Raw genomic sequence first — 569,820 nt, 5'->3', positions numbered from 1 at the left:
GCGTGAGACAGAGAGACACGTATGTCCTCACATCTATCTGCACATTATGTTCTCTCTTTCCTGTTATCTGTTAGTGTTCAGACAGACCAGTGGACATGGAGAGCTGTGTTTCTCTCTGTCAGAGCCTGCTCTAACACGAGGGAGGGAGGGAGGGAGGGGTGTGTGTGTGTATGTAAGAGAGAGAGAGAGAGAGAGAGAGAGAGAGAGAGAGAGGGAGAGAGGGAGATTTTGTGTGTGTGTGTGTTTGAGTGCTCTCCAGCTGAGCATTGGCTCAGGAAACAAGAATGTTAGGCCTCTGCTGTGCCCTCCATAGTTCATCAGTCCGGTGGAAGGATAGAGGGAGGAGAGGAGGAAAAGAGGTTGGGGAGGTTAAAGTGGGAGTAGAGAAGAGTAAGGAGAGATTACAGACTGAAAAAGTCTTTTGAATTTAAGAACGTTATTTCTTTATGAACTTGGAATGGGTCTGTGACTGTGGGCTGATAGAAATCCAATAGCCTCAAAGGAATAGTTCAACATTTTGGAAAACAGCTTATTGTAACCATAGTAAGAAGCCCCTAAACCCCTTAGTTGTTACTCTAAACTTAGAAAATCACTATGTGTCTAAACCTAACTAAACCTTCATTGTGGTGTGACATCATAAAACAGATTTATTTATTTATTTATTTTGCAATAATTTGTAACAGATTTGGAAGGCATAAACAAGTGATGTCATAGTAGCATCAGGTCAGACCACAGTTGTCTTCTTAGAGGGTATGGACATGAGGGGTCCCACCAGATAACTACGCTGCAGTTGGCCTCCACGTGTTTTGTAACTGTTCCACTATAAATGCATCATGACTTTCTGCATGCTGGTGCCCTTTTCACTTTTTTGCCCCTGGCCCTCAGACAGACTGAGTCCGCAACTGCTATAGTATTTACCATATTTTCCACAGTAATTCTGTTTACATTTTTTCATGCGATGTATCTTGTGGTGAACTATGGACACAAAGAAAGGCCATAAGTATCTTACAAGCAACTCCAATTAAAAAAAATCTGAATATGTAACGTTGGAATTTGAATATAACTAAACCGATATCACCGACACATTCCACTGTGAAAATCTATCTGAATACAGTTTATATGAAATTTGAATTTCACCCTTTGAAATTCCCAGACAGGTAAATTGTAAGATTCTACAGTTTGTTTCTTTTTTATAGTCTTCACGTATTCAGCTGGAAAATTCAACTGTTTAACTTGGATATTAATTATTATATTAATTATTAATTTACAATTAAATATCCAAGTTACTTAGTTGTTTAATGTAATTAAACAGTCATCTTCCAATCTGAAAATTCAATTTAAAAAAAAATCAAAAAGATGAAATCAAATCATTTCAATTCAGATGCCAAAATTCAAGATGTCACATGACTGAAGGACAAATTTTCATGTTTTTTTTTTCTTAAAAAAGTCTTGAATTGTGATGTCTGAATGTAAACAAACCAGTCCGAGAAACTTTGGGAAAACGACAACGGAAATACAAGCAACTTCATTTAAGTTTATGACAACTGGACACTTAAATTTCTGTCTGATTTTGTGAACCATAAAAATAGATTTTGAAATGACTTTGTTGAAATGTTGTTGAAAACATTTCAGTGTTATGAATTCATATTTATCTAAAATTTAATATTATCCAGTAGTAATTACAGTTAGAAAGTTGGTTTGCCTCTAAAACTAAATTTATTTAACATTGTCTTTAGTGGTATTTACCTTCCTGCAGAGCTGGGCTTTCTGTTTCCAGTCTTTATGCTAATCTAAGCTAACCAGTTGTTAGCGTCATATTTACTGCATGAGTGGTATTGATCTTAGCAAGGAAGTGAATAAGAATAAGAATATTTCCCCAAATTAGTTATTTTTTTCAATAAATGTTATGGTGTCCTGTGTTGTTGTTTTTTTTTTTTTAAATGATGTTAACATTCCTGTAAGGTATTTCTTACAGGAGATGATTAGTGGAGGAGGCAAAGAGACAGAGAAAGAGAGAGAGAGAGGATGAAGAAAGAGGTGCAGGAGAGGGTAAGGTATCTAGCTGATTGCTAAAAACACTATAAAAGCTGTAGCTATCAACTTGTCCCATGAACCACAGTTCAGTTTTCTGCAGAGAGATGAGTCATTAACCAGAGCCGGATGTTTGTTGTTGTGGTTGTGAGCTTGTCCAGTTGGTCAGTGACATCATCTGCATGTAGCCTGTTGAACTTGAATCACCAGAGGCATAAGTGTGAGGGCTAAAGCAGAGCAGAAGACAGATAAAGCGGAACAAATATTAAATTGTTGTGACAATTTCCATGCACGCCACCACTGCACCCATATAACATTCACTACAATTGTTACACAGATGAGACTCAGTTCAATATCCCAAACCCTTACGCCTACATATTGAACGTCAGCTGATTAACATACACTAGTTACTTTAGTATAGTCACTGTTTATGCTCCTGTCATGAACCACCTGCTGACCATTTGTAGTACCCTACTTCCACTCTGTACTACCTCACAGAACCATATTTTATTTCATTTTATTATTATGTTACTGGTTTTTATGTTTTATGTATGCACCAATCACTAAGGCAAATTCCTAGTAATGTCAAACCTCTTCACTTACATGGCAAAGAGTTTGGTCTAGACCTGCTCAAATTGGAAAGTGTCATGAGATAACTTTTGTTGTGAATTGGCGCTATATAAATAAACTGAATTAAATTGAATTGAATAAACACAATTCTGATTTTGATATTAAAAACACAGGCATACTAACACAAACAACACAAAAAAGGTTTCATATGCAGTAAACAGCATACAGCTTTTAGTTTGCTGCCCTTTCTGATTCTTAATTTTGAAAGACAGTTTAAGAAAGTAAACTTTGAAGAAATGGTAACTAAAATGTACCTAATAGCACTCTTCCAGTCTGACTGAATACACAAAGTGCTTTACAACACAAGCCTACATTAGCCCATTCATGCACACACTCACACACTGGTGGCAGAGGATACCATGCAAGGTACCAGCTCATCAGGGTCAATAACCATCCACGAGAACATTCACATACCAATGGAAGAGCCTCCAGAGCCACAGCTGCTCCTCTTAGAGAGACCCCACAGTGCTGCTGTAGAAAAGACCTGCCATTATATCGGCTTTGTTTTTGTTTTGTTTTTTACATCTGTAGACGCCATAGATGCCTATTAATCCAGTTTAATATATCCCTATACGACATCACTTGACAAAGAACGTGAGTATTCATGATAAAAGTATAGACTTAAACATGAACTAAAACAACAAAATATGAATAAAGCACGCATTTTTGGTTCCTCCTGCAGGTTCTGGAGTGTCTTAAGATGCTTTGAGCCTCCTACAAGTGACTACAAAACACTCGTTAATCTAGAATCATATATATTCATTCACATATCTTCTTACTACATAATAATATTAAACTACATAATAGGCTGTCATAAACAATATTGCATGATATGTTCTATATATCTGCAACTCTTGACATGTTAAGTTCGGTATCAGTGGAATTTAGGCCTGTTACAGTTTGAATGACTTATTTTGCAGTGACTAATGACCATCTGAGCCCAAAGCAAAAATAAAATGCTGCCCTATGATATTTCCTATTTCTATGATTGATTTGACAGAGATGCCTAAATTTTGCACTATTAACACTATTAAATAAGCAATAATATACAATTTAATGGGATACTTGTAGTACCTTGAATTTCCCTCGGGATCAATAAAGTATCTATCTATCTAGTACAAAGCATATGTGTCCTCCACTTTTGGGAGAAAAGTCCACAGAGACTTTGAGATGAGAGTCCCAGTCAGTCCAAGTTCAGATGCAGTGATCCTAACAGGCAACATCACATGACTGCAGAGGAATCAAATCCTTAAGGCAAAGTGAACAGGCATTAGTAAAGCGTTTTCAAATACAAAAAGGAAAGGTAGAAGTAAAAGTAAAAGTTGATATGTACACTACTGAAGAGAACTGATTTTTATTTGTCCTTGCCCACTTAAATAAAAAAGGGCAATATCAGAGTGTGTGTTTTGGATTGTTTTAATGTTCAAACAGAGTGGGAGAGTCAGGACCCAGCTGACAGCCTCATAACAAGGCTGCTCTGTTAGCCAGTTAAGGAGCTAAAGTGGTAAATTGTTTAACTGGAAGTTACAGGGGGATGTCTGTCCAAAGTGGTCCTCATACATTTACTGTCTGCCTCTTGTTCTCCTTCACACACACACATACGATTGAGCTAAATTTAAATATTCGTGCCGATACGGACCAACTGTAGACTAACTGCATTAAGTCACTGCCAGCGTGACTGCACACGGACACGAGGCTCGAGCACTTACATTAGGCCCATAAACAGCACATTAAAACCCACTTGCAGGTAAAACTGCCACTTTTAAACAAATATCCTCTGTCTCTTTACTTGCATTCCTTGCTCTCTCCTTCCCCCATCTGACTTTGACTCAAAGGCGCTCAGACATGCACATAAAGTGGTTCCCATATGACAAAGTGGAATAAATATATGGGAAAATGTTACTCATTAAATGGAAGTGGACTCCATATTTAGACATGTGAAATACAGAGTGTTTTTTAGGTCCTGCTGAGGCAGGGGAACAGCACAGAAGCACAGCACTTTAAGAAAAGAGGCATGAGGGATGGCCACAAAGTAGATGTGACCAAAATGAGGTGACAGTGAGCTAGAGCATAATGATGACAGTAACTCTCAAAGACTGCTAACACTTTCTTCATAAGTCACCTTTTATTCAAAATACTTAGTTACCTAAATTGTAACCATGTTTTTGAGTAATGCTTCATTACCACTATTAACAATTTTTGGGTTGCCAGGTTGTTGACCAGTTAATTGGACTAATTGATTAATTATGTGAATTTATTAACATTTGCCAAAAACTGTAGCCTTGATGGATTAAAAATCCTTTATTACTGAGTTGCTCACACTTATAAGCCTCATATAGCTGGTTTATTAGAAAGTGTCAAATATAAGTATGCTATTCATTTTCCGAGTTGTTTTCTGATTTCTAATTTGCAAACCAAGATGGCTGTAAAGAGCATCAACTGTAAATGAAAGCCATGGTTTTGCATGTATTTAGTGCTTTTGTCTTTTTTGTGTCCAATTTAATGAACCATATACACAATACTGTCTTACTGCTGTCTAAAGGCATATAGCTATAGTCTTGTAACACGTGAAATACACCTAATGTGTTGTTTTTTCAGCCGGTGCTGTTTGTATCTGGTCGATGTTGCTATAACAACAGTGGCTGAATAATGTTACAAATGAGCTGTTTTGCGTCATGGCAAATAGAATGCATCCAGTAACGAATGTTATGTCACTCCTTGTCAAGAGTCATGGCATAAAGGTACAATTAGAATGCAGCATTATTGCCAGATTTCCAACATTTATGACCAGCTCATATCTGTAACATGCCAAAGAATCTTTACACAACCTGGCAAGCAAAAGGCTCTTCTCGTTAATGTCTCAAAACTGTACTAAACTATAAAGAATTAGTATAGAATTTACAAACCATTAATGAAGCCATTTCTTACAGCTTATAAACATTAACATTTAAAAATTTAAACCTTTTATAATGGAATCAAGCTTATACTGAATCATAACGTGTCAGACATTAGCTAAACTAGCTTAGAGATATGACTCATTAAGCTAGTTTGCGTAACCATGTTAGTGATGCAGGAAATGTCTCCATTGTCTCATACTAAGAGTGCTTTCATGACTGTCAAGAAGATGCCTGGCTAGCACAAATAGCCTGTGTCACACAGAGTGATGTTAGCCATTGTTATCTTACTTTGCCACTGGAAGACACCCAAGTCAACAAATAGTGATTGAGAGGATGATAGGATGCCCACCTGATGTCTCCATAGTCATCTCTGTACTCACACACTCCACCATTTTCTCTGTTAAGACAGGTCAAGAAATTATTCATACGTGGAAATGTTTCTGATTCCAAAGCTATTGTAGTCTAACCATTGATAATGGCAGGATTTCTGAGGGGTCATTACAGTCAGATGAAACTGCCTATCAAGCCAATCGGATCAACCATTGTAGTTTAACCTAAACAGATACAATGTAAGCATAAGGGAAGCATTCAAACAAGGTCATCATTAAGCATGAACACTGGTCATTTTAAATACAATTTACATTTTTCATCATCATGCTGCACAATCACCAAGACAGCAAACGCAGGCTCATTGTCATTACAGTTCAAAGCACCACTTAAAATCCCCAGCACCTGCACATACACTCCTTCAATCTAGTTAATGTGTGATATTAGCTCTTGCCATAAGCATAGTAAACTATATTGTGAGGATTTGAAGTCATAAAATACACACAGGGCTGAGCATAATAATCATACTGACTCATGGAGCAGACTCTGTGATGTCTGTGAGTCACACACATTTGGGATTTCAGAACTTCATGAATAATGAGATGTTTGCAAGTGTGTGTGTTTGTTAGATGTGTACATGAGTACAACATGTGGGAGCGTGGATTAGTGTACTGTATGCAATGGGAAACGTACATCTCTTTCAGTGGTCTCCTTCTGAGAAAGCCAGTGTGCTGTGGTTGAAAGTGTGTTGTGTGTGTGTGTTTTCTGTGTGTTCCCACACTATACAGCCTTGACAGTAATGAGGCTAAATGTTATATGGTAGTCTGTTACTTAAACAAGTCTGGAGATTAAATCATTGTAGTCTCATGCCAAGCATGTGTGTAAGTATATTGTGTAGGTGTGTGTGTGTGTGTGTGTGTTTATGTGTGTGTATCTGTCTGTGTGCTGGCTACAGTTAAACCAGCTGGCCAAAGCTGAAGGCAAAGTGAGCTGACTAAACAGAAAACAACTACGTAACTTCATCTGGTCTGAACCACACATACACACTCATACCTACACTCATGGGACTGTGCATCATCTGGTCTCCCCTCCTCTCTGATCTCTCTCTGTCTAAGCCCACATACTTGAATTTTTTTGTGCATGTGATGAGAATCAAGAGATGTGGTCAAGGTAACTTCTGCTACTTTTAAAATACAACAAAGCACATTGAGTCTGAGCCAAAGAAATACCAAGCCCAAATCACACCTAAGCCCTTATCAGGCTATTCCAGTTCCCATTCCCACCAGTTGTTTGTTAGAGGAATAACATGATGAAATTGATATTGCAAGTGCATGCGGCAGAGGGTGATTTGTAGACATTCAGTCATCCCCTGGGTTGATGGAGTGGTGAGAGCTCTATCCAGAGGCAAAAAACCCCCTCCTGCCTTTTGGTAAGGTGACAAAGAAAGAAGTGTGTGTGTCGCCTAGGCAACTACATTTGGAGTTTCATCATTCAATCTTGTGTTGTGTACATGCAATACAATGAATTGTCCCTTTACCTTAACAGTATAGATGCAGTGATTTGAGGTTGGCTGTCAAAGTAAATAAAGCTTCTGACTGTCCAAACCTTTTGGTGATCCCTGTAGTCCTAAGAGGTAAACCCTATCCATGTGTTCTGGACATGAAGACAGATGCCCTGGGGGACATTTTAACTACTTTGGTAACTCAACATCTACCTCTCTCACTCTTTTCACCCCCTCTCTAGCCATATTAAGAAAATCACTCGGATTGGAGGAGAGCAGGGCTGACAAATCGAGAGAGAGAGAGAGAGAGAGAAACCTGGACCTCTTCCCAGATCTTCAGTTCCTGTTGGGTAATGACTACATGGGGCAGATGCAGGATGAGTGTATGTTTGTGTGTGTGTTCTTGTAATCACCACAAGCACACTTTTGCGAGTGAGTTACAGTAAAAGTGGAAAATCTGTTCATGAGGAGCCACTCTATCAGGATCTTTTGAACATGTGTGTGTGCGTTCCAAGTGGATATTGTAATTAGACAGGAGTGTTTAGCGTTAAGACAACACATTCATAGTCTTTAAAAGGAGACCTGACTGAAGTGAATGAATCAGACGACAGGAATCTGTTGCTAGTAGCTATTGGCCAATTTGCAATAGACATACACACACGCACACACACACACAAATCACACACACAACAGCCCACTCAACACTAAGATACAAACTGAAAAGAGATGGAAGTCCGGTTCTGAAGAGGGTGGGCTCTCTGCCTATATTCTTCTTTATAAAGCGTCTTAATCTCCTCTACCCGTCTGTTAATATATGTTGAGGACATTTAACAACCTGAGAATGCACATACACAAGTACATTTAAACACTCTGTCGCCCGTCTCCATCTACAAACACAGCCTTTTAAGGTAAGCTCTCCCATCCTTTCTCTCTCTCTTTCTCTGTCTGTCTTTGCCTCTTCTTACTAACTCAGTGTGTCTCTTACAGCCTGCCTGTACACCCCCACTCTCAAACCTCCAACACCACCCCTTCGTCATGTTCTTCCCTTCTTATTTTTTCTGTTTGGCTCGTTCCCCAAGCAAGCACTGCTGGATTCCCTCATGACCAGAGTGGCTCTCTTGGGTCTTCTGCTCTCTCGAACTCATCTAAACCGAGAGGAGACATGAGAACAGCGGCGAACAGGCCAAACAGAGTGAGTGAAGAAAAGAGCAAACAAACAGAGGCTTGCAGCAACGCAGAGACATGGGTTCACGGATATCAGAGTTTTTCTCTTGAGTCGGGGTACAAATGGTGTTGTGGGCTGATTTTTCGCAGGGGTGACCACATGAGAAGGGTAGCAACATGCTCTCATTATGTTGGATTGTGGGGATGGCATTTCTTAAATTTTGGTCAGGGGCTGAAAAACATCAATGTTTGTAGTTTGGTGGCTTCTACATTTGTGTGTGTGTGTGGTACAAAGATGGAGACATGGGCTCCAGTGGTTTTGTCCATATAAGGGGGGAGGAATGTGAAGAGAGTGCAGCTATGAATGACTGATCTCCCTCTCTCCCTCTCCCTCCCTGCCTTCGTCCATCTGCCCCCTTTTTCTTCCCCTGAATCTAGTTTTTATGTCTGTTAAGTTTGCCTATACACACACATACATATCCATGGGGTCATCCTTGTATAAACACACGCACACACACCTCCGGGTCAGAGAGTAGTGTTTCAGAGATCCCAGTGACATCATCATGGCTTTTTACTCACTGACTTGTCAGTTAGGTGTGAATGACTGAATGAATGTGTGTGTGTTTGTGTTTAAGTACATTTGTGTATGTGTGAGAGGCTTCTCTTGCTAATCCAGGTGACACTATGTGAACTTTTTGCATTACATCACCGCTGCATAAAAACACAGGTAGCACACACACACACACACACACTCTGTGAGTCATCCCCGTTGACCTGCAGCCTGATAACATGATGAAACACAAGATGACAGCTGTCCTCCTCACCTGCATCTGGACTGGATTCACTGGGAACAGATGTTAAAGGAAAGAATAATGATGTCAGACGAACATGATGCCTTGTGTGTGTGTGTGTGTGTGTGGTGTCTGAGTGTATGTGTGCATGTCACTACAAGATGCACGGAAAAGAATGTGAGTGTGTTATAGTGGTGGGGGCTGAAATAAGAAACCATTTTTGTTAGAGAAAAAGAAGGCTGAGAGGAGGGGAGGGGGTCTAAAAAATGTATTTAGCCTGTTTTCTGGTTGACCCGTACAATCTGTCTCTTTGGCTTGACACCTCAGCCCATCCTTCCTCATCCTCTCCTTGTTTTCTTTTCTGTTCCTTGTGCCTCTCTTCAGTAATCCTTTTAGCCATTGTTGGTCTGACCTTTGGTTAGTGCACCACTTTGGCCCAGACTAAAATATCTAAGCTCTTGGATAGATCACTATGAAATGACATATATGGTCACCTGAACATGAATCCTCCCAGAGATCTCCCGACTTTTCCTCTACTGTCACCAGGAGGTTTGTGTTTTGAGTGAGAAGTCAACAACTACTGGATGTATTACCATGATAAACATTCTGACATTCATGCTACCCTCATGATTTGTAATACATTTGGTTTAACTTTTGGTAAACGTTGGTTTATAACTAAATACCTGCGAAACTGACCACATACCCATCAGCTCCAGTTGTTTTTATGTGTTTAGTGCTGCTTAAGAATGTTAGCATGTTAACACACTGAGCTAAGATGTAAATCAGCATGTCAGGATTGTAATTGTTAGCATGATAGCACAGTGAGTTTTTAATTTAAAGCTTTACCTTTACAACTTGCTACCACACAAGAGAGAAATTAAGAATGTGTAGAATTACAGGTGACTATGTCCATATGGTTTTGTTTTTGTTTTGATTGATTTTTTTGGCAGAAAAGTGTTGACGGGGCTATGGTGGGGGGGCTAGGATGAAGTCCATTGTGTGATGAGAGAAAAAATTTCCAGTGTCAATCATTTTTTTTGTTTTGACTGACATTGGTACATCAGCGAACTTACTGCTATGAGGGTTGACTACAACGAACAACAAACATACAAAACGTATAGTTTGGTAAAACTCATCGGGTGCCTGGCCGATCTGCTGGAATGGACTTTTCTGCTGAACAAAACTCATCCTACTCCATTTTCTTGGTTAACAAGGTGACTGGTGACGAGTCCTTCTTCATCTAAATTATGATTAGTTTCCTAAAAACAACAACAACAACAACAACAACAATGGCAATCTGAAAAAGATGCTGGGTGTATTGGGAATGATTAAAGAATGCAGGCACAACTTCTGGATAATAAAACTGAATGGGCACAAGAGTGCTGGAGTGAGACATAATGAAAGTGAGCAGGAAAGAAATGACCTGTATAGTATTACATTAATATTGTAAATGTTTAGCTTACAAGATTAATACTGTATTCCCAACCTTTGTTTCTGATGTGCCCACAGTTCTGTCAGGTACATGAAGTATCCCTGATTCAACACCACATATGTCCTAAATGTCTTCATTTGAACTGAATTGATTTTAAACAGGATGCTATTTTTTCATACATTTGAAGTGTAAACTTTGGTCAAGTTTGCATTCCCTGTACTACCACCTGGGAGTGGTAGGTGGATATATAGGCCTACACACAAATTAGGTGAGCTTCTTGCTAATCTTTATACCTTCCTCTGCAACCCGAGTACCTCCTGGGGTACACTGTTATATATTACCGAAAACTAAGGGTGAACGAGTACACCTCTAAATGTATCTGTATCTGTTTGGGCGAGGCTTAACACAGACGTGGATGGGACTGATCCAAAGTTGTTAATTTAAGCCTCAAATTGATGTGAGTTGATCAGAAGTTGATGTATTCATTATCTACTAGAAAACTATTTACAGAACAGTCTCAGGCTTCAGGTCAATGTTTTTGATCACAAGAGTTACAGAACTACACAGAGAGTAAACTTCAGTCAGCTACCTACTGAGGATATTAGTTCATTAAAGTACAGACAATGACAATAATAAGATTACTTGTAAAAAGTGCAGCTCTGTAGCTCATTCTAGATCAGTACTTGCTCAATACTATTGTATACATTGTCTGTCTCTGTCATTCTTCTCTCTCTTTCTCTCTCGATTTTCTTTTTTTTTTCAATTCAAAGACACTATTGAAATGCACAAATATATGTAAAATACACAAACAGCAATATTAGCAATAATATAACATGACCTAATACACAATGTATCACCAAATCTCTCTCTCTCTCTCTCTCTCTCACACACACACACACACACACATCTCGATTCAGCCAGACTGATCAGAAGGCTGTTCCCGCATGAACTGCATGACATCATATGATCTCATTACTGAAGCAGCTGAGCCTGACACACAAACCTGCAGAGGCACGACCTGAGAGAGACAGACAGACAGACAGAGACAGGGAGATCAAAGTACTGCAGTATTACCTGATTTACTATACAGTGCTTAATTATATATAATTTACATATTTATACATTGTAGGTAATTTAGTGTCATTTTCCTTAGTGTTTTTGATTCCCCTGGATTCTGTTTAATGTCTTTTGTTTTTGTTTTTTATGTTTTTACCTTATTCCGACTTTTGCTTTGGCAACACATGAATATGCTTTCATGCCAATAAAACCAAATAGAAACTGGGAGTTTCAACAGAATTCAAGGGAACTTGTTGGGTACTGAGACACATGTCCTACAGTATCTACAGTCTACTTCAAACACTGCTCAGTTAAAACAAAAGAACACCCAGGCAGATTTATTTTTTCCTTCATTTCTTTTACTGATTGTTTCATGTTTATTGCAGTTGCAATCAGTCAGGTGGACCGCCATGATGGTGGCTGATATGAGAAGCCGCAGGAGTGAAGTCATATGCAAGGGGAAAAAAAAAGAAAGAACAAATTACAAGGAAGATGGTTAGGAAGAATGAATCAGATTTGTTTATGTTTCCCTTGGCCACAGTGCATGGCAACACCTACTTTTCACTTCTTGACGAACAGTATGGACATCAAATTCAGCCCATTCAGCAAAAAATAGCCTTTGTTGCTCAATCTGACACATACTGCAGCTCCAACAGAGAAAACTGTGTGCCATTCTTCATACTCCACACTTATGACTTGGTGATCATCTAGTTCTGTGCTTCCCCTGCTTGTGAGTGAATATAAATATGTGACTAAAGATATTATGCTCTTGTTTCATTAGGGGACAGCATGGTGTGTTGGTTTTAAGTTGAACTCAGCCTTTACATGTGAACTTGATTACACACAGACGACATGTACCTCCCAAACACATTTCCGTTTTCAGAGTAACACACAGGGTGTTTGCCACCACACCCTCATACACTGGTCACCGAATTGTTTGGTGTCTGTGTGCACTTGTATGTGTGTGTGGTTTTGTGTGTGTGTGTGTGTGTGAGAGAGAGAGAGAGAGAGAGAGGGTGTGGTTGGCAGCATGACTAATTCAATGCATTTCTGCATTTAGGTGGTATGACTCAGTGAGTTTCAAACTCTTTTCAAAGACCCCTAAACTGACACACATCAGACCACCTATTTGATATGATTTCCTCGAGTCCCCTAATCTGATAAGAATTTTTGCTTTTACATGTTTTACTAAAGAGGTGCATGAAACCCATGACATTCTGTCTTTGTGTTACTTATCAACGGAATTATAATGAAAATAAACTATCATTTTTACTTATTTTACTTATTATGCAGCTACTTTATTTCTGTTGTAATATGTGTGTGTGTGTATTTGGTTCGCAAATGGATATTGCTCTTGCTGTGGGGACATGATGGAAACATGACCTTGTGTGTGTGTGTCATTGGTCACCAGAAACAGGCACATACCATTTTTGGTCCTTGCTCTTTCCCGTCGTCACACCATTATCCTTGCCCTTCAGAGGGATTTAGCTCAGACACAGCAAAGTCTGGAGGGGAGGGGAGTCCACCACAACAGAAGGCCCAGATGAAGTAGAGCGGCAATGCAGAGCTGATAGCTGACCTCCACCTGAGGCTGCACAGGAATCCCAGTCAAAGTTCAGAGGTCCCAACACACCCATATTGTGTTTGAGTCACTCACCAAGGAGTGGACACATACTGCCACTTCCTAATCAGTGCTGTGGTGCATTGACTGTGTTTGCAAAAGGATTATTTCTTTATTTGTAGACACCATGAATTTATTCATGCTGTTCCGTCTCCAGCAGTCTGTGCCTGATGCTGACTGTAAGTTAACAATGGGCAAATGTAAGTTTGAGAGCCTAAACAACAGGTTCTTACACAAAATAAATTCAAAAAGATGTGACAATCAGTGATTCCTAAACTAATAAGACAGGAAAAAATAATCCTCACAGATCCTCCAGGGTCTCTGAGATGCTCAACAAGTCATGTCGAGCGATGCCTCAGCCTCTCAGACTGAACAGATCAGAATGAGGTCAGGATTCCTTACATTCCCCACTTAGAAAGAACATTTGTTCTGCATTATCAAGACTTTACATATGAGCTCATTGTTCCTTTTTTAGGAATTAGCTAAGTAGGGCACAGAGAAGCAGGGACTTCATATAACTATGGTACAACGCTGCCCCCTTATGTCCATTAGTGCATTAGGAATGCACTTGGAATCTGCACTGATGTCAAAACAATTCAAACAAGATCATATGGATGAAGAAAAACAGTTCCACAGTTAGTGGGTTGTGTTCAAAGTAGAATTTTATTCACTTTTATCACATGCCACAAACAGATTCAGTGAGTGTGACAAGCTTCATATTATCTTCACATAAACCATGGATTATATAAATACATATGGGCACCCAACTAAACTAAAGGTAAATCAGTTACATTGGCAATACTTCCAGATGAAATGCTGCAAAACAGCTTGAATGGAACAAAAGAAAAAAAAAAAAACAGAATGTAGTGCAGAAGGAGAAAAAGAAGCAGCTCCTGTTTCAGCATCCGTCATTTATATCATTTATATTCTGAGCTACGTATTTGTATTACTATAAGAGTTTTGGTAGTAACATATCTAACACTGTTTCAATTTGCATCATATTATTCATATCAATGTTTACATTACATTAATTCTTTTATATAATAATAATGAATTATAGCTGTAGAGCTGTTATTCATACCTATATACATGAACACTCGTTGAGCACTTTATTAGGAACACCTGTACTGACACACAATAACAGACAACAATAGAGAGCAGCCAATTAATCAAATGTGCATGTTTTTGGTATTGTGGGAGGAAGCCAGAGTACCTGAAGAAAACCCACACAGGCACAGGGAGAACATGCAAACTCTAAAGAGACCAGGTTTCGACCTGCAACCCTCTTGCTGTGAGGCAACAGTGCTAACCAATGCATCACCATGCTGCCCCACCCCATCTCTTCATTATTAAAAATGATAATAATGATAATTTTCAGCAATTACATTCTTCATCTTCCTATCCGTTGTTGCTGTGATTCACCATTAGCAATGTATCTCCAGTGCTTATTTATACGGTGAATCATTATGCAGCACAAGACAAAAGCAAAGTGTCCAATGAGGGAATGTGGAGGATGAGTTCAGCAGTCGTGTCATGCAGGCTCAGCTCACAGCCCTGTGGGGCTTCAGTACACAAACTGCATACCAATATGATGTCTTGTGAACTTGGAATATTCAGCACATGGACTCTTCTGACTATTTGCTGCTTTTCTCCTGCACCTGAACCCACCTGGGGTTTCATGTGCACCACCCACATGATCCAGCCTGTTTGCTGTCAGTCAAAGCAAACATTTGTCCCTTCCTGTTGCAGTTCAGGACTGAGAGTCTCCGTCCTCAGTTCCAGCTGATTGTTCTTTATGACAGATAAAGTTTTCAGTCTGTCTGATGTTCAGGTCCCCCTGTGAGCTCTGTGTGGCCCCCACAGGAGATCACGTTTAGCACGACAGATTGCAAGAAAAGAACAAAAAAAACTCCTACCTCTCTTATCTAAGAAGAGACTTATTAATTAAATACAGTCAGTGGCAACATTCAGTAAACCTGGTGTATGTAGACAAATAACTTCTCTGTACTGTAAAAATGTATATTACTTAGCAAACCCTATCTCCCACAAACAGCTTTACCTTCATTTTCCAAGTAAAAAAACAAACCAAACAGCCTGAAAAACAAAGGTCCAGGAATGATGATTGGTCCATTGAAGCTTAAAGCTGGCCAATCAGCAGCATCGCCTGGCTACACAGGTGGATCCACTCTAGGAGCTTCCACCTGTGGAACACAAGAGAGAACAGGAGGAGACACACACATGCGCACATGTACACACACACACACACACACACACACACACACACACACACGTGCACGCACGATTATAACATGAATATAACTGGATTGTAGACAACATTTCCTCTGCAGTGTCCAAAACAGTCTGCATGTTTACACATGAACTGTTGCATCCTGAGGAGAGGAAAATATTGAGCTGAAACAGCAACACTTTGCACATAAACACACCACAGAACGCTGCTCAGCTGGACAGCTGATGGACATTTTAATGAAGGACACACTGCTGTCTTACCTGCTGCTGTCACTATGGCTGTCGAACCATCACCACTGATTCAGCAGCATGCACAGGTTCCTTTTTGAGAAAAATTCATAATGAGTGACATCATCTTATTAATTAGAAAAATCACTTGTAGCTCCTTCTGTACATGCAGTGAAACAGACTTGTTAGTAACAACAGCAGAGTGTGAGACTCACCTCACTCTGTTTTCTTGCTTTTTCTTTTTCTATAATAAAACATTATTGATGAAAAACACCAGAATCAGTAACTTCATGAGTTGAAAGATGATATTATCCATCAAAAACATTTTCATATTTTTATTGTGTAAACATGAATCATACCTTCACTGCTTTTCCTCTTTCTGATACGCCACCATGCAACTGCTGCAGCTGCAGCTGCTATAAGAAATACAGACACAACGCCGACCACAAGTCCTCTGCTGACTGGACTTTGCTCTCCACATTCAGCATCAGTTGAAACAGTCCCTGCTTTTATCAGCTGAAGATGCACTGATTCACATCTGGAAGGACAGAGGGACATTTTTTACAGGAACATCTGGAGGACACCTTGAACTCCCTGCTGATGTCACAATTGAGCCATCTGATGTGAAGCTTCACTTACTGTGTGTGTGGCTGACAGGATGGAAATGTTCCATCAGAATATGTTCCCTCACTGCAGTCAGAGCACTCAGTGTCTCTTAATGCTGTTCCTGTGCAAATGACAAATATTGAAACGTCCTGTCAGTGGATTTAAAAAACATTGATTTGTTTCCAGTCCCAAGTTGTCATATTTGAGGAACAAATCCTGTTGATATTCTCTGAGGTCTGATGAGGTGTTGTAGTGCAGCTCAGCACTCACAGCCTGATGGGACTTTGATTCACACCAGATTCCTGAACAAACTGAACACTAAAATGATCCAACTGTCATTAGCTTCACTGCTTCATGCACATGTTGAAAAAACAAAATGAATGCTAACCTGCTGGTACCAGTTAAGAAGCAGATTGTCAAGAAACTGTCAGTGTCCTGCACTAGAAGACATCTACAGCTGTAGGCCTCTGTCATTGTGAGTGTCCCTTCAGCTCATCCTGCTGCCAGTCTTTTTGTTTTCCTTCACACAGGAAGAAGCTGCTGCTCCATGAAATGCTCCACTACTCGTTTTGGAGAGTTTCTTTGTGTTCACACTGTGCACAGCCACAATGTGCAGTTGTGTACACTTGTCTGTTGTCTGTTCTGTGTGCTCTGTGCAATCTGGCATGTGGACTCTTGTGCTTGTGTGCAACACACATGGAAAACACATGACTGAGTGTTTCTGTGGTTCCAGCAACTTCAACACACTGAATCACATCAACATCAGGAGTCACAACCTTAAGTTAATTTTTCTTTAATATGACTGAAGGTCCTCATATCCTCATCCTTTGGACCTCGTGGATCGAGTAGCTTGTGAAAAATGGGCTGAGTTGGATTAAGTGGGCTAAAGTCATCACATCAGATCGATCTATTGTGTCTTGGCTTTCTTTGTCCTCATACCTGCTGCCCACATTGACACCCTGCAGCACATGCTGTTTAGAACAGCTGCAACACAGTGATCCACAGGTCACACAGGTGAACAACTGCAGTGATATCCCACCAATCAAAGAAGCTTTAAACCAGTGTATTTCCCTTTCACATATTCCAGTCAGCCTAGCATATTACATTGTAGAGTCGTGTCACCTTCATGATCCAAGTGACAACACGCAGTTGCAAAATAGTGAGAGGATGACAGAAACAGACTTGTGTCTGTAGTGTAATATTTCTATGATAATTCAGTGGTGGCTGTGCTGCTGGAAAAACACCAGGACAAAGTGAGCTCCATGACAACAGAGTTAAGGCAACCAGAATCCAAAGCACTGGGTCACCCCCTGTTAGAAATGAACACATCCCTGACTGAATACAGCCAGTGTAAAAACCAAGATGGAGCGTATTATCCAGGAAATTATCTTTCTACACAGGTTTTCTTCTAGCACCTAACACTATTAAAATGATGTTTCTGTTCCTTTGGCTGCACTGCACAATGGAACTTATCGGGTTCAGTGGTTTAACTCCGTGCAGTCAGCTGGTCTTTCATCACTCCATCTCTGACAGCTACAGGCTGACTGCCTGCCACTTCTGACTGACTTTTTCTTTTATTTTGAGGCTTCATTTCTGCTGTCTGGTGGTCAGACGTCTCTGCTTCCAGCCTGGATGATCAAGTAATCATTACAGCTGTTCCCCTGTTTGGTGTTCTGATTTGAAACTCAAACTATGCCATGGATCATCTTAAAGTCAGCACAAGCAAACTAACCTCTCTGACTGATGTACTGTCCTGGCTGACAGCTTGAGTGTTTCTCTGCTGCCTTACAGCCCTCCTCTGCAGAGTTTGTGCAGTAGAATCCCTCCAGTGGCTCACACACAGCATCTGATGTTGCTGTACATGAAGTTTTTAATTTCAAACCAGAAGCTGTCAACACAGAGAGGAGACAAGGATATGAGCTATGAGTCTTATGTTCTGTTTGTTTATCTACATGAGAGCAACATGTTATTATTTGCTGATGTAAAGACCATCTTTAGTTTGTAGAACATCTTTAGCAGAGGTGACAGACTTGCTGTTGTTTATGAATCTGAATATGCATGAATGACTGGTCCAGTATGATTTTATAAAGTGGAGAATAAATCCAGCTGGACAAACCACCCAGTGGACATTTGATTTCATTGTGGCAGGAAAAAGGAGACATGAGGTCAGCGCTGTCATCACTGCAAGTCCCACTGACAAAAACCTGCCAACTGCTGTTTAAAAACTGAGGAAAACACAGAGTTTAGCAAAGCCTTAGCTGGGGTTTCAGTAATGCACAGTCACCTTATCAACATGAGAACCAGACTTCAGTTTGATCAGTTCTTAGACAGCCCTGCCAGGGGGACTTGCAGCAACAAGCCGACTCAGCGTCTTTAAATCTAAGCTTTAAGGTCACAGGTTTCCATTGACAGTCAGGAAATATTCACAAAAATCTACCTGCATCACAGCTTGCACATGTGTAACATTGTGGAAGACCAGTAGGATGACTCATGAAGGTTCCCTCAGTGCAACGCAGACAGGAAGTACTTTTAAACTCAGTGCAGTGTGTTTTAACTCGAAATCCTGTTGAAATAAAAATATTTCTTGACATATAATATTTCTAATGAAGTGAAAACAACTTTTTGCTTCAACTTATCATTATGAAATACACATTGATTGCAGCGTAACAGAAAGAGAAAATGACACCATCCACAGTTACAGTGGCCTCCTATTAGCTTCACTTTCATCATGCTGTTCTGTTCTGTATCTGCTGCTTTCTGTTTTACTGTGGAAATAAAACTCCAGTGACATGGAGTCCTATGAAGGTGCATTTCACTTGTGAACACAAACAGCACCAACCATGGAAGTATGACTGAGTCCACTGACCTCCACCCAGTTGGTTCTGGAGTTTAACAAGGACTCCATATGTCACTACACAAGTGAAAAACCTCTTCAATATTCAACTGGATCTTACCAGGGAGACACATGGAACAGCATTCAGTCCCCATCTGATACTCTAATGGACGACATGTGAGGGAGTGTCCTCTGAAGACATTCATCACAAGTATCTGTGGACAGCAGACAACGTTTATGTTGCAGGTGAGTTACAGCATGAAGTCACAGTGTGTGGACTGGCAGATAAAATGCACAGAGATGAAATCTAAGCTACACTCATGTGATGTGGTCTCACCTCAGAGTGACAGTTGAGTCTGCATATGTTACCATGGAGACACACCAGAATAAACCACATGTGGAACATATTTTCCACTAAATCCCACAAATACACAAATAAATTATTTTTGTACTTATTCTTTATCTTCTTGAATTTCCCTCGGGATCAATAAAGTATCTATCTATCTATTCATTTTAAAACAGCTTTGAAATGTGCTTTCACAGGTGCTGGTGGACGCTGCCTGTTTTCAAACTAGAAGCATCTGATTTATGAAATGATGCCAAACAAACAAAGGCTTCCTGTGACAACAAATTATTTTACCATCAGCACTGCTGCAGCTCTGACAGATGTTCTTCTGCACGTCATTTTACACGACAGTCTTCAAGGGCTGAAGACATCATCCGCTGAGGTTTGGGATGAGCTGACGAGTAAAATCCACAACAAGGACGCCCTCTGGAAACCTGAAGAAAACACATCCATGTGGTGATTCCACTAATTGCCAAGGAAACAGCTTATTAAACCTGGTTAGCACAGCCAGATTTGTCACTTTAAGCTTTAAACTTTAAAACATTAACAGGTGCAGAAGTGCTTTAAAACACCTGAGCTTCTGTGTCAAGAACAGCTGAGAGAAATTCTTCACACAAACTTCTTCTGAATTGTAAAGTGTAATTCCCAGGACGTGTGCTGTTGGTGTTGGGGTCTCCAGGCTCTCCTGGTGTTTCTCCTTTGTCTCCTTGATGCCAGTTTCTAGTACTGACCTAAAGCCCTCACCTCTCCATTCACTCAGTGTTTCTGGTTGGAGAGTGATTTTCTATTCTGATCAGCACATCATCAACACATTTGCTGCTCTAAAGACAAATGATTACATGAGGAATAAGTCGACTCACCTTGCAGCTTCGGAACATCGACGTACAGGTTTTTAGTACTTCGTCATTGGCTCTGATAATAATTCACATTCAAACGGATCGTCACAGACTGAAAATGTTCGCTCATAAACAACTGACTTCCGCCTGGGGAGGCGAAATCGAAAGCAAAGTATCACGTAGCGCCTCCCCGTTTGTTCTTATCCAACTTCTGTCGTGTAAGCAAACATTTTTATTCTCCATGAACTCTTCAGTTGTCATCGCGCTGTCATCATGACAATCAGCCCTCAACATGTTATTTGTTATAACATGTGCACATCACTTTCCCTCCTAACTGTAAGACAACACTTAATGTGAATCGCCCATTTAACAAGCAGTATAGTGGCCCTTTGTCACTATCCGCGCACGCTGGTCTACCTACGCGTGCCAGTGTAGGTGCATTCAGGTGCATATGCATAACACAGCCAATGTCCAAACACTACTGATTGTATTCCAGGTTTATTAGGCTTACATACAGTCAACTCAAAGGTATCACTTTAACCATAACACTTAAATCTGACCTGTGAAGTTATACACCAGGGCACGGTCAAAAACCGTGCACCACTACGCTGATTAACCCACCTCCCTATATAGACTCAAACCATGGCCTAAAATAGATACTGCCACCTACTGGCAGAATTGTATACAACACTTGTGAACACAGAAAATAACCAATTTGGCTCCTACAAGCAGTTCAGTTTCCTTTCCAGTTCTGTTCCTTTCCCCAATCCGCCCATCCCCCTCTCTGTGTATTTTTAAATGAATCCTTTCTCTCTTTGCCATTAAACTTCCTGCATTCCACTGCAGAATAATCAGGTCCTCTTTTCCTTTTATGGTCACAGTTGGTGGGCAGTCGTGGATCAGCGGTTAGGGTGTCGTACCTAACCCCCACTGCTCCCCGGGCGCTGCACGTGGTCGCCCACTGCCCCGGGTTTGCTGTGTGTGTGTGCACGTCACTTGGGTGGGTTAAATGCAGAGCATGAATTTTGTTGGAGTGAGTTCCCTCCAATGACAAAATATGTCACTTTCATCATCTCAAAGTTTCTCTGTGCTTTTGTTGGACTTGATTGGAACAATTGATTCCACAGTCAATGAACAAAATGAGCTCATCCACCATCAGTGCTGCGTTAGGTTTCTCTGTCTGATCACCTCATTTCACAGATTGGTTCACTCCTCCGGTCTCTTCCCTTTGTGCTTGTACCCTCTTCACTGCCTCTGCATAGCTTCTGTTGGAAACTCAACTTTACTTGTTCAACTTCCTGACTTCCTGTGCAGACCGCTGCTATATGCCGTCCCTCTGCTGTCTGTAGCATGAAGGACCTCACTGGAAGCTCATGCGTCCCATTTGAACTTTCTCTCCAAGTAAACACTCCTGAAAGTCCAGAAGCACAGACAGGCTTTCAGCTTTTTAGCCATTAACTGCTTTTTGCAGCATCTTTATTCTACTCACATCTCCACACATAAGAAAACCATGTTTGAGTCTCTCCAAGCTTTCATCCACAGGTGTACATGTCACCACACACGTCACTCTTCTCTCACCTGGAATCCTTCTTTCACTGAACATTTTCCATCCTTCCAATATGCAGCACTTCATGTTTCTGTTCTTCTGTTTTCCATGTGACCAGCAAGTGAACATCTCTCAGAGTCTCAGCCATTTCCACCTCTGCAGTCGTCTCTTCAGCTCTCTAGATAACACTATCAGACTCACACTGACATGTTCCATCTTCCTTTCTGAATGTTAGTATTATTTGAAATTATTTAAATTCTAATTCTGTCAGATGTCAGCATGTGTGTGTATGACACCTTTGGCCACAGTGACATCTGAAAAGCTGCAATCTTTATTCCCCTCTGCTGATCACTTCACACACTCACTGCAGTCTAGTTAGTTTCAACATTTATCTGCTGTTACTAAAACAGAAATGATTCTTATGATGAGATGTTTCATTTGTGCTCACAACAATTTCATGACAAAAATACAAACCAACAAAATTCTAATAAAACTCATGTATGAAAACATATCAGTGGGCCACACTGCTGCACTGGCTGACGTGTCACCTCAATCCCACAAACACACACTCTTGTTTACACTCAGAAACCAAACTGTTCTCGTTTCTATTCTGACTCGACCCACACACACCATCCTGCAGCCCAGGGTTGCAGGGTAATAATGTAATGTGGTAAACCGCAAGGTCTCATCAGTTTCAGTACCGTCAGTTAAAAAAATGCAGTGCACATATGTAGGAGATATGGATTAAATATGAAACAGAATTTATTTAATGTCGTGTGTGGTTGAATTTTCAGTTTTACTTTTGTAGTACAATATGTTTTATTTTTGGAGACGCTCAATAAAGTTTGTGAACGTGACGTCCGCACAAGAGACCTGGTCCCTAAGAAGAACACGACTTCCCCAGATCGGAAGTATTTCGGGTTCCAAGCCAACGAGAAGTGAGAGGCGGCAAATACGGACTAGGGAAATACGGATTGTAAATTGTGCAATAAAAAGGTGACCATGAACACATCAGTGTCAACGCCTCCAGCTGATACCGATGCAGGACCAGCAGCAACTGGATCAACACACTGTTATACGCAGCCGACGGTACAAAGTACAAACCTGTACTGATGCACTGACAACATACTAAACGTCCTTTAAGGACATGGTAAAAGTCCTGCATGCCCAGAACGAGCTGCCTGGACGGAAATATGTCTCACAAACAGCCGTCCCACATTTCTATTTCTATTCATATAGGCTGTGTCACATAAAATAAGTGCCGTCAACTGACTCCCGTGCGTAACATCTAAAATAAATACTACAAGGCTGCGCTCTTTTAACATGAATATGAAGGCACTCTTCTCAGATAAAAACTATTTGCAAACAAAAAACACATCTGGACTGACTCACCATTTTAATCACGCGGCGTGCTGCCAACTTGAAATAATAAAGTCCGTTCGCTCTATGCGTTTGAAACAGCCTGTATATGTAATAAAACTATATTAACAAAGTGACAAAGATCAGGGTAGATTTCGCTGAAGTCTCTAATGAGAAATTCGCTGTTGAGAAGTTCAAGCCTCCATAATCACAGAGAAGCGATGGCGTCTTGTTGCGCACTTGTGGCATCCATGAGCGGGGCTGCAGCTGCAGCCGACTTGTCCTCACTTGTAATTTCTTTGCTTCAAAATTCAAATTGTACTTGCAGGGAATATTTTCACCAGACATTTTGAAAATGTCAGCAGATTGTAACGGAAACCCGGGTCACGGGACCGCGGTAAAATGTGGAGGAGGTTTGGATACCGCCCAACTCTGCTGCAGCCACAAATACTAAGCAGAGCCTCAACATGAATTAATGTGAAAATAGTCCCCAACAAATGCCTGATTTCCTCCTGTTGAGGAAATAAAGAAATGAGTATATATTTCGAACATTAAACAATCCTGACCTGGATACTCTGAATTATCCAGACCAGGAGAAGAATATGTATTTTTGCACGATTCCTTTCGAAATGTGTTTGCTGTTGCAAATTAGTTGCATAAAAACACAGACAGGACTACAGGTAGCAGCTTCCATCACAACTAAAACTGTATCTTGTGTGATTGTGTGCTCATCCTGACATCAAGTTATTCTTAAGCTCAGCACAGACAACTGTGTTCAGTCAGAAGCTGCACCATCTGTCATGTGAATTGTTAGTTACAAGATACTGATGCAACTGACGATTAAGGAAGTTTTAGCTTATTAATTCCTATGTCTAAAAAGTTATTTGTTAAACTGGGGCCTAAAGCAGACAGCTTTCATGAATGAGGAATAAAGCCAGTCTGGAAACAACGTGGTGAGTCTGATCTCTATCTGCTACATGTGAAACAAACAAAAAGGAAACACATCATTAAAAGGTTTCAGTCTTTGGTTAGATATTAAGCATTTGTGTCCAAAACAGAAGCAGAACTGAGAGTCACCACCAATGAAGCCACTGAGGATCACTTGTACAAACGGGAGCAAACGATCATAAGACCAAACTGGTGAGACAAGAATGAAAGTCAGTTCAGGACAAAACAAGAAACACACACACACACACACACACACACACACACACACACACTGTGCTGTCCTCACACTACGTGACTACGTGAAGTTAGACAGCCAGCGAACAAACTAAAAAAGGTCTCCAAACAAGGTTTGCGTTTCTTGATTTTACTGAAGAAAGTTTAGTATTTTTTTCTTGTAACTGAAATATACAGAACGAGATAAATAAATTCCTAGCTAACACACAGTCCACACTTAATGATGAGCCGTTTGCATTACATTACATTCTAACAACCAAAATACTTCTAACTCGTGTCCAAGTGCTGTCCGAACACATCAGTACTCACAAAGACGAACGTTTCCCCAAAGGACAAGCGCTTTCAGCCACATTCAGCACGTCAAAGATCCACGGAAAGAGCGCTCACTCGTTCCTGTTGCTCCTGTTTCTCCTGGCTTCCTGTTCTTACACAAAACAACAAAGAGCATTTGTGCTAGAGATATCTCACTCTGATCAGACTTCAAACCAAAACAGTCAATAAATTAATAATTCGTTAATAAATTTTAGCATAGATTTATTAACGAATAACTTATCCATAAACTTATTTATGTAACTTATTTCCATCATGAACTACTTACTGCTTTTGACCAAAACGCATCACACACACACACACTGTCAGATACTTGCATCAACACATGCAGCTGAGATTTGAGCAGTAAAACACTTTTTTAATCTCTCATGAGCTCTTTGAGAGACCAAATCAAGCTTTTTATTCCATTTACGCTCCTTTTGCACTGATTCAGTTTTATTCATCTCATTTCCGTGACAATTATTTTTCTTTTCTCTCCTGGTTTGCCAACAGTTGAAGCAGCATTCACAGCACTCATCTTGCATGTACAGAAAAACCAATGCAAAGCCAGCAACATCAAGAGCCACAAGCGACATCATAACTTCATAACAAGTCCCGCGCTGCGCAGCAAACCGCACACTCGCCGGTGTCGCGGCAGTCCAAACACCGCATCAAATCAGCGACAATCAACGCACCGAGACAACACGCACGTTTCCACACGACAGCAGCCAGTTCAAAGTGTTTCCGACAAACCAGCATAACAGCAGCACTAAACAGGTTACATACCGCTGATCACCATGCGATGTTGCCCGGCTGATGCGCTGCCAGTGTGGGATCAATCATTCAATCTCCATTCATTTGCTCCGCGGCTTGTCGAGTCCCTCAAACTCAAGTTGTCTCGATCTTTGCTGACAGTATAGAGCGACTATTCCAAACAAAGCAAAAATGGGCTAAATAGAGGAAAACTTTACCTGCTGGACGCGCTGGCCTATCAAGAAAAAGAAATCGTTCCAAAAGATGTGTTACGTTTCGCAGCTTTATTGCGAATAAAAACAAACAGTGAAACGATTTCCCAGTTTAAAAAACAATGTTTCACAACATCTTCAATCGTGGCATAAGCGATATGAAAGGCGACGACCAGCAAAGGCAGGACTTCGCACTTCACCCCCTCAGTTCATTCAAAAAGAAAAAGAAAACGCCAGGTGAAGAGCAGTTTACATTACTTCTACCTGCTGACATCACCCACCACGTGACAAAAGTGGAATGGGAGCCAGAGCCTTTAGTTTTCAAACTCCCTTCCTATGGAATCATCTTTCGGTCTGGGAGGCAGACACCCTCTCTATGTTCTATGAGAGCAGACTTAAAACCTTCCTTTATGATCAAGCTTACAGTTAGGGCAGGCTTAAGCTGGCCTCTAGTTATGCTGCTATTTGGGTTCTGATCCAAGGTTTCTGCCTTCTAAAATGCAGCTTTTCCCACTGTTACCAAGCACTTGTTCATGGGGGTTTTGTTGGGTGTCTAAAAATCAGATTAAAGAGTTTGGTCTAGACCTGCTCTGACTGGAAAGAGTCATAAGACAACTGTTGTTGTGATTTGGCACTACAGAAATAAACTGAATTGAACTGAATTGAATTAATCCTAACCCTGACCTCCACCTTGGCAAGTCATTTTTAATAATAATTATTGGATGTGTCGCATCGTGTTCCGGCTTACCCACGCACGTGTAGTTGACTTCCTGCATTCATCCCGCTCCACACTCCCTGCACTGTGATTGGGTAACAGTGTGGGTCTGTGGCTCCAGCCAGGCTTCACCTCCACCCGGTGCAGGTTAGGCTTCATCCACAGACTGCATCATTTGTAAAGTGCGGTGTAACGCGGTGCTGAAAAGTGTCCTGCTGGGGTTTGTCAGGTCACAGAAGACTCTTTCTCTTCTCTTTGTCATCTCCTGCTGATGTCGTCTAATCTGTAACGTGATGCGCTGCCTGCCAACGTTGCTTTTTCTGTCCTGGTTCGTGATGATCGTCCTTTTCCCGTTTTGTTTCTAATGGACATGACAAACTTTCCGGCTCACACCTCCTCTGCATCACATATTACACCCGCAATGCCCAGCTGATGCGCTGCGCTCCTGGGGTTTACACATCCACCCACACAGCGAGTTGACAGGTAGTGACGTGAGGAAATTATCAGGTGGCATGTGAAGTGAAGTGAGTGGCCAGACTAGAACCACATGTCTGCTGTAGATCCTCCCCCCTCCCTCCCTCCCTCGCTGGAGTTTCCCCACCAACAGACTCCTTCGAGGTGAAGTGAGTTTCCTGGAAGTGAAAGGACCAGCAGCAGTCTGTGTATGCATGTCGAGTGTTAACTTGTGTTTTCGTCGATTATTAGTGAAATATTCATTTCTTCTTTATGTATTACATCAAGCCTGTATTGCAGCCACCTGTAGATATCCCTTTGCCGACACAGTAAAGCATTTCTACAAGTGAACACTGTGTACAGTTTTTGCATGCTCATTCATTTCAATTTGTCACAAAGTGGACTGACTCACTACAATACAACTTTAATTCCAATAAAGTCGGGACACCATGTAAAAACAAAATAGGATTTGCTAATCCTTTTTGACCTATGTCCTATTGAAAATACCATTAAGACATGTATTCAATGTTACATCTCATTTATTTTATTGATTTTTGTTATATGCTTATTGTGAATTTGATGGCAGCAACACGTTTGAAAAAGGTTGAGGACGTCCCTGCTTATTCCAGCAAGGTGAGGTGTGAAGCCACATTCTGCACATTAAAACATGAGGTTTTGTTGTGACAGCTTCAGCAGTTAGTGTCCTCAGTTTCCAGACACTCACTGAGTGTTCAAAGAAAAGCTGATGGAACACAGCGGTAAACATGAGCCTCTAACAGCTTGTTGAAACGTGTTGCTGCCATCAAATTCAGGGGCAAATATCCAAATGAAAGAGGAGTGTAAATGTGCAGAGGAGGTGTTGTATGATGGACAGCGATGATGTGAAGACGTTGAAGGAGATCTCCGCTGACGCCGTCTTGATTGTATAAGAAGTTTGTCACATAAAGCTCAGCATCAACACATGCATGTGAGTGGATCCAGGCCAAATGAAGACCACACTGCTGAAACGTCTCCAATCCCTTGCTGATAGGTTAATTGTTTATATAAACAGAAGAGAAGGATACATCTGGACGTTGACCAATGACCTTTCCAAAACACCAAGAGAGGTGGGAGAAAGACCGTCTTCCTCTTTCCCGTATACCTTTGGAGCTGGAGTCATATTCACTGAGGAGTCCCAGGAAGACATCAACCATGTTAATCTCCAGATACTACAGAGGAGGTGTGAAGGGTGCTGTTAAATATCAGCTTGTGTGTGTATGACACCTTTGGTCACAGTCACACCTGAGAAGCTGCCATCTTGATTCCCCTCTGCTCACTGCTGATCACTTCACACACTCACTGCAGTCCAGTCAGTTTCAAATGTGCTGTGTGTTGCTTTCACAGGTCACATGACTAATTGTCCAATCAGCATCTGCACATGTCTGTACATGCATCATTAGATTCTTTGGCATGTCATGTCATGTCAACATTTATCTCTTATCTGTTATTTATCCCACACACACCATCCGCCAGGCACAAACACTAAGTCAAGCCCAAACATGAATTCATCTGAAAATAGTCCCCAACAAAGGCCTGATTTCCTCCTGTCTGAGCAACATTTGCTCAAACTTGACTGCTAACAACGAAACTGTTTCAGCCAATAATGATTTGATGTTTCTTATCAAGGACTGAAGCCATCACATGACTGCAGAAATCCCCTTGGTTTGAACAGATCTCAGTTTGCTTTCACTTTTACTTCATTGTGCTCGCAGTGAAGCCATGTTTTTGTTCCTTGATGTTATCTCTGATCAGACAAACACCAGAAATGAAAATGGTCCTGGATATTTCTAGTGAAATTTAACCCATAAACAACACATTCTAAATTAGGCCTGAATTTTATTTTTGATTGTGATTTTACGGAGTGGGAGAGTCAGAATAAGACAGTGAACAAACAACAGACTAAAAGAGGAAGAAGAAAGAGGATCGTGGGGTTGAAAATAGAACTAAAAGAAGATCCACAAGCTTCGTGGTTTGGCCTGTTGTTATTAGAGTTCCCTTTCTTGTTCTAAAAATCTTCACTAAAAAGAAACTCAGCAGGTTGTTTAGGACAAATTTAATATTGAATACATTCCAAACATTTCAGTTTTTATTTACACAGTGCACAGCTTGTATGTAAGGCAACAACATGTAACAACAGTGGGAACCGCCTCACCAATGATTTGATCAATTGTTGCATCATTAGTAATTCATGGTTCCAAATCTTTTTCCACTTCCTCACTTTGTACTGTTGAATTACTGAATGTGTTCCTTTAGCTTCATCATTGGTGCCTTTGAACTACTTTATTAATTGAGGTTATTTCCACTGTTTGCTGCACAGACTTTGATAAGACTGCAGATGTCGCTCAGTATTGTGCAGCACATGACGGCCGCCTGTTCCTCTTTACCTCACATCACTTTGAGAACGTTAATAAAATGCTGTTGTTCCCCACAGTGGAAGGAACAAATGAGCTGCAGTTTGTGCTCACAACGATTCATCAACATCTGTTCCAGAGGTGCTGATCTGTCTGTCTTTTCTCAGCTGTGAAATGTCCCAGAGACTACAGCCGGACTTGAAGCAGCCTATGAATTTCTCCATTTGCACCATTCAAACACAGCATTGCATTAAAGATTTTCTGGCACGAGCTCATCATCTGCCGTGCTGCTGGTGTTGCAGCATTTCTCCTACACAACAGAGCAGATGGAGACTTGATTAAAAATACTTAAAAAACAAGCCAAAAATGATCTGAACTGGCTCAATACGGCTCGTCCAATGTAATCCAAGTCTCTGGAAGCCTCCAGATCACACACTGATTGGGAGATGTTATCTACACTACATGTACATGCATTAGTTTGTCAGCAGGCTGACGCTTTTAACTTAGTCACTACAGTGAAGATTGTGGCTTAAAGAAAGAGTGTAAATAACATCTTCTTTGCTCAGTTTAGGTTTTCTGAGCTTCCTTAGGCTTGGATTCTACTGGACAAGCTGTATGGAGTCATTTTCTGTGTTTTACTTTATTTACTTTTTAACATTTTAAACCAGTCCTCAGCTTCTTCAGTTTATTAGGAGGATGTTGTTTTGCTGTGAAGCTCCACAAAAGTTTTGGAAACTAAGAAACCTGACTTTTCTCTCACAGAGACACAGGGAGACCAACTGTTGTGCAATGTGGTGAATTACATCCCAGTAAATATCAACAATTGTGTATTTTCTTTCTGACCCTGAGCCCAATGTCAGGAGGAATTCCTCTGATGCAAACTGGACTCCACTTGTTGGGGAGTAATGAAGCTCTCATCAGTTTGTGAGGTAAGCTGTCCTCAGACTGACAAGACAAAAATCCATGCAGGTTTCTCTTTGAACTAGCATGTTAACATTTGGACGACCAGATGGCTGAGAAGAAACAAAGAAAAGAACTTTGACTGAAAGTTTGACTTCATTTGAAATGTTTGAATATTAGACAGTTTTAGTTTGGTTTGTCAAATTCTTTTTACACACACACACACACACACACACACAGCCCAGGGTTACCTGCTCCTCTGTGAGTCTGTATTCCATTTGGAAGTTAAATAGACACTGTAATGTTGGTAATTAAAGTAGACAAGAGAAATGGTTAATTAACTAACTATTCTGAAGAAAACGTGCATGTAATTTCTTCTTTGGTTTTAGTTTAAAGTATGAGCTACCTCAAGTATGAACACAAAGTACAAGTACTGATGAATTGTGCCTATGAGCAGTAGCGGTTTTAGGCACGCGCGAACCGGGCAGCCGCCCGGGGGGGCATTATTTTCATGGCACAAGGGGGGGGCGGCACGAGCGCCGCTCCATGTTTTTCTATTAACTGTGATATCACTGTGTAGGGAGGAGCTAAACACCAAGCAGAAGGTGTGGTGACTGACAGGAGATGACACACAGAGACGTGTGGGCTGGAGAAGATGATCGCTCGGCTCTTATGTACTCACTTACTCCTGCAGCAGAACAGCTGTGGTGTGTGTTCAACAAGAGGTGATGGAAACAAGGTCAGAGAGCAAACACTATGTGACTTCAGGCTGTTAGGGTTTAGTTTAACATTTGGTTGTTGTTTGTTTGTTATGCAGTTTACACAATTTACAATTAAAATTATGCCAGACAAAGGCGTTCAAATCTGTTAAATTTGATTTTTTTTCAGACAAACTTCACTCGTATTTCAGTTCTTTCATTATTTGTATGCATATTTCTGCCTGAGCCTCCAACTTGAGTTTATTTTTGTTTCTGTCGCAAATTATGAAAATGACTGCAAAATAATAATAAGAAGAATAACACATTAAACGACAGCACAGAAAGAAAATAGATGGAACAAAAGGGACTTGTCGACTGACCCTCACACCGTCATATGAATTTGGGTTTTTTCAGTAACACTTTTAACAGAAGGGAAGGAGTGGGAGCCACTCACTGTATAATTTATCAGCCACATAGAGTTGTCTATATTTTTGCCATATACATTTCTCTATATTTATGTTATTCTTATCTGTTTTCTATATTTAGCTAACAGTTTATTGTTTATTTTTTGTTTGTTTGCAAACTGCCCTGTGAGCTGCTTTGTTACTTTATAAGCTGCTGAATATCCAATTTCCCTGAGGGAGTCACCCCACAGGGATTAATAAAGTGAAGTCTAAGTCCAAGTGTAGACAATGACTGACTGACAACAGAACGTTTCCACGACAACGGAATGGTTGTATTTCCATCTTCTTACATCCTGTTACTTTCTTATTTTAACGGTGGGGAGAAACTCAATGAATCAGAATCAGAATTGTATTTATTGCCATAAGTGAAAAGATTTCACATTACTAGCAATTTGTCTTAGTGATTGGTGCATACATAAAACATCAGAACAACATATAATAACAGAATAAAATAAAATTATAGTTCTGGAGAAGTACAGAGTGAGAAGTAGTGCAAATAAGTGAGGTAAACAGTGCAAATGGTCAGCAGGTGGATGTTGACATGAGCACAGATCAGTTCCTGTACTGAAGTAATTAAAGAGCAGAGCAGTATGTCAATCAGCTGCTGTTCAACAGACCAACAGCAGAGGGGGAGAAGCTGTTCCTGTGGTGTGAGGTTACCTCCTGCCTGAAGGGAGTTTCTCAAAGAGTCCTTGTATGGGGTGAGAAGGGTCAGCTGTGATCCGACCTGCACGCCTCAGAGTCCTGGAGGTGTACAGGTCTCTGAGAGATGGAAGGCTGCAGCCGATCACCTTCTCAGCAGACCTCACAGCACGCTGCAGTCTGTGCTTGTCCCTGGCTGTGGCCCCAGCGTACCACACGGTGATGAAGGAGGTGAGGATGGACTCAATGATGGCCGTGTAGAACTGAACCATCATCTTGACGGGCACCTTGAGTTTCCTCAGCTGCCGCAGGAACAACATCTGCTGGACACATTTGATGAGGGAGCTGATGGTCCCACATGAGGTCCTGGGTGATGGTGGTACCCAGAAAGCGAAAGGAGTCCACCGTGGGGATGGGGGTGTCTGTCAGGGTGAGGAGGAGCGATGGAGCTGGCACTTTCCGAAAGTCAATGATCATCTTCACTGGAGACTGGAACTATGGTGGAGGATTTGAAGCAGACTGGCACATAGCATGACTCCAGAGAGGTGTTGAAAATGTCTGAACACTGGAGTCAGCTCATCCACACAGTGTCTCAGGGTGGAGGGGGACACAAAGTCTGGTCCAGGAGCCTTGACAATGTTACAGGAAGACAGCGCCACCTACTGTGCCGAAGTGCACCTCCCACAATGGAGAGGGAATTTCTATGTGATACTCAGAGCTGATCACTTCACTGACGCATACAGTATGAAGACAAATAAATACATAAAACACAGACATCACTACAGTCAGTGGTTAACATCATGCAGCGCTAATGTCATCCTTTCTGTTGTGTGAAAAATTCCAAATCACAGCTTCACAAAACCTGTTGCTGGACAGTTCATCAAAGGTCACAGTCAGTTAAATATGGACTAAGATTTTAACAGATGCAAAAGAAAATCATAGAGATCAGCTTCTGACGGAGCAGTAAAAACGACCAGAGACAGAGACAGAGACATACCCACACTGTGATTAGGAGACAGTGGGACAGGGGAGGCCATTCCACACACTGAGTAACAGCTGAGTTCACAAACAATTAAAGTTCAACCATGTGTGGACTAAACATTATGTGCCAGAGACATGTGGACGTATTTTGGTGCATTTTATAAATGCATTGACTTAAAAATAAGATTATCCCCCACTGATCTCACAAAATTCAGGTAATTCAGGTGTTGCCACAACAGCAGGAACAGAAATGAATTTGAATTTGAGAGACTAAGACAATGAAAAAATACATTTATATCATCATGCAGTACAAGACAAAAGCAAAGTGTCCAATGAGGGAATGTGGAGGATGAGTTCAGCAGTCGTGTCATGCAGGCTCAGCTCACAGCCCTGTGGGGCTTCAGTACACAAACTGCATACCAATATGATGTCTTGTGAACTTGGAATATTCAGCACATGGACTCTTTTGCTGCTTTTCTCCTGCACCTGAACTCACCTGGGGTTTCATGTGCACCATCCACATGATCCAGTCTGTTGGCCATCAGTCAAAGCAAACATTTGTCCCTTCCTGTTGCAGTTCAGGACTGAGAGTCTCCGTCCTCAGTTCCAGCTGATTGTTCTTTATGACAGATAAAGTTTTCAGTCTGTCTGATGTTCAGGTCCCCCTGTGAGCTCTGTGTGGCCCCCACAGGAGATCACGTACAGCAACATGAAGATGACCTACTGGAATTCATCACAGAAACACTCTGACTGAGACTTTCCTCCTCAGGGATCTGCTGGATGAGGAGCCTGGAGCTGTCACACAGTGACAACACAACATGTGTGTGAGATGATGATCCACTGCAGACCAGCAGTTCTGTACAGGAAACTCTGGGCTGATTTCATTTCTGTGCACTGCAAAGACAATGTCCCATCATGATTATAACATGAATATAACTGGATTGTAGACAACATTTCCTCTGCAGTGTCCAAAACAGTCTGCATGTTTACACATGAACTGTTGCATCCTGAGGAGAGGAAAATATTGAGCTGAAACAGCAACACTTTGCACATAAACACACCACAGAACGCTGCTCAGCTGGACAGCTGATGGACATTTTAATGAAGGACACACTGCTGTCTTACCTGCTGCTGTCACTATGGCTGTTGAATCATCACCACTGATTCAGCAGCATGCACAGGTTCCTTTTTGAGAAAAATTCATAATGAGTGACATCATCTTATTAATTAGAAAAATCACTTGTAGCTCCTTCTGTACATGCAGTGAAACAGACTTGTTAGTAACAACAGCAGAGTGAGAGACTCACCTCACTGTTGTCTTGCTTTTTCTTCTTCCTGTAATAAAACATTATTGATGAAAAAGACCAGAATTAATGACTTCATGATGTGAAAGATAATATTATCCATCAAAAACATTTTCATATTTTTATTGTGTAAACGTGAATCATACCAGTGTACACCACCATGCAACTGCTGCAACTGCTATAAGACATACAGACACACCAACGACGACCACAAGTCCTCTGCTGTCTGGACTTTGCTCTCCACATTCAGCATCAGTTGAAACAGTCCCTGCTTTTATCAGCTGAAGATGCACTGATTCACATCTGAAAGGACAGAGGGACATTTTTTACAGGAACATCTGGAGGACACCTTGAACTCCCTGCTGATGTCACAATTGAGCCCTCTGATGTGAAGCTTCACTTACTGTGTGTGTGGCTGACAGGATGGAAATGTTCCATCAGAATATGTTCCCTCACTGCAGTCAGAGCACTCAGTGTCTCTTAATGCTGTTCCTGTGCAAATGACAAATATTGAAACGTCCTGTCAGTGGATTTAAAAAACATTGATTTGTTTCCAGTCCCAAGTTGTCATATTTGAGGAACAAATCCTGTTGATATTCTCTGAGGTCTGATGAGGTGTTGTAGTGCAGCTCAGCACTCACAGCCTGATGGGACTTTGATTCACACCAGATTCCTGAACAAACTGAACACTAAAATGATCCAACTGTCATTAGCTTCACTGCTTCATGCACATGTTGAAAAAATAAAATGAATGCTAACCTGCTGGTACCAGTTAAGAAGCAGATTGTCAAGAAACTGTCAGCGTCCTGCACTAGAAGACATCTACAGCTGTAGGCCTCTGTCATTGTCAGTGTCCCTTCAGCTCATCCTGCTGCCAGTCTTTTTGTTTTCCTTCACACAGGAAGAAGCTGCTGCTCCATGAAATGCTCCACTACTCGTTTTGGAGAGTTTCTTTGTGTTCACACTGTGCACAGCCACAATGTGCAGTTAAATCAAGTCGTAATCCTTTCTTTACTGAGCTCTGCTGTGTTATTTCTATGATAATTCAGTGGTGGCTGTGCTGCTGGAAAAACACCAGGACAAAGTGAGCTCCATGACAACACAGAGTTATGGTAACCTGTGACTTTTCCTTTTATTTTGAGGCTTCATTTCTGCTATCTGGTGGTCAGACGTCACTGCTTCCAGTCTGGATGATCAAGTAATCATTACAGCTGTTTCCCTGTTTGGTGTTCTGATTTGAAACTCAAACTATGTCATGGATCATCTTAAAGTCAGCACAAGCAAACTAACCTCTCTGACTGATGTACTGTCCTGGCTGACAGCTTGAGTGTTTCTCTGCTGCCTTACAGCCCTCCTCTGCAGAGTCCATGCAGTAGAATCCCTCCAGTGGCTCACACACAGCATCTGATGTTGCTGTACATGAAGTTTTTAATTTCAAACCAGAAGCTGCCAACACAGAGAGGAGACAAGGATATGAGCTATGAGTCTTATGTTCTGTTTGTTTATCTACATGAGAGCAACATGTTATTATTTTCTGATGTAAAGACCATCTTAGTTTTTAGTCCTTGTTATGAAATGTACAAAAATGTACCTGCATCACAGTTTGTACATGTGAAACACTGTGACAGGTCAGTAGGATGATTCATGAAGGTTCCCTCAGTGCAGCGCTGACAGGAAGGGGGTCTAAACTCAGTGCAGTGAGTTTTAACTCGACTTCCTGTTGAAAAAAAATTCCTTGACATATAATATTTCTAGTAAGTGGAAACAGAGTTTTCACTTAAACTTCATCATTATGAATTGTTGAAGCCAATACACTGATTTGTGTTTTATCAATACCATATCATATTATTATAATAATATGAATAATTTATAATCATGCTGCCACTTATCACATCATGATGATATACTGTTGATGTTGACATGATATGATGGAAATGCAATGATGATGTCAGAGGGGCGTCAACTATATATTTGGACGTCACCTGAGGACAGGTGTGGTGTTTTTTTGTGGCTAGAAAGCGGAAGGGCAAACAATTTTCAACCGCATTTCGCAATGAAGCAAGTTTTCTGTTTATTATGAGTTCTTATTTATTTTTGCTGATTAATAAGAAGGGGCGGCACGGTGGTGTAGTGGTTAGCACTGTCGCCTCATAGCAAGAGAGTTCCAGGTTCGAATCCCGGTCTGGGTGGAGCTTACATGTTCTCCCTGTGCATGCGTGGGTTTTCTCCTGGTACTCCAGCTTCCTCCCACAATACCAGAAACATGCATGTTAGGTTAATTAAAAAACTTTCATCATTCTGTTCTGTATCTTCTGCTTTCTATTTTACTGTGGAAATAAAACTCCAGTGACATGGAGTCCTATGAAGGTGCATTTCACTTGCGAACACAAACAGCACCAACCATGGAAGTATGACTGAGTCCACTGACCTCCACCCAGTTGGTTCTGGAGTTTAACAAAGACTCCATCTGTCACTACACAAGTGAAAAACCTCTTCAATATTCAACTGGATCTTACCAGGGAGACACTTGGGACAGCATCTATTCCCCATCTGATACTCTAATCGACGACATGTGAGGGAGTGTCCTCTGAAGACATTCACCACAAGTATCTGTGGACAGCAGACAAAGTTTATGTTGCAGGCGAGTTACAGCATGAAGTCACATGGAGTCACATGGAGTCACATTGAGTCAGGGTGGTGAAGTTAGTGTGTGGACTGGCAGATAAAATGCACAGAGATGAAATCTAAGCTACACTCATGTGATGTGGTCTCACCTCAGAGTTGTCAACAGTTGAGCCTGCATATGTTACCATGGAGACACACCAGAATAAACCATATGTGGAACATAATTTAAACTAAATCCCACAAATACTCTTTATTTTTGTATTTATTCTGTGATGACCCCTCCACACCTCTAGCTGTGCTGTGGTTCCTCTTTATGTTCTGTCTTGCAGGGGTCGTCCTTAGCTGATGAGCTGCACCTGGGCCCGGTGCAGTGCCTTGAAAAGGCCTCTGGGCCTCAGTCTCTCACGCGTTTTCTTCCTTGGTTCACACACACCATGTGACTGCTGCAGTGTTGCAGGCTTTTTGTTTTGTTTTCTTATTTGGTTTTGCCCCCCCTGGATGGATGGATATTTGGTTTTGCATCCATACACTCACACATCACCATGCACACTGCATGGTGTGCACCTACACTACTGATACTGACACTGATTACTGTTATTATTATTTGGCGATTTGTGATATTCCTTAATAAATTTAGTTTATTTGGAGTTATCCTCGTCTCTGCTCCCGTTCTTGGTTGCAGCCTTTGAGTCGGGTTCTAACAATTCATTTTAAAACAGCTTTGAAATGCGACTTCACAGAGCTGATGAACAGAAAAACACTTTATTTGATTTTCTTGATGCTAAAATGTTTGTAGCTGTGTCTTTGAGTAAGAGAGACAGAATCATCAAGGAAAAAAGTAAAAAATGTTGATGAGGAGCATCTGATTTATGAAATGATGCCAAACAAACAAAGGCTTCCTGTGACAACAAATTATTTTACCATCAGCACTGCTGCAGCTCTGACTGATGTTCTTCTGCACGTCATTTTACACGACAGTCTTCAAGGGCTGAAGACATCATCAGCTGAGGTTTGGGATGAGTTGACGAGTAAAATCCACAACAAGGACGCCCTCTGGAAACCTGAAGAAAACACATCCATGTGGTGATTCCACTAACTGCCAAGGAAACAGCTTATTAAACCTGGTTAGCACAGCCAGATTTGTCACTTTAAGCTTTAAACTTTAAAACATTAACAGTACAGAATTGTAAAGTGTAATTCCCAGGACGTGTGCTGTTGGTGTTGGGGTCTCCAGGCTCTCCTGGTGTTTCTCCTTTGTCTCCTTGATGCCAGTTTCTAGTACTGACCTAAAGCCCTCACCTCTCCATTCACTCAGTGTTTCTGGTTGGAGAGTGATTTTCTATTCTGATCACCACATCATCAACACATTTGCTGATGAAGATTGCTGTGCTTCTTGGAGGTGGCAGCATCTTTGAATATGTGCCAGTCTGTGCTCTCAAAACAGTCAGGTAGACCTGTGGGAGCTTCATCTGTCCGCTCTGTTTGTTCTAATGGTTTGACTCTTTTCATCAGCTGGCAGGAAGCAGGCAGGAGAAACAGGGAAATGCAGCCTGGTGGACCAAAATCAGAGTGGAGAGGACTTTGAACCTGCCACAAATGTGTGGATAAACACAGTGTGGGCTGTTTCTGTCCTGCTGAGGATGTGAACATATTCCTGAAGATGAGGTGAAACTGTTCTGAGATCTGTTTTACGAAAGTAACCAAATAAAATACAAATATACATAATAACAAAAGATCTGAGCATTTATTCAGTCAAAGTAAAGTCCCACCACAAGTTCTGTTTAGTCAAGTTTTAGGAACTGAAACTAAGAAACGTTCACATGATCTCTGATATGATGAGCAAATGAGTGCATTCTGATATGTGCTGTGATGTGGACTGAAAAGACAAAGTGTCTCAGCAGGAGGACAGTCGGAGATAAAAGCCAACACCCAGCAGGGTTCAGAGTCCATCACCACAGTGACTGAGCCACAGGTCACGTTGGCTCTCTTTACGGAACACAAAACACACAGTTTCCCTCATCTCAGACTGAACAAAGTTTCACTCTTTCTGAAATGGGGCCCTGGAGCCAAACTGTCACTGCTGCTGTTCTAAGAACCAATGGGAAAAGTTATTCATCTGTTTGATTTATTTAACCCATTTTAACCAGTTTGGTCCAACTGAGACCAACAACCTCTTGTTCAAGAAGAAGGCAGCACACAAAAAGTGACAAACAACACAAGAAACAAGGAAACACAGAAGATAAACATCAAAGCATAGAATTACTTTAAATACATAAACACATGGACAAGTACGAGCTGAATTAATCATCAGTTGGACTCATAAAAACTTACAATATCAGGCAGAAAACCAAATCCGTCAGTTTCTGATGTTTTTAGAAATCTTCTCCTAACGACGCACAGCACTTCAGATCTCTTTCCTGATCCGTTTCGTGTACTTTTAACAAACAAAAGCTGTTCAACACCTGAACGCAGCCGTTTGCTTTGCTTTCATTGCTCTAAAGCCCCGTCTGCTCTGTCTGGTCAAACCAGTTCGCACTTACAAACTGCGGAGAGGCGAATGGAACTTCTGTGTTGATGTGAAGTCGATTTATCCCATGAGATCAATGCAGGCAGACTGTCTCACATGTGAATCTAAATGTATCGATTTAACACAAATACGACTTTCAAGAAGTCACTTTGTGCTTTAAAGCTGAGTGAACCCATAACTCACAGCGTCTGGATCACATATTAACTCAACTCAAAGGGCTTCCGTAATATTTAAACACACACACACACACAGCTGGCCTCAGTGTGATATGTTTAACATGCTGACCTCTAAAGACAAATGATTACATGAGGAATAAGTCGACTCACCTTGCTGTTTCGGAACATCGACGTACAGGTTTTTAGTACTTCGTCATTGGCTCTGATAATAATTCACATTCAAACGGATCGTCACAGACTGAAAATGTTCGCTCTTAAACAACTGACTTCCGCCTGGGGAGGCGAAATCGAAAGCAAAGTATCACGTAGCGCCTCCCCGTTTGTTCTTATACAACTTCTGTCGTGTAAGCTAACATTTTTATTCTCCATGAACTCTTCAGCTGCCATCGCGCTGTCATCATGACAATCAGCCCTCAACATGTTATTTGTTATAACATGTGCACATCACTTTCCCTCCTAACTGTAAGACAACACTTAATGTGTATCGTCCACTTAACAAGCAGTTCAGTTTCCGTTCCAGTTCTGTTCCTTTCCCCAATCCGCCCATCCCCCTCTCTGTGTGTTTTTATCTCTTTGCCATTAAACTTCCTGCATTCCACTGCAGAATAATCAGGTCCTCTTTTCCTTTTATGGTCTCAGTTATCTCAAAGTTTCTCTGTGCTTTTGTTGGACTTGATTGGAACAATTGATTCCACAGTCAATGAACAAAATGAGCTCATCCACCATCAGTGCTGCGTTAGGTTTCTCTGTCTGATCACCTCATTTCACAGATTGGTTCACTCCTCCGGTCTCTTCCCTTTGTGCTTGTACCCTCTTCACTGCCTCTGCATAGCTTCTGTTGGAAACTCAACTTTACTTGTTCAACTTCCTGACTTCCTGTGCAGACCGCTGCTATATGCCCGTCCCTCTGCTGTCTGTAGCATGAAGGACCTCAATGGAAGCTCATGCGTCCCATTTGAACTTTCTCTCCAAGTAAACACTCCTGAAAGTCCAGAAGCACAGACAGGCTTTCAGCTTTTTAGCCATTAACTGCTTTTTGCAGTATCTTTATTCCACTCACATCTCCACACATAAGAAAACCATGTTTGAGTCTCTCCAAGCTTTCATCCACAGGTGTACATGTCACCACACACGTCACTCTTCTCTCACCTGGAATCCTTCTTTCACTGAACATTTTCCATCCTTCCAATATGCAGCACTTCATGTTTCTGTTCTTCTGTTTTCCATGTGACCAGCAAGTGAACATCTCTCAGAGTCTCAGCCATTTCCACCTCTGCAGTCGTCTCTTCAGCTCTCTAGATAACACTATCAGACTCACACTGACATGTTCCATCTTCCTTTCTGAATGTTAGTATTATTTGAAATTATTTAATCTAATTCAGTTAAATGTCAGCATGTGTGTGTATGACACCTTTGGCCACAGTGACATCTGAAAAGCCGCCATCTTTATTCCCCTCTGCTGATCACTTCACACACTCACTGCAGTCTAGTTAGTTTCAACATTTATCTGCTGTTACTAAAACAGAAATGATTCTTATGATGAGATGTTTCATTTGTGCTCACAACAATTTCATGACAACAATACAAAGCAACAAAATTCTAATAAAACTCATGTATGAAAACATATCAGTGGGCCACACTGCTGCACTGGCTGACGTGTCACCTCAATCCCACAAACACACACTCTTGTTTAGACTCAGAAACCAAACTGTTCTCGTTTCTATTCTGACTCGACCCCACACACACCATCCTGCAGCCCAGGGTTGCAGGGTAATAATGTAATGTGGTAAACCGCGAGGTCTCATCAGTTTCAGTACCGTCAGTTAAAAAATGCAGTGCACTTATGTGGGAGATATGAATTAAATATTAAACGGAATTTATTTAATGCCGTGTGTGGTTGAATTTTTAGTTTTACTTTGGTAGTACAATATGTTTTATTTTTGGAGACGTTCAATAAAGTTTGTGAACGCAGCCGACGGTAATGGGGGCCCTCGGAGTACAAAGTACAAACCTGTACTGACGCACTGACAACATACTAAACGTCCTTTAAGGACATGGTAAAAGTCCTGGATGCCCAGAACGAGCTACCTGGACGGAAATATGTCTCACAAACAGCCGTCCCACATTTCTATTTCTATTCATATAGGCTGTGTCACATAAAATAAGTGCCGTCAACTGACTCCCGTGCGTAACATCTAAAATAAATACTACAAGGCTGCGCTCTTTTAACATGAATATGAAGGAACTCTTCTCAGATAAAAACTATTTGCAAACAAAAAACACATCTGGACTGACTCACCATTTTAATCACGCGGCGTGCTGCCAACTTGAAATAATAAAGTCCGTTCGCTATATGCGTTTGAAATAGCCTGTATATGTAATAAAACTATATTAACAAAGTGACAAAGATCAGGGTAGATTTCGCTGAAGTCTCTAATGAGAAATCCGCTGTTGAGAAGTTCAAGCCTCCATAATCACAGAGAAGCGATGGCGTCTTGTTGCGCACTTGTGGCATCCATGAGCGGGGCTGCAGCTGCAGCCGACTTGTCCTCACTTGTAATTTCTTTGCTTCAAAATTCAAATTGTACTTGCAGGGAATATTTTCACCAGACATTTTGAAAATGTCAGCAGATTGTAACGGAAACCCGGGTCACGGTACCGCGGTAGAATGTGGAGGAGGTTTGGATACCGCCCAACTCTGCTGCAGCCACAAATACTAAGCAGAGCCTCAACATGAATTAATGTGAAAATAGTCCCCAACAAATGCCTGATTTCCTCCTTCCTGGAAATAAAGAAATGAGTATATATTTCGAACATTAAACAATCCTGACCTGGATACTCTGAATTATCCACAGACCAGGAGAAGAATATGCATTTTTGCACGATTCCTTTCGAAATGTATTTGCTGTTGCAAATTAGTTGCATAAAAACACAGACAGGACTACAGGTAGCAGCTTCCATCACAACTAAAACTGTATCTTATACTTGTTGACTAAGTAAGTCTTATCAGCCAAATAAATGCAAACATATACTGCAGCCAAACAGTCTCTGGCAGTGCTGGAATATTAGATGTGATGTTTTGGACTAATACGACTGCTGCATTACTGTGGGTTCAGGTCAGGTTGTTGTGTCGGGTTTCTCCAAGCCCTTTCATTCATAATGGCTGCTTCTGCTGGAAATGCTGACACTGAACCCAAACAGTGACTGAGACACTTCATGGAGCTGAGAGGAAAACACAACAGCCAGTAATTCATCACTACGAGGAACATATTTCACAGTAAACAAAGTCATCCAAGCAACAGCAAGTTGATGTGATTAATTCCCTCCCAACACGTAGTTCAAAGCTCTTCCTCTGTGTCAACATCTGAGCTCAGACTGAGCAGAAAAAGCACAGCAACATTTGTGTCGTGTGTGCTAATCCTGACATCAAGTCATTCTTAAGCTCAGCACAGACAACTGTGTTCAGTCAGAAGCTGCACCATCTGTCATGTGAATTGTTAGTTACAAGATACTGATGCAACTGACGATTAAGGAAGTTTTAGCTTATTAATTCCTATGTCTAAAAAGTTATTTGTTACATTGGGGCCTAAAGCAGACAGCTTTCATGAATGAGGAATAAAGCCAGTCTGGAAACAATGTGGTGAGTCTGATCTCTATCTGCGACATGTGAAACAAACAAAAAGAAAAGACATCATTAAAAGGTTTCAGTCTTTGGTTAGATATTAAGCATTTGTGTCCAAAACAGAAGCAGAACTGAGTCACCACCAATGAAGCCACTGAGGATCACTTGTACAAACGGTGAGGTGAGACAAGAATGAAAGTCAGTTGAGGACAAAACAACAAACACACACACACACACACACACACACACACACACACACACACACACACACACACACACACACACACACACACACACACACACACACACACACTGTGCTGTCCTCACACTACGTGACTACGTGAAGTTAGACAGTCAGCGAACAAACTAAAAAAGGTCTCCAAACAAGGTTTGCGTTTCTTGATTTTACTGAAGAAAGTTTAGTATTTTTTTCTTGTAACTGAAATATACAGAACGAGATAAATAAATTCCTAGCTAACACACAGTCCACACTTAATGATGAGCCGTTTGCATTACATTACATTCTAACAGCGCTGCGCAGCAAACCGCACACTCGCCGGTGTCGCGGCAGTCCAAACACCGCATCAAATCAGCGACAATCAACGCACCGAGACAACACGCACGTTTCCACGCGGCAGCAGCCAGTTCAAAGTGTTTCCGACAAACCAGCATAACAGCAGAACTAAACAGGTTACATACCGCTGATCACCATGCGATGTTGCCCGGCTGATGCGCTGCCAGTGTGGGATCAATCATTCAATCTCCATTCATTTGCTCCGCGGCTTGTCGAGTCCCTCAAACTCAAGTTGTCTCGATCTTTGCTGACAGTATGGAGCGACTGTTCCAAACAAAGCAAAAATGGGCTAAATAGGGGAAAACTTTACCTGCTGGACGCGCTGGCCTATCAAGAAAAAGAAATCGTTCCAAAAGATGTGTTACGTTTCGCAGCTTTATTGCGAGTAAAAACAAACAGTGAAACGATTTCCCAGTTTAAAAAACAATGTTTCACAACATCTTCAATCGTGGCATAAGCGATATGAAAGGCGACGACCAGCAAAGGCAGGACTTCGCACTTCACCCCCTCAGTTCATTCAAAAAGAAAAAGAAAACGCCAGGTGAAGAACAGTTTAAATTACTACTACCTGCTGACATCACCCACCACGTGACTCACATCCCCGTATGTGACCATGAACGAAACACCACAGAGGCTACAAATAACATTAGCTGGCACCTCATCTCACATGCAAAGCCATAAGTGGTCAAGTGCCACCTTATCTAAAGAGCTCATAGAACCTTATTATCCTACTAGAACTCTACGCTTCCAGCATGCAGGGTTATTTGTGGTTCCTGGAGTCAGCAAAAGTAGAACAGGAGCCAGAGCCTTTAGTTTTCAAACTCCCTTCCCATGGAATCATCTTTCGGTCTGGGAGGCAGACACCCTCTCTATGTTCTATGAGAGCAGACTTAAAACCTTCCTTTATGATCAAGCTTACAGTTAGGGCAGGCTTAAGCTGGCCTCTAGTTATGCTGCTATTTGGGTTCTGATCCAAGGTTTCTGCCTTCTAAAATGCCGCTTTTCCCACTGTTACCAAGCACTTGTTCATGGGGGTTTTGTTGGGTGTCTAAAAATCAGATTAAAGAGTTTGGTCTAGACCTGCTCTGACTGGAAAGAGTCATAAGACAACTGTTGTTGTGATTTGGCACTACAGAAATAAACTGAATTGAGCTGAATTGAATTAATCCTAACCCTGACCTCCACCTTGGCAAGTCATTTTTAATAATAATTATTATTACTAATAATAATATTTAATGATGTACGATGTGGGGCATTTTGTATCCATCCAGTCTGTGTATGCATGTTGAGTATTAACTTGTGTTTTAGTCGATTATTAGTCAAACATTCATTTCTTCTTTATGTATTACATCAAGCCTGTATTGCAGCCACCTGTAGATATCCCCACAGTAAAGCATTTCTACAGGTGAACACTGTGTACAGTTTTTGCATGCTCATTCATTTCAGTTTGTCACAAACTGGACTGACTCACTACAATACAACTTTAATTCCAATAAAGTTGGGACACCATGTAAAAACAAAATAGGATTTGCTAATCCTTTTTGACACAGGCCTGTGTTCAATTGAAAATACCATTAAGACATGTATTTAATGTTACACTTCATTCATTTTATTGATTTTTGTTCATATATGCTTATTGTGAATTTGATGGCAGCAACACGTTTCAAAAAGATTGAGGACGTCCCTGCTTATTCCAGCAAGGTGAGGTGTGAAGCCACATTCTGCACATTAAAACATGAGGTTTTGTTGTGACAGCTTCAGCAGTTAGTGTCCTCAGTTTCCAGACACTCACTGAGTGTTCAAAGAAAAGCTGATGGAACACAGCGGTAAACATGAGCCTCTAACAGCTTGTTGAAACGTGTTGCTGCCATCAAATTCAGGGGCAAATATCCAAATGAAAGAGGAGTGTAAATGTGCAGAGGAGGTGTTGTATGATGGACAGCGATGATGTGAAGATGTTGAAGGAGATCTCCGCTGACGCCGTCTTGATTGTATAAGAAGTTTGTCACAAAAAGCTCAGCATCAACACACGCATGTGAGTGGATCCAGGCCAAATGAAGATCACACTGCTGAAACGTCTCCAATCCCTTGCTGATAGGTTAATTGTTTATATAAAAAGAAGAGAAGGATACATCTGGACGTTGACCAATGACCTTTCCAAAACACCAAGCGAGGTGGGAGAAAGACCATCTTCCTCTTTCCCATATACCTTTGGAGCTGGAGTCATATTCACTGAGGAGTCCCAGGAAAAACATCAATCATACTAGTCTGCAAAATCCAGGAAGACATCAATCATATTAATCTCCAGATACTACAGAGGAGGTGTGAAGGATGATGTTAAATGTCAGCTTGTGTGTGTATGACACCTTTGGTCACAGTCACACCTGAGAAGCTGCCATCTTTATTCCCCTCTGCTCACTGCTGATCACTTCACACACTCACTGCAGTCCAGTCAGTTTCAAATGTGCTGTGTGTTGCTTTCACAGGTCACATGACTAATTGTCCAATCAGCATCTGCACATGTTTGTACATGCATCATTAGATTATTTGGCTTATTTGTCATGTAACATATTTGATAAGTCAACATTTATCTCTTATCTGTTATTTATCCCAGGATAATAATCATTATTATAATAACGATAACGTCCTTCATATGAAACATCAAATAATGATTTGATGTTTCTTATCAAGGACTGAAGCCATCACATGACTGCATGACTCAGTTTGCTTTCACTTTTACTTCATTGTGCTCGCAGTGCAGCCATGTTTTTGTTCCTTGATGTTATCTCTGAAAAGACAAACACCAGAAATGAAAATAAGATAAGATAAGATGAACTTTATTGATCCCGCAGTGGGGAAATTCACTTGTTGTGGCAGCTCACAAGAACACAAGAAGAGTGCAAAAAGTGTGCATAAACAGTTACAAAAAAATATAGAGGTGAAATAAATGGTCCTGGACATTTCTAGTGAAATTTAACCCATAAACAAATTTAATTTTGATTGTGATTTTACGGAGTGGGAGAGTCAGAATAAGACAGTGAACAAACAACAGACTCAAAGAGGAAGAAGAAAGAGGATCGTGGGGTTGAAAATAGAACTAAAAGAAGATCCACAAGCCACAAGTTCCCTTTCTTGTTCTAAAAAATCTTCACTAGAAAGAAACTCAGCAGGTTGTTTAGGACAAATTTAATATTGAATACATTCCAAACATTTCAGTTTTTGTTCACACAGTGCACAGCTTGTATGTAAGGCAACAACATGTAACAACAGTGGGAACCACCTCACCAATGATTTGATAAATTGTTCCATCATTAGTAATTCATGGTTCCAAATCTTTTTCCACTTCCTCACTTTGTACTGTTGAATTACTGAATGTGTTCCTTTAGCTTCATCATTGGTGCCTTTGAACTACTTTATTAATTGAGGTTATTTCCACTGTTTGCTGCACAGACTTTGATAAGACTGCAGATGTCGCTCAGTATTGTGCAGCACATGACGGCCGCCTGTTCCTCTTTACCTCACATCACTTTGAGAACGTTAATAAAATGCTGTTGTTCCCCACAGTGGAAGGAACAAATGAGCTGCAGTTTGTGCTCACAACGATTCATCAACATCTGTTCCAGAGGTGCTGATCTGTCTGTCTTTTCTCAGCTGTGAAATGTCCCAGAGACTACAGCCGGACTTGAAGCAGCCTATGAATTTCTCCATTTGCACCATTCAAACACAGTATTGCATTAAAGATTTTCTGGCACAAGCTCATCATCTGCCGTGCTGCTGGTGTTGCAGCATTTCTCCTACACAACTAAGGAGATGGAGACTTGATTATAAATACTTAAAAAACAAGCCAAAAATGATCTGAACTGGCTCAATACGGTTCGTCCAATGTAATCCAAGTCTCTGGACGCCTCGAGATCACACACTGATTGGGAGATGTTATCTACACTACTATGTACATGCATTAGTTTGTCAGCATGCTGACGCTTTTAACTTAGTCACTACAGTGAAGATTGTGGCTTAAAGAAAGAGTGTAAATAACATCTTTTTTGCTCAGTTTAGGTTTTCTGAGCTTCTTTAGGCTTGGATTCTACTGGACAAGCTGTATGGAGTCATTTTCTGTGTTTTACTTTATTTACTTTTTAACATTTTAAACCAGTCCTCAGCTTCTTCAGTTTATTAGGAGGATGTTGTTTTGCTGTGAAGCTCCACAAAAGTTTTGTTAACTAAGAAACCTGACTTTTCTCTCACAGAGACACAGGGAGACCAACTGTTGTGCAATGTGGTGAATTACATCCCAGTAAATATCAACAGTTGTGTATTTTCTTTCTGACCCTGAGCCCAATGTCAGGAGGAATTCCTCTGATGCAAACTGGACTCCACTTGTTGGGGAGTAATGAAGCTCTCATCAGTTTGTGAGGTAAGCTGTCCTCAGACTGACAAGACAAAAATCCATGCAGGTTTCTCTTTGAACTAGCATGTTAACATTTGGACGACCAGATGGCTGAGAAGAAACAAAGAAAAGAACTTTGACTGAAAGCTTTTCTGATTCGCAGTCTCCTCTGTTCCAGTGAAAGCCAAGCAAGTGCCACCACTGAAGGAGTGTGTGACTTCCTTCAGCAGGACCTCCACCGGGTAATGGTCGCTCACCTCAAGTGCCTGAACGGAAACCACAGAAGAAACAGTTTAGCAGCTTCAGCACATTTCTGTGCAACAGAGTTTTGGTTTCATTTGAAATGTTTGAATATTTCACAGTTTCAGTTCGGTTTGTCAAATTCTTTTTACACACACACACACACACACACACAGCCTGCTGGTTACCTGCTCCTCTGTGAGTCTGTATTCCATTTGGAAGTTAAATGGTAAGACACTGTAATGTTGGTAATTAAAGTAGACAAGAGAAATGGTTAATTAATTAACTATTCTGAAGAAAATTTTCTTCTTTGGTTTTAGTTTAAAGTATGAGCTATCTCAAGTATGAAGTATGATGAATTGTCCCCATGAGTGATTTTACTCTAAAATTATGCACAAGGTCTTCAGAGAAAATGAGTCTTAACAACAAGTCCCACGAGGGACTGGGACAGCAGGTGAGAGCATGTGGTCTGAAACACAGGCGAGTCCAAAATGAGCGAGCTCCAAAACACTAACAGAGGAGTCCAACAGAGACACACAGGAACACACTTCTCCAGGAGAGCAGGTCCTTTAAGGAGGAAGTCAGGAAGACCATGACTGGACTGCATGGGTAACAGGTGTGCAGGAAAGTGGATCACTGGAGGAGGTGACAGCCCAGCTCCAGAAAAAGATATGAAAACTTGTACTAAACTCTTAGGACCTTGCAAAATCCGGTAGCTTGATCCAAATAATTTTCTGGTTCTGAATTTTTGAGTTTTGGCTTTCAGAACTAAACTTGTAATCTTTGTGATTCTTTGTGCAATCGCAGCCTCAACTCACTATTTTTCACTGGACTGACTTTCCTCTGGGTCTCTCCCAAATTGAACGGGTGGGGGAATCCACTGTATAAAATGGATAAAGTCAGTCAAACCTTGACTTTCTTCCATATAATGCACATTTCATTCATAATATTATAAATACAGGCCTATAATTTTTGTTTTTCTGAATTATGTGAAACGGCCAAATAAAAATAGGTAATACAAAACAATTATGTGGTCACCAAGGTGAATTGGTATAGTCAGCTCCTGGTCGTGAGTGAGCGTTGGGAAATTTGTTGATTGTCAAGTGCCGAGTAAACGCAGAGATGGACAGAAAAACGTCAAAGCCATCAGGTGCTCAATTTAGGAAAAAAACAGAAGAAGGAGAGGAGAAACGAGCAAAAGATGAAGGTTTGCTATGTTCTCTCTGTAGGATTACAGTATCCATGTCATGAATGAAGGGCTGATGTTAATTGGTGGTATATGTTTGTTAGCCTTCTTGCTATGCTTATACAACAGTAATTCGTCTTAACAAACATCATATCTAATTTCAGCTTTGCAACAAAACTTTGGGGCAAAATAGTCAGCCACCAATTGTGCAAGTTCTCCCACTTTAAAAGATGAGAGAGGCCTGTAATTTTCATCATAGGTATACTTCAACTATGAGAGACAGAATGGGGGAAAGAATCCAGGAAATCACATTGTAAGATTTTTAATGAGTTAACTGGTAAATTCCTCAGTAAAATAAGTATTTGGTCACCTACAAACAAGCAAGATTTTTGGCTCTCACAGACCTGTAATTTCTTCTTTAAGAGGCTCCTCTGTCTTCCACTCGTTACCTGTGTTAATGGTACCTGTTTGAACTCGTTATCAGTATAAAAGACACCTGTCCACAACCTCAAATAGTCACACTCCAAACTCCATTATGGCCAAGACCAAGGAGCTGTCAAAGGACACCAGAAACAAAATTGTAGACCTGCACCAGGCTAGGAAGACTGAATCTGCAATAGGTAAGCAGCTTGGTGTGAAGAAATGAACTGTGGGAGCAATTATTAGAAAATGGAAGATATACAAGACCACTGATAATCTCCCTCGAACTGGGACTCCACGCAAGATCTCACCCCGTGGGGTCAAAATGATCACAAGAACGGTGAGCAAAAATCCCAGAACCACACGGGGGGACCTAGTGAATGACCTGCAGAGAGCTGGGACCAAAGAGGCTACCATCGGTAACTCATTACAACGTCAGGGACTCAAATCCTGCAGTGCCAGACGTGTCCCCCTGCTTAAGCCAGTACATGTCCAGACCTGTCTGAAGTTTACTACAGAGTATTTGGATGATCCAGAAGAGGATTGGGAGAATGTTGGATGAAACCAAAATAGAACTTTTTGGTAAAAACTCAACTTGTCGTGTTTGGAGGAGAAAGAATGCTGAGTTGCATCCAAAGAACACCATACCTACTGTGAAGCATGGGGGTGGAAGCATCATGCTTTGGGGCTGTTTTTCTCCAAAGGATGACTGATCCATGTAAAGGAAAGAATGAATGAATGAATCAGCAAGGGCATTGAAGATGAAACGTGGCTGGGTCTTTCAGCATGACAATGATCCCAAACACACCGCTCGGGCGATGAAGGAGTGGCTTCGTAAGCATTTCAAGGTCCTGGAGTGGCTTAGCCAGTCTCCAGATCTCAACCCCATAGAAAATCTTTGGAGGGAGTCGAAAGTCCGTGTTGCCCAGCGACAGCCCCAAAACATCACTGCTCTAGAGGAGATCTGCGTGGAGGAATAGACCAAAACACCAGCAACAGTGTGTGAAAACCTCATTAAGACTTACAGAAAATGTTTGACCTCTGTCATTGCCAACAAAGGGTATATAACAAAGTATTGAGATGAACTTTTGTTATTGACCAAATACTTATTTTCCACCATAATTTGTAAATAAATTCTTTAAAAATCAGACAGTGTGATTTTTCTGGATTTTTTTTTCCCTCATTCTGTCTCTCATAGATGAAGACATCTGGGCAACTGCAATTTAATGTAATTTGAATATTTCTGAGTGGGCCTATGTGTTATGTTCCGCTGCTATGTGCTTTGAGTAATGTGCCAGTATGCTGATAGAAATGCCCGAACCCCCACGGAGCCTCACTGCTGAGGATGAGCCTCTGTCAACTGACCCTGCTAGCTGGCCCTCACCTCTGACTGACAGGATTCAGACTGAGCTGGTTCGAAGAGGACCGAGTAAGTGACCTGACTTTGTGTTTTCTGTTCTCAGTGCAATAGTGTGATGATTAGATTTTCTTTAGTGTGTTAGTTGTGTGATGAAGGATTTGTGCAATTTAGAATATTTATTCTATGTTATTTGTATATTATTCTTAATGTTTTATATTATTGTGTTTTACATATCTGATTGTATATATTGTTGTCACATTTATGTATATAGAGTGATTTTTTTTAAGTTCTGATAACTTAAATAACTATGAATAACTGGACTCTCTTAAGTATGATTTTCAAATGTTCTATTTAAGGATTTGTTGACTTGAGAAATATCTGTTTCACTTATATTGTTAGAATAAAACATGGCTGGCAAGATTTTGTGCTATTTGTGCGCGCAGGGGGGCAAAATTAATAACTGTGTGTACGCCCTGGTTACACCATTTGTGTTTGTACTGAACTGCATTTTCAATGCCTCATGTCTTTGTTTCACATTAAGGGGAAGTCTTTGGGCGGGTCTGAGTCGCACCCAATCAATCAGAGTGGTCGTTGCGATTTGTCGCTGAGGTTGAAAAGTTGTACCTTCAAGACACCTCGGACAGCACTCCCCAGACGTTGTTTCATATTCATTAGGACGACAGCACAACCCAGACATCGTGAAGACCACAGACATAATAAAGAGTAGATGCTGCATCGACCGCTACTGCCTATTGGCGCTGACGAGCCGTGGGGCCGCCGTCTTGGACCGGTCACCCGCTCGCTGCCCGCTCCACTCAGTGTAATCTGTTTGGCAGGCGCAGTGGAGTGTCAGCGCATTTAATCAATCATAACTCATATATATATATATATATATATATATATATATATATATATATTTCACTGATTTTCATGAGGTTTACATGTAGCTATGATACAGGGCACAGGAAGAGAGAATAAAAACGTAGATTCTCAAGTTAAACACAACAAATTGACACCCCTTGCCCAAAAACGTATTTACACATGCACAAAGTTGTTAATTAAAATTTTAATTTTTTTAATCATGAAAAGTTTGTTGTTGTTTTTTTTTTTATTTTCCCTCCAATCCCCCAAAAGACTCTTGTGGTATTTGCCCTCTTTTCTCTTGCCATGGTGTTCTTCTCTCGTTCCAGACTTTCCACTCTTGCTAAGACTTCATTGAGTCTGGCCTTATGAGAGGCAGACAAGGCATAGCCATGATCCTGGTAGAAAGAAGGATGGACGTGGTTTGATCGTCTCACTTTACACACATCAATTTGACACCACTAGAGTATGACCCACATTCTTTCTTATACTCATCACCTGTCAAAGCCACTGCCAGCACTGTGTGTGTGTGCCAGGAATGCATATTCAACAAGTCTTCAATTGTGTGTATAGTGGCCATTTGTCACTATCCGCGCACACTGGTTGTTTAACTGGCTTGTACGCATGCCAGTGTAGGTGTATGCCGGTGCAAATGGATAACACAGCCAATGTCCAAAACACTGCTGATTGTACTCCAGGTTTATTTAGTCTACATACAGTCAACTCAAAGATACTCGCTTTAAACATAACGTATCATTCTGACCTGAGAAGTTACACCATGGCACGGTCAAAAACCGTGTGGATTCCCCAGCGTGCACCACTACGCTGATTAACCCACCTCCCTATATAGACTCAAACCATGGCCTAAAATAGATACTGCCACCTACTGGCAGAAATGCATACACTTGTGACACTTGTGAACATAGAAAATAACCAATTTGACTCCTACAGTGTGTGTATAGGTTTATTTGTGAGTGTGTTTAATATGAGTGCTAGCAAATAAGTGAGATTTCAGTATGTCCAGGACCATTAAGATATGATTTTTAAAACAGAAATACTCACATCATTAGGCTGAGGTTGTGGGTGTGAGGTTGAAGTTATTGGGGCCTCCTGAGAGGCTCGGCTGGAGGTAGTCCTGCCCTTTTCCCACTAAAATGAAGAAGCATAATACTTGAAAAGTAATATGATTGATAATAGAATATTTACATTTGTGAATGCTAATAGTCTTATGATGATACACCTACTAGATGAATCGGGAAGCTGAAGATAGATGGAGTGTGTGCACGTCACTTGGGTGGGTTAAATGCAGAGAATGTTTGCAAACTAGTCTACAGTCAGATGTTGTGTTGTCTGATTTTGCTGGTGAACATAAATACAGTACAGTAATATTCTATTCACAAAGTACAACCAATAATGTCCAATCGTACTTGTGAAAAGTAATCCCCCGAGCCCTGTTTTAAATAGTCCACCGATTTGGACGGCAATTCGCCGCACAGTGCTCAGGCATATTGCTGCTGTGATAGTTTATGGTAGAATGCCGCATTTCTCGTGCTCTTTATTATGTCTATGGTGAAGACTGCGACGAACCCTGTCAAAGAAAACATTTACATCATCATCGACCGACCAGGCCAAGCTGAGCCGAGGAGCGTTGGTTGTATTGCCGTGTTCTTTAGTGAGGTGCGGATCGATACTGAAATATCGATACCTTCCATACCAGATCTTTATGCTCTAAAATCGATTCTCAAATCAAAATATCGATACTCAATCAATTCAATCAGTCATTTGAGGTAATGTATACGATTAACAGAAACACAGTGGAAAGTAAATAAATTATTGAGATGTAAATGACAAGCGGATGGAACTGGGTAAGTGCGTAATGCGTCAATCAGTCTGTAGACGCAATGGCAGAGCGTTAATGGCGTCGTGTCTGGAGATATTTGAGCTTCACAAACAGCCAAGACGGGGTTTGTGATGTTTGTGGAAAACGGTTAAGAGTTGTGGCAACATAACAAACCTTGTGATACACCTCAGGTTGAACCACAACACAGAACGCGAGACATTTATAACGGGATTCTGATTATGACAGAAAAGGAGAGCAGAGTCAGGTGCTGCTGCTCGGGCAAGACAGACGTCTCTCGTGGAGTCCTTCGGTGCTGCAGGCAGGAAGTATCCAGATACAGAGGGAGAACATGTGGCGCTTGAAGCGGCGCGAAGCGCTGTTGCTGTTGGAATTGTTCAAATGAATAAATATGGTCATGAAATAAGTAACAAAAAGAATGCATGATTCAGCAAATAGCTGAGTTCAGCTTGGAGTAATAACATGTCTATCACTGACATGACCTCACAGAGGCAAAAAAGCCTACCGTACATTTGTTCAGGTTAGGTTTCCTAAAGAACTGATCATTTGAAGTCAATGACATAGACCAGGTGTCATTAAATTATACAGATCATCTTCGATAAAACCAAGGTGAACTTTGAGAAACATTTACTAGAAAAGATGGATAAAAAACATTTTGTCTACAACATATCTAATAGCCTATTACTTACAATGTGTATGATTGTGTCCTCTGGTTTTTCTGTTGTTGTATTAGCTCAGCTATATTGTGAATGAAGCTGCTACGTCAGTATACTTCCGAGTTTAAAATAAATAAAAAGTGGACTAAACATGACGTGCCAGAGACATGTGGATTGTATTCTGGTGCATTTTATAAATGCACTGACTGCTTGCCATGTTGTCATACTTAAAATTAAGAGAATCCTCCAATGATCTCACCAAAAGGAAATTCAGGTGTTGTAAAGAAACTAAGACAATGAAAAAATACATTTATATCATCATGCAGTACAAAACAAAAGCAAAGTGTCCAATGAGGGAATGTGGAGGATGAGTTCAGCAGTCGTGTCATGCAGGCTCAGCTCACAGCCCTGTGGGGCTTCAGTACACAAACTGCATACCAATATGATGTCTTGTGAACTTGGAATATTCAGCACATGGACTCTTCTGACTATTTGCTGCTTTTCTCCTGCACCTGAACTCACCTGGGGTTTCATGTGCACCACCCACATGATCCAGTCTGTTGGCCATCAGTCAAAGCAAACATTTGTCCCTTCCTGTTGCAGTTCAGGACTGAGAGTCTCCGTCCTCAGTTCCAGCTGATTGTTCTTTATGACAGATAAAGTTTTCAGTCTGTCTGATGTTCAGGTCCCCCTGTGAGCTCTGTGTGGCCCCCACAGGAGATCACGTACAGCAACATGAAGATGACCTACTGGAATTCATCACAGAAACACTCTGACTGAGACTTTCCTCCTCAGGGATCTGCTGGATGAGGAGCCTGGAGCTGTCACACAGTGACAACACAACATGTGTGTGAGATGATGATCCACTGCAGACCAGCAGTTCTGTACAGGAAACTCTGGGCTGAGTTCATTTCTGTGCACTGCAAAGACAATGTCCCATCATGATTATAACATGAATATAACTGGATTGTAGACAACATTTCCTCTGCAGTGTCCAAAACAGTCTGCATGTTTACACATGAACTGTTGCATCCTGAGGAGAGGAAAATATTGAGCTGAAACAGCAACACTTTGCACATAAACACACCACAGAACGCTGCTCAGCTGGACAGCTGATGGACATTTTAATGAAGGACACACTGCTGTCTTACCTGCTGCTGTTACTATGGCTGTCGAACCATCAGCACTGATTCAGCTGCAACTCATGCACAGGTTCCTTTTTGAGAAAAATTCATAATGAGTGACATCATCTTATTAATTAGAAAAATCACTTGTAGCTCCTTCTGTACATGCAGTGAAACAGACTTGTTAGTAACAACAGCAGAGTGTGAGACTCACCTCACTGTTGTCTTGCTTTTGTTTTTGTAATAAAACATTATCGATGAAAAACACAAGAATCAATAACTTCATGATGTGAAAGATAATATTATCCATCAAAAACATTTTCATATTTTTATTGTGTAAACATGAATCATACCTTCACTGCTTTTCCTCTTTCTGATACGCCACCATGCAACTGCTGCAGCTGCAGCTGCTATAAGAAATACAAGCACACTAACACCGACCACAAGTCCTGTGCTGTCTGAACTTTGCTCTCCACATTCAGCATCAGTTGAAACAGTCCCTGCTTTTATCAGCTGACGATGCACTGATTCACATCTGGAAGGACAGAGGGACATTTTTTACAGGAACATCTGGAGACACCTTGAACTCCCTGCTGATGTCACAATTGAGCCATCTGATGTGAAGCTTCACTTACTGTGTGTGTGGCTGACAGGATGGAAATGTTCCATCAGAATATGTTCCCTCACTGCAGTCAGAGCACTCAGTGTCTCTTAATGCTGTTCCTGTGCAAATGACAAATATTGAAACGTCCTGTCAGTGGATTTAAAAAACATTGATTTGTTTCCAGTCCCAAGTTGTCATATTTGAGGAACAAATCCTGTTGATATTCTCTGAGGTCTGATGAGGTGTTGTAGTGCAGCTCAGCACTCACAGCCTGATGGGACTTTGATTCACACCAGATTCCTGAACAAACTGAACACTAAAATGATCCAACTGTCATTAGCTTCACTGCTTCATGCACATGTTGAAAAAATAAAATGAATGCTAACCTGCTGGTACCAGTTAAGAAGCAGATTGTCAAGAAACTGTCAGTGTCCTGCACTAGAAGACATCTACAGCTGTAGGCCTCTGTCATTGTCAGTGTCCCTTCAGCTCATCCTGCTGCCAGTCTTTTTGTTTTCCTTCACACAGGAAGAAGCTGCTGCTCCATGAAATGCTCCACTACTCGTTTTGGAGAGTTTCTTTGTGTTCACACTGTGCACAGCCACAATGTGCAGTTAAATCAAGTCGCAGTCCTTTCTTTGCTGAGCTCTGCTGTGTTTTGTCCCCTCAAATGAAACACCTGCTCAGGACTCACAGGTTTTTAACACAAGTATGATTATTATAACAAGTATGATTGAAAAAGTTACAGTTGTTGCCAATCAGTATGCTAAAAAGCGAACTCCCTGATGACAGTGAATAACTTCATAACAGACCATAACTACACTTGTCTGTTGTCTGTTCTGTGTGCTCTGTGCAGGCTGGCATGTGGACTCTTGTGCTCGTGTGCAACACACATGGAAAACACATGACTGAGTGTTTCTGTGGTTCCAGCAACTTCAACACACTGAGTCACATCAACATCAAGAGTTGCAACCTTGCAGTTATTTTTTCTTTAATATGACTGAAGGAAGTTAGACATGGAAACATCATATTTTTGAAGCAGGACCTTTGGACCTCGTGGATCGAGTAGCTTGTGGAAAAGGGCCTGTGTTGGACTAAGTGGGCTAAAGTCATCACATCAGATCGATCTATTGTGTCTTGGCTTTCTTTGTCCTCATACCTGCTGCCCACACTGACACCCTGCAGCACATGCTGTTTAGAACAGCTGCAACACAGTGATCCACAGGTCACACAGGTGAACAACTGCAGTGATTTCCCACCAATCAAAGAAGCTTTAAACTAGTGTATTTCCCTTTCACATGTTCCAGTCAGCCTAGCATATTACATTGTAGAGTCGTGTCACCTTCATGATCCAAGTGACAACACGCAGTTGCAAAATAGTGAGAGGATGACAGAAACAGACTTGTGTCTGCAGTGTAATATTTCTATGATAATTCAGTGTTGGCTGTGCTGCTGGAAAAACACCAGGACAAAGTGAGCTCCATGACAACAGAGTTAAGGCAACCAGAACCCAAAGCACTGGGTCACCCCCTGTTAGAAATGAACACATCCCTGACTGAATAGAGCCAGTGTAAAAACCAAGATGGAGCGTATTATCCAGGAAATTATCTTTCTACACAGGTTTTCTTCTAGCACCTCACACTATTAAAATGATGCTTCTGTTCCTTTGGCTGCACTGCACATTGGAACTTATCGGGTTCAGTGGTTTAACTCTGTGCAGTCAGCTGGTCTTTCATCATTCCATCTCTGACAGCTACAGGCTGACTGCCTGCCACTTCTGACTGACTTTTTCTTTTATTTTGGGCCTTCATTTCTGCTATCTGGTGGTCAGACGTCTCTGCTTCCAGCCTGGATGATCAAGTAATCATTACAGCTGTTTCCCTGTTTGGTGTTCTGATTTGAAACTCAAACTATGCCATGGATCATCTTAAAGTCAGCACAAGCAAACTAACCTCTCTGACTGATGTACTGTCCTGGCTGACAGCTTGAGTGTTTCTCTGCTGCCTGACAGCCCTCCTCTGCAGAGTCCATGCAGTAGAATCCCTCCAGTGGCTCACACACAGCATCTGATGTTGCTGTACATGAAGTTTTTAATTTCAAACCAGAAGCTGTCAACACAGAGAGGAGACAAGGATATGAGCTATGAGTCTTATGTTCTGTTTGTTTATCTACATGAGAGCAACATGTTATTATTTTCTGATGTAAAGACCATCTTTAGTTTGTAGAACATCTTTAGCAAAGGTGACAGACTTGCTGTTGTTTATGAATCTGAATATGCATGAATGACTGGTCCAGTATGATTTTATAAAGTGGAGAATAAATCCAGCTGGACAAACCACCCAGTGGACATTTGAGTTCATTGTGGCAGGAAAAAGGAGACATGAGGTCAGCGCTGTCATCACTGCAAGTCCCACTGACAACAACCTGCCAACTGCTGTTTAAAAACTGAGGAAAACACAGAGTTTAGCAAAGCCTTAGCTGGGCTTTCAGTAATGCACAGTCACCTTATCAACATGAGAACCAGACTTCAGTTTGATCAGTTCTTAGACAGCCCTGCCAGGGGGACTTGCAGCAACAAGCTGACTCAGCGTCTTTAAATCTAAGCTTTAAGGTCACAGGTTTCTATTGACAGTCAGGAAATATTCACAAAAATCTACCTGCATCACAGCTTGTACATGGGAAACACTGTAGAAGACCAGTATGATGATTCATGAAGGTTCCCTCAGTGCAACGCAGACAGGAAGTACTTTTGAATTCTGTGCAGTGTGTGGCAACTCGAAATCCTGTTGAAATAAAAATATTTCTTGACATATAATATTTCTAATGAAGTGAAAGCAACTTTTTTCTTCAACTTATGATTATGAAATACACATTGATTGCAGCGTAACAGAAAGAGAAAATGACACCATCCACAGTTACAGTGGCCTCCTATTAGCTTCACTTTCATCATGCTGTTCTGTTCTGTATCTGCTGCTTTCTATTTTACTGTGGAAATAAAACTCCAGTGACATGGAGTCCTATGAAGGTGCATTTCACTTGTGAACACAAACAGCACCAACCATGGAAGTATGACTGAGTCCACTGACCTCCACCCAGTTGGTTCTGGAGTTTAACAAAGACTCCATCTGTCACTACACAAGTGAAAAACATCTTCAATATTCAACTGGATCTTACCAGGGAGACACATGGGACAGCATTCAGTCCCCATCTGATACTCTAATGGACGACATGTGAGGGAGCGTCCTCTGAAGACATTCATCACAAGTATCTGTGGACAGTAAACAAAGTTTATGTTGCAGGTGAGCTACAGCATGAAGTCACAGTGTGTGGACTGGCAGATAAAATGCACAGAGATGAAATCTAAGCTACACTCATGTGATGTGGTCTCACCTCAGAGTTGTCAACAGTTGAGTCTGCATATGTTACCATGGAGACACACCAGAATAAACCACATGTGGAACATATTTTCCACTAAATCCCACAAATACACAAATAAATTACTTTTGTACTTATTCTTTATCTTCTTGAATTTCCCTCAGGATCAATAAAGTATCCATCTATCTATTCATTTTAAAACAGCTTCGAAATGTGCTTTCACAGGTGCTGGTGGACGCTGCCTGTTTTCAAACTAGAAGCATCTGATTTATGAAATGATGCCAAACAAACAAAGGCTTCCTGTGACAACAAATTATTTTACCATCAGCACTGCTGCAGCTCTGACAGATGTTCTTCTGCACGTCATTTTACACGACAGTCTTCAAGGGCTGAAGACATCATCCGCTGAGGTTTGGGATGAGCTGACGAGTAAAATCCAGAACAAGGACGCCCTCTGGAAACCTGAAGAAAACACATCCATGTGGTGATTCCACTAACTGCCAAGGAAACAGCTTATTAAACCTGGTTAGCACAGCCAGATTTGTCACTTTAAGCTTTAAACTTTAAAACATTAACAGGTGCACAAGTGCTTTAAAACACCTGAGCTTCTGTCAAGAACAGCTGAGAGAAATTCTTCACACAAACTTCTTCTGAATTGTAAAGTGTAATTCCCAGGACGTGTGCTGTTGGTGTTGGGGTCTCCAGGCTCTCCTGGTGTTTCTCCTTTGTCTCCTTGATGCCAGTTTCTAGTACTGACCAAAAGCCCTCACCTGCCTAAACCTGCCAGAAATGTCTGCATAAACACAGTGTGGGCTGTTTCTGTCCTGCTGGGGATGTGAACATATTCCTGAAGATGAGGTGAAACTGTTCTGAGATCTGTTTTACTAAAGTAATCAAATAAAATACAAATATACATAATAACAAAAGATCTGAGCATTTATTCAGTCAAAGTAAAGTCACTTTAAGTTCTGTTTAGTCAGGTTTGAGGAACTGAAAGCTAAGAAACGTTCACATGATCTCTGATATGATGAGCAAATGAGTGCATTCTGATATGTGCTGTGATGTGGACTGAAAAGACAAAGTGCCTCAGCAGGAGGACAGTCGGAGATAAAAGCCAACACCCAGCAGGGTTCAGAGTCCATCACCACAGTGACTGAGCCACAGGTCACGTTGGCTCTCTTTACGGAACACAAAACACACAGTTTCCCTCATCTCAGACTGAACAAACTCTGAGTTTCACTCTTTCTGAAATGAGGCCCTGGAGCCAAGCTGCCACTGCTGCTGCTCTAAGAATCAATGGGAAAAAGTTATTCATCTGTTTGATTTATTTAACCCATTTTAACCAGTTTGGTCCCACTGAGACCAACAATCTCTTGTTCAAGAAGAAGGCAGCACACAAAAAGTGACAAACAACACAAGAAACAAGGAAACACAGAAGATAAACACCAAAGCATAGAATTACTTTAAATACATAAACACATGGACAAGTACGAGCTGAATTAATCATCAGTTGGACTTGAAATCTTTTTCCCGATCTGTTTCGTGTACTTTGAACAAACCAAAACAGTCAAACACCTGAAAGCAGTCATTTTCTCTCCCTTGGCTCTAATGCGCTGGAAGAGCCCCTCCTGCTCTGTCTGGTCAAACCAGTTCCCACTTGCAAACTGAGTGGAGGCGAATGGAATTTCGGTGTTGATGTGAAGTCGATTTATTCATGAGATCAATGCAGGCAGACTGTCTCACATGTGAATCTAAATGTATCGATTTAACACAAATACGACTTTCAAGAAGTCACTTTGTGCTTTAAAGCTGAGTGAACCCATAACTCACAGCGTCTGGATCACATATTAACTCAACTCAAAGGGCTTTGTAAGAGCCAGTAAGAGTTAATTCATTTGTAATAATAAGTTAGTTAAAAAGGTTAAAATATAGTTAAAGTAATTTCATAAGAATTCATAATTATTGAGTTTTTCAAAATGCATAATTTAGTAACGTTTGAACTTATAAAAACCTTTTATGTATTTTCGGCTTCCGACAATATTACGTCATTTGCCACTGCTTGCACGTAAGGTGAAATTGCAGCTAGAGACGTCGGAAGCAACACCCGAGCCATATCGAGTCTAATGTATGTGTATTCTTTGTGTTTTTTAAGTAAACCTTCAAAAAGAAGATTCGGTTTCACTCGCTTTTTTCAATTACTGGTTGCTAGACTGGCAGCAAAAGTGGTACAAGAGGACTCTACAGGCTTCAGTAATATTTAAACACACACACACACACACACACAACTGGCCTCAGTGTGATATGTTTAACATGCTGACCTCTAAAGACAAATGATTACATGAGGAATAAGTCGACTCACCTTGCTGTTTCGGAACATCGACGTACAGGTTTTTAGTACTTCGTCATTGGCTCTGATAATAATTCAAATTCAAACGGATCGTCACAGACTGAAAATGTTCGCTCGTAAACAACTGACCTCCGCCTCCCCCGTTTGTTCTTATACAACTTGTACTGGTCCCCGTAATTTTCGTGGCAATGATCTTCAACTGCTGGTTAAGTTTATGGGTTTTTATTTTGTCACTCAAACTTGGTACATTGAACGTTGCATAAACTAAAACCACCGTAAGAGTTTGTGCCTCATTACGGGTCAGAAACTGAAAACATTAGCTCAGGTTGCACTATGTGACTATTTCTTATGAGCGCTGTAGCCTTACGGTAAGATTCCTGTAGCATGCGCAGTAGACCGACATCAAGCCTGTCAAAATAAAAGCTCCTCTTTCAACAGTGCATAGAAAGACATATGATTCCTCTGTACATTAACCAAAGTTACTGCTAATAAGAAAACATTAATGCTGTAACTGTTTGAGACAGTGTTTTATAAGTTAATGAAATGGTTTAAAAAGGTTAATAAATAAGTATGAGTTCATAAACAATTTAGAGTATTAAAATTGTGAGAGTAAAGAGACCGGAAGAGTTCCAATGTGATTTTATTTTGAAATGTACAGACATGATTTGTTGTATGAGGAATTGTGGGTAGAAGGAGAGCCCGCGCTTTGAGAAAAGAGAGTCTGGATATGGCAGCGCATGGTCAGAAAACACAAAAAGGTGACTACACTATGTTCTAGAGGCGCACACGGTAAATATACTTTTGTTTGCCTGTGTATTATTTTGGTTATTTCCACTTGGACTGTATTTTTGTTTGTTAGTTTGAGCGGCATTAGCCTCATTTGGACTTTTATGTTTCAGTTTTCACGGTGTCTCAAGATTGTTTGTCGTCGGAGGAGAATGAGGAGAAAATAAAAAAGATGAATCTTGACATCAGTATGATTCGTGGCCTTTTTCAAGAACGAGTGTAGCTACAGTGAAAACGTAACGCTAACACGGCCAAGAGACATAGAGACGAGAGCTGCAAATGTCCGACACGCGCCGGAAGCAAGACCGCTAGAGCGACGTGTGGCCGGAACGTCCAGGAGCCGACGAGAGAGAGAGAGGACGGCATCGTCAACCACCGCGGAACATCGCGACTTCATCACGGCTCGCTGGAGAGAGAGAGAGAGAGGACGGCATCGTCAAACACCGGAGCACGGCTTGCTGTAAGGGAGAGGACGGGATCGTCGACCAGCAGGTGCTACGGCTCTTCGTATATCCTTACCTGGTTTCAGCTGGTATGGTCTCCAGCCTCAGGCAGACGAGAGCAGCTCTGCAATAATCATTTGATTTGAGAGTATCAACCTGAAAGTGTATAGATATTTTAAAGGTTGAAAGAGACTATTAAGCAACAGATGTTTGAGTGAACTGCTAAATGTTTCTGTTTAATATTATATGAATGTTCTGTGTATTTTGACTTAAGAGTTCAACATTTCTGTTTCATTGCTATGTCAGTCCACAGCGAAAATTCACAATGTGGGGGTCTTAGTGAACATGTTGAGTCCCTTGAAGCAGAGTTAGCTAGATTAAATGAACGGTTAAAATCTCAGATTGATGAGGCTGAAATAGACAGACTAAAGACACTTATTGATGATATCAATGCTAAAATACAAATTCAAAGGGTATCAGTAACAGAGCCAACCTCCAATGTTGAACCCCGTAAATCCTCGCGAGAGAGAAAGTTAACTCCCAAAATGCTGGAGCTAAAACAACAAGAGATCGCTCAAAAGGAGAATAAGTTTGTTATTTTATATGACAAATGGAAGGAGCAAATTAGAGCTGCACGCTCCTCACTCAAAAATGAGTGCTCTGACAAGGATTTGTGTTGTATGATGGATGATGTAGAAGGGCTAGAGGCTCAAGTGAAGGATGCATACGAGAATGTCCGAGCACAGTCTCTGCCTTCCACTGATATCAGACGTAAAATGGATTCATGCACAGCAGTAACTGCAGATGTGATGGTGCTACTGAAAGTGCGGATGAGTGAAGTGGGGCAAGATGACTTCAACGCTAAGGCAGAAAATGCAAGATTGCGCATGATGCTCGACAGAGAGTACGCACAGTTGATATTTAGTGCCTCAGTCCTCGAAGCTTCCATTTGTAGTCGCCAGTCGAGATGCTCATCAGAACAGCAAAGTATCACAGTAAAAAGAGCGGACTGTGCCGCACAACTTGCAGCCAAAAAGGCAGAGATTGAAATGGATGAGGCAATTGCTGCACAAAGGCAAGAACTGAAAAGACTGGAAGATCAGCGAGACCTTCAAGTAATAGCTGCTAAAATGAAAGCTTACTCTGAAGCAGGCTCGGATGAGGTCCCTGGAGTGGGTGTGAGTCACTGTCCTCCTGTGTCTAACAAAATTGAAAGGATAAGAGAGGAACCATTGCATCAAAACAATGAACAATCTAACAACGTAAGCAAAAACATTTCTTTAGCTCAAGCAATACATGACGCAATGGCACTCACCAGACTTCCAGCACCCGAGCCCTCGGTCTTCTCAGGAGACTCAAGTTCATAGAGTGGAGCACCAGTTTCAAAGCACTCATAGAAAGTAGATGCACAAATCCAGCTGACAGATTGTTCTACCTTCAGAAGTACATCAACGGCGAAGCACGGTCAGTGCTGGAAGGAAGCTTCTACAGGAAGGATGAAGAAGCATACAACCAAGCATGGGAGGCATTGAATGCTCGCTATGGCCATCCCTTTGTAATCCAGTGTGCATATAGAGAAAAACTGAATAACTGGCCAAAGATAAGTTCGAGAGACTCTGTTAAACTCAGACAGTACAGTGACTTCCTGACTGCTTGCAGCAATGCCATGCCACACATTAAAGGTCTTCAGGTATTGAATGATTGTGAAGAAAATCAGAGGATGCTACAAAAACTCCCCGATTGGGTGACATCACGCTGGAATCGACATGTAACAAAACAGCTGCAAGAAACACATGAATATCCCAGTTTCGAAGAGTTTGCCAAGTTTTTGGCTCATGAGGCAGATGTGGCATGTAACCCTGTAACATCCCTGTATGCCTTGAAATCATCTGAAGAAAGGCCTTCCAGAGACATGAAGCGGCCAAAGGCCAATGTATTCATTACAAATACAAAGGAATCAGAAAAATCCAACACAGTGATGAAAACACAAGGCTCTGTGGAGAACAGCACAAGAGAGACAAATGACTCAAAGAGGTTAAACATGCCATTCAGTTCTCCCAGTCCAGTTAAATGCATGTACTGTAAGGAAAGTCACTCCATTCACAAATGCCAGGCACTCACCAATAAGTCACCAGAAGAAAAGAAAAGATTCATACTGGACAGAAATCTGTGTTTTGGTTGTCTTAAGAAAGGACACAATTCAAGGGACTGCAGAAACAAGGCAACCTGTGGCATATGCAAAAAACAGCATCCAACACCGTTGCATGAGCACCGCAGCACTTCTTCAGACGCGTCTCCCCATGCTGTTGTGCAAGCAGAAGAGAAGTCATCTTCACTCTCTTGCTCCATAGACAAAGGTGATGGTGGGAGCACATCCATGATAGTGCCTGTGTGGCTCTCATCAGTCACAACTCCTGAAACAGAGACATTGGTGTATGCTTTGTTAGATACGCAGAGTAGCACTACCTTTGTAGACAAAGAGGTGTGTGAGAAGATGGGGACAGGGTTAGAGCCGGTCAAGCTAAAACTTACCACTATGATGGGAAAAGATTCCATTGTTCAGAGTGACAGGGTTAGTGGTCTTAGAGTCAGAGGGTTTGCTTTAAATAGCTTTGTTAACTTGCCACCTGCATACACCAGAGACTTCATCCCACTTGAACGCACACACATTCCTACACCTGCAACAGCAAAAGGGTGGAAGCACCTGAGTGCTATAGCACACGAAATACCAGAGTTGTTAGACTGTGAAGTTGGACTCTTAATAGGCTATGACTGTTGTAGGGCACTAGCACCACGACATGTTATTACAGGTGGTGATGAAGAGCCATATGCCATTAAGACTGACTTGGGTTGGAGTATTGTTGGAAGTTCACCAAAGACTGCTAAGTCCACAGAGGTAACAGGTCTTTGCCATCGTGTGTCCGTCAAAGAGCTTCCATCATTAACACCAGCTGCTGTTCTCAGAGTCCTTGAATCTGATTTCAGAGACACAAATTATGGAGATAAGACCATATCACAAGATGATATTCAGTTCATGCAGATCATGAACCAGACAATACAGCAGAACTCAGATGGTCACCTGGAAATGCCTCTTCCTTTCAAAACACGTCCACACCTACCAGAAAACAAGCACCTGGCTCTGGTGAGACTGAAGCACCTGAAAGTGAAACTTGAGAGGAATCCCAAATTCAAGGAGGATTATATTAGATTCATGGCAGGTGTCATTGAAGGTGGAGAAGCAGAGAAGGCGGAAGGCTTACCCCCGGATGGAAATGTGTGGTATATACCACATCATGGTGTCTATCACCCAAGAAAACCTGAGAAGATTAGAGTTGTATTTGATTGTTCTGCTAAATATGAGGGTACAGCTCTAAATGATCACTTACTGACAGGACCTGATCTCACAAATGGTTTGTCAGGGGTTCTCTGTAGATTCCGCAAACATCCAGTTGCTATCATTTGTGATGTAGAGAAAATGTTTCATAGATTTCATGTAAGAAGAGAAGACAGAAATTACTTGCGGTTTCTTTGGTGGGAACAGGGGGATACCAACTCAGAGCCAAAAGAATATCGCATGAAGGTTCACCTCTTTGGAGCAGCGTCCTCCCCTGGCTGCGCCAATTATGGGATGAAGTTCCTAGCAAATGAAAATGAAAGGGAGTATCCATCTGCGGCCAACTTCATAAAGAAAAATTTTTATGTTGATGATGGCCTCATCAGTGTGGAGACGGCAGGGAAGGCCCTCCAACTAGTGAAAGAGACACAGGCTGTGTGTGCAAAGGGGAAACTGCATCTCCACAAGTTCGTCTCCAACGACAGAGAAGTCTTGGAGTCAATTCCGGACTGTGAACGAGCCAGTGGAGTTCATGATGTGAATCTCAGCCATGGAGACTTTCCTGTCCAGACTGTGTTGGGAGTGAAATGGAATGTGGACAGTGACACTTTCTCTTACAGTGTATCCCTAGAGAAAAAACCAGCAACGCGGAGAGGAATTCTTTCAACTGTAGCCTCTGTGTTCGACCCCCTTGGCTTCCTTGCTCCTTTTCTCCTATTGGGAAAGAAAGTGCTACAAGAAATGTGTAAAAGGGGCATAGCATGGGATGAACCACTGCCCAAAGACTTAGAGCCACAGTGGAAAAATTGGCTGAATGATCTGGAGAACCTGCAAAAGCTTCACATCCCAAGATGCTTTGCTCCTGAATCTTTGGGAAACGTTCAGAGAGTCGAGTTGCATCACTTTTCAGATGCAAGTAGCCATGGATATGGTCAATGTTCATACATCCGAGTGGTGAGTGAGGACAAAGTTCATTGTTCTTTGATCATAGGCAAGGCCAGAGTCGCTCCCACAAAGGTTGTAACCATACCAAGACTTGAGTTAACAGCTGCTGTGGTCTCAGCAGCAGTCAGTAGCATGTTAAAAGAGGAGCTGGAACTCAAAATTGATCAGGAATACTTTTGGACTGACTCCAAGATAGTTCTAGGCTACATTGCCAATGAAGCCCGTAGGTTTCACGTTTTTGTCGCGAACAGAGTACAGAGAATCAGAGACTCAACAGATCCAGCCCAGTGGTACTATATTGATACTGACCAAAATCCGGCTGATCATGCCTCCAGAGGCCTCAAAGTGGCAGACTTGATCAACTCCAATTGGTTTACTGGGCCAAAATTCCTCTGGGAGAGAGAAATTGCCACACCAAAAACAAATCCTGAGCTTATGGTAGGAGATCCTGAGATAAAAACGACACAAGCACTGCAAATCAGTGCTGTCAAGGAAGAGAACTTCCTAGACAGATTCAAAAGATTCTCTAAGTGGCATACTGCATTGAATGTTGTAGCTCGAATCCTACGGCTAGCACAAAAGGACAAATTACCAGAGCTCATAACAGTTGAAGAAAGGAGAAAGGCTAGTTTAGTGCTTGTGAGATTAGCACAGAGAGATGCCTTCAAAGAGGAGATACAGAAGCTTAGGCAGGGAAAATTGTCACATAATAATCAGTTGTTTCAGCTTGATCCAGTGCTGCAGGAGGGTGTCCTCAGGGTGGGAGGGAGATTAAAGGCAGCTTCCTTACCTCTTCATCAGAAACACCCAGCCATCTTACCAAAAGATGGTGTCGTCACACGCCTGATCCTGGACTACTGTCATGAAAGAACTCAGCATCAAGGCAGAGGTCAAACCCTCAATGAACTGAGAGCAAATGGCTACTGGATTCATGGTGGCAGTAAAGTTGTGGCAAATCAAATCAAACAGTGTGTCCCATGCAGAAGAGCTCGCAGGCCTACAGAAACACAAAAAATGGCTGACCTACCTGTGAACCGTATTGACCCCTCACCACCGTTCTCATTCTGTGGGATGGACTGCTTTGGACCCTTTCCAACTAAGCAGGGTCGGAAGGAAAGTAAGAGATACGGTCTGATATTCACTTGTTTATCATCAAGAGCCGTTCACATTGAAATGCTTGAGGATCTAACAACGGATGCATTCATAAATGCTTTGCGATGTTTTGTAGCTATCCGAGGACCTGTAAGAGAGATCAGATCAGATCAGGGAACAAATTTTGCAGGGGCTAGAAATGAACTCTCAAAAACTCTAAAAGAAATGGACAAAGATAGAGTGGCTGCTTACTTAGCAGAGAAACAGTGTGACCTTGTCATGAATGTACCTGATGCTAGTCACATGGGAGGTGTATGGGAACGACAGATTAGGACAGTGAGAAGTGTCATGACATGGGCCCTCTCAAAGAGTGTTGGGAGGTTGGATGATGCATCCTTGAGAACATTTTTCTATGAAGCCATGTCAATAATAAACAGTCGCCCACTCACTAATGACAGCATCAGTGATCCCAAAGGTGAAGAACCACTTACACCAAACCACTTGCTCACTATGAAGACCTCTGTCCCTCTGCCGCCTCCAGGAAAATTTGAGGCAGAAGATCTGTACGCTAAGAAAAGGTGGCGCAGAGTGCAATATTTGTCTGAACAATTCTGGTGTAGGTGGAAGAAAGAATATTTAGCAAACATCACTCTAAGGCAAAAGTGGCATTCTCCACGACGCAATGTTAAGATTGGAGATGTTGTCATTCTCAGAGAAGAGGGATCTCCTCGCAATGAATGGAGATTGGGAAGAGTGTTAAATGTTTGTACAGATGATGATGGTCTGGTGCGTAAAGCCACTATACAAATAGGTAACAAAAAACTAGGAAAGGAAGGTCAAAGGCTCACTAATCCATCCATCATTGAGCGTCCTATTCATAAACTTGTTGTGTTAGTGGAACGTAACTAAAGGTTTTTCCATAGTTACCAAAACATGTAATATGTACTGAGAGATACAAAACCATTCTCGATCTCAGAGTTCCTTCCTCATACTTGTTTTATATATTGTTTGAGAAATTACTTGATTTATTCGAGGTTAAAGGTCATCATAAATCATAGTAATTGGTGGGAGTGTAACTGTTTGAGACAGTGTTTTATAAGTTAATGAAATGGTTTAAAAAGGTTAATAAATAAGTATGAGTTCATAAACAATTTAGAGTATTAAAAATGTGAGAGTAAAGAGACCGGAAGAGTTCCAATGTGATTTTATTTTGAAATGTACAGACATGATTTGTTGTATGAGGAATTGTGGGTAGAAGGAGAGCCCGCGCTTTGAGAAAAGAGAGTCTGGATATGGCAGCGCATGGTCAGAAAACACAAAAAGGTGACTACACTATGTTCTAGAGGCGCACACGGTAAATATACTTTTGTTTGCCTGTGTATTATTTTGGTTATTTCCACTTGGACTGTATTTTTGTTTGTTAGTTTGAGCGGCATTAGCCTCATTTGGACTTTTATGTTTCAGTTTTCACGGTGTCTCAAGATTGTTTGTCGTCGGAGGAGAATGAGGAGAAAATAAAAAAGATGAATCTTGACATCAGTATGATTCGTGGCCTTTTTCAAGAACGAGTGTAGCTACAAATGCAGTATCAAAAATAGAATGCATATCAGCCTTTATATTAATAAGAAAATTCACCTAAAATAATGAACCTTTTGTGGGGTCATTTACACAACTTCTGTCGTGTAAGCAAACATTTTTATTCTCCATGAACTCTTCAGCTGCCATCGTGCTGTCATCATGACAATCAGCCCTCAACATGTTATTTGTTATAACATGTGCACATCACTTTCCCTCCTAACTGTAAGACAACACTTAATGTGTATCGTCCACTTAACAAGCAGTTCAGTTTCCGTTCCGGTTCTGTTCCTTTCCCCAATCCGCCCATTCCCCTCTCTGTGTGTTTTTATCTCTTTGTCATTAAACTTCCTGCATCCCACTGCAGAATAATCAGGTCCTCTTTTCCTTTTATGGTCTCAGTTATCTCAAAGTTTCTCTGTGCTTTTGTTGGACTTGATTGGAACAATTGATTCCACAGTCAATGAACAAAATGAGCTCATCCACCATCAGTGCTGCGTTAGGTTTCTCTGTCTGATCACCTCATTTCACAGATTGGTTCACTCCTCCGGTCTCTTCCCTTTGTGCTTGTACCCTCTTCACTGCCTCTGCATAGCTTCTGTTGGAAACTCAACTTTACTTGTTCAACTTCCTGACTTCCTGTGCAGACCGCTGCTATATGCCCGTCCCTCTGCTGTCTGTAGCATGAAGGACCTCACTGGAAGCTCATGCGTCCCATTTGAACTTTCTCTCCAAGTAAACACTCCTGAAAGTCCAGAAGCACAGACAGGCTTTCAGCTTTTTAGCCACTAACTGCTTTTTGCAGTATCTTTATTCTACTCACATCTCCACACATAAGAAAACCATGTTTGAGTCTCTCCAAGCTTTCATCCACAGGTGTACATGTCACCACACACGTCACTCTTCTCTCACCTGGAATCCTTCTTTCACTGAACATTTTCCATCCTTCCAATATGCAGCACTTCATGTTTCTGTTCTTCTGTTTTCCATGTGACCAGCAAGTGAACATCTCTCAGAGTCTCAGCCATTTCCACCTCTGCAGTCGTCTCTTCAGCTCTCTAGATAACACTATCAGACTCACACTGACATGTTCCATCTTCCTTTCTGAATGTCAGTATTATTTGAAATTATTTAATCTAATTCAGTTAAATGTCAGCATGTCTGTGTATGACACCTTTGGCCACAGTCACATCTGAAAAGCCGCCATCTTTATTCCCCTCTGCTGATCACTTCACACACTCACTGCAGTCTAGTTAGTTTCAACATTTATCTGCTGTTACTAAAACAGAAATGATTCTTATGATGAGATGTTTCATTTGTGCTCACAACAATTTCATGACAAAAATACAAACCAACAAAATTCTAATAAAACTCATGTATGAAAACATATCAGTGGGCCACACTGCTGCACTGGCTGACGTGTCACCTCAATCCCACAAACACACACTCTTGTTTAGACTCAGAAACCAAACTGTTCTCGTTTCTATTCTGACTCGACCCACACACACCATCCTGCAGCCCAGGGTTGCAGGGTAATAATGTAATGTGGTAAACCGCAAGGTCTTATGTAGGAGATATGGATTAAATATTAAACATAATTTATTTAATGTCGTGTGTGGTTGAATTTTCAGTTTTACTTTTGTAGTACAATATGTTTTATTTTTGGAGACGTTCAATAAAGTTTGTGAACGTGACGTCCTGACGTGACAGCGCAGAGAAGAGAGAGAGAGAGAGAGAGAGAGAGAGAGAGAAAGACGGCTGGTCGCACAAGAGACCTGGTCCCTAAGAAGAACACGACTTCCCCAGAAGGATTGTAAATTGTGCAATAAAAAGGTGACCATGAACACATCAGTGTCAACGCCTCCAGCTGATACCGATGCAGGACCAACAGCAACTGGATCAACAGACTGTTGCAGCCGACGGTACAAAGTACAAACCTGTACTGATGCACTGACAAGATACTAAACGTCCTTTAAGGACATGGTAAAAGTCCTGGATGCCCAGAACGAGCTACCTGGACGGAAATATGTCTCACAAACAGCCGTCCCACATTTCTATTTCTATTTCTATTTACACAGGCTGTGTCACATAAAATAAGTGCCGTCAACTGACTCCCGTGCGTAACATCTAAAATAAATACTACAAGGCTGCGCTCTTTTAACATGAATATGAAGGCACTCTTCTCAGATAAAAACTATTTGCAAACAAAAAACACATCTGGACTGACTCACCATTTTAATCACGCGGCGTGCTGCCAACTTGAAATAATAAAGTCCGTTCGCTCTATGCGTTTGAAATAGCCTGTATATGTAATAAAACTATATTAACAAAGTGACAAAGATCAGGGTAGATTTCGCTGAAGTCTCTAATGAGAAATTCGCTGTTGAGAAGTTCAAGCCTCCATAATCACAGAGAAGCGATGGCGTCTTGTTGCGCACTTGTGGCATCCATGAGCGGGGCTGCAGCTGCAGCCGACTTGTCCTCACTTGTAATTTCTTTGCTTCAAAATTCAAATTGTACTTGCAGGGAATATTTTCACCAGACATTTTGAAAATGTCAGCAGATTGTAACGGAAACCCGGGTCACGGTACCGCGGTAGAATGTGGAGGAGGTTTGGATACCGCCCAACTCTGCTGCAGCCACAAATACTAAGCAGAGCCTCAACATGAATTAATGTGAAAATAGTCCCCAACAAATGCCTGATTTCCTCCTTCCTGGAAATAAAGAAATGAGTATATATTTCGAACATTAAACAATCCTGACCTGGATACTCTGAATTATCCAGACCAGGAGAAGAATATGCATTTTTGCACGATTCCTTTCGAAATGTGTTTGCTGTTGCAAATTAGTTTCATAAAAACACAGACAGGACTACAGGTAGCAGCTTCCATCACAACTAAAACTGTATCTTATACTTGTTGACTAAGTAAGTCTTATCAGCCAAATAAATGCAAACATATACTGCAGCCAAACAGTCTCTGGCAGTGCTGGAATATTAGATGTGATTTTTTGGACTAATACGACTGCTGCATTACTGTGGGTTCAGGTCAGGTTGTTGTGTCGGGTTTCTCCAAGCCCTTTCATTCATAATGGCTGCTTCTGCTGGAAATGCTGACACTGAACCCAAACAGTGACTGAGACACTTCATGGAGCTGAGAGGAAAACACAACAGCCAGTAATTCATCACTACGAGGAACATATTTCACAGTAAACAAAGTCATCCAAGCAACAGCTGGTTGATGTGATTAATTCCCTCCCAACACGTAGTTCAAAGCTCTTCCTCTGTGTCAACATCTGAGCTCAGACTGAGCAGAAAAAGCACAGCAACATTTGTGTCGTGTGTGCTAATCCTGACATCAAGTCATTCTTAAGCTCAGCACAGACAACTGTGTTCAGTCAGAAGCTGCACCATCTGTCATGTGAATTGTTAGTTACAAGATACTGATGCAACTGACGATTAAGGAAGTTTTAGCTTATTAATTCCTATGTCTAAAAAGTTATTTGTTACATTGGGGCCTAAAGCAGACAGATTTCATGAATGAGGAATAAAGCCAGTCTGGAAACAACGTGGTGAGTCTGATCTCTATCTGCTACATGTGAAACAAACAAAAAGAAAAGACATCATTAAAAGGTTTCAGTCTTTGGTTAGATATTAAGCATTTGTGTCCAAAACAGAAGCAGAACTGAGAGTCACCACCAATGAAGCCACTGAGGATCACTTGTACAAACGGTGAGGTGAGACAAGAATGAAAGTCAGTTGAGGACAAAACAACAAACACACACACACACACACACACACACACACACACACACACTGTGCTGTCCTCACACCACGTGACTACGTGAAGTTAGACAGCCAGCGAACAAACTAAAAAAGGTCTCCAAACAAGGTTTGCGTTTCTTGATTTTACTGAAGAAAGTTTAGTATTTTTTCTTGTAACTGAAATATACAGAACGAGAAAAATAAATTCCTAGCTAACACACAGTCCACACTTAATGATGAGCCGTTTGCATTACATTACATTCTAACAGCGCTGCGCAGCAAACCGCACACTCGCCGGTGTCGCGGCAGTCCAAACACCGCATCAAATCAGCGACAATCAACGCACCGAGACACAGACACCGAGCTGTAACTGCTGCTGCTCTAAGAATCAATGGGAAAAGTTATTCATCTGTTTGATTTATTTAACCCATTTTAACCAGTTTGGTCCCACTGAGACCAACAACCTCTTGTTCAAGAAGAAGACAGCACACAAAAAGTGACAAACAACACAAGAAACAAGGAAACACAGAAGATAAACACCAAAGTATAGAATTACTTTAAATACATAAACACATGGACAAGTACGAGCTGAATTAATCATCAGTTGGAATCATAAAAACTTACAATATCAGACAGAAAACCAAATCCGTCAGTTTCTGATGTTTTTAGAAATCTTCTCCTAACGACGGCGCACAGCACTTCAGATCTCTTTCCCGATCCATTTCGTGTACTTTGAACAAACAAAAGCTGTTCAACACCTGAACGGAGTCATTTTCTTTCGCTTTCATTGCTCTAAAGCCCCGCCTGCTTTGTCTGGTCAAACCAGTTCCCACTTACAAACCGCGTAGAGGCGAATGGAATTTCTGTGTTGATGTGAAGCCGATTTATTCATGAGATCAATGCAGGCAGACTGTCTCACATGTGAATCTAAATGTATCGATTTAACACAAATACGACTTTCAAGAAGTCACTTTGTGCTTTAAAGCTGAGTGAACCCATAACTCACAGCGTCTGGATCACATATTAACTCAACTCAAAGGGCTTCCGTAATATTTAAACACACACACACACACACACACACACACAGCTGGCCTCAGTGTGATATGTTTAACATGCTGACCTCTAAAGACAAATGATTACATGAGGAATAAGTCGACTCACCTTGCTGTTTCTGAACGTCGACGCAGACGACGTACAGGTTTTTAGTACTTCGTCATTGGCTCTGATAATATTTCAAATTCAAACGGATCGTCACAGACTGAAAATGTTCGCTCATAAACAACTGACTTCCGCCTCCCCCGTTTGTTCTTATACAACTTCTGTCGTGTAAGCAAACATTTTTATTCTCCATGAACTCTTCAGTTCGCGCTGTCATCATGACAATCAGCCCTCAACATGTTATTTGTTATAACATGTGCACATCACTTTCCCTCCTAACTGTAAGACAACACTTAATGTGTATCGTCCACTTAACAAGCGGTTCAGGTTCCGTTCCAGTTCTGTTCCTTTCCCCAATCCGCCCATCCCCCTCTCTGTGTGTTTTTATCTCTTTGCCATTAAACTTCCTGCATCCCACTGCAGAATAATCAGGTCATCTTTTCCTTTTATGGTCTCAGTTATCTCAAAGTTTCTCTGTGCTTTTGTTGGACTTGATTGGAACAATTGATTCCACAGTCAATGAACAAAATGAGCTCATCCACCATCAGTGCTGCGTTAGGTTTCTCTGTCTGATCACCTCATTTCACAGATTGGTTCACTCCTCCGGTCTCTTCCCTTTGTGCTTGTACCCTCTTCACTGCCTCTGCATAGCTTCTGTTGGAAACTCAACTTTACTTGTTCAACTTCCTGACTTCCTGTGCAGACCGCTGCTATATGCCCGTCCCTCTGCTGTCTGTAGCATGAAGGACCTCACTGGAAGCTCATGCGTCCCATTTGAACTTTCTCTCCAAGTAAACACTCCTGAAAGTCCAGAAGCACAGACAGGCTTTCAGCTTTTTAGCCACTAACTGCTTTTTGCAGTATCTTTATTCTACTCACATCTCCACACATAAGAAAACCATGTTTGAGTCTCTCCAAGCTTTCATCCACAGGTGTACATGTCACCACACACGTCACTCTTCTCTCACCTGGAATCCTTCTTTCACTGAACATTTTCCATCCTTCCAATATGCAGCACTTCATGTTTCTGTTCTTCTGTTTTCCATGTTACTCTGACATGTTCCATCTTCCTTTCTGAATGTTAGTATTATTTGAAATTATTTAATCTAATTCTGTTAAATGTCAGCATGTGTGTGTATGACACCTTTGGCCACAGTCACATCTGAAAAGCCGCCATCTTTATTCCCCTCTGCTGATCACTTCACACACTCACTGCAGTCTAGTTAGTTTCAACATTTATCTGCTGTTACTAAAACAGAAATGATTCTTATGATGAGATGTTTCATTTGTGCTCACAACAATTTCATGAAAAAATACAAATCAACAAAATTCTAATAAAACTCATGTATGAAAACATATCAGTGGGCCACACTGCTGCACTGGCTGACGTGTCACCTCAATCCCACAAACACACACTCTTGTTTAGACTCAGAAACCAAACTGTTCTCGTTTCTATTCTGACTCGACCCACACACACCATCCTGGTGTTGCAGGGTAATAATGTAATGTGGTAAACCGCAAGGTCTTATCAGTTTCAATACCGTCAGTTAAAAAAATGCAGTGCACTTATGTAGGAGATATGGATTAAATATTAAACAGAATTTATTTAATGCCGTGTGTGGTTGAATTTTCAGTTTTACTTTGGTAGTACAATATGTTTTATTTTTCAATAAAAATAATAATAAAAACAATAAAGTTTGTGAAAATTATTCATCTGTTTGATTTATTTAACCCATTTTAACCAGTTTGGTCCCACTGAGACCAACAATCTCTTGTTCAAGAAGAAGGCAGCACACAAAAAGTGACAAACAACACATGAAACAAGGAAACACAGAAGATAAACACCAAAGTAGGCTTGGGCGATTTTTCGATTTCGATTTTAAGCGCGATTTATAATTAATACGATTAGAAATTAAGACACATTCGATAACATTCGATAGCGCACACCTTCACAAAAAAAATCTCCAACGTTTTCACAGGCACGCGAGTAGCCAATCATAACTAAACATTGACGCACGTAGCCCATCAGTTTTTGAAGAGAGCCACCACGTCACTCACATTAGGTTGTGTGTACAAACATACACACACGGCCCGCTGTGGTGGCTAACAGAACACAAGCATCTCATCAAAGTTTGCGGCAAAGATTCTATAGCGTAGTGGTTGCAGCCACTACGGCGTGTCTCCAACCAAACAGGCAAGACTGTATAAAAATGAGCGAAAACTCGGCTGGGCAGAGTTCTGCACAGCATTTAAGCCTCAGTTCTTCCCAGGAGGAAATCGTTGAGAAGAAGGGTCAGAAGGGCTCGGCTGTCTGGAGGTACTTTGGCTATTTGAAGCCGGATAAACAACAGAGCAAAGTCCTGTGTAAAATGTGTAGAAGTCACGTCCCTACTAAAACAGGAAACACCAGCAACTTATTTCAGCATTTAAAACAATATCACCCATTAGAGCACACAGAGTGCTGCCAGGTCGGTAAAGCCCCCTCGACCAGCAATAAGAGGAAGGCTGATCAACAAACCATACAGTCCGCTCTTTCCAGCGCCATGGTGTATGAAAAATCATCGAAACGACACAAAGACATCACACATGTCATCACACAATTCGTCGCAAAAGGCATGCAGCCAATTTGCACTGTCGAAACAGCCGGGTTTAAAAATCTAATGAAAGTGATCGACCCTCGTTATCAACTCCCAGGCCGCAAGCACTTCTCGCAGACAGCAATCCCAAATCTGTATGCGGAGTACAGAGAGATGGTTGAAAGGGACCTGCAAGCCGTGGCTTACTTCGCTACCACATCGGACATGTGGTCAAGTCGAACGTCCGAACCATACATGAGCCTCACTGCCCACTATATTGACCAAGACTGGACTTTGAAGAGCAAATGTCTTCAAACGGCATACTTTCCCGAAGACCATACTGCTGAAGCAATTGCGTCAGGACTGACAGAATCGCTTGCTACATGGGGGCGAGATGAATGCAAACAAGTGTGCATTAGCACAGATAGTGGTGCAAATATAGTGAAAGCTACCTCCCTCAACAACTGGACTCGCCTGCAGTGTTTTGGCCATCGACTTCACTCAGCTGTTGGTAAGTTGAATAACAGAATTGCAAACCTTAATTTCCTGTTAATATAAATATGAAAAAAAAGTTAATATATTTTTTAATTGTTTTTAAGCAATAATAACGTTTTACAATGTGTACTCGTCATAATGTCTATTTGGTCACCCTTAAAACAATGCTTTAGGCTATATATTTCTCATATTATGTGGCCACCTCAAACGTTTGAGGGTTAGATTTATGTTCATGTCTTATTATTTATTATTATTATTATTATTATTATTATTATTATTTTTTAAAGACTTTTGAATAGGCTAGGCAGTCCATCATGTACAGTATTCTGTATTATAACTAATCATTCTGGTTTCTTATTCTGCTTTTCCCCAGAGAGAGCCGGAAGGAACAAGAAAGTGGAGCGTGCTGTGGGCGTGTGCAAGAAGGCAGTGGCCGCCTTCAGCTTTTCATGGAAGAAGAAGAGAGATCTGGCTGTTGCTCAGGAGGAGCTCCATCTACCCCAGCACAAGTTAGTGACAGAGTCACCCACCAGGTGGGGCTCACGCCAGAAGATGGTGGAGAGGATGCTTGAGCAGCATAAAGCTGTCACTCAGGTTTTGGGTGCAGACAAAAAGACAAGACATCATGCAGGAACATGGCAGGACATAGATGTCCTGGAATCTATGCATGGGGCCTTGAATCCACTACTGGAATTCACTGATTCTCTCTCCAGTGAAAATTATGTGAGTGTGTCCTACCTTAAGCCAATGCTGCAACTTTTCACTTTTTTTGTTTTTGAAAGCTGCTAGAATTTGCACCAAAGTATATTTTTTATTTAAAATATGGCCGAGCCGAGGGCCTAGTTATTTCATCTTACAAAAGAATGTACAACCATTTTGTAAGCCATTTCTGTTCATTTTTAGGCTTTGGACACCACTGTTCATTTGAAATGTTCTTTTTCAAACAGAACATTAAAAAAGAATGAAAAAATAGTGATTTCATGTATATCGTTTTATATATCGTTATCGAACATTTTGAACAAAAAAAATCGTATTATCATTTTTTCTAATATCGCCCAGCCCTATCCCAGACTTGAGTCAGTGAGCATGGGATGTTTTTCTTTTAATTGTTTAGAAACATATTGACCTTAACGATTTGAGTTTATACAGAAAAAAATGTATTTATTTTTGTTTATGCAAAACACAAATAAATGTTTACTTACCTGCTGTTTTCCTGCCCTGCAGTAAATTCTTGTAACAAGAAAGCTTAATGGCAAATTAAAATACGTTTCGTCCAGGTAATTAGTAAATATAAATTAATTCCACCTAAATAGTTAGTAAATGTAGTAAATCACTTTTTTGCAGATATTTGGTAAATCTAACTTACTTTTGTTCAGATACCTAGTAAATAAAAGAAATTGCCATAATATTAGTAAATCCAAAGTATTTCAGCTGATAATTTCATTATTTTGTTTTTTGTTTTGTTTAAATGAACTTAAATCAATAGATTTGTAGTACATAAAATCTATTCAATTATATTAAGGATCACTTTCTTGCCATAATTTTTTTTAAGCAGCCAATGGTCAAACTTTTTTGAGTGTGTGGAAGGTGGGACAGGGTGAAGAAGATGAGACCAGAACAGAAGGAACCCAGACGTGATGAACAGCTCCAGGATCAGAGAAGACATGAGTGAAGCGACATGGACATGGATGACATGGAAGAACATGGTGCACTGATAATCTAAATGCTACAGTGGCTTCAATATGTTGTTAGTGATGTGAACAGTAACAAAGTTAACCAAAAGGAATAAAAATGGCTTTAATGATACTGTGCTTTTTCCATTCAGTATCTAGTTTATAGCCGTGTAAAGAAATGTGCTTATTTATCACAGAATTAATGGTAAGGGTATATCTGTGTGTATAACTAATGAAAGTTAGCCTCATGGAGTAAAATGACTTTTAAAGATATTATAATATATACAGTAATATTGTTGCCATGATTTTTGTCAGATTGAATGCAAGTTTGATTTGCTTTTGTTCTTCTGGGCTTTCAGGGAAACTCTACGATCTCAAGTGATAAGAAGGACCCCAGAGGAGCCACAGAATGAGAAACAAGATGAGGAAAAGCCCCAGGACACAACAAAGAAGAGGAAACAGGCCGGGGAAGAGCAACAAGATGAAGGAAGATGAATGGAAGAGCACAGTGAGACATAAAAGTAGTGTAAGTGTATTGTGTTGTTTTTAGTTGTGGACAGTGTGACAAAGGAGAACCCAAGTGTTAAAATGTCTCTGTAGATGCAACATGTTTTGATTTGTGACAGTCAACAAATAGGAAGTGAGCATGAGTTTTTCCTTGTTTGAGGTGGCTATAAAGAAGGTTAAGTAAGGTAAGCATAGCATCTTACGCCACCCTCATGCCCCTGTAGGCAAACACCAGGGGTCCTATTGGGCTTTCATTTTATTAATGAGAATAGACTTAATAATTATCTCAAAACATTTCATCAGCTGGCATGTGAAAGCAACCGGTCCAAAGTCGTTTATCTCTTTGCAACGATAAGGACCGCAGTGTTGTTTTCCCTAAGGCATTAGGTACCCTCTGTAAATTCAGAGGGCTCTGAAATATGTGGTGTGTGATGTTACAAAGTTGGCTGTCACATGACCTTAGAATTCTCCCACTAACACAACAGTCTGATGAGAGGTTTCTTGTGACAGTCATCTATTGAAAACCATGTAACTCCATGTTTCAGTAACTGTAATTTCACGTCATGCACACTCACACTCACACTCACACTTAGTGGAAAGCCCTCTGCTCTAAAAACATGAAATCTGTGAGTAAAAACATTTAAGACTTACTCAATATGAACTGCCAACTTACGTAACCATTTAATGTAGCATTGATGGAAGAATCTATGCTTCATTAGTAAATAAATGTTTATCTCTGTGGCTTTGGCTGACGAGGTTTGACAGTGTTTACTGAAACTCTGCTTCATACAATTTTACACATTCACAACCATGTGAGTGGTCGGCTAATGTGTAGCTCATCTGGAACATTTTAGAAGTTCTCTGCTTTGTTCAAGGACATCACAAGCTTAGTATCATAAAACATTTGTGCTTCTAGTCCTGCTCTCTGATTTTGTATTAATGATTATTGTCAGTGCTTCAGAACAATAGTCACTTCTCTTAGGGCTTAAAAGAGCTGCATGATTCCCTTACAGTTTCGTAACAAGGAAATAAAATTCAACATTGGAAAACATTTCAGTAAAATTAAAATCAGAAACACACTGAATTAAAAAATTCACAGTATTTATTATTTATCTTTTTTTTCCTAGAATGAACTGACTCAATTTCTTAACTGACTTGACTTCTGAGTCGAGATGCAGCGAGTTGGTGGCAACTTCCGATGTGCAGATCTGTGAGGAGCATCCCAAACCCACCAGCACAGAAGAAGTGAATGGAAACAACAGCATCCCCTGTGCTGGTCGGGCCCGATCTGTCTGGACAGGTGTAGAGGGTGGGGTCAGGGGTTGCTGTATAGAACAGAAATAGGACAGAATATGAGAATTTTCTAACTACTCAACTACTTATTTTTACAATCACAGTTCCAAAATGATTGGGACACTGTGCAAAACAAAACAGAATGTGATCATTTGTTAATCCTTTTTGACATATATTCAGTTGAAAACAGCACAAAGGCAATACAACCGCACCACCCTCCAGATGGTCCTGCAGTAATCCCTGTCATCTGGTCCATATCTTTGTGCTTGTGGAAATCCAAGGCTTGCACTTCTTCAGCATCTGTGGAAACAAAAAAAAAAGAAAAAACGGAAACTACAAAAACAAAACAACAAAAAAACAAAAAAACAACAAAAATTATTAAATTAATTGGAAAAATTGCAGGAGAATTTCACTGACATTTTTCTGCATTTTTTACTTACCTCTAAGCGTAACCATCAATACCTCAGGAATACAAAAGATCAAAACAGTGATTAAAATAAATAATCAATTTTCTAAGATTCACTGGAGACTTTCACTTCAGTTCAATGTAATTCAATTCAATTTTATTTAAACTCTGGCGTAGCTTGGGAAGCTGGCGGACCCAGCCCTGGAACTGTGAGCTGCGGTCCATCAGCCGAAGCATGGAGCCCTGGCGTAGCTTGGGGTGCTGGCGGACCCAGCCCTGGAACTGTGGGCTGCGGGCCCTTAGCTGGAACGTGGAACTCTGCCGTTGCTTGGGAAGCTGGCGGACCCAGCCCTGGAACTGTGAGCTGCGGCCCCTCAGCTGGAACGTGGGACTCTGGTGTAGCTTGGGAAGCTGGCGGACCCAGCCCTGGAACTGTGAGCTGCGGCCCCTCAGCTGGAACGTGGAGCCCTGGCGTAGCGTGGGGTGCTGGCGGACCCAGCCCTGGAACAATGGGCTGCTGCCCCTCAGCTGGAACGTGGGACTCTGCCGTTGCTTGGGAAGCTGGCGGACCCAGCCCTGGAACTGTGAGCTGCGGCCCCTCAGCTGGAACGTGGGACTCTGGTGTAGCTTGGGAAGCTGGCGGACCCAGCCCTGGAACTGTGAGCTGCGGTCCATCAGCCGAAGCATGGAGCCCTGGCGTAGCGTGGGGTGCTGGCGGACCCAGCCCTGGAACAGTGGGCTGCGGTCCATCAGCCGACGCATAGAGCCCTGGCGTAGCCTGGGGTGCTGGCGAACCCAGACCTGGAACAGTGGGCTGCGGTCCATCAGCCGAAGCATGGAGCCCTGGCGTAGCGTGGGGTGCTGGCGGACCCAGCCCTGGAACTGTGGGCTGCGGGCCCTCAGCTGGAACGTGGAACTCCGCCGTTGCTTGGGAAGCTGGGGGACCCAGCCCTGGAACTGTGAGCTGCGGCCCCTCAGCTGGAACGTGGGACTCTGGTGTAGCTTGGGAAGCTGGCGGACCCAGCCCTGGAACAGTGGGCTGCGGCCCCTCAGCTGGAACGTGGAACTCTGCCGTTTCTTGGGAAGCTGCTGGACCCAGCCCTGGAACTGTGAGCTGCGGCCCCTAAGCTGGAACGTGGGACTCTGGCGTGGCCTTGGGAGCTGGCGGACCCAGCCCCTGAACTGTGAGCTGCGGCCCCTCAGCTGGAACGTGGGACTCTGGTGTAGCGTGGGAAGCTGGCGGACCCAGCCCTGGAACTGTGAGCTGCGGCCCCTCAGCTGGAACGTGGAGCCCTGGCGTAGCGTGGGGTGCTGGCGGACCCAGCCCTGGAACAGTGGGCTGCGGTCCATCAGCCGAAGCATGGAGCCCTGGCGTAGCGTGAGGTGCTGGCGGACCCAGCCCTGTAACAATGGGCTGCGGCACTTCAGCTGGAACGTGGAACTCTGCCGTTGCTTGGGAAGCTGCTGGACCCAGCCCTGGAACTGTGAGCTGCGGCCCCTCAGCTGGAACGTGGAACTCTGCCGTTTCTTGGGAAGCTGCTGGACCCAGCCCTGGAACTGTGAGCTGCGGCCCCTAAGCTGGAACGTGGGACTCTGGCGTGGCCTTGGGAGCTGGCGGACCCAGCCCCTGAACTGTGAGCTGCGGCCCCTCAGCTGGAACGTGGGACTCTGGTGTAGCTTGGGAAGCTGGCGGACCCAGCCCTGGAACTGTGAGCTGCGGCCCCTCAGCTGGAACGTGAAACTCTGGTGTAGCTTGGGAAGCTGGCGGACCCAGCCCTGGAACTGTGAGCTGCGGTCCATCAGCCGAAGCATGGAGCCCTGGCGTAGCTTGGGGTGCTGGCGGACCCAGACCTGGAACAGTGGGCTGCGGGCCCTCAGCTGGAACGTGGAACTCCGCCGTTGCTTGGGAAGCTGGCGGACCCAGCCCTGGAACTGTGAGCTGCGGCCCCTCAGCTGGAACGTGGGACTCTGGTGTAGCTTGGGAAGCTGGCGGACCCAGCCCTGGAACAGTGGGCTGCGGCCCCTCAGCTGGAACGTGGAACTCTGCCGTTTCTTGGGAAGCTGCTGGACCCAGCCCTGGAACTGTGAGCTGCGGCCCCTAAGCTGGAACGTGGGACTCTGGCGTGGCCTTGGGAGCTGGCGGACCCAGCCCCTGAACTGTGAGCTGCGGCCCCTCAGCTGGAACGTGGGACTCTGGTGTAGCTTGGGAAGCTGGCGGACCCAGCCCTGGAACTGTGAGCTGCGGCCCCTCAGCTGGAACGTGGAGCCCTGGCGTAGCGTGGGGTGCTGGCGGACCCAGCCCTGGAACAGTGGGCTGCGGTCCATCAGCCGAAGCATGGAGCCCTGGCGTAGCGTGAGGTGCTGGCGGACCCAGCCCTGTAACAATGGGCTGCGGCCCTTCAGCTCGAACGTGGAACTCTGCCGTTGCTTGGGAAGCTGCTGGACCCAGCCCTGGAACTGTGAGCTGCGGCCCCTCAGCTGGAACGTGAAACTCTGGTGTAGCTTGGGAAGCTGGCGGACCCAGCCCTGGAACTGTGAGCTGCGGTCCATCAGCCGAAGCATGGAGCCCTGGCGTAGCTTGGGGTGCTGGCGGACCCAGACCTGGAACAGTGGGCTGCGGGCCCTCAGCTGGAACGTGGAACTCCGCCGTTGCTTGGGAAGCTGGCGGACCCAGCCCTGGAACTGTGAGCTGCGGCCCCTCAGCTGGAACGTGGGACTCTGGTGTAGCTTGGGAAGCTGGCGGACCCAGCCCTGGAACAGTGGGCTGCGGCCCCTCAGCTGGAACGTGGAACTCTGCCGTTTCTTGGGAAGCTGCTGGACCCAGCCCTGGAACTGTGAGCTGCGGCCCCTAAGCTGGAACGTGGGACTCTGGCGTGGCCTTGGGAGCTGGCGGACCCAGCCCCTGAACTGTGAGCTGCGGCCCCTCAGCTGGAACGTGGGACTCTGGTGTAGCTTGGGAAGCTGGCGGACCCAGCCCTGGAACTGTGAGCTGCGGCCCCTCAGCTGGAACGTGGAGCCCTGGCGTAGCGTGGGGTGCTGGCGGACCCAGCCCTGGAACAGTGGGCTGCAGTCCATCAGCCGAAGCATGGAGCCCTGGCGTAGCGTGAGGTGCTGGCGGACCCAGCCCTGTAACAATGGGCTGCGGCCCTTCAGCTCGAACGTGGAACTCTGCCGTTGCTTGGGAAGCTGCTGGACCCAGCCCTGGAACTGTGAGCTGCGGCCCCTCAGCTGGAACGTGAAACTCTGGTGTAGCTTGGGAGCTGGCGGACCCAGCCCTGGAACTGTGAGCTGCGGTCCATCAGCCGAAGCATGGAGCCCTGGCGTAGCTTGGGGTGCTGGCGGACCCAGACCTGGAACAGTGGGCTGCGGTCTATCAGCCGAAGCATGGAGCCCTGGCGTAGCGTGGGGTGCTGCTGGACCCAGCCCTGGAACTGTGAGCTGCGGTCCATCAGCCGAAGCATGGAGCCCTGGCGTAGCGGGAGGTGCTGGCGGACCCAGCCCTGGAACAATGGGATGCGACCCTTCAGCTGGAACGTGGAACTCTGCCGTTGCTTGGGAAGCTGCTGGACCCAGCCCTGGAACTGTGAGCTGCGGCCCCTCAGCTGGAACGTGGAACTCTGGCGTGGCCTTGGGAGCTGGCGGACCCAGCCCTAGAACTGTGAGCTGCGGCCCCTCAGCTGGAACGTGGGACTCTGGTGTAGCTTGGGAAGTTGGCGGACCCAGCCCTGGAACTGTGAGCTGCGGTCCATCAGCCGAAGCATGGAGCCCTGGCGTAGCTTGGGGTGCTGGCGGACCCAGCCCTGGAACTGTGGGCTGCGGGCCCTTAGCTGGAACGTGGAACTCTGCCGTTGCTTGGGAAGCTGGCGGACCCAACCCTGGAACTGTGAGCTGCGGCCCCTCAGCTGGAACGTGGGACTCTGGTGTAGCTTGGGAAGCTGGCGGACCCAGCCCTGGAACTGTGAGCTGCGGCCCCTCAGCTGGAACGTGGAGCCCTGGCGTAGCGTGGGGTGCTGGCGGACCCAGCCCTGGAACAATGGGCTGCTGCCCCTCAGCTGGAACGTGGGACTCTGCCGTTGCTTGGGAAGCTGGCGGACCCAGCCCTGGAACTGTGAGCTGCGGCCCCTCAGCTGGAACGTGGGACTCTGGTGTAGCTTGGGAAGCTGGCGGACCCAGCCCTGGAACTGTGAGCTGCGGTCCATCAGCCGAAGCATGGAGCCCTGGCGTAGCGTGGGGTGCTGGCGGACCCAGCCCTGGAACTGTGAGCTGCGGCCCCTCAGCTCGAACGTGGAACTCTGCCGTTGCTTGGGAAGCTGCTGGACCCAGCCCTGGAACTGTGAGCTGCGGCCCCTCAGCTGGAACGTGAAACTCTGGTGTAGCTTGGGAGCTGGCGGACCCAGCCCTGGAACTGTGAGCTGCGGTCCATCAGCCGAAGCATGGAGCCCTGGCGTAGCTTGGGGTGCTGGCGGACCCAGACCTGGAACAGTGGGCTGCGGTCTATCAGCCGAAGCATGGAGCCCTGGCGTAGCGTGGGGTGCTGCTGGACCCAGCCCTGGAACTGTGAGCTGCGGTCCATCAGCCGAAGCATGGAGCCCTGGCGTAGCGGGAGGTGCTGGCGGACCCAGCCCTGGAACAATGGGCTGCGACCCTTCAGCTGGAACGTGGAACTCTGCCGTTGCTTGGGAAGCTGCTGGACCCAGCCCTGGAACTGTGAGCTGCGGCCCCTCAGCTGGAACGTGGAACTCTGGCGTGGCCTTGGGAGCTGGCGGACCCAAACCCTGGAACTGTGAGCTGCGGCCCCTCAGCTGGAACGTGGGACTCTGGTGTAGCTTGGGAAGCTGGCGGACCCAGCCCTGGAACTGTGAGCTGCGGTCCATCACCCGAAGCATGGAGCCCTAGCGTAGCGTGGGGTGCTGGCGGACCCAGCCCTGGAACAGTGGGCTGCGGTCCATCAGCCGAAGCATGGAGCCCTGGCGTAGCGTGGGGTGCTGGCGGACCCAGCCCTGGAACTGTGAGCTGCTGCCCCTCAGCTGGAACGTGGGACTCTGGTGTAGCTTGGGAAGCTGGCGGACCCAGCCCTGGAACTGTGAGCTGCGGCCCCTCAGCTGGAACGTGGGACTCTGGCGTGGCCTTGGGAGCTGGCGGACCCAGCCCCTGAACTGTGAGCTGCGGCCCGTCAGCTGGAACGTGGGACTCTGGTGTAGCTTGGGAAGCTGGCGGACCCAGCCCTGGAACTGTGAGCTGCGGCCCCTCAGCTGGAACGTGGAGCCCTGGCGTAGCGTGGGGTGCTGGCGGACCCAGCCCTGGAACAGTGGGCTGCGGTCCATCAGCCGAAGCATGGAGCCCTGGCGTAGCGTGAGGTCCTGGCGGACCCAGCCCTGTAACAATGGGCTGCGGCCCTTCAGCTGGAACGTGGAACTCCGCCATTGCTTGGTAAGCTACTGGACCCAGCCCTGGAACTGTGAGCTGCGGCCCCTAAGCTGGAACGTGGAACTTTGGTGTAGCTTGGGAAGCTGGCGGACCCAGCCCTGGAACTGTGAGCTGCGGTCCATCAGCCGAAGCATGGAGCCCTGGCGTAGCTTGGGGTGCTGGCGGACCCAGACCTGGAACAGTGGGCTGCGGTCCATCAGCCGAAGCATGGAGCCCTGGCGTAGCGTGGGGTGCTGGCGGACCCAGCCCTGGAACAGTGGGCTGCGGTCCATCAGCTGGAACGTGGAACTCTGCCGTTGCTTGGTAAGCTGCTGGACCCAGCCCTGGAACTGTGAGCTGCGGCCCCTCAGCTGGAACGTGGAACTCTGGTGTAGCTTGGGAAGCTGGCGGACCCAGCCCTGGAACTGTGAGCTGCGGTCCATCAGCCGAAGCATGGAGCCCTGCCGTTGCTTGGGAAGCTGGCGGACCCAGCCCTAGAACTGTGAGCTGCGGCCCCTCAGCTGGAACGTGGGACTCTGGTGTAGCTTGGGAAGTTGGCGGACCCAGCCCTGGAACTGTGAGCTGCGGTCCATCAGCCGAAGCATGGAGCCCTGGCGTAGCTTGGGGTGCTGGCGGACCCAGCCCTGGAACTGTGGGCTGCGGCCCCTCAGCTGGAACGTGGAACTCTCCCGTTGCTTGGGAAGCTGCTGGACCCAGCCCTGGAACTGTGAGCTACGGCCCCCCAGCTGGAACGTGGAACTCTGGCGTGGCCTTGGGAGCTGGCGGACCCAAACCCTGGAACTGTGAGCTGCGGCCCCTCAGCTGGAACGTGGGACTCTGGTGTAGCTTGGGAAGCTGGCGGACCCAGCCCTTTGACGGTGAGCTGCGGCCCCTCAGCTGGAACGTGGGACTCTGGCGTAGCCTTGGGAGCTGGCGGACCCAGCCCTGAAAACCTCCGCGTCGGCAGGTGGCCTGGTCCGCGGAGCAGGGACAGGAACGAAGACCTCCGCGGCGGCAGGCGGCTTAGTCCGCGGAGCAGGAACAGGAACGAAGACCTCCGCGGCAGCAGGCGGCCTGGTCCGCGGAGCTGGGACAGGAACGCGGATCTCCGCGGCGGCCGGCGGCTTAGTCCGCGGAGCAGGAACAGGAACTTTGACCTCCGCGGCGGCAGGCGGCCTGGTCCGCGGAGCTGGGACAGGAACGCGGATCTCCGCGGCGGCCGGCGGCTTAGTCCGCGGAGCAGGAACAGGAACTTTGACCTCCGCGGCGGCAGGCGGCCTGGTCCGCGGAGCAGGGACAGGAATGAAGATCTCCGCGGCGGCAGGCGGATCGGTCCGCGGAGCAGGTACAGGAACGAAGACCTCTGCGGCGGCAGGCAGCTCAGTCTGCGGAGTCTGCACCGGCTGTGGGGAGCCTGTCGCTGGGTGCAGGCCTCCCCTGGACCTCAAGCGGTACATGTGCACCTTCCAGAGGTGGCCCAGACTGGGAGGGGGCCTGATTGCCAGTCTAGTGCCCCAAAACGGAGACTCTGTGGGGTTCATTGTTGGTCAGTGCGTTCTGTCATGAATAGTCGGCGTCGCTGACGCAGAAATTTACTGAACCCCGATGCAGAGTCAAAAGGAGCAGCCGAGGTGGAGTTCCAAAAACAATGGTCTTTTATTAAACAAAGCCAAACTCGAAAAACAAACTTACTGTGGCAAAAAACTCCTGGGCTAACATGGCATGGCATGGCATAACAAGGTAAAACAAAAGTTCCAGGCATGGCATGGGAAAAATGCAGATCCTGGCATGGCATGGGGGAAAAAAGCAGACGCACTGACAATGGTGACTGGGAAGACAAGGACTAAATAGACAAGACAACGAGACACAGGTGACACACATCAGGAGGGAGAAAGCAATCAGGAAAACTAAAGCAAAGCTACATGAAAACAGGACACACAGGGGAAGAGACACTTTCAAAATAAAACAGGACATGACAAAAACCTTGAACATAATACATGGAAGCACTAGACAAACATGGAACATGGCACATGGACAGAAATCAAAAGACAAAGCATAACCAAAAAACACCAGGCATGACACCTTTTAACAGGCAGAAACCTCGAGCAGAACCAGACTCAGTGTGGGCGGCCTTCTGCTGCGACCGCCTGGGACTGAGAGAGGAGAGACAGGGAGGACAGAGAGAAAAGTGCAGAGCAGGAGCAGCAGGATCCAGGCAGCGCCATGGAGAGGGTTCTGGATCCAGCAGCACTGTCAGTGCAGTAGGCAGGGTCGTATAGGGCTCAGGATCCAGCAGCAGTACCAGGCCTCAGTTGGGCAGGGTAGAAGATTGTGGATCCAGCAAATGGTAAGTGAAATTCAGACTTGCAGGAGACATTTCATTGATGTTTAACTTACCTGTGTCTCCTACGACCATCTACATCTTACCTCTAGAGGAAACAACTGCAAGCTGAGTTGAAAATGAAATAAACAATCCTTATATATTATATATCAAAGCTTTGATGCAAATCGTTACCATTCCTGCCAGACACATTCAATTCAATTCAGTTCAGTTCAATTCAGTTCAATTTTATTTAAAGAGGCAATTCATAACAGAGTTATCTCAAGGCATTTTACAGGTGTGTATACAACACATTCAAAAATAAAAGAAAAAAAAAGAGAAACAGAGAAAAACATGTCCCAGGGCAAAACCCCACACTGAGTAAGCTTTTGGCGACAGTGGCGAGGAAAAACTTCCTTTTAACAGGCAGAAACCTCGAGCAGAACCAGACTCAGTGTGGACGGCCTTCTGCTGCGACCGCCTGGGAGGGAGAGAAGAGAGACAGGGAGGACAGAGAGAACCTTGCAGAGCAGGAGCAGCAGGATCCAGGCAGGGCCATGGAGAGGGTTCTGGATCCAGCAGCAGAGAAACAGAGAGAAACAGGTCCCAGGGCAAAACTCCACACTGACTAAGCATTTGGCGCCGAAGCAGAAGAGGAGCAAACAGGGCAGCCTGTTAGCTAAGCTAAAGGCTAACACCGGGAGACCACCGATCCCGTCCCTGTTCCTGTCCAGTGTTCGTTCTTTGGACAACAAGATGGACCTACTTCGACTGAGGCTGGGGGTTTCACGTGAGATGAGGAACTGTGCATTGCTTTGTCTGACAGAAACATGGCTGAACGAGAACATGCCAGACCCAGCCTTCCAGATCGACGGCCGGCTTCTCTTCCGAGCGGACCATAACAAGCTGGCGGGGAAAGCCCGTCTATGTTAATAAAGGTTGGTGTACAAACTGCATTAAAGTCAACAGCCACTGCTCCGAGGCGATAGTGCATATGTTTGTGAAATGCCGGCCACACTATCTGCCTTGGGGGTTTACGGCGGTGTTTGTTATGGTCGTTTACATCGCGCCAGGTGCTAATGCAAGTGAAGCGCTACGGGAGCTACACAACAACATCAGCTCGCTCCAGAACAAGCCCCTCAGCGTGGCCCCAACAGAAGTGAGGAGGATCCTCCAGAGGATAAACTCACAAAGCTGCAGGTCCCAATAACATCCCTGGGCAGGTGCCGAGGGGCTGTGCACATCAGCTCACAGAGGTGCTGACGGACATCTTCAACACCTCTCTCCAACAGGCGGCGGTCCCCAAATGCCTGAAGGCCGCCACGATCATCCCCATTCCCAAGACCTCCACAGTGACGAGCCTGAATGGCTATCGGCCAGTAGCACTCACTCCGATAGTCATGAAGTGCTTTGAGAGACTGGTCATGGCCCGCATTAAAGACTGCATTGATGTCACTGTGGACCCACACCAGTACGCATACAGGAAGAACCAATCCACAGAGGATGCCGTATCTTCTGGGGTTCACACAGCTCTCACCCACCTAGAGAATAAGGACTTTTATGTCCCTCTGCTCTTCGTGGACTTTACATCAGCTGTCCACACAATCATTCCACAGACACTGATCCACAAACTCAGTACTCTCGGACTGAGCTCCACCCTCTGCAATTGGGTCCTGGACTTCCTGACGGACAGGCCGCAGTCCGTAAAGATCCACGACATCTCCTCCCCCCCATCACCCTCAGCACTGGCTCTCCTCAGGGCTGTGTGCTGAGCCACCTCCCGTTCACCCTGCTCACACACGACTGCTCAGTGCAACATCCGAGCTGCCTGATCGTGAAATTTGTGGATGACACAGCTGTGGTTGGACAAGTCCAACTGTCCGACGAGTCCAACTACAGGCATGAGGTGGGACACCTGGAGGGTTGGTGCAGAGAAAACAACCTCTGCATCAATGTGAAGAAGACCAAGGAGATGATCGTGGACTTCAGAAGGGGCAGACATCCCCCCCTTCCTCCCCTGTACATCAGAGGGACAGCGGTGGAAGATTGTGGATCCAGCAAATGGTACGTGAAATTCAGACTTGCAGGAGACATTTCATTGATGTTTAACTGTGTCTCCTATGACCATCTACATCTTACCTCTAGTGGAAACACCTGCAAGCTGAGTTGAAAATGTTCTTAACACACAAAACCTGATGATAGCAATAATAATAATAATAATACCAACAATAACAATGACAATAACAATAATAACATTATAGAAGGAGATTTGCCCTTATGCGCTGCGCGCTTTTACGCAAGGCTCTTTCCACGTCTCGCGTGCGCAACAGAAATGTGAAATAACAGGGAAAATATAGAATGGAGAAGGACTATCAGACATGAATCTCAGGGAAAACGTGATCGATCTGTCACTGCTTCAAACAATCGACTGGCAAAGGCATGTATTCTTTTGCATCCACTAAGTGAATCATGGCTACACTGGCTAATAAATGAAGCGCAACCAACAACGGAGCTTCTGTAAAATAAGAGCAATGAGCTCTGAACAGACCATACCAGTACTTCACAACTCTTTATAGTCACAGGCCCAATGAACGATGAATGAATAAATGAACGATGTGTGACTGTTTGTGGACCGATCTAAGCTGATGAGTACTGTCAACACACAACTTGTGGTAATTTGATCAGCGCGCGCCATGCGTCGGGGATGCAGCCGTCTCAGTTACGCATCGTGATATGCAGCTGATGAAATGTGACTATAAAGAGTTGTGAAGTACTAGTATGGTCTGTTCAGAGCTCATTGCTCTTATTTTACAGAAGCTCCGTTGTTGGTTGCGCTTGATTTATTAGCCAGTGTAGCCATGTTTCACTTAGTGGATGCAAAAGAATACATACCTTTGCCAGTCGATTGTTTGAACCAGTGACAGATCGATCACATTTTCCCTGAGATTCATGTCTGATAGTGCTTCTCCATTCCATATTTTTCCTGTCATGTCACATTTCTGTTGCGCACGCGAGACGTGGAAAGAGCCTTGCGTAAAAGCGCGCAGCGCATATGGACAAATCTCCTTCTATAATGTTATTATTATTGTTATGCTGAGAGCATATTCAAAGCAGTTGGTTTGTGGACAAGATTACTCAAATGTTCTTAACACACAAAACATGATGATAACAATAATAATAATAACATTACAGAAAGAGATTAGGAGATTTGTCCTTATGCGCTGCGCCACGTCTCGCGTGCGCAACAGAAATGTGAAACAACAGGGAAAATATGGAATGGAGAAGGACTATCAGACATGAATCTCAGGGAAAATGTTATCGATCTGTCACTGGTTGAAACAATCGACTGGCAAAGGCATGTATTCTTTTGCATCCACTAAGTGAAACATGGCAACACTGGCTAATAAATGAAGCGCAACCAACAACGGAGCTTCCGTAAAATAAGAGCAATGAGCTCTGAACAGACCATGCTAGTACTTCACAACTCTTTATAGTCACATTTCATCAGCTGCATATCACGATGCGTGACTGAGACGGCTGCATCCCGAACGCATGGCGCGCACATGCTGTCCCATACAGCTGACAAATAGCTCTGTCGCGCCTCCAAAATAAAACACCAAACTAACGGCAAGAGAGGTTTTCAGTGTTATTATGCAAACACCAATATGCCCTGTACAAGTTGTGTGTTGACAGTACTCAGCAGCTTAGATTGGTGCACAAACAGTCACACATCGTTCATTTGTCAGCTCCAATAAAACTCTGAACAACGCTGAGCTCTTTGTTTGCAAACTTTTTGCAAACTTTTAAAGGACAAAATGTTTCGGTATCAGCTCCTCAAGTCAAGTCAGGGCTCAATAATCAGAACAAACAAGTACACAGAAAGAAGGTGCAGTGGTTTGATAACACCCGCAGATGATGGTTCCATCGTCTCCATGGAGACCAAGCATAACACATTTTCTATTTAGCATTTTATGAATTTCAGCCCAGTCGCCATTTTTTTTCACTACTTTTCATGCAAAACTTTGAACAATTTGCTGACATCAAAGCAAAATCAGTGTTTTCAGTTCACCACACTACTTATTAACACATTCCACACATTTCCCGCGGGATTTCAGCGATTCTGTCTATTAAATTAACATTTTACACCAAGAAATCATCGAGTCACCAAATGTATGCCTTTCCAACAGCCCTGTGATATGACGTCATTCAGCTACCTCCACACTCAAAACCTTTCACTGATGTCTCGTACTGCTAAAGCTTTAAAGGGCTTCAAGATTTCACAGCGAATCCGTCACAAATAAAACGCTCAAATAAATTTTTCTTATCTGCAGTGTCGTCGTCCATCTCAAGGGCGACTTCCATCCGAAAAGGTCCCTCGTTGAGTGGTTTGCTGAAGGCCATTTCAAGCTCCTCAATTTCCCTCAGTGATTCAGTAATCCGATAGTTTTGTTTTCCAGCAAGTTTCCCAAAAGATATTTCCCAGCGCTTTAATTCTCCAAAAGAGATCACTTCCACAGCTCAGGTTTGCCAGAGATGAGCTCCTGCCACAGTCCAAGTGAAAATGACGAGAATCAGAATCTTCTGCGGCCTTTTATATGAGCTGGTGCGTCGTTCTGTTTGGAATTTTCTGACAGACGTGTTCGCGAATTGTATTTACATCTTTTCTTATATTTGTGAAATGTATTTTTGTTTCCTTTATGCTTGCATTTTTCCCCCCCACTAATTTATTTTCAACCATTTGGCTTTCTTTCTTTCTTGCAGAGCTGCAAGGTAGCAACATGAAGACCATTAGTTATGTTCTTGCTGTAATTACATTGTAAATCTCATACAACCAGTTAAGTTGTGCAACTACCACAAATCTGAATTATTACTGAAAACACAGTTTAGGGAGAAACTGCTCAAAGAGATTAAATAGACCAGCAGATGATATGAATTGTCCAACTGATGCTACAGGTTGATGTACGGCGCCTCATGTCAAATGCCTCTTTTTTTTCCCCTGGAAATCAAAATGCTACCATATAATAAGTGTGAGGTTCTCAGCCACTAACTTATTTCTTTTTGATTGAAGTGCCTCTACATCATCAACACTTCTGTTGTGCCTCCAAACGGCAGCTCACGGTTGTGAATGTGACCCAGCCAGCCACTGCTTCCTTTGTGGAGTTCTGATTTCTTGATTTATCAAAACAAGACAGACACAGCATTGAGAAGCTTTATAACCCATGTCTGTATCAGCTCGATGCTGTGATAATGCTGAGAGCATATTCAAGGCAGTTGGTTTGTGGCTAAGAGTTTCTCAAATGTTCCTAACACAGGAAACATTACAAAACATGATGATGATAATAATAATAACATTATAGAAGGAGATTCGTCCTTATGCGCTGCGCGCTTTTACGCAAGGCTCTTTCCACGTCTCGCGTGCGCAACAGAAATGTTAAACAACAGGGAAAATATGGAATGGAGAAGGACTATCAGACATGAATCTCAGGGAAAATGTGATCGATCTGTCACTGGTTCAAACAATCGACTGGCAAAGGCATGTATTATTTTGCATCCACTAAGTGAATCATGGCAACACTGGCTAATAAATGAAGCGCAACCAACAACGGAGCTTCTGTAAAATAAGAGCAATGAGCTCTGAACAGACCATGCTAGTACTTCACAACTCTTTATAGTCACATTTCATCAGCTGCATATCACGATGCGTAACTGAGACGGCTGCATCCCCGACGCATGGCGCGCGCTGATCAAATTACCACAAGTTGTGTGTTGACAGTACTCATCAGCTTAGATCGGTCCACAAACACTCACACATCGTTCATTTGTCAACTCCAATACAATTCTGAACAACACTTTGAGGAATCGCTCAAAATAAGTTTGTAAACTTTCAAACGGCTAAATGTTTCGGTATCAGCTCCGGATACAAATCAAGTCAAGGCTCAATAATCAGAACAAACAAGTACACAGAAAGTGATTATGATATGACATGACTGAAAACATAATACAAGCCTGTTTACTGGTGTATTTACACACATACAAAATAACGAAATCTTCTTACAGCATTGAGAAGCTTTATAACCCATGTCTGTATCAGCTCAATGCTGTTATAATGCTGAGAGCATATTCAAGGCAGTATGGTTGGTGGCTAAGAGTTTCTCAAATGTTCTTAACACACAAAACATGATGATAACAATAATAATAATAATAACACCAACAATAACAATAACAATAATAACATTATAGAAAGAGATTAGGAGATTTGTCCTTATGCGCTGCGCGCTTTTACGCAAGGCTCTTTCCACGTCTCGCATGCGCAACAGAAATGTGACATAACAGGGAAAATATGGAATGGAGAAGGACCAGCAGACATGAATCTAAAAATGAACGATGAATGAATAAATGAACGATGTGTGACTGTTTGTGGACCGATCTAAGCTGATGAGTACTGTCAACACACAACTTGTGGTAATTTGATCAGCGCGCGCCATGCGTCGGGGATGCAGCCGTCTCAGTTACGCATCGTGATATGCAGCTGATGAAATGTGACTATAAAGAGTTGTGAAGTACTAGCATGGTCTGTTCAGAGCTCATTGCTCTTATTTTACAGAAGCTCCGTTGTTGGTTGCGCTTCATTTATTAGCCAGTGTAGCCATGATTCACTTAGTGGATGCAAAAGAATACATGCCTTTGCCAGTCGATTGTTTGAACCAGTGACAGATCGATCACATTTTCCCTGAGATTCATGTCTGATAGTGCTTCTCCATTCCATATTTTTCCTGTCATGTCACATTTCTGTTGCGCACGCGAGACGTGGAAAGAGCCTTGCGTAAAAGCGCGCAGCGCATAAGGACGAATCTCCTAATCTCCTTCTATAATGTTAGTATTATTATTGTTATCATCATGTTTTGTGTGTTAAGAACATTTGAGAAACTCTTAGCCACAAACCAACTGCCTTGAATATGCTCTCAGCATCATAACAGCATTGAGGTGATACAGACAGGGGTTATAAAGCTTCTCAATGCTGTAAGAAGATTTCGTCATTTTGTATGTGTGTAAATACATCAGTAAAACAGGCTTGTTTTATGTTTTCAATCATATTTAGTATTCAAACAGAAAATTGTTGATTTTAATTTGACCCAGTGACCTAATCTCTATACTTGTCAATATAACTGTACTTAATGTTTTAATGTCTTTATATTTTTCATTCTTGTGAATAAGTTTCTTCCAAGTTCATGAACAGTTAGGATTTTTTTCCAGGTGATTAAGTACAGTAAATAATGGTAACTATTAAGTGGGACATAAATACAGCATCAAATTATTCTCATCCTGTTCATAGTAATGAAGAACTGCATAGTCTTTGATATTACTGTTAAAAGGACCTGTCATGTGTCATGAGATTCGTGTCTGCTAGTGCTTCTCCATTCCATATTTTCCCTGTTATTTCACATTTCTGTTGTGCACGCGTGACGTGGAAAGAGCCTTGCGTATAAGCGCGCAGCGCATAAGGACGAATCTCCTTCTATAATGTTATTATTATTGTTATGCTGAGAGCATATTCAAAGCAGTTGGTTTGTGGACAAGATTTCCCAAATGTTCTTAACACACAAAACATGATGATAACAATAATAATAATACCAACAATAACAATAACAATAATAACATTATAGAAAGAGATTGGGAGATTTATCCTTATGCGCTGCGCGCTTTTACGCAAGGCTCTTTCCACGTCTCGCGTGCGCAACAGAAATGTGAAATAACAGGGAAAATATGGAATGGAGAAGCACTAGCAGACATGAATCTCATGACACATGACAGGCCCTTTCAACAGTAATATCAAAGACTATGCAGTTCTTCATTACTATGAACAGGATGAGAATAATTTGATGCTGTATTTATGTCCCACTTAATAGTTACCATTATTTACTGTACTTAATCACCTGGAAAAAAAATCCTAACTGTTCATGAACTTGGAAGAAACTTATTCACAAGAATGACATTTTTTACAACATTAAGTACAGTTATATGATTATGATAATGATATGATTGAAAACATAATACAAGCCTGCTTACTGATGTATTCGCACACATACAAAATGACGAAATCTTCTTACAGCATTGAGAAGCTTTATAACCCATGTCTGTATCAGCTCGATGCTGTTATGATGCTGAGAGCATATTCAAGGCAGTTGGTTTGTGGCTAAGAGTTTCTCAAATGTTCCTAACACAGGAAACATTACAAAACATGATGATGATAATAACAATAACAATAATAACATTATAGAAGGAGATTTGTCCTTATGCGCTGCGCGCTTTTACGCAAGGCTCTTTCTACGTCTCGCGTGCGCAACAGAAATGTGAAACAACAGGGAAAATATGGAATGGAGAAGGACTATCAGACATGAATCTCAGGGAAAATGTTATCGATCTGTCACTGCTTCAAACAATCGACTGGCAAAGGCATGTATTCTTTTGCATCCACTAAGTGAATCATGGCAACACTGGCTAATAAATGAAGCGCAACCAACAACGGAGCTTCTGTAAAATAAGAGCAATGAGCTCTGAACAGACCATGCTAGTACTTCACAACTCTTTATAGTCACATTTCATCAGCTGCATATCACGATGCGTGACTGAGACGGCTGCATCCCGAACGCATGGCGCGCACATGCTGTCCCATACAGCTGACAAATAGCGCTGTCGCGCCTCCAAAATAAAACACCAAACTAACGACAAAAGAGGTTTTCAGTGTTATTATGCAAACACCAATATGCCCTGTACAAGTTGTGTGTTGAAAGTACTCAGCAGCTTAGATTGGTGCACAAACAGTCACACATCGTTCATTTGTCAGCTCCAATAAAACTCTGAACAACGCTGAGCTCTTTGTGAATTTTGAGGAATCGCTGAAAATAAGTTTGCAAACTTTTAAAGGACAAAATGTTTCGGTATCAGCTCCACAAGTCAAGTCAGGGCTCAATAATCAGAACAAACAAGTACACAGAAAGAAGGTGCAGTGGTTTGATAACACCCGCAGATGATGGTTCCATCGTCTCCATGGAGACCAAGCATAACACATTTTCTATTTAGCATTTTATGAATTTCAGCCCAGTCGCCATTTTTTTTCACTACTTTTCATGCAAAACTTTGAACAATTTGCTGACATCAAAGCAAAATCAGTGTTTTCAGTTCACCACACTACTTATTAACACATTCCACACATTTCCCGCGGGATTTCAGCGATTCTGTCTATTAAATTAATTTTTACACCAAAAAATCTTCGAGTCACCAAATGTATGCCTTTCCAACAGCCCTGTGATATGACGTCATTCAGCTACCTCCACACTCAAAACCTTTCACTGATGTCTCGTACTGCTAAAGCTTTAAAGGGCTTCAAGATTTCACAGCGAATCCGTCACAAATAAAACGCTCAAATAAAATTTTCTTATCTGCAGTGTCGTCGTCCATCTCAAGGGCGACTTCCATCCGAAAAGGTCCCTCGTTGAGTGGTTTGCTGAAGGCCATTTCAAGCTCCTCAATTTCCCTCAGTGATTCAGTAATCCGATAGTTTTGTTTTCCAGCAAGTTTCCCAAAAGATATTTCCCAGCGCTTTAATTCTCCAAAAGAGATCACTTCCACAGCTCAGGTTTGCCAGAGATGAGCTCCTGCCACAGTCCAAGTGAAAATGACGAGAATCAGAATCTTCTGCGGCTTTTTATATGAGCTGGTGCGTCGTTCTGTTTGGAATTTTCTGACAGACGTGTTCGCGAATTGTATTTACATCTTTTCTTATATTTGTGAAATATATTTTTGTTTCCTTTATGCTTGCATTTCCCCCCCCCCCCCCCCACTAATTTATTTTCAACCATTTGGCTTTCTTTCTTTCTTGCAGAGCTGCAAGGTAGCAACATGAAGACCATTAGTTATGTTCTTGCTGTAATTACATTGTAAATCTCATACAACCAGTTAAGTTGTGCAACTACCACAAATCTGAATTATTACTGAAAACACAGTTTAGGGAGAAACTGCTCAAAGAGATTAAATAGACCAGCAGATGATATGAATTGTCCAACTTTTATGTCTACATTATTAGTTCTCTCTCTCTCTCTCTCTCTCTTTCTGGCTTTCTCTCCTTCAGAAGATGAAAAATGTTCACAACCCCCATGCCACAATTTTTATCAACTATGAATAGTGACAGCTGAAGCAACTCATACAAAAGGAATCATTTGAGAAAGAGAGTTTGGCATGATAGCATCACCCATCCTGTGACAGTGAACGGCGCTTCTGCCATATAAATGTAGCAGTGTATCGTGGTAGTTGGCGTGACTCCTGGGCTTTTAAACACACACATGTGGCATATGGCCCCTGGTCCCGAGGTGGAGCTGCACATCAGCTTACCTTCTGACTCAACAACTAATGAAACCCTACAGGGATGATGATTTGTGCCATTATCTAAGGACTGGATCCATCTTCATGCTCTTTTTCATTTCATTTTCTTTTGTGAGAGTGTGTGCAGGATGCTACAGGTTGATGTACGGCGCCTCATGTCAAATGCCTCTTTTTTTTTTTCCCTGGAAATCAAAATGCTACCACATAATAAGTGTGAGGTTCTCAGTCACTAACTTATTACTTTTTGATTGAAGTGCCTCTACATCATCAACACTTCTGTTGTGCCTCCAAGCGGCAGCTCACGGTTGTGAATGTGACCCAGCCAGCCACTGCTTCCTTTGTGGAGTTCTGATTTCTTGATTTATCAAAACAAGACAGACACAAGAATATAATTCAAATTTTATTTGTCTTGCTTTTTCTTATTAACTTAATGTGTTGTTGCTGCTGCTTCCCCAGCTCTTGTATTTGCGACCAAATTTGACCCGTGCATGTGATCATTTTTTTGTTTTTTTTCTCAAATCTTAATTTTAATTAATCTTAATCTAAATCTTAACTCTTCTTAATTTTTCCTTCAGCCTCCTCCACCTTGCATGAACTGGTACGCATCATGGAATGATGGTCTTTTGTCCATGTGCACTTAAAAATTTAATAAAGTTAAAAAAGTTAATAATAAGACATAATAAATTTATGTCAATAGTAAGAGTTTACCTTCACTATGTCCTGCAGCTTTTACTTGCTCCATTATGTTAATAACATAATTGTCATCTGGGAAAACGGATATAATTTTACAATTGCCATCCACATTTATAATGACATTAAAGTATCTTGCTTTTTTAACTCACCTGTTGTCAGTCTTGGGCAGCACAGCGGTGCTCACGGTGGTAGCACTGGCACCTCAAAGGGTTCCAGGTTCGAATCCCGGTCTGGGCCCTTCTGTGTGGAGTTTGCATGTTCTCCCTGTGCCTGCGTGAGTTTTCTCCCAGGACTCCAGCTTCCTGCCACAATACCAAAAACATGCACATTAGGTTAAGTGGCTACTCTGCGTTGCCCCTAGGTGTGAGTGTGTGTGGTTGTCTGTCTTTGTGTGTCAGCCCTGCGATTGACTGGACTCTGTGCTCACTCTCTCACTCTTTGTCATCTTTCAAGATAACTATAACTTGATCCATTTTTTGATTCTATAAACCAGGTTCTGCTTAGGCCTTATATACACACATCCATCCATCCATCCATTTTCTACACCGCTTATCCGTCAGGGTCGCGGGGGAGCTGGAGCCTATCCCAGATGACTACGGGAGAGAGGCGGGGTTCACCCTGGACTGGTCGCCAGTCAATCGCAGGGCCAACACACAAAGACAGACAACCACACACTCTCACACTCACACCTAGGGGCAATTTAGAGTAGCCAATTAACCTAATGTGCATGTTTTTGGTATTGTGGGAGTAAGCCGGAGTACCCGGAGAAAACCCACGCAGGCACAGGGAGAACATGCAAACTCCACATAGAAGGGCCCAGACCGGGATTCGAACCTGGAACCCTCTTGCTATGAGGCAACAGTGCTAACCACTGCACCACCGTGCCGCCCTATACACACACATGTATTGCAAAAAAATTGAGCAGGGAGTGTGTTCACTCATTAGAGATGACAACAGATTGTGCTCATCACAGATTGCTTTTCTGTATGTATATGCTTTTCTGCAATTGTCCAAAAATAACAGATGCATTTGTCAGAACTGAACTTTGACTGAGGGTGAATCATTTTTCTTGAGCCAAAAAATAATCAGTACTTTGCACAGATATTCTACTGCACTGATCATCTTGATGGGAATGTGAGATGTGAGATATTGGACGAAATATGTTATAGTGATGAGTAATGAATTAATGACACTTTTTAAGACAAGATAAGATAAGATTTTCTTTATTGTCTGGCAATGGGGAAATTCACAAAAATGTAAATAATTAAGAGAAAGTGAACAACTGAATCAGCAGTGCAGATGTTCTTGCAGCTGCCTACATAGTCTACATTCAGGAAGGACAAGCAACAATCAGAACTGCAAGACAGTTTCCTTCAGTGTGAGACATAATCTAATTGATTCCCAAACAGGAATAGGTTTAGATCACATCAGAGAGTAATAACATATAGTGTTATTACAGTAATTGAGGAAATGTTTTTTGTTGACATTGTGTGAGGGATGTGTTAATTCATGATGCTATTTTTCACACTTACGTCAGCATGTGGTGTGTGACATTAGGACATCATACACACAAAACACATTTGTTTATATAGACTTTTTATTGCTCTTACCTGATTTGTCTCTTTAAGTTGCATCGGGATGGGAGATGTTTATACACAGTCTGTGATTTTTACATTGATTATCTGCTTGAGAATTTCAGTAGTGTTTTACTCTGAGCATACTGATTTGTGAAGGCTGTTTCACATTTGACTGCATGTACCGGAACTCTTCAAAGTCGACCTTGTGACTGAAATGTTTCTTGCTCATATTTTGCTGTTTCAAGGGGTTTCAGGTGGGAATACTCAGTGGCAGATTCTCCTCATAAACAAGGACACAATAGAAAGAGTGGTTCAAGAACAAATGCTTGTTGAATGTCAACAAGGCCAAAAGAGATGGTGATCGATTTCAGGAGGAAGAGGACGCCTTCACAGCCACACTACGGATCGGGGGGGGGAGGTGGAGGACTACAGATACCTGGGAGTGGTGATCGGTAATAGACTGGACTGGACTTCTAAGACCGAGGCTGTGTACAAGAAGGGGATGAGCAGACTCTATTTCCTGAGGAAGCTGAGATCCTTCAACGTGTGCAGCAAGATGTTGGAGATCTTCTACCAGTCTGTTGTTGTCAGCGCCATTTTCTTTGCTGTGGTGTGTTGGGGCAGCAGCATCAGAGCCAACGACACTAACAGACTTGATAAAATCATCAAGGAGGCTGGCTCTGTACTCGGTCTCAGGCTGGAGTCTTTTGAGACCGTGGTGGAGAGGAGGATGCTGTGTTATCCTGTGTTAAACTGTTATCCATCATGGACAATGAACAGCACCTTCTCCACCACACAGTAGACAGACAGCGGAGCACCTTCTCCCACAGGCTGCTACAGCTCTGCTGTCGAAGGGACAGATACAGGAAATCTTTCCTGCCACATGCCATCACACTACAATAACAGCTAAACTCTGGTCATAACGTACAGTCACTATGCACTTTATATGTTTTACTCACTTACCTTACATTCTACTGGCACCTTACACTCTACCTCTACATTATTTTGCACTACATTACACTGTTTACTGTTGTATATATACGTTTTATATTGCCTTGTATATATATTTTATATATGCCACTTTTTATTTTGCTATTTTTAACATTTTGTTTAGCTTGTGTATTGCTGCTGCTGCACTGCAATTTCCCAGCCTGGGATCAATAAAGTATATCTATCTATCTATTCTCTAAGAAAGAAAATGCTAACTTTTTTTTATTCTAGGAGATTTGCATTATAAAGATAAATTCTGGCCTTTAGAATGGTAAGCTCATACTGGGCCTTTGTTGAGCTTTTCTGTCTCAAAAACTTTTTTTTCTTCAAATTTGTCCTTCAAAATTGTCCTCTCCGAAAGTTAATCCAAAGTTTAGGTGTATCTCTTGAGGTATAATGGCTGAAAATCAAATTCTACAGCCTGTTTTGTGCATATTTTCTAATATTTTGGAGATTAATTTACTTTAGTTTCTCGATCCTGTCAAGTTAAAAGAAGAGCCAAAATTAGAAAAGGTCCCTGAGGCTGGAAAAAAAAGGAAAATGTATCCAGATGAAGCCTGTGAATATTCTCATTGATCCAGGTCATGGTTATCTCAAGGAAATTCAATCGAATGCAACTGGACTTAGTTATTTGTCTTTGAAGACGTTTCACTGGGTTGGACTAGTCCCAGCCTAGTCAAGCGAGCATGAACTGATGAAGCCTCCTGGATGAGAGGTGAAACGTCTTCAAAGACAAATAACTAAGTCCAGTTGCATTCGATTGAATTTCCTTGAGATATCCAGATGAAGGTTTTGGAAAAACGACCGCCTGTGGATGGTACTGGTATTAACCAGCAGATGTCGCCACCACACAACTATACTGTGTTGGGAGTCTTATTCAGTCAGAGTCCCTGATGAGGCTCTTGGGAGTAACTTGCGGGGGAAACAAGCATTTTCCTTAGGTCTATAATATCCAGAAGTGTCAACATCAAAAACAGTTAGATCTAAATATCAGATAAAGTAAACTAAACAGGGGTCTCTTTATGTGATTATTGGAGAGTCTAAAAATGAAAACTCTCCCTAATTTAAATTATTTATCAAAGGATTTATCTCTATTTATTAAATTTGTATTATTATTTGTATTACATAAACAGCCACATCACTCTGTAAAGTTGGTAGGAGTAAAGAAAGATAATAAATTCTATGATAGGAGATGTTATGTACCGCGTTCAACGAGAGCTTTACTTTGAAGCGCTCTTCCCAGCAGTAACTCAACTGTGAATTTCTCTGTCACCACCTGCAGCTCGCCGCCTACAACAGGTGAGGACGCTCCTTTCCATATAAACTTATTTATCCAGGAAAAGCTAACTGAAATGACCTCAGCGTGTACGCGTAACGCTTTGTATAAATGGAAAGACTCGTGTTCTTGGACTTTTGAGTGTCTGGGAGTTAAACATCTTGACAGTTGAGAACATTGTATCAATGATTGAGACTGACAGGTTAGCTAGCTACCGAGGAGAGGCTGCGAGTATGGAGGATTTACACGGCGAGTAGCAGCGGACATACCTTAATAAACGTATCCAAATATACAGCCTAGCTGCCCGAATTTAAAACGGCTCTGTCCTCAGCTGCCGGCTGAGTTTCGCTGGTAATCCCATGGTTGTTGCCAGTACTTTACGGTAAGGTATCCCGGCGCTGTCATTTTATTATATTTTAAGCAAACGGTGAACATGTATAACAACTTTAAACGAATCTTCAATGCTTTCTTGAAAATTCGGGATATACGTAAACCACCGCAGTAAACCTTATTTAAGTAATATGTCAACATTTAGCAACTGTTTCATCCCTCACGTTATCACCCCTCAGTGCGTTTTGGTGGATAAGTATCATATGAACAACAGGCGAGTCAGTTGAGGTGTTACTTTTACGATGTTCCTACATATTTATTTATATGATGTCTGCCGAATTTACAAGCAGCAGTTGTGATTTATGGAAGGTCTTTAAACTTCGCATAATAAATACTACAAAGACGTCAGCAAACTTTCCTTAGTGAAGCGCCCAGTTCAGAAATGACTTTTGTTGCTAGAAGCAGTTTAAGCACAACGTAGTTATGAACTGTGATATAGTTTCCTGTGTGGTATAGTGTCAATGTTTGAAGGGTTATTTTTCGATGTGGAAATTATGTGTTTAAGGTTTATTATTTTAGGTTTATTACCTGATTAATATTTCTGAAATATGTGTTTTTATATTAGCTTTTATTTTGGTAAAGGTGAACGATAATCTGATAGCCTGCCTCGGTGGTCGTACGTCGCTGGGGTAAATCACGCTAGTTAGTCATCTGATTTAACGCAGTGTTTCTGTTTTTTGCTCGTTGTAGTTCTGGGAGGTGATAAGTGACGAACATGGCATCGACCCGACCGGGACATATCACGGAGACAGTGACCTGCAGCTGGAACGAATCAACGTCTATTACAACGAGGCAGCAGGTTAGCCTTAATATCACTTTGCTGAAGATTCCGAGCTACACAGTTAGGTTATCTAGCTAATTTCTAATGGCGCCAGAGTAATTCGGCACCAGTCGGAAAACTTGTTAGTACCCTAGCTATCCAGCAGGGGGCCCTTATCCCACTGCAAGACTCTTAGAAATGAGTCTTGAAGTCAGTCCACCCTTCCTCGCTACCGTCGCCCTGTTTCCGTGACACAACAAACCTCCGGCTAACGGAAATGTCCCAAACAAATATCCAGTTAGTTTAACTTACGGTAATATTGTATAACCCATATAAGCGACTAACTTTGTTTTTGTAATTGAAATAAGTAAGAAGAAAAGAAGATATTGTATTGTCATTAAATGATATGTAACAGGAGAGCTATACGAGGCATTAGAGTTTACAGTGGTCGTTTGTGACCAAAGATCAAATTCATACATCACTTTTGTATGGAGCTTTGTATGGAACCCCATATAGATATAACCCCAATAAGAAGTAGTCACTGCTGCTTATAAAAAAACAATGGCCAAAATGGCCATGATTTTTTTGCTTTGTTCACTCAGCAATTCAAAAGTATGTCGTATGTATAAGAAAAAGGAGGAAGATGAGCAGGTTATTGTTTGAGTAATTGTTTAAGCAACTGTGTTTTCATTTCCAGGCGGGAAGTATGTCCCTCGTGCAGTGCTGGTGGACTTGGAGCCAGGCACAATGGACTCCGTGAGATCTTTCGACCGGACAGCTTTGTCTTTGGTGCGAATTTTAAATGCGATCATAAGATGTGTGTTTTAAATTGGGTTGATGAAATTGCATTGCTGTGAATAAGCATCTAGAGTCAGCCTTATTTTAAAGTTGAATATCCAAAAAGCGAGGTACTGGTGGTAGTATTGGAGCCAGTCTCTTTCAGTGCTTTCACTGCTCTCTGCAAGGAAATTGTCTTTGACTTTGCATGTATGATGAAGTCATGTCAAGTAGATGTGGATCCAGGTGGTTTTAATTTCTGCGTTTGCATGTTACACAGGCCGGAGCGGAGCAGGTAACAACTGGGCTAAAGGCCACTACACCGAGGGAGCTGAGCTGATGGACTCAGTCCTGGATGTGGTGAGAAAAGAGGCAGAGAGCTGCGACTGCCTCCAGGGCTTCCTGCTCACACACTCCCTGGGAGGAGGCACCGGCTCTGGCATGGGCACGCTGCTCATCGGCAAAATCCGAGAGGAGTACCCAGACCGCATCATGAACACGTTCAGCGTGGTGCCTTCACCCAAGGTTTGCTTAATACACAAGAATATTTTATTGTTAAATATTTGTCCCTACACTTGGTTCTCTGGGCTTCATTGCTGTTTTCTGTTCCTCCCGTCGTCTGCGCTTTCCCTCCGCTCTCCCGCTCCAGGTGTCGGACACAGTGGTGGAGCCATACAATGCTACTCTCTCCGTCCACCAGCTGGTGGAGAATACAGATGAGACCTTCTGCATTGATAACGAGGCCCTGTATGACATCTGCTTTCGCACACTGAAGCTCACCACGCCCACCTATGGTGACCTCAACCACCTGGTCTCAGCCACCATGAGCGGGGTGACTACCTGCCTGCGGTTCCCTGGCCAGCTCAATGCTGATTTGAGGAAACTAGCTGTTAACATGGTGCCCTTTCCCAGGCTGCACTTCTTCATTCCAGGGTTTTCCCGCTTGACCAACCGCGGCAGCCAGCAGTACAGGTAGCCTGATTTGTTTAAACTATCATTCGTCAAGTTTTACTTCGATGCATTTGAAATAAATCCTGACTCAAGTGTCTGTCTTTTTTTTTAGGGCATTGACGGTTCCAGAACTCACCCAGCAGATGTTCGACGCCAAGAACATGATGGCAGCTTGCGACCCACGGCACGGGCGTTACCTTACAGCCGCCGCCATCTTCAGAGGCCGCGTGTCCATGAAGGAGGTGGACGAGCAGATGCTGAACGTGCAGAACAAAAACAGCAGCTACTTTGTGGATTGGATCCCCAACAACGTGAAGACAGCTGTCTGTGACATCCCTCCCTGCGGCCTCAAGATGGCTTCCACCTTCATTGGCAACAGCACAGCCATTCAAGAGCTGTTCAGGCGCATCTCTGAGCAGTTCACCGCCATGTTCCGCCGCAAGGCCTTCCTCCACTGGTGAGTAAAAGAAGAGTGCCGTCGGGACAGCGGTGTGAAGTCCACGTATTTCTGCTGGACTGGCACAACACCAAACGTTTAGCCACGAGAGTTTGGCTTGTTTGTCAAAACGCATGCAATGAAATAAAGATGTGTTTCAGGTACACGGGCGAGGGCATGGATGAGATGGAGTTCACAGAGGCTGAGAGCAACATGAACGACCTACCCCTTCCTCTGGCAGACACCACCTCCACTTTTAAGACTAAACTAAAAATCTTTCTGTTTAGTAAAGCGTATAGTTAGCACCAAATAAAGTGTGTAGGGCTGGTAGGCATAGTTTCACTCACCACATGATATATAGCCACAGGTAGAATAGGTCTGACTAACTGTTAATCTTTAAATCTCTATCATAGCTAAGCTGCTATAGGCCTATGCTGCCGGGGGACACAAACATGATCCACTAAGCAGTTTCCCCTCCTCCTTTTCCTCTTCTATCCTCTCCCCTCGTCAGATTAACATGCAGTTCATTATTTTATGTCACTAACTGTGTGTCCAGTTCTCCTCGTAGTCTTGTGTCTCTCCCTCCCTTTCTCTCTCTCTCTCTCTGTATCTTTCTGCAGGTATCTCTCCATCCAGATCTTCAAGTTGAACTGTAGCCGGCTCTATGACCAACCCAATGTGTATTGTTGACATCTGCCTGTCATTCTTCTGTGTACCGACTATCGGCGGGGTGGTTCTCCCTACGGGCCGAAATCGAACTGATAGGATAGTGATTCTCAACATCACAGAAAAAAAGAATACATGAATGTTACAGCAGTTCATTATAATTTTCATTACTATAATTTTCTTATAACTTGTGAAATGTTAAAATCATATTGAGGTGGTAGCAAAAAGTGAAACTAAACAGTTGAGATTTTGTTTTACTTATCTTTTTAGTAATGTCATTTCTCATGTTGTTAATTGCTTTCCTGCCTGTACAGCATCCATTGCACGTCTGCCCGTCCTGGGTGAGGGATCCCTCCTCTGTTGCTCACCCTGAGGTTTCTTCCATTTTTTCCTGTTAAAGGTTTTTCTGGGAGTTTTTCCTTAGTCGATGTGAGGGTCGAAGGGCAGAGGATGTTGCTGATGTTATGTTAAGCCCTTTGAGACAAACTGCTTGTAAAAATGGGCTATACAAATAAAGTTGACTTGACTTGACTTGACTTGACAACCTCCATGCTGTTTTATGGATTCCCACAGCACAAGAGCTAAAACCAGATATTGACACACTAATCAAAGGAAAACGGTGTCAGACATCTGGCCAGAAAACATATAGGTAAGAGTTTTTAAAAACCATATTAAAATATATAGTAATAAAATGTATTCCAACCAAGAATAAGCATAGTTAAACTCAGTGCAATTTAATGAGTGTGCTTGCATTTTGTTTTGTGTTTGTTGTTTTCAGAACATGATCAGTGGATGAGGATGGAGGAGAGGCCAGGGGATCCACTTGGTGTGTTCAAGGACAGGCAGTATCCTCATCACTTTTAACTCATTGAACTGAGACAACCCTTATTTTGTTATTTTCAGTTTATTACATATAGGCTACTGCTTTATGTAGCAATGTATTTGCTGTTTACAGGTTTATGTGTTCATGCAGACAAATGTTTACTCCTGCAAGACTGTGTGCAACCATTTATTTTTGTAAAATGTTACATGTTATATATGTTCTTAGCAGCTCACTATTGTTGGTTGTATGTTATTATGACCCTCTCAACTGTGTCAAAAAGTTTTAATCATCAATGCGATAAAAAGAAACCAACACAATTACAAAAAAGAACAACAACTATAGAAGCCGGAGTGGGCCCAGGCAGCGCTCAAAAAAATGGACAAAGGTGGAGGGGCGCTTCAGTCACGCCAGCCGTCGGACACAGAAACAAGAGAGGAGACAAAACCCACATAGAGCAAAAACAGCAGCGTGGACCCAGAGAGGGGTGGCTGACTATAGGCGACAGTTTACCATGGTCACCGTGTCACCAAAACGACCGCCCCATGCACACACGAGCAACGGAAGACTCGCAGAATGCGTTACCTGAGTGAAGAGGATTGTGCACCCACAACAGCCACGCCAAACAATCACAGTGGTCACGCCAGGCAGGTGGCCACTGGAAGGAAGCGGAGGAAGAGGAAGAGGCAAGTGTATCTGCACCTCTCTATATATACAGGGGCGCATTGTATTGCCCCTCAATCAGGGCGCTCAGTGTGTTGACACAGTGCCATATAGTAGCAGGGAGAGAGATGACCTGTCATTGGTCGTCAGCTAACTGGCCAGTTAAGAACGACTCAGCCCTCCACTCTACTCAGATGGCCCTTTTGTACAGTTCAGATGATGTATGACACTTTGGATATGGAAAACTTTTTGCAACTCTCGTGAGTGGCCTACAAACTCATGGAAACTCATGGTAAAAATAAAGAAATATGAATGAAATAATAAAAATAGAAATAAAATTAATAATAATGATAATTTACATTGACATCACACATACAAGTGACTCTACATTCTAACATGCGTATTGGAACACCAGCCAGTTCTTTTCATCAAAGGACATTCCGGGTTCTGTTTGTCAGAACACGTGCCTTTGAGCCCTGGCAGAAGTCAGACACGCTTGTTGGAGCAACATCCACTTGTTACTTGACGTCATCAGATTTGAAATTTCTGAAATATCATCATGGCTAGCAAGTCTAAACCCTTAAACGGCACTAAGAACGAATCGCTCATGGAAAACTTGAAGAGAAAAGTCAGAGAAGGTGGAGATGAACCTTCAAAGACAAAGAGGAGAAGACTTAACTACAACCAGACTGAGAAGGAATTAGCATCCTCATCTGCGGACACTGGCAATGGTAAGCGAATCCTGTGAAGTTAGTATTCAACATCATAAGTTAAATGTCAAACCTGAACAAACAAAACAAAACCTACATTCACAGAGAAAGACCATGAGACCAGAGTGAAAAATGATTTTTAATGTCTCAGCTTTAGAGGGTTTTGATGTGGCTATTTTCAGTTTGGAAGGGAGCAGGCCAACTGTTTTGCCTTTGCCTCAGGAGTCTTTATGCTAACCTAACAACAGCTCAAGCACGCGTTGGGATGTGTATTTCCTGAAATGACGAAATATTTCTTTAACTAAGAGGAGAAAATCAGTTTGTTATTTTGGAAGTCACTGAATGACAAAGATGGACTTATTTTCTCCATCAGTGGCTGGTCATTAACCTGGTGGTCCTCTTTTTCTCTTGTCATTTGAAGAGAGCAGCAGCACACAGTCCAATAGGTGCAGTACAACAGTGGAGGATGTGAGCAAGAGGACTGGAAAGAGGAAGGCTGCCGCTGATGAAGAAGAACCCTGCACGAAGAGATGGAAGGGCCGGCCAGCCGTGAAGGATTTGATCAATGCCCGAAGAGGTAAGTAGTAATTAACACGGGCTTTGACTTCATGTTAATGTGCAACACAAAACAGTCACATTGATGGTCACATGATGCCCTGATTTGGAAACAGAGTGTAATGTTATGTACAGGTGTTTTTGAGTTTTTGCCCCAGCCTTTTGTAGCCCCTATACCAGCATGTTTGAACTGTGCTCCTGGCATCAAATTCATCATAAACATGCATGTACAAAAGTCACTGCTCATAAATATATAGTTTTCAAACTGTTTTCAGTGGAGAATATGCCAGAAAGGATGAGCAGGTTGTCACATTTAGTTTCCTTTGTTCCACACAGCGGCCCATCTTTTTCAGAATCAGGGTAGAAAGGATTGATTTTAGAGCTTTTTTAATGTGTAATTGATGCTCCTGGCAACTGCGCTTAAACAAAACACGTGTTTGTCTGTTTAGCTGAATTTGAGGCCAAATACCAGCAGGAGAATCATCTCGGCGAAGGAGGCTGTGGATGTGTGTTTGCCGGCTACCGCAAAGAAGATCATTTACCTGTGAGTATGATACACACATTGTGAAACATACACTTACACACATTCACTCATACACACATTCACTCATACACACACTCACTCATATCCACACACACAGTCTGGTCAGGAAGTGCTAACCAAAGTGCTCTTTGTGTCTTGTAGGTTGCCATCAAACACATAACAAAAGACAAAGTGTTGTGCAAAGAGGTAAGTGAGCAACACCAAACAGGACGCTGCACTCAGCCCAGTGAATGTGTGTTTGATGAATCACCCTTTTCTGTAAACCTGTGGAGCTTCTCCTTCTCTTACACTGTTTTTGCTTCAATGTTTCAGGGACGAAATGGGAAAGAACTCTCAGCTGAGGTGGCTGTGATGTTAAAACTCCAAGCTGGAAGAACTGGATTAATGGAGGAATCAGCACCCGTGTCCCTCCTGGACTGGTACGATCTGGACCAGGAGCTGATCCTGGTGCTGGAGAGACCAATGCCCTGTATGGACCTTTTAAATTACATCAGGACAAACAGAGACCGCTTACAGGAGGACAACGCAAAGGTAAGCTGCTCGAGCGTGTATGTGTGTGTGTGTGTGTGTGTGTGTGTGTGTGTTTCAAACAGGAACTTAATGACTTGTGACTTACCTGTAACATACTGTAACATATAGCTATTGCCACAGGTTCTCCTTATGTTTCTTATTAGCACCTCTTTCATCATAGTTCTCTGTGCCACAAGTGGACTGTGCTGCCCATTTGTCTTGCTATCTAAAAGCATGTCACCTTTTCCATCATGTCTATAGAAAACATTCCATAATTAAAAATTATGACCGTCTCTGATGAACATTTTTTGGGTTTCTGTGCGTTTGAAATATGGCTGATGAAAAGTTTTGTCCTGCTGTTGTTGTCAGCTTTGAATCACAGCAGTTAAGCCAAAGTTAACCCAAACCCCACAGCCATGACACAAACTGTTGAACCTCCTCACAGTCCGTCTCCCCACTCCGATCCCTCACTTTTCTATTCGTGTCCCTCTCTTCCAGATCATACTTAAACAGTTGGTTGATGCAGCAAAAGAACTGGAGGATAAGCGCATCTTTCATCGGGATATCAAGCCGGAAAACATCCTGATTGAGACCAGCTCAGATGTGCCGCGTGTTCGCGTCATTGACTTTGGACTGAGCTGTTTCTTCAAGAAAAAATCAGTTTACCGTGTCTTCTATGGTAAGCCATCTGGCTTTTTCTTCTGCCTCTCACTAATTTACCTGCCTGTGACTTTAATGTTTAAAGAAAGCCACTTTTCATCCTCAATTATTATCACTTGTGTGTATTGTAGGTACCCCCCAACACGTCCCTCCGGAGTGGTACAGTCATTATGCCTACAGGCCCGGCCCCACCACAGTGTGGCAGATGGGAGTGGTCTTATATGAGCTGCTCCACAGAACAGTCCGATTCGATACCGCAAGTTTCCTCAGACATGAGCTGCCGATCAGCGATGAGCTGTCCAGAGGTAAGAAAAACGCACTCATATGCAAACACAGAGCTGTTCATTTCAATTCACCTTCTGAGGAATCACTGTGGCTGTCAGCTCCAACTTTCTCATCTTTCTTTCCCTCCAGATTGCCAGGATTTCTTACAGAAGTGTTTGAACACGTCCCATGTACTGCGACCTTCCCTGAAGGAGCTCCAGCTTCACCCATGGCTCAGATAAACCGACACTACACTCACACACATGCTGAGTTCACACCAATACAATACAAGAACTATTTCTGTTCTCGTTTTTTACAGAAGCGGGAAAGCTTGGACCAGTTCACCTGGACCATCCGCCACGCTTCTACGGGTTTTCTTTCCTCGTCTTCTTAGAGAGCTTGGGTCAGGAGCTGCTTATGATTTGTGCTTATGACGAAAGCCATATCACATCATAAGGAAAAAAATGGATACTAATCTATGAACTGGCTATTTTGTGATAATAAACTTGAATAATAATAAAAAAGAAACAACTTATGACTGTTACAGTTTCTGAGACTGATTGCAGGAGAATAATCTTCTCAGATAAAACAGGGTTGTCTAAATGAATGGACAAGACCTAAAATGATGAAGTGTGCTCTCTGCTTATGACTTTACATCGCTCTATGCTTCACTCATGTTGGCATGATGAATAAATTTTTTTAAAATGTTTTTTAAAACCCACAGCATCATATTTACTTACTTTCTTCCTATTTCCAAATTGCTATCACAGACCCTGCATACCAATGGTATATAAGACAGCTGACATTGTGTTCTTTAAAGACCACCCTGCAGCCGTTGAAAGTGAGCAGTCTGATGAAGTACAGAATATTTCTGTCTTCTATAAAATGTCCATATATAGCAGGGAAATCCATGGGCCAACCACACTGCACCATTACATGCAAAATGCTGAAGCTAATACATGCAGACACTGCTGAGAACAGCCTTCAATCCTGAGGTGTCTTTCTCTCATGACTTGGATGAGTTCTCCGTTTTCTGCCAATCCCTGTCTTGCACAAGTCGCAACACACAAGCAAAAGAAAATTTCTTGGTGCAAAGGAAAGCAGCTGTTCACAACTCTCATTTAATGATGCCTCCACAACAAGGTCCCAGTCACTCATGCTTGAAAAGGATAAGTGATTAGAGGCTTTTTATGGGCAGTAACAAGGCTGTTTAGGGATTTTAAGTAATCATTAAGTAATTACAAATTTTAATAGTTATTTGTGACTATTTTTCTGCTGGTGCTCACTGCAAACTTTTTAACAAATATGGTATCTAAATGAAAAGTAACTTTCAGCATTTTCATACGCATTCTCTTCAATCCAAGATGGATGTAATTTACTCCTTTTCCTGACCTGTTTCACTATCAAACCTAACGAAAAAAAGTTGGACTCATGAATATAATCTCACTCAAAAATGAATTGTTGTTGTAATAGCTCAGTTGTTTTGAGTGCCTTAAAATTTTGGAGCAGTTTAAGTATTGATGGAATAGTTCCAGCTCATTCCAGTGACCCATTTTCTTGGAGCTGACTTTATATCATTGCAAAAAAAATGTTTATCTCAGTTTATAAACCACCATGAGGTGAACAAGTAATCTAATGAAAGCATGTAAACATTTGTTTTTATGATCTACCAAAGTATAATGATTTGTTGTTGATTACATAAACACAAACTTATTCAGATACTCACGAAGAACATCATTCACCAGTGATAGAAACACAGCAGGAGCATTAGTGAGACCAAAAGGCATAACCATATATTCATAATGTCCCATTGGTGTATTAAATGCCATCTTCCGCTCATCCCCCTCTCTGATGTGGACCAAATGATAGGCGTTGCGTAAATCCAAAGAGGTAAATACCTTGGACCCCTGGAGGAGCTGAAACCCAGAGGCAATGAGTGGCTCCAGCAGGTGATGAAGAAGGCCTGATGATCCCAGCCGTGAGGGAAGCTCCTATGTAGTCCTCCATGGCCTGACATTCTGGTCCAGACAGAGAGTACAGACGCCCACGAGGGGGCGAGGTACCAGGGAGTAAATCTATGGCACAGTCATAAGGACGGTGAGGAGGAAGTGAAGTAGCCTTAGCTTTACTGAATACCTGCTTAAGGTCCAGGTAGCAGGGTGGAACAGAGGACAGATCATGAAACTCCTTGTCGTCGACCCCCTTGGGTGAGGTGGATGTTCCCTGCAGGGTGGCAACAGAGGAGCCCACCAGGCACTGCGTCTTACAGTTACTCCCCCACGACGGAACTTTGCTGGAGGACCAGTCCATATGAGGATTGTGCAGAACTAACCAGGGATAGCCCAGGACAAGAGGGTGTTTAGGTGAGTGTAACTGGAGAAGTGTAGTGAGTGACCAAATACATCACATGGCCGTCTAGAGCGGAGGCAGGCAGGGAGGAATCTAGAGGAACAAAAGAGAGGTTTAACCTTCCTCTGGTGTTAGGGTCGGCACCGACCCGTTTTTAGGTTTTAAATGCATAAAAGTACTACATAAATTTGTTGATTGCATCAAGGCTTTTTGACTTTGTCAGGAATCTCTATTTCAACAAAATAAAATAAAAAAATTTTTTTTTACTAAATTATAAAATGCTCTGGTGAAAATTATGACCTTTGTGTTGTTAGGGTCAGTTTTGACCCAGTTATAATATAAGATTATAAAACAATAATAAGTGCCAAAACTGAAATCATAAACACACTATCAGCCAACAGCCCACAGCCAGCTCCTTCTCCAACCACTTGAACTTCAATTAAAGGCTTCTCTTTTTGCTTGTTTGACAAAATAAATAAAGATAGACGGGAACTTCTCAGGAGGAAACTCACCATGGTGGGCACAGTAAAAAAAAAAAAATCAGAATCAGAATCAGAATCAGAATTCCTTTATTAATCCCTGGAGGGAAATTCTTGCAAAAAACCTGAGCTGCACCCTGAAATGTTGCAGGTGAAGGACAGGGCTCCACCTTCCTCAAAATTTGTTTTTACAGACACCACCACTGCTGTTTCATACTGTTCAAAAAAACGACAGATGTGATACTGATGTCCACTCTTCACAAAGATGCAGCTGTGTCATCAGGAAGTGACAAAAAGCCCATAATCATTCTGGACCATAAAAACAAAGGAGGAGTGGACAACCTGGACAAGCTAACTGCCACCTACACTGAAGTGCCAGTGAATGACCAGGCGATGGCCTATGGTTGTGTTTTACAACATCCTCGATGTGTCTGCATTGTACATCGATTTGTGTTGTGGACCCACATTCACCAAGGGTGGAACTCAACCAAAAAAAACAAGCAGAGAATGTTTCTTGAGGAGCTTGGAAGTTCCCTTGTCAAGGCACACATTGAGCGAAGCCTTGGTCAGACAGCTGCAGAGCACACCAAGCACCCCGTCCATGGCCACAGCAACACGAAGAGCATCAGCGCCAGCATCCTCCTCAGCCAGCCCCGCCTCAACATCAACCACAACAGCCACAACCCCAGAGAGACCACCTGATTATAAAGAAAAAGGTGTCAGGTCTGCCCCAGCAATAAGGACAGAAAGACAAACACATTGTGCTTCACCTGCAAAAAATATCTCTGCAAAGAACACTGAAAGTGTCACTTTTTGCCACACATGATTGATTTGCTTGAATGGTTGTTGTTTGTTTGACCTTGCAAATCTACATTTTGTATTAGTACTAGTTCTGCTTTTCATTTTGTATTTGTATTAAAGTAATATTTTTTGGGGAAAAAAAGACTTGTGTTTTGCCTTTTTCTTGAAGTAAATATATACGGGTCGAAATTGACTCGTAACACCATGGATGTTAGTTATAGTTAATAATATTAAAATTATTATTACTATTATTTTAACAATTAAGAGATGTGTTCTAATCCCCCTCAGTAATAGTCAGGTAACATAAAACTTTTTATTTATTTATATAATTTTCTTGAGTTTCATTTTTTCATTTTTTTTATATTGGAAACGAGGGGTATGCTGTGAAAAGAAAGGCCCAGGGGGCCACAAGAAAAATATTAAAACCAATCTTTTCATGGATAAGGAAGCCTAACAAGGTAACCAAGAGGTAAGAAACAAATGGGATGATAAATAATTGTTATTAGTGTATTGTATGGCTGATTTAAGACACGGGTCTAAACCGACCCGCTAACACAAGGGAAGGTAACAGAAAGCTAACACAAGAGGAAGGTTAATTGCTTTGCCAAACTAATGTCCATGAGACTAGCATCAGCACCAGAGTCAATGAGGGCAGAGAGAGGAAGAGACAGAGATTCAGAGGAGAGTGTCACCTGTGAGAACTGCCGGCAAGATCTGTTCTTACTGGAGGAGGTACAAACCCGCACAGGAACCCAACGGGGAGAACTGCTGCAGCGTATAGGGCAATTAACCAGGAAACCGGGATGCATTGGCCCTCATTCCTCCTCGTTCCTCAGGAGAGAGCTGAGTGCTTCCAACCAGCATGGGTTCCTCTGACTCCCTCCTGGCGTCAGTAGAAGGTGGGGAAGCAGGAGCAGGAGAATGCCTAGGCGAAGACCCCCGGAACGGACAGGAGACAGGTTGTGAATCAGATGGGAAACCCGTTCACGCTCCCGCAATCTCCTGTTGATCTTGGCCGCCAGAGAAACTAGAGCATCGAGCTCCGAGGGCAGGTTCAGTGGGGTTAAGTAATCCCTTATACGCTCAGAAAGCCCACTGAAAAAGGCATCGACCAGTGCAGGTTGATTCCACCCACTATCAGCTAGTGTCCTGAAATCGATCGCGTAATCCATAACACTATGCCGTCCCTGCCGCATGGCGCCTCTCGACCAGGAGCTATAGTCTGAAAAATCTGGGTTAGAGTTCCCACAAAAAGAGGTAGAACGGCGGGTTCCACTCAGTTGTGGCCCAGGCATTAGCTCGACTAGACATGAATGAAATCATATCAGCTGTCTTGCTACGGTCAGAGGGGAAGGCTGCGGCGTGAAACTCAAAATGAAGCTCACATTGGGTGATAAATTGTTTACAATCACCGGACTCACCAGAGAACTTCTCAGGACTAGACAACCACATTCGAGACATTTCAAGAATTTCCCTCCAGGGATTAATAAAGGAATTCTGAATAGTGTCAGAATGACTAGCAGGGGCGACAGCGCCCTCACTGGGAGGTTGAATGGAGCCCCCTTGCAGCTGATTGATCCTCAAACTGCTGAGTTGGGAAGCAAACATGGAGAGCGCAGCCTCTTGATGTTTGCTGGAGTCAACTGATTCCTGCCTCAGAGATGCCATCTGCTCTCACAACGATGCAGACAAAAAACAATGGGAAGGGCAGGTCTATAAATACACACCAGGGAAGGGCCAACGCACATGTGTCAAACTCAGGTCCCGCGGGCCACATCCAGCCTGGCGTATAATTATATCCGGCCCGCGAGCTCATTTCACATAGATCTATTATTATTGTTACCAATGGCTCACCAATATAACACACAAACTCCAAGTCCCATAATGCAGCGCAACTAATATTGGCTACCTGGGAACATTCCTGTGTCAATCAAGTCGAACTCTGTTGCCGTATACAACCGAGACTGTTGATTTTGTTGGCCTAGCTTGCTCTTTTCTGATTACTTTCAGCACAACAACAACGTCTCTACATGTGCAATTAACGCACTGCTCCCTCCTGTCGGAAAGCGGTCACAACACGCTCATCTGTGCCGCCCGGGTCTCGAAAGGTTGATGTATGTTGAGTGGGAAAACCACAATGCATTGTGGGCTTTTCGGGGGAACTGAAAAAGTGTGCTTACGTCGGCTGCAGGCATGATGCTGTTCTTGTGTCCTGTTGTTTTGTTTCAACAAGTTAAAACATGGTGCAAACATGCTGTGTCGTTAACTGCCACAATCGTTCGGGTGAGTGTTTTTTTCTCAATTCCTGTGTGCACGCAAACCCCAGGACCTCGGATCTGTGAGCTCACTGTCAACACAATCACTCTACACATGTTGGTGTGTTCACGGCATTTTCAGACTGGTGTTGGTGGTATTTTTCTGAAAATAAAATGATTGGCTGTTTATCTTCCTCTGCTTATTTCTGTTTATCCTTAACATGTCATTGATACGTCAGGCACAGGAAAACCTCCTCTCCTGTTACTTGCTCATATGGTGACAAACACCAGGCCTGCACTTTACAAAGAAAGTTAATAAAACTATGCCTGATGGTGATAATAAATTGTAAATTGTCTTGCCAATCTTTTCAGTTATTTTCAAGATTTTTTGGAGTGTTCGTATTTCTAACTTTTTTATTTTTATTTTATTTTTATTTATATTTTATTATATATACATACATATTTATTAATTTATTTTATTTATTTTGGAATGATATTCCTGTCTGTTTTTGTATTCTGTATGTTTAAAAATGTGTTCAAAGTGTTCACTTCAGATCAGCCCACGATCTAAAGTGCGTTTTGAGTTTGGGCCCCCTGTGCAACTGAGTTTGACACCCCTGGGCTAACGAGACACAGGTGAAAACAATAGACAATCAAATGAAAGTAAAAACACCAACAACAAACACAAACAGGAAATGAAGTAATCCTAAAAAATAAAACAGGAAGTCAGACAGTGGGAGACCTGACATGCTGGGCGGCACGGTGGTGCAGTGGTTAGCTGTCACCTAATAGCAAGAGGGTACCAGGTTCGAATCCCGGTCTGGGCCCCCCTGTGCGGGGTTTGCATGTTCTCCCTGTGCCTGCGTGGGTTTTCTCCGGGTTCTCCTGCTTCCTCCCACAATACCAAAAACATTCACATTAGGTTAAGATAAGATAAGATAAGATGAACTTTATTGATCCCGCAGTGGGGAAATTCACTTGTTGTGGCAGCTCATAAGGACAGAAGAGGAGTGCAAAAAGCAAAGAGTGTGCAAAAACAGTTACAAAAGAGTGTAGAGGTAAAAATAAATTAACAATTTACACGGTAAGTAAAAACAGTACACTATAAAGCTACATACAAGTCCTCGTAAGGGAAGAAAGAGGACTAGACCATAGAATTATACAGTCTAACAGCAGCGGGAATGAAAGCAAAACTCAACGTTGTTAAAGCTGTTAAACTTAAAACCTTTAACGAAATTCTTCAAACCCATCACTGATTGAACACACACATGCAACATGCAGTGAAACACACAGGAGCAGTGGGCTGCCATTTCAGGCACCCGGGGAGCAAATTGGAGGACGACTCGGCCTCTAGGCTGCCCCCACTGGGGCATAAGGTATGAAGACAAATATATCTAAAATGTGGACATTGCTACAGTCAGTGCTTAACATTGTGCTGCGTTAATGTCATTCTTTATGTTGTGTGAAATATTCCAAATCACAGCTTCACAAAACCTGTTGCTGGACAGTTCATCAAAGGTCACAGTCAGTTAAATATGGACTAAGATTTTAACAGATGCAACAGAGGAGCTAACTGGATCAGCTTCTGACGGAGCAGTAAAAACGACCAGAGACAGAGACAGAGACACACCCACACTGTGTGATTAGGAGACAGTGGGACAGGGGAGGCCAATCCACACACTGAGTAACAGCTGAGTTCACAAACAATTAAAGTTCAACCATGTGTGGACTAAACATTATGTGCCAGAGACATGTGGACGTATTTTGGTGCATTTTATAAATGCACTGACTTAAGCAGCGTATGGTGCTCACTGCTTGCCATGTTGTCATAATTAAAGTAATATAAGAGAATCCGCCGCTGATCTCACAAAAGGGAAATTTAGGTGTTGTAAAGAAACTAAGACAATAAAAAAATACATTTATATCCATTTTCATGATGTCATTATGCAGCACAAGACAAAAGCAAAGTGTCCAATGAGGGAATGTGGAGGATGAGTTCAGCAGTCGTGTCATGCAGGCTCAGCTCACAGCCCTGTGGGGCTCCAGTACACAAACTGCATACCAATATGATGTCTTGTGAACTTGGAATATTCAGCACATGGACTCTTCTGACTATTTGCTGCTTTTCTCCTGCACCTGAACTCACCTGGGGTTTCATGTGCACCACCCACATGATCCAGCCTGTTTGCTGTCAGTCAAAGCAGACATTTGTCCCTTCCTGTTGCAGTTCAGGACTGAGCGTCTCCGTCCTCAGTTCCAGCTGATTGTTCTTTATGACAGATGTTCCACCCCCATTGAGGCAGAGCCTAGAGGTTATCAGAGGCTGCAACACAACAACCAAATAACTTAATGGAGCCAAGGTGGTGGAGAAAATAAGTTTTATTTTTAAAGCAAACTAAATTCAACAGGAATTGAAACCAAAAAGAATGTGGAGGAGAAAAGAGAACTGTGTGGTTGTGCCAAAATAATCAAAAACAGTACAATAAAACTAAGCCTGACTGCTCACTGCTGATTGTGGACTCAAACACAGAGAAGGTAGGTAATGGAGCTGACTTTATCATTCAAAATCAACTGGGTTATACCTCATACAGTGTGTCAACAAACAATAGGCTATGAAATTACCTGAAGCACACCTTCAACTTGAAGGCGCACAGCTATGAAAATGATTAATCTCAGAAGAGAGAAAACAAAAGAGCTATGAAAAGTTACAAATGAAAACACAATAATCTCTAGAACTAAGGATCCCCACTCCAACAGGAGGCAAATAACTGAAAGGAAGGCAAAATCTACAAGGAACAAAAAACAAACAAAAAAAAAAAAAGAGGAGAGGAGGAACCATCAACTAAATGAATCTAAGAAGGAACTAATAATCACTCCTACGGATAAAAAAGAAATCAAATGAATAAATCCTAAACTAAGAAACTTACAACACAAAATCACTCTGATGCAGAGGCAAAGAAGAAAGAAGCTCAAGGCAAAAATCAAGGCTGTGGCAAAGACAAAACACACACAAGACAAGGAGGACACAGACCATTAGAACACATGGAGGTAAAGGTGAACAGGTGGACACGATCGGGGGAGACAATCAGACAGGAGACACATGAGGAAGGGCAAGTGACCTGAAACAAGATGAGACTTACTTTTCAAAATAAAACAGGAAATGACAAGACATAAACCCAAAACAAGACCTCACCACAGTTTGACAGAATGCAAGAAAAGAACAAAAAAAACTCCTACCTCTCTTATCTAAGAAGAGACTTAATTAATTAAATACAGTCAGTGGCAACATCCAGTAAACCTGGTGTATGTAGACAAATAACTTCTCTGTGCTGTAAAAATGTATATTACTTAGCAAACCCTATCTCCCACTAAACAGCTTTACCTTCATTTGCCAAGTAAAAAAACAAACCAAACAGCCTGAAAAACAAAGGTCCAGGAAGAGCATACAGCTGTGAAGCCGTTTATATAAAGAGGCCCCCGAATGATGATTGGTCCATTGAAGCTTAAAGCTGGCCAATCAGCAGCATCGCCTGGCTACACAGGTGGATCCACTCTAGGAGCTTCCACCTGGGGAACACAAGAGAGAACAGGAGAAGACACACGCATGCGCACATGTACACACACACACACACACACACACGTGCATGGACGATTATAACATGAATATAACTGGATTGTAGACAACATTTCCTCTGCAGTGTCCAAAACAGTCTGCATGTTTACACATGAACTGTTGCATCCTGAGGAGAGGAAAATATTGAGCTGAAACAGCAACACTTTGCACATAAACACACCACAGAACGCTGCTCAGCTGGACAGCTGATGGACATTTTAATGAAGGACACACTGCTGTCTTACCTGCTGCTGTCACTATGGCTGTCGAACCATCAGCACTGATTCAGCTGCACGTGTTCTTTCTTTGAGAAAAATTCATAATGAGTGACATCATCTTATTAATTAGAAAAATCACTTGTAGCTCCTTCTGTACATGCAGTGAAACAGACTTGTTAGTAACAACAGCAGAGTGTGAGACTCACTTCTCTGTGTTCTTGCTTTTATTTTGTCTGTAATAAAACATTATCGATGACACCATAATTGATAACTTCATGATGTGAAAGATAATATTATCCATCAAAAACATTTTCATATTTTTATTGTGTAAACGTGAATCATACCTTCACTGCTTTTCCTCTTTCTGATACACCACCATGCAACTGCTGTAGCTGCTGCAGCTGCTATAAGACCTACAACCACACCAACGACGACCACAAGTCCTGTGTTGTCTGGACTTTGCTCTCCACATTCAGCATCAGTTGAAACAGTCCCTGCTTTTATCAGCTGACGATGCTCTGATTCACATCTGGAAGGACAGAGGGACATTTTTTACAGGAACATCTGGAGACACCTTGAACTCCCTGCTGATGTCACAATTGAGCCATCTGATGTGAAGCTTCACTTACTGTGTGTGTGGCTGACAGGATGGAAATGTTCCATCAGAATATGTTCCCTCACTGCAGTCAGAGCACTCAGTGTCTCTTAATGCTGTTCCTGTGCAAATGACAAATATTGAAACGTCCTGTCAGTGGATTTAAAAAACATTGATTTGTTTCCAGTCCCAAGTTGTCATATTTGAGGAACAAATCCTGTTGATATTCTCTGAGGTCTGATGAGGTGTTGTAGTGCAGCTCAGCACTCACAGCCTGATGGGACTTTGATTCACACCAGATTCCTGAACAAACTGAACACTAAAATGATCCAACTGTCATTAGCTTCACTGCTTCATGCACATGTTGAAAAAATAAAATGAATGCTAACCTGCTGCTACCAGTTAAGAAGCAGATTGTCAAGAAACTGTCAGCGTCCTGCACTAGAAGACATCTACAGCTGTAGGCCTCTGTCATTGTCAGTGTCCCTTCAGCTCATCCTGCTGCCAGTCTTTTTGTTTTCCTTCACACAGGAAGAAGCTGCTGCTCCATGAAATGCTCCACTACTCGTTTTGGAGAGTTTCTTTGTGTTCACACTGTGCACAGCCACAATGTGCAGTTAAATCAAGTCGTAATCCTTTCTTTCCTGAGCTCTGCTGTGTTATTTCTATGATAATTCAGTGGTGGCTGTGCTGCTGGAAAAACACCAGGACAAAGTGAGCTCCATGACAACACAGAGTTATGGTAACCTGTGACTTTTCCTTTTATTTTGAGGCTTCATTTCTGCTATCTGGTGGTCAGACGTCTCTGCTTCCAGCCTGGATGATCAAGTAATCATTACAGCTGTTTCCCTGTTTGGTGTTCTGATTTGAAAGTCAAACTATGCCATGGATCATCTTAAAGTCAGCACAAGCAAACTAACCTCTCTGACTGATGTACTGTCCTGGCTGACAGCTTGAGTGTTTCTCTGCTGCCTTACAGCCCTCCTCTGCAGAGTCCATGCAGTAGAATCCCTCCAGTGGCTCACACACAGCATCTGATGTTGCTGTACATGAAGTTTTTAATTTCAAACCAGAAGCTGTCAACACAGAGAGGAGACAAGGATATGAGCTATGAGTCTTATGTTCTGTTTGTTTATCTACATGAGAGCAACATGTTATTATTTTCTGATGTGAACACCATCTTAGTTTTTAGGACATCTTTAGCAAAGAGTTTCCGCCTCGCTAAAGATGTCCTTGTTGTGAAATATTCACAAAAATCTACCTGCATCACAGCTTGTACATGTAAAACATTTCACATGGCCAGTAGGATGATTCATGAAGGTTCCCTCAGTGCAACTCTGACAGGAAGTTGTTGAAGCCTCAGTGCAGTGAGTTTTAACTCGATTTCCTGTTGAAAAGACATATTTCTTGGCATATAATATTTCTAATAAAGTGAAAACAACGTTTTGCTGAAACTTATCATTATCTACACAAGTGAAAAACATCTTCAATATTCAACTGGATCTTACCAGGGGGACACATGGGACAGCATTCAGTCCCAATCTGATACTCTAATCGACGACATGTGAGGGAGTGTCCTCTGAAGACATTCATCACAAGTATCTGTGGACAGTAAACAAAGTTTATGTTGCAGGTGAGTTACAGCATGAAGTCACATGGAGTCACATGGAGTCACATGGAGTCAGGGTGGTGAAGTTAGTGTGTAGACTGGCAGATAAAATGCACAGAGATGAAATCTAAGCTACACTCATGTGATGTGGTCTCACCTCAGAGTTGCTGACAGTTGAGTCTGCATATGTTACCATGGAGACACACCAGCATTAACCACATGTGGAACATATTTTCCACAAAATCCCACAAATACTCTTTATTTATGTATTTATTCATTTTAAAACAGCTTTGAAATGCGCCTTCACAGGTGCTGGTGGACGCTGCCTGTTTTCAAACCATTAAATCACAGCCACGACCCCCATCATCCTACCACAGTAAGGAAACTGTCCTCCTGTGTTCCACCTTCCCACCAGCATGTGATCAGCTCTATATTAACTTTTACAACATCTACTCTCTTCTCTACAGAGTTTTAAGGCTGGACGGCTGTTCATCTCTCAGCAGAGCTGATGAAGCCCCTCTAACGAACAGAAAAACACTTTATTTGATTTTCTTGACGCTAAAATGTTTGTAGACGTGTCTTTGAGTAAGACAGACAGAATCATCAAGGAAAAAAGTTTACAAAGAAATAAATGTTGGTGAGGAGCATCTGATTTATGAAATGATGCCAAACAAACAAAGGCTTCCTGTGACAACAAATTATTTTACCATCAGCACAGCTGCAGCTCTGACAGATGTTCTTCTGCACGTCATTTTACACGGAGATTTGGGATTGGCTGACAAATAAAATCCAGAACAAGGACGCCCTCTGGAAACCTGAAGAAAACACATCCATGTGGTGATTCCACTAACTGCCAAGGAAACAGCTTGTTAAACCTGGTTAGCACAGCCAGATTTGTCACTTTAAGCTTTAAACTTTAAAACATTAACAGAGTGATTTTCTATTCTGATCACCACATCATCAACACATTTGCTGATGAAGATTGCTGTGCTTCTTGGAGGCGCCAGCATCTTTGAATATGTGCCAGTCTGTGCTCTCAAAACAGTCAGGTAGACAAGAAGGCTCTCTGCACTTTTAAGCTTAGTGAACCCATAATTCACAACATCATATTAGCTCAACTAAAAGGGCTTCAGTACCATTTAAACACACACACACACAGCTGGCCTCAGTGTGATATGTTTAACATGCTGACCTCTAAAGAGAAATGATTACATGAGGAATAAGTCGACTCACCTTGCTGGTTTCGGAACATCGACGCAGATGAAGCACAGGGTTTTAGTAGTTTGTCATTGGCTCTGATAATCTTTAAAAATCAAAAAGATCGTCATAAAATGAAAGTATTTGATGAATCAACGTGACGTTCATCACATTCGTTGCTCATAATCCTGAAACAACTGAACACCTTAAACTGAAAATGAAAGCAAAACGTGACGTAGCTCCTCCCCTTGCTTGTTGTTCTGATGTTTTTACAACCACACAAAGTCTACTGCTGCTTTAAGCCAGGTTCCTTGAAGGTACATGATGGGTTTTTTTTAAATGAATCCATCAGTGACATCTGAAAAGCTTTTTGGTAATCTGAAAAGCTGCCATCTTTATTCTCCTCTGCTGATCACTTCACACACTCACTGCAGTCTAGTTAGTTTCAACATTTATCTGCTGTTACTAAAACAGAAATGATTCTTATGATGAGATGTTTCATTTGTGCTCACAACAATTTCATGACAAAAATACAAACCAACAAAATTCTAATAAAACTCATGTATGAAAACATATCAGTGGGCCACACTGCTGCACTGGCTGACGTGTCACCTCAATCCCAAACACACACTCTTGTTTAGACTCAGAAACCAAACTGTTTCAGTCAATAATGATTTGATGTTTCATATCAGAGACTGAAGCCATCACATGACTGCAGAAATCCCCTTGGTTTGAAAATAGCTCTCAGTTTGCTTTCACTTTTTCTTCATTGTTTTTGTTCCTTGATGTTATCTCTGATCAGACACACACCAGAAATGAAAATGGTCCTGGACATTTTAGTAAAGTGTAAAGTAGAACAAGGGGAACATGTTGCTGTCAGGAGAAGGCACAGCATCCTGCTCTGGTTAAATCTGTCCACTGTGGATGTGCTATCCCCAACCTGGATGAGTAACCACCATCAATGAGTGTATTAGTGTGACGATTAGAACATTAAACAAAAAGTATCCTGTTCATATAATACTTTGCTCAAAGGTAACTGAGTCTGCTCATTGCACTCACTCAGTTTAGGGATCAGCTTGACTTCCAGTGGTGCTTTGTTGTCACTGTAGTGTCACTAATTAAACAGTCTGATCCTTCATTAGCTACAGCAGGCTGGTTACACTTTTTGCTTTGTTGCTATGGTAACTACGGCTGAGCTGACTCGTCTGCGTGAGGGTTTGGATCTGTAGCCAATGTAGCATAGCTGATGTAGTGCACCTCTGCTAGTCCATCAAGTTGTGTTTCAGAAGACATTAAATACTGTGATCACTATGATTCATGTGAAAAGTAGACTGTGGAGACCTTCAAGATCATCAAACCCCTAATCAAGAGACCTGATCTGCACTGTTTTCTCCGCATGGCTGTGAAACAAAGATTCATCATCCAGAGGCATCTCTCACAGAGACACAGGGAGACCAACTGTTGTGCAATATGGTGAATTACATCCCAGTAAATATCAACAGTTGTGTATTTTCTTTCTGACCCTGAGCCCAATGTCAGGAGCAATTCCTCTGATGCAAACTGGACTCCACTTGTTGTTCTTTGTGCAATCGCAGCCTCAACTCACTATTTTTCACTGGACTGACTTTCCTCTGGGTATCTCCCAAATTGAACGGGTGGGGGAATCCACTGTATAAAATGGATAAAGTCAGTCAAACCTTGACTTTCTTCCATATAACGCACATTTCATTCATAATATTATAAATACAGGCCTATAATTTTTGTTTTTCTGAATTATGTGAAACGGCCAAATAAAAATAGGTAATACAAAACAATTATGTGGTCACCAAGGTGAATTGGTATAGTCAGCTAATGGTCGTGAGTGAGCGTTGGGAAATTTGTTGATTGTGGAGTGCCGAGTAAACGCAGAGATGGACAGAAAAACGTCAAAGCCATCAGGTGCTCAATTTAGGAAAAAAACAGAAGAAGGAGAGGAGAAACGAGCAAAAGATGAAGGTTTGCTATGTTCTCTCTGTAGGATTACAGTATCCATGTCATGAATGAAGGGCTGATGTTAATTGGTGGTATATGTTTGTTAGCCTTCTTACTGTGCTTATACAACAGTAATTCGTCTTAACAAACATCATATCTAATTTCAGCTTTGCAACAAAACTGTGGGGCAAAATAGTCAGCCACCAATTGTGCAAGTTCTCCCACTTTAAAAGATGAGAGAGGCCTGTAATTTTCATCATAGGTATACTTCAACTATGAGAGACAGAATGGGGGGAAAGAATCCAGGAAATCACATTGTAAGATTTTTAATGAGTTAACTGGTAAATTCTTCAGTAAAATAAGTATTTGGTCACCTACAAACAAGAAAGATTTTTGGCTCTCACAGACCTGTAACTTCTTCTTTAAGAGGCTCCTCTGTCTTCCACTCGTTACCTGTGTTAATGGTACCTGTTTGAACTCGTTATCAGTATAAAAGACACCTGTCCACAACCTCAAATAGTCACACTCCAAACTCCATTATGGCCAAGACCAAGGAGCTGTCAAAGGACACCAGAAACAAAATTGTAGACCTGCACCAGGCTAGGAAGACTGAATCTGCAATAGGTAAGCAGCTTGGTGTGAAGAAATGAACTGTGGGAGCAATTATTAGAAAATGGAAGATATACAAGACCACTGATAATCTCCCTCGAACTGGGACTCCACGCAAGATCTCACCCCGTGGGGTCAAAATGATCACAAGAACGGTGAGCAAAAATCCCAGAACCACATGGGGGGACCTAGTGAATGACCTGCAGAGAGCTGGGACCAAAGAGGCTACCATCGGTAACTCATTACAACGTCAGGGACTCAAATCCTGCAGTGCCAGACGTGTCCCCCTGCTTAAGCCAGTACATGTCCAGACCTGTCTGAAGTTTACTACAGAGTATTTGGATGATCCAGAAGAGGATTGGGAGAATGTTGGATGAAACCAAAATAGAACTTTTTGGTAAAAACTCAACTTGTTTGGAGGAGAAAAGAATGCTGAGTTGCATCCAAAGAACACCATACCTACTGTGAAGCATGGGGGTGGAAGCATCATGCTTTGGGGCTGTTTTTCTCCAAAGGGACCAGGATGACTGATCCATGTAAAGGAAAGAATGAATGAATGAATCAGCAAGGGCATTGAAGATGAAACGTGGCTGGGTCTTTCAGCATGACAATGATCCCAAACACACCGCTCGGGCGATGAAGGAGTGGCTTCGTAAGCATTTCAAGGTCCTGGAGTGGCTTAGCCAGTCTCCAGATCTCAACCCCATAGAAAATCTTTGGAGGGAGTTGAAAGTCCGTGTTGCCCAGCGACAGCCCCAAAACATCACTGCTCTAGAGGAGATCTGCGTGGAGGAATAGACCAAAACACCAGCAACAGTGTGTGAAAACCTCATTAAGACTTACAGAAAATGTTTGACCTCTGTCATTGCCAGCAAAGGGTATATAACAAAGTATTGAGATGAACTTTTGTTATTGACCAAATACTTATTTTCCACCATAATTTGTAAATAAATTCTTTAAAAATCAGACAGTGTGATTTTTCTGGATTTTTTTTTTCCTCATTCTGTCTCTCATAGTTGAAGACATCTGGACAACTGCAATTTAATGTAATTTTAATATTTCTGAGTGGGCCTATGTGTTATGTTCCGCTGCTATGTGCTTTGAGTAATGTGCCAGTATGCTGATAGAAATGCCCGAACCCCCACGGAGCCTCACTGCTGAGGATGAGCCTCTGTCAACTGACCCTGCTAGCTGGCCCTCACCTCTGACTGACAGGATTCAGACTGAACTGGTTCGAAGAGGACCGAGTAAGTGACCTGACTTTGTGTTTTCTGTTCTCAGTGCAATAGTGTGATGATTAGATTTTCTTTAGTGTGTTAGTTGTGTGATGAAGGATTTGTGCAATTTAGAATATTTATTCTATGTTATTTGTATATTATTCTTAATGTTTTATATTATTGTGTTTTACATATCTGATTGTATATATTGTTGTCACATTTATGTATATAGAGTGATTTTTTTTTAAGTTCTGATAACTTAAATAACTATGAATAACTGTTCTATTTAAGGATTTGTTGACTTGAGAAATATCTGTTTCACTTATATTGTTAGAATAAAACATGGCTGGCAAGATTTTGTGCTATTCGTGCGCGCAGGGGGGGGCAAAATTAATAACTGTGTGTACGCCCTGGTTACACCATTTGTGTTTGTACTGAACTGCATTTTCAATGCCTCATGTCTTTGTTTCACATTAAGGGGAAGTCTTTGGGCGGGTCTGAGTCGCACCCAATCAATCAGAGTGGTCGTTGCGATTTGTCGCTGAGGTTGAAAAGTTGTACCTTCAAGACACCTCGGACAGCACTCCCCAGACGTTGTTTCATATTCATTAGGACGACAGCACAACCCAGACATCGTGAAGACCACAGACATAATAAAGAGTAGATGCTGCATCGACCGCTACTGCCTATTGGCGCTGACGAGCCGTGGGGCCGCCGTCTTGGACCGGTCACCCGCTCGCTGCCCGCTCCACTCAGTGTAATCTGTTTGGCAGGCGCAGTGGAGTGTCAGCGCATTTAATCAATCATAACTCATATATATATATATATATATATATATATATATATATATATTTCACTGATTTTCATGAGGTTTACATGTAGCTATGATACAGGGCACAGGAAGAGAGAATAAAAACGTAGATTCTCAAGTTAAACACAACAAATTGACACCCCTTGCCCAAAAACGTATTTACACATGCACAAAGTTGTTAATTAAAATTTTAATTTTTTTAATCATGAAAAGTTTGTTGTTGTTTTTTTTTTTATTTTCCCTCCAATCCCCCAAAAGACTCTTGTGGTATTTGCCCTCTTTTCTCTTGCCATGGTGTTCTTCTCTCGTTCCAGACTTTCCACTCTTGCTAAGACTTCATTGAGTCTGGCCTTATGAGAGGCAGACAAGGCATAGCCATGATCCTGGTAGAAAGAAGGATGGACGTGGTTTGATCGTCTCACTTTACACACATCAATTTGACACCACTAGAGTATGACCCACATTCTTTCTTATACTCATCACCTGTCAAAGCCACTGCCAGCACTGTGTGTGTGTGCCAGGAATGCATATTCAACAAGTCTTCAATTGTGTGTATAGTGGCCATTTGTCACTATCCGCGCACACTGGTTGTTTAACTGGCTTGTACGCATGCCAGTGTAGGTGTATGCCGGTGCAAATGGATAACACAGCCAATGTCCAAAACACTGCTGATTGTACTCCAGGTTTATTTAGTCTACATACAGTCAACTCAAAGATACTCGCTTTAAACATAACGTATCATTCTGACCTGAGAAGTTACACCATGGCACGGTCAAAAACCGTGTGGATTCCCCAGCGTGCACCACTACGCTGATTAACCCACCTCCCTATATAGACTCAAACCATGGCCTAAAATAGATACTGCCACCTACTGGCAGAAATGCATACACTTGTGACACTTGTGAACATAGAAAATAACCAATTTGACTCCTACAGTGTGTGTATAGGTTTATTTGTGAGTGTGTTTAATATGAGTGCTAGCAAATAAGTGAGATTTCAGTATGTCCAGGACCATTAAGATATGATTTTTAAAACAGAAATACTCACATCATTAGGCTGAGGTTGTGGGTGTGAGGTTGAAGTTATTGGGGCCTCCTGAGAGGCTCGGCTGGAGGTAGTCCTGCCCTTTTCCCACTAAAATGAAGAAGCATAATACTTGAAAAGTAATATGATTGATAATAGAATATTTACATTTGTGAATGCTAATAGTCTTATGATGATACACCTACTAGATGAATCGGGAAGCTGAAGATAGATGGAGTGTGTGCACGTCACTTGGGTGGGTTAAATGCAGAGAATGTTTGCAAACTAGTCTACAGTCAGATGTTGTGTTGTCTGATTTTGCTGGTGAACATAAATACAGTACAGTAATATTCTATTCACAAAGTACAACCAATAATGTCCAATCGTACTTGTGAAAAGTAATCCCCCGAGCCCTGTTTTAAATAGTCCACCGATTTGGACGGCAATTCGCCGCACAGTGCTCAGGCATATTGCTGCTGTGATAGTTTATGGTAGAATGCCGCATTTCTCGTGCTCTTTATTATGTCTATGGTGAAGACTGCGACGAACCCTGTCAAAGAAAACATTTACATCATCATCGACCGACCAGGCCAAGCTGAGCCGAGGAGCGTTGGTTGTATTGCCGTGTTCTTTAGTGAGGTGCGGATCGATACTGAAATATCGATACCTTCCATACCAGATCTTTATGCTCTAAAATCGATTCTCAAATCAAAATATCGATACTCAATCAATTCAATCAGTCATTTGAGGTAATGTATACGATTAACAGAAACACAGTGGAAAGTAAATAAATTATTGAGATGTAAATGACAAGCGGATGGAACTGGGTAAGTGCGTAATGCGTCAATCAGTCTGTAGACGCAATGGCAGAGCGTTAATGGCGTCGTGTCTGGAGATATTTGAGCTTCACAAACAGCCAAGACGGGGTTTGTGATGTTTGTGGAAAACGGTTAAGAGTTGTGGCAACATAACAAACCTTGTGATACACCTCAGGTTGAACCACAACACAGAACGCGAGACATTTATAACGGGATTCTGATTATGACAGAAAAGGAGAGCAGAGTCAGGTGCTGCTGCTCGGGCAAGACAGACGTCTCTCGTGGAGTCCTTCGGTGCTGCAGGCAGGAAGTATCCAGATACAGAGGGAGAACATGTGGCGCTTGAAGCGGCGCGAAGCGCTGTTGCTGTTGGAATTGTTCAAATGAATAAATATGGTTATGAAATAATTAACGAAATGAATGCATGATTCAGCAAAAAGCTGAGTTCAGCTTGGAGTAATAACATGTCTATCACTGACATGACCTCACAGAGGCAAAAAAGCCTAAATTTGTTCAGGTTAGGTTTCCTAAAGAACTGATCATTTGAAGTCGATTACATAGACCAGGTGTCATTAAATTATACAGATCATCTGCGATAAAACCAAGGTGAACTTTGAGAAACATTTACTAGAAAGGATGGATAAAAAACATTTTGTCTACAACATATCTAATAGCCTATTACTTACAATGTGTATGATTGTGTCCCCTGGTTTTTCTGTTGTTGTATTAGCTCAGCTATATTGTGAATGAAGCTGCTACTTCAATATACTTCCGAGTTTAAAATAAATAAAAAGTGGACTAAACATGATGTGCCAGAGACATGTGGACTGTATTCTGGTGCATTTTATAAATGCACTGACTGCTTGCCATGTTGTCATACTTAAAATTAAGAGAATCCTCCACTGGTCTCACAAAAGGGAAATTCAGGTGTTGTAAAGAAACTAAGACAATGAAAAAATACATTTATATCATCATGCAGCACAAGACAAAAGCAAAGTGTCCAATGAGGGAATGTGGAGGATGAGTTCAGCAGTCGTGTCATGCAGGCTCAGCTCACAGCCCTGTGGGGCTTCAGTACACAAACTGCATACCAATATGATGTCTTGTGAACTTGGAATATTCAGCACATGGACTCTTCTGACTATTTGCTGCTTTTCTCCTGCACCTGAACCCACCTGGGGTTTCATGTGCACCACCCACATGATCCAGTCTGTTTGCTGTCAGTCAAAGCAAACATTTGTCCCTTCCTGTTGCAGTTCAGGACTGAGAGTCTCCGTCCTCAGTTCCAGCTGATTGTTCTTTATCGCAGATAAAGTTTTCAGTCTGTCTGATGTTCAGGTCCCCCTGTGAGCTCTGTGTGGCCCCCACAGGAGATCACGTACAGCAACATGAAGATGACCTACTGGAATTCATCACAGAAACACTCTGACTGAGACTTTCCTCCTCAGGGATCTGCTGGATGAGGAGCCTGGAGCTGTCACACAGTGACAACACAACATGTGTGTGAGATGATGATCCACTGCAGACCAGCAGTTCTGTGCAGGAAACTCTGGGCTGATTTCATTTCCGTGCACTGCAAAGACAATGTCCCATCATGATTATAACATGAATATAACTGGATTGTAGACAACATTTCCTCTGCAGTGTCCAAAACAGTCTGCATGTTTACACATGAACTGTTGCATCCTGAGGAGAGGAAAATATTGAGCTGAAACAGCAACACTTTGCACATAAACACACCACAGAACGCTGCTCAGCTGGACAGCTGATGGACATTTTAATGAAGGACACACTGCTGTCTTACCTGCTGCTGTCACTATGGCTGTCGAATCATCACCCCTGATTCAGCTGGATACACAGGTTCCTTTTTGAGAAAAATTCATCATGAGTGACATCATCTTATTAATTAGAAAAATCACTTGTAGCTCCTTTTGTACATGCAGTGAAACAGACTTGTTAGTAACAACAGCAGAGTGTGAGACTCACTTCTCTGTGTTCTTGCTTTGCTTTTTTTCTGTAAAAAAACATTATCAATGAAAAACACCAAAATTAATACCTTCATGATGTGAAAGATGATATTATACATCAAAAACATTTTCATATTTTTATTGTGCAAACATGAACCATACCTGTGTTTTGACTTGTTTTCCTCTCTCTGGAACACAACAACTACTACTACAGCTATTCCAAGATAGAAAAGCACACTAACACCGACCACAAGTCCTCTGCTGTCTGAACTTTGCTCTCCACATTCAGCATCAGTTGAAACAGTCCCTGCTTTTATCAGCTGAAGATGCACTGATTCACATCTGGAAGGACAGAGGGACATTTTTTACAGGAACATCTGGAGACACCTTGAACTCCCTGCTGATGTCACAATTGAGCCATCTGATGTGAAGCTTCACTTACTGTGTGTGTGGCTGACAGGATGGAAATGTTCCATCAGAATATGTTCCCTCACTGCAGTCAGAGCACTCAGTGTCTCTTAATGCTGTTCCTGTGCAAACGACAAATATTGAAACGTCCTGTCAGTGGATTTAAAAAACATTGATTTGTTTCCAGTCCCAAGTTGTCATATTTGAGGAACAAATCCTGTTGATATTCTCTGAGGTCTGATGAGGTGTTGTAGTGCAGCTCAGCACTCACAGCCTGATGGGACTTTGATTCACACCAGATTCCTGAACAAACTGAACACTAAAATGATCCAACTGTCATTAGCTTCACTGCTTCATGCACATGTTGAAAAAACAAAATGAATGCTAACCTGCTGGTACCAGTTAAGAAGCAGATTGTCAAGAAACTGTCAGTGTCCTGCACTAGAAGACATCTACAGCTGTAGGCCTCTGTCATTGTCAGTGTCCCTTCAGCTCATCCTGCTGCCAGTCTTTTTGTTTTCCTTTTTTATTTATTTCGGTTGATTTTTTAATATATACTTCCTGCTATCTGGTGGTCAGACGTCACTGCTTCCAGCCTGGATGATCAAGTAATCATTACAGCTGTTTCCCTGTTTGGTGTTCTGATTTGAAAGTCAAACTATGCCATGGATCATCTTAAAGTCAGCACAAGCAAACTAACCTCTCTGACTGATGTACTGTCCTGGCTGACAGCTTGAGTGTTTCTCTGCTGCCTTACAGCCCTCCTCTGCAGAGTCCATGCAGTAGAATCCCTCCAGTGGCTCACACACAGCATCTGATGTTGCTGTACATGAAGTTTTTAATTTCAAACCAGAAGCTGTCAACACAGAGAGGAGACAAGGATATGAGCTATGAGTCTTATGTTCTGTTTGTTTATCTACATGAGAGCAACATGTTATTATTTACTGATGTAAAGACCATCTTAGTTTTTAGTCCTTGTTATGAAATATTCACAAAAATGTACCTGCATCACAGTTTGTACATGTGAAACACTGTGACAGGTCAGTAGGATGATTCATGAAGGTTCCCTCAGTGCAGCGCTGACAGGAAGGGGGTCTAAACTCAGTGCAGTGAGTTTTAACTCGACTTCCTGTTGAAAAAAAATTCCTTGACATATAATATTTCTAGTAAGTGGAAATAGAGTTTTCACTTAAAATTCATCATTATGAATTGTTGAAGCCAATACACTGATTTGTGTTTTATCTATACCATATCATATTATTATAATAATATGAATAATTTATAATCATGCTGCCACTTATCACATCATGATGACATACTTTTGATTATGTTGACATATGATGGAAATGCAATGATGATGATGTCAGAGGGGCGTCAACTATATATTTGGACGTCACCTGAGGACAGGTGTGGTGTTTTTTTGTGGCTAGAAAGCGGAAGGGCAAACAATTTTCAACCGCATTTCGCAATGAAGCAAGTTTTCTGTTTATTATGAGTTCTTATTTATTTTTGCTGATTAATAAGAAGGGACAGCACAGTGGTGTAGTGGTTAGCACTGTCGCCTAGGTTCGAATCCTAGCCTAGGTTCCAGGTTTGAATCCCGGTCTGGGTGGGGTTTACATGTTCTCCCTGTGCCTGCGTGGGTTTTCTCCTGGTACTCCAGCTTCCTCCCACAATACCAAAAACATGCACATTAGGTTAATTAAAAAACTTTCATCATTCTGTTCTGTATCTTCTGCTTTCTGTTTTACTGTGGAAATAAAACTCCAGTGACACGGAGTCCTACAAAGATGCATTTCACTTGTGAACACAAACAGCACCAACCATGGAAGTATGACTGAGTCCACTGACCTCCACCCAGTTGGTTCTGGAGTTTAACAAAGACTCCATCTGTCACTACACATGTGAAAAACCTCTTCAATATTCAACTGGATCTTACCAGGGAGACACATGGAACAGCATTCAGTCCCCATCTGATACTCTAATCGACGACATGTGAGGGAGTGTCCTCTGAAGACATTCATCACAAGTATCTGTGGACAGTAAACAAAGTTTATGTTGCAGGTGAGCAGCATGGAGTCACATGGAGTCAGGGTGGTGAAGTTAGTGTGTGGACTGGCAGATAAAATGCACAGAGATGAAATCTAAGCTACACTCGTGATGTGGTTTCACCTCACAGTTGTCGACAGTTGAGTCTGCATATGTTACCATGGAGACACACCAGAATAAACCATATGTGGAACATAATTTAAACTAAATCCTACAAATACTCTTTATTTTTGTATTTATTCTGTGATGACCCCTCCACACCTCTAGCTGTGCTGTGGTTCCTCTTTATGTTCTGTCTTGCAGGGGTTGTCCTTAGCTGATGAGCTGCACCTGGGCCCGGTGCAGTGCCTTGAAAAGGCCTCTGGGCCTCAGTCTCTCATGCGTTTTCTTCCTTGGTTCACACGTGCCAAGTGACTGCTGCAGTGTTGCAGGCTTTTTGTTTTGTTTTCTTATTTGGTTTTGCCCCCGCGACCCTGACGGATAAGCGGTATAGAAAATGGATGGATGGATATTTGGTTTTGCATCCATACACTCACACATCACTATGCACGCCTACACTACTGATACTGACACTGATTACTGTTATTATTATTTGGCGATTTGTGATATTCCTTAATAAATTTAGTTTATTTGGAGTTATCCTCGTCTCTGCTCCCGTTCTTGGTTGCAGCCTTTGAGTCGGGTTCTAACAATTCATTTTAAAACAGCTTTGAAATGCGACTTCATAGAGCTGATGAACAGAAAAACACTTTATTTGATTTTCTTGATGCTAAAATGTTTGTAGCTGTGTCTTTGAGTAAGAGAGACAGAATCATCAAGGGAAAAAAGTAAAAAATGTTGATGAGGAGCATCTGATTTATGAAATGATGTCTTCAAGGGCTGAAGACATCATCAGCCGAGGTTTGGGATGAGCTGACGAGTAAAATCCAGAACAAGGACGCCCTCTGGAAACCTGAAGAAAACACATCCATGTGGTGATTCCACTAACTGCCAAGGAAACAGCTTATTAAACCTGGTTAGCACAGCCGGATTTGTCACTTTAAGCTTTAAACTTTAAAACATTAACAGGTGCAGAAGTGCTTTAAAACACCTGAGCTTCTGTGTCAAGAACAGCTGAGAGAAATTCTTCACACAAACTTCTTCTGAATTGTAAAGTGTAATTCCCAGGACGTGTGCTGTTGGTGTTGGGGTCTCCAGGCTCTCCTGGTGTTTCTCCTTTGTCTCCTTGATGCCAGTTTCTAGTACTGACCTAAAGCCCTCACCTCTCCATTCACTCAGTGTTTCTGATTGGAGAGTGATTTTCTATTCTGATCACCACATCATCAACACATTTGCTGATGAAGATTGCTGTGCTTCTTGGAGGTGGCAGCATCTTTGAATATGTGCCAGTCTGTGCTCTCAAAACAGTCAGGTAGACCTGTGGGAGCTTCATCTGTCCGCTCTGTTTGTTCTAATGGTTTGACTCTTTTCATCAGCTGGCAGGAAGCAGGCAGGAGAAACAGGGAAATGCAGCCTGGTGGACCAACATCAGGGTGGAGAGGGCTTTGAACCTGCCACAAATGTCTGGATAAACACAGTGTGGGCAGTTTCTGTCCTGCTGGGGATGTGAACATATTCCTGAAGATGAGGTGAAACTGTTCTGACATCTGTTTTACTAAAGTAACCAAATAAAATACAAATATACATAATAACAAAAGATCTGAGCATTTATTCAGTCAAAATAAAGTCGTGTGACACAAGTTCTCTTTAGTCAGGTTTGAGGAAGTGAAAGCTAAGAGAGGTTCACATGAGCAAATGAGTGCATTCTGATATGTGCTGTGATGTGGACTGAAAAGACAAAGTGCCTCAGCAGGAGGACAGTCGGAGATAAAAGCCAACACCCAGCAGGGTTCAGAGTCCATCACCACAGTGACTGAGCCACAGGTCACGTTGGCTCTCTTTACGGAACACAAAACACACAGTTTCCCTCATCTCAGACTGAACAAACTCAGAGTTTCACTCTTTCTGAAATGAGGCCCTGGAGCCAAGCTGTCACTGCTGCTGTTCCAAGAATCAATGGGGAAAAGTTATTCATCTGTTTGATTTATTTAACCCATTTTAACCAGTTTGGTCCCACTGAGACCAACAATCTCTTGTTCAAGAAGAAGGCAGCACACAAAAAGTGACAAACAACACATGAAACAAGGAAACACAGAAGATAAACACCAAAGTAGGCTTGGGCGATTTTTCGATTTCGATTTTAAGCGCGATTTATAATTAATACGATTAGAAATTAAGACACATTCGATAACATTCGATAACGCACGCCTTCACAAAAAAAATCTCCAACGTTTTCACAGGCACGCGAGTAGCCAATCATAACTAAACATTGACGCACGTAGCCAATCAGTTTTTGAAGAGAGCCACCACGTCACTCACATTAGGTTGTGTGTACAAACATACACACACGGCCCGCTGTGGTGGCTAACAGAACACAAGCATCTCATCAAAGTTTGCGGCAAAGATTCTATAGCGTAGTGGTTGCAGCCACTACGGCGTGTCTCCAACCAAACAGGCAAGACTGTATAAAAATGAGCGAAAACTCGGCTGGGCAGAGTTCTGCACAGCATTTAAGCCTCAGTTCTTCCCAGGAGGAAATCGTTGAGAAGAAGGGTCAGAAGGGCTCGGCTGTCTGGAGGTACTTTGGCTATTTGAAACCGGATAAACAACAGAGCAAAGTCCTGTGTAAAATGTGTAGAAGTCACGTCCCTACTAAAACAGGAAACACCAGCAACTTATTTCAGCATTTAAAACAATATCACCCATTAGAGCACACAGAGTGCTGCCAGGTCGGTAAAGCCCCCTCGACCAGCAATAAGAGGAAGGCTGATCAACAAACCATACAGTCCGCTCTTTCCAGCGCCATGGTGTATGAAAAATCATCGAAACGACACAAAGACATCACACATGTCATCACACAATTCGTCGCAAAAGGCATGCAGCCAATTTGCACTGTCGAAACAGCCGGGTTTAAAAATCTAATGAAAGTGATCGACCCTCGTTATCAACTCCCAGGCCGCAAGCACTTCTCGCAGACAGCAATCCCAAATCTGTATGCGGAGTGCAGAGAGATGGTTGAAAGGGACCTGCAAGCCGTGGCTTACTTCGCTACCACATCGGACATGTGGTCAAGTCGAACGTCCGAACCATACATGAGCCTCACTGCCCACTATATTGACCAAGACTGGACTTTGTAGAGCAAATGTCTTCAAACGGCATACTTTCCCGAAGACCATACTGCTGAAGCAATTGCGTCAGGACTGACAGAATCGCTTGCTACATGGGGGCGAGATGAATGCAAACAAGTGTGCATTAGCACAGATAGTGGTGCAAATATAGTGAAAGCTACCTCCCTCAACAACTGGACTCGCCTGCAGTGTTTTGGCCATCGACTTCACTCAGCTGTTGGTAAGTTGAATAACAGAATTGCAAACCTTAATTTCCTGTTAATATAAATATGAAAAAAAAGTTAATATATTTTTTAATTGTTTTTAAGCAATAATAACGTTTTACAATGTGTACTCGTCATAATGTCTATTTGGTCACCCTTAAAACAATGCTTTAGGCTATATATTTCTCATATTATGTGGCCACCTCAAACGTTTGAGGGTTAGATTTATGTTCATGTCTTATTATTTATTATTATTATTATTATTATTTTTTAAAGACTTTTGAATAGGCTAGGCAGTCCATCATGTACAGTATTCTGTATTATAACTAATCATTCTGGTTTCTTATTCTGCTTTTCCCCAGAGAGAGCCGGAAGGAACAAGAAAGTGGAGCGTGCTGTGGGCGTGTGCAAGAAGGCAGTGGCCGCCTTCAGCTTTTCATGGAAGAAGAAGAGAGATCTGGCTGTTGCTCAGGAGGAGCTCCATCTACCCCAGCACAAGTTAGTGACAGAGTCACCCACCAGGTGGGGCTCACGCCAGAAGATGGTGGAGAGGATGCTTGAGCAGCATAAAGCTGTCACTCAGGTTTTGGGTGCAGACAAAAAGACAAGACATCATGCAGGAACATGGCAGGACATAGATGTCCTGGAATCTATGCATGGGGCCTTGAATCCACTACTGGAATTCACTGATTCTCTCTCCAGTGAAAATTATGTGAGTGTGTCCTACCTTAAGCCAATGCTGCAACTTTTCACTTTTTTTGTTTTTGAAAGCTGCTAGAATTTGCACCAAAGTATATTTTTTATTTAAAATATGGCCGAGCCGAGGGCCTAGTTATTTCATCTTACAAAAGAATGTACAACCATTTTGTAAGCCATTTCTGTTCATTTTTAGGCTTTGGACACCACTGTTCATTTGAAATGTTCTTTTTCAAACAGAACATTAAAAAAGAATGAAAAAATAGTGATTTCATGTATATCGTTTTATATATCGTTATCGAACATTTTGAACAAAAAAAAACGTATTATCATTTTTTCTAATATCGCCCAGCCCTATCCCAGACTTGAGTCAGTGAGCATGGGATGTTTTTCTTTTAATTGTTTAGAAACATATTGACCTTAACGATTTCAGTTTATACAAAAAAATGTATTTATTTTTGTTTATGCAAAACACAAATAAATGTTTACTTACCTGCTGTTTTCCTGCCCTGCAGTAAATTCTTGTAACACGAAAGCTTAATGGCAAATTAAAATACGTTTCGTCCAGGTAATTAGTAAATATAAATTAATTCCACCTAAATAGTTAGTAAATGTAGTAAATCACTTTTTTGCAGATATTTGGTAAATCTAACTTACTTTTGTTCAGATATCTAGTAAATAAAAAAAAAATGCCATAATATTAGTAAATCCAAAGTATTTCAGCTGATAATTTCATTATTTTGTACTTAAGTGTTTTGTTTAAATGAACTTAAATCAATAGATTTGTAGTACATAAAATCTATTCAATTATATTAAGGATCACTTTCTTGCCATAATTTTTTTTAAGCAGCCAATGGTCAAACTTTTTTGAGTGTGTGGAAGGTGGGACAGGGTGAAGAAGATGAGACCAGAACAGAAGGAACCCAGACGTGATGAACAGCTCCAGGATCAGAGAAGACATGAGTGAAGCGACATGGACATGGATGACAAGAACATGGTGCACTGATAATCTAAATGCTACAGTGGCTTCAATATGTTTTTAGTGATGTGAACAGTAACAAAGTTAACCAAAAGGAATAAAAATGGCTTTAATGATACTGTGCTTTTTCCATTCAGTATCTAGTTTATAGCCGTGTAAAGAAATGTGCTTATTTATCACAGAATTAATGGTAAGGGTATATCTGTGTGTATAACTAATGAAAGTTAGCCTCATGGAGTAAAATGACTTTTAAAGATATTATAATATATACAGTAATATTGTTGCCATGATTTTTGTCAGATTGAATGCAAGTTTGATTTGCTTTTGTTCTTCTGGGCTTTCAGGGAAACTCTACGATCTCAAGTGATAAGAAGGACCCCAGAGGAGCCACAGAATGAGAAACAAGATGAGGAAAAGCCCCAGGACACAACAAAGAAGAGGAAACAGGCCGGGGAAGAGCAACAAGATGAAGGAAGATGAATGGAAGAGCACAGTGAAACATAAAAGTAGTGTAAGTGTATTGTGTTGTTTTTATTTGTGGACAGTGTGACAAAGGAGAACCCGAGTGTTAAAATGTCTCTGTAGATGCAACATGTTTTGATTTGTAACAGTCAACAAATAGGAAGTGAGCATGAGTTTTTCCTTGTTTGAGGTGGCTATAAAGAAGGTTAAGTAAGGTAAGCATAGCATCTTACGCCACCCTCATGCCCCTGTAGGCAAACACCAGGGGTCCTATTGGGCTTTCATTTTATTAATGAGAATAGACTTAATAATTATCTCAAAACATTTCATCAGCTGGCATGTAAAAGCAACCGGTCCAAAGTCGTTTATCTCTTTGCAACGATAAGGACCGCAGTGTTGTTTTCCCTAAGGCATTAGGTACCCTCTGTAAATTCAGAGGGCTCTGAAATATGTGGTGTGTGATGTTACAAAGTTGGCTGTCACATGACCTTAGAATTCTCCCACTAACACAACAGTCTGATGAGAGGTTTCTTGTGACAGTCATCTATTGAAAACCATGTAACTCCATGTTTCAGTAACTGTAATTTCACGTCATGCACACTCATGACTGACTCTCAGCCTGAGTCTGACACACACATATACACGCACCTTTTTACATTATGGTGTCATGAAGATACATGACTTTTCGTCAGCTTTCAAGGAGCACTGTGGAGAGACTCATTATGTCCTACACTGAAGTAAAGCAGTGTAAGACACTCTCACCTGTCTCTTCTTAGTGGAAAGCCCTCTGCTCTAAAAACATGAAATCTGTGAGTAAAAACATTTAAGACTTACTCAATATGAACTGCCAACTTACGTAACCATTTAATGTAGCATTGATGGAAGAATCTATGCTTCATTAGTAAATAAATGTTTATCTCTGTGGCTTTGGCTGACGAGGTTTGACAGTGTTTACTGAAACTCTGCTTCATACAATTTTACACATTCACAACCATGTGAGTGGTCGGCTAATGTGTAGCTCATCTGGAACATTTTAGAAGTTCTCTGCTGTGTTCAAGGACATCACAAGCTTAGTATCATAAAACATTTGTGCTTCTAGTCCTGCTCTCTGATTTTGTATTAATGATTATTGTCAGTGCTTCAGAACAATAGTCACTTCTCTTAGGGCTTAAAAGAGCTGCATGATTCCCTTACAGTTTCGTAACAAGGAAATAAAATTCAACATTGGAAAACATTTCAGTAAAATTAAAATCAGAAACACACTGAATTAAAAAATTCACAGTATTTATTATTTATCTTTTTTTTCCTAGAATGAACTGACTCAATTTCTTAACTGACTTGACTTCTGAGTCGAGATGCAGTGAGTTGGTGGCAACTTCCGATGTGCAGATCTGTGAGGAGCATCCCAAACCCACCAGCACAGAAGAAGTGAATGGAAACAACAGCATCCCCTGTGCTGGTCGGGCCCGATCTGTCTGGACAGGTGTAGAGGGTGGGGTCAGGGGTTGCTGTATAGAACAGAAATAGGACAGAATATGAGAATTTTCTAACTACTCAACTACTTATTTTTACAATCACAGTTCCAAAATGATTGGGACACTGTGCAAAACAAAACAGAATGTGATCATTTGTTAATCCTTTTTGACATATATTCAGTTGAAAACAGCACAAAGGCAATACAACCGCACCACCCTCCAGATGGTCCTGCAGTAATCCCTGTCATCTGGTCCATATCTTTGTGCTTGTGGAAATCCAAGGCTTGCACTTCTCAGGTCAGCATCTGTGGAAACAAAAAAAAAAAGAAAAAACGGAAACTACAAAAACAAAACAACAAAAAAACAAAACAACAACAAAAATTATTAAATTAATTGGAAAAATTGCAGGAGAATTTCACTGACATTTTTCTGCATTTTTTACTTACCTCTAAGCGTAACCATCAATACCTCAGGAATACAAAAGATCAAAACAGTGATTAAAATAAATAATCAATTTTCTAAGATTCACTGGAGACTTTCACTTCAGTTCAATGTAATTCAATTCAATTTTATTTAAACTCTGGCGTAGCTTGGGAAGCTGGCGGACCCAGCCCTGGAACTGTGAGCTGCGGTCCATCACCCGAAGCATGGAGCCCTGGCGTAGCGTGGGGTGCTGGCGGACCCAGCCCTGGAACTGTGAGCTGCGGTCCATCAGCCGAAGCATGGAGCCCTGGCGTAGCGTGGTGTGCTGGCGGACCCAGCCCTGGAACAGTGGGCTGCGTTCCATCAGCCGAAGCATGGAGCCCTGGCGTAGCGTGGGGTGCTGGCGGACCCAGCCCTGGAACTGTGGGCTGCGGGCCCTCAGCTGGAACGTGGAACTCCGCCGTTGCTTGGGAAGCTGGCGGACCCAGCCCTGGAACTGTGAGCTGCGGCCCCTCAGCTGGAACGTGGGACTCTGGTGTAGCTTGGGAAGCTGGCGGACCCAGCCCTGGAACAGTGGGCTGCGGCCCCTCAGCTGGAACGTGGAACTCTGCCGTTTCTTGGGAAGCTGCTGGACCCAGCCCTGGAACTGTGAGCTGCGGCCCCTAAGCTGGAACGTGGGACTCTGGCGTGGCCTTGGGAGCTGGCGGACCCAGCCCCTGAACTGTGAGCTGCGGCCCCTCAGCTGGAACGTGGGACTCTGGTGTAGCTTGGGAAGCTGGCGGACCCAGCCCTGGAACTGTGAGCTGCGGCCCCTCAGCTGGAACGTGGAGCCCTGGCGTAGCGTGGGGTGCTGGCGGACCCAGCCCTGGAACAGTGGGCTGCGGTCCATCAGCCGAAGCATGGAGCCCTGGCGTAGCGTGAGGTGCTGGCGGACCCAGCCCTGGAACTGTGAGCTGCGGCCCCTCAGCTGGAACGTGAAACTCTGGTGTAGCTTGGGAGCTGGCGGACCCAGCCCTGGAACTGTGAGCTGCGGTCCATCAGCCGAAGCATGGAGCCCTGGCGTAGCTTGGGGTGCTGGCGGACCCAGACCTGGAACAGTGGGCTGCGGTCTATCAGCCGAAGCATGGAGCCCTGGCGTAGCGTGGGGTGCTGCTGGACCCAGCCCTGGAACTGTGAGCTGCGGTCCATCAGCCGAAGCATGGAGCCCTGGCGTAGCGTGGGGTGCTGGCGGACCCAGCCCTGGAACAGTGGGCTGTGGTCCATCAGCCGAAGCATGGAGCCCTGGCGTAGCGGGAGGTGCTGGCGGACCCAGCCCTGGAACAATGGGCTGCGACCCTTCAGCTGGAACGTGGAACTCTGCCGTTGCTTGGGAAGCTGCTGGACCCAGCCCTGGAACTGTGAGCTGCGGCCCCTCAGCTGGAACGTGGAACTCTGGCGTGGCCTTGGGAGCTGGCGGACCCAGCCCTAGAACTGTGAGCTGCGGCCCCTCCGCTGGAACGTGGGACTCTGGTGTAGCTTGGGAAGCTGGCGGACCCAGCCCTGGAACTGTGAGCTGCGGTCCATCAGCCGAAGCATGGAGCCCTGGCGTAGCGTTGGGTGCTGGCGGACCCAGCCCTGGAACAGTGGGCTGCGGTCCATCAGCCGAAGCATAGAGCCCTGGCGTAGCCTGGGGTGCTGGCGAACCCAGACCTGGAACAGTGGGCTGTGGTCCATCAGCCGAAGCATGGAGCCCTGGCGTAGCGTGGGGTGCTGGCGGACCCAGCCCTGGAACTGTGGGCTGCGGGCCCTCAGCTGGAACGTGGAACTCCGCCGTTGCTTGGGAAGCTGGCGGACCCAGCCCTGGAACTGTGAGCTGCGGCCCCTCAGCTGGAACGTGGGACTCTGGTGTAGCTTGGGAAGTTGGCGGACCCAGCCCTGGAACAGTGGGCTGCGGCCCCTCAGCTGGAACGTGGAACTCTGCCGTTTCTTGGGAAGCTGCTGGACCCAGCCCTGGAACTGTGAGCTGCGGCCCCTAAGCTGGAACGTCGGACTCTGGCGTGGCCTTGGGAGCTGGCGGACCCAGCCCCTGAACTGTGAGCTGCGGCCCCTCAGCTGGAACGTGGGACTCTGGTGTAGCGTGGGAAGCTGGCGGACCCAGCCCTGGAACTGTGAGCTGCGGCCCCTCAGCTGGAACGTGGAGCCCTGGCGTAGCGTGGGGTGCTGGCGGACCCAGCCCTGGAACAGTGGGCTGCGGTCCATCAGCCGAAGCATGGAGCCCTGGCGTAGCGTGAGGTGCTGGCGGACCCAGCCCTGTAACAATGGGCTGCGGCCCTTCAGCTGGAACGTGGAACTCTGCCGTTGCTTGGGAAGCTGCTGGACCCAGCCCTGGAACTGTGAGCTGCGGCCCCTCAGCTGGAACGTGGAACTCTGGTGTAGCTTGGGAAGCTGGCGGACCCAGCCCTGGAACTGTGAGCTGCGGTCCATCAGCCGAAGCATGCCTGGGGTGCTGGCGGACCCAGACCTGGAACAGTGGGCTGCGGTCCATCAGCCGAAGCATGGAGCCCTGGCGTAGCGTGGGGTGCTGGCGGACCCAGCCCTGGAACAGTGGGCTGCGGTCCATCAGCCGAAGCATGGAGCCCTGGCGTAGCGTGGGGTGCTGGCGGACCCAGCCCTGGAACTGTGAGCTGCGGCCCCTCAGCTGGAACGTGGGACTCTGGCGTGGCCTTGGGAGCTGGCGGACCCAGCCCCTGAACTGTGAGCTGCGGCCCCTCAGCTGGAACGTGGGACTCTGGTGTAGCTTGGGAAGCTGGCGGACCCAGCCCTGGAACTGTGAGCTGCGGCCCCTCAGCTGGAACGTGGAGCCCTGGCGTAGCGTGGGGTGCTGGCGGACCCAGCCCTGGAACAGTGTGCTGCGGTCCATCAGCCGAAGCATGGAGCCCTGGCGTAGCGTGAGGTGCTGGCGGACCCAGCCCTGTAACAATGGGCTGCGGCCCTTCAGCTGGAACGTGGAACTCTGCCGTTGCTTGGGAAGCTGCTGGACCCAGCCCTGGAACTGTGAGCTGCGGCCTCTCAGCTGGAACGTGGAACTCTGGTGTAGCTTGGGAAGCTGGCGGACCCAGCCCTGGAACTGTGAGCTGCGGTCCATCAGCCGAAGCATGGAGCCCTGGCGTAGCTTGGGGTGCTGGCGGACCCAGACCTGGAACAATGGGCTGCGGTCTATCAGCCGAAGCATGGAGCCCTGGCGTAGCGTGGGGTGCTGGCGGACCCAGCCCTGGAACAGTGGGCTGCGGTCCATCAGCCGAAGCATGGAGCCCTGGCGTAGCGTGGGGTGCTGGCGGACCCAGCCCTGGAACTGTGGGCTGCGGGCCCTCAGCTGGAACGTGGAACTCTGCCGTTGCTTGGGAAGCTGCCGGACCCAGCCCTGGAACTGTGAGCTGCGGCCCCTCAGCCGGAACGTGGAACTCTGGCGTAGCTTGGGAAGCTGGCGGACCCAGCCCTGGAACTGTGAGCTGCGGTCCATCAGCCGAAGCATGGAGCCCTGGCGTAGCTTGGGGTGCTGGCGGACCCAGACCTGGAACAGTGGGCTGCGGTCCATCAGCCGAAGCATGGAGCCCTGGCGTAGCGTGGGGTGCTGGCGGACCCAGCCCTGGAACAGTGGGCTGCGGTCCATCAGCCGAAGCATGGAGCCCTGGCGTAGCGTGAGGTGCTGGCGGACCCAGCCCTGTAACAATGGGCTGCGGCCCTTCAGCTGGAACGTGGAACTCTGCCGTTGCTTGGGAAGCTGCTGGACCCAGCCCTGGAACTGTGAGCTGCGGCCTCTCAGCTGGAACGTGGAACTCTGGTGTAGCTTGGGAAGCTGGCGGACCCAGCCCTGGAACTGTGAGCTGCGGTCCATCAGCCGAAGCATGGAGCCCTGGCGTAGCTTGGGGTGCTGGCGGACCCAGACCTGGAACAGTGAGCTGCGGCCCCTCAGCTGGAACGTGGAACTCTGGTGTAGCTTGGGAAGCTGGCGGACCCAGCCCTGGAACTGTGAGCTGCGGTCCATCAGCCGAAGCATGCCTGGGGTGCTGGCGGACCCAGACCTGGAACAGTGGGCTGCGGTCCATCAGCCGAAGCATGGAGCCCTGGCGTAGCGTGGGGTGCTGGCGGACCCAGCCCTGGAACAGTGGGCTGCGGTCCATCAGCCGAAACATGGAGCCCTGGCGTAGCGTGGGGTGCTGGCGGACCCAGCCCTGGAACTGTGGGCTGCGGGCCCTCAGCTGGAACGTGGAACTCTACCGTTGCTTGGGAAGCTGCCGGACCCAGCCCTGGAACTGTGAGCTGCGGCCCCTCAGCTGGAACGTGGGACTCTGGTGTAGCTTGGGAAGCTGGCGGACCCAGCCCTGGAACTGTGAGCTGCGGTCCATCACCCGAAGCATGGAGCCCTGGCGTAGCCTGGGGTGCTGGCGGACCCAGACCTGGAACAGTGGGCTGCGGCCCCTCAGCTGGAACGTGGAACTCTGCCGTTTCTTGGGAAGGTGCTGGACCCAGCCCTGGAACTGTGAGCTGCGGCCCCTCAGCTGGAACGTGGGACTCTGGCGTGGCCTTGGGAGCTGGCGGACCCAGCCCCTGAACTGTGAGCTGCGGCCCCTCAGCTGGAACGTGGGACTCTGGTGTAGCTTGGGAAGCTGGCGGACCCAGCCCTGGAACTGTGAGCTGCGGCCCCTCAGCTGGAACGTGGAGCCCTGGCGTAGCGTGGGGTGCTGGCGGACCCAGCCCTGGAACAGTGGGCTGCGGTCCATCAGCCGAAGCATGGAGCCCTGGCGTAGCGTGAGGTGCTGGCGGACCCAGCCCTGTAACAATGGGCTGCGGCCCTTCAGCTGGAACGTGGAACTCTGCCGTTGCTTGGGAAGCTGCTGGACCCAGCCCTGGAACTGTGAGCTGCGGCCCCTCAGCTGGAACGTGGTACTCTGGTGTAGCTTGGGAAGCTGGCGGACCCAGCCCTGGAACTGTGAGCTGCGGTCCATCAGCCGAAGCATGCCTGGGGTGCTGGCGGACCCAGACCTGGAACAGTGGGCTGCGGTCCATCAGCCGAAGCATGGAGCCCTGGCGTAGCGTGGGGTGCTGGCGGACCCAGCCCTGGAACAGTGGGCTGCGGTCCATCAGCCGAAGCATGGAGCCCTGGCGTAGCGTGGGGTGCTGGCGGACCCAGCCCTGGAACTGTGAGCTGCGGCCCCTCAGCTGGAACGTGGGACTCTGGCGTGGCCTTGGGAGCTGGCGGACCCAGCCCCTGAACTGTGAGCTGCGGCCCCTCAGCTGGAACGTGGGACTCTGGTGTAGCTTGGGAAGCTGGCGGACCCAGCCCTGGAACTGTGAGCTGCGGCCCCTCAGCTGGAACGTGGAGCCCTGGCGTAGCGTGGGGTGCTGGCGGACCCAGCCCTGGAACAGTGGGCTGCGGTCCATCAGCCGAAGCATGGAGCCCTGGCGTAGCGTGAGGTGCTGGCGGACCCAGCCCTGTAACAATGGGCTGCGGCCCTTCAGCTGGAACGTGGAACTCTGCCGTTGCTTGGGAAGCTGCTGGACCCAGCCCTGGAACTGTGAGCTGCGGCCTCTCAGCTGGAACGTGGAACTCTGGTGTAGCTTGGGAAGCTGGCGGACCCAGCCCTGGAACTGTGAGCTGCGGTCCATCAGCCGAAGCATGGAGCCCTGGCGTAGCTTGGGGTGCTGGCGGACCCAGACCTGGAACAATGGGCTGCGGTCTATCAGCCGAAGCATGGAGCCCTGGCGTAGCGTGGGGTGCTGGCGGACCCAGCCCTGGAACAGTGGGCTGCGGTCCATCAGCCGAAGCATGGAGCCCTGGCGTAGCGTGGGGTGCTGGCGGACCCAGCCCTGGAACTGTGGGCTGCGGGCCCTCAGCTGGAACGTGGAACTCTGCCGTTGCTTGGGAAGCTGCCGGACCCAGCCCTGGAACTGTGAGCTGCGGCCCCTCAGCCGGAACGTGGAACTCTGGCGTAGCTTGGGAAGCTGGCGGACCCAGCCCTGGAACTGTGAGCTGCGGTCCATCAGCCGAAGCATGGAGCCCTGGCGTAGCTTGGGGTGCTGGCGGACCCAGCCCTGGAACAGTGGGCTGCGGTCCATCAGCCGAAGCATGGAGCCCTGGCGTAGCGTGGGGTGCTGGCGGACCCAGCCCTGGAACAGTGGGCTGCGGTCCATCAGCCGAAGCATGGAGCCCTGGCGTAGCGTGAGGTGCTGGCGGACCCAGCCCTGTAACAATGGGCTGCGGCCCTTCAGCTGGAACGTGGAACTCTGCCGTTGCTTGGGAAGCTGCTGGACCCAGCCCTGGAACTGTGAGCTGCGGCCTCTCAGCTGGAACGTGGAACTCTGGTGTAGCTTGGGAAGCTGGCGGACCCAGCCCTGGAACTGTGAGCTGCGGTCCATCAGCCGAAGCATGGAGCCCTGGCGTAGCTTGGGGTGCTGGCGGACCCAGACCTGGAACAGTGAGCTGCGGCCCCTCAGCTGGAACGTGGAACTCTGGTGTAGCTTGGGAAGCTGGCGGACCCAGCCCTGGAACTGTGAGCTGCGGTCCATCAGCCGAAGCATGCCTGGGGTGCTGGCGGACCCAGACCTGGAACAGTGGGCTGCGGTCCATCAGCCGAAGCATGGAGCCCTGGCGTAGCGTGGGGTGCTGGCGGACCCAGCCCTGGAACAGTGGGCTGCGGTCCATCAGCCGAAACATGGAGCCCTGGCGTAGCGTGGGGTGCTGGCGGACCCAGCCCTGGAACTGTGGGCTGCGGGCCCTCAGCTGGAACGTGGAACTCTACCGTTGCTTGGGAAGCTGCCGGACCCAGCCCTGGAACTGTGAGCTGCGGCCCCTCAGCTGGAACGTGGGACTCTGGTGTAGCTTGGGAAGCTGGCGGACCCAGCCCTGGAACTGTGAGCTGCGGTCCATCACCCGAAGCATGGAGCCCTGGCGTAGCCTGGGGTGCTGGCGGACCCAGACCTGGAACAGTGGGCTGCGGCCCCTCAGCTGGAACGTGGAACTCTGCCGTTTCTTGGGAAGGTGCTGGACCCAGCCCTGGAACTGTGAGCTGCGGCCCCTCAGCTGGAACGTGGGACTCTGGCGTGGCCTTGGGAGCTGGCGGACCCAGCCCCTGAACTGTGAGCTGCGGCCCCTCAGCTGGAACGTGGGACTCTGGTGTAGCTTGGGAAGCTGGCGGACCCAGCCCTGGAACTGTGAGCTGCGGCCCCTCAGCTGGAACGTGGAGCCCTGGCGTAGCGTGGGGTGCTGGCGGACCCAGCCCTGGAACAGTGGGCTGCGGTCCATCAGCCGAAGCATGGAGCCCTGGCGTAGCGTGAGGTGCTGGCGGACCCAGCCCTGTAACAATGGGCTGCGGCCCTTCAGCTGGAACGTGGAACTCTGCCGTTGCTTGGGAAGCTGCTGGACCCAGCCCTGGAACTGTGAGCTGCGGCCTCTCAGCTGGAACGTGGAACTCTGGTGTAGCTTGGGAAGCTGGCGGACCCAGCCCTGGAACTGTGAGCTGCGGTCCATCAGCCGAAGCATGGAGCCCTGGCGTAGCTTGGGGTGCTGGCGGACCCAGACCTGGAACAATGGGCTGCGGTCCATCAGCCGAAGCATGGAGCCCTGGCGTAGCGTGGGGTGCTGGCGGACCCAGCCCTGGAACAGTGGGCTGCGGTCCATCAGCCGAAGCATGGAGCCCTGGCGTAGCGTGGGGTGCTGGCGGACCCAGCCCTGGAACTGTGGGCTGCGGGCCCTCAGCTGGAACGTGGAACTCTGCCGTTGCTTGGGAAGCTGCCGGACCCAGCCCTGGAACTGTGAGCTGCGGCCCCTCAGCTGGAACGTGGAACTCTGGTGTAGCTTGGGAAGCTGGCGGACCCAGCCCTGGAACTGTGAGCTGCGGTCCATCAGCCGAAGCATGGAGCCCTGGCGTAGCTTGGGGTGCTGGCGGACCCAGACCTGGAACAGTGGGCTGCGGTCCATCAGCCGAAGCATGGAGCCCTGGCGTAGCGTGGGGTGCTGGCGGACCCAGCCCTGGAACAGTGGGCTGCGGTCCATCAGCCGAAGCATGGAGCCCTGGCGTAGCGTGAGGTGCTGGCGGACCCAGCCCTGTAACAATGGGCTGCGGCCCTTCAGCTGGAACGTGGAACTCTGCCGTTGCTTGGGAAGCTGCTGGACCCAGCCCTGGAACTGTGAGCTGCGGCCTCTCAGCTGGAACGTGGAACTCTGGTGTAGCTTGGGAAGCTGGCGGACCCAGCCCTGGAACTGTGAGCTGCGGTCCATCAGCCGAAGCATGGAGCCCTGGCGTAGCTTGGGGTGCTGGCGGACCCAGACCTGGAACAGTGGGCTGCGGTCCATCAGCCGAAGCATGGAGCCCTGGCGTAGCGTGGGGTGCTGGCGGACCCAGCCCTGGAACAGTGGGCTGCGGTCCATCAGCCGAAGCATGGAGCCCTGGCGTAGCGTGGGGTGCTGGCGGACCCAGCCCTGGAACTGTGGGCTGCGGGCCCTCAGCTGGAACGTGGAACTCTGCCGTTGCTTGGGAAGCTGCCGGACCCAGCCCTGGAACTGTGAGCTGCGGCCCCTCAGCTGGAACGTGGAACTCTACCGTTGCTTGGGAAGCTGCCGGACCCAGCCCTGGAACTGTGAGCTGCGGCCCCTCAGCTGGAACGTGGGACTCTGGTGTAGCTTGGGAAGCTGGCGGACCCAGCCCTGGAACTGTGAGCTGCGGTCCATCACCCGAAGCATGGAGCCCTGGCGTAGCCTGGGGTGCTGGCGGACCCAGACCTGGAACAGTGGGCTGCGGCCCCTCAGCTGGAACGTGGAACTCTGCCGTTTCTTGGGAAGGTGCTGGACCCAGCCCTGGAACTGTGAGCTGCGGCCCCTCAGCTGGAACGTGGGACTCTGGCGTGGCCTTGGGAGCTGGCGGACCCAGCCCCTGAACTGTGAGCTGCGGCGCCTCAGCTGGAACGTGGGACTCTGGTGTAGCTTGGGAAGCTGGCGGACCCAGCCCTGGAACTGTGAGCTGCGGCCCCTCAGCTGGAACGTGGAGCCCTGGCGTAGCGTGGGGTGCTGGCGGACCCAGCCCTGGAACAGTGGGCTGCGGTCCATCAGCCGAAGCATGGAGCCCTGGCGTAGCGTGAGGTGCTGGCGGACCCAGCCCTGTAACAATGGGCTGCGGCCCTTCAGCTGGAACGTGGAACTCTCCCGTTGCTTGGGAAGCTGCTGGACCCAGCCCTGGAACTGTGAGCTGCGGCCTCTCAGCTGGAACGAGGAACTCTGGTGTAGCTTGGGAAGCTGGCGGACCCAGCCCTAGAACTGTGAGCTGCGGTCCATCAGCCGAAGCATGGAGCCCTGGCGTAGCTTGGGGTGCTGGCGGACCCAGACCTGGAACAGTGGGCTGCGGTCCATCAGCCGAAGCATGGAGCCCTGGCGTAGCGTGGGGTGCTGGCGGACCCAGCCCTGGAACAGTGGGCTGCGGTCCATCAGCCGAAGCATGGAGCCCTGGCGTAGCGTGGGGTGCTGGCGGACCCAGCCCTGGAACTGTGGGCTGCGGGCCCTCAGCTGGAACGTGGAACTCTACCGTTGCTTGGGAAGCTGGCGGACCCAGCCCTGGAACTGTGAGCTGCGGCCCCTCAGCTGGAACGTGGGACTCTGGTGTAGCTTGGGAAGCTGGCGGACCCAGCCCTGGAACTGTGAGCTACGGTCCATCACCCGAAGCATGGAGCCCTGGCGTAGCCTGGGGTGCTGGCGGACCCAGACCTGGAACAGTGGGCTGCGGCCCCTCAGCTGGAACGTGGAACTCTGCCGTTTCTTGGGAAGGTGCTGGACCCAGCCCTGGAACTGTGAGCTGCGGCCCCTCAGCTGGAACGTGGGACTCTGGCGTGGCCTTGGGAGCTGGCGGACCCAGCCCCTGAACTGTGAGCTGCGGCGCCTCAGCTGGAACGTGGGACTCTGGTGTAGCTTGGGAAGCTGGCGGACCCAGCCCTGGAACTGTGAGCTGCGGCCCCTCAGCTGGAACGTGGAGCCCTGGCGTAGCGTGGGGTGCTGGCGGACCCAGCCCTGGAACAGTGGGCTGCGGTCCATCAGCCGAAGCATGGAGCCCTGGCGTAGCGTGAGGTGCTGGCGGACCCAGCCCTGTAACAATGGGCTGCGGCCCTTCAGCTGGAACGTGGAACTCTGCCGTTGCTTGGGAAGCTGCTGGACCCAGCCCTGGAACTGTGAGCTGCGGCCTCTCAGCTGGAACGTGGAACTCTGGTGTAGCTTGGGAAGCTGGCGGACCCAGCCCTGGAACTGTGAGCTGCGGTCCATCAGCCGAAGCATGGAGCCCTGGCGTAGCTTGGGGTGCTGGCGGACCCAGACCTGGAACAGTGGGCTGCGGTCTATCAGCCGAAGCATGGAGCCCTGGCGTAGCGTGGGGTGCTGGCGGACCCAGCCCTGGAACAGTGGGCTGCGGTCCATCAGCCGAAGCATGGAGCCCTGGCGTAGCGTGGGGTGCTGGCGGACCCAGCCCTGGAACTGTGGGCTGCGGGCCCTCAGCTGGAACGTGGAACTCTGCCGTTGCTTGGGAAGCTGCCGGACCCAGCCCTGGAACTGTGAGCTGCGGCCCCTCAGCTGGAACGTGGAACTCTGGTGTAGCTTGGGAAGCTGGCGGACCCAGCCCTGGAACTGTGAGCTGCGGTCCATCAGCCGAAGCATGGAGCCCTGGCGTAGCTTGGGGTGCTGGCGGACCCAGCCCTGGAACTGTGGGCTGCGGTCCATCACCCGAAGCATGGAGCCCTGGCGTAGCGTGGGGTGCTGGCGGACCCAGACCTGGAACCGTGGGCTGCGGTCCATCACCCGAAGCATGGAGCTCTGGCGTAGCGTGGGGTGCTGGCGGACCCAGACCTGGAACAGTGGGCTGCGGTCCATCACCCGAAGCATGGAGCCCTGGCGTAGCGTGGGGTGCTGGCGGACCCAGCCCTGGAACAGTGAGCTGCGGTCCATCGCCCGAAGCATGGAGCCCTGGCGTAGCGTGGGGTGCTGGCGGACCCAGCCCTGGAACAGTGAGCTGCGGTCCATCGCCCGAAGCATGGAGCCCTGGCGTAGCGTCGGGTGCTGACGGACCCAGCCCTGGAACTGTGGGCTGCGGGCCCTCAGCTGGAACGTGGAACTCTGCCGTTGCTTGGGAAGCTGGCGGACCCAGCCCTGGAACTGTGAGCTGCGGCCCCTCAGCTGGAACGTGGGACTCTGGTGTAGCTTGGGAAGCTGGCGGACCCAGCCCTGGAACTGTGAGCTGCGGCCCCTCAGCTGGAACGTGGAGCCCTGGCGTAGCGTGGGGTGCTGGCGGACCCAGCCCTGGAACAATGGGCTGCTGCCCCTCAGCTGGAACGTGGGACTCTGCTGTTGTTTGGGAAGCTGCTGGACCCAGCCCTGGAACTGTGAGCTGCGGTCCATCAGCTGGAACGTGGAACTCTGGCGTGGCCTTGGGAGCTGGCGGACCCAGCCCTGGAACTGTGAGCTGCGGCCCCTCAGCTGGAACGTGGGACTCTGGCGTGGCCTTGGGAAGCTGGCGGACCCAGCCCTGGAACTGTGGGCTGCGGTCCATCAGCCGAAGGATGGAGCCCTGGCGTAGCGTGGGGTGCTGGCGGACCCATACCTGGAACAGTGGGCTGGGGTCCATCAGCCGAAGCATGGAGCCCTGGCGTAGCCTGGGGTGCTGGCGGACCTAGCCCTGTAACAGTGGGCTGCGGTCCATCAGCCTAAGCATGGAGCCCTGGCGTAGCGTGAGGTGCTGGCGGACCCAGCCCTGGAACAATGGGCTGCGGCCCTTCAGCTGGAACGTGGTACTCTGCCGTTGCTTGGTAAGCTGCTGGACCCAGCCCTGGAACTGTGAGCTGCGGCCCCTCAGCTCGAACGTGGAACTCTGGTGTAGCTTGGGAAGCTGGCGGACCCAGCCCTGGAACTGTGAGCTGCTGCCCCTCAGCGGGAACGTGGGACTCTGGTGTAGCTTGGGAAGCTGGCGGACCCAGCCCTGGAACTGTGAGCTGCGGTCCATCACCCGAAGCATGGTGTCCTGGCGTAGCGTGGGGTGCTGGCGGACCCAGACCTGGAACAGTGGGCTGCGGTCCATCAGCCGAAGCATGGAGCCCTGGCGTAGCGTGGGTTGCTGGCGGACCCAGCCCTGGAACTGTGGGCTGCGGCCCCTCAGCTGGAACGTGGAACTCTGCCGTTTCTTGGGAAGCTGCTGGACCCAGCCCTGGAACAATGGGCTGCGGCCCTTCAGCTGGAACGTGGAACTCTGCCGTTGCTTGGTAAGCTGCTGGACCCAGCCCTGGAACTGTGAGCTGCGGCCCCTAAGCTGGAACGTGGAACTTTGGTGTAGCTTGGGAAGCTGGCGGACCCAGCCCTGGAACTGTGAGCTGCGGTCCATCAGCCGAAGCGTGGAGCCCTGGCGTAGCTTGGGGTGCTGGCGGACCCAGACCTGGAACAGTGGGCTGCGGTCCATCAGCCGAAGCATGGAGCCCTGGCGTAGCGTGGGGTGCTGGCGGACCCAGCCCTGGAACAGTGGGCTGCGGTCCATCAGCTGGAACGTGGAACTCTGCCGTTGCTTGGTAAGCTGCTGGACCCAGCCCTGGAACTGTGAGCTGCGGCCCCTCAGCTGGAACGTGGAACTCTGGTGTAGCTTGGGAAGCTGGCGGACCCAGCCCTGGAACTGTGAGCTGCGGTCCATCAGCCGAAGCATGGAGCCCTGCCGTTGCTTGGGAAGCTGGCGGACCCAGCCCTAGAACTGTGAGCTGCGGCCCCTCAGCTGGAACGTGGGACTCTGGTGTAGCTTGGGAAGTTGGCGGACCCAGCCCTGGAACTGTGAGCTGCGGTCCATCAGCCGAAGCATGGAGCCCTGGCGTAGCTTGGGGTGCTGGCGGACCCAGCCCTGGAACTGTGGGCTGCGGCCCCTCAGCTGGAACGTGGAACTCTCCCGTTGCTTGGGAAGCTGCTGGACCCAGCCCTGGAACTGTGAGCTACGGCCCCCCAGCTGGAACGTGGAACTCTGGCGTGGCCTTGGGAGCTGGCGGACCCAAACCCTGGAACTGTGAGCTGCGGCCCCTCAGCTGGAACGTGGGACTCTGGTGTAGCTTGGGAAGCTGGCGGACCCAGCCCTTTGACGGTGAGCTGCGGCCCCTCAGCTGGAACGTGGGACTCTGGCGTAGCCTTGGGAGCTGGCGGACCCAGCCCTGAAAACCTCCGCGTCGGCAGGTGGCCTGGTCCGCGGAGCAGGGACAGGAACGAAGACCTCCACGGCGGCAGGCGGCTTAGTCCGCGGAGCAGGAACAGGAACGAAGACCTCCGCGGCAGCAGGCGGCCTGGTCCGCGGAGCAGGGACAGGAACGTGGATCTCCGCGGCGGCCGGCGGTTTAGTCCGCGGAGTCTGCACCGGCTGTGGGGAGCCTGTCGCTGGGTGCAGGCCTCCCCTGGACCTCAAGCGGTACATGTGCACCTTCCAGAGGTGGCCCAGACTGGGAGGGGGCCTGATTGCCAGTCTAGTGCCCCAAAACGGAGACTCTGCGGGGTTCATTGTTGGTCAGTGCGTTCTGTCACGAATAGTCGGCGTCGCTGACGCAGAAATTTACTGAACCCCGATGCAGAGTCAAAAGGAGCAGCCGAGGTGGAGTTCCAAAAACAATGGTCTTTTATTAAACAAAGCCAAACTCGAAAAACAAACTTACTGTGGCAAAAAACTCCTGGGCTAACATGGCATGGCATGGCATAACAAGGTAAAACAGGCATGGCATGGGAAAAATGCAGATCCTGGCATGGCATGGGGGAAAAAAGCAGACGCACTGACAATGGTGACTGGGAAGACAAGGACTAAATAGACAAGACAACGAGACACAGGTGACACACATCAGGAGGGAAAAAGCAATCAGGAAAACTAAAGCAAAGCTACATGAAAACAGGACACACAGGGGAAGAGACACTTTCAAAATAAAACAGGACATGACAAAAACCTTGAACATAATACATGGAAGCACTAGACAAACATGGAACATGGCACATGGACAGAAATCAAAAGACAAAGCATAACCAAAAAACACCAGGCATGACACCTTTTAACAGGCAGAAACCTCGAGCAGAACCAGACTCAGTGTGGGCGGCCTTCTGCTGCGACCGCCTGGGACTGAGAGAGGAGAGACAGGGAGGACAGAGAGAAAAGTGCAGAGCAGGAGCAGCAGGATCCAGGCAGCGCCATGGAGAGGGTTCTGGATCCAGCAGCACTGTCAGTGCAGTAGGCAGGGTCGTATAGGGCTCAGGATCCAGCAGCAGTACCAGGCCTCAGTTGGGCAGGGTAGAAGATTGTGGATCCAGCAAATGGTAAGTGAAATTCAGACTTGCAGGAGACATTTCATTGATGTTTAACTTACCTGTGTCTCCTACGACCATCTACATCTTACCTCTAGTGGAAACACCTGCAAGCTGAGTTGAAAATGAAATAAACAATCCTTATATATTATATATCAAAGCTTTGATGCAAATCGTTACCATTCCTGCCAGACACATTCAATTCAATTCAGTTCAGTTCAATTCAGTTCAATTTTATTTAAAGAGGCAATTCATAACAGAGTTATCTCAAGGCATTTTACAGGTGTGTATACAACACATTCAAAAATAAAAGAAAAAAAAAGAGAAACAGAGAAAAACATGTCCCAGGGCAAAACCCCACACTGAGTAAGCATTTGGCGACAGTGGCGAGGAAAAACTTCCTTTTAACAGGCAGAAACCTCGAGCAGAACCAGACTCAGTGTGGACGGCCTTCTGCTGCGACCGCCTGGGAGGGAGAGAAGAGAGACAGGGAGGACAGAGAGAACCTTGCAGAGCAGGAGCAGCAGGATCCAGGCAGGGCCATGGAGAGGGTTCTGGATCCAGCAGCAGAGAAACAGAGAGAAACAGGTCCCAGGGCAAAACTCCACACTGACTAAGCATTTGGCGCCGAAGCAGAAGAGGAGCAAACAGGGCAGCCTGTTAGCTAAGCTAAAGGCTAACACCGGGAGACCACCGATCCCGTCCCTGTTCCTGTCCAGTGTTCGTTCTTTGGACAACAAGATGGACCTACTTCGACTGAGGCTGGGGGTTTCACGTGAGATGAGGAACTGTGCATTGCTTTGTCTGACAGAAACATGGCTGAACGAGAACATGCCAGACCCAGCCTTCCAGATCGACGGCCGGCTTCTCTTCCGAGCGGACCATAACAAGCTGGCGGGGAAAGCCCGTCTATGTTAATAAAGGTTGGTGTACAAACTGCATTAAAGTCAACAGCCACTGCTCCGAGGCGATAGTGCATATGTTTGTGAAATGCCGGCCACACTATCTGCCTTGGGGGTTTACGGCGGTGTTTGTTATGGTCGTTTACATCACGGCAGGTGCTAATGCAAGTGAAGCGCTACGGGAGCTACACAACAACATCAGCTCGCTCCAGAACAAGCCCCTCAGCGTGGCCCCAACAGAAGTGAGGAGGATCCTCCAGAGGATAAACTCACAAAGCTGCAGGTCCCAATAACATCCCTGGGCGGGTGCCGAGGGGCTGTGCACATCAGCTCACAGAGGTGCTGACGGACATCTTCAACACCTCTCTCCAACAGGCGGCGGTCCCCAAATGCCTGAAGGCCGCCACGATCATCCCCATTCCCAAGACCTCCACAGTGACGAGCCTGAATGGCTATCGGCCAGTAGCACTCACTCCGATAGTCACGAAGTGCTTTGAGAGACTGGTCATGGCCCGCATTAAAGACTGCATTGATGTCACTGTGGACCCACACCAGTACGCATACAGGAAGAACCAATCCACAGAGGATGCTGTATCTTCTGGGGTTCACACAGCTCTCACCCACCTAGAGAATAAGGACTTTTATGTCCCTCTGCTCTTCGTGGACTTTACATCAGCTGTCCACACAATCATTCCACAGACACTGATCCACAAACTCAGTACTCTCGGACTGAGCTCCACCCTCTGCAATTGGGTCCTGGACTTCCTGACGGACATGCCGCAGTCCGTAAAGATCCACGACATCTCCTCCCCCCCATCACCCTCAGCACTGGCTCTCCTCAGGGCTGTGTGCTGAGCCACCTCCCGTTCACCCTGCTCACACACGACTGCTCAGTGCAACATCCGAGCTGCCTGATCGTGAAATTTGTGGATGACACAGCTGTGGTTGGACGAGTCCAACTGTCCGACGAGTCCAACTACAGGCATGAGGTGGGACACCTGGAGGGTTGGTGCAGAGAAAACAACCTCTGCATCAATGTGAAGAAGACCAAGGAGATGATCGTGGACTTCAGAAGGGGCAGACATCCCCCCCTTCCTCCCCTGTACATCAGAGTCAAGTCAAGTCAAGTCAACTTTATTTGTATAGCCCATTTTTACAAGCAGTTTGTCTCAAAGGGCTTAGAGGGACAGAGGGACAGCGGTGGAAGATTGTGGATCCAGCAAATGGTAAGTGAAATTCAGACTTGCAGGAGACATTTCATTGATGTTTAACTGTGTCTCCTATGACCATCTACATCTTACCTCTAGTGGAAACACCTGCAAGCTGAGTTGAAAATGTTCTTAACACACAAAACCTGATGATAGCAATAATAATAATAATAATACCAACAATAACAATGACAATAACAATAATAACATTATAGAAGGAGATTTGCCCTTATGCGCTGCGCGCTTTTACGCAAGGCTCTTTCCACGTCTCGCGTGCGCAACAGAAATGTGAAATAACAGGGAAAATATAGAATGGAGAAGGACTATCAGACATGAATCTCAGGGAAAACGTGATCGATCTGTCACTGCTTCAAACAATCGACTGGCAAAGGCATGTATTCTTTTGCATCCACTAAGTGAATCATGGCTACACTGGCTAATAAATGAAGCGCAACCAACAACGGAGCTTCTGTAAAATAAGAGCAATGAGCTCTGAACAGACCATGCTAGTACTTCACAACTCTTTATAGTCACAGGCCCAATGAACGATGAATGAATAAATGAACGATGTGTGACTGTTTGTGGACCGATCTAAGCTGATGAGTACTGTCAACACACAACTTGTGGTAATTTGATCAGCGCGCGCCATGCGTCGGGGATGCAGCCGTCTCAGTCACGCATCGTGATATGCAGCTGATGAAATGTGACTATAAAGAGTTGTGAAGTACTAGCATGGTCTGTTCAGAGCTCACTGTTCTTATTTTACAGAAGCTCCGTTGTTGGTTGCGCTTCATTTATTAGCCAGTGTAGCCATGATTCACTTAGTGGATGCAAAAGAATACATGCCTTTGCCAGTCGATTGTTTGAACCAGTGACAGATCGATCACATTTTCGCTGAGATTCATGTCTGATAGTGCTTCTCCATTCCATATTTTCCCTGTCATGTCACATTTCTGTTGCGCACGCGAGACGTGGAAAGAGCCTTGCGTAAAAGCGCGCAGCGCATATGGACAAATCTCCTTCTATAATGTTATTATTATTGTTATGCTGAGAGCATATTCAAAGCAGTTGGTTTGTGGACAAGATTACTCAAATGTTCTTAACACACAAAACATGATGATAACAATAATAATAATAACATTACAGAAAGAGATTAGGAGATTTGTCCTTATGCGCTGCGCCACGTCTCGCGTGCGCAACAGAAATGTGAAACAACAGGGAAAATATGGAATGGAGAAGCACTATCAGACATGAATCTCAGGGAAAATGTTATCGATCTGTCACTGGTTGAAACAATCGACTGGCAAAGGCATGTATTCTTTTGCATCCACTAAGTGAATCATGCTGAAGCGCAACCAACAACGGAGCTTCCGTAAAATAAGAGCAATGAGCTCTGAACAGACCATGCTAGTACTTCACAACTCTTTATAGTCACATTTCATCAGCTGCATATCACGATGCGTGACTGAGACGGCTGCATCCCGAACGCATGGCGCGCACATGCTGTCCCATACAGCTGACAAATAGCTCTGTCGCGCCTCCAAAATAAAACACCAAACTAACGGCAAAAGAGGTTTTCAGTGTTATTATGCAAACACCAATATGCCCTGTACAAGTTGTGTGTTGACAGTACTCATCAGCTTAGATTGGTGCACAAACAGTCACACATCGTTCATTTGTCAGCTCCAATAAAACTCTGAACAACGCTGAGCTCTTTGTGAATTTTGAGGAATCGCTGAAAATAAGTTTGCAAACTTTTAAAGGACAAAATGTTTCGGTATCAGCTCCTCAAGTCAAGTCAGGGCTCAATAATCAGAACAAACAAGTACACAGAAAGAAGGTGCAGTGGTTTGATAACACCCGCAGATGATGGTTCCATCGTCTCCATGGAGACCAAGCATAAGACATTTTCTATTTAGCATTTTATGAATTTCAGCCCAGTCGCCATTTTTTTTCACTACTTTTCATGCAAAACTTTGAACAATTTGCTGACATCAAAGCAAAATCAGTGTTTTCAGTTCACCACACTACTTATTAACACATTCCACACATTTCCCGCGGGATTTCAGCGATTCTGTCTATTAAATTAACATTTTACACCAAGAAATCATCGAGTCACCAAATGTATGCCTTTCCAACAGCCCTGTGATATGACGTCATTCAGCTACCTCCACACTCAAAACCTTTCACTGATGTCTCGTACTGCTAAAGCTTTAAAGGGCTTCAAGATTTCACAGCGAATCCGTCACAAATAAAACGCTCAAATAAATTTTTCTTATCTGCAGTGTCGTCGTCCATCTCAAGGGCGACTTCCATCCGAAAAGGTTCCTCGTTGAGTGGTTTGCTGAAGGCCATTTCAAGCTCCTCAATTTCCCTCAGTGATTCAGTAATCCGATAGTTTTGTTTTCCAGCAAGTTTCCCAAAAGATATTTCCCAGCGCTTTAATTCTCCAAAAGAGATCACTTCCACAGCTCAGGTTTGCCAGAGATGAGCTCCTGCCACAGTCCAAGTGAAAATGACGAGAATCAGAATCTTCTGCGGCCTTTTATATGAGCTGGTGCGTCGTTCTGTTTGGAATTTTCTGACAGACGTGTTCGCGAATTGTATTTACATCTTTTCTTATATTTGTGAAATGTATTTTTGTTTCCTTTATGCTTGCATTTTTCCCCCCCACTAATTTATTTTCAACCATTTGGCTTTCTTTCTTTCTTGCAGAGCTGCAAGGTAGCAACATGAAGACCATTAGTTATGTTCTTGCTGTAATTACATTGTAAATCTCATACAACCAGTTAAGTTGTGCAACTACCACAAATCTGAATTATTACTGAAAACACAGTTTAGGGAGAAACTGCTCAAAGAGATTAAATAGACCAGCAGATGATATGAATTGTCCAACTGATGCTACAGGTTGATGTACGGCGCCTCATGTCAAATGCCTCTTTTTTTTTCCCTGGAAATCAAAATGCTACCATATAATAAGTGTGAGGTTCTCAGCCACTAACTTATTTCTTTTTGATTGAAGTGCCTCTACATCATCAACACTTCTGTTGTGCCTCCAAACGGCAGCTCACGGTTGTGAATGTGACCCAGCCAGCCACTGCTTCCTTTGTGGAGTTCTGATTTCTTGATTTATCAAAACAAGACAGACACAGCATTGAGAAGCTTTATAACCCATGTCTGTATCAGCTCGATGCTGTGATAATGCTGAGAGCATATTCAAGGCAGTTGGTTTGTGCCTAAGAGTTTCTCAAATGTTCCTAACACAGGAAACATTACAAAACATGATGATGATAATAATAATAACATTATAGAAGGAGATTCGTCCTTATGCGCTGCGCGCTTTTACGCAAGGCTCTTTCCACGTCTCGCGTGCGCAACAGAAATGTTAAACAACAGGGAAAATATGGAATGGAGAAGGACTATCAGACATGAATCTCAGGGAAAATGTGATCGATCTGTCACTGCTTCAAACAATCGACTGGCAAAGGCATGTATTATTTTGCATCCACTAAGTGAATCATGGCAACACTGGCTAATAAATGAAGCGCAACCAACAACGGAGCTTCTGTAAAATAAGAGCAATGAGCTCTGAACAGACCATGCTAGTACTTCACAACTCTTTATAGTCACATTTCATCAGCTGCATATCACGATGCGTAACTGAGACGGCTGCATCCCCGACGCATGGCGCGCACTGATCAAATTACCACAAGTTGTGTGTTGACAGTACTCATCAGCTTAGATCGGTCCACAAACACTCACACATCGTTCATTTGTCAACTCCAATACAATTCTGAACAACACTTTGAGGAATCGCTCAAAATAAGTTTGTAAACTTTCAAACGGCTAAATGTTTCGGTATCAGCTCCGGATACAAATCAAGTCAAGGCTCAATAATCAGAACAAACAAGTACACAGAAAGTGATTATGATATGACATGACTGAAAACATAATACAAGCCTGTTTACTGGTGTATTTACACACATACAAAATAACGAAATCTTCTTACAGCATTGAGAAGCTTTATAACCCATGTCTGTATCAGCTCAATGCTGTTATAATGCTGAGAGCATATTCAAGGCAGTATGGTCGGTGGCTAAGAGTTTCTCAAATGTTCTTAACACACAAAACATGATGATAACAATAATAATAATAATAACACCAACAATAACAATAACAATAATAACATTATAGAAAGAGATTAGGAGATTTGTCCTTATGCGCTGCGCGATTTTACGCAAGGCTCTTTCCACGTCTCGCATGCGCAACAGAAATGTGACATAACAGGGAAAATATGGAATGGGGAAGCACTATCAGACATGAATCTAAAAATGAACGATGAATGAATAAATGAACGATGTGTGACTGTTTGTGGACCGATCTAAGCTGATGAGTACTGTCAACACACAACTTGTGGTAATTTGATCAGCGCGCGCCATGCGTCGGGGATGCAGCCGTCTCAGTTACGCATCGTGATATGCAGCTGATGAAATGTGACTATAAAGAGTTGTGAAGTACTAGCATGGTCTGTTCAGAGCTCATTGCTCTTATTTTACAGAAGCTCCGTTGTTGGTTGCGCTTCATTTATTAGCCAGTGTAGCCATGATTCACTTAGTGGATGCAAAAGAATACATGCCTTTGCCAGTCGATTGTTTGAAGCAGTGACAGATCGATCACGTTTTCCCTGAGATTCATGTCTGATAGTCCTTCTCCATTCCATATTTTCCCTGTTATGTCACATTTCTGTTGCGCACGCGAGACGTGGAAAGAGCCTTGCGTAAAAGCGCGCAGCGCATAAGGACGAATCTCCTAATCTCCTTCTATAATGTTAGTATTATTATTGTTATCATCATGTTTTGTGTGTTAAGAACATTTGAGAAACTCTTAGCCACAAACCAACTGCTTTGAATATGCTCTCAGCATCATAACAGCATTGAGGTGATACAGACAGGGGTTATAAAGCTTCTCAATGCTGTAAGAAGATTTCGTCATTTTGTATGTGTGTAAATACATCAGTAAAACAGGCTTGTTTTATGTTTTCAATCATATTTAGTATTCAAACAGAAAATTGTTGATTTTAATTTGACCCAGTGACCTAATCTCTATACTTGTCAATATAACTGTACTTAATGTTTTAATGTCTTTATATTTTTCATTCTTGTGAATAAGTTTCTTCCAAGTTCATGAACAGTTAGGATTTTTTTCCAGGTGATTAAGTACAGTAAATAATGGTAACTATTAAGTGGGACATAAATACAGCATCAAATTATTCTCATCCTGTTCATAGTAATGAAGAACTGCATAGTCTTTGATATTACTGTTAAAAGGACCTGTCATGTGTCATGAGATTCATGTCTGCTAGTGCTTCTCCATTCCATATTTTCCCTGTTATTTCACATTTCTGTTGTGCACGCGTGACGTGGAAAGAGCCTTGCGTATAAGCGCGCAGCGCATAAGGACGAATCTCCTTCTATAATGTTATTATTATTGTTATGCTGAGAGCATATTCAAAGCAGTTGGTTTGTGGACAAGATTTCCCAAATGTTCTTAACACACAAAACATGATGATAACAATAATAATAATACCAACAATAACAATAACAATAATAACATTATAGAAAGAGATTGGGAGATTTATCCTTATGCGCTGCGCGCTTTTACGCAAGGCTCTTTCCACGTCTCGCGTGCGCAACAGAAATGTGAAATAACAGGGAAAATATGGAATGGAGAAGGACTATCAGACACGAATCTCATGACACATGACAGGCCCTTTCAACAGTAATATCAAAGACTATGCAGTTCTTCATTACTATGAACAGGATGAGAATAATTTGATGCTGTATTTATGTCCCACTTAATAGTTACCATTATTTACTGTACTTAATCACCTGGAAAAAAATCCTAACTGTTCATGAACTTGGAAGAAACTTATTCACAAGAATGACATTTTTTACAACATTAAGTACAGTTATATGATTATGATAATGATATGATTGAAAACATAATACAAGCCTGCTTACTGATGTATTCACACACATACAAAATGACGAAATCTTCTTACAGCATTGAGAAGCTTTATAACCCATGTCTGTATCAGCCCGATGCTGTGATAATGCTGAGAGCATATTCAAGGCAGTTGGTTTGTGGCTAAGAGTTTCTCAAATGTTCCTAACACAGGAAACATTACAAAACATGATGATGATAATAACAATAGCAATAATAACATTATAGAAGGAGATTTGTCCTTATGCGCTGCGCGCTTTTACGCAAGGCTCTTTCCACGTCTCGCGTGCGCAACAGAAATGTGAAACAACAGGGAAAATATGAAATGGAGAAGGACTATCAGACATGAATCTCAGGGAAAATGTTATCGATCTGTCACTGGTTGAAACAATCGACTGGCAAAGGCATGTATTCTTTTGCATCCACTAAGTGAATCATGGCTACACTGGCTAATAAATGAAGCGCAACCAACAACGGAGCTTCTGTAAAATAAGAGCAATGAGCTCTGAACAGACCATACTAGTACTTCACAACTCTTTATAGTCACATTTCATCAGCTGCATATCACGATGCGTGACTGAGACGGCTGCATCCCGGACGCATGGCGCGCACATGCTGTCCCATACAGCTGACAAATAGCTCTCCAAAATAAAACACCAAACTAACGGCAAGAGAGGTTTTCAGTGTTATTATGCAAACACCAATATGCCCTGTACAAGTTGTGTGTTGAAAGTACTCAGCAGCTTAGATTGGTGCACAAACAGTCACACATCGTTCATTTGTCAGCTCCAATAAAACTCTGAACAACGCTGAGCTCTTTGTGAATTTTGAGGAATCGCTGAAAATAAGTTTGCAAACTTTTAAAGGACAAAATGTTTCGGTATCAGCTCCTCAAGTCAAGTCAGGGCTCAATAATCAGAACAAACAAGTACACAGAAAGAAGGTGCAGTGGTTTGATAACACCCGCAGATGATGGTTCCATCGTCTCCATGGAGACCAAGCATAAGACATTTTCTATTTAGCATTTTATGAATTTCAGCCCAGTCGCCATTTTTTTTCACTACTTTTCATGCAAAACTTTGAACAATTTGCTGACATCAAAGCAAAATCAGTGTTTTCAGTTCACCACACTACTTATTAACACATTCCACACATTTCCCGCGGGATTTCAGCGATTCTGTCTATTAAATTAACATTTTACACCAAGAAATCATCGAGTCACCAAATGTATGCCTTTCCAACAGCCCTGTGATATGACGTCATTCAGCTACCTCCACACTCAAAACCTTTCACTGATGTCTCGTACTGCTAAAGCTTTAAAGGGCTTCAAGATTTCACAGCGAATCCGTCACAAATAAAACGCTCAAATAAAATTTTCTTATCTGCAGTGTCGTCGTCCATCTCAAGGGCGACTTCCATCCGAAAAGGTCCCTCGTTGAGTGGTTTGCTGAAGGCCATTTCAAGCTCCTCAATTTCCCTCAGTGATTCAGTAATCCGATAGTTTTGTTTTCCAGCAAGTTTCCCAAAAGATATTTCCCAGCGCTTTAATTCTCCAAAAGAGATCACTTCCACAGCAGGTTTGCCAGAGATGAGCTCCTGCCACAGTCCAAGTGAAAATGACGAGAATCAGAATCTTCTGCGGCCTTTTATATGAGCTGGTGCGTCGTTCTGTTTGGAATTTTCTGACAGACGTGTTCGCGAATTGTATTTACATCTTTTCTTATATTTGTGAAATATATTTTTGTTTCCTTTATGCTTGCATTTTTTCCCCCCCACTAATTTATTTTCAACCATTTGGCTTTCTTTCTTTCTTGCAGAGCTGCAAGGTAGCAACATGAAGACCATTAGTTATGTTCTTGCTGTAATTACATTGTAAATCTCATACAACCAGTTAAGTTGCGCAACTACCACAAATCTGAATTATTACTGAAAACACAGTTTAGGGAGAAACTGCTCAAAGAGATTAAATAGACCAGCAGATGATATGAATTGTCCAACTTTTATGTCTACATTATTAGTTCTCTCTCTCTCTCTCTTTCTGGCTTTCTCTCCTTCAGAAGATGAAAAATGTTCACAACCCCCATGCCACAATTTTTATCAACTATGAATAGTGACAGCTGAAGCAACTCATGAAGAATCATTTGAGAAAGAGAGTTTGGCATGATAGCATCACCCATCCTGTGACAGTGAACGACGCTTCTGCCATATAAATGTAGCAGTGTATCGTGGTAGTTGGCGTGACTCCTGGGCTTTTAAACACACAGATGTGGCATATGGCCCCTGGTCCCGAGGTGGAGCTGCACATCAGCTTACCTTCTGACTCAACAACTAATGAAACCCTACAGGGATGATGATTTGTGCCATTATCTAAGGACTGGATCCATCTTCATGCTCTTTTTCATTTCATTTTCTTTTGTGAGAGTGTGTGCAGGATGCTACAGGTTGATGTACGGCGCCTCATGTCAAATGCCTCTTTTTTTTTCCCCTGGAAATCAAAATGCTACCACATAATAAGTGTGAGGTTCTCAGTCACTAACTTATTACTTTTTGATTGAAGTGCCTCTACATCATCAACACTTCTGTTGTGCCTCCAAGCGGCAGCTCACGGTTGTGAATGTGACCCAGCCAGCCACTGCTTCCTTTGTGGAGTTCTGATTTCTTGATTTATCAAAACAAGACAGACTCAAGAATATAATTCAAATTTTATTTGTCTTGCTTTTTCTTATTAACTTAATGTGTTGTTGCTGCTGCTTCCCCAGCTCTTGTATTTGCGACCAAATTTGACCCGTGCATGTGATCATTTTTTTGTTTTTTTTCTCAAATCTTAATTTTAATTAATCTTAATCTAAATCTTAACTCTTCTTAATTTTTCCTTCAGCCTCCTCCACCTTGCATGAACTGGTACGCATCATGGAATGATGGTCTTTTGTCCATGTGCACTTAAAAATTTAATAAAGTTAAAAAAGTTAATAATAAGACATAATAAATTTATGTCAATAGTAAGAGATTACCTTCACTATGTCCTGCAGCTTTTACTTGCTCCATTATGTTAATAACATAATTGTCATCTGGGAAAACGGATATAATTTTACAATTGCCATCCACATTTATAATGACATTAAAGTATCTTGCTTTTTTAACTCACCTGTTGTCAGTCTTGGGCAGCACAGCGGTGCTCACGGTGGTAGCACTGGCACCTCAAAGGGTTCCAGGTTCGAATCCCGGTCTGGGCCCTTTTGTGTGGAGTTTGCATGTTCTCCCTGTGCCTGCGTGGGTTTTCTCCCAGGACTCCAGCTTCCTGCCACAATACCAAAAACATGCACATTAGGTTAAGAGGCTACTCTGCGTTGCCTCTAGGTGTGAGTGTGTGTGGTTGTCTGTCTTTGTGTGTCATCCCTGCGATTGACTGGACTCTGTGCTCACTCTCAATTTTTATGGCATCTTTGTCATCTTTCAAGATAACTATAACTTGATCCATTTTTTGATTCTATAAACCAGGTTCTGCTTAGGCCTTATATACACACATCCATCCATCCATCCATCCATCCATTTTCTACACCGCTTATCCGTCAGGGTCGCGGGGGAGCTGGAGCCTATCCCAGCTGACTACGGGCGAGAGGCGGGGTTCACCCTGGACTGGTCGCCAGTCAATCGCAGGGCCAACACACAAAGACAGACAACCACACACTCTCACACTCACACCTAGGGGCAATTTAGAGTAGCCAATTAACCTAATGTGCATGTTTTTGGTATTGTGGGAGGAAGCCGGAGAACCCGGAGAAAACCCACGCAGGCACAGGGAGAACATGCAAACTCCACATAGAAGGGCCCAGACCGGGATTCGAACCTGGAACCCTCTTGCTATGAGGCGACAGTGCTAACCCCTGCACCACCGTGCCGCCCTATACACACACATGTATTGCAAAAAAATTGAGCAGGGAGTGTGTTCACTCATTAGAGATGACAACAGATTGTGCTCATCACAGATTGCTTTTCTGTATGTATATGCTTTTCTGCAATTGTCCAAAAATAACAGATGCATTTGTCAGAATTGAACTTTGACTGAGGGTGAATCATTTTTCTTGAGCCAAAAAATAATCAGTACTTTGCACAGATATTCTACTGCACTGATCACCTTGATGGGAATGTGAGATGTGAGATATTGGACGAAATATGTTATAGTGATGAGTAATTAATTAATGACACTTTTTAAGACAAGATAAGATAAGATTTTCTTTATTGTCCGGCAATGGGGAAAATCACAAAAATTTAAATAATTAAGAGAAAGTGAAGAACTGAATCAGCAGTGCAGATGTTCTTGCAGCTGCCTACATAGTCTACATTCAGGAAGGACAAGCAACAATCAGAACTGCAAGACAGTTTCCTTCAGTGTGAGACATAATCTAATTGATTCCCAAACAGGAATAGGTTTAGATCACATCAGAGAGTAATAACATATAGTGTTATTACAGTAATTGAGGAAATGTTTTTTGTTGACATTGTGTGAGGGATGTGTTAATTCATGATGCTATTTTTCACACTTACGTCAGCATGTGGTGTGTGACATTAGGACATCATACACACAAAACACATTTGTTTATATAGACTTTTTATTGCTCTTACCTGATTTGTCTCTTTAAGTTGCATCGGGATGGGAGATGTTTATACACAGTCTGTGATTTTTACATTGATTATCTGCTTGAGAATTTCAGTAGTGTTTTACTCTGAGCATACTGATTTGTGAAGGCTGTTTCACATTTGACCGCATGTACCGGAACTCTTCAAAGTCGACCTTGTGAGTGAAATGTTTCTTGCTCATATTTTGCTGTTTCAGGGGGTTTCAGGTGGGAATACTCAGTGGCAGATTCTCCTCATAAACAAGGACACAATAGAAAGAGTGGTTCAAGAACAAATGCTTGTTGAATGTCAACAAGGCCAAAAGAGATGGTGATCGATTTCAGGAGGAAGAGGACGCCTTCACAGCCACACTACGGATCGGGGGGGGGGAGGTGGAGGACTACAGATACCTGGGAGTGGTGATCGGTAATAGACTGGACTGGACTTCTAAGACCGAGGCTGTGTACAAGAAGGGGATGAGCAGACTCTATTTCCTGAGGAAGCTGAGATCCTTCAACGTGTGCAGCAAGATGTTGGAGATCTTCTACCAGTCTGTTGTTGTCAGCGCCATTTTCTTTGCTGTGGTGTGTTGGGGCAGCAGCATCAGAGCCAACGACACTAACAGACTTGATAAAATCATCAAGAAGGCTGGCTCTGTACTCGGTCTCAGGCTGGAGTCTTTTGAGACCGTGGTGGAGAGGAGGATGCTGAACAAACTGTTATCCATCATGGACAATGAACAGCACCTTCTCCACCACACAGTAGACAGACAGCGGAGCACCTTCTCCCACAGGCTGCTACAGCTCCGCTGTCGAAGGGACAGATACAGGAAATCTTTCCTGCCACATGCCATCACACTGTACAATAACAGCTAAACTCTGGTCATAACATACAGTCACTATGCACTTTATATGTTTTACTCACTTACCTTACATTCTACTGGCACCTTACACTCTACCTCTACATTATTTTGCACTACATTACACTGTTTACTGTTGTATATATACGTTTTATATTGCCTTGTATATATATTTTATATATGCCACTTTTTATTTTGCTATTTTTAACATTTTGTTTAGCTTGTGTATTGCTGCTGCTGCACTGCAATTTCCCAGCCTGGGATCAATAAAGTATATCTATCTATCTATTCTCTAAGAAAGAAAATGCTAACTTTTTTTTATTCTAGGAGATTTGCATTATAAAGATAAATTCTGGCCTTTAGAATGGTAAGCTCATACTGGGCCTTTGTTGAGCTTTTCTGTCTCAAAAACTTTTTTTTCTTCAAATTTGTCCTTCAAAATTGTCCTCTCCGAAAGTTAATCTAAAGTTTAGGTGTATCTCTTGAGGTATAATGGCTGAAAATCAAATTCCACAGCCTGATTTGTGCATATTTTCTAATATTTTGGAGATTAATTTACTTTAGTTTATCTCAAGGAAATTCAATCGAATGCAACTGGACTTAGTTATTTGTCTTTGAAGACGTTTCACTGGGTTGGACTAGTCCCAGCCTAGTCAAGCGAGCATGAACTGATGAAGCCTCCTGGATGAGAGGTGAAACGTCTTCAAAGACAAATAACTAAGTCCAGTTGCATTCGATTGAATTTCCTTGAGATATCCAGATGAAGGTTTTGGAAAAACGACCGCCTGTGGATGGTACTGGTATTAACCAGCAGATGTCGCCACCACACAACTATACTGTGTTGGGAGTCTTATTCAGTCAGAGTCCCTGATGAGGCTCTTGGGAGTAACTTGCGGGGGAAACAAGCATTTTCCTTAGGTCTATAATATCCAGAAGTGTCAACATCAAAAACAGTTAGATCTAAATATCAGATAAAGTAAACTAAACAGGGGTCTCTTTATGTGATTGTTGGAGAGTCTAAAAATGAAAACTCTCCCTAATTTAAATTATTTATCAAAGGATTTATCTCTATTTATTAAATTTGTATTATTATTTGTATTACATAAACAGCCACATCACTCTGTAAAGTTGGTAGGAGTAAAGAAAGATAATAAATTCTATGATAGGAGATGTTATGTACCGCGTTCAGCGAGAGCTTTACTTTGAAGCGCTCTTCCCAGCAGTAACTCAACTGTGAATTTCTCTGTCACCACCTGCAGCTCGCCGCCTACAACAGGTGAGGACGCTCCTTTCCATATAAACTTATTTATCCAGGAAAAGCTAACTGAAATGACCTCAGCGTGTACGCGTAACGCTTTGTATAAATGGAAAGACTCGTGTTCTTGGGCTTTTGAGTGTCTGGGAGTTAAACATCTTGACAGTTGAGAACATTGTATCAATGATTGAGACTGACAGGTTAGCTAGCTACCGAGGAGAGGCTGCGAGTATGGAGGATTTACACGGCGAGTAGCAGCGGACATACCTTAATAAACGTATCCAAATATACAGCCTAGCTGCCCGAATTTAAAACGGCTCTGTCCTCAGCTGCCGGCTGAGTTTCGCTGGTAATCCCATGGTTGTTGCCAGTACTTTACGGTAAGGTATCCCGGCGCTGTCATTTTATTATATTTTAAGCAAACGGTGAACATGTATAACAACTTTAAACGAATCTTCAATGCTTTCTTGAAAATTCGGGATATACGTAAACCACCGCAGTAAACCTTATTTAAGTAATATGTCAACATTTAGCAACTGTTTCATCCCTCACGTTATCACCCCTCAGTGCGTTTTGGTGGATAAGTATCATATGAACAACAGGCGAATCAGTTGAGGTGTTACTTTTACGATGTTCCTACATATTTATTTATATGATGTCTGCCGAATTTACAAGCAGCAGTTGTGATTTATGGAAGGTCTTTAAACTTCGCATAATAAATACTACAAAGACGTCAGCAAACTTTCCTTAGTGAAGCGCCCAGTTCAGAAATGACTTTTGTTGCTAGAAGCAGTTTAAGCACAACGTAGTTATGAACTGTGATGTAGTTTCCTGTGTGGTATAGTGTCAATGTTTGAAGGGTTATGTTTTGATGTGGAAATTATGTGTTTAAGGTTTATTATTTTAGGTTAGCTTTTATTTTGGTAAAGGTGAACGATAATCTGATAGCCTGCCTCGGTGGTCGTACGTCGCTGGGGTAAATCACGCTAGTTAGTCATCTGATTTAACGCAGTGTTTCTGTTTTTTGCTCGTTGTAGTTCTGGGAGGTGATAAGTGACGAACATGGCATCGACCCGACCGGGACATATCACGGAGACAGTGACCTGCAGCTGGAACGAATCAACGTCTATTACAACGAGGCAGCAGGTTAGCCTTAATATCACTTTGCTGAAGATTCCGAGCTACACAGTTAGGTTATCTAGCTAATTTCTAATGGCGCCAGAGTAATTCGGCACCAGTCGGAAAACTTGTTAGTACCCTAGCTATCCAGCAGGGGGCCCTTATCCCACTGCAAGACTCTTAGAAATGAGTCTTGAAGTCAGTCCACCCTTCCTCGCTACCGTCGCCCTGTTTCCGTGACACAACAAACCTCCGGCTAACGGAAATGTCCCAAACAAATATCCAGTTAGTTTAACTTACGGTAATATTGTATAACCCATATAAGCGACTAGAAGAAAAGAAGACATTGTATTGTCATTAAATGATATGTAACAGGAGAGCTATACGAGGCATTAGAGTTTACAGTGGTCGTTTGTGACCAAAGATCAAATTCATACATCACTTTTGTATGGAGCTTTGTATGGAACCCCATATAGATATAACCCCAATAAGAAGTAGTCACTGCTGCTTATAAAAAAACAATGGCCAAAATGGCCATGATTTTTTTGCTTTGTTCACTCAGCAATTCAAAAGTATGTCGTATGTATAAGAAAAAGGAGAAAGATGAGCAGGTTATTGTTTGAGTAATTGTTTAAGCAACTGTGTTTTCATTTCCAGGCGGGAAGTATGTCCCTCGTGCAGTGCTGGTGGACTTGGAGCCAGGCACAATGGACTCCGTGAGATCTGGTCCCTTTGGACAAGTCTTTCGACCGGACAGCTTTGTCTTTGGTGCGAATTTTAAATGCGATCATAAGATGTGTGTTTTAAATTGGGTTGATGAAATTGCATTGCTGTGAATAAGCATCTAGAGTCAGCCTTATTTTAAAGTTGAATATCCAAAAAGCGAGGTACTGGTGGTAGTATTGGAGCCAGTCTCTTTCAGTGCTTTCACTGCTCTCTGCAAGGAAATTGTCTTTGACTTTGCATGTATGATGAAGTCATGTCAAGTAGATGTGGATCCAGGTGGTTTTAATTTCTGCGTTTGCATGTTACACAGGCCAGAGCGGAGCAGGTAACAACTGGGCTAAAGGCCACTACACCGAGGGAGCTGAGCTGATGGACTCAGTCCTGGATGTGGTGAGAAAAGAGGCAGAGAGCTGCGACTGCCTCCAGGGCTTCCAGCTCACACACTCCCTGGGAGGAGGCACCGGCTCTGGCATGGGCACGCTGCTCATCGGCAAAATCCGAGAGGAGTACCCAGACCGCATCATGAACACGTTCAGCGTGGTGCCTTCACCCAAGGTTCGCTTAATACACAAGAATATTTTATTGTTAAATATTTGTCCCTACACTTGGTTCTCTGGGCTTCATTGCTGTTTTCTGTTCCTCCCGTCGTCTGCGCTTTCCCTCCGCTCTCCCGCTCCAGGTGTCGGACACAGTGGTGGAGCCATACAATGCTACCCTCTCCGTCCACCAGCTGGTGGAGAATACAGATGAGACCTTCTGCATTGACAACGAGGCCCTGTATGACATCTGCTTTCGCACACTGAAGCTCACCACGCCCACCTATGGTGACCTCAACCACCTGGTCTCAGCCACCATGAGCGGGGTGACTACCTGCCTGCGGTTCCCTGGCCAGCTCAATGCTGATTTGAGGAAACTGGCTGTTAACATGGTGCCCTTTCCCAGGCTGCACTTCTTCATTCCAGGGTTTTCCCGCTTGACCAGCCGCGGCAGCCAGCAGTACAGGTAGCCTGATTTGTTTAAACTATCATTCGTCAAGTTTTACTTCGATGCATTTGAAATAAATCCTGACTCAAGTGTCTGTCTTTTTTTTTAGGGCATTGACGGTTCCAGAACTCACCCAGCAGATGTTCGACGCCAAGAACATGATGGCAGCTTGCGACCCACGGCACGGGCGTTACCTTACAGCCGCCGCCATCTTCAGAGGCCGCGTGTCCATGAAGGAGGTGGACGAGCAGATGCTGAACGTGCAGAACAAAAACAGCAGCTACTTTGTGGATTGGATCCCCAACAACGTGAAGACAGCTGTCTGTGACATCCCTCCCTGCGGCCTCAAGATGGCTTCCACCTTCATTGGCAACAGCACAGCCATTCAAGAGCTGTTCAGGCGCATCTCTGAGCAGTTCACCGCCATGTTCCGCCGCAAGGCCTTCCTCCACTGGTGAGTAAAAGAAGAGTGCCGTCGGGACAGCGGTGTGAAGTCCACGTATTTCTGCTGGACTGGCACAACACCAAACGTTTAGCCACGAGAGTTTGGCTTGTTTGTCAAAACGCATGCAATGAAATAAAGATGTGTTTCAGGTACACGGGCGAGGGCATGGATGAGATGGAGTTCACAGAGGCTGAGAGCAACATGAACGACCTACCCCTTCCTCTGGCAGACACCACCTCCACTTTTAAGACTAAACTTAAAACCTTTCTGTTTAGTAAAGCATATAGTTAGCACCAAATAAAGTGTGTAGGGCTGGTAGGCATAGTTTCACTCACCTCATGATATATAGCCACAGGTAGAATAGGTCTGACTAACTGTTAATCTTTAAATCTCTATCATAGCTAAGCTGCTATAGGCCTATGCTGCCGGGGGACACAAACATGATCCACTAAGCAGTTTCCCCTCCTCCTTTTCCTCTTCTATCCTCTCCCCTCGTCAGATTAACATGCAGTTCATTATTTTATGTCACTAACTGTGTGTCCAGTGCTCCTCGTAGTCTTGTGTCTCTCCCTCCCTTTCTCTCTCTCTCTCTCTGTATCTTTCTGCAGGTATCTCTCCATCCAGATCTTCAAGTTGAACTGTAGCCGGCTCTATGACCAACCCAATGTGTATTGTTGACATCTGCCTGTCATTCTTCTGTGTACCGACTATCGGCGGGGTGGTTCTCCCTACGGGCCGAAATCGAACTGATAGGATAGTGATTCTCAACATCACAGAAAAAAAGAATACATGAATGTTACAGCAGTTCATTATAATTTTCATCACTATAATTTTCTTATAACTTGTGAAATGTTAAAATCATATTGAGGTGGTAGCAAAAAGTGAAACTAAACAGTTGAGATTTTGTTTTACTTATCTTTTTAGTAATGTCATTTCTCATGTTGTTAATTGCTTTCCTGCCTGTACAGCATCCATTGCACGTCTGCCCGTCCTGGGTGAGGGATCCCTCCTCTGTTGCTCACCCTGAGGTTTCTTCCATTTTTTCCTGTTAAAGGTTTTTCTGGGAGTTTTTCCTTAGTCGATGTGAGGGTCGAAGGGCAGAGGATGTTGCTGATGTGATGTTAAGCCCTTTGAGACAAAATGCTTGTAAAAATGGGCTATACAAATAAAGTTGACTTGACTTGACTTGACTTGACAACCTCCATGCTGTTTTATGGATTCCCACAGCACAAGAGCTAAAACCAGATATTGACACACTAATCAAAGGAAAACGGTGTCAGACATCTGGCCAGAAAACATATAGGTAAGAGTTTTTAAAAACCATATTAAAATATATAGTAATAAAATGTATTCCAACCAAGAATAAGCATAGTTAAACTCAGTGCAATTTAATGAGTGTGCTTGCATTTTGTTTTGTGTTTGTTGTTTTCAGAACATGATCAGTGGATGAGGATGGAGGAGAGGCCAGGGGATCCACTTGGTGTGTTCAAGGACAGGCAGTATCCTCATCACTTTTAACTCATTGAACTGAGACAACCCTTATTTTGTTATTTTCAGTTTATTACATATAGGCTACTGCTTTATGTAGCAATGTATTTGCTGTTTACAGGTTTATGTGTTCATGCAGACAAATGTTTACTCCTGCAAGACTGTGCAACCATTTATTTTTGTAAAATGTTACATGTTATATATGTTCTTAGCAGCTCACTATTGTTGGTTGTATGTTATTATGACCCTCTCAACTGTGTCAAAAAGTTTTAATCATCAATGCGATAAAAAGAAACCAACACAATTACAAAAAAGAACAACAACTATAGAAGCCGGAGTGGGCCCAGGCAGCGCTCAAAAAAATGGACAAAGGTGGAGGGGCGCTTCAGTCACGCCAGCCGTCGGACACAGAAACAAGAGAGGAGACAAAACCCACATAGAGCAAAAACAGCAGCGTGGACCCAGAGAGGGGTGGCTGACTATAGGCGACAGTTTACCATGGTCACCGTGTCACCAAAACGACCGCCCCATGCACACACGAGCAACGGAAGACTCGCAGAATGCGTTACCTGAGTGAAGAGGATTGTGCACCCACAACAGCCACGCCAAACAATCACAGTGGTCACGCCAGGCAGGTGGCCACTGGAAGGAAGCGGAGGAAGAGGAAGAGGCAAGTGTATCTGCACCTCTCTATATATACAGGGGCGCATTGTATTGCCCCTCAATCAGGGCGCTCAGTGTGTTGACACAGTGCCATATAGTAGCAGGGAGAGATGACCTGTCATTGGTCGTCAGCTAACTGGCCAGTTAAGAACGACTCAGCCCTCCACTCTACTCAGATGGCCCTTTTGTACAGTTCAGATGATGTATGACACTTTGGATATGGAAAACTTTTTGCAACTCTCGTGAGTGGCCTACAAACTCATGGAAACTCATGGTAAAAATAAAGAAATATGAATGAAATAATAAAAATAGAAATAAAATTAATAATAATGATAATTTACATTGACATCTCACATACAAGTGACTCTACATTCTAACATGCGTATTGGAACACCAGCCAGTTCTTTTCATCAAAGGACATTCCGGGTTCTGTTTGTCAGAACACGTGCCTTTGAGCCCTGGCAGAAGTCAGACACGCTTGTTGGAGCAACATCCACTTGTTACTTGACGTCATCAGATTTGAAATTTCTGAAATATCATCATGGCTAGCAAGTCTAAACCCTTAAACGGCACTAAGAACGAATCGCTCATGGAAAACTTGAAGAGAAAAGTCAGAGAAGGTGGAGATGAACCTTCAAAGACAAAGAGGAGAAGACTTAACTACAACCAGACTGAGAAGGAATTAGCATCCTCATCTGCGGACACTGGCAATGGTAAGCGAATCATGTGAAGTTAGTATTCAACATCATAAGTTAAATGTCAAACCTGAACAAACAAAACAAAACCTACATTCACAGAGAAAGACCATGAGACCAGAGTGAAAAATGATTTTTAATGTCTCAGCTTTAGAGGGTTTTGATGTGGCTATTTTCAGTTTGGAAGGGAGCAGGCCAACTGTTTTGCCTTTGCCTCAGGAGTCTTTATGCTAACCTGACAACAGCTCAAGCACGCGTTGGGATGTGTATTTCCTGAAATGACGAAATATTTCTTTAACTAAGAGGAGAAAATCAGTTTGTTATTCTGGAAGTCACTGAATGACAAAGATGGACTTATTTTCTCCATCAGTGGCTGGTCATTAACCTGGTGGTCCTCTTTTTCTCTTGTCATTTGAAGAGAGCAGCAGCACACAGTCCAATAGGTGCAGTACAAAAGTGGAGGATGTGAGCAAGAGGACTGGAAAGAGGAAGGCTGCCGCTGATGAAGAAGAACCCTGCACGAAGAGATGGAAGGGGCGGCCAGCCGTGAAGGATTTGATCAATGCCCGAAGAGGTAAGTAGTAATTAACACGGGCTTTGACTTCATGTTAATGTGCAACACAAAACAGTCACATTAATGGTCACATGATGCCCTGATTTGGAAACAGAGTGTAATGTTATGTACAGGTGTTTTTGAGTTTTTGCCCCAGCCTTTTGTAGCCCCTATACCAGCATGTTTGAACTGTGCTCCTGGCATCAAATTCATTATAAACATGCATGTACAAAAGTCACTGCTCATAAATATATAGTTTTCAAACTGTTTTCAGTGGAGTATATGCCAGAAAGGATGAGCAGGTTGTCACATTTAGTTTCCTTTGTTCCACACAGCGGCCCATCTTTTTCAGAATCAGGGTAGAAAGGATTGATTTTAGAGCTTTTTTAATGTGTAATTGATGCTCCTGGCAACTGCGCTTAAACAAAACACGTGTTTGTCTGTTTAGCTGAATTTGAGGCCAAATACCAGCAGGAGAATCATCTCGGCGAAGGAGGCTGTGGATGTGTGTTTGCCGGCTACCGCAAAGAAGATCATTTACCTGTGAGTATGATACACACATTGTGAAACATACACTTACACACATTCACTCATACACACACTCACTCATATGCACACACAGTCTGGTCAGGAAGTGCTAACCAAAGTGCTCTTTGTGTCTTGTAGGTTGCCATCAAACACATAACAAAAGACAAAGTGTTGTGCAAAGAGGTAAGTGAGCAACACCAAACAGGACGCTGCACTCAGCCCAGTGAATGTGTGTTTGATGAATCACGCTTTTCTGTAAACCTGTGGAGCTTCTCCTTCTCTTACACTGTTTTTGCTTCAATGTTTCAGGGACGAAATGGGAAAGAACTCTCAGCTGAGGTGGCTGTGATGTTAAAACTCCAAGCTGGAAGAACTGGATTAATGGGGGAATCAGCACCCGTGTCCCTCCTGGACTGGTACGATCTGGACCAGGAGCTGATCCTGGTGCTGGAGAGACCAATGCCCTGTATGGACCTTTTAAATTACATCAGGACAAACAGAGACCGCTTACAGGAGGACAAGGCAAAGGTAAGCTGCTCGAGCGTGTGTGTGTGTGTGTGTGTGTGTGTGTGTGTGTGTGTGTGTGTGTGTGTGTTTCAAACAGGAACTTAATGACTTGTGACTTACCTGTAACATACTGTAACATATAGCTATTGCCACAGGTTCTCTTATTAGCACCTCTTTCATCATAGTTCTCTGTGCCACAAGTGGACTGTGCTGCCCATTTGTCTTGCTATCTAAAAGCATGTCACCTTTTCCATCATGTCTATAGAAAACATTCCATAATTAAAAATTATGACCGTCTCTGATGAACATTTTTTGGGTGTCTGTGGGTTTGAAATATGGCTGATGAAAAGTTTTGTCCTGCTGTTGTTGTCAGCTTTGAATCACAGCAGTTAAGCCAAAGTTAACCCAAACCCCACAGCCATGACACAAACTGTTGAACCTCCTCACAGTCCGTCTCCCCACTCCGATCCCTCACTTTTCTATTCGTGTCCCTCTCTTCCAGATCATACTTAAACAGTTGGTTGATGCAGCAAAAGAACTGGAGGATAAGCGCATCTTTCATCGGGATGTCAAGCCGGAAAACATCCTGATTGAGACCAGCTCAGATGTGCCACGTGTTCGTGTCATTGACTTTGGACTGAGCTGTTTCTTCAAGAAAAAATCAGTTTACCGTGTCTTCTATGGTAAGCCATCTGGCTTTTTCTTCTGCCTCTCACTAATTTACCTGCCTGTGACTTTAATGTTTAAAGAAAGCCACTTTTCATCCTCAATTATTATCACTTGTGTGTATTGTAGGTACCCCCCAACACGTCCCTCCGGAGTGGTACAGTCATTATGCCTACAGGCCCGGCCCCACCACAGTGTGGCAGATGGGAGTGGTCTTATATGAGCTGCTCCACAGAACAGTCCGATTCGATACCGCAAGTTTCCTCAGACATGAGCTGCCGATCAGCGATGAGCTGTCCAGAGGTAAGAAAAACGCACTCATATGCAAACACAGAGCTGTTCATTTCAATTCACCTTCTGAGGAATCACTGTGGCTGTCAGCTCCAACTTTCTCATCTTTCTTTCCCTCCAGATTGCCAGGATTTCTTACAGAAGTGTTTGAACACCTCCCATGTACTGCGACCTTCCCTGAAGGAGCTCCAGCTTCACCCATGGCTCAGATAAACCGACACTACACTCACACACATGCTGAGTTCACACCAATACAGTACACGCAATACAAGAACTATTTCTGTTCTCGTTTTTTACAGAAGCGGGAAAGCTTGGACCAGTTCACCTGGACCATCCGCCACGCTTCTACGGGTTTTCTTTCCTCATCTTCTTAGAGAGCTTGGGTCGGGTCAGGAGCTGCTTATGATTTGTGCTTATGACGAAAGCCATATCACATCATAAGGAAAAAAATGGATACTAATCTATGAACTGGCTATTTTGTGATAATAAACTCGAATAATAATAAAAAAGAAACAACTTATGACTGTTACAGTTTCTGAGACTGATTGCAGGAGAATAATCTTCTCAGATAAAACAGGGTTGTCTAAATGAATGGACAAGACCTAAAATGATGAAGTGTGCTCTCTGCTTATGACTTTACATCGCTCTATGCTTCACTCATGTTGACATGATGAATAAAATTATTTAAAATGTTTGTTAAAACCCACAGCATCATATTCACTTACTTTCTTCCTATTTCCAAATTGCTATCACAGACCCTGCATACCAATGGTATATAAGACAGCTGACATTGTGTTCTTTAAAGACCACCCTGCAGCCGTTGAAAGTGAGCAGTCTGATGAAGTACAGTATATTTCTGTCTTCTATAAAATGTCCATATATAGCAGGGAAATCCATGGGCCAACCACACTGCACCATTACATGCAAAATGCTGAAGCTAATACATGCAGACACTGCTGAGAACAGCCTTCAATCCTGAGGTGTCTTTCTCTCATGACTTGGATGAGTTCTCCGTTTTCTGCCAATCCCTGTCTTGCACAAGTCGCAATACACAAGCAAAAGAAAATTTCTTGGTGCAAAGGAAAGCAGCTGTTCACAACTCTCATTTAATGATGCCTCCACAACAAGGGCCCAGTCACTCATGCTTGAAAAGGAAAGGTGATTAGAGGCTTTTTATGGGCAGTAACAAGGCTGTTTAGGGATTTTAAGTAATCATTAAGTAATTACAAATTTTAATAGTTATTTGTGACTATTTTTCTGCTGGTGCTCACTGCAAACTTTTTAACAAATATGGTATCTAAATGAAAAGTAACTTTCAGCATTTTCATACGCATTCTCTTCAATCCAAGATGGATGTAATTTACTCCTTTTCCTGACCTGTTTCACTATCAAACCTAACGAAAAAAAGTTGGACTCATGAATATAATCTCACTCAAAAATGAATTGTTGTTGTAATAGCTCAGTTGTTTTGAGTGCCTTAAAATTTTGGAGCAGTTTAAGTATTGATGGAATAGTTCCAGCTCATTCCAGTGACCCATTTTCTTGGAGCTGACTTTATATCATTGCAAAAAAATGTTTATCTCAGTTTATAAACCACCATGAGGTGAACAAGTAATCTAATGAAAGCATGTAAACATTTGTTTTTATGATCTACCAAAGTATAATGATTTGTTGTTGATTACATAAACACAAACTTATTCAGATACTCACGAAGAACATCATTCACCAGTGATTGAAACACAGCAGGAGCATTAGTGAGACCAAAAGGCATAACCATATATTCATAATGTCCGATCGGTGTATTAAATGCCATCTTCCACTCATCCCCCTCTCTGATGTGGACCAAATGATAGGCGTTGCGTAAATCCAAAGAGGTAAATATCTTGGACCCCTGGAGAAGCTCAAACCCAGAGGCAATGAGTGGGAGAGGATACCTGTTCTTTACTGTGATCTCGTTAAGACCCCGATAATCGATGCAGGGTCGAAGAGTCTTATCCTTCTTCCCCACAAAGAAAAATACGGCTCCAGCAGGTGATGAAGAAGGCCTGATGATCCCAGCCGTGAGGGAAGCTCCTATGTAGTCCTCCATGGCCTGACATTCTGGTCCAGACAGAGAGTACAGACGCCCACGAGGGGGCGAGGTACCAGGGAGTAAATCTATGGCACAGTCATAAGGACGGTGAGGAGGAAGTGAAGTAGCCTTAGCTTTACTGAATACCTGCTTAAGGTCCAGGTAGCAGGGTGGAACAGAGGACAGATCATGAAACTCCTTGTCGTCGACCCCCTTGGGTGAGGTGGATGGTCCCTGCAGGGTGGCAACAGAGGAGCCCACCAGGCACTGCGTCTTACAGTTACTCCCCCACGACAGAACTTTGCTGGAGGACCAGTCCATATGAGGATTGTGCAGAACTAACCAGGGATAGCCCAGGACAAGAGGGTGTTTAGGTGAGTGTAACTGGAGAAGTGTAGTGAGTGACCAAATACATCACATGGCCGTCTAGAGGGGAGGCAGGCAGGGAGGAATCAAGAGGAACAAAAGAGAGGTTTAATTGCTTTGCCAAACTAATGTCCATGAGACTAGCATCAACACCAGAGTCAATGAGGGCAGAGAGTGGAAGAGACAGAAATTCAGAGGAGAGTGTCACCTGTGAGAACTGCCGGCAAGATCTGTTCTTACTGGAGGAGGTACAAACCCGCACAGGAACCCAACGGGGAGAACTGCTGCAGCGTATAGGGCAATTAACCAGGAAACCGGGATGCATTGGCCCTCATTCCTCCTCGTTCCTCAGGAGAGAGCTGAGTGCTTCCAACCAGCATGGGTTCCTCTGACTCCCTCCTGGCGTCAGTAGAAGGTGGGGAAGCAGGAGCAGGAGAATGCCTAGGCGAAGACCCCCGGAACGGACAGGAGACAGGTTGTGAATCAGATGGGAAACCCGTTCACGCTCCCGCAATCTCCTGTCGATCTTGGCCGCCAGAGAAACTAGAGCATCGAGCTCCGAGGGCAGGTACAGTGGGGTTAAGTAATCCCTTATACGCTCAGAAAGCCCACTGAAAAAGGCATCGACCAGTGCAGGTTGATTCCACCCACTATCAGCTAGTGTGCTGAAATCGATCGCGTAATCCATAACACTACGCATGGCGCCTCTCGACCAGGAGCTATAGTCTGAAAAATCTGGGTTAGAGTTTCCACAAAAAGAGGCAGAACAGCGGGTTCCACTCAGTCGTGGCCCAGGCATTAGCTGAATCAGACATGAATGAAATCATATAAGCTATCTTGCTACGGTCAGAGGGGAAGGCTGCGGCGTGAAACTCAAAATGAAGCTCACATTGGGTGATAAATTGTTTACAATCACCGGACTCACCAGAGAACTTCTCAGGACTAGACAACCACATTCGAGTAGTGTCAGAATGACTAGCAGGGTCCACAGCGCCCTCACTGGGAGGTTGAATGGAGCCCCCTTGCAGCTGATCGATCCTCAAACTGCTGAGTTGGGAAGCAAACATGGAGAGCGCAGCCTCTTGATGTTTGCTGGAGTCAACTGATTCCTGCCTCAGAGATGCCATCTGCTCTCACAACGATGCAGACAAAAAACAATGGGAAGGGCAGGTCTATAAATACACACCAGGGAAGGGCCAACGCACATGTGTCAAACTCAGGTCCCGCGGGCCACATCCAGCCTGGTGTATAATTATATCCGGGACGCGAGCTCATTTCACATAGATCTATTATTATTGTTACCAATGGCTCACCAATATAACACACAAACTCCAAGTCCCATAATGCAGCGCAACTGCCGCCTTGCCTTAATATTGGCTACCTGGGAACATTCCTGTGTCAATCAAGTCGAACTCTGTTGCCGTATACAACAGAGACTGTTGATTTTGTCGGACTAGCTTGCTCTTTTATGATTACTTTCAGCACAACATCTACATGTGCAATTAACGCACTGCTCCCTCCTGTCGGAAAGCGGTCACGACACGCTCATCTGTGCCGCCCGAAAGGTTGATGTATGTTGAGTGGGAAAACCACAATGCATTGTGGGCTTTTCGGGGGAACTGAAAAAGTGTGCTTACGCCGGCTGCAGGCATGATGCTGTTCTTGTGTCCTGTTGTTTTGTTTCAACCAGTTAAAACATGGTGCAAACATGCTGTGTCGTTAACTGCCACAATCGTTCGGGTGAGTGTTTTTTTCTCAATTCCTGTGTGCACGCAAACCCCAGGACCTCGGATCTGTGAGCTCACTGTCAACACAATCACCCTACACATGTTGGTGTGTTCACGGCATTTTCAGACTGGTGTTGGTGGTATTTTTCTGAAAATAAAATGATTGGCTGTTTATCTTCCTCTGCTTATTTCTGTTTATCCTTAACATGTCATTGATACGTCAGGCACAGGAAAACCTCCTCTCCTGTTACTTGCTCATATGGTGACAAACACCAGGCCTGCACTTTACAAAGAAAGTTAATAAAACCCTGCCTGATGGTGATAATAAATTGTAAATTGTCTTGCGAATCTTTTCAGTTATTTTCAAGATTTTTTGGAGTGTTCGTATTTCTAACTTTTTTATTTTTATTTTATTTTTATTTATATTTTATTATATATAAATACATATTTATTAATTAATTTTATTTATTTTGGAATGATATTCCTGTCTGTTTTTGTATTCTGTATGTTTAAAAACGTGTTCAAAGTGTTCACTTCAGATCAGCCCGCGATCTAAAGTGCGTTTTGAGTTTGGGCCCCCTGTGCAACTGAGTTTGACACCCCTGGGCTAACGAGACACAGGTGAAAACAATAGACAATCAAATGAAAGTAAAAACACCAACAACAAACACAAACAGGAAATGAAGTAATCCTAAAAACTAAAACTGGAAGTCAGACAGTGGGAGACCTGACATGCTGGGCAGCACGGTGGTGCAGTGGTTAGCTGTCACCTCATAGCAAGAGGGTACCAGGTTCGAATCCCGGTCTGGGCCCCCCTGTGCGGGGTTTGCATGTTCTCCCTGTGCCTGCGTGGGTTTTCTCCGGGTTCTTCTGCTTCCTCCCACAATCCCAAAAACATTCACATTAGGATAAGATAAGATGAATTTTATTGATCCCGCAGTGGGGAAATTCACTTGTTGTGGCAGCTCACAAGGACAGAAGAGGAGTGCAAAAAGCAAAGAGTGTGCAAAAACAGTTACAAAAGAGTGTAGAGGTAAAAATAAATTAACAATTTACACGGTAAGTAAAAACAGTACACTATAAAGCTACATACAAGTCCTCGTAAGGGAAGAAAGAGGACTACACCATAGAATTATACAGTCTAACAGCAGCGGGAATGAAAGTAAAACTCAACGTTGTTAAAGCTGTTAAACTTAAAACCTTTAACGAAATTCTTCAAACCCATCACTGATTGAACACACACATGCAACATGCAGTGAAACACACAGGAGCAGTGGGCTGCCATTTCAGGCACCCGGAGAGCAAATTGGAGGACGACTCGGCCTCTAGGCTGCCCCCACTGGGGCATAAGGTATGAAGACAAATATATCTAAAATGTGGACATTGCTACAGTCAGTGCTTAACATTGTGCTGCGTTAATGTCATTCTTTATGTTGTGTGAAATATTCCAAATCACAGCTTCACAAAACCTGTTGCTGGACAGTTCATCAAAGGTCACAGTCAGTTAAATATGGACTAAGATTTTAACAGATGCAACAGAGGAGCTAACTGGATCAGCTTCTGACGGAGCAGTAAAAACGACCAGAGACAGAGACAGAGACACACCCACACTGTGTGATTAGGAGACAGTGGGACAGGGGAGGCCATTCCACACACTGAGTAACAGCTGAGTTCACAAACAATTAAAGTTCAACCATGTGTGGACTAAACATTATGTGTCAGAGACATGTGGACGTATTTTGGTGCATTTTATAAATGCACTGACTTAAGCAGCGTATGGTGCTCACTGCTTGCCATGTTGTCATAATTAAAGTAATATAAGAGAATCCTCCACTGATCTCACAAAAGGGAAATTTAGGTGTTGTAAAGAAACTAAGACAATAAAAAAATACATTTATATCCATTTTCATGATGTCATTATGCAGCACAAGACAAAAGCAAAGTGTCCAATGAGGGAATGTGGAGGATGAGTTCAGCAGTCGTGTCATGCAGGCTCAGCTCACAGCCCTGTGGGGCTTCAGTACACAAACTGCATACCAATATGATGTCTTGTGAACTTGGAATATTCAGCACATGGACTCTTCTGACTATTTGCTGCTTTTCTCCTGCACCTGAACCCAGTAGGGGTTTCATGTGCACCATCCAGATGATCCAGCCTGTTTGCTGTCAGTCAAAGCAGACATTTGACCCTTCCTATTGCAGTTCAGGACTGAGCGTCTCCGTCCTCAGTTCCAGCTGATTGTTCTTTATGACAGATGTTCCACCCCCATTGAGGCAGAGCCTAGAGGTTATCAGAGGCTGCAACACAACAACCAAATAACTTAATGGAGCCAAGGTGGTGGAGAAAATAAGTTTTATTTTTAAAGCAAACTAAATTCAACAGGAATTGAAACCAAAAAGAATGTGGAGGAGAAATGAGAACTGTGTGGTTGTGCCAAAATAATCAAAAACAGTACAATAAAACTAAGCCTGACTGCTCACTGCTGATTGTGGACTCAAACACAGAGAAGGTAGGTAATGGAGCTGACTTTATCATTCAAAATCAACTGGGTTATACCTCATACAGTGTGTCAACAAACAATAGGCTATGAAATTACCTGAAGCACACCTTCAACTTGAAGGCGCACAGCTATGAAAATGATTAATCTCAGAAGAGAGAAAACAAAAGAGCTATGAAAAGTTACAAATGAAAACACAATAATCTCTAGAACTAAGGATCCCCACTCCAACAGGAGGCAAATAACTGAAAGGAAGGCAAAATCTACAAGGAACAAAAAACAAACAAAAAAAAGAGGAGAGGAGGAACCATCAACTAAATGAATCTAAGAAGGAACTTATAATCACTCCTACAGATAAAAAAGAAATCAAATGAATAAATCCTAAACTAAGAAACTTACAACACAAAATCACTCTGATGCAGAGGCAAAAAAGAAAGAAGCTCAAGGCAAAAATCAAAGACAAAACACACTGGCACAAGACAAGGAGGACACAGACCATTAGAACACATGGAGGTAAAGGGGAACAGGTGGACACGATCGGGGGAGACAATCAGACAGGAGACACATGAGGAAGGGCAAGTGACCTGAAACAAGATGAGACTTACTTTTCAAAATAAAACAGGAAATGACGAGACATAAACCCAAAAACAAGACCTCACCACAGTTTGACAGATTGCAAGAAAAGAACAAAAAAAACTCCTACCTCTCTTATCTAAGAAGAGACTTAATTAATTAAATACAGTCAGTGGCAACATTCAGTAAACCTGGTGTATGTAGACAAATAACTTCTCTGTGCTGTAAAAATGTATATTACTTAGTAAACCCTATCTCCCACCACACAGCTTTACCTTCATTTGCCAAGTAAAAAAACAAACCAAACAGCCTGAAAAACAAAGGTCCAGGAAGAGCATACAGCTGTGAAGCCGTTTATATAAAGAGGCGAATGATGATTGGTCCATTGAAGCTTAAAGCTGGCCAATCAGCAGCATCGCCTGGCTACACAGGTGGATCCACTCTAGGAGCTTCCACCTGTGGAACACAAGAGAGAACAGGAGGAGACACACACACACACACACACACACACACACACACACACACACACACACACACACGTGCACGCACGATTATAACATGAATGTCACTGGATTGTAGACAACATTTCCTCTGCAGTGTCCAAAACAGTCTGCATGTTTACACATGAACTGTTGCATCCTGAGGAGAGGAAAATATTGAGCTGAAACAGCAACACTTTGCACATAAACACACCACAGAACGCTGCTCAGCTGGACAGCTGATGGACATTTTAATGAAGGACACACTGCTGTCTTACCTGCTGCTGTTACTATGGCTGTCGAATCATCACCCCTGATTCAGCTGCGCGTGTTCCTTTTTGAGAAAAATTCATGAGTGACATCATCTTATTAATTAGAAAAATCACTTGTGGCTCCTTCTGTACATGCAGTGAAACAGACTTGTTAGTAACAACAGCAGAGTGTGAGACTCACTTCTCTGTGTTCTTGCTTTTATTTTTGTAATAAAACATTACTGATGAAATCACAATCCACAATCCACACAAACCACAATCAATAACTTCATGAGGTGAAAGATGATATTATTATCAAAAACATTTTCATATTTTTATTGTGTAAACATGAATCATACCTGTGACTTGAAATGTTTTCCTCTTTCTGATACGCCACCATGCAACTGCTGCAGCTGCTGCAGCTGCTATAAGACATACAGTCACACTAACGCCGACCACAAGTCCTGTGTTGTCTGGACTTTGCTCTCCACATTCAGCATCAGTTGAAACAGTCCCTGCTTTTATCAGCTGACGATGCTCTGATTCACATCTGGAAGGACAGAGGGACATTTTTTACAGGAACATCTGGAGACACCTTGAACTCCCTGCTGATGTCACAATTGAGCCATCTGATGTGAAGCTTCACTTACTGTGTGTGTGGCTGACAGGATGGAAATGTTCCATCAGAATATGTTCCCTCACTGCAGTCAGAGCACTCAGTGTCTCTTAATGCTGTTCCTGTGCAAACGACAAATATTGAAACGTCCTGTCAGTGGATTTAAAAAACATTGATTTGTTTCCAGTCCCAAGTTGTCATATTTGAGGAACAAATCCTGTTGATATTCTCTGAGGTCTGATGAGGTGTTGTAGTGCAGCTCAGCACTCACAGCCTGATGGGACTTTGATTCACACCAGATTCCTGAACAAACTGAACACTAAAATGATCCAACTGTCATTAGCTTCACTGCTTCATGCACATGTTGAAAAAATAAAATGAATGCTAACCTGCTGGTACCAGTTAAGAAGCAGATTGTCAAGAAACTGTCAGCGTCCTGCACTAGAAGACATCTACAGCTGTAGGCCTCTGTCATTGTCAGTGTCCCTTCAGCTCATCCTGCTGCCAGTCTTTTTGTTTTCCTTCACACAGGAAGAAGCTGCTGCTCCATGAAATGCTCCACTACTCGTTTTGGAGAGTTTCTTTGTGTTCACACTGTGCACAGCCACAATGTGCAGTTAAATCAAGTCGTAATCCTTTCTTTACTGAGCTCTGCTGTGTTATTTCTATGATAATTCAGTGGTGGCTGTGCTGCTGGAAAAACACCAGGACAAAGTGAGCTCCATGACAACACAGAGTTATGGTAACCTGTGACTTTTCCTTTTATTTTGAGGCTTCATTTCTGCTATCTGGTGGTCAGACGTCACTGCTTCCAGTCTGGATGATCAAGTAATCATTACAGCTGTTTCCCTGTTTGGTGTTCTGATTTGAAAGTCAAACTATGCCATGGATCATCTTAAAGTCAGCACAAGCAAACTAACCTCTCTGACTGATGTACTGTCCTGGCCGACAGCTTGAGTGTTTCTCTGCTGCCTTACAGCCCTCCTCTGCAGAGTCCATGCAGTAGAATCCCTCCAGTGGCTCACACACAGCATCTGATGTTGCTGTACATGAAGTTTTTAATTTCAAACCAGAAGCTGTCAACACAGAGAGGAGACAAGGATATGAGCTATGAGTCTTATGTTCTGTTTGTTTATCTACATGAGAGCAACATGTTATTATTTTCTGATGTAAAGACCATCTTTAGTTTGTAGAACATCTTTAGCAAAGAGTTTCCGCCTCGCTAAAGATGTCCTTGTTATGAAATATTCACAAAAATCTACCTGCATCACAGCTTGTACATGTAAAACATTTCACATGGCCAGTAGGATGATTCATGAAGGTTCCCTCAGTGCAACTCTGACAGGAAGTTGTTGAAGCCTCAGTGCAGTGAGTTTTAACTCGACTTCCTGTTGAAAAGACATATTTCTTGGCATATAATATTTCTAATAAAGTGAAAACAACTTTTTGCTGAAACTTATCATTATCTACACAAGTGAAAAACCTCTTCAATATTCAACTGGATCTTACCAGGAGGACACATGGAACAGCATTCAGTCCCTATCTGATACTCTGATTGACGACATGTGAGGGAGTGTCCTCTGAAGACATTCACCACAAGTATCTGTGGACAGTAAAGAAAGTTTATGTTGCAGGTGAGTCACAGCATGAAGTCACATGACATCACATGGAGTCACATGAAGTCACATGGAGTCACATGGAGTCACATGGAGTCAGGGTGGTGAAGTTAGTGTGTGGACTGGCAGATAAAATGCACAGAGATGAAATCTAAGCTACACTCATGTGATGTGGTCTCACCTCAGAGTTGTCGACAGTTGAGTCTGCATATGTTACCATGGAGACACACCAGCATTAACCACATGTGGAACATATTTTCCACAAAATCCCACAAATACTCTTTATTTTTGTATTAATTCATTTTAAAACAGCTTTGAAATGCGCCTTCACAGATGTTGGTGGACGCTGCCTGTTTTCAAACCATTAAATCACAGCCACGACCCCCATCATCCTACCACAGTAAGGAAACTGTCCTCCTGTGTTCCACCTTCCCACCAGCATGTGATCAGCTCTATATTAACTTTTACAACATCTACTCTCTTCTCTACAGAGTTTTAAGGCTGGACGGCTGTTCATCTCTCAGCAGAGCTGATGAAGCCCCTCTAACGAACAGAAAAACACTTTATTTGATTTTCTTGACGCTAAAATGTTTGTAGACGTGTCTTTGAGTAAGACAGACAGAATCATCAAGGAAAAAAGTTTACAAAGAAATAAATGTTGGTGAGGAGCATCTGATTTATGAAATGATGCCAAACAAACAAAGGCTTCCTGTGACAACAAATTATTTTACCATCAGCACTGCTGCAGCTCTGACAGATGTTCTTCTGCACGTCATTTTACACGGAGATTTGGGATTGGCTGACAAATAAAATCCAGAACAAGGACGCCCTCTGGAAACCTGAAGAAAACACATCCATGTGGTGATTCCACTAACTGCCAAGGAAACAGCTTATTAAACCTGGTTAGCACAGCCAGATTTGTCACTTTAAGCTTTAAACTTTAAAACATTAACAGGTGCAGAGTGATTTTCTATTCTGATCACCACATCATCAACACATTTGCTGATGAAGATTGCTGTGCTTCTTGGAGGCGGCAGCATCTTTGAATATGTGCCAGTCTGTGCTCTCAAAACAGTCAGGTAGACAAGAAGGCTCTCTGCACTTTTAAGCTTAGTGAACCCATAATTCACAACATCATATTAGCTCAACTAAAAGGGCTTCAGTAATATTTAAACACACACGCACACACACAGCTGGCCTCAGTGTGATATGTTTAACATGCTGACCTCTAAAGAGAAATGATTACATGAGGAATAAGTCGACTCACCTTGCTGGTTTCGGAACATCGACGCAGATGAAGCACAGGGTTTTAGTAGTTTGTCATTGGCTCTGATAATCTTTAAAAATCAAAAAGATCGTCATAAAATGAAAGTATTTGATGAATCAACGTGACGTTCATCACATTCGTTGCTCATAATCCTGAAACAACTGAACACCTTAAACTGAAAATGAAAGCAAAACGCGACGTAGCGCCTCCCCTTGCTTGTTGTTCTGATGTTTTTACAACCGCACAAAGTCTACTGCTGCTTTAAGCCAGGTTCCTTGAAGGTATATGATGAGGGGTTTCTTTTAATGAATCCTATATCTCTTGGCCATTCCATTCTGCATTCCACTGCAGAATAAGTTTGAGACATGTGTGCCTTCCTGTGCAGACCGCTGCTATATGCCCGTCCCTCTGCTGTCTGTAGCATGAAGGACCTCACTGGAAGCTCATGCGTCCCATTTGAACTTTCTCTCCAAGTAAACACTCCTGAAAGTCCAGAAGCACAGACAGGCTTTCTCCCTTAAGTAGGTGATGTACTTCCTTAGAAGTATTTTAAATGCTCGAAAGACATCCAAACAAACATCAACTTACTGTGGCCAGTCATGTTTTCCGAGGTGAAACACATTTACCTCGGAAGTCGGAATTTCCGACCCATATCTTTCCAAGTTCCGAGTGTAATTGAATGCAGCAGAAGCAGCAGTGTTTTCTCAGCCACACCAGAAGTAGTTCTGCACTGTCGAATGCATCTGTTTTTCAGAGCTTTTAAAAAGCGCAGTGCTGCTTCTGCCTGTATTGATAGTAGTAGCAATGATGCTGCTGCTAGTACATCAGAGACAGCAGCTAGCATAACCACTGCTTTAGCATCAGCAAGCACTGCTTCTCCTGTACCTTCCCCAACAAGTGCTGCCCCACAGCAGCCTGCTCAGCTACCTAATGACTTAAATGGCAGTGCACCCTCTAAGCCAATACTGGGTAGTTACCCAAAGCATGCATTTGGTACAGCATTAAGATCATTTAATCCTGCCTGGTACCGCACATGACCATGGCAAAGCAGGAGCTTAGTCTTCAGGTGGGACACCCAAGTTGGACAGGTCTGGAGGTAGAGGCCTGACAAAGTGCAGTCCACTTCTCCAGGTTGGGGTTGGACACATAGCTAACAACCCAATTCAATGAAGAAAACACTGTTACTATAAGCACAGGGGGGAAAAGTGCTGGAGCATGATGTGTACGCATGCTGCCCCCTTCACATTTCTGAGTGCCCCCTCATATGTGCCTGCCTAGAACCGTACATGTCACCACACACGTCACTCTTCTCTCACCTGGAATCCTTCTTTCACTGAACATTTTCCATCCTTCCAATATGCAGCACTTCATGTTTCTGTTCTTCTGTTTTCCATGTGACCAGCAAGTGAACATCTCTCAGAGTCTCAGCCATTTCTACCTCTGCAGTCGTCTCTTCAGCTCTCTAGATAACACTATCAGACTCACACTGACATGTTCCATCTTCCTTTCTGAATGTCAGTATTATGTTAAATTATTTAAATTCTCTATTTAAAGTCTCTCTCATTGTGCTGACCTACATTATCTTATCACTTCCCCTTCCTTGTCATCTACCACCACAAACTGAAATAAAGCCACATTCTGCACATTCTGCACATGAGGACATTCTGCACATTTGTTGTGACAGCTTCAGCAGTTAGTGTCCTCAGTTTCCAGACACTCACTGAGTGTTCAAAGAAAAGCTGATGGAACACAGCGGTAAACATGAGCCTCTAACAGCTTGTTGAAACGTGTTGCTGCCATCAAATTTAGAATGAGGGTCTATTTACAACAATAAGAATGTTTAGCAATTCAATATAACTGATGTTAGTAAATTACATTTTACTTATGTTTTACACATCACCTCAGCCAGCGCTGTAACAGTCAGTGGGTTTAAGTACAATCAAGACTCACCTCTTTCAAGAAGAGCAGGAAATTGTGGTGCATTGAAGAAGCAAATGTGAAAATGAAAGAGGAGTGTAAATGTGTGAAGGATGATGTTAAACGTCAGCATGTGTGTGTATGACACCTTTGGCCACAGTCACATCTGAAAAGCCGCCATCTTTATTCCCCTCTGCTGATCACTTCACACACTCACTGCAGTCTAGTTAGTTTCAACATTTATCTGTTGTTACTAAAACAGAAATGATTCTTATGATGAGATGTTTCATTTGTGCTCACAACAATTTCATGAAAAAATACAAACCAACAAAATTCTAATAAAACTCATGTATGAAAACATATCAGTGGGCCACACTGCTGCACTGGCTGACGTGTCATCTCAATCCCACAAACACACACTCTTGTTTAGACTCAGAAACCAAACTGTTCTTGTTTCTATTCTGACTCGATCCCACACACACCATCCTGCAGAAACACACACTAAGTCGAGCCCCATCTGAAAATAGTCTGAACATTAAACAAAAAGTATCATGTTCATACAATACAGCAGTGTTAGATTATGTTTATATATTAACTACATAGTACAAAATTAGAATAGTAAACAGTATATAGTTTGTACAGTCATATAAAATGGCACACGTTCCATTTCAACACTTTTACGTCCATTTTGTCTGAGTAACAGAACTAATGACATGAAAACGAGGACAAACAGTCTGATTTATACGACTTTTACAGATCTGAGAGCTTTCTTTCCTCTCAGCAGCGGTGCAGTTGCCGTGCCACACAGTGATGCAGGTGCAGAGGACGCTCTCCACCGTACAGTGGTAGAAGCTCCTCAGGACTGAGCTCCCAAGCCCAGCTTGCCGCAGCTTCCTGAGGAAGTAGAGATGTTGGTGAGCCTTCCTGACCAGCCAGGAAGTGTTGGTGTTCCAGGTGAGGTCCTCGGTTAGGTGTACACCAAGGTACCTGTAGCTGGAGACCACTTCCACAGCTACTTCTCCGATGTGCAGGGGAGGGGTGGGGCACCTGTCCTTCCTGAAGTCCACCACCATCTCTTTGGTCTTCGTCACATTGATGCAGAGGTTGTTTTCTCTGCACCACTGCACCAGGTGTTCCACCTCCTCTCTTTATTCCGACTCATCGTTGCTGTGTCATCTGCAAACTTCACTACATGACAGCTGGGATTCCTCGCTGAGCAGTCATACGTCAGCAGAGTGAACAGGCGGGGGCTCAGCACACAGCCCTGGGGGAAGTCCAGGACCCAGGTCCCAAGTGTGTGACTCAGACCCAGGGTGGAGAGTTTCTGTACCAGGGTCTGTGGGATGATGGTGTTAAAAGCAGAGGAGAAGTCCAGGAAGAGCAGGCGGAGGTAGGAGTTTCTGCTCTCCAGATGGGTGAGGGCTGTGTGGACCACTGATGAGATGGCGTCATCCGTGGAGCGGGTTTTCCTGTAGACGTACTGGTGGGGGTCCATGGAGTCTCTGATGTGTGCCATGACCAGCCTCTCAAAGCACTTCATGACTACCGGGGTCAGAGCTATGGGTTGGTAGTCATTCAGGCCTGTCACTGTGGAGCACTTTGGCATAGGGACAATAGTGGCAGTCTTTAGGCAGGTGGGGATGGATGCCAGTGACAGTGAGGTTTTAAAGATGTCTGTGAGCACCTCAGACAGCTGGTGTGCGCAGTCCCTCAGTACACACCCTGGGATGTTGTCTGGGCCAGCAGCTTTGCGGGGGTTAATACCTTTGAGGGTCTTCCTCACATCCGCTGTGGACACACAGAGGAGCGTGTCACCGGGTAGTGGTGTAAGTCTGGTGCAGGGGGGGGTGTCAGGATCCTCAAAGCGAGCGCAGAACCTGTTGAGTTTGTCCTCCAGGGAAGGGTCCCTTGGGCATTGTGCATCTCTGATGTTATAGTCCGTGATGCACTTTATGTCCTCCCACATGCTCCGGGGGTCGCTGGAGGTGAGGTGCCCCTGTATTTTGCGAGCATATCCTGGTCTGAGCTGAATTGGCATGTTCTCCCTGTGCCTGCGTGGCTTTTCTCCAGGTACTCCGGCTTCCTCCCACAATCCCAAAAACATGCGCATTAGGTTAATTGACTACTCTGCATTGCCCCTAGGTGTGAGTGTGTGTGGTTGTCTTTGTGTGTCAGTGGTATTGAAAATGTATGGATGGAATACACAGAGAGAAGGGAGGAGGGACAGAATAGGGAGAACAAAAAGAAAACAGTGCAAAATCCTTATCCTAGCAATTGATTACTGGAGTCATGTGTATAATTGTCTGTGTTTGACTACTTTTGATTTTACCTTACTTTATATTTCAGCTTAAAAATGGTTTAGCTTGCATTGATTGGTGTCATTTTTTTCAGCACAACCTCACAAGTGTGACTTTACTGTTAATTTTTCATTTTGACATACTGTATTAACACACTGGACCTAAAATCACACAAAAAATATAAAATCGGAGTGGGAAAAAGTTTCTACTTTTATTTTTTACTGTGAAAACCACAAACATGTTTAACAAACCATTTTTATAAATTAGAATGCAAATTGAGGCAGCCGTGGCCTAGAGGTTGGAGAAGCGGCTTGTGATCGGAAGGTCTCTGGTTCAATTCCCCCACTGGACAGGCAGGAAAAATTTGAGAGTGGTGGAGTGATAATGTCCCCAACCGCCATTAGCCGGCTGATGTGCCCTTGAGCAAGGCACTTAACCCCCAGTATATGCTCCCTGGGCGCTTGATGCTGCCCACTGCTCCTGTGTGTGTGCTCCTGTGGGGGACGTCACAGGCCTGACATTTCCAGGGTGTGTCACTCCTTCTGTTGTCCACCTGGAGGCAGCGTTTATACTTTATCCTTCCTTTGGTTCCTTTTTGGCCAGCATTTGTTTCTGTGACAATGACAACAGGGATGTGGTCAGCTCTCCTGCGCCGGGGAACACCCATCTTTGTCCATGCAACAAAGCTGACACACCAGCTCCATCATGAAGTCTTTGTGTGCCATGGGCTGCACCTTCTTGACACTGCTCATCTCACGGTGCAGGATGAAGGCATTTGTTATGTCCAGGAAGTGCAGTAATATGGTCTTCTACCAGCAAGCAGTTTTTCTGTGGATGAGCTGGTCTGACAGGTCAACCATATTCTTATTGTAGGACAGAGAATGTCTCTCACAGCCCAGCATCCATCTCCATCATTCACCCCTCTTGGCACTGTCTCACCTGGAGCACACAGACACCTCCCGTGTCCCATCTCACAGATTCTCTTCCGCATTGTTTGGTGAGAACATTTGCCCTCCCTCTGGAGCATCCTTTTCTGCTCCTCCTGTAGGTGACACATGCTCCAAACTTCATGCTGGCCAGGTCCATGAACAGTTTGGGACTCATGTGCAGTCATAGACTTGCTGTGTATATGTTGAATCTGATGGTGTAGTCATGGCTTGACTCAACCAACAGAAAAAGTTTCATCCCTAATTTAGTTGGCTTGTCCTTCATGTATTGTGTCATGCCAGTTTTTGCCTTAGTTGCCACCATCCTTTCATCCACAGCCAGCTCCCTCCTCGGATGGTGATAAGGCCCTCTAGTTCTCTCTTTCCTCTTTCAAAACAAAAGAACAAGTGACGACAGTGTTCAGGAAAAAGCATCGGTCTTACTTGACATATTAACAAAATTTCAAAACTTGTATATAATTTGAAGTCCTCACTTTTGACACAAATTAAAAAAGAGACTTGGCGAGGCTGCGTCTTGCAGCTACGTCATCTGAAATTGGTCACGTGACAAAGACGCGCCGACACATCCCTCGACTTTGTGTTTCTGTTTTCCAGCAAGGTAAACCTAATTTTAACTGCACTATACTCTTGGTTCTCTGTGGTTTAATCAACAGGAACGGATCATATTTTATGATGATTTTATGATATCTTTAAACCCTCTTTCATATCTATTTCTGTGTCTGCTGTTTTTCACTGAAGACTTTTTAACATTTCACATTTGGAGTGTTATTAATATAAGAGCTACACTGACAGTGGTTTCATGCTGTAATATTTCACTTCTTTTTGCAATTTAACAAGGAATCAAACAATCAGTCTATATTTTGTAGCATGAAACAAACAGCCGAGCATCAAGTCGACGTGATCGATGGTAGATGTCCCTCTGTAGGCCCGGAAGGTATCGTTAAAAACTACACTTCCCATAGTTCATGTGAAACCTGTGGACAGTCATAAAATAATTTTTTGGACAGTATGCTTCACTAACCGTTCAATATTGACCCTTTTATGACACAAGTAATGCATTCTGAAAGAAAAATAATACGCTAATGAATATAATATTTATTTATTTCCGACAATCCTCGTCCATATGACGAAGCGGAAGTTACCTCAGCTTCCTTTCCTCCATTAGGTGAGTGCGTGGTGGCGGCGCTTTTTCTGTGGCTCTCCATAAAATAGACGGATTTAAAGTTCTTTTTCAAATATCGAAGCCCAGCTTTTATGAAGTAACACGTTATTATTATCTCTTAATTTACAGATTGCAACCATGGGCCGCCGACCAGCCCGCTGGTAAGTTTTCTTCTACATCGATTCAGAACAGGGTACCTTTAGCCCAGTCAGAAGAAAATGGCAGCCGCTACGCTTCGCACCATGTGCACCGTGCTGGCATGCCGACAGGCCTTCTTTCGGGTTGTTGTTTGACTGTACTGTGAGAACACAATCCTGTGTCCGTTATATAATGTGTCAGACAGTTAATGTTTGCCTTTATCGGGAATGTCATAATGGCATTTCAGTGATACGAAACGTTGGTTTGTTGAAAGCGACTTGAGCTAACGCCAGCTAACACAGTAGCATACAAATCCCACACTTAGCCACTTTTCAGATTTACACATGACGATATGTCACACAAAATTCACATTACTAACCCCTCATAACATTTCAGAATTGGTTTTTAAGTAAATGAATTGAAGTGTGTAGTATTACGTTGCTAAAGTGCTTGCGAGCCTGTAGCCAGTCAAAGCTCGCTGAAGACCAGCGTCTGCAGTTTTCACATTGCAGAGCCGAAAGGAGTAACTCTGCGATGACTGGACAGTGATATTGACATTATAGACCTTTAACAGTTTGAAAATTGATTTTCTACCACCATCATTGTTATTTAGCCACGAGGTTGTCAATATTCTGTTTGTCTTGTGTGAAAGCTGCAAGAAGAGCAAACGCAGTGATGGATGCGTCATACTAAAAGCATGAAGGCTTTTTATTAGTTAGTTTTAACTTTTTAACTCGTTAAGCCACACCGTTTCCCTGGTTAACTTGTTCCTTCATAACTCTGAATGCACACTCCGTGGTTTATTGTGACTCAGTCACATATACACTGTCCCGCCGATGTAAATACTTCCCAGAAAGCCGAATGTGGATGCATTTACATACATGTGGTATTCAAAACTGTTGTTACCACTTGTTTTTTAAAAACCTCATGTTTCCTTAGATGTCGCTACATTTGTAATCCAATTATACCTTTAGTAGGAATGGATGGGTTTGGGCCACAGACAGTAGGATCTGTTATTGGAAAGTGCACTTAATAATAGAAAATATGTATTCTTATAGCAGTAGTGGAAGTATCTCAGTGACTCTGTTTCTCCTACAGCTACCGCTACTGCAAGAACAAGCCCTACCCCAAGTCCCGCTTCTGCAGGGGTGTGCCTGGTAAGCTGTTTCCATACTTTGCTCAGTATCAGTGTTGTTTTGGAAATGTGGGAAGTCAGCTTGAGTGGTCAGTTTAACTGAAAATAACTTGTCTGAACCGCTGCCTTTTGGGGCTTTAGAGTTAGTGCACAGGGTCTTCAAAGTAATTGTAGGTCACTGTAGTCTGCAACTGATCGTTCTGCAGCTTATTAAGCCGACCAGTTCTGCTTCCCGTGTGGTTCTGGTGTGCAAAGGCTGCAGACAGTGACTCTTTGGTTGTGTATGTCCTCAGCTGTGAAGTGCTGAGTGCTTTAAGGGACCACTGAGACAAGAATATTTTTTGTTTGAATGACCATCATCCTTTGTATCACATTAGTTACAGTGATATGAATGTCTCTGATTCAGGTAGTAATTGTTGTTAAAATTGCGAGTTACTAGGGCTGTACAATTTTATCGATTCTCCAATATATATATTGATTTTTTGTTTACCCAGAAAGTATCTTGTTTTGTTTGTTTGTTCCGTCTCGAGCTCATGTATCAGTCTGGCCGACTAATCGGTCTTTCACTAGTAACCAGTGTGTTACTTTTTGAGGGACAACTCATCAATGGTTAATTTTCTTCCCTATTTTTCATCGCATGTAGATCCCAAGATCAGGATCTTCGACTTGGGCAGGAAGAAGGCCAAGGTAGATGAGTTCCCCCTCTGCGGCCACATGGTCTCTGATGAGTACGAGCAGCTGTCCTCAGAAGGTGAGGAGCCATTAACAGACGCTTAGATGTCCATTTAACCTGTCACCTGTTATTGGGGGCACTGAAATCTCCCTTTACCTTCTTACAGGATCTTTAGTTGTACATGCCATGTCCCTGTACTTGAATAGATGTGTTTGGAATGAAGAATGTGTGGTAAATGCAGGCACTGCAGACTTCTGTATAGGACTTTCTGTGAGCATGTGTTCATTTACTTTTGGGTGAAATGTCAAACAATTAATTCCCATTTTAAGACAACTAAAGAGGAAGACAACAATTGACTTGGATGCAAATGTTATTTTGAGCTTATTAACCTTTCCCCTCCCACCCCACTCTCTAGCTCTGGAGGCTGCACGTATCTGTGCTAACAAGTACATGGTGAAGACCTGCGGTAAGGATGGTTTCCACATCCGCATGCGTCTGCACCCCTTCCACGTCATCCGCATCAACAAAATGTTGTCCTGTGCTGGAGCTGATAGGTGAGAATCTTGTGTTTATGTGTGCATAGATGGTTGTTATAGGCTTTGATGAGCACAATCAAAATTATCTTTCCACAGGTACTAGTGAGCAGTCAAGATATGGTTTAGAGTAGCTCTATCTGTTTCTGTTCTATACACCGTTTGCGAAGGTGATTTGGATACATCTTACACATTGTATAGTTTTCATCATGTCCCCCCGGTCTTCATTTGTGGTTCTCAGGCTCCAGACTGGAATGCGTGGTGCTTTTGGTAAACCCCAGGGCACTGTGGCCCGTGTGCACATTGGGCAGGTGATCATGTCTGTTCGTACCAAGGCCCAGAACAAGGAGCATGTGGTTGAAGCTCTGCGCAGAGCCAAGTTCAAGTTCCCTGGACGCCAGAAGGTGAATGAGTACATCTCCTGTCTTGACATGGGGATACATTTTTTTTTTTTGTGTAGTCACTTTTGTTGAGCAGTTATCATGGCACAGCTCTGTAGCTAAATAAACCAGCTGGTCTCGCTGAAGTGTGGCTCTATTGTGCAAAGGCTGCAGACTGCGACTCTTTGGTTGGGTTTGTCCTCCGGGTGTGCGGAGTGCTTTAAGGGGACCTTTGAGATGGATTATCGAGACCCTTTCAATGGCTTTTTCTGTGTTAATTTATCCACTTTGTCCTACAAATTTATTGTGAACTTGAGTTGACATCTGTCATTGTTCTCACCTACAGATTCATATTTCCAAGAAGTATGGCTTCACAAAGTTCAATGCCTGCGACTTTGATGACATGATGGCTGAGAAGCGTCTGATTCCAGATGGCTGTGGGGTGAAGTACATCCCCAGCAGAGGGCCCCTGTCACGCTGGAAGGCTCTGCACGCCAACTAGAGATGTTAAAGGCTTTGTGTGGACACAGCCTACCAATAAAAATGGGTTTGATTACAAAAGTGTTGATGGCTTTGAATTATTTCACAGCACTTGTACATTTGGCAGCTGCATCTTAACATGATTTGACGTACTGATAAAGCTTGATCCTGGAAGTCAAGTGAATTTTATAGACCGATATCACAAATAACAAATTTGCCTTCAGTGGCTGTAGAATCAGTACAGCATACAGCACCCCCTGTCCTTAGAATGGCAAATGAAGTAAGAGAAATTTATGCAAGGGAAGATCTTGGGGCTGGAAAAACAAGTTGTGAATCATGTTTTTGTAGTATGTAAGCTTTTATCAGAAGTCGATGCATAAACATCAAATCTCAGTTCAATTTAATCTGCCTAACTCCTTTTTTGTCTTCTCTGTCAAGCAGATGGTTTGCACTTACTAAGTAAAGCGTAAACGTTCAATTGAATTTATAAGGTTATACTGATGTTATGTGAGTAATATTGAAATGTCAGGAATTGTGAGGATTTGAACTGAAGGCATCTTGGACAGACATAGTTCTACACTATATGGACAAATGTAATGGGACATCTGACTGTATGGGGACTTTCACATTCTCAGTAACCATACTAATAATGGAGAGGGTGTCTCTTTGCTTAAAACAGATTCAGTTCTTTGTGGCACAGGTTTCACTAGATGTTGGAAACCTTCCTTTGAGCTTCTGGGATGCACGTAGTTAGCAACAATATTCAAACAGGCTGTGGCCTTCAAACAATGAGTGGTTGGTGTTAACAGGCCCAAAGTGTTTGGCCCAAATTTGTGTGTGCCAAATTCTGATGCTACAATCACTATGCCTCAACGGAAATCAAGACTCATCAAACCAGATGACATTTTGTCTTCTGTCCAGTTTTGGTGAGCCTGTGGACAGACTGCAGCCTCAGCTTTCTGTTCTTCTGCTGACAGAGTGGTTTACAGAAACTCAAACTAGTCTGCCGCATACTGGATGTTTTTTGTTTTTGGCAAATGAAGACTGGTGTGTGTGGAAAATCCCAGGAGATCAACAGTTCAAAAAATACCAGCCTGCCTGGCACCAATAATCATGTGTAAAGGACGACAGCACTCAGGTGGGACTCGCTCCGTATCCAATTTTATGCTGATGCAAAAATGTAAGAAAATCACAATATAAACGCTGCAACTGCATGGATCATAATCTGTACATGGAGAGTAAAAGAAAGTTAATATTACAAAACATATATATAAAATGACAACGAGTAGCACTTTGCACTGACAATCTCAGCAGTTCATTCAACGTGATCAGAAAAGTTACCCGAAAATAAAGTTAGTATTTGTACAAGAAATTGTTTGAAACTCGGTAATTACATAGTAGTAATCCTCATAACCGCACTACAAATCATAAATCTTGGTATGCACAACTTTACAACATCTAAAATACAAATAGGACTAACAGCTTCACTACGCTGCACCTACTTCCAGCAGCAAAAGTTCTTGTGCCGTGTGCAGTGAAATCTTGCTATGCAGCTGCAGAATTTCACCACCAGGGGGTTCCCTGGGTGGATGGATGGATGGATAGATAGATAGATAGATATTTATTTGATCCAGAGGGAAATTCAAGCATCCAGTAGCCCATTACAGCAGTGTAGGTTAGTCAAAAGTAAGCAAACAACCAAACAAGGCCTAACTGTTAGTGGGGAAAAATAGACTAAACATACTAAATAAACTAACATGCTACATAATGTGAAGGAAGCATGCAGCACCATACTGGATAGGAAGGATAGAATAGGAAGAAGGCTGCCTTCAGGAAGGGGGACAGGGAGGAAATGAGGAGAGCGCAGACTGAGGTGAGGGACAAGACCAAGGACGGCAAGGAGCAGTATAGGAAAGCTGGAGAGCAAACTGGCCCAAAACAACACCAGGGAGGTGTGGAATGGGATGAGAAGCATCACTGGTCAAGGAACAAAGACTGCGGCAGTGATGGGAAGTCACCAACAAGAGGACAACAAGTTAAACCTGTTCTTCAACGGGTTTGATGTTGTGGACACTTCCCACCTGTCACCCACACCTCCAAAACCTCTCCGGGAGTCATCACACCTCCTTGACTACTCCCCCACCCCTCCTCAGCACCATGGACCTCAGCCTCAACCCCTCCCACTTAACACCCCTCCCCATTGTCTTTTCCTAACAGGTCGGAGCCTCCAATCACCATCAACAGGGATGTTGTGAGGATGGAGCTCAGCCACCGACATCCAAGCAAGTCTGCAGACCCGGACGACGCCATCATCTACCTGCTGCACAGAGCCTACACGCACCTGGACAGGGCAGGCAGCACTGTAAGAGTCATGTTCTTCGACGTTTCCAGTGCTTTTAACACCATAAGACCTGCTCTACTTTGCAGTAAGCTCCTGGACATGCAGGTAAATGACTCCCTGGTCACCTGGATTGGGGACTACCTTACTGGCCAGCCACAGTACGTGAGGCTGCAGAACACCACCTCGGACACCATACTGAGCAGCACAGGACCGCCTTAGGGGACAGTCCTCTCGCCCTATCTGTTCACACTATACACCTCAGATTCCAGGTACAGCTCACAATCCTGCCACCTGCAGAAGTCTTTGGATGACTCTGCCATTGTGGGCTGCATCACAGGTGACCAGGAAGCTGAATACCGAGGTGTGTTGGACAGCTTCGTGGAGTGGTGTGGACAGAACCACTTGCAGCTCAACATAGGGAAAACTAAAGAGCTGCGAGTGGACTTCAGGAAGATGAGTACCCATCCATCCTCAACAACAAGTCACACCCCCTGCAGGCCACACTGGAACCCTACCGCAACACCTTCAGTCGTAGACTGAGACCGCCGAGGTGCTCCACCGAATGCCACAGGAAGTCCTTCCTCCCTGTGGCTAACAAACTCTTCAACTCATCCCCTTTCTCCACATAGGACAATAACAATTTATCCTGCACTACAATAAACACTTTAAGATTGTATCTGCACCTTATTTATTGCCATTATTTATCTATCTATATCTCATATATATACTCTGGTATTATTTTATAATATTCTTTTGTATGCGTCTTTGTATTGCAACCCTGGCACAACAATTTCCTGCGGGATTAATAAAGCTCTTATCTTATCTTATCTTATCTTATCTTATTTTATCTTATCTTAATAAGTAGGGGCGTATGTGTGTTCCAAATAAAGTGCTCAATGAGGTGAGTGTAGATAAAAACACTTATGGACCTTTCTTTGTGCACTGAGGCCAGTCACAGTTGGAAACATTGCATCGTCCAATATGATCGGACAAATGAGCAAATCCTAGTAAATATTTCAATTCATGTTATTTCTATAGCACCAATTCACAGCAAAAATTTTCTCATGACACTTTCCAATTTGAGCAGGTCTAGACCAAACCTTTTAATTAAATCAAATTAAATTAATGCCATTACTACTGTTTAGTCATAATCTATTTTAATTTTATTACTACTCTGCTGCTGCTACCATTATTATTGTTACTAATATTGCTATCATAATCACCATAGTACCTTCTGTATACTTCATTGTCATTATCATTATCTACAGTTCCGATACTTCTGGTATTATTACTGCTGCTATGCATCTCTGCTTGTGTGCTCCTTCTCTCACGCCCCACCCCCCTCTCCCTCTCTCTCTCTCTCTCTCTCTCTCTCTCTCTCTCTCTCAACCCAACCGGTCAAGGCAGATGGCCGCCCATCTTGAGCCGGGGTCTGCTCCGAGGTTTCTGCCTTCTAAAAGGCAGTTTTTCCTCGCCACTGTCGCCAAGTGCTTGCTCAAGGGGGAATGTTGGGCTCTCTCTATTTCACAATTTAATTAAAGAGTTTGGTTTAGACCTGCTCTAATTGTAAAGTGTCATGAGATAACTTTTGTTGTGAATTGGGACTATATAAATTAACTGAACTGAATTGAATTGAATTGAATATGATCACACCTGACCTGAAGAAAATTCATATGTAACATGCATTGTGATGCTTCCGCATAGCACACAGGAAAGTCAGCAATGAGCACCCAATAGTGGAGTTAGTGTATTTTGTTGAGTGTTGATTGCTGTCTCCCCCTTTGTCAGCAGCCAGGCAGAAGTCTATTGTTGAAGTATGCAGAAAAGCCTGTCAGGTTTGTAGAGAGTTATTTTTGAAAAGTTGAGAGTTGAATACAATTTAAGAACCAGTCATCCTTTATCCCCAGTTTAGCAGAGATGTCTTCACATTATTAATGTGATCTATGTGACAGGAATGCAATACTGGATTTCTTGCCACAGACCCATAAACTGAATCCCCTTAAAATCATTGTCAAAATTGGTGGTGTATTAGAAAGCATTAGCAATATCTTTATTTTTCACCATGTCACCACACAAGTCAGCGAGGCGGTTTATTGAAGCTTTATTTCTGATGTGAACAACAAATAAAGTGCCCTGAATAATTAGTAACCTTATTAACAGTAGGACCTCCTCAAAGGACAGATGAGGTGTGGTCTAGGTCTGCTGTGATGTCAAAGGGTGCAGCAGATCAGAGAAGCAGATAACCAGTGCATACAGTGTATGTGTCATTCACCATCAGTCTTCACTATGTATGAAAGCAAACTGCATTGGCACATTCAGCTGGTGGCTGCTGGCGTCCAGCTTGGGAATTCTCTCTTCTTGACAGCTCTGCCGATGGTATTAAAGGAACGATGCATCAACTCTACCAGAGACTCTCTAAACACCACATCAACGAACAGCTGGCAGAGCACCGTGTCCAGCTTCTACATGATTTACAGGTTGATGTGCCAGCTGATCCCCATTCTCCCAGGCCTCTTTCTGGCTTGGTTGGGGGACAGGGGCTGGAGGAAAACCCCGATTGTGGTGCCGCTAATAGGCTTCATGCTGGCCAGACTTGTGATGCTGTTGACTCTGACGCTGGATTGGCCAATGGAGGTCTTGTTTTTGGAGGGAACCATCACAGGATTATGTGGCGGCTTCACTGTATTCTGGAGTGGCACCATGACACTGTTATCTCTGAGTTCTGCTCAACAAGACCGGTCAAGACACATAATGACGGCTGAACTGACCAATGGGATCGCAGGTGTAGTGGGCTGTGTGGCATCTGGACATTTGTTTGGTCTCACGGCTGCTGGTTCGAGACCAGGAGTCATGACAGTGGTGGTGTGTTTACTGCTCTATGGCTTCTGTTTGCTCTACAGCCTTTTCTTTCTACGGGTGAGTGTCTCTCTGTGTTGTAAGTCTTAAATTCTAGTTCAACAATTTATTCATTTCAAGTTTATGTTGATATATTCATTCACTCATTTCGAATTGATCTTGATATAAAACGGGGTGACAGGCCAGGTTGTTCTCAGTTGAACAGTTTTTGTGATATCTTGTAAACAAAGAAAGAAATACATTAAAGACAGAACCTCAGGATAAAGCAAAACCCTGGATGGACGAAAAACAACTGAAGAGTGAAAGTATTACACTGTACCTTATATTCTGTATTCCCATGTAGATACAGGCATCCGGCGATTTTAAATACCAGAAGGAGCTCAGTTACAAAACGTCATCTAAGCGGGTGCTGAACATTGTGCTGCTGTGGCTGGCAGGAGTCCTTTACAGTGCTGCGGTTTCTGCAGCTAAAAACGTCCTGGTCTTATTCCAGTTGATGGAGCCTCTCCACTGGAGTGTCACACAGGTGAGAAAATAGTACAAATATTTCTCTTTCATCAGTGGTTTGTTATATAACAGATAAATTGAAATTTTAATGGACATTTTTTTAGGTTTTCCTATCTTTATTTAAATTTGTGACCTGTTATTCATGCGTCATAGTACAATGGTACCTGGCTAAGTCATGAGTTAATTAGCGCATCACATACTATGAACTACATGCTTAATACGTGTTGCTGAATCTAATCTAAAATCTAAGCCTTATTGTTAACAAAAATGAACATGAATGAGTTTAATACTGAGCTTGATGATGGGAGTGAAAGTAACATAATTAGTATCTTGCAGCTGGCACACTGATTGGATCCAGGCCGACCTGGTTATAATTCTGACCCATGTGATCTTTCCAGGTGGGCTATGGGGATGCCTCTGGCTTCCTGGTTACCCTGGCAAGTTTCCTGAGTGCCATGGTCATGTCAAGGTGGCTCAGTGATCTCATTTTGATTACCATTGGCATGCTGTCCTACACAGTGGGAATATTCCTCATGGCTTTTGTCACCACCACATACATGTTCTACATCGGTAAGACCATGGCATTTATTGGTTTCCACTGAGAAAGTTAGTAACTGTTAAATAAACCCCACCCTGAAACCAGGCTTCGTCTTCTTAAAAGCTCAAACATGATACTTCATGAAGTTTTCTGCCTATAAATAAGTATTTACCTTTTTGGACATTAATACAAGTTTAGCAGCCAAAGAGCCAGATATTTTTCTCATGAACCAGCGCAGGCCACAGTTAAAAGACTTAGTTCACCAGTGGACACAAACACTCCAAAAGGAATGACAGTGATGCTCAGTTCCCGCTGGAAATTGTTCCAGCACCTGGGAACTGTTGTGCTGCCCCCAAATTTCCAAAATAATAAGGTCCAGAAAGATGCAAATACCTTTTGTAATTTTCTGTGGAGTTCAGCTGCATTGTAACTTCACATCATTTCTATGTTCTAAAAGCGTGTTTTGTAAAAATGTATAGGTACTCTAAGACATAACTCTTTACTGTTTATGCTCTTCAGCCCGTATCCTGACATTGTTCTCCCTGATACCCACGCCGATCATCCGATCCCTACTGTCCCAGCAGGTGCACAGGTCTTGGTATGGTAAGCACACATCAATTCCTTTTCATCATTAGTCAGTATTATAGTATTGCTGTACCACAGGTTCACAAGCTGATATCTTGGCATTCCCACACAGCTCTTTGAATTTGTCTATATAAAATTATTCTCTGGCAACATCCAGAATGTCAAATTTTGTCCAGTGTCCACCCAAGTCTCTTTTGCATATAGCAGCCTGAAACAGGCTTTTCTAAGCTCCAGAGTGCAGAGATAAGTGCTATTATTTCTTCCTCCAGGTATCGTCCTGACCTCCTTGCAGCTGTCTCTGAAATTACCCAGTGTGCTCTGCATCCCACTCTACACCCAGATCTACCAGCACACTTTGACCTGGTTTCCTGGCTTTGTCTTCATCATATCCAGCATCATCACCACTGTGGCAATGATACCCATAAGGTACAAACAGGCTAACCTATCAGTACTATCAGAATTTACATGAAATATACAGAACTTCACATACACACACTGCAGCACTGATGACCTTAATGTGATATCACTGAACCTGTTGCTGCCTTTCTTGTCCTCCCCCATGCCCATCTACCTTTGCAGAATACTTGATAGTGAACTGGCTTTAAGGTGCTTCTACCAGCGGGCCCATGAAGACAAGGAGGCTGATAAAGACGGCCTCTTAGCCCTGACAACTGACTACAGTGATGACACTCATTTTGATAAGTAGTTCAAAGTGTCATGTCCTGTTTCCTGTACTGTATTTATGCTTAGTAAGGTAACTTCAAGTTTAGCTTCGGATCTTCAGTTTCACAACAGTGTTTTGCTTCTTACTGGGCTACATCACCAGTTTCAAACCCGTCCTGGATGAGGGATCCCTCCTCTGTTGCTCACCCTGAGGTTTCTTCCATTTTTTCCTGTTAAAGGTTTTTCTGGGAGTTTTTCCTTAGTCGATGTGAGGGTCAAAGGGCAGAGGATGTTGCTGATGTTATGTTAATCCCTTTGAGACAAACTGCTTGTAAAAATGGGCTATACAAATAAAGTTGTCTTGTCTGTCTTGTCTGTCTTGTCTTGTAGCTTATGCCTCACACTTAAAGGTAACTGTGAGATAGCAGGTCATAACATATGTATGCTGTGGGGGATTAGGAACAGAGACTGACTGGAGCACTAAAGCCTTGTACTTAGTACCTTTGTACTTTATTTGGAGTGCAGGCCTCAGGAGTTCCCAGACAGCAAGTAAGTCTGCTTCTGTCTGTCATTGTTTTTCACATATCTGAGATTAGCTAAGATAATGATCATTTCAGCAGACCCCTGTGAGATATGGCCTGAACTGTAGTTTACATTGTTCAAAAAAAAAAAATAAAATACTGTATCTATTCAAGTTAGCATACTAACCATCTAATCCTGACCGATCATCTTATTTCCACTTCTTCTTCCACTGGAGGCAATAGTCCAACAGCCCCTGCAGTTTCAGCTTGTAGATGCATGTGAGCAACAAGTTTCAGAAGCTCTATTAGAGTTTAGTCTCATAAGTAAACAAAAGAAAATCACAAAATGTCTCAGTTTAAGTTCCTCTCTTTTACTGAACTGAGACAAACTTAATTGCATTGTTAACTCAACGAAAAACACATTTTGTTCAAATAAGACAGAAGCAAAAATAAAACTTACCAAAACTGTCGCGATGTGTCTTCCCACATTCACCTCTGGTTTGTTTGTAACAAGTCCTCAGTTCAGAGTACAGGTCATAAAGCCCTCTGAGGCACCATGGGTTGTGATTTTAGGTTATACAAATGACACTGACTTGACTTGTGGCATTCAGATAAAGTTGTGTTATTGTTATTACAGCAGTATGGGTATTGAGTGAATTGGGAATGTAGATAGGAATGTCATCAATTGGTAATAAAACCTCTTCATTACAAAAGAAAATAATAAAGCGATTTTCATGTTTCATCCATCCATCTTTTGTTTTATTTTAAATTTCAGTTCACTTACCCCAGCTTCACTTCAGTGTGAAAGTATTGCATTAATGGCATTTTCCTCCTTTCTTCCTCTCTGTGATGGAAAACTTTATGGTTTTGAAACAAACCAATGCAGCTGATTGCAATGTTGTTAGAAGAGGATGTCGTTGTTATGGTTTGGCTTAGTATGTTTTCTGTTGTGCTTTTCCTATTGTGCTCTCTCTGTTCCCTTTGCAGAGCCTGGGTGTGGCAGGGGGTGTGGCTGGCTCCTCCTGTAGGCAGCTGAGGCACACCTGAGATCTATCAGCCTATTCCCTCCTCTTTATAAACCCAGCCTTCACTCCTGCTTGCTGTCAGATTATTCTGTGCTCTGCCTCTGCATGCTGTTCACCTGTGTTACCTGAATAGAGATTCTCCTGTGTTATGCGGCCAAACATTTCCCCCTGCCAGCCAGCTCCCTGCCTCCACTGTCTGGTTTTGTTCCAGATTTGGTTTGTAGAGTGATTAAAAGAACCTTCTGTTCCCACTCACCAGTGTGTACATCTCTGCTTTGGGGTCCTAGTCTTAAAAGAACCTAACAGGAGTGTCACTCTTTCACTCTTAGCTATGGTGCTCGCCTGTGGTGCCTTACCGACGGAGACAATGTGATGCAGTGCCGTTTAGGCCACCCACTTACTCAAGAGAATATTGAATATTTCCTCGGGATTTAACCCCACCCAGCAAATTACATGCACGGAACACACAGGAGCAGTGAGCTGCCATGTCAGGCGCCCGGGGGAACAGTTAGGGGGTTAGGTGCCTTGCTCAAGGGCACGTCAGCTATTAATAATGGAAAGGGGTGAGTGATTAGATTTAGTCATTGTGTTAGTGTTGTGGCTGATCGGCGCATGTCAGGACGTAACGAGCTGTTCAGTCGCTCTTGTTGACTGGTATAATCAATTAGTATTAAAACTATGACTACTTACAGCATGAGGCTAAACGGACTTATTGCGAAGAATCCATTCTGCTCCGGTGATTGCATCGGCAGTTTTCTATTTTGGCTGTGAAAACAGACATGACTCTCTGGGCGTTGTAAGCAGATCACATGTGACAACGGCTTAAAAATAAACCAAACATGTTAATAAACAAAACTCTCGGGCCAGCAAAGTTTATGCTGTCGCGTGCGCCTCTAGAGAAGCCCCGCCCACAGGAAGCACACACACACCGAAACAGCTCGGATCGAGCTCTGGTCTGTGGAAGAGTTGGCTCGAAACAAAACCAAGCCGGGAAGTGCCGACAGATAACAAACAGGTAAGCTGCTGTTGCTTCCGCTTGACTTATCTTTCTGTTTTAAAGAGTCAGTCAAGGAACAAGGTCTTAGTGGGGATTGGGACTCGTAACCTGAGACGTCTGTGTGTCGAGTGAGTGTGACGGAGACAGGAGACAGGAGAGAGAAGTGCAACTAGCAGCTGCTGGAGAGGCCATAACAAGCTGAATATCACATTTTGTTGGTCCCGGATAACCTGAGCGGGGTTTCATGTGAGGACTGCTGGGGACGGGAGGCTTAGTGTCTGGCTGTGTGGGGTACAAATGAGTCAGTCTCCTGTCTATGTGTGTGTTTGTGTGGTTATGACACTTGTGGTAAGGGTGGTCGTAATGAATAAATAGTAACAGCAGTAAAGTTTGAAACAATTCTGTGTTTTATTGTTTATATCTCTTGCAAAATGGAAAAAGAATCATAAAGACTTTGGTGACTGGTTTTTGATTATTGAGGAAAGTCATTGATCGTTTTCCAGGCTGTCAGATACTGACAAAACAAACAGCAAAACAGCTTTAGCTTGAGTTTCCCAGAGTCCAGCTGCAGGTCATAAACATCATGGATACGTGTACGGGTGTGTGTGAGAGTGTTTGGGTCAGGCCCGTGTTTGTCCTCAGCTGTTTTGTCCCAGACATACAAACCACTGTCGTCATTTCTGCACATTGGTTGCTGTCTCTTGCAGCTCTTTGCCATGAGGTCCTCTTCCATCCTCCTGTTCTCCTTCCTGATGGGAGTGTGTGATGTTCGAGGGGCTTCAGATTTTAGAATTTGTGCCTTCAACCTTCATCACTTTGGAGAGTCCAAGACCAAGAAGAGCAACGTCATGCATACTCTCACCAGGGTAAGACAAAGACAGTCGGATTAGGCTGAGAAACTTTGATATTTGACCTGTCTCAAAGATCATCAGGCATTTTTTTATTTACTACTGTGTACTTATTTAGTATGTGTGGGATACTAATAATATTTCATATTTAATGAAATAAATACTACATACAAATAAAATACTCTCTGGGTGCCTGTGTCAGGACAAATAAAGAAACTCTGAAATATATTCCACTATTAGTGTAGTTGTAGAGCACCTATACGTTAATTATAGTCTTGTTACTGTGTAACAGTTCAGGAAAAAATGGTAACTGTGGACTAGTCGATTTGTAATCTCTTCTACAGTTATGATACCTTCTGAAAAATACCATAAGTTCTGGAATCCTGTATTGTTAATATAACAGTGCACGTTATTGTTGTTGTTGCAGAACCAAACATTAGGCCAAGCCTGGGAAGAAGGGTTGGGCTTTATAGCTGTAGCCAAGTTTCAAATGAACTTTTTGACTCACCAGCCAAGTTGCCCTGTAGATGGAAAAAAATCCACTGGCGAACCATGATGTATGCAACACAGCATAATGTATGCTTGGCCAGTGGCCGGGTTTATGACAGCCACCAGGGGGCAATCAAGATGTCTTGGCTTCCCTTTTGGGGTGCTCTCATTTTAAAGATCCATCTGTCGTTGAAAACTGATATTAAAGAATTGACCCCTTTTCACTGTAGTTCTAAAGTAAATTTTGGGTTTGTAGCATTACTTATTCATGCAGACGGACTCTGAAGTGACGCTGAAACAGAGCTTGTGTCCTGGACACACACTTCATCAGCACTGAAGTTCTATTCTAAATCATGAACATATGTCTGTGGATGAGACTCGCTATACAAGGCCAAGGATTGAAGTTCAAAATGGTTTGTGCAGATTAAGGTCGGGATACGGTGAGGTTAGAGTTGGGGTAAAATCATTTCTTTTCATTTATGAGTGGAGGCTGAGCGAAGGCAAAATATTCCATACAAAGCCTGACTAAAGATAGTTGTACTAGCTCTGGGTACTCACCATGGATGTATTGTAAGAACCAGATCTGCTCGTTAGTGTTTCTCCAGCTGACCCCGGACGTAGTAGTAATTGGAAGTTGTGAAGTTGTAGTAATTGGTTGTAGTTCAGGTCCTCACTAGAAAAAACACGGCTAACATACCCAAAATGCAACATTCACTTCAGCGTGTTAAAACTCACCTTTTCGTTGCTGTGATGTGTGTTTCAGATCATCACTCGCTGTGACGTGTGCTTGCTTCAGGAAGTGAGAGACAGTAAACAAAAAGCTTTACCTCAGCTGGTTGACCACCTGAACAGGTGACTGATCACTGACTTTCAAACCCCCCCACACACACACACACACACAGCCACAGTAAGATCATACGATGGCACACACCCGTGAGTACAATGCAGAACAGCTGTCATTCATAACCACTCCTTACACAGACACACATGACTCGCCCAAACAGCAGGAACAGCTGAATCTGCTCTCCTCTCTGTGTCCCCTTCATATGCAGGTATGACACTGAACATGTGTATGATGCTGTGGCCAGTGAGAGACTGGGCAGGTCCGACTCATACCAGGAGCAGTATGTCTTTGTCTACAGGTGAGCTGAACCAAACACACTCTTATACACTTGTTGCAACTTGCTGCATCAAAATAATAAGAGTTGTCAGGCTGTAATATGTTTGTTTGAATGTGTGCAGGACTGGAACAGTGACAGTCACCGGCCAGTATCAGTATCCAGATAATCGACCCGGAGATGTTGATGCTTTCGCCAGAGAGCCTTTTGTTGTCCGCTTCAAAGCACCAAACACAGGTCAGTTTTCTGACATGCCTCTAAAACGATGAAAAGCATGATTATGTTGAAGCATATGAACACACTTCCCTCCCTCTCTCTCAAACCCTCATCTTTGTCTTCAGTTATAAAGGAGTTTGTCCTCATACCACAGCACACCACTCCAGCCAACACCACTAAGGAGCTCGATGCCCTGTATGATGTTTTGCAAGATGTGAAGAGGATGTGGAAAACTGAGGTAAAGTTCGCTCGCGTTAACAGAACAGTTAAACAATTTTAAAATGTTATGGTTCAAAGTTCAGTCCATTGAGATACCATCAGTGTTGGTGTGTGTGTGTGTGTGTATTTGTGCAGGATGTGATGCTTCTCGGAGATTTCAATGCTGACTGCGGCTACCTTGCCAAGAAGAACAGGAAGAATGTCCGACTGATTACAGAGAAGAGCTTTTTTTGGCTCATTCCAGATAAGACTGACACGACTGTGCGATCGAGCACCTCCTGCACCTACGACAGGTGAACTCACCACTCCTGGTGGGCCCCAGGGGGCCAGGTCCCTAAGTGCCTGAGTGCCCCAGGATTTTCACTAAAGGCCATAATATGTTCAGTGGCACAATTACATCACATTACACGATTAATTTACCATTTCTCTTGTCTGCTTTAATTACCAACATTACAGCGTCTTGCTGCTGATGCTTTCCAAAGGCAGTGGGTGCATTTCAGATGTTTTAAAGATAAATCATCTTACCAGTAACAAGACATTGTACCTTCAAAAGCTACACAGGACAAAAAAAACAGTGCCAGCTGAAAGCTCATCAGACAGGAGGTTCAAAATGAGCCCCTAACACTCATTGGGCAGATAACCAGTCATCATTTGGATAATAGGGCCACTCGGGGTGGCCAATCAGATTTCAGGGGTGGTCAGCATCATCCCAGGCTCCTCCTTCTGGACACACCTGTGGTCTAGGGCTGCAACTAATGATTAGTTTCATTATCAGTTCATCTACATAGTATTTTTATGATTGGTTGTTTAGTCTCTGAAATGTCAACAATGCTCATCACAGTTTCCCAGAGCCCAAAGTCATGTGTTGAAATTTCTTTTGTCCAACCAAGAAACCCAAAGAGTTTTTCATTCACCATCATGAATGACAAAAAAAAAGCAGCAAATTCTTACACTGAAGAAGCTGACGGGAACAATCAGTCAATTATCAGAATAGTTGCTGACTAATCTTTTCTTTGCACCTTTTTTGTCCTGTATCACAAGTGGCTACAGACCATATACCTCCTCTATCACGTCACATGTCGAATTTCACCAAAGTTTAACTCATAGTGAAAATCTCTTGTGAGAACGCCACTGAAATGATGTCGTTCTAAATGCTGGTTTGACTCTTTATCTATATAACATGCCTTTATGCTTCAAATGAGGAAAGTAATCAGTACTATGATCTGTCTGTTCTGGTCCAACAGGATTGTTGTGCATGGGGAAAGATTTGCCCGAGCAATTGTGCCATTTTCAGCCAAACCATTTAACTTCCAAATGGAATACAGACTCAGAGAGGAGGAGGTAACCAACGGGCTGTGTGTGTGTGTGTATGTGTGTGTGTGCGTAAAAAGAATTTGACAAACCGAACTGAAACTGTGAAATATTCAAACATTTCAAATGAAGCCAAAACTCTGTTGCACAGAAATGTGCTGAAGCTGCTAAACTGTTTCTTCTGTGGTTTCCGTTCAGGCACTTGAGGTGAGCGACCATTACCCGGTGGAGGTCCTGCTGAAGGAAGTCACACACTCCTTCAGTGGTGGCACTTGCTTGGCTTTCACTGGAACAGAGGAGACTGCGAATCAGAAAAGCTTTCAGTCAAAGTTCTTTTCTTTGTTTCTTCTCAGCCATCTGGTCGTCCAAATGTTAACATGCTAGTTCAAAGAGAAACCTGCATGGATTTTTGTCTTGTCAGTCTGAGGACAGCTTACCTCACAAACTGATGAGAGCTTCATTACTCCCCAACAAGTGGAGTCCAGTTTGCATCAGAGGAATTCCTCCTGACATTGGGCTCAGGGTCAGAAAGAAAATACACAACTGTTGATATTTACTGGGATGTAATTCACCACATTGCACAACAGTTGGTCTCCCTGTGTCTCTGTGAGAGAAAAGTCAGGTTTCTTAGTTTCCAAAACTTTTGTGGAGCTTCACAGCAGAACAACATCCTCCTAATAAACTGAAGAAGCTGAGGACTGGTTTAAAATGTTAAAAAGTAAATAAAGTAAAACACAGAAAATGACTCCATACAGCTTGTCCAGTAGAATCCAAGCCTAAAGAAGCTCAGAAAACCTAAACTGAGCAAAAAAGATGTTATTTACACTCTTTTTTAAGCCACAATCTTCACTGTAGTGACTAAGTTAAAAGCGTCAGCATGCTGACAAACTAATGCATGTACATGTAGTGTAGATAACATCTCCCAATCAGTGTGTGATCTCGAGGCGTCCAGAGACTTGGATTACAGTGGACGAACCATATTGAGCCAGTTCAGATCATTTTTGGCTTGTTTTTTAAGTATTTATAATCAAGTCTCCATCTGCTCTGTTGTTTAGGAGAAATGCTGCAACACCAGCAGCACAGCAGATGATGAGCTCGTGCCAGAAAATCTTTAATGCAATACTGTGTTTGAATGGTGCAAATGGAGAAATTCATAGGCTGCTTCAAGTCCGGCTGTAGTCTCTGGGACATTTCACAGCTGAGAAAAGACAGACAGATCAGCACCTCTGGAACAGATGTTGATGAATCGTTGTGAGCACAAACTGCAGCTCATTTGTTCCTTCCACTGTGGGGAACAACAGCATTTTATTAACGTTCTCAAAGTGATGTGAGGTAAAGAGGAACAGGCGGCCGTCATGTGCTGCACAATACTGAGCGACATCTGCAGTCTGCAGCAAACAGTGGAAATAACCTCAATTAATAAAGTAGTTCAAAGGCACCAATGATGAAGCTAAAGGAACACATTCAGTAATTCAACAGTACAAAGTGAGGAAGTGGAAAAAGATTTGGAACCATGAATTACTAATGATGGAACAATTGATCAAATCATTGGTGAGGTGGTTCCCACTGTTGTTACATGTTGTTGCCTTACATACAAGCTGTGCACTGTGTAAACAAAAACTGAAATGTTTGGAATGTATTCAATATTAAATTTGTCATAAACAACCTGCTGAGTTTCTCTTTAGTGAAGATTTTTTAGAACAAGAAAGGGAACTCTAATAACAACAGGCCAAACCACGAAGCTTGTGGATCTTCTTTTAGTTCTATTTTCAACCCCACAATCCTCTTTCTTCTTCCTCTTTGAGTCTGTTGTTTGTTCACTGTCTTATTCTGACTCTCCCACTCCGTAAAATCACAATCAAAATTAAAATTCAGGTCTAATTTAGAATGTGTTGTTTATGAGTTAAATTTCACTAGAAATGTCCAGGACCATTTTCATTTCTGGTGTGTGTCTGATCAGAGATAACATCAAGGAACAAAAACATGGCTGCACTGTGAGCACAATGAAGAAAAAGTGAAAGCAAACTGAGTCATGCAGTCATGTCACTATGGAACCATCTTCCGGTTTCGGTCCGGGAGGCAGACACCCTCTCTATATTTAAGAGTAGACTAAAAACTTTCCTCTTTGATAAAGCTTATAGTTAGGGCTGGCCTAGGCCGGCCCCTAGTTATGCTGCTATAGGCTTAGACTGCCGGGGGCCCTCCCATGACCCACTGAGCTCTTTCTTCCTCTCCCTCTCCTTCTGCACACATTCATGTCCCATTAATGCATATTACTAACTGAACTTCTTCCCTGGAGTCCCTGTGCTTTCTTATCCCGCAGATTCCTAGCGATCATGACTGGACCTCCTTGCTGTCGTCCTGCTCAAAACCTACTGCAATTACTACTGTTTAGTCCTAATCTGATTTAAATCTGTTAAGACTCAGTACAGCTACTACCATTATTGTTACTACTATTGTTATCAAAATCACCATAATACCTTCTGTATACTTCATTGTCATTATCATTATCTACATTTCGATACTTCTGGTATTATTACTGCTGCTATGCATCTCTGCTTGTGTGCTCCTTCTCTCACACCCCACCCCCTTTCCCTCTCTCCCTTGCTCTCTCTCTCTCTCTCTCTCTCTCAACCCAACCGGTCAAGGCAGATGGCCGCCCATCTTGAGCCGGGGTCTGCTCCGAGGTTTCTGCCTTCTAAAAGACAGTTTTTCCTCGCCACTGTCGCCAAGTGCTTGCTCAAGGGGGAATGTTGGGCTCTCTCTATTTCACAATTTAATTAAAGAGTTTGGTCTGGACCTGCTCTAATTGGAAAGTGTCATGAGATAACTTTTGTTGTGAATTGGCACTATATAAATAAACTGAATTGAATTGAATTGAATTGATGGCTTCAGTTTCTGATATGAAACATCAAATCATTATTGGATGAAACAGTTTAGTTGTTAGCAGTCAAGTTTGAGCAAATGTTGCTCAAACAGGAGGAAATCAGGCCTTTGTTGGGGACTATTTTCAGATGAATTCATGTTTGGGCTCCACTTAATGTTTGTGCCTGCAGGATGGTGTGTGTGGGATAAACAACAGATAAGAGATAAATGTTGACATGACAAATAAGCCAAATAATCTAATGATGCATGTACAAACACGTGCAGATGCTGATTGGACAATTAGTCATGTGACCTGTGAAAGCAACACACAGCACATTTGAAACTGACTGGACTGCTGTGAGTGTGTGAAGTGATCAGCAGTGAGCAGAGGGGAATAAAAATGGCAGCTTCTCAGGTGTGACTGTGACCAAAGGTGTCATACACACACATGCTGATATTTAACAGCACCCTTCACACCTCCTCTGTAGTATCTGGAGATTAATATGATTGATGTCTTCCTAGGACTCCTCAGTGAATATGACTCCAGCTCCAAAGGTATACGGGAAAGAGGAAGATTGAAAGAGGAAGATACTGCCGTTTTTCACACCCTTCTCCCACCCCATCCACAACACTCAACCTCTGTGCCATACCTGACACCTCCCCCTCCCCCCTCAACTCAGACCTCCTACCAGCACTGAAGGTCAATGTGGAGGAGGTGCATCAGCTCTTCCAGAGGCAGAAGACCAGGAAGGCTCCAGGACCTGATGGAGTGTCCCCCTCCTGCCTGAGAATCTGCGCTGACCAGCTGGCACCCATCTTCACCCAGATCTTCAACAGGTCTCTGGAGCTGTGTGAAGTACTCTCCTGCTTCAAACGTTCCACCATCATCCCAGTCCCCAAAAAACTCACCATCACAGGGTTGAATGACTACAGACCCGTCGCCCTGACGTCTGTGGTCATGAAATCCTTTGAGAGGCTGGTGCTGAACCACCTGAAGTTCATCACAGGCCCCCGGCTTGACCCCCTGCAGTTTGCCTACCGGGCAAACCAGTCGGTGGATGACGCAGTCAACATGGGACTGCACTTCATCCTCCATCACCTTGACACCCCAGAGACATATGCCAGGATCCTGTTTGTGGACTTCAGCTCTGCATTCAACACCATCATCCCAGAAATCCTCCGCCAGAATCTCTCACAGCTCACAGTGCCGACCTCCACCTCTCAGTGGATCTACAACTTCCTCACTGACAGGAGGCAGCAGGTGAGGCTGGGGAGCATCACCTCCAGCACCAGAACCATCAGTACCGACGCCCCCCAGGGGTGTGTTCTTTCCCCGCTGCTCTTCTCCCTATACACTAACGACTGCTCCTCAGGGGACCCGTCCGTTAAACTACTTAAGTTTGCGGACGACACAACATTTCGAAAGGAATCGTGCAAAAATGCATATTCTTCTCCTGGTCTGTGGATAATTCAGAGTATCCAGGTCAGGATCGTTTAATGTTCGAAATATATACTCATTTCTTTATTTCCAGGAAGGAGGAAATCAGGCATTTGTTGGGGACTATTTTCACATTAATTCATGTTGAGGCTCTGCTTAGTATTTGTGGCAGCAGCAGAGTTGGGCGGTATCCAAACCTCCTCCACATTTTACCGCGGTACCGTGACCCGGGTTTCCGTTACAATCTGCTGACATTTTCAAAATGTCTGGTGAAAATATTCCCTGCAAGTACAATTTGAATTTTGAAGCAAAGAAATTACAAGTGAGGACAAGTCGGCTGCAGCTGCAGTCCCGCTCATGGATGCCACAAGTGCGCAACAAGACGCCATCGCTTCTCTGTGATTATGGAGGCTTGAACTTCTCAGCAGCGAATTTCTCATTAGAGACTTCAGCGAAATCTACCCTGATCTTTGTCGCTTTGTTAATATAGTTTTATTACATATACAGACTGTTTCAAACGCATAGAGCGAACGGACTTTATTATTTCAAGTTGGCAGCACGCCGCGTGATTAAAATGGTGAGTCAGTCCAGATGGGTTTTTTGTTTGCAAATAGTTTTTATCTGAGAAGAGTTCCTTCATATTCATGTTAAAAGAGCGCAGCCTTGTAGTATTTATTTTAGATGTTACGCACGGGAGTCAGTTGACGGCACTTATTTTATTACACACAGCCTATATGAATAGAAATATAAATAGAAATGTGGGACGGCTGTTTGTGAGACATATTTCCGTCCAGCTCGTACTGAGCATCCAGGACTTTTACCATGTCCTTAAAGGACGTTTAGTATGTTGTCAGTGCATCAGTACAGGTTTGTACTTTGTACCGTCGGCTGCAACAGTCTGTTGATCCAGTTGCTGTTGGTCCTGCATCGGTATCAGCTGGAGGCGTTGACACTGATGTGTTCATGGTCACCTTTTTATTGCACAATTTACAATCCGTATTTCCCTAGTCCGTATTTGCCGCCTCTCACTTCTCGTTGGCTTGGAACCCGAAATACTTCCGATCTGGGGAAGTCGTGTTCTTCTTAGGGACCAGGTCTCTTGTGCGACCAGCCATCTCTCTCTCTCTCTCTCTCTCTCTCTCTCTCTCTCTCTCTCTCTCTCTCTCTTCTCTGCGCTGTGACGTAAGGACGTCACGTTCACAAACTTTATTGAACGTCTCCAAAAATAAAACATATTGTACTACAAAAATAAAACTGAAAATTCACCCACACACGGCATTAAATAAATTCTGTTTAATATTTAATCCACATCTCCTACGTAAGTGCACTGCATTTTTTTAACTGACGGTACTGAAACTGATGAGACCTCGCGGTTTACCACATTACATTATTACCCTGCAACCCTGGGCTGCAGGATGGTGTGTGTGGGATCGAGTCAGAATAGAAACGAGAACAGTTTGGTTTCTGAGTCTAAACAAGAGTGTGTGTTTGTGGGATTGAGGTGACACGTCAGCCAGTGCAGCAGTGTGGCCCACTGATATGTTTTCATACATGAGTTTTATTAGAATTTTGTTGGTTTGTATTTTTGTCATGAAATTGTTGTGAGCACAAATGAAACATCTCATCATAAGAATCATTTCTGTTTTAGTAACAGCAGATAAATGTTAAAACTAACTAGACTGCAGTGAGTGTGTGAAGTGATCAGCAGAGGGGAATAAAGATGGCGGCTTTTCAGATGTGACTGTGGCCAAAGGTGTCATACACACACATGCTGACATTTAACAGAATTAGGATTTAAATAATTTAACATAATACTGACATTCAGAAAGGAAGATGGAACATGTCAGTGTGAGTCTGATAGTGTTATCTAGAGAGCTGAAGAGACGACTGCAGAGGTGGAAATGACTGAGACTCTGAGAGATGTTCACTTGCTGGTCACATGGAAAACAGAAGAACAGAAACATGAAGTGCTGCATATTGGAAGGATGGAAAATGTTCAGTGAAAGAAGGATTCCAGGTGAGAGAAGAGTGACGTGTGTGGTGACATGTACACCTGTGGATGAAAGCTTGGAGAGACTCAAACATGGTTTTCTTATGTGTGGAGATGTGAGTAGAATAAAGATACTGCAAAAAGCAGTTAGTGGCTAAAAAGCTGAAAGCCTGTCTGTGCTTCTGGACTTTCAGGAGTGTTTACTTGGAGAGAAAGTTCAAATGGGACGCATGAGCTTCCAGTGAGGTCCTTCATGCTACAGACAGCAGAGGGACGGGCATATAGCAGCGGTCTGCACAGGAAGGCACACATGTCTCACATGTGGACGTGACTGTGGAGTTGAGGACTGCAGAGGTCGTGCAGGACAAACGTTGTCATGGTGGAGGCCAGCACAGAGGAACGTGTGCTGGTTGTGAAGTCAGGAAGTTGAACAAGTAAAGTTGAGTTTCCAACAGAAGCTATGCAGAGGCAGTGAAGAGGGTACAAGCACAAAGGGAAGAGACCGGAGGAGTGAACCAATCTGTGAAATGAGGTGATCAGACAGAGAAACCTAACGCAGCACTGATGGTGGATGAGCTCATTTTGTTCATTGACTGTGGAATCAATTGTTCCAATCAAGTCCAACAAAAGCACAGAGAAACTTTGAGATAACTGAGACCATAAAAGGAAAAGAGGACCTGATTATTCTGCGGTGGAATGCAGTTTAATGGCAAAGAGATAAAAACACACAGAGAGGGGGGTGGGCGGATTGGGGAAAAGAACAGAACCGGAACGGAACCTGAACCGCTTGTTAAGTGGACGATACACATTAAGTGTTGTCTTACAGTTAGGAGGGAAAGTGATGTGCACATGTTATAACAAATAACATGTTGAGGGCTGATTGTCATGATGACAGCGCGAACTGAAGAGTTCATGGAGAATAAAAATGTTTGCTTACACGACAGAAGTTGGATAAGAACAAACGGGGGAGGCGGAGGTCAGTTGTTTATGAGCGAACATTTTCAGTCTGTGACGATCCGTTTGAATTTGAATTATTATCAGAGCCAATGACGAAGTACTAAAAACCTGTACGTCGATGTTCAGAAACAGCAAGGTGAGTCGACTTATTCCTCATGTAATCATTTGTCTTTAGAGGTCAGCATGTTAAACATATCACACTGAGGCCAGCTGTGTGTGTGTGTGTGTGTGTGTTTAAATATTACGGAAGCCCTTTGAGTTGAGTTAATATGTGATCCAGACGCTGTGAGTTATGGGTTCACTCAGCTTTAAAGCACAAAGTGACTTCTTGAAAGTCGTATTTGTGTTAAATCGATACGTTTAGATTCACATGTGAGACAGTCTGCCTGCATTGATCTCATGAATAAATCGACTTCACATCAACACCGAAATTCCATTCGCCTCCACGCGGTTTGTAAGTGGGAACTGGTTTGACCAGACAGACGGGGCTTTAGAGCAATGAAAGCGAAAGAAAATGACTCCGTTCAGGTGTTGAACAGCTTTTGTTTGTTCAAAGTACACGAAATGGATCAGGAAAGAGATTTGAAGTGCTGTGCGTCGTTAGGAGAAGATTTCTAAAAACATCAGAAACTGATGGATTTGGTTTTCTGCCTGATATTGTAAGTTTTTATGAGTCCAACTGATGATTAATTCAGCTCGTACTTGTCCATGTGTTTATGTATTTAAAGTAATTCTATACTTTGGTGTTTATCTTCTGTGTTTCCTTGTTTCTTGTGTTGTTTGTCACTTTTTGTGTGCTGCCTTCTTCTTGAACAAGAGACTGTTGGTCTCAGTGGGACCAAACTGGTTAAAATGGGTTAAATAAATCAAACAGATGAATAATTTTTTCCCATTGATTCTTAGAGCAGCAGCAGTGACAGCTTGGCTCCAGGGCCTCATTTCAGAAAGAGTGAAACTCTGAGTTTGTTCAGTCTGAGATGAGGGAAACTGTGTGTTTTGTGTTCCGTAAAGAGAGCCAACGTGACCTGTGGCTCAGTCACTGTGGTGATGGACTCTGAACCCTGCTGGGTGTTGGCTTTTATCTCCGACTGTCCTCCTGCTGAGGCACTTTGTCTTTTCAGTCCACATCACAGCACATATCAGAATGCACTCATTTGCTCATCATATCAGAGATCATGTGAACGTTTCTTAGCTTTCAGTTCCTCAACCCTGACTAAACAGAACTTAAAATGACTTTATTTTGACTGAATAAATGCTCAAATCTTTTGTTATTATGTATATTTGTATTTTATTTGGTTATTTTAGTAAAACAGATCTCAGAACAGTTTCACCTCATCTTCAGGAATATGTTCACATCCCCAGCAGGACAGAAACAGCCCACACTGTGTTTATCCACACATTTGTGGCAGGTTTAGGCAGGTGAGGGCTTTAGGTCAGTACTAGAAACTGGCATCAAGGAGACAAAGGAGAAACACCAGGAGAGCCTGGAGACCCCAACACCAACAGCACACGTCCTGGGAATTACACTTTACAATTCAGAAGAAGTTTGTGTGAAGAATTTCTCTCAGCTGTTCTTGACACAGAAGCTCAGGTGTTTTAAAGCACTTCTGCACCTGTTAATGTTTTAAAGTTTAAAGCTTAAAGTGACAAATCTGGCTGTGCTAACCAGGTTTAATAAGCTGTTTCCTTGGCAGTTAGTGGAATCACCACATGGATGTGTTTTCTTCAGGTTTCCAGAGGGCGTCCTTGTTCTGGATTTTACTCGTCAGCTCATCCCAAACCTCGGCTGATGATGTCTTCAGCCCTTGAAGACTGTCGTGTAAAATGACGTGCAGAAGAACATCAGTCAGAGCTGCAGCTGTGCTGATGGTAAAATAATTTGTTGTCACAGGAAGCCTTTGTTTGTTTGGCATCATTTCATAAATCAGATGCTTCTAGTTTGAAAACAGGCAGCGTCCACCAGCACCTGTGAAAGCACATTTCAAAGCTGTTTTAAAATGAATTAATACAAAAATAAAGAGTATTTGTGGGATTTTGTGGAAAATATGTTCCACATGTGGTTAATGCTGGTGTGTCTCCATGGTAACATATGCAGACTCAACTGTTGACAACTCTGAGGTGAGATCACATCACATGAGTGTAGCTTAGATTTCATCTCTGTGCATTTTATCTGCCAGTCCACACACTAACTTCACCACCCTGACTCCATGTGACTCCATGTGACTCCATGTGACTTCATGCTGTAACTCACCTGCAACATAAACTTTGTTTACTGTCCACAGATACTTGTGATGAATGTCTTCAGAGGACACTCCCTCACATGTCGTCGATTAGAGTATCAGATGGGGAATAGATGCTGTCCCATGTGTCCCCTTGGTAAGATCCAGTTGAATATTGAAGAGGTTTTTCACTTGTGTAGTGACAGATGGAGTCTTTGTTAAACTCCAGAACCAACTGGGTGGAGGTCAGTGGACTCAGTCATACTTCCCTGGTTGGTGCTGTTTGTGTTCGCAAGTGAAATGCACCTTCATAGGACTCCATGTCACTGGAGTTTTATTTCCACAGTAAAATAAAGCAGAAGATACAGAACAGAACAGCATGATGAAAGTGGAGCTAATAGGAGGCCACTGGAGCTGTGGATGGAGTCATTTTCTCTTTCTGTTACGCTGCAATCAATGTGTATTTCAAAGTCTCATTTCAAAATGGATTAAATTAAATTTCTCCCTCAAAATTCTGCACATAATGACAAGGTGAAACAAGTCCACTTGAATTTTTTGCAAATTTATTAAAGATGAAGAACAAAAAAATGTAGCATGTATATATGTATATAAATATTCACACCCTTTGCCATGACACTCAAAACTGAGCTCAGGTGCATCCTGCTTTCATTGATCATCCTTCAGAGGTTCCTACAACTTGAGTTGAGTCCAGCTGTGGTAAAGGGGCAGCCGTGGCCTAGAGGTTGGAGAAGCGGCTTGTGATCGGAGGTTGGTGGGTTTGATTCCCCCACCGATTCCCGGGTACAAAAAATTTGGCAGCCCGCTTCTCCTGTGTGTGTTTGTGTGTGTTCACTGCATGTAATTTGCTGGGTGTTGCATGTGTACTCAACCAAGGATGGGTTAAATGCAGAGGAATTCACACCCTGTGATCGATTTCGGTAGAGGAAAACTTCAGTGTGTGTGAACTGTTTGACAAGCCTCATGTCTGGAGGAAACCAGGCACTGCTCATCACCTGGACAATACCATTCCTCCTGTGAAGCATGGTGGTGGTAGCATCATGCTGTGGGGATGTTCTGCAGCAGCAGGAACTGGGAGACTAGTGAGGGTTGAGGGAAAGATGACTGCAGCAATGTACAGAGACATCCTTACTGACAACCTGCTCCAGAGTGCACTGGACCTCAGACTGGGGCGAAGGTTATCTTCCAACAGGGCAACGACCCTGTAGACCCTGACCCAACGAACATACAGCCAACATCACAAAGGACAGGACAACTCTGTGAATGTTGAGTGCCAGCCAGAGCCCAGACTTGAGCCCTACTGAGCATCTCTGGAGAGATCTGAAAATGGCTTTCCAGTGACACTCCCCATCCAACCTGATGGAGCTTGAGAGGTTCTGCATTGACGAGTGGAAGAAACTGCCCAAAAATAAATGTGCCAAACTTATAGGATCACACTCAAAAAGACTCGAGGCTGTAAATGCTGCCAAAGGGGCTTCAACAAAGTGTTGATCACAGGGTGTGAATACTTATGTACATGTTATAATTTGGTTACTTTATTTTTAATAAATTTGCAAAAAATTCAAGAAAACTTGTTTCACTTTGTCATTTTGGGGTATTTTGTGTAGAATTTTGAGGGGGAAAAATGAATTTAATCAATTTTGGAAGAAGAATGTAACATAACAAAATGTGCAAACAGCGAAGTGGTGTGAATGCTTTCCGGTTGCATTGTAAGTTTAAACAATACGTCGTTTTCACTTCATTAGGAATTTTTTATGTCAAGAAATATATATATTTTTTTCAACAGGATTTCGAGTTGACACATACTGCACTGAGTACAGAAGTACTTCCTGTCTGCGTTGCACTGAGGGAACCTTCATGAATCATCATACTGACCTTCCACAATGTTACACATGTACAAGCTGTGATGCAGGTAGATTTTTGTGAATATTTCCTGACTGTCAATAGAAACCTGTGACCTTAAAGCTTAGATTTAAAGACGCTGAGTCGGCTTGTTGCTGCAAGTCCCCCTGGCAGGGCTGTCTAAGAACTGATCAAACTGAAGTCTGGTTCTCATGTTGATAAGGTGACTGTGCATTACTGAAACCCCAGCTAAGGCTTTGCTAAACTCTGTGTTTTCCTCAGTTTTTAAACAGCAGTTGGCAGGTTGTTGTCAGTGGGACTTGCAGTGATGACAGCGCTGACCTCATGTCTCCTTTTTCCTGCCACAGTGAAATCAAATGTCCACTGGGTGGTTTGTCCAGCTGGATTTATTCTCCACTTTATAAAATCACACTGGACCAGTCATTCATGCATATTCAGATTCATAAACAACAGCAAGTCTGTCACCTTTGCTAAAGACGTTCTACAAACTAAAGATGGTCTTTACATCAGTAAATAATAACATGTTGCTCTCATGTAGATAAACAAACAGAACATAAGACTCATAGCTCATATCCTTGTCTCCTCTCTGTGTTGGCAGCTTCTGGTTTGAAATTAAAAACTTCATGTACAGCAACATCAGATGCTGTGTGTGAGCCACTGGAGGGATTCTACTGCATGGACTCTGCAGAGGAGGGCTGTAAGGCAGCAGAGAAACACTCAAGCTGTCAGCCAGGACAGTACATCAGTCAGAGAGGTTAGTTTGTTTGTGCTGACTTTAAGATGATCCATGGCATAGTTTGACTTTCAAATCAGAACACCAAACAGGGAAACAGCTGTAATGATTACTTGATCATCCAGGCTGGAAGCAGTGACGTCTGACCACCAGATAGCAGAAATGAAGCCTCAAAATAAAAGAAAAAGTCAGTCAGAAGTGACAGGCAGTCAGCCTGTAGCTGTCAGAGATGGAATGATGAAAGACCAGATGACTGCACAGAGTTAAACCACTGAACCCGATAAGTTCCAATGTGCAGTGCAGCCAAAGGAACAGAAGCATCATTTTAATAGTGTGAGGTGCTAGAAGAAAACCTGTGTAGAAGGATAATTTCCCGAATAATATGCTCCATCTTGGTTTTTACACTGGCTCTATTCAGTTAGGGATGTGTTCATTTCTAACAGGTGGGTGACCCAGTGGTTTGGGTTCTGGTTGCCTTAACTCTGTGTTGTCATGGAGCTCACTTTGTCCTGGTGTTTTTCCAGCAGCACAACCACCACTGAATTATCATAGAAATATTACAGTAACACTACAGACACAAGTCTGTTTCTGTCATCCTCTCACTATTTTGCAACTGCGTGTTGTCACTTGGATCATGAAGGTGACACGACTCTACAATGTAATATGCTAGGCTGACTGGAATATGTGAAAGGGAAATACACTGGTTTAAAGCTTCTTTGATTGGTGGGATATCACTGCAGTTGTTCACCTGTGTTGCCCTGCGATTGACTGGCGACCAGTCCAGGGTGTACCCCGCCTCTCGCCCGTAGTCAGCTGGGATAGGCTCCAGCTCCCCCGCGACCCTGACTTCACCCTGCTTCAAAAATATTATGTTTCCATGTCTAACTTCCTTCAGTCATATTAAAGAAAAATTAACTTAAGGTTGTGACTCCTGATGTTGATGTGACTCAGTGTGTTGAAGTTGCTGGAACCACAGAGACACTCAGTCATGTGTTTTCCATGTGTGTTGCACACGAGCACAAGAGTCCACATGCCAGCCTGCACATAGCACACAGAACAGACAACAGACAAGTGTAGTTATGGTCTGTTATGAAGTTGTTCACTGTCATCAGGGAGTTCGCTTTTTAGCATACTGATTGGCAACAACACTTGTAATAATAATCATACTTGTGTTAAAAACCTGTGAGTCCTGAGCAGGTATTTTATTTGAGGGGACAAAACACAGCAGAGCTCAACAAAGAAAGGATTATGATTAGATTTACAAAACGAGTAGTGGAGCATTTCATGGAGCAGCAGCTTCTTCCTGTGTGAAGGAAAACAAAAAGACTGGCAGCAGGATGAGCTGAAGGGACACTGACAATGACAGAGGCCTACAGCTGTAGATGTCTTCTAGTGCAGGACACTGACAGTTTCTTGACAATCTGCTTCTTAACTGGTACCAGCAGGTTAGCATTCATTTTATTTTTTCAACATGTGCATGAAGCAGTGAAGCTAATGACAGTTGGATCATTTTAGTGTTCAGTTTGTTCAGGAATCTGGTGTGAATCAAAGTCCCATCAGGCTGTGAGTGCTGAGCTGCACTACAACACCTCATCAGACCTCAGAGAATATCAACAGGATTTGTTCCTCAAATATGACAACTTGGGACTGGAAACAAATCAATGTTTTTTAAATCCACTGACAGGACGTTTCAATATTTGTCATTTGCACAGGAACAGCATTAAGAGACACTGAGTGCTCTGACTGCAGTGAGGGAACATATTCTGATGGAACATTTCCATCCTGTCAGCCACACACACAGTAAGTGAAGCTTCACATCAGATGGCTCAATTGTGACATCAGCAGGGAGTTCAAGGTGTCTCCAGATGTTCCTGTAAAAAATGTCCCTCTGTCCTTCCAGATGTGAATCAGAGCATCGTCAGCTGATAAAAGCAGGGACTGTTTCAACTGATGCTGAATGTGGAGAGCAAAGTTCAGTCAGCAGAGGATTTGTGGCCAGCGTTAGTGTGCTTGTATTTCTTATAGCAGCTGCAGCAGTTGCAGCAGTTGCATGGTATGGTTCATGTTTACACAATAAAAATATGAAAATGTTTTTGATGGATAATATTGTCTTTCACATCATGAAGTTATTAATTCTGGTCTTTTTCATCAATAATATTTTATTACAGGAAGAAGAAAAAGCAACACAGAGAAGTGAGTCTCACTCTCTGCTGTTGTTACTAACAAGTCTGTTTCACTGCATGTCCAGAAGGAGCTACAAGTGATTTTTCTAATTAATAAGATGATGTCACTCATGAATTTTTCTCAAAAAAGGAACACGCGCAGCTGAATCAGTGGTGATGATTCAACAGCCATTGTAACAGCAGCAGGTAAGACAGCAGTGTGTCCTTCATTAAAGTGTCCATCAGCTGTCCAGCTGAGCAGCGTTCTGTGGTGTGTTTATGTGCAAAGTGTTGCTGTTTCAGCTCAATATTTTCCTCTCCTTAGGATGCAACAGTTCATGTGTAAACATGCAGACTGTTTTGGACACTGCAGAGGAAATGTTGTCTACAATCCAGTTATATTCTTGTTATAATCATGATGGGACATTGTCTTTGCAGTGCACAGAAATGAATCCAGCAGATCCCTGAGGAGGAAAGTCTCAGTCAGAGTGTTTCTGTGATGAATTCCAGTAGGTCATCTTCATGTTGCTGTACGTGATCTCCTGTGGGGGCCACACAGAGCTCACAGGGGGACCTGAACATCAGACAGACTGAAAACTTTAACTAAAAAAAGCCCAGGTGAGTTCAGGTGCAGGAGAAAAGCAGCAAATAGTCAGAAGAGTCCATGTGCTGAATATTCCAAGTTCACAAGACATCATATTGGTATGCAGTTTGTGTACTGAAGCCCCACAGGGCTGTGAGCTGACACATGACACATAATGTTTAGTCCACACATGGTTGAACTTTAATTGTTTGTGAACTCAGCTGTTACTCAGTGTGTGGAATGGCCTCCCCTGTCCCACTGTCTCCTAATCACACAGTGTGGGTATGTCTCTGTCTCTGTCTCTGGTCGTTTTTACTGCTCCGTCAGAAGCTGATCCAGTTAGCTCCTCTGTTGTATCTTTTAAAATCTTAGTCCATATTTAACTGACTGTGACCTTTGATGAACTGTCCAGCAACAGGTTTTGTGAAGCTGTGATTTGGAATATTTCACACAACAGAAAGGATGACATTAGCGCTGCATGATGTTAACCACTGACTGTAGTGATGTCTGTGTTTTATGTATTTATTTGTCTTCATATCGTATGCGTCAGTGGAGTGATCAGCTCTGAGTATCACATAGAAATTCCCTCTCCATTGCGGGAGGTGCACTTTGGCACAGTAGATGGCGCTGTCTTCCTGTAACGTTGTCAAAGCTCCTAGACCAGAGGGTGTGTCCCCCTCCACCCTGAGACACTGTGTGGACGAGCTGACTCCAGTGTTCAGACATTTTCAACACCTCTCTGGAGTCATGCCATGTGCCAGTCTGCTTCAAAGCCTCCACCATAGTTCCAGTCTCCAGTGGAGATGATCATTGACTTTTGGAAAGTGCCAGCTCCCAGGGTGTGGGAGCTGACCATCAGCTCCCTCATCAAAAGTGTCCAGCAGATGTTCTTCCTGCGGCAGCTGAGGAAACTCAAGATGCCCGTCAAGATGATGGTTCAGTTCTACACGGCCATCATTGAGTCCATCCTCACCTCCTCCATCACCGTGTGGTTTCTGGGGCCACTGCCAGGGACAAGCACAGACTGCAGCGTGCTGTGAGGTCTGCTGAGAAGGTGATCGGCCGCAGCCTTCCATCTCTCAGAGACCTGTACACCTCCAGGACTCTGAGGCGTGCAGGTCGGATCACAGCTGACCCTTAATTACTTCAGTACAGGAACTGATCTGTGCTCATGTCAACATCCACCTGCTGACCATTTGCACTGTTTACCTCACTTACTTGCACTACTTCTCACTCTGTACTTCTCCAGAACACTAATGTTATTTTATTCTATTATTATATGTTACTTGTTCTGATGTTTTATGTATGCACCAATCACTAAGACAAATTGCTAGTAATGTGAAATCTTTTCACTTATGGCAATAAATACAATTCTGATTCTGATTCATTGAGTTTCTCCCCACCGTTAAAATAAGAAAGTAACAGGATGTAAGAAGATGGAAATACAACCATTACGTTGTCATGGAAACGTTCTGTTGTCAGTCAGTCATTGTCTAGACTTGGACTTAGACTTCACTTTATTAATCCCTGTGGGGTGACTCCCTCAGGGAAATTGGATATTCAGCAGCTTATAAAGTAACGAAGCAGCTCAAGTAAATAAAGTAAAACACAGAAAATGACTCCATACAGCTTGTCCAGTAGAATCCAAGTCTAAGGAAGCTCAGAAAACCTAAACTGAGCAAAGAAGATGTTATTTACACTCTTTTTTAAGCCACAATCTTCACTGTAGTGACTAAGTTAAAAGCGTCAGCATGCTGACAAACTAATGCATGTACATGTAGTGTAGATAACATCTCCCAATCAGTGTGTGATCTGGAGGCTTCCAGAGACTTGGATTACAGTGGACGAACCATATTGAGCCAGTTCAGATCATTTTTGGCTTGTTTTTTAAGTATTTTTAATCAAGTCTCCATCTGCTCTGTTGTGTAGGAGAAATGCTGCAACACCAGCAGCACGGCAGATGATGAGCTCGTGCCAGAAAATCTTTAATGCAATACTGTGTTTGAATGGTGCAAATGGAGAAATTCATAGGCTGCTTCAAGTCCGGCTGTAGTCTCTGGGACATTTCACAGCTGAGAAAAGACAGACAGATCAGCACCTCTGGAACAGATGTTGATGAATCGTTGTGAGCACAAACTGCAGCTCATTTGTTCCTTCCACTGTGGGGAACAACAGCATTTTATTAACGTTCTCAAAGTGATGTGAGGTAAAGAGGAACAGGCGGCCGTCGTGTGCTGCACAATACTGAGCGACATCTGCAGTCTTATCAAAGTCTGTGCAGCAAACAGTGGAAATAACCTCAATTAATAAAGTAGTTCAAAGGCACCAATGATGAAGCTAAAGGAACACATTCTTACTGAATGTGTTCAACAGTACAAAGTGAGGAAGTGGAAAAAGATTTGGAACCATGAATTACTAATGATGGAACAATTGATCAAATCATTGGTGAGGCGGTTCCCACTGTTGTTACATGTTGTTGCCTTACATACAAGCTGTGCACTGTGTAAATAAAAACTGAAATGTTTGGAATGTATTCAATATTAAATTTGTCATAAACAACATGCTGAGTTTCTCTTTAGTGAAGATTTTTTAGAACAAGAAAGGGAACTCTAATAACAACAGGCCAAACCACGAAGCTTGTGGATCTTCTTTTAGTTCTATTTTCAACCCCACGATCCTCTTTCTTCTTCCTCTTTGAGTCTGTTGTTTGTTCACTGTCTTATTCTGACTCTCCCACTCTGTAAAATCACAATCAAAATTAAAATTAAAATTCAGGTCTAATTTAGAATGTGTTGTTTATGGGTTAAATTTCACTAGAAAAGTCCAGGAACATTTTCATTTCTGGTGTTTGTCTGATCAGAGATAACATCAAGGAAGAAAAACATGGCTGCACTGCGATCACAATGAAGTAAAAGTGAAAGCAAAGCAAACTGAGATCTGTTTTCAAACCAAGGGGATTTCTGCAGTCATGTGATGGCTTCAGTCCCTGATAAGAAACATCAAATCATTATTGGCTGAAAAAGTTTTGTTGTTAGCAGTCAAGTTAGAGCAAATGTTGCTCAAACAGGAGGAAATCAGGCCTTTGTTGGGGACTATTTTCAGATGAATTCATGTTTGGGCTCCACTTGATGTCTTCCTGGATTTTGCAGACTAGTACGATTGATGTCTTCCTGGTTGTTACGATTGATGTCTACTCCTCAGTGAATATGACTCCAGCTCCAAAGGTATACGGGAAGAGGGAAGTCCTGAATTAGCCTTTGAAGATCCATCCATCAGGGTCGCGGGGGAGCTGGAGCCTATCCCAGCTGAATACAGGCGAGAGGCGGGGTTCACCCTGGACTGGTCGCCAGTCAGTCACAGGGCCAACACACAAAGACAGATAACCACACACTCTCACACTCACACCTAGGGGCAATTTAGAGTAGCCAATTAACCTAATGTGCATGTTTTTGGTATTGTGGGAGGAAGCCGGAGTACCCGGAGAAAACCCACGCAGGGAGAACATGCAAACTCCACATAGAAGGGCCCAGACCGGGATTCGAACCTGGAACCCTCTTTTGCTATGAGGCGACAGTGCTAACCACTGCACCACCGTGCCGCCCGCCTTTGAAGATGTTGTGAAACATTGTTTTTTAAACTGGGAAATCGTTTCACTGTTTGTTTTTATTCGCAATAAAGCTGCAAAACGTAACACATCTTTTGGAACGATTTCTTTTTCTTGATAGGCCAGCGCGTCCAGCAGGTAAAGTTTCCCCCTATTTAGCCCATTTTTGCTTTGTTTGGAATAGTCGCCCCATACTGTCAGCAAAGATCGAGACAACTTGAGTTTGAGGGACTCGACAAGCCGCGGAGCAAATGAATGGAGATTGAATGATTGATCCCACACTGGCAGCGCATCAGCCGGGCAACATCGCATGGTGATCAGCGGTATGTAACCTGTTTAGTTCTGCTGTTATGCTGGTTTGTCGGAAACACTTTGAACTGGCTGCTGTCGTGTGGAAGCGTGCGTGTTGTCTCGGTGCGTTGATTGTCGCTGATTTGATGCGGTGTTTGGACTGCCGCGACACCGGCGAGTGTGCGGTTTGCTGCGCAGCGCGGGACTTGTTATGAAGTTATGATGTCGCTTGTGGCTCTTGATGTTGCTGGCTTTGCATTGGTTTTTCTGTACATGCAAGATGAGTGCTGTGAATGCTGCTTCAACTGTTGGCAAACCAGGAGAGAAAAGAAAAATAATTGTCACGGAAATGAGATGAATCAAACTGAATCAGTGCAAAAGGAGCGTAAATGAAATAAAAGGCTTGATTTGGTCTCTCAAAGAGCTCATGAGAGATTAAAAAAGTGTTTTACTGCTCAAATCTCAGCTGCATGTGTTGATGCAAGTATCTGACAGTGTGTGTGTGTGTGTGTGATGCGTTTTGGTCAAAGGCAGCATGTAGTTCATGATGGAAATAAGTTACATAAATAAGTTTATGAATAAGTTATTCGTTAATAAATTTATGCTAAAAACATTCAGGCTGTTTTGGTTTGAAGTCTGATCAGAGTGAGATATCTCTAGCACAAATGCTCTTTGTTGTTTTGTGTAACAACAGGAAGCCAGGAGAAACAGGAACGAGTGAGCGCTCTTTCCGTGGATCTTTGACGTGCTGAATGTGGCTGAAAGCGCTTGTCCTTTGGGGAAACGTTCGTCTTTGTGAGTACTGATGTGTTCGGACAGCACTTGGACACGAGTTAGAAGTATTTTGTTTGTTAGAATGTAATGTAATGCAAACGGCTCATCATTAAGTGTGGACTGTGTGTTAGCTAGGAATTTATTTTTCTCGTTCTGTATATTTCAGTTACAAGAAAAAAATACTGAACTTTCTTCAGTAAAATCAAGAAACGCAAACCTTGTTTGGAGACCTTTTTTAGTTTGTTCGCTGGCTGTCTAACTTCACGTAGTCACGTAGTGTGAGGACAGCACAGTGTGTGTGTGTGTGTGTGTGTGTGTGTGTGTGTGTGTGTGTTTGTTTTTTGTCCTCAGCTGACTTTCATTCTTGTCTCACCAGTTTGGTCTTATGATCGTTTGTACAAGTGATCCTCAGTGGCTTCATTGGTGGTGACTCAGTTCTGCTTCTGTTTTGGACACAAATGCTTAATATCTAACCAAAGACTGAAACCTTTTAATGATGTGTTTCCTTTTTGTTTGTTTCACATGTAGCAGATAGAGATCAGACTCACCACGTTGTTTCCAGACTGGCTTTATTCCTCATTCATGAAAGCTGTCTGCTTTAGGCCCCAGTTTAACAAATAACTTTTTAGACATAGGAATTAATAAGCTAAAACTTCCTTAATCGTCAGTTGCATCAGTATCTTGTAACTAACAATTCACATGACAGATGGTGCAGCTTCTGACTGAACACAGTTGTCTGTGCTGAGCTTAAGAATGACTTGATGTCAGGATTAGCACACACGACACAAATGTTGCTGTGCTTTTTCTGCTCAGTCTGAGCTCAGATGTTGACACAGAGGAAGAGCTTTGAACTACGTGTTGGGAGGGAATTAATCACATCAACCAGCTGTTGCTTGGATGGCTTTGTTTACTGTGAAATATGTTCCTCGTAGTGATGAATTACTGGCTGTTGTGTTTTCCTCTCAGCTCCATGAAGTGTCTCAGTCTCTGTTTGGGTTCAGTGTCAGCATTTCCAGCAGAAGCAGCCATTATGAATGAAAGGGCTTGGAGAAACCCGACACAACAACCTGACCTGAACCCACAGTAATGCAGCAGTCGTATTAGTCCAAAACATCACATCTAATATTCCAGCACTGCCAGAGACTGTTTGGCTGCAGTATATGTTTGCATTTATTTGGCTGATAAGACTTACTTAGTCAAGAAGTATAAGATACAGTTTTAGTTGTGATGGAAGCTGCTACCTGTAGTCCTGTCTGTGTTTTTATGCAACTAATTTGCAACAGCAAACACATTTCGAAAGGAATCGTGCAAAAATGCATATTCTTCTCCTGGTCTGTGGATAATTCAGAGTATCCAGGTCAGGATTGTTTAATGTTCGAAATATATACTCATTTCTTTATTTCCTCAACAGGAGGAAATCAGGCATTTGTTGGGGACTATTTTCACATTAATTCATGTTGAGGCTCTGCTTAGTATTTGTGGCAGCAGCAGAGTTGGGCGGTATCCAAACCTCCTCCACATTTTACCGCGGTACCATGACCCGGGTTTCCGTTACAATCTGTTGGTATTTTAATCCCCTGATCAAAATGTCTGGTGAAAATATTCCCTACAAGCACAATTTGAATTTTGAAGCAAAGAAACTACAAGTGAGGACAAGTCGGCTGCAGCTGCAGCCCCGCTCATGGATGCCACAAGTGCGCAACAAGACGCCATCGCTTCTCTGTGATTATGGAGGCTTGAACTTCTCAACAGCGGATTTCTCATTAGAGACTTCAGCGAAATCTACCCTGATCTTTGTCACTTTGTTAATATAGTTTTATTACATATACAGGCTATTTCAAACGCATAGAGCGAACGGACTTTATTATTTCAAGTTGGCAGCACGCCGCGTGATTAAAATGGTGAGTCAGTCCAGATGTGTTTTTTGTTTGCAAGTAGTTTTTATCTGAGAAGAGTTCCTTTATATTCATGTTAAAAGAGCGCAGCCTTGTAGTATTTATTTTAGATGTTACGCACGGGAGTCAGTTGACGGCACTTATTTTATTACACACAGCCTGTGTAAATATAAATAGAAATATGGGACGGCTGTTTGTGAGACATATTTCCGTCCAGGCAGCTCGTTCTGGGCATCCAGGACTTTTACCATGTCCTTAAAGGACGTTTAGTATGTTGTCAGTGCATCAGTACAGGTTTGTACTTTGTACTCCGAGGGCCCCCATTACCGTCGGCTGCGTTCACAAACTTTATTGAACGTCTCCAAACATATTGTACTACAAAAGTAAAACTGAAAATTCAACCACACACGGCATTAAATAAATTCTGTTTAATATTCAATCCATATCTCCTACATAAGTGCACTGCATTTTTTAACTGACGGTACTGAAACTGATAAGACCTCGCGGTTTACCACATTACATTATTACCCTGCAACCCTGGGCTGCAGGATGGTGTGTGTGGGTCGAGTCAGAATAGAAACGAGAACAGTTTGGTTTCTGAGTCTAAACAAGAGTGTGTGTTTGGGATTGAGGTGACACGTCAGCCAGTGCAGCAGTGTGGCCCACTGATATGTTTTCATACATGAGTTTTATTAGAATTTTGTTGCTTTGTATTTTTGTCATGAAATTGTTGTGAGCACAAATGAAACATCTCATCATAAGAATCATTTCTGTTTTAGTAACAGCAGATAAATGTTGAAACTAACTAGACTGCAGTGAGTGTGTGAAGTGATCAGCAGAGGAGAATAAAGATGGCGGCTTTTCAGATGTGACTGTGGCCAAAGGTGTCATACACACACATGCTGACATTTAACATCATCCTTCACACATTTACACTCCTCTTTCATTTGTACATTTGCTGCTTCAGTGCACCACAGTTTCCTGCACTTCTTGAAAGACGTGAGTCTTGATTGTACTTAAACCCACTGACTGTTACAGCGCTGGCTGAGGTGATGTGTAAAACAAAAGTAAAATGTAATTTACTAACATCAGTTATATTGAATTGCTAAACATTCTTATTGTTGCAAATAGACCCTCATTCTGAATTTGATGGCAGCAACACGTTTCAACAAGCTGTTAGAGGCTCATGTTTACCGCTGTGTTCCATCAGCTTTTCTTTGAACACTCAGTGAGTGTCTGGAAACTGAGGACACTAACTGCTGAAGCTGTCACAACAAATGTGCAGAATGTCCTCATGTGCAGAATGTGCAGAATGTGGCTTTATTTCAGTTTGTGGTGGTAGATGACAAGGAAGGGGAAGTGATAAGTAGGTCAGCACAATGAGAGAGACTTTAAATAGACAAGAGAATTTAAATAATTTAACATAATACTAACATTCAGAAAGGAAGATGGAACATGTCAGTGTGAGTCTGATAGTGTTATCTAGAGAGCTGAAGAGACGACTGCAGAGGTGGAAATGGCTGAGACTCTGAGAGATGTTCACTTGCTGGTCACATGGAAAACAGAAGAACAGAAACATGAAGTGCTGCATATTGGAAGGATGGAAAATGTTCAGTGAAAGAAGGATTCCAGGTGAGAGAAGAGTGACGTGTGTGGTGACATGTACACCTGTGGATGAAAGCTTGGAGAGACTCAAACATGGTTTTCTTATGTGTGGAGATGTGAGTAGAATAAAGATACTGCAAAAAGCAGTTAATGGCTAAAAAGCTGAAAGCCTGTCTGTGCTTCTGGACTTTCAGGAGTGTTTACTTGGAGAGAAAGTTTAAATGGGACGCATGAGCTTCCAGTGAGGTCCTTCATGCTACAGACAGCAGAGGGACGGGCATATAGCAGCGCTCTGCACAGGAAGTCAGGAAGTTGAACAAGTAAAGTTGAGTTTCCAACAGAAGCTATGCAGAGGCAGTGAAGAGGGTACAAGCACAAAGGGAAGAGACCGGAGGAGTGAACCAATCTGTGAAATGAGGTGATCAGACAGAGAAACCTAACGCAGCACTGATGGTGGATGAGCTCATTTTGTTCATTGACTGTGGAATCAATTGTTCCAATCAAGTCCAACAAAAGCACAGAGAAACTTTGAGATGATGAAGATGATGAAAGATGATGAAAGTGACATATTTTGTCATTGGAGGGAACTCACTCCAACAAAATTCGTGCTCTGCATTTCACCCACCCAAGTGACGTGCACACACACACAGCAAACCCGGGGCAGCGGGCGACCACGTGCAGCGCCCGGGGAGCAGTGGGGGTTAGGTACCTTGCTCAAGGGTACCTCAGCCATGGACACCGACACGGTGAATCGAACCAGCGATCCACCGGTTACGGGTCCGACACCCTAACCCCTGATCCACGACTGCCCACCAACTGTGACCATAAAAGGAAAAGAGGACCTGATTATTCTGCAGTGGAATGCAGGAAGTTTAATGGCAAAGAGATAAAAACACACAGAGAGGGGGATGGGCGGATTGGGGAAAGGAACAGAACTGGAATGGAACCTGAACTGCTTGTAAAATGGGCGATACATATTAAGTCTTGTCTTACAGTTAGGAGGGAAAGTGATGTGCACATGTTATAACAAATAACATGTTGAGGGCTGATTGTCATGATGACAGCGCGATGGCAGCTGAAGAGTTCATGGAGAATAAAAATGTTAGCTTACACGACAGAAGTTGTATAAGAACAAACGGGGAGGCGCTACGTGATACTTTGCTTTCGATTTCGCCTCCCCAGGCGGAAGTCAGTTGTTTAAGAGCGAACATTTTCAGTCTGACGATCCGTTTGAATTTGAATTATTATCAGAGCCAATGACGAAGTACTAAAAACCTGTACGTCGATGTTCAGAAACAGCAAGTTGAGTCGACTTATTCCTCATGTAATCATTTGTCTTTAGAGGTCAGCATGTGAAACATATCACACCGAGGCCAGCTGTGTGTGTGTGTGTGTGTGTGTGTGTGTGTGTGTGTGTGTGTGTTTAAATATTACGGAAGCCCTTTGAGTTGAGTTAATATGTGATCCAGACGCTGTGAGTTATGGGTTCACTCAGCTTTAAAGCACAAAGTGACTTCTTGAAAGTCGTATTTGTGTTAAATCGATACATTTAGATTCACATGTGAGACAGTCTGCCTGCATTGATCTCATGAATAAATCGGCTTCACATCAACACCGAAATTCCATTCGCCTCCACGCGGTTTGTAAGTGGGAACTGGTTTGATCAGACAGAGCAGGCGGGGCTTTAGAGCAATGAAAGCGAAAGAAAATGACTCCGTTCAGGCGTTGAACAGCTTTTGTTTGTTCAAAGTACACGAAATGGATCGTGAAAGAGATCTGAAATGCTCTGCGCCGTCGTTAGGAGAAGATTTCTAAAAACATCAGAGACTGACGGATTTGGTTTTCTGCCTGATATTGTAAGTTTTTATGAGTCCAACTGATGATTAATTCAGCTCGTACTTGTCCATGTGTTTATGTATTTAAAGTAATTCTATACTTTGGTGTTTATCTTCTGTGTTTCCTTGTTTCTTGTGTTGTTTGTCACTTTTTGTGTGCTGCCTTCTTCTTGAACAAGAGATTGTTGGTCTCAGTGGGACCAAACTGGTTAAAATGGGTTAAATAAATCAAACAGATGAATAACTTTTTCCCATTGATTCTTAGAACAGCAGCAGTGGCAGCTTGGCTCCAGGGCCTCATTTAAGAAAAAGTGAAACTCTGACTTTGTTCAGTCTGAGATGAGGGAAACGTGACCTGTGGCTCAGTCACTGTGGTGATGGACTCTGAACCCTGCTGGGTGTTGGCTTTTATCTCCGACTGTCCTCCTGCTGAGACACTTTGTCTTTTCAGTCCACATCACAGCACATATCAGAATGCACTCATTTGCTCATCATATCAGAGATCATGTGAACATTTCTTAGCTTTCAGTTCCTCAAACCTGACTAAACAGAACTTAAAATGACTTTACTTTGACTGAATAAATGCTCAGATCTTTTGTTATTATGTATATTTGTATTTTATTTGGTTACTTTAGTAAAACAGATCTCAGAACAGTTTCACCTCATCTTCAGGAATATGTTCACATCCCCAGCAGGACAGAAACTGCCCACACTGTGTTTATCCAAACATTTGTGGCAGGTTCAAAGCCCTCTCCACCCTGATTTTGGTCCACCAGGCTGCATTTCCCTGTTTCTCCTGCCTGCTTCCTGCCAGCTGATGAAAAGAGTCAAACCATTAGAACAAACAGAGCGGACAGATGAAGCTCCCACAGGTCTACCTGACTGTTTTGAGAGCACAGACTGGCACATATTCAAAGATGCTGCCACCTCCAAGAAGCACAGCAATCTTCATCAGCAAATGTGTTGATGATGTGGTGATCAGAATAGAAAATCACTCTCCAACCAGAAACACTGAGTGAATGGAGAGGTGAGGGCTTTAGGTCAGTACTAGAAACTGGCATCAAGGAGACAAAGGAGAAACACCAGGTGAGCCTGGAGACCCCAACACCAACAGCACTCGTCCTGGGAATTACACTTTACAATTCAGAAGAAGTTTGTGTGAAGAATTTCTCTCAGCTGTTCTTGACACAGAAGCTCAGGTGTTTTAAAGCACTTCTGCACCTGTTAATGTTTTAAAGTTTAAAGCTTAAAGTGACAAATCCGGCTGTGCTAACCAGGTTTAATAAGCTGTTTCCTTGGCAGTTAGTGGAATCACCACATGGATGTGTTTTCTTCAGGTTTCCAGAGGGCGTCCTTGTTCTGGATTTTACTCGTCAGCTCATCCCAAACCTCAGCGGATGATGTCTTCAGCCCTTGAAGACTGTTGTGTAAAATGACGTGCAGAAGAACATCAGTCAGAGCTGCAGCAGTGCTGATGGTAAAATAATTTGTTGTCACGGGAAGCCTTTGTTTGTTTGGCATCATTTCATAAATCAGATGCTTCTAGTTTGAAAACAGGCAGCGTCCACCAGCACCTGTGAAAGCACATTTCAAAGCTGTTTTAAAATGAATAAATACAAAAATAAAGAGTATTTGTGGGATTAAGTGGAAAATATGTTCCACATGTGGTTTATTCTGGTGTGTCTCCATGGTAACATATGCAGACTCAACTGTCACTCTGAGGTGAGACCACATCACATGAGTGTAGCTTAGATTTCATCTCTGTGCATTTTATCTGCCAGTCCACACACTAACTTCACCACCCTGACTCCATGTGACTCCATGTGACTCCATGTGACTCCATGTGACTCCATGTGACTCCATGCTGTAACTCACCTGCAACATAAACTTTGTTTACTGTCCACAGATACTTGTGATGAATGTCTTCAGAGGACACTCCCTCACATGTCGTCGATTAGAGTATCAGATAGGGACTGAATGCTGTCCCATGTGTCCCCCTGGTAAGATCCAGTTGAATATTGAAGAGGTTTTTCACTTGTGTAGTGACAAATGGCGTCTTTGTTAAACTCCAGAACCAACTGGGTGGAGGTCAGTGGACTCAGTCATACTTCCATGGTTGGTGCTGTTTGTGTTCACAAGTGAAATGCACCTTCATAGGACTCCACGTCACTGGAGTTTTATTTCCACAGTAAAATAGAAAGCAGCAGATACAGAACAGAACAGCATGATGAAAGTGAAGCTAATAGGAGGCCACTGGAGCTGTGGATGGTGTGTATTTCAAAGTCTCATTTCAAAATGGATTGAATTAAATTTCTCCCTCAAAATTCTGCACATAATGACAAGGTGAAACAAGTCCACTTGAATTTTTTGCAAATTTATTAAAGATGAAGAACAAAAAAATGTAGCATGTACATAAGTATTCACACCCTTTGCCATGACACTCAAAACTGAGCTCAGGTGCATCCTGCTTTCATTGATCATCCTTCAGAGGTTCCTACAACTTGAGTTGAGTCCAGCTGTGGTAAAGGGGCAGCCGTGGCCTAGAGGTTGGAGAAGCGGCTTGTGATCGGAGGTTGGTGGGTTTGATTCCCCCACCCATTCCCGGGTACAAAAAATTTGGCAGCCCGCTTCTCCTGTGTGTGTTTGTGTGTGTTCACTTCATGTAATTTGCTGGGTGTTGCATGTGTACTCAACCAAGGATGGGTTAAATGCAGAGGAATTCACACCCTGTGATCGATTTCAGTAGAGGAAAACTTCAGTGTGTGTGAACTGTTTGACAAGCCTCATGTCTGGAGGAAACCAGGCTCTGCTCATCACCTGGCCAATACCATTCCTCCTGTGAAGCATGGTGGTGGTAGCATCATGCTGTGGGGATGTTCTGCAGCAGCAGGAACTGGGAGACTAGTGAGGGTTGAGGGAAAGATGACTGCAGCAATGTACAGAGACATCCTTACTGACAACCTGCTCCAGAGTGCACTGGACCTCAGACTGGGGCGACGGTTATCTTCCAACAGGGCAACGACCCTGTAGACCCTGACCCAACGAACATACAGCCAACATCACAAAGGACAGGACAACTCTGTGAATGTCCTTGAGTGGCCCAGCCAGAGCCCAGACTTGAACTCCACTGAGCATCTCTGGAGAGATCTGAAAATGGCTGTGCACTGACACTCCCCATCCAAGCTTGAGAGGTTCTGCATTGAAGAGTGGGAGAAACTGTCCAAAAATAAATGTGCCAAACTTATAGGATCATCCTCAAAAAGACTTGAGGCTGTAATTGCTGCCAAAGGGGATTCAACAAAGTGTTGATCACAGGGTGTGAATACTTATGTACATGTTATAATTTTGTTTCTTTATTTTTAATAAATTTGCAAAAAAATTCAAGAAAACTTGTTTCACTTTGTCATTATGGGGTATTTTGTGTAGAATTTTGAGGGAAAAAATGAATTTAATCCATTTTGGAATAAGAATGTAACATAACAAAATGTGCAAACAGCGAAGTGGTGTGAATGCTGTCCGGTTGCATTGTAAGTTTAAACAATACGTCTTTTTCACTTCATTAGAAAGTTTCTATGTCAAAAAAATCTATATTTTTTTTTTCAACAGGAAGTCGAGTTAAAACACACTGCACTGAGTACAGAAGTACTTCCTGTCTGCGTTGCACTGAAGGAACCTTCATGAATCATCCTACTGGCCTTTCACAATGTTTCACATGTACAAGCTGTGATGCAGGTAGATTTTTGTGAATATTTCCTGACTGTCAATAGAAACCTGTGACCTTAAAGCTTGGATTTAAAGACGCTGAGTCAGCTTGTTGCTGCAAGTCCCCCTGGCAGGGCTGTCTAAGAACTGATCAAACTGAAGTCTGGTTCTCATGTTGATAAGGTGACTGTGCATTACTGAAACCCCAGCTAAGGCTTTGCTAAACTCTGTGTTTTCCTCAGTTTTTAAACAGCAGTTGGCAGGTTTTTGTCAGTGGGACTTGCAGTGATGACAGCGCTGACCTCATGTCTCCTTTTTCCTGCCACAATGAAATCAAATGTCCACTGGGTGGTTTGTCCAGCTGGATTTATTCTCCACTTTATAACATCATACTGGACCAGTCGTTCATGCATATTCAGATTCATAAACAACAGCAAGTCTGTCACCTTTGCTAAAGACGTTCTACAAACTAAAGATGGTCTTTACATCAGAAAATAATAACATGTTGCTCTCATGTAGATAAACAAACAGAACATAAGACTCATAGCTCATATCCTTGTCTCCTCTCTGTGTTGGCAGCTTCTGGTTTGAAATTAAAAACTTCATGTACAGCAACATCAGATGCTGTGTGTGAGCCACTGGAGGGATTCTACTGCATGGACTCTGCAGAGGAGGGCTGTAAGGCAGCAGAGAAACACTCAAGCTGTCAGCCAGGACAGTACATCAGTCAGAGAGGTTAGTTTGCTTGTGCTGACTTTAAGATGATCCATGGCATAGTTTGACTTTCAAATCAGAACACCAAACAGGGAAACAGCTGTAATGATTACTTGATCATCCAGGCTGGAAGCAGAGACGTCTGACCACCAGATAGCAGAAATGAAGCCTCAAAATAAAAGAAAAAGTCACAGGTTACCATAACTCTGTGTTGTCATGGAGCTCACTTTGTCCTGGTGTTTTTCCAGCAGCACAGCCACCACTGAATTATCATAGAAATAACACAGCAGAGCTCAGTAAAGAAAGGATTACGACTTGATTTAACTGCACATTGTGGCTGTGCACAGTGTGAACACAAAGAAACTCTCCAAAACGAGTAGTGGAGCATTTCATGGAGCAGCAGCTTCTTCCTGTGTGAAGGAAAACAAAAAGACTGGCAGCAGGATGAGCTGAAGGGACACTGACAATGACAGAGGCCTACAGCTGTAGATGTCTTCTAGTGCAGGACACTGACAGTTTCTTGACAATCTGCTTCTTAACTGGTACCAGCAGGTTAGCATTCATTTTATTTTTTCAACATGTGCATGAAGCAGTGAAGCTAATGACAGTTGGATCATTTTAGTGTTCAGTTTGTTCAGGAATCTGGTGTGAATCAAAGTCCCATCAGGCTGTGAGTGCTGAGCTGCACTACAACACCTCATCAGACCTCAGAGAATATCAACAGGATTTGTTCCTCAAATATGACAACTTGGGACTGGAAACAAATCAATGTTTTTTAAATCCACTGACAGGACGTTTCAATATTTGTCATTTGCACAGGAACAGCATTAAGAGACACTGAGTGCTCTGACTGCAGTGAGGGAACATATTCTGATGGAACATTTCCATCCTGTCAGCCACACACACAGTAAGTGAAGCTTCACATCAGATGGCTCAATTGTGACATCAGCAGGGAGTTCAAGGTGTCCTCCAGATGTTCCTGTAAAAAATGTCCCTCTGTCCTTCCAGATGTGAATCAGAGCATCGTCAGCTGATAAAAGCAGGGACTGTTTCAACTGATGCTGAATGTGGAGAGCAAAGTCCAGACAACACAGGACTTGTGGTCGGTGTTGGTGTGCTCGTATGTCTTATAGCAGCTGCAGCAGCAGCTGCAGCAGTTGCATGGTGGCGTATCAGAAAGAGGAAAAGCAGTGAACCCACAGGTATGATTCATGTTTACACAATAAAAATATGAATAGGATAATATTATCTTTCACATCATGAAGTTATTAATTCTGGTCTTTTTCATCGATAATGTTTTATTACAGGAAGAAGAAAAAGCAAGACAAGAGAAGTGAGTCTCACACTCTGCTGTTGTTACTAACAAGTCTGTTTCACTGCATGTACAGAAGGAGCTACAAGTGATTTTTCTAATTAATAAGATGATGTCACTCATTATGAATTTTTCTCAAAAAAGGAACACGCGCAGCTGAATCAGGGGTGATGATTTGACAGCCATAGTAACAGCAGCAGGTAAGACAGCAGTGTGTCCTTCATTAAAGTGTCCATCAGCTGTCCAGCTGAGCAGCGTTCTGTGGTGTGTTTATGTGCAAAGTGTTGCTGTTTAAGCTCAATATTTTCCTCTCCTCAGGATGCAACAGTTCATGTGTAAACATGCAGACTGTTTTGGACACAGTTTCCTGTACAGAACTGCTGGTCTGCAGTGGATCATCATCTCACACACATGTTGTGTTGTCACTGTGTGACAGCTCCAGGCTCCTCATCCAGCAGATCCCTGAGGAGGAAAGTCTCAGTCAGAGTGTTTCTGTGATGAATTCCAGTAGGTCATCTTCATGTTGCTGTACGTGATCTCCTGTGGGGGCCACACAGAGCTCACAGGGGGACCTGAACATCAGACAGACTGAAAACTTTAACTGAAAAAAGCCCAGGTGAGTTCAGGTGCAGGAGAAAAGCAGCAAATAGTCAGAAGAGTCCATGTGCTGAATATTTCAAGTTCACAAGACATCATATTGGTATGCAGTTTGTGTACTGAAGCCCCACAGGGCTGTGAGCTGAGCCTGCATGACACGACTGCTGAACTCATCCTCCACATTCCCTCATTGGACACTTTGCTTTTGTCTTGTGCTGCATGGTGATATAAATGTATTTTTTCATTGTCTTAGTTTCTTTACAACACCTGAATTTCCCTTTTGTGGAGGATCAGTGGAGGATTCTTTCAATTTTAGGTATGACAACATGGCAAGCAGTGAGCACCATACGCTGCTTAAATCAATGCATTTATAAAATGCACCAAAATACGTCCACATGTCTCTGACACATAATGTTTAGTCCACACATGGCTGAACTTTGTTTGTGAACTCCCCTGTCCCACTGTCTCCTAATCACACAGTGTGGGTATGTCTCTGTCTCTGTCTCTGTCTCTGGTCGTTTTTACTGCTCCATCAGAAGCTGATCCAGTTAGCTCCTCTGTTGCATCTGTTAAAATCTTAGTCCATATTTAACTGACTGTGACCTTTGATGAACTGTCCAGCAACAGGTTTTGTGAAGCTGTGATTTGGAATATTTCACACAACAGAAAGGATGAAATTAACGCTGCATGATGTTAACCACTGACTGTAGTGATGTCTGTGTTTTATGTATTTATTTGTCTTCATACCGTATGCGTCAGTGAAGTGATCAGCTCTGAGTATCACATAGAAATTCCCTCTCCCTTGCGGGAGGTGCACTTCGGCACAGTAGGTGGCGCTGTCTTCCTGTAACGTTGTCAAAGCTCCCAGACCAGACTTTGTGTCCCCCTCCACCCTGAGACACTGTGTGGACGAGCTGACTCCAGTGTTCAGACATTTTCAACACCTCTCTGGAGTCATGCCATGTGCCAGTCTGCTTCAAAGCCTCCACCATAGTTCCAGTCTCCAGTGGAGATGATCATTGACTTTCGGAAAGTGCCAGCTCCATCGCTCCTCCTCACCCTGACAGATACCCCCATCTCCATGGTGGACTCCTTCCGCTTTCTGGGTCCCACCATCACCCGGGACCTCAAGTGATCAAAAGTGTCCAGCAGATGTTCTTCCTGCGGCAGCTGAGGGAACTCAAGGTGCCAGTCAAGATGATGGTTCAGTTCTACACGGCCATCATTGAGTCCATCCTCACCTCTTCCATCACTGTGTGGTACGCTGGGGCCACTGCCAGGGACAAGCACAGACTGCAGCGTGCTGTGAGGTCTGCTGAGAAGGTGATCGGCTGCAGCCTTCCATCTCTCAGAGACCTGTACACCTCCAGGACTCTGAGGCGTGCAGGTCGGATCACAGCTGACCCTTCTCATCCCGGACGTGGACTCTTTGAGAAACTCCCTTCAGGCAGGAGGTAACCTCACACCACAGGAACAGCTTCTCCCCCTCTGCTGTTGGACTGTTGAACAGCAGCTGATTAACATACTGCTCTGCTCTTTAATTACTTCAGTACAGGAACTGATCTGTGCTCATGTCAAGATCCACCTGCTGACCATTTGCACTGTTTACCTCACTTACTTGCACTACTTCTCACTCTGTACTTCTCTAGAACGATAATTTTATTTTATTCTATTATTATATGTTACTTGTTCTGATGTTTTATGTATGCACCAATCACTAAGACAAATTGCTAGTAATATGAAATCTTTTCACTTATGGCAATAAATACAATTCTGATTCTGATTCTGATTCATTGAGTTTCTCCCCACCGTTAAAATAAGAAAGTAACAGGATGTAAGAAATGGAAATACAACCATTACGTTGTCATGGAAACGTTCTGTTGTCAGTCAGTCATTGTCTAGACTTGGACTTAGACTTCACTTTATTAATCCCTGTGGGGTGACTCCCTCAGGGAAATTGGATATTCAGCAGCTTATAAAGTAACGAAGCAGCTCACAGGGCAGTTTGCAAACAAACAAAAAATAAACAATAAACTGTTAGCTAAATATAGAAAACAGATAAGAATAACATAAATATAGAGAAATGTATATGGTAAACACACCTCCAGCCCACGCACCCTCAACATCGGCGCCCCCCAAGGCTGCGTCCTGAGTCCTCTGCTTTACTCCCTCTACATCCATGACTGTAAAGCCATGTACCCCTCCAACATCATTGTAAAGTTCGCCGACGATACAGTGGTGGTAGGTCTGATCTCCAATAACAGGATAACGGCCTACACGGAGGAGGTGGATGCTCTGGCATCATGGTGTCGTACAAACAATCTAGACATGAACATCCACAAAACCAAGGAGTTGATTGTGGACTTCAGGAGGGAGAAGCAGAGGAGCCATCATACCCCTCTCAGGATTTATGGGACACTGGTGGAGAGGGTCAGCAGCTACAGGTACCTCGGCGTCCACATCTCCGAGGACCTGACATGGACCACCCACATTTCCACCCTGGTGAAGAAGGCGAGGCAGCGGCTGTATTACCTCAGGCGACTGAGGAAATTCAGGGTCTCCACAGCGCTGCAGAGAACCTTCTTCACTGCAGCCATACAGTCTGTGCTCACTGGGAGCATCACTGCCTGGTATGGCAACTGTACGGTACAGGACAGGAAAGCTCTGCACAGAGTGATCCGCTGTGCTGAACGGACTACCTGGACAGCATTGCCCTCCATGCAAGAGGTGTATGCCAGCAGGTGTACATCCAGTGCACAGAGGATTTTAAAAGACACAAACCACCCGCACAATAGACTCTTTCAGTGGCTGCCATCGGGGAAACGTCTCCGGTCCCGCATGGCCAAAACTGAAAGACTGAGGAAGAGTTTCTTCCCCCAGGCCATCAGGACACTGAACTCTCTTTCCCCCACTTAACTCACCCCCACATACACACACATGCATACTTGTATACTATGTATACGATATGTATATTTATGTATATTTACATTCCCTCTGCCACTGAGGTTAGATCTCTATCCTTATATTTTTTATTTTTTATTCTATTCTATTCTATTCTATTTTTTAACTTTTTATCTTTTATCTCATGTCAATTGTATTTTTATTATTTTTGCACAGTTGTAAAAAGGAGTGTTGTTTTTTCATTTCACTGTGGATGCATATCCACATGTGACAAATAAAGAATTCTGATTCTGATTCTGATTCTGACAAAAATATAGACAACTCTATGTGGCTAATAAATTATACAGTGAGTGGCTCCCACTCCTTCCCTTCTGTTAAAAGTGTTACTGAAAAAACCCAAATTCATATGACGGTGTGAGGGTCAGTCGACAAGTCCCTTTTGTTCCATCTATTTTCTTTCTGTGCTGTCGTTTAATGTGTTATTATTATTATTATTATTATTTTGCAGTCATTTTCATAATTTGCGACAGAAACTAAAATAAACTCAAGTTGGAGGCTCAGGCAGAAACATGCAGACCTACAGTATGAAAAACACACAAATAATGAAAGAACTGAAATACGAGTGAAGTTTGTCTGAAAAAAAAATCAAATTTAACAGATTTGAACACCTTTGTCTGGCATAATTTTAATTGTAAATTGTGTAAACTGCATAACAAACAAACAAACAACAACCACATGTTAAACTAAACCCTGGAACAGCCTAAAGTCACATAGTGTTTGCTCTCTGACCTTGTTTCCATCACCTCTTGTTGAACACACACCACAGCTGTTCTGCTGCAGGAGTAAGTGAGTACATAAGAGCCGAGCGATCATCTTCTCCAGCCCACACGTCTCTGTGTGTCATCTCCTGTCAGTCACCACACCTTCTGCTTGGTGTTTAGCTCCTCGTCCAGCGTGGCATCACTGAACTGTGCCACCAGGTTTTGTCATGCAGGAACAAGTAACTCCTACATTAATACTGCACATGCTCAGAGTTTGGTTTGAAGAATGGAAAAACTAGTGGAGATATGATTTTTTTAAAATCTAATTTTGTTAAGATAAAAGATTACCAGGTTTTAGTAACATGATGCAAATTATTCTTGGAATCTCTTGGTTGTTTGGTACAAATTTCAACTCAGTCCAATGAAAAATAGTCAGTTGGTGAAACTTTGATTGCACAGACAAAGAATCACAAAGATCACAAGCAAATCTCAAAAATTCAGAACAAGAATATGATTTGGATCGAGCTGCAGGATTTTGCAAGGTCCTAAGAGTTTAGTACAAGTTTTCATATCTTTTTCTGGAGCTGGGCTGTCACCTCCTCCAGTGATCCACTTTACTGCACACCTGTTACCCATGCAGTCCAGTCATGGTCTTCCTGACTTCCTCCTTAAAGGACCTGCTCTCCTGGAGAAGTGTGTTCCTGTGTGTCTCTGTTGGACTCCTCTGTTAGTGTTTTGGAGCTCGCTCATTTTGGACTCTCCTGTGTTTCAGACCACATGCTCTCACCTGCTGTCCCAGTCCCTCGTGGGACTTGTTGTTAAGACTCATTTTCTCTGAAGACCTTGTGCATAATTTTAGAGTAAAATCACTCATGGGGACAATTCATCAGTACTTGTACTTTGACTTCATACTTGAGATAGCTCATACTTTACATTAAAACCAAAGAAGAAATTACATGCACATTTTGTTTAGAATAGTTAATTCATTAACCATTTCTCTTGTCTACTTTAATTACCAACATTACAGTGTCTTATCATTTAAATTCCAAATGGAATACAGACTCACAGAGGAGCAGGTGTGTGTGTGTGTGTGTGTGTGTGTGTGTGTGTGTGTGTAAAAAGAATTTGACAAACCAAACTAAAACTGTGAAATATTCAAACATTTCAAATGAAACCAAAACTCTGTTGCACAGAAATGTGCTGAAGCTGCTAAACTGTTTCTTCTGTGGTTTCCGTTCAGGCACTTGAGGTGAGCGACCATTACCCAGTGGAGGTCCTGCTGAAGGAAGTCACACACCCCTTCAGTGGTGGCACTTGCTTGGCTTTCACTGGAACAGAGGAGACTGCGAATCAGAAAAGCTGTCAGTCAAAGTTGTTTTCTTTGTTTCTTCTCAGCCATCTGGTCGTCCAAATGTTAACATGCTAGTTCAAAGAGAAACCTGCATGGATTTTTGTCTTGTCAGTCTGAGGACAGCTTACCTCACAAACTGATGAGAGCTTCATTACTCCCCAACAAGTGGAGTCCAGTTTGCATCAGAGGAATTGCTCCTGACATTGGGCTCAGGGTCGGAAATAAAATACACAACTGTTGATATTTACTGGGATGTAATTCACCACATTGCACAACAGTTGGTCTCCCTGTGTCTCTGTGAGAGAAAAGTCAGGTTTCTTAGTTTCCAAAGCTTTTGTGGAGCTTCACAGCAAAACAACATCCTCCTAATAAACTGAAGAAGCTGAGGACTGGTTTAAAATGTTAAAAAGTAAATAAAGTAAAACACAGAAAATGACTCCATACAGCTTGTCCAGTAGAATCCAAGCCTAAGGAAGCTCAGAAAACCTAAACTGAGCAAAGAAGATGTTATTTACACTCTTTTTTAAGCCACAATCTTCACTGTAGTGACTAAGTTAAAAGCGTCAGCATGCTGACAAACTAATGCATGTACATGTAGTGTAGATAACATCTCCCAATCAGTGTGTGATCTGGAGGCTTCCAGAGACTTGGATTACATTGGACGAACCATATTGAGCCAGTTCAGATCATTTTTGGCTTGTTTTTTAAGTATTTTTAATCAAGTCTCCATCTGCTCTGTTGTGTAGGAGAAATGCTGCAACACCAGCAGCACGGCAGATGATGAGCTCGTGCCAGAAAATCTTTAATGCAATACTGTGTTTGAATGGTGCAAATGGAGAAATTCATAGGCTGCTTCAAGTCCGGCTGTAGTCTCTGGGACATTTCACAGCTGAGAAAAGACAGACAGATCAGCACCTCTGGAACAGATGTTGATGAATCGTTGTGAGCACAAACTGCAGCTCATTTGTTCCTTCCACTGTGGGGAACAACAGCATTTTATTAACGTTCTCAAAGTGATGTGAGGTAAAGAGGAACAGGCGGCCGTCATGTGCTGCACAATACTGAGCGACATCTGCAGTCTTATCAAAGTCTGTGCAGCAAACAGTGGAAATAACCTCAATTAATAAAGTAGTTCAAAGGCACCAATGATGAAGCTAAAGGAACACATTCAGTAATTCAACAGTACAAAGTGAGGAAGTGGAAAAAGATTTGGAACCATGAATTACTAATGATGGAACAATTGATCAAATCATTGGTGAGGTCGTTCCCACTGTTGTTACATGTTGTTGCCTTACATACAAGCTGTGCACCGTGTAAACAAAAACTGAAATGTTTGGAATGTATTCAATATTAAATTTGTCATAAACAACATGCTGAGTTTCTTTTTAGTGAAGATTTTTAGAACAAGAAAGGGAACTCTAATAACAACAGGCCAAACCACGATGTTCTGGCCATGCCTGTTATTCAATGTTCTTTAGTGACTCCTGCTGGTTATTTACCATAGTGCAGTGTTACTGGGTTCTCTAGTGACTCCTGTTGGTCATTTACTGTATTGTATTTCCTGTGTAACAGTTCAAGCAAACTAAAAATGGCCTGTGTGCTCTAGTGAAGCTGATGTGTGTTCATCTGTTGCCATCCTTCATTCATAGCCCTTGAGAAGGCATCACCTGTAAGTACATGCATTGTGAAACGATGTATCTTTGATATAAGCACATTTTCTTGACCACTTTCTGTTATGATGTCTGTGAATTTAGTGAATCACTTGGGGTAGCCTTTTTTGGTTTATGTATGCTAACAGAGCAATTCATTAATGCTCCATTAATTCTGTAACACTGATTTTGCTTAATACTTACCTGCTGGTCATGCTTATGTTATGTGATATGGTGTAAGTGAAGTTACAAACCAATACTGAACCAATTGTTGTTTATGTATTTTTCAGTTTCACACTTTTCATACAAGTAAAGCATCTCAACATCACTTCATGGTCCTGAGAGTTACTGTGTGGATGTGTTTAACTTGCTGGATAACTGAAGAGGGAAAATTCAGTGAGGCCAGTAAACACGAAGCTTGTGGATCTTCTTATCAACCCCACGATCCTCTTTCTTCTTCCTCTTTGAGTCTGTTGTTTGTTCACTGTCTTATTCTGACTTCCCCACTCCATAAAATCACAATCAAAAATAAAATTCAGGTCTAATTTAGAATGTGTTGTTTATGGGTTAAATTTCACTAGAAAAGTCCAGGACCATTTTCATTTCTGGTGTGTGTCTGATCAGAGATAACATCAAGGAACAAAAACATGGCTGTCACTGCGAGCACAATGAAGTAAAAGTGAAAGCAAACTGAGAGTTATTTTCAAACCAAGGGGATTTCTGCAGTCATGTGATGGCTTCAGTCTCTGATATGAAACATCAAATCATTATTGGCTGAAACAGTTTCGTTGTTAGCAGTCAAGTTTGAGCAAATGTTGCTCAAACAGGAGGAAATCAGGCCTTTGTTGGGGACTATTTTCAGATGAATTCATGTTTGGGCTCCACTTAGTGTTTGTGCCTGCAGGATGGTGTGTGTGGGATAAACAACAGATAAGAGATAAATGTTGACATGACAAATAAGCCAAATAATCTAATGATGCATGTACAAACACGTGCAGATGCTGATTGGACAATTAGTCATGTGACCTGTGAAAGCAACACACAGCACATTTGAAACTGACTGGACTGCAGTGAGTGTGTGAAGTGATCAGCAGTGAGCAGAGGGGAATAAAGATGGCAGCTTCTCAGGTGTGACTGTGACCAAAGGTGTCATACACACACAAGCTGACATTTAACAGCACCCTTCATACCTCCTCTGTAGTATCTGGAGATTAACATGGTTGATGTCTTCCTGGGACTCCTCAGTGAATATGACTCCAGCTCCAAAGGTATATGGGAAAGAGGAAGATGGTCTTTCTCCCACCTCTCTTGGTGTTTTGGAAAGGTCATTGGTCAACGTCCAGATGTATCCTTCTCTTCTATTTATGTAAACAATTAACCTATCAGCAAGGGATTGGAGACGTTTCAGCAGTGTGATCTTCATTTGGCCTGGATCCACTCACATGCGTGTGTTGATGCTGAGCTTTATGTGACAAACTTCTTATACAATCAAGACGGCGTCAGCAGAGATCTCCTTCAACATCTTCACATCATCGCTGTCCATCATACAACACCTCCTCTGCACATTTACACTCCTCTTTCATTTGGATATTTGCCCCTGAATTTGATGGCAGCAACACGTTTCAACAAGCTGTTAGAGGCTCATGTTTACCGCTGTGTTCCATCAGCTTTTCTTTGAACACTCAGTGAGTGTCTGGAAACTGAGGACACTAACTGCTGAAGCTGTCACAACAAAACCTCATGTTTTAATGTGCAGAATGTGGCTTCACACCTCACCTTGCTGGAATAAGCAGGGACGTCCTCAGCCTTTTTGAAACGTGTTTCTGCCATCAAATTCACAATAAGCATATATGAACAAAAATCAATAAAATGAATGAAGTGTAACATTAAATACATGTCTTAATGGTATTTTCAATTGATCATAGGCCTGTGTCAAAAAGGATTAGCAAATCCTATTTTGTTTTTACATGGTGTCCCAACTTTATTGGAATTAAAGTTGTATTGTAGTGAGTCAGTCCAGTTTGTGACAAACTAAAATGAATGAGCATGCAAAAACTGTACACAGTGTTCACCTGTAGAAATGCTTTACTGTGGGGATATCTACAGGTGGCTGCAATGCAGTCTTGATGTAATACACATAGAAGAAATGAATGTTTGACTAATAATCGACGAAAACACAAGTTAATACTCGACATGCATACACAGACTGCTGCTGGTCCCCAGCAGGACACTTTTCAGCACCGCGTTACACCGCACTTTACAAATGATGCAGTCTGTGGATGAAGCCTGTAACCTGCACCGGGTGGAGGTGAAGCCTGGCTGGAGCCACAGACCCACACCGTTACCCAATCACAATGCAGGGAGTGTGGAGCGGGATGAATGCAGGAAGTCAACTACACGTGCGTGGGTAAACCGGAACACGATGCGACACATCCAACAAGTGAGTGCAATGAGGAGAGTTGAGTGACTTAAACTAACTAAAATAATTTGATAACCTTAAGAATTTAAGTTGTACAAACTCAAAGGCAAAGCTCAAAGTCAAATGGTCTGAATGAATTTTTTTGTATTTGACTGAATGTGTGTGTGTGTGTGTGTGTGTGTCCATGTGTCCATCCTCATTGTACAGATTGACTGAGAGACACAAATTGACGGTCCCTCATGAAACTGCTCAGAACAGGGTTTCAGATGTATTTCTTTGGTCACTTTGAGCACAAGTGTGGTGACACTGAGTTTCATTCTATTCAAGAGAAAGCAGACTCTCTACAGCTGATATCCAGAACTCCTCAGCTGGATGGATAAATAGCACTGCAGGTAAGAGGACACATTCTGTGGTGAACTGCACATTTTAAAATGTTGTCCAGCTGGAATGAATGTTATATTATTATTACTAGTCTTATTTTATACTATGTAGTTAATATATAAACATAATCTAACACTGCTGTATTGTATGAACATGATACTTTTTGTCTAATGTTCAGACTATTTTCAGATGAATTCATGTTTGGGCTCGACTTAGTGTGTGTGTCTGCAGGGTGGTGTGTGTGGGATCGAGTCAGAATAGAAACGAGAACAGTTTGGTTTCTGAGTCTAAACAAGAGTGTGTGTTTGTGGGATTGAGGTGACACGTCAGCCAGTGCAGCAGTGTGGCCCACTGATATGTTTTCATACATGAGTTTTATTAGAATTTTGTTGGTTTGTATTGTTGTCATGAAATTGTTGTGAGCACAAATGAAACATCTCATCATAAGAATCATTTCTGTTTTAGTAACAGCAGATAAATGTTGAAACTAACTAGACTGCAGTGAGTGTGTGAAGTGATCAGCAGAGGGGAATAAAGATGGCAGCTTTTCAGGTGTCACTGTGGCCAAAGGTGTCATACACACACATGCTGACGTTTAACATCATCCTTCACACATTTACACTCCTCTTTCATTTGTACATTTGCTGCTTCAGTGCACCACAGTTTCCTGCTCTTCTTGAAAGAGGTGAGTCTTGATTGTACTTAAACCCACTGACTGTTACAGCGCTGCTGAGGTGATGTGTAAAACATAAGTAAAATGTAATTTACTAACATCAGTTATATTGAATTGCTAAACATTCTTATTGTTGTAAATAGACCCTCATTCTGAATTTGATGGCAGCAACACATTTCAACAAGCTGTTAGAGGCTCATGTTTACCGCTGTGTTCCATCAGCTTTTCTTTGAACACTCAGTGAGTGTCTGGAAACTGAGGACACTAACTGCTGAAGCTGTCACAACAAAATCTCATGTTTTAATGTGCAGAATGTGGCTTTATTTCACTTTGTGGTGGTAGATGACAAGGAAGGGGAAGTGATAAGATAATGTAGGTCAGCACAATGAGAGAGACTTTAAATAGAGAATTTAAATAATTTCAAATAATACTGACATTCAGAAAGGAAGATCAGATGTGAGTCTGATAGTGTTATCTAGAGAGCTGAAGAGACGACTGCAGAGGTGGAAATGGCTGAGACTCTGAGAGATGTTCACTTGCTGGTCACATGGAAAACAGAAGAACAGAAACATGAAGTGCTGCATATTGGAAGGATGGAAAATGTTCAGTGAAAGAAGGATTCCAGGTGAGAGAAGAGTGACGTGTGTGGTGACATGTACACCTGTGGATGAAAGCTTGGAGAGACTCACACATGGTTTTCTTATGTGTGGAGATGTGAGTAGAATAAAGATACTGCAAAAAGCAGTTAATGGCTAAAGAGCTGAAAGCCTGTCTGTGCTTCTGGACTTTCAGGAGTGTTTACTTGGAGAGAAAGTTCAAATGGGACGCATGAGCTTCCAGTGAGGTCCTTCATGCTACAGACAGCAGAGGGACGGGCATATAGCAGCGGTCTGCACAGGAAGTCAGGAAGTTGAACAAGTAAAGTTGAGTTTCCAACAGAAGCTATGCAGAGGCAGTGAAGAGGGTACAAGCACAAAGGGAAGAGACCGGAGGAGTGAACCAATCTGTGAAATGAGGTGATCAGACAGAGAAACCTAACGCAGCACTGATGGTGGATGAGCTCATTTTGTTCATTGACTGTGGAATCAATTGTTCCAATCAAGTCCAACAAAAGCACAGAGAAACTTTGAGATAACTGAGACCATAAAAGGAAAAGAGGACCTGATTATTCTGCAGTGGAATGCAGGAAGTTTAATGGCAAAGAGATAAAAACACACAGAGAGGGGGATGGGCGGATTGGGGAAAGGAACAGAACTTACAGTTAGGAGGGAAAGTGATGTGCACATGTTATAACAAATAACATGTTGAGGGCTGATTGTCATGATGACAGCGCGATGGCAACTGAAGAGTTAATGGAGAATAAAAATGTTTGCTTACACGACAGAAGTTGGATAAGAACAAACGGGGAGGCGCTACGTGATACTTTGCTTTCGATTTCGCCTCCCCAGGCGGAAGTCAGTTTATGAGCGAACATTTTCAGTCTGACGATCCGTTTGAATGTGAATTATTATCAGAGCCAATGACGAAGTACTAAAAACCTGTACGTCGATGTTCCGAAACAGCAAGGTGAGTCGACTTATTCCTCATGTAATCATTTGTCTTTAGAGGTCAGCATGTTAAACATATCACACTGAGGCCAGCTGTGTGTGTGTGTGTGTGTGTGTGTGTTTAAATATTACGGAAGCCCTTTGAGTTGAGTTAATATGTGATCCAGACGCTGTGAGTTATGGGTTCACTCAGCTTTAAAGCACAAAGTGACTTCTTGAAAGTCGTATTTGTGTTAAATCGATACATTTAGATTCACATGTGAGACAGTCTGCCTGCATTGATCTCATGAATAAATCGACTTCACATCAACACCGAAATTCCATTCGCCTCCACGCGGTTTGTAAGTGGGAACTGGTTTGACCAGACAGAGCAGACGGGGCTTTAGAGCAATGAAAGCAAAGCAAATGACTCCGTTCAGGCGTTGAACAGCTTTTGTTTGTTAAAAGTACACGAAATGGATCGTGAAAGAGATCTGAAATGCTCTGCGCCGTCGTTAGGAGAAGATTTCTAAAAACATCAGAAACTGACGGATTTGGTTTTCTGCCTGATATTGTAAGTTTTTATGAGTCCAACTGATGATTAATTCAGCTCGTACTTGTCCATGTGTTTATGTATTTAAAGTAATTCTATACTTTGGTGTTTATCTTCTGTGTTTCCTTGTTTCTTGTGTTGTTTGTCACTTTTTGTGTGCTGCCTTCTTCTTGAACAAGAGATTGTTGGTCTCAGTGGGACCAAACTGGTTAAAATGGGTTAAATAAATCAAACAGATGAATAATTTTTCCCATTGGTTCTTAGAACAGCAGCAGTGACAGTTTGGCTCCAGGGCCTCATTTCAGAAAGAGTGAAACTCAGAGTTTGTTCAGTCTGAGATGAGGGAAACTGTGTGTTTTGTGTTCCGTAAAGAGAGCCAACGTGACCTGTGGCTCAGTCACTGTGGTGATGGACTCTGAACCCTGCTGGGTGTTGGCTTTTATCTCCGACTGTCCTCCTGCTGAGGCACTTTGTCTTTTCAGTCCACATCACAGCACATATCAGAATGCACTCATTTGCTCATCATATCAGAGATCATGTGAACGTTTCTTAGCTTTCAGTTCCTAAAACTTGACTAAACAGAACTTGTGGTGGGACTTTACTTTGACTGAATAAATGCTCAGATCTTTTGTTATTATGTATATTTGTATTTTATTTGGTTACTTTAGTAAAACAGATCTCAGAACAGTTTCACCTCATCTTCAGGAATATGTTCACATCCCCAGCAGGACAGAAACAGCCCACACTGTGTTTATCCAGACATTTGTGGCAGGTTCAAAGTCCTCTCCACCCTGATTTTGGTCCACCAGGCTGCATTTCCCTGTTTCTCCTGCCTGCTTCCTGCCAGCTGATGAAAAGAGTCAAACCATTAGAACAAACAGAGCGGACAGATGAAGCTCCCACAGGTCTACCTGACTGTTTTGAGAGCACAGACTGGCACATATTCAAAGATGCTGCCACCTCCAAGAAGCACAGCAATCTTCATCAGCAAATGTGTTGATGATGTGGTGATCAGAATAGAAAATCACTCTCCAACCAGAAACACTGAGTGAATGGAGAGGTGAGGGCTTTAGGTCAGTACTAGAAACTGGCATCAAGGAGACAAAGGAGAAACACCAGGAGAGCCTGGAGACCCCAACACCAACAGCACACATCCTGGGAATTACACTTTACAATTCAGAAGAAGTTTGTGTGAAGAATTTCTCTCAGCTGTTCTTGACACAGAAGCTCAGGTGTTTTAAAGCACTTCTGCACCTGTTAATGTTTTAAAGTTTAAAGCTTAAAGTGACAAATCTGGCTGTGCTAACCAGGTTTAATAAGCTGTTTCCTTGGCAGTTAGTGGAATCACCACATGGATGTGTTTTCTTCAGGTTTCCAGAGGGCGTCCTTGTTCTGGATTTTACTCATCAGCTCATTCCAAACCTTGAAGACTGTCGTGTAAAATGACGTGCAGAAGAACATCAGTCAGAGCTGCAGCAGTGCTGATGGTAAAATAATTTGTTGTCACAGGAAGCCTTTGTTTGTTTGGCATCATTTCATAAATCAGATGCTCCTCATCAACATTTTTTACTTTTTTTCCTTGATGATTCTGTCTCTCTTACTCAAAGACACAGCTACAAACATTTTAGCATCAAGAAAATCAAATAAAGTGTTTTTCTGTTCATCAGCTCTGTGAAGTCGCATTTCAGAGCTGTTTTAAAATGAATTTTTAGAACCCGACTCAAAGGCTGCAACCAAGAACGGGAGCAGAGACGAGGATAACTCCAAATAAACTAAATTTATTAAGGAATATCACAAATCGCCAAATAATAATAACAGTAATCGGTGTCAGTATCAGTAGTGTAGGCGTGCATGGTGATGTGTGAGTGTATGGATGCAAAACCAAATATCCATCCATCCATTTTCTATACCGCTTATCCGTCAGGGTCACGGGGGCAAAACCAAATAAGAAAACAAAACAAAAAGCCTGCAACACTGCAGCAGTCACATGGCGCGTGTGAACCAAGGAAGAAAACGCGTGAGAGACTGAGGCCCAGAGGCCTTTTCAAGGCACTGCACCGGGCCCAGGTGCAGCTCATCAGCTAAGGACGACCCCTGCAAGACAGAACATAAAGAGGAACCACAGCACAGCTAGAGGTGTGGAGGGGTCATCACAGAATAAATACAAAAATAAAGAGTATTTGTGGGATTTAGTTTAAATTATGTTCCACATATGGTTTATTCTGGTGTATCTCCATGGTAACATATGCAGACTCAACTGTTGACAACTCTGAGGTGAGACCACATCACATGAGTGTAGCTTAGATTTCATCTCTGTGCATTTTATCTGCCAGTCCACACACTAACTTCACCACCCTGACTCAATGTGACTCCATGTGACTTCATGTGACTCCATGTGACTCCATGTGACTTCATGCTGTAACTCGCCTGCAACATAAACTTTGTCTGCTGTCCACAGGTACTTGTGGTGAATGTCTTCAGAGGACACTCCCTCACATGTCGTCGATTAGAGTATCAGATGGGGAATAGATGCTGTCCCAAGTGTCTCCCTGGTAAGATCCAGTTGAATATTGAAGAGGTTTTTCACTTGTGTAGTGACAGATGGAGTCTTTGTTAAACTCCAGAACCAACTGGGTGGAGGTCAGTGGACTCAGTCATACTTCCATGGTTGGTGCTGTTTGTGTTCGCAAGTGAAATGCACCTTCATAGGACTCCATGTCACTGGAGTTTTATTTCCACAGTAAAATAGAAAGCAGAAGATACAGAACAGAATGATGAAAGTTTTTTAATTAACCTAACATGCATGTTTCTGGTATTGTGGGAGGAAGCTGGAGTACCAGGAGAAAACCCACGCATGCACAGGGAGAACATGTAAGCTCCACCCAGACCGGGATTCGAACCTGGAACTCTCTTGCTATGAGGCGACAGTGCTAACCACTACACCACTGTGCCGCCCCTTCTTATTAATCAGCAAAAATAAATAAGAACTCATAATAAACAGAAAACTTGCTTCATTGCGAAATGCGGTTGAAAATTGTTTGCCCTTCCGCTTTCTAGCCACAAAAAAACACCACACCTGTCCTCAGGTGACGTCCAAATATATAGTTGACGCCCCTCTGACATCATCATTGCATTTCCATCATATCATGTCAACATCAACAGTATATCATCATGATGTGATAAGTGGCAGCATGATTATAAATTATTCATATTATTATAATAATATGATATGGTATTGATAAAACACAAATCAGTGTATTGGCTTCAACAATTCATAATGATGAAGTTTAAGTGAAAACTCTGTTTCCACTTACTAGAAATATTATATGTCAAGGAATTTTTTTTCAACAGGAAGTCGAGTTAAAACTCACTGCACTGAGTTTAGACCCCCTTCCTGTCAGCGCTGCACTGAGGGAACCTTCATGAATCATCCTACTGACCTGTCACAGTGTTTCACATGTACAAACTGTGATGCAGGTACATTTTTGTGAATATTTCATAACAAGGACTAAAAACTAAGATGGTCTTTACATCAGAAAATAATAACATGTTGCTCTCATGTAGATAAACAAACAGAACATAAGACTCATAGCTCATATCCTTGTCTCCTCTCTGTGTTGGCAGCTTCTGGTTTGAAATTAAAAACTTCATGTACAGCAACATCAGATGCTGTGTGTGAGCCACTGGAGGGATTCTACTGCATGGACTCTGCAGAGGAGGGCTGTAAGGCAGCAGAGAAACACTCAAGCTGTCAGCCAGGACAGTACATCAGTCAGAGAGGTTAGTTTGCTTGTGCTGACTTTAAGATGATCCATGGCATAGTTTGACTTTCAAATCAGAACACCAAACAGGGAAACAGCTGTAATGATTACTTGATCATCCATGAAGAAGGCCCAAAATAAAAGAAAAAGTCACAGGTTACCATAACTCTGTGTTGTCATGGAGCTCACTTTGTCCTGGTGTTTTTCCAGCAGCACAGCCACCACTGAATTATCATAGAAATAACACAGCAGAGCTCAGTAAAGAAAGGATTACGACTTGATTTAACTGCACATTGTGGCTGTGCACAGTGTGAACACAAAGAACCTCTCCAAAACGAGTAGTGGAGCATTTCATGGAGCAGCAGCTTCTTCCTGTGTGAAGGAAAACAAAAAGACTGGCAGCAGGATGAGCTGAAGGGACACTGACAATGACAGAGGCCTACAGCTGTAGATGTCTTCTAGTGCAGGACACTGACAGTTTCTTGACAATCTGCTTCTTAACTGGTACCAGCAGGTTAGCATTCATTTTATTTTTTCAACATGTGCATGAAGCAGTGAAGCTAATGACAGTTGGATCATTTTAGTGTTCAGTTTGTTCAGGAATCTGGTGTGAATCAAAGTCCCATCAGGCTGTGAGTGCTGAGCTGCACTACAACACCTCATCAGACCTCAGAGAATATCAACAGGATTTGTTCCTCAAATATGACAACTTGGGACTGGAAACAAATCAATGTTTTTTAAATCCACTGACAGGACGTTTCAATATTTGTCATTTGCACAGGAACAGCATTAAGAGACACTGAGTGCTCTGACTGCAGTGAGGGAACATATTCTGATGGAACATTTCCATCCTGTCAGCCACACACACAGTAAGTGAAGCTTCACATCAGATGGCTCAATTGTGACATCAGCAGGGAGTTCAAGGTGTCCTCCAGATGTTCCTGTAAAAAATGTCCCTCTGTCCTTCCAGATGTGAATCAGTGCATCGTCAGCTGATAAAAGCAGGGACTGTTTCAACTGATGCTGAATGTGGAGAGCAAAGTCCAGACAGCAGAGGACTTGTGGTCGTCGTTGGTGTGTCTGTATGTCTTATAGCAGCTGAAGTAGTTGCATGGTGGTGTACACTGGTATGATTCACGTTTACACAATAAAAATATGAAAATGTTTTTGATGGATAATATTGTCTTTCACACAATGAAGTTATTGATTCTTGTGTTTTTCATCGATAATGTTTTATTACAGAAAAACACAGAGAAGTGAGTCTCACACTCTGCTGTTGTTACTAACAAGTCTGTTTCACTGCATGTACAGAAGGAGCTACAAGTTATTTTTCTAATTAATAAGATGATGTCACTCATTGTGAATTTTTCTCAAAAAGGAACCTGTGCATGCTGCTGAATCAGCGGTGATGATTTGACAGCCGTTTGAACAACAGCAGGTAAGACAGCAGTGTGTCCTTCATTAAAGTGTCCATCAGCTGTCCAGCTGAGCAGCGTTCTGTGGTGTGTTTATGTGCAAAGTGTTGCTGTTTCAGCTCAATATTTTCCTCTCCTCAGGATGCAACAGTTCATGTGTAAACATGCAGACTGTTTTGGACACTGCAGAGGAAATGTTGTCTACAATCCAGTTATATTCATGTTATAATCATGATGGGACATTGTCTTTGCAGTGCACAGAAATGAACTCAGCCCAGAGTTTCCTGTACAGAACTGCTGGTCTGCAGTGGATCATCATCTCACACACATGTTGTGTTGTCACTGTGTGACAGCTCCAGGCTCCTCATCCAGCAGATCCCTGAGGAGGAAAGTCTCAGTCAGAGTGTTTCTGTGATGAATTCCAGTAGGTCATCTTCATGTTGCTGTACGTGATCTCCTGTGGGGGCCACACAGAGCTCACAGGGGGACCTGAACATCAGACAGACTGAAAACTTTATCTGTCATAAAGAACAATCAGCTGGAACTGAGGACGGAGACTCTCAGTCCTGAACTGCAACAGGAAGGGACAAATGTTTGCTTTGACTGACAGCAAACAGGCTGGATCATGTGGGTGGTGCACATGAAACCCCAGGTGAGTTCAGGTGCAGGAGAAAAGCAGCAAATAGTCAGAAGAGTCCATGTGCTGAATATTCCAAGTTCACAAGACATCATATTGGTATGCAGTTTGTGTACTGAAGCCCCACAGGGCTGTGAGCTGAGCCTGCATGACACGACTGCTGAACTCATCCTCCACATTCCCTCATTGGACACTTTGCTTTTGTCTTGTACTGCATGATGATGTAAATGTATTTTTTCATTGTCTTAGTCTCTCAAATTCAATTTCATTTCTGTTCCTGGTGTTGTGGCAACACCTGAATTACCTGAATTTTGTGAGATCAGTGGGGGATAATCTTATTTTTAAGTCTGACAATTTGGTAAGCAGTCAGTGCATTTATAAAATGCACCAAAGTACGTCCACATGTCTCTGACACATAATGTTTAGTCCACACATGGTTGAACTTTAATTGTTTGTGAACTCAGCTGTTACTCAGTGTGTGGAATGGCCTCCCCTGTCCCACTGTCTCCTAATCAGACAGTGTGGGTATGTCTCTGTCTCTGTCTCTGTCTCTGGTCGTTTTTACTGCTCCGTCAGAAGCTGATCCAGTTAGCTCCTCTGTTGTATCTTTTAAAATCTTAGTCCATATTTAACTGACTGTGACCATTGATGAACTGTCCAGCAACAGGTTTTGTGAAGCTGTGATTTGGAATATTTCACACAACAGAAAGGATGACATTAACGCTGCATGATGTTAACCACTGACTGTAGTGATGTCTGTGTTTTATGTATTTATTTGTCTTCATACCGTATGCGTCAGTGGAGTGATCAGCTCTGAGTATCACATAGAAATTCCCTCTCCATTGTGGGAGGTGCACTTCGGCACAGTAGGTGGCGCTGTCTTCCTGTAATGTTGTCAAAGCTCCTGGACCAGACTTTGTGTCCCCCTCCACCCTGAGACACTGTGTGGACGAGCTGACTCCAGTGTTCAGACATTTTCAACACCTCTCTGGAGTCATGCTATGTGCCAGTCTGCTTCAAATCCTCCACCACAGTTCCAGTCTCCAGTGGAGATGATCATTGACTTTCGGAAAGTGCCAGCTCCATCGCTCCTCCTCACCCTGACAGACACCCCCATCCCCACGGTGGACTCCTTCCGCTTTCTGGGTACCACCATCACCCGGGACCTCAAGTGGGAGCTGACCATCAGCTCCCTCATCAAAAGTGTCCAGCAGATGTTCTTCCTGTGGCAGCTGAGGGAACTCAAGGTGCCAGTCAAGATGTTGGTTCAGTTCTACACGGCCATCATTGAGTCCATCCTCACCTCCTCCATCACCGTGTGGTACGCTGGGGCCACAGCCAGGGACAAGCACAGACTGCAGCGTGCTGTGAGGTCTGCTGAGAAGGTGATCGGCTGCAGCCTTCCATCTCTCAGAGACCTGTACACCTCCAGGACTCTGAGGCGTGCAGGTCGGATCACGGCTGACCCTTCTCATCCCGGACGTGGACTCTTTGAGAAACTCCCTTCAGGCAGGAGGTAACCTCACACCACAGGAACAGCTTCTCCCCCTCTGCTGTTGGACTGTTGAACAGCAGCTGATTAACATACTGCTCTGCTCTTTAATTACTTCAGTACAGGAACTGATCTGTGCTCATGTCAAGATCCACCTGCTGACCATTTGCACTGTTTACCTCACTTACTTGCACTACTTCTCACTCTGTACTTCTCCAGAACACTAATGTTATTTTATTCTATTATTATATGTTACTTGTTCTGATGTTTTATGTTTGCACCAATCACTAAGACAAATTGCTAGTAATGTGAAATCTTTTCACTTATGGCAATAAATACAATTCTGATTCTGATTCATTGAGTTTCTCCCCACCGTTAAAATAAGAAAGTAACAGGATGTAAGAAATGGAAATACAACCATTACGTTGTCATGGAAACATTCTGTTGTCAGTCAGTCATTGTCTAGACTTGGACTTAGACTTCACTTTATTAATCCCTGTGGGGTGACTCCCTCAGGGAAATTGGATATTCAGCAGCTTATAAAGTAACGAAGCAGCTCACAGGGCAGTTTGCAAGCAAACAAGAAAAATAAACAATAAACTGTTAGCTAAATATAGAAAACACTGAAAAACTCCACATTCATATGACGGTGTGAGGGTCAGTCGACAAGTCCCTTTTGTTCCATCTATTTTCTTTCTGAGCTGTTGTTTAATGTGTTATTCTTATTATTTTGCAGTCATTTTCATAATTTGCAACAAAACTAAAATAAACTCAAGTTGGAGGCTCAGGCAGAAATATGCATACAAATAATGAAAGAACTGAAATACGAGTGAAGTTTGTCTGGAAAAAAAATCTAATTAAACAGGTTTGAACGCCTTTGTCTGGCATAATTTTAATTGTAATTTGTGTAAACTGCATAACAAACAAACAAGCAAACAACAACCAAATGTTAAACTAAACCCTGGAACAGCCTAAAGTCACATAGTGTTTGCTCTCTGACCTTGTTTCCATCACCTCTTGTTGAACACACACCACAGCTGTTCTGCTGCAGGAGTAAGTGAGTACATAAGAGCCGAGCGATCATCTTCTCCAGCCCACACGTCTCTGTGTGTCATCTCCTGTCAGTCACCACACCTTCTGCTTGGTGTTTAGCTCCTCGTCCAGCGTGGCATCACTGAACTGTGCCACCAGGTTTTGTCATGCAGGAACAAGTAACTCCTACATTAATACTGCACATGCTCAGAGTTTGGTTTGAAGAATGGAAAAACTAGTGGAGATATGAATTTTTTAGAATCTAACATTTGTTAAGATAAAAGATTACCAGGTTTTAGTAACATGTTGCAAATTATTCTTGGAATCTCTTGGCTGTTTAGTGCAAATTTCAACTAAGTCCAATGAAAAATAGTCAGTTGGTGAGGCTTTGATTACACAGACAAAGAATCACAAAGATCATAAGTTTAGTTCTGAAAGCCAAATCTCAAGAATTCAGAACCAGTAAATTATTTGGATCAAGCTGCAGGATTTTGCAAGGTCCTCAGAGTTTAGTACAAGTTTTCATATCTTTTTCTGGAGCTGGGCTGTCACCTCCTCCAGTGATCCACTTTACTGCACACCTGTTACCCATGCAGTCCAGTCATGGTCTTCCTGACTTCCTCCTTAAAGGACCTGCTCTCCTGGAGAAGTGTGTTCCTGTGTGTCTCTGTTGGACTCCTCTGTTAGTGTTTTGGAGCTCGCTCATTTTGGACTCTCCTGTGTTTCAGACCACATGCTCTCACCTGCTGTCCCAGTCCCTCGTGGGACTTGTTGTTAAGACTCATTTTCTCTGAAGACCTTGTGCATAATTTTAGAGTAAAATCACTCATGGGGACAATTCATCAGTACTTGTACTTTGACTTCATACTTGAGATAGCTCATACTTTACATTAAAACCAAAGCAGACAACAAAAATGAAGAACACAAAGAAGAACATGGAACTACAGTTGATAGCATTATTTTGTTGGCCATTCTAATGCTACTAAAAATAATATCAGTGCTGAAGCTGCTAAACTGTTTCTTCTGTGGTTTCCGTTCAGGCACTTGAGGTGAGCGACCATTACCCGGTGGATGTCCTGCTGAAGGAAGTCACACACCCCTTCAGTGGTGGCACTTGCTTGGCTTTCAAGGACCTTATTAAGGACAACAATAGACTCTGTTGCTCCGCTAAAATAGAAAAGCATTAAGCAAAAGAAACTTGCACCCTGGTATAATACAGAGGTTTGCAAATTAAAGCAAAATGCACAAAAACCTGAGAGTAAATGGCGTTCCTCCAAACTGAATCTAGCTCAATCTGGCAAGACAGTCTTAGATTATATAGGAAGGCCCTACGGACTGCCAGAGCAGCCTATTACTCGAAATTAATTGAGGATAACAAGCATAATCTCAGGTTTCTCTTCAGCACTGTAGCCAGGCTGACAGAGAGCCATAGTGCTATCGAGTCTTGTATCCCTGTGACCCTCACTAGCAATGACTTTGTAACCTTTTTTTAACAACAAGATTTTAAACATTAGAGACAAAATTCAACACCTACTGACCTCAGCTGGTACTGACCTACCAGCAAACACTGGTGTCTTAGAAATAGATAATCATCTTGACTGCTTTTCTCCTATTTACCCTCAACAGCTACATTCACTTATATCAATATATCAATGATTGATCAATGATCAATCTGTCCCTGATAACAGGCTATGCACCCCAGTCCTTTAAAGTAGCTGTAGTCAAACCTCTCCTTAAAAAACACACACTTGACCCGGAGGTTTTAAGCAACTATAGACCAATATCTAACCTTCCATTTCTTTTCAAGATCCTTGAAAGAACATTCGCCAATCAGCTATGTGACTTTCTTCAAAATAATAACTTATTTGAGAATTTTCAATCTGGCTTTAGAGCTCATCACAGCACAGAAACAGCATTGGTCAAAGTCACAAATGACCTCCTCCTGGCATCAGACAAGGGATTTATCTCTGTCCTTGTACTGTTAGACCTTAGTGCTGCATTTGACACCATTGACCACTCTATATTACTGCACAGATTGGAACACCTAATTGGCATCAAAGGAACTGCATTAAGCTGGTTTCAGTCTTATTTATCAGATCGATTTCAATTTGTTCATGTTAATGATACATCGTCCACACTCACAAAAGTTAGTCACAGAGTTCCCCAAGGTTCTGTCCTTGGGCCAATATTATTCAGCCTGTATATGCTCCCCATTGGTGATATTATTAGGAAACACTCCATACATTTTCATTGTTATGCGGATGATACACAATTGTACTTATCAATGAAACCAGATGAAACAAATCAGCTAGTCAAGCTTCAGGCATGTCTTAAAGACATAAAAACCTGGATGACTTACAATTTCCTACTTCTAAATTCAGACAAAACTGAAGTTATTGTTCTTAGCCGTGGCGTCAAGCTCCACTGAAATTTAGGATTTTAGAATTTAGGAGTTATCTTTGACCAGGACATGTCCTTTGACCCACACATATTGAATATTTCAAAGATTGCATTCTTTCACCTCCGCAATATTGCAAAAATTAGGCACATTTTCAGCATTCATTACCTCTAGACTGGATTACTGTAACTCCCTTCTATCAGGCTGCCCCAATAAATCTATGAAGACTCTCCAGCTAATCCAGAACACTGCAGCAAGATTGCTCACAAGAACCAGCATGAGAGACCATATTTCTCCTGTACTGGCTTCTCTACATTGGCTACCTGTAAAATTCAGGATACATTTTAAAATTCTTCTCCTCACATACAAAGCCTTGAACGGTCAGGCACCATCCTTTCTTAAAGAGTTAATAGTACCCTATTATCCCACCAGAATTTTGCGTTCCCAAAATGCAGGGCTATTTGTGGTTCCTAGAGTCCTCAAAAGTAGATTGGGAACCAGAGCCTTTAGTTATCAAGCTCCTCTACTATGGAACCATCTTCCGGTTTCGGTCCGGGAGGCGGACACCCTCTCTATATTTAAGAGTGGACTAAAAACTTTCCTGTTTGATAAAGCTTATAGTTAGTTAGTTACCTTGCTGGAATAAGCAGGGATGTCCTCAGTCTTTTTGAAATGTGTTGCCGCCATCAAATTCACAATAAGCATATATGAACAAAGTGTAACATTAAATACGTGTCTTAATGGTATTTTCAATTGAACATAGGCCTGTGTCAAAAAGGATTAGCAAATCCTATTTTGTTTTTACATGGTGTCCCAACTTTATTGGAATTAAAGTGGTATTGTAGTGAGTCAGTCCGCTTTTTGAGAAACTGAAATGAATGGGCATGCAAAAGCTGTACACAGTGTTCACCTGTAGAAATGCTTTACTGTGTCGGCAAAGGGATATCTACAGGTGGCTGCAATACAGTCTTGATGTAATACACAAAGAAGAAATGAATGTTTGACTAATAATCGACTAAAACACAAGTTAATACTTGACATGCATACACAGACTGCTCCTGGTCCTTTCACTTCCATGAAACGCACTTCACATCGAGTGAGTCTGTTGGTGGGGAAACTCCAGCGAGGGAGGGAGGGAGGGGGGAGGATCTACAGCAGACATGTGGTTCTAGTCTGGCCACTCACTTCACATGCCACCTGATAATTTCCTCACGTCACTGCCTGTCAACTCACTGTGTGGGTGGATGTGTAAACCCCAGGAGCGCAGCGCATCAGCTGGGCATCGCGGGTGTAATATGTGATGCAGAGGAGGTGTGAGCCGGAAAGTTTGTCGTGTCCATTAGAAACAAAACGGGAAAAGGACGATCATCACGAACCAGGACAGAAAAAACAACGTTGGCAGGCAGCGCATGACGTTACAGATTAGATGACATCAGCAGGAGATGACAAAGAGAAGAGAAAGAATCTTCTGTGACCTGACAAACCCCAGCAGGACACTTTTCAGCACCGCGTTACACCGCACTTTACAAATGATGCAGTCTGTGGATGAAGCCTGTAACCTGCACCGGGTGGAGGTGAAGCCTGGCTGGAGCCACAGACCCACACCGTTACCCAATCACAATGCAGGGAGTGTGGAGCGGGATGAATGCAGGAAGTCAACTACACGTGCGTGGGTAAACCGGAACACGATGCGACACATCCAACAAGTGAGTGCAATGAAGAGAGTTGAGTGACTTAAACTAATTAAAATAATTTGATAACCTTAAGAATTTAAGTTGTACAAACTCAAAGGCAAAGCTCAAAGTCAAATGGTCTGAATGAATTTTTTTGTATTTGACTGAATGTGTGTGTGTGTGTGTGTGTGTGTGTCCATGTGTCCATCCTCATTGTACAGATTGACTGAGAGACACAAATTGACGGTCCCTCATGAAACTGCTCAGAACAGGGTTTCAGATGTATTTCTTTGGTCACTTTGAGCACAAGTGTGGTGACACTGAGTTTCATTCTATTCAAGAGAAAGCAGACTCTCTACAGCTGATATCCAGAACTCCTCAGCTGGATGGATAAATAGCACTGCAGGTAAGAGGACACATTCTGTGGTGAACTGCACATTTTAAAATGTTGTCCAGCTGGAATGAATATTATTCAAATGGGAGGCTGTGAAGTATACTGTTATATGACTGTACAAACTATATACTGTTTACTATTCTAATTTTGTACTATGTAGTTAATATATAAACATAATCTAACACTGCTGTATTGTATGAACATGATACTTTTTGTTTAATGTTCAGACTATTTTCAGATGGGGCTCGACTTAGTGTGTGTTTCTGCAGGATGGTGTGTGTGGGATCGAGTCAGAATAGAAACGAGAACAGTTTGGTTTCTGAGTCTAAACAAGAGTGTGTGTTTGTGGGATTGAGGTGACACGTCAGCCAGTGCAGCAGTGTGGCCCACTGATATGTTTTCATACATGAGTTTTATTAGAATTTTGTTGGTTTGTATTGTTGTCATGAAATTGTTGTGAGCACAAATGAAACATCTCATCATAAGAATCATTTCTGTTTTAGTAACAGCAGATAAATGTTGAAACTAACTAGACTGCAGTGAGTGTGTGAAGTGATCAGCAGAGGGGAATAAAGATGGCGGCTTTTCAGATGTGACTGTGGCCAAAGGTGTCATACACACACATGCTGACATTTAACATCATCCTTCACACATTTACATTCCTCTTTCATTTGTACATTTGCTGCTTCAGTGCACCACAGTTTCCTGCACTTCTTGAAAGAGGTGAGTCTTGATTGTACTTAAACCCACTGACTGTTACAGCGCTGGCTGAGGTGATGTGTAAAACAAAAGTAAAATGTAATTTACTAACATCACTAATGTTTAATTGCTAAACATTCTTATTGTTGTAAATAGACCCTCATTCTGAATTTGATGGCAGCAACACGTTTCAACAAGCTGTTAGAGGCTCATGTTTACCTCTGTGTTCCATCAGCTTTTCTTTGAACACTCAGTGAGTGTCTGGAAACTGAGGACACTAACTGCTGAAGCTGTCACAACAAATGTGCAGAATGTCCTCATGTGCAGAATGTGCAGAATGTGGCTTTATTTCAGTTTGTGGTGGTAGATGACAAGGAAGGGGAAGTGATAAGTAGGTCAGCACAATGAGAGAGACTTTAAATAGAGAAGAGAATTTAAATAATTTCAAATAATACTGACATTCAGAAAGGAAGATGGAACATGTCAGTGTGAGTCTGATAGTGTTATCTAGAGAGCTGAAGAGACGACTGCAGAGGTGGAAATGGCTGAGACTGTGAGAGATGTTCACTTGCTGGTCACATGGAAAACAGAAGAACAGAAACATGAAGTGCTGCATATTGGAAGGATGGAAAATGTTCAGTGAAAGAAGGATTCCAGGTGAGAGAAGAGTGACGTGTGTGGTGACATGTACACCTGTGGATGAAAGCTTGGAGAGACTCACACATGGTTTTCTTATGTGTGGAGATGTGAGTAGAATAAAGATACTGCAAAAAGCAGTTAGTGGCTAAAAAGCTGAAAGCCTGTCTGTGCTTCTGGACTTTCAGGAGTGTTTACTTGGAGAGAAAGTTCAAATGGGACGCATGAGCTTCCAGTGAGGTCCTTCATGCTACAGACAGCAGAGGGACGGGCATATAGCAGCGGTCTGCACAGGAAGTCAGGAAGTTGAGCAAGTAAAGTTGAGTTTCCAACAGAAGCTATGCAGAGGCAGTGAAGAGGGTACAAGCACAAAGGGAAGAGACCGGAGGAGTGAACCAATCTGTGAAATGAGGTGATCAGACAGAGAAACCTAACGCAGCACTGATGGTGGATGAGCTCATTTTGTTCATTGACTGTGGAATCAATTGTTCCAATCAAGTCCAACAAAAGCACAGAGAAACTTTGAGATAACTGAGACCATAAAAGGAAAAGAGGACCTGATTATTCTGCAGTGGGATGCAGGAAGTTTAATGGCAAAGAGATAAAAACACACAGAGAGGGGGATGGGCGGATTGGGGAAAGGAACAGAACTGGAATGGAAACTGAACTGCTTGTTAAGTGGACGATACACATTAAGTGTTGTCTTACAGTTAGGAGGGAAAGTGATGTGCACATGTTATAACAAATAACATGTTGAGGGCTGATTGTCATGATGACAGCGCGATGGCAGCTGAAGAGTTCATGGAGAATAAAAATGTTAGCTTACACGACAGACGTTGTATAAGAACAAACGGGGAGGCGCTACGTGATACTTTGCTTTCGATTTCAGCTTCCCGGGCGAACATTTTGTGACGAGCCGTTTGAATTTGAAATATCATCAGAGGTGAGTCGACTTATTCCTCATGTAATCATTTGTCTTTAGAGGTCAGCATGTTAAACATATCACACTGAGGCCAGCTGTGTGTGTGTGTGTGTGTTTAAATATTACGGAAGCCCTTTGAGTTGAGTTAATATGTGATCCAGACGCTGTGAGTTATGGGTTCACTCAGCTTTAAAGCACAAAGTGACTTCTTGAAAGTCGTATTTGTGTTAAATCGATACATTTAGATTCACATGTGAGACAGTCTGCCTGCATTGATCTCATGGAATAAATCGGCTTCACATTAACACCGAAATTCCATTCGCCTCCCACGCAGTTTGCAAGTGGGAACTGGTTTGACCGCAGACAGAACTTTCTGAGAAATAAAAGCAAAGCAAGCGGCTGCGTTCAGGTGTTTGAATGTTTTTGTTCGTTACAAAAAGTACACGAAACAGATCGGGAAAGAGATCTGAAGTGCTGTGCGTCGTTAGAAGATTTCTATAAGAGCAGAAACTGACGGATTTGGTTTTCTGCCTGATATTGTAAGTTTTTATGAGTCCAACTGATGATTAATTCAGCTCGTACTTGTCCATGTGTTTATGTATTTAAAGTAATTCTATACTTTGGTGTTTATCTTCTGTGTTTCCTTGTTTCTTGTGTTGTTTGTCACTTTTTGTGTGCTGCCTTCTTCTTGAACAAGAGATTGTTGGTCTCAGTGGGACCAAACTGGTTAAAATGGGTTAAATAAATCAAACAGATGAATAACTTTTTCCCATTGATTCTTGGAACAGCAGCAGTGGCAGCTTGGCTCCAGGGCCTCATTTCAGAAAGAGTGAAACTTTGTTCAGTCTGAGATGAGGGAAACTGTGTGTTTTGTGTTCCGTAAAGAGAGCCAACGTGACCTGTGGCTCAGTCACTGTGGTGATGGACTCTGAACCCTGCTGGGTGTTGGCTTTTATCTCCGACTGTCCTCCTGCTGAGGCACTTTGTCTTTTCAGGCCATATCACAGCACATATCAGAATGCACCCATTTGCTCATCATATCAGAGATCATGTGAACGTTATTTAGTTTCAGTTCCTTAAACTTGACTAAACAGAACTTAAAAGTGACTTTACTTTGACTGAATAAATGCTCAGATCTTTTGTTATTATGTATATTTGTATTTTATTTGGTTATTTTAGTAAAACAGATCTCAGAACAGTTTCACCTCATCTTCAGGAATATGTTCACATCCCCAGCAGGACAGAAACAGCCCACACTGTGTTTATCCACACATTTGTGGCAGGTTTAGGCAGGTGAGGGCTTTAGGTCAGTACTAGAAACTGGCATCAAGGAGACAAAGCAGAAACACCAGGAGAGCCTGGAGACCCCAACACCAACAGCACACGTCCTGGGAATTACACTTTACAATTCAGAAGAAGTTTGTGTGAAGAATTTCTCTCAGCTGTTCTTGACACAGAAGCTCAGGTGTTTTAAAGCACTTGTGCACCTGTTAATGTTTTAAAGTTTAAAGCTTAAAGTGACAAATCTGGCTGTGCTAACCAGGTTTAATAAGCTGTTTCCTTGGCAGTTAGTGGAATCACCACATGGATGTGTTTTCTTCAGGTTTCCAGAGGGCGTCCTTGTTCTGGATTTTACTCGTCAGCTCATCCCAAACCTCGGCTGATGATGTCTTCAGCCCTTGAAGACTGTCGTGTAAAATGACGTGCAGAAGAACATCAGTCAGAGCTGCAGCTGTGCTGATGGTAAAATAATTTGTTGTCACAGGAAGCCTTTGTTTGTTTGGCATCATTTCATAAATCAGATGCTTCTAGTTTGAAAACAGGCAGCGTCCACCAGCACCTGTGAAAGCACATTTCAAAGCTGTTTTAAAATGAATTAATACAAAAATAAAGAGTATTTGTGGGATTTTGTGGAAAATATGTTCCACAAGTGGTTTATTCTGGTGTGTCTCCATGGTAACATATGCAGACTCAACTGTTGACAACTCTGAGGTGAGATCACATCACATGAGTGTAGCTTAGATTTCATCTCTGTGCATTTTATCTGCCAGTCCACACACTAACTTCACCACCCTGACTCCATGTGACTTCATGTGACGTCATGTGACTTCATGCTGTAACTCACCTGCAACATAAACTTTGTTTACTGTCCACAGATACTTGTGATGAATGTCTTCAGAGGACGCTCCCTCACATGTCGTCGATTAGAGTATCAGATAGGGACTGAATGCTGTCCCATGTGTCTCCCTGGTAAGATCCAGTTGAATATTGAAGAGGTTTTTCACTTGTGTAGTGACAGATGGAGTCTTTGTTAAACTCCAGAACCAACTGGGTGGAGGTCAGTGGACTCAGTCATACTTTCATGGTTGGTGCTGTTTGTGTTCACAAGTGAAATGCATCTTTGTAGGACTCCATGTCACTGGAGTTTTATTTCCACAGTAAAATAGAAAGCAGCAGATACAGAACAGAACAGCATGATGAAAGTGAAGCGAATAGGAGGCCACTGTAACTGTGGATGGTGTCATTTTCTCTTTCTGTTATGCTGCAATCAATATGTATTTCATAATCATAAGTTGAAGCAAAAAGTTGTTTTCACTTCATTAGAAATATTATATGTCAAGAAATATTTTTATTTCAACAGGATTTCGAGTTAAAACACACTGCACTGAGTTTAAAAGTACTTCCTGTCTACGTTGCACTGAGGGAACCTTCATGAATCATCATACTGGTCTTCCACAGTGTTTCACATGTACAAACTGTGATGCAGGTAGATTTTTGTGAATATTTCCTGACTGTCAATAGAAACCTGTGACCTTAAAGCTTAGATTTAAAGACGCTGAGTCAGCTTGTTGCTGCAAGTCCCCCTGGCAGGGCTGTCTAAGAACTGATCAAACTGAAGTCTGGTTCTCATGTTGATAAGGTGACTGTGCATTACTGAAACCCCAGCTAAGGCTTTGCTAAACTCTGTGTTTTCCTCAGTTTTTAAACAGCAGTTGGCAGGTTTTTGTCAGTGGGACTTGCAGTGATGACAGCGCTGACCTCATGTCTCCTTTTTCCTGCCACAATGAAATCAAACGTCCACTGGGTGGTTTGTCCAGCTGGATTTATTCTCCACTTTATAAAATCATACTGGACCAGTCATTCATGCATATTCAGATTCATAAACAACAGCAAGTCTGTCACCTTTGCTAAAGATGTTCTACAAACTAAAGATGGTCTTTACATCAGAAAATAATAACATGTTGCTCTCATGTAGATAAACAAACAGAACATAAGACTCATAGCTCATATCCTTGTCTCCTCTCTGTGTCGGCAGCTTCTGGTTTGAAATTAAAAACTTCATGTACAGCAACATCAGATGCTGTGTGTGAGCCACTGGAGGGATTCTACTGCATGGACTCTGCAGAGGAGGGCTGTAAGGCAGCAGAGAAACACTCAAGCTGTCAGCCAGGACAGTACATCAGTCAGAGAGGTTAGTTTGCTTGTGCTGACTTTAAGATGATCCATGGCATAGTTTGACTTTCAAATCAGAACACCAAACAGGGAAACAGCTGTAATGATTACTTGATCATCCAGGCTGGAAGCAGAGACGTCTGACCACCAGATAGCAGAAATGAAGCCTCAAAATAAAAGGAAAAGTCAGAGGTTACCATAACTCTGTGTTGTCATGGAGCTCACTTTGTCCTGGTGTTTTTCCAGCAGCACAGCCACCACTGAATTATCATAGAAATAACACAGCAGAGCTCAGTAAAGAAAGGATTACGACTTGATTTAACTGCACATTGTGGCTGTGCACAGTGTGAACACAAAGAAACTCTCCAAAACGAGTAGTGGAGCATTTCATGGAGCAGCAGCTTCTTCCTGTGTGAAGGAAAACAAAAAGACTGGCAGCAGGATGAGCTGAAGGGACACTGACAATGACAGAGGCCTACAGCTGTAGATGTCTTCTAGTGCAGGACACTGACAGTTTCTTGACAATCTGCTTCTTAACTGGTACCAGCAGGTTAGCATTCATTTTATTTTTTCAACATGTGCATGAAGCAGTGAAGCTAATGACAGTTGGATCATTTTAGTGTTCAGTTTGTTCAGGAATCTGGTGTGAATCAAAGTCCCATCAGGCTGTGAGTGCTGAGCTGCACTACAACACCTCATCACACCTCAGAGAATATCAACAGGATTTGTTCCTCAAATATGACAACTTGGGACTGGAAACAAATCAATGTTTTTTAAATCCACTGACAGGACGTTTCAATATTTGTCATTTGCACAGGAACAGCATTAAGAGACACTGAGTGCTCTGACTGCAGTGAGGGAACATATTCTGATGGAACATTTCCATCCTGTCAGCCACACACACAGTAAGTGAAGCTTCACATCAGAGGGCTCAATTGTGACATCAGCAGGGAGTTCAAGGTGTCCTCCAGATGTTCCTGTAAAAAATGTCCCTCTGTCCTTCCAGATGTGAATCAGTGCATCGTCAGCTGATAAAAGCAGGGACTGTTTCAATAGATGCTGAATGTGGAGAGCAAAGTTCAGACAGCACAGGACTTGTGGTTGGTGTGGTTGTAGGTCTTATAGCAGCTGCAGCAGTTGCAGCAGCTGCAGGGTGGTGTATCAGAAAGAGGAAAAGCAGTGAAGGTATGATTCACGTTTACACAATAAAAATATGAAAATGTTTTTGATGGATAGTATTCTCTTTCACATAATGAAGTTATTGATTGTGGTGTTTTTCTTTGATAATGTTTTATTACAAAAACAAAAGCAAGAACACAGAGAAGTGAGTCTCACTCTCTGCTGTTGTTACTAACAAGTCTGTTTCACTGCATGTACAGAAGGAGCTACAAGTGATTTTTCTAATTAATAAGATGATGTCACTCATTATGAATTTTTCTCAAAAAAGAACCTGTCCATCCAGCTGAATCAGCGGTGATGATTTGACAGCCATTTGAACAGCAGCAGGTAAGACAGCAGTGTGTCCTTCATTAAAATGTCCATCAGCTGTCCAGCTGAGCAGCTGTGTTGTGTTTATGTGCAAAGTGTTGCTGTTTCAGCTCAATATTTTCCTCTCCTCAGGATGCAACAGTTCATGTGTAAACATGCAGACTGTGTTGGACACTGCAGAGGAAATGTTGTCTACAATCCAGTTATATTCATGTTATAATCATGATGGGACATTGTCTTTGCAGTGCACAGAAATGAACTCAGCCCAGAGTTTCCTGTACAGAACTGCTGGTCTGCAGTGGATCATCATCTCACACACATGTTGTGTTGTCACTGTGTGACAGCTCCAGGCTCCTCATCCAGCAGATCCCTGAGGAGGAAAGTCTCAGTCAGAGTGTTTCTGTGATGAATTCCAGTAGGTCATCTTCATGTTGCTGTACGTGATCTCCTGTGGGGGCCACACAAAGCTCACAGGGGGACCTGAACATCAGACAGACTGAAAACTTTATCTGTCATAAAGAACAATCAGCTGGAACTGAGGACAGAGACTCTCAGTCCTGAACTGCAACAGGAAGGGACAAATGTTTGCTTTGACTGACAGCAAACAGGCTGGATCATGTGGGTGGTGCACATGAAACCCCAGGTGAGTTCAGGTGCAGGAGAAAAGCAGCAAATAGTCAGAAGAGTCCATGTGCTGAATATTCCAAGTTCACAAGACATTATATTCTCTCACGCCCCACCCCCTCTGCCTCTCTCCCTTGCTCTCTCTGTCGCTCTCCTGCTCTCTCTCTCTCTCTCTCTCTCTCTCTCTCAACCCAACCGGTCAAGGCAGATGGCCGCCCATCTTGAGCCGGGGTCTGCTCCGAGGTTTCTGCCTTCTAAAAGGCAGTTTTTCCTCGCCACTGTCGCCAAGTGCTTGCTCAAGGGGGAATGTTGGGCTCTCTCTATTTTACAATTTAATTAAAGAGTTTGGTCTAGACCTGCTCTAATTGGAAAGTGTCATGAGATAACTTTTGTTGTGAATTGGCGCTATATAAATAAACTGAATTGAATTGAATTGAATTGAATATTGGTATGCAGTTTGTGTACTGAAGCCCCACAGGGCTGTGAGCTGAGCCTGCATGACACGACTGCTGAACTCATCCTCCACATTCCCTCATTGGACACTTTGCTTTTGTTTTGTACTGCATGATGATATAAATGTATTTTTTCATTGTCTTAGTTTCTTTACAACATCTGAATTTCCTTTTGGTGAGATCAGTGGAGGATTCTCTTAATTTTAAGTATGACAACATGGCAAGCAGTCAATAGATATGTTGTAGATAAAATGTTTTTTATCCATCCTTTCTAGTAAATGTTTCTCAAAGTTCACCATGGTTTTATCGCAGACGATCTGTATAATTTAATGACACCTAGTCTATGTAATCGACTACAAATGATCAATTCTTTAGGAAACCTAACCTGAACAAATTTAGGCTTTCTTTCCACATACACATATTATTACTCCAAGCTGAACTCAGCTATTTGCTGAATCATGCACTCATTTCGTTACTTATTTCATAACCATATTTATTCATTTGAACAATTCCAACAGCAACAGCGCTTCGCGCCGCTTCAAGCGCCACATGTTCTCCCTCTGTACCTGGATACTTCCTGCCTGCAGCACCGAAGGACTCCGCCAGTGACGTCTGTCTTGCCCGAGCAGCAGTACCTGACTCTGCTCTCCTCTCAGCCTCATCATAAATGTCTCGCGTTTTGTGTTGTGGTTTAACCTGAGGTGTCTCACAGGGTTTGTTGTGTTGCCACAACTCCTTACCGTTTTCCCCCAAAAATGACAAACCCCGTCTTGGCTGTTCGTGAAGCTCAAATATCTCCAGACATGACGCAATTAACGCTCAGCCATTATGTCTAAAGACTGACTGACGCATTACGCACTTACTCAGGCGGAAGACAAAGTAGTTCCCACCAACCACTTATCATTAGACAAGATCTCAATAATTTAGTTACTTTCCACTGTGTTCCTGTTAATGATATACATTACATCAAGGGACTGAAGTATCAAAAGTATCAATATTTTGATTTGAGAATCGATTTTAGAGCATAAAGATCTGGTATGGGTGGCATCGATATTTCAGTATCGATCCGCAACCTCACTAAAGAAGACGGAACTACAGCCATGTTTGGAAACCTTCTCGCGTTATTGCAAGTTTTTCCTCTGAAAACTGAATAATTGTGTCCAAAATTCGAAACGATGTGATAGCATGTCGTCGATGCTGATTGTTTTCGGTAAGTTGACTGCGTAATAATCAAGGCTCCTCGGCTCAGCTCGGCCTGGTCGGTTGACGATGATGTAACCGTTTCCCTTGACAGGGTCCATCGCCGTGTTCACGATGTCGGGGTTGTGCTGTCGTCCTAATGAATATGAAACAACGTCTGGGGAGTGCTGTCCGAGGTGTCTTGAAGGTACAACTTCAGCGTCAGCAGGAAACCGCCACGACCGCTTTGACTGCTTGGGCGCTGCTGAAAGGCCTCAAGGACTTCCGGTTAATGTTAAACAAAGATATGAGGCACAAACACAAACCGAGTAACCAGGGCGTACACACATTTATTAATTTTGCTAATTATTTATTAAATGCGTCATTGAAAACAAAAAAACAAATTCATTTGACGGTGTGAGAGTCGTCGGGTCGACAAGTTCCCTTTCGTTTCATTTATTTTCTTTTTGCGCTGTCTCGTTTAATGTGTTGTTGTTCTTCCCATTATTATTATTATTATTATTGCTATACTTTTCATAATTTGCGACAGAAACGAAAATAAAATCAAGTTGGAGGCTCAGGCAGAAATATGCAGATCTACAGTATGAAAAACACTCAAATAATGAAAGAACTGAAATACGAGTGAAGTTTGTCTGAAAAAAAATCAAATTTAACAGGTTTGAACGCCTTTGTCTGGCATAATTTTAATTGCAAATTGTGTAAACTGCATAACAAACAAACAAACAACAACCACATGTTAAACTAAACCCTGGAACAGCCTAAAGTCACATAGTGTTTGCTCTCTGACCTTGTTTCCATCACCTCTTGTTGAACACACACCACAGCTGTTCTGCTGCAGGAGTAAGTGAGTACATAAGAGCCGAGCGATCATCTTCTCCAGCCCACACGTCTCTGTGTGTCATCTCCTGTCAGTCACCACACCTTCTGCTTGGTGTTTAGCTCCTCGTCCAGCGTGGCATCACTGAACTGTGCCACCAGGTTTTGTCATGCAGGAACAAGTAACTCCTACATTAATACTGCACATGCTCAGAGTTTGATTGAAGAATGGAAAAACTGGTGGAGGTGGAATTTTTTTTTTTAAATAAAAGCAAAGTCAGTCCAATGAAAAATAGTGAGTTGAGGCTGCGATTGCACAAAGAATCACAAAGATCACAAGTTTAGTTCTGAAAGCCAAATCTCAAAAATTCAGAACCAGAAAATTATTTGGATAGAGATACAAGATTTTGGAAGGTCTGAAGAGTTTAGTACAAGTTTTCACATGGAAATGAGGAAGGAAAAGTTCTGAGGGTCAGTTGGAATGGACTGATCCCACAGTAAATGAGTTATTAAATGCAGGTTAATTGAAATGCCAACCTGACATTGTTGTTGAAGCTGTGATAGGATGGGCTCCTGAGGAAACAAAGCCATTGCTTTGAATTATCCCTTTAATATTCTCTTTAATATGAGATGATATGATGATCTCATTTGTATTTTTTTTTTCTTGAACAGGCACGTTTGTTCGTCGAGACTGTACATTACAATCGGGCACACGGTGTGGCCGCTGTGAGAATGGGACTTTTATGAGCAAACCCAATGGCCTGAACAGGTGTTTTCCCTGCAGTTCCTGTCAACAAAGTATGTTTAGAATTAATTTTGTCCGCTTTTCATTGCCATTAACACCCTCCAAATTGAGCTTGACTTTGACAGATGCAGTCCTGTGCAAAAGATTTGACTGAATCTGGTTATTTGACAAAATGTGAAGAAAAACATCATGTAGTCAGGGTAAGATTGGTGTGCTCTTTGGTAAAGATATGAGATGAGCAGAGTGGAAAATCACCAAAGCAGCTGCTGTGTGAGGCAGTGGATTTGCAGAACTGCAGCGTCAGCTGAATAATGAATTGATAATGAACTGTTCAAACTATGTTGAGCTAAAGCTGCAGCTACTGTGTGCCAACCCACTCCTCCATCTGCTACTGCTGGTCCAAAGACAAACCCAGAACCCCTTCACAAAGCAGCTAGTGGCACTAAATATGTATACAGTACATGTGAGGAAGTAAAGCAGATGTTTTTAATGTGTTCCTCTTGTGCGTAAGTTTTTGAATTTCAGCCACTGTTTTTTTTAAGTCAGGAATCCTCTTAACTTAAAAATTGATTAGAATAAAATTACCCATTAAAGTAAAGAATAAACATTTTCAGAGAAAAGAGGGCAAAAAAGATAATAAAGAAAAATTAAAAAGACAGTGGAAATGAATAGTGAAATAATGTAACATCTTATAGCTGCACACAAGGTAATCACATATATGATTATTTTTTGGTTTTGTTAGTCCACTGTGAGTGTAAATATAATGAATGTGAATATTTCTGTCTGGTACTTGTACTTGTCACATGTCCTCTCATTACTACAGTATTATTTAAGATGGAATTAAGTGTATCATTATGTTCAGCAGCAATATAATAAATATATTTGTGTTTCCTTTTAGGTTACGGCCTCTTTGTCAAACAGGAGTGCACAACAATACATGACACAGTGTGTGATGTTTTAAGTGGGTATTTCTGTAAAAGTTTGACAGAAGACACAGGATGTGGTCTGGCAGAGAAACATACACACTGTGTCCCTGGTCAAAGGATTAAAGAAGCAGGTGAGAAAAACTGGAGCCAGACAGGAAGTTTACATGCACATTGATGGACTGCTTTAGATTAATTAGTAACAAATGACTAAAATGAAAAAATAAACACCAGCAGTCCTTTTATTCCCCATATTGTGAACCATCAAGAGCCCTAAGCCAATGGAGAAGACATGAAAACATGAGAAGCAAACAGGACTTTTAACATTCTTTTGAATGTTTTTAAATTGACAGTATAATAAATGGAATATGTTGCTGTCTAGTATGAACTGTTTTGTTCTGTAAATTATTAGTCTGATGCAAATGTCACACTGCCTGAAATGACCTCATGATTAGAGGTAGGAAATACAGCTGACTTTATAAGTATAGGTAGGATTAGGACAGTGCAGTGTTTATTCCATTTCTACAGCTCATCTCTATTGAGCAGCAGTGTTTCCTGCAGTCCAGTTTTCCTACAGTATTCTTTCTGTACTGTATCCAGTGCTGATATTGTAGCTCCAACCCCCAAGACAAAACTTCCACCCTGATTGTTTCACCCTCAGGTGGTCCATGTGCGATCGTGCCCTTCCTTGAATTTTGCCTTTTCCCATCATTCATGTCACCCAGCTCACTTGTGTGTAGGCTCTGACTCTGTATGCATTTTAGACCCAGGAAAATTTGAGTTCATTTCTTTGTGAACACCTTCAGAGTTGTATGTAAGGTCTGAAGTGTGGTTTTATTCTTTATATCCATGCTAAAGGAAACCCTGAAAGGGGGCAACACTTCAAATGTTAGAAGTCATCTTTGTGAAGGCCATCCATGAGGCAAGTTGACTTTAAGCCCAGTGCATGATGTAAAGAGCTTGAAATGGGGGGATGGGGGGTGGGGGTGGTCATGGTCATGATTTGTCAGAGCTCTGTTTCGGTTGTGCTTTTAATATTTTGTCAAAGAGGCCAACATGTAGTACATTTGGCCAATAACAGCAGAAATGGCAACTTAAACAGTCAGACCCCCTGACTTCTTCCAAAGCCGAGGCAGTGCTGAGTGGGGACAGAGAAGCAGGAGAAGGTTAGGCTATCAGTATGACATTGTTAGTTATCCACAGCAGCCAGAGAAATCCAGTTGTTTTTGTCCATGAAGAATAATCAGTGACTGAGTCCTCATCTCATATGAAACAAACAAACCAAAAACCCAGCAACCTCCACATCAAGATCAGGAAGCAAACAAATGGAAATGCAAACAAGTGTGGCTTATTTGTGTTTATGTAAACTCTGCGTGGGCTCATTGCATATCGTCAGATGTAACACAACACAGACGCTGTGTGTGAGTAACAATGTAACAACTAGTACATACATACACTACCAGTCTACTAGTAACAACAGTTACTGCATGGTGTAGTTGGAGTTTTCATGATTTCAATGAGTGTATAAGTACTTTTCCAACCCATTTCAAGAATACGGCGCTAATAACACTAACGTGATCATTTTGATTGCTGTAACTGATGAGAAATTGTCATCCCGTCTCATCTCTACACTGGATGTTGGGTCAGTGTGTACTTTATGTCACTTTTGTGTGTTTTCCCAGGCACCAGCAGAGCTGATACAGTGTGTGAGGACTGTCAGTCAGGCTTCTTCTCTCAGGATGGTGTGAACTGCACAGCTTGGAAGACGTAAGACATTGTTAGCCATGTAGCACAAAGGGCCCGTTATGCAACATGTACTGCAGCTGTTTGTCTTTTCCAACAGGTGCACAGAAACCCAATCAAAGGTCAAAGAAGGAAGTACGAGCACTGATGTCGTCTGTGGAAGTGCTTCGAGAAATCATTACTGTTATATTCCCCTGTTGTTGTTATTATTAACAGTTTCTGGGATTGTGATCGAAGGTTAGTGTTTGTTTTGCATCAATACTTTGATTAGCTAATGTCTAACTCAACTTCTTCTAATTTTTCTCCTCCTTCTCTCAGTGAGTGGTGGATGGTTTCTTTCTCTTGGTTTCTTGCTTTTGCATTTCAGACCATTGACAAAGTAATACAGTACTTGTTTCAAAAATATTGATTTAATCAGTTGCCAGCATGCAAATGCTTGTCTCAGAGTGTTTTTTTGACACCTGTGTTTGTTTTAATATCATACGTTTTCTTCTTTTTCACCACCAACAGTCATTTGCTGCAGTACAAAAAGTGAGTTACTCAGTTTGTGTTCTGAAAAACATTTTATGAGTTCAGTGTGGACCAACATGACCATAAAATACTGCTCACTCTTTTGTTTTTCAGGGTGAAAACTGTGGGACAGAAACTATTTCAGATTTCATTCAAAATATTTGTTTGGATCCAAAAAGTAATGCGTCTAATAACTCTTTTAACACCCTGTGTTTAACACTGATATAAACGAGTGAATTGACGAGTCAGTCTGGTTTTGGACTTGATAAACCAGGTGATTACTGTGGACACCATTCCATCATCATCAAGAAAAAGATCATGTTTGATTTTACTAACAAATATTGTTCTTGCATTTTTAATAACTAGTGGATTTTGGAAGTTTTTGTGTATACAACAGAGAACTAAAATCTTAGTTGTGACATACTGCAATACATACATACATACTAGCAATACAATAAACCACCTGATTGGTCAAATAAATGTTTAGAATGATCAAATCAGCAGGACGGTACAACAGTGTGCCACCATTTAATGTGACCTGTGCAATAACCCTGCTGTGCACACACAGACACACATGCATACATACACTACCAGTCAAAATTTTGGACACACCTTCTCATTCAGTGTTTTTACTACTTTCTACATTGTATATACATACTGAAGACATCAAATATATGGGGCAGGATATATGGAATTATGTAGCAAAGAAAAAAATGTTAAATAACTCTAAATATGTTTTATATTTTAGATTACTCAAAGTAGCCACCATTTGCTTTGTTGACAGCGCTGCAAACCCTTGGCCTTCTGTTAATGAGCTTCATGATGTAGTCACCTGAAATGGTTTTCACTTCACAGGTGTGCCTTGTCAGGGTTAATTTGTGGAATATCTTGTCTTCTTAATGGAGTTGGGACCATCAGTTGTGTTGTGCAGAAGTGAGGTTGGTACACAGCTGACAGCTCTATTTGACAACTGTTAGAATTCATATTATGGCAAGAACCAGTCAGCTAAGTAAAGAGAGAAATGACAGTCCATTATTTTAAGAACTGAAGGCCAGTCAGTCTGCAAAATTGTAAAAACTTTGAATGTGTCCCCAAGTGCAGTCGCAAAAAACATGAAGTGCAATGACGAAACTGGCTCACATGAGGACCGCCCTGGGAAAGGAAGACCAAGAGTCACCTCTGCAGCTGAGGACAAGTTCATCCGAGTCACCAGCCTCAGATACTGCAAGTTAGCAGCACCTCACCCATCCGGTTTGCGTTTAGTTGGACCATCATTTATTTTTCAACAGGACAATGACCCCAAACACACCTCCAGGCTGTGTCGGGGCTATTTGACCAAGAAGGAGAGTGATGAAGTGGTGCGTTAGATGACCTGGCCTCCATAGTCATCTGACCTAAACCCCATCGAGATGGTTTGGGGTGAGATGGACCACAAAGTGAAGGCAAAAGGGCCAACAAGTGCTCAGCATCTCTGGGAACTCCTTCAAGACTGTTGGAAAACCATTTCAGGTGAGTACCTCATGAAGCTCAGTGTGAGAATGCCAAGAGCGTGCAAAGCAGTAATCAAAGCAAAGGGTGGCTATTTCAAAGAATCTAAAATATAAAACATGTTTTGAGTAATTTCACACTTTTTTATTTACTACATAATTCCACATGTGTTCATTCATAGCTTTGATAACTTCAGTGAGAATCTGCAACATTAGTCATGAAAATAAAGAAGAACCATTAAATGAGAAGGTGTGTCCAAACTTTTGACTGGTAGTGTGTGTGTACATGGTCCTCCTATCTCCAGTTTATTCAGTGATAAGGTGTCAGTAGTAGTATCAGAATAGATGGGGGAGATTACTTGTACCATCACTGCCTGTCAGCTTTAAAACCACACAGTGTTTTCCTTGTTTCTCAGCTGCACTGTCTCATTTGCTAAGTATGCAACGTTTACAGAAAAATCCTGAAGCTCATTGGCAGTTTCTTTGATCTTATTTGTAATGGTATTGTTATTTGATTTTAAGAGTGATTGAGATTCTCTACCCTTTTTAATGATATTTATTTCTTTAATCATAAGGTATACAATCTAGGATTTGTAGATGCACCATTTAACTGTGCAGAAATCGAGAGAGACAGCTGCTTGTTGAGTCTCATTCCCAAGCCTGAAGTTAAGTTAGTCAGCTAACCCAAAGCATCTCTGTATGATGACCTTGGATTTTGGAAGTTTTTGTGTATACGCCCTGAAATGTCTCAAACATGGCAAAATGATGGGAAAACAAGAAAAATGGGTTATTATTACTGATTGAGAAGGATTAACATTTAAAGAAAATTCTGTTGTATCATACTAGATGTCACTTTGTAAGAAAGCTTTTAAGCTGTTGGATGATACTCTTATCAGCTGCTGTGTATTTTTTAATATTTTGTTTCCCCCTCATTGTAGTTTAGTTTTCCATATTCTCGTTCCCATATGATCTGTGTGATGAGTGTTGTAGAGCAGGTTTAGGAGCCTGCTGTGTGGCTCAGTGTTCTGATGATGTCCATGTCCTCCACCACCAGCAGCTCAGTATGAAAGCTTCAGGGTGTCAGGTTCCCACATGAACATCAGCACACTTTAAAACCGTGGACTCCTGACATCTAGAGGCTGAAATGAGCCAATAGCTTTAATGTAAATAGAACAGTTTTGTATTACTTGCTCATTGGTAAATATATATTACAGCTGCTGCAGCACATGGTTGATTAGCTAATAAAAAATGCCACCTGGTGGAGAGCGAGGAGCTGCGGTTTTTGTGGGGTTGTGGGTCACCTGATCTGAATCAAAGACCACCTCTGCTACATCATAAAGATGGATATACAAGACCAGGGGCGCTCGGCCTTTTGTGCTTTGAGAGCAAATTAAATGAGGAAAAAACGAATAAACTGCATCCTACTACTTCGGGCTCAGTCAGCATTACTGTATGCCATCAAGAATCCAAATTTAACGTATTCAGGTTCATTTTCTCAGCGCACAATATGCAGACGCTTTGGAGCGATTCAGGTCTACTTAATGAGTGGCGGTGCGTACACACGCTGCGGCTTCCCCGTCCCGACGGAACGGTAATTTGGTTTTGTGAGTTATTGTGTTTTTGTTCGTCTCCATTGCGTCTACTTGTCTTATAACCGCGAGTCTCTCTGCTCGACACAGACAGGACCGCGTTCACAGAGTTAAACTGGAGAGCTGCGGGACTGCGGTCTGCTCCGGAGGTTTATACCATCACAGACACCCAATCCTGCTTCGTGCCCACAGTGGAGGCGACACAAGCGGCGCAACAAGGAGGAAAAGTGGGGTAAGCGCGGAGGTATCCGGGCTAAGCTAGCGGCTACCCCACACAAGCCGGCTATCCCTACCATCGTACTGGCCAACGCTCGTTAGATAACAAGACTACATTCATTTACTCCGCTCAGCCCTGAGGACCGTGATAAAGTGCTGTTTTTGTGTACCAGACCATCATTCAGCTAGACCTGCTAATATGCCACCGAGCGGACGGAGCTCTCGTCGAGGTCGGAAAGACCCGCGGCGGTGGGTTCTGTGTTTATGTCGATGAAGCCTGATGTCGGGACGCTGTTGTGCTCTGCAAACGCTGCTCAGCACCGGTGGAACTCACAGTAAGCAAGTGTCCGTCGTTCTATCTACCGAGGGGATTTACGGCCATGTTACTTGTAGTTGTTTACAGAGTGAGGCACTGACCGAAGTGTAGCAGCACATCACTGAGCAGCAGACAGCCCACCCAGATGCTTTTCTCAGCCTGGCTGGGGATTTCAACCTCATAGTTCCTAAAATACACCAACACATTAACTTTCCTACACGAGGAAGTAACACACTGGACCATGTTTTTAACCACCCACCTACCTCACTGTCTCCGACCGCATCGCTTATGCTAAAGTCACCAAACCAGCTCGGAAGCAGGTACGTGTGTCTCCAGAAGGATCTTCAGAGCTGGGGACGGGGTGCGCCTGAGGACAGCTAGGGCCAACCTGTCCCGAGGCATCAGAGAGGCCGTGAGGCAGTACTCCAGGAGGATAATCCACTGCGTCAGCGACCGCAGAGACACTCGGAGTCTGTAGTGGAGGAAACAGAACATTACGGACTACAAGCCCGCTATGCAGACCTGCGACAGCTCCACCTCGTTGCTGAACGAGTTGAACAACTTCTCCGCTCGCTTTGAAACACACACACACCCGGCGACCAGGCGATGGAGCCCCGGACAGCACGAGGAGATCCCTTGGCAGAATTAATAACCCGCAAAGCTCCGCGTCCTGACGGCAGACCTGGTCACGTACTGAGAGACTATGCAGAGGAACTCACCCCTCACACAGAGTCCCCGCCCCAGGAGACAGACTTGAGGACTGGTTCATCCACCAGGCTGTCGGGAAGCTCAGCTCCCTCCCTGCTCTGCCCCCTCTCCGCCTTCTGCCCTTTTTATGTTTACATTTTTTATTTGGTGTTCTACTTACTACCCAGTGGGTCTTATGCAATTTCAATCCTCTGTATGTGCTGCACATATGGCAGAAATGACAAAAAATGTTCTTTTTTTGAGTTTTTCACTTTGAGTTTTGACAGTATTGATCACATTCTTTTGGTGTGATGTTTTTTATTTATGTGAGTTACACACAAAATCAGCTTTGTAAATTAAAAAAATAACAACAGCACTAATAAGAAATATTCTATGGCCCACTGATGGGACACAATAGGCAAACTTATCCTGGTCTCAGTTGGAGTATAGACTTGACATGCTTCTTGTCAAAACTGTTTTCTGCAGTTGCTTCCTGTTTGACTCTGCTATAGTATTTAAATATGAGTATCCACTTTTGACATAACTGGACTAGGATCACGGGCTCTTACTGCCTCAGTGAGACATTTTCCTGATGGAATGTCCTGTGGAAGACAAAAACAAACCACAGGTTTACTGGGCAACATACACGGAACAGGTCGACCAAAGAAAACAACAGCTGATGACAGAATGATTGTAAGAGTTGTGAAGAAAAAGCCAGAAACAGTCAGAGACATGAGCAGCAGCCTCCACATCACCTATCCACCATCCAGAGAAGACTTCATGAGCAGAAATGTAAAGTCCCTTCAATCACCAGACCTGAACCCTATAGAACATGCATTTTAGCTGCTGAAAAGGAGATTTAAGCTTCCCCCAAACACTTAACTACTGAAGGAGGCTGCAGCTAAGGCCTGTAATATTATATCAAAAGAATAAACCAACAGTTTGGTGATGTCAGTGAGCCACGTGCTCGATGCAGGTGTTGCAAACAAGAGATATGCAACGAATGATTAAGCTTCTCACTGGACCTGTCACTTACATGTTCCAATGTAGCTCCAGTGTTGCTCACGGACAATTTGGGTGTTCTGGCACAAAAGGTGCTGTGTCCTATGCTGTTTATGTGATCTGGATGAAAATACCAGGAAATCTGAATTCATCTTATGATCTTAAACCAAAATGTGTTCAGCAAAAACTGAACACATTGGGGCAGCCGTGGCCTAGAGGTTTGAGAAGCGGCTTGTGATCAGTGAGTTGCTGGTTTGATTCCACCCCGGAGGGTTGCCAGCTGGATTCCACCATGGACTGGGTATGGTGGAGTGATTAATAATGTTCCCTCCCCTCTATTATTCAGCTGATGTGCCCTTCAGCACTACCTGCTGGGTGAAAAGTGGGTTGATCTTGAGGCTCCAAACTGAGTGCATGGAATGGGAGACAGACAGAAATAGCAATTTAAGTGAAATGAGTGGTACAGGGTCTGCATTGTCTTGTTGAAGACATAACTTTAGTTGAGACTGTACTTTACATTATCCATATTTCTAAATAAATTTCACAATTTCTTTTTTGACACTCTGCAACTTAGGGCCTAGTGTTCCTTTAGAAGAACTGGAGAAGTTGGACAAAGTAGACTCTTGATTCCAATAATTATTTGAAGTTGGTTAAGATAATAATGAAAACGAATTTTCCACAGTTCATGTAATAAACTAGTCTACAGTCTTTAAAATTTCCTTGAAAATCGCTCGTTTGAATGATAAATTACTCCTTGAATTGTTCATTAGTCACCCAGCAGGTGGCGCTTGACGACTGCATTGCCATAGTGGAAGCCTCAAGCACCTTGTATCCGTGAAATATGTGTGGTATGTCATAGTTAAGTTCACTTTCATGGGTCCTCCTGTGTTATACATGTCTTATAGCTCACGTAAACCTCCCTTTCCCTTTATTAAATATATTGATCGAAATATTTATGCAAAATCCTGTTGACATTATCAATAATTTTTTTGAGGGAATGAAAAGACACCACCTGCTAATCCTGGAATATAGAAACGACACCACAATAGGAGAGATAAAATAAGATGAAGAAGGTTATTAACTATTCATTCGTGAGTTATGCGTGGATAAGAGAGGAAATATACCATTATAGATACATTAAACAGTCGCTTAATCTCCATTGAGCTTCCTAACATTGTGTAAAAATCATTACATGAAAACAATACACATATGTGCAGCAATCCACACGCCCCGTTAGAATTAATGGGACAGGTGAATTTGGATTCCGGTAACCATAGTGAACACAAGAAACTGTGTCAAGTTAGACAGACTTTGTTCTCACGGGATTATTGGATAGGAGGTTTTAGTTTCGAAATAAAAGCGCTACTCCAACCCTGCGCCGGATAACAGCATAATTTTGTAAGCATGTGTTTTATTTTGAAACGAAAAGCCGGAAATGATAATGTTAATAGTGCTATTTGACGGATCCTCCGCCACTGAACCCTCTAATGTCTCCAAAGAAACTTCAAAGTAGCTCGGACAAGTTTTCCTTCGAAAGTGCCGGACAAAACGCTACCCCTGGCCGTGTTATGTAAACTTTTGTCTTCCGACGTGACCGGGTAATCACTACAGCTAGTTTGGGCCTATTCAGTAAACGTTGGGCTAGTTGGGAGGTACACCAAACTGTTCAATGCATATGCTAGCGTCAAACGGATCCATAATGGACTTGGACACGGAGTTGGTGAAAATTAAAGCACACTACTGTGGGTAAGTAAGAGTAACTAGCAGAAGGAAAACAGTGGACAGTAGTCAAGCGGCTGGTCATGACAATAGGAAACACCTGAGGAACAGAGACCTCCAGGTACCTGTTGGTGTCACGGGTGAATATGTAGGGTCGTCTTGACGTTTCAGCAGGCTTCCATATATCCAGCTAGGTCAGAGTGACACTGCACTCCCGTTTACGTGACCAGCGTCAAAGTCACTCAGGTGTCGAATCAAAATATTGTCACTAAAAATAAAGAATAGCTGTACAATGTTTCAAAAGCTTTCCCTTCCAGATAAGTACAATAAGCTACTCGTTGTGAGCATTTTGTTTCTGTGTCATTATATAATATGCTGTTAGCATTAGTGACCGTTTATTGTTGTGGATGTCGTCTCGTGTTGTGTTCTCGAGCTCTTTAAGTTTCGTGGTAATTAGGTTGTTAGACTGAACCCTGTACTCTCTAATGTAACTGTGACAGTCATGTCAATGTCGAGTATTATTTTATGTAAATGCAAGATATTTTATGTGTTAAAGCTCGTATAAGCTGCTTATACTGGATAATATCTCATGTGGAAGCATTTCTCCTCCTTCTTACCCTTACTGCTGTCTTTGAAGGAGTGCCCAGCTGCTCTGGAACTCACTGTCTTTTGCCTTTTGCAAGTCTTTACCAAGTATTTCCAATGCACATTCCCACTTATTCTCATGAAAAGAACAGGGATTGACCAATATGTTTGTTTCAGGGCCCATGCTGAGTGTTAGTAATCAAAGAGATTGATATTTGGAACCTGTACACATTTGCAGTAAAAATAAAAATCAGTCATTCCGAAACAGTCTAATCAGCGTTGGAAACTGAGTACTGTGCTTAAGTCCAGTGTCGAGGTACTTGAGTATTTCCGTTTTCTACTGCTTTATACTTTCGTTTCACTACATTTTGGCGGCAGATAACTTTTACTCCACTCCATTTGCGTGATAACTTTAGTTATTAATTGCCTTGCAGCTTCACATTATCCGGTGTTGAAAGGCTGTTACTTGTGACGTGTAACCAGTGAGACAGTGCTGTGGGCAGGATACTGAGAGAGACCACAGAATGGTGGCTGTGCAGACAGAGAAGATGCTGCACACAGAGCAAATTTTTAAATTGATTTATTTTATTGTAATTTAGACACGTGAACCCCACAGATGCAGATAATCAGAGAAATGCCTAGTGTTGACTCTGACAGTCGTTTATCCCTGGAAAAGAGCCTTCCTCATTATGATTAAGGCTGTCTGATGACAAGTTCAACCTCCTCTAATCAGTTACAAAAATGCAATAACGCTACTGAAAGTTGTAAAAAGCGTGAAGGTGTGGAGCTCCTCTTGACCCTCAGTGTGACCATTTCCTGCTCTGTATCATTGTGTTTTTGACTGTTGGTCAGACAAATAAGCAGTTTGAATATGTTTTCATGAGCTTCAGAGAAGAATTATGGGCCTTTGTCAATATATTTGTCGCAACTAGTTGTTATGAATTGGATATCAACAAGATATCTAAGTATTTTAAGTATTTTACTTTGTGACCAAGTAGTGAGTTGGACATTGTACAGTATAAGAACAAACTTGTGGACAAACAAAGTAATGGAGACATTGCTTCTGAATTCTCTCACACAGTGTCCTTTGCATTTCTGTACCACGATAAAACACTGCAAGAAATGGGAAGGATCATAGTTCGTACAACACCGACCATTCTGAGGGACAGTTGGCATCCTGAAGTTAACTGCCAATTTTAAAAACACATGCAAAACTTAAGCCATGTAAACAACAGGTGGTAATGATAACCTCAGAAAATGGGACAAACCATGGACAAATGTCTGTCAAATTCTTGTTGTTCTATGTCATGCAGAACACTGTCACTATACCAACTGTCCGCTTGTTTATGTCAGTTTACATTATGTTCCCATTGGCTATGCAGATGCAAACAGCAAAAAAACGGCCTTGAAAATATTTAACTGTTGACCTATCATTTCACAACCAGTTGCCTGCCATGCCAGTAAGTGCGCAAATGAAAGATGTAGCATACCGTCAGGGTCCATGCTGGATTAAGAGTAACAAGGTCCACTGTATACTGAGCCTGGCATAGACTGGCATCTCACGATTAAGAGATCAGAAGAGGTTAAACAGACTAAAATATTGCAGCCTAAGAATGAAAAGCCACCTTGTTCAATAGTTGATTAATCCAGTGAGCGTGTGTAAAGGACCACATAGCTCAGAATAACAGTGTGATGAGATGATACTAAAGGAAGTGAGAGTTTTACTTCATCTGATGGTTTGCTTCATGTTGGTTGTGTGGGTAGGTGCTCATGGTCAGGTCATACGGTCACTAATGGACACACACCTGCTTCTCAGGTGGCAGTTTTCTGATAGGGTGATGTGGGTCAGAAGTGCTTCTGTGTGATGTGTCCATCCAGGTTTTATGAATGATGTGCTGTGTTGAATATGCAGTCAACATTGTGTTGCCCTTTAAGTAAGACCCTGACTTAGAATCACAGCTCTGTATACTGAGCGGCCTGTTACGTTTATTTTCTGCCTATTTTCTGTCACTTTAAAGAAGTGGGTCCAAACTTATCAACTCTCAAATTCTGCTCCAACCTGAGCAGCCATACTTAGAACTTTAATTTTGCTTTAGCCTTAATCAGAAAGTGTCTTATCTAAGAATCTGTGTGAACCACATTATGAAACATCAAGCATTTCTGAGATTTTATGACAGCCTTAAACAAAGGTTACCTTCAGACCATGTGAGCAACAGTTTGTTTCATGCACACTAATGTTTTTGGCCACAAATTCTGTCTTCTCAAATCAGTTTAATGGGTAAATAAACTGTATTTATATTGCACTCTTCTTCTCTGACTGATCCACCCAAAGAGCCAGCATTTACCCATTCACACACACACACATTCATACACTCGTGGTTGCCACCTGCTCATTGGCTCAAACACCCACACACTGATAGAAGAGCCAATCAGGAGCAATTTGGCGTTCAGGCTCTTTGACATGAGTACTGCAGAGGCCAGGGATTCAAGGTGACAGGAATGTTTTAAATGCGAGCATCAAAGGTCAACATATTCACAGGTAGACTTATCTGCTAGACAAATCCATGGTGTCTCGAGTGTATGTACTCAGTGACTAATGCAAGGGTAAGCCACAGAGTTGCCTCTCATAATTTTTCCTCAGACGTTTGGCATCAGCAGGTTTGGTTTTTAAACACCAATAGAGCCGAGTTCATTTATATTAGTATCTCTACAAAGAGGAAACATGAAGTAAGAGAAACCCTTGGAACACACCACATATGTTGAATTAAATCAAAATGTTGTGTAACTCATGAAATGTTGAAGTCACTATGATGGACTATATTATATAGGCATCATATTCATCATATAAGAGTTAACCAGATCTGATCTGATATATAAATAGGTATAACCCCCCCCCCCTCCCTTTTCACTGTGTGTGGCATTATTCCAGATTGACTGTGTGGAGCAATGCCTGCTGGGAAGCAAGCTGTCTCTGCTCCACCTTGTCAGAGTCCAACAAACACTTGCCATAAACACTTGGCCAAACACACCTAGAAACCCGTCAGACACACTCACATGGGCTTAGTCACTGTAGCTCCTGCACTTACACACTCTGAAGCATGCTTTAGGTAGTGATGTTTGTACAAAACACACACGCACGCACACACGCACACACACACACATGGTCACGTATGTGGCTCCATGCTTGGCCCTGTTAAAAATGTTGATTTTCAGCAGCTGCATTGTTGAATGTGAATACATACCACCCACAATGTCACATTCAGCCAACAGCAGGGCAGTGAGTGTTGGTGTTGAAACTGAACATGCACACCCTTATTTAAAAGAGTCATCCTCTGATAAGCATATTTGAAGGCCACTACTGATATGAGATTCAACCACTTGGTGCTTTCTGATTTTTTTTTTTTTCTTTCCAACCTTCAAAAACAAAGGGATGGTAAACAAAGTATTTCCTGTCATTGATTTCAATCAGTGGCTCTGCCAACTGACAAATTTACAGCTTCATTATTCACATTAGTGCATAGTCATTGGTAATTACATCTAGTAGCAGAGCCTTCTTACTTGTGTGCGAGTTGGATTCTTTCCATGTTTGGTGCACAGTCAGTATATAAGCTAATCCTTCTCCTGTTGATGATTGGACAGATCTTCTGACCATCTTGGAAAAAAAAAACATGTCAGGTGCCTCACACTTAATGTCTGATCTGATTCATGATCCTGTTTACGCTTCTACTGACCCACCAGTCTCAGGTGTAAATCATAAACTTATGTATGTACTTAGGCAAAGTTCTTCAGCTGCTTGTCTAGATTATATTTAATATTTGAGCACACTGGGTGCTTTTATTAAATTAAAAGGCAAATATTTTGTTATTGTGTTAAATGTGTTTCTCAGAGTAAGGTATGGGAAAAAGTTCTAATTTGGTTGTAAATAAGTAAGTGTAAGAGTTGGGTAAGTTTCCAACTTCTAGTCCAGTGGACAAGCTGCTATGTGGAAATGGACTGAACCAACATTTGTCAGGTGTAGTGTTGAGAGAGAGCAAGCAGGAGAGTTGGGATAACCTCATCACCACAGAGTGCTGCTTCCCTCTGCTTTGTTGTGATGTATTAGTGCTGGGGAGCATGCACACAGTACTGAACTGTCATCAGTATTGAGTTGGTACAGGTTTTGTTCTCTAACGTTATTGTTACACTCTACAGTACTTCAGTGCAAATACTCGTTTTGATCCATTACTGCTTGTCCTGTTAAAGGTACTGCAGTACATTTTTATTACAAATCCACACACCCTGTATCTGGTTTAAATTAAAAGCCCTCTGGCATAAATAGACAAAAATCCTTCATTTCATAACGGGGGCTTTTCTTGTGAAATAGCAGAACTGTTGTTGTGAAAAAACTCACTGTTCTCATATGCACTTAAAATGTGTCTCGGATTTGATGTGTTAGTTTCTTACATTAGAAAACAGAGCTGAAACTTGAACATCTTTTTATTATTTTTTTTTACGATGCAGCATGCAGAATATTTTTATGTGGATGGTTGGAGTAGTCTTTGAGGATTCTGGTCTTACTTTCACAGCAGAAGTAAGTGTGACTGAAATCCTTTGGAGTTTTTTTTTTTTGTTTTTTTTTTTATAGATTCTCATATATTATCTTTAAAACAGATGCTTAGGATGCTTAGCTTTGTGATATAGTGATAATACAGTGTGTTACATACACAAACTGGAGGTGCTGTTGTTGCTGCTATTAGTGGTAGGGCTGCAGTTATTTTCATCGATTAATCTGGAGACTACTTTCACAACTGATTGATTAGTCATTTAGTTTATAGAGTGACAAAAATCGTTAAAAGCTGTGTACTGGCATTTCAGTGTTGCCTTGGCTGAACCTGCCAGCCACTCAGAGACTGGGCTCCTGTCTTGTTGGCCAGCAACACTCTTGCTAAATGATTCAAGTATTTTCAAAACAGCTGTGAGAAGTGCATAAGATATGGCCTTAGTACTATACTAAGGTCACAAATAAACTTCTTGCTCATACGTCTGTTTTCACCTCCTAAGCAGAACCCCTTATGACTGACTTATGACCTGATTTTCAGGACCAAAACCAGTGAAGTGAATTTGTCCATTTGTGCAAATTCTGGGGTAATGCTGTTCAAAGCATGCATTATTTATTCTGAATGTTAAGTCAGTGTGTCATCAACTCTGCTCCAAATTCATCCTTCCTCCATCCTTTACCAGGTATTCTGTCAATGCCTACCAATCTCCTGTCATGTAGTGTGGCTCACTGGATGTGAACTGTTGGTGGAAGCCTACCATTTTCAGCCTATTTCAGCATTCTCCTCCCTTCTGCTATCTGCAAATTCCCATTTTGAAAATCGCGGTCGCTACGGGAAACAATGACCTACATATGTGGCACCCTAACCTGATGAACCGAAACAAGCTTGCAGCTGTTACCTTTGAGCAGAAGATGGTTGTGGCTGGTTTAAAGGGTTAAAAACAAGCAAGTGCTATTTTTCTCTACATCAGAATGATAATCAGTGCAGCAGGCGCTTTCTCCAGTGCTGACGTAGCAATCTGGAGGTAGGTCAGTTGATGTCTGTTCCTCTGTTCATCTTTGGTTTTAGAGGGCGTGTATTCATCATCTACTCATTTTGGGAAACTTTTATTGCACTTAAAGCAATGTAACGAGTTGTCAACTCGAGCACCGTTATCTTTACTTCATAGCTCATGCATGGCTCTTATAGCAGTTCCTTTTGCACCTTGAACCGAGAGCAGAAACAGCAGAAAGAGAAGGAAGCAAAAACAACTGCAGCACTTCAAAATAAAATTTCAAAATAAATGTATGTATGTATGGTGTTCACATATTCCTTGTTATTTTTGGCAGATGAAAAAAAAAAACCAAAAAGATTTTGTGGCCTGGCAGAGGTTCTTGTCCTGATGGCCTGCCAGATGTGTACAATTATAGAGAAAACACTGGGGGGGTGTTTACTTTAAATTCAATAATGGTGAATGAGTTCCTTAATTTGTTGTTGACTTCTTGGAGATCCCCCTGAGGGGTCTCTTTAGCCCTGCTCCACTTAGTCTAAGTGACTCAGTGTTGACATTTTGTCTGTGTGTTCATGTGCATTCAGGGACATGCTGATCACAGACTTGCCAGCCAAGGTAACCTTTGTGGAGTTGTGTGAGGAGGTGAGAACAATGTGCAGCGTTGCCAAGCAGCAGCCCATCACGCTCAAGTGGATCGATGATGAAGGTAGGTGTGTCTCAACGTAAAATACTGTACATCACTCTACGTGCTCTGTCTCGTCAGCTGTCGCCTTTTATCCTACTGCTAAACTCAGGCTCAACAATACAGCATGGAAGCCCATTCCCTGGGCTTCTAGCCAGTCCAGAAGTCATCATTGCCACATCACACTGCACACTGGAATGACTTATAGTGCTCATATCCAGCTGTGCACACTCTACAAATTTGCTTCCATGACCAACTATGTCTGCTGCGCTGTGAATACCAGCAGTCACAGAGGTTTATTTTCATGCCTCTGCGCTGGCGATAGCTGTGGCCAGAGGCTTTATGTTCTTGATATATCTGTCCTTTCCATTCCTGTGAATGCGATATCTCATTTGTTCCAATCTGGAACAAGTCCACTTGGTCCTAGTGAGGCCGAGGCGATTTGTCAAACAACAATGAATTGATTTACATAATAAGTATTGGAATGTAGCAGTGAAACTTTCCCAGTCAAAGCATGAATTACACCGGAGAGCAATGTGTCGTTAAAAGACATTGCTCACAGTCGCAAGTGTGCAAGTATTTAAAACAGAAACTCACATTCACAAACCTATATGATGATGGGACGGCACCAGATTCACCTGTATGTTGTCGCGTTACTTCACTGCAAAACATGAGTTGGAGCTCGTTCTCCTGGTAAGTTATCACTGTGGGTTTGGAGGCATATTCTTTTCATTACACTTGCGGAGTGATAGTACTTTTGTGTGTTAATGCCCCTGCTGGTTTGATTGTGTTATTAACATATCCTCCTTGGCAATAGGAGTGTGACTAGTTAGCTACCCCCGCAAGTGCTTATGCGGTAGTATCTCCTCTTGTGAAGGCTTCTCAACTGTGGTAACATAGTTTTAGACTTTGTAAAAATGACAACATTTATAATATAGATAATATAATATTTACACAGTTCATTTCTCACTTAAAAGTGAATTTAATGGTGAAATAGCATACAGGAATTGTAAGAAATTATGTACTGGAGATTTTAACAAAATCACTATGACATCTGGGAATAATGCAGGTTTTATTTTGTTTGCATTCTTCACACTACATGCTACATTTTGGCCAAATCGCACTGCTAGTTTAGCAGGCAATTTTGAATACAGTACAATAGTTTGCTGACTTATTGAAGTAATGTGGCATCGTGGGAATTGTTGTCTCCATAGTGAAACTGACTCAGGCAGAAATGTTCTCGACTGAGCAAGTTTGGTGACAGGAGACCAAACGAAACACACTTTTTCACTTGAATAATTTCTCTGGCTTTGAACATTGTTGGAAAGATTTGGGATAACATAAGTCAAAAACTCAACAAAATATCCAGTCATTTTTTAAAATTTTAATGTCAAATTACTCCATATTATATTGTTCAATAATCATTTGAAATGTTTCCCCTTTGATCATCAGATTCTTAAGATTCCTACTGGTAAATTTGCCAGTGGGGGTTTTAGAACCTGTAATAAATTGAGGGTTTGTGGTCAGATTTATGAAAATTGTTCCACAAGGTTTCAGTCAAAGATCCTGCTTCACACATACGTAGTTTATTTCTGAGCAGATATGACTGAGCAAATGTTCACATACTACACATATGTAGTTAGGTCATCTCAGTTTACATTAAATTACTGTATTTTTCACAGCAGGAACTATGAATACTTATGAATACGTTGTGAACATGTGAACAATGAACTAGTACAACATCGAACAGGTGACAGTTATATTCCAGTTGTATACCCGTTTAGCCAGGCAGAAAGTGTGCATGTAAAGGTTATGATACTAAGGATAGAATAAGATTATTATATTAAAGATATTATGTTTTTCACTTTTTCACTGGCCTTGTGTGTTTAGGGGACCCTTGCACCATCTCATCTCAAATGGAGCTGCAGGAGGCACTTCGCATTTACAATAGAACCAAGAGGTCTGGACTGCTGCTGCATGGTGAGTTAACTTTTACTTTTAATTTCTTTTAATAGAACAATTTTCAACTGTTTTCCACAACTTTGTGAGACTTGAAACACTACAGTAAAGTTACATACCTTAGCAAACGCTGAAACATGTAAGGAATGACAAGGCACAACTTCATGCAATCCTTTATTATTAAATACAGTTTTAAATGAATATTCTGTGTGGAGATGGTGTTATTGTGAACCTCTGATGCAGATTGTAAAGTATAAATAGTTTGTGTGACCTTTTAACTCGTGTAAATTGAGGTTGTTCATCATCTAAATTACATATGGGTTGTTGTCATCATTTTGATGGCCTGAGCCTTTTTTTCCTCACATCTGTTCTTGGTGGAAAGAGGGGAAAAACAACAGATTGAAATGTTTGGTTTTATTTTGGGTCTTTTGCAGTATTCCCCAGTATCCCGGAGCGACCTGGCATGCCCTGCCCCGGAGAGGACAGTGAGTAAATCAGCTCTGCTTCACATCATTAAGATGAGGGATAATGTTTGACGTGAAAAACGAATTTATGTGGTCCACTTCCCAGTTAGTGTGGAAAGTGTGTGATGAAGAGTGAGAATGTATTTGAACAAGATTTCTTTCTTCCATTTTTTTCAAAATTTAAAATAAACATATGAAGCAATGAGTTACTGAGGAATTTAAGCTGCTGCTTGAAATTCCCCTTTAACGTTGCACATTCAAATGGCTCGATGGAGGAAAGGACATGTGGTCATTAAAATCAAAGGATTCGTGCTTCTGGGAGCATGACTGTGCTCAGCCAATTTCATGGCAGTCTTCTTAGGGTATATAATATCTTGCGTGCAAATTTGAGCATTTGTTTCGATTACCTGCTCACACCAGTAAAGGAATCGCTGCAATGACTGGATTCACTCGTGATGGCTTCAACTTTGTTCAACTTTGATTTGTGAATTCAAGCCAGTGAGTATTTGCAAACCATCCTGACAGTGCTGACCTTTAATATAATGGAGAGCCTGAGCGTTTAAAAATGAAGGAATCATATTGGCTGTGAGTTGTAGTTTAGTTGTACAGATTGTTTTTGCGTTCAGCTGTAAGACGTGAGTTGATTGTACAAATACAACTCTGAAAGAAACTGAATTAATTAACATATTTTTTGTGTCCAGTTATTAGATTGGTAAATGACTTGACTCAATGCTGCTGTCGTTTTTTAGATAAAAACAGTCTTGTTGAACCTACAGGTGGAGGTGCACCAATTGCAACTTTCTTGGGCGTTTTCCGATTTTCTTTCTGAGAACTATAATTGACAGCGCTAACAAACAAAAAATCAGCTTTCATTCAGTTTTTTGAAAAGGTGCCAAAGCTAACTTCTGCTTTGGGGCTAACCGCTTCACTTTGCAAACAGTGGTGGAACAGCACATGGGAGCTTTGCTTGGTCTTGAGAAGTCCGACTGACATTTGGACATTTACAGTGAGCTAAACTTAAGGCTAACTCTGCCTACACTTCTGCCTCGCTGCACACCATCACTCACCGCTCACTCTCTCGCTTTACCGCTCACACACACACACACACACTGCTCTGTTTCTCCTCTGTTTCTAGAAGGAGCCATGCTACTTTGGTAACACTCTGTTCTCAACCATGGAAAACAGCTGATCAAATAGGGTCATGAATTCCTTCATTTTCCTCATAATTACTTTGACCTTTTCACTGCTCATACCAAAGAAAGATAGGAGAGGCTGCTGAGGATTGAATCTGGCACTGAACTTTAGCTAGCTTTAACCGCTTTTCCTTTGCTTATGTCCTCTTCACTCACGGTGAAGAAATTGTTAGCCTGCGGCTGCAAGTTAGTGTCAGTGCCGCTGTGCTTACGGCATATAGTGGATGCATAAAACGGACCGACTTGGAATCTGAAATAGGGGAGATGGACTGGCCAGTTTCCAAAGTCAAGGACCGCTATCCTCCATCTGATTCAACAGAGTGACTTTCCTGAAATGCTTGGTCATTTCATGGTGCTAAATGTTATTGAAACATGCAATATATGGTTTCCCCCAGTAGTGACAGGTGACCAAATGAAACATGCTGTTACCTCGGATAAATTCACAGATTTCTCTGGGTATGAACATTGTTGGAAACATTTGGGATAATGTAAACTCAAAATTCAACTAAATATATAACTGAGGTCTCATCATTTTTAGACATTTCAATGTAGAAATGCACCATATTATGTCTTTAGATAACCAGTGAAATGACCTTAAATCTATACAATGCAATTGTGAGCTGGCATGCTTTATGTAAAGAGCCTAAAGAGTGTTCGCAAACTTTGTCAGTTCAGTTATTGTTGTGTTAATGTAACTAGTCAGTGTGGACTCTGCTGCTGTCTCCCTCGCTCTCTCTCACATACTCCCATATTGTTTGCTGCACTCCCTCACTATCTATTTGCTGTGACAGCATGTTTCAGCAGTTTGTGGACTGTACCCCTGAGTGTGTATGCGTGTGTTTGATGGAAGGGAGAGCCCTGTGCGTTGCCCTGTGGCAGACTTCACTGTGTGAAGAGCATGACTGTCATTCTGTAGGAAGGTAATGATGGATGCACACATGCACAGTCTCACACACACCAAGTTAGTGACTATGTTTTTTGGAAAGCTTTGCTCGTTGTGCTGATACCTCATGCTGTATATGTAACACTTAGAGCAGTGGCCGCCTGATGTGTTTTCTCCAGTGTAAACGTCATTTGCTAGTTGTTGACATACATGAGTGGAAACAGGAGGGAAGAACAGAGCTGCTGTTCACAGAGAGGAGGAGAAGGGAGACAATAATGTGGAGGGGGAAGGGACACTGTTACTAATTCCTTGTTGGGAATGTGTTTTTTTTGTGTGCTTTTCAAGGCTAACTCTGTACTAAAATCTCTTGATAAAACATGCCTTGTAAAAATATTTGAAACGTTAAAGGGTCATTTCATTCAAATCACAAAAACCATGAACGTCTCATTTGCCCTTGTAGAATTTAACGATGCCGAGAGTTTTGTTTTTCTTCTGTGTTATTTTGAATTGTACTCCACTCAGACTTCCACTCCATCACAAGAGAGGTAAACTTAATTTGTTATTTTGGTAAAATATACCAAGTAGCAGGGAGTGTTTGGGATGCTACTGTCAAGTGCCATTTCACAGAGCTCAGACTGTTATTGATATTCATGATTAGAGGATATTTTTCTGCTGTTCCACAGGATAAAAACGGCATGTTACCAAAAACCAAGTAAATGTTTCACTGCTGTAGTGAGCCTTCATTACCCTGTATTATATGAGAAGTAGTGCAGAGTTCAGGAAAACCCTAAATAACTGTGCAAACTGCTTGTCAGACTAGGTGTAACAAGGACAAGAAACTACCTGCATACTATATTTGAGTTGAGATGCAACATTTAGCCAATTAATTAATTAATTAGACAATGGAAAGAAAATGATATTTTTTTTAGCTATTTGGGTAATTCATGATTCATTTCAGTCATTTTTCAAGCAAAATATTTGCTGGTTCCAACTTTTTAAATAAACTTATTTGTAACTTTTTCATTTGTGACAGTTAATAAAGAATTTTTGAGTTTGGGAACAAAAGAAACAATTTTAAGAGATCACTTTTTGCTCTGGGAAATTGCATTGAGCATTTTTCACAGTTTTCCCGTTTCTTCATAGACTAAACACTTAAAATGTGAAAATAATCCCCAGATTATTCCATAGTGAAAATAGTAGCAGCTGTACTGACATTTAATAGAGCAAATGTGTGTTTACTGCATATGTGGAGGGATTTGTAATATATTTAATCTGGGATATCTTCATGTGGTCAGTACATCTTTTCATATGTCTGTCTTGTACAGTATAGTCCATAAATGATCCTCCCACTACTTGTATTTAACTCTAACTCTTTAATTCTAAAACTAGATATTGTGTTTTATGAATCATTTATTGAATGTCTATATATATATATATCCTTCTTATGTTAAATAGGGAGGTTAAACTAAATTGTCAGTTAATAACCTGTAATGTATGTTCAGATGACCCCAAGAGATAACAGAAAAACTACTCAGTATCAAGTCTCCCAATATATTTGTAATTTAATAGTAAATGTAATAAAAATACTATTAACTAAGAGTCTATTTTAAGAAGGTACATGAATATTGTTGATTGATTATACAACTAAAACAGGAAGAATTAAAAATTATATTTCTCATGAATCCATTATGGCCTCTTTTCTTATTAATGGGCTGCATGAAGATTGTTTGCTAACAATCACAAAATGCATTGCATTTTATAATAAATTTGGCAATGACGCAAAATAATGATAATTCATCAGTGTCTGAATTTTTAATGTACTCCTCACTGCAGAGCAAATGTTTGAATGCTGGAAATAGTCAGTAATTTAATATTCATCCTCTGGGGACATTTGTACTATATTTAGAAGAAATTCATCCAATATTTCATTGTTGACCAAAGTAGTGGACCAACACCACCTTCGCTTAAAACAAGTTGGCATTCATTTTTCCTATAGCTTATCACCAAAGAAACTCTAATATAGGAAGAACTACCACTCTCTTACTCTTCCGGTTATGTAGGGGGCGCTTGTGAGATAGTCCAACATGAATGCGGGCTGATGGAGCTGTAGCCCCAACATGTAACTTTTATGGTGCAAAACTTTCTACTAATTTTTTTTTATGTTTTTGGTATGAACAGTTACAGAAACAATAGATACAGTTCTGTTAGATTCAAATTTCGTGTTTTTTTTGTGATGAAATACCTTTTTGTATTATTATTTAGGTATTTGCAGCATACACGGAAGTTTACGTCATTCGCCATTTTGGCTTCACGCGTCAATCAAGCACAAGTGTGTGTTTTGTTTTAACCGTCTGCTGTAGCTATCGTTAGGAAAATGCCTAAGGACTATAATACACAAAACTGAAACCATATTATTATTATTGTTGTTATGTTCACATGATCATAGCTGAAGTTGGCCTACCGTAACGTAATGCTGCTAGTCGTACATCTTTAACCGACCAATCAGCATACAGTAGCAGAATCCTTTATTGACAAAACTGTCTACCCTTGCAGAAAAACGAATGGCCATTAGTATTTTTTTTCTTTTCAATTCTGACATACGTTGATAATATATTTGCAAAAACTAAAATAAAATCTGGACTTTTTGGTCTAGAAGCAGGTATAACACCTTGTTTTGTGCCATAAAATCAACTGTCTTTGTTCTGTCTTGCAATGCAATTAAATTCTCACCAAATTAAACTAGTATAATAATTTTGAACAGTTGGCTTCCAGTCTGCCTGCTGAATGTCCTACATGGTAAATTTATGTTACCAAAATAAATACAGAAATGTTGTGTTGACGTAAAAATGTACAAGTACATGTACAGAAATACACAAGTATCCCCTTGGAAGTAGCTTGCTTCTGCCTTTTGTTCAGCCATAAAATGTGATTTAGTCTGTGCGTGTGTGTTTGTGTGCGTGCGTGTTTGTGCGCAGTGAACAGACCCCCTTCTGTGTGGAGAGCGAATGATGGAGGGTGGGAATCCTAGATGATGCTCTCAGCTTGCCTTGCACCGGATTCTCCAGCAGACCCCTTCCCACCACCAGCACACCACCAAGCCACGCCCAACCCCCACAGCCCCACCTTCTCCCTCCCACTGCCACCACGCTTTCCCAGCATCCCCTTCTCTGTCGCTCAGCTGTGTGGCACCGCTATCTCACCAGGGAGGAGCCTACCACGCTACTGCATCACACAAGACACAGAGGCAGGCCAGGGACACAGTGTGAAAGTGAATGACAGGGAGGGAGAGGGGGGAGGGAGACGGTGAGCATTGTACCGTGCAGATATCAGCTTCTAATATACAAGGCTGGCACTCCATTTTTTTCCTTTCCTCTTCTATTTTTGGCTCTGGCTGCCACACCAAAAAAGCACAAAGATACGACTTCATCAAGGATAACTAGTCCAAGAAGAAGAAGAAGAAGAAGAAGGGAGAGAGAGAGACAGCGAGAAAATTAAACAGGCAAAAGCAAGGCCGCTATCAGCTGTGAGGAGGGAGGGGGTGAGAGAGAGAGAGAGAGAGAGACAGAGAGAGAGAGGAAGAAAGGGCGAGGGAGAGAGAGAGGGCGGGAGGGAGGAAATAATTAAATAAATCCCAGGGAGGAGAGAGAAAGAGGGAGGGATTGTCAGAGAGAGGGAGAGGAGGGGATGAAGCAGTGTGTATCCTTGCTGGCTCACCACACATACACACACACACGTACACACATACACACACACGCACACTTAGCCTGGATAATGTGCTGAAAGAGGTGGAGAAAAAGGAAGAAGGCAAACTGGTGAGCTATCTATCTCTGCATCCTTCCATCCATCCATCCATACATTCCATCTTTTCAGCAATCCGTCTGCGTTTCCACGCCATACCCCGAGACAATGGATTTAGAAGAGTGTGTCCTTGCGTGGGTTCTTGTTTGTGTGTATGTGTGTACGATCTATCTGGCTCCATGATTAGCATGTGTGATTGATTCCTCCTTATTGCTGGTCGTGTCATGCATTGCAGGCAGGGATTGTGTGCATGCAACCTGCTAGCTGTGTTAGCGTGACTGGTGCCTGGCTGGCTTCCTTTAGTGTTTTGTTGCCCTAGAAGGCTGTCTGGCAGTCCACTCAGGGGCTGCACCTGCTGACGAGCGCGACATGGTGTTGGTGTGCAGTTGTGTGTGGAAGGTTGCAATGTTATGACAGTGTATGATTCAGCCATTATCTGAGAATAGTACGGGTCTTAAATTCAAATGTGCTGTAATGAGTCCCATCCACCTCTGATATAATGGCTATGATGCACACTGAATGCACGCTGGTTGGTCTAAATGCCATTTCATAGGCTTATCCATCCTGCCAGGAATACTGTCAGAGGACTTTTATTTTTAGAAATGTTCAAATCATGAAAACTATAGAATATTGAATATTGGCTAAAATGTCAGCTTGAAGATTGACCTTCAAAACAACACTTGATGTACCCTTAATTGCAGGCAAAATGCCTGTCTCTGTCAGCCGGGATGTATATGTGTGTGTCTGTGTGTGTGGAGTGGTTCCAGAGGATTGCTTACCTGGTAGCATTGCTCATTGCCACAGAGGAGGGGCTCAAAGTAGAGTTAAAAACATGGTGTTCTTTCCTCACTCTCTTCTTCCCTCCCTGTTTAACGGAAAGAAAAGGAAGTCTGATACAGCTGTGTATGTTACAGGAAAATTTTGTAAGAAAAAATGAAATTAATCAATCAATCAAAATCAGTTTACTTCTCATGGATAGTGCTACTTAACCTCTGAAAATAAGTGCATAATTTCTTGTGTTGTCCTGGAGGAACTTGGTCTCACTGGCCTTGGAGACAGTGCATTTTTAACAAAAGGCTTGTGTTACAAGCCTGAGTGTAGGGATGAAGTTTGAAAGACCTGGATGTCTACCAGGCAGGAATGTTTTCTTGAGACTCTTTCAGATTGCACTATGGGAAATGTAGGAGTCTGATGCATAGGAAGAATTCAAATGCCTTTGCCTCTGCTACTTCAGTTTTGACCTTTTTTTTTTCATTTTGCATGATAATGACAAAAACTAATGACAAAAAGACAATTTGTGTAGAACAACTGAAGCTTTCTTTTGGCAGTGTGTTTTTTGAATCAGCTTCCGCTCCGATTTGCTTCTTTGACCAGTGACTGTGGCTGAATCTCCCAGTAGCATTTAGAGCTGAATTGTCCTTGAGTTGCATTTCATTGGTTTCGCCTGACATTATGCTCTTGTTAGCTGAGCGCATGCCTTGGCCTGTCTCAAAATGCCAGATGAGTGTTCATCACTAGTTATTTCTTCTTACAGCAACGTGATTAGCTCATCTCATGCGCGTTTGTTAGCATTTTGGTGGCCATTCTTCTTCCAATTAAGTTTTCCTACAAGGATTGCAATGTGTGTAAACAAATGATTGCTTTAGAGTCTGTTAAGCACAGATATATAATTGTCAGATCCTGGTTGAAGCTGACTGATACCATGCTGTGATGGGCAATTCGGAGGATCTTAGCGAAGGGTCAGCTTGGCTTTTTGAAGAAATCAAAGACCTATACGGCTGTTCATAAGTAAAAGTCACAGTCTGTCCAAAGAATCCAGAACACTTAGTCCCAGGAACTACTTTTCAAGGATCTAAAAGGTTCCTTCTGTCTGTTGTGACTATACATCAACAAGGACGGCATACTGTCATTGGCCCATTTGTTGTATGCTTTTTTCTGCAACTCCATGCTGATGTGCCAAAGGACAATGAAATGTTCAGTTCAGTTCAGTTCAGTTCAGTCAGTTCTTGTACTTGTACTTGTGGAAAGCACTAGCCCTTGAGCAGGGACTTTTTTGGGGTAAAATGATGTCTCTGGAATTTAATTTAGACCATGATCCCTGCAGTGGAAATGTTCTTCCAAAGGTTCTTAGTCCCAGAGGAAAGTTCCTGCAGTGGAAATGCAGATTGCTGTACGTAACTGAGGGAAAAATCTGACTATTTAGAAACAAATTTGGATAATTAAAAATAAGTAAACCCATTATACTGTTAAATTAACATGTTTATCTGTGGAGGAACATTGAAAATATCATGAAAACTGTGAAATGGGAATAAAGAGTGGCAAAAAAGCTCTGGTATCTCTCACCTCTCATTATAATATAGGGACATTGCCACCTGTTGTTAAATATTAAGGCCACTTCATATGCCTTGATTAAGCTATTTTCCCAAAGAAAGAAAGGCAATGCCGTGTGGGAAGTGTTACATTTTATATCCCAACACCAGGCTCAGTGCTCGTCCTACAGGGCTTTCCCATGATTCACTGTCCAGGTGACACTGTGCATTGTTTGCTACAGTTCATTCCTCTGATGCTGGACTAGTGGTAAAGGCTCAGCCCTTTTTACTTTAAATGTTTTTTCTGCCTAAAGTGATGAGGCACTTTAACATTCAGCCTGCCTGTCCTTGGCTTGCTCTTTGCAGTGCTAGGAGGTGAATACAGAGCTGGAGTATTACATCTCAGAACCTATATCTGGTTCGGGGGCATTCGGGGCTGTTTTGAGCTGTAGTGGCCGTGCTCTGTGCAATCTGAGTCATCCTGTGTATCGATCCTTATGCTGCTTCTAACTGTTTATGAGCCTGTGTAGGACTGTGGCTGTGTGTGTGTGTGTGTGTGTGTTTGGTTGGAAGATACTTTCCTGTGTCACAGTTCTGCTGACTTGTCACTGACCTGTTAGCAGCACTTTTTGGATAATGCTTGGTGTAAAGGCCCATTCTGCAGTGCAGCCATTGGTATGCAGTGCTACATAATGATATATCTGCTTCCATTTGCTCTTGTTAGTGGATGTGACTGTATCAGTGTATTTCAGCAGCTGCAGCTCTCCTGTAGGTATTGTGACATATGGGTTAGAGGTCCCATTGGGACTGCATTATGGAGTTGCAGTCAGCTTGTATGCCATTAAACTAGTTAACTGGTGACCACCAGATTCAATACACAGGCATGGTAAGCCTCTCATGGTACCAGCATGAGTCACTAAAGATGGAGCTGCATCTGTTTTCCTCATGTTTGATTGTTAAATCACAATGCTTAGCTCAGAAGCTGTCCAGTACCATTACACACCACATCATCCCCCATTATCAGAACATGTACACACACACTCCTCCAAGTGCAAAAAATGGTTGTAAAGGATAGGCTCTGCATTTGGCTTGATTGAACTTTTTATACCTCTGCACTACAATAGTTGGATGCATTATGTTTTTGGGTTATCCGTTCTTACGTCCCATTCCACTCGGGCTTGAAATGAACTGATTCGAATTTGCTGTTCAAAAGTCAAATGCCACCGTGATCTCACAAGACATGTTTTTAGCTTGAACTCAATAATTCATACACTAATTATGAAAAGATTTCAGCATCTAACAGGATAAAATTATAAAGTGGTGACATTTAATATGTAAAATGTGAAAGATCAACTTCACTGTGACATCAGAATGTTTTCCGCCCATTATTCAGCACCATAACTCAGGATTGTGACCATATTTCAGACACTGATCTTTGGTGTCTTTGGTGAAACTGTGCTGATTGTACAGATCCAGTGTTCTGCCTGGTTGAGCTGAAGATCAAGTACTGCTTCTCGAGTAAATGTGTGAAGATTCTGTTCTGATTCTTCTTTGCGGCAACATCCATATTTGAAGCATTGTAGTCCACCACAAGCTCACTGATTTGAATGGTACAGAGCTTCAGGTGACTGTCATGTGATGAAGATCTCTGTCGGTCGCTACATGCATTATATAGACTAAAGTATTGGGACACACCTCTTTATTGTTGAATTTAGGTGGGGTATGGGGCTGTTCTTCAGGGGTTTGGGCTGGGCCCCTTACTTCCAGGGAAGGGAAACTTTGATGCGTCAGCATACCAAGACATTTTGGACAATGCCATGCTTCCTACTTGGTGCCAACAGTCTGGGGACCTGAAAACCCATCAAACACCTTTGGGATGAACTTGAGTGGAGATTGTAAGCCAGGCCTTTTTGTTCAGCCAATCAGTGCCTGACCTCACAGATGCTCTCCTGCATGAATGGGCAAAATTCCCACAGAAACATTCCAGAATCTTGTGGAAAGCCTGTCCTGAGAGTGAGAAGCTGTTATAGCAGCAAAGGGAGGGACCAGCTCCATATTAATGTCTGTGTATTTAGAATGCAATGGCATTAAAGTCCGTGTTGGTGTAATGTGTGTCCCAAAACATTTGTCCATATAGTGTTTCTGGTGAGATCTTGGTGAAATTATAAAAAAATATCAAATGTCAGCCTCAGCTTATTCCGGTGCATTCCACAGATTCTCGATCAGGTTGGAACCTGGAGAGTCTGTGTACTTCCTCATAAAAAAAAATATGTATTTTTTTAAAAAACGGAAAATAAAATAATTTAAAGCACACGCCAGTGGTGATAAAATGAAACATCTGCACATGCAGTTGCTGTGGTCCTTGAGACATTCTTGAGCTGTTTCCAAAATGTCACAGGGTGCATCGTCCAGTTGGGGGGAGACTGTTGCTGACAGGAAGAGCCACGCCATGACGGGGGAGGTGTGTGTGCGGGGGCGGGGTGTATTTGCTCTGCAACATTTAGTTGGGTGATGTGTGTCAAGGAACACCCACATGATTGCCAGAACCTGAAGATTTACCCAAAAACATTGCATTTGGTTCCAGCAGACAAAATGTTTGATACAGTACATACTTTTGTTTAATACAGTTCACTAAAGTGTTTTCTGTAAATCCCCCAACTTCACATAAGCATAATACTACATTATTGATTATGGCACCCCATTGCAAGGTACCTAGATCTTATTTAGGCAGTTGGCCATAATTACATTGCACCATCCCCGATCAGTCAGATAATCAGATTTTATTTGTGTGTAAACCCTTCTGTGTGTGTGTGACCCTTCTCACCCTGCACATGGACTCTTTGAGAATCTCCCTTCAGGCAGGAGGTTACGGTCCATTCGGACCAAAACCTCACGCCACAAGAACAGTTTCTTCCCCTGTGCTGTTACACTGTTGAACACCAACTGACTAACATGCTGCCCTGCACCTTAGTAACTGATTTTTGCTCATGTCATTATCCACCTGCTGTTCATTTGCACTGTTTACCTCACCCACTTGCACTATACTCCACCCTGCACTACCTCACTTTTGGACTACCTCCAGAACCATATTTATTTTCCTTATTTTATTTTATTTTATTTTATTTTGTGTTACCTTATTCTATTTTATTTTATTCTTCTATTATATGTTACTTGTTACGTTCTATGTATGCACCAATCACTAAGACAAATTCCTAGTAATGTGAAACCTCTTCACTTACAATGGCAACAAAGTCTTTTCTGTTTTTGTTTCTGTTTCTGTTTCTAAACAAAGACAAACAGTTAAGTTATTATCCAAACTGTTTAGTGTTATAGACATTACAAGCAACATTTCCAGGTATGCTCATTTTAAGCTTTACCTCAAAATAAAATGGTTTAAATCATCTATGTTTACAACCTGTCTGATCTTCTAATAGCCCCAGCAGACATTGTTGTACTGATGCCACTGTGTTCCCATGATCTCAGCAATGCCTAACGTATAGAAATGATGGTGACAACTACAAAAAAAAACTGTTGCTTGAAGGCTAGCTGATGGCCTTTGATCAGAGGCTCACAGGTGGATGCACAGCTTCAGAAGAAAGACAAGTCAGACAGTGTTCCCTTTTGTCAGTTGTATCATAAAAGCAATAAACACAGAGGAGCCTTGAAGGAGTAACATAAAAACAGACCTGACCCTCGTGATAATGATTTCTCTCTACTTTCATAGTATCTGCGCTCTCTCAGGCAGACAGGTGGCTTTTTGATGCTGTCTTGGCTGATAGTTACTCACTCATTTTCACTTTGCCTTGTCTCTTCTTGGTTGTCTGACACCCACACAGATCCAGTATGGGCTCTGTGGTGCAAGAGCCGAGAGCGTACTCCAGTTTTCTTAGATCAGGACAGAGGGCCAGAAAGTCGGTGTGCTTATTTATGAGCTCCCACCTGCCACTGGTGACTGACACGCTGACTGTGGGGAGTAAATCCTCTTTATACTAGACAATTATCAAAAACCAACCAAAAGAGAAACCTATAATTTATGTATGCAATCATCTCAAAAAATCCTTCCTTTCTTTTGTGTAGGTATGGATACTGATGCAGATATTTTTTTGGATTAAAGTTACCAATAACTTTTTTTCTGATATTCAGAAGCTGACTCATTGTTGGTGGTGGCACGGTGGTGCAGTGGTTAGCACTGTCGTCTCATAGCAAGAGGGTAAACCCGAATCCCGGTCTGGGCACTTCTATGTGGAGTTTGCATGTTCTCCCTGTGCCTGCGTGGGTTTTCTCCTCCCACAATACCAAAAACATGCACATGCTACTCTAAATTGTCCCTAGGTGTGAGTGTGAGAGTGTGTGGTTGTCTGTCTTTGTGTGTCAGCCCTGTGACTGACTGGCGACCAGTCCAGGGTGAACCCCGCCTCTCGCCCGTAGTCAGCTGGGATAGGCTCCAGCTCCCCCGCGACCCTGATGGATAAGCGGTATAGAAAATGGATGGATGGACTCATAGTCGGTTTTGATCCCTCTCGAGTCCCAGTGGTAAGGGAAAACACATATTGATCAAGTAACAGACTTGCACACAACACCGGGGCTCTTTCTATAAAGTGAATGTCTGTACTTTCACTCATTTTTTTCCCAGTTTCAGTGTCTCTCACTGCGTTCTTTTCCTCCTCTGTTAGTGGGGTCCTTTCACTTTTCAGGGTAGAGTTTCCACAGATACTCTGATTGTTCCATCATTACCTGGGGATAGATACTGGAGAAAACAAATCCTGTTCGGATGGCAGATGTGCTTCCTTTGTGCCGTAAATAGAAACTTAATTTTTCTGGGAAAAATCCTGCCTGGTGGCAGACAGTAGCAGACTGAAAGCAAGCCTTGTAAGGAACCAATATAATCGCAGATGGTGTTGTTTTACTCTGGCATTACATTGTGTTTAAAAAAAGAAGTTTAAAAATCTGTTTCCACTTTAATGATTTGGAAAAAAAAATCAAATATTACAGTCTTTTGCCAAGTATAAATGATGCGCAAATTATTTTTAAATAATGAGACACTGAAACAGAATAGCATCAAAAGGTTAACATCTAACTAACTGCATAACATCAGAGCAGTACTGTTGCATGCAGTATGTAAAGTGGGACCAGTACAACAGCTGCATCCGTAACAATACTGTTATGTAATGTAGTAGGAATTAATCGCTGCACCGAGACTGTGGCCAACCCCCTGAGGATGAAAACACAACAACACAGTGCAAGCTATAGCAGCTTCCAGGCAAGAACAGCTGCCTTGTTTAGGGGAATAATGTCACACAGCTTCCTAGTTTAACACCTCTGGTCTTTTTAATGTTACTCGTCCATTATTCAGCAACCCCAGTGTGTTCTGTGGTCCCGCAGGCAGTGGCGAACCAGAGACCAATCATTTCCTGTGTGATATTACCAGAGAGGTCTGTTTGTTGTTGATGGTAGGATATTGATCACAGCAGTCAACGTTATGAAACATAAGTAATAACTGCGACAAGTGAGAGAAATCTATCCTAAAACACTCGATCACTGTTAAGAGCTATTGCCTGAGTACCTTGTACTTCTGTGCTGATTCAGTTTGCAGTGGAGTGTTTTTTGGATCCACTAGCAGCTGGACCTAAGAATGTCACTGTTGGTGGGGCATCCATCCTTCTGTCTGTTCAACACTAGAGAAGGTAACTAGTGTTGGACAGATGCTAGACACCTTGTTCAAGTCTCAAACTGGCAGACAGTAGTGAGGCCACAACAACTACTGGCCACATTGTGATGAGCTCTGGTTTTGATATTCAGTTTTTAACAGATGATGCAGCATCTTCTCTGTAAATCACCTGTGCTCTGTTGTCCATCAAGGAAAACCTTAAAAAAAGGAGATTTTTAGATATTTTTGCTTTGATTTTTGTCTGCATAGGTAGAAGAAAGAAGTAATGTCGGTATTGCGTAGAAGAGCTTAAGTTGGGGCAACTGGACTTCAATTTGAAAGTGAAGATGTTTCACCTCTCATCCAAAAGGCCTCTTCAGTTCTGATTAGCTGGTCGGGAGTCCCAAGTATTAAAGCTAAAATTTGACGTGTACTGCAGTGGCATATCTGGAGAAAATCCTCTGTAGTCCTTTAGACACTCCAGCCACATATGAGACAGTGATGTTTTTGCCCTTCTTATCTGTCTCTCAAGAAGCATTTTGGATGAGAGATGAAATGTCTTTGCTGTTAAACTAAACTCAAGTGGCCCCCAACTTAAGCTCTTCTACGCAAGATGACCTGGACGACTGAGTATCTACACAGACATAATGCCATTATTCTGTTGCAGGCAGAGTGAGCGGTCGAACTGAGCCAGACAGCAGCCTGCTTCCCAACGCAAGCGACAGACTCTGAACAAGAACCCACATTTGTTCTTCTGCTACAGTCTCCTTCTTATCTAAATTAGAGACATCAGCATACATCTTGACCTGCAGCTTAGCTTGTTAAAGCCCTCTTTAAGGGACCAAACAAACCACTCGGGAAGAAGTACACTGCTAACGTCAGTTTGCAGGTTAGATAGCTGAATAGCTGTTCGCCTGCAGCATATTAAACAGCATGTAAATATCACTTTGGTCTGGTTAGATGCTGGTGTGGTTCTTACACTTCCCTACCACTGTCCATGATATATATACTACAGCACAGTGTTTTTTTGTCTCCTTTATCCTACAGTGTAACACTGGCACTCTGGCAGCCAGCCACCTGCTGTCAATCAAACGCAGATTCAGACATGCTCCTCCAATCAGCTGAGACAAAAAGAAGCATTTCTGATTGCCTCAGATACTTTTTTTTTTCTTCCTTTTAACTTTAAGGTGGCAATAAAACATGATGCCAATATTCTAAATTATATAACTGGATTAATACTGTGCAGTAACTTGCAAGCAGCATTTTAATGTTGTAACTTGTCAAGGTGAAGGTGGTTTAATCTGTAAAATTGCACCATATTTTTTTAGTACACTCAGACAAGTTTGTGGTGCAGGATTTCTGTTATAAGTTTGCAGTGTCCCAGTCCAAGTCAGGATATTCAAATGATGTCATTCCCCCATGATGAGCAAACTGACAAGTTAAATCTAAAGGCCTGTGAAGTGCAGGGAACATGTTTGTTTTACTCTTGTTATTGCTCATTTTTCCTCATCCTTCCTTAAAAGAGCCCATCGTTCATGGTCTGCCTCTGAGGTCGGTCTTCTTTGACATAACTTTTAATCTAAAAAACATCCTTCAAAAATGGATGTAGATTGAACCTTTTGTTAGACATTTACCCTATAAACACAAAATGCCATTGCAGCATATAATATGTATTTAGCAGCACAGTAATCCAGAGAGTGAAATGGTTTTAGCTAGCAGAGGAAGGGTTAAAGTCAGCTCTTGGGATTGGTCCAATTACTTCACCATAGCTGAAGCAACTCCCATTTACTCAATCCCACTTAATGACTGTTCCAGGCCAGCACCATCCCCTTTTATTATGTTCCAGTTTTATTTATGAATCACACACTACAACGTAGTATGAGATTATTGTGCCAGAGGGAGTAATGTACCACTACCACCACCACCACCCCATGACCTCACATCTCATGGGAAAAAGGATGTATACAAAATGGAGACTAATGTGGTGGGACAAAAATACCTTGCGGTGAGAAAATTAAGAAATTAAACTGTCAGTTTTACTGTTTTTCAGTGGTAGTATGGTTGCTATAATGTTAATCTCAAGGGCTGGAATGTTCACCCTTGCTTGGCAGCACCATCAGCTGCTCGAGGACGTTACTTTCAGTTACCACAGTCTAAGACTAGGTTTGTTCTCTGATTGCTGGGACAGGTGAATCAAGAATAAATTACCCCAAAACTCCTGTAGCTGAGCCAAGATCAAGTTTATTATACATCTGTGATTCAAATCCAGATGATCTTACATCCACTTCAAATGTGGACAAAATATGGGACTGGTTAGTTTTATTAGTTGTTTTTAATGATTTCTGTTATTCATTTGGATAAACTATAAAGCACTTCAAAATGTCGATTGTTTTTTTTTATCGTGCTTGTACATTTTGTGACAATATGCGCTGCAAAATTCGTGGTTGTTTTGTTACCATCATAGGTCTGTCTTGAGTAAGAATCACAAGCTCTAGAGAAGAACCTCTTTAGACAACAATAAGTGGAAATTAGAATTAAATGGATTCTGATTTGAAGTCTGATTTCTGAATTGTGATTGTTATATCTGACACAGATTCTCAGGGCAGCAGCTTTGCATTGTCATGGTGCTCAGTAATGGAGGAGTGATGCATGTTGCAGGACCTGATGTGAACACTGCATCACACAGGAATGTTAAGTCACCTTAACACTTGTAAGCATGGACACTTTCCATATTAGCATCAAAGACTGTTGTGTTAGTGTATAAACCTGTGACACAAATGATGTCTTTACTTACTCAAATATCTCGACTGTTGGCAGAGCCCTGGCCTCTCAGAATGTCAGCTGTGCTACATCCTCTGTCCATTGCTTTCATACACTTCTTAACATGCGGAAAGCTTCCTTAAAATGGACAAGTGGGAGGACAGCTATTAGATTTGGTGGGACACACCTCAGTGAAATGGCTGTGAGTGGACCATTACCTAAGCAAAGTGCCTGTTTAAATGAACATGCTGCTTTTGTCCAATTGGGACAATGTGGAAAAACTGCTTAACACAATTTTGTAAACATTTTTTTTTGTTGAATTCGTGACTGTATTAGTTGCTGTAGAGATGACACGAGAGAAAAATGGAAATGGCACAAGCATCAAAAGTCATCACTTATATGTGTGTGCGCGTGTCTGAATTGATGTGACTGGAGAAAAATAATCACCAAGCAAATCTATAATGAAATGGTGAAATCTAATGGTTATAATCCAACTCTTCAAAAGTATTGCTGGAGTTTTGATGTCCTCAGACAGCTTTCCCTTCCTGTGCACAAGTCCTGTGGGTGATGTTGTACCAGAAATCCCTACTGGGTGTCTCTATAGCGTACAGACAGTTTCATCTTCTGGAAAATGAAGCAATTTTTTAAAAAATATATTTTACATGTAAAATATAAATATTGTATTTTATTTGTAAAAATATTTTTTTTATACCCAAGGGAGCCAGATAAACAAGACAGCAACACAATCCTTAACATTGTAATTATTTTTCTGTGTTTATATTGCTCATACTAACAAAGCAGGTTTATCCAAGGGTTTTAATGGAATAACATTTGTAATCTAGATGTGAACAAAATGTCAGAGGTCTGAAACCAGACTCGGATGACATTTTTAATGCAGATAGGAATATATCTAAGTGGATCATTGTCCTGGTTAGTCGACTGTTTTTTTCATTGGCATATTTCTGTTTTTCATGAACTTTGTGTTGACAAAAGTCAGCATTAATTTAAAGCTAAGTTTCCACTGCCACAGTCTTACAAAGAGTATCTTCATTGTCAAGTTTTTATTTGATGGTTAGAGTTATTGTGGGTTCTGTATCGAAAACATATCTGTGTGTGGAAAAAGCTGACTCAAATTCAATCAAGAGTACAGAAAGTAATTTACCAATGTGTGTGACAGGGAATTACAGCTGTTTGCTTTGTATTGGTCATGTCTGGCACTTTTCTGGGTCAGAATCTGTCATGTGTCCTGCAATTCTGACTGTGACTACTATGCTCTTTCGGTTCAGTCCAGTACAGCTCCTGTGGGCTTTTCTGAGTCATACAATCTAAGCCTGTCAGAGTTAAGCTCGTATGACAAAAAAAAGGGTCAAAACATGTCATGGTACCAGAGAAAGGATCAGTGTCTTAAAACTCCAGCTCAGCTCTGTCTGTGTGACAGACAGCCTGCAAGGCTGCAGGGTTTTAAGTGCAACATCTGTGTGACATCAGCACAGTGAAAGTACACCATCAGTGTACAAATGGACATGTGGCTCATATAATGTATAAATGTATAATTCCACATAATATATATCTATCTAATATATCTCATAGTCTGTAACTTTTTGATGTGATTCATGGTCTGTGCTGAGGGGTTTCACGGTAGAGTTTGAAGGTACATGACATGTAAGTGTGGCATTCTCAGTTTGATTTTGGATCATTGTTGCATGTCATCCACTTCACTCCCCATTGTTTCTCAACTGTAAACTGTTACTAAACACAAACAACCCAAAAAAACCACTATGATCGTTGTATCATTGCGTCTTGGGTTGTCTCGTCTCGTTTCTACCGTTTATCTGGGTCTGGGTTGCAGGGGTAACAGTCTCAGCAGGAAAGCCCAGACTGTCCTCTCCCCGGCTACTTCCACCACCACATCTGGAGGGACACCGAGGCGTTCCCAGGCCAGGCGAGAGACATACTTTCTCTGTTGTGTCCTGTTGAAATAACTCCTCAGGGAGACATCCGGGAGGCATCCTGACCAGATGCCCAGACCACTTCAGCTGGCTCCTCTCAATGTGGAAGAGCAGTGGCTAAAATCAGTGCACTTAATATATTGGAGTTGAACGAGCCATCACAAAACCGAAATATTCTGGCTAGTAAGCCTTCATCTGTGTCTTCTAATAGTTTCACACCATTTTTATTCCCCAGTTATCCAGGGTCCCCCTGCAGTTGCACTCTGTCCCCTGGGGGGCATGAGTCCATGTCCTATGCCCCACAGTTTTGCTAGGAGTAGCCTGCCCCAAAATGTAGATTACTTAGTAAATGTAATGGGGATTATCCTCAGAGTTAGATGAGGGGTAGGATTATGCATCTTCACAGCATTGATTTGGCAGAAAACCCAAAGCATCATATATAAGCACAATAGTCAGTAGACTTAAGTCTTTAACTTACTTTTTAGTACAGAGAGACCCAGTAAAACCCCCTTGAGCAAGAACTCAGCGACTGTGGCAAGGAAAAACTTCCTTCAAGACCACAAGTAACCCTGCATCCTGGGAGCGTGGAGTTCTGTGAGCTATGAGCTCTCTAAGATAAGATGCCGCCTGATCGTTAAGGGCTTTGTATGTGAGAAGGAGTATTTTACTTTTCTGAATTTTACAGGCAGTGTAGAGAAGCCAATACAAGAGAAGTTTTTGTTAGTATGCAGCAGCATTCTGTATCTTTTTGAGACAGAATGTGCTTAATTTTTGCAATGCTGCGAAGGCGAAGGTGAAGGAAGGCAGTCATTGAAATTTGAGCTATGTATGAGGTAAAGGACATATCCTGATTAAAAATATTTCCCATGTTTCTTACAGTGCGGCTCAGCACAGTAACTTCAATTTTGTCTGAGTTTAGTCTAGTAGTCATAAACTCAGGGTATTGTACAGTGTCAGTGTGTGTGTGTGAATGTGTGTTTTGCATAGCTAGGTAATGGATTGGTATTGTTGAGTGCATGGTACGCTGTTAAGTCCTGATGAGGGAATGAAAGAAAATGCTCTGTGGACTGTATGTGTGTGATGGGGTGGGGGCTGAGCGAATGAGAGAGAGAGACGAGTCAGCATGAAGGTCCTTCACGCATCACAGGACTCAACTGTCAAAGTGTGGAAGGCATTGTGTCAGTGATGACTTACTTTAGTCTGGGACATGTTGGTCTCCGCTGAAATACACAAGGGGGTTAATACGCTGGAACAAAACAGTCAAGGATTTATCTGTCCATGTCCATTGTCCAGTGAGAGTTCTTTAAAGGTCTAAAAACAGTGAACTGTGGACAACAAGAACCATCGGGGTGGACTTTGTCATTGGACATGTAATTCAGGTGCTGGTACAAGATGAATTAACTTGCCTTTATTTCATCAACTTTGTGATGTGTTGAAATAGCACAATTTAAAGAAGCTATTCTGAACTGCTCCACAGTGTGGCATCTCGACAGGAGAAGGTGGTCCTTAGATGATCTTTAGATGTGGTATGTGAAGCCAGCAACACTGCCAGCCGGTCAGTGTAGTGGTCCATGAATTATGCTGTGATTATGTTAATACGTGAGCTGAAACACTAAAATGAGCTTCCATTCTCAAGGGATTGTCCCCTGCTCACTCTCCCGTTTAATTTCTGTGGAAATCTTGTCAAATCTAATGGGAATGTGTTGTGTTGTGTTTTCATGTGCAGACATGAAAACACAAATAGAGCTAAAGCCCATCTGTTCACCCCTTCACACTCAGCTATACTCAGCTATTCACTTACTGTATGTATTAGATTTAAACAATGCATAACGTGTGGACATCGTTCACAATGCTGCCTGTGTACAGTTTTATATCAGTCAATACATACACTTGGGGCTCAAATAAGAAAGTTATTTTACCTCTGTCTTTTTAAGTTATTTTTGTTTAAATTTAATTGAATCAGCTGAGGACATCGAGAATTTTTAATGACTCTATACTAGGCAGCATAAACCCAAGATTTTAAGTTGTTAACTAGTTTTTAAACCTGCACAAATTCAAGTTGACACAATTAGTTCTTTGTCATTGGTTTTACTAGCTTTAGATATTCTATTATTTCACCAAAAGTATTTTCTCCCAATTTTTCAGGACCTTCAATAGTATTTACAAAAATCAGTGAAGTTGATGAGGAGAAACATTATAGTCTTTGTACTGTTTTTTGGAATCAGGTTTTATATAGTTTATATTACCACATTTTATTTTTAAGTAAAAAAAAAAAAGTAAAGCAAAAAGTAAAACATTTTTAAAAATTTTAACATTTAATGATGATTGTATTTTCAATAAATGTTGTGAAGAGGACCAGTTGGATTCTGTCGGCACAGCTGGTTTTCAAGGTTACATTTCCTGTCATCTCTGTGCTTGCTAAATTTTTGTTTATCAGTAGACTTGTTTAAATCTAGCTTTCTAAAATGACCTCATACGGCTGAAAGAGAATGAGTTAGAATCGTGACTATGGTCTTGACTCATTTTTGATTATTTTGTATCATCTGTGTCATGCCTGTTTAACTCATGCACATGGGGGTGATCAGTTCCCTTGAGAAACTTTTCTTTGACTTACAACGTGATCTGTAAGTTCACTAAATGCAGTTACAAAGTAATCTGTAAGTTTCACTAAGTGCCAAGCACAAATGTCATGGTTTAAATTTTTACTTTGTACTTTTGGCAGTTTTACAGTGTATACTATTTTGACTTAATCTTGAGTCTTGAAGTTTGAAACAGTTCGCATTGTGCAAGCAGGGTGTAAAGACATCATTAACACTGGGGTTTCCAGCCGTGAACACAGGTGGTGGTTTGTGAAGACACATAATCAGAACCATGAATGAGGTAATGAGATGAGGTAAAATGGTCAGGTGATAGTATAAAGGACTGACTGAAAATGATGTCCTTGAGTAACAGTAATGTAGTTACATATTTGGCATACTAGTTACTTCCAGAAGTAGTTCCAGTACTGCTTGTAACTGTCTGCAGACAGTTCCTCTTTTATGGAACCTTTAGTGCACTGAAGTAGATTAAATGGAAGGGAACAGATTATGAACTGAAATAGCTTCCAGCATTTTGGGTTTTCTAGCTCTTTGTACCCTCAGAGTTCAGCGCTGTCAAGATACCTTTCTATTGGTCAATGCCACATATTCAAAGGTCAAAGTTAACCAGGCCTTTTGCTTGTTTACTTAAAATTGTTTTAAATTTTGACAGATTGTACAAAATGAGGTCCATAGAACTGATCATGTGAATTAGCTGAAACACCTGTAAGAGTTCTGTTGTCTACGTACTGCTCACAATGACATACTCAGCAGTGGACACCTATCAGAACACAGCAGATATCACATTATCTCCCTCACCTTGTCTAATTACCTCTTGTGAATTAGCTGCTCATTTGGAGGGAATGAGGATGTCATATGTCAGTTGTCATTTGTGGTTACTGCTAATGAGGGCAACTGGACATGTATCGAGGCTCCACGCCCATAATCCTGAACGCACCTCTTGACTTATAAGCATCTCTATCTCCAGAAATAGCAACAGTGGTTTTGTAATGTGTCAGGCCTCCCTACTGCACTGCAGCACACCCACATGCTCTCACTGCTGCTCGTAACTGAGCAGCTGGGAAGCTTTGTGGCATTGATCTGAATGCGGAAGCTAGCCGGCTCTGCTACATTGTATTTAATTTGCAGATAACAGATGTAATATGCTACCAACAGTCAGCTGCGTTAATATCTAGAATTAGTGTGTAAAGAACGTTAAACATGTAGACACATCTCGAATAGGCCTGATCTGACACCGATCACAGTTGTTGCATATAAAATAGATTTGCAGATATGGCAACATTGGCTTCACAGGTATAGCATCTGTAAGAATATCAGTAACATCTGGATTTGGGTAGTTTCTTCAGCATTACAGCTTTAAACAGAGAGCTAACATACCTCTGAAACTGTAAATGGTGGCCTTGTTGATGAGTGTCGACTGTGGCACAGCAGAGTGCTATTGTTCTGCCTTTAACACACTGTGGTTTCTGTACCAGACCAGAATGATGCATTGTGGACGACAGAGCCACTCTCCTGACACAGCACTGGGTTTGTGTTAAAACTATATGTCTGACTAAAAGCTGCCTTTTAATGGGACATTTCACTGAGACGCAGAAGAAGCAAATAATTCTGACCCAGTCACTCCAAGATCTTCTGCTTATGAGGAAATCGTTGCAGATAAATTCTGTATAGGCTACAAGTAAAGAGAGAGCAATGACACGTTTTCTCACATGTATATAGTTTTCTGAATATGAGATTTCTTCTCTGAGTCAAAAAAAGTATATTTTACAGTTGGTGGCATCTTGTGCCATCAGTGTGTGAGTGTTATATTGCAAAATCATGGTAATTTGACTTAATGTGTTTGACTTAGCGTTTATCAGTCACTGCTTTAAATTTAACTGTGATACTCTGTGGGCAATGCAGGCATTAAGCTTAGTTTTGTGTAATTGAAACTCTTCCTCGGTGGATGAAAAAAACTGTGACATGTGGTTGAAAAAAGCTAGTAAGTGGACCTTTCATGCTTTCTCAGTTCCTCTCAACTGCATCTTATGATCTGCTTCAGTGGACAGGTGTTGATTGTCTGGTAGAAAGCTCTGGGTGGGAGGCTAGTAAGAGGATCTTAAATTTTTAAATTACGCTTTTGAGTTGTCTGTCCGTCTGTCATATCACCTCAGGGTGGCAGGGTAGTGCAGTGGTCAGCATTGTTGCCTCACATCAAGAGGGTTCCAGGTTCGGATCCCGTTTTACATGTTCTCCCTGTGCCTACGTGGGTTTTCTCCTGGTTCTCCGGCTTCCTCCCACAATCCCAAAAACATGCACTTTAGGTTATAATTGGCTACTCTACATTGCCCCTAGGCGTGATTGTGTGTGGTTATTTGTCTTTTTGTGTCAACCCAGTCCAGGGTGAACCCCGCCTCTCGCCTCGAGTCAGCTGGGGATATCACTCGATAGACCTCTGCTTTAAAGCTGTTTGGATTGACTGTAATCTCACTCGTAGCTGCTAACAAGCTTTTCACAGTCTGAACCAACTCTGCAGTGAAGAGTAGGCCTACAAGAAGATGGCTGCAGCATTGTAGTCACTAGAATTGAATGCAACCCATTTTTGACAACTGTCACAGTTTTAGCTATTGACAGCTTCAAAGCTGTGCCCCTCCTCCCCTTCCATCTGCTTCCAGTCTCTTACACACTGTTTATCACTTCTCTCATGCCATGCCACTCAATTGACTTTCCACTCAGGCTGCAATGGCTTGGGCGATCCAGTTGCCATGCAGATGAGTCTGACTATTGTCTCATGTGAATGCGGTGTGTTCATGTGTATTGAATAGAGACGGACAAATAGAGAGGGAGTGGAGCATAAATCTGCAGTGTCTGACTTGCCCTAGTGATAAGTCAGACGAATTCAGCACAGAATTTGTGGCATGTACACGATGGATCAGCCCTGACACCTTCTCTCTGGGCTGAACTTTTGAGTTTTCAGTCCCCAGGGTTTTTTCCCCACCCAGTCCCACTCATTCATCCATGTAATTTCTGTGGAAATCTTGCCTAACCTAATGGAATTACATTGTGTTGGCTTTCATGCGTAAGAATGTAAACCCTGGCAGAGAGAAGCATAATATCCATCCATTTTCTTCCGCTTTATCCGGGGCCAGGTGGGGGGGCACCAGCCTGAGCAGGCATACCCAGACTTCCTTGTAATTAAGGTGATATAAACATAATATATCACCTTAATTTTTCGCAGTATTTATACTCTAATTATAATGTTGCTTCATCTAGGAATAGTTTTACATTTTGGCACATAAACATATTGGCTTTGAACTATATTGTTCATGCGTAGAATTGGTACATATTTCAAATGTGATTTGAGGAGAATGCTGGTATTAGATTAGCAGATACCCTGAGTAAGATTATCCAAGTCTGTATCAGAAGAGAAAATTTTGAATGGTGCATGTGCATTCAAGACCAACATTTTGTTCTGGAGAGCTTAATATACAGGATACACAATTTTTAAGTTGTTTGAAACATGACTGTTGATGTAGTGCATCAGAAACACAAACATTTTGTGTGTTTTTTGTCATACAGCCTTATGGATGCATTATAGTAAACTATGACTGACCTCATAATGCACTGTAGATGTAGTCTTCCCACAGATTGTTACCAAATTGACTTATTTTACAGCTGTTCACCATTCTGCTGTATCTCAGTTAATGTTTATATACTGTGGATAGTTTAGGTTCCTCATAACTCTAGTGAGACCTTATCTGGATTACTGTAATCACAACACGATGAATGTTAGCATCCTGATTTGTTAATAGGATCACAGTGTGAATGTTTGACACTGTGTTCCAGCATCACACCATCGTGCGCCTTGTTTTCAGGGCTGTAACACTGGCACAGATAATATTTTGTCTCACAAGGAGACAATAGTACTTATCGGGTGCACATCAGCATATACTAGAGCATAATCACTCTAGAAACTTCTTAGTTTTTAATTTGCCGTCTCTGTGTGTATGCAGTTTTTTTTCTTGTCTTGTTGTGTTCACACTGATTACATAATGTTGGAGACTTTATGAGCAATCAACCTCAACCCCTGGCAGCAGGGTGTCATCCTTGGTCTCTTTGCCTACCAAGGAATCCCTGACTTCCCGGGAGTGATTGCTTTGAGCTGTCAGCTTCACAAACCTTTAGGTTGTACATTCTGTGCGGGCGTGCGAGTCGATGTGAGAGGTACCTGTTGATGAAGAAATTACGCTCTGGCCTTTGGCAAGGAATCGCTGCTATATTTCTGACACATCAACGATTTTGTTACACAACTGTAGCTTGGCCATTTCAGATCTTTACCTGTCTTTGTTAATGTAATATTCTTATCTTCAAGAGTGGGAAAGCTCTCTCCAAGGAAGGCTGCATTTAAAGGCACCTGAGCCAAATTGAGTCTGTCGGAGATGTTGACATTTCATTGTGATCTTCGGTGTGGGGAAGTTTGGTCTTTGTGGATTTTATTTCTAAAGACTGTAAACAGGCCACTTTGTGAATAACTTACTGCTTGGCAGATTACATCACAACATCACAGCAGGCCTCAGCACCACATACCTCTCCATCCTAAATCCCTTTCTTAAGAAGTGCCCAAGATTGGAGACAGGTTGGATTTTTTTTTTTTTGGGGGGGGGGGGGGTGATGCAAGCCTCTGCATGCATGGCAGCTGAAAGACTTTGGGTCTGGGATTAGCTGGACTAATAATGACAGACGTCTGCACTGATCTTAACAGTCAAAAAAGACTTGATTTTGGGTCATAAATAACTGTGATCCATTGATCATCAGCACAATGTTTTTGAATTGAACCTGGCTGCCCAATCAAGCCAATCACGTGTCTCTTTGCCCAGTATAGATTGAGTGCAGTAACAGCTTGCAGTGTCTCCCCAAGGGCCACTTTATCCAGGTTTTTATCTGCTAGGTTTCCCTCATCTGACAGGCCTGTGAGTCAGGTCCCATCCTAGTTCTCCCTGTCTCTCCCTGTGACCCATCTCCTCTGACATAGTCTAACAAGCTGAAAAGAGGGTCAGTGAAGGCTCGTGTCCCCTACAGTGTTTGTGAATGTCTCTGACAGCCACTTGTGACAATTAAGATGTCTGCAAGGGATTATTGAGTTCTGTCTGCCGTTTTGTACAGCACAACGTGGACCCACCCCATCGATGATATCATATGAATGGGATTTCCTTCATGGTGACACAAATGAATGTCTTAATGTCAGCCAAGTCAGCTTAGCAAGAAGCAGTGGTATTGCAGCCTTAAAGCACAATACCTTGTAAGGAGGTCAAAAAACAAGAAAACACTTGGATACTGGTTCCCCCTGCAGTTCTCATTTCCATGCCCTCTTTGTTGTGATGAGCGACATCTTGCTGTTGCTTGGCAACATGTTATGTGCTGTTATTCATTTGTGTGTTGGTGAGCTATATAGTATAACATAAGACGCTATATTCAATTAAAAAATAATCATAATAACAATATTAATAATAAAAAAAAATATCTAGAACTTCCCCAGTGTGTTCAAAGAGCAAACAGTCAAAATGAGCTGACAGATGCACCAGATGCACCAGCTCATAACGTTGTTATTGCAGATGGGATTTCACTCAACCATGGAATAAATGTTAAGGCTGTCAAACTAAAATAATGAGCTGAAAATGACTCCAGAGTTAGCTTTTGACCTCTACTAGCAACTACTAGAACCTGAAAAAAATTGGCAGAAATGACATTTGCCTTCCTTAAAACACTGTGTGTAGAAAAGAAATGTTTAACATTATTCAGGTTATCCATATGGCAGAACTGTATGTAGTTTGTAGAAATGTAGCCCACGGTTGCACTTTCTTACTACTGCTGATAGATGCCAATGTCTGTCATTTTTCCACAAAGGCTTTAAAACTGTAACAGTTGATGAGTCCAAACCATAGAAGAGGCAGATACCACAGTGAATACTGAAAACCCTAAATGTCAGCACCTGTCTGAATAATTGCAGGATGATAGATCCCCACCTAAATATCCCAGCAGTTTTGTGTTGTGGGCAGTGAAAACATTACTTAGTGCCCAGAGGACGTGTTAGACAGTCGAAACTAAGAGATGCCAGACTGGATTCAGACAGTTTCCTCTTACAAATAACACTCCTGGACCTCTCCATGCTTTTAAAGTGTAGAACAGAATGCAAGCCATTATTTTCTATGGTCTTTGAGTACTCAGTGTACTACTGACAGACTCATTGTCGGTCTGCACGTTCTTTTGAATCGTATATCATTAGATATCATGAGAGGATTAACAGAAAAATGCAGGCCCCAGCTTGTAGTTTATAACAGGGTCATATAATATTCTCATCTGGCTGTTGTTCTACTCCTAATGAGTCATGCTTCCTTTGCATACCAAACAAGTTCCTCTTCATATATGCTTCTCAAAGACCACCTCTGGCTAAATTTCACTGCAGATGAAATCTTTTTGTTATTTGCTTTTTATTTTTGTAGGTGACTCAAGCTAATCTTTATTTTTTTTTTGTTTTTAGCACAAATGAAATCTGATCTTTCCAATTCCGATTTAAGCCACTTTTCAAATGTGGCCCTCATATCAGAATTCCAGCAACTTTTATCATGCCAGTCTGAATCGACATTCAACACAATTTTGCACTGACAGGAGTCGCTCAGTGAATACACGAAACATGGAACTTTGGCTGAAATCTGTTTCTGTGAAGCTGTTCATGTCATGATCACACTACCACTGGTTCCAACTCTGCATCCACACACACCTGCGTGAAGAGGTAGCAAAAACTGCACCACAAAAATACATAATAAAAAAATCTGGCTCCTCATTATCATCTGCTCATAAATTAGCTGGCTTTCGCTCACATAAAATTCAGAATGAAACCATAAACACTGACCTCGGTGTCCTTTTTTATTTCCATTCAACAGCGTGCTGCCTATGCTAGCGTTTGTTCGTGACTTGCCATTCAGTTCCCAGGGTGACAATATTGGTGCTGATGTAAAACCATATGAACAACTGAAGCAGTGAAAGTGTTAAATAGCTAATTTTATGTAACATACAGTAAATAGTGTGTGCAGCGTTAGACATTTCAATAAATGTGAATACTGAAGATCAGTCGTACTGAGCTACCTGTTTGATGAACGAAATATAGTCACATCTGTTTAAATTCATCCAAACTTGGCAGGACTTCATATTAAATCAGAATCTGACTTGAACTGTTCCTTCTCCTCTTTTGTGACAGCAGCTTGTGGAAAAGCCTCAGCAGTCAGCAGTCTTTTGGGAGCAAAGCTTTTTCCTCTCTGCCTATTTTTACTAACTGGGTTGGAACTAAACCTTTAAGTAACATGGCAGTTGTCTTATCTAACTTGAATTTGGGTCATATCACCATCCAGATGAAGAAATGTTTTACTTAAGAACTCATGATTGAAACTCTCTTGAACCTGCCCCTCTTTGACCAATCCCTTTCTCCCAAATCTGTAGGAGAGAAATGATTAGAGCTTTGAGAACTGGGACATTTTATATAAAGACCCTCATGGTACAGCCCTCAGTTGTGGTTGGCTTTATGAATTGCAGTTCATTTATATCATAAGCTTTTTTTTTCTCTGACACATCTGATGGGATTGCCTGTGCAGCAAAGGCCTCTCATGGAAGAGCTTATGAGATTACAGTGTCGAATGGTTCATGCAAAATTGAAACAGAGCTGTTTTTCTCCTCACAACAAGGAGAGTGACTCAGAGTTGGAGGGTGAGAGCAAACATGTTACCTACTAAAATCCTACTAAAATAGGTCTGACTTGCTGTAGGGTTGTGAGGAAGGCAGTCATTTGTCCTCACCAGAGGGACCTGGACCAGAGGATCTTCAAAGCAGAAAAAGTCTCCGCTGGCTGCCCCACTAACATTTAGCATTTGCAAAAGTAAATAAAAGATCATTTTCCAGCATTTTAGTTTGCTGGGTTTTACTGAGGGGAACCAGTGCTGCAATAATATTTCCCTCCGCAGAAGTGAAGCAGCCTGTGTTGATATTGTAGGTTCATAGCTTGAATCCCATTGCAGTCAGTGAAAGCAAAGTTCAGTCTTCTGCACACAGAGCTTTCTCTGCCTGTTTTTACTAACTGGGCTGGAACTAAATCTTTAAGTAACGTGGCGGTCGTCTTATCTGGCGACTTTTCTTATCTGGCACTAGCAGACTAGCTTCATTAATTAATATTAACACTAATATACACTGCAACAAGAAATAATACACTGTATATGTGTTTCATAAAATAGCATGACTGTGTTGAAGTTGAAATGTTGTATTCAGCAAAACCATAAAGCCACTGCTCTCCTTTCTACCTCTGCTGCTGACCTCATTCTGTAGCGTTCCTGGATTTGGAGTGGCTGCCATGTCCTACCATTGAACCTCTGCAGTGAATAGCACTGGCCTGGAGCACATCTGTTCAGAAGGCTAATCCACAAAAGGCTGGTCCCTTGCATAATGCTCCCACTGGGCAACCACTTTACTTGGCACAAACAAGCCATACAACAATAGTGTCGCTGAAGCTAGCCTTGGCTACATGGCGAGCTAAATGGAGCCGACTCGTGTTTGAGTGCTGCTAACTGTCTGTGGCAGAGCTGTTGGCCTCATTTCACAAGCCTCCCTCCGGCTCTCCCCTTTATCTAATCCTCCCCTCTTTCTTATCTGTCATTCTCCTCCTTTCTTTTCTACCAAACTGATTTCTCTGTCTCATCACTGTTTCCTTTTTACCCATATTCTCACATTTATTCCTCTGCTCCTTGCACCACATGCCTGGCCAACTCACCTTGTGATTCTTTGTTGTTTTTGATATTCTAAAGACAGTTTGCACAAAGCCCTGCAATCTTACATGAATGAGCACCAGATAGACTGTCAGTGCAATGATTTGTCAAGGTTAAGAATATCAAAGAGAGAGAGGCTGAAACACTATCAGGAGCAGGAAGGCTATAGTCAGGTCCTTAGGATTAAGCCAAACTCTAGGATATTGTTACTGTGTGTGTGCGGTCTCATTCTGGCTCAACTGGCTGTGAAGCTGACAGCATCATTGTTACATTTCAGTACAAGCCACACAGTGAGCATTTGATATTCAGTGTATGGTTTCAGTGATTCACTGTATTCATATAGTAAATGATTTATATGTACAGCTGGTTTTTCTTGCCACACAGGCAATCAAAACCACCAGTTGAGTTCATTTTCTAGAGAAAATGTCAATTGTAAGCAGCTGATGTTAAAATTGTGAATATTAATAAGAACACCTGTGTTCTGTGGGTCCTTAAAAGTATGAAACAGAATATTGAGAATTTAAGGCCTTAAAATGTCTTACATGTGATTTTGGAAGTTGTGAGGTGGATATTATTTTTGTGAAGTTACATTAACTTCAGTCTAGCCTTTGAATGTGTTTTTGAAAAAGCTTGTATTGTTCATGCAATAACTAAACTATAAAACAAAACCAGCATGGACCCTGTTATTTCGACCTTTGACTGTCCCCTTCTATTGTAAGCCTTTAAGAAATCTCTGTCACCCAGCAAATTTGTTTTTGCCATATTAACCAGGCAAGCAGTTCTTTATATTCAGCAGCTCGTTTTCTTACACATCTATGCCACAAATGCAAACTGTACAGCTTGTTCAGAATTTATTAGCGCTCACTCAGGTAATGTGTCACACTGTGGTGTGGGGGCTAATGTGGTGTCTCCTCTTCAGAAAAAAACGCTTCAAAAAGGCATCAGGAATAGCCTGCTGATTTTCCTTCATATATTTCTTACTTTCTCCCCTGTTCAGATGTGACATAACATTTAAATTGAAGTTTCATTGGTGGATTGTGAAATGTTGTTGATCAGCAGCAAACTTGAAGGACAGTCCTGTAGAATCCAACATGGATTAAGCTGTCATATTAGCTGTGTGATACGTAACCCTGCTGTGTTCGAGTATAAACTACACAAATGAGGTACAGTCTGCAGACTCTTCTTAGACAGGACTCAGTGGTACAATTACGTCTTAGCTAGCTAACTTTTGGCAAACTAATGCTTGTGTTTTTTGTGTAGCAGTTAGGTTGCCAGCTAAAAAAAGTTCACCAGCTGTCCCAGTGTATAGAAAATATAGTAGACAGAAATGGCATTTTCCCCTGCAGGTACTAATAAGATTGCACTTAAATAGATCAAATGTCTGATACTTAAGGATGCACCCCGATCCAGAGAATCTGGCGGAAAGGTTGCAGAATTTGGAGAAAAATGTAGTGCCTCAAGCCATTTGATTATGATAGGGAAGACGTTTTTAACGGGTACATACAGTAAAACCTAAAGTAAAAATCAAAACACGAGATGCCTAATATTTTCAAACCAGTACTTTTCTGTAAATAGTGTCAAAAAGGTGAATGCAAATTGACGTAGTCTCTTAAAGACTAAAATGGAAAGTTTGAAGTCAGGTGAAAGTACTGTAAGTGAGTATGAATGTGTTATCTTCATTTCCAGTCCCTCGGTTCCTCCCAGTGGAGAACCTTTTGAAAAGAAGTCAACATGTGCTTTTAATGCACTACACCACTTCAAGCCACAGTGTTGACTCACAGTGAATGGGTGGCTGCATTGTACAGCTCACTCCTGGCATTGCTGATAAAGTAAAAATGTCTTGAAGGTTGCTTTGATAAAGCTATGGGTCCAGTCTAGAGAACAGCCCTCCACACTCACTGTGAAGGAATGCAGAAAATGTTTGCACAACCTCCTTGGTGTTGCAACACTGCCGGGCAAGGATAGACGTAAATGTGTCCAATTGTGTGTTTGGCTGGGAGAGGTCTTGGGGAGCCTGGCCTAAGATCATTTTTATGGTGGAATTTTTAATCATTCTGTCATCTAAAACATGAACGTAGCATCTTAGTTTTCAGGTTTTTTTCCCACTGCATAGAGAATACTGGATTTGCGAAGTCGATAGTGATATGGATATTAGGTAGTTTAAAAAAATCTGACAGTGATTTTAACATAAACAGACTTGATACAGATCCCTCAGAACTGTGTTTTTAAAGAAGCATGACTATGATAAGATACATACTGAGTGGAAAAATAAACTTGTTGTTGTTGCTCTCTGGTGTCCAAACTGTGTAATGGAAACCCTGTTTTCAGGTGACTTAAAATCTAATTTGACAAATACAGCAAGACAATATATCTGCAATAAACTAATATATTAGTAAACTATTGTATTATATGTATTACATAAGGTGATACATCGACCCAGCTGATTTTTTGAGGAAATCTTTCCCAGTTGTCTGTCCAGGACCAGAACTGAAATAACATTTCTGAAGCAGAACGATTCCTCTCATTTTGATGGCTGTACCACAGTACTGTACAACTGAAATAATCGCTCTGTTCCATTTGCCTTTGGCACTTAAAACACCAACTGTATAACAAGCTGCCTTTTGTTATTATAGCAATGTTTCTTGGCATTTGTAGTTAGAGATGAGGATGACCTGGGATAAAATTAGATAAAGGGTGTCAGAGCTATATGTATCTTAATTTGCTGACCAGTCAGGACACCTATATGATGCTGCCTTTAACAGTAGTAAAGAATTGTTCCTTTATTACAGTTTCATAAAGGTTATAGAGGATATTAGAAAAGATCAAGTGTTTAATGGTTGATTTAATAAGTGAATTAGATAATTATATTGAAACAATAGAGATGTGAAAGTGCATGGTGAGTAATGTACATTATGTACAGAATTTCAGCAATCATGTGAACGCAAAGGTTGTCATGATACCAGAATTTTAAATATCAGAACAATAGTATACGTACATACTGTATATGAATAGGAAAAGTAAAACTAAAACTAAACTAAACTAAATGGGAATTTCTGTTTGTTTTTTTTTTCTTTCTTTTTTGAAAACTGATAACCCGCATAATGTTACTGAACACATACCAGCACATTTGTATGATAATATCTGCAGCGTTGGGAAGAAAATATAATTGAAAATCTGTTTTTTTGCAGACATGGACTCTTTTTAAACAAAAGGTATCCAGTTGCTATACTTTTGACAACCTTCTTACTCACAACATTACTTTTGACTCAAAGGTATTGTGGGTCATCGTGCACTCACCCTCAGCAATTGGTGAGAAACAAGTGGAACTTTAACACGTCTCTGGTAGACTTTTACACGATTGAATAAAACAGAAAGCATGGCCTTGTTGTGGTTGAGGCTTGTGACAGTGTGTTTGGAATTTGTTCTAGAAAGTAGAGTCTGTGCCATCGTGCCCACGTGCTATCAATTAAAAACCCGATGGGTTTCATATACAACACAGTACCTCTGGTTTATATAGGACAACATAAGATGAAGTGTCAGAGATTTTCTGAAGGTGGTGTACAGTAGCATACAGAGCTCTCAGTATTCCCATGAAAAGAGTGCTATAAATGCATCCTGAGACAGGTCTCTAGGACAGTGTACCTGCCATCCAGGATGTGCTCCAAAAGGCACAGCACAGCCACTAAAAATAGTCCACAAGGTTTAAATTTAGGTTAAAATTTGTTGTGTGCTGCGGTGGTTGCTGGTGGTTACAGAACTACTTCTGCCATCTTGTGGGCAAAATGGTGAGATTACAGTGTGGCGCTCAGATAGCTGGTTGAGCCTCAGTCATGTGGTACAAACCCTGCTCAGTGAGGATTTGATGTAAAAGCACAGGAAAAATTTGTGCAACAACTTGAGGTGTGTGTGTAGTGTGACAGGAGGATGAAGAGAAGCAGCTCGGAGGGGAATGAAAGCTAATGAGACGGGAGGGGACGGAAGTGAGAGAGTGACACAGAGACACAAGCGTAGCTGTTTGCTGAGAGCAGGAGGAGGAGAGGAGGAGGTGCAGGAGACCACCATGAGATCCAGGATGTGAAGGCGAGGGATCGGTAACATTCAGCAGGAGGGATGCTGCTCACATTGCTCTTCTACCTTCGAGTCAAAGGTAGGAGATATGGGGTCAGGGTGGATGATTCTGTCACTGGGATTGAGACAGTGTGAGGCCATCTGAGGGCTTTGCAGAGACAGACAGACAGTCAGTCATCCAGAAAGCATGTCAGGCTCATCAGAAAGGTCGCATGAACTGAGTTGAGATGAACTGGTTTGCTCTTTTGCCGGCAATGACAGCGAAAGACTGAATTTGCTCTCCCCTTGCATGCACCCTATGGCTTAAATCCAAACTAAGCGTGAATTAGATCCCTTTTCCACAAGGTCAGTTAGACTCCACAGTAGCTGCTAAACAGACTGCGTCTTTCATCGTTACATCAGCAGCTGCATCCAAATTGAACATCTCTTGGTTTTCCTTGCTGGGAGCATGTGAGGCTCTCCTCTGTCAGCTCTGACGACTTGTGCCTTTTGGTTCTTCTCAGTAGCTGCTGATTGGGATCTGTTGTATGTAACCTACTTAAACCCCTCAGTCTATCTGTCTCCTTGGAGAAGTGACTAGTAACAATATTAGAGTGTGTGGCTTCTGTTAACCATTTCCAGCACTCTGATGCAACACTTAACATGGATATGATACATTCTACATACTTATCCAAAGATCGACCAATGTGGGTCACTATCGATTACCAGCATCAAAAGACATCGATAACAGATTCTTGGAATATCAGGTATATCTTTGCGGTAAAAATTAAAATCTTAATGTGAAAGGTTTTTAAATTTGTATTTCCACTCTCCGTTTTGGAGACAAATATTTTTACTCCAATACATTTGATAACTTGAGTTACTTTGTGGATTCAGATTATTCAGTGTTGATAGGCTATTATTCTCAACGTGTAGCCAATCAGCTGCTGTGAGAGAGACGTCAGAGTGGTGTCTACAGTGGTGTCAGATCAGAACCAAAGAAGCACAGTTTTAAATTCATTCATTTTATCTGAAAACAACAACAACAACAAAAAACTGATAACAGAACAGAAACTGATAATAAAAATGCTGAATTTCTGGTCCTTTTAATTAATTATTTAAATTATTTGACAATTGACATAAAGAGCAAATTGTGTTTGGAAGCTCAAAACGACTCATTCATTTGTTGTCTGTAATGGAGCGTGAAAGCAGATAGAAATGGAGGTTTCATGCCCGGTGACAGACAGAGTCGCATAATGAAAGCAAACTTTTTGGGGAGCCAGTCTAAACACTGATGGTGTCGTTATTAGCCATTACGTTGTGCAATCGGCATTTAATTTGTATAGTTAGTTTAAGTAAAAATAATAAAACATTTGCTGGTTGTGGCCTCTCAAGAGTGAAGATGTTAAAATTTGTTTTTCTCTCTTTTATGTCAGTCTAAATGGAATACCTTGGGGGGGGGGGCAAGCAATTTGAAGGCATTTTGGAACATGAAATAAATCAAAATAAAGTAATCCTTGCATCTTTAAATATATGCATGAATATTAATTTAGGCACAGACCAAAGACAGTCTCGGTTTGCCAATTCAACATGAACAATGTATCAGGTGTTTATAGAATGGAATAGAAATTCAAACACACATTCAACATTATGGTCTTCATATCAGGACTGATTGTCACTTACAGGAGGGTATACCAATCAGTCATGTCAGTTTGACATGAGACGAAGACAGAAGCGTTATCACCTCATTCAGCGACCGGCTGTTGTCAGTCATGTTATGGCTGTATGTGCGTTTTCATCCACACGTGAGAGGAAGCATAGATAACTGCAGCTATTACAGAGATACTGCACCTGATTATGTAAAAGCACTGATGAGACCACCTTTGCCCAATCAATGCATAGCTTTTATTTAGTGTGTGCACATGTGAGTTGATGATCAGAAATGGAAATAGTTGCTTTTTGCCTGTGGCAACTCTGACCGCACCAGGCTGTTAAACTGAAATTCAAGGTAATGAGGACATGATCAATCACTGACCTTAACACAGGCCTGTCATCAGACACACACACACACACACGACAGATGGAGTGAGAGTGGATATGCTCACTGAATGCAAGATCTCTAAACCTCAGGACTACCATGTGGGACTCTGGTTAAGCCGTATGATCACAGAATCCTTGACCGATATTCTTAAAAAACTCAAAAAAACAAAAGAACAACCGATGCCATTAAAATAGTAGAGCTGCCTTTTTCATGTTTTTCTGTCCCACCCACAGACCAGAAGCACATGTGGAGTCGTTCTCACACCGCCATGACTCCATACAAACAACCATTACTGCTTAAGTTTATGTAATCGGCCAAAAAGTATGTCCTAGATTTTCTTTGGTCTATATGGATGCATTGTGCTGAAAGTCTGCTTCAGCAAAGTTCCTGCCCTCCTGCAGAAACAGGGCTCATCAAGAGCTCTGAAGGCAAGCCTTGAAGGCAGTGACCTCTTTGATTGGTCACAGAAGTTCACACATAAATCTGATGGCCGTGTGATCAAGACTTGGTCTAAATTGGCACAATGTAAACACTGAAGTGTACTGGTGGTTTATTTTTCTCGAGTCTCTGGTGGTTTACAGATTAAGGGTTTTAGCAGATACTTTCATTAGTAAATAGAAAAAAAATTAATATTGTAAAATATAAAATATTTCCCAGTATTTATTGCCAAATAATAACAATCTCTAGGAGGAGGAGAACGTTGTGTTGGTCAGAGGGAATGTGAGATGCACCAGTACACGCATACTACACATCAAGTTAGTGCATGTTAGCATTTTTCAGTTGCTACAGGACTCAAGGCTCACTTTAGAATGATTCCATAGGTTTCCAAGCTTGTTACAATTTGTGTTCTCATCCACAGCTCAGCTCTCAGCATCTGACATGGGTGTGGGGGTAACACAGAGAGCAATCTGTTTCCATTGTGTCACCTAGAGCGACTGATTCATCATGTAACAGTCCAGTCCAGGAGATCCCACGTGTCTGCCTCCTACACCAAACCCTGGCAGAAAATAAGACTTTAAATGGCTCCTAAAATGATGCCAAAACAAATTTCAGTAATCCTATTTCTTAAATTGCACATGTTTTGTAATTTCATTAATTAAAAGTCAAACTAACAAAATTAGCCTTGCCACTGTTGAGCATCCCTTATCAGAGGGGTCCAGTTGTGTCTAAAAACGCCTTAGGGCCGTTTCACTGATCCTGCCCAGCTTGGCATTGGAGTATAAATAACTTGGCACTTTAAGACAGCTGACAGTGTCCTCATACCATGATGAGAACAACATTCACACACAGACACTGCTGCTCATACTTCAAGAACAAAGTGAAAATGTACAGCACATTGTATTCCCGGTCTTGAAACTTTTTTTTTTTTCTTTTTGGGTGGGTGGGGAGTACTTGAGGGAGGGGGCGTGTTTTGGTGGCAACAAGCATGCTGCTAATTTCCTGCGAGTGAGAGAAACAATGTCTGGAAATGAGTCAAGCCATCATAAATGTCCTGTCTTGGAGAGATTTGTTAGTACCACCCTGTTCTCCTGCGATACAACTCCCAATATCAGCTACAACATAACGCCAGCAGGTCCTCTGCTCTTCTTTATCCCCTCCACGGGCAAAATGGCAGGACTGTGCGCGCTGGCCTTTGCATCCGGAGGTGCAGTATTGTGTTTTGATCCATCATCTAAGTAACTTGTCTGCTTTGTTCTGTCAGTCTGTGTCTTTCTTCCTCTCATGTTGGCTCCTTGGCAGAAAAATGGGGCAATGCAACACTCGTGGTTCTCCAGAGGGGAATGTTGTAATAGGTCAGCTCTTTGAAGGTCTCCTAGTCAAGTACAATAGTGTGTTGCGAGCACATTGGAGGCAGCTGTGTTTCTGGTTTGCAATGTTTTCAGGCTAAGGATGATTCGAGCAAGATGTAAAAAAGAAGTGATCCACGTTGAACCATAATTGTTTTTTTAATTTGATGCAGGAAGCAGCAACACCTGCTATAACCAGAGGGGATTCAAATTCAGTAGGCTTTTATTGTCTGTTATGGAACTGATAATCTGATCATCATAGGTAAAACATAAAAGAACAGATGAGGCTTGGAAGTTCCACTGGTGCATTTACTGTATCTTTAGCTGTCGTTGACCCCGACTGACTTTTTGGTCAGTATTGTGATTGGACATCATAGTGAGTCACAGTGGGGCAGCAGGAAACTTCTGGTCATCACTTCGGGTGAAATCACTCTTGGTACATTTGTGCTCATATCTCTAACCTTTCCCATTAGACTTAATGTCACCTGCTTTCTCCTGCATGCCTGTGGCTCCTTATACATCTCTCACTTCCCTACAGCAACACTCTCACTCTCCTCTCACACTTCACACACACACACGCACACACACCAACCTCATCTAAAAATGTGCTCCTGGTACACGCAAAGCTTTGAGTGAAGTCGGGCTGTTGTTGTTATTTAAAACTTGCTTTTTTTCTTTTTTTACTGTTCTTTGTGGTAAATGTGAAGCCTGTTTTAGCTCAAGCTTCAAAAGGAACACAAAAGCTTTTCAGAAATTCATTTACATCAGTCCAAATCTGAATATTTAATCATTCTGAATGTTTTACTTTCAGTAGAAGACCTCAGCTGTTAACGTGAACCCCAAATATACTGAACTTTATTCTGCAGAGGCTGAAATTGATGCATCAAATTAAAGTAACATGAGTATAAAATGTCTCTGAGTGCCAAAAGTCTTTAAGGGTGCGTAACCCAAAAACAAAAGGTTTTCTCTTAAACACCACTTACTGATAATTGCTGTACATGAATTATGTTGTTAGTATGCTTTGCTCTGTAGGGGCCTTCTAAGGTGATAGTACACTAATAGCAGTATGTGATACTTCACTTGTACGACTAGCGCATTAGTTATGAGCAAGATCTCACTTTAAAATGGGGAACATGTCCTAAGTGAGTTGTTCTTGTGGTACTACCACATTATAAAGTCCGTACTGAGCAGAACATATTAAGATCATAATTTATGTTCAGCAGCTAAATAAGCAGTAATTAGGAGGTTGTGGAGGGAAAACACTTGACAGTAGAATACTGTTGTGCAGAATAATGCGTTAGTTAGTCCTTTATAATCACTATCATATGTGCATGGTTATAGTAGTTATAGTAGTTATAGTTTATACAGTTTCTCCTGACTCAACAGCTCATAAAAATGAGTGATATTTTGATAGTCTTTTTTTTTTTTTTTTTTTTAAGAGGATCTGGGGACTTTCCCCGAGGATGAAAAAGACGTAGCCTATATTGGTTACTGTTTACTTTCTGTATTCATAAAGTTTGACATTTTTACCATCAGTAAAATGATGGAATCAGTTCAAACAATGCAGTCAAACAGCTGTTAAATATTGGCAAGTAAGGTAAATCAATCACAAAGCAGACATGCTGGGACAGTTGCTGAAACAAACGGACACTTTTTAAAAGAAACAAAAGTTTAGGCACAAGCAATTTAGAATTTTCTGTAGCTGTTTTTGTTTTAGAAAGTTATTTCAGTTTCTCCTCACTCAACAACAACTAAATAATCAATTAAGCATTGTATTTTTCTTTTGGAAAGGAATCCAGCGGTTCCTTGTTGAGTGGTGGAATCAGTTGGAACAGACAGTGTGTTCACATACGTCTGCTGTTTACCTTAGCAGGTAAGGCAGCCCAAACGCTTACTTTGAACTACAGCGAACCAAACGGAGGTCAGGCACACTGCGTCATCCATCCAGCCTGTTGTTGTGGCTTTGTTTGTTGTTGTTTCTGAGGATGTCATTTGTGTAGCTGATCCTTCATTGTGGCACAGCACACATTTCACAGTGCCAAACGAATGTGGTCTTATGTAGCTCAGACTGCCTCTGAATGTGGTCTGAGTGATCAGATCTCATTGCATCCTGAATGTGATTTGGGTGCATTCACACCAGCACTTAGGATTGGATCACTCAGGACTGAACAGGGCCTTTACTGATTACTGTAAGCTATTCATTAGAACAGTAAGGAATAGAAAATATTGAAATTGGAAAAAAAAACAACAACAATTATTTCGGTGTCAGTGATGACCAGTACCTGACTCTGGAGGGTGGTGTACAGTGTGGGTGAACTTGGGTAGGTTGAAGAACAGCTTGGCTGCTGCAGCACTCCCTGACAGGAGCCAGTTGTAGTAGTCTACTGAACGCACCAGCTGAAAAGAGCCTGAACTAGAACCTGTGCTACCTTCTGGGTGAAGAATGGATGCATCCTCCTGATGTTGTGGATAATGAATCTGCAGGAGCAGTTTGTCACAGCTGTGTTGGCAGTGAATTTCAAACACAGAATATTCAGCATTTAAACCCAGACTGATAAATGTAGCCTGCATGGTAGCCAAATACAGATTTAAGAGGAAAACATTTACTTATGTATTTAAACTTCTTCTGTGTAACCTCTCATCTATTCATCAATGCTCTGATTAAAGACAAAGAGCTAAATGCTGCAATTTACCATTTGTAAAAACATCTGTTGCGATTTAATTACATATGCAGTATCTAATTAGCATCTGACGTGGGCACTGAGGAGCGTCTCATGATGTGTAGGTTCACCATCCCCCCCTCATCTTCTCCATGCACCCACTAGTATGGGCACAGGGATGAAATCCTGGGTAACTATGGAAACACACCACAGTGATTCTCCAAGGCAGGTGGCACTCTCCTTAAGAGGCCTTGAGTTAAAAGGATTAGAGGGAATTCACAGATGAGACCCCAAAGAGCATGTCCTCTTTGTGTCTAACATCTGCTCACTGTTACTCTGATCTCAGCTGCTCTCAATCAGACAGAAGGAAAGCATTACTAAAACATTCCTCACAGTGCCAACAAGGCAGAATACATAGTTACTGAGGCCTCTATGGCAATATTGAGGTTAAAGTGTTGTCCTTTGATCCTCAGTCAGTGATCATGTATCATGTGTTTGGTACTATGTCTCTGTGACAACTTATTTGCATACAGCTTTCAGAGATGAGCACAACTTAAATTTTGGCAGGCGTAAGACTTGATCTGCTTGGTGTCACATTATAATCTTGGCATTGCAAATTCTTCAACATTTAAAACTATGTGGGACCTCCTATTAAAAACATCTAGAGCAGGAGTTCACCCCAGGGCATGAAAATCTAAACAAAACACTATGCACTTGTTTATGAGATGAACTGTAAATCTGTTCTGCAGAATGTTGGACCTGATTCTGCACAATGGCAGAATATTTTTTTAGGAAAAGAGAAGAAGGGTTTTCTTGTTAAGATTCACTTTTATGTGCAGACAATGACATGCTGATATCCTCCCTGATAACTAAGAATAGCTGTTATATGGTGGGCTGTGGCTACCATAGCAACAGAGGCAAAAAAAAAGATAAAAAAGAGTGATTGAAGGAGGGCATCGCAGCCACACCCATCACGAGAGCAAACAACCAGACTGGAAAACCAGAGCAGACATAGGGATGCTCTGGGATAGCAGCTGGTAAATAATTAGTGGGAGTGGGGAGGGCAGCGCCTGATGTGACTCAGCCAACCAGTTCACATTGCTGTGACCCAACGCAGAAGACAATATGGTTACCTTAGGGCTGCAAATAGCAATTATTTTTGGCAGCTAGTTTTTTCAGGCTAGTGTCATTCAGGACTAACAATTATTATTATTATTATATTTGTATTACAAAATTCAATTAAAGAGTTTGGTCTCGACCTGCTCTAATTGGAAAGTGTCATGGGACAACTTTTGTTGTGAGTTGGTGCTATATAGATAAACTGAATTGGATTAACTAGAAATATTCAAATTTGAGAATCTGAAATCAGAGAATTTGGACATTTCTTGTTTAAAAAAATGCACAAATGGCTAATCAGTTATAAAAATGGTTGCCAATTGTTTGATAATTGACAGCTAATCGGTTAATCAATGAATTGATGCAGCTCTCATGTACAGTAAATTGGCTGATAATTTACTAATTTATGTGACAGGAGGTTTATCAGTCAGTACCCAAATCTGCAGAAAATATGTGTGTTTATGCAACACACCTTTATGCCTTTTCAAAGAGCATTCCAGTGACTTTAAAGTTTATTTCTCGGAGGAAGCACTTTGTAAAGTCATTTTAAAGAGAAAATAAGCCTGATGTTATCATCATATATCTCAACTTTGGACACTTTTAGAATCTGTAGTACAAACTTGGATTTTCAAAGATGTGAGTGTTTAGTAGGCAGGAAGGGTCTAATAAAAGGTGCTTTTGAGTTACATTGTGATAGGATCTTTGAGACTAAAACACTTCAAGTCAGGATATCGTCCACTCTACATCATTGGTTTGGACCATTATATGTAAGTCACCTTAGGGGTAGGGTGGCACGGTGATCCAGTGGTCCGGTGGTTACCACTGTTGTCTCACAGCAAGAGCGCTCCAGGTTCCAATCCTGGTCTTGGATGGATGTAATACATACATAATGGCCCTTTGTGATGGCTGCTGGACCTCCAGATTGGATTGGAGGTCTAGATGTTTAGCTTATTAACTTATTTTAATTATAAGGGATTCAGAAATTAAAATTGTGATATCAGTAATTACAGTAAATTGGGATTTGCCATTCATATTTTTGTATAATAGGAATAGCAGCCCTGCCTTTAATAAAAAAAAATGTCGTCTGTCAATGCTTCAGTACTTTGTCAGCATTATGTGTCAGAAGCTACGTGAGCTAGAACCTCGTCACTGAGGTGGGCTACACTGGTAGAAATGTTGCTAAATAATGTGTTAATTATCTTAAAAAGCTTTGGTTACTATGGCACATTTGGCAGCTTTGGCAAATGGTAAAAATGCAAAGCAAGGCTGCTGCAACAACATGGGTACTGTATGAAAACATTCCTTTCTTCAAGTGGGAGATGCAAAACAACAAACTGGCATTGCTCCTGTGCAGTCTGTCCTTCCTCTCATTTCATCTCTCAGTTCAGGATTCAAACCTCACAATGCGGGCTGCACAGTGTGTGCGTTGGATAACACCGTCGCCTCACAGCAACAGGGTTCTGGGTTCAAGTCTGGGTCTGGGCCCTTCTGTGCAGAAACATGCACATTAGGTGAACTGGCTACTCTACATTACCCCTGTGGGAGTGAATGATTGTGTGTCTTTATGTGTCAGCCCTCCCAGGGTGTACCCCCCGGCAATCTGATATTTTTCATATCTGGCCAGAAAGTGATCAGTTGAGAAAAAGAGGACTGGGCAGACATTTACTGTGACTAAACCAAACCCCCCTTTGACAAAATCTGCACTTGTTGACCTGAGTGAGGCTTCTTCAGTTCTAAAACTGATGGGGAGTTCCAGGTATTCAGCCTCTAGTGGTGTTGTCGCCTTTAAACCATTTGACAATTCATGCCATCATGTGAGTTGAATCTGCATCGAAATATCGCTGGAAGTCTCATTGAATAGTGACTCTGTGTGTCCAACACGTCCTTCAAACTAAATGTTGTCAGTGCCTTGAAAAATGACTGTTGACCTATTGACACAACAACATTGTTTGTCAATGCCTGCCTTGGGGAGTGGGTGTGTAGCCCCCAGCCCATAACAAAGCACATGGTGTGAGTTAGGGACTCTATAAAATTGTAGTGGCCAAGTTACATTGCTCTCTAGTTGATCATGGGCATGAGCTGTAGGTCTGTTTGTCTGTTTTGACTGAGGACAGGCCTTAACTGCACATGCATGTTTGCGTACTTAAATGTGGCACTATCCTGCAGGACTGTGCACAGATGTGGGCGCGTCTATTCGTGCTTTAGAATATAACCAACTTGTTTTGATTTGCAGCTTTCTTCTGGCAAACACTACTCCCTCTGTTATTTCGCTCTCTATCTTGAATGTTGTGTAAACTTATAAACAATAACCGGCAAATGTGGCATAGTACACCTTTAAATCCAAAGAATTATTAATACCACATTGAATGATCACAGTTCCTTCCCTGATAAGGATAAATGATGTGTCATTTTTCAGCAGGTCAAAATACCCATGAATCTCAGAAAAAAAAAACTTTTGTAAGAGCGGAGATTGTTTCCATTTCAGAAACATTGTTTGATGTGAGAACAGAGCTGCCCAGTTTCAGCACACTGCAAGGCACATGTTCATGTCCTGCAGTGTATTAATAGTTGACTACATGATGCTGCTATAAATGGCTTCATCTCATGGTCTGAATAAAAGACATTAAGGAGCACTAATAAGTGCATTTATCACCAGGAGTAAAAGAAAAGGAGGGATAGAGAAGAAGCAAGGAGGGAGAGAGGGAGTACGATGACGGGAGAGAGTGAAAGAAGAGAGTAGACTGGTGAGGGAGGGGTGGAGAGAGAGGCAGTCGCTTTGGATGTGTGTATGTATTTATATGTGTGTCAGCGTGTGTATACTGTCCATTGTAGCGAAATCTGATGGTTGTCTTCCCCTCAGTTAAACTCCACTTGAAGGAAGAGCCTCGGGACCTTTACCTCAGCTTTCACTCTTTTCTATTACTCCATTTCCATCCCCTTTTCTCCATCTTCCCCCCCTTTCTAGTTTAGCACCTCCACCCCACCTCACCATGCTGCTACTCTACAAATATTTCCTTTATCTTCTAGAATCAATCTATCGTCGTGGGGCCAGAAGATGGAGGAAACTCTACCGAGTCAACGGGCACCTCTTCCAGGCCAAACGCTTTAACAGGGTGAGTGTGCTCAAAGCTCACTGATACACTCTCCCAACCGGAGACTGTATGCAGTAATGTCTGAACAATGCTTGACTCAGTTCAGTTAATTGAGCCTGTCTTTACTGGGAATACTGGATTTATGACAAACTTGATGTTGCTACAGGACAAAGGAAGTTTTAAAAATCATATCAGATCCTTGCTTTATAAGGTGAAGTTTGATTTTTTTTTTTTTTAGACATTTTAATGCTCACTGGAATTCAGTGTGGCCAGTTCATGAATTTATATGAACAACTGTGCTTTCTCTCACTGAATTTTGTTAACTAATGTAGATGAGCAGTGAAAAGCATTAGTTTGTGTTCGTAGCCTCAGCAGTCACTGACATATCTGCCTTCAGCAACACAGAAGCAGTTAACACTTGTAGTTGAGGTTTGTCAAAATATGTTTATTGTTTACATCTTAATTTTTAATCAAGTTTACAGAGCTCTGATTGTTTCGGTTGGTTGAACCTTTTATGAGCATAGTAGCAGAACTAATTAATTTGTTGTAATTGAATTGACATTCTGAGATACTGGCAAAGATTTGATGTGTGGAAGCAGGCTTTTGTTTTTTGTAAATCAGCTGAGATAAGCATATTTAGTGAATACATTTTTACATTTTATTTTACTTTATTTCATTTCTTTTTCTACTGCTGTCCTGTTTTTGTTTTTTTTTTGAAAGGAGCACTTGCACATAATTTTATTCTGCTATGCATCTCTGATCTGTGCTGAATGAATCTTAAATCCTTAAATCTTGAATTTTGACAATGCGATTGGAGCATGAAAGTTTCCTGGCCTTGGAAATACAATAAAAATCTAAACTGAGCTATTTCCACTAGTGGAGTCTGTGAGGTGTAGAGTTAAAAGAAAACAATCTTCAGTTAAGATTTTTGGTTAAAAATGGTTTAAATGATGTAAAAATGAAAATAAATAATTTCAATTATTTTGCATTTTCATGGTTTGTTGAAGAAGTCTTGCCACTTTCAGATAGCACAGAAATTTCAAAATGTCTTCTCAGGTTTTGCAGAGTGGTCCAATATTAATGTTCTTTCCTGAAAGGGTTTGAAAGAAAGACAATAAAATAACATATATAAACTGAACAACCTTTGATTTCACCCAAAAATGGAAATTCAGTCATTATTTATGGAAAGTCGGTTGAAGTTTTGTCATACACAAAACATTTCCAGAGCTTCACAGCAAAAACCATTTTGCAGCATTAAAAAAAATAAATAAACAATTTGGTCGAGCACAGAGATCTCAAAATGATTAAGCGTTAGCGTACATCCTGTCTACAGTGAGTACATGAGCTTGAGCGTGCATACAGAAACCACTAGACAAGATCAACGAGAACTTGTGACCTCTGCAGACCTCCGTGTTCACCTGCTGCCTGGACGCTTGCGTCACACAACAGAGAGCGCTCTGTTGTAATGCTTACCGCTTTCTTGTAGCGCTTGTAGATGCCTTGTGGTTCATCAAGTCCTCCTGATAGTACTTTCCAGTTCAGGAAACAGTCACTTACTTGTGTTTAAGCATCACTTTTTTCCCTTACCATCACTTGTACTGCTTCTAAATCTGTGCAGAGTATGAGCGTCTTTCTGTGTGGAGAATACAGTGCACAGTATTTGACAGACATACTGCAGCTAAACTGTATATGACAGGTAGCCAAGTCGCCACTCCAGCTAAGCTGTCTGCACACTGATGCATATATTCATGGTGCCCTACTTATGGCTTGTTCAGCATTTATCTCATCTTAGCTCTCAGCTCTGTGCTAAACACATACATACTCACAAACAGACACACACACACACCTGAATTCACATGTGGGCTTTCGTCATTTCCCCACCAAGATATTAAAGAGGTCCAACCGCTCACACTTCTCGTCAGAAACAGGATTTCAAGCATTTAAAACCTTATTCTGTAATGCACAGTGACATTTTGAAAGGTGGAAGAAGGAAGACATTCAGGTCAGTTCAGTTATTTATGAGAAACCTGTAGTTTCTTTTCCAAGGCAGTTTCAGATGTTCAGTTAAAGAAAATGCCTAGTATAGTTAAGTTAGCATGTAAGAATATAAGACGTGAAAATCAAATTCCAAGTAATTTTACATTACATGGCAACCCTATCCTGTCTACAGCTACCATTGGTTAGATATACACCTTTTCATAATTTTGTGAGTGATGTACAGTTCTTTATGTATACTAGCAATATCATTATTATTATACAAAACACTAATTCATTCATGTTAAATTGAAAAAGAAATATAGTTTCTGCCTTAAAATGTGTTCTTTCTAGAAGGCATGGCGTTTAGTTCAGTAGTTCAACACTAATAATTCCAGTCAGCTGGTGGCATACATTTAAGATGTTAGAGAGAGTACAGCTGTGCACTACAAGGAGGAAATTTAAAAATATATTGAGTGAGTTTCATGATTACTATTGTCACTGTTAGCATTTTCCCGGTTAGTAAGTCAGCTCTTAGTCTGAAACATTTCCCATGGCTGCTGTGGTCTTAATGTCCAGGCAGAAAGTGGAGCTTAGTGCACCGGCGTTTTGCTGACTCAGCACTTTGCTCCCAGGTGTATTCCCTGATGTGGTCGTTACAACTAATGTGGAGCCTGGCTTGTTCAATAAAAGACATATAGATATACAGTTTGACATTAGTACTCTCAGCTAAACCAAGCACTCATCATAATAAGTGGACTGCTGCTGCTGTTATTTTGTGCTGCTCAGATGTCCGAATTCCGGTTGATCGTTTTCAGCCCTATGTTCTGAATATGAATAAGTTGTGTATGTATGAATATGTTTTATTTTTGAGGAAATTTATGTCTTGATTGTACTCTCTAGCAAAGATTTTTTTTTTGTTTTTTGAAATTTACAATGTTTGACATTTGTGGAGAAGGTATAAGGAGGAGTTTGGGGCTGAATGGTTTGATGGAAACTTTGATACCTGAGGCTGAAGTCTGCATCCTGTATCCAACATGTTGTTAGTTCTAAAACATGTAGCTTTATAGTTCTACATTTTGGTAAATACAACGTTTTCTTCAATATTCAGATGACTATCACGCTTACGCAGAGCTGCAACAATTAATCGATTAGTTGATCAAAAGAAAATTTGTTGCTGTAACTATTTTGATGATCAGTTAATTATTTCTGTCATTTTTAATGCAAAAATACCGAACATTTGCTTTCTTTTCTGCTTGTCATTTCTGATATTAAATGAGGACCCTTTTTGGATTGCTGTAGGCTAAACGAGTGGTTGTGAAAATCATCAGCAGGTGAATTGTTAATGAAAATAATTGTTAGTTGCAGCCCTAGTCTCATGCAGTCCATTTATCCATCTGCCCAACACTTGCATGTAGATTACCTCCTGACTGCTGCTCAGTCACATGACTCTCTGACTCCAGCTTTGTAATAACCACACACACGAGACTGGCATCCAGATTTGTACAATATGAAATTACAAAATAGATTTGCTAATGCAAAGTAGTTGTACATTGTAGGAGATAAGTTTGGAATTTTTCATATTTTCACGAGTATTGTTTTATTATATATTCACAACTCAGCATTAAATGTCTGTAGCAGTAAATTGTTAACCAGTTGGATATCAGACTGGGATTTCTCTGGCTGTTGTTGCTATGCCAATTTCTAGGCTTCTGGTTGGTTCATAATGTTGTCCTCAGCATATAAATAAGGCAAGGAGAACTAGGTCAGGTTTTTTTTTTTCACTCTATCCCTCTCCACCCTCTCAGTTTCTACATGTTTGTCTCCATCTCGCTCCTCCCTCCTCTCCATCCTGCTCCATCTCCCCCTCATGTTGCTGCAGAGAAAGCTACTTTGTGGATCATTCCCATTAGACATAATGAGGTCTCTTTAGTTTCTGTCTCCCACATGATGAAGTAGAATTCAGTCATCTTTGCTGGCTATTTGCCTCGCAGTGGGACGACTGACACCGGCCTCTTGTGGTCCAAGACAGACAACCCAAACAAAAGAAAAGTCGTACTGATTCAAGCAGGCCGCTCAGAGCTGATTTTTTTGTCAAGTTGAATTAACAAATGAAAGTGAATATATAGTGGATCTTGGAACTAATCTGCAGTCTCAGTCAACCCTTGGATGCTGGGATTACATTAGCACCAACTTTTACAAGGTTATGCAGTGCTTTACCTTATTTCCACTAAGTACACAATTTCTTTTCCATGGCACTGGGGTTTCTTGCCTTAGGTGGCATTTAAAATGTATGCCATGTAAAACAAATGTAATTCTAAAACATGATGTAACAGGATTTTTTTTTTTTTTGAGTTGGCACCGCTTTTGTGGAGTTTGTGTTTAGTGCTAGTTGCTAAATGTTAACATGCTAACACACTGAAATAAAATGGTAAACATGAAATATTAACTGCTAAACAACAGCATGTTATCATTATCTTTGGAAGCCTGCCAGCATGGTGACAATAGAATTCATCACAAGTCACCACTCTGCCTAAGTATGTGCTGACAGAGATGCTACCATGGCTTTAGACTTTGTATAATAACTAAACTGATAAAAGTTGTGACAGGGTTAGACCTATAACTCCTGCACTGTAGCTTTGCTCTGTTTGATTGTAGGCCAGATATTGATTCTACGGTTGTTGTAAGGGACTGTGATAGTAAGAAATATAGTGAGTTTCCATTTGGTGGCGGCCGATGTGTCCTGTAAGAGTTCAGTGTCCTTTGGGATAATCTGATCAAACAATTTACAGAGACGCTCATGGTGCCACGTGAGAATGAGACTGAACATTCAGCTGTCTTTCTTGTTTATTGCTATTCAGTTCATGCCTCGCGTTACTGGCATAAGTTTGACCGTGGGATCGTTTATGTTTATTTGCCTTGATCAGCCATAATACCTTACTGTACGTTAGCCATAAACTTGTGAGCAACAGCAGGCACCCAGGGTGTGGTTTTGCCTCTCTCTTGCCTTCATGAAATAAAGTACATTTCCCCTGGAATCAGTCAGCCTACATACAGTAGCCTACATTACACAGCATATTGCAAGTGCAACAAGGTGAGAAACAAGAGTGAAATTAAATCCACTTTTTGTTCTCAAAAGGTTTAAATAGGTAAACTCTGAGCTCGCCTCTCACTGGTAAATGACTCTAGACCAGAATCTGGTTGTTTGTTCCTCCAAAAGCTCCAGCTCTGCCCCCAGTTCTCTCCTCCAGAGCTTCCTGGGTCACATGAATATGCTTTGCATTCGCTTCATGTTTGGTGTGAACACAAGAGAATTCTTTTCACTGGACACTTTGACCTGAGAAATGTGATTATGCTAGACTTCAACAGATTTTTCCAGCGCAAAAAAACCCCAAAACAAACGACAACAAAAAAGAACAAACGTCACTACCAAATAATGGAAACCGTGCTTGACAGTCGGGGTGATTTGTTGTATCTTGTTATCCTTTAGTTGCACAGATTGCCACAGATGTCATTGGTTAGTGTGCTCAGAGGAGGTTTTCTTTTGTCAGAGGTGAATCAGACAGCACATCATTTCTCAGCATATTAGGCCAGCTAGTTTCCAGGCACTGATATGATCTGTAATGCTGTCTGCTCGGCTGAAAGGAAGACTGCAATCGATAAAAGCTTTTCTCATGTACTCATCCCTCTATTCCCAAGCTGCAAGACTCTGGACCTCCACGGTCAGCACTTGCCTCATCTGTGCTGGTTTCAGTCTAGTGGCTGCTCTGTAGTAGAGTTTGACAGTTTCCCCCAAAATATAGTTGCCAAATTATGTTGTTCCTTTTTATCCTGGCTGATGGACTGTTCAGTTTCTGTATTTCCTAAAAATGTAGCAAGGCCTTCGTGTTACAAAGCCTATCCAGCAGGACTGCAGTATACATCAGGCCATGTAGAGGACTCTTTACAGGATCAGATATGTGAGAAGCCTGGCTTTAATGAATTCCCAGTGTTGAGCAGACTGCGACTCAAGTATTACGTCTCACACCTCATTGAATCATGGTCTTTATAATTTGGCTTTTTTGAGAAAAATTTACAAAATTGTAATTAAACTCTTAATGTTATAAAACTATAATATGAAAGTGAAAACAGATTTTTTTTTCAAAGTAATGCCAATTTAATTAAAAATATATAATGTAAAATAAGTGACTGCATAAATATTCACCCCCTGTAAAATGACTGACCTAAATCAGTGGAGGTCCAGGCAGCTGGAGCTGTTAGTTTCCCCACTGTGAAGCCTGGTGGTGGCAGCATCATGCTGTGGGAATGCTTTTCAGAAGCAGGTCATGGAGGGTTTGTACAGTTAGAGGGTAAAATGAGTGCAGCAAAGTACAGGGAAATCCAGGACAGCAATCTGATTCAGTCTGAAGATCCGAGGACTTATTTTCCAGCAAGATAAGGGCCTGAAGCACACAGCAAAAGCTATTCAGAAATGGTTTAAATACAACAAGGTGAATTTTCTGAAGTGACCAAGTCAAAGCCCAGACCTCAGTCCAATAGACAATTTGTGGCTGGTCTTGAAATGGACTGTTCACATCTAACCTGATGCAACCTGATGGAGCTCATGGTGCCACAAAGAAGAATGGGGTAAAATTACAGTGTCCAGATGTCCAACCTTGACTGAGACCTGTCCACACGGACTGAGTGCTGTGATTGTAGCCAAAGGCGCATCTGCTAAATACTGAAATTATTTATAATTATTTTACATTATATGTAATGTGTATATACATTATACATTACTTTGTAGGAATCTGTTTTCACTTTGAGGTTAAGAGATTTTTTTTCTAGATTTTTGTCAAAAAAAGGCAAAAAAATAAAAAAGGGGGAAAACACCAAAAGGTGTGAATACTTTTTATAGTCACTGTCATCTTTCACTTGAAGACCTTAATGATGGTTTAAATTGTGGTTTCTAGTTTTTAGCCATGCTAGTGGAATGGCCCTAGGGATGCCAGTGTCGCATGGTTTGTTGGTTGGTCAGTACACCACTCTGATTCAGGCTAAAACGACTTGACAGCTTGCTTGGAAAATTTTCCTGGATAAAGCCTGAAAACTACAATCCCCTGACTTTCCCCTACAGCACCACACCAGTTTTGCTTTGTAAATTTTTAATGAAATATATTGACTTTGTTGAATGAATTAGCATAAAATTTTGTATATCCTACATATAAATGTATTCAAGGTCCCCAGAGGATAACTCCTGGTGATTATTGTGATCCCCTGTCTTTTTTCTGTCTGCGTCCAGCTAATAAACATTGTGTTTAACAGCAAGACTATCTAGCTATACAGCCGCAACATTGTTTTCAGATGAACCTCAAGATTTTCACGAACAAATGATCTTCCATGCGTGCTGTCGGCTGCAGTTGAAAAGCGAATGGGATGTAAGATGTTCGCTTCAGTTCAGAGTAGTGGTGTGGGCCTACACTGGTTCATGCACTGAAGGAATACACTTAGTATTGTTTTTTTTTTTAATTCTAATGTCATGCTGTCATCAGCCAGCTGGTGCAAACCCTAGCAGAGATTTGTAGTCCATTGTATTATTAACAGGACTGTGACTGAGGCTTTAATACGTTAAGGTTTAATACGTAATTAGATGTTTGCTTGACAATGATGTTTCAGTAAATTGACAATGGAGCTTTTGATTGTGTATCTGTTGGTGAGTTAGACTGGAACTACTTAGAAAGTGTCCATTATCAGGAATTACTTGAAACCCTGCAGCCAATCAGAACAGAGTATTCATCCAGACCCAGACTAATACAGTGTTAGCGTTGTTCCTCTGTACATGCTAATATTAGCTTTTAGCAGAAAGCGTTATGTTGCCCCAGGATACCTTAACAGAGCTGGCTTCTGCTGTGCTTATAAGTGTGTGTCCTCTAAGGAATAATACACCCGGAGGCCTGGAGAAGTGACAGACATACAAGTTCTTTCTACTTCACACTGCTTATTACTCTCACGTTGTGCGTGCTGTGTAGAGAAGGGAACAGAGAACGGGGAAAGATTTGGTGTTTAATTCATAAATGTACACTTAACTTCTATTTAGAGTTTGATCAGACAGACTGAAGGAAGTCTTTGAAGTCTTGGTGAAGCATTTCCATGGCAACAGAGCACTAACTGGGGCTCGTTGTTCTTTACACTGTCGGCATACACGCCCTGTGAATGAATGCTGTCAATATACCAAAGCACACACACTGCATCTTAAGTGTTAAGTCCTCTGTGAGACTCTTGGTGACAGATTTAAAGATCCCAGGGACACTTTTGCTGCAAACTTAACATCCTTTGGTACTAATATAGCAGTGTAAGAGAGAAGCTAAAAACAACAACAAAGATGGAACCAATCAAAGAACTAAACTCTGGAGACCATGTTATGTAACACACTGAACACAAGTTTCAGCTTCATAGTGAAGGTATGTGAGGGAAAGGATGAGTCTGAGCCCCATGCCAGACGTAATATTGTACTATACTGTAATAGTGTACTCTAATTGTATAATGAACAGAGCTGAAGCAGTATAAACAAGTCAGGAATTACCATGTCAGCTCAGATAAATAGGTCAAATTACTTCAAACTAGTGGAATCTTATTTATGAGATAGATTAGATAGATTATTTGTATCAGTAGGGAAATTGGTGTGCAGAGATTAGGATATACATTATACATTTAAAAACCTAATGCCCTGAGGTACAAATGAAATCAGTGATTGATTTTTAGTAAATGAGGGGCAGTAGTATCCCTGTCTGGAAGGCAACAATTCAAATGAAAGGGCAAGGGGAGACCTCTGGTCACCCACCATGCTTCTTTTTTCTGTAGATGCTTTACGTGCTTGTAAATGTACTTCCTATCACTTTACTGGCTATTGTTATGATCTTCCTGAGGGTCTTTTTCTGTGACTCAGTAGTATTGCCAAACCAGCAGATTATACAGAATGTCAAAATACTTTCAGTAATAGCACAATAAACATACATCAATTTCTTTAATAAGTACAGTCTTTGCTGAGCCTTAACACTTAAGAGGTCAGCCCAAAGGTTCCGTTTCAGTTTAGGGTTAAGCACAATGCCAAGGCACTTCTGATCTGTGACCAACTGTATTGTCTCTCTGTTGAGTGGGAGGTTTTCAGCTTTCTGATCAATGGCCATTTCTTTTGTTTTGGAAATGCTGGGGAGAAGGCTTGACTTCTCACCATCAATTAAGGTAGTCTAAAACTGGCCCGTGCTTGTCCTCCTCATCGTGTGGGAGGCTCACCAGTGCTGTATCATCAGTTTACCTAATGAAGTGCCTGTTTGGGAAAGTGCTAACTGGAGTTGATGTATAAAATAAAGGGGGGGTGGGGCTCTAGGGGGTAGGTAGTCTAGGTAGTCATTTTGTCAGATAGTGACGTACCTTTTCTTAGCTGCATGACTCTCCAGCTAAGAAAATCAGTAATCCAAAGAGGCAGATCAGCCTCTAATAAGAACTCTGTAGCTAGTCTGTCTGCTAAAATACTGGGTTGAATAGTGTTAAAAGATGAAAAGTCAATAAATAAAATCCGGGCATGTGCCTTAGGTTTCGCCAGGTGAGTGTGCAATTGGTGCAGTAGAGTCAGAATACAAAAACAATATGTCCCTTCACCAAGCACACTTCATGACTTCATGAATTTTAGGTGCTGGCATGATTGTGGACGATTTCCATAAAGTATGAGGTCAAAGAAATGTCCTAAAAATGTCAGTAAACACTGGTGCTATCTATTCAGCTCAGTGCTTTCAAACTTTCCTACAGGTGTTGTCAGGGCCTGGACTTTTCCTTTTATTGATTTAAAGAGATGAAGGACTTGTGGCTCCTTGATAGTTAGGTTGTGTGTAGGGGAAGAGAGAAGGGGCATCTTCAAGGCAGCCTCAGCACTGTTACCACTCTCAAAGTGACAGAAGAAGGAGCTGAGCTGCTTTGCCACCTTCAGATCCTCACCCCCATGCAGGGTAAGACAAGGTTTTCTTCTGCCCATATATGGAACGTTGGTCATTGCTTTGAGTCCCTGCCATGCATCTCTTGGATTACCAGAAGACAAAGTAGTTTCTGTTTTTTGTTTGTAACTGTACTTGTCCACCTTTATTTGTCTCTGTATCTCCCTTCAGCCTGGTTTCTGTTTCTTTGTTATTTGTTTTCATTAGAATAAACTTGAATTGTCTTGCTGGGTATTACAGAATCTACACAGAAGTTGATATAATCAGACACTGTTTCAACCTGAACGTTAATATCTAGGCTTTTAAAAGCCTCTCATGTGATATAGTAGAAGATTACACACATTGAAAAGTCAAAGAGACTGTGTTAAAAGTGTGTCCCTTCCTGTGTGTCTTACAGAAAGCCTACTGTGGCCGCTGTAGAGAAAGGATATGGGGGCTGGGCAGGCAGGGCTACAAGTGTATCAACTGCAAACTGCTGGTCCATAAGCGCTGTCACAGACTCATCCCTCAGACCTGCCAAAGGCTTATGGTGAGTATTTCATCATGTCCTGAGCAGCACAGTAGCCAGCCTGTCATATTCAACGCCAACACAGGCTCTCAGTATTCTGGCAGACTCTGAGATCGAGCTCACATGTTGTCAACTTGAATGAAGGCAATTGAAGATTACATTCCCTCACCACAAGAATATCATGTTGTAATAGTTTAACATGTGTTATATTCTTTTACTGTACATGTTTAGAATCACGTTAATGGCTAGTTAAGTTTTCACACACACCGATTTCCCTTGGTGCATAACAATAAAACTTAGCATGTAGAAAATATATGTACATGAAACTGAAAAAAGCAGCAGAGAAATAGCCAGCACTTTAATATGATTGTACAGTTTAACCTCAACCTTTTCTCTAATCCACCATCTTACAGGCAGCGTACATTTATGTTAACGAATATCTAAATGCTGTATAGTCGTACTCTTGAGAAGGTGCTGTAAGCCGCTGCAGAAGCACAAACAGGTCCTTTTGTTATTGTGGACTGTTTTTCTGCAGCTCATCCTCCTGTTCTTTCCTCCCATTTTATTGAGATGAGGCTGTCAAGTTTAGCAAACCATGTAATTAATCCATTCAACCAAAAGCAAGCATCTGACCAAACACAAAGATTCAGAATTTAGCCCCTCGCAACCAAATCTTGACTAGAAAATCAATCCAGCTCTGGTATAGGGCCAACTGTTCGCTGTCATCCCTGTGTTCCCTGCATCAGGAATTTCCCTCTCTTGATCACAGCTTCCACCCAGTATCTTCAGTGCCAGATAAGAGACTTTGTCGCCTGATAAGATGAAATGATTGAATGCCTTTTTTTAGTGAAACCCCCACATTGTCACAAGAGGCTTGAAGCAAAAACATGTCTTGCTGAGAACACCTCCAAAAACCGACCTCTCCTTAGTCCTTAAAAACATGATTCTTTATACACTCTTCCGAGAGTTTAAAACCATGAGTGGATATTTCAGTGGATATTTAGGTGGATTTTTCAATGTTTTTGTTCAGGATCCAGTCATGCCATCACAGGAACCCCCTTCAGATGCCAAGAGTGAAGAGGTGGACCTTCCACCAGATGACACTGAGGACACAGATGGGAGTAAGACCTTGAAACCTTTTTCTTCTTATATTAACAAGGGAATAGAATGTCACTATGTTATTGAGTCCAGGTTTTTTTTGTCATGTCTAAGATGTACTATGTACAAACTCAATCTTTGTTTCCCATCTACAGGCAGAAAAAAAATTGACTACTAGATTTTTAAGCTTTTTGTCATCTATTAAATGTAATTACCAGTGGCATTTTGATATTGCACTTATATATTTATAAGGTGCAATGTCAAGTATTCTCTGTTTACTAGAAACAAAAAAATATTTACTTTTGCTGTAACAGGAACCAGTTAAACTCTGAGTTTAAACTTGACTTTATCAGAGTTTTTTGGATCAAAAACATCTAATTAAAATAGTTCTGTCAAGTCTGAGTCTGTTCGCTCTGAGTTAAGCATGTTGGGAATGAAAAAACCCACCACTGATGGATCTCTGATACAATGATGCACCGTGGGAACGGGTAAACAAAGAGCTGAGCCTCTATTTTAATCCAGTGGGGCTGCAAATATGAATACATGCCAGTGTGGTCCCTGACATTTATCTTAAAAACAGGAGTGGACAAAGGAGACCTCAGTTAACTCACTTTTGAAACTTGAAAGTTGTCTCACCTGCAACACAAATCTTCATGCAGAAATAGTCAGATTTAGTCAGATCTCTAAAGATGAAAACTTGCATATGAATGCATTCTGATATTCTTACATCAACAGCATGAATTAGGAAAATGAAAAGCTGTGTTACACTGCAGCGTCAGGCTCAGCAGGAGGGGAGAAGTTAGACAGAAGCTTGCCAGCAAGCAGGTTAACTTCACATAGTACATTAGAACAGTAACTGGGGCTTTGTGGAACTGAAAACCCAGTTTTCCTCATCTCAGATTTAACATACTCAGAGTTTTTGCTAAACACACCTGAAACAATGCCCAGGTGTTGTTTTCATGGAACTGTTGCTCTCAGTTCAATGTTAGTGACTAACATTTTAGGTTTGAAATAAGTCAGTTTTTATATTTGTGAAACTGTCAAAATGGGCAAAATGACACTACAGAGTAATCTAAACTAAACTGGCCCCTTAGTTTACATTTGCTGTCATGTTTTGTCAGATCCGCAGTGTGCTACTCACATTTCAAGCACTGCAGCAACAACGCCCATATGACAGACATGACACAAACAAAGGGATATGCATTTGTCCTTAGTCATCCAGTGAAGACACCATTTGTACTGTATGACATGTACAGTACAGTATAAACACAGGTATAATGGCTGTCACAATGGGATCAAGGAACCCTCAAGGGCTCTTTATGTAATTCCAGACAAATGAATGACAGAATGGCTGCTTTATTCAAAAGGTTGACTTTAGACTCTGACAGCTTCACCTCACAATCACCAGCATTACTTATGTAACGCTCAACTGTTATCTAACCACATTAGTGCTCTCTGATGGGATCCCATAGAACAGTCTCAAATCCTATTAAAAGGAACTGATGTGGGGTTTTGTTTTGGGGGTATGACATGCTCTAGGACCCCCTGTGGATTGACCGTGTTTGGTATTTCCTGCGGATAGCTGGACTTGATTGTGTGTACTCTACCTCCCTCTACTGGCCAGAATAAAGAACATGTAAAATCTCTATCAGAATTCCTTTATTAATCCCTGGAGGGAAATTCTTGAAATGTGTGCAGTATAACTTCTGTCACATTGTAACTGTATCCATTTGGTCATAATTCAGTGACTCTCTGTTTTTCCAGTATCCTTTTTACCACACAACTGCACGGTTGATAAAGCAGAGGATGCAGATACACAGGTAAGAAGGGACTTCACTTTTCAGTTATATTGGTTTGGTCTTAGTGTTGACTTCACGTTCATCATCTTTTCTGTTGACTGTGGTCTCAAGCTGTAAAAATGTCTCTTTTGAATACACATACGACCTTACATACTTAGGAAAACTTTATTTAAAATCATCTGAAAGCATAGCTGCTTAATCATTCTTCTACCTAAAACATTTTAAACTTTTGCCAAACATATTTATTTTGATTGCATCAGTGTTGTCATATCATTGCTGCCTCTCCCACCTCTAGGACTTAAAAGCAGTAGTGGATGGCATTGATGGCATGAAGCTGTCCCAGGGCCTGGCTCTGGGGTTGGGTGACTTTGACCTGATCCGAGTGATTGGACGTGGCAGCTATGCCAAGGTCCTGCTGGTTCGGCTAAAGAAGAATGAGCAGGTGTTTGCCATGAAGGTGGTGAAAAAGGAGCTGGTCCATGATGATGAGGTAAGACATTAAGTATACCTTGGATGTCAAGGATGCGAGACAAGGGCAGGAAGGACAGATGCATAACTACAAGCAATGTAGTTAGAGTTGGCTGATGCGGTACAAGACAGAGTGACAGATCCAATAGTGTGTTCATGGATAACCATAGACTGGTATAACCATGTCTCTACACCAAACAACAGTCATAAATGTGAGAACTATAGAGCTGTCCTGTCTCGTGTATGGTGATTTAATTCAGACCAACTGAACCTGCATTTGTCAAGTGTCATGGAGAGAACTAGTGGCATGGAGCTAGTTAGCAGTGAAAGGAAACTGCTGCTTCCCTGTATTTTGTTGTTATGTACTAGAGTGGAGAGTTGTGAACACAGTACTGCTGTACTACTCTCTCTGATGTCCACAGAGTGAACTCTCAGCAGTGAAGAGTTGGTGCACGTTTTGCTAACATCATGTTACATTCTACAATACTTTAGTTTTGATCTGCTCCTGTTTGCTCTGTTTAGGTTACTGTATTTATACAAGTCACCAGCGTCTGTATTTGTTTGAAATGAAAAGCCTTCTAGTGTTTCAGTGGGAAACACTTCATTTCTTAAGAAGTCTTTTAATGTGAAACAGTTCCTTGAAAGTGCTGTAGAGAACTCACTTGCTTGTAGGGTTCTCATATGCACTAGCTGTCATTTTCTCAAGCTGCACCTAGTTTTATTTGATTTATTATTTTTATGTTTAACTTTAAAAAAAGAGCTCTGTTGAATGGCTGATGTGACAAATATAACACAATGTGTGACAGTTGCCCTGATGAATTGAGGTGTTGCTACGCTCCCATATATGGGACACGGAGTGGTAAAATTTGTTATACCAGTCCAGTCAGCTGTTTGACTTCACATCAAACTGGATTGAAAATGTTCACCCTGGGCCCAAACCCGGTGTGAACATTGTTGCATAATTTCTCCTTCTTCTCTGCTAGTACCCAGAATGCCATGGTGTCTTGACCACTCAGCTTCATTTGATGCGGACAAACGACAGACGCCCTTAATTCAAGTGGTCATTGTGTGAGATCAGGGGTCAGCCACAAAATTACAAAAAATGTTCACTTTGTGTGTACATTGTTAATATAATCAACAAGCCCAGCATCTTCAGTGTTCTCTACATAATCCTTGAAACCTGAGACTCAGTAAGGCAAGTGCACAATTCAGTCTCTGTGCGGAAGATGCCTGGTCATCTACAAAGTACTAATCTAAGGTTAATAATAGTATTTGAAAGGTGATAGAAGCTCACTTTAAGTGTCTCTGTGGATGTGAATGTTGCTGTGGATTTGCAGTATTTATACATTTGCCACATGAGTTAATCTTCACAAAGTACCTCTGCTTTCACCAGTCTACACGTAGTATGAGTATGTAGTTTCTGTCACAAGGGTCTCAGTAAAAAACAAAACAAAAGTTGTTGGTGGTTTGGGAGCATGGGAGTTGTTGTGTTCATTGTTTAACTACCAGAATTGTTGGTGAAAATCTATCTGACGTGACTCAGACAGAAATGTTCACAGAGGAGGTAATGTTTTATTCATGTTATTCATATTTATTCTCATTAAGGTTAGTCATGTTTACTGACTCCCTTCCTCACTCTCTGACTCTTTGCTGGAGGTTATGGTGTCACAAGACCAAATGAAATGCACCATTAGTTTAAACAAAATTACAGATTTCTGCCTCACAGCAAGAGGGTTCCAGGTCAGGTGGGTTTTCTCCTGATGCTCCGGCTTCCTCCCACAATCCCAAACACATGCACATTATGCACATTAGGTTAACTGGCTACTCTACATTGCCCCTATGCGTGAGTGTGTGCGCGTGTGGTTGACTGTCTTTGTGTGTCGGCCCTGCAATTGACTGACAACCAGTCCAGGGTGAACCCCGCGTCTCACCCGTAGTCAGCTGGGATAGGCTGGATAGTCAGCTGGGATAGGCTGGATAGTCGGATGGATAGTCAGCTGGGATAGGCTGGATAGTCGGATGGATAGTCAGCTGGGATAGGCTGGATAGTCGGATGGATAGTCAGCTGGGATAGGCTGGATAGTCGGATGGATAGTCAGCTGGGATAGGCTGGATAGTCGGATGGATAGTCAGCTGGGATAGGCTGGATAGTCGGATGGATAGTCAGCTGGGATAGGCTACAGCACCCTGCATACCTTGATGGATAAGCAGTACAGAAGTATTACATATTATTTAGGTTCTTTAAGCAGAGATGTAGCCAAAGCATTAACCTAAACATGAGAATTTTTTTAGTGTCGATCATGTGAATATGACCTGTATGACATTTGTCATGACATTGGACATAAACTTTTGAACAAGTTTTGTCAAGTTTTGTTTCCAGAACTGCATTTATAGGATTTGAAGTTTGTCTTCGCATGTTTGTATATCTGTGATTATTTCTGCAATTATATTGTCTTTGCAAGAAGCCTCTGCTCTTTTTACTTTTAGATTGCCTAAAAATAGATTTGGAACAAGGTGACATTACTGACTAGTAGGTCGTGGTTGTGGATATACTGTGGCTACACACACCGGTGGCAAATCATGCAAACTGAAACAGCTTCAGCTACTGATTTCCATGTGAACCCACAGATAGCAGCTGCACAGAAGTAGCAGTGGGTAGCTCTCTCACATTTTTCTATCTTTATTTTAATATTAACCTATGAACGAAAAAAGAGAGGAGAATGGCTGAAGGAGGCGCAGGGATTGGATTAAGAGCAGCAGATTTTTGGGACCTCATCATTGATCTGTGATGTAGGCAACATCAGCCTACAACACTGTCTTGTTTCCTAGCTTCAACATGCATCACTGCTCCAGAAAAGCAGTAATTTAATCACATTAACTCCCTGAAGTGACTTGATGATGCGATGCTATGAGATCAGCCCATTTGCATGGCACTATCTGGTGAAACTTAGGGAAGACACAAATGGTCTGTAAAACTTATGCACGGGTTCAGGATGTTTGAGAGCTCTAGAAATCATTGGGTCAGATGTAGTTTGTTGATGATGAAATGAATTTACTATATGTTTTCTATAGTGTTTTCAGTACATTTAGATTTAGAAGGCTGCTGAATTTGCATTCCAAGTGTGAATCTGTCCTTGATTAACTGATCAGAATGAAAAGCAGCGGGGCTCTGAGTCCCAGGGCAGGAACTGAGAACTGCTGGACTATGTAACAGATCTAAGAGTCGGTGAGGAAGGAGGGATGGAAGGATAATGTGAAGGATAAAGTCTGAAAGGGATTGTGGAGATAGAACAATTAAAGATGCATGGAGAGATGGAAAGCATGAATGTGTAAAAGGCATTGAAGAAGACTGGCTGGTGCTTCTGAAGAGGATGAGGGAAATAAAGAATTGGACAATGCGAGGACGAAGTGGAAATGACATAGTAGTGGTGGAGAGCTTTAGAATTGGAACAAAGGGCTTAGTATGAAGCAGGGAGGAGGGTGGGAGGAGGGTGACTCACAGGAGAAAATGAAATCCGGGTTTAGCATCTTTTTTTTTTTTTTGCTGTGATGAATTGCCAGATAAACATGATGTAAAATTCATTTCACAGAGGAAAAGTCTGCATAATGCTACTAAAGCTATATGTACCACACATTCATTGTTTATTATAAATGTGAATGTAGTTGGCAGAGCATGATGTGTCCTTATTTCCCCAACATAGTTGTAGTGATATCCAAACATGCAGATTGGTCGGTTTTATTTGTACAAGTTTTAAGATGTGTGTGCTGCTGTAGCCCCTGTGAAACTGAATGGATGAACTATCTAGTGTGATAAGGACTCTATTTGTGGAAAGAGGTGTTAAACAGGTGTTAAACAGGTAGCAGGTTTCAGTCAGAACTGTGTGCCTCTGTTAGTCTTAACGTAGAGAACATGAGTGAAGACACAAACTCCATCAAAAGTCTCTATAGCAGTTAAAGCCGACAGACTGATGATCTGACCGCCATCATCAGAAAAAGACGATGCTTCATGTGACGCTTCAGAGGAAAGTACGCCTCGGTTTTCTTAAAGCATCTTTTCTTGTTTTCTCTCTCCTTGCGTGATTTTCTTGGGATTTTTCAGCACCCTTGGTCGGAGGGACTATTCCGATAAATTGTACTTAATTGCACCCTATACTGCTTATTTTAAATTTTGACAACAGTATTAGAAGTTTTAATTCAACTGCACATTGGTTCAAAATACTGGTTAATTCTGGCCTTGAAATCCAAGACCACACTTCACTTCTGTTATTGTACTTGTGCTTGCACACTTTACAAAGTGACCTTGCTGCACATCTACCAGGTTCACAATTATAATGTTAAAGCAAGGCAAATTTATTTATCTAATTCATAAACTCAACTCAAGTACAATGTGCTTTAAAAAGAACTAAAAACAAAAGAGTCAAAGACATTCGAAAGGTTTTTACGGAGGAGAAAACAGCCCTGAATAAAAAAGATCATCATCTTATTGATCTGTGTTATAGAAGTCCACAAGATGGCAGTATTGCTCAACATAAAAGTCTATAGAAAAGAAAGCACTAAGCTCGTGTAGCCAGACACTGTCCAGAGCTACTGCCTCATCCAACATGTGCACAACTAATCCAGGAAACATAAATCATGTCACAGGTTCCATGCCTCCATTTTGCTCATCAGCTTCTTTTGTTCTTCTTTTTTTTTTTCATCTTTTTTTTCTTTTCCATACATAAACTCTTCCTACTTAAATCCAGCATTTAAACCCACATTTCTGTGGCAGTTGAAGAACAAAACAAAAATGACCCCATAACAATTTTGCCCTCATAAGGAGGATTTGAGAAAATCATAGAGAGCTCCTTAAGTTTCGTTTGGACATTCAATTTTAATGTATTCACGCCTCTATTCATGCACATTAGTTTAATAATTCATCTCTGTGGTCGTCTAATGCCTGACATCAAAGGAAGCGTGTAAGAGCTCTACGCAGACAGACTGCAAACTACTATAGGAGCTGAAATGACCAATACCAGATGTGTTGTGATGGCATCCTGTGCCAATTATAAATTCCACAACTAATAATGAATTGACCAGAAGGAATTTGGTATCATATGCGCAACATGGGGCCTCTGTTGTGGTGGTATAAATTAACCATGTGGTGTTGTAGCACAGCATGGGGAACTCAAAATTTAGACACACTCAGTTGTAGCTCACATAAAACATTAACTAACATCAACTTAACGACACTTTCAATCAGCAGAAAACATTTTTGCCTCAGGCTACACATTCACCACTCTCTATAATTGAAGTATGATCAATTAAATCCTCAGCTGAATGATAACAATGATACACTCTGAGAACTGGCTGTGAATAAAGATACTAAAGATTTCCATTTGTCAAAGGGATACTTGCTTTACTGACTGATAATGGTTGAAGGTAACTGAGAAAATTAATATTCAACATTTTAGTTCAGCAATTTAGCTATTTAGTTTAGTTTAGCTAAAACTGAGATACAGTTAGCTCCACTTTGAAAAGTTAGGGTCTCTAAATTACGGAACTCTGTCCCTTTGGATTGAAGACCCATCATTTAGATGTTTTTTGTGTTCAATGTATTTTAATCTTTGTTTTAATTATTGCTCTTGTATTGGTTGTGCATTTTATGTCTTCTTAACGTTACTTTATTTACATGTTCATGTATTTTGGACTTGTTTAAAACCATCACCACACCGCTAAAGGGTCTCTGTAGAATTGAGTTTTGCCTGATGATTTTAGTGATGCTATGTTTTTGTGTTTTACATCAACTCAAACATTAAAGTCCACAGCCCAAGAGTGAAGCAAGTGAATGTCCTGACATTTTCTGCAGTGCGACCACACTGTGTCAAGAGACTCAGGAAGTGATACAAGCGGGTGTCTGCTCTCTAATCGAAATGCTTTCAGGTTAAATAATAATAATAACTGTATTTATATAGCACTCTGAACAGTTTAAAGTGTTAACTTACTCCTTCACACATACATTGTTAGACCCAACCTTTATCGAGCTTGTACTGAGTACTTCTTATTGAGTAGTTCTTATGCTGCCATGATTAGTGCTTCTGTGCTGTCCTTCAATCCAGCCTTTTCCAGCCATTGATAGATTTCTTGTTGTCAGCCACTTCTTCCATCTGTCTTTGCTACATGCCATACAAGGGCTTGTCCCTCCACCCTCCTCCTCCTTATCATTGCCATGTTTCTGCTGCCTGAGATATTCACTTAACAGTTAATATCTGGGGGCCATCTTCCTGATGTATTCCTGGATCTTTGTTCTTTTGTCCTTGACAGAGTCCTCTGACACTAGTCCTCAGCCTCTCTTGTTCCGCTTGGTGTACAGAGTGCTGGACTTTGGATGAAACCCTCTGTGCATCAGGAGGTGCTTCAGGTTGAGTGGGTTCAGGCCTTTTCAGAACAAAGAGCAGGGATAATGCATCACATTGGTATATGCAGCACTTGATAGTAACTTGTGCAGTTGGCTCCCACAGCCCCATTCAGTTCTTTGTGAAGGCTCTTAGTGTCCTGTTGATGTTGTACATTTGCAGGCATTCCAGTATCCATGTGTGTGGCATTGAGTTGTAGGCTTTCTTGTAGTCAATCCAGGTGTTGCACAGGTTGGTCTGCCTGGTCTTGCAGTCACATCAAGTGTGCCTACATTCTACCTCTACATTATTTTGCACTACATTACACTGTTTATTGTTGTATATACACTTTTTTTATATTGCCTTGTATATATATTTTGTATAGCCACTTTTATTTTTATTTTTTTTAACATTTTGTTTAGCTTGTTGTGTGTATTGCTGCTGCTGCACTGCAGTTTCCCAGCCTGGGATCCATAAAGTATATCTATCTATCTATCTATCTGTCTATCTATCTATCTATTTATCCATATATATATATGTACAGTATATATACTGATTTTAGCTGCTATGCCATGTTGTTGATGGAATTGTTCCCCCCTGAATGATCAGGACTGTCCTACCTTAGGTTAGTCAATCAGGATGAATCTAATCCATCAGCAGCTGGTTCATTTGTGCTACTGGGCATCCATGGAGTGCAGTTAGCTTCTTTAGCCAGTAGACGTGGATCATATCAGACTGATGGTTACCGGGTCTTTTCCTGGGGGATTGCTGTGGTCTGCTCTGAGCATTGTTGTTCTGTGATGCCTACTTCTACCATATGTTCTTCCAGTACTGAGCCCTGGTTGGTTCTGTTCTCATGTTATTGCCCTGCCACTGGGAGTACACTGGTTCGGTGGTGAACATCCTGTTTATTCTCGTAGCTTCTGCCTCTCGTGTGTAACTCTTCAGGTGGGCAGCCGGAGCTCCAGTGCCTCAGCTGTAGACCTATTCATCAGTAGACATGACGACTGACTTTCTGGATCTCTGAGAGCTGATTTCTGATAGATACAGATATAGATATAGATAGATAGTGTGTTTGTCCAGACATAATCACATGCCTTGACAACAGTGGTCTGAGCAAATCTGGATTTGGCTTTCATTTGTTATGTTGTTCTTCCACACTTCCAACACACAGGGTAATAAGATAAAAACTGGCCGGATAGTATTTTCAGAAGATTATGTTGAGCCTTCATTTGTGTCAGTGACTAACTGGTGGTTGGTTTTTAAGACAAGTTTGGCATTCATGCTGCCCATTTACCTTTTGGCATGCCATCCAAGGTCCACCTTATGAACTGGAACAGTCCAAGGAACAAAACTGTCTCAGAATAATCCTGAGTGTGAGGATTCTTCTCAAGACTTACTGCATTTTTTTGTGGTTCAGTGTGTCTCCATTTGTCTGTGAAGAGTCTATTGATCAGACAAATTGATTGTTAATACATGATCTCATAGTTATGTCATCTCTGCCTCCATCTGTCTCTCCTCATCTCTTCAGGATATCGACTGGGTGCAGACAGAGAAGCATGTGTTCGAGCAGGCGTCCACCAATCCATTCTTAGTAGGCCTCCACTCCTGTTTCCAGACAGAAAGTCGGTAAGAGCATGATAAGGCAGTCACTTTATGAGAGCTTAGACTCTACAGTTTTTAAAGACAATATATTTCAATCACAACAGCAGCTCAATCACAGCTCCTGACAGTAGTTTTCAGTATTACGAAATATTAATCTTTGATGATAGTTTGTTCTTCATTTAAGGATAAGGCTGGTGTATTTTTTTATCATTTTTTTAATTATCAGTCAGCACCATGGAAGTAAATGTATCCTGATATCTCAAAAGTTATAGTGAGATAAAATAGAGGACAGTCAAAACATCTGGATCACCCCTTGGTGGCTGACTGCAGTATAGGTCAGAAACCTCTCCTCCCCTATGTTAACAGAAAGGACTTTGTTAAAACTAAAAACTCAAAAAATGTCAAATAAAATTTTCCCAAATATGGCTTCTGTCATTTTAGGTAGTTCTTTACACTGATGCATGTGTTCATTTGTCACAAGTTTACATTTTCCTGTCAAGTTTGGTTTTAATTAGTTAGCTGTAATCTATAAAAACAAAGTGAACCATCATTATTGACAGCTCAGCACTGATCGTTAGAGACGACAAGTAATGTCACCAAAACAAAATATCAGCACTTATATCCAGGATATGTATTATTATCATCATTGTTATGGTTATTATACCCTTTTACAATAAGACTACCCTTATAAAGGATTAATAAACAGATTATAATTGGTTTGCTCATTAGGGTGTTTTATTTTATAAAGCACTATTAAGTTCTTTTTGATCTCCTCATTCAATCCTTTTGGTCAAACATTTGCCCTAATGGTCTAGTGACCAAAGGGTTGGCTTCATTATCAAATCTTTCCATTGGAAGTATGCAGAGCCTTCCATTCTCCATATTAGATTTATTTTGTTTTCCTCCTCTTGCACCTTAGTTTTGTGTGTAATGATCTTCTCAAAAGTGGGCCCAAAAACTGTGATCAAAAATAAAAGGGCCAAACCATACAATGAATAATAAACATATAGTGGACATAGCAAATATAGTTGTTTTCCTCTCGCTTTAGCAAACTCGCAACATAATGTCAATGCTAAACCACAACCTTGATGGTGACATGAGAGTGAAAATGCAGGAAAAACAGCACTTCATTGTAGTACATACTGTAGATATCCATCCATTTTCTATACCGCTTATCCGTCAGGGTCGCGGGGGAGCTGGAGCCTATCCCAGCTGACTACGGGCGAGAGGCGGGGTTCACCCTGGACTGGTCGCCAGTCAATCGCAGGGCCAACACACAAAGACAGACAACCACACACTCTCACACTCACACCTAGGGACAATTTAGAGTAGCCAATTAACCTAATGTGCATGTTTTTGGTATTGTGGGAGGAAGCCGGAGTACCCGGAGAAAACCCACGCAGGCACAGGGAGAACATGCAAACTCCACATAGAAGGGCCCAGACCGGGATTCGAACCTGGAACCCTCTTGCTATGAGGCAACAGTGCTAACCACTGCACCACCGTGCCGCCCTTACTGTAGATATGTGTCACCCAAATACAACAGAGTGCGTCTCCCTGAGTTTTTAATGTATCTTGTGATGCCATTAGAGCAGCATTTACCCTATCAGGCCACAAAAATATTTGTTAGCAGGTTAATCTGTTTTTAGCTATGTTTAATGGGTTTGTTACCATTGATTCAGTAGTCAACAGGTAGCATTTCTGTAGGGAGACATGTATTTAAAGATGAACATAAGATGCCTTCTCTAGAACCAGACTAATTGAAGTCAAGGCTTTGTAATTTGCATCTCTAATATTTGATATACTTATGACTTTTTATATGCAGGTCAAATTGTTATTTATCTCTTTTCCCAGTTTTTAACATTCTTCAAAGGGCCTCTGTCAAACAGTGTCAGTGGTGCACTGATGGGTTTTTATATTTTGCTCTGTTTTCCAGGTTATTTCTGGTGATCGAGTATGTGAACGGTGGGGACTTGATGTTTCATATGCAACGACAAAGGAAGCTTCCTGAAGAACATGCAAGGTAAACATTCAGATGATGACAGCACCTGTTTATGCATATGATTTAAAAAAAATTGAGTCCCTGTCCAGAATCTAAGCATTTATCATAACACGTCGGAGATTCTAAGTGTACAGGTAGCAGTTTTAAACGTGTGTGAAGTGAAGGGACTTTTCCTTTGCTTTTCTCAAATGCAACAACTGTACACAGTAATAAAAATAAAATATCAGGACCACATTGAAGGACAGCAGAAAGGCATTCAGATTAGGTTGCATGTTCTGAAGAAGACAAAGATGTTTGTGAATTTATGATTGTTGACATGGCACAGTCAGCTACACAGGAAACCCATCTATGCAATTGGAAACTATTTTAGGTTGGACTGATTGAACCTCCTCCAGATGGGTTCTTTTGTGTTATATGAAGTATGGGGTGTGTGTAGTTTTTGTCTTTTGCTTAAAACAAAAAACTTCATTTTCATAAAAGCATAGTGTTTTGTGGTATGGGACAGCTGGAGTGTGTGTGCTCCGTTGAAGATGTTTTTACATGCACTGTCTTTGCTCTCAGTCAAAAATGTTCCTCAATAGCATACTCCTCATAAGCACTCCTTACAAACATATGCTTAATGGGATGCTTTAGTAGCTCTTCATGGACGTGGAAACACTGCCAAAACCCAACTTAACACTTTTTTTTTTCCACCTCTGAGAAATATAATGAGCACCCATAATTCATTGTGCCTGTCTACTTGCAGGGCACTCCAACTGTGGCTCTGATAAATGCTGGATCAAAGGCTGTGTAATTTAGAGAGGCACCGTTGGGCCCCTATCAGCCCCTGCAATCTGTATTCAGGAGACAGTGGCTCTACATATGCAAAGCAGCATGTTAATCACTTATAATGATTGTACATATTCATGAGCAGCTCTCTTAGAGAGAGCACTGCCGCGTTCCCCCACGCTGTGGGGGAGGCGGGCCGGTGGGCGACGGATGGTGATGCTGATAGGACGCAGCTTCTATCAGTCTGATGCCAGCAATGAAACAACGGTGTACAATGGAGGCTGTCACAGTGAAAACGTGGGGGAGCGATGTGGGATTTGTGATTCCTCTGTCAAACATCTCTCCACTGCAGTCTTTCCCTCAGTGTTTGACAATCATGGATTTACAGCAGGCAGACAGAGAGAGGCTTGTCACTGTTAATGAAGGCTTATCTCCTAGACACAGAATACACACTACCTACACATTGAGAGAAACATGCTAGTGACTCACCAAAGACACACACCAAGTACATTGAATCATGACAAAACTGTGTTTTTTTTTCTATAAATATGTCCATGTTCATCATAATCTTAGAAACATTAATCTACTTATGAAAGGACAGCAAAACTCAGTGATCAGCTGGAAATAACCAAATGTGCCACATGCGTATCTTTACAACAAAGCCTTAAAGGGAAACTTTGCTGATTTTCATCCAGGTTTGTATCATTACACTGTGGGTAATATATTTAAATGAACAATGCTGAACTTGTTGAACTTTATTGGATGATGTGTTTCGAGTCATCTGGTGCACTTTCTTTGGCTCCAGGTCTGTTATGTGAGCTACAAATTGTACTTGTGCATTTTTATGTCCCTGTGTCCACGAACACAATGAGGATAGACGAAGAGAGAACCATCCCTCTCTCTCTCAGTCTGTTTCTCACCTTAAGTGTTTTCAGAAACACTTAACATACTGTTAAGCTGTAATATGATATTGTTTTTTTACCAGCTGGCAGCCATACTGTTTCCTGTTTCAAAACAGATGAGCCATTGTCATAGGTTACAGTTACTGCAGTCCTTTCTGTCTGTTTTCTCGGGTCATGTAGCACCTATTGCAAAAATATTACCATAGTTCTACAGAATAGACAATCCAGACCATCTTTTCAGCAATAAAATACTTCTTTAAGCCACGTGAGCGATGTCTAGAAGCTGCATTAGTCATTACACCCCCTCCACAGTAGTGGGCCTAAGCATATAAAGGTTGACATGAGTATGGCAGTAGCAGGCTATCAATCCTTTTTGAACATATACTCAGTTGAAACAGTACAAAGAGAGTATATCTAATGTTTGACCTCATTAACTTTACTGATTTTATATATATATATATGCTTATTCTGAATTTGAGGCTGGCAGCATGTTTCAGACCAGTTGGGACAGGGACAATAAAAGACTGGGATAGCTGTGTAATGGTGGATTGGTTGGTTCATTGGTAACAGGTGGTAGCATTGTGATTAGGTATGAAAGCGGCATCCTCAAAAGGCTCAGTCATTTACAAACGAGGACGGAGAGAGATTCACCACTCAAACTGATGACTGTATAAAGGGTACTGCTACAGGGACTCAGAAACACTTCATAAAACTGCTGTCTGTAAACACAGCGTGTTTGTTGAAGATTGAAATTTGATTTTATTTAATGTTTTAGATGTTTTTTGAATCAGGTTTTTACTTTTCGATCATGTGTCCTCAGCAGATCATTTTGTGATCAGTCATAAATCAGTCATATTGGATCATACGGTTGTTGACATTTTGCTCATACAGTGTTAATAATGGAAAGGCCTCCTCCTCTGGGGGGAATGAATGTGCTCAACAACCATGTCAATATCCTCAGTTAGCTCTTTTCAGAAAGCATTTTCAATTACTGTCCCTTCAGGAATGTTTTCTTTTTCTTCTTCTTCTTTTGCAGAGTTAAAACTCAAGTCTCAATTCATCAAATGTTTGGTTATTGGTTAATAGTTTTCATTTATTTACTTTTGTTATTCTCTCTTCATTCACATTTAAAATAATCTGTGACATTGCTGGCCTTCTCAGTCTGTTAGAGTAGTAGATTTTGGGCGTTCAGACTTTGTTGCAAGTCTCTGTTCCAAAATGCAATGGCTTTATTCAAACATGACAGGGCTGTTATGGAGGGAGATTCAATGCTTTCCAAAGTCAGATATAAAGCTCCTTTTTCCTTCTCATTTCTGCCACAGTCGAATCCTCATTTATCTCTGTGGCTTACTTAATGACATATTGACAGTGATGGTCATTAATTTTGTAATGCTATATTATAATATTATCCCTGACATCACTCAGTTCATACTTGTGCTTCATTGGAAAATTTAACAAAAGTGCTATCAGATCACTTCTTGAAACTGTCATTATGACTATTATGAAACAGTGACTTTTGGGCTTTTGCAAAGATGAGATCAACACAACATGAACAATTATGAAGGGCTACAGAGTTTTATTTGTGTGTGTGTGTGTGTGTGTGTGTGTGTACGAAAGGAAATGTCAGCCTGTAGGGGGCACTAGAAGACAGGCCAGTCAGACATTTTATATATTTATCCTCAACAGATTTTATGCTGCTGAAATCTGTATCGCTCTGAACTTCCTGCATGAAAAGGGCATCATCTACCGTGATCTGAAGCTGGACAACGTTCTCTTGGACCATGAAGGACACATCAAGCTCACAGACTATGGCATGTGCAAGGTAAGAGACACATTGATTTTTCCGCAGACTGTGCGGAAGGCTGGCATAGGGTTATCAATAATGCAGGTGATCTGTATTGACTGGAAGTACAAACAGGGCTCTGTCTTTTTTTCGACCACAGTTCATGTCCTCCAACGTCTTCCACACTGCCTTTTTTATCTTTGCAACCGCTGTTCTCTCTTTTAATCTTTCTTCTTCTTCTTCTTTTTACCATTCTTTCCTTCTCCTTGTCTTTCTTTACATCTTCTTCCCTCATCACATCTTCCTCCCCTCCCCTTCTCCATCTCCTTCTTCTTCATCGTCATCTTCAACTTCTTCTTCATTTTTTAATCTTTGTTCTGCTGTTTCTTCTTCTTCCCCCAGGAGGGAATCAGACCAGGTGACACCACTAGTACCTTCTGTGGAACACCCAACTATATTGCACCTGAGATCCTTAGAGGAGAGGACTATGGTGAGTGCAGGAGACATACTGAAAACAGTTCGTGTCCGAGTGCTGATCCCAACAACCACGTTTTTGCTAAAAGCCAAACTAATGGGTGGACTTAAATCATTTTCATTTGTGACCTGGCCACATATATGGAACCTGATTGAATATCTTGTCTCATTGCTGTGTGTGTGTCTCCCAGGATTTAGTGTGGACTGGTGGGCTCTTGGTGTTCTGATGTTTGAGATGATGGCTGGAAGGTCTCCGTTTGACATTATCACTGACAATCCTGACATGAACACAGAGGAGTACCTCTTTCAAGGTGAGACACAGAAATGTAACCATACGTAAGGTTCATACTTGCAAGCTGTACACTACGCACCAGATGAGTTTTCATGGCACCACTGTCCAGGGAGAAGAGCTTTGAACCGTTTGAAAGCCTTTTTAATTTACAGCGAACGTTTTGAAATTTCTAATGTGCCAATGTTTAGCAGGTATGTTACGATGTTTGTCATCTTAGTTTATCTTGTTTGGATGCTAACATTAGCTGATTAGCCCTAATTCATCCAAAAGGGGATATAAATGACTAAACCATCCAGGTAATCCATCCAGGGCTTGCTAAGATATTTAACTCCAAAGTAGAAATAAATAACTTACTTAATGAATTATTATATGAAATACATATAAGATATTATAAAATAGAAGCTATAAAAGAACAATTACACTCAAACATCACAACAGAACCCACCACAACTAAAATGTTGCAGTAGTGCAAATAAGCTTACATGAAAGAAGGTGAACCTGCTGATTGTAAGTCAGTAGAATGCTCTGGGGATCATGGATGTCTGTACAAAATTATCTGCCAATTCATCCAGTGTTTGTGATGTGAGATAATACTGAACATACTGAACCACAGTGATGGACGCAACAGCCCCGTGACCTTGCTATCTGAAAATATACATTCCGTGAGAGGCACAACATATAAAATGCCATGACTGTAAGTGTAAATGTTGGAGGTTTTCATTTCTTGGAAATGTTAGTATCAAAATAAATATTTTCAGGAACTAATTTTTAATCTTAAATTCATACTGAATTCATTTTTTTAATCCTCAACAGGAACTTCTCACTATATTTTCTATGAAAAGATAAGGACTATAGAGAAATAGTGGGAAATCAAGGGTAAACATCGAGAGCATATAGCACACTGTTTGGTGCCATTTAAAAACATGTTAATTTAACCCTTTGTGATGCATAACTGGTATCCTGAGACTGGAGAAAAACAGATTCCATGTAATGGAATAACAATCAGCTCTGGGCTGTAAAGGATTTATGCCTGTGTAAATCCAGGCTTAGATGCTTGTGGTATGCTTCATTAAAATGGAGGAATCTCAGAAACAGGGCTAATTTTATTTCTCTCAAATGTTAATTAGTTTTAGTTTGGTTTAGTTTCTCAATCCAGTCTTGTCTTTTTTTTCAGTTTGTGACATCTCTTAGCATTTGAGTAAACTTGATGTCATATTTTCATTGGTGATCTACAGTAGTTTGAAAGTATGAACGTCCCAGTAAGGCCAGGGAAAATAACAGTCAGAACATGTGATCATGCTCTTTCTTTTGTTGTATTATATATAACAAAAGGAAATTCATTTATTTTTACCGCTCATCCACACTGGAAATCCAGTTTAGCGACTTGTGTGTTTTGAAGACCCCTCTGGCTGATGATTCTGTTTTGGTGGTAAGGCTAAAAAACAAGCCGGGTTAACAAATGTGCAACAGTAGGCTGTTATCTACATGAATCTTAGCACCCAAAACATTATGCTGTTACAGCGTACGTGTGAGCAAGAAATGGGTTAATATTTCAGAATTCATGTGATGATGTACTGGCTGCTGCATGCACATGTTGTAATGCATGCTCCCCCACCCTTCATGAACTGTGGAAAATCTGGCAGTACGTTATGGCCTCTATTACAAATGAGATTTAGGGTGTCTGTGTGGAACAGTTCTGCATTTTCTCCATTAGTTTGCTTCATTTGGCAGCTGATGGCATTTTCATTTGAAGTGAGACTGAGGGAAATAACCACACTGAAGTACCTGAAAACACATGTCTCTGTCTCCCATCAGTCAAGCTACAAAGTGAGAAACATAGTGAGAATGTTAGGGAAAATTCCCCCAAAACAGACACTTTTATAAGCATGTTTTCCTATGCTGGAACATTGTTTAAAAATTCTGATTTTAATGATATAAGGTGACGGGTGTAGAAATCTATAGTTCCTGCCAGCATGGAACATGGAAAGCCTCTCACACAACAGAAAAGCTGATTGAAAATGACCAGTCTGGACTAATTCTTACATTTTGGTATGTTTTAACATGTTGCTGCCCTTTTTGTGAAGCTTTAACTACAACGAGGAATGGATTTAGCATACCATCAAATGACCTATATGTTTCTAAAGAGGGGCTGTTGAGCCTTCAATTTGCTTTCTCTCAGCCTCATTGTATGTATTAATATATTCTTAAAAGGACATCAGCGACAGTTCACCCCCAATCAAAAATATGTAATTTCTACTCTTGCCTGTTGTGCATTTATCCATGTAGATTGTTTTGATGTGAGCTGCAGAGGTTTGGAGATATCAGCTGTAGAGTTGTCTGCCTTCTCTCAAATAAAATCGAGCTAGGTGACACTTTACTCATGGTGGTCAAACAGCCAAAAATACTCTATGAAAAACTCAGCAGCAATATTTCTTTCCAGGAGTCATGACCTGGTTACTCAAGAAAATCCACAGACCTTGTTGAGCAGTTTCATGTAGGAACTATTTTGTTTCTATCAAACTACACCATATCACCACGTAGAAGGATATATGCATCTACTCACTGATGAGAGTTTTTTGTGACAGGGCAGGATAGAAGCATTAATCCTCAGCTGAGCTGTAACATTAACTAGCTTAGCTTAGTTGGCAATGGTTAACAATGGTTTCAAAATGATGGTAATTGGAAAGTTACAGTCACTACACTCATATGTAGACCAAAAGTACCAGAAATCAGCCCAATACGGCAGGTGCTTTAAGTAATTTACCATTGCCAGCATACACAACATAAACACAAAATTGCAGCAAAGTCAACTTTCAGAGTGGTTTTGACCGAAGAAAACAAACTGCAGGCGTGATCACACCCTCTGTAATATCTGTCCTTCTGTTTGCATTTGTGTTTCCTCAAGCCATATGGTACCCTTACATAGCACACCCACTTACCGCCTCCTCCCTCACTCTCTCACACAGCCACCCACACAGTCCCCTATTACAGAAATTCCTCCATACTACAGTAGCCTTGTGTGACGCATTATGCCTCTGCTGTGACTGTCAGGAGCATAGTGTGGCACCACGACTAGCATCTGCCATCAGTACTGTCCTCCTCACTGTTTTACCGGTAAAGCAGCAGGATTCTGGATGAATGCCTGCCAATGGAAACCAACTCTTTCACTATAGGAGCCACCCGGCCATATGTCACCTAGCAAGACCCTGTGCCAGGCCCTGCTTTGGGTATCAGTGCTCCACATGCCAGCCCTAGAGCTCTAGACAGACAGACAGACAGACAGACAGCTGGCAAACATTTGTATCAGCAAGGGAATCTGCCTCTTAGTAATATTCATGTCCTGTCTGGTATTGTAAAACATGCACAATTTTAATAAAGGAAATGTAATGCACAAACCGTTTTGAGATGGTGTAATAGGTTTAAACTATCTTTGAGCGCTAAAGGTAATTCATTACCTTGGAAAAAGCTTTTTCCAGAGTTTTTAAGCATACTTCAAAGTCTTCATCAGGCTGATACTGTGATACTGATTCAACAGTATACTGTGTGTGTCATAAAATTGGCAGCTAATAACAGTCATACCAGGTTGGACTGCCTTTTCATCTCATCATTTTATACCTGTTCTCAATGATTATTCAGCTGAAATGATGGAGCACACAACGGAGGAAGTTGTAGGCCATGACCATGCTTTCTGTTTTAGGTATAATTTTGGTATAATAGGTATAATTAGGTATAATTTTTGGTTTAACAAGGCGAGGCACAGGAAAAAAAACCAAAAACAAAAATAAAATCAATTCATATGCATTTAATTCCTGTATATTAATATCAGTACAGAAAATAACACATGATGGTGAGGTTGGATATTTTGCTTTCCACAACAACAATAACATAACAAACAAAACAAAGTTTAGTTTCCTTGTTGGAGACCTGATATTTGATCAGAAACAGTATTTTTTTTTTTTTTTTTTTTTTTTTTGCATTTTTACCACAAACAACTTATTTCTCACCTTATCTGTACTGAATTCTGATGGTTAATAAAAACTAAATAACAACCTTTTTTAAAACAGGACAAACGTGCTAAGTTGGGGTATGCTTTTTTTAAGCTACTGCTGTTTCTAAAGAGTGAGCCATGTCACTTCCTTCTTCTGCAGTAGCTTATCGTTTCGGCAGGATGTAAAGTTCAGGTAGTATCACTGATACTTTAATGAAATACAGTGTGCTCTAATAGCTTAAATAAGCATGTGGCCCTACTGTTGGTCATAAAAATGAGTGTAATTACTGACCTTTTGTTGAATATAAAGCAATTTTCTTTACCAGCTGAACTGACAAATCCTATTTTCTCACCCCAAGAGAACTTATTACAAATAATGTGCCTGTTGTTGCAGTCTTTTTCCAAAGATGGACAGTGTTCACTGAGAGCATGTCTACATCTTGACACAGCAACCACTTACAGTTGGGTACATATTGGGACAAGTATAGATTTTTTAGCATTTGGCCTCTGTACACCATCCCACTGAATTTGAAATGAAACACTCAGGATGTGAGCGAAATGAAGACTTTCAGCTTTAATTCAAAGGAGCCTGATAAAAGTGTGGCATTAACCATTTAGGAATTACTGCCATTTTTATACACTCATCCCCATTTTGGTGACTCATAAATGATACGACAAATGGCTGACAAGCAGTTTGATGGCTAGGTGGAATTGGTATTAGTAAAGAAAAACCATTTCACAATGTCTAGCCAAGTCAAGAACACTATTGAGGAGATAGGCGTGTCATTGTCAAAGTGTACAGTCAAGAGACAGCTTCATGAATGCAAATACAGAACAAGGTACAACGTATTCAACAAGGTGCAAACCACTGGCAATGCTCAAGAATAGAAAGGCCAGATTAGACTTTGCCAGATAATGTGTAAAAAATCCTGCTCAGTGTGGGAATATGATTCTTTAGACTGATGAAACTAAGGTTAACTTGTGCTAGAAGAGTGGGAAGAGAAAACTATGGAGAAGGAAAGGAACAGTTCACGATCCGAAGCATACCTCATCATCTGTCAAACATGGAGGCAGTGTTATGACATAGGCTATTATGGCTGCCAATGGAACCGGGTCACTGGTGTTTGTTGATGACCCAACTACTGATAAAAGTAGCAGGATGAATTCTGAAGTGTTTAGCGCTATTCTCTCTGCTCAGATTCTGTCAAATGATGAAAACTGATGGGGACGTGGCTTCATATTGCAGATCGATAATGACCCAAAACATACAGTAAAAGCAACCCAAGACTTTCTCAAAGCGAAGAAATGGGATTTTCTTCATTGGCCAAGTCAGTCACCCGCTCTCAACCTGACAGAGCATGCTTTTCACTTACTGAAGACAAGACTGAAGGCAGAAAGAACGACAAACAAGCAACACCTGAAGGCAGCTGCAGTGAAGCATATCAAAGCATATAAAAGGAGGAAACGCAGCATTTGGTTATGTCCATGGATTCCAGACTTTAGACGGTATTGACTTCAAAGAATTGTCGTCCAAGTATTAAAAACAATCCTTATGTAATTATGCTGTCCCATCATTTATGAGCTGCCAAAAATTGGGATGGGTGTCTAAAAGTTACTGTAATTCCTAAATGCCACACTTTAGTCAAACCCTTTGGATTAAAGCTGGGAATTTTCTCTTTGCTCACATCTTGTGTGTTTTATTTCAAATTCAGTGTGGTTTAGGAAGGCCAAATGCCAAAAAAACTTATACGTGTCCCAGTATATATGTACCTAACTGTACCTTATTCTGAAACTTTAGATTTTGATTGGGATTAATCACCTCCGCCTGAGAACACACACTAGTCACTTTAACTTTGGCTGTGATTTTAAGGGAAAAAAAAACTGGGCACCTCAACATGAAGCATTAATCTTTGAAGCATTACTACATCCTTGGATTCAGATGTTGAGGGGCAAACTATTTCTCAGAGTGTTTTTATTCTCATTAGTATGACATTGTTGAGCTGTGGGAGTCTCAAGGCTGTGCGTAGACCATCAAAAATGAGAGAAAGAACAGAATAGTGTCCTCTGTATCTCCTCACTTTGACTCCCACGCAGCAGACATGGTCACCCACAGGCACTGTGGACTGTGAATCATCCTCCTCCCTACTCACGACTGTCCTTTTCTTTTTCTCTCGCTCTCTCTCCTCTTTTTGCCAACAGTTATTCTTGAGAAGCCCATTCGCATCCCAAGGTCTCTGTCGGTGAAAGCCGCCAGCGTGCTCAAGGGCTTTCTAAACAAGGTGAGAGCAGTCCACTCCCAAACAGCCCTCTCTGTGTTCATGTACACTGCTGCTCAGTCAAATTACCATGTGTATGATCATGGCCACCAACTTTGACTTTGTTATGGGCAACCTGGGAGGGCCTCTTTATTTTGTTAAGTGTTGGTTAATTTCTTTACAATAAAGTAAAAAAATTCAGTGAGACCTTTGCATACTAAGATGGGTAGATGTTTCACAGCTTTGGTTTAATTCCTGCTAAGATCAGTTTATGCTCCTGAAAATAAAATGCAGAAATATGACGTGATAGTATCCACACTAATTACTGAGATAAGAAGAAGCTTGGGATTTAAAGGAACATTTTTATGAAATACTCTTATTTGCGTAATTTCCAAAGTAAATATGAGAAGATCATTATTAATCTCAAGTTTGTGTATTAAATACAAAGTTCAAGCCTAGCTTAGCATAGCCTCGCATAGCAAAGAGCATTAAGACTGAATGACGAATGTAGAAATGACAGTATTAGGTGCAAAGAAAAACTGTTTTGTAGATGAGATTTGTTGAGAAAAAGAAAACAACAACATGTACATCAGAGTTATCCTTTTACTCAAGCAAATTTCTGCCATTTTTTTTAAATACTATAGCAAGATAAATGAAAGATAGTTGCCTTAAACAAAAGACATTCAAACTTCTGAGTCCTCATTTTGGAAAAGGGTCAGCAGAAAAAGTGATCTGTAGTGAAAGAAATACAACATGTTAAAACACTGGTATGACCCTTTAAGAAATGTCTTAATCTGTTTGTATATACTTTACACATTTTTTGCATGTACAATTGCAGAAATCTATGTTCATGCATTTCACTGGTTTCATGTTTTTTTTGCAACAAGTTTTATTTGAGAGACATCTGGGTGTAGCTCTGAAGTACAAGGGTGCTTCTGTTCACCCAAACAGCCTGGTCACTGCATCTGCATCACCATAACTGTTTTGATGAAAAGAGTAAAGTCCAAGTTAAGCAGTTGGAGAGGGCTATAATGTATACATACCATGCATGATGAAACATTCAGAGCCAACATTATTACTAACTGTCCACATGGCAATTGCTTCATTTCTATAGGAGCTGTGTAACATCTGAAATTTAAAAAGAGAAATACTTATTTATACTATTCTCCCGTGGACTTCATTACTGCCCACATAAAATAGAATTAGCCTCACAGTAAGCCTGCATTTTAGATCTCCAGATACTAAGGTATAGACAATAAATATGCGTTGCTGTGAAATACTGTTGCTCCTATTTACGTCCCTGACCAGCTGTCTTGGTCCCAACAGGATCCTAAGGAGCGGCTGGGTTGCCAGGTCCAGACGGGCTTCACGGATATCAAGTCACACACATTTTTCCGCAGTATAGACTGGGACCAGGTAAGAGCTGTTGAAATAGTTGAAATATTTATCACACTTATTTCAGCCCGCTCAAAATTTTCAAATAAAGATATACTGCTGTCTTTACAAAATATAGACAATGCATGCCTGGAAAGGAGAAGGAATAAACAACCTTTTGGTACAAAATGAGCCTACAACAAAAACACATATACAACAATACACTCAGCCCCTTTTGCACAACAAAAGCAACTAGTGAGAACAAAATAAAACAAAAAACAGTAAGTATGTTACATTTTGTAGTCAACAAATAAACAAAACTTTGGCTGTGGCCCATGAGGTTGAGCGGTCATCCGGCAGTCGTGAGGTCGTTTGGTTCAGTCCTTGGCCCCTGCGGTCTACTTGTTGAAGTGTCCTTGGGCAAGACACTGAATCCCAGATTGCTCCTGATGGCTGTTCCATCGCAGTGTGAAGTAAGTGTGAGCAAACCTGATGAGCACGTGACAACTCGCATGTTATCCTCTGCCATCAGTATATGAATGTGTGTGTGTGAATGTAAAGTGCTTTGAGTGGTCGGTCAGGCTAAGAGAGCACTATATAAGTACAGTCCAATTAACTATTTACTGTTTAAATGCAAAATCGTACTCAGGGACCTACAAGTCAGTACTACAGATAGCTGTTTGACCCATCACCCTTAAAAGCAGCATCATTAAAATCAGTAAAGAAAAGAGTAGAGTAAAAGTAAAAGTAAAGATATGACCTTCACATTAGCTTCAGTTAATGGTAGCTTTATTTTACTTTTGAACTTTACAGTTCACGGTCTGCATGAGTGAAGGAGTCCATGATCATCTACATCTTCACTAAGATGTTCAATCGATGAAAGCCATTGTGTTGATGTTTTTGCCTCGTCTTGAGCTGAGCCCAGACACTGAACAGTATTTCGTCAATAGGTTAATGAATACAGCTTCTGAAAGATAAGCTGAACAACACTGATGGTGAGTCAGTGCGTGACTACTGGATGTGCTGTGGATAGACTGGTAAACAAGTAAACAATGTCTTTCTGTTACACCAAACAACAAAAAAAGAGCATGTTTGACAAAAAAATAGAGCAAAATTTGAGGAGGAAAATAATAACAACGCAGGTCTTTGGTTTACGAAATGAACACTGCGGTCATGATACATCAACATTAGGTGTTGAATGATTTTTTCATAGCTGATACTGATATAGTTTATTGGTAATAAAGATTAGGGATAACTGGATGTATGGAACTGAAGTACATTTTGCAGGAAATATGAAATTTTACAACCATGCAAACTCCAGCACAAAAGAATATTTTCATGTCTTTCAACATACAGTTATATATAATTAAAAGTAGCAAAAATTACTTCATATATCTGACCATTTGCTCTACTGAGGCAGTTTTCAAACCTTTGTTGTTTAGAGTGAATTGGACTTTTTCCACTGGTTTTCTTCTTACTCTTTATTTGGTATGATTTCAACATATTGAAGAATAAGGCAAGAAATTATACTTGAGTGTAGATGAACAGCCACAGCGATAACCTTTATGCTAGTGGAAATGGTGAAAGTCCATTAAGTCAAATTAATTCTGCTGCATTTCAACTACCAGAATATATAAAGACTCATGTCAAACAGATCAGTGATCAGGTGGAGGGTGATATTCCACATCTTCTACAGGATACAGCTCCATCCATCCATTCATTTTCTATACTGCTTATCTGTCAGAATCAGGTCGCCCAGCTGACTCTGGACAAGAGGCGGGATTCACCTGGTCGCCAGTCAATCGCAGAGCTGACACACAAAGACAAGACGGCCACACATGCACATGCACACACCTAGGGGTAATGTAGAGTAGCCAATTAACCTAATGTGCATTGTGGGAAGAAGCCAGAGTACCCAGAGAAAACTCACCTAAGAACATGCAAACTCCACCCAGACTGGTATTTGTACCTGGAACCCTCTTGCTGTGAGGTGACAGTGCACTGCACCACTGTGCCGCCCTGTGTATAGCTCATCATAGGGAAATCAGGGCATGTGTTGCTTCCTGTGACAGCTGCTGACAGCTGGGCTGGGGTTTGACTCTACAACCTGTCAGTTCACTCAGCACTAATGTAACAACAACAAAGACAGAATAAGCACTGCACACCCACATTTAACATCAATCAGTTCTGAGATCAGCTGTCATCATACATTCTGATTTGTCTTTGTCAGACTTGAATAGTTTGTGTTTACCAAGAGCTTAAACACAAAGAACACACCCTCCTATTTATGATCTGAGCAGGCACATGAGAGAGGTGGAGGCCTTTGTGCATGTGTGTGTTTGTTAAAAAATGGATGATATATATATGTTGGCTGTAGACTACATCTCTGTGCAGAGACGTGCCTCCCCCTCTATGGAGCAACAAGGCAAACAGAAGTGAATTCCTGTTCATACACACACTAATTGAAACACTGGCACAGGGTGTGTGTGTGTGTTGAGGCTTACAGTTTGTGTGATTGATGGCACACAAAATTAGTTTTCACCATTTGGACAAGTTGTGGTGTAAATCATGTGCAGATCGTGGCTTTACTCACACAGGGTCCAACTTTTTTTTTGACCTAATATGCATAATGTCCTAATCTGGATTCTAAAGTTTGAATACATAAAGGAAAGAAAAAGCATTAGCATCATAGCTCACTTTACAAAGTGGCTTGTGCTTTTCTGTTAACATATTTTGACATGACAATTCTTTCAACAACTCAACGGTCGCTGTCGTCTCTCATCAAAGTCATTGGCCACGTTATTTTTTTAAAGACATGTCTCAGTATCAAACCTCATATGGAAGTATTGCATCTTTATTCAAGTCAGTATGGCTGTTTAATGTCCTGGAATTGCTTCATCACTGGATTTTGTGTGATTGCAAAGGAGAGCTTGTGTCCTCCAGTCCGCTGTTTGCCTCTCTGCTGTGTGTGTTTGTGTGTGTGTGTGTGTGTGTGTGTGTGTGTGTGTGTGTGTAACTCAGCCCTGCCCACGATCAAACAGGCACACACACCTGCAGCTCTTCATACATCCATGACAGACAGAGAGCAGAGGTGAGAGACAGAGACAGAGACAGAGACAGCAATGTAATCTCAGACATCATTTGTGCATGTGTAAGCATGATTTAATTTCTGCAATGGAAAATTCCTTCTTTTTACTCCACTTTTATGAGTGAAACGAGTGGAAAAGTATACATACCCTATATATGTTGCAATCTGGGAGCGTTGCTAATGCTAATGATTTCACAACAGGCACCTATTAATTTGCAAGGGATAGTCAAACAAGTGGAGAGACGAGCAAACAAGCCAATGCAGTTAGCATAGATTGAGTACAGCTCCTTTCTGAAGCCACATTCAGCATTATGTCATGAAACACTACCAAAAACTGCAAAAACATATTCTCCTGATTCAGCTGCATTTACTGGTGAGGTTTTATCAGATTGACAGTTCTAGCCAGATGATACTAGACAATTATCATAAGTCAACATATTCAGAATCCAGATGATGATGACTTCACTTAGCTCTCTATTCTTCAGGCAAATATCAATTTCAAGAAAAAAAAACACAGCTGTGATTTATCATTAAAGGAGGCTACAAAATAAAGCCCTGATTTTCTGAATTTTGATTAGGATATTCCATTGAAAATTACTTTACTGTTGCAGCTGTACTTGTTTCCAGTTAAAAGTGCTCTACTGATGCACATTTAGCATGCTGCTTTTTCAGACATCACGAATTACAAACGCTAATTCAAGATGAATTAAGACCATTTCTCCGTCCTCATTGTTGCCATTTCCCTCATGGGACAATTAGGTGGGGTGGCAGGTAGTATAGTGGCATAAAGGAAGAGGAAAAATAATTGTCAGAGTGTGTTAATGAGTGCTGCCACAGTGCCTGTGAAGTACACACCAAAGGCAAACTGGGGAAAGATATCAAAGCAGAGAGAAATCCTGAGCCCAGTGACAAAGCTCACATGTAGCGCAGAGGGAAAACAAGTTGACAAAGCTGTGAGAGGTGGAGAAGCGACGCTCTCTGCCCTCAAACTAGAAACCTGTCTCCAGACCTGACAGGCCTGGAACGCAGCTACTGTTGTTACTACATATTAATATTCATCAGACAGTTCCTGAGGGAGCTCCGAGTTTTCTCTCTGAAGAGATGACACATTTGAATATCATTTACCTGCCATCCTCTTTCACGCACTCTCCAAATCCACGATTCTTTACTGTTAGAGAACTGTCAGGTTGTTGAGCATTGAGAAGAAATGTTTAATTTGGAAGCAGTTAGAGTTGGATTTCAGTATTGTGAGTTATTTTTCATTGACAGTGAGATCACATTAGAGCAGGGATTCAGATATCCATCTCCTGTACTGCATATTGATGATGCATCTTTGTCTGACCTTCACACCCATGCACAGTTAACTTTAACTTGCTGTTTGCTTTAATATTAAAATTAACAAAATTCCTGGCCTCTCTGCGTGTTACAGGACTCCGTTTCATGTGTCATGTGCAGTATAGAGATTGCAAATTTTAACTGGCTGTGGCTCCATCATGTTTCAGCTCCGTTCTCGTTGCCAGAGATCTGATCCACAGGCATCCCAGCCACTGTTCAGATATCTGCTGAGTGTGTCTCACTCAAGGTTTTTTTCTTCATTCTGCTATCTTCACACACCCAGGGCTTCTTTATATAAGAATCTCATTGTAACTTATACGCTTGTTATCTGTAAATCAGAAATAAACTTAAAGTGACATCTCCTAACCTTTTGATTTCCGCTTATGTAACACCAGCATCAGTTGGGGTTTAGACAGGAATATCCTTGGACTAAAAGAGAAAATCAGACTTTTTGTAAGACAAAATAAAGGCAGAAGGAGAGGAGATTGAAGCCAGGCAAATATTATTCAGTGGGTTAAATAGTGGGTCAAACGTTGAGCTTGGAACTGTATCACAGCTGAAAATCATTCATGAAGCCCATGTGAAGTGCACCACAGGCCTGGACACGTGTCCCAAACTGTAATACCCCTGCATAACCAGCAGGAAAATCGCTTACGTCAAGACTTTGCTAAGAGAGTAACGTTTTTATAAATAAATAAAAAAAAATAATTTCTACTTAAGTCATACTTAAGATGACCATTAGTGATAAGTCTGTTTTATAACTGAGGCCCCTGGTCTATTTTTGCTGGAAGCAGCTCACAACACAAGAACAAATTAGACACAAAACCGAGCGTAGAGTAGCTTAGAGTAATGAAACATGTAATGTAACATTTAGCTTAAAATCATTATTTTCTCTGACCTCTGGGGGGTGAAAGTTTGATGTCAATAAGCTGGTCTTTATCTTCTGTCATGTGTTAATTTCCCAGTCAATCTGAATATGTACTTATTTAGATGAGTCATTAAAAATATTGTAATGTTTAACAGGAGAGGAAAGGGATGCTGATATACAAGTACTGAGATGTTTTTTTTTTTACGTGTTAGGCATTTGACAAGAGATGAATAAGCAATTAACTCAGGGACTCTCATAAACCTTCTGATGGAGGATAGAATCACAGTCCTTGTTCTGTGCAAAAGTCCAACCAGAGCTCATCTGAGCAGCAGTCCAGTGAAGCAGTCGACTTTTGTCCTGGTAGAAATGTGTGAGTTTATTGCCAGTGTTTTGTTGAAAGCTAACCATGGTTTTCTGGCTGAACTGTGTTGTCTGACTGCTTGTGATTCTTGCCCTGCCTGACATGAGCATGTTTCTTTGTGGGATGTTCACACAGTGACCCCTACAAGAAGCAGAAATATTGAAAAATATTTCACTGCCAAAAGAAGCTGTGATGGATGACAAAGAGAGTTAAAGCTCCACTTAGAGTGTGCGATCAAATCATACAGTGCGTGTGTGTGTGAGAGAGAGAGAGATGCATGGCTTCACATCTGTTGAGTCTAGTTAGTCTCCAGTCACATTAGCAACTGCCTCAGATCAGGCCAGTTGTCACAGGATTGGATCCTGTCCTGAAAGCATCGATGCCGCTGGACTTTACATGCACCCACACTGATATGCATGTTCTGGCAGCTGCTGTGATCTGAGGACCCATGGATGGCCCTGTATAGGCCTGATGCTCTGTTACCTCTTTCATGTGCCCCTCTGGCCTCAGGGCCACTTCCCGTGTGTGTGTGTGTGTGCGCGTGCGTGTAAAGGTGCTGGGCTCGTTCCTGGTCTTCAGTGTGCTTCATTACCACCACACAGAGCTTCAGCCTTCCCAACAACACATCAGAGGGACTGGGGAAAGTAGGAGGAGAGAGGAAAGGAATGTAAAAAGATGAAAGACATGACAATGAGTAAGACAGAGACAAACGCAGAGAAGATGGAGTCAGGATGTGAGGGGGTGACAGAGGAGTGTGGGAAGGCACTGAAAAATCTGAAAACGAAATTAGCAGACAGAATTTGAGGGAAGGTAGGCCAATGTGCTGGAGAGGGAGCGATAGGAAGAGAAACAAGGAGAGAAAGTGGGTTGTTTTGCGTTGTTTGTTCGAAACATTTCTCACAAGCACTTTGAACCAGTAACGCTAATGATGTACAGAGGCTGGTGGAAAAACCAGCAGAACTAGGACTTTGGCAGGTATGAAATAAACACATGCAGAAACACAAACACACACAAAGACTTAGGAAATACCAGAAAAACAAGAATTGGAAAGCAAGTTGTTAGTGTTTCATACCCAGTATTTCCTCTAGGGTGATGGTTTTGGATGGATTTGTTAGCTAGGCTAACTTGCTCTGCTAATACTTAGTGAGGCTAATTTCCAAACAGGCTAATTACAGAAATGATTCTGTACTGGCATTACAGCTGTATAATTAATACACTTAACGTTGACTGGACAGAGCAATGTCATGACATGCAGAGAAAGAGAGAAGGTGGGACTTGACTTACTGTACTGCATGGACTTTACAGCAGTCATAACAGTAACTTTTGCGCCGCCGATGACAACAGAGAGAAGAAAACAAACAGGAAAAGAAATAAATCTGTGATTTCAAAACAAAATTTCCAAGTTAAGTATTGAATAGATACTTTGTTATTTTTGGCAGTAAAAAGAGTTATTTTAGCCTGGCGGGGTTTCCCTTTGAGCACCAGGGCCTGGAAACATTCAGACTGTACAGTTACATCACGCACTGCGTTGATAATGGGATTTTAAATAAAGGTATCAGGGTTGTCCCTAACCAGAAGCCCTGGATGCCAAAGGAGGTCCAGACACTCCTCAGAGCCTTCAACACTGCCTTCAGATCAGGGGACAGGACCCTGTACAGCGCTGCCAGGGCCGACCTGAAGAGAGGAAAAACAGGCCTCCATGAGGAAAACTGAGGAACACCTCTCAGGCAATAATCCAAGAAGTGTATGGGAGGGCATGCAGCACATCACAAATTATAAGAGCAGCTGCACCACATGCATCAACATGGATGCCTCACTGGCTGAGGAGCTGAACTGCCTTTTTTTGTCTGTTTTTAGGCAAAAACACTCAGCTTGAGCTCATGACACCACTGACCAATGGCTTCCGTGTACTCACTGAAGTGAATTGAGACACGTACTTGAATCGGTAAAGCTGAGGAAGGCAGCTGGCCCTGATGGAGTACCTGGCAAAGTGCTCATGTGCTGACCTGGTCTCCACTGTCTTCACTAATAAGTTAAACCTGTCTGTAGCCTAAGCCATCGTTCTACCCTGTCTTAAATGATCAATTCAGTTCAATTTCAATGCAGTTTATTTATATAGCGCAAATTCACAACAAAAGTTATCTCATGACACTTTCTAATTAGAGCTGGTAGAGACCAAACTCTTTAATTAAATTTTGTAATTCAGAGAACCCAACATTCCCCCTTGAGCAAGCACTTGGTGGCAGTAGTGAGGAAAAACTGCCTTTTAGAAGGCAGAAACCTCGGAGCAGACCCCGGCTCTAAGTGGGCTGCCATCTGCCTTGACTGGTTAGGTTGAGGGAGGGGGCATAACTAGGGGCTAGTCTAGGCCAGCCCTCATCCTTGTCCCCTAGAAAGCCACTGTTGACAGTCCAAATGATTACAGGCCTGTTGCACTGAAACCCATCATTATGAAGGCTTTGAGAGACTGGTACTGAAACACCTCCAAACCAGTCTTTGACCACAACCAGTTTGCCCACGTACAGGGCAGAATCGACACAGGACGGCATCACCATAGCTCTCCACTCAGCACTCAACCACCTGGAACAGCGGGAACTGAGTCAGAGTGCTCTTCATTGATTATAACTGAAGAGCACTTTGTTATAACCCAATCATCCCGAATATACTGATCAGTAACCTGTCTGACTTTGGCCTCCCCACTCACACCTGCACCTGGATTAAACATTTTCCAACAAACCGTCCACAGACTGTCAGGCTTGTATCCCATCTTTCCTCCACCATCATGCTCAGCACTGGCTCACCACAGGACTGTGTGTCCTATGTACTACTTTTCATAAATGGTGAATGCGTACTTCAACAACAAAATAGGTTTCCTTTCATAATTCAAATAAACAACTTTTGGACCTGTCACCACTATGCTTGTCTTAATTGTTTGGACAACTAAAATAAGGTGAAGGTGTGCATCAGTTTTACTTATCAGAGTGTGTTGGGGAGTATTACTGCATATGTAAAAGGGATGCAGGAGGGATGGAATGTTATTGACCTTAGTGATTGCAAAAATGAAAAACTGGAATTATATATATTGTGTATCATGACCTCATTATTCTGTGATTACTTCACTGTAATTCATATATCACCCTGCTCTAAAACCCCAGACTTGCAAAAGTGCTAATTGCAAATTCCTAAGTGAAATTACCATAGTGTGTCCCAGTTTTCAAAGTGTTATTATAAGAAATGATAATATTATTAAAATGTTCATTAATTGTATATTATTGTGCTATTATTATAACTACTAATTCAATCAGGAATTTCATGTCTATTTTTTCTTTTTTCCAGTTTCTGAAACAAAGACTGTACATACACATATACACATATGGACATACTTTTTATTTAAGCTTCCTCCAGACCTGCTCAATGTTTTCGTGTTTTTAAAATGTCGCACATTCTTAGATTGAGGAAACATCCAAAAACAACATGAAGAGGAAACCTGTGTACCTGTGCTCTTTGTGTGCCCGCCTGACTTCACGGTGTTCTCAGAAAATGTCCTCAGAGCACATTTGAACAGGTTGAGGGACCGATGTGAAACCATGGAAACAAACCTGACAAAAACTCTGCTGGCTGAATCACTCAGGCACAATTACTCTGCTGCCTCAACCTTCTCCATTCAGTTGTTTTTCTCTCCCTTTTTTCATTTCTGTCTTCATTGCCACTGAGAAATGAAGTAAAAAGGTACCCAAGTAAAAGTCAAGCATTTAAATTCTTATTGACGTCAAATATATACTTCAAGTTCCAAGAGCCTTCGTTACACAGAATGGCATATTACAGAAAAATGTAAATCATATTTTTGGATCATAATCAGCTGGAGCTGGTGCATCTGCTTTAATTAGTAGAATTTCCCCTTAGGATAAATAAAGTTTATTTTTTCATTTGTTTTATTTATATATAATATCACATCATAATATATTTAGTGGTTATATTTTGTGTTAATCTAAATCTGCAAAATAACTGGTAACAAAAGTTGTCTAATAAATGTAAGAGAGTAAAAAGTAAAATATTTGCTCTGAACTGAACAGAACTATTAAGTAGCAGAAAACACAAATACTCAGGTAAAGTACCACAAAACTGTACTGAAGTAGTAGTACTTAGTTACTTTCCACCACTGTCCAAAGCCCACACAATGTCAGAAGTAGAGTGCTGGAAGCATCAGCAGTTCTCATGACCTTCAGTTTGACAAAGCATAGCTGCTTAATACTTTCTTCAGTTTACACTTCATGGATGTGAGGTCATAAGGTTCAACTGATGTGGAACCTCGTGATAAAGAAGCATAACTTAACACAACTTAAATTCAGCATCCTTTAGATTCTTATTGATTCTTACAAATGCAAACCTTTTCTTCATGCTCTGCACTCTCTATTATTGAGTAAAAAATAGTTTTTCTACATAATGCATATTAATTGTTTGTTTTTCCTCAGCTGGAGAAGAAAGAGGTGACGCCACCCTTCAAACCTCAGATCTCCGATGACTACGGCCTCGAAAACTTTGACACGCAGTTTACTAATGAACCAGTGCAGCTAACGCCAGATGATGAGTAAGTCCTGCTTCTTCAACTCGCATCATCGCACTCATTAAAGTCAACCTCATGTGAATAATTTAGAGCACCCTTTCACTCTTTCTCTTTCAAAGTCAGCCTAGTGAATCTCACACACTTCAATATGAAGGCCTGTTTACAGAGAGAAATTAATACACTAAAATAAACATTTGACAGCAGTCAGTTGTAAAGTCAAGCAGGTTTTTTTCTCTGTGAATTAATGTTGACAGGGTAGTGAAAACATTTAGGCATCTAATCATACATTCTAACTTTGTTCATAAGGCGTGTTACAGCTTTTCCATTTTTCAAAACCACTTTTTGACATATTTTTATATATTTTGTTTTATTTTTGACTATTTAGAAACTGCATCTAATCCTCAAGCCTCTGAGTGGATGTTTCATATGACATCGGTTCAGTGTCACTTGAAAATCAACACTGCTAGGAGACTGATAACCTCTGTGGTGGGCTAGTCCACGTAGCTACCAACCATTTGTGATTTAAGATGTCTGACCCTTTAAAATATCCATCATTTTGGAAAATAAGCCTGGTGATAAGTTGAAATTTCACTCAGAAAGTTGCAGCTTGCTAATATTAGCACTGATTTCTGCTAGATATCACTTTTCATTCAGGTTATGAAGGCACTGTGAGCGCGGCACATGATGGTTACGTTCCATGTTTCTTTATAAATTCACGGCGTGAATGATGGATAAATGTTTTTCTGCCTTTTCATCATTACTAGTTAACATTACCTAGTTTTAGACTTTAGCACTCAAAGCCTATTGGCAACTATTAAAGAAGTATTTCACTGCTCAAAAGATGATTGTGTCGTAAAATTGGACTGTCTCTGTTGCGGGGATGATGCTAATATTTTTGCAGTTGGTGCTACATGAACAGACAAAACAGGAAAAAAAGGGTTGTGGTATCTATTTAGCTGAAAAGGTAGAAAACCTAAAACAGCCTTTACAACCAATACACTGTAACACAACAGCTCAAACAATCAGCAAAGCAGTACATTAAAATAGAGAGAGAGCTGACAGAGTCCCAGTGCACTACAGCAGAAATATATATGGCTGTCTCAGTTGAAATACATTGCAGTTTCAGTTGCCCTTCTGTTCATATGATGCCTTTGTTTGGTTCCTTTAGTACACTATATCTTCTACATTCAACCCTGCAAATTCAGACTTGTCTTTTGCTTTTGAACTGTGTCAGAGTCAATAAATTAGAACACCATACTACAGCCAACTTGTGGATCAGTAGCATTTCCTGGAGCTGTGCAGCTGTGATTAGGACTCCATTATCAGTCTCCCATTAGCACATGTGTTCAAGAGAATTTGTCTTGTCAAAGAGAGGCTGAAAAAGAGCTCTGATTTTACATGTATTTTCACACACAGTGGGTGCTGTGCCATTTTCCCTGAAGACATCCGCATCCAGTTAAAAAAAAAAACAAAAAAAAAAAACACCCCTCCCCCTCCTGCATGGTCCCCACATTGATGTCCTTCTCGCTCAGGAACATTGTTTTGATTGATGCAAACACGTAGCCTTCAGGATCTGACAGGAGCATTTGTTGAAGACTTAGCTTTTGAAAGAAAAGGCTGCAGAGACCTGGCACCACAGACACGGTGCAGACTGCTGCTGCAGACTGTCTGCAGCCACAGCACGAAAATACAAGCATGGGCTGTTTTTCTCTGCGTTGTCACAAAATGGATTCCATTGGCAGGTCTTGCCAATAGATATTGTCAGGCTTATGTTAGATATCACTTTCATTTGAATCCATACTGGATTCATTTTCAGGCTTTCATGGATCCAACATTTATATATTCCCTGCAAAGCTTTTATTGGGACTGACTTTAGCAAACCATTTCTCAACTACCACGTTGCTCAAAAGCAGGAGCTGAACTGAAAATGAAGTACACCATTCACCTCAGCCTCTTAATAGTATCCTTCTTAGCATATTCATCAATGACAGCGGGGCATGTAATTGTAATCCAGAGTAAGCAGTGGTCCTCTATAAATATGGGGCAGGAATGTACTAATGGATTGACAAGCTGGAATGCTGAGTGCACGTCTCCTGACTTAGGCTGTCTACACATGATCGTTGGTATGAGCCGTCTCCTGTCAACGTGGGGCACAGAGCCATCAGTTCAAAGTCTAACCAGCCATCATTCAGATGCTTTCTTCTGCTGCTGTGCCGCTGAATCTGCTGCAAAAAAGTCTGAAAGTCTGTCAGACAAGAGAGAGAGAGAGAGAGAGAGAGAGAACTCATAATGAAGAGAAACAATTTAGTTGTTTAAACTTGGTTTAATTAAAAAAAATATATACCCCAGTTCCAAAGACTTAGGGATGTTGTGTAAAACATAAATAAAACAGAATGTTATCATTTCCTAATCCTTTTAGACATGCTAGATTATAAGCACTACTAAAGATGATATTTTTAATGTTTTACCTCAACAATTTTAGTGATTTTTTGTAAATACGTGTTTATTCTGAAATTGATGCCAGCATCATGTTTCAAACAAGTTGGTGGAATGCTTGAAATACACCTGTTTGGAACATTCCATGGGTAAACAGGTTCACTGGGAGCAGGTGATAGGTGATTTCGTATAACCACACACAACGAAGCCTACATCTAATCACAGATATGAGGCTAGCCAACTAAGCTAGCTAACATTACAGTCACAAGCACAAGTCCATGAGTAAAAAAACCTCTTCATTACAATATTGAAAAAACAGTTCCTACTATGCTCACAACAAGATCTGTGGATTATCTTGAGAAACAAGGTCATGATTTTTGGAAAGAGACATTGCTGTTGAGTTTTTCAGATATATTATTTTGGTGCTTTCAGCATCACAAGTGAAACAGTCTAGTTCCATTATATCAGAGCGGAGGCAGACATCTCTACAACCGATACCTCCAAAACTCTGCAACTCACACCAAAACAATCTAAATGAATAAATAGCACTACAGGTAAGATGAAAAATATGTATTTTTGAACTGTCCCTTTAAGGCCTATAGAGCACACAACAAGGGCTGCTGGGGAGTTTGCTTTCTCTATAATAATAAAGTAGATAATCCCAGTGCACGGAAAATCTGGAACCTTAAAGTTCCATATCTCTTTATCCACTAAACTGTCGTTCTTGAGTGGTGCCAGTTAAGCTGTCAGTTATAGGTATAGGTGTAATCAGCACAGGTTCAGCAAGGTTGTTGACTGCACCATCAGTAGCTGGGTGAAGTGGAGACTGACATCGAAAGCCACCACTGTTGCTTTTCCCTGCCAGCTGTAGAGTTTTGAACATTTACAGTAATAACTACATCATTATGAAATGGCAAGACATGGAGTAACAGGAGCACCCCTTGTTAATTGGAACCGTATCACATGCCCATCATGCTCTGCACCCATGACAGATGTTTTTGGCTCTCCTGCAGTTTGAAGGTGCTGTACACCTCTGCTCTGCACTAGACGTTGATCTTCAAACCCGTCTTGGAGTGGGTGAGCCTTGCACCTCATTAGGGGAGTATGGCGCTAAGCACAAGGGGCAGCAAGACGGCTCTGAAGCTCATTTGTGACAAGGTTTGACAATGGGAGCCTGTGAAAGACTTTTGAGGAGGCAATTGCGGAAAAGGTTGGGGTGGTACAGGGAGAGGAGGAGGGAGATGAGTGGTAGAGTAGGGTGGAGAGCACACTGCTGGTTCAGTGGTGGAGATATCAACCTGGCATCAAACACTATGGCACATCAAAAGAAGACACACGCCTCCTCCCTGCATCTCGCACTTCATCTCCCCACCCCTTTCTCTTCCCTCTGTTACCAAGGAGAGGGGCTGATGTCGCCCACTCTCGCTAGGAGGGGGTGATGCAAAAAGCTCTCCAGTCTCCCCTCTCTCCCACTCATGATGGGCTTGGCACAAGAAGAAAGAGAAGTGAGAGCTGTGTAGGGAGAGAGAAGGGTAAACCCTGCATGTTAGAGATTTACATTGCGACATTAAAAGCAAGGATTGCTGGGGGCCCTTGCCAACATAGTGAGGGGAGGGGCAGAGAGGCTTTAGTGTTTCTATGCCAGCTGCCTGTTTTAGAAAATGGCAGCCTCAGCCAGTGCCCAGAGTGGCGTACTTTCTTCTTCTGCAGCCTTGGACCTCAGAGGTCGTGTTCAGGGATGTGAATATAGTAACTAGGACCATAATATTGCTCTAGCCTGTAGTGTGAACCTGTTATTTATCCTGGTACTACAGATGTTGTATTTTGGGCAACTAATTATTTGATTTGATTTGATTGATTTGAAAAATAAAGTTGTCTTGTCTTGATTAAGTACTGTATTTTTTTCCCCCCTTAATTTACTTCTTGCCAATAAATAACAGCCAACATATGCAGCACAGAAACTGAAGTCTGAAGAAGAAACTGAATATTGTTTAGCAGAAGGTTCTCTGTAGGCCTTTGTTGTCAGTGCACACACTCCAGAGTTCTGGTTTCAGCGCGACTCGTATTATGCGTTGCCCTTACCCCCAAAGAGCCTCAAAAGTTCTTCACTGTTTGGATGACCCATTGTGTTCATCCATCCCTGGTAGTCTCCGTGACTCATCTCAAAACTTACCCGAAACACACAGCAGCAGCAGCAGCAACACATCTTTAGCTCACTTCAGAGCTCCCAGAGTGAATCTGTACCGATTTGTGTCCACTCACATCTTTGCATCAGTTAAAGATTTGTCACATTGCAACATGAGAACTAATGAGAACTCTCAGATATCAGTCTTGTATCTGTTTAGGTGTTCAGTTATAAAAACAGTTATCCTCATGCTTCTCTGCCTTACTCTTGTTCTGTCTCTCCCACTTCACCGCCTCCTCCTCCTCTGTCCCTTCCTTGTTCTCTCCTCTTCATTCTGCATCTGGTAATGCTTTCAAGTCATCCAAGCCTGGAAAAAAGCAACATTTATGTTGGTTGAACACACTGTTTGTTTTGGTCAACTCCCAAACCTTCTCCCCTCTCTTTTGTGTGTTCCTCTCTGTGGTCTTTCTTTCTGCTCTCTCTGAAACTCCAAAATAGAAAAACACCATTTTCTGAATCTAGTTGTTGTATTGGTGGTTGACCCACTCTTACAGTGAGAGTACTTCACAAGAGATCAGATGGATGAAAAATATTTGCTTCATCAGTATTCTGGTCCGCAAACTTCAGCAAAGACATTGTAGCGTTGCATTCACTTGTCCTTGTGCTCGATGTGGGTGGGATCTGCAACCTGTTCCTCACTGCTGGTAGCCCCTAAAGTAAGACCCCCACCCACCTGGTAAACTGGGGGGGGGGAAGTCCAGTGAACGCACCTATTGTTTTAACTTCAAAGCCCTCTGCTTAGTGTCTGGAGAGGCCTTCTTTGGGGTTCAGTTCCTCATCGCACAACCACCGAAGACACACACACACACAGGCATGCACGCACACACACAAACACACAGATAAGTAAATAGCCTGTTGCTGCAGGAGAAAACACCAGCAGTGTTGCTAAGGGAGTACATTTATTTTTGCCCAGCCACTCTGAGCCCACTAGTTATGGGGTTCTGCTCCATTTACCTGTGATTATGCTTTTGTTACCAGTAGCAGCAGCGTGTTTCTTTAATTTGCACTTGACATAATGTACTAATGCAATTTTATTAACCCATCAGGTATGGGCCTAGAACACAGACATGAAAATCTGGCATTGAAAACAAGGTCTTTACTGAAAAAGGAAACATTTTAATACGCTAAAAAAGATTTTATTTTATATTAATTTTTTTTTCATTGTTGTTAGTGTGTTTTTTTAAAAGTCGTTCAAACCACATACATTTATATACTGTTATTTATTATATTATGCATTACTGTTATTTGTTTTTGACTGAAAGGTGATATCTGAAAGAAAGTTGTTCTGACATTAACCTCAATCTGATATCTGTTTGGAGAGAGCTAAAATAAAAAGTTAATGAGAGACAGGGAGCACAGCTGAGCCCTGGGCTGTGCGGCACATTGTGAGGACACACTGAAATCTCTCATCAGTAAAGACCAATAAAGACAGAATTCAGCAATTGTGAATAATTCAAAGTTCCATAATGCTGGGGTGCATATAATTCAATTCAGTTCAATTCAGTTTATTTATATAGCGCCAATTCACAACAAAAGTTATCTCATGACACTTGTCGACAGTGGCGTGGAAAAGCTGCCTTTTAGAAGGCAGAAACCTCGGAGCAGACCCTGGCTCTATGATTACGATGATAATGATGAGGTATACAGAAAGTATTATAGTGCTTATGATAACAATAGTACGAACAATAATAATGTAGTAGTAGTAATAGCATTAAAATAAATTATGACTACACAGTAGTAATTGCAGTAGGTTTCAAGCAGGACTGGCAGCAGGAGGTCCAACCACGATCCATGGGAACCTGCGAGACAAGAAAGCACAAGCACTCCAGGGAAGAAGTAGAGTTAGTAATATGCATTAATGGGACATGAATGTGTGCAGAAGGAGAGGGAGAGGAAGAAAGAGCTCAGTGCATCATGGGATTTTACAGGAAGCCAATCTAGATAACCCAGTATGGAAGAAATATGATCTCTCACGCTGGTTCTTGTGAGTAATCATGCAGCAGTGTTCTGGATTAGCTGGAGAGTCTTTAGAGACTTATTGGGGAGCCTGATAGATGGGAGTTACAGTAATCCAGTCTGGAAGTAACAAATGCATGGACTAGTTTTTGTGCATCTTTCTGACTGAGAATATTCTGAGAATATGCCTACATTTTGCAATATTGTGGAGATGAAGAAATGCAGTCACTTTGAAACGTGTGTTATGTGAAGTAAAGACATGTTCTAATCAAAAATAACTCCTAGATTCCTTACAGTGGAACTTGAGGCCACGGCTAAGCTATTTAGAATTACTATATCATTGGATCATTTGTTTCTAAGAAACAACAGTTTTGTCTGAATTTAGAAATAGAAAATTGCTAGTCATCCAGGTTTTTATGTCTTTAAGACATGCCTGAAGTTTGGCTATATATAATGATGCTGTGTCACAGCTGTGAGAAGACAGTTTAGGTGAGAGTGATGCAGAGCCTCATGCGTTTTTGTGTGTGTGTTTTGGGGGCTAAATAGTGTGCCGTGTTATGATGTGTGTAGTCCCTTGCATCAGCCACAGCTAATATTAACACATTTGCAACCAGTGCTGTGCTCATTCATGGAGAGCTGAAACCTCCATGATGTACTTTAAAAGCATAATATGTAGATTGTTTACTGTTTGCAAAGACATAATTCATCTTCAGGGTCAAGAGAGAGAGCAGCAGTGGTCAAGTGAGCTGGGTCAGTGAAGAGAGAGAGAGAGAGAGAGAGAGAGAGAGAGAGAGAGAGAAGGGCGCTGGTTAGCGAGAGCAACGTCATGAATGGGAAAAATAAAACATTATTTTCTCATTAGTTTCACAGCAGTTACGTTGTAAAACACAACCGTCTGGATTTTGTGTGAATACAGCTGAAGTGCAGGTTTGATCCTTTCCCTGTGTGCCTCTGCTCAGGCTGCCTGAGACAGCAACCCTGGTCGTTACATTTTTAGCCCTTACCACAGGCTGTCATTGGAAAATACAAAATACAAGCAGAAGGCAGCAGAGTATACACTGGATACAGACACCACTACACACATGTGGATGCTCAGAAATGATGATTAAGAGAAATGCTTTTGAATGAGTGTATACATTTTTTTTTTTTCTTAGATCGTCACGTTAACATGTTATTCATTAGGTAGCTGGATAAGTTGTTGTTGGGCATTTTTCACTGTAATGGAAGGCATTTTTACTAGCAACAGCCAAAACACACACTCGCCACAAAAGTTCAACATGCTATTTAGTACTCTGTAACAGTGTGAATATGTCCGAAACCTGAGTATCACATCAATAGTACTGAATTACATACTTTTTAAGGAGAAATATTACAGTATGCAAGCACTGTGGTAGTGACAATAATGATATAACATGCAGGTAATGATAGTGCTTCTTCCTAAGAAGATAAGGCAGGCCAGACTGGTGGTGTATTAGATGGTGTATTAGAAAGGTGTAGCGCATCTGTTTGTTAACGTGTCCTTTTGACAGTTATTTGCATTTCTTTATTTAGTCCAACATTGCTCTAATACTCCACCGCTTTCTCTATCAGAGTCTTAAATTGGAATGTTTCCACTGTCAGTGTTCAGTGCTATAGTCATGTCCCAGTCAGCAGGTGAAATTGGGTTTGATTTATCAAAGTGGGCCAAGTTTATAAGCTAGTAACCAAAATATTATTTTTCAATACTGCACTCAGAATCTAAAGAAAAATGTCAGAAATCATCAAACAACCCTATAGACTGAACTGACTTAAATGCAACACGTGGTCAATTACAGTCTCTCAGTCTATATTTCTTCAAATTTAGCATAATCATTCACTCCAAAAACAATGGTTTGTTCTGCTACCAACATCCTTTAGATTCTTAAGATGAAATGTGCTTCTGTAAATTTGGAATTATGCAGAATATTTAAACTTTAAACCACCATGTAATTCTTAAATTCAACAATCTATCTCTCACCCCTTTCCAAAGTCACTGGGCCTAGCACAGTGATTCATGGGTCTGGATTGGAATATGTATCAAAACTGTTGAACTGGTGCATCACTAACCAGTTGTGCCATTTCAATCCAAAAACATAGAGGAAAGGAGCGGAGACACTCATCCAAACTCTGCCCCTGCCTTTGTTCTGAACTTGACCCAGGTTTGCTATGGATAGCATTGTACTGTGACTGTAATGAAACAACACCCCTAAATCTTCTTTCTGTCTCCCTCTCCTCAGGGACGTCATCAAGAGAATAGACCAGTCAGAGTTTGAGGGATTTGAATACATCAACCCCCTGCTGCTATCCACAGAAGAGTCTGTATGAAGGAGAGACCGGCTTCCTCCTTCGCCCACCTACTGTTTGTCCAAGCTGCCGTCTCAGCCAAAAACGACTTGCAAGCCAACTCTGAAAGGCTAGGAGGAGGAGGAGGAGGAGGAGGAGGAGGAAGAGTAAAGGACAGCAGGAAGGACAAACTCACCCTCTGGACCTGTCAACAGGGCAAAGCAAACAGGAGAATGGGAAAGTTTTCTTCCTGGATGATTTAGATTCTTTTGCTGGGGTACCAAACTCTTCTTTCTCGATATCTACAAGGAAAACAAAGACACTGGACTTCAAGAACATTCCCTGTCGTTACGTTGTCTTCCCTTTTTCTTTTCTTTTTGTTTTTCGGCTTCTTTCCTTTCTCCCCTCAGAATGTCCATCCTTGTGTCAAAGCACGACCAGCTTTGTAATTTGAACAGAGAGCTGTTTCATTCTGTGCCTGCCATCATGAACACATTTCAACCCTTCTCACGTCCCTGGATCAATATGACAGTTCTGCTGAAGAACTAGAAATTTTATGTGCACTTTTTTTTAATTTCTTTTTTTTTTTTCTCTCTATCTTGTAAAGGGGGGAGGGACGGGGATGCCTCACAAGAAACAAGAATGTACAATGACAAAGGAAAAACTAAGTTATTATTGTGTATCATAATGTAGGTAGTGAATCCAAAATTGATGATGCCTTTTTATTGATGCAGGTGGCACATTTTCATCTGTAACTACAAACATTTCTTTTTATCCTTTATGATTTTCACAATGGGGGAAAAAAAAAAACTAACCGGGAGATGACTTTTTATTTAAGAAGTGCCTCAAAGATCGTATTAATTACCATGTCTCTGATTGCACTTGCCTCTTATCGAACATTTTTTCACCCATCATGACCATTTGAAACCAGTTGGCTAGACTCTGCCAGGGATGGGCCAAACCATTCAAATATTGAGGGGAATCTATATTTTTGGAGTCCTGACACACGACTGAATCTTTTTTATTTTTCATGAATAGGTAGAGAATCTGTATTTATGACCAGTAGCATCTGAGACAACATCAGAAATAACTACAACTGGTGGCTACAAGATACTAAATGCTCAAGGGTTAAAGCCTGGTGTAAAGATATTTAATGGTGAGGATTGTGTCCTGCTTAGCAAGCGTGTTCCTGCCACGTTATCATTCAGATGGGTGTTGTGCAGCAGACAGCATCCAGACAGTCCAGTATGTGATGAAACCCAGCATGAAGGTGTATAATGGCCAATCACAGTATGGCAACTTCAGAAACACTTGACATGAGCTGAAAAACAAAGTCGTTCATTGGCTCCAGCCTCCACAGTGTGTACAGGCTTGCTGTCGAGCTCAGATTCTTCAGCACCAGCTGCCACCATCTGCAGCCAGTTGAAAGGATCTCATGACTGGTTGGTTGTGCTGTCTTACCCATTTTGGCTCATTGGTAGGTTTCTGTTTCTGTACTAAGGCTGGCTTTACACAATGCAACTTATAAATAAAATGACAAAATGAATCAGATTAAGGTCTTCAGAGAACCACCAGAAATGCTCCTTTAGCATTCAAGGATTTGAGTGGGCAGGCTGGTGTACTTGTTGTGTTGTCTTTGGACTGTGTCCGCCCCTTCAGGATCAAGAACAGGGCTGGATTAAATGTACGCTGACGACAGAAAACTGTCAGATATCAAAGGTTGGCATCAGATACTTAATCTGATGTTTGTCATCTTCTTTTTCATTATTTGGTCACATATGTCTTGATCTAAATCAACTCTTCCAACATTATACACAGGTGCGTTTAGCAGTTCTGTTAAATAAAAAAATGTTTAAACACTTTTATATTCCCTAAACAAAAGTATCAGCAAAATGTACTGTTTTGATATTTGTACTGAAACTAGAGTATATATATATTAGATGAAGATCAGCCAATTTAATAACTGGTTATTTGGAACCAGTGTACGTTATATAAAATAAAAATATTAGTGCTAGTGTTTGGAATAACTGCCAATGGAATGTACTGTAAATACAATTTACTCAAGTGTCATATTGGCAGGCATTTTTGAGGTACTTGTTCTTTACTTGAGTACTTCTACTTTACAGATTAAAAACACACACACACAAAAGAAAACAGAATCTGAAAAATACTGAATATGGGATCTGATAACTGTCAGGCCAATAATCAGCCTATCCCTAATCAGCATTAATAATTAATTTGTTATTTATAATTAAAGTTGTTCATTTCCAGTCGTAATCAAGAATTGGCTTTGCGCCAGTCAGAATGTTCTGGATTGTTGGTGCAACAGTTGCTCAGTGTAAAGCCAGCCCAGCACGCGATGGCCAGCGCTCCAACATCAGCGGTTTGGAGGCTCAGCTTGCCAAGCCGTTAGCTCATTTCTGCACTGTTCTGATCAATCAAAGGGTTTCCAAATTAGAACCTTTCATTTCCCCAGGCGCTGGTGTGTAGTGTGCGCAAAAACAATAAGAAGCCATGAGTTTATTTATACAGTGAAATATTTGCCTGTTTCTAGTTCATGCAACTTTAACTTCACACACTGCCACATTTATACGCAGCGACAGACATACGCGTAACTCCAGTTAGCAGCCTCGTGCTGTTGAAAGTCTGGGATAAAAATCAAACTCGTGCACAACACACTGGTGAATATCAGGACAGAAAGAGTAGAGAAAGAATGCTTCGCCTCTGAAACGAGCTTAGTGTCGAGCCCTTCGTCTCCGCGCTCATCATTGGCTGAGATTTATTTGATGATATCAGATCCGTGCTAATTTGATAACCACATAATAGGATTAATTAGCTGATCCTGAGTCAAAGGGTCGCAATTAGCTGGAGGGCCCTTACAGGCAGGGGAGAAAGATAGAGAGAGGAGAGATAATGAAGCAGTAGCACGGTCACTGATTAGTCCCCTGCACATGTGCCCGCACACACACACACACATACACACACACACACACAGAAGGCATAGAAATCACTTCAGCATTCGAGGGAGCTTCCTCTTCCTGAACTCCATCTCATTTGCTGCATTTTATTATTTTCATGTTTTGCCAAACTACTTACACACCAGGTTTTCTTGAGGGACCAATGAATGAACTGGGTGTCCTTGAAGCCACAGTACAGAACAGTGAAGGCCATTGGAACCTCTCAGAGAAAGAGAAGCTCAAAATGAATGAAACTAGTCCATGATCTTTTTTCCTAACATAATGCTGGTTGGATATGCTTAATTTTGCTTCATCGCACCTTTGTAAATATGTGTAATTATTAAAAATGATACTGTTTTTTCCGTGAACCGAGTCCTTCCTTTTTGCAGACAACAGCAGAAAAATCTTTGCAGATGCTACAGTTCTGTGTGTGTGTGTGTGTGTGTGTGTGTGCCTCGCCTGGGAGTTGCCTTCACACACCAGCACATCCTCTGATCACCACTTACTCTGTTCATACCAGGAGACTGCAAAAAAAAGCAGTTAACCAGTATTTATCATCTAACACCATTTTCCCTGTTTATTTGACCCAACTGATTACTAGAAATTAATATTAAAGAATCTGCAGCGGCATGTTCAGTGGGTTTCATCAGCTCAGTCACACTCCACAGTGCAGTATGGTGTACAGCAGAGTGTAGCAAGGCCAGTGGCATGTTTATTTACCGTGTGCGATCCACATCATGCTAAGCACATTTGGAGGAAGTCAGTACTGTGTGTTATACGCTGGAGCTATTTAAAAACAGCGTATCCCTCCAGCCAGCGCTGTGCAGCGTCTCCAGCTACAGCGCAGTTGGCCACATGTGGTCTGTAAGAACAGGTTTCAGTTCTGGTCTCTGTACGGGCACCAAACCTGGCAACCTCACAGAGAAGCTCGTGTAGCTGCAAACTGTCACTGCAACACGCTGTCACCAAGAAATAGTTGCAACGATACCACATGTGAATTAGCGAGCTTTGTTGGACAGCAATATGCTTCCCCCTGCTTCTTCATACTAAGCAAAGATAACTACATCTCTACCGCTCTGTACTACTAAATCGAGACTCAATCTAAAAAAACAAAAACAAACATGGCCAGAGCCACAGCCTCAAGGTTCACTGTCAGGAAAACAGATTTTAGATGGAGCTAATAGCTATAAGGACAACTGACCAGGAGAACTCACTGAGTGTGGGAATCACAGAACAAACATTTGTATTTCCAAGAAGACCCTGGAGTCTGTAATAGGACTAGGAAAGAAATGATATGCTAATATCTGCAAAATCGCACGTAAAACATCCAGACTGACTTTTAACGCAGTGCAACATTTTGCATTTTTAGCTTGTGTTTATACAGAATATACAGTGACAGAATTTAGTAAAATGATAACGTAATCATATCATCATAACAAAAGTAATCTGGCTCAACCAATATTATTATTGGCCAAGCACAGATCTATTGGTATCCGCATATAAGTTGTCCAAATTTTCTTTGTGTATTTTTGTCACAGGAAACAACGGAGAATGGGTAATTTAAAATTATTTAATTCTCACTGAAGTTTATTGCTAAACTGAAAAATATCCTGCCTCCATCCTGAGTCTGTTATTTATGTACTGCTGAGTCAAACAGTCTGACAAAGCCTCTCTCCAATATATTTATGTCCTGGTGTAAAATTCTCAACACCAACACTGTTCCCTGACGTAGGAGTCTTCTTCGTCTTCTTCTCTCCCTTGTTATTCCAAAGAGGTGAACATCCTGGTCTGCTCACCTTGAGGTATAACCCACTGTGTCGAGGAGTCCCTCTCTCTCTCTCTCTTAGGGTGCAGCCATCAGTAAACAGCGAGTGTTCTCTGTGTGAGCTGCGCTCTGGGTGTGTCCTCCGTGTGATAGGATGGTAGAGTGCGCGGGGCATCTGGGCTGCTCGCAGCTCCTGGACAGCAGCCAGCATCCTGTCGGCTCACCAGGTCATGTCCACATTCACCTCTGACAGACACTGGGCCAGGTGGCCGTCACAGTCCATCTGGGTGAACCTGGAGGGCAGCAACAAGGAGATCCACTGTTGGTACTAACAGTGAACACACTCTTTGACATACTGATGCACACAGTGTGTTTTCATTAAAACTCTCATATTTAGAAAACTTACTGTTCTATAGGCATGGAAATCCCATTTATTAGGCTGTTGAAATAATGAATGATGTCAATATTTAAATACTACATTCTGCCTCAAGGTAAAAAATAACCACATATTTTGGTATCAGGGCATAAACATCCATACTGAGTCCACCTGCTCAGTTCATATGTCCAGTAAAAGAAGCCCAGATAGTCCAGGTTGTGACACTGAGACTCACTGAGTCACCTTTCCCCTTCATATTACTCAGCATTTCTCTGTTCCCAAATCTGTGAATGACAAAAACATTCCTACCACCAGCAGTGGTGAAGCATCCCACCTGCCTTACAGAGTCGGTTTTGTAAATATCAAATCACCAACAGCCTTAATGATAACTGATGTGATTCCGGAGCAGTTTGAAACGATGGTTTGTGTGAAACATGACTTACACCAAATGTTCATGTTGTTCACTGACTGAGCTACAGGTTTTGCCTTAATATACAAATTTATTTTCTGTTTCATCTCCAGTCTTGGTATCTCCATCAGCTATGAACTCTGAACTTTGTCCAGAGCATCACACTCATTCCACCTGCTCCTTTTTCCTGTTTTTTTCAAAAAAGTTCCAGTTTTGGTAAAGAATAAAGTGCAGTGCATCTCTTACCCAGCAGGGAACACTAGCAGGCACATGGGGCAGCTCTGCAGCATTCCCTCTCCTGCTGCCTCTCCATCTCCTCTGACTCTCCTCTGCACCTCCTCTTCATCTCCCACCACTTCCTCTTTATTTTCACCGTGCTTCTGCAGAGAAACCTGCATGTCAGACACTGTTCCCTCCCAGCTGTGGAGGGACAGCTGTGGGCTTTTAACGCGAAAGGAAGTCGTCTTGTCGTCGTGATTTTGCCCGCTGGAAGACGAGAGATGTCTGTCAGGTGGGTCTGGTACAGGTTGGCTCATTGCCGAAAGGTCCTGCTGGGATGAGCCGAGGCTCACAGGAGCTACCCTCGATGAAGTCCTCTGAGAGGCCGGAGGGAGTTCAGGGAGGGGGGCAACCTCTTCACTCAGGTCACACCGCCACTGTTCACCTAACTTTAGTGCTGTGGGTCTCTGAAGTAACACAGAAGGAAAAACAGAATTAGCAACCAAAAAGGGAGAACACAAAGGCATTGGCAGTTAGGGACTAAAAATACTAGTCTATTATTAATGCCCATGTAGGAGTCATTTCTAGAGCTAAGTGTATGTAGGACACCACACTGATCCAGTAGGTGTCACCTTTGTGCTTTGGCCCACTTACAGTACAGGTAGGAACTTTCTAATGTTACTAATGTTAACAACGTTTATTTATGTTTTTTTACCTTGTCTTCAAATTGCATAACGATTGAATTAGAAAGAAATTAGTCACACAGAAATCTTCAGCATTACACAACCGATAATGAAAATAAGAACAGGTCTATGAATTCCTGGTTATTATGTCTGCAGTTTTCTGTCTTGGTCCCGGCAATATTTGTTCTTAGAGTGTATTAAAGTATCAGATCACATCGCTAAGCTATGTTTGAGTCACAAGATGTCGGAAATGCAGTTTTACTAAATGACAACAATGGAGGGGGATTCATACTGCTGGTCTCTGAGTATCCATGTGTGAGGTTTCCTGGCCCCCACACCATCTCATAAACCCACACAGAGCAGCAGATCTTTACACCACTACAGAACACACACCACTTTTAGCATTTTTGAAACATCTGGACTTTGAACATTGAGAACTTTCGTGTGTTGTTGTGAGGCTGCTTGTGAGGTTCACCATATTCACATCTTGACCACTGACAACCTCAACACATTATAAAAATGAACATCTGAACATACATCAGCATCATAAGATCTACCTAAAATGACAGAAACCATCAGTGGAAAAATATATTTGACGTGTACTTTGTACTGGGGCCAGCCACCACCCTGTTGTTTTGGCTTCACTTTTTGCCGGTGCTCTCATGTTGTCATTTTCACTTACAGACAATAGACATGAAGGGCCTGATGGTAACATACCACTGTAGATGGAGGTGGCAGATCAGGAACCAGGTGACAGCGCTGGTCCTCCAGGTAGGGCACAGCAGACTTCAGTGTCAATGCCCACAGACTCTCGACGGCAGGCAGCTGCTCTCTGTTCCACCACACTGCTGCAGACCTGTAAACCACATATTATGTCCTGTCACACGGCTGTCTTTTCCACTGAAACTCCTGCTATGTCTTTGCAAACACTCATCTTCATCCAACGACAAATCACAAGAAACGGCTTGCATTTTAACAGCTTTTTCCACCATCTGTCAACAGTTTCCAGATGTATAACAAGTAGGTTTAATCTTTCCAGTGGAGGGGGCAGGATATGGCTGTGTTTTAGCTTTTTTTTTCCCCTCCTTTTTTAATTATTTTGTATGCATTTTTAATCTGTTAATCAAATTATTTATGAGACTGCTCTTTGATCCCGTGCACAGCGTCTGCTCGTGTAAATAACAAAGTAAGAGAGGGAAAACATCCAACCCTGCGTATATTAAACAGTAAACACTAAAATGTACTTGCAGGAACAAGGTGATTTTTTTTTATCTTATTGCATGAAATTATGCTATAGGGGTTCGAAATGGCTGTCACACCACCTCACGTGTATTCTCCTGTCCTGTCCGGCTGCTCGTTATCTCACTACGCTTCCGTGTTTCCACGTTACCTGCCATCCACGAGCCTCCTAAAAACTCTCAGAGAAACCTTCTGCTTGTGTATAACTAAACTGTCAAGGTTCGTCCTCGCCCTCTCGAGTTACCATTCTCCTCAAAGCAAAACGCACCGCGGAGAACTAACCGAGTGAAGCAACGGGGGGGAAGTAAAATGGCTTTGCACTGACAGAGCTCGGACGTGCCGAACCTTCCAGCACCCACTTGGACGGTCTTCCGTTATATTCTGTCAGTCACTTACTCCAGCTGCTGAACAAGAAAACATCAAACTGTCGACATTTTAAGGGTTCGCTGACTCTCTTACCGAGCAAAGCCTTTATTACAGTGATTATGTAAAACGGAGGAACGTGTATAAATTAAAATACAGTCAAATTACAAGCATATGCCAGATTTGTGCGCGAGCGTTCTGAATGTATGTGACGCCGTAACCAGAACACCCACCTCCCGGGCTCTGCTGGCAGGTCACTGCCGAACATTGATGTCCGACTCCTGTTCAGCGTTACCGTGAAAGATATTTCCGGCTGGCGAACTTCCACGGAGGATTTCTTTCGTTTAAGTTTAGACTTTGAATGATTTTCAAACATTTCGTTAACTTTCTACTTTACAACAACTTCGAAATTTCGCGCTAGCTCGAGTAACCGGGACTTCCTTGTTTCTGAAGCCACACGTCACTTGATTTCAGCCAATCAGAAAACTGCTAATTCATGCGCTAACCCATGCGCACGCGCATAAGGCAAATAAATGAATAAAGGCAAAATAAATGGGAGTGAACATAGTTTGATAAATAAATTCAGCACTGTCCTTATAAGCTCACTTTCGGGCCTGTGTATATATTTAGTCAGTGAATACAATTTAAATGAATAATGAAATTCATTGTATTACAAAAATGTAATATAATCGGAATACTTTTGGATTACGTCACAATCAAACACTAAAATGGATGTCACCACAAAAAACTTGCACAAATATTCTTTTTGCTTAGAGTTATGTTGTAGACTAACTTGCCTTCCTGGTGCAATCGTTTTCATTTTAGTAATGCACCTCGACTTTAGTTAGAATTAACATTTTAAGCAGGCTACATTTCAATATACACACAGAGCAGCAGGCTGCAGCAGTCGTTTATCCTGCTCAGCAGCAGCATGTTTTTTGCCCCAGACTAATGTCTTCTCTGTAACTGCCCAGATGCACTCTGAGATATTTGCAGAAGTGTCCAGTTACTGGAGAAGGGACATCTGATCTCCCATCTTACACCATCTTTTTAGCGTGTGCTAGTTCAGCCAATTATTTGTGGTCTCTGCTATCTTGTCATTATCAATATGTTTGAATACAGCCGCAGGTCAACATGCAGCACTTTTCACTTTAACAGTTCACTGAGTCTTTCCTATATGATTCATTTGTATGCTATAGATGAATTCCATCTCACAGAATTGGTCATAACCTGGGTGTCACCCAAACCCAGAAGTGAAAATGTGATCCACACCCTTCCCACCCACAGCGTTCCCTCACTGTGCAGCAGTCCTCACTGATGTGCACAAGCCTTAGCTGGTTATGGTTACCACCTAACATACATGGATCCATTTACAGAGGAGCAATATAGTCACTTACATGGAAAATAAACTGAGGACTCACCATAATTTATTTTGAACATCTGGGAAAAAAAAGTTATGCAAGCTGCCCTTAATCTGCACATATATAGACTGTGTTCAAATGAAACTACAGGCATTAAACCAACTGAAAATAGTATAAAAAGTTATCTACAAAAAGTCAGTGTCAGGATTCATACTTTACCTTGGAAACAGTTTGATTAAAACAAAACACCTTTCCAGTAGCATTAGACAGTGATGGGAATTGAGCTATATAACCTGAGTACAATGAGTATGGGAGGTGATTAACACTTCCATTAAAAGCTGGTAAAAACTAGTAACAGACCCGGGTTTAAGACAACTTGAAATGAGTGACTGTTGAAATGTTGAAAAAAAGTCAGCCGCTAACTTTACCTTTTAAGATTCAGCCTTCAAGGCTTAGACTCTAACAAAACATAGTGCAAAGCAAAAGTCAACATAATGTAAATGTTTCAGTGGATTATGGAGAAATGTACACATCAGCGAAGAAGACATGAAAACAGATCCTTGCTTGTGCAGCAGGCACTAAATGTTCAAAATCATCCACTTACATGGTGTGCTTTTGCCTCCTCGATCTTCATACATGACCTTGTTTATGTGTTTCTGTATGTGTGTATTTATTATTGTTATTGTGCACTTTTCCAACACCTCTCTGATGCTTTCACACCTAAGCACTAGCACCTGGATCTGAAACTGGATTTATTATGGATTTTTTTTAACACATGAATTGAATTTCATTTATTCTTCAGTGCTGGTCCAAGCCTTTCTGTGACCAAGTTATTTTTTTAAAAACAAACTGTAAATTAGTGTCCTGCAGATTACTGTCAAAAGGAGAAATGAGAATAGTGTTGTCAGAAACACAAAACAATTGGTTGGCATGTTAAATAAACTTTGCAGTGTGCATAACAAAGCCATCAACTGAAATCACTGGGAAAAGTCAACAGGAAGTCAATTAAAGTTGCTGTTGTTTTGTTGAAGATGTTTCTAGGGTGAGGGACATCTGGACAAACCCACTGTCACTGTGACCCAGCCCCAGATAAGTAGTGAAAAATGGATGGGTGGATCTAGTTTACTGACCTGCAAGATTCTCTCAGAATGAAATTTTGTTATTGCTTTAAAGATGAAACAACATGACAAAGAGCCTTTTATAATCCAATATTTGATTTTGTCATATAATCAGCAACACTCAATGCACAAAATATTATGTCACTCTTGCACAAGGATTTCTACTCAGTGCACATTCAAGAAGGTTACATCATACAAGAATGCTCACTGTAGTGATAATACTTTGTTCTAGGACACATATAAAGTGGAAAGTTGAAGTCATAATGGTGGGACTTTCTGAGCCTTTTAAGCTTTTGGCCAGAGCAGAGGGACCAACGCAGAGTGGCTACAATTATGCAATGGAAAACGGGAAAGCTGGACTGAGCAGAAGGAAAGGAAAAGAAAGCAAAGAGGACAGCATTGCTTAAAAGAATGGAAAACAGCACTATGGGAAAGCCTGCCACTTTGAAATAAGGTGAGAGCATTTTTTGGACACAGTGGCCTATAAGATGAGTATTCCAGAAGGACTGCTCCTGAATCGCTGACATTGGCCAATCAGTTTTTTTCTACTTCAACCACAGAGGGGAAGGAACACAAAAGCAGAGCAGTGGGCCAGACCTGTGGTACATGGTGCTACTCTGGGAAAAGGCAACGCGGCGCCTGGAAAGAAACGTTATGTCATCCATCCCACGTGATGCTGTGTTGTGCGCCACTGCCATGGCAACAGCAAAGATGATGAAGAGAATTAAAGTGAGGTAGCAGCAGTCATAACAGCTGAAGTTAAAGAAATGCACCAAGTGTTTGGGAGGTTATACCTCCATCCAACTTCTCCATGGAGCAATAAGAACATAAACACAAAACCATTCCACTGTTCCTAGTGGATTTTAGTCAATTAGAAGACTGGCCTTTAAGCAATAAATAAAATCCTGATAACTTTGTTGTTCTCTGAGTCGTACCAGTTATTTATTTACTTAATTATCTTCATCCCCTGTGGAACACAAAGCCACAGTAAGCAGCCTCTATTGTTCCCTGTCTTTGGCAGTATGTTGAGCTTCCTCCCAAGTTAATCTTAATCATATCAGCTTGGGTTTCCTTCCAGAAGTGCACATTAGGATGGGCTCGATGTGGCTGTAATATAGATGGAACTTGCATTTTGGTTTTGCTGCTTGGACTCCCAGATGTTGCAGAGTTAGAAAAACACGCCCAGGGTTTTCCACATCCTCCTGTGCAGTGTTGGAATTAATGTGTTAAAGTACTCAAGTACTCAGATACTCAGGTACAATTTTTTTGTTGCAACGACAAAAGTAATGTGTTATTCTTGTCTAGCTGAGTCCATCGCCGACTGGATTTTTTTTGGGCATTTATAATTTATTTGGGTAAGTTAATGGTCATCTTCTGAAGAATGAGTGAAACCTGCTGCTCGGCGTGCAGCTGAGAGGCAGAGAGACATCAGGGAAAAGCAGTATGTGAAGCCAGCATGTTGTCACTGCTAACTCAGTGAAGTCAGGGTTTATTTCAACCAAGCTGCCAAGTTGGTGATTGTTGCAACAGTGTAATGACTTACCAACACAGTTTTGATGAGTTTTATTTTGTTTCTGCTGTGTTAGAATGAAGTCTGTTCTGAGTTAATAAGATAAATAAGCTCTTAGTCTTAGTTTGGTGAAAGAGGGAAACTTGAATTCAGAAAGTGTGACTTATGGTCGTCTTATTCTGAAAATTTTGCAACTTTATTTATTTATTTATTTATTTTGGTAAGAAGGTAGCGATCCCTAACTGAACACATCACCCAACTGAAACTGCAAATGGATTTTCACTCTTGGTAATGAAAAGTACTCTAATGAGTTACCTTTGTCAGTATGTAATGTAATGTGACAAGTTGTTTTTAAAAGTAATGTTACCCCAACCAACCCCAACCAGAAGCCAACATGGAGATACACAAGTTCAGCCCAATACAGAGCTCTGCTGCTCTGGTTCTGTACATGTTCACATTGGTCAACTTTCATCACATTAACTACAAAACTAGAGTCAAGATGTGGTCATCTTAACATGAAGACTGAAAGTAAGGAGAAATGGCGGTGAGAATACCCCTGAACTGGCTTTGTATCTGATTTGCTGATGGATGATGTAAATAGTAAATGAACTACACTTACACAGCCCTTTTCTAAACTGACTTACTGCTCAAAGCGTTTTACAACACAAGTCAGCCGCCAACCATTCCCTCACACATTCATACACTGATGACAGGGGCCACCGTGCAGCTGGGGAACAGTACCTTGCTTAAGGACACTTCAACATGCAAATTTCAGGAGTTGCAGATCGAATAATTGACCTGCCAATTAGTTGACAACCATTCTACCTCCTGAGCCATGGCCGCCTGTAATTGGGTTTATTTTTGGAGGTATGAGGTGTTGAAATCCATGCAAGGCAAGTTGGAAATTCCTTGTTGTAATTTTCACTACATTTTGTTCAGTGTGACCTCCTTGCTGCTGTTAAAGATGAGTTCAGTGTGTACCAGGTCATTTATTTCTGAAATCTCAAAATTACATTTTGTTTTGTGATACTGTAATGAAGAGGATGCCCAAAAGCCTCAGTATGCTTCAAACAGTGAGTGGGTCTGCTAGTGTAACAGCTCCTGAAAACTCTTGTTTCAGATCCAGATGCAGTTTGAGGGAGGCGTCCAACACGAACTTGCCTTGCTTCTTGTCCCAAGTGTGAAATCCTGGATGTCAGGATGAGTGAACACAGCAACAGGGAGGAGCTTCAGCTCCTACTTGCATCTGCATTGCAATGATACTTTGCCAAAAACATCATGCAATGCAGTGTTCACTGTGAGGAAGAAAGGTCAACGAAGAACTGGAGTCACGGCCATCAGTTCCAACATGACCTTCACGTTCTCCATGAGCAGCAGGTAATGTGCAAGGAGAGGGAAGGGCAACAAATAAAAAATGTGCAATACATGATTAGCACAGAAGAGCTCTTGGGAAAATAATGAGAGCAAGAGGACAACTACTGTACTGTATGCTGGCAACATTATGAATCACTGAAAATGAGACTTGGCATACAACCCGTGCTGTCTAGCCATTTTGGCCTTGATATGATGATGAGCCTGAAAGAAGTATACAAGCTTTGTATCTCACTTGTATCCAATACCACTTGAGTTACACTCACATAGACAGTGATGCAGTACGGCAGTGTAGTACTGTAGGCCCACAACCAGTTTGTAGCTGCCAGAGCTCAGCGCTGGCTGGAAGAATGGCTTCATGCCAGACTGATAAGCCCAGTGGAGGCCCTGCTCACCCTCGGAAAAGGTCGCTTCCTATCTGCCAGCTGAATGGGACAGAGCCCAGCCCTGTGGCTCCAACACTGGAGCCATCACTGACCATACTGCTTGTTACTGCTTTGTAGGTCATTACTCAGTGCACCAGAGGGTTCTCATAATATATTGGTCAGAAACAGATTTGATCTATTCAGTATTTTTGCTCTCAGATTATGATAATGATTTAGGAAGATTTCCAGAAGCTGTGCACAGCCACTGTGGGTGTTGTTCACCAAGAGATAGGTCAGCACGTAACTCCACTTTAAACTAGAAGGTGTCATCGACACAAATGAGATCAAATGTGTTATAATGAGTTATGTTAGACACGTCCTGACTCTAGTTTACTGCACTGGGAATAAATATACACCAATCAGCCACAACATTATTACCCCCTGCTCGGTGTTTTGTAGGTCCCCCTTGTGCTGCCAAAACCTCTCAGACCTGTCGAGGGAAGCGACACAGGACCTGTGGGCGTATTTTTTTGGTCACCACCATCGAAATGTTGGGTTCTTTGGGTTCTGTGCAAAGGATCAACCATCCTGGTTTTAATGTTGTGGCTGATCTGTCTATTTGGCTACAGTCTGTGAATTGGCTATATATATATACATACAGCATATATATCACAAGAGAGAGAGAGAGAGAGAGTGACAGAGTCTGTTGTCTAGTTGGAAGGTCAGTACTTTAATCAATCACTGAGGCATCTCATTACTGTATGTATTCACAGGTATCATCACGTCAGTTCCTCCTTTTTCATAGCATGTCAGCAAAAGCTTCTTGATGCTGCCTGATGAACACTGCCAAGCCTGAAACATGCTGCACTCCACAGTTGCTGATCCAAGCCTTTTCGCTCTTCTTCACACCCAGTGCCTGCTTTTGTGCACATGCCATCATAGCATTTCTCACTTTTTTGTATTCTTCATTTCCCCTCTCTTCCGTACCCCCCCCCCCACCTTTTTGAGTATTAATACTTGGAAAGCCTTTTCCCCCATTTTTTTCTCTTAATATGCAGTACATCCTGAATATGCAGTATATCCTGAATATACAGTACATCCACAAATGTAATCACATTTGTCCCTCAAACTGCGCTGGCTTGCAGCAGAGAGTCCTTCCAGGTCTTGCCCCCTGCCATCCTGGTGCAGTTACAGCAGTGCTTAGCTAGGGGGCGCCACAGGAACATCAAAGTGCATTTCATCGGCGCTCCAGTTGAACTTGCTCTGGACACATGACCTCCTAAGACAGAGTCACTTTAGGTTTTGCTTATTACTCAGTAACAGATTACTTCTCCTTTACCATAACCTTTTCACTTCCTACGATAAGATTTAAATGGATAATGTACGTGGAATTTGGGCTTTCTGTCCATGAGTAAACCTTAGGAACAACTCTATAAATCCTCAGGATATTTCACAATTAAGTTGCATGTGACACTTTTACATGATGTACACCCCCACCCCACCCCACCCCATCACTCTGATCCCTGAACACAGCTTTAACAATGAAGCATAACATTACTGATATACACTAAAACTAATGGCAACTGAAAATGTTAAGCTTTGCTACAATGTTTTTATTTAAGAAAACTAAGTGAATTCTATACATTCTGTTCCTTTTGTAGATATTTGATGAGGCCTACAATTTCCACGGGTAATGGTTAAAATAGTGGGGAAAACTGTTTCAAACACGCACATCTGTGTGAACTGTGTTTGTGATTTGACAGCCCTCCTACCAACTGAAAGCTACTCTATGAAAAAACATAAAGCAAAAAAATAAAATAAAAAATAAAAAATCTCTCGTCATTTCATTTGCAAGATTGTCTCTCAAGGTCGCCAACACATGAAACTTGTTTATTCGCAGCTTCTTGCCAAACAATTTTAACACATTCAAGCAGAAGGGAAATAAATAAACCGCAGTCAGACGTGCAATTGGCGTTTCCTTTTCCAAAGCTAAATTTGTCACGTCTCGCAGAACACCACCCATCCTCTCTGAGCGTTTTTTCTCCTCTCGACAAAAACGCTCTTTTCCTCTGCTACATTCAAAGCCCATGGGGAAGATGGTAAATGCGAGCTTCTGTGTGGAAATCCCGTTCACTTACAGAGGCCCCTGGAAAACTGCATGTTAACCTCAAATGCAGATAATAACTGGAAAAAAAAGCCAAGTTATTCCAAATCCGTGGTGGAAATTCTTCGTACAACACGATATGAGTTAGCATTTGTCAAACCATTTACTGGATTTCAACCTGATTACACTTATCGCTTAAAGAGTATTCAGATCCCTCAATTGAGTAAAAATTCTTGAATGGTTAAAACAATCAATAACAAGCTAAAGGCACACACCCGATGTTTAACGTACAGAAGAATTAGTATAACATAAATGTACAAAATTACAGAAGTATTAACATAAATATTAGCCTAGGGTACTTATTAGTATCAAAAGTAAAAATACTCTTTAGCCCAAATGGCCCTTTTTATACCATCAGGCTATACTATTAAAATATAATAGCAATGAGTTATTAGAATTTAAGACATTAATCACAGCAGCTTGATCAAAGGTGAGCTTGAACTAGAATATTTATGCAGTCTGCCGTTTGCTTTGTATGTTATCTAGCTGTCAAAAAAAGGTTTTCGAGTAATAAATAGCCTACAATAGGCCTCTTTCCGTCTGAATTCTAGTGAAGTAGAAAAATAAAGTAGGGTAGTAAAAATTGGAAATACTCAAGTAAAGTACATGTATGCCTACGTGTACTTAATTACATTCCAGTAGTGCAGAATTTACTGTAAGAAAGTTTAAAGTGAAAGTCTGACACTTTCTCCCACACATCATGAATGCAGCATTCGCCTTCCCCTCTTCCTTCACTTCTTTTTCTTCTTCTGTGCTCTCTGCAGGGCAGTAGGGGGTGATGGCTTGTTCCTGGAAGAGCCCAGCCTGCCTGCAGAGTCACTCACATTCCTGGCTGGGATTCAATGACTGAGCCAGACACACAAACACAGAGGGGGAGGGGAAGGGGGGAGGCGTGAGAGAGAGCGAGAGAGAGAGAGACCTAGACGGAGCGCGAGGGAGTGAGCTATAGACAGGGGAAAGAGAGAGAGAGAGAGAGAGAGAGAGAGAGAGAGAGAGAGAGAGAGAGAGAGAGGGAGAGAGAGAGAGAGAGAGAGAGAAAGAGAGGGAGAGAGAGAGGGAGCGGGCTGGCTCTCAGACTTCTCATCTCCTTACAGTCAGAGTGAACTGCGGGGGCAGACGGAGTGGTTTGCTGCAGTCCTCGACAGCGGAAAGAGCCTGAAATAAGGATTTTTTAATCGAGCTGTATCGACTTACAACTCCCGCTTTTGTTTCATTTTTGCATCGTGCGTTTTGGACTTCGACAAACGGAACTTTTCGTTTCTCTGGAGTTTGGAGAGACGTTTTTTTTTTCGGATATGGACAGTCGGCGAGCCGCTGCAGGGAGCGACTGGCCGGTGTTCACTCAGTAGTAACAGGAATAAAACTGTAAACTTGCCGTCTAGGACTTTTACTGGATGTTTGATGAAGCGCTTCGCAGTTTTGCTCAATTCTGGGACTCCGTGGATTTACCAGGTTCAGAAACGGATAGATTCTCGTGATTCCCAGTCGACGACAAGAAGGATTTACGCTTCCAAAGTTGCAGGAAAAACATGGAGACTGTAAGTCGGCAGAGCTTCCAGCCTCATCCGGGACTGCAACAAACTCTCAAGCAGTTTCACCTCAGCTCTATGAGCTCTCTGGGAGGACCGGCAGCCTTTTCTGCCCGGTGGCAACATGAGCTCCTCTTCAAAAAGGACGGTAAGGAGCCCGAGCCAGTTCTACAGCATCTGCCTCCGCCGGTGATGCCGGGCCCGTTGTTCATCCCGTCGGACCGCTCCACGGAGAGGTGCGAGACGGTGCTGGAAGGAGAGACCATCTCGTGCTTTGTAGTTGGCGGGGAGAAACGACTGTGCCTGCCGCAGATCCTCAACACGGTGCTGCGGGACTTCACCCTGCAACAGATCAACTCGGTGTGCGACGAGCTGCACATCTACTGCTCCCGGTGCACGGCAGACCAGCTGGAGATCCTCAAAGTCATGGGGATCTTGCCGTTTTCCGCGCCGTCCTGCGGCCTCATCACCAAGACGGACGCGGAGCGGCTCTGCAACGCCCTGATCTACGGAGGCGCCTACCCGCCACGCTGCAAGAAGGAGCTGAGCGGAGGCTCGCTGGAGCTGGAGCTCACCGAGAGGAGCTTCAAAGTCTACCACGAGTGCTTCGGCAAGTGCAAGGGCTTGTTTGTGCCGGAGCTGTACACTAGCCCCAATGCAGCATGCATCCAGTGCATGGACTGTAGACTCATGTACCCGACCAACAAGTTCGTGGTGCACAGTCACAAGGCGCAGGAGAACAGGACTTGCCACTGGGGCTTCGACTCGGCCAACTGGAGGGCGTACATCCTCCTGGGCCAGGATTACACGGGGAAAGAGGAGACGGTCCGTCTGGAGCAGCTCCTGGACGAGATCAAGGAGAAATTTGACTTCGCCAACAAGTACAAGAGGAAAGCATCGTCCAGGGTGAGTTGGTCCTCACGCTGTGCCTCACCGCGGGCTTCACGTGTGTTTCATTTCTGTGTGCGCTCCGGTTCATGCGCTCAAGATTCGGTTTGTTTCCAAACTCGTTTTGATTAGGTTTTTTTCCCCCTCAACTTGATAACACTGTGTGACCACATACTCGTCCCTGTAACGGCGGAGAAGCTGATCTGAAGTTGCGTTTAAAACAGTTTTAACCAAGTTTTTAAAGGCAGGTGGATCCGTGTAACCATACGATGCCGCATGGCCCCCGTAATTGGGTGGGTGGGACACCACATTTTTCCAGGTGTGTCGTTGAATCCCAGATCTTCTTCAGAGGGTCCTCTGTGGGTGCACGAAAGTGGAATTACTTAAAGAATGCATGGAAAGTGTTCATCCTTACAATTGACTAATTTCCAAAATGCATCCTGCGCTGAATGTTATCCTGTGGACGTCGCTTGTGTCAGTGTGCGTGGGGGTCTGTATAAGGAACCACTCTGTATTTGGTCACCATTGACACGTTGTTGCTAATTGGGCCTCATGCAGCAGTGACAACAAAACACCTCTGGTGGCAATAAAGCCATTATTTGGGGAAACACCTCTTAGGCTTCTCTTTATTGGCCTGTACTGTAAATACAATCTCATTTACCAACAGATGGCTCAATGTGAACTAGTAAACAACAGTTAGGGAGAGTGTGTAGATTAAATGTGTATTCAGATGTCAGTGAGGTAATAATACTTCTTCCTGCTTCTTATTAACTGGCATTTCTTCCCCCCTTCTCTCTCTTTTCACACACACACACACACTCACGCTGAAGCAGCTATGTCTTCCTCACTCTTTATTTCAGGTTGCTTGGTTGCTCTTTCAGTGTGTCTTTCAAAATTGGTCATATTTGTGTGTGTGTGTGGAGAATTGTGTACTACATGAAATGTAAATGTGTGCATAAGGTTCGTCCTGGCTGTCAGACCCTCCTCATCTTTCTCTGGGTTGAAGTGATGCTGCTATCCTCTGAATCTCTTTTGCTGTCATGTTTTAAAGGTACATGGCTAAAATGTTTGAATATTCAGTGTTGGAGCTTTCATGGGCTTTGCACGTTTCCTGTGGTTTTCTGATCACATGCGAGACTTCTGATTGAGCGAAGCAGTTTAGACATCAAATCTGGTTTTCCATGCCCCCCCCCCCCCAGCTCTGCTTCCTGTAAAGCTGTCTGATGGGATTATAATCTGTACTTTGGTGTGCAGGCAGGAGTTTGGGGAGAGTGTAGTCGGGTGGTAGACTGATAAAAGGATCCCACCCCCCACCTCACTCATCGGGGGGGAAAAAAAGGCCAGTGCAGCTATTTGCATGAACTGTTACACATGAATGGAGTTGATGAAGCAGGGTTTAGAAGTATTGTGGTGGAAACATAATATGATCCCAACAAAGGGGAGCATTCAGCAAACACCCTCCACCCCCCCCAACATCCACCTACCCAGCCAGCCACCCACCTCTGACATACACGCACCCCCCCCCAGCACTTACCTACTTTTTGCTCCCATCTGAATGAAGCTAAGGTGGACTTCTGAGGGCAACAGACTTGTTGATGAGGCACAGAAAGCAACTGCAGAAGTGTTTACAAGCAGCTTCCCTTCAGTCCTCCACTGAGGCTTCTTTCACAGGAATCTGCCAAAGAAAGAGAAATCCTCGAAGACCCTTCAAGTCCTGAAGAGCGCCAAAGTACTGCCATGCATGGTGAATACCCACTCTTGGCACACACTTTCATTCAGACTCGAGTGGGCACACCTCAAGGACCCCCACTTTCAGGGGCCTCTTCTATTTTTGTAAGTGCCGACAGGGCACCCAAGTGTTAAACCCAAGGCTCATTTGAGCCTCTACCCCACTTTTTAATTCGACGACTTTTTTTCCTCAAGTAGCCTTTTTCAAGAAACACTAATGAGGGAATCCATGCTCTGCAGGAGTTCAGCAATATTGCTAAACGTATGGCAACAGAGCTCTCCTTTGTCAGCACATTTCAGCACAGCTGAGGCACTTTGAAAATGTTCTTGCAGGATGTGAGGCAAAGTGCTAGACTGCATTTGCGCTGCCTTCTACCTTTCAGCTTACACCAAAACGCCCTCATCTGCGTGCTGTCAGCGGCGGAACCGAGTGTCTCTGTGAATATTAATGAGGACTTTACAAAAGCGTTAGCAGCAGTCTCGCATGCAGACAGACACAGGAAGTGATATTGCCGCACTTCCCTCCTTGCAGACGCTCTTGTGAGAGCTTCCTTCTGAGACACACACACAAGTGAATCACAGACTGGTGGGGTAAAAACAGCCTTTCCCTTTTTACAGCATGCTTTTTTTTTTTTTTTTTTTTTTTTACACTTTTACTTTGTGGAATTGTGAATTCCCAGTAAAAGTTCATTCTCCTTTCACTGTGTTGTGTGACGCGAGCCACGACGCTGGCTGTAAACACAGCAATGAGTAATTGAAGCAAACTATTGAATTGTTGAAATTAGTTTATGCACTGGGCGTGGAACCCTCTCCGAGCTCCTTGTGCCAGCTCTTGGCCGTGATTCTTTTGGTTTCTGGCTGGTACACATGTGGATTGCACACATAATCAGTGGCTTTCCGCATCAGGATGTTTAGATAAGGATTGTGGCTGCAGATTTAGTATGTCGCTAACTTTATAACTCACCCTCAAGATGATGTGATTTCTACACAGTCCGTCTGTTTAAGAGAGATATGAGAGAGAGAATTGGAGACAGAGGGTGGAGGGGGTTGCTTGCTGCCGAGCTTGACTCATGCTTGGTTCAGAACCAGCAAGTTTACGTCAGACCTTTTCGGGTTTTTTTTCTTTGCCTTCCTAAAAGGATCCTGCTCAGTCTCGGTCTTTGTTTGTAACAGCTCCTTGAGTTTTAGAAACAGAGCAGCATTACCTTTATGAGGTCATGGAGGCAGACAGGCAGCCAGTTTAAGCTTACATTCCAGACGCACCACTCCTTCAGAGAGGTGACGACGTTTTACTCAACTGGCATATAAAAACACTCGAGCTGGACTTGAAGGAAACATGTTCCCATGCATACGTCCTTCCAGTCAACCACAATCCGGGTGCTAAATGTTGCACGCAGTCAGAAAAACCCCGATCTACTTCTTATCCAGTGATTAATTTTCATTCTGAAGTGGTGAGAAGTGATTTGTTTAGACACGGGCTGCTATAAAGCATACAGTCAGAACAATAAAGCAGGGCAGAAGCCATTTCGTGTTTATGCTCCACATTGTGTTGCTGTGTTGACACCCAGCACATTCCTTTAGACTGTTTCCATGCTTTAGCTTGTGGCTTATTGTAGAAAAACAAAGCTGAAACTGATGCAGACTAGCCCTCAGAAAGGAGACAAAACTGTCATTCGTGGGGTTGGTTCCAAAGCATTGCGCTCAAATATTTTGGCTGCCGTTTAATGCGCAGGAGCTGAAACTTCCCCTTTTACTTCCATACTTCCCCCACCCCTGAGAAGCCCCCGCTGCTGTTCGGGATATCTGGTCTCCAGCTGAAGGGGCCGCTTGTTTCAGGAGGGAGGTGGGGCAGTGGTGGTGGAGGGAGCTCAGAGGAAGTGAACTCCCCAAGGGGATATAGGCTCATGTCCTGTTTCATATGCAAGGCGCAGTGTTGGCTAAGCCTGCTGACAGCCAGCAATGTCCACGCAGTGGACAGGACAACAGCTGGTAGTTGTGCATTTCAATGGCTACTGATGGGATATTTTCATTCTCTTTTCATGGCAGGGAAAATGTGTAAAAAGCCTGCTGCAGAGCTTTTTCCTGCAGTGATGTGAGGAAAAGTGTTTTTAAGAGATGCTCCATTTTCTGTTATGGTGTTTTTTGTTTTTTTGCCTGACAAACAGTGGAGTTTAGAATGTGTCCTCTGTGCTTTGGAAAGGAGGAAACCACCAATTCAATTAGGCTGGCTTAATGAGTTCTGCTGCCTGACCAGGCTGCCAGTCTGGCTTTCTAATGGAGGACAGTCAGTCCATACTGTGAGGCATGACTGAGGCTCAGAGAGATCAATGCCACATTGACGTTCAAGTGTCTTTATGTTAAGTGTGATTGAAAACTCCATCAATTAAACTGGAGTGACAGGCGAACACAGAAATTCCCCCTGCAGTTGAGTTCACTGGCTCGCTGCCTCTGAAATACATTACGTGATTTTTTATTTATTTATTTATTTTTTGGGCAGTAACCATTTGTCAGTTAATCGATTATTCAATTGAGAGAAAATTAGTTGCCATTTCAGTCATTTTTCAAGCAAAAATGCCAAACATTTGCTGGTTCAAGCTTGTTAAATGTCAGGATTTGCTGCTTTTCTCTCTGTGTCATTTATGAAAGTAAATGAAAAATCTTGTAGTCAAGACAAATTAAAGATAAATTGATTCAGTGTGATAATAATTAAAATAAGCATTAGTGGCCTGGTTATTTTGCCAAAAATAAAATCTGCATATACATTTTGGGCTGACCTGAAGGAACTGATTGCAGACAGAGGCTTCTTCCTAACAAAAAGAAAAACTCTTTTTTTAAATGCTGTTAGACTCAGTGATATGCAAATTTAAGTCAATTACAATGAGGCTGTTTTAATTAATAGTTCAGTTTGTGTGCTCAAACTTTTGCTAATTACTCTCACTAAAGCTGCTGCTTTTCTAAAAGCTAATTCATTTTCCTTAGCCTGTCTAGGAAATCAGTTAGAAAAACTACATTTGCTTTGCTCTTTTCTCCTTTTGTGCAAAACATGCTCCGCGAACAGCGACTTTGCTCCGAGGCTTCTCCACAAAAAAAAAAATTTGGGCATCAGTTGTGCAAGATAAAAAGTCTGTGCTGTTTTCATGTGCCTTGAAACGTCTGTCTCGCCCTGCGTTACCAGAACAACCGTGGACAGGAAAGCACAAGCATGAGAAAGGAAGAGAGAGTCAGGGTGTCAGAGCATCACAGCTTATATCGCTTGTTGTGTTGTCTGGATAATTTTTTCAGAAGGCTGCCATTGAAGTGGCAGCAGAGAAATGAATCTAGATCAGTGATTCTTTTCATACAGCACGTCTCCCTAAAGACACTGTTTGTTTCAAAGCCTTTAAAGTTCTGTGAACAAGAAGGGGTTTTCCCAGTCGCTACCTGATCGTGCACAAGCATCCAGCTGTCCTTTTTCTAGAAAGACATTGCATTTCTCATAGCAAGGGGTTGAAAACAGTCATCACACAATCGCAGGTATCAGTGTTAGCCACAAAATTGTTACACAAATACACTACTGAGAATTTGATCCCCTCAATCTAATTTTAAGGTGCAAAGAATATGTTGTTCTCTATTTGAGAGAATAATTCAACTTCATAAGAAAAACCTGAATACAAATTAATGGTAAACCAGCTATTCTTTAATTTAGGAGGCACTGTGGACCCATAGTGGTTCAAAAGACCAAAGCCACACACATCCACGTTACGCCCAGTGAAGTCAAAAAGGTCAAAGTTGCAGCTATCTTGAGGAGAACAAGAAAATTGTTACAGTGGTATAAAAATTTCACATAACATGAGAGAAGATTTGGCCATATTGCCCACCTCTTTGCCTCAGCCCCCTCTGGCTTCCCTGGCTTCTCCAGCCAGCAGCAGTGTCTCTGTGTGACAAATGGCTGGCTGGGTACCACACTTAACGAAGAGCTACTTAAGTCAGTCTTTGTGCCGATGAGGTGACAACAGGCAGGAAAGATGAAAACAAGGTTCTCGAGGGATAGTGGGCTACCTCTCACCTACGCACCGTCCATTCAAAGAAAGCGGAAAGAAAAAAGCTTCACAAGAAGTAGTCCATGATGCCGTTATTGCAGGCAACCATGCATACAAGCTGTCTGAGAAAGTAGCGCACGCAAAGCTCGGAGCAAATGCGTCTGAGGAGCCAGGAGCACGTGTGGAAATGAAGTATTTCCTGCCACTCCGTGAAACCCCTCTCACAATATTCACAGCCTTCCGATAAAGCGTGAAACTAACAAGCCTACTGTAGCTATTCTTAAATCTTTGAAGCACCATGAGCGTGTCTCATTGGGGTTATTGTAAGAGCAGCACACGATGAGGAACCCGATGACCTCCTCCAGGTGTTGCATGGAAGGGAAGCTCTTTCTCACTCAGATGGTGCAATTCAATGTCTTGCCTGACCGTTGGCTTTTAAACGACACTGTCAATTTTTTTTTTTTGTGGACATTCAGTATTGATGATAGGTTACCTTAGGCGGTGATGTCCAGTGTGTTTATTTAATGAGAGGGTCTTTGAAATATTCATCAACACACATGGCACTGTAAGTGTACTATTGACTTAACTACACATCCCCACGCACCATCCCCTAGCGTGTGGCCTCCTTTAACCTGCCTTGCTGCTTCTTCACCGGGGTTGCATCAGTGATGCCCCAGTGTAAGGCCAGGATCACACTCGAGTGGCAGAAAGCTTCGGGCTACTCAGTTTGCGGTTTTGGTCATTTGCATATGAATACATATAGTGGAGTTTAAAAATCTGAAATGTTCATGACCAGTTTGTTAAGTGCAGCTAGAACAGCAAGGAAGACCTTCTATGGCATGTAGATAGATAGATATACTTTATTGATCCCAGCCTGGGAAATGACCTATACATAACCTATACAAATTATGTTAAAGTAACATAAATATAAAAATGTATATACAACAAATAAACAGTATTGAATGTTGTGCAATAACATCACAATAATGTGTTATTGACATGCTACTGAATAAAAGGTATGTTCCCCAAGGGATGTTTGATCAGTAAATATGGAAAGCCAAACTATTCCTCTTTGGTGAGTTTAGTGTAGTGTAGGTCTGCATGGGGACACGGACATTTGTATTAGTCTGCCACACAGATAAAACTGAGATCCTGGATTTGTTTCCCACTTCTACTTTAAAAGTACATGTAAAACAATAGACTGCACTGGTTGTTGGTCAGGATATGGATTTGAAGCTGGAAAATGCTGGCAGGGTAGCTCTCATTGCGAGATGGAATGGTGGGATGGTGGGTTTACTTTGTGCTGCGTCAGCCCGGGACTCCTCTTTGTATGACAGTGGTGTTGGCTTCTGGAGTTGCCCAACCCCCCGTCCATTTACCCCCCCTGTGCACCCATATGTTAGAGAGAGCAGCCAACACCACATGACCTTTACCTCCCCAAATGAAGAGATGACCCAGCTCACCCCTTGCTTTTCTTGAAGCACAGCGGCCAATCGTGTTCTGCTGAGCAACTCCCACGGGGCAGATGGCTGTCTGACGAAGGCGTCTAGATTCATGCATCCACACAGACGCTACTATCCAACAAATTTCATTACATCAGCACCATGATGTCATGAAATGACATGTTTGTGAGATACACTCAGATGTTTTTGCAGATTTACCTCGCAAAACATTCATGTGAGACACATGGGAAAATTTGCATAGCAAAAGCATTCTCTGCCTCATTTGGTGTGTGATTGTGCACACACCAGAGATTCTCTGGGGCTGGTCGACTGTATGATTTTCAGTCGTGCGTGCGAGCGTGTGCAGTCACTCGCGTGCGTGTTTTGTGCCTGGATCAGCTGTAGGAGCTGTAGGAGGAGATTAGCATGAGCTCGCTGCCTACTCATTTCCATCCCCATCTGCCTGTCTCCCACAGTGATGCCTCCCCCCACCACCACCACCACACACACGCCAAACTACGTATGAGCACAGACATCCACACAGCACCCTGATCCCACCCCCGCAATGTGCCTCCTTAGTCTTATAATGAATACAGAAGCAGACAGAATCGCGTGCAAATGGACACACACGTGTACGCGTGTGTACGCTCACACAGACTCGTCAGCAGGACTGACAGTGTGTAACACAGCATCCACCAGGCATGGCCTAGAATATCCTCCCACAGGTGGAGTCAGGGAAGGCAGATACACGGAGATTTTCAAGCTAATAATAAACTGCACTAATCTTATTTCTGATTGAACTGGCACGATTCTTTACAAGAAGGAAGCTGCCGAGTTAACTCAGCAGCTTTGCAACATTTCTGTCAAGTGGATGGGATGGTGAAAGTCGTGAGAGATATGAATTTTTATTTTATATGTAGTTTTCTACAAATTGAACACGGTGAATCTAACTGTGCAGAAAGAGACCTCTGAGGAGGCTGTTTTCCGCACGTATCTTTTTTATCCTACAAATCCCAGTGGAATTCGGCTTTGAGAACCCATGACAAAACATGAACATACCTTCAGGAACATCACACTCTGGTCACGTTAATAGAAATTTTTGCCCAAAATGCATTGTTGGAATCATTAATTCTTATTCTTGTTATATTTACCACACTTCACCACAGTTATATTATGTAGTGCATAATGTACTTGTTCTTACTGTGGTGGTAAAATTCAAGGAAACTGTTTGCCAGTACTGACCAAGTTTACACAGTACATCTGGACTGGCTTTGATTGTGTCCCATCACAAAATGTTGCATGGTCCCAGTGACTGGAGAAATGTTTCTCATCACTAATGAGATTTGTTCTTCTGTGTGTGTCCATTACAGTTGTAGTTCTCTGAGCACAGAATATGCTTCACACAACATTAAGTACTCCGCTGCCTTGCCTGAAATGATGGTGTGTCATGTATTAAAACGTGCTTGTGGCGGCCACACCAAAGGCAGACAGAAGACATTGATAAGAGTGTTTTCTGCTGTTGTGGAGGCAGACTGATTCCTGGGAAGCCTCTTTGTTGTGCTTTTTTTTTTTTGCAATGGTGGGGGGTGGGGGGTCACACTGGATTGGCCTCAGCCATGTGGAAGGGCAGCTCCCAGGAGCTCTATGAGGTATTGTTTTGAGTGCAGGAGGTGGTGGTGGTGTTGGGGTGGGGTTGCAGTCCGCCGGCTAGCCATTGTCACCTCTTTTGTGGTGGGTATCAGCTGTAGATCTGTGATTGTGGGACAGATAGAGGTGATAAACCTTCCCCACCCCCTCCGCTGTGGGATGATCAGCGCACCCAAAGCGCCTGAGTCAGCGCTCATTGTTTGCCTCCCCCTCCTCCATCCTCCGTCCTCCCTCTTACGTCTGTTTGCTCATCTTTCCTGGAAACGTCATCACCACTGCTGTCCAGCACAAACAAACAAAGAGGGGAGGTAGCCATCAAACACACAGCCTGCTTTTTGTTAACATGAACTGACGATCTATTGGTAACAATTTCAATTTTCGAACATAAAAGAATTAAATTGGAACAATAATGTGGTGCTTTAAGGTTTAACTGAAGAGAGTCCTGCTGTGACTGTTCACTATCTGCCAGCTTTCCATCAACGTGATGGAGCCTTCTGATGTCTGAGGCCTTCTGAGCCTTCTGCTGTTTTTGTAAGTCATGAAACAGTCCAAAAATCTCATTCCTAATACGTGACAAATTGACTTTTCAAAGTCAGATTGTCACAAATACCAAATATACTCTGATATAATCATGAAAAATAAATCTTATTTTCATCGCCATCATGATATGAACAACACGCTTGATTTATAAGTCAAATCAACCATATGTCATTATCACACATTACGGGTTTTCCTCATATCGTGCTGCCCTACTCATATTATACCTATTTAACCCTTATCTCTGAAAACAAGTCAGTTTGGGTTCAAAATAAATAAGAAATAATAATTGTTCAATACAGGATATTTTTTACAGTAGATGTGTGTTAGAGTCTTAATGCAGGGTTATGAACATGCCTTTAAAAAATTGTCAGCACTGATCGAGAGGAACATACCTTTATTTTTTTTTCTTGACTGGTTTATTTAGGGAAATATACGAATAAATGAGACATTCACTCATTCGGTGCAATAGGTTCAGTACTGTCTTTTCTTGGAAAAGGTGTGTCCTCCCCAAATCTGATCTGATCTGTGCAGTCTGCGCTGATTCATAGTTGTGTCTAGCCACTCTTAGTTATATCAAGGCAGGACGGGTTAATCTTAAACTGGATTAATCAGGAGGTGGACCGACCTGCCCTACTGATCCAACAAAACAACTTTGTTCTGAACTTTGACTGACCATTCTCACCTTTCTCTGTTTATCGCAAGAGTCATTCGTAAGAAGTGCCGCGCAAAACTGAAAACTGAACTGAAAGAGGGCCAATGGAGTCAGTGTGGCACATGCAATGTTTGAAGGGTGAGATCATTGGGTTTGAAGTGAAACCAGTCAGTTAAGGGCAGGTTTAGGCTGGTTCCTGTGCAGACTGAAGTGCAGGGTTAAACACAGCTGTGGGAGAAAAGTTTAGACTGGCTGAGCAGAAGTAGACGGCTGTCCTTTGGGCTGCCTGGAAACAGAAGCAAAGTCAATGAACTGCGGCCACACCTCGGCTGCAGCTTGTCAGGAAGTTGAGGTGGAAGAGGTGTGTGTGTTTGTACGTGTGTGTGTGTGTGTGTGTGTGTATGTTTGAGCAATTCAGGGCCTCTCGGCTGAGACAGTGAAGGGGTAGGGGCTCAGTAGGCTCAGTTTACTCGACAGGAATGAAGTGTTGGAAACTCGGGCTTATAATGCGGTTAACATCCTTCTTCTAGATTGGCTGGGCCATTTCTCCCCTCCAAGTCACCAGTCCCCTGAATTAATCCATCCCAGCCGCACTCTGGCAAATGAAGCGGCTGTGCAGATGCTAAATAAAACAATATGCTGAAAGGAGATCCCTCCTTCTGGCACAGATGCATGCTTCTTAGGTTCAGGAAGACTCCTCCAGGCCCAGACTCGCTCCTGTTCTTTAACCAACCCCCTCTTCCACTCAACCCATTGAATTCACATCCCACACCCTTCCCCCCATCACCCACACTATTCAGTTCTTATTGTAAAACCCGAAAAGATCTAAACAAATTTCTCCACGTACACATGGCTTTCCAGGCACCCCCTTTCCATACACACACACACACACACACACACACACACACACACGTGCACATACACTTGTACCACTCCTACAGAGCAGACAATAGACCTTCTGAAGCCCTTGGCTTATAATTAATGTAATTGTAGATCTCTGAGACAGCGTAATACGTGGAGTGTGTAGCCACAATGAACACAAAGAAGTAATTTTCAGCATCTTCCTTCAAAGAAGCTACTGCCAAGGCCAACTTGAGTGTTTATATAAAGCCCACTGCAATTTATATGTATCTGCTGTCAGTGTGTTTGTGTGTGTGTGTGTGTTTGGAGGGGGTCTGACAAGCTGACTTATCCCATGTGACCTCTAGCCTTCTCACTGGGCTCATCTGTCTGCCCTGTTTAATTATCTTCACACACACACATGCACACACAAATACAGGGGTCAGGGATGCAACTGAACCTCGCCACACCACTACCACCCCCCACCTCCCTGTCCCTCCCTCCTTTCCTCCTTTTCTCCCTCCCTCCTTGTCCTCCTACAGGCATGGCTGCTGGTTGTCTACACGGCTCGGTAGAGGATTAAGCCAGAAGTGTGTGTGTGTGTGAAAGCACTTGCGGTTTGCATGGCAGTCACACTTTTCCCACCAGCATTATCACAACGACGGTGCATGTCTTCACATAGGACTACTTTCTAGGACTGCCTCTGGCCTCTGTGCTGCAGGATTAAGACCATCAGATTTCGGGCCATTGCTGTTTATTTATTTATTTTTTTTTTATGACTGAAGTGCAGAATTTTCTTTTTATGGAATGTTGCACCTGGTTTCTGGGTTACAGGGCTTGATGTGGCATCGTTATGTCATTGCTGTTTGTTTTTTCAGCAAGTGTGAAACCATGACGTGCTGATGTGCCAGCACAAATGCAAATGCAACCCTCAGTGCAGTGATTGAATACCTGACTGACTTTGTAGCGTGAAACCAAGGGACATCGTAGGTCTGGCAAAAATTCAATCTTGGGGACAATTTTATTGTTTTGACACAATTTATTTTACCCCGTTAACATATTTTCAAATACAAATGTGCAACCATTGATCTAAAATAATAAAAGAATTGCACCATCATTTAAAATCCAGGTTATTAATATCACTGCAAACTTTTTAGTCCATTTAAATAATCTATCTGAGTAAAGAAACAGGTATTTGTTCACTAATTCATCTCCTTTTTAGTTCCAGTTTATCTTACTGTCATGACAACTTTCACCAACATTACATTCTACTCAAAATATCCTTTCGTGCACATTACAGTGACACCATTCCCTCAGTCCAGACGAAATAAATATCTTGCAAAAACAGAAAATTGAGGTAATTAAATTTGTGTGATTAGCCCTGGAATTAAATCAGACACAGTTAATGAGGGTTGATAGGCATACTGTGCAAATCCGTGACAAGGATACAAAGATCATAACTGAGGTGAGGATGAAATATCTGCCTCATCCTCCTCTCTGGCAGCACAGCCTGTTGTGAAAGGGAATGTTTTTGTCTCTTTGGAAGTGGTTACATTTCTCACAGATATCATCGAATGGAGGGTAGATCCCATCACAAGTGGTCAGCCCAGATGCATCTGTCCATGCCGAGGCGCACGCTGCGGTCTAGATATAGATGTTATCTGGGCACATCATGTCACAAGACACAGTGTTTGAGAGGAGGGTGTTAAGGCTTCTACAGAACAGAGACAGTGTTCTGAGAAGAAGCTGAGAGGGAGGCAGTGTTTAGTCTCGACCCAAGGACAGAAGCAGAGGTGTTATGTCTGTCTGTCTTTTGCTCCTCTCTCTCTCTCTCTCTCTCTCTCTCTCTCTCTACTCTCAACGCTCCATGTTTTCTTGAACTGGTTACTCCCCTTGCCCAGTCCCCTCCTCCACCCCGGCAGACCCTACCCTCTTCTTGCTTTCACTGTCAGTGGCAAAGCGATCCAGCTCAGGAAGTGCTGTGAAACATCAGATTCCACTTCCTGCAGCAATCAATACATCTCGGGTCCAGCAGACGCACACCCACAGTTGAGAATGCACAAGCACGCATGTTCTCTCTATACTTCATACACACACCTGGTGTGATTTCACATCGTATGCATGTAGGAAGGGCTTCTATTCAGAACAACTTACAACAGGAGGATTGGATTTTATTTCCAAGCCTTAAAATGAAGGAGAAAGGTTGCAAAGGCCTTGATGTCTTTCAGGTTTTGTGGAGGTGTGAGCGGTTCCTTCCAGTGAATTAAATGTGTGATGCCGAATCAGTCAGATTGTGGAACCATTAATGTTGTCAAATAAGCTACTGGAACGCTCAGTTCTCAATTGGTGGTTAGAAGGCCTTGAGGGTCTTTCATTGGTCAGGAGTTCCTGCGTTTCTCAGTGGAATTCTCCAAGTCTTTGAGCAAGTTCCAGGAGGTCCTTAAGGTGGTTACATTTATATTTACATTTATTCATTTGTCAGATGCTTTTGTTTGAAGTCTTTGCGAAGAAGTGCCTCAACAATTCGAGGTTCCATCTGGAAAATGACAAGAGAGAGAGAGAGAGAGAGAGAGCGTGTGTGTCAGGTAATTAGGTGCTCTTGGAGATACGTCTTCTAACATCATCATCAGCCCAAAATGCTGACATGTGATGACTCCGTGTTCAGCTGTCCTTCTCCAGAATCACCTCCACCTTCGATACAATACAAATTGTGCTTGGGTTCCCACAGAAAGCAAAGTAAATTTGGCTTGTGCAAGTTTGACCACGGGCTCATTTGTGTTTATTTACTCCAGACAGCCTCAATGCCCTACTGTACATAAAGCTGTAAGCTAGTGAGCAATGTCAGACACAGAAGGGTGTGTGTGTCAGTCACTAGAGACTCACCTCTCCTCCCTGCATGTTCATGAAGTAAGGTAGCCTAAATTTTTCAGTAGTCAACAAGGGTGAAGAGAGGCTAATTACAGTAGCCTACATTAGACCGCTTGTCACTGCTGCACGGAGGTTGAGAAACAAACCCCCACAACGCTCAAGTTGAATATTTTCAGTTGTGATGAATATGTTTTGTTTTGGTGTTGTTTATAATCACAGCTTGCAAAAAAATTTGCTTTGTGTTTGGTGTGAACACAAGAGAATTATTTTCACTGGACAGTTTGAGTGAAGAGTTTTCGCATAATGGAAACCCTGATGCCTTTGAGAAAGTTTTTTAGGGTATCCATCAAAAAAATAAATAATGTAATTATAATTCAGTCAAGTTGAAAACATCCGAATTAGATGATGTAAAAGAATGATGGTCTCACTGGTTTCATTGTTGCCGGTTTTCACAGCAGACAGTTGAATTTCATACCAAATGATTCAGTAAAATCTTTTACTCTGCCCACTCTTTGTTAATGAAAAGGAAGTGAAAAGAAGCAGCACTGAAACAGATACCCAGATGAATTAAAGGAGGGATAGACGGATGCCTCTGTCATCCCCCCCCTCCTCCTCTCCAACAGCAGTAATAAAATGATAGATCCCTGATGTGGATGGGAGCAGAAGTGAAGGGATGACCTCACAGCCACCTAATCGCCGCGGAGGGACAAGCCGGCGGCTAATGTGTCCATTAGCCTTCCCTTCGCCAGAGGAGAAACCAACCTGAGAGAGGGAGATGAGATGAGATGCAGCACAGGAAGCATCACTTTCTACTCTCTTACCTTCATCTCACAAAATTATATTTAGTGTGAGGTTACCAATTCATGATTTCATGATTTAAATCTGATATTTGACCCTTTTTTTGGGGAGGGGGCTAGAAAACACAACGAAGTTGGAGTAAACTGGAAAATATTCTTGGTATATATGGTAACTTAAAAGTACATCACATCTATATGCTTATATGTGTGTGAAACATACATGGACATATGCACTCAGTATATCAGTTTACGTATTTTGTCGGATATCAGATCAGTTGATCTCTCAGTGGCTCAGATCTATGCTGGGCCACTGAGGGGTTGCTTCTGGCCGCTAATAGCCTGGCCTACAGTTCATCACTGGGGGTCGGAGAGGTTGCTGATACCAGAGTTTACTCCAATGGAAACCCGCCCTCCCCAAACACACACACACACATACACACCATCATGTGACCTGTGTGGGGTGACAACCAGAAGCCTAGGGATGGGCCTTTTTGTACAAAATGCACATGTACACGCTACTGAATAAGTGAACCCATGCAGTGTCACATGTTCACCTGCTGCACTGCACTCCTACTTCCCCTTTTCTCAGTATAGTCAGAGTAAGCAGTGTGTCAGCTGTCAGCCACAACAACCCTGCAGACAGTCAATCTGAACTTCTACTGCAGAGTCAGGGCATGCAGCAGCTTAGACTTCCGGTTTCGACACCCCACTGGTTTCCTGTGGTGCCTCCACCCTGCTGTCGGAAGCGTCTTCAGCAGTCCTGATGCAACAGTCCTGAATATGTACAAGGCTTTGTCCACAGGCTTTGTGGGGTCCATGGGCCTTCCATGATTGATGATTATCTAAGTATCTAAAATAATGCCATACCTTTTTCTGTGCTTCTGCTTTGTCAACAGGCCGTGAATGGTCCATAGTATAGGACCGCTTGTACTTGCAGCTGTGCTTCTCCTTCTGCTATCATGAAAACTGAAGCGTGCATGACATTTATAGTCTAGACACAATATAGTAAAGCCAAAATGATGCTTTCCACGCCTGTGAGAATACAAAGGTTTGCTAGGATCCATGTAGGTGTATGTGCAGGTTCTGTGTGACGTGGCATTGAGCACATGTCCGCCATGTCTACGCTAAGACAAGTTATGGGATACGTTTTAACCGGTATTTTTACGAATTCACTTGTTTGGAATTAAATGATGAATGGAAGTCCGGTTCCATACAAGTTTAGAGAAGTCATTCGAATGCATAAAAGCAATCCGATCGGTCAAGAAACACAAGCGGTCAGACTTTCAGACAGTTTTTAAACAAACCCAGAGGTTAAACAAACTTTGGAGGAAACATTATGTGAACAGTAAAATTATTACCAAACTCCAAAATTTACTTGAGTACAGTGTTATCATGTCTGACATAAAACAAACAACCTAAAATGAACATAATTTGAAATATAACATATAACAGAGTTATGTTGCGTTCCAAGATGCTGACCATTACAAAATACTATAAATTAAAAGGAAGCTTCTGTTTACGGTATCGGATTTCCAAAACCCAGACTGTCGACCCTCCCTCGTCACATCCGGTCCTGCTCCCTCACCGCTGGACAGCATGTGATTTAGCTCCAGAGTGAAGTCTCTCACTCTCTTTTTCTCCATATGTCTCTTTTTCAAACGCTCAGCCTCTCCCAGAGTTCAACAGTGGAACAAAATGTCCGGCTCCGGAGCGGAAAGCGCCAGTATGTGCTGGCCAGCCGGCTCGATTTTGATGCTGCCCAGCAGCCTGCACTGCACCAAAGGGCCTCTTTGTGCTCTGGCCTCACAAAGATGTACCCCGAGCAGCAAAAAAAAAAAAAAAAAAAACATGTCCAAAAACAAAACCAACAGCAGAGGAGGAGCTGCCAGAAAAGGAGGTTACAAATAAAACCTGGTGAACAAGCTGGAGAGAAACAGGAAAGAAGTTTTCCATTTGAGCTGAAAAGGCCCCACGTGGTCAGCTTCCCCTCATTCCTCCTTGTGTACTGAGCCATGATAGCTACAAATGCTCGTGTTTGTGTTGCAGTCAGTGAATGCATTATTATCAACCAAAGCCCTATTGGCAAGGGATAATGCTTATAGAGTTAATCTTTATTGTTAATGCTGTATGAATTTGCCATAATCTGTGAACTCCTCCATAAATTTCAATAACTGCTTCAGTTATTGGAACCAACTACAGTTGGGTTTTGGTCTGAAATTTGACTCAAAACAGACTTTGCTTTCTCAAAGTGAGCGCACAGTGAAACTCCTGTGTCACGAGGCCTGCAGGTAGTTGTGCTCCAGAGGAAACGAGGTTTAAAGCCGAGATGTTTTCAAAGAAATAACAAACTCATTACTATCAGTGCCTCTTACAGTCATAAATAGATAGTCAGACACAATCTCCAAGCTGCTATGTCTCCACTGACCCCACTGTCACTGGGCTTTATCTGCTCTCTCTGTGTGTACATGTTTCCATACAGTAGAGCTGATGAACTTTGAGCCTGGTCTTGATACCTCAGCAGCCCTCTGCAATAGTAAAAACCCAGCCGGCAGCCGCATTGATGTTGTTTTCTGCTTGTGAACCACTGTGGTGAACTGAGTATCCCACCCTGAACCCTCAGCTTTACAGCATCAGAGATATGCCTCAGTACCTGCCAAACACACACACACACACACACTCACACACATTGTGAGTCGATTGTTGACTGCTGACTGCATGCAGGGCGCGTCGTACAAAGTCCCATTCAGAGTGTTAATTAGGATAACCTGAAGTTCAGAGACCTGCCGTTCATTGCAGAAATAGCTCAGAGGTCTTACAGAGCGTGGCTTCAGACGTGTCGTGTGGAGTGTGTACATGTTTGTGTGTGTTGGTCGATGCTACAGGGCACCAGCAGCAGCTACCACGGAAATTTCTATTTCACTCTATTAGTTTGATGGGGGTAGACAGCCAGACACCTCTGTGGAGTAGAGAGAGGGAGGGGAAAAGCGATAATGGATTTACTTTACTGTGCGCTTCAAGGTGCCAGACAGTCTCTCTCTCTCTCTCTCTCTCCCCCTCCCTCCCTCTATCTGTCTCTCTCTCTCCCCCTCCCTCCTTCTCTCTGTCTCTCTCTCTCTCTCTCTCTCTCTCAAAGTGGGCTAGGAAGGAGCTCCAGCATTATGGCAAAGCAGCCCTGCTCTCCCTTTTCCTTTCATGCTTGGAGAGAGCTGCAGCATTTAGGAAGAGAGAGGCATCAGACTGGTGTGTGTGCGCGCGTGTGTGCTCGTGCACACATGCATGCACTTGTGAGTCTAATGCACCGCCTCCACACAGCACAGCATAGCACTCTGGTCCTGCATTATCCCGAATGCTGCCGCTGTGATTGGAGCGGTAATGTGGTTGCTAAGCAAATGCAGTTTTCTTGGACTAAATCAGAACTGGCAAGACTGCTTCCTGGCTGGCAGCTGGTGGGCGGGGCTTGGGTGCAGACGCTCCTGTCGCTTGTGTGTAGTAGCATGACTGTCACATAAAACACACGAGAGTTGTTTCACTGTGGAAGCAGGTGAAAGAAAGTAGCTTTTATTGATTTGCCTGTGTTTGCATTTGTCCACTGGATGAAACAGTTGTGTCCCAACGCCTTCATTTAAAAATGATCTTACTACTCATGAATTTCTCAGAGCTGTAATTATATTTCTTGTACCACATGAAATTAGTCACTGCCTCTGTTCTGGCAGGAAACTAACCCTGATGTCCATTTTTTTTTTGTCCTTTGGTTTGATTAAAAATCAAAGGGAAAGATAAGCTGCTGATAGCTGACTTTATCAGCAATTTGTCATATTTGCAGCTCATTGTGAGAAGATGATGACTAATATTGAGTTAAACAAGTTAGAGAATAGTGGTGGGCCACAACAAAAGGCTTCAGATGATTCAACCCAAGCAACTGCTGTGTCTATTTGTAGGCTGCTTAAAAGTGACACTGCTAGTTAGACTGCTAGAAGACTAATGCTAAGAATGCTAAAGTCCAACTAAATTGATCATTTTTACTACTTTACTACTTTTAAGGAGAAATTTTGCAATGTTTAAAAGAAGATAACGACACAGTCTTTTTTCTACACGCAGGGAGTCAAAACAAAACATAGCGTCTCCTTATTTAGTACTCAGGGCTTTTTTATTTCACAGTCTAAAGCTCCAGAAAACTTGTAACAAACATCACACTGCAAACCAGATCAGAGTGATTTCTCTCAGCGACATTCTCCGCCACCAAATCAGTATATTCAGTAGGCTGAAAACAAGGGTTGACTAGCTTTAATAATAATAATAATAAAAATAATAATCATTTTATATAATAATTATCTAATTAACTATCATCCCACTAGTTCATTAATCGACTAAACCAATTACTGTGTTTACTTGCATTATTAAAGGAGTTGAAATACAAACCATACAAGTTACTTTAGAAAGGAACCTGATGCTACTAATTCCACAATCAACCAAAAACATTTAATCTGAGCAGCTACGATTTTTGTTGACGTGACGACCTGCTTGGCCAAATTTTACTGTACTCTTACATGATTCAGAAAAGATGTTCCACGCAGTACTCGGAAGTTAGTGTCATGTTGATAAGTCCAGTCCAAGCAGAACAGCCCGCCAGCCGCTGGCTCGTGTTTCCGGTAAGGCGAGACGGCAGCTCTGGGTCAACTGTCCGTCAAAGATAAAGATGGAGGTGTAAAGTGGGGAGAGGTTAGGGGCTTCAGTTCCTCAAGGCGGCTTTAATTAAAACAGTAGCCAGCTCGGTTAGTGGTAAGCATGACACATTCTTGTCAGGAGTCCTTGGAGTGATGGGGCAACAAATAGCCTGTCCAGAAGTCAAGAGGTGGTAATTTGGAGGGCCAAAGGTGCACACGGTCATCCACTTGGAAACATTTTAGGCTAGCAGAACTGTCTGTACACGTGTGAGGATTTGTGTGGAAGAGCAGGGTGTCATCTACTTTTAGCTGAGTGTCACATTACCTCAGCTTACGTGTAAGTTACTCCACTGAGTATGTCCAACTGTAATAAATGGACCATACATTCTGTGAGGTGCCCAGTGTAAATGGACTAACCTTTGCAGAAAACAAAATTTGTCAAGTCGTTTCATTTTTGTCATACATGCAGCTGAACTACTGGTAGGTAACATGACAGTTAGCTAGTATTTTCCTTAGTTGCAGCAACAACACAACACTTGACACGACACAGAATGGCCTTTTGTACCAGAAACAGTTAGCTCTGCAAGCAGTTAGCCTAACTCGGCACAGAGACTACAAGCAGAGCAAAACTGCTTTAACTTCCTACAAAGTACAAAATATTTCAACAACTGGGGCCGTGTAGCATTTGATATCGGTACCAAAATGATAGCCGAGTTAGAGCACTGACAGAAACAATAAAATGATTGAAGTTTAATGTCCGACCTTTTTCCTCTAATCAAATAAGATTAATTTGACTATGGGAAAGATATGGTACTACCAAAATGTTGGACTGGTCCTTTAAATGGTTCTTTTCAGCACCATATGCACTATAACCCAGCAGAAATGTTCACTGCTACTGCATGAAACCCTTTTTGTTGAGAGTGTGTGTGCGAGGGAGGCCTCATGTGGGCCTGACCTGATTCCAGCCAAGCATCGCGTGCCTGACCAGAGCATCTCTCTGTTCTCTCTCTTTCTCTTTCCCTTCCACTCTAGCATCCATCCCTCTCTTGCTTGCTTGTTCTACCCCTCCCTCCCTTCTCTCTCTTTTTCTCTCATCCGTTCTTCTCTTGCACTCTCTTTTTTTTCCTGCATTACATTGTGCCTCACCGCCCATGCTGCACAGTTCACTTGAACACTCTCTTTCATACACACACAAACACACAGGGTCCCACAGGCTCCCAGCATGCTTACCTCAGTGGAACTGAACTTAGCAGTTTCACAGCAGCCATACAGCAGACAAACTGAGAGTGGCAAAGTCTGTCTCCATGCTGCTCAGTGGCATGGGAATAAAGAGATCTGGGTTAAAGTATAGGATTTAACGTGAAATCACATCACATTATTATTGCATATAATACAAGCACAGTGTGTTCCCGAATGCACAATCAGCATCACTGGTGGTCAGTTTAACCTGCCAACCTGCTGTTGGAAGTCCGCCAGCGTGGAGCAGAGGGCGCATTTTATGTTTCAGTGGGCAGGTGGGAAGACAACAATTGTGTCTACATGAGTGCGTGTGTGAGCTGTCCTGTAGCAGTGGTAGGTTTTTTTTCACACACACACACACAGTCGTGTTTCCATCACTCCTGGGGACATTACATAGACTTACATTCATTTCCTGGAGGCTAAACCACCACCTAACCATACCTGCCTAATCCTATACCTCACCCTAACCTTAAAGCAAGTCTTTACCATGAATACGCGTCTATGCACGCTCTCGCTCTCATTAAGATGGCAGGAGAGTGGCATGATCTCAACCACCTCTTCCTCCAGATGTGTCCAGATGTGTCCAGACACTCTCAATATTTCAAAATTTAAGCATATAAAAACAGCAGTATAGTCCTTTAACAGATATTTTTCCAGGATGCCACTATACGATGCCTCATTACAAGCTCCACAGGGTTTGTAGTCCCCCCCCACCACCACCACCACACACACACACACACACACACACACACACACACACACACACACACACACACACACACACACCCTGGGCCCTCCATTTTTCAGAGTTTCTGTTGTCTGGACGGATGATCCAAGGCCTGTCATCCCCAATTACCCAGATGTGGGCCTCGGCCTCTATCCCTCCCACTAATCCCTCCTTTCTCTCCCTCTTTTTCCCTTTCTATTTCTCTAGTTTGGACACAAAAAGATAGCAGGGCAAGCGATGCCATTGTCTGACAATCTTATGTAAGGGTTATTAAGGCATATACAGTATGCGTGCTATATAATCCTGCTATGTTTTTTGGTCATCCCCTCATTTTATTATAGTGTGTAATAACACTAATGAATTCTTAGAGGTTGATATAACAGTGATAGTTTGTAGCAGGAAGAAGCTGATTAATCAGTTGATATCACATGCCAAAGTTATGAACATATCTGGGTCACTGAACATTAAACTGAAAGTTATTAATAATTCTGGAAATGAAAAGGCACAAGCTTGTTCGAGACACACTTAGTCTCCAATTCACCTCCATTTCAATCTGGTATCGTTTCCAGCCCCTACTTCTCCTTATTCTCCTGAGAAGTAAAGAAACAAAGGTCAGCATCCTCAGAAACAGAGCAGGTACCTGCTCTTTCTCCTTTTGGCATGTCTGTTGTCTGGCTGTTGCAGGTCAGAGTTGTGATTTGATGCAGACTCCAAATCAGCCACCAAGAACCCCTTTCACGTTCTTTCACTTGACTGGGAGAGTCGGTGTTTATAGAATGTATGAACACCACTGAGGCACTTTTGCTGAGGTGCATCTTGTGTGTGGGGAGACTTGCTTTTTACCAGCTGACCTACTTCACAAAGCACTTTGTAATCACATTGGATTTGTTAATTTGGTGTTTTGCACCTCTGTGTGGTCCTTTTTAGCGGTCTTGTGCGGCCGGCCCGTGCCGGTCAGAGGGGAGAGAGGACAGGCTGCCACCACTGCTGCGTCTTTAAAAACTCTCTCCAAGCTGCTTTACAGATTACCAGCGCTGCAAACTAGGTAATCGCCCCTCAGCACGAAAGGGCTTATATACCAACTGCAAAGTACGCACAATTCATTTCCAGCGCCAACTCACCCTGCTTGCTACTTTAATCGGATTCTTGTTTTTGCTGTTTTGTTCTCACTATTATGGGAGTGGGTGCTGTTGTTTACCACTCATTCCTGTTGGTTGCACAGCACTTATGTTTATGGCTGGCGTATATTCGAGTGGCAGTGTGTGCTAGGCTGTATATGTGTGCGTGACTGATCATTTCAAGCCTTCTCAGCTTTTTCCTGGTGGCAGGTGGCACCAATATGGTGTTACAGTGCTGCATGTAAACCAAAGATACATGAAAGGAAGAAAGAGGGAGAAGGGAGCAATGCAAAATGAGGCTCAGAAAAATACAATGAAGAAGATCAGACTCACTGTTGACACTGTGCAGTTTTGACATATTGACACAAAACGAGGAGCCCTCCATATGGTTTTCTTATTGCAAATACAGATAATTAATACTTGGAAGTGATATACATTGACAATAAGAATGAAAATCTTTCTTTGAAAAATTATAATAACCAGAGTTGGATTTTAACAATTACAGTCTACTCAAGTACATATTTCATAATTTTCAAAATTACTCAGAGTTGATTATTCGTGATGTGTAACCAGTTAGTGTTGAGAGAGGATGTTGAGAGAGACCGCAGAGTGTTGACAGCAGACAGGAAGGGGATACTGCATCAGGGCCAACATAGCAGACATTTAAATTAACATTTTATCGACAGTCGGCCGTCCGACTTAGTCTGCAGCCTGAGCGCACAATAGTCTATCACCAAAGGGTGATAGGAGACAACATCTAAGAAGGCAAATTACTTCTTTACAGCATCTTGATATAAATGAAGGAAAAATCAAAAAGAGGCCAATGATGTCTCTCTTCCACCTATATTATTATCTTCCTTTTCTTTGTTTGGCTGCTTGAGAAATACTGATAGAGGGGGCACTGGAGGAGGAGGTGAGCAGCACGGGAGATTTGTTTTGGCTCACGTATTGTGCACCTATTGTGAGGAGATAGCCAGTTAATAGTGGGAAGGGAGACAATATTAGTGCTGACAAAGCCAAAAGAGAGTTCTTCAACATCCCCCCCCTGCACTGTGTCGCAAGAGGGTGGAGTGCTAAATAACTCTGCCCAAAGTTCCACATGCAGAGCCAGCTTCTTAAACTTGTTACTTACAGCTAAGTGCGATAACTAGAATGATTGGTTGTTTTTGGATTGTAATGAACTGGATTAATAATTAAACCAAGGGAAGACAAGAGCTACCGGATTTTGAGATGGGGATTACACGGAGTCATCATGGGAAGAACCTGATGTCCGGCCCTCTCTTGCATGACAAGAAATAAAAAAAAGTACTGGAAAAACTGAGTTTAGTCGAGTTCTGGCAGATAACTTGTGTGTTCTGGTGACAACACCCCCTTCCCCCAATGTTCCTTTCTCAGCTCATATGCTTCCCATCAGGCAGAGTGATCTACATGACGTCAGTGTGTGTGCGTCTGTGTGTGCATGGGGAATGGCAAGGAAACCAGCCCTGCTCTCCAGATGTGAGAGGAAAGGAGGGAAATGAGGAGAACAGGATGGACAAAAGACAGAGTGACGACACAAACAAGACTATCATTGACTCATCCTGGTTCCGTATTCAGTTTGTCTCATGGTCAGTGGAATTTGTCATCTTTGGGTTTGGATTCCTTCACCTTTAGAGATACTAAACTCCATGCAGCCAGACACCACCATCAAACCACGGTTTCCTCTTTTGCTCACTCTGCAACGGAATCCATTATGTAAACACTACTGTTAGTTTTTTTTTTTCTCCTAGATGTACCCTTGGCCTTGAATATTATGGCTTCCACACACCTCCTCTTCTAGAACAAACTCCTCTCTCAGAAGCCACAACAGCTTCTTTCTAGGTTCAGTTTTAACCTCCCTGCCCACTACCCAAGTGGGCCAAACTGCTCTTAGCTGCAGCCCAAACTTTCTGATTGCATGTTATTCACCCTGACCCCTCTCTGACCTTTCTGTGGCCCAGGCTGGCTGGCTATTAAAAGTGAGGATGTAAAGAAGGGCTGTGACTTCAGGTCATTAAAACACATTTGGGGCAATTAAGGGCTTTAAGTGTCCCTCCCTTGATTTCTTCTCAAGATAGTGTTTGTAGAGTGAGCCTGCATTTCACAAGGCCAGACGCAGTCGCCCCCCAGCACCGGCCTCCTTCCCTTTTTGTCCTATTTTTACAGTGGTCAACACCGTAAAGTCAGTTGAGAAGTGGCTTTGGCTGTATCGTAGTGAGGTCGCAAGAGGTCGCGAACCTTGTTTGACACCTAGAAATGAGACCTCTCAGGGAAGTCTGTCTCAAATACACTTCTTTATCAGTTTACGTCATTAGCGCTCCCATTAAGGTGCAAAGCCATCTGCATGGTCCTCTGTTATTACTTAGATACCGGGCTGAACACTACAGAGCGAATGTCCTAGGTCTTCCGCGAACCATAAGATAAATGTTGAAAGTTTGCATGAATGCATTAATTCTGTACATAAAATCTGATTTCAAGGCTACTCCTGCCTTGAATACAACAAGGAGAGCCACCAAATTTTTTAAACATAGCCATTTTACCCTCATAAGGTGAACTCTTATGGAAAATCAAATGCATAGGGGGAGCATGCTCTAACGATAAGTCAGCCTCCTCAGGTGACTTTACCAAAGTGATGTGTCTCGGTGGTTGGAGCCTTGTTGTCTTAGATGCCAGGTTTATATGGCTCCAGGGTCAACTGGTCACTGTTTTACAGGGGTTGAGGCTAGTTCACAGGCAGCCCATGCCATCTGGTTGTCATAAAATCAGCCCAGTAAGCCTGACTTTTGTACTGCTTAATGGGGCTCTCAGGGGGTGAGCTTAGGTGGAAAAAGTCATACGACTTCTGTTTTGCCCCTCGCTTTAAGGGCCTGAGTATACTTTCAAACCTACATGGGGAGCTGTGGCCACCTCAGACACACGATTGTATTACTTTCTGGTGTCCGCTTGGAGCGTGTGATCCTTTCCATTTGCATGTTGTGGTGACCATGCTCTAACAAATTGGAAATATGCGGATGTCTGGATGACACGTTCATGCAAATTTTGGCGTAAAACTGCAGTTATATTCCTCCTTAGAGCAGGATTAGGTCAGACGTTTGCATTTGTTTGGTTTGCTACTGCTTAAAGGTTCCAAATTTTTGTATGCATGTGGAAGGTACTGCGGTAAGAGGCATTGTTGGAGAACTGCAACAGTTGTGTCATTGCAGGATCTTCACAAATATAGTGGCTTGCCAAGTGGCCCGCCCTCCTTCATCATTTATTGATTTCTTGCAGCAGACTGCATGCTGAAGGTTACGTGGAGGATGCTGCTGCAATATCCAAGACGCATCCAGTTTCTTTTTCCCTCTGTGCAAAAACAGCTGATGACAGGGAAGAAGTGCTGCATGACACTTAAAATAGATAACATGCATAAACAGGCCTTCTTCACTATCGCGATGCATCTTACGCTTTTCAAACTATTTCCCAGCCTTTGACACCAGTCTTAGAGGCATCACTTTCATAGCTATAGAAGTCTCACAGACATGTCAGATAAGAGAGTGAGAAAGGAAACATGCATGCATACTCAGCGCCACCAGAACTAGACAAGGCCAAAACAACAGTCGGGCCAGTGGAAAGGTCATAGATAAATGAAAAGGCTCCTCGGTCTGATGTGTACTCTTAACCTCAAACAAAATTACAGAAAGCTTCGATAGAGAAATGTCAAAATGAGTCTGCAAGCTTCTCAGACTATTTCCATGCAACTGAAATTCAGAGAACGCATCTGACAGAACAGATATGATCAGATGCCTTCATTGGAGCTGACTGTAGTTAGCGGCCTGCAAAAGAGGAAGGCCCAGGGCAAATAGAAAGCTTGTGGACAGTGCTTTTGTCCCAATTACAGCTAATCCCTTTAGTTGCAGAGAAAGTGGGGACCCCCTGCTGGCTTGCTCTGACTCCACAGAGCCAAGCACACCCCCTCCCTCCATACCCCATACCCACCCCGAGAGAAGGGAAAGTCAAGAACTTTCATCTGTCTTTTGTCTTAGCGATTCATCTGCCTTTTCAGATGAAAACGTGCCACTTTTCAGGGCTTGAAATATGTTAAGCGGAGAGACATTAGCCAGACCAATCCTGTTATGAGCATCAGCGCTGGGAGGGCCGGTGGGTGGGGTGGGGTGGAGTGGGAGGGGGCACGCAATCTTCTTAAGTGATTAATCACCATGTGAAAGTGAAACCCACTGAGGGATTTCTCCACCTCAAAATTTCAACTACCCTCATTCCCTATTGTTTCCCTTTTGACACGCATTTTGCGTCAAACCTCATGAAAAAAACTATATGAGAAAAATATGTTTTGACTCAAATCACAACACTTTTGGTACGTTGTTTTCCCCGTTTTTGCAAGAGGAAAAGATGCATTTTCCAGGTTTAGCCGCCATAGTGTTGACATGGTCTTAGTCACCATTAGCATGGGAAAAGTAGTTTGTCAACTGGCATCATTATGCAAACTGTGGGGTTGCAAGAGAAGACAATTAGCAGGGCTCGGGTGTGAAAAACAAACACATTTGGTGAAGCTTCACCCTTATTGCCTCATTAGGTGGTGCAGTGAAGGAGAAGGCTTTTTTTTTTTGCCCACCGGCCTCTGGCTGTGTGCTGAGAGAGCGATGTCAGTGGGGCGCAGTGAGACAGACATCCAGAAAGAAACTCAAAGACAGAAGCAGAGGGTCACAACCTCTCCGCACTGAAGACGAAGTCATGGAAGATTTAGTTGTTTGTATTGTGTTTTATGTTAGTAGCTAATCTGTGTGGGCATCTGTACTCTGTATGCATGATTAATCATTAGTGCTCACACACGTGTAGGTATCTGCATGTGTATATGTGCCTGGTCAGGGGTTAAAAGGGCGTTGAGAAGGCTGATACTACAACCAGTACTAATACTGTAATACACTAAATAGACACAGACAGACCTTTTCATCCAGCATCAGTACCTGACCTCACAAATGCCCTGCTGCATGAGTGGGCATAATTCCCACATAGACACTCCAAAATCCTGTGGACAGCCTTCCCAGACAAGTGGAAGCTGTCTTTGTATTTAAAATGTGATGTCATTAAAGTCCCTGTTGGTGTAATTTTGACGTGTCCCAATACTTTTGTCTATATATTGTATTTCTGGGGTGAATATGCTCAAAGATGAAATTTTAGTTATTTGGACATAATAATAATAAACCGATGATTTGCTCAAACCTCAGCATGTATGCAGTGGAGGATACAGATACGCTTTATTAGTAATCAAAGAGAGCAGTAGCTGATATTTGGAACTGATATACATTTGCAGTAAAAATTAAAATGTCTAAATTTAGAATAACCAGTGATTGAATGTAAGTAAGTAAAATTTACTCAAGCAAATATACTTAAGGAAAATTTTGAGGTACTTGCACTTGACTTGAATATTTCCATTTTCTCTAACTTTTTTAAATCCACTGCACCACAGTTTGGAGGCAAATATTGTACTTTTTACTTCACTATGTTAATCTTAGTGACTTTGCGGATTCTGATTATTCAGTGTCAGTGGGCTTTGACTCATGACACGTAACCACAGACAGAGAGGCTGTTGCAGAACCAAAGTACAACATTTTGAAATGTATTTATTTAGTCTGCACATGAAAACACTGATGTGCATAATCGGAAAAATGCTGAATATCGGAGCCCATAATCAGCCAGGCCAAAAGAAACTTGAGGCATCACTGCCCCAAACCCGTATCCTCCATCCCGTCCTTCTCCTCCGCCTCGTCCAACAGCACCTCCACAGTTGGGGTCCCTTGTGTTCTGCACCTTCCCTCCATCCCACCCCACACCCGCTTGCCTTTTATAGGAAGCTATGTGGTAGTAGGACCTTTTTATGAGCTGCTGTTCACAAAACAATTACTGTGCTTTAATGAGGCTGTCTGGAATTTCACAGGCCCCAGCCGCTGTGTCACCTAAGCCAAGTGCAGGAAAAATATAAAGTCACCACTGAGCGACAGCCGTCCATCTTTAGAAGGACAAAAACTCACCTTTCATATGTGCATAATCATGAGAGTGAAACTGATGAGAACAGCAACTGTCGTACATGTTCTAGCAAGGAGAATGTCAATTAAAGCGAGGTTAAGCTATTTGTCATTTTGCTGGAAATGACCACTTGTGCACTGTTCTTGTGTAATTATTTTGCTCGGGTTTTATTCTGATTGCCTAAAAATGATTTAACTAAGTTTTCTCTGTTTTCTTTTCCTTTACATGGTTCTGTGGTGTGTTCCTGCTGCTCCGGCTGTAGGTGAGTGTCAGTGTCTGTACTTCTTTATTCCCCCCCATCTCCTGATCTGTCTTCTGTCTCTTCTCTTTTCTACCAATCACTGCAGCTGCAAACATCATGTTAGACGTGGCAATGGCTGCACATTCTCACATCGATACCGCACTGAACATGAGCCCTTCACACATATTCACAGTGAAGTATTTATCACATATTGCTGTATGATTGTAATTTTAGGGCTGCATTGGCACACGTGTCACCTGCATTCAATTGTTTCTGAGATTTGTCTGCTAGTTTAAGGAGGGAGGAGCTGCAGCATGTGGAGAAAAGGGAGGGAAAGGGTGCGGTAGTGAAAGCCCCAGCGCAGACCGACGTGGGTTTAACCAAAATGGCCGCCCACCACAGGCCTCTGTGAGATGGAGTAGGGTGTAACCACATCTGCTATCTTCTACAGTGTTGCATGCTGCAACCTAAAACTGTTGTGTGTGCATGGCGAGGCTTTGTTTGTTTCACCTGCTCCACAGACAGCCAGAGTCCTGATTGTCATTTCATGCTTTGTACCTTTGGGCTTGCCTTCTCATTTATCCCAGTTTCACCTACCACCTAATGTCCCATTAGGAGCAGTGTTATCCATCTCTTAAAACAGGTTCTTTCGAGGAACGATAAGAAATAATGACTCAAAGTCTGCTTATTGACTTTTTCTAGAACATTCAGCTCTGTCTGCTCTGTTCACCCAAGTCACTGTGCAAATTCAGTCCATGGAAGAATAGATGCGGCACGCGGCGAAATATTAGTATGGGTCAGAAGTGCTGGATCCTAACAATTCCTGTAACAACTCAGGTTCAGACAGCACTGTACAGCTGTTTACACAAGCTGTGTAGCAGTCCTCCTGAAAACTAAACTCATCTCTGTGTGCAAAAACAGAGGAGTGCTCCTTTAAAATGGATACAAGCACATTAGGATCATTGGACAGTTTACAGAAGTCCATATTTAGTTAACTTTAGTTGAAATGCCTTCTTCTCACTGTGGATGGCTGCCTTCCTTCAGAACAAAGGCCCAGTCGTCCACCTCTGGGGAATAATGCATCAGGTCATTGGAGGGATGTTTGAAACCTGGGGCGGGGGATGCAGGGAGGGATGGGATCGAGGTCAAGGGTCAGGGTGCTGCTATGTGTGTGTGCTGCAGCATGGTCTACATCCTCCTCTTCAGAATGCAAATGAGTTCTGATAGCGTAGTCGCAGCGCCCTGAGGGCTTCCACTTTGTGTGTGTGTGTGTGTTTGTGCGCTTGTGTGTTTGGGAGATATCCCAGGGCAGGGCTGAAAGGTCAGGCCCTTTACTAAGGACAAACAGGACCAGAGACGGAGACATGAAGTGCTGCTGGGACAGTCACTGATTTAGTGCTGAACTGGCTGTCACTTATCTTTCAACCAAGTATTGATCAGCAACCGATGAGTAGAGCCTTGCTATGGTGAAACAGTTCACATGGCCTACTAGATAGATAGATACTTTATTAATCCTGAGGGAAATTCAACTATACATGTGATGCATCCTGAAATGTTATGGGTGGAAAATACCATAATAATAATAAAGCTGAACAAATAGGGTGTCCCCCAGAAGAGGTGGCAAGTCACCCACCTCCTGAGGCAGCATCCACACAACTATTTGATATCTGCTGTGTGAAGTAACATTTCTGCTCTTCTTGAGAGTTTTATAAAAGTCTGTTACGTTTTAATGATAGCCTTTCTTTCAGTTGCGGTTGCCCACCTCTGTTACAAAACACATCGGGAGACCCCAGTACAATAAAGATAAATAAAGATAGCCAAATAACACAGTCCACAAAAAGATGCACATGTGGTAATTATTCCCAAATGTGCCTTTTCCTTGTCAACCAGAAGTTTTGTTCCTGTTTGAATACAACTGGCATAGATTGCTAGCTTTATGGTTAATACGCATATCTCCCCATGAGGAGGTAAGCACAACCAAAGAAAGAGTAGGGGAAATGTGCGAGAGAAGATTCAGTTCTGCCACTTGACCATCAGGGTTACTGTGACCTAAATGTTATCACCTGAGCATGTTTCAGAAGAACATGTGTACATACAGACATCTCTGTGGATGTGCAGTGTAATATTTAAGTCCACTAGCTGACTCTATTGCACATATCTACACATGCACACCCCCAACGCAGTGCAAACACGATCACAAGCATGAAAATGCTGACAACTTCAACTTAACAAGTCATCATCCAAACGCAATGCAGCACTTTATTTTGAGTGCAAACCCAGCATTTAGTTTGTTCACATCTGTTACAGCTGATTTAGTTTTCAGGGTAAAGTGCACAGTATAAAACTTCAGTCTGAAAACAATAAGTAAAAACTGTCCACATCTGCATGCTGTAGACTCAGTCTGGACGAAATCAGACATTATCTGAATCTTCATATTTATCATGACAAAATATGCATGACTTCATGTCATATTTCAGCTGAAAATTCAGTAAAAAAAAAAAAAAGAGAAATCTCTGGAAGGGCCATTAGACAGCGGGCGTCTGAGTTTAGTGTTTCTGTTTCATCTCATCCCACTGAAGCACCAAGAGGTGAAGAGAAATCGGTGGAGATACTGAGAGTATAGGAGAAGAGCAGGGAAACTGTGCTGAACGCAGACATGTGTGTGTGTGTGTGTGCGCGCGCGTGCCTGTGTGTGTGTGCGTTGTGGGCGACACGCCCTTGCAGGTTTCTCTATCACTCAGCTTCCATTAATTTTTAATTGCTTCCTCCGCCTGGCACACAGCTCCACTTCTCACTCAGTGAGCAGAAGAGTAAGAAGGACTCCCCAGCAGAGCAGAGGAGAAGGAGAGATGGGGAAATAAGAGGAAGAGAGGACAAGAGAGGAAATGGTGGAGAAAATGGCTTCCATGAGCCAGATTTGGCTTGGCCCTCCACCAGAACCTCCTATAAGAACCTCTTTGCACTTTCTCACTTCCTCCTGTTTCCCTCCCTTGTTCCTTCCGTGCTCCTCTCCTCTGTCCTTATTCACCGTCCCCTAGCTTTTTCTCTCATCTGCTTTATTTTAGCCCCCGTTCTATCATTGTTGGTGAATAAATGAAAATGAGAGGAAACCCGGAGCCTTTGATGGAAGACAGTGGCGTTTCAGCACACTCGACACTTCCTCCATCTCTCCCTCCATCCACTCCCCACCCTTTCAGCCTCTCCCTCCCTCTCTCTCTCTAAATTAAACATCAAAGGGAGAGCCCTTAACTAGGTGCACTCGCTCGCCCGCAACGCCAGCGATGCCACGGTGCTTTTTCCTTGTTTGAAAGTTGCGGAACGTATTTCACACCCAATCTAACCCTCTGCTGCTGCTGCCTGCTCCTGCTGGAGTGCTCTCTTGAGTTTTCAAGCGTGTGAGGGGGCTGGTGGAGGTGCTCAGGCTCGGAGGTACAAGGGCCTGAGGAGAGAGAGAAAGAGCACATCAGGGTTCAACTGCTGATTGATTTTTTTTTTTTTCCCCGCTTATGTGCAGTGTGGAAAAATATGTATTAAATAAACATACTGTATATTAACAGGCCCTTTAAAACGCAAACAAACAAAAAAATTAGACAGTGGCGGTTAAGAGTTACAGTGAGAGTAGCAGTGATCAGCTTATCAATATTCAACTCTGTCACCCCTGTTTCTAGATTGTGGGTTGTGTTAATTAATCTGGAGGGAGAGAGACAGAGAGAGAGGGGTGGGCATTACTGGGGGGGGGTGGAACAGATGCAGTCTGGATGAGTCTCCAGCCTGCTGGCTAGACTGCAGAAAATGGCTGTTGAGCTCCTGAGCAGAGACTTCCTCCATCATCCCTCCATCTATCAATGCATCCGTAACTGACAGAGGAGAGAGAAACTGTAAATGATTAGTTTTTGCCACAAAACCTTTTTAAGTTTAAAACATATATTATTTACTTCCTAATTCATTTGATTTTTTCAGTATTTGTGGCACTCATGTTCTCAGTTGTCATGAACTGAATATCATATTCTACTTGTGCCTGTTTGAACTTCCTACAAAGTCAGAGAACCCCTCAGCCCTTCAAACTTGTCCATTTTGAACCGAAAAGCCCACGTGTAGTAGACACCGAGGCTGAACCCTAGGGAAGTGTACGACCACATGACCGCAATGACTTGTGGAGCCTATGCCGCCGCAGAAGAGACGTCACGACAACACTTTAGGCGGGAATTTGTCAGTCATAAACAAGCTTTATAGCTGGATGTGGACAGTCCTTCGTTCTGTCCTCAGGGGCATGCTGACCATACACAGTTCAATCATATTCTAGGTTTTCTGCTGAGCCTTGTTGAAAATTTACTTATGATTGAAAGATAGTGAACACTGCTGCAATATATCCAATACCTACAAGTTCAGTCCCAAAATAAAAGAGTCGATTTTAGCATTCAGAGTTACAATAGGACAGGATAAAAGGCAGACGTGTGGAGGGAGGAGGAAGAGGAGAGCGATTGCTGGCTCCTTGCCATGCCCTCTCAGTGTGACCTTCCTCGTAAATAGCTCATACGACTATTTCCCCCCCTCTCTCGTTCCAGTGGGAGGAAGGTAGAGAAAGCCGAGACGAATTTGAGCACTCCAACAAGCCCTCATTTTATTCCTGCCAGTCTCCCGTTTTATAACAAGAAAGCCAGGTGTAGCAGACCCTCATAAACATGAGCCGGCAGCCGATTGCATGGACATCCTGACCCCCACATTCATGCCGTTTTGATGTAGAGGATGAAAAGCTCCAGAAGCGGCTGCAAAGAAAAAACTAGGTTTGTCAAAACATAAAATTGAATTTTCTCACAGAGGACAGCACACACAGTGAACTATTGCTCAAGCCACTTCCCAGCTCTGATTAAAATATATGACATTTGTAAGGTCACAAGACCGAGGACATCTTCCAGAGCTCATTTGACTGTTAAATAGAGCAGTGTTGCAATTAACTATTCCATAAATTGGTATGCCAAATTAAATTGGCAGAGTGTGACATCAAGTCTCTATGGAGATGGGGCCAATCTTTTCACGTTACTCTGTGCTGCAAAACAGATGTAGGTTTGTATAAGTTGAAGTGAGCTGGACTCGGATCAAGGTTTTGCTCACCAAATTTATAGCCACCATTAACAGAGGCACTGCTGGCATAATATCACACCAGTATAGCAGGAGTGTAGTTTACTCTAGGAACCAGAGCCATGTCTGTTAGAACCGTTTCTACAGAGAGAACCAAGTGGTGGATGCTGATGAAAATGCTCTATAGGTTTTCTAACATGGCACCACAGTTTTCTTCCTCCATCCCTCTGTTCCCTCTTCGTCACTGGGATGCAGTCACTGTCGGCCGAGGCAGATGGCACGTGGATCGTGAAAGGGCAGCGCCCACCAATCCTCACCCACCAACCCGGCAGCACCCGCCTGGGTGCCACCTGCTCCTCTTGTCTGTTTGACCCTCTTGCCAGCCACACGCATGCCGAGGACCACATGACTAAAAACTGCGAGGAGAAAGAAGTAGATTTTACACTCGTTTTCTATTTTGGGCTCCACCAACACCACACCACTACTCTTCTCTCAATCTGTTGTTTTAAATGAAATGTTGAAAGTTAGAGTCATCCAAGACAAAAATATGAATAAAATCATGTTGTTGCAAATAGTAATGTTTGAAAAAAAAAAAAAAAAAAAGAAATTGTGCACATGGTGAGGGTCAGCATCCACATGTCCAGTCTTTACTGTTGTCTGCATTCAAGGCTGTAGCCTCAAATCTGTGCAGGTGTCTCTGAGTTTTAAACAGTCAACAGTATGGATTAACAGTCTAATAGTCTAATAGCAGATTTGAAAGTGGTTGTTCCAGCTGGCTTTGCTGCCCTTTGCTGCTTGCTGCACAGATGCTCCATGCTGCTATAGGAGACTTAAAGGTTGACCTATATACAACAACTAGCTATAGTATACAGTACCTCACTATAGATGTGGCCGTTGTCTCAGTCACCCACTGTCTCCCTCCAAGGCTTTGTCATCCAGGCTCAGCCCTACTGTGTAAGCTGGGTTCCTATGTAGCTACACACAAAGCCTTTCCATGATGACAAGGCTGTGTTTAAACATACCGAATCACTTAAAGGACCATTCAGGCAATTTTGCTTGATATAGACTTTTAGTTATAAACCTTCACATTATTCATTATAAAGTTGACAAAAAGGACTAGTGCTAAAAGAATGACAGCAACAGTCGTTTGTTCAAATGCCTGGAATTTACACGTGACATTTTTACACTGTCACAAGGAGGTCTGGGTGTATGAATGGATTGAAGTGTGTGAGTTTGCCTTGGGACTCTGCTGTTTGGACGCACTCCCACTTCCTTTTCCTCCCAACATTTCATTGGCCAGGGTTTCATTTAACCATGACCACAATCACTCCCTAACCCTAGTTGTTTGGCTGAGCAGTTTTCCTGACCTTGACAAAGTAGTTTTCAAATCCAAAAGCATAAGCACATAAGCACATAAAATATTAATTAGAATCTTTTTCTGGTGGTTTATGGATGCATTTGTAAACATCATCATTTAAGGCTGATCATAAAATGCTAATATAGGTTATTTTGGAATGTAGCTACCAACAATGTAGGGATGACTTGTTGCATCTCAAATAAGTTATGTCTGAAAAAAGTGATTTTTATGGTAGATCTATGGTAAATTGAATCAACTGGATTCTGGCGAGCCCAGTAAACAGAAAGTTTGCCCTTACATAGTCTTCATTAATAATAAACTTCATCTTCACAGATAGGTGAAGTATACATGATTGGCAAGCATATGAGAAATATCTTTCACAGTGTGCAGGACATAAATGATTTTAAGGTCCTCTCAAGTGCTTTTCCCAGGTGGGTTTTTACAAGGGGGGAGTGGATTACCTCAGTGTGGGCCTTGAATAAGACTGCTTGTTCCAAAACAGATGTGGTGTGTTGCGCTCTAGCTGAGAGAATGAGCTCATTGTTTACAGTTGAACCTGGTGCTAATTTTTTCTGAAACGCTAACAGCTGCCTAACTGCGCCCCCAGCCAGTCTTGATATCAACCACCCCCTCCCCACACCTCCTCTGTGTGTGTGTGTGTGTGTGTGTGTGTGTGTGTTGGCTGTGGCAGACTCCAAAAGACCAACTAGGCGCCTGATGATTGCCACCCCCCTCACTCAAAGCACCATCAGCTCCATCCCAGTGCACTACCCAAATCTAATCTACGCAACAAAATCGATCGGCGTCACCGCTCACTGCTGCCAATGCAGGCTGGCCAGTGTTGGGTTGCCTACTTAAGCCTAGGAGTGATTGGGTCAGATCATGCTGGGGGACTTCATTCTGCAGATGCACTCACACACACAAACTTTCACATCCAGCTGTGGTTGCACAAACCTATGTTCAGTGCGTGTGGTCACATGGTGGTTGTGAGCAAAGTGACAAATACAGAGCAATGCAGTGTGATTGCAGTGGTTGATAGGCCTCTCACACAGCCTTTCTGATATCATCACACACACATGCATGTGCTTTTTCATTTTTTTTTATTGCTTAAACACAGCCCTACACACTGCAAGTGTTGGAAGTAATTTTTCACGACTAATCTAGTTAAATAACTCAGAGCTGCTGGCTTTGCAGGGGAACATAAAACTAGACGAATGGAGCGATGAAGCCAGTGAGGGATGATAGTTGTACTCCCCCCTAATTGTTTTAAGTGCCCTTATTAGTCTTGGGCCATTAGCACCTTAGCTTCCTTCTAATTCACCCCATCTATTTGCAGCCTATAGTGCTTATCTGCTGTCATGAGCACGCCTGCCCGTTATAGTTTACGTTTTAAACTTTGATCTCTTCTGCAACATATTATCGGTAAAGTTTAAACTAGTGTGTGGTTTCACCTTGATAGCAGCGGCGAGACGTGAGAGTTTCCCTTTCCTTTTGAATGTATTTTTTATAGGCCATGAGACGGTGGGAAGAGGCTGGACCCTTGTTTGTGGTGAGCAGCAGAGCTTAAGACAGTTTGATGTTAATTTCCCGGCACTTAAGACCATGGGCAGTTTCCTGTCTGCCTCAGTGCTCGATACATTTGTGTGTGTGTGTGTGTGTGTGTGTCTTCTCCCTCCCCCATTGTCATTTTCTGCCTCTGTTTTTTTTGCTCTTCTACTTTCCCCTTTCTGTTTAGAATTTAAGTTTCACTCCCACTTGACAGGACTAAATAAAGGGAATAGGGAGGCAGAGGAAATGGCTATTTCCTCTTTTTTTTGCTATTACACTGGCTTCATACATCTCATTCTCTTTTTCTTTTCTCTCCACACTCTTCTTGTTGTGTGTGTGTGTATATATGGTAGGATTAGCTATATATTTCATCTTGGGGAACACAAAATGATGACGCTGTACAATGAAGAGAAATAGAGTTCAGGAGAGAGGCAGAGAGAGGAAAGAGGGAGACCTCTTAGGGTAGTACTGCTTGTGGAAAATCTCCAGGCCTGCCAGTTCCAACTGGTACATTCTGGACTCTGGACACAGCACTTTTATTTCCCTTATCCTCAAAGAGAAAGACAGATGTTCTGTCTTTCTGCTCTCCAAATTAAGCTCTTTTCTCTCTGTTCATGACCTTTCGAGATGTCCCAGTAGGCAAATTAGCCCCCCAAAAGCTTGACTTTTTGGTGCCATTGCTGCAAGTTCCAGGCCTTATTTCAAACTGATCAAAAGAGGTCAGCAATAAGCACAGGAAGCTCAAAAAATTACAGGACTATTTGGCTAAATGTGCAATAGCAGCAGTGTCCAAGCCAAAATGTTGCTGCATCATACAGAACTGCCATCAAATCATGGAAACTGCTTATTTCCACAACCTGGGGCCAAAGATCATTAAAGAAATCATATGTAACATTTCCACATTTAAATGTTTAAAAATGACTAGACCTTTCTTATGTATTTGTTGACTCGTGTATTTACATTATCTACAATGTTTCCAACAATGTTCAAACCCAGAGAAAAAATGTAGTTTTTGTAAGCTAATGTTGCGTTTCATTGGCTTTCCTGTCACTGTGACTTCCAGGACAGACTCCGAGAGCGAGGAAGGAAGTCGGTAAGCATGACTTAATGTCAATTAAACTTTAAAACATTACTTCGTCTGTGAACGTTTTTGTCTAAGTCACATCAGATAGATTTTCATCAGCAACGGTGGTTATCTAACAAGAAGACTGCAACCCCCATAATCCCACATCATTTACGTGTTTTCTTTTGTTTTTTTATGTTTTGGATCGAGAGACCCTTAACAGCAGAAATTCCATATTGTGCACTTAAGGGATGCATTTAAGGGCTGGATAAACTCTTAAAATGGGCTTTTTTGAAAACTAAATTTGGTGTTTGCATATTCATTTGCATTTGATATGTAAATTTCGGGGTGCATATGAACAAAGAATTAGGTACATTGTTAAAAACATGGGCAGATGATGAAATTTATGTCACACAACAAGGGAAGTACAATTTAAGTTTTAACCACCAAATGTTAGCCCTGAAGAGAACAGAGTGAACTAATTCATAGCTTTATTTTGACTGATAAAAACTCCATGACATAGCTCTTCAGTTTAAGAATATCGTTGATGACTTGAGCAATTAATTATCAAAATTAGGTGTTGTGTATTGGCAGGAATCTGGCGAAACGATATGTATCAAGATACAGTGGTTACGATGCTGTATATTGCAATAATGTAATCGAGGCAACATATTGTTCCTTTGGCTTGTGTTCTTCGTGCTAACGGTGTGTACTAACTTCTTGCTGTCTCAGCTGACCAATCTTTGCATTGCACAAAAAGTAAATGTCGCAAAGTTCAACTGTATCAGTAGTTTCTCTCACCCCCAATCATGCATGATTGTGTTGATTCTGTCAATCACCACACTGATTAATGAACTAATCAGCTCAGCTCTGTAATATAAAATAGCGAGTCTGGCTCAGCGGTGCCTCAAATCCAACTAATATGTTGAGAGATATGCTTTAATAATCCATGGGGTCTTCAAATGTACCATCCTTTGTGAGGTTGATTAGGTGTGTGCTAGCCATTGTTGTCTGTGTTGTTTCAATAACCTGAGTGTTGGCATTTGTACCAACAGCAGAAGGCCAGCCAAGTCCCAGCACTGATAAAGCCTCAAAAACAATGAGCTCACTGAGAGGAAACTGCAGACAAACACACATATAACCGATACGAAAAGTTGTGCGCTCTTGTGCTTAACTGATAAAATGGAGATTACAGCCGAGTGACTTTATCTGGAATTTCTCAGCATTGAAACGACAGTCTGCAAATTCGGTCTTTTATTGGGAGGATTTTTTCCCCTTTTCTTTAGAAAGAACAGATAAAAGTAACTGTGTGTTCCACAGCGCAGTAACAAAACAGACTGTGATAAGTGTCTGGGAATCTCGTCTCCTCTGCCTCAGACATAACAGATGAGTGCGATGTGAGATTGGAGAGAGTTGAGGAGGAGCAGGAGGAGGAGGTGTGGGGTGGGGTGGGGGGGTGTCACATAGTTTACCAAATGCAATTATGTAACTGTGTCATGGTTGCAGAGGATGGGGAAATGAGGAAGGTGGGAGGGTTCTGGACAAGGGAAAAGACCTTGTATGTAACGGCAAGAAAAGCCTTGGATCATTGAGGTTTTTACTAACTAACAAATCCAACCCAGTAGCATTTTCAGTCCACAGTTTGTTTATAAGATTGTTAGTATTTAGTAATAGTTGCAGGTTTTTTTCTCATATTGTTCAATGGACAGAGACAGACAGGACAAAGAGATGAGCGATGGAGGTTAAAGGATGTGTAAAGAGAGAGAAAGAGAGATGTTAACAGACAGCTGACAGAGTTCAGAGACAGCTGATAGAGAGTCTGTGACGTCTTCTGCCAGCGAATGTCTCTGGCTCTTGTCTCTGTGTCACGTACACTTTTCCTACAGCCACCATTGGTGCTCGCCCTCCCTTCCCTCCTTTTCTCTTTCCCTTCTCCCCCTCTCTCAGCCCAGATATCCCAGAGGGCCGAGGGGTTGGCTAAGGGCAACAGGGCTGATTGTCCTGAATGACAGACGGCCAGCCGATTGGCTGGGTACTGGCCAGTGTCAGCTGAGTGTGGCTGTGTGTGTGTGTGTATAATGTATGTCCTCCCTGATGAATGTGTGCATTTAAAAAGAGAAAAGCACATTATTTATGAGACTTGGCTTTTAAAGTGCAGGTGCCAGAGAATTCCCAAAGATGAGAAGGATGCAGTAAATACTTCAAATGTTCAAGCGTAGAGTCAAAGGAAAAGTTTTCAGATTTTCTAAGACTAGCTAATGGTCTTATTTTTGACCACATAATGATATGCCAACTTAAGCACATGCTGTCTAGTGACCAGCAGCTTCTTATTGTGTCGGCTGGTCTTTTTGTCATTGCCAACACTGCCAAACATCCTCCAGCAGCACATACATTGACAGAAAGCCATATTTCATCATCTTTGTTTCTTCTATTTTGTTCTCAAATTGGTCTTAAATTCAATCCCATGTAGCATTAATGAGGTCTTGAAAAGTCTTACAGTTGGCTTTGGGAAACCTGCAGCTCCAAAGCTTTTGGCAGCTTACAATAATCTGCAATAATTTGATGGTTACACTGGCATTAGTGCATTTGCTTCCCCACTTACAGCAAGAATGAACCAAAGACAGATCCACACCGCAACGTGCGCAGTCGCCTCTTTTATCTGCTGTTGTTTTCCACAGATTCAGACACTTTCTGATACGTGTGGGTTTCATTGAACAGTTTGCGTCTTAGGAAATGGCTTGGAAGTCAGCCCTCCCCTGATTCTCTGGCCAGAAAACGCCAAACGTCTGAGATTCATCATTTGTTCCATCTGGCAGACCCAATGGAGGGTTTGGAGGGGCTGAAGGCTTACATAACTAAAACAAATATCCGACATTTTAGGGGATTACATCATACGAATGGGATCAAATTGGTAGGTTTTAGTTGTGTTTATGAGTCGGGAAGGTGCAGTGCTGCAGTTTTAAAGCGAGTTTGTGGAGTTATTTGTACAGGATCACTCATTAGGAGCTGCTCTGTGTAGTTTGATGTTTTAGTTGTAATTTGAAGTAGAATCTTCAAATTACATCACATATGTTGCAGCATATAATGTTGTGTTTCACCCAATGATCTAGTCAAGAATACTATTATGTAGTATTACAGTAATCTTGCTGCTTGCATATTATTCCATCTGCAGATTTTGTTATATTTTGTAGTTCTGGATTGATATTCTTGCACTTTGAAATGCTTATTGCCTTCAGCAGGCAACTTACAGAATGACGTCAAAACTCTGTTCAAGCCCACCACCCTCCTTGTCCTGCTGGAACTGCTCTAAAATAAGGCGCGAGTGCCTGAAGGAGGAGGCGGAGGGGGGCTTTCGCACACACACCAAGCGAATGATGGATTTTATTTGGTCTCTGTTTGCTGAGCCTGAGCTTGGCTACATTGGTCTGTTATGTCGGTTTCTATGGTGAAAAACACAGGCCATGCCAGACTTGACTAGTACAAGGAATTAAAATAAAAAAACTGTGCAGGGACAGGGGGGAGGGGAATGGGGGGGGATAACAAGGGAAACTCGATTCCAAGAATTCAGAGGGTGTGGAATCGCAGAGAGAAAGATACGACAGACGGAGAGTATATGGGCAGTGAAGCAAAGGCAGCTGCAGCAGCCTCTGTAAGTCGCTGTTTAAACTGAGTCAAGCAGAAATGGTGGCTGAGAACAACTGAAGCAATAGAGTTTGACAAGCAAGTGTTTGTTAAGACTTGAAGACTTGAAATGAAGCTGCCAATAAGTGACATCTAAACAGACTTGCAACATCAGTGTTACTGGAATCATTTTACCTTTGAGGCCTTGGAGACATTTGCATGAGCTATGGCACTCAGACTTATGCAAAATTCAAATTATCCACCTGATGGGTTTTTTATTTGCTCATTATAATCCATTGCACATGCTTTTCATTTCAAGATGGATGGGGTTTTTTTTTTATTGTTGTTTTTTTCACTGTTTGCCATAAGAATTCATGACATGACATTAAAAGTAACGTTTAGAAATCAATAATAAGAATTACCTGCTTACCCAGGGGGCAAGCAAAATGCTATCTTGGGCTAGTAAGTCTTTGCAACTCACTTGACGATTAAGAAAGTGGTAAAAGCAAAAAAATGGATCTTCTGGAGCTGATGATAGAAATACCTAAGAAGTGAGCCATTTCACTTTTTCTTATTGAGAGTTGCACATGACCAATCCCCATCTGGCACTCATTAGAAAATTCCCTGTCTGTCTTCTCTGACCAAAGATAATCAAGTTATGATATAAAACAACATATCAACAAATCACGTAAACTAACACACGCAGTATCAAGCAGGCACTTGCACTGCAAATGGTGCTGTAATTGCTTCACTCTGCTGCCTCAAGTCCATTCAGATGCAGTGTGAGCGAGCTTCAGTTCAGTCTAATCCCACATTTCAGCATGAACAGAGCTGCTGTTTATTCATGCTGTTTCCTCTCCATGAATGAAAGATGAGGTGCATTAGCGTATGCTGTCATGTGATTGATAAAGCGTGTGTGTGTGTGTGTGTGTGTGAGAATGAGAGACGAGGTATGTTAGCAGTGTCACAGCTGGATTGATGGGGTGCATTTTATTTAACAGAATGAAGTGAGTGAAAGGTCAGTTGTGAGTGTGAGGCTGCCACTACTACTCTGCAATTTCCTTGATTGGTGTGTGTGTGTCTCTGTGAGGGAAGAGGTGTGTGTGTGTGTGTCTTTGTGTTTGAGTCTGCAGGTGTGTGAAAACGAATGTTTAGACTAAATCAGAGTGCTCTTGATTTTTTTCATTTTTGTCAGTCTGTTGTATAGACAGCTGCTCTCTTCATTCCACATCTGTGTGTGCGTGCGTGTGTGTGTGTGTCATGCCTGTACCTGCATGTCTGTTATCAGTTCGTCTATCTACAGCTTAGCTTCTGGTATGCAGCTCACCTGCAGTAAAAACTCCCACACACAAACTCTGCCAACACACACACACATTTTTGTGTGTGTGTTGGCACAGTGGAGACACAGTTATTGAGTCCAGAAGTAAGGTAGTCAGCACATACTGGCACATGGAGGCACAGAAATGTGTGTTCGCACACACACACACACACACATTCATATTCACACTTCTCATGGCTAGCGATGCTAGTCTGCAAACAGGCGAGGTGAGTCAGTTGCAGTCTCTTTGCCCTTCTACTCTGCTGTTTGTGTGTCTGAGTGTGTGTGTGTGTGTGTGTGTGTGTGTGTGTGTGACACTTTCATGGACACATATTCACACATGCTGATATCTAGCCAAATCCATGAGCAAACAGATGTCAGTCTGACCGAAAAAACAACAACAGTGTACAGCTTTCTGGCAGGTCACAGTGATCCCTGCTCTGTGTGTGTGTGTGTGTCTCAGGTGACTCAGGTCAAAGAGGATCAGTCACATCGGGGTCTGCTTTGACTCTGCATCAACAGTTTAGTCTACATTTCTCCACAAAATCCATGGGTTTAGTAGTTGCCACGGTGATGGCTCTGTTTTCCCCGCCTTATTGGATGACTCCATCATTGAGTGTTTCCTACATTCATGGATGACTACCTTGACCCCAGTGACATAGCATAATACTTTACAGCACTTAATACCTAAAAAGTTATTTTTTGAGAAATGATCAAAATTATAAGCATAGTACATATGATTATTCTTACTAAATTAAATAAATTCTTAAACCTGAGCATGGAATATTTTGGGGTTTTGGATAGTTGAAAGACAAGTGAAAAGACGTTACCGTTGTGGTTAACCTCAGTTGAGTAAGTCGCTGTGCAATTAGAGAGACAGTCAGTCAGAAGTTAACTTAAGAGCTGTCTGCTGATCACAAGGATATGCCAATGCAGTTGTGTGTGTGTGTGTGTGTGTGTGTGGCTTCTGAGAAAGGCATGCCACACACCCCACTAAACAAACCTTGAATCAGAAGAAATCAATCTGTCATTCCAGTCCCAGAGGTTCCAGTGATATTGTCTCTTCGTCTGCTGAGCATGGACGCTCCACAGGTTGTCAGGTGGTTGTGCAACTCCTTATTTTTTTCAACTGGGCTCCTCTCATCTGTAGAACATGACATTAGCTCATTACCACTGAGAACACGAGTGCCACAAACACTGCTAAAAAGAGATAAATTACAAATCAAAATGATAAAATATTTTCCATTAACATGTCCCAAATGCTTTTTAAAATGCTGTCCAGTTAGTTCTTAAATGCTTTATGAAGCTCACACAGCACCGTGTCTGGCATGAGCTTAAACAAAGCTTTAAACAGAAAACACACCCACACAAACATACACACACACACACTCTGGGTTTTTCTGTGGCAACAAGATTTGAAGAACATCCTTCAAGTTGTTCCCATAATCATTATTGTACTTTGCACCCAAGCTCCAAACAGCAAACTGACTCTTCATTTAACTTTCATCACCTGCTAATAAAGCTTCACACCTGGAACAAAACAAGGTTCTTCAAAGGTGCTGAAATCTGCAAAGTGGCTCTGTACATGCAAGTCACAGTGGCAGCTATGGATTCTGAAGATCACTTTGATCTCATCAGGATCTCTGGCCTTACTTGGATATTTGCGAACTCCTGCTTCGCTGAACCATTTAAAGGTTCTGCTGTGAGTTACACAAAGAACCTTCTTGTGGTCCTTTACAGAACCCTTTTAGTTAAGAGTGTGTAAGGAGAAGAGTACTCGAAAGTGTCCAATCACACCTCATTCCCTTCGCTGCCTTGTCTGACATGTTTGCAGTTTAGTAAGTTCCCCTCGGGCTCAGACTATGAAACCACTCCTTTTTTAATTAAGACAGATTCCAATGTGGAAAGAAGAGCAAGTGCTACCCCCACATCCAAACACACTTACACATACACATACACGAACGCTCACACACAACTGCAACATCCTGTCATTTGTTTTTCTTCCCTTTTCCCTTCCCACCATTGCTCTTTTTTAATTCCCTGTCTAGAAGCTGTTCGTGTTCAGTTGGAGATGTGAGTGCAGACCTCTGTGTGGTTAGAGGTGAAACACTGTAACGGTCACAGGCCGTCAGAGCAAGAACTGAAGGGAACTAAGATGGCAGTAAGACTGACCTGAAGAGTTTGACCTGGGGTTGCTCTCTGAGTGACCCCCAACTTTTAGTGGCCAGTTGGCCTCCCTGTGAGCCACATGGCTTTTTTTTCTACACTTTCCTTTGTTTTTATATGGCGTCCTTGCTTTGCCCCTCACACCCCCCTCCCCGGTGAGCCGTCAGGGCCAGAATGCGGCGGAACAACAAACCCAAATAGTGGCTATAAACTTCAGACTTGTTTATGGCATGGGTCTGCTTGCTCACCTCCTGGTGAACTCCTGCAACAGACACCACTGTCCCCTCTTGTTGGAGCATAGCACAGCACGACCCCAACTTCACCCGGCCCAACCTGCCCTTTGGACGACTTCCATGGGACCGCACTTCTCTTACCCTTATACAACTGCTCTCTACAGCAGTACCTTTCAACACAGCTTCCTCCATACCCCATCCCCTGGTTTACCACTTCACTCACTTTATCTTATTTCATCAACCTATTGACCACATGGTTTGACTAAAAATACTTGGGCCAAAGCTGGATTGACTTCCCAGTATCTGCAAACGGATAAGTCCAACCATGTCAGTATTTTCATTGTACCATGGATATGTTGCTAACCTGGAGGTATACACTATTCTCTGAAATTGCTGCCAAGATGATGGTGGTTGACTCTGGAGAGGCACATCAATTGTGAGAAGTTTTATTGGTGGAAGAAGGGCACTGATCCTGGAAGCAGAGTGGCACTCAGGGTTTTCCCATCTTTCAACGTTCACAGCCATTTTGCTTGGCCAGTTGAGGAGAAGAGGTGTGTTCTGTTGTATTCTAATTTCTGATGGGAGGGGTTATTTATTTCAGACACATCATTGTCAAGTACCAGATAGGTGTGTACTTTTACCTCTTGCACAAATACACATTATGAAACCTTGCATGTAGTCATTGTGTCAGGTTCTGCTGTTTTTCCTGGGGTTCTGAAAATCTATGAGGTTTGACCTACTGGTCAACATTTGTAAGCTCTTTTTAAGGTGCATGCTATTATTGGGAAATTTATACTATCACCTATTTATCAGTGAAATTACAGCTCATGACATCAGACTGCTGCACCTGGTTAGAGTAACACTGTAGACTAGAGAGCAAAACTGGTTGGTGTGGATGTTTTTGTTTTTTGTTTTTTGCAGTTTGAGAGACAAGTTTTAACACAACAAATCGTATTACAGATGTGGAATATTTCATATTTTTCTCTCAGGTTTGCATAAACCACAACTTACAAACTTTGACAAAAATGTGAAAGAAAATTACAAACAAATTACATCACTATCTCTTCTTCCATTATTATCTGTCCAAAAAATGCCAGCCTCACTTGCCTACTAAACAAGACTTAAAAATATTTCCGTTGCCATTTAAACATGTTGCCATTTTAATGGCAAATATCTGAAACTACCTGGTTTGTAGAATACTGTGGAATGGAACAATCACTAGTACCAAAGCCTCATGTGATGTTATGGGTTGCTGGGTTCCTGCAGTTGAAAGGGCTGCTTTAACCTTAAGCTGCCCCACATTTCATTACACACCACAACAATAAAGCAAGGCTAAAGGAGCATTTGTTTGCTGTGTCACTCACGCTCTGACCAAACAATCTCCAGCCTATTACTGTGCCCTCTCACTCTATCATAACACTCATATCCCAACCCAATTATGCTGATTCATGAGGTTTGACCTCAGCAATGACCCGTGGTTTTAATATCACTTCCCTCTGCCATTGATTAGGCGGGGGTTAGGAAGTCTGTGGTTCCTTAAGTGCCTAACAAAATCATCCGAACTTCATCTCTGTCCCTTCTGGCCCCTTGGCTCTGCTAGGAAATGTAAGGTAATTGTCTTAGCTCCCCTTACTTACTTAAATTGTGTCTGTTTGGGTTGGCGCAAATTTAGCTGTTGAGATTTTAATCAGCTCACTGAGCCATCTGCTGCTGTCGTTGGGTCACATATCTCAGGGATTAAATCAGAGGCTGTGCAGCACGTGAGACCTTCCTCATGCACACTCGCATACAGTGAGTTACGCACGCACTTATCCAGCCACAACAAAAAAAAAAACAAATGAAAACGTTACATCAAGCAAACAGTACCAGTGCACACACATGAATAAGTGAACGCATGTTCAGCAATGCAAGAGTGGAGAATGTGGGCCACTGCCTCTTTCCCTGTCGCTCGGATTTCCAAACAACTCTCCACTGCCTGCAGCTCAAGGCCCTGATTACCATTTTATTACGGCATGTCATTATTCTGATGCTATCAATGGAAATGAATTGGCCGACAATTGATTTACAATAACCTTTCCCTCCTCTACACTGGCCCTCGGGGAGCCTCTGGTGCTCATTGATTCATTCCTCCTGTCGGCTCTGTCTGAATGGCTCTAACTCTGCTTTCACCTGTCATAGGCTACCCTACTTTAACATGACAGAGATTGAATTTACTGCTAGATTTCAATAGAGTCATCTGCTTTAAAACTGCCTCCTGGACAAATCGAAATTGGTATAATATCTGTGTCTGTTAGGCCTGTTTAGCACACATATATAAGCCCAGTCTGCAGCAAGCTAGTTGAGCTGGCATGTTCTTACAAGTTTGTGTTGCTGATGGTTGTTCAATACACTGATTGAAGGGAAAAGAAAAAAAAAACTCCCAGCTGGCCACAGGGCATGCAGAACATCATTAGTGCCAAGTGTCTGAAAGCTGTCGAAAACATTCCCATCATAGCACAAATGGAGCGCTCACTAACAAGCCAGACCATTATGCCTCCACTTTCTGAGTAAGCCACCAGACAGAGCGCCGTAGACACCGAGATGTGACTTCCGTGCATGCAGCACATGTGCCATGGCAGCCATTTTCTTTCGCCTTAGTTGAGTGTGTCAAGAGCCTCTCACCTGAGGAAATACATGTGACAGTTTTGAGACTGTCTGGACAGTTTTTATCCACTAAAATACCTGTATGGCTACAGCAGTGGGGGGAGTTCACCGAGCTCTCTGCCATGTCTCAGATAAATCTTTCGAGTGTTTGCTGGAACTCCAGTATGCTGCTTACTGGTGACTTAGAATAGCCACAGTCTGCTGCTGCAGTTCTTCTTAAAGGTCCTCAAGATGCGCAACTGAGCTTGAGGGTGACATGACCCAATTTATTATGCCAAGTAAGATGTGTAAAATACAAATGCAATCTTGCCTATCTTTTCAGTAGTTGTCACAAGAATAAATAAAAAAAAATCACGAACCTTCTCATCTCTATACACTTAGACCGTATGATTAAAGGGGAAAAAGGAAAAAATGGAAACAGAACTTCTCTGCTCAACGGCTCACTCATGAAATTTCGCCTTTCGTGCCAGAAAGCGTTTTAATGAAAGCCAGACAAATTCATCATGAACACAACATGAAAGAAAAAACATCGTTTACACATCCCTTCACTAGTTTACAGGGAATGCAGCGGATCCTGTGAAAACATTTGCGTAAGGTCTGGTTGAGGTGACTTTCGAAATTTTGACAAAAAATTCTAACAACTGATGATATTATTTGGGTTAGGATTGAAATTTCCTGGTCTGCAGTACAAACTGAAGGTACGGGGATTCAAAATTGTATTGATACTTTAGCACACAGTACACCTCATTCATTTCACCACCCTCCCTCTTGCTTTTCCCTGTCTGTCCACATAATAACACTTGAAGACCACAGCTTGCATCTCAGCAGCCAGTATGTGTAAGAGCTTGTTTCTCCATGTTAGATCATGGTCTCGGCATGGTGCTCTAATTGACCCACCACGTCTGCGAATGCATTAGTGCAGCCATTCTTGGCCCATTTAATGCCCAACTACAACAAACACAGCCATCAGTACATACAGCTGCCTCGTTATGCAGCATATAGGGAGCCGCTGTCTTCTTGTGAGGACCCAGTGTGTTCAGTGGTTTGTCTAAAAAGCAGGCAGGCCCAGGCATCAGGGCCTGTCGAATGAGGGCCTGGACAGGAGAGTGCTGGTGGCTAGACATGGTGTCTGAAACAGCTGACACCCTGACCTAATCCTACCTCACAGACAGGAAGGAAAAGGAGTGTAGCCTCTGGCCATCTGAGTTGTGGTCTGTGAAAGACGAGCTTGTTTTTGTTTTTTTCTTTTTTATCACTGGACAAGCAGGTTGAAGATTTGCTAAGAAACAGCATGGATAAAGGGGAACTTGTGAGCTTTGCGCATATTTTTCTGTTTCATATCAGTTCTGCTATTTTTTGGATAGAAGCAATGTTATCCATTCTATCATCTATTTTAAGGAGATTTAATTTCAAACATTCTGATAAGAGAATCTGAAATTTTGTGATTAACCCTCAAATGCATTCAGGAAAGCGTGTCCTGTTTTTTTTGATGTGAATATCAAAAACAAAGTCTTGACTGATTTAAAGGAAAGGACTGATTTAACCCTAGAAACAACCCTAGACCCTGAAAGCTTTAACCCTTCGGTCAAAATGCTAATTTCTCACCCATTTATTTCTCGCTCACTCGCATTGTTTTCTTGTCTGTAAGAAGGAGGAATACTGGTTTTTAATCAAGAGGATTGAGCAGATAGCAGCTGGAGGACTAAACTATCACTGCTGATCATCACCCCCCTCTGATATCAATCCCCCAAACAGTCCTAATCCCAGCACATCCTGCACCAACTGCTCGATCCCACACGTCTAACCAGATCATGCTTCGGGCAAAAAACAAAATTCATCCAGCGCATGGAGCTGAAGCTCTAGTGAAAGTGCTGGTGCTACTCTTGTCCGTGTTGCTCATGTTTCAACCGAATATGTTAGCTACAGTGCCAGAACAGTTCCACATCCTAGATTTTCACTTGAATTTTCACTACCCCCATTTGCTCTGTTTACAGTTAGCACAAGCTGTAAACACAGATGCACATGGCACTGAACTGGATAATCACACATATATTTATTCATTCATTCTGAGCCAATGATCTCCCTTGTTTACTGCGGCCAAACCACTCCTCCAGGTGCTTCTGTTGTTGGGGGTTACACACTCGAACATTGTTGGATTCACACCTTCCCTTATCCTCTAAATTGTCGTATCACCTTGGCTTTCTTGAGTGCTGGAGGCTTGTTATCGTTATAAACGGTTCATTTACAGTAAATAAGCAAATAAGACCACTCCATCTGTGAATTATCATCCGGTGAGACTTTTATTTATTTGTAGCTGCATAGCAAAAGCATCACCTGAACTGAAAATCAGGTCTTACAAGTCCGAGGCTGCATCCCATCTCGTAGCACAAGAGACTTTATTTATCCTATACTTATTTTTTCAGTTTATTTGAATGCGATTGCAAGTAGGAGTGCTGCACTTGAGCGTTCACAGTCTGTATTGTGACTGTATTGACTCAAATACACTGACTCAGTTTTTAATAGTTCACATACAGAAATGTGTGTTTAAACCCTCAGCAGTTAGATAGCAGTCTTGTAATCTGTCTTCAGCAATTGACCTCCGTTCCTTCCACTACAACATAACAACATCAACTGAGACAGGAAGAAGTAAGCACATATCACTACTGTAAACACAAAGAACACAGGCCTATGACACATGTCACTCCAGTTACAGTATTGCAAATTATCACATTATATGTCATTGTGACACTTGTATTGTGATACATATCATATTGTCAGATTCTTGCCAATACAAAGTCCCAGATTGTAACTTTATATTTGATGAACATTTTGTTTTACTCAATAAATGGTAGTTATTACAGTCCCCAATACCTGCTTGACTAGTCCTGTTGTAAACGAGGACCTTTGAAGAATTTCCCCTCGGGGATAAATAAATAAAGGGATTTTGGTTGTGTTTTAAGATAGTATTTATGCTGTTTCAGAATGATATTTCTCATCAACTAGCTACACTTATTCAAATTAATTATGTTCAGCAATTAATCCAGTCTTGGCACGATATGTGTAACATTGTCAATTATCTTATTGGCATAGTTTAAAAAAAATCTGAGCATTTGCAATGATTCAAAACTGAGTAATGACCACAATAAAACCTAAAAGACCAAAATGGTCTCCATTCAGTTCTCTCATACTGCCATATGTGGTACTTCAATCATTCGGCACACTTCGAAACATAATATGAACTGGCAACATAAATCTGCCTAAGTGTAGTTTTATTTGCAGTAATGATTACTACTCTGAACTTGGTTCAGATTACAGACAAAAGCCAAAACCGAGACATGTTTGAGATCATCGAAAAAAAATGTGCGAGACCAGACCACAACAGGACTTTCATACTACAGCCCTCGTTAATAAACCAGTAAAATAAGCTTGTTACACTTTACTCTTTCATCATGTCAAACTATCACAGTACCCATGATAACAGTGCTGTTTCTTTGTTCACGATCCACTCAAAGACATCATAATGGATTCCTTAATACTTATGATGCATTTGCCACGGTAAAAGTGTAGTGGTGAACCATAGATGGCTATACGTAGGGAAAACACTGCGTCACACTCAAACTCAGCGGGATAATAATGGCGGCAGCTTTCAGTGCCTCAAAGTCTCTCAGTCCCTCCCCCGGCTATAGGTGTCAGTGAGATATAGACAGAAAGGGCAAGAGAGAGGTTAAGACTGTAATTGGTGGTCTGTCCCGGTCCATGGTAGTGGAGGGCTCCAGGGATGAGGTTTTAGCAGCCTTAATGATGCCTGTAAGATGAGAGGGGATTTGACCGCAAGCCCCCACCCTTGCTTAAATCCTCCTCATCCTCCTCTCTGACAGGAGGATCCATGCACGGCAGACAGCCAGTGCAAGGACACGATGCACTCACAGTGTGGCAAAACATGATGAACCATTCGCCTGTCCCATTTTAGTAAGTCTACCCAGACCTTTTAACCTACTAAGTAAACGTGAATGGAGAACAGTTTTATTCGTCAGCGAGGAGCACGACTAATTCTCTGTGTCCGATTTCAAATCACAGCCTGACGTAATTCCAAATAACCTCAACCTTTCCTAATTTCTTTAGATTAGTGAAAACTTCCTTGTAGAAGAGAATGTGTTCAAAGGGCAGGGAGGGTGAGGAGCAGCTAGTCATCTGTTTTGTTTGGGGTGTCCATGTTAGTGCACCTAAGACCGGTTGAGTGTTTGTTTTAGGTGCTGGGATGTGATTTATCATTATGGGATGGAAGTCTGTCTGTGGAGCTTCACTTCACTGTGAGCTCCTTTGATGTGTGGGAGTAGGCGGGTTTGCTTTTTTTGGTGTGTTTGCGTTTGTGTGTACGTACGTACATGAGTGTAAGTGAGTGTGACTTCAAACAAGTGTCCAAACATGCACATGTGTGCGTGTGTTTGCACACTTGGCTTGGTTGTCACATGTTAAGGCGTGTGTGCAGTCTGGACTGGGGTATCTGAAGTGTCTGCTTGTATTCTAGTGCCCCGTAAGTAATACTAGTTTGTGTGTTTGTGTGTGTGTGTGTGTGTGTGTGTACATGTATGCCCTCTCCCTCCACGCCAGCTGGCAGCAGTGTCGATGCCAAACACACCCCCCAGTGCTATTTATGTATTTGCTCAGCCATGCGACTTAACCCTTTCACAAGCAGCCTCAACCTTAGGGCACATTACACGCCAAGCAGAAATATGCCCTGTGCCCTGCATTCCCCGATGCTACACACACACACACACACGCACACACACACGCACACACACAGACAGATGCATTCCTCCCCTCGTTACCCATAATTCACATCTGCCCTCCTTTTAAGCGGGCAACTTTTTCCTTCTTCTAACCAGGAAGGCTATAAAAGCAGGATTTTTTTTTCCCCTCCTCCTCTTCCACAGTTCTGATGCCAAATAAAATTCTGGTTTATTACAGCCTGTGTCAATCAGTCCAAATGATAAAAATAGTGATATTATAACTTTAATAACTATATAAACTTGAACAACAATTTGATTTTTAAGCATAACATGAAATACTGTAAGACAGATGTTCATGTGCAAAAGTTAATCTAAAGGTTTAGGTTGCGTTCAGAAATCTTTATCTCAGACTGAGCAAACAATCAAACGAGCATGGCTGTAATATTTGTTTTGGCTTATTACATTTGGTTCTATCTGTATATTATAGATGGATTTTCTTGTCACAGCTGTATCAGTATCTATATGTTGACCGATAAGTACCAAGAAATTGCAGTACTATATGCGCTATGTAAATGTAAATTGCAATTTAGCCGCCAGGCAGTACTGATAAGTTTATTTATACACTTTAAAATATACTTACGTTAGCCACAGTCCTTTAGAGGCAAAGAGGCATCCTGAATCAAAACATTATCAACCGAAAGATATATCATCTGATTTCTTTAACCCCTAAATATTGGTAGGGGCTTCAGACTTCAAATGTTCTTACCAATTTACTAATTTTACATGCTAGCAATGACACTGCAGTGTGCACTTCCAGCCTATGTGTCTAGCATGTTAATGTTAGAGTTTGATCCCTGTAAAAACAGCTTAAGCCAAGGAAGGGATGGAAAAGGAAAAGCTATGGAAAAGTCCAGCTGTATTTACTTACACTCCCCCCCCCCCCCAATCTCCATCTTACGTTTTTGAGCTTTCCATCTCCTTGGTGGGCCGATCCCTGGCTCTCCCCGGCTGAGAAGAGCTGGTCTCCCGTCATTCCCACGGAAAGAGTTGCCAAAGCAAATTTGGCGAGAGGAAATGGAGACCCCGCTCCTTCCCAAACCTCCCAATCTCTTCCCTTCCTTCTCTTTTTCTGTGTGTTTGTGTGTGTTTGTGTATGAGTGTGTAAATGTGTGTGCATTCAAAGCTGCTCTGCATGGCCTCCAGGCAGCAATGGGAGGGCTTGCGGTACAAGAGGAGTCATTGGTTGCCTTCCCTCTCATTATTCTTTCTTTCTGTTTCCATGCATATTACCGTACTCGTATGACGCCTGTAAAACAACAGTTCTCATGGATTCCATGTTCTAACCTCAGTTACAACATTTACGTGATCCTGCACGGGGTGGGAAAATTCGTCCACCCTTGTGGCTAATGGTATCCATCAGATGGACTTATCGTGGTTTAGCTAATACCAAGGTGACCTGTGTTCATGCCCTTTTGTTCGCGTGTGACTGTTGCTCCCTGTTCCAACTTAAACTGTAGGGAATGTTGTTTTTGTTTTTCTTTGCAACTACGCAACTAATAATTTAGTCTCTTGCTCTCTAAGTCGTGGTAACAGTAGCCTAGCTTAGCATTGTATAGCTTAACATAGTGTGACTCCATGTAACATGGTCGAGCATAGCTCCCTGCTGAGTGATGGTCGGTGCTAAGCTAATTTAGCTTCACCATTGCCCTTTGTAGCAAATGCTCATTGTTTAATGAAATAACTGGTGATTATGTGAGTGAATGTTCCCAAATTTCTGTTCAGACACATTGTTGTGGTATTTACCAATTAGTAAGTGAACACTTTCTCATAGTGTAGAGTATTTGCACTGGACTTGGTGCAGCAGAAACAGTTTGGTCAGTTTTTGTGCATATTGTCTGCACACTCTAGCTAGAGACACACTTAGCTTATTTAATAGGTAGCAGCTCGTGAAAAGCTCTACAGTCAAGTTATGTTTAAAACCTTTTGACTTAATCTAAGCCATTTCATTACATAGTCAAAGATTATGGTATCTGGCAGTTGTTTTTATCAGTTGCTACAAGCGTTTAACCTTAAGCCTAGCTAGAGACAGCTCTGGGAGGTTTCTCCACTGTTTTGTTTGCTACTCTCTCTGGACTATTCGTGGAAAAGGAGACCCCAGGAACAACAGGAGACCCACTGCAATGCAATTTTCTGGGTAAAGAAAGTCTGCAATTAAAAGAAAAGAAACTGAAATGTCAAAATTCCAGCGAGAGGTGACGGGAGAGCTAGCACATTTTATGCAAGCTGTTTTAGGGTTGCACTGTGTAAACAAAATGTCTTTTAGTTTTCCTTTCAAGCAACAGGAGAATGTAGGAGAATCTTTGGGGATAAATGATGGCTCGTGTGGTGAGAGGAGGTACAGACAGGTACAGCTGGGCCCTCCTCTCTATACAGGCACCCGATAGTCTGAACATCTGCCATTTCTGTACACATACATGCACATGCACATGCTCCTAACCAGTTTTTGCCTGGCAGTTGTCTTTGCCTTTGAGCCCTAACACTCTCCAACAATCTTAACAAGTTAATACTTGCTCTTTATAATTTCAAACTCAAAGCGAATAAACACAGTTACTTATATGCTGAGTACAGGAAAAATTTCTCCCCCTTATATCAAAGTGAATATTAGATGAGGTCATTTAAAATGTAGTCAGCACACCAGTTCATCTCGGAGTCAGAGCTGCGCCTTTGCAAGAGGGTGAAACAGAGTCTTGAATAATAACATAAATTTGATCCCTTGCAGTGTAGTGCTGCAATAGTTTGACTGCAACTATGTATAGTGTTTTTGCTATTTACTTCATTGAAAACAAAGGCCCTATTGTTCTCTGTGACTCTTCAGCCAAGGAGACGATGGTGGGATGAACTAGTTGCCAGAACTGGAGTTCTGCGTGTGTGTGTGTAACCCACAAACACACAGTCGAGGAATCTCACTAGAGTGCGTAGCCACGGTACTTGCTATATTTTTATCTTGTATGCTCATCTGGGGGTTGAACTGCACATACACGCGCACGCACATTCATACACAAAGTTACGAGGAAAGGAGTTAAGTGACATTCTGACTGAGAAACGAGTATAGGAAGGTAATGAAAATTCAGCTCTCCAGACAAAACAGCTCATCTTCCTAACACTGCTCATAACTATTCAGATTGCAGCAGACTTGTTTGTTTGTTCCAAGGCCAAAAGATAATGAATTCAGCCTCGAACCTGAGCATCCCAGGTCAGCCTTTTTTTTTTCTTTCTTTCTTATTTTTTTTTGCATAAACAGTAGAACAACATGTCTGACACCTGTTTGTTTACCAGCATATGGGGTTTTTGTGGCTGTATGTACTGTGTATGAGGTGAGCTGAAATCTCGCTTTGTCTCCAGGAAGGGCTCCTCCCTTTTCACCGCTACGGGCCCCTTAACAAGACATGCAAGGGAGGCCAAAGTCAGGTCACAGGCAGGGTGGGGCTCTGTTCACCCTCCTGAGTGAAGAAAGAACAAACACAACAGGTCGTTTGCCCTTTCATCTTGGCCTAGTCTGGGGGGGATGTTGGGTTAGACAGCCTGTTTAGCACCTTATCTTTGACAGCCTTTGCAGTCGTGAAAGCTGTAGAAAGATTTTCTTGCAAAAGGAAATGGTAGCAGTGATCAGCAGAATTTTTAAGAATACCAAAGATTTACTCTGCATTCCAAAAAAATATTATAGTAGTTTGATGTATCAATGCATTGTATGTGAACTTGAATAGGTAAGATTTCGTTTTTTTCTAAACCATTCTGAACAAGAAGAAGAAATCTTAACTCAAGGCCTAGTTTCTAGAGTTTTTATCCACATTTCTAAGTCTTCTTTGGATAATACATGAGATTGCACTGGAACACCCCTGACACTTTGTTTACCCCTGATTCTTGAACTTTCTGTCTAACTTATTTTGCTTGCTTTCTTTCTCTGCAACTGGAATTTTGCTTGTTTGTAGAGCACATCCTGTAATCTATGACACAGGAAGATAGACAGATAGACAGATAGACAAATAGAGTGGGGCGGGTGGCGGGGAGGGGGAGGCTGGGGTAGACAGCGAGAGGAGGGAGTGGCAGAAATTGAAACGAGGCGTCTCACAACACAACTTTCCAAAGGCGAGTTTCACCTCAGCTTTGAGCTGAGAACCTGAGAACAAGTTTTCAGCCCAACACGGCTAACATTTCCTTTAAATTTGTTGCTTTCTTGACTGCTATTAACTATAACTCATTACTACTATTATTAACTACTGCTATTACTGATTAGGATACACTGACCAGAGGCCTAATTTCAGTTTCATCATGACACAGTATTGTATAGATTCTTTGGGAGGATTATTTTCTGTTTCTTTTTTTTGCTGGTGTCACAAAGTCTGCCACAATATGATTGTTAAGATATGACTTTATATGTCCATTTAACACAAACCATTACAGTAGAGGCTGCCTTTCTTTTCTGCTAAATAAATAACTGTACATAACTGTAACCAGTTATGTGCCATAAATTTTACTTTAAATTCACCACTCTGTGATTATTTTTCACTTAAGCCTCTGGCATTCATCTCGCCTGAACTATCCTGGTGACTGACAAACTTTTCCTTGACTCACAGCTTAACAAATTACATGTGTTATTGGTACTTTTTTCTCGCTATTTGTCACTGCATCTTCGGAGAGAACAGGATGGTTGAACTTCAGCCTTTATGCACGTTTTCTCAGTGGCTGAAACAGAGTAGCTGATATTGAGCAGCAAGTTATGAAACTCCTGAGTGATCGGCAAGATTGATCGCATTTTCTGATCTTGTAGCAAATTTTTGCTGATTGTTTTCTTCTAAATCTAAAACATTTCCACTTTTCTAATTTGAATATCTTTAAATTATTTAAATATCCTCATTGCCGTTTTCTCTGGTGCTAGCGCTGATTGAAAGTTTGGGAAGTAGACGCGTGAACCAAACAACGGCACAGATGTGCCATGGGAACATCGAAATGAATGCACATTTTCAAGATGATGACTTGAGTTTCACTTTGCATCAGTCACATGGTATCATTGATCATCAAACGGATGTATTGTTCTAAATCAGTGGATTGCTAAGTTTTGTTAAGAAATGCACATGATAATAAGGAACTCCCTGTGTCTCCAAATAAAAACTTATTTGGAGCATTTCGTGCATTTTTTCCAGGATTTTCATAGCAGTGCTTCACCAGAGTTGGTTTAAGATTAAGATTTCCTTTATTGTCCCACAATGGGGAAATTCACATTGTTACAGCAGCAAAATGGATAGTGAAAAACAGAGATAGGCATCTATAATAAACAATTTACGTAAGTGATAAACAATTTACATAAGTGAAAGCATAGTAATATAATATAAAAAAACTATGTACAAGAGAAATCAACAAACAGCACACAACAACATATACCAACACAATAGCAGCAGCTGCACACGGGCTAATAGATTGCACAGTGGAATAGTGAATTATTGCACATTAATTATTGCACATCCTGGTACCACCAGGGGTCTTAAAAAACATTTCAGATTGTCTTACAACTTTATGAGGAAATGAGTTATTGAACTGCCCGAATGTCACCCTGTGAAAGTGTAACATAGTAAGAGGTTTCATTTCCACCACTTCTCTTTATAACACTTATGTAAGCTTGCTCTAAACTACATGCAAATGAGTTCTTGTGGAAATATCTCTTGAACTGGGACTTTGTGGTCCAATGCCCTTTCTTTTGAAGGTCCTTACAATTAAAGACTTGCGGGGGAAATTAAGAAATATTTCCACAAATGCTGAGGTAGGTATTAGAGTGCTCAGATACAAAGAAACTTCCAAAAGCATTAAAGATTTAGAGGGGAAAAAATGTTTTCACAGTGGCACAAGCCTTAAGACATCTTCTCCTGTACCTTGTTCAAAACACGCTTTTGTCTCACTGTGACAAACACCAGTGGCCTGCAGACAGAGGAAGTGTTCTGAAACTGTGAGAGTTTCAAGAGGCACAGACAGTCTTCAACTGTTATCACTCCACCCATCCTGTCTCTACACACACACACACACACACGCACACACACATGCACGCACACTAACAGAGATATACACAAGCATCCACTGGCCCAGACACGTGCTTACATATGAGCCCCTGCATGGGGCCCCCCCCTCATGGCAGCTGAAACGAGCCTGCCACTCTCACTATTTCCACATATGCTGCCCAATGACTTGAGGCTTTGTGAGTTCCTCATGCAGGGGTTATTCCTATCTGCCATGTGTGAAGTAAGGGACTTCGAATTAGCATTTGACGCATGCTCTAAGACCACCGAGCGCTGCAACTCTTCACTGAATTCATAAATGATAACCTTAAAATAAAATCTCGCTTTCAATAAAAGACCAGTGTCATCATACAGATACCAGTGTAATTCTGGTGCATAGATATTATGAGGTGTCATGTTCTCAGTGTGAGGTGTCGGAGCTGAGAACATAGACGGTGCAGTCTGGGCATGTCTAACACACACCTCAGCTAATCGGAAGGCCTTATTTTAGAAGTGTGACATCCTGTCTATGCTGTGTAATCCACACCAGATCATAAAGAGGGTTGACTGCAAAGTGCATGGACAGACTCTTGCTCACACGCACACACACACACACACACACACACACGCACACATTCCTCTGTGTCTTTGAAGTGAGCCCAGGTCTGTCACCCGCTGTAAGTCAGAGACTTATCTGGAGAGGGCCAGAAAAAAGTGTCTCGCTCAGCCCTCGGTCAGGATTTATCATATTTTCATAGCATACACCCTCAGCCACAGACCCCCCTTTTGGTAATTTTTAATCCCAGGGGCCCACACAGGACAGTATGATGAAGCCCAGTTGGAATAAGTAAAAGTTGGTGTGGGTGATCTGATTGCAGTGCGACATCCCCTTTTTAATGTAGGCCTACTTGTGCTGTCGTTTCGAGCTTGTAGGTGCACCTGTTTGGCGTGATGTCATTTGGTACCACGTAGATTCTCGTTAGTTTTAGTAGGCTACATCATTCACAACACCAAACAGAGTGAGAGAACCCGAAAGAGGCGAGGCAAGCTGGAGTGTGTGTGTGTGTGTGTGTGTGTCTGCGTGTGTGGGACAGGAGATCTGTGGGAAAGAGCAAGATGAGCAGGTAAAAAAAATGGAGAATTGAGTAGGATTTAAAAGGTGAAATAAGAAATAACATACTCGCAATGGGGTCATGTCTTCATTCAAGTATTTTCTATAGACGGTTACAAAAGCTCATTAGTATTTCAATCGCCCACCCTTAATTTCAACTAAATCAAATTATATTGAAATTACGCTGCTGTGCCTGAAAAGGGACCCTGAGAACAAGTCCCACAGATCACCAAGCTGCTTTTTTTAAATAGGATTTCCCTCCCTGGCTGTGTGTTTGCCTCATTTCTCACAATCCCACTGCTCGGTAATCTAGACATGCAGATTCCTCCCTCCCAGAACCCTCACCGATTAGCCCCAAAAGCTCAGCTGCCAATTGCTGACCCCCGCGACCCCCCCTCCCCGACGCTCTCTTCTGTCCAAGATTACCAGGGCCGGATCTCGACCTGATGGAAAACCGTGGCGTTGGCACCCAGTAATCCACGAGACGAGGACTGGCACGTGGCACAGACACTTTGCCCAGAGGCAACACAGTGTGTGTTTGTGTGGATGTGTGTGATCAGCCAGTCTGGGCTGAACCTCAGGCACTAGCCTTGTGCCTCTATCACTGCTTTGCTGCCCTGATATGTAGGACATATCTCCTCATCTCTATATAACCCACAAACCTACCAACCACAGCCAGGGCTCCTCTGAACTATTGTGGTTCCTGTCTTTCTTAACAGATACAACAAAAATCAAACCATATTTAAGCTACAGCGTAGTGAATCCACAGACATCAGTTAACATGCATCAAGTGACGCATCGTTGCACAACCAGTCTGGCTGTACAACATTACTGGAACCTGAGCCTAAAAAATGTCAAAGCTACTGCAAAAATACCACGAGAACCATCACAAGAAAAGACTGCACTGAATGCAAAACAACTGGCAAGGAAGTTTATTGTTTTGCCTTTTGCATTAAATCCAATAAATCAAGCGTCCACATTTTGTTTTTTCATAAAACTTAAACCTTAAAAATTTTAGCCTTTAGAAAAGCTGTGATCAATATGAAATCACTTCATATCGTCCACACTGAGCCGTTATTTTAAATGTGTCTCATCACTCTGTCTGATATCTAATCTCCCCTGTTTGAGACCTCCTCAAAGCAGTTTTGTTTGCATTCTCGGTCATGGAAGCACTGTGATTGTTGTGAAAAAGGCAGTGAAAGTTGTGGAGATGTACATCAGGGTGGTGGTGCACTGGTGGATAGAGGACAGCTGTCACGTCGGCAAACCTCAGCGGTATTTGTTCGTCTAGCCATGCTACTTTCCTGTGAGAGCAGCTCTGATTACACTGACATGTGGCATAGCATGACACGCTGCCAACGTGGTCAAGAGAGGCAGAGAGAGTATTTAACCCCATTACAAATGACCACCTGTTGACACTATGGAGGAGTGTGTGTATGTGTGTGTTCTGCTCACTCTTGTTCACTGTAGCAGTTTGCCAGCTGAATGATGCAGATTCCCAAGGGAGATGCACAGAGACAAAAAATAGAGAGCACCACGAAGTGAACCAGAGGAGAGAGCAAGAGAACTGTGTGAACTAATGATGTTAGCTAGCAGGTGACATTCAGAGTGGTTCAAAGTGTGTCAGATTTGGATATAACGCTGCACACACTGTTCAGTCAGAAACACACTGCAGTTGCGCTTAGTTTGTGTGTGTGTGTGTGTTTGTGTGGCAGCTAGTGACAGCCACAGCTTGGAGAGGTTGAGGTCATAGCCACAAAGCCAGCTGAATGGGAGAAAGAGAAACAAACCCTTGCTTGTCTGTCTGTATGGGTGTATCTGTGTATGACAGACAGATACACGCACCAACACACTTAGACACACACTGCTCCAGTCACCTAATGCCTCGAGCAAACATACCTAGATGTATTTGATTTTGCGTGTGTGAAAAGTGTGTGACATATTGATTGTGTGTGTGTGTGTGTGTATGAGAGCAACTTGGTAGCCCTGAAGCAACTTCCTCAGCCATAGAAAGACACACATACACACAAAGTCAATACCACACCTTTATCGCTATCAGACATCCTCTGGCACTCCCATACACACACACACACACACACAGTTACTGGTCTGTCTCACACTACTAAGTGCATTTTCAGTTCATTGACATTTTAGTGTGACAGCTCTTATTCAGCTGCCATTGTGCAATGTGCATGGTGTGCATATATATATCTATATATATATCATATAGATCATGTTGGAAAAATAATTTACTTGAATGTGTTTGCATATTCAAACCTGTTTGTTGACTGTCATGCTCATGAGCTCATGTGAGCACTGAATATCCATGTATCGCTAATATAAACTACACTGCATTTTTTAAAACAAATATCCCTCTTGTCTTGCAGGCCTCTGATCCCATCCCAATCAAAAAGTCCAGACATGAAGATTTCCCATCCCAATCGCCACTGGCTGACAAAGAGAAGCAGCATGACTGGCTACAGTCCCTGTCAGCTTCCAACAAGGTTGGTTTTCCTGAGCTCAGGAAGGAGATGTGGCTGATGATGATGCATGGTGCATGAGATGACATGTCATGTGATATTATAGTGAAGTTTTCGAATGAGGGTAATGCTTAAATTTAGATTTGGCAAGCCATGCTGCCAGGGGGATGAGTGGAGGTGGAGGGAGGTGTAACTGTAGATGCCACGAGCCCCACGGATTCTCTTACTGAGATGGAGTGAACTTTGAGAGAGCCGTGTAACGCAGTATAACCAAAATATAATGATGGATGTTCCCTGTGAAGATCAGTATTCCCCAACAAAGATATGGTAAAAATGGAGGTATACTGAGAATGTGTCAACAATCAACCCCTCTCTAGTCATAACTTCATCTTTATAGCACAGAATTGTCATCAATGGACTAGTCTGTATGAAAAGAACTTAAAATATGAAAAGTAAAGCTCTTTGTAACAATATAGTAATAGAGCATAATACCAATATTTATAATCAGAACTAGATCCCTGAAATATTCTACATTCTAACTTCTCATGACGGAGATATCCCATCATTTTTGTGAATCCCCTCTCTTCTGGACACCATCGGCTTTCACAACAAACTAGATGAGGATACATCTGCAGTGATACAGCCACACAGAACAGAACTTCTTTGTGACGCTGCAGTTGGACACTTAAATTTAACAACTAAATGCAGATAAAGTGTTCCTCTCAACCTTTCTCCACCAATAGCTGCATGAAACACAGAACTGAAAACCAATTAGACAGGTTGACTGAAAGCAGGTAAAGAAGTCTTTCCTCATAAAGCAGATTTCTTCAGTACACCGATATGGATCAGGATCCATTAGGGTTGGGTATCAAACCTTGTTACTTCCCCCAAAAACATGTCCATAGTACTACGAATCAAAACTGTCATGCGCTGGAAGTCGACACTATGATGTCTCATTAGATTCATAACTTTGTTCACTTTCATCAGATATTCCTCTGATTTAAATCATAAGATATTCCAGTTTCAGACTAGAGAAACTGTTACTGAGCTCCCCGGATGTGTCATTACTCAATGTAATCTCTTTATAACTCGTGATTTCAAGTATTCTTACTGCTCTTCTTTCAGGGGGTTAACTGCATTCAGCCGAGGCAGAGGCCCTCAGCTTTCAGGCCTTGGTCCCCCCACATCTCTGCTGGTGATAAGGAGCCCTCCAGCCACCCTCTGGCCCTGCTGAGAGACAGGTGAGTCCCGCAGACCGCAGGTTAGCCACGTCCACTCACCCAGTAGTGTTGAACTGACTTTGAAGACTTTCATTACAAACAAGAAGATTTGAGCTGTAAGAGGAGCTTTTACTGCAAGAGATGGCAGCCATGTTGTTCAGCTGGATCTGATGAGCTCCCAGCATGCTCTCTCACTTGTCTGGGTGGGCTGGTGTCAGAGGGGTCAAGTCTGACTGTACCACAGCCTCCCACACTGTACCATTAACACACATTTGACACACACTCATACTGTGGGCTCCCACTTGGCATGGTGATGCCAGTGCATGCTGCACCATATCACAGTTGATCTGGCCCAGTTTCTCCTAAAGTGGGAGGACAGAGCTGCAGGCACTTTATTTGAATGTTTCTCTACCCTGGTTGGCATAGGCTGTTCAAATTGAATCCTCCAATATGGTTTTGTTTACTTACGTTGCCGAATTCAGCTCTTATGTAACCTTGATTCAAGGTATTGCATGTGTAGCAGTGCCTTACACTCCAGTTAGGCACTTCACACCCTGTTGACTATGTTAGAACATGACCTACCCAACAGGTCTCACATTTAGACATCAGGAGATTTGCAGTTAAATTGTCTGGTTTCCTCTTAGCTTCTACAACTACAAGAGCCTGGAGAAAGCTGTGGCCCCCAATGTCGCCCTCACACCGCTGCCCCTGGGGAAGATGGGTCCCATGTCCCCTTCAGTTCCCAGCACCTCCCACCCAAGCGGAGGTGAACCCCCAGGTGAGGGTGCCAACCCTAACTCGAGGCCTCGTAAGAGAAGAGCCACAGGGGAGCTCCCGCCTCCACCACCAGAAGCCCCCTGCCCTCCATCCTCAGTTGCCAGCAAGCCGCCCCTGCCGCCTCAGGATGATAAAGACTCTGAGGTGGAGATCGAAGTGGAGAGCCGCGATGAATGTAAGCAAAGAGCTGAATACAACTAGATGTGAACAGATTAGTTGTTGCATGGCTCAAGTTTGACCTTGCCTTGACAAGATCAACTGAGTTGACTACTGAAAAACTAGCCGTTGATTTCACCCAATCTTGTCTCTCTGGTCTCTCTCGACAGTCACTTCGTCCCTGTCCTCCCTGTCGTCACCATCTTTCACTTCGTCCAGCAGTTCAGCCAAGGACCTGAGCTCACCAGGTGCCCAGGGGCCCGTCTGCACTGTCACGTCGGCCGAGGGCGCTGCGCCTGCAGTAGCACCTACCGCAGCCCCTCTGACCCCTCCAGAACTGGGGCTGGAGTCTGAGCTGGAGAGCCTGAGGCAGGCACTGGACAGCGGACTGGACTCCAGAGAGTCAAAGGAGAAGTTTCTGCATGAGATTGTTAAGATGAGAGTGAAGCAGGAGGAGAAGTTGGGATCTGCCCTTCAGGCCAAACGCAGCCTCCAGCAGGTAGTGCTCTATTGATATCATTGTAAGAATATTATGACATGTTGTGCTAAAGACCGTAGATGTTCGTATTGCGGCTTCAGACTCGATTTCAGAATCGTGACACCCTTAAACATTCTACTTCTCAGTTTCATACATGCGCTGTAAGTACAGGCATAGATCTGACTTGTGTTTTGTGTAGTGATTAAATAAACCTTCCAGCATCTCCCAAGCCAACAGAGTTCCTTTAGGGTGAATCAAATAAGCAAACAAAATAAAGTCTGTTCCTGTTTGGCATCTGCCCTTCAGGCAGATTGAAAGAAAAATGTTGTATTATGTAATCTGACTTGATTTGAACTTGCCCTTGAGGGCTTTGAACATTTCCTTCAGTGACTTGAGATATTACTCATGAATGAGTTCTCTTAATTTACCTGAAACTTTGCTTATGACTTGACTTGCACTTGCATTGATTGAATATGGTGGGAATTTATCTGACAGACTTTTCAGTTTTCATATCACGTATGGGAGTATTGTCACCTAAGGCCACCAACCAGTTAAATGTGTAAGTGTACCTATAAGGACGCAGTGAATTTCTGTTTAAGTAATTGAACAGAACACATCAGAGTTATATATATATTTGTTTGCTATGTTGCCATGACAACAGTATGATTTCACTGGATAGTCTTCAGTATTTAGATCTGTAACCTCTATTCTCACACTGATATGCTATGTTGACATAGTATATGATTTCATCTTAGTGAATGTAACATACTGATGTATTACTGCTGGCTAAGAGAATGGAATTACTGAGTCCTAGCTACCCATGACAGCTCACACAAACCTTTTTGAAATCTTACTTTTCAAAGTTGGCACGCTGAGGAAATCACTTGAGCTTAGACATGAAAACGCAAAAGTGGATTAGAAGTCCTTATCGCTGTCCGCAAAGCTTAGCATGACTTGGCAAGTGATAACAATGAGAGCGGATGTTGCTGCAAAGGGAAAGGCCAGACTTCCATTTTTATTTTTGGTATTTGGACTCAGAACAATAAAAATGCAGACGAAGGAGTCTGTGTGGGTGAGCAGCACAAAATGCATCCTGAGTAAAGAAAAGCAATTCCACTTTCACTTTCCATCAAGTTTTAGAGGAGCTGTGGAGAGACAACACAAATCCAACTGGCCTACAAGCTAACTGAAGAGTGGCCTCAGTTGAAATATCCCTTTCACACATGTATTAGCACATAAAAAAGTCTGTAATGTGTGTCTGACATGGCTCATTAAATGACAATTACTCCTTTTCACTTGTTTAAAAAGCCCAGAATATATAATATCCAGATATTTTTTCTTTCACAAATTTATCTGCTGGACATAAGATGTCTCCTACTTTACCGTAAAGTCCATTCTCAGTGGATGTGCGCTGGGGAGACTTACTTACTTACATGGGTGACTTGAAAAACAACCCACTAGTATAATTCCTGCTGTGTACCCTTGAACTAACCCTGATGGCATTGAAAAAGTATGTTATGTAAAGCCTCTGTGTGATGGGGATTGTTTCTTTCACTCTTTTTGTAGCAACCAACAAAGCTTGATGACAGACATGTTTGTCTCAACTGCTATGTTCCCATGAGTAGGCTATGGGTGTGTTGCTGCAAGACACACACACACACACACATGCATACTCACACTCTTTCGGTGATTCAGAGGAAGGAAACCTAACTTCTACCAGCCCACACATTGCTCTAACCCCTGACTTGGCTCAGTGTAAACACTGACATGAAGACTGCAGCCTATTGTAACAAGTCGCTGATCTCAGGTGTCAGCAGCTCGAAATAAAAGCAAAGCCACCAAATGATAGATATGTCCACTGGCATTCATCGAAGTTGCATAAACACAATGGGACACTAAGTTTCCTCAGTAGTAGACTGACATTATGTAAAAAGCCCTACAAATCCGAGGTAGACCGTACCTCTCTTTGACTGTAACTTCTACTGTCTCTTCTCAGGAGTTAGAGTTTCTGCGGGTGGCCAAGAAGGAGAAGCTGCGGGAAGCGACTGAGGCAAAGCGAAATCTGAGGAAGGAAATAGAGCGCCTGCGAGCCGAAAGCGAGAAGAAGATGAAGGAAGCGAACGAGTCGCGGATCCGTTTGAAGCGCGAGCTGGAGCAGGCCCGACAGCTGAGGGTCTGTGATAAAGGCTGCGAGGCTGGCCGTCTTCGTGCAAAATACTCTGCACAGGTCAGTTATTGACGTAGCTTGTGAAGGGTTCGGACCAAGTTTTTGTTACACTTTGACCTCCAAATCTTTAAAGATAAGATAATGGTGATACTTTTAAGAAACATGGGCCGTGTAATGATGAAGCCAAACAAGGCCATGCGGGCAGACAGGCTTGCATCCAGTGCGAAGCAAATGAAGTCTAGACGATTATGTAAACACCCTCAGAGTAATAGCAGTGTTTCAGAGTTTCACTGTCTCAAATACTCTCAAGGTCAACAGAGGAACAGGCAACAAAACCCCCCACATTTCCTCTTCCCCAGTCAAAAATAAATGGGTGTAGGCCCATGTGCACAGACGTATGATAAGTCCCCTCTCTGAAAGGAAACAGGAAGAGACGTCGACTTCCCTCAGGCACCATGGGAAATGCAGATTAGACAAAACAAGAGGGAGGTTATGCTCTCCAGCTGTGTCTAACTGCAGAGACTGCAGTCGTCGGAAGGCTGTCATTAAGATGGTTTAGACGTTCATGTTGCTGCGGCCTGAGCTTAGGAACAGGAAACTAGGCAAGTTTTCTGAGACTTTCAGCCTTTATGTAAATGCTATCAAAGTCTGTTTTGGCAAAAGAGGCCAGCCGTTTGAAGACATCAGCTTGATACAGGAGACTAAGTCTTGAAAAATAAGGTAAAATCTAGAAAGTTTTGTGAGTACATTTCTGAAAGAAGTTACACTGATATAAGTAAAACTTTTAGAGATCCTACTCAGACTTGCAGTTTTTAGCCTTTATGGACTGAAATGTTGGTTTTGTGATTACATTCTGATCAGACATATTCGAATTCGAATAAACTGATTAGAAACACTGCATTTCACTGTAGCCACATAATTCCTGAAATCTGTGTCTGCCTTTACAAAGGAAGAGATTTTCTTCTTTTTTTATTTGGCATATTTAGAAAACCACTTGCCATTTTTTGGGACTTTAGAGAAACTTTTTAGTGATGTAAACGCACATGGACTGGTTGAACACATGAGCCATCAACCGCCATTTTTAAAAATCTATGTATAATGCAAACCATTTCAAGAGCTGGTAGCTGGTGCAAACAGGAAAAAAAATCTTGAATGTATTTTAGTCTGTGGGGTAGCTCCCTAATGGGCAGGTCCTCTCAGAGATTCCCCAAAGCTGTTTGGTCCAGAAATGTCCATTGGTGTCTTCAATAGGATCATAGGGTTACATCTTACAGCTCATAAACTGGCATATGAATGAAAATGAGTTCCCTGAGCAATATATGTCAACAGCTCAGCTGGTTGTTTCACTACATTACATTTCCTATGTTTTCCAGATTGAGGACCTCCAGATGAAACTGCAGCACGCTGAGGCCGACCGTGAGCAGCTCCGAGCTGATCTACTGCAGGAGCGGGAGGCCAGAGAGCACCTGGAGAGAGTGGTGAAGGAGCTACAGCAGCAGCTCTGGCCCAAATCCAACAGTGACAAGGAAGGGACACTGAAGGACTCGTCAGCTGACAACTAATCCAGCTGCCAGCCTCACTGCCCAGCTCCCCCCACACTCCCCCCACACTCCCCCCCCCCCCCCCCCCCCCCCCCCCCCCGCCATGATCAACAATATCTTCTGCCCAACTCCCTCCACCCTCCCCCCCTGCCATGATCACCAATATCTTCTGCCCAACTCAACCCATAAACACCCCCTGGAGTCCTGGGCTGGCTGCATCACGCTCACCCTCCGGAACTCAGAAATACTAGACTTGCCCTCTGACTAGAGACGGAGAGAAGAAATAAGGACCTGTGTCCTTAACCATGCCTATGAAAAGTCAAGTGAGTGTTTTCCTTGGAGAATGACTGAAACAGCAATGCTACAACAAGGAAACGCGTGTTTCTAAATCAAGCACTGACTTGCACCTTCCAAACTCACAGAACTGAAAACTGGATCACAAGAGTGAAAGAAAAAAAACTCATGTATAGCACTAAATGTGTTTGTGCCTGTATTTTCTCTGACAAGAAAATGTGGTGAGACTTTTGGACGGGCGTGTGTTTTTAATAAATGCTGAAAGATGATCATATCATGTAAGAGTTACACAGCTGTTGAGAGGTTTTAAGGCGCTGTGGCCAGGAGGTCAGGGCTCACATTTACCCTCCAAAAAGTCTCCTCCACTGTCCCTTGCCATGATGAACATGGAGGATTTTGAACACATTATAAGCTATTTAGAGACTACATAGCGATATGTAAAGAAAAAAAAAAGACAGTCTCTTTGTTTCTCTGTGCTTTTCTGAGTTTGAAAATATAAAAGACACAAATGAATTAGATAATGAACAAAACAAGCAAAAGCCACCAGGCTTTGTCAGATTTTCAGGTAGCCACTGCAGTCCACTTCGGGGTGGGTGGGGGACCAGTTCAAAGTTCAAGCGACCTTTTTTTTTCTTCTGCCTGTTACTGTTTTATAAAATCATTTATTTCTAATTTCTCCAAACAGTGGGTGGGCTTCAGGTTGATATTTTTCTCTCTTTGGATCAAACCCTGGATTGTAAATTGGAAATAAAAACATGCTGTGTTAAAGGCACAAGTGCTTTTGAATGAGCGCTTGTTCCAGACGATCAATAACAATATCCAACAGTCGCCATGTCAGTGTTGCTCACACACACACTTACACACTGGTTGCCATATCTTATTTTCAGCGTTTGGGTCACAACCCTGAAGTCTTTGTCTTCTAAAGATAAAATACTCCAGATGTGAATGTGGCCTTTTTTCCCCTCATCTTGTAACATTTAAGTGAAGAAAGCGGCATGTTTTTACACCAGTTGACATTAGAACCATCTTAAATGAAAACATAGTGGGCTGGATTGAGCGCCCTTGACAAGAACCACAAAAATGTTCATTTTAATTAAATTAAGGTATGTAAATATAAATATATGTTGTTGTTTTTTTTTTAACGTTACAATAATGAATCGCACTTTTTCATAACAAAATACTGTTATAATGCATTGTACTCCCACTATTGTCTTCAATCTTACTTTGAAAACTTCATCTTATACATGACTGCTACCATATAAATCCAGTAAGCATTTTGTTGATTATATGCATCTTGAATAAATACTGTTGTTCTGTTTTCTTAAGGCAAGGTATTGTAAATAAACAGAGAGAAAAAGGCTCCACCTGTTGCTTGCTGATGCAGTCGGGTTTGTTGGAAAGTTTTGCTTTCTCCAGTTTTTGTAATATAATTGACACAGATGTCGCTTGAGTACCCACTTGCAAACTCCTAATGAATTTGACAAAACCTGGTTAATGCGTCAGGAGCCTGAACAAGCAGTCACACGTTCGAAGAATGAAACCTGAATTTTCTCCGGAGGCAGAGGCCATGAATCTGCCGTCGCATAGTGGGTACAATGCAATCAGAATGTACATTGTGTTAATGCTATTTTTCCTTTGGTTGTTGATGTTGTTTTAAATGTGGAGATATTTTATTGCTTGTCTCTTATGTTCACTTTCAATAGAAAACTCATATTTTCTTTATGCATGAAATCTGAAATACATGAAGTTTGCCATACATATAGTCAGTTATTGGGCATTGATACTGTACATGTAAGGGTTTTATTGTGTTATGCAATATAAAGCAATTTGTCTTATTTAGAAGAGGAAAAGTAATTAAAAAAAAACAAACAGCGGACCGTATATTGTTCTTGAGAAAAAGAACTTCACACTTGCAAAAAGCAGAAGGCAACGACAACAACAACAAAAAAAAAAGAACAAAGGAGAAGAGAATTTTTGTTAAATGCAATGCTGGACAACCTCAAGTGCCTGGACGAGGGCGAAAGGTTTCCAGAGTAGGAAATTTGATGATGAAGCTGTTGGTGCTGAGCCTCTCATCAACTTCCTGTTTGCAGCTTTCAAATTTAAAGCCCCTCCCTCACTCAGCAGCTCTGATTTAAAATATATATATCTATATAAAAAAAAAAAAAGAAAGAAAGAAAAAAAGAAAAAAAATCAGTATTTTTAAAACCAACCAGTTTACAAACTTTTTTTCTTTTTCAGAGAACAGTTGAACAAATGCTAGACGCTTAAGGTTTTTTTTTTTTTCCTGAATGAGTGCTCTTTTTTTTTTTCTTCATTTGAAATCAATGATATGCATGTTCAAACAATTTTTATAGAAGACCTTAAAAAGCCACTTGCGTTGGTGAATTGTTACTTTGGGTTGTATATAAAGACTTAACTGTTTACTCCCAGTTTGTTGACTTGTCCTGAGGCAAACCTGTCAAGGATAACAAAGAGGGCATTAAGGTAAAAGCCCTTTTCTTACATTACTGATGTTGCTCTGAGAAACCATTCTGCATCTGCGACTTTGGCAGACCTAAAATTGGTACATTTTGTAGTTGTTTTTACACTCAAAAGAGTTGATAGCCTATGTGTAGTTTACTTAACTCATGGTTTTCTACAAAAAAAAGGGAGACAGTAACAACATTGGCTCTTCACTCTCCCGCACAAAAAGAAAAAAGCAGTTTAACGAAGTCTTGTTTTCTAAAGGAGAATCATTTTGCTAAAAAAAAAAATGGCAATAACAGTCCATATTAATAGACAAATACTAGCCAGTGTGAAGATTTGAATAAGAATTTACAAATGTAAATATTTTTTTCATTTACAATATTGTATAATATATGTACATGGTGTTTCCTTTTTCAAAGAAATCTTTTCTTACAATAGCTGTCTTGTTTTTTTGTTTTTCTGAATTTGTGTTTTAACTGAGATGTTTCAAAAACAGTTAATGCAGTGCGTAAGAGAATATTCCCTACATAAACATGTTAATCCATTTCTTTTCATTTTTTTTTTTTTTTTACTGTAGAGTCTTTATATTGAATGACTTTTTTCATCAGTCCATATATATTTTTAACAGTGTGTTTAGTATCAGATAGCAGGCCTATAGTATGGGTCTCTCTCTCTCTCTCTCTCACACACACACACACACACACACACACGCATACACACACACAAACACACGCACACACAGGACTGCACCACCTTGCAGATTGTTTCCCTCTCATTCTTATTTATCATTTTAGCCCTGTGCTGCTGCTAATACTATATAAACCTTACAATTCTAGAAATATTTTTTATGTAAGAGGTAAATGTAAGCTTTCCCATTTATTAATGCCACATATACAGTATGGAAAAAAAGCTTGGCGTATTCATCTATCTCCCTTTTTCCCCTCATCTTTTCACACCTTTTTCCTCATCCCTGCTCCAAAAACACCCTTCCCCTTCTCTCACGACACGGACTATATTGTAAAGTAAAGGACTTTATGAGATTATGTTTGAAAATAGCTATGCTTATATACAACAGTGACTGAATGTACAGTGTATAGATGCATTACCAGAAATAAAGTTGTTTGTCCAGATTGAATGACCCAGTTTCCTATTTTTGCTGCCTGCTTGCTAAACAACGTAATATTGCATTCAGAATGCTTGTTTCATCTAATTCACCTCACTCATGAAAATTAGTTCACAACATTAAAGGGACAGTTCACCTCAAAATCAAAAACACATCTTTTTTTCCTATTACCTTACCCCTAGAAATGGCTGCCTTCTCTTGAGTGTAATGGAATAATAGAACAGAATACTTCTGAAAAAAACAAAATAAAATAAAATAGCAGAAATAATGACCTGGTTACTCAAGGTCGGGGTTGGATTTTGTTGTGACATTTGAATCAATTTTGTGAATAACTCAAGACTAAAAATCATTCTAAAAAAACAATCTGACAATGAAATTTAGTATAGACACTTATAAGGCTTTATAATAATATAAGGCTTTGATGTTTTGTAGAGCAAAAGTTAGAGATCTACACCTAAAGATGGTTATAAAAAACATGAATTCGCTTTAAACAGTTATTCAATTATTTATTTATTTTTTTTTTTTAGGATGCAGCAGACAAGCTCAAACACATTGGATCCTAGATTTCCCAGGATGCAACAAAATGCATCTTCATGTAGACCGTTTTTTCCAAGCTGAGATGACCTTCACTACATTACGATGATCACGTCACATCAGACTTGATGAACCTTCTCCAGAGCCACTGAAGACGTTATAGTGTTTTAACTGAATAGTAATAGAATTAAAATAGATTATGATTAAACAGTAGTAATCGCAGTAGGTTTCAAGCAGGACCGCAGCAGGAGGTCCGACCACGATCCATGGGAAGAAGAGAAAGCACAAGGACTCCAGGGAAGAAGCTGAGTTAGTGATATGCATTAATGGAACATAAATGTGTGCAGAAGGAGAGGGAGAGGAAGAAAGAGCTCAGTGCATCATGGGAGGGCCCCCTGTAGTCTAACCCTATAGCAGCATAACTAGGGGCCGGCCTAGGCCAGCCCTAACTATAAGCTTTATCAAAAACAAAGTTTTAAGTCCAGCAGAGAAGGTGTCCACCTCCCGGACCAAATGGTTCCACAGTAAAGGAGCTTGATAACTAAAGGCTCTGGTTCCCAATCTACTTTAGAGGATTCTAGGAACCACAAGTAACCCTGCATCTTGGGAACGTAAAGTTCTGCTGGGATAATAGGGAACTATCAACTCTAGGATGGTGCCTGGCCATCCGGGGCTTTATATGTGAGGAGAAGAATTTTAAACTCTGTCCTGGATTTTACAGGTAACCAATGTAGAGAAGCCAGAACAGGAGAAATATGATCTCATGTTCAGGATCAGGTTTGGATTCTCATGCAAACAGTGTGGATGATGATGACTGACATAAATCAGTATATGCAAATGATTTCAAAAGGGACAAATCTTTATGTGCAGTGGAGTTATCATGATCCAAGAACTGAATCAAGAAAGGTCAGGATTTATTATTACTAACATTAAACCGTCTTCTTTCCCTCATTAAACAAGTTTTTGTTCTGATTAAGGCAGATTTTAAACATTAAAAATGTGAGGAGTGTGAAACTAGCTGGTTCTGAGGCTCCAAGTCTTTGTTAAAGGGAAAAACAAAATCTGAAAACAAGTTGATTTCAGCCTCACAGGCTTGAGTCCCTAATAACAGCATACAGACCACGAAAAAAGCATGAGGGCAGCTGGACAAACCGAGACAAAGACAAAACAAAAAAGTAAAATAAATTAAATGTGTAAGGCCAAAATATGATGAGATGATAAAGAATGAAATTCATGCAACCCCTTCTGGCTGAAACAAAGGGGTTTGAGTGCAGCACAGAGGCCACTTTTCATCACACCAAAACAACACTGAACATTTTTCTTGTTTCACCCTCTCATCCGGTTTATGTACACAGATATGGTTTGGGGCAGCTGCTGGAGAAACCTCCATAATTACTGTAACAACCTTAAAAAGAAAAAGATGAGCTGCAAACACTTAACTAGAAAGGAATGCACCCTAGGTCTCAAGTTAACACCCACTCAGCCTGACAGCATCTGATGTAAACATTCATTAGTCTGTATACACACACACACACAAACAGCCATGATGCATAGTTATGTGTGCACAGTATAGGTAAGCTGTAAGCTTGTCAGTATCCAGTGTTATCCAGTATCCAGTTGGTAATGGATAAGTGAAATCGGTCTCTTGTTTGATTAGTAGCATTCCTCCAGCTCTCTCCGAGACAAATTAAAGACTTTCAAATGGCATCATAAATTTAATTCTATGCAAAAATAAAGACAGAAGAAGCTGGCACAGGCTGTGTTGTTATGACGTGGTAAACTATAAATTAAATGAGAAGAGAATGGTACAAACCATGAGATAGCAGCAGTGACTAAACCTACAGAAATATTTTCTTCATTGAGAAGCTATTATGATCTATTCTGCTTCATTCAGAAGCTAAATTAACACAAGGATATCTGTCCTCTTGCAAGGAATGACATGTCTGGATGGCACATTCAGAGAAAGAGTCAGGTAAGATAGGATAAGATAAGATGAACTTAATTGATCCCGCAGTGGGGAAATTCACTTGTGGCAGCTCACAAGAACAGAATAGGCTGCAAAAAGCAAGCAGCGTGCAAAAACATTTACAAAAAATATAGAGATAATAACTTAACAATTTACAAGTGAACACAGTACATTATACAGCTATATACAAGTCCTCATAAGGAAGGAACAGAGGACTAGACCATAGAATTATACAGTCTAACAGCAGTGGGAATGAAGGACCTGCTGTAGCTCCTTCCTACACTGAGGGTGTAGCAGTCTGCTGCTGAAGGAGCTGCTCAGAGCCTCCACTGTCTGATGCAGAGGATGAGAGGTATTGTCCATGATGGATGTCAGCTTGGCTAACATCCTCCTCTCACCCACCTCCTCCACGGAGTCCAGTGGGCAGCCCAGGACAGAGCTGGCTCTCCTGACCAGCTTATTTAGTCTCTTCCTGTCCCGGTCCGTGCTGCCCGGTCCCCAACAGACCACAGCGTATTGAATAGCAGAGGCTACCACAGAGTCTTAGGTAGCAGAATTCTAATACTGTACAGATGTTAGGTTAGTTCCTTCCCTCTGCTGATGAAGATGGCTGAAAGCTCTAGAAAAAAGCGAATGAGTGTAGTTTAACTGTTTAATAAGTTAATATAGTTACAAACCTATTTTAAAATTTGACCTTTTTGACTTAACATGGCAAGATTAAAGTCCAAAAATGTAATCAAGTAAAGCCAGATTAGATACATCAGCCAACTTAGCATTTACAGTCAGTGCTTCTACAACCATTAAATGTACTGGACCATACCACTGACTGCAAATCAAGGTGGGTGACATAAAAGCTGTTGATGTAAATTATTATTTTTTTTTTTGATAAATTTGATTTTAAATAGTCATTTGATGTTAATGATGTTGATGTTGCTAAAATGCATCTGACAGGTGTGTGGGAGCCAATTGATGTCACCAGTGCAACATGGCAGTGTTTGTATCCAGGATATTTTGGATTCACTTTTGCACAGTGGGAGAAAGAGGGGACACATCGATGGTCCGTTCTTACTGACCTCTGATGCGAAGTCCATAAAGAACATGTGCAGCTGTCCTTTAAAATTAATGGGTATAAGTAAGGGTAAATCATTGATAATATCTTCTATGAATATCTTCTCTATTATAACTAAAATGATTTTCTTTTTCATAACTTTATATAAAAGGTACAGACAGTGTGCAGACGCTGAGCTGGTTCGAGGCAGCTCCTCTGGTTGCTGCTGTGGCCTACATCATCAGTGCGGTGTGGGCCGGGATGTCAGACAGTTCTCAGCTCCTCTAAACCAGCAGCAGCACCACACAGGGCTATTGACTGACCCAATTACAGCAGTCACATGAGGAAGAACGCCCTGCAGTTAGCTCATTAGTCTCTGGAGTCCCTCTGCAGCTCTCTCAGTCTTGCTCTGCCTCCATGTCTCCTGCTGTTTTATAATGTACAGTCAATTACCAAGTCATGTTTAATTCATTTAGTACAGTTTGAGGATTATTTTATGAACGGTGGGATGAGTATTTTCAGATATGCTGGCTTGTCTTTCAGGCCAGCAGGTTTTGAAGCTATAATATAATCCAGTACAACAATAACACAACAAATGGCCTCAACATTTTCTATGAAGTTAAAAACAAAAGCTTAACATTAAAGGCTTTTAAATGAAAGTGCTCTTTTTATTAGAGGTGTCCATGTCGCTGTCTCTAGGAGGCATTGCTTTACTGCTAATGATTTTTTTATGTTCTGGTTTCATTCTACATTTTTTAACTAGTAACATAAATTTTACCAACATGTTTATATTACGTTAGGAACCCCTTCAATATTTCTGGATGGATTAGACCCATTCACTGTATATAAAGATAGATGATATTAGATCTCTCCCAGAATGAAGCCAAAGACCTTGCTGGCTGGCTCCAGTACGAGCACCAGACGATCCCCAGTGTGCAGTTGTGGGCTCGAAATGACGTCCTTGGTGCAAAATGGCAGCGCTCATATCCAAGATATTTTGGCTTCGCTTTTGTAAAATGGAAGGATATTTATATTCATTTAATATTTATCAGTGATTACACTGTTGTGCTGAAAATCAGTGAGCACAACTGTTTTACAGAGATGGATTGATGGATTGAAATCTGAATCTTCAAACCACCTGTGGCGCTAATGTACCAGAGAAATACTGCTCTAGCGATTTCTGCACATATGATGAAATGACAAGGTGCGTTTAGCTGCTGATCAGGATCAGTTCAACCACAATGATCTGTGTGAGTGAGGGAGTGGAACAAGTTAAAGTCTGTGAGGACGATAAAACTTAACTTTGTGTTAACTTATGGATAGTTATTAGCTGACACTAGCTAAACTGTTATTGTTGTAAGTTAAATGTACAGAAAATAATTTCTGCCACTAGGGCAATAAAACCAATAAGGAAAGATGTAGCTAGATGACTTAGCATGGGAGTTATTGTCTTCGGTGCTAAGCAACCGCCATTGCAGATGAAAATTTATGTGGCTCAGACAGAAATGTTCACTGATATAATTTTTGAAAGTTTATTCAAGTTAGGTTTAAACATGTATACTGACTTCCTTCCTCACTTTTTGACTCTCCAGGAGGTTATAGGGGCAGATGACCAAATGGAACACATCATTAGTTTGAATAAAGTTACATATTTCTCTGAGTTTGAAGATTGTTGGAAACATTTAGGATAATATAAGACAGACAACTCAACAACTCCTGTTATTTTTTAGACATTTAAGTGCAGAATTGTTACATATCTTCAACATCTAATGTGCTAAGGTTATTCTTCTTCTATTTTTTCCAGACAGTAATATACTTTCTTTCCTCTTCTATTTCTCTTAAACTGCAGCTTCATGACAAAATTATATTAAACCAATAATACATTTGTTTATTTGTCAAGTGCCAATAATACCATAAGCCCTGGCACAGTGATGATACAAGGAGAATTACTGTCATAAGAGAAGTCGTGTTAGAATGGAGCTTTAAGCATGCATTAAAGCAGAGAGATACTTACCTTTCACATGTTCTCACCTGTTAATATTTCTGGACATTTTCTCTCAAAAAATGAATATTCTAATTGAAGGAACTTACCAAAACTAAGTTGCTCATTATGTTTTTTTTGTTTGTTTTGGTTTTTGTTGTTGTTTTTGCTGTCACTTCCCCAAAAACTATTCCACCCCCAGGTCTCCAGTGTCAAGTCCTATCTAGAACTGCCTGAAGACTGAGGATGTCCAGTTCAAGATTCAAGATTCAAGATTCAAGATTCAAGATTCAAGAGTCTTTATTGTCATTATGCAAGCATAACGAAATTTTGTGCAGATTCTCAGCTTCAAAACACACTTATAAATAGGAAAATAAAAAATTGCACACCTTAGAAGAAAATATAAAAATATAAAATACAAAGTACAAAATGCAGAATACAGAGTGAGGTAGATAAAACAAAGTGCACTAGTGCCAGACTATGTGTATGAGTGTTTCACTGTAGGGGGGTTATTGCTTTAACAGCTCTGGGGAAGAAGCTGTCCCTGAGTCTGTTGGTGCTGGTTTTAATGTTCCTGTACCGCTTTCCTGATGGAAGCGGTACAAACAGTTTGTTTCCCGGGTGGGTGGGGTCTGTGGCAATGCGTCTTGCCTTCTTCTGGACTCGGGCAGTGTAAACTGAGTCCAGATCTGGTAGACTGCAGCCCACAATCCCCTGTGCTGTCCTCACCACCCGGGCTAAATCTTTCCTGTCCTGTGCTGTGCAACTGCCATACCACACAGTCACACTGAGACACAGGATGCTTTCGATCGTGGCTCTGTAAAAGTTCACGAGCAGCTGAGTTGACAGTCCAGTCCGTTTCAACTTCCTGAGAAAGAAAAGCCGCTGTTGGGCCTTTTTCACCAGGTGTGAGGTGTTCACTGACCAGGAGAGGTCAGAGGAGATGTGGATGCCCAGGAACTTGAGGCTGTCCACCCGCTCAACCGCCTCCCCAAGTATACAGACGGGAGCGTGATCAGTTTTCCTGGATCTCCTGTAGTCTACTATGACCTCCTTGGTTTTGCTGATGTTCAGGATGAGGTTGTTCCTGGAACACCACTGTGTCAGGTTCTGGACCTCATCTCTGTAGTGGGTCTCATCATTGTTGGATATGAGACCCACCACAGTGGTGTCGTCCGCGAACAGTGGCTGCAATTTACAGGCTTTCACTCTTTGAAATGGATTTCATAGAGAGGGTTAAGATTTTTGAATTATTAATTTCAATTGTAGTCCACTAAAATTGTCTTCTTTTTCTTAGATAGATAATTTCACTGAGCTTGTTGATTGATACTGACACACATCCACCATTTCAGCAGTTAAGTTCACAGCGAGCCACCACAATAGCAAACGGGTGCACACAAGAAAAGAACAAATCTGAGAAATGCAGTTAGACCTTGAGAACAAGTAATTAAAGAATAATTCCAGTTTCAGACTTGTATACGTCACTCCTTTGTAATACTGGTCTCATTTTAGATGAAAAAAACTCATTCTGGTTTTAGTAAAAATTTAGTAATTGTTTTCTCTCTTTAAGCTAATTGAATTAGGTATGAGATATCAGATAACAGGTATCAGGCATCGCATCTATAGTCACCAGACCGGAGTGCAGCCAGTGTTACACAGAGGCTTTGCAGGTCTGCAGGCAGCATACTGCTTACCATCTGACTGCTTACCTCTGAATCACCTGCAGCTGCAGGTACAGGTACTGCATTGATATGCCTACATGAGCTTTGAGCTAAGAAATCATACACAGATGAAAAAGATTAAGCATAATTACAACTTGCTTGTCCAAACATCTAAATTAACTTGCAGGCTATAAATGTGATGCACGTTTAGACTCATCAAGGAATAGGACTGAAAAGCCAGCATAGTTTTTTCCCATATGTATAACTCATTTGAACTAGTTGATGTTAATTGTCAAGCTCTGCATGTTTCACTCATAAGCTTTGAAGCTAGCAAACTGATATTAGCTAATACATTAGCCAATATTAGCTTGGAAGCCAGGGCTCAGTCACTGATTATTTTGCCACTGAAAACTAAAAACTTTTCTGTGAGAAAAACTGACTTTCACAACTAAGTCAACAAGGCTTATTAGTAAATTAGTATTTCCATCCATCCATCCATCCATTTTCTATACCGCTTATCCGTCAGGATCATGGGGGAGCTGGAGCCTATCCCAGCTGACTACGGGCGAGAGGCGGGGTTCACCCTGGACTGGTCACCAGTCAATCGCAGGGCCAACACACAAAGACAGACAACCACACACTCTCACACTCACACCTGGGGGCAATTTAGAGTAGCCAATTAACCTAATGTGCATGTTTTTGGGATTGTGGGAGGAAGCCGGAGAACCAGGAGAAAACCCACGCAGGCACAGGGAGAACATGCAAACTCTATGTGCCAAATTCAAAATAAAGTGTGTCCCATATATATTCTTCTTTCCCCCCAACCAAACCCTTTTCCTGCTGAAGCCACCATGTTCAGTTCAATTCAGTCTAAGCCTGTAGCAGCATAACTAGGGGCTAGCCTAGGCCAAGTCTAACTATACGCTTTATCAAGAAGGGAAGTTTTAAGTCTACTAAGTCTAGTCAGATAATAAGGTACTATAAGCTGATATGATTGAAAGAATTTCCCCTCAGGGATAAATAAACGAATTCTGATTCTGATTCTGATGATGGTGTAGAGAAGCCAATATGGGAGAAATGTGATCTCTAATGCTAGGGTGGTAAATTCTTAGGGTATCTGAACCTGTTAGGGTTCTTGAGGACGTTTCGCCTCTCATCATCGGAATTTACTACTCAGACCAGACTTGGATGACTGAGAACCTTCACCGACAGATCTCTAATGCTAGTTTTTGTGAGTATGGGTGCAGCAGCGTTCCGGATTAGTTGGAGAGTCTTTAGGGACTTGAGATCAAGGTTTTGCCATTTAGGATATCATTACCTAACTCGTTTCTACGTTGTTTAGTTGTCGTTATTAACTCACTGTCAGCACGAAACAACATGGGAATCTCTAAACATATCTGTGAATCTGTGAAGCCAAAACAGTATAGGTCATAAACCATGCTAACAGAGGGGACTTTGACCATACTACACACTCAAAGTACATGTCAAAATTAATTTTTCCCAAAGATGATTTCCATCATTTTAGGTAGACGCGTGTTGTTCACGACCGGTTCAGGCTGATGTATGGTCAGGAACTCAGGGGGCTCCACCGTCACTACTGAACAGACTGTGGCTCCAATTGATGTCACCAGAACAAGATGGTGCATGTATCTTTGTCAATATATGTTAATGCTTGTCCTGATCGCATCTTACTGAGAACCTGAGGAAACGCTGAGGTAATAACTTCACAATGTGGACACACCTTAAATCATGCCCTAATCTATTTTCATTTAAATGGGACTATAAATTACAAAATGAACATCATGCTTTAGTGAAGAAGATCCGAAAGTAGCAACTGAGACCATGAACTCATTAGGAATTTGAAGTAATAGGTTAGTGTGAAGTAGGCTCATTTACTCATAAACTTAGATACAAGGCAACTTCTTTTTAAATATACAGTGATATGAAAAAGTTTGGGCACCCCTGATCATTTTCAGGATTTTCCTTTATAAATCATTGGTTGTTCGGATCAGCAATTTCAGTTAAATATATCATATAGCAGACAAACACAGTGATATTTCAGAAGTGAAATGAAGTTTATAGGATTAACAGAAAGTGTGCAACAATTACTTAAACAACATTAGGCAGGTGCATAAATTTGGGCACCCTTGTTGTTTTATTGATTTGAGTACCTTTAGCACTAATTATTGGAACACAAAGTTTGTTTGGTAAGCTCATTGACCCTTGACCTACATACACAGGTGAATCCGATCATGAGAAAGGGTATTTCAGGTGGCCAGTAGCAAGTTGTTCTCCCTTTTGCATCTTCTCTGAGGAGTGGCAACATGGGAGCCTCAAAACAACTCTCAAATGACCTGAAAACAAAGATTGTCCAACATCATGGTTTAGGGGAAGGATACAAAAAGCTGGCTCAGAGATTTAAGCTGTCAGTTTCCACTGTGAGGAAATGGAAGACCACAGGCACAGTCCTAGTTAAGGCCCGGAGTGGCAGGCCAAGAAAAATCTCTGATAAGCAGAGGCGAGGAATGGTGAGAACGGTCAAACTCAACCCACAGACCAGCTCCAAAGACCTACAACATGATCTTGCTGCAGATGGTGTCACTGTGCATCGTTCAACTATTCAGCGCACTTTGCACAAGGAGATGCTGTATGGGAGAGTAATGCGGCGGAAGCCTTTTCTACGCACATGCCACAAACAGAGTCGCTTGAGGTATGCTAAAGCACATTTGGACAAGCCAGCTTCCTTTTGGAATAAGGTGCTGTGGACTGATGAATGTAAAATTGAGTTATTTGGACATAACAAGGGGCGGTATGCATGGCGGAAGAAGAACACAGCATTCCAAGACAAACACTTGCTACCCACAGTAAAATTTGGTGGTGGTTCCATCATGCTGTGGGGCTGTGTGGCCAGTGCAGGTACTGGCAATCTTGTAAAAGTTGATGGTCGCATGGATTCCAGTCAGTATCAGCAGATTCTTGTCAACAATGTTCAAGAATCAGTGACAAAGTTGAAGTTGCGCCGGGGCTGGATACTTCAACAAGACAACGACCCCAAACACTGCTCAAACTCTACAAAGGCATTCATGCAGAGGAACAACTACAACGTTCTGGAATGGCCATCTCAGTCCCCAGACCTGAACATTATTGAAAATCTGTGGTGTGATTTAAGGCGGGCTGTCCATGCTCGGAAACCATCAAACCTGACTGAACTGGAGATTTTTTGTAAAGAAGAATGGTCAAAAATACCTTCAACCAGACTCCAGACCCTCATTGGAAGCTATAGGAAGCGTTTAGAGGCTGTTATTTCTGCAAAAGGAGGATCTACGAAATATTGATGTCATTTTTCTGTTGGGGTGCCCAAATTTATGCACCTGCCTAATGTTGTTTAAGTAATTATTGCACACTTTCTGTTAATCCTATAAACTTCATTTCACTTCTGAAATATCACTGTGTTTGTCTGCTATATGATATATTTAACTGAAATTGCTGATCCGAACAACCAATGATTTATAAAGGAAAATCCTGAAAATGATCAGGGGTGCCCAAACTTTTTCATACCACTGTACCTCTGCTTAAAATGAATCCAGGTTTAAAGCACTTCTTTGTTTAGCTCTACTTTTCAGACCTGGAAGCTCCATGCATATTTTATCCAATCAATGCTTTATACTGGCTTTCTGTTTGTCAAATAATCAATTTCACCACCGTTGGTTTATAAAGCAGCCAGCTGTTATAATACAGTAATACACCTATGCACACATCTACTTGCCTTGGCAGAAAGGCCACATTCAGCTGGTGCAGGTCATTGGCCCCTGGGCAGGTTCAATATTTATGGGTCACTGCGGCATTTTACTATCTCAGCTTGACAAAAATGATCAGCATCTCAGGCACTCTGCCTGTCAATCCAGCAGCTCCACACATCACATCAGCTGCCATTGCAGTCATCCCTGCAGGATGTCACCGTGATGAGCTGCCAGGATGTCATTGAGAGATGGCTAATAAGATGGGTTTTCTCAACCAAGGATAAATCACTCTGGATTCAGAATCGAAGCGGGGAAGTGTAAATGCTCTGAATTCTAACACAGTTTTGCTTGTTTTTCCAACAGTGAAATTCAACTCTGACATCAGTTGAAATCCTTAATATGAGATCACTCTGTGTTGTTGGCAAAGACGACTGTCCAGTAAATGCTACTGGGCAGTTGTCAGACTAAGGTTAGCAAATTTCTATGCATAGTTAACATTAGTTAGCTTCCTATTAATAGCAGGGTGGTGTGGTGTGGTGTTTCCACATAATTTGTAGTGACGTGCGTCTCCGGTTACTATAAATGCATTGTGTTTTCCTTTCTGCCAAATTATAAATAAAGTGTGCAGGTATCTATTTACTATTTACCAAACCAAAGCAGGGATGGGTGGGCTTTATACTGGAGTGTTACAGTGCATAACCATGATCTTTGTTTCTCACATGGAACAGGTTTTATGTTGCTTTTCAGTTTCATTCCATCATGATGAATATCAGGTAATGTACTGTACCTGTGCCATCTGTGTGCATACAATGTACTATAGTGCATTGGGAGATGCCATCCCCTTGTTAATAAAAAAGATCAAAATGCAGCCCCCTTGTTAATCTACCATCCCTGTGCACCTGCCACTCCGAGTTCTGCCTATTAATGGTTTGGACCCAGACAAGAGCAAAGCCTCCATGAAACAGGATGTTAGTTACGCACAGTAACTATTGGATAGGTTTCCATCCCAGAGTATCACAAATTTTTACCCAATTTAAAAAATACTGACAAAAGAAAAAACAAATGAATGTTTCCATCCACAAGTGTCATGTGAATATTAGAGGATTTGGTTCATAAAAATAAGTGGTATGGTGCCAGTTCTCCAGTTACCAATACCACTGCAGAAAATGACATAATTCAGTGAGTCCCAGTCAAACCTCAAACAGTGAAAACAATGTAAAAACCACTGTGAATATAAGTAATTTCTGTTTGTTTCATGTATTGTTGTGATGTTTTCTCATCACTTTACACAGATCTGACATTTTAGTCTGCTGCTATTTTTGTCTCTTCAGTGGATAAAAACGTCACATGCTTCATGTACGTTATGATTTATTTGCTAATTTGTTTCCACTGCACTGTTGAATTTTGGTTTTATACACCGACTTTTTCCACATCAGCCAAGCTTAGAAACAATTTGTTTGCGATATTTCATGTTTTAGAGAATTTTCATTTTTTCCATGCTGAAAATGAAAATGAATAAAAATGTGCATAAAAAGAGTTGAGTAGAAATGCACGTACTGCCTTGGCTCTATATACATCTACATTAATGAGTCTAAGCTAGCTTTTAGCTTTTAGCTTATGGTCAGATAATCCCTTCTGTGCTTGTTAAATCGCAGTGTCTTGTTTTTTTGTTTCTGTTCTTTTGTGTGCATATATGTGAAGAATTTGAAGTTGTTTAAAGGCACCTTTGACAGATTTGGACTGAGTAATGAAAGTAATGATTTCTAAAACACATTATTTTTGCTGCTGAGTAATTAGTATAGACTAAGAAATGTATAATGTTAATTGCTTTTTCAATGAATAAGACAAGCAAACTTTCTTTGTACAATGTACTGTAGGACAAAAGTGTCAATAGCATCAAGTGAATTTAGCAGTTTTTATGTGGAACAGAACTGCGAGACAGCTGCACTAATAATCTCACTAAGAATCAATCATCCGTCTTGGAGTGCAGGAGGTCATCTCTATGGCCTGAGTGTGGGAGGCTTATAGATGAAGAAGAATCCAGACAGAAACAGTTGGGTCAATGAGCTGCAGCACTACAGCACTTGAACACATGTTCCTTGCACATGTCCATTTTTGGATATGAAAGTGACTCACTTTGGTGTAGCACAGATCCAATTCACAATAAAACCCCTCAAAATACAACCACAACAATGGCTGGATCGTATCTTGTTGTAAACATAAAGCTATTATCATCTCTACATACAGTCAGACTTGCTGTTGAGTATTTTGAGTACAGTATTTTGCTAAAAGCCATTCAGCTCCGTGGTATAAAGTGTCAGCAGATATCTTCTCATGTCTCCACATTATACTCATCCAGTCTACCAATGGCAGCAAACAAAAAAATGCAACAAAGGTCATCTCATAGTTTTCAGTACAGAGAGACCCAACATCTCCCCATGAGCAAGAAAAGTTTTAAGTCTACTCTTAACTGTAGAGAGGGTGTCTGCCTCCCAGACCAAAAACAGAAGATGGTTCCGCAGGAAGGGAGCTTGATAACTAAAGGCTGTGGTTCCCGTTTACTTTTGGTGACTCTAAGAACCATGGATAACCTTGCATCCGGTAAGAGCAGAGTCCTAGTTGGGAATCAGGTAATATGAGCTCTTTAAGATATGATGGTGCCTGACCATTGAAGACTTTGCACGTGAGGAGAAATTTAATAGGCAGCCAGTGTACAAAAGTCAGTACAGGAAAAATATGATCTCTAATATGAGTTTTTGTCAGTCTGCAGCACCTTTCTGGATTAGCTGGAGAGTCTACAGAGACTTATTGGGGCAGCCTGATAATAAGGACTTGCAATTGTCCAGCCTGGAGGTAATAAAAGCATGGACTTTTTTGCAATGTTGTGAAGATGAAAGAAGGCAGTACTTGAAATTTATGTTATGTGTGCGTTAAAAGACACATGCTGATCAAAGAAAACTCTGAATTCCTTACAATGGGGCTGGACACCAAGTTAATACCACCTCGGGTAGGTTTGTTATTAGATAATTTGTTTCTGAGATGAGGTCCCAGCACAATAACTTCAGTTTTGTCTGAGTTTAAAAGAAAAAAATGGCAAGTCATCCTGGTTTTTATGCCTGAAGTTTGATTAGCTGAATGGCTTCATCTGGCTTCACTGACACTGTGTCATCTCCATAACAATGAAAATGTATGGAATGTTTCCTGATAATATCACCAACAGGGAACATGTATAGAGTGAACGGTATTGGTCTGAGCACAGAACCTTGGGAAACTCCATGACTAACTTTTGTGTGTATGGAGGAATAATCATTAACAATGGATTTAAGGACACCTTTTGTGCGTGTGTGTGTTTTAACATGAACTTAATAAGATAATCGTATTAGAACTGTCTGAGACCTTGCCAAATTGCCAGGAAAATGCAAAGCAAAATTCACTAGCGGTCTGCTAAGGCAACTCTCTCTTTCCTCCAGTCTGGTGCAACTAGTGTGTTCTAAACCACCCTACCTTGTTCTCCTTCTGTGTTCTTGGGAAAACATTTCAGAGCAACAGAGACGCGGCGCATTCCATTTTCACATACTGCCCACTTCTACCTGTGTGTAACGGCTACCTTGCCGATCTGCTGCTGCTGCTCCCACACGCCTTGTGATCACACAGTGTTTGTACTGTGCAGCAGTGTGAAAAAGGGGACTAAGTAAACAGGGGCCTCGTGGGGAAGGACCAGAGAGATAGTAGAATGGATAGTTGAGTATGAGGAGCACACAGATGCATATGTACAGGGTCCAGAATTTTGTGCTACCTGTCTGCTGCTTAGGCACTATTGCCAGCTCTATCTTTCTACATTAAAATTGTCTTTGATAATGCCAGACAATAATAATGATGTAATTTTTATTTACCATCTTTCAGAGAGATAGACATAGATAGATATAGACATTGAAACTGTAATGAATGGTGTAATGTAGCTGGTATAATGTTAATATGGTTATCAATAGATCATTAGACCGTCTATTTTTGCTGAGAACTGCACCACACAGAAAACATAGGTGCCATGCTGAATGTCTGTACGTCCAGCAGCTGATGAGCCGCTGCACCCAGGCGTGACTGACATCTTCGGATATGTGTCTGTCCTGTGTTTCACCAGTTGTTGTCGTTCATCTGGCCCAAATAAAGCAAAAATAAAACAGAAAACTCTCCAGAGTTCGAAACGGAAATGCCTGCTGTGCAGCAGCGGTATTCATATCCTTTACTTTAGTAAAGCACTAATTCCACACTAGACAAACTTAACTACAAGCACATGTCCTGCATTCAAAATCTCACTCTATAGTTTTTATTATTGGCAAAATAAAAACACCATTAAAATGTTAAGGCAATAAAAAATTGTACTGATTTTGCTTGACTCAAATGAACAGATTTGAATGAAAGTATTCTGGAAATTGTAAATAAATAGGACACAAAATTTAGTGAGACACAAATAGTTCAAAATTCTGTGCCTCATTCTCAGTTGTCTCAGTCTTTGTCCTGAGGTCTTTGTGTCCTGAAGCCTGCCAGTGATAATAAGTGGCATCACGACAATATGTGTTGTGCTGGTAGTGATGTTCGTCCCAAACAGCCTGGTTGGCTAAGGATTTAGTCAAGGGCGAAAGGGCACCTTTGAACCCTGTAGGCTGCTATGGCCTTTTAACAATGCACAGACAAACTGTGTCATATGTTTATCTGATTGGCTCTTCTGGTTGGCCTTTATAGACCTATTGATGTTTTATCAGTTGATAACGACTGGTGCCCGTTTAGTCAGTGCCCTTACTGTTGGCTGGTGTAATCTACAGCAATGTATCATATTTTAGAAGATCATCATACGTTTGAAGCACGGCTGTTCTGTGAGAACCTGTTATCTCTAAAAAGTTGACTTTTGATGCACTCAGACAAATAGCCTGTTTTTAGCTTTGTGATGGTGGATTTTCCAACTAACTGAAGAGGGTTTTTAAAGAGTTTATTTAACTTAAGAAGTGAAACCTATAAAGGAACATTTAAGCCTTCAGTTTTCCACAAACAATCAAAATCAGCACTGGAGATGCTTGGTTTTCACGGGACAAGAGGGGAATAAAAAAATGCAATCAGAAAAATAACTACTGACCAGTTTTTCAGTTAAATGTACTTCAGTATGCTGTACCAGTTCTGTGAAGGAATCCTGGGTCTTTGGCTTATGAATCATTACCACAACAGCTCAAAGCAGTCGAGGATGTGAAGAAGAGTGTTTGAAGAGTTCCACAGCTGAAGCTTTGTGGATGACAGAAGGGGTGTGCCCACCATGACAAAGTGAACAGGAAGCCTCTCGCAGTGGGCAGCTTTCATCAAAGCCTGTGTGGCCATATTTTATAAAGACTGTGGGCACCTGAGGGTGACTCATGCCATCTATACTGCTCGTCTGGGGTAGCAACAAAAAAAAAAAAGAAAAAAAGAAAAAAAAGATAAAAGGACTGCAGGGATGAGAAGTGCGTACAGGATAGTTTCTAGTTAGTGAACATACACACCTTTTGCTTCTTGTCAGTCAGGGTTAACTTAAGTCAGATTTCCCTTGAGGCACTACAGTCGCAGTGATCCCAATAAACCCTATAAACAGGAGACTCAAAACCTAAATAAAAAACTCTGGGAATTACCTGGGGGAGTGGCTGGAAAATCCAGAACAGGGAAGAAAAAAGAAAGTACGGGGGGAAAGAGCAATGAAAAAAAAAAACAGCTAAAAGCCAAAAGCTTCGGCTCAGTTTCCTGAACAAAGGTTAGAGCATCTCACAGTCTTCCCCAGGGAAGGAGCTGGCTGAGGCAAGGGCTCTGCCAAGGCAATATGACTAGACAGCACCCAGTGAAGTGTGCGGAGGATGTGGGGGGGGGGGGGATGCCGTCCATGCTGGGTGCCACATTGCCTCCAGTGGGTGAATGGTGGGGGGGGTGTAATTGACAGTAGTTGAGGGAGGTGCTGGGACATCAGTGTCACTCTGATGTGACTTAGCTGGCATGACGTGCCCGTCAGCAGCACGCCGCACAGCGTGTACATACAGCACAGTTTCTTTAATGCACTTTGGATGTTTGTTTGTGTACATGCAGAGATGACAGCATGGAGCTTATGCAAGAAGAGACAGCACGTTTCCGGCGTAGGCGTAAGACACTGGGAGAAACGAGAAAGAGGATGAGAAGAAGGGGGAAGGGCGACGAAACGAGAAGTAGGGCGAATGGGACATGATGGGCTGGCTGCCTGCCTCCTCCTCCCTCTCTGTCTCTGCTCTGTCTCAGAGGAGATACAGGAATATAAGCATGGGTCGGCGTCTTCAACAAATGAAGACATTGTGGCACTGTGACGACTCCTGCCTGCACTTTACTTAGTTTTTGTCATTTACATACTGTGTATCAAGCTCCAACAATGAGAGCAAGACTTGGAAGATTTCACTATTCAGTTTGAAATGAACACACATGGGCACAGAGCACTACCCAAGCTACCACAGAGTACATGTTGGTTTAGATGCAGTAACAAGGAAGAGGAGGAGGAGGAGGAAAGAAGTGGTAAATGTATTGACTCAAAAAAAAACTTCAATGAAGAGAGGCAGAAAAGAGAGAGGAAGAAAAAAAATCTAAAACACTGGCAGCGAAACAGGCAGCATGATGCACGAGCTGCAGGGGCCTTTTAAAAAATGAATCAAAGGCACACTGGCTTTCCCACTGAAAGATACAGAGTCCTGCTCAGAGCTCTCCTATTGAGAGCATGTCTGTCACTGCCCCCACCATAAATATGCACATGCATGCACACACACACACACACATATTACCCACTCAAGGGCCCTGAACATGCATATGACTGCACACAGCGCCAAGAAGACTCAGAACAATATACACCAACACACAGAAACAAGTGAACACACGCTGTCTAATTAACATCACTGTATCTGACAAACCCTGCTCCCTCTGACAAACCCTTCTCACTCTGATTTGAATCACAGTCTAAATTATCTCATAATTATCACACGATTATCTTCTTGGTGAACTGAAGCAAATTTTTGACAGTGGAAAACCAAAAATGTAAATTGAAAACCTGACTGAATTAACTTTTAAGGTGGCCCCCCAAAAAGAATATTTTCTCACTCAAATATGGTGGTATCCAAACATGTGGATTAAGTCCACCAGTAACAAGCAACAAGGATTGGAACTATAGACAATGATAATGACAATGAAGTATACAGAAGGTACTATGGTGATTATGATAGCAATATTAGTAACAATAATAATGGTAGTAGCTGTACAAAGTAGTAATAGAATTAAAATAGATTATGACTAAACAGTAGTAATCGCAGTAAGTTTCGAGCAGGACCACAGCAGGAGGTCTGACTATGATCCATGGGAACCTGTGAGACGAGAAGGTGTGAGGGCTCCAGGGAAGAAGTTGAGTTAGTGATATGCATTAGTGGGACATAAATGTGTGCAGAAGAAGAAATGTGTGCTTTATGTTCTCAGTCAGATCCAGTCAGGACAAAGGTGTAGCATTGTGTATCCTCCTGAACCCAACCCTCTTGTCCAAATATGGTCACTTCTAGCTCCAAAAAACCAAAATAGTGACACCCACAATACCATATTTAACGCATTAAAATGCCATGGTGTAGTATCTACATTTGAGTGTGGTCCATATATTTGTTACTTCCAGGCTGGATTACTGTAACTTCCTTTTATCAAGCTATTCCAATAAATCTGTTAAGACTCCAGCTAATCCAGAATGCTGCTGCTTGTGTACTGACAAAAACTAGTAAAAGAGATCATATTTCTCTCATATTGGCTTCTCCTGGCTCCCTATAAAGCCCTTAATGGTTAGGTATCATCATATAGAGCTGTCTGACCAGAGCTCTATGCTATTATTATTATTATTATTATTATTATTATTATTATTATTGTTATTATTGTTGTTCTAGCAGTTGGCTGCCCACTTAGAGCCAGGGTCTTCTCCAAGGTTTCTGCTTACAGTTTTACCTTGCCAAATGCTTGCTCATGGGAGAATATTGGGTCTATTTATTTATCATTTAGTACTATATAAATAAAATTGACTTGACTACTGTACCATTATATTCCTTTAAGGCTGAGTAACTCAGTGACTCAGTTAAAACAGAGCTTCTCAGGTCTATGCTGTTATTTCCATAATATGTTTTTGTATGTCTAGTGGGCTGACAGTAAAGGTCTACATGGCTCACTGAATATGTTACATGTATTAAGACGTCAGTATAAAATCACACCTTAACAAGACCTGACAGAGTAGGCTACATGAAGGGGGGGGGGGGGCGTCTATGGAAAAGCGGTCTTAAGGTGGAACTCAACCAAATCTTTTCTTAGCCAGATGTTACAACATTGTAACTCAGATGCGAGGTTGAACTTTTACACTCATCTGCATGTATTTCTCGAAAACAGTCCATGGCCTGAGGGTGCTTCAGCTTTCTGAATCAATATTTCAGCACGCCGAGGCGTCGATCAGCCTCCATCTACCTGGAGCACTGCCAACTTTCAGTTTCAGTACTACCATCAGCCAACAGTGTATGGCTTCTGCCCACACATACACATTCACCAGAGCATTAGCAGTCAGAAACACAGCTATCACAACTGTTTTGTCTTGCCAGGTGGAATCATACATCATAATAAACCGTGCGAAATATGGCCCTGGAGGTTTGAAATTTGTTGAAGCACTCTCTGTAAAAATTTACATTCATTTAAAATGAAAAAATAACAGTCAAACATTTGACTTATGCCCTGGTAAGCACCAGTCAGTTCTGCTAGCAGGGGTGCAAGGTAAGTACTTTCAACATACATTAAAGGTCCAGTAAAGGTCCAGAGTTACATAGCCTATGAATTGTGTATTCACATAATTATATTCTTGGGATGCAGCTGAGATCTTTAACATCAGATAAAAATAAGCCCTGTAGATCTTGGTTGAGCAATTCTAACTTACTCTTCCATCATTTTTCAGTTACACTATTAACTACTAGCAGTCAGATTGTCAGTACTTGTATTGGAAACAGTTTATGAAGAATTTAAGTATGTGGTCTATAAATACGTATCACATTTTGAAGAGCAAGACTAATGTTAATGGTAGTGTTAGGTTGAAGAGCTGACATACAATTATTTCAAATTGTGTTTAAAGATTTAAGCCAGAAAAAAAAGTTACAACTCTCTCTTGGTTGGTTTCTTTTTAGCATTGAGGCTCCAGAATGATAATTAGGCTATGGTACAGTTTCCACAAAAAGTTGGGCAGCTTTTACACTGAAATTAAAACAACAACAACAATAAAATGCAATATCAACAATATGTTATTTTTGGATGAGCCCATCTTTGTCAGTCCAAGATAGACCATCTTCTAATTGGCTTTAGAATGTTGAAATCATTTGAAGTTAAGCGGCAAAGATTATTCTTCACAAATTTAATCTCAAAACAACAAGAAACAGAAGGTGGACTGCTTGTCATTCTCAATCTCATTTGATCAGAGGAAACTCAATAGCTTCCCTTACTTCAAAAATCTGATCAGTCTCAGCTGCAATTTTTGTTTTGTGTCAATTAACAAATGTTAGCATATTAACATCCTAAACCAGAATGCAAAGATCAACATTTTAGAATTATCACTGAGACTCAAAGTAAGCTGTGTTCTCATTTCATGGGTAGTTTTAAGAAATCTTTTTTTCCCAGTGTACCTTATCAGTACTGCTAGTACTTATCATCATTGTTATTGGTACTGCTACTGCTGCCACAAGCCTACTCTTAATAATAATGAACCTATTAAATATATCTGAATGAAATCTGACCTAAATGTCAAATTAGAATGGATTCAGTCAACTGTTAAGTCCTATTGTTAAGTGGAAGCCACAAAATGGCAGACCACAACGAGCTCACAGAGTGGGGCCAGTGAGTCTTGAGGTACACTTGGGACTTTCATGAAATTGGTTTCCACGGCCAAGCAGCTGCATGCAAACCTCAGATCACCACACATTACGCCAAGTGTCGACTAAAATGGCATACAGCACACCACAGCTGGGCTCTGCAGCAGTAGAAAGGTGTTCTTTGGAGTGAGAAATCACTCTTTAATATCTGGCAGTCTGATAGACAAATCCGACTTCCAGTGAAGGGTCTCCATAATGATATATGATAAGGGTAAGAGACTAGTCAGTTGGGTGCTTCCAGCTTTATAGCAACAGTTTTGGAAGGTCCTTTGCTGTTCAAGCGTAACTGTTTCTCTCACATTCGGTTTGTGTTGCCACACCCTGATAATACTATTAAGTAACAAGTATTATCCTTCTGCACTGGTAAACCAACATATTAAACTAACCATAACCCTGACTGAGTACATTCCTTTCATAGTGTATCTCAGTGCAGTCCTCTAACTGTAAACCACTGACAGGCTGAGAGACTAAGTCGCTGAGTGAATGGACACATAATTAAAGCGACAGGAGAATCCCAGTCGCTGAGTATTGGCTGTGATAGCAGGAAACTCCAGGTCGCAGAGTGGCTTCAGCTCATCATGAAGCATTTGAAAGAGAGGGACCAGCAGCCTCTGGGGCAGTGAAGGAGAAATCGATGAGTCTCTGGCAGCTACAGTCATTAGTTGTTCTGCTGAGAAAGAGAAACGAGTCACGTGGCTATGCTATACTGATATAGACGCACAACATGAAGCATGAAGCTTACTGTATAATGCATATCAGTTTTTGATTCAGTGATGTAAAATTATAATGCTTACTCAAAATAATTTCTTCAGTATGTATTTCCAATTATTGGGGATCACTACTGCATGTGTTAGTGGCATGAAGACCACTGTATCCAGAGGGAAGTGAAGTCGTTGGGAGCTACTTTCACTGGGGTATTAATCCACATTTGTTGCCATAATGAGTATTTGGGACAGCTGGATGCTCTGTGGCACAGGAGGAATATATATGAGGCTTTGATACATGTACACTAATTGTTAGATGGATGCATTCGTTCGTTCGTTTTGGCCTGTTCATGGAATTTGTTGTTTATCAGAGAAATTTCTAATACCACCAGGTTTATTTTTTACAGCAACTTCTGAATGTATTAACAAGAAGCTACAGAGTGTAAGCTCTATTTCCAGTTTGATGGATGTTTTACTCACATGTAGTACACATTCTTGTACTTTTTTGCTTCCCTTACTTTATATACTGACTCCTTTATATTTTGACACCATACAGTACCCTTAGCTCTTGTCAGTAATTGCTTGTGGCTTTCCAGACATTAAAACAACGTTCATATAACCCATGACAACTGCCTTATTTGAGAAGAGGAAATTCAACCTGAGAGCAGGTGCTGCCTGGGAGGCCTAGTTCAGGGCAAAGCTGTCCCCTTTTTAGGTTTCTGTGTCATGTAAAACAAAGCCAAGTCTAGCTGTGTTAATTAACCTATCAGCCAAGTAACTATGGCAAAGAAAAGCACAGAAACAGCAGACATGTCCATCTGATGCTCCTATAAGTTAACACCTGTCCAGCATGTGCTGTTATAGTCTTGTTTCATACATAATTACTATATACCTACTTTATTTGAATCATAACTGTAATTCCACCATGCTAATTTCCACACAGTGTATTACAAGCCATTTAGTAAGTCATAGGATTGCTAACAGGTCACACACTACACTGACTAATTGACTTGATAATTGAGAGTTACATATGCAGTCAGGCCATCTTTCTGCATGATGGGAATTCATGCAAAAAAGTAGAGAGGCACACATGCAGGTTGCATTCTGCTACAACAGACTTAATACAAGATAGATGTATTGACGGCTCCTATTTTTACATTCTACTGCTTGCATGCTTGCACTGATGATTCATACTATAATAAATATGATCAAATTTCATTCGTAGATCTTTGTCCTCACCTTACATTAGATCCACTCAGAGGACTCCAATTATATTCACAACTGCTTTTAGAGGATGAAGGTAATTTGGAGATTGATTTTGTTTTCTGCTTGAGAAAGTCTGCTACTGGATAGCAGCGGGCTCAGTACACCTGCACAGTGAACTGCAAGCACGGTTCTGCTGTTATTATCAGCTAAAGATACAACATATGGACAGCTCACTGAATAAGCAGTAAGCTAGAAAAGCTGAAATCCATTGTCCTCTGCAGCGTACTTGTAGTGTCTCTTGGGGGACTTCCTTGTTTTACAGGGGCCTTAAATAGTGTGATGCTTATGAAGAAAGAAAGCAACACTGATTTCTGTCTACTTGTCTATTTTCTTATTTAAAGCAATTTAAATTTTGCATTGGCTTTTCAGATTTTTTAAATTCTACTTTTTATCCAAAGCTCCTTGGTGTCAGTGAAACACAAATAGGATGTTTCTCTTTTGGCAGAAATAGACCCACAATACATCACAGCACTCTCACAGACACCAGGAATAAAGACTCAAGTAGTGTAATCAATATATATTTTCACCAAACAGTCCACAAATGTTAGATTCCGAAAAGCTATTGTCCACGATGGTCAAGAAGGAAGGAGCTTGGAGGCAAGATAGCTGAAGTGGCGTGAATCCAAAGAGGGAGGAAAGACTCAAGGATAGCTGGGTGCAGTGAACCAGGGGTAGAGTCAGGGAATGGATGGGCAGGTAGGAGGTGGAGTTGGTTGAAGGTAATGAGTCACAGGTGTGCAGGAGGAGAAGCAGACAAAAAACTAGACAAGAAAGACAGAGACGAGGGAGGGACAAACAGGAGAACACAAGGAGAGAACTGACAGACCCTGACACTATCTTCCAATTAAAATCACTAAGACATCATGTGGATTTTAATTTCACTCTTAAAGAAGTGTTTTACCGCTGTCAAAACTGGGCAGTCTGTGCTGGGGAAAAAATGCAATTTTTTTCGCAGTTGATGCCACATGACCAGAGAACAGAAAAAAAGGGCTGTGGTATTCCCTTTTGCTCAAAATGTAAATAATCTACAGCAACCAACACTGCACCGCACCGGACCAATAAACGCTCCAGCCATTGGTCGGATTCAGATTTGATAAAAGCTGATTAGTTTTACAGTTCGATTGAGTTAGCTTTTCATGCAGGAAACAATATAGTGGGAACTTCTGTTCACAGACTTTCTCTATCAAAGATGAAATATATTTTTTTTACGACATTTTAGGCGAGAAACCAACAGTGCAGTAACAGGATCTTGGTTCATAGTTCATACAGTTTGATCTGAGTTTGGGGATAGGCCCACTTCTATGGTATGTAAAGGTGTTTCATTCAAAATGAAATAAATAAATATGGCTATGAAATAAACCCTATAAGTAAATAACTTTACATTTATTTATTTCAAAATGATGTTTTTCATAAGACTACATTTACTTATTTCATGGCACTTTTATTTCGTAATGCCAAATCTATATCATGGCTGTATTTATTTCCATTTCTATTACACAAACGAGGAGGTGTGGTTATCTTCAGGCCAAAGCAACTGCACCAGATTGGGGAATCATTTTGTTTTTATTTATTTATTGAGCTTATTTCATAGCCATTTCATTTTGAATGAAACAGCTTTCCACACTGTGGGGGCAGACATACAAAATTGTAAAAGTACAGTCTGTAGTTTGTACAACAGATCTAGAGAACAAAAACATCAGTCTTTTGCCTGCAGATAAATGGGATGCTTTGGGTGCAGGCGACATTAAGAGACAATGTTACAACTCATATACTTCCCACATTGTAATGATACAAAGCCATTTCAAAATCAAGAAAGTTTCCCTTTAAAGCTGTTGGAGCTGGAGTTGTTCATAATTCTGGCTAATTCAGGAGAAACTGTGCACTAGCACCCCTCGGAGCTCTTGTGCTCCATCTTTTCTCAGCACTTCTGGAGCATGTTGCTGGATCCACAATCTGAGTCTGGTTCTGCTCGAGGTTTCTGCCTGTTAAAAGGAAGTTTTTCCTCGCTACTGTCGCCAGATGCTTACTCAGTGTGGGGTTTTGCCCTGGGACCTGTTTCTCTCTGATTCTCTTCTCTTTTTTTTTAATGTGTTGTTTACACACCTGTAAAGTGTCTTGAGATAACTGTGTTATGAATTGGCATTTTAAATGAAATTGAATTGAATTGAATTGAATAGCACAATTTGCAACATGTTCACATCCCAGTTGATCCTTGTGCTTCTCATCCAGATCTGCACAGTACCCTTTGGCATCGGTGGCTGATGCACAAAACCTTAACATGTACCTAATGGAACTCCACTTTGGTTAAGTCTAAAAAAAACACGTGGTTAGATTTAGAAAAAGATAGATGTGAACTCTCTCTCTCTCAAGTCTGAGATCCACCCATCATGAGACTTTCTTGCGTTCCCAAAATGCAGGGCTACTTGTGGTTCCTAGAGTCCTCAAAAGTAGATTGGGAACCAGAGCCTTTAGTTACAAAGCTCCTCTACTATGGAACCATCTTCCGGTTTCGGTCCGTGAGGCGGACACCCTCTCTATATTTAAGAGTGGACTAAAAACTTTCCTCTTTGATAAAGCTTATAGTTAGGGCTGGCCTAGGCCGGCCCCTAGTTATGCTGCTATAGGCTTAGACTGCAGGGGGCCCTCCCATGACGCACTGAGCTCTTTCTTCCTCTCCCTCTCCTTCTGCACACATTCATGTCCCATTAATGCATATTACTAACTCAACTTCTTCCCTGGAGTCCTTGTGCTTTCTCATCTCACAGGTTCCCATGGATCGTGGTTGGACCTCCTGCTGTGGTCCTGCTTGAAACTCAATGCGATTACTACTGTTTAGTCATAATCTATTTTAATTCTGTTACTACTCTGTACAGCTACTACCATTACTACTGTTACTAATACTGCTATCATAATCACCATAGTACCTCTTGTATACCTCGTTATCATTATCTACAGTTCCAATATTTCTAGTATTATTACTGCTGCTATGCGTCTCTGCTTGTGCGCTCCTTCTCTCATATATGTATATGCTACATAAACGGTCATTTGTTTTTTAAACTGCTCAGTCACTGTACCACACAGGGAAACACATGACTGGACCAAGCATATGACTTTCTGACAAGTCATATGGTTCTGAGGGACGGCCAAACCGACAGCCCTGTCTTCTCATTGATAAGTGGCTCACGTGTCTTGGACAAAGTGATTCTGTGTGTGGCTGCAGCAGATTACAGATTACAACAAGGACGTAGGGAGGGACAGAGCATATTATCAGAGTAGAATACAGCAAAAGCATGCCTGCACACACATGCACACACTCAGATACACACTGGACTTCAACCTCAGGGTCTGTTATGGGGGCCCCTCTGCCTTTGTTGTGTGGAGAATTATTAATGTACAGAGTTCTGCGGTCTCCTAGTTAACTCATTATTAATGTATGCTGTGGGTTGTCCTGTTTCTCTGCTTTCCTCCACCCCTTTACAGATGATAACTGTGTGTGTGTGTGTGTGTGTGTGTGTGTGTCTGCATGTGTAGAATGTAAAACTGCGTGTGTGTTCAAAGCTGCGTGTGTCAGTTTTTGTGTGTCAGTGTGTAGGCAGAGTGAGCAGTAACTAGGCTTGGAGAGTGGCTGCGGTTGAGTTGACCAGCTCTAACGGTGGTGGACACGTGTTGGCCCACCCACTCATTGTTCCTCTGATGCCTTTCAACAGACTCTTGATGAGTGAATGAGGAAAGTTAACGGACGGTCTCACTACACCCCCGCACATACACTGAGGCTAACTCAAGGGCGTTGAAATCAGATGTTCTCTTTTCTGTCGGTGACATAAAGTACAAATCTGCAAGACAGCAGTGATGGAAGAATAACATTAAATGTACTAGCATCACTTATCTATGGGGGTCATCTCCCTCCATCTCTCCTCCAAAACCTGTGGTGATCGAGCCATAGCATCATAAATTCCATTATTGTTAAAAAAAAAACAACTTTTTCACCAATTTATTAACATAACCAGCTACACACGCTCTCTGTGCAGACAATGATCTTTGTCTACGTGCATTGCTCCTAACAAATGTTCAGAATTTAACCAACACTGGCTGTTGTATAGGCTAAGTTGATGGAGGGTCAGGGGGAGTGAGTCAATGAAAATATCACATAAAATGTGTTTTTTGAGCTGGGCGGCCCATCTCCTCCGCCTCTAAGATTTCGTGGTATTGTGGCCAACCCACTTCTATTTATTTTTCAGTTTTGAACAATGATTTCAACTTGTGCTTTTGATACCTGTATGAGCACCACCACTGCATTTTCCCCCCTTGATTTCCCATGATGAACGGCACACGCTGACACTCCCTCACAGATACACAGACACACACACTGGATGCAGTCAGCTCAGCTACAACACAAGTACCACATGGAAACTTCTACAAAGGACCATTAATGTTCTTCTGACTGTCAAAGCTCCAGTGGCGTTTCCAGCATGAACACATTGACAGCAGCTGCTCACGGCTGGTTAACTCTGAATAACAGCTAGCTGCTCCTGCTACACTGAGGTTGAAGTGTCGGAGTGTTAGCATCATACCTCCTGCATCACACACTGGTGGAGCCCAGCGTTGTGTTGTTTAAATTCTGTATGTCAGTGTACACATATGTATGTATATAGCAGTCATCATTGGTGGTATTTATCTAATTTGGGCACACAAAGACAAAGACATAAACTGACACCTATGGTGAGTGACCATGTTTTCACTCAAGCGTATTTCACAATATAGGAGAGAAAACAACTACAACCTGCAGATCAGGCCCCCCACCGACTGCTGTAACTTTTTGTCAACAAGTATGACCATCAGAAAAAGAATACCACATTTGGTGTAATATGTATCCTAAACTAAATTTGTGAGTTATCAACAGGACTAAATATCTATAAACAAAACTTGTTTTTTGTTTATAATGTTTGACCCGAGTTGGTTATATGATATCAGGAGCTACATCAGAGCTTCACAGTGCTGAGTACAAAAAAGGCTCTTTCTGATGAAGGAGTTGTAAAGGCTCATTAGGCTGACGTATGATAGCAATGGAGGCTGAGGAGCAGCAACACACAGTATATGTGAGAAAATTAAGCAAATGCCTATATTGTGCACATGAGAAGTGAAGAGCTACAATGTGATTTGACAACGCACAGCTCATTTCAGTGGCTTCGTTTAAGTCAACTGACTGCTTGTTGTTTATGTTTTTGGTTGAATATTATGACTATATTTCCACAAATGTGGAAGTGAAATGCCTCAGACATCATATGACATATATCACAACACAATGATTAAGTTGGGGCTTGTAAAGATTCTGTCTCCTGGTTACTCAACAGATTTTAGTAAAAAAGACCCAAAGTTCTTTGGTAGGTTTTGGCACAAACAAGAGGTGATTATGTTCATGGAAAGATCATGGTTTGGGTTCATTCTGTAAGCAAAAGAGATGTGACACAGCAGTGGTGCCTAGTGTGGTGTCTTACATACATGTGGGGCAGCAATTTCTAAGCAATGTCATGACATGACAATGCCAATCATTTACTGTGGGTCACATACACAACACATTGTTAAAATGTCATACCCCTGTTCCTTCCTGCCCCCTTGTCCGGATTAAACATAAACATTTAGCCTTTGTTAACCTGCTGAAGGGGCTGAATCTGTTTATTTTTTTGGGAAAGGGTTTCCCTCAGTGATTCAGTCAGAAGTAAGTAAAGTAAATAAAGCTTTAGGAAAGATTTCAGCAGACACGACCTACATTAGGGTTCCAGCACCATTTGCCACTGGCTTTTTACTCATTTGTACATGATTGTGGCATTTGTGATCTTGGAAGGTCATTAGGATAGTTGATGTGAGCCCAGCTGCAGGCTAGCATGACTGGTTTGAACTTGGAAGGTCAGTCAGGCTAACTAGGAGACAAGCCACCGGCTAGAGGTCATTATGGATCTGCATTTTTCAGTCAGTGTTAGCACAGTACATCTACATCTTTGCTCTTGTCCTTTGTTCTTTCCATTTCACTGTGCAAAGTGAGTTTATTTCCACCCACAGCATTACAGGTGAGCTGAGCTGCTTGATATATATATATATATATATATATATATATATAGAGAGAGAGAGAGAGAGAGAGAGAGAGAGAGAGAGCGAGCAAGAGGCCCCTCTGTCACAGTCTGTTTTAGGGGCCAACATCTAGGGGGAGGGGTGAGACTATATCACGTTGCACATGATTAATTCAGAGCCCTTGTCTGCTAGAAGCGATGGTGAAGGAGACTCTATGCCTCGAGGCATCAACAGACCTGCTTCCCAAACTGGGACTTGGACCCCTCTCTGCATGCTTGACCAGAGGAGTTGTGGGTGTTTGGAAATCGTGCGAACGTGTTCGATACAGAGATGAAAGGAGTTAACCTTGGGAAGTTCAAAGGCAGAGCTTCCCTTACTGGCGACCACCATTTCTTTTTTCTCTTCACCTTCTCTTCCCGCCTGTCTTTCATACTTCACAAAAAATGTGTTTGTCTTGTTTATTCCTATTCTCTCCTATTGTCACTGGGTATTGCTCTCTGCAGGTCAGCTCTAGGTCAACTGGCTCAGCATCAGTGAAGACTAAAAAGACAGGCCCTTTCCTTCTCATGATGCAACCATGTGGGGAGCGTACCATGTCAGTATAACTGGTATGACAGGACATATGAAACAGAAAGTAAATATAATCTCATCACTTGAAGCTGGTAAAGTTGGAGAAACAAACAAGAGTAGCTACATTTTTAAACTATTCATCCCACAAAATCCCACCTCCTTTCTTCAGGTCTCAATCCAAAGCAAAGCACCCTGACTGCTAGATATGTGTGAGGATAAAATTTGACACTTTCAACATGCTCTCTTAGCTTTCTAGTCTAATAAATGAATAAAAAAATCGGTTAAATGTTACATATTTTACATATTAACAAAAAATAGTCGCTGGACTAGCTGCTGAACGACTGTTGTTGCTGCTGCAGTAACAGCCGTTCTTCGGCTCAGAGCTGTTTGAGGACTGTGGCTTTAGTTTACCTATTTGAAAGACATTTAGACATTCTGGAGGGAACCTCTAAAACCGGTTGTGAAAGTGCAGCTCATCATTGTCATGACTACCCGTCTCATTTACATGAAAAACAAACAAACTCAATATCATAATGAGCGTAAACAACAAACACGGCTATTGCTAGTACTCAGAGCCGTCAAGCTAACATGTTAGTATTAGAATATTCTCTCTCTCTCTCTCTGTCAGTCTTGTGTGACCAGCTCACTAATAGCTTTAGCAATAAGTCTGGGTAGTTGGGTGGGCAGGTAGCTTATTACAGGCCTGTAACAAGCAAAAGAGGTATGTTTGTGAGCCCCCCCAGATGATCCATTGGTCCTGTAGAGGTCACCAGCTTAAGATAAGAGCAGAAGAGTTCATATACAGTAAACTAATTCAATGTGAGTAAATCTATTCAGCTCATTTAGATAGTGCCGACAACAGTTAACAACAGTTATCTCATGACACTTTCCAAGAGGAGCAGCATAGACCATATTCTTTAAACAGTCTTTAATACAGAGAGCCCCAACATTCCAGCAGTGCCACTTGCCTCATATAAAATACGAGAATAGGGAAAAACATTTATATGCTATCCACTCCCTGAATGACCTCTATGCACTTCCTGCTCAGGTATTTCAAACAGTAGAGTGTAACTTCAGCTCAACTCTGGCGTCAGCTTGACTTATTGAGGCCTGGTGAAGACATACATTGCCCTACCAAGATAATGAAATAAAGGAAATTTAACATTAATTCATACCATTGAGCCCCCTGGTGGCTGGCTGCAGTATTGCTAATACCCCCCCCCCCCCCATAGGCCAAACTAAATACATAAAAGCACGATAATGATCTAGTCACTATTTTCTGTTAAAATAATGATTAATGAAAAGGTTTCTGTCATTTTAACTAGTTCTGATGCTGATTCATGTCTATGTGATGATTTTCTGATAAGTCTGGTTTATAATTAGTTATTTGAAGCTAAAAAAAAAGGAGGAGAATTGTCATCACTGACAGCTTAGCACTGCTCGCAAGTAGGTCAGACAGGTGTATGGGTGGCAACTTGATTCAGCAGCTCCGTTAGTCACTATTGCACAGACTCGGGCTCCATTGACGTTTTCAACACCAGACTGCACTCACATCCAGGACAGTTGGGCTTCACTTTTGTACAGTGGGAAAAAGGGGCGATGCGTCATCCATCTTTATATATATATCTTTATACATTTAATAAGCCGCAATGTCCACTTCTCCATATTTGTGAATTCAGGTTTATCCCATACAACACAGCCTTTAGCTAACATTACTGCCATTATGCCTACAGCAAACACACCTTGTTGCACACTTCATACAAACGTGACAGAATGGCCAAAAATGTCCTCTTCACCAAAAAATTCTATTTTGTTAACATATGAATTATGTTAATGAACCTTTGCTGTGAATAGTTAACTTTTAAAAATCTTAGCTTGAGAACTACTTTTAAGGACAACTTTTCTGTGTCTCTTTAATAACATGTGAAATGGACTTTATATTCAGTCAACCTTGGCTCAGAAATTAATCAGAGCACCCGATGGACGTTGTTGAGTTTGAGTTACTTGAGAACCATCTCCCCTTATGACGGTTTTTGGACAATCAACCAAGAGAGGAGGGTCACAAATGCAAAAAAAAGGAAAGAAAAAGAAAAAAACTTGCAGACAAACATCTAGAGCATTCACTGTTTTAATGGTTTAATTATTTAAATTTTGTAAAATTTTATGATTGGCAACATACTGTTTACCACATTGTTATTTGTCGTTGTTGCATTTATTCGTCTACTCGTCTTGAATTGAATTTAAGTGTGCCTCGGCACAGCAGTGTAATTAGATAGAACATATGGAATTACTGGTTTGTGATGAGTGCGCTCTCCAGTGAATGCTATTCACTTCACTTTGCTTCAGAAAGAAATTAAGTCAAACATATGGGGTCAGCTAAAAGGAGAGCTTAATTTGATATTCCAAAATATGATTATTCTGGGGCTTCTTCTGTCCCTTGCTGGCTCCACAATCTGTCATTGCTTGACAAATCCGACACTTCCTCCATGTTGAATGTTTGTGGAATGGAGCAAAATATTTGAAAGTGAAAAACTTGTCATGCAGTATCTAATTATTGAACCTTGTGTTCCATATTCATCCATACTTCTCCTATTGTAATGTATGCAAAACTGCAATCCCCCTTAGAAATTTAAAAGTGACACACTGACATGGTTCTGGATGACTGAAACCATTACAAATAAAAGGTGTTCCTGAGCTTTATCCTGCAGCATTGTTCTAGTATTTAGGTTAGCTACCTGACACCCCAGACTTCTTGACGTTCACCTCAGCCATAAGGCCCATAGGATATGTATAGGTGAGACATTTTGTAGGTGTTGGGACATGAAGCTGGGATGGTTGCTCAGGCTTTTGTCCTTATGTGCTGTGTTTGCAGTGCAGGAACAATACCTCAGAGTCTGATTCCCAGACAGCCTTCTGAGAACTAGAAGATAACAAACAAGAGCATTGTACTAACATGTCCCATTCAGTCCACTCCCTGATAGAGAAAAACTCGGGAGCGTTAAAGATGTGAGGTGTCTTGCCAAAACAAAAGAACTCCTCATATTCATGTAATCAATAGCCATGTTTACATTAAAACAACTTTTCTGAATAAATTTTGACATAGCGAACATTTAATTCACATGATATGATCAACAGTTTTTGCTCTGAGAGGAGGTGAAGGAGAAGAAACAACTAGCTGTTTTTGCTGCTGGCATCTTTCCTTAATGTTCCCACAGACCGATTTCTACATTCCCTTGTAGAAGGCCAAGGTGACTGGTTTTGTTTCTTTTCCTTCTGCTTTGAGATGTATTAGTGGTTGCCAAACAGCTGGTTTTGCTTCCTGTTTGCAACCTCATCTTCTGCCAAAACTTGGTTTTGCACAACCTAATTTATTTGCTAGAAAACCATTTTATGAAAATGTGCCAAATGCCTTAATTCTTTGCATCACAGTGTTTTGGGTGTTAACTTAATGCCTGATAATTAAACCAAGGATATATATACTGTAAACAGTATACCATTACCTTATAGCTTTACTTGATATCACACTTTATCTACATTCCACCATTTTTTTTTGAGTTTGCTAAATGGTTTTGATAGCCACAATTTTTTAATAGATTTTGATGTGTTTACATGTTCATCCTCTAAATGGTAGAGCACACACTTCAGCATCTTGTCAAAAAAAAAAACAACAAAAAAACAAAACAAACAAACCAACAAAAAAACACTGAAAAAGAGTATACCTTGCAAGGTAATATCATAGTATCACAGTTCCAGTGTTAGGATATGTCATCTAGTAAAAGCTTTTGGCCTTGGTGTTACCCAGGATGAAAGATGCTTTTTGAAACCAACATTGTGAGGTGTGATAGCTTGTCTATAAATTACACCCTGACAAGTGATGCATGAGCATCACCTTTTTAAAACAGGCTTAATTTCTTGGTAGTATTCCTGTTTGTATTATTATTATGGATAGCAAAGATGAAGCAAAAAAACTGACAAAAACCTATAAACTGCAAGGAATCACACAATTCTGTTTGTCTTTAGACAATGAGTGCACATGTTTAGCAATATCTTACTATAGGGTTTAGTGAACTTACATCCTGGTCGATGTCCTGGATATGGCAGCCGAATGATCTGTGTGGGGTTGTTCTCAGGTTATTCATATATGACAGCCAGAGTTAATTCATGGCTCTCTGTAACAATCTGGCACTGCCTTTTTACCCTTCTGCAACCCTCTCCCCATCCATCTCTCAGCATGCTTTACCTTCATGGCACATCACATCTCATCTGACTTTCATCCCAATAAGGGCTCCTGTGGGTATGTGAAAAGTCTTCCTCTCTCATTTTCCTTTTCTAGTCTTTTATGACAAAGACCCTCCTTTTATCCCCTCCTCCATTCACAGCTCTCCTCCTGTCTCCTCTATCATCACTTCCCCACCCCAGCAGCCCTAGGTCCTTCTGCAAGAGCCTGATAGATGCTCTCCAGTATCCAGCTGACATAAATCTTGCCCCAAGTTGGCCACAAATACCTCAGTCATGCTGATTTATAAGAGCTTGGCCCTCTGTCTGTCTGCTGTGGTGCTTGTAGGTTACATGTAGATGGGATTGAATTCTTAATATTAAGTCTCTTCAAAATAAGAAGGACACCCTCACAAGGCACCAGTAAAGACAGAGAGAGAGAGAGAGAGAGAGAGAGAGAGAGACAGAGAAAGAGAGAGAATATTTAATGTGTGACAAGCAGCAAACGGGGACTCAGCTGTAAAGAAGCTCAGCGAGACAGTAAACAGTCAAATGAGCAGGGGTTGGATGGAGAGACTGAGGATACTGAAAGCTGAGAATGAGAAAGATGACAGATATGTGAACGGCACACATTGTCAAGAATATAGTCACCTCTTTTTGCAAGATGCATTTTGATCCATTTTGTTGCCTTGAAAAAGACCTGTGGTGGCAGTGACAATGACTCAAGACTGTCTGCAGTGAAGGCAGAAGTAATGTTCCATTGTTATACAGCTGCAGAACTCCATAGGGATGTGGTCAGGATGGATAGACTGACTGTGAAGGTGTGTGTCTTTGTTGCAGGACACTGCAGTTCACTTCCTGTTTCCTATCAACAGTCAATGTTGGTTTGTTCTAATCATGACCATAATATGTCCCTAACCTTAGCCATGAAGGATGTCCCCTTTACCTTGATAAAGTTATTTTTAGTAATGCTATTTGTGTAGCTCTAGTGATGGCAATGCTAACCTCTCAAAATGGTGGCCAGGAGTCAGCTGAGTGCCAGTGGAAATCCAGGGGAATTTGGACTTAAAGGACTTCTGCTGCTAGTTTTGTTGCAACCCGAGAGATAATAAAGCGTGGAAAACCGTTCACAGATGGTGAGTACATGAAGGATTCATTCATCAAATTGGTCATTTTGGTAAGCTAATATAGCTAATATACACTTACAGCCTGTGTTTCCTTCATATAAGGCTTTTAATTTTATGCGGCTCCAGACAGATTTGTTTTTTGTTTTTTTTGTTCAATATGGCTCTTTGAACATTTTGGGTTGCCGACCCCTGTACTAGAGTAATAAGTCAAAAATTGTAAGCATGGTAACATGCTGAGCTAAAACGTTTGCCATGATAAACACACAGATATAAAACGCTAGATGTCATGTCATAATGGCCTGCCATACGATAGCCACCTTACCTGGGTTCAGTTTAAAACTTGCTTTAATTGAAACATGTGTTGAAAGAGGCTTATGTTGTCTTTATAAAACCTGTTATACCAGCAGTACACCATTACTGTTTTTTGTTCAAAATAATGAGTGTGAGATAACTGTGCCTGTTTAGAATGAGGCAAAAACAAACATTTTTGCATAATTTTGATTATTGTCTAGACAACAAATCATGTTTTCACCCATGAAGATAATGGCATAATTCCATAAGTGATTTTACACTGCAAACAATAATGTATGAGCTTAATATGTAATAACTGTATTCTGAATATCTAATATGATAAATTGACCACTATTTTTTATACTCCCTGGGGCGCGTATACACACACGCACACACACACAGAGTTGTATTTCTATCACTTTTGGTACTAACCCTTACTTTAACCTGACCTTAACCTCAACCTCACATTAAGCAAGTCTTCATTGTAATATGTAATGATTTACATTTGGGGACTTGCATTTTGTTCCCATAAGTAAGGCGGATCCTCACAATGTTACTGTAGAAATACTGTACTAGATTTTCTGCTTATGTCCAATTGTCTCAAAATGGCTGAAGTTAAATTACAACATTTTACAGAGCAAGCAGATAAGAGCAATAACACAACACACACACAGACACACACACAGACCCCTACTGTATTTAGGTGGTGATTGTATTCCATGCTGTTCTATATCTATGGCTAAATATTATCTGCTAAACATAGACATATTAGTTAGCATGCTGATGCATTTAGCTCTAAGCGCTACACTGTCTAATTACAGCCTCATAAATCCACTACCATGCGTGAAGGCTGTAAACTCTGAAAGCCTTTTTGCATAGCGTGCTTCATGAATATGCAAAAATGGAGAAGATTTGAGATTGCATCAAAATTTGGGTCTATTATGATACAAATTACTACCATGGTTGTGTCAATAAAAATTTGCAACACAAAAATGACCAAATGATGCCCAAATTTCAAATATGTCAAAATATAACCTTAGTAATCAGAAAATGTGAATATGAAACTTTACATAATTTTCATGTGTAACATTTTTGGAAGGGATTAACTACTGATAGTGGCATAAGACCAGGAAGCACTTATAAAGGTTGTTTGGAAGGCAGTCATAAAAATGTAGTTTGTCCTTACCTGTTCTTTTGGTGACTTCATATTGACTTCTGACATTGGACAATGGTGCAAAATCCTATATCACATTCATTGCTAATGTTTCTTGCTGATAATTGTACATGGAAACTACACTTTGGTAATGTATGGTTAGACTGGATATAGTAAATAAATCACGGGTAACAGTCAAACATTAGCTGTCTTTTAGCTCACTTTTTCATCTCAACCAACTCCACTATGGTCACCAATTAGTCACTTACTGTGCCTGTCTGCTCTTCGACATTGAACAGTTAGTGTGCTGTGGGTTTATCACTAATTTTTTTCTGAAAATACCTGCCTGTTGCTGAGAGCAGAGAGAATCAAAACCATGAAGTTGTGGGTCATAAACATAGAGACTATGGACATAGTCCATGGAGCCATTGTGAAGCTCAGTTGGTGGTTCCAGCAGTCGCCATCTTAGTAATGCCTGACTCTAATAAATATGGGCAAAGAGTTGGACCACAGACTTCTTGGACAGTCTATTGTCACAGTGCAGTGTTCATCAACCTCCCACTTCGCACTCGATTGGTGATAATTTGCTATCGGGCTATCATTATGTGTGGCTCCTTTCATATGACTCATTGACCTGTTAACATGAAAATTTTAGTTTGCACAGTTCTAAATCGCATACCAGGGTAAGATTTTTTGTTATTATGGAAAAAATAAAAAAATAGCTTACTAACCTCTATTCACCTACATTTAACAGTCTAATTTTCATCTTTGTATTAACACTGACGTGGAGATAAGCATCTCTTTCTCCTTAGTCTGGGATGCATGCAGATAGAGCTTGCGTTGCTCCGATAAACACTGTAAGGGCGTCTCATGTTATCTGAGCCTCCACAAGACCTGACTAAATGAGGGATAGTCTGTGTTAAGGTAGCGATAGATAGGGAAGAGAAAGAGCAGGATAGAAAAGTGGAAGTGATGTGAGGAGTACCATTTCACCTGTCCAAACAACCGCATATGTTTTCTGTGGCATAATGCACTGATGATGTCACTGTTATGTCAGTAGGGTTATCTTGATCGATGTGACTTGGTCTTGTATCCACGTATAGAGCTGTGACCGAGAGAGGGGGGGTGTCCAATGAAAAGGTATTGGTTGTGTTCTCAGAAATATAGGATCGTTGAAAATACATTTTTATATTGCTTTGTGTATTGCTATTTTAACATGCTTTAACATGCTATTTTAAAATTGCTATTTTAACATGTATAAGTTATTCTTTTTATTTCATGGTGTTGATATCGTATCACTGTGTGTAAAGCTGCTGCTGTACTGTAATTTCCCAGTCTGGGATCAATAAAGTCTATCTATCTATCTATTCAGCATTTGTGGACTAAAAGTCAGAGTATTTTAACCTCTGTTGCTTTGGTTCTTTTTAAAATCTGTCTCTTGTGACTCTCAACTTCATGGTCATGCAATACTGTAATTTCTGGAATAGTATTTTAAACCTATGTGCACTACAATTATTTCCTGGAGAACAGAACTCATTTAGAATTTCAGTACCTTCTGAAAACTGAGCTACACTGTATAGACAAAGATATTAGGATGGGGCTGTTTTTCAGGGGTTAAGCCTTACTTCCAGTGAACAGAAATCTTTATGTTTCACCATAGCAAGACATTGTGGGCAATGCTGTGCTTCCAACTTTGTGGTTTGTTGTAGGCCCTTTTCTATTCCAGCATGACTGTGTCGCGGTGCACAAAGCAAAGCTCCATAAAGACATGATTGGATCAGTTTGGTGTGGAAGAACTTGACTGGCCCACACAGAGCCCTGAGCTCAGCCACACTGAACACCTTTGGGATAGCCTGGAACAGAGATTGTGAGTTAGGCCTTTTCATCCAACATCAGAGCCTGACCTCACAAATGCTCTCCTAAATGAAGGGCCACAAATCCCACAGAAACGCTCCAAAATCTTATGGAAAGCCTTCCCAGAAGAGTGGAAGCTGTTATAGCTGCAAAGCTGTTTATGTATTTAGAAAACAATACCATTAAAGTCCCTGTTAGTCAAGTAGCCCAATACTTTCATCTATATAATGTATGATACCAGACTGAGTGTTCAAACTGAGGTTGAAAGTGAATGACTACAACCTAGAATTTTAATATCTAGCTCCAGAATATTGTTATTATATTTACTCTTGTGTGCTCAGCCTTGCTCTCCAGTTTTATGAGAACTTCCATTTCTCTGGCTGGAGTTCCTTGAGCTCATTTGAGTTTACATTCTAGTACACCTTAATGAATAGAATACTGAAGTCACTGTACATACATGCTAGTACCTTTTTGGAAAAAGACCTTCTAAACGATATTCATGAATCTTTCAAATTCACAGAATTGATAATGTGGGTTAAAGGCCTAAACTAAAATCACAGGATGGATAATTGAAAATGGTGATCCTGATTATGTAAGACATTAGTCTATTCCACACATGTGATTACATGAATCTATATGGTACATGTAAACACATATAACTCCAGTCCTTATTTATCAGTGTCTGTAAACAGGGAATTGAGATCTGAAAAAAAGCCGATATGTGTTTTCCTCCTATAGTTTTCGTATAGAACTCAATTTCATTTCATTCAATACAATAAGAATATAACCAGAATCTGAGAACTCCTTCATAAACGCGCTTACTGGTAGAAGGCAGTGGGAGGTCTTATGTACACATGGAAAGAGACAAGGCAACTAATCACAAAGCACTGAATTTATAGAAAGGGTTATAATCTTTTCTCAATACTACACAATACTTTTTTTGTGATGATTTTATTGAGAATTTTACACTAGAACACTGACCAAATTCATTCTTTGACTTATGCAATAATAGTTAACTGCACTGTATTGTGGTTTTGTGTAGTTTCCTGTTTAATAATAAAAAAAAAATCTCTTCATGAAACAACATCAGCATCCCCTGCCAACCCCCACCCCTCCCTTCACCTCCTCACTTCTAATCAAGATAGATGAAGTGGAAGTGTGTCTGCCTTTTTTGAGACAGAAAAATCAGGAAGGCATCAGTCCCAGATGGCTTCACCTTCCTGTCTGAAAGTCTGTGCTGACCAGTTGGCCCCCATCTTCATGCAGACCTTCAACAAAGCTGTGCTTCAAATGCTCCACAATCATTCAGGTCCCTAAGAAACTCTCTATCTAAGGCTTCTTACTAGTTTTAACAGACAACATCACGTTACCTCAATACTGACTTCTCTCCACTGGTTTCCTCTTGGGTTTGAAATTGATTTCAAGATTTTATCAATCACTTTAATCACGTCTGTGCCTGGCCCCAAGCTACATAACAGACGTGAAGACCCCATATGAGCCAGTATGCAGCCTTAGGTCCTCGGATGTGGCCCATTCCAAAGTGTAGGCTTAAGTCTAAAGGTGACCCAGCCTTTGCCGTCTTATTTTTTTATTTGTATTATATCATTGTGCTTTTATGCGATGCTGTCCTTTAACTGCTTTTATTCTTTTTATTTGTATTTATTATAATGATATTTTGTGTTTTGCTTGTTTTGCCCTTACTTGATCTTAGCCCCTCGTTAATCTGGTCTTATTTCTGTATAGCTTGACTGTTCGGCTTTCTGTTATTAAATTGTCTGTCAAAGCATTTCTAAAAACACATAAGTGCTATATAAATAAAATTATTATTATTATTATCATTTTATTAAATGACCAGAGGGCTGTCACCCTGATGTCTATAGTCAATGTGGTCACAGGGCAGTTTGCCTACCAGACAAACAAGGCAGTAGATAATGCAGTTAACATGGGACTGCACTACATCATGCAACACCTTGACTCCCCAGGGACAATTACAGATATACAGTTTGAGGCTCTACTCCAAACTACCCACCTCATTGTGTCAGCCTCTGCCTGTCAGAGGTTTACCAACTTCCTTACAGACAGGAGGCAGCAGATGAGACTGGGAAAATTCACATCCAGCACACAGACAATTGGCACTGGCTTTCCCCAGGGATGTGTGCTTTCCCCTCTGCTCTTCTCCCTCTACACAAATGATGCAGTCTGTTAAAAACTCCTCTGGCCAGCTGCATAAAACCACTCGCTAGATCTGTCAATGAGAAGAACAGCAAAGAAGACGAAGTGCAATTTAACAGATTGTGTTGCAGGGCACCAGAACAGCTGTCAATATGCGTGACCATTATATGAGACTTAATGTGACAGCTTCCCCCCTTACTTCACCTCCATCCCCTGCTTCCCTTATAATAAATACCATTTTCTATTTCACCTACTTGTGAACCTGTTTGAGTCAAATCTGCAAATCTTAACCCTTATAGCTATGGTTCCACTAAATCATCACATCCTCCTGTAAAGCATCATCACAATAATATCTCAGTCATCATTATTAAGCATCATAAGGAGGATTCATTTATAGAGCTGATGTTGAAACCACCTTTAAAGATCATTAGCAGGAACATGATGATTCAAATGTAAATGAAAATGGTCTAATTCAACACAGATGATGTTAGTGAATGTGCCTCTGAGTGACATTTTACAGAATGTTGGGGAGAGTTTCAAACATCCTGAGCACCTCATTATTTCACTGCTGATATCATTTGTATGCTCGGTCTGAGGTGTGCGAGAGGTGTGCACATTCTCATAACCCGTTCCTCTTTCATAAATACCAGTTTATGTGTTGGAAAATGCATATGCATGGTTTTTGTGGAGATACATTGTTTATACACCTGGAGTTGCAGACACAGCGATCATGAGATCAGCTGATGGGATCTTGAACAGCTGGCCCTCTGGTGTGGTCATAAAATGGAACTGAAAACAAAGTGTGGAGATGACAGTGGACTTCAGGAGGAGACCCCAAACATTACCATCCGTCACCATACACAACAGCACTGTTTTCTGATGTGTTAGTATGAAATGGTAAAAAAGATAGCTAAAGTCCAGCTTTACTAGTTGAAATGTGCCTTTCACAATTATTCACTTACTGTGCAAGTGCTTTTGTGTTGTCTTTTTTCAATATAAACTAAGCATTTTCCCAGAGGCATAAGAGGATTAAAGTAAAGTTCCTGAGATCTAAAAAGGGGAACCATCTCTCCATCTTGCTTGCAGCAGATAAGGAACAGCAGTGTGCATGTCTCATTGTGCATTCTTAGAAACCATCAGTCATGTCCTGACAGAAGTTGCAGTGGAAATGTTCTCATGGATGAAATCATTTTGTGATAAAAAAAAAAAAAAAAAATGTTGATTGTTGGGAAATGGGGGTGTGGTGTGGTGTGTGTGTGTGCGTGTGTGTGTGTGTGTGTGGTGATGGTGGGGTATATTTAGGTATGCTAGCATGGGTCTGTGTATTCATGTCCCAGAGTTTACACAGCTGTCAGTGCAGCAGTCTCTGCTCTTGGCAATGAAAGGCACTGTGATGTCTATTGTCCAGTTAAATTACTGCACCTAAGCAGTAAGCACAAAAAGTCAAACATTCACATCATCATTATGGATTTGGCTGTTAAATGCAAACAAATTGCTTCTTCAAGTGTGGACACATTACAAACAACGATTGCTGCACCCTTTGATTAAAGAGACTGCAAAACAGAAAGTGTTAACCACGAGCCATGGTGGTGTAATCACTTCTGGGCCTAATTTTAGAGGATATGCTGAGTTTTTTTTTGAATAAAGACATTTCTCTGTGGATTTGGGTAGAGACACAGACCAAGCTTTGTGGCCTCCTGAGACAGAGTGAAGAGGGAAAAGAGGGAGAAGAGAGGAGGGAGAAGGGGATACAAGAGCTCAAGGCCAGAAAAGACAAGCTAATTAGACAATATTCTACTGCATTAAAAAAGTAACATTAAGCAAAAGAAATGAAAGGATACAGTGATGCCAGAAAGTATGAAATGTCATAGATTCTCAATAAGACACACATTAGAGCAACTACAGAGACCAGTGATGCTTTAATTATTGAATTTGCACTTAATTATAAATCTGTCTACACTGTATGCACAGACAAAGGTTTAGTTTATGTAAGGGTTTTGTTCCAGAATACAACCCGGATAACTGGGCAGTACACAAAAAATGAAACATTAGTTGCAACTGCAGGGACAGAACGAGGCAACAGAGACAGTGAACAGAAGACACACAAATATCACACAAAGTAAATCCCTTACTAGTAGCAAAATTGATCAAGAAAGGTTGTCCTGATTGTCTAAAATGGAAAGGGTTTGTGTTCTCAAGAATAGAGATGTGATCAGTACATGTCAAATAAACTTGTTCCTTAGATTTGATTTTTCTTGTTCAGAATAAAGACAAAATCATCCTCTTGGGATTAGAAATGTGTCAAAATTTATGACAACGTAGCCCATTGGAATAGTTTGACATTTTATGCTTCATATTTGTTTTCTGCTGGACTGTTGTAAAACCAATACCATTGTCATGTCTCATGAAACGAGTCGATGAACCCTGTCAAACAGTAACAAAGTCAACACCTCTGAAGCCCATAAACTAAAATGTTTCATTTCATTTGTTTAACTGTGTAAGTGTAAAAACAACAACTTCCATTTCACATGGCTGCCAACCAGCTATTATAGTAATACTCAGTCTAGGTCTTAAGTCCGAAGACCACTTTCAGGAGGTCTCATTCTCGGCTTTGAATCAGCCACATTTTTATTTGGTCTTGTCTCTTTCTCAAACAAAGAGGACTCTAGAAAAAATTAATTGAAAAGGAGTTTATAATAAAGATGGCTTAGGTTATTTCAGTCGTTAGTGTTTGTATCTGTTCATAAGAACAAATTTCCACTAAAAAATTCTCCTCTGCAATGGTTTTAGATTATTTTACCAAGACATTTAATTTCTTTTACATTTATATAATAGCACATACAGTATTTATTTGACAACAAAAGAAGTGAATAATGACAAATTTTCATATTTCATTTTTAGTGTTTTTATGGAAATTTCAGATCAGTAGTAGGAGTGCCTGTGGTTTGCATGTTCAACATTTTAAAATGGTCTGGTCTGGTCCTAGTCTTGACTCTGTCTCACCCTGCCTTGGTCCTTGGCATAGACTCAACCTCTCAAAGCCTTGGACCTGGTCTTGGTGTTATAGCAGCAAGGCACTATGCTATCTTGCCTTCTCCAATCCTACCAATCTGTATACCACAGGCTGTTACTATTTAGCCAGTCTGACCACAACACAGGTAAATAGAGTTGTTGTATCATTATTTATTTTAGACATTATTTACTGTCTGATTATAGATGTTTATGATTTCTTCTTTTTGCTCTGTATATTCTCTGCTGGTAAAGATGTAAAAAAAAAAAAAATCCAGGTAACTAAGATACAGTAAAACCAGCTTCTTTTGCTTCTCTCACTGTGGTTGCCATGGTCACACAGAGAATCATGGCAAAACACTGACCCATCATAAACTTTGAATGTGTCCAACAGCTGTTAATAAGAGCGTCAGCTGCCCTTTCACTTCTTGCTGCTGAGGCAACTCCTGGCTGTCTGAAAGCACCTCTATGTCTTCAAGTCCCAAAGTGTCAGCACTTAGCATTAACGATTCAATACCTTCAGTACGTTCAAAACCTTAAGATCTCTGCTGGTACACATTAAAGTCAGGACCTCACCCTGCCAAACCCGCCATGAGATAGACTGGTGTATGACACCATCATGACGTGACAGTTGTAGGGACTGTTACACTACTTAGTTTCTGTCCAAATAAGCATATGAAGACAGCCTGATTAACAGTAAAAGCAAAGTCTTTACTGCTCACATGAGTTCACAAACAAAATAATGGTAATGTAGAATGTCCACAACTACAACTGAGAATCGGGCAGCAGGTGAGTGCAAAGGGTCGGGAAATGGAAAATTTAAAAACTCAGTCCACAATTCCAGAAGACAGAAATCCAATCCAAGGCCAGTTTGAAGTCCAACGCTATAGACAAAGCAGAGTGAGGTGAGCAAAGGCAGGTAGACAAACGTTAGGCCCAGAATACATACAAGACTCGAGAACAAGAGAAGAGCCTGTGTAGACACCACTCATCTGACGGTATAATTGGGCGGAGGTAGATTGGGATAGCTGGTCCTTAAATAGCAGCAGTGGTCTGATGAGGAGATTGGATGTACATGGAGATGGAGGTACGTAGCTGTTAGGTGTAGAAGACTGCTCCACCCTACTTGCTACGGGTTGGAAAGGTGAACAAATTCAAAGAAAAACCGAAGAATGACACTGGCAGGGAGGAGACGGGGAAAAAGACAGAACACAAAGAGATACAAACCAAAAAGATAGTGATCCTAACAGTTTCAGTAAAACAGAAAGGACCCTGTTCCCAGCACTGAGCACTGGGAACAATGTCATTGTTGAGTACCAGACCAAAACTAGTCACAGCACCCACTTGACAAGGTCCGTGGATGATCAGAGAATCTTTAAATGGACACTGATTTGCATCCCAACCCCAAATATGGCCATATGACAACTGAATTAAACTGAATTGAATTGAATTATGGCCTGTGGCAGCTAAGCAAGAGATGCAGCTGAATACTCCAGAGAAAGGCAGTAAGTGCTGTCTACGTTACTGTCTACATTATTCTATTCTTTGTCTTCACTACTAGCAACACAGAAAACTCTAAGATAGGCTGTAAAGACTGTACATCACATATTCAATATCCAAAAGTAGCATATATATTCTGGCTATGAATGATGGCCTTCCACTCGGGAACCCCAGGTATGGATAATTATAATCAGTAATTCAGTAAGCCTTCACTGTTTTCCTAAGGAGCCCTTTGGATTCATACGTATGTGGCTAATGGAAGCCAGTAATAGCACATTAAGATAAAAGAAAGGAAAAACCCAAGCCAGTGGAAATCAGTTTCTTACCTCCTCATTCTCTACTACACACCTCCTTCTGATGCATTAGCAGTTAACAACCACAGCTTTCTAACTGATGTAACTTTGCTCTTACTTATCTAGGCATAGGGGAGTTAGCTTTGTGAAGACAAGGCTTTACACTCACAGGTCAGAGTTCATGGAGCAAACAGAGGTGATTGACTCCAGTGGATTTATAATGCAGTACACTCAACAGAAACAGCGCTGATGGTCATAGTTTAGCTGCTCATGACAGATTTGGAATAATAACTGAAATAGTCTGGATAAACTAAATGTATATAAATAGGCAATAAAACTTGCAGATATGAGTTACACTGACTATGGATTGTGGCAGTATGAAGAGGAAATGGCTCACTGGGCAAAAACAGTTCAGAAGAATTAAAAAGACAAAAATAAGAAGAACAGAGAAAGAAGAGGGAGGAGCCAGATCTGACAGAAAAGGCAGACAGATGGGGAAATAGACAATAAGCCAAAATGCTTGAAAGAGCATAATAAATTTGAGAGCAATGGTGGAGAGGGTAAATATGTGCATAAAAACACAGTAATTGTCAACAGTCACACAAGCATAACGGGCATAGATAACAGTGGGTAAAGTGAAATTACAGACCAGCTGTGCCACATGCAAACCCTTGTCCCTCCTACCCAGTAAATTTACTATTCTTTTATGCTACATGAAGTGCGGAGGTCTAATGATGGAGATGCCGATTAGTCAGTTCATTACCACCGCAGTGATAACCATTGCTATTAGGTCTATAGGCTATTAGGTTCCTATTACTATTATACGTCTGGAAGGTCAACAAAATGATCGAGAATCATCTTCCTGGAGATGTTGAAAATAAATTTCATCTCGGTATGGCCAAAAGTTGTTATAATAGCCTGCATGAAAGCTAGACAGATACATGCTTGCCCTAGAGACTATGATTCTATTTTATGAATGTACAGAGAATAAAGAAAATGGAGATTCTGGAGGGAAAATAAAAGAAAGGACTGAAGCTCCTGATAAGAGCTGTCACACAGTCATACCACAGACACATCTAGCTAACTGCTACAGTTAACCTTGCTACAATTGCAGTACAGGGTGAAACAGCTAGCAGCAACACCTTAATTAGCCAAGTCTATGATTCTATCCAATGTCAGCAGAATGGGAAGGGAAAACCTCTTGTTATTCTGAGTTGGGAGGGTTCTTGCATATTTCCAAGACTGTTAATTTCAAGGCCACTTTTGTAGTCACCCCAGTTAAACAGTCAAAGGCACAATCTCACATACAGTGTTTTCTTTCCAATCTCAAAGAGATTTGCACCTCCACAGATATTATACATCACCTGAGTCCAAGACTTTGGTCATTTAGATGATTTCTTACGCTTCCACGCTGGAAGCCATGTCACTAGCTACCTAGATAGTTACCGATGTATATGTCACGACAGCAACCCATGCACACTGGTGATGTCTAACTCTGGACACACAAATCTGATCTGATCACTTGTAAAGAACACTGTGGACAGGCTGTGTCAGCGACTGAGATGTTAGCTACTGCAAAGATGAAAATTTATTGGAGTCTCAAGAATTAAGATGATTCAAAAATGCACTGGAGATGGTCAACGTTTGAAGCAACAGAGATTCATTTGTCAAAACACAGAACAAAACCCGAGTCTGCCACCGGCCCAATTTTATATAATTGTTAGTTAGCTGTTTTTTGGCATGCCCATATAGTATCCAAATAGATTTTTGAAAATTGAAAAAGAAAAAAAACAAAAAAATGAAATGTGTCTTTTGCAAACCACCTCCATTGAATTGCAAACCAAACCAAAATCTCCAAATGTGGTTTGGAGGTGGTTTAAAATGCAATTCAAGTTGGATTTCTACAGATGCATCCAGTCCAGATGCACTGGGCACTTAAACTGATTGATTTCCAAGTGTCTTGTGTTGCAACATCATATTTAAATCTAGTGTGACTGAAGTGCATTCATTGCTTCAGTGCAGGAGATTTGTTGATGTCTGGAAACAGAAATCCAATCTGGTCACTTCTTCTGATTAGAGATCTGATTGGAGAAACAAAAGTCAGAGATATCATTGTTGTCAGAAATTCCCAATGTCTCCAACTTGGAATTACAACAAGGTCAATAATCGAACCTTTGTGTTCATTACCTGTAATGTTATATCTGATTCTTTTAAAGAAGTTTCTGTTTCAAATGTGTTAATTTGTGTGTGTGTGTGTGTGGGGGGGGGGAAACTGTGAATTTAAAGTCACGAAACACTAATATAAAAGTTTCATACTCAGATGTTTTTGCCTTATTTAGGATGAGCTATTATTCATGTCAAGCTAAAATGTGGTGAACTCTGTTCTCCACAGGCTTTACCCACTGCAATAAACGACACATTCATAAGATAAGAGGCAGAGTCTAGCACCAATCATTAGCCCTCCCCAGCTGTTTCCTTCCCAGGCTGTGCTAAACCCAAGTTCTCGTTATTGTTCTTAGTGTTAATATATTGTATAGTATGTGGTATGAAACTACCTGAGTACGCACAACACACTTTCATACATGCAGACAGACACATACAGAAAACCCACCAACAACTGGAAAGCTGTACCACATTCAGATCACAGTGTTTGTTTGTTTTTCTTATATTAATGGCTGTATATTTTATAATATCTGTGTCTGTCTAACAAATAAGACAATATAAACAGATGGATCATAGACAGACAGGGAGACACAAACAGAGACAGACTGATTGAGTGGTATACAGCTGGCTGGCTCACATGGGAGAGCTTTTCTTCAAAGCTGGTGGTCTGTCTGTACTGTTTGTAGTCAGGCTGCTGCTGCTACTGCTGCTCTCACACACGATCAACAAACATCTATTATCTGTGGTTTATATTCTCCATGCTACAGCATCTCCAGTGACGCACGAACACAAGTTGGCATCCTCAGTGAAATGTTGCCCTCTGAACAGAATCAACAGCTGTATTTTACTGTTGCGTCCTGAATATCAGACAGAATTGGCACTACACAATATTTTTCTCCCCCAAGACGGTAACTCAGACACATACAATATACACAGTGGGAGATCAGGAGGTGCCACAGAATAAATTCACTGTTGTGCAGTAGGTGCCAATTTATGTTCTGGCCGTGGGTGGCCAAATCAGCTGAATACCACCAAGGTGATGATGGTCACAAAATCATTTTATTGAGCTTGCTTTAGTAATCACTGTGATGTAGGCTGCTGTCATGTGTGGACACAAGCCACAACTAAGTGAAACACTGCTCTGCTACTGATTGTGGCAGGTTGCGCAGTCCTGAGGGATCAGTATTTACATACACATTGGTAACAACACGTCGTTACACCATAACTTTGTATTCATCTTGCAGTGCACATGCAAACAATGCAGTTTTAATTTATTCAGTCATTCATTCAGTTTTTGATTGACCTTCCCGGTGGGTGCTTAACTTTTGATATCATAGAAAGCAAAAAAAAAAAAAAAAAAAAAAAAAAAAAAAAAAAAATACGTTGGCATTAAATGTTAAAAACAATTGGCTGTGAGTGTCTCTCACAAAACAGTACAGAATGAATCAGTGTCAGTGAAAACATCAGTGTGATAAGAGCAACTACAGCTGTGTTCGCCATGTTGTTGCTGCAGCGTCATCTGTGGCCATGGGCACAACTGTTATGATGGAAAGGGAGAGAAAGATATTCAGCTTGTGTTTGTCAGTTATTTCCTCAGTGCACCAAAAAAATCATACATTAGCTCACGAGGCCATGTCCCCCCCTCTGCCTTCTGAATATTGTTGAATGAATGGAGTGAACATTTTACTTTCTCTAAGGGATAGCAGTGTTTAGAATGTGTTAAGGATGAGTGAGTGAAGGCCTGAAATGGTTCAAAATCTACTCCTTTTAAAACATCTACTCTCAGATGCATTTGCGTGGTTTCATCTTTGTTGCACTGCAACCCATTTCACGTGGCTGCTTGTCCTCTTGATACAGTTTCTTGTCTGCTTTATGTGGTACACTTGGTTTAGCCTGGTGGGTTTTTTTTTCATGCTAGCTGGCAGGGATATTCACTGTCTCTGGGACTGTCCCAGTGAATTGTGGGTCAGACAAAACAGGACTGGGCCACTTCTGTTACAAAACCCTGCTGGGCAAGGCCCGGTGCCATCGAATGGCTCGACAAGCAGTTTCTCTCACAGCACTCAGCAGGGCCAGATGGACACACTGCAAAAAGATTGCAAACCTAGTAACTGATTTTATTTCACGTTCAGGTTACTTTAGGGTGTATTAAATAATGATTTTGATCAACTGAAATTACCACAGGATTTCACAGACCTGGGCTTTTCCACTAACTATGTGCAGATGCTGGAACTGCCTCCTGCATTTCAAGCCATTTCAAGAATTTCGACTGCCTAACCAGTACTTTGTAGATGGCTCCAGCCCATTGAAATCCCTTATTGTTGGTCTGGAATGAAGAAACCAGAGGACAAGGTAGGCCATCATAACATAAACCAAGTAAACCTGTAATTCAAGTTGTCCATCACAGAGAACGCGGCATCATTGGCAAAGTTGTCCTCAGGCAACTGGAATGCTCACAGAGATGATAAATCAGTGACAGTAAAAGCTGGACAGATCTTCACAAATTTGGAAAGATTTTTTAAATACAACAGTGAAAATTTGAACTCCCAAGAAATATATTTATTTTGAAAAAATCTGCAGCAAATTTTGACAGGAAGTGATTGGTCAAGGGCTGCAACTAACATATTTTTTTATGATTATTGATCAGTATGTTAATTGTCTTTTCCTACAACTGATTTGTAATTTCATCCTTGAGATACTAGAAAAAAATTCACCCCCCCCCCCCCCCCCCCCCCCCCCAAAAAAAAACAATTGTGTTTAATATGGGTTGACTTTTTGGCTATTAAACCAAGAAAGTAAGATTTCATTTTTGTGTGCTACTGCCTTACATGCTATTAAACAAATATTTCTTTCATTAGGCATGAACAGGTAAAAGTATATATTCTGTATTCACAAATGTGCACCTGTCCATTAGCACCACACCAGAGGAAACTCTCCAAATGATCAACTGTCTCATTAATAAGGAATTTGGGTGATTAAATGATATGTTACAAAACTGTCCTGTAGCTGAAGGTAATTACGGAAATTGTATGTAAGGAACAATTTAGTGAGGCTACCCTCAATGTTTTGTGCGTACGCGAGTTGAAATTTTCTAGCTGTTACCTCTAGCACCACGAATACACACAGTTGCCTTGTACTACTTTGTGTTTCCTGTTTATTTCCTTGTCTCACGATTATTTCTAATGTTTCAGTAACATATTCAGAAGAAAGGTTAAGTCACAGGCATCTTTTGCAGTGCATGAAATCATTTACTCTCTCCCCCTCGGGGTTTGCTGGGGCCGCCCTAGAAGCTGTGTCTTCTCCCTGCAAACATTTGCTGCATCTGTGTCTGAACGTCATCGACATAGCCATCAGCGAGCCAACAGTTCCTCAGGCTTTGGGGTGGCTGAGGGTCATTCATTCTGCCCTGTGATACTCTGAGCTTGAGCTCTTCTCTGTCACAAGCGACCACTCCCTCCCCACTGCTTCTTGGAGTGCTTCCAGCCTTCAGGCAAGGAGCCTGTGATGAGATGAGGAAGGAGAGGGGGGGAGGAGGATGAGGGGGTTGGATGCATACTGGCTGTGATCCAGACACTAGCACTGGAGAAAGAGGAGTAATGCTGTGTTTGTTTTTAACCCTCAGTACAGAGAGAGACAGAGGCACTGTGCATGGATGGAAAGTCAGTGGAGGGCAGCCAGTGCTGGAAATGGACACAACTTTCCTGCAGGCAGCAAGAATTCATGCAAAGAGGTATTCTGTTGAAAAGTTTGAATACATTTTTTAGTTTATATAAGTACAGTATATTTGTACATGTAAATGTAGCTACAATTCAGTGCTTGTGGCATGTGAATTTATGACAGTGAAAGTGTTGTATAGATGTTCGTTGATGAATGTCAATTTGTTCCACTCATTACAATGTGTTTTATTACACATGGTGTAAACACATGGTGTAAAATTGGGGTGGCATGGTGGTGCAGTGGTTAGCACTGTCACCTGATAGCAAGAGGGTTCTGGGTTCGACTCTGGGTCTGGGCCCTTCTGTGTGGAGTTTGCATGTTTTCTCTGTGATTGTGTAGTTTTCTCCGGGTACTCCAGCTTCCTCCCACAATGCACATTAGGTCAGCTAGCTACTCTACATTGCCCCTAGGTGGGAGCATTTGTGTGTGTGGTTGTATGTCTTTGTGTGTTGGCCCTGCGATTGACTGGGGACCAGTCCAGGCTCCAGGCTCCCCGTGACCCTGCATGGATAAAATGGTATAGAAAATGGATGGATGGATGGGTGGTGTAAGAATAATTGGACTAATAGAGCTTTATTACTTAACACTATCTTTATACTATATATATTTTAATATGATCAGGCTTCTCATGGGTTATTTTGTTTTTACTGAGACACCTTCTTTTACTGTGTTGTAAAATTAATTTTGTTTAATTTAATTGTTACATGAGTGTTAAATAACATTGTTGCTGTCTTTTTCAGAAGGAAAATTGTGTTTTCAAGGAACAGTAAAAATTCTAAATCTCTAAATTTGGACAGTGATGATATGTTTAAAAAAATCTGTTCAAACAAACTCTCATCATTGATGTAATGGAAATTTCTTTTGTTGGCAAGCTGAAAAGAGACACGACATGCTGATCAATGTGTTCCCAAAAAGTTACAGTTCAGGTCAGTAGTGCAATAGCACATTTTGTGAGGGAGGGCTTATTTACGCCTTTACCTTTGTAAAGACTATTATACTATAACAACAGTGACTGTGAGACAGTGTTCCTAAACATAGGTACCAATCATGTGTTTCTATAATAATAAGTAGACAGTAGAAAAAAAAACAAACACATTTCCCATTTTCACAATCCCAACTCAAGATCCACTTGAATTGCTTTTACCAGAGTTGTATACTGTATCACATTGTTCAGCGAATGGAGTCTGTTTCGTTTTCAAGGAGTTAGAACAGAATACCAGACGAAACAGAGTTGGATGCTGCTGAACAACACGTGTTAATGAGAGCTTTGGAGTTATCGTAGCACAGCCATTTATCCACCTTTCGGGTTATAGTCAAATGAAAAGCCTTCTATCATGTTCTGTTTAAGAAATATGGCATTATTGCGCTATCAAGCTACAGGTGCTCACATGTTGTTGTCTCAAGGCTGTATTCTAAACAAATGGTCGCTCTCATATTGTGCTACATGAAAATGCCAAGGTATCTGTGTTGTTACATAAAAGAAACTTTGAGCATGCAGACCTAAAGGGCCATCACAAAGGAGGAGAGGCAGGACAGAAATGGGATCAAATTGCCGTGTTGCTGTTGGTGCTTGACAAACAGTAACAACAAAAATATCTCCATAGTCTTAAAAAAAGAAGCCGTTATGATGGCATGGTTGCTCTCATTTTTTTGTTTTATTCACCCTTTGTCTGTCTCTGTTCCTGAACTCCACCTACATGTTGCAGAAACAAATGAAAGGAATAGAGTGAGAAAGAGATACAGAGACATCTGTTGTCTCCCACTGTGTCAAAATGATTGCCCTCTTACTAAAGCCAACACTCACACACAACCCCACACAACATATACACAGCGTTCATGTTTTTGCATTAAGTTTGCTAAGCTGAACTGGCAGATAGAACGGGCACTGCTGCAGACACATGTGTGCATAACAAATACTGTATCAAAACCAGAACCAACAAAACAAAAATAATAAATGCCTGTTTGTTTCTATGTAGTAAGGAATTGCCACAAGTAATTGATCACACAGGTAAAGACACAGCTGGAACTTTCAACTAGTTTTATTCAAATAGCCCATAATCAAAAATCACAGTCAGGGATCACCCTTGAGGGAATGTAGAGTCAGAGAATCGGAAGTAGAGAAAGCTCAATTCAGTTTATTTGTATAGAACAGATTCATAACAAAAGTTATCTCATGACATGTTCCAATTAGAGCAGGTCTAGACCAAAGAAGGAACGCACAAGCAGAGATGCGTAGCAGCAGTAATAACACCAGAATTATTGGAACTATAGATAATGATAAAGTAAACAGAAGGTACTATGGTGATTATGATAACAATAGAAGTAACTTTCCTTTTTGATAAAGCTTATAGTTAGGGCTGACCTAGGTCAGCTTAGTTATGCTGCTATAGGCTTAGACTGCCGGGGGTCCTCCCATGACGCACTGAGCTCTTTCTTCCTCTCCCTCTCCTTCTGCACACATTTATTCCCCATTAATGCATATCACTAACTCAACTTCTTCCCTGGAGTCCTTGTGCTTTCTCGTCTCACAGGTTCCTATAGATCATGGTTGGACGTCCTGCTGTGGTCCTGCTCGAAACTTACTACAATTACTACTGTTTAGTTTACTCTTTCAGTCTGGTTTCAGAGTCCATCACAGTACAGAAACAGCACTGGTTAAAGTTACAAATGATCTCCTCATGGCATCAGACCACCAACTTGTCTCTATACTTATTCTACTAGATCTCAGTGCTGCCTTTGACACTGTAGATCACGACATTTTGTTACATAGATTAGAACATGAGACTAGGATCACAGGGACAGCACTAGGCTGGTTGAAATCATATTTATCAGATAGATTTCACTTCGTTCATGTTAATGATGTTTCTTCTTCTCATATAAGGGTTAATCTCGGTGTTCCACAGGGTTCAGTGCCGGGCCCATCCTGTTCACCTTATACATGCTCCCTCTAGGAAATATTATTCAGAAACATGGCATAAACTTTCATTGTTATGCTGATGATACCCAGCTGTACTTATCCTTAAAGCCTGACGAAACTGAGCTTTTAGTCAGATTCCAGGCATGTCTTAAGGACATAAAGGACGACATTACTTTGGCCTCCAGTACGGCTGTGAGGAACCTCTGCATTGTCTTCGATCAGGACGTGTCATTTATCCGTCATATTAAACAGATCTCCAAAACCACCTTCTTTCACCTCCATAATATTGCCAGGTTAGGAGCATCCTCTCTGAGTGATGCTGAAAAACTCATCCATGCTTTTGTTTCTTCTAGGCTGGATTACTGCAACTCATTATTATCAGGATGTCCCAATTACTCTATTAATAGCCTGCAATTTATCCAGAATGCAGCAGCTAGAGTTTTAACAGGAATCAGCAAAAGTGATCATATTTCCCCCATTTTAGCTTCTCTTCACTGGCTTTAAATTTAGAATAGACTTTAAAATTCTCCTAATTACATATAAGGCCCTAAATGGACTAGCCCCATCATACCTGCATGGGACTATTAGATCAATAGTCCCATACATTCCCAATAGAACACTCAGATCACAGAGTGCAGGTTTGGGTTCGACAGGCAGACACCACCTCCACTTTTAAGACTAAACTTAAAACCTTTCTGTTTAGTAAAGCGTATAGTTAGCCTCAAACAAAGTGTGTAGGGCTGGTAGGCATAGTTACAGTCACTTCTTGATATACAGCCACAGGTAGAATAGGTCTGACTAACTGTTAGTCCTTAATCTCTATCATAGCTACGCTGCTCCCACCTCCTCTCCTCCAAAAACAAAAAAACAAATACATACAATACATAGTCTTTTAGAGTTCCAATTATAACAACCTGTCTTATTTGTCCTTTATAATGTATGATGTTTATAGCATGTGTGTCTCTCTCTCTCTCTCTCTCATCCTCTCTGTCCTGTCTACCTCTTCCCCAGCCGACCATCAGCAGGATAGTTCTCCCTTGTGAGCCGGGTCCTGCTCAAGGTTTCTGCCTGTTAAAAGGGAGTTTTTCCTTGCCACTGTCTGCTTGCTCCGGGGTTCAGGCTCTGGGTTTTTGTAAAGCACCTGGACTAAGAACCAGAGACAGTTCTGATTGTAAAAGGTGCTATATAAATAAAAATGAATTGAATTGAATTTAGTCATAATCTATTTTAATTTTATTACTACTCTGCTGCAGCTGCTACCATTATTATTGTTACTCATATTGCTATCATAATCACCATAATACCTTCTGTATACTTCATTGTCATTATCATTAACTACAGTTCCAATATTTCTGGTATTACTACTGCTGCTATGCATCTCTGCTTGTGTGCTCCTTCTCTCACACGCCACCCCCTCTGCCTCTCTCTCTCTCTTTCTTTGTATATCTTTCTCTCTTTCTCGCTCTCCTGTGCTCTCTCTCAACCCAACCGGTCAAGGCAGATGGCCGTCCATCTTGAGGGTCTGCTCCGAGGTTTCTGCCTTCTAAAAGGCAGTTTTTTCTCACCACTGTCGCCAAGTGCTTGCTCCCATATGGTCTAGCGGTTAGGATTCCTGGTTTTCACCCAGGCGGCCCGGGTTCGACTCCCGGTATGGGAACTTCCCTTTGGTCGGCACGGTGGTGCAGTGGTTAGCACTGTCGCCTCATAGCAACAGGGTTGCACGTTCGAATCTGGACTTTAGTAGGGGCAGTCGTGGATCAGCGGTTAGGGTGTCGGACCCGTAACCGGTGGATCGCTGGTTCGATTCCCCGTACCGGTGTCCATGGCTGAGGTACCCTTGAGCAAGGTACCTAACCCCCACTGCTCCCCGGGCGCTGCACGCGGTCGCCCACTGCCCCGGGTTTGCTGTGTGTGTGTGCACGTCACTTGGGTGGGTTAAATGCAGAGCACAAATTTCGTTGGAGTGAGTTCCCTCCAATGACAAAATATGTCACTTTCACTTCACTTTCAAGGGGGAATGTTGGACTCTCTGTGTTACAATTTAATTAAAAAGTTTGTTCTAGACCTGCTCTAATTGGAAAGTGTCATGAGATAACTTTTACTGTGAATTGGCGCTATATAAATAAACTGAATTGAATTGAATTAACAATAATCATGGTAGTAGCTGTACAGAATCGTAAGAGAATTTAAAAAAATTATGACTAAACAGTAGTGTCTTTCAGTCCTGTTTCATGTAATGCTGACTGTTGTAGACAAATTACAGTTTAGCTCACCAAGTCATTTGGAAGCAAACAAGTTAGCTCATTTGGTAGGCCGTTGAGGTTAAATCAAGCAAGGAAGTTTCGAGATAGCTAGCTTATACAGCACATAGTCATGCTCCAGAGCAAGAAAACACTGATTGGTTCGACAAACATTTGTATTTCCATTTCCAATGATGGTTGCAGGATATTTTTTAAAAAATGGTATGAAAATGAAAATCATGGTTTGTGTATGTGTTTATGTAAAAGTGTTTGACCAATAACACCTCAACTGTGGAAGTCTGCTGTGGAAATCTCCTGCTTTGTGTTGCCAGACAGTTGCACCTCTGGCAATGGATGATACACATGAACAGACATGATTTGTCAACAATAAAAGAAGTCTTTTTAACAACTATGATAAAATTGTGAAGTGTGAAAAATTTGAACTTGAAACATGAGAGAAAAATGTGAAATCTCCATTTATTTTTACCATTAAGAAAATACATTAATAGAATGAGTCAAAAGTGTTAATGATATTTAGCTAATTATGTTAGCAGTGGGATATTATGTTGTGCTCTTTAGTAACAAACAGGCTGACATTTGCACATCACTTTGCCATATGGTGGCAGTAGCACTGATCAAAGCCACATAGCCACACACACACACACACACACACCTTCTCTATAAACTAGACAAACTAGATGCCACCAGATACAGCCTGACATCCTGTATTTCACACTCCATTGAATTGAACATCCCCTCTTTTAAATCTCTATTTTCAATCTTATCTTAACAAGGCGAGTATCCAGGCAGATAATGGTTGCACATTCTGTGCAATGTAGTGTTTGGGAGTTGCAGGCATTTTCAAGGAAATAAAAAAAAACAATTTACTGGGGTGAAAGCTGTTTTGGTCCAGAGTTGGACTGGGATTTGAATGAAAACGACTGACAGTCTGTGGTTTTATGGGATCTAAATCACTCTCAAGTATTCTTGAACATATCTTTCTCAATTAAAAGAGCACTATGAACCATGAAACATTCTGTATGTTGAGCACATGGGAGTGAAATTCTCAGACATTTTGGCTATACCAGCTTCATTTTACTATAGTCATTAAGCTTCAGTGAGTCTTTTGAATATCACAGGGGCAAGACCTTCATGTGGCTGTCTTGTGTATTCTGGTCATCTACTATGTTTCAGCAACAGGATAATGAATTCACAGTGATTTGACTGATTTATTTTAATGTGCAATGTAAACACACACACAACATTGCTCTTCTGTGTGGCATTGTGTCTTTCGCAATCAGATATTTATTGTAAGCATTCTTCATGTCTGGACACATCAGTGTCCCATGTATTTTGGCTGTAAAGAAGGGAGTTATTGCTACCTCCAATACCAAAAAAAGTTTAATTCATCACATAGTGACAGAGGGAGAGGACCTGTTTTTATTTTCACTATTAATTTATCATACAGAATAATTATGAGAGAGCTTCATACCCCCAGTCACTTCCAAAATTTGTTTTTGTTTTGCTGACCAGTGTGGTCAAGAAGGGTGTTATAGTCTTCATTTATAGGAGGAGGTGGTGGTGCAGAAGAGTGGGAAGACTGACAGCCAATACTGTCTGCCCGCATGTCACTGAGAATCACAAATAACCAAATCCACACACAATTTATGCATATGTACACAAACCTCAAATACCTCAAATAGTTTTAATTCTTCACACTTATTACTGACCAGTATGAGCAATAAAAATACAAAAACCAGATGTATCTGTAAACTGCTCACTGTAGTGCAAGATAAATCAAAGTATCAAATAGATACAAACGATGTATTAGATCATTGTTACCATCATTTTCTTCCGCTTATGTGAGTCCGGGTCGTGGGGGCAGCGGTCTCAACAAAAAAGCCCAGACCCTCCACTCCCCAACCACTTCCACCAGCTTGTCTGGGGGGGATACTGATGCGTCTTTCAATCATGGCCTGGGTCTGTCCCAAGGTCTCCTGGAGGTTATAATAAATTCAGTCAGCATCAGGCTGAGGTAATAGTCTACAAACTCATTTTGCACCTGCTGGGTTTTGCCTAAAGATACACACGTCCAAGATCTCCATTTTCTTTGGTTCTTTTGATATTTCCAAGATTATAATTACTAGGCACTTCTCCAGCACCAGACCTATTTGTCACATCAAATGTAATTCATTAAACAATTCCAAAATCTTTAAAGTCGAACAAGTTTTTAAAGGCGGTAGGGACATAACTTGGTTTCATCATCATTGAAATTTCTATGATTCCCCAGCTAAAATGTCACAGAATATATTTTGTATCACCATTACTATCACACTCCCAGTCTCCTCATATTTAAATTGGAAGTTTCCATATGAATGATCTGAATAGGTATACAGTATAAAGCTTTTACACACTACACATAAGTTCCTGCAAATGATTCTGTGTGCCAAACCAAAAATTTGTGAGAAGCTCTTTTGAAAACCCTTCTTGGTCTTAACTGTAGGAATACTTCCTAACACAGTGTCATATTTTACATGCAGAACAAAGTGTACTCCCTGGTCCGGCTAACAGACTACAATGCATTGAGACAAAAGGAAATCCCAACCTAGTTGGAAAAAGAGGCGTGAAAATTAGCATGCTGGCTGGCTTAGTGGTGGGTTACATGCAGTGCTCTCAGAAACGACCCAGCTTGGCTAATCATAAAAGGCTTCCTCAGAGACATCCTCTTGGAGGATATCAAAGACTTTCTGTGGTGGATATCCAACTTGAGAGAGATCAAATGGAAATAAAGAACCTTCACCTTCCATCAGTCCTTCAGTATCTGGCATAGCCAGTTTGGATGATGAATACTACAGTACACTGTTGGCAAGAGAAGCCTTTTTCCCATGAAAGGTGAAGAGAGATTGAGGGAGTTCTTTCTCTTACGTTATTTTTTCCATTAAAGGTTGCAAGACCTTACCTACAGCCCAAGCATGTGAAAATGCTTTCCTGTCGCTAGTAGTGTAGCAGTGTATTCTGTTGACACAGTACCCAATATTCATTCATATTCATCTGATTGGAAGATTAATACATCTTACATATAATTATGCTATGTAATAACAACTGAAAATAACCACTGTGCTTTTATTGCCTTAGAATGAGCCTTTTATATCTACAGAGAGAGTGAGTTCACCAGGCTGCACCTAACACAGGTGGCTCTAGAGAAGGTCTTTTACATTTTCAGTGGTCCCTTTAGGGGAGTTGAAAGCAAAGGGTGTACAGATGGTTGCAGTCTGCCGCTACACAACTAGATGCAACTAAATCTTACACACTCAATCATAAAGTACCACTGACAAAGCAGCACTCACAGGGGAATATTGCTTTTTAAGAAAACTTTCTGCACTTTCAAGAGCTTCCCTATTTTATGGTTAGTGGAGATCATCATACTCTTGGAAAGAGTACGTCTTTCTGAATATATGATCGCTGTGTGTTCAGATTTGACTGAGTTATGACTCTAAGAATGATTACAAATTTCAGCAGCTCACATCTCTCCCTCCAAGCAACCCTGGGCTGGCACACCTGATGGTCCGAAAAGCTCTGAAACAAAAATGTTGTTCCCAGCTTGCCAGAATTCTAACATGTGATCAGCAAGCCTTCTTGTAAAGAATTTCTGACTTTGACAAATCTTAGGGATTTTAGCGCAGACAGCAATAAACACAATACATCCCACAACCCACAGATCATACTATGCAGGATTTTCCTTTAAAAAAGTCAAAATAATCCCTTTCAGTCATCACTTATCCCCCCTAGAAGTGTGTGTCTGTATCCTTCTGACCCTGCCCTGTGCTTGTATATTCTTATTTTTGGGGGGTAATTTGCTGCATTTAGGACATTTCTAGGCATCAGTTGCTGTAGGTGTGTATCCCTCAGTCAACAACAGCATGCAGGGTGTGAGGTCATAATGATCTGACCGATAAAAAGCATCGTGACCAGCTTACAGCGTTGTCTTTATCTCTGTCCTCCGCTCTCTTTCTATTATGGATGTACGTAGAGCTGCAGGTCTGTGTGTCTGTGGTTAGGGCTGAACTACTCACACAACCACCTGCTGAGCAGAAAGGCAAACAGCAGACAGAATGAAACCTGTTGGCTGCACTCACACAAAATCCAGCCGTCCAAAATCTTCCTTCAGGGTTGTGTTTTAGAACTACCATAAAACAAAAGAAAATAACATGTTATTTCTCTGATTCCCTGCTTTGTTCTCGCTAGCACTGGGCCTTCTTCTTTTTCACTCTCTAGCTCACTGAACCACCTCTCTCTCTCTCCCAAAATGTCTAATGTCATGATTTGCATTTAAGAATTAAAGTGCAACATATACCAGCAACAGAAAGTTGTTGAATGGCAGCCAAGTGTAAAATAAATTGTTACTGTTGATGCACACTGGCATGTCTAAAAGAGTAGTTGGTATGTATTAAATGTGATTAGAATGGTGTCATCACTTCTTTCAAATGACTGAGTTATTGAACGTTTTTTTGATATTAGTAACCAGATTATTTAATTTCACACAAGATCACCACTTGAGTAAAACTGTTTCCAGGAAGTTTAAGTTTTAAAGGAAGCTGAATTTCCCAATTCACTGGATTCTTAGGGAATGTAGACAACTCACAGACTGCAACTATTTTCACCTGGACTTTCTCAATTTTCTATAAACAGAAACTTATAAAATCAAATAATAGTTCTGTGTAAAGGGGCATAAATGTTACAATTCTAAAAATTCAAAATCACACAGACTGCCTCCAGTGGCTTGGTATCACATTTTATTTGTGCAGCAACTTGTCTAATCCTGTCTTCAGAAAAATAACACCTGAAACAAAGGTCAGGTCAAAAACCATGGCTGTTCCATGTATGGCAAATGTCCTCCTGAAAACATCACTGAGAACCATCTGGTCCTTGCCGCAGGTTATGGCGCTTCTTGTATTGATCGTGTTGCCTCTGCACGTCGCTGCAGTGCATGGATGTGCTTCTACCCACAGTGTGTACAGGGCTTCTCATGGGTTCAAAGATTGAAATTTTCTCTTTTTTTCATTTTTCTTGAATACAAACATTCACACAAGCATCTGAAGAACATGGCATCAGCCTATTAAATGACTGCCACAAATATTGTTAAAAAGCTAGCCAATTTCTAAATAAACAGGAGACCTTAAAAATCTACATTTGTGTATATCTTTAGAGACTTGCAGACCAGATTGTAAGCCTCCAAACCAGTCCTAGCAAGCTATCGAACACTTCAGAAAGCCACAAGATGTAAATGATAATTCTCTAAAAGCGTGAGACAACTGACAAACAACTAAATATTGCTCAAAGAATGAATGTTGACAAAATGAAACTAAAATAAAAGAGCTTCAAATCACACTTCAAAATAGATGCCCCTGGCTACATAAACATGGGAGAGGCAGGGACATGGCATTCTAGGAGCCATATGGGAATTGTGTGTGGATGCCACAGTCTAACCAGACAAGGGCCGAAGCAGCATATGGTGAGAGCCTGTACCGAATCCATGCCGGAGTACGAGATATGGAGCTCAGCCATTTCGCTGTCTCTGCCTTCTCTTTCATTTCATTTTCCTCCATCTGATATGAACAGAGGAGTGGACTCCATGCACGAGGACACACACATATGCATACAAGGGACAGGAAATGCACTACAAATACACACACACAGACACGTATATGCTCAGATTTTATGAAGAAAATCAGGCATAATGACAATACAACATGCTAGGGACACACTACCACAATGAGGTACAGATACTGTAATTTAACTGTGCATAGACAGACATGCAGAGCAGAGCCAATAACATAACCCACACAGCAGGTAGCTTCTCTGTCAGGAGAGGAGGAGGATACAAATGACGTCATCTTGTATTGATCAAACACTATTCAGTCTGCTAATGCAAAGGAGACTGGGCGCTGGGCTTCTGGTGGAGGTGAGCCTACTTATGAGAACCCTCCAGACATGTGGGCTACGAATAGAAGAAAACATCCATGCACAAACAGCCACCCACAGGCAGGGGACGTCTGATACCACAAGACAGCTTGTTGTAGGCATCACTGTGGGCGTAGGCTAGAACAGCATGATGCATCAGTCAACACTTATCCCAGAAATAAAGTTAAAATTGGTTTCGCATATTACAAATGACTCATCTCATCGAAACAACTTGTATGTGGGTTATTCAAAATATCTCTGAACACTGGCAGCATCCATGTAAGCCGAGGCAGCCGACGTGCATTGTAGCTCTGCAATGATGAAGAAGCCACAAGCTGCCCTTTTCCATGATTCCATACAGTAATTAAATAGCAACATCCTCCCTGAAATCCCCTCACAGCATGAGCAGGAAGAGAGGTTTTCCTTCACTGACATCTGACTATTTTCTTCCCACAGCACTTAGCATATGCTTACTTAACTTATGTAAGGATTAGGACAGTTCTTTGGAAATGTTGAACTTCCTACAATAGTTCAAAATTTTTATCATAATTAGTTAATGAGTAGAAAACAATAGCTAGTAAAATAACAGAGCTAACATAGATGCTTTGTTGTTTGACTGTCAAACTGCATGTAAATGATACCATATGCACCATTCGTGTTTAATGTAAAAAAAATTCAGATGTGAATCAGAGGTGAAACTGCCAGAAATGAAAAAAAGAAAAAAAAAGTTGGTATAAGTAATCACAATGTTTCTGGTACAAGTTGCAATGGTCTTTCAATTATCATAGCAGTTGATAGGGGCTAATGCCATACATGTTGTGTGTACAAAACAGAGCAACACAATAAAGTAACAGCATGGACAAACAGAATGAGAATTGATAGATAGACAGATAGATAGAGAGATAGAAATTAATCTGGTAGGATACAGTTAACTTCAGGTGCCACCAACTAACAAGACCAATCACACAGGCAGGAAAAAGGAACAACACACACACACACACACACACACACACACACACACACACACACAACACACCAAGAGGGAAGGAAAGACAAGGACAACATGCACACACAATGAAGAGAAAGACAGGAGGAGGGGCTGGACCTCCAGGAAGACAAAGACCCAGATCCACACATCTGGAATGAGGTAGTGAGAGCCAGACGAGAGAGAGAAGTCCAGCAATGGCTGATGGTCCAGTACAGAGAAGCCTGAGTGAAAGGAGAGAACAAGGAGTGGTAACAAGGGAGAAAGAAGCTCACAGCTGGGCTTGTGAGATGCAAACGAAGGGTTAGAGATATGTAGCAGTTTTCAGAAAATATACAGTTTTCTCAGGGGCAGCACAAATATGGACTATAGTACAAGGCTTAATAGACTCATTGAGAATCAGGTGACCCACTGGACAGCTAATGGTAACATGTACAAAGTTATGAAAATAAGCACTGGAAATACAGAGAGCCCAACATTCTTGAGAGAATGTTGGGCTCTCTGTATTACAAAATTGAATTAAGGAGTTTGGTCTAGACCTGTTCTAATTGGAGAGAGTCATGAGATGTTGTGAATTCACGCTATGTAAATAAACTGAATTGAATTTAAAATAAAGATTAAGATTAAGATGTTTAAAGTTTGGATTTTTTTTATCTCAATAGACTCTGTCTTTTGCCTGCTAATTTCTTTCATTCTGAGGGCTAACAGTATTCTGAGAATGGAAAGCCTAGGGTGAAATATAACTGATAGACATTAACACAATGAAATCTTAAGTCTCTGCAAGAGCCAGGCAATGAAAAGACATAAGTTTACTTCTGTTGCATAAGTGGAATAAAGATTATCTTGGTGATTGCTTTCATGTGCTGATTAAAGAAAGGGTAGAATCAAATCTCACGCTGAAATTCTTGGCCGATGACCAATATCTCAGTTTTATCAGATTTTATCAGATTTCATGTCCAGGGTTTATATCAGATCCAGTTTTATAGCAGACAAGCAGGCGTCTAATGTAGTAATTTAGGAATGATCATCCACTTTTACACGCACATACAGCTATCACCAGTGTAGAAGTGGAAATTAATTCTATGATTGTGTAGAATTTAATGGCCAAGAGGTGAAATATAAAAAGACAAAAGCAGACGACCAAGAACAGATTAGGAAATAGGCCACTCACTATTTATGCTAACCGTCTTCTTTCTAACATTATGTCTATGTTATTTTTTTCCTTTCCCTTGATTGCTTGATTGTGCTCCATTTGGATGTGTTTTCACCCTGCCTGCCTCACTATCCCATAAAGTTTCTGTACTTTCGTATAAACTCATTGAACCCCCCATGCTTCTTGCACTAACCATGACAATATTGTGGTAAAAGACAGACACAGTTTTCCAGCAGTTTTCTGTGGAGATCACTTCTTACTGTGCGACAAAGCAACTGTAAATGATTCCTCATTTAAGAGTGTGTAGAGAATGTACTCAATACTTTACAAAATTTTAAAAAAGAGGATGTGCAGTTAATGATGTACAAAATCACATTTTTCCCTTTGCTGACTGTTAGTGTGTGTGTTTTAGAGCATGTGTGACTCTGGGTGTGCTGTGCTAGAGTTGTTAAGTGTGCCGCCTCACAGGGACCTGACTGGCATTTAGGCAGAATATTCCCACAAGCCAATATGTGATTAATTAGCCTGCTGTTCACAGCCGCAGCATCCCACCACCACCACCACTTCATCCCCTGCTTCCTGCCCACCCCCCAGTCTCACAAGTTAAAATAGGGATAATCAGTTCCACTGGGAACTCTCCACAGCCACCGACAATCCCCCTCCTCCCCTAACACACACACACACACACCACCCCATCATTACCATCTCCTCCCTGTGCCTTTACACCTGCGAACTGACGTGGCATGTTATGACAATTTTGCCCCTCACCTCTCCTTATCAGTGACATGCCCATCTGGACACCAAGAACAACAGCACTCAGCTGACTTCTCACATTTTCCCACTGGAACATCAAACTCAGAGGTGTATAGGTCTGACTGAGACATAGATTGTTTGTGGGGTCATTATGGTTTAGATTTTACAAGTTCAAAGTGAATAGCTTGATGTCATCTCTGGAGGAATGCAGCGTTGCAGGGACTGGGCTTCCCTGCCTTTCTCATTAACCTTATCATGTAATGCTGCTCCAGGATGGCTGGGAGTTAGGCTCTCTCTTTTATTTTCTCAAGGTGATGTCAAAGGATTGCTGACTACAAATCCCAGTTGCCTAGGAAGGAATTAGTCCTAGTCTCACAGGAAGGGGTTCTGACCCAGGGTCGTTCATCAGGGCAGATTAAAGCAAATGAACACAATGACTAAAAGAAGATAAAAGGCCAAAGCATATTGTACAACCTGACAGCTCTCTCTTGCACCGTAGGGGAGTGATGCACACTCAGCATAGCTGTTAGTTCACATGGCACTTACAGTCCTGTAACATCAGTGTTGTCACTGTTACAGATGTTTCAGTTGAAGCTGTTTGGATGGGGTTGTAATAGACAAAAGACAACAGAAATGAAGAGCTTGGAACTCTTTGTCTGCCATTAAATTTTGATACTGGATACCATCCATCCATCCATTTTCTATACTGCTTATCCATCAGGGTCGTGGGGGAGCTGGAGCCTATCCCAGCTGACTACGGGCGAGAGGCGGGGTTCACCCTGGACTGGTCGCCAGTCAATCACAGGGCCAACACACAAAGACAGACAACCACACACTCTCACACTCACACCTGGGGGCAATGTAGAGTAGCCAATTAACCTATGTTAACCATGTTTTTGGTATTGTGGGAAGAAGCCGGAGAACCCGGAGAAAACCCACGCAGGCACAGGGAGAACATGCAAACCACATAGAAGGGCCCAGACTGGGATTCGAACCTGGAACCCTCTTGCTATGAGGCGACAGTGCTAACCACTGCACCACTGTGCCGCTCTTGATACTTCATATAAGTGAAATTTTTTTGCCTGATGGTTGCACTGAACTAAATGACAGGTGACCAAAATCATTCAGAGCCGTCACCTATGGACCATGAATATGCAACATGTTCTCATCGCATATCAGATCAGAATCAGAATTCCTTTATTAATCCCTGGAGGGAAATTCTCCAGTATAAAGTAAATTCTCCATATCGACACTTTGTAATGCCCTTGCCCCTCTCACCCAAATGCTCAAGGTATTCTTTGGTGATGCACACTTTAATTATGTTTAGGTACAAAAATTATGTGGTTAGGTTTGGGAAAAGATTGGTACTGTTTCCTGTCTGTTTCCTTTCACAGTGGGGCTCATACTCAAAGTCCCACCAGTCAACCTTGGTCAGTTGCTCTGATCATCTGATATTGCCGTGGATGTGTTTGCACCGGAGATACATTAAAGCATGGTGCGTCTCATCCAGATCCACAAAGGTACCTTTTGCATCTGGACCACACTTCGACCACACTTCAGTCATATTATGCCATATCCAGAATCTTTCCTAACCTTTACAGTTGCCGTAGTTTTTATGTGCACATATTGTGGACAGAACCAAAACCAAACTTTTTTCCTTGTTTCTTTATGTGCCCAGGTTAAAAAAAACAAAAAGAAATAAAAAGCAATAATGCAAATTGTGTAGGCATCAAAGATGGGATGTCTATACTACGCTTCAAAGCATGAATCGGCGCAAACAGGCTGTCACTGTCACAGTGGTATAATCCACAAGGGTAATAATGACCTGTGGGCCCATTTTGCAGTCTTCAAATATAATGGGAAATAGAAAAGTCTAATCAAAATGGCTTTCACAATGAATATTTAAGTGAAAAGAAAAAATGGTATAAAGTTAAACATGACACATTTCTTCAAATTTTAAAAGCAACATTGCATTTCATAATTTCTTCATAGGTTCAAAATAATACAGAAAAAGTTTAAAGACATAGTGAAAAGCCCTTCTCAAACAGCTATAACAGCTTGCAAATGTTTCCTGTGGATTCTTTCAATTCTTGCTTTTTGAATTTTCCCCATTCTTCCTGAAACCTCTTGCTCAGAAATATTCTCCAGCCTTTTTACATGCACAGCATGTTTGAGCTCTCTCCTCAAGTGCCTGTAAGGACCTTTGAACAATAATCTCAAGAATCCATTGATATTAGATGAAAACCATTCATTCCTTCTACATGCTCCATATTTCTTTAGCCCCCAACTACTGCACAACCACAAAGCATGATGGATCCACCTCCATATGTTGGTAAGGTGTTCTTCTCTGTATATTCTTTGCTTTTTTGTCTCCAAACATACTTCTTTGAGACCAAAAAGTCCCATTTTGGTTTTGTCAGTCCAACGCAGTCCAAAGATTTCAGACTTCTGAAGGTTTTCTGTTTCATACTTTGGATGCTTCATTCTGTGGTGAGGTCTGCCTCTGCTATGCAGGTCTTTGTTGTTACAGAATGTAGTAGGCTGTGTCTGATACTCACAATTTTTGCAGATCTTCTGCAGTGATATCTTGGATCTTCTCACCATGTCAGTTCATTCTATCTGACATTTTCCTTGGCCTTCCAGATCATTCCTTTCCATCAACTGTTCCATTTACCTTCCATTTTCTGTTGGTAGAAAAGAACTAACTTGATTCTGACATCTTGGTCCAACTGTTTAGAAGAACCCATTGTTGTTAATACAATATGAGACAGCCACACAGCTGGATAATTCTAGAAGGCTTTGTAGTGGCTATATTCCCAATACTGCACCTTGCTGACGTGACTGTGTTGAGACTGGAAGATCAGATAATGTATACATGAGGTGTTTCATGAAGCCTTGATAAACACAGTTGGGCTGATATGTCGAAGTGCAAGTTAATAATCTCACTGCAGGGGAGTATTATTCCAGCATACAGGTTTCTGTCTTTTGTTCACATGTTTTCTGCGTGAATGACACTCAGCTTTGAGGTAACCGACTGGACTCACCACTGAGCTTAAGACTTAGGAGGCACATGTCTGACATACAGAATGACGGGGAAATGGGGTCATTACTTCTTATCTTGCTGTATGTTGTTACCAGTACATTTATTTATTTTGTGATGCACTGATAGAAAAATGCTAATCAAGTCATGCCCAGTCCATACGTTGTGGTATAGCTGGGAAAACTATATTATTTGGAGAAATGGATGGACCAACACTTTAATAATTTACAATTAAAGTAAACAAAATTTCAAGTGCCATTTGAAAGTTTCAAGGAGTCTTGGTGATATACTGCAAACAGGGTCAGATAAACCTTTCAGTGGGCCCCAGAGCAGTGGTCATTGACCGACCACCCTCCCTCCCTCTGTACATTGTGTTTGTACCGTCGCCTTCAGGTTCAGTACACATGGCAGCTTCAGTATTTTCCCTATGCTGGACAAACGACAGCAAGTTTTCTGTATGTTACTTACTTTTTGTTAATTTGATTAAAGACAAATGAATTTCTGAATGTGCACAATGAAGGCAAACTGTATCATGCAACCTAATCACGCAACCAATCCTAAAAGATTAGGCCAGCAGATTGGATCATAAAACAGGACTCACATTGGTTCACACTGTATTTTAGTCAGGAAAATTCAAAGTCAAATTACAAAAACATTTGACACACAGTGAACCCACACAGGGCAGTTGCCTGTTTTGCCCTGTTATTAGTACAGCATGACTGGATTGTATTATGTTAGGTATACCAATGTGCCCAAGCTATACATAGTAAATATACCTGTAACTGCTACCTAGTATACCTAAACGCAATTACAATAACCAGTTGTAATACCATTACCAATTACAGTGGCCAGGATGAAAGCAAAGATGAATCAACAACTCCCTGACATAGGTCTTATAAATAGTTCAATCAGGAGAGACTAGTAATGAAGAAAAGAGAGAAAGGTGATCAGGTAGAGAGAATTTATTGTACACAGAGAAATTAACTTTGGCACTTAGACCAAAGTTAATTGGAAGGATTTAGTAGTGGAAAGGTGGAGTTGGAGCTGAAATGACAGCTGAATGACAGCAGAGAGAGAGAAGACTTTTTTACAAAGATGGTTTTCCTGACTGAAATTTCACTTCATTAAACATGAAAGCCATGCAACAGTCACGCATGTCATATTTGTTTTAGTGATTTTGTATTGCATTGTGTTACTATAGATTGTGCAGTAGTGTTGTTTCCAGGTCTGTCCCTTTTTGGTCCTGCACTAGTCCACAATATGGTACATTCACAATGTATGGCAGTACTGGTAGTGGTAAAAGCACTAGCGAAGTAGCTAATGTTGTGGATGCTGAGCCTCTTTCAGACTTACAACAAGTGTGCTTGATACATTCATGTAAAGTCAAACCAGAACTGTTGGAATGTGAGAGCTGGTTACTTTCTGTAACACTGCCACCACCAGACTAAATATAAGTAATATAAACTAACTACAATATGAACTAAAAGAACTATATTTAAGATAATACATAATCTTTTAGAAACAAATAAAAAAATGTTTAATAAACCACAAACCACTGTCATTGAGGAAGTTGCAATAGATTCCTTTAATCCCTGATCTGTCCAAAAATAATCTTCCCCTAATGTGGCAGTACAGCAAATAAACTAAACAACTGCAAAAATCTTCATAGAACCACAGCTACAATCTTTCCATATAATTTTAAGGTATTTCATCCTTGCCAACTGAATGGAATGAAATGAATATCCTGCAAATCACCTTCCCATACAGAAGAGCATGTGAACAGTCCAAACATTATGTATTATAATTCCATGCGTGTAAGTTTAGAATTCTCTAAAGAAAATGTAAATGATGAACATGTGGTGGTATTAATGTCAACTCATAGTGCCACACACAATCTTAACTTAGAGTTCAAAAAAAGAAAATTCTGAAAACTCACTGTAAAAAGATAAGACATGCAGCAGATGAAAGCAGTGTTATCTCAAAGTTCAAACAAGGCCACAGTCACTTTACTGTGCCCCTAAGCATAAATTACCTGGTTATACACAAACTTTTTACCAAAACCAAACAGAGGGTTGCCTCAACAGACAGCAAATAAGCACTTCCCCATCCATGAACTCCATTTCCTGTTGAACTCTGTGTTACCTGCCCTAGCAAGGGATCCGAGCTGAGGTGTTTGTCTCACCTTGCCTCCTTTCTTCAGACGTCAGACTTCAGACCTGCTGAGACAGGGAGGGCCTCTGTTCCTCCAAGAAAGGTTTTGGGGCCATGTGGGTGCGCAGAACGCTACACCTGAACAACCTAATTCCATACTGACCCCCTTTAAAACCCAAACTCAGTTGTCTAGTTTCTGTTGCTCTCAACCAAATCCAATCTGCACAGTTTAGGTTAAACAGACATACAGTATGACTGTACCAAGAAGAAAAGAGAAGCCTCTATTCATTCTGTTTGGAGCACCACCGATGGGTGTAATTTAACATGAATTCAACCTAATTACTAACTGTTTAAATTGATTTGTCTACTGATTCCGTGACTGAGAATGCTGTCCTCTTTCTGTGCTAGGAGCTCCATTTATATAACATATCAAAGGAAGTACAGATGGTTTGAGGAGTAAGCCTGACTTCAGTGTCTCACTTAACATTCCCCTTCATTTACTGACCTTGAATCACCCAATATTAGTGACATGAAATAGTGCATAGCCTTGAGGTTGAAAACACTCCAAATTGCAGTCTTTGAAAACTGACCCCCTGTACGTATCCATGGGGCGTCAGAGGCCTTATGTGTATGTGCATGTATGTTCATGTACGCCTCAATGTTCCCTCCCCCCATTGGCAGCTACAATTTTGAATTCCCGACCAGAGGCTTTTTAAGAGCACGACAGCCCCAGCAGGCGAGATGAAAGTAGTGATTTTTTTCCTCCCTCCATAATTCTAGCCTTTTTGTCCACTATATGTTATTACAGGGAGCTGCATCTAGTTATTTGTGTCCTGTGGCCGGATACATGTGCACAGAGGGAACCAATTTGTGTGGGAGGCGTATCAGGACAAAGAAGGGGACTGATTTCAGATCACTGAGCCTGCAAATGTGTGGGGAACATTCCAGATTGTAATCCCATGTCCCTGTGTTAATTTGTCTCTTGGTATATTTTGGAACATATTTAATGCCATCTTGTCCTTGGTTATGTAAAAATAAATGTATTCATTTGAGTGTGTGTAAGGGTGAATTGCTAACCATTATATACACCACACTTGTAGGTGGGTTGTAGTACTTAGGATAGCAATATGAGAGTCAGATCTCTCTCTCTTTCTCTCTCTGTCACTCTGTTCCATCTCACATGGCCTTTTAGCTACATTAAAACTGCCCCAATGACCACGTGTTGTGAAAGGTTTTCCCTCGTAGTGTCAAACCCACAGAGAATGATCACAAACTCTGCAGCTCCCTCAGCTCTAGAGAGACGGATAGATAGATAAATCCTTTATTGATCCCAAAGGAAACTTGAGGCATCTAGTGTTCTCTCCTCAGTTAGTCACCGTTTCAACATATTGCTTTGGTTTTAAAGTTCACAGTTTTGATGTTTTGCCTCCGTCTTAACATTCTCATCAACATTATTTTCAGCAGCAGGAAGCTGTCATCAAAAAATTCTGATGGATTCATTGTAAGCTATGAATTAACTGCAATTAACTCTTAACCATATTAACAAGGTGTAACAGTGCTTTTGATCTTTCCCTTACCTTAACAAGTATCTGTTGTGCCTGAATCTAACCAAAATTTATTTTTTACATGCTGAGCGTACTGGTCAACAGTGGTGAAGTAGGTGGGTTTTGCTGTCTGCAATGTTTCTGTGTTTATCTTATTATTATTATTATGGCTGTGTTCTTTTCCACAATTTCCACTGTAAATTCAAACTGGCTTACAGCAGTTTATCCCCGCAAAGGAGCAAACCACAAACAGAATTACTGACTCCTTGTAGGTTTTTAAGCTTTGTTAAGATAAGGTTACTGGTAGGTAGTGCTTGTGCCTCAAGTCACTGTATCAACAACAACAACAAAACTTAAAACTTAAACTTCAATCTATTTTTTTAGGTCAAATAAAGTCTGGAGTAACACCATAACAGGACACTAGATTTGTTATGGAATTTTCATTATGTACAATATTAACCAAGATGCATCCTGCATTATTCTTTTTTGTTTTAGTCCCACTTTGCAGAGGGGTCCAATGTGAAAAAGAGAAAAAGAGTTGGGAGATATTAGGGACCCAGCTGCTAATGTTTCAGGGTACTCAAATTTGTCCATCCAGCCGTGAGTAAGTCTAGGTTGATTTAAACTGTATGGACAAACGACTAGCAGAGTGGACATTGTCATCTGAAACATTACCTTGATCACAGCAACACCGCTGACAACTTTCAGACAGTGAGACCTAAGTGAACAAAAAAGAAGTTTAAAAAAAAAACAGGCAGAAGTAGCATGATATAAATATGTATGTGAGTGAGCAGCAGTGAGAGAGATGCTTGAGGTTGGAAGATGCAAGGCAGATGGAGAGAGAGGATGAGAAGAGATGAAGGGGAACGAGGTTTGTGATCAAAGCTTGCTGTGGCCACATTTGATGGACTTATTTTCTTCTCTTGGAGGACGTCTCTCCAAAAATCTCACGTACTTGTTCCACAGAACAGAAACAAAGCCTAAGCCTTATTTTCTGACAGTGAGTCGAAGGTGCAGAACTTACTCCACTCGTTTGCTTTCATCATTTAGAGAAGAGAGTGAAACCTTGTGGTTTATAGAGTTCCTTGTTTGATCAATAATGTGGGCATAGACAACATCTGTCCTCTATCAGCCAGAAACAGTCATACCTACCCAAAGCCTACATTCTTTCTAAGAATAAAAATCACAACACTACAACACATACATGATTACATGTCGGTAGCTGTAGAGTTTCGTATATATCAAAAGTATTACATTTGCATAACTCAGGTAGCAGAGATCCTTAGCACACATTGTGGATCTGACAGCCAGTATTTCATACTTGTATATTTAAATACAGTAGCTGATTCACTGAACCATTTATCCACACGTGTTAACTTGTTACCAATGGAGCTTGTCTTGCCTTAAATGTGTATATATTCTCTTGTTCTGTTTTGCATTAATGATTGGAATGTTTGCAGTATCTGGAGTTTTGGTACACTTTATAATACTTTGTAAGTCCACTGGTGGAACAAGTGTTCCCATCCTACACTGAAGTAAAAGTAGCATTAACGCAATGTAAAAATACTCGGTTCTGCTTGAGTGAAAGTACATTGTTGCCAGAAAAACATACAATATCAAAGGAAAAGTTCTCATAATGCAAAATGTTTCAGGTTGGTAAATTGTGTGGACCCTAAAGTACCAAAAGCAAACATTTGTCTTTTGCAGAGAAAATAAGTTTAAGTACAACAAGATTAACAACTAGTAACTACATCTGTCAAGAAACAGTGTATCAGTAAGGTAAGGTACCTGTGGCATACTGGTCACAAACCATACTGGTCGATTCCACCATGATCAACACACAAACACTGTCAGAGACCTAATGTCCTTCGCCAAATCAGAGCCCTGTCTGTCTCACCTCTTCTCCTCTCACTATATATAGAGGCATCATCCAGCCCGTCCTTCTCTACTGCTCACCCTGTTTCTTCACCATGCTAACATTTGCAAACGGGAACAAACTCCCACTCACCCACTTAACTCACTTTACTCCCTGTTGCCATCTGACCGCAGATACGTCTCTCTTACCTGGAAAAAGGGCACCTTTCAATAAAAGCATTGTCTCCTCAGACATTGAAGCCCTCAATAAAATGCCACACTGATTGCTTTAAAGTATCATTTATGCTATTATGTGTTAGGTGTTTCTGTTATTGTTGTGTTATTCTGTTGTGCTGTTATTGTATGTATGTACTCATGGGTCAACTGTAAGCTGTGACAACACACTTCCCTTTGGGACAATGAGCATTGAATTGTATTATATTGTAAGAGACACCCAGCACAGCCCCAGCCTGTTCACCCTTCTGCAGTATCTGCTGCTGTCCCACCAGACTACAGAGCAGCTTCTTTCCCCTGTGAGACTCCTGAACTTGTCCTCCACACATCTGAAAAATGTATTTTTGTGATTTTTGTTTTTACATATAGCATAGGGAACTACAACTTGCATTTTTTTGTATCATGACAATGACAGTTCAGTTATTCTTTAATTGTAGACCTATTGTTCTTAATGATTAAACATTTATTCTAGCATTTCAGGAGTGGCCCCTGAAATTGGCCTCCAACGAGGAGCAGATTCGGAGATAGTTCAGACCTACAAGTAGTGCTTCAGCTTGATGACAAACTAGACTGGACAGAGAACACCCTCTTGTACATTAGCTCTGCTGGCTCCATTTCCTTAAGAAATTTTGTTAGGCAGTCAGAAGAAGAAGGGCGTTAAGGAGGAGACAGAGGCAGATAGTTGTGGTGGAACTAAGACACTTGAATAAACTCCTGTCAATCACGGGCAACTCCAACCGTCCCCTGCACATCACACTGGTCAATGAAAAAGCAGTTTCAGAGACAGAACTGCTCAACAGATGACAGAGGAAATCCTTCATCCTCAGAGCCCCACAGCTCTCTAAGGGTGCAGATGAGGATGAGATGTGAATCTGGCTTTCTTCTGGTTAGGTTCTCACTCTTGTGGAACCCAGTTGGGCACATTAGCCCTGCTTTTCCAATTTGGTAACTATAAATTTACACTCTACAAATATTTGAACACCCACTTGCGAATTGCTTTCTAAACATAAATGTACAGTTTCCACTTCTCATTTGTTGCAGTGGTTATTTTATTATGTTTAGTGTGTCAGGTCATATTATCT

General features: G+C 42.3%; 19 protein-coding genes, 3 non-coding genes and 1 pseudogene across 78 annotated transcripts; 17 read left to right on the top strand and 6 right to left on the bottom strand.

Annotated features, from left to right (window-relative positions):
- Positions 1–14,094: 14,094 nt before the first annotated feature.
- Positions 14,095–41,598, bottom strand: LOC124063912 (tumor necrosis factor receptor superfamily member 14-like). Of its 8 annotated transcripts, none has more exons than XM_046398068.1 (10): positions 40,932–41,598; positions 39,933–40,764; positions 20,005–20,144; positions 19,486–19,579; positions 18,969–19,094; positions 18,264–18,419; positions 16,565–16,652; positions 16,285–16,463; positions 16,141–16,169; positions 14,095–16,018 (listed from the first exon to the last, which is right to left on the bottom strand). In XM_046398068.1, the coding sequence occupies exons 3-10, from the start codon at positions 20,047–20,049 to the stop codon at positions 15,971–15,973; spliced, it is 765 nt and encodes a 254-aa protein (XP_046254024.1). In that variant the 5' UTR covers positions 20,050–20,144; positions 39,933–40,764; positions 40,932–41,598; the 3' UTR covers positions 14,095–15,970. The 8 variants fall into 8 exon arrangements, with proteins under 8 accessions (XP_046254024.1, XP_046254021.1, XP_046254022.1 ...); XM_046398065.1 differs by lacking the exons at positions 39,933–40,764; positions 40,932–41,598 and adding exons at positions 24,943–25,052; positions 25,729–26,126; XM_046398066.1 differs by lacking the exons at positions 39,933–40,764; positions 40,932–41,598 and adding an exon at positions 39,411–39,510.
- Positions 33,778–44,509, bottom strand: LOC124063917 (tumor necrosis factor receptor superfamily member 14-like). Its single transcript, XM_046398078.1, has 10 exons — positions 44,104–44,509; positions 38,001–38,140; positions 36,971–37,064; positions 36,046–36,171; positions 35,745–35,900; positions 34,859–34,946; positions 34,601–34,757; positions 34,458–34,485; positions 34,276–34,335; positions 33,778–34,044 (listed from the first exon to the last, which is right to left on the bottom strand). Exons 2-8 carry the CDS (start codon positions 38,043–38,045, stop codon positions 34,459–34,461), a joined length of 693 nt encoding a protein of 230 aa, XP_046254034.1. The 5' UTR covers positions 38,046–38,140; positions 44,104–44,509; the 3' UTR covers positions 33,778–34,044; positions 34,276–34,335; position 34,458.
- Positions 44,510–54,900: 10,391 nt separating this feature from the next.
- LOC124063905 (tumor necrosis factor receptor superfamily member 14-like) lies at positions 54,901–75,609 on the bottom strand. 8 transcript variants are annotated; one of them, XM_046398042.1, is made up of 9 exons: positions 71,484–71,691; positions 71,093–71,316; positions 60,372–60,511; positions 59,849–59,942; positions 59,332–59,457; positions 58,627–58,782; positions 56,706–56,793; positions 56,424–56,605; positions 54,901–55,866 (listed from the first exon to the last, which is right to left on the bottom strand). In XM_046398042.1, exons 3-9 carry the CDS (start codon positions 60,414–60,416, stop codon positions 55,706–55,708), a joined length of 852 nt encoding a protein of 283 aa, XP_046253998.1. In that variant the 5' UTR covers positions 60,417–60,511; positions 71,093–71,316; positions 71,484–71,691; the 3' UTR covers positions 54,901–55,705. The 8 variants fall into 8 exon arrangements, with proteins under 8 accessions (XP_046253998.1, XP_046253996.1, XP_046253995.1 ...); XM_046398045.1 differs by lacking the exons at positions 71,093–71,316; positions 71,484–71,691 and adding exons at positions 56,098–56,162; positions 62,409–62,850 and having other exon boundaries at positions 55,723–55,979; XM_046398044.1 differs by lacking the exons at positions 71,093–71,316; positions 71,484–71,691 and adding exons at positions 56,098–56,162; positions 62,409–62,850 and having other exon boundaries at positions 55,726–55,866.
- A 30,881-nt stretch (positions 75,610–106,490) lies between these two features.
- Positions 106,491–108,716, top strand: LOC124063891 (annotated as a pseudogene).
- A 766-nt stretch (positions 108,717–109,482) lies between these two features.
- LOC124063892 (serine/threonine-protein kinase pim-1-like) lies at positions 109,483–114,325 on the top strand. The gene is made up of 9 exons (XM_046398000.1): positions 109,483–109,713; positions 109,843–111,278; positions 111,679–111,834; positions 112,262–112,356; positions 112,498–112,542; positions 112,669–112,887; positions 113,365–113,545; positions 113,658–113,831; positions 113,941–114,325. Exons 2-9 carry the CDS (start codon positions 111,107–111,109, stop codon positions 114,030–114,032), a joined length of 1,134 nt encoding a protein of 377 aa, XP_046253956.1. The 5' UTR covers positions 109,483–109,713; positions 109,843–111,106; the 3' UTR covers positions 114,033–114,325.
- A 7,713-nt stretch (positions 114,326–122,038) lies between these two features.
- Positions 122,039–127,136, bottom strand: LOC124063910 (tumor necrosis factor receptor superfamily member 14-like). Of its 3 annotated transcripts, XM_046398059.1 has the most exons (10): positions 126,943–127,135; positions 126,417–126,524; positions 125,609–125,702; positions 125,362–125,487; positions 125,021–125,176; positions 124,135–124,222; positions 123,850–124,034; positions 123,712–123,738; positions 123,533–123,591; positions 122,039–123,241 (listed from the first exon to the last, which is right to left on the bottom strand). In XM_046398059.1, exons 2-9 carry the CDS (start codon positions 126,459–126,461, stop codon positions 123,545–123,547), a joined length of 768 nt encoding a protein of 255 aa, XP_046254015.1. In that variant the 5' UTR covers positions 126,462–126,524; positions 126,943–127,135; the 3' UTR covers positions 122,039–123,241; positions 123,533–123,544. The 3 variants fall into 3 exon arrangements, 2 of the variants coding, with proteins under 2 accessions (XP_046254015.1, XP_046254017.1); XR_006844170.1 differs by having other exon boundaries at positions 123,533–123,738; positions 126,943–127,136; XM_046398061.1 differs by lacking the exon at positions 123,712–123,738 and having other exon boundaries at positions 126,943–127,134.
- A 6,826-nt stretch (positions 127,137–133,962) lies between these two features.
- On the bottom strand, positions 133,963–196,151 carry LOC124063904 (tumor necrosis factor receptor superfamily member 14-like). Of its 10 annotated transcripts, none has more exons than XM_046398033.1 (11): positions 195,845–196,124; positions 194,529–195,011; positions 193,993–194,100; positions 137,670–137,763; positions 136,734–136,859; positions 136,431–136,586; positions 135,765–135,852; positions 135,485–135,664; positions 135,342–135,369; positions 135,160–135,219; positions 133,963–135,041 (listed from the first exon to the last, which is right to left on the bottom strand). In XM_046398033.1, exons 3-10 carry the CDS (start codon positions 194,035–194,037, stop codon positions 135,172–135,174), a joined length of 765 nt encoding a protein of 254 aa, XP_046253989.1. In that variant the 5' UTR covers positions 194,038–194,100; positions 194,529–195,011; positions 195,845–196,124; the 3' UTR covers positions 133,963–135,041; positions 135,160–135,171. The 10 variants fall into 10 exon arrangements, with proteins under 10 accessions (XP_046253989.1, XP_046253990.1, XP_046253991.1 ...); XM_046398034.1 differs by having other exon boundaries at positions 133,963–134,928; XM_046398035.1 differs by lacking the exons at positions 135,160–135,219; positions 135,342–135,369; positions 135,485–135,664; ... (2 more) ...; positions 136,734–136,859; positions 137,670–137,763 and adding exons at positions 191,057–191,112; positions 191,389–191,579; positions 191,680–191,767; ... (1 more) ...; positions 192,908–193,033; positions 193,155–193,248 and having other exon boundaries at positions 133,963–134,928; positions 195,845–196,151.
- Positions 174,398–177,983, top strand: LOC124063896 (tubulin beta chain-like). Of its 4 annotated transcripts, none has more exons than XM_046398006.1 (7): positions 174,398–174,420; positions 175,437–175,545; positions 176,176–176,286; positions 176,555–176,799; positions 176,924–177,246; positions 177,338–177,682; positions 177,823–177,983. In XM_046398006.1, exons 3-7 carry the CDS (start codon positions 176,226–176,228, stop codon positions 177,962–177,964), a joined length of 1,116 nt encoding a protein of 371 aa, XP_046253962.1. In that variant the 5' UTR covers positions 174,398–174,420; positions 175,437–175,545; positions 176,176–176,225; the 3' UTR covers positions 177,965–177,983. The 4 variants fall into 4 exon arrangements, with proteins under 4 accessions (XP_046253962.1, XP_046253959.1, XP_046253960.1 ...); XM_046398003.1 differs by lacking the exon at positions 174,398–174,420 and adding an exon at positions 174,551–174,779; XM_046398004.1 differs by lacking the exons at positions 174,398–174,420; positions 175,437–175,545 and adding an exon at positions 175,707–175,819.
- LOC124063893 (serine/threonine-protein kinase pim-2-like) lies at positions 178,755–183,725 on the top strand. The gene is made up of 9 exons (XM_046398001.1): positions 178,755–178,976; positions 179,106–180,537; positions 180,938–181,093; positions 181,521–181,615; positions 181,739–181,783; positions 181,910–182,128; positions 182,610–182,790; positions 182,903–183,076; positions 183,186–183,725. Exons 2-9 carry the CDS (start codon positions 180,366–180,368, stop codon positions 183,275–183,277), a joined length of 1,134 nt encoding a protein of 377 aa, XP_046253957.1. The 5' UTR covers positions 178,755–178,976; positions 179,106–180,365; the 3' UTR covers positions 183,278–183,725.
- A 4,684-nt stretch (positions 196,152–200,835) lies between the features above and the next one.
- Positions 200,836–204,271, top strand: rpl10 (ribosomal protein L10). The gene is made up of 7 exons (XM_046398081.1): positions 200,836–200,854; positions 200,981–201,012; positions 202,088–202,146; positions 202,768–202,875; positions 203,213–203,351; positions 203,572–203,734; positions 204,057–204,271. Exons 2-7 carry the CDS (start codon positions 200,990–200,992, stop codon positions 204,210–204,212), a joined length of 648 nt encoding a protein of 215 aa, XP_046254037.1. The 5' UTR covers positions 200,836–200,854; positions 200,981–200,989; the 3' UTR covers positions 204,213–204,271.
- On the top strand, positions 202,325–202,458 carry LOC124064057. The gene has a single exon (XR_006844216.1). It is a non-coding gene; the product is annotated as a small nucleolar RNA SNORA70 (small nucleolar RNA).
- Positions 203,824–203,953, top strand: LOC124064058. Its single transcript, XR_006844217.1, has one exon. It is a non-coding gene; the product is annotated as a small nucleolar RNA SNORA70 (small nucleolar RNA).
- Positions 204,272–206,042: 1,771 nt separating the features above from the next.
- On the top strand, positions 206,043–209,524 carry LOC124064049. The gene is made up of 4 exons (XM_046398246.1): positions 206,043–206,170; positions 206,408–206,689; positions 206,801–206,988; positions 208,810–209,524. The coding sequence occupies exons 1-4, from the start codon at positions 206,043–206,045 to the stop codon at positions 209,475–209,477; spliced, it is 1,266 nt and encodes a 421-aa protein (XP_046254202.1). The 3' UTR covers positions 209,478–209,524.
- Positions 209,525–214,094: 4,570 nt separating this feature from the next.
- Positions 214,095–235,493, top strand: dnase1l1 (deoxyribonuclease I-like 1). 3 transcript variants are annotated; one of them, XM_046398010.1, is made up of 10 exons: positions 214,095–214,241; positions 214,931–215,089; positions 216,324–216,412; positions 216,613–216,702; positions 216,803–216,915; positions 217,020–217,132; positions 217,249–217,406; positions 218,358–218,454; positions 218,623–218,743; positions 235,182–235,493. In XM_046398010.1, coding segments are annotated over exons 2-10 (933 nt in total). In that variant the 5' UTR covers positions 214,095–214,241; positions 214,931–214,939; the 3' UTR covers positions 235,184–235,493. The 3 variants fall into 3 exon arrangements, with proteins under 3 accessions (XP_046253966.1, XP_046253965.1, XP_046253964.1); XM_046398009.1 differs by lacking the exon at positions 235,182–235,493 and adding an exon at positions 219,480–220,089; XM_046398008.1 differs by lacking the exon at positions 235,182–235,493 and having other exon boundaries at positions 218,623–220,089.
- LOC124063901 (tumor necrosis factor receptor superfamily member 14-like) lies at positions 224,636–234,042 on the top strand. 7 transcript variants are annotated; one of them, XM_046398024.1, is made up of 9 exons: positions 226,965–227,543; positions 227,957–228,050; positions 229,698–229,823; positions 230,373–230,528; positions 232,220–232,307; positions 232,408–232,560; positions 232,676–232,700; positions 232,821–232,876; positions 233,108–234,039. In XM_046398024.1, exons 1-8 carry the CDS (start codon positions 227,499–227,501, stop codon positions 232,845–232,847), a joined length of 714 nt encoding a protein of 237 aa, XP_046253980.1. In that variant the 5' UTR covers positions 226,965–227,498; the 3' UTR covers positions 232,848–232,876; positions 233,108–234,039. The 7 variants fall into 7 exon arrangements, with proteins under 7 accessions (XP_046253976.1, XP_046253974.1, XP_046253975.1 ...); XM_046398022.1 differs by having other exon boundaries at positions 226,957–227,543; positions 232,408–232,700; positions 233,108–234,040; XM_046398020.1 differs by adding an exon at positions 224,636–224,744 and having other exon boundaries at positions 227,404–227,543; positions 232,408–234,042.
- Positions 235,494–237,000: 1,507 nt separating the features above from the next.
- On the top strand, positions 237,001–269,453 carry LOC124063913 (tumor necrosis factor receptor superfamily member 14-like). 3 transcript variants are annotated; one of them, XR_006844173.1, is made up of 12 exons: positions 237,001–237,179; positions 237,842–237,942; positions 244,594–244,733; positions 245,163–245,256; positions 246,863–246,988; positions 247,538–247,693; positions 248,492–248,579; positions 248,681–248,874; positions 248,980–249,005; positions 249,129–249,184; positions 249,303–249,600; positions 267,624–269,453. XR_006844173.1 is itself a non-coding variant. In XM_046398074.1 (11 exons), the coding sequence occupies exons 3-10, from the start codon at positions 244,689–244,691 to the stop codon at positions 249,153–249,155; spliced, it is 756 nt and encodes a 251-aa protein (XP_046254030.1). In that variant the 5' UTR covers positions 237,001–237,179; positions 237,842–237,942; positions 244,594–244,688; the 3' UTR covers positions 249,156–249,184; positions 267,226–267,492. The 3 variants fall into 3 exon arrangements, 2 of the variants coding, with proteins under 2 accessions (XP_046254030.1, XP_046254031.1); XM_046398074.1 differs by lacking the exons at positions 249,303–249,600; positions 267,624–269,453 and adding an exon at positions 267,226–267,492; XM_046398075.1 differs by lacking the exon at positions 267,624–269,453 and having other exon boundaries at positions 249,303–249,833.
- On the top strand, positions 258,457–282,307 carry LOC124063907 (tumor necrosis factor receptor superfamily member 14-like). 11 transcript variants are annotated; one of them, XM_046398052.1, is made up of 10 exons: positions 258,457–258,683; positions 258,990–259,054; positions 259,697–259,728; positions 278,458–278,597; positions 279,011–279,104; positions 279,496–279,621; positions 280,171–280,326; positions 281,125–281,212; positions 281,314–281,492; positions 282,041–282,307. In XM_046398052.1, the coding sequence occupies exons 4-10, from the start codon at positions 278,553–278,555 to the stop codon at positions 282,199–282,201; spliced, it is 849 nt and encodes a 282-aa protein (XP_046254008.1). In that variant the 5' UTR covers positions 258,457–258,683; positions 258,990–259,054; positions 259,697–259,728; positions 278,458–278,552; the 3' UTR covers positions 282,202–282,307. The 11 variants fall into 11 exon arrangements, with proteins under 11 accessions (XP_046254008.1, XP_046254005.1, XP_046254003.1 ...); XM_046398055.1 differs by lacking the exons at positions 258,457–258,683; positions 258,990–259,054; positions 259,697–259,728 and adding exons at positions 275,824–275,953; positions 276,121–276,875; positions 281,755–281,813 and having other exon boundaries at positions 282,041–282,181; XM_046398056.1 differs by lacking the exons at positions 258,457–258,683; positions 258,990–259,054; positions 259,697–259,728 and adding exons at positions 275,829–275,953; positions 276,121–276,875; positions 281,755–281,813 and having other exon boundaries at positions 281,928–282,183.
- On the top strand, positions 262,568–267,492 carry LOC124063916 (tumor necrosis factor receptor superfamily member 14-like). The gene is made up of 8 exons (XM_046398077.1): positions 262,568–263,282; positions 264,254–264,347; positions 265,147–265,272; positions 265,420–265,575; positions 266,338–266,425; positions 266,527–266,683; positions 266,935–266,994; positions 267,113–267,492. The coding sequence occupies exons 1-7, from the start codon at positions 263,238–263,240 to the stop codon at positions 266,971–266,973; spliced, it is 705 nt and encodes a 234-aa protein (XP_046254033.1). The 5' UTR covers positions 262,568–263,237; the 3' UTR covers positions 266,974–266,994; positions 267,113–267,492.
- Positions 282,308–283,298: 991 nt separating the features above from the next.
- Positions 283,299–293,380, top strand: LOC124063911 (tumor necrosis factor receptor superfamily member 14-like). Of its 5 annotated transcripts, none has more exons than XR_006844172.1 (9): positions 283,303–284,081; positions 284,166–284,258; positions 285,560–285,685; positions 286,531–286,689; positions 288,238–288,322; positions 288,399–288,535; positions 288,809–288,829; positions 288,923–288,990; positions 289,051–289,284. XR_006844172.1 is itself a non-coding variant. In XM_046398063.1 (8 exons), exons 1-8 carry the CDS (start codon positions 284,057–284,059, stop codon positions 288,925–288,927), a joined length of 657 nt encoding a protein of 218 aa, XP_046254019.1. In that variant the 5' UTR covers positions 283,303–284,056; the 3' UTR covers positions 288,928–289,284. The 5 variants fall into 5 exon arrangements, 3 of the variants coding, with proteins under 3 accessions (XP_046254018.1, XP_046254019.1, XP_046254020.1); XR_006844171.1 differs by having other exon boundaries at positions 288,803–288,829; XM_046398063.1 differs by having other exon boundaries at positions 288,803–288,829; positions 288,923–289,284.
- On the top strand, positions 289,598–407,755 carry prkcz (protein kinase C, zeta). 5 transcript variants are annotated; one of them, XM_046397974.1, is made up of 19 exons: positions 289,598–289,746; positions 289,905–290,317; positions 302,523–302,644; positions 304,511–304,600; positions 305,014–305,064; positions 349,644–349,729; positions 360,047–360,178; positions 361,188–361,278; positions 363,020–363,075; positions 363,350–363,544; positions 371,425–371,522; positions 373,435–373,521; positions 376,857–376,992; positions 377,356–377,443; positions 377,619–377,738; positions 383,907–383,986; positions 385,289–385,378; positions 395,461–395,576; positions 404,385–407,755. In XM_046397974.1, exons 3-19 carry the CDS (start codon positions 302,527–302,529, stop codon positions 404,470–404,472), a joined length of 1,722 nt encoding a protein of 573 aa, XP_046253930.1. In that variant the 5' UTR covers positions 289,598–289,746; positions 289,905–290,317; positions 302,523–302,526; the 3' UTR covers positions 404,473–407,755. The 5 variants fall into 5 exon arrangements, with proteins under 5 accessions (XP_046253930.1, XP_046253929.1, XP_046253931.1 ...); XM_046397973.1 differs by lacking the exons at positions 289,598–289,746; positions 289,905–290,317 and adding an exon at positions 295,539–295,851; XM_046397975.1 differs by lacking the exons at positions 289,598–289,746; positions 289,905–290,317 and adding an exon at positions 297,359–300,979.
- A 1,188-nt stretch (positions 407,756–408,943) lies between these two features.
- si:ch73-70k4.1 (Fanconi anemia core complex-associated protein 20) lies at positions 408,944–412,919 on the bottom strand. Its single transcript, XM_046398058.1, has 4 exons — positions 412,675–412,919; positions 411,557–411,695; positions 410,184–410,623; positions 408,944–409,445 (listed from the first exon to the last, which is right to left on the bottom strand). Exons 1-4 carry the CDS (start codon positions 412,815–412,817, stop codon positions 409,373–409,375), a joined length of 795 nt encoding a protein of 264 aa, XP_046254014.1. The 5' UTR covers positions 412,818–412,919; the 3' UTR covers positions 408,944–409,372.
- An 8,474-nt stretch (positions 412,920–421,393) lies between these two features.
- On the top strand, positions 421,394–494,933 carry skia (v-ski avian sarcoma viral oncogene homolog a). The gene is made up of 7 exons (XM_046397967.1): positions 421,394–422,765; positions 484,609–484,725; positions 485,827–485,942; positions 486,566–486,873; positions 487,025–487,353; positions 489,329–489,559; positions 490,873–494,933. Exons 1-7 carry the CDS (start codon positions 421,860–421,862, stop codon positions 491,059–491,061), a joined length of 2,196 nt encoding a protein of 731 aa, XP_046253923.1. The 5' UTR covers positions 421,394–421,859; the 3' UTR covers positions 491,062–494,933.
- Positions 494,934–550,408: 55,475 nt separating this feature from the next.
- Positions 550,409–550,480, top strand: trnae-uuc. The gene has a single exon. It is a non-coding gene; the product is annotated as a tRNA-Glu (tRNA).
- Positions 550,481–569,820: the final 19,340 nt, after the last annotated feature.

This window comes from Scatophagus argus, chromosome 8, assembly GCF_020382885.2.
Source record: "Scatophagus argus isolate fScaArg1 chromosome 8, fScaArg1.pri, whole genome shotgun sequence".
Taxonomy (NCBI): Eukaryota; Metazoa; Chordata; class Actinopteri; family Scatophagidae; genus Scatophagus; species Scatophagus argus.
Note: the sequence above shows the minus strand (reverse complement) of the source record. Positions and strands in the feature narration are given on the sequence as shown.

Coding starts and splice junctions, on each gene's coding strand:
- LOC124063912 (XM_046398068.1), bottom strand. CDS start 20,049: ATGACGTGCAGAAGAACATCTGTCAGAGCTGCAGCAGTGCTGATG. Junction 19,095..19,485: donor CTGTTCCATGTGTCTCCCTG/GTAAGATCCAGT, acceptor TTATTTCAACAG/GATTTCGAGTTAAAACACAC. Junction 16,019..16,140: donor AAGCAAGAAAACAGAGTGAG/GTGAGTCTCACA, acceptor TTTCTCAAAAAG/GAACCTGTGCATGCTGCTGA.
- LOC124063917 (XM_046398078.1), bottom strand. CDS start 38,045: ATGACGTGCAGAAGAACATCAGTCAGAGCTGCAGCAGTGCTGATG. Junction 37,065..38,000: donor GAGCTGCAGCAGTGCTGATG/GTAAAATAATTT, acceptor TGCTGTCCACAG/ATACTTGTGGTGAATGTCTT. Junction 35,901..36,045: donor ATGTACAAACTGTGATGCAG/GTACATTTTTGT, acceptor CTGTGTTGGCAG/CTTCTGGTTTGAAATTAAAA.
- LOC124063905 (XM_046398040.1), bottom strand. CDS start 60,416: ATGACGTGCAGAAGAACATCTGTCAGAGCTGCAGCAGTGCTGATG. Junction 59,943..60,371: donor GAGCTGCAGCAGTGCTGATG/GTAAAATAATTT, acceptor TACTGTCCACAG/ATACTTGTGATGAATGTCTT. Junction 58,783..59,331: donor ATGTACAAGCTGTGATGCAG/GTAGATTTTTGT, acceptor CTGTGTTGACAG/CTTCTGGTTTGAAATTAAAA.
- LOC124063892 (XM_046398000.1), top strand. CDS start 111,107: ATGGCTAGCAAGTCTAAACCCTTAAACGGCACTAAGAACGAATCGCTC. Junction 112,357..112,497: donor GCAAAGAAGATCATTTACCT/GTGAGTATGATA, acceptor TGTGTCTTGTAG/GTTGCCATCAAACACATAAC. Junction 113,546..113,657: donor AGTTTACCGTGTCTTCTATG/GTAAGCCATCTG, acceptor TGTGTATTGTAG/GTACCCCCCAACACGTCCCT.
- LOC124063910 (XM_046398059.1), bottom strand. CDS start 126,461: ATGACGTGCAGAAGAACATCTGTCAGAGCTGCAGCTGTGCTGATG. Junction 125,177..125,361: donor ATGTACAAGCTGTGATGCAG/GTAGATTTTTGT, acceptor CTGTGTTGACAG/CTTCTGGTTTGAAATTAAAA. Junction 124,035..124,134: donor TCCTGTCAGCCACACACACA/GTAAGTGAAGCT, acceptor CTGTCCTTCCAG/ATGTGAATCAGAGCATCGTC.
- LOC124063896 (XM_046398006.1), top strand. CDS start 176,226: ATGGACTCCGTGAGATCTGGTCCCTTTGGACAAGTCTTTCGACCGGAC. Junction 176,800..176,923: donor GCGTGGTGCCTTCACCCAAG/GTTCGCTTAATA, acceptor CTCCCGCTCCAG/GTGTCGGACACAGTGGTGGA. Junction 177,247..177,337: donor CGCGGCAGCCAGCAGTACAG/GTAGCCTGATTT, acceptor CTTTTTTTTTAG/GGCATTGACGGTTCCAGAAC.
- LOC124063893 (XM_046398001.1), top strand. CDS start 180,366: ATGGCTAGCAAGTCTAAACCCTTAAACGGCACTAAGAACGAATCGCTC. Junction 180,538..180,937: donor ATCTGCGGACACTGGCAATG/GTAAGCGAATCA, acceptor TGTCATTTGAAG/AGAGCAGCAGCACACAGTCC. Junction 181,784..181,909: donor ACAAAGTGTTGTGCAAAGAG/GTAAGTGAGCAA, acceptor TCAATGTTTCAG/GGACGAAATGGGAAAGAACT.
- LOC124063904 (XM_046398026.1), bottom strand. CDS start 194,037: ATGACGTGCAGAAGAACATCTGTCAGAGCTGCAGCAGTGCTGATG. Junction 136,860..137,669: donor CTGTTCCATGTGTCTCCCTG/GTAAGATCCAGT, acceptor TTTTTTCAACAG/GAAGTCGAGTTAAAACTCAC. Junction 135,853..136,430: donor ACAGTACATCAGTCAGAGAG/GTTAGTTTGCTT, acceptor TCGTTTGCACAG/GAACAGCATTAAGAGACACT.
- rpl10 (XM_046398081.1), top strand. CDS start 200,990: ATGGGCCGCCGACCAGCCCGCTG. Junction 202,147..202,767: donor CTTCTGCAGGGGTGTGCCTG/GTAAGCTGTTTC, acceptor CATCGCATGTAG/ATCCCAAGATCAGGATCTTC. Junction 203,735..204,056: donor AGTTCCCTGGACGCCAGAAG/GTGAATGAGTAC, acceptor TCTCACCTACAG/ATTCATATTTCCAAGAAGTA.
- LOC124064049 (XM_046398246.1), top strand. CDS start 206,043: ATGAGGAGAGCGCAGACTGAGGTGAGGGACAAGACCAAGGACGGCAAG. Junction 206,690..206,800: donor TACCTTACTGGCCAGCCACA/GTACGTGAGGCT, acceptor CTCAGATTCCAG/GTACAGCTCACAATCCTGCC. Junction 206,989..208,809: donor AGTGGACTTCAGGAAGATGA/GTACCCATCCAT, acceptor ATTCACCATCAG/TCTTCACTATGTATGAAAGC.
- dnase1l1 (XM_046398008.1), top strand. CDS start 214,940: ATGAGGTCCTCTTCCATCCTCCTGTTCTCCTTCCTGATGGGAGTGTGT. Junction 216,413..216,612: donor CTGGTTGACCACCTGAACAG/GTGACTGATCAC, acceptor CTTCATATGCAG/GTATGACACTGAACATGTGT. Junction 216,703..216,802: donor CAGTATGTCTTTGTCTACAG/GTGAGCTGAACC, acceptor GAATGTGTGCAG/GACTGGAACAGTGACAGTCA.
- LOC124063901 (XM_046398020.1), top strand. CDS start 227,499: ATGACGTGCAGAAGAACATCAGTCAGAGCTGCAGCTGTGCTGATG. Junction 228,051..229,697: donor CTGTCCCATGTGTCCCCTTG/GTAAGATCCAGT, acceptor TTTTTTCAACAG/GATTTCGAGTTGACACATAC. Junction 229,824..230,372: donor ATGTACAAGCTGTGATGCAG/GTAGATTTTTGT, acceptor CTGTGTTGGCAG/CTTCTGGTTTGAAATTAAAA.
- LOC124063913 (XM_046398074.1), top strand. CDS start 244,689: ATGACGTGCAGAAGAACATCAGTCAGAGCTGCAGCAGTGCTGATG. Junction 244,734..245,162: donor GAGCTGCAGCAGTGCTGATG/GTAAAATAATTT, acceptor TACTGTCCACAG/ATACTTGTGATGAATGTCTT. Junction 246,989..247,537: donor ATGTACAAGCTGTGATGCAG/GTAGATTTTTGT, acceptor CTGTGTTGGCAG/CTTCTGGTTTGAAATTAAAA.
- LOC124063916 (XM_046398077.1), top strand. CDS start 263,238: ATGACGTGCAGAAGAACATCAGTCAGAGCTGCAGCAGTGCTGATG. Junction 264,348..265,146: donor CTGTCCCAAGTGTCTCCCTG/GTAAGATCCAGT, acceptor TTTTTTCAACAG/GAAGTCGAGTTAAAACTCAC. Junction 266,684..266,934: donor TTGCATGGTGGTGTACACTG/GTATGATTCACG, acceptor TTTCTCAAAAAG/GAACCTGTGCATGCTGCTGA.
- LOC124063907 (XM_046398052.1), top strand. CDS start 278,553: ATGACGTGCAGAAGAACATCAGTCAGAGCTGCAGCTGTGCTGATG. Junction 278,598..279,010: donor GAGCTGCAGCTGTGCTGATG/GTAAAATAATTT, acceptor TACTGTCCACAG/ATACTTGTGATGAATGTCTT. Junction 279,105..279,495: donor CTGTCCCATGTGTCTCCCTG/GTAAGATCCAGT, acceptor TTATTTCAACAG/GATTTCGAGTTAAAACACAC.
- LOC124063911 (XM_046398062.1), top strand. CDS start 284,057: ATGTCGTCGATGCTGATTGTTTTCG. Junction 286,690..288,237: donor TCAAAGGATTAAAGAAGCAG/GTGAGAAAAACT, acceptor GTGTTTTCCCAG/GCACCAGCAGAGCTGATACA. Junction 288,536..291,974: donor TTCTGGGATTGTGATCGAAG/GTTAGTGTTTGT, acceptor TGCTCGACACAG/ACAGGACCGCGTTCACAGAG.
- prkcz (XM_046397973.1), top strand. CDS start 295,775: ATGCATATGCTAGCGTCAAACGGATCCATAATGGACTTGGACACGGAG. Junction 302,645..304,510: donor CAAGTGGATCGATGATGAAG/GTAGGTGTGTCT, acceptor TTGTGTGTTTAG/GGGACCCTTGCACCATCTCA. Junction 383,987..385,288: donor TCAAGGGCTTTCTAAACAAG/GTGAGAGCAGTC, acceptor TGGTCCCAACAG/GATCCTAAGGAGCGGCTGGG.
- si:ch73-70k4.1 (XM_046398058.1), bottom strand. CDS start 412,817: ATGTTTGAAAATCATTCAAAGTCTAAACTTAAACGAAAGAAATCCTCC. Junction 411,696..412,674: donor CTGCCAGCAGAGCCCGGGAG/GTGGGTGTTCTG, acceptor TGTGGTTTACAG/GTCTGCAGCAGTGTGGTGGA. Junction 410,624..411,556: donor TGCCACCTCCATCTACAGTG/GTATGTTACCAT, acceptor GTGTTACTTCAG/AGACCCACAGCACTAAAGTT.
- skia (XM_046397967.1), top strand. CDS start 421,860: ATGGAGACTGTAAGTCGGCAGAGCTTCCAGCCTCATCCGGGACTGCAA. Junction 422,766..484,608: donor AGAGGAAAGCATCGTCCAGG/GTGAGTTGGTCC, acceptor CTTGTCTTGCAG/GCCTCTGATCCCATCCCAAT. Junction 487,354..489,328: donor CCAAACGCAGCCTCCAGCAG/GTAGTGCTCTAT, acceptor GTCTCTTCTCAG/GAGTTAGAGTTTCTGCGGGT.